At 37.4% G+C, this 576,716-nt stretch overlaps 1 non-coding gene across 1 annotated transcript; it reads left to right on the forward strand.

Moving 5' to 3' along the window:
* Nucleotides 1-197,050: 197,050 nt before the first annotated feature.
* LOC116479790 (small nucleolar RNA SNORA48) lies at nt 197,051-197,180 on the forward strand. Its single transcript, XR_004251096.1, has one exon. It is a non-coding gene; the product is annotated as a small nucleolar RNA SNORA48 (small nucleolar RNA).
* The last annotated feature ends 379,536 nt before the right edge of the window (nt 197,181-576,716 follow it).

Here is a 576,716-nt window from a genome sequence, read left to right on the forward strand (position 1 = left end):
GCCTCTAGTCGAACATTTTTAAACACAAATCCTTATATGTGTATCTTGGGGAACATATTTATAAATTATATATGCATAATCTTTTACTAATGTGTTATATAAATGGCATTAAAAAACTGACATTTTCAAAGGTCAGGATAAAGTGTGTAAACCACATTTTAAAATGTATTATCAGTAGTGATGAATTTATGTTATTTCTTAAAGCATGAAATACATATGGAAAAAGTTTCTTTGTTAACAACTGTGGCTATAAATCCATTGTTTAAAATACTGTTCTTGATAATTTGAATTTTGTTGGCTGACTTCTTGTCAAATTAGATTAGGGTGTCCTTGTCTTTAGTCTCGTATTATTACTGAACAGCTTGTTCTAGGAGTAGCAAAGAGTCAGCTCTGCCATTCTTTTTGTAGTTTGCCTGGGCTTGCATTAGTAGCAATATTCTCAATTTATAATGTACTTGCTAGAATCTTTTAAAACCATTTGTTTATTTTGTAAAGTTACTTTTGGCTAAATCTGGGTAATTTAATTGGTAAATACAATCACTGAGCTTACTTAAACTGCGACATGCTGAAAATTAACAAGTGAATGAAGGGCCTTGTTTCAGAATAGGATCCCTTGTTAGTGGGCCTGATACACATAGCAAGTGACAACACCAATTCAAGTGTATATCAGTAAACCTTCACTTCCTTCTTAGCTGTTTCCATTAAAAGTGAATATAAGTAAAAATTGTAATTATTTTCTATACTTCAATAGGTCATCTTGGCATTGTCTGACATACAACTATCCCACTCCCCTTGGAAGACCAATGATTTAGACCCCATTGCTACCAAGTCCACATCTTTGCATTTGATTCCTCTAACAGCCAACATGTTTCACAAAGAAATAAAATAAGGGAAAATAAAATAAAACAATATCCTCTATTCTAACACTCTCTGTTGCACCCAGCTGAATCATAATATGTTTTATTGGTCATAAAATAGGAATGAATTTTGGATATTCTTTTCAGACCTACAAGTTTGGGAATAAAAATATAAAACATATGTGTTTTTGAGGTCACATAAAAGTTCAGTGTCTTCTCATCCCAAAGATTCTTTTACTGGGAAATTTTGGTAAAGAAAAAGCTTTTTTAAATATATCAAAAAATTTCCTAAATATTTGTAAGCTTTGTTTATTGATTATATAACCTCCAGTCCCAACCCATCTCTATGTTGTTGTATACAACTTCTTGGTTAAAAAAAATAATAAAACAATAAAACAATTATGTGACATAGTTCCTGGTTTTGAGATCTTTGCCATATTCACAGGAAGCTAAGAGGTTTATCAAGTGAAGCAACTGTGGAACAACAAAAGCCAGGATATAGGTAGTGTCTAAAAAGTTTTCCATTCTTTTATTAAAACTGAAAACCAAGCCCTCTTAAATATGACTAGAGAAGGGCTTAGGATGAAAATATTCTCTCAAGAAGCAGCTAGCCTCATCTTAATCAAGGTCTTTCTCTGCTGGGAGTCTCTGCTTACACTTTGGAGTATTGGATTTTGTTATAATATAGACTAGTGTTACCTTAGTGTGACAGCACAGAACATGAGTTCCATGAGGGATCTGAGAAGGAAGAGATGAGCATGGAGCAAAACCAATTAGGAAAGTAGAAGAGCCACGTGAAGCAATGCTGATTTGTGATTCACCCCACTGTCTACAGATTCCTGTCATTCTTGCTTTCCTTGGATGTTTTTCAATGCTGAACAATCTTGTCATTAAATTGTTGATTCTTTAGAATGGGAATTGGCAAATTATGACTCCCGAACCAAATCCAGCCACACCCACTTGTTTACATATTGTCTATGGCCACTTTCCCGCTACAACAGTAGAGGGGAATAGTTGCAACAGAGGCGATGGGGTCCCCAAAACCAAAAACACCTTACTGTTTGGGCTGCTACATATAAAGTTAGCCATCCCTGTTTTAGGTGGTTGTCTATCCCTTCTTTCTGGCTTGAGCAAAAGTTACTTCCTTAGAATATACAGGAAGAGAACTAATACTATGGAGTACCTGTTTGCTAAGTCATTTCACCTAGTCCTACAAGAACCCTATTAAATAAGCATTAAGGCTCTGTTTCATAGATTAAGGTCCTAAAGTTTAGAGAGTTTAAGTAGTTTAGGAGATGGTGTAGGTGATAGGTTTTAGAACTAGGCCTCAAGTGCATGTTTTACTGTATTATGTTATTTGCCATACTATGTGTAGTTCAAGAAGGTAGATTCGTGCCACTCCAAAAGCAAAGATGAAAGTAATTGTGGGATTGTGAGAAGGAAGTCAATCATTTAATGAGTAGTTGGTCACCAGTGTTGGCCCTTGGTATACCACCAAGCTATCTCAGCAAGACTGATTTTGGGCTATGACAGGAAGGTAGCCTTAGGTATTTTTCATTAGCCCATTGATGCTTTCTCTATAGATCCTCTTTCCACTGAGGATGAAGATTCTTATTACTAAGACCAAATTAATTTATAAAGAAGTATCTTTCCACACTATATGAATAAATATTTATTACATAAAAAACCCTTGAGCTTTATTTAAAATCTTGATTTTCCAAAGTACAATTAAAGTAACTTAATTTAAGTAACTTTTTTTTTTTAAATCCACAGATAATATAGGAGCAGCTTGAGCATTGGGAATCTACTGAAACAAATTATATTTGCATTGATTGACTCCAAATGCATATTTCCTTCAGAAACTGGTCTTTGAAAATTTACTGAAAAATATATAGCACTTTAAATGAAGGGAGTTAAAATAAGAGATGAGGATTATGTTTTTACGTGGTGGCTGAACTAAACCCTAATATAGCTAACATATTCACTTTAACTGTCTCTCTGAATGATCTAAATTATCACAGCTAAACAGACATTCAGAGAAATAAATGAATACTTAAGATACTAAAAATCAATGTTGGCCACGTTATGACATATTCATTTTTTACAAGTTGATATGATCAAAATTTGATTTGGAATACATGTCTGTTTATGTGGCTGTCAATAGATTCCCTATCCCTATCATTGTTCTCAGTTGTTTTTATGTCAACTTTCTCTCATTCTATAGTTTTTCCTCCCAAGTAAAAATAAATGTGCAAGTGCTTATTGCCTTCTTCTTGCTTATTCCTGTTCTACTCCCCATGCCTCTTCATATGCAACAAAGTCCCATTCCATTTTACCATTCCTTAGGAAGCTAACTCTGAGGGAAATAGCTACATTAATACATGGGTAGTAGTACATTTGAAAGTCAGGACAAAAGTACAGAATCTAGGAACTAAAAGGAAGTTGCTCAAGGTCACATCCAGTGCCAGAGGTAGACCCTCTAAAGATGGAAGTTCTAAGGATGAAAGATTATTCCCTGTTTAGAATCACCACAGAAAGATGTTTTAAAGATATGTCTTTTCTTTGATGTAGTAGTACCTAAAGGATAAAAAACAGAAACAACGAACAAAACAATAAAAAGCCAACATTCAGGGAACATTTTAATAATTGTGCTCCACCAGCACAGTAAAATTTCCTGTGTCTACTGAAATGGTCATTGTAAGTACATGCTCAATAGGTAATCAGACTGAATAGCAAAATATTTCTGAAATGATGCAAATAAAAACAGCAGAGTTCAAAATAGTGTTGCTGGGGTATAAGAACACTACTAACCTATACTGGCTAATTTAGAGAGAGAGAAAGAAAGAGATAACCAAAGATAGGGAGAGAGAGAGGAGAAAAAGAAGAGAGAGAAAAGAAAAATATTTATTGCCCACTGGGAACAGCACAGACAATAAATATTTTCAATAAAGAGGTTGTAAGTTAACAAATAAATGAGTGTTTTCTACCTTTATGAGGCTTGAGAGGTATACCTAGAGAATTTCTTTATAATATTATCAGCATTTTTTATTTTAATACTAGTTGTGGAAAATCATTCTTATCAGTACTTTCTTTTGGTTCAGGAGAGGGATTGATGGATATATTCTTAATTACTTTAAAAGTGTTAGCTCAGATATAAACATTTTATGTCATATCTTAATAAATTTGGAATTTGAGAAATGGCCTTTGAATCCTTTCAGATTCCGTAATTGCATCTTTCAATGAAAGTCAAATCTCATCTAAGAATAGAAAATATCACAGCTATTTAAAAAGTGAGAAAGTGAAAAACAAATTCCAGAAAATAAGACATTTGCTGCATTGACTTCTAAATGCCCAAAGTTGCTATCAAGCCTGTGTGAAACTACAAAGTTCAAATTTCTGTCTTTGGACTTGACAAAACAAAATACTTTTGTAATTTTATAAGAACTGTGCAAAATGGGATAAAAATAAGTGGAGAGAATTGAAAATAAAAATACTTACAAGAGGAATAGAATGGTTTAGGGGTATTTTTACCACCGTTTGAATACAAATTATAGTTTCTCTTCTACAAATTCATCTGGGTTAATACTAATATTGGTTATTAGAATAAACTATAAAGATAATGATTTTTAAAGGGTTTCATTGTATTAATGCTTCTTTTTGCATGTAGTTGTGTTACCAAAATACCAGGGGTTCATTCTAGGTCCTGCTGCTCACCACGTAAAAAGCCAATTACTGAGACAACAAGTATTGTCAGGGAAGGCTTTAATCAGCTTCTGCAGCCGAGGAGATGGGACTGAGGGTTATTTTGCAGGTAGATTCGTCCTGGTATGATTTGCCTTTGGTGGAAGTGGGAGACTAGAGAGAGAAATATTGTTTCAGAAGAAAACTATAGTATTAGATTAACCTTTGATTCCTGGATGGCCACGAAATCACCTATAGCATGGAGCTGCCCAGGACTCCCCTCCTCAGCATGAAGCAGCCAGAAAGATGGATGACCAGATTCCCCACGATTGAGGAATTGTTAAACAGAAAGGCAGAAGTGAAACTGAGCCAATAGCCCCATAGATAGGTTTTTATAATGTATAAACATAGAAATTGATCCTTCTGTGCCCATAATCCCAGGTACTCTGGAGTCTGAGGCACAAGAATCACTTGAACCCAGGAGGTGGGCAGTTGCAGTGAGCCAAGGTTGTGCCACTGCACTTCAGCCTGGGTGACAGAGTGAGACCCTGTCTCTAAATAAATAAATAAATGAGAAATTGATATTTCTGGTCTTAAGGCTTGAAACCTAATTTGTTTTATCTGAGTTCTTTCCTCAGGAAAGGACCCCAAGTTTCAAAGAACTGAAATTCACCAGATCACCACATCCAGAATGTGAGATACCAGCCCCCTCATTCATCATGATTGCTTCCTTGCCCCTCCCTAGTTTGTTTTCTTATACATTGTTACATTTCTTCCCTGCTATATAAACCCCTAGGTTTGGTTGGTCAGGGAGCTGGATTTCAGACTGAGCTCCCATCTCCTCAGCTGCAGCATCCAAGTAAAGCCTTCTTCCTTGGCAATACCTGTCGTCTCAGTGACTGGCTTTCTGTGTGGCAAGCAGCAGGACCTAGATGGAACTCCTGGCATTTCAGTAATAGTTGTGCAGAAGGATTTTTATTAATCATATTTATAGTGCCTGTGAATATCAAATAATTTTAGACATTTTTAAGCAGTTAAGGAAAGAATGTGAGGGTGGCAGATACCTTCGAAGACTTGTCTGGTTACCTTGATCTCACCTTCAGGAAGGTCGTCAATGACCTAGACCTTAGAGAAGACTCTCACACACTTCCTTCTAAGGTCTTCCGTTGCACTGATTTATGTATAAGTGTATGTATGTCTGGTGGACATAAGTTTGTCTAGTGGACTATTAGAACTTGGGGTAGTGAGAGAACAGAGTCAATTTTAGGTTGGGATCACATATAATTTTGGGATAGTGGAAGGCTTGAGGGAAGGATAAAATGGAGTTGTCTAAACTTTTTGCTGATTCTGAGACAATAAACTTTTTTAACTTCTCATATTGTTTCTTTCCTTTCTTAGCATTTATATTAGTCAAGGTTTTCCAGAGAAACAGAAACAATAGGATATATATATATATCTATCCGATAGATATATATCTGATAGATATATATATCCTGTATATATATATGTCCAACATATATATCCTATGTATATATCCTATATATATATCCTGTGTGTGTGTATATGTGTGTGTGTGTGTATATATATATATATGTATATGTGTGTGTGTATATATATGTATACATATATATATATATATATACAGAAAGAGATTTACTATGGGGCATTTCTCACAGTATTATGGAGGTAGAGAAATTGCATAATCTGCCGTGTGCAAGCTGTAGACCCAGGAAAGGGTGGTATTAATTCCAGTCTGAGTCTGAAGGTGTGAAAACCAGGAGCATCAACAGAGTAGGTCGCAGTCAAAGGTCTATTGCTAAGTAAACACTCCACAGGTAAGCCATATTGTATACTATGATTACATTTATTTCTGGTACAACTTTTATTTCCCATTGATTTAGTAATTGTCTCTTATTTCTAATTGTTTACTTTCCCTTATACCTCTTGCCCAATGACTTCCAAGCTCCCTGTTATAACTATAAATCATCTCATTCAAACTAATGAACAGAGTTGTATTTTATTATTGCATTTTTCTTAGACACATCAATTTTGGAACCCTCTGTCCTCCTGCTCATATCAGATGTGTTGCTCGCTAGGTCAGCTACTAAACCGCCATCCTGGGATATTTCCCCATCACCTTAGATTGTCTAGTTGCCTGTTTCTTTTTCTATATCCTGTTTTCTTGATCTCACATATTCCTTTTACTTGGTTTACTCTTTAGGTTTACAGCTGGATACAGAACAATCTAATCAGCCAAAAAAAAATTGATTCAAATTTGGACATGTTTAAAATGTTTCATAATAATACAAATTGTGTGTGTCAAGTTAATTGCAACAATTAAAATCAGTTTTTAAGATGATTACTACACCCACCGTGCTTTAATTTGGTTAAAGTGAGGGACCCACACACCACAGATTCTTGTTTCTTATGCTTGATTGTGGGTTCTAAGTTAATGGCAGAAATTTTCTTTTCTATTTTATATCTTTATTTTGTGGTTAAACTTGTAATGTTCCTTATCCTTTGTCAGGGATATTAGCTACAACCACACATGCAATACTGAGGTTACCAGAGTTCTTATCCATGTCTCTTAATTCCTCTGTAGAAATATAAAAATAAACCTACCATAGACAAACAGCCCAAGATTCTTGATAGTTACATAATTTTTGTATTTTGTATATTTATATATTTTTTATTACGTATATTTATATGTTTTATATATTTGTTTTCTTCATATCTTCAAGTAGCTGCCAAATGCTGGCTCTTGTTTCTTTATAACATCTAAAGAGAGCTACTCCTAGTATGTGGATGAGTACATTCAGAGATGGAAACATGGTCACACATTTCTGGAAATAGCTTGATTCACATTCAGATAAAGGAGTAAATGTACTAAATCGATGGCAATTATTGACTAATTTTCATTCTCTTCAAATAGAGTCCCTTAGTCCCTTAGCTCAGGTAGAAGACCAGAAGAACTGATCAAACCTCAGTAATTTATTTAATCATTCTTTGGGTCATCTCTTGTTATTTGGTTGTGTTTTCCCAGACATTCAGTAAATATAAATGAATAAGCAGTTACTTGACTGAATGGGACTCATCTTAAACACACTTTCAACCACTACTCTTATTTTCAGGACATCGTTATTCCACTTTCGGAGGTAGCTACTGACGTCAATTCTTAATCATTAAAGGCTTAATCCACACACATCCTTTCGGAAAAATCAGTGTTTTTGTGTATCTCTTACTTGCACAAAATGATACACAGAATAGCACTTTCTTATTTCATACCTACTAGAATGGAAACTATGGAGACAGGGATTTTGTTTTGCATACTAATGTATATTAAGTGCTTTGAACAGTGTCCAATACAAAGTAGGCTCCAATGAATGAATAGATAAATGAATATGGTATCTTATTTAACCCTGATAGTAGCTTTTTTGTAATGCTATTAAAAAGGTATTTTTGTTTTTTGTTTGTTTGAGACAGGGTCTCACTCCGTTGCCCAGGCTGGAATGCAGTGGCATGATCTCAGCTCACTGCAGCCTTGACCTAATGGGCTCAAGTGATCCTCTGATATCAGCCTTCTGAGTAGCTAGGACCACAGACATGTGCCACCACACCTAGCTAATTTTTGTATATTTGTAGAGACAGGGTTTTACCATGTTGCCCAGGCTGGTCTGGAACTCCTGGGCTCAAGCAATCCACCCACCTCAGCCTCCCAAAGGTAAACAGACAATCCTCAGCTGGGATTACAGGTGTGGACCACTATGCCAGCCATCAAAAAGTTTAAGTAGTTTGTTCTTGTTCTCATATGTACTAGTAACAATTAGCAGGTGGGATTAAAACTTAGATCTACATGATTCCAAGTTTATACTTTTAAAAATATTAAATTGGACTTAATTGAAAGTTTTTTTTCTGTTTAGAATAGTTCCTTTCACATGGTAATCACAAAACCTGGTAAAATGTTGAATGTGAGCAAAACAAAAATAAACAAAAGAAGGATTCCTTATGTAAGTTTAAGACCCTTTTATTCATTAGTTTTAATCTGGATTCCATCTTTTACCCTGTCTTGGCATACAGATTAATTCTTATTTTTTTTTAATTTTTGCTTAACACAATCTACTCCATTGTCTTCTTGTGAGACCTAGGAGAGTTGCCAAAGGGTGTGGTTATCAGTGGTTAGATTTTTAGAAATCACTCATGCTGTTTACTTCAGCTTTCATTGTAATTAAACAATGATCTGCTTTATACATTATCACTTGCCAAGCACTAGATAAAGTATTATATCTACATCTAATAAAATACAGAAGTAAAAAAAAAACCTATCAATTAATTTCAGAAATGCCTGGCACAGCTTGTTTTATCATCTCAATGTAGCATGAATAAGCTCAAAGGTACATGTAACTCATTCTTTCTGGTATTTAATGTGTTAAGCAGATCCTGTTACCTATTCCCCTAAAATAAATCATAATTAAAAATCCATTCTGCTGGGCTTGGTGGCTCACGCCTGTAATCTCAACACTCAGGAAGGCCAGTGTGGGAGGAACACTTACGGACAGCAGTTAAAAAACCCATTCCTGGTTTAGTTAAGTGTTTTGTTTTTTTTTTAATTGAACACAGAGTTACATTTATGATGGAATTGCAGTGGTATCCTATAAAGAGCAATGGACTTGGCAAAGCTGATCTATATCTGAGTCACAGCTTGACCAATTCAGTGACTGTGAAACCTTTAGAAAGTCATGCCATTTCTGAGCTACAATTGGTTCATATGTAAAATGTGGATCAAAATTTATGCATTAATTACCTGGGAGCTATTGTGAGCATTAGATGAGAGAATGTATATGAAACAACTTACGTTTGTAAAACATAAGACAAATGTCTTTTATTAGTAATAGTATTATAACTAGCATTTATATTCATGGCAACTTTCTTGGTGATCTATTCCTAAGCCTTATAAATGGTATTGTTTCACACTTTCACTATAACCAACATTAACCAATTCCCCTTTCCTTTCTCATTTTTTATTTCCTACCTCCTTCTAAAAAGAGATATGAGGCATGTTGCCCTAAAACAGGCACATTATGATTAATAAAACATAAATGAAAGGAAGCTTGAATAGTGAAAAGTGAATACTTACTAAATACTAAGAATTAAGATGGGTAGCACTATGAATAAGACCGTAGAACATCAAGTTCTACAATCCAAAGTTTGGTAATGGTAACGGCCTGACATCAAGTAAATTTGAGTAAGAGATACAGACGTGGACAAAACACACATATTCTTATAAAATGCAATAAATAATTTTAAGGAGAAAAGCTGGATTCTATTATATTATTTTATAAATATTATAAAAGAAGAACTAGATTCTATAAAACAGAAAAACTTTTTTTTTTTTGAGATGGTGTTTTGTTCTTGTCACTCAGGTTGGAGTACAATGGCATGATCTTGGCTCACTGCAACCTCCACCTCCCAGGTTCAAGTAATTCTCCTGCCTCAGCCTCCCGAGTAGCTGGGATTATAGGTGCCTGCCACCACACCCAGCTAATTTTTATATTTTTAGTAGAGACTGGGTTTCACCATGTTGGCCGGGCTAATCTCGAACTCTTGACTTCAGGTGATCCACCCGCCTCGGCCTTCCAAAATGCTGGGATGACAGGCGTGAGCCACCACACCTGGCCAAAACTCTATTTTAATTTGTGAAGGGGGTCAGGAACATGTTGCTCTCTGAGTAAATGTTTGGGTGTATTTTAAACATTTATAATTTTCTAAAAGTGGATCATCAGGACTTTCATTCATTAGTCCACTCATTCATTCAACTAATTAATATTTGAGTCTTTATGGATATAGAAAGAAAAATAATAATAGTTAACTTTTATCAAGCACTTATGTATGATGCTAGAATATTCCTATGTATCAATCATGCATTGTGGTAAACACTTTAATTCTATAAACTTCTTTCATCCTTGTAATTTCTCTATGGGTAGGAAATATTAGCATACCTAATTTACAGAAGATGAAACTAAGGAAAAATAAAGTAAGTGACTAGCCTAACTTAGGTCAGTGGCTTGTAAGTGGCAATGAAAGGATTTGACTCCATACTTAAATTTCTATTTGAGAATGATCACTCTAGCAGCATAAGGAATAGACTGGAAGAGGTGGAGGTTATCAGTTAAAAGGAGGCTATAGAGATACTTGAATTGCAAAGTCATAGGGACCTAAGATAAGACTCTGGAAAGTAGAAGAAGGTATGGATTAAAAACTGCTTTAGATCAAAGATAAAGGATCTGGAGAACCACTTGTGTGTGTGTTTTGCATGAGAATGCTGTAGTTTAGATTGCTTTTCCAGATTTCTGGCCAGATAGGCTGAATATATAATGATGCCATTCACATCACGGAAATCTAGGACTAGGATAGATCTTAGAGAAAACATGATGTATGTAATGATTCAAATCGGGACATGAAGAGTTTGAGGTTTCTGTAAAATGGCAGATATTCTGTAGGCAGATTAATATGTGGGTGTGGAGTTTAGGAGCAAGTTCTGGGCTGGAAGTCTGGACTTCTTACTTAAAGCCAAGTGAATGGGTAAAGAAAAGGTATATAGTAATAGTAATAAGTAAAGAGAGCTACACAGGTTAATTTAGCTAAGATCAGAAACTGAACATTGAATCTGACAATATGGAGGCATCTTTCACTTACTCATTCAACTAATATTTAATGAGAGGGTATTATCAAGCACTATGCAGGAAACTAGGAATACAATTTTAGCAGAATAGATATTGCCTCTGTCTTCATGATGCTTGATCTAATGGTGAGTATTCATCAAGTAATCATTCAAGTAACCACTCCAAGTTTGGAGATATCAGCCTGAATAGTGGGAACTGCAGAAGAGAAGTCCCCAGTGAAAGGCATCTTTGAAGAGCCACATAAAATCAGCTTCCATATGGGCGTGTTCAGAGAGTGCAAATCAATGTAAGATGCTTCAGGTTCAGTTATGACATTTATTGTCCTTTGGTCTCTTTTTTCCTAGTAATACCTTCCTTCTCCTATTCTTTTGGAAACCCAGGTGCAAAGTAGGGAGGAAGAAGGCCTGAAACAGGCCCTAGGCAGGGGAAAGAGCAATTAATTCTAAAATCAAATTTGAAGTTTTGATCAGTATCTTGAAACAGGGCGTTCCAATTATTGAATGGAGACTGAGGTTGAGACTTAAACTAAAAGCATGACTACCTATTATTTAACAGTAAGCAGAAAAGCTGAGGAATTGGGCAAGGACTTGCTTACAGGGCAAAGGAAAATGACTCTGAATGAATTTTTAAATTATCCATGGGAGAAAAAAAATGTTATCTTTGCTGTTATGTCAGGAGCCATGCACTAGGGAGGGCTGCAGCAGATTGAAGAGCTGATGAAAAGTGAGGGGTTCCTTTTCCAAAATATACATAAAAATAGGGAAAGTATGGAATGAGAGAGAGGTAGACTATGGAGAGTTTTGTTTGTTGTTTGTTTTTTTTTGTTTTTTTTGTTTTTTTTTTAAGGCAAAGTCTCACTCTGTCACCCAGGCTGGAATACAATGGTGCAACCACGGCTTACTGCAGCCTTGACCGCTGGGGTTCAAGCAATTCTCCCACCTCAGCCTTCTGAGTAGCTGGGACTACAGGCACATGCCACCATGCCTGGCTTATTTATTTTTTTTTTTGTAGAGATGGTGTATTATTTCATTCTCACGCTACTATAAAGAACTGCCCAAGACTGAGCAATTTATAAAAGAAAAAGGTTTAATTTACTCAGAGTTCCACATGGCTGGGGAGGCCTCAGAAAACTTATAATCATGGCAGAAGGGGAAGCAGACACATCCTTCTTCACATGGCAGCAGGAGAGAGAAGCATGAGAACCGAGCGATGGGGTAAGCCGCTTATAAAACCATCACATCTTGTGAGAGCTAACTCACTATCACAAGAACAGGATGGGGAAAACCACCTTCATGATTCAATTACCACCCACCAGGTCCCTCCCAAGATATGTGGGGGTTATGGGAACTATAATTCAAGATGAGATTTGGGTGAGGACACAGCCCCACCATATCAGACACGGTCTCACTATATTACCAGGTCTTGTGTCAAACTCCCGGGCTCAAGCAATTCTCCTGCCTTAGCCTCCCAAAGTGCTGGAATACAGGCATGAGCCACAGCACCTGATCATTTTTTTTTTTAACATTGAAAACATCTGAGCACTTTTGTATGCTAAGAGCAAATAATAGAGAAATGCTGATTTTACAAAACAGAGAGTGAATGATTCTTGTATGCATATTTATTCTTGAGTTATTTTAAGAATTTGTGCTTAAACAAATATTTTTAGGTCATGAATATTAGCAGCATAACCAAGAAATTATGTGGTTTCTTTACCTTCAAAATTATCTTTCTTTTCAGAATGTTCAAGTTTATTCTCTGTCATTTGCAAGTCAAATAATTCGTTTTTCCAGGTAAAATTATTCTATTTTAATTGCAGGAACTTCATCTATAACTTAGGTCTTACATGGGATCTTGAAGCATTTAATAAATGTGTAAGCTCCATGACAAACTTTGTTTTATTCCCTTTTACTATATAAATTATATTCTCTACAGCATTCCCAGTGGCTGGAGCCAGGAGCTGATGAATAGTATATGCTAAAATATATTGGGGGAATGAAAAATAGTAGCTGAAACTTCAGATATTGGGTGAATAATAGCTAACTGAAAGGTTGTATATAGAAAACAGTTAATACCAGGTAACAGTCTGTTTGAGCCAGTCAGTTTTTTTTTTTTAAATTTTATTATTATTATACTTTAAGTTTTAGGGTACATGTGCACAACGTGCAGGTTTGTTAACATATGTCAGTTTTCAAAGTCAGAGATTAAGAAGCCTGAAAGAGAATTTGATCTTCAAATGAACATTACTTATATATTTATTCAATAAACTTTAATGTGAAGATTTACTTAATTTTATTAAAAAAGAGACTGATGAATGGGTTCATTTGTATTTTGCCTTTACAAAAAAAAAAAAAAAAAACCTCTGTAAAATAGTTAAGACAGACAAGGAAATAAAGAAGAGGACAAATGTGTCTAAGTTACTGACATTAAGCCAATGTGGGAACAACAATAAAATCCAAGATTTGAGATAGAAAGATATTATGTAATATAAGTTTCTGGAGTCACTAAATTCCTTCATATGCTTTTAAAGAGAAGGCTATCTGTGTTCCAAAAGTACTGTCTCACAGTTTAGCCTGAGCACTACTCCCTTAAATACAGGAAATGATTTGAACTCAGTCATTGCAGACCTTTGCTTATTCATTCAGCCATACCACTGTTTTTTTTTAATGTATGCAATTAAAAAAAATAAGTATTATCATGAATTATGTGGATATAGAATTCTGACACTGGAAATTATGGGTTGAATTCAGCAAAGAGATCATGATTACACCTTTTTTTATTGTAGATTTTTCCTCTGTACTTTTATCACGTGAATGGCACCCCTATTTATTGTTAAGTATTTTCAAAATGTAACCACTGGTTTTAACTACAATTATTATTATATTTATAGAAAACTGGCAAAGCAGATATACTTTGTTATTCACAAAGTTACAGGTTCTCTATAAATAAAAGAAGGTGATAATTATCATACGAAAACTTAAATTTTGCATACGAATTAAAAGAGCACAAGAGTGACACTTATTTCTTAAGATTTAAGATGTGAAAAGTAGCTGTTTAGGATTTTCAGCTTCCATATTAAATAAGCCTTTCAATCAGGTTATCCTAGTGCTTCCTGTATACTAAACAATGATTAAACAAGAATAGGAAAGGTAAGTCACACATTCCCATTTGGGAGATGCTATTGTTAAATTATTTTCAGTAGTATTACTTACTTCCTTGAGTGAGGTTTTAAGCAGTGATCTATCCTAAAGATAGTATTTCTGAGGAAGAGATGCACTTTTTCCTTTCAGTCATTTTATTATTTTTTAAGGTACACCATTCATAGTCTGGATTAGTAAAACAACTTCCTGTATATACTAAAGCTAATTTGAGGAATATCTCAGGGTTTGCAGATTATTTAAACTCACACGTGCTTTTGCTGACAGTTTCAGTATTCCTCCTTTTCATGTGTCTCCTCACATTTCTCATTTGTTTCATTGTTATATGTATTAGAAACAAAATCCCCTAATTGTTAACTCATAGCAGAAACTCTCAAAAACTCTCAACCCTTCCCATACTTCCTATGTACTCACCATTCCAGTATACCTAATTTTTGTGCACGCCAATGGAGTCCTGCTTTGGAGAGTTGGGCTGTGGCTAGAGGTGGGAACATGAGAGAGCTGGAAGTGCTTGGAAGTTCATGGTTCTGGAGTGCCTGTCAGCCAATATCAGAGGGGAATTGGAGGATAACTACTTCAGCGTCCTCACTTGTTGGGTGGATAACGCCACATGGTCTCTCAGAGTTCTGCAGAATAGACCTCAGTTGCCCATAGTAATAATCAGCTATAAAATGCACCTTTCATTGTCTTTTTCCCCACTTTGTCTCCGTTTCTCACTCTCCTAATAATGCTCTTAAAATCATCCTCTAAATAAACTTACACTGCAATTCTTGTTCCTGGGGCTGCTTTGAAGGGACCCAAACTAAGACATAAGTATTCACAATTAGGACTTACATGTTAATGTAAGGTAAACACTATTCAAATTGATTGAAAAGATTAATAATGATAATTTAAAAATAGTGCCATTTTATTGAATGCTTGTTATGTAATTATGTGCCAATAACCAGTCTAAATGGTTTTTTACATATTACGTAATTCTCCCAGTATCTCTATGAGGTTGTATTATATTCCCATTTTATAAACGAAGAAACTAAGGCTTAAAGATAGTAAGTCATTTTACTGAGGCTCCATAGCTAGTAAGGATTAGAGCCAGGATTTGAAACCCAGGCTCTTGTCACTCAGCAGAAAGTCCCCACAAATTGCAAATTCTTTGAACAAATTAGGTCCCCTCAGGGAATACGAATTTATGTGTGTGTGTGTGTGTGTGTGTGTACATATATTTCAGGATGTATTTGTTTATATTTATCCTACAATTCTTGTAAGGGATGGTGCATTCCATCCCTGATACTACACTTTACCTAAAGTATTCACAACCCACAGACCAGGAGATTCCCTCAAATGCCTGTACCACAAGGGCCCTGGGTTTCAAGAACAAGACTGGGCAGCCATTTGTGTAGTCACTGACCTAGCTGCAGGAGTTTTTTTTTTTTTTTCATACCTCAGTGGCACCTGGAATGCCAGCCAGACAGAACCATTCACTCCCCTGGAAAGAGGGCTGAAGTCAGGGAGCCAAGTAGTCTAGCTCAGTGGAACCCACCCCCATGAGCCCTGCAAGCCAAGTTGCATTGGCTTGAAATTCTCGCAGCCAGAACAGCAGTCTGAAGTCAACTTGGGACACTGAAGCTTGGTGAGGGGAGAGGCGTCCACCATTACTGAGGCTTGAGTAGGCAGTTTTCCCCTCACAGTGTAAACAAAGCCGTCTGGAAGTTTAAACTAGGCAGAGCCTACCACAGCTCGACAAAGCCGCTGTAGCCAGACTGCCTCTCTAGATTCCTCCTCTCTGGGCAGGGCATCTCTGAAAGAAAGGCAGCAGCCCCAGTCATGGACTTATAGATAAAACTCCCATCTCCTTGGAACAGAGAACCTGGGGGAAGGGGCGGCTGTGGGCACAGCTTCAACAGACTTAAAGGTTCCTGCCTGCAGGCTCTGAAGAGAGCAGCAAATCTCCCAGTACAGTACTTGAGCTCTGCTAAGGGATAGACTGCATCCTCAAGTGGGTCCCTGATTCCCATGTCTCCTGACTGGGAGACACCTCTCAGCAGGGGTCAAGAGACACCTCATACAGGAGAGCTCTGGCTGACATCTGGCCGTTGCCCCTCTGGGACAAAGCTTCCAGAGGAAGGAATAGGTAACAATCTTTGCTGTTCTGCAGCCTCCACTGGTGATACCCAGGCAAACAAGTTCTGGAGTGTACCTCCAGCAAACTCCAGCAGACCTACAGCAGAGGAGCCTGACTGTTAGAAGGAAAACTAACAAACAGAAAGGAATAGCAATAACATCAACAAAAAGCACGTCCACACAAAAACCCCATCTGAAGGTCATCAATATCAAAGACCAAAGGTGGATAAATCCACGAAGATAAGCAAAATCCAGTGCAAAAAGGCTGAAAATTCCAAAAGCCAGAATGCCTCTTCTCCTCCAAAGGATTGCAACTTGCCAGAAAGGGAACAAAACTGGAGGGAGAATGAGTTTGACTAATTGACAGAAGTAGTCTTCAGAAAGTGAGTAATAACAAACTCCTAGCTAAAGGAACATGTTATAACTCAATGCAAGGAAGCTAAAAACCTTGAAAAAAAGTTAAGAGGAATTGCTAACTAGAATAACCAATTTAGAGAAGAACATAAATGACCTGATGGAGCTGAAAAACACAGCACAAGAACTTCTTGAAGCAAACGCAAGTATCAATAGCCAAAACGATCAAGCAGAAGAAAGGATATCAGAGACTGAAGATCAACTTAATGAAATAAAGTGTGAAGACAAGATTAGAGAAAAAAGAATGAAAAGAAATGAACAAAGCCTCCAAGAAATATAGGACTATGTGAAAAGACCAAACCTACATTTGATTGGTGTACCTGAAAGTGACAGGGAGAATGGAACCAAGTTGGAAAACACTCTTCAGGATATTATACAGGAGAACTTCCCCAACCTAGTAAGACAGGCCAACATTCAAGTTCAGGAAATAGACAGAACATCAGAAAGATACTCCTCGAGAAGAGCTACCCCAAGATACATCATTGTCAGATTCATCAAGGTTGAAATGAAAGAAAAAAATGTTAAGAGCAGCCAGAGAGAAAGGTCGGGTTACACAAAAAATGAAGCCCCTCAGACTAACAGCGGATTTCCCTGCAGAAACTCTACAAGCCAGAAGAGAGTGGGGGCCAATATTCAACAATCTTAAAGAAAAGAATTTTCAACCCAGAATTTCATATCCAGCCAAAATAAGCCTTATAAGTGAAAGAGAAATAAAATCCTTCACAGACAAGCAAATGCTGAGCGATTTTATCATCACCAGGCCTGCCTTATAAGAGCTCCTGAAGGAAGCACTAAATATGGAAAGGAAAAACTGGTACCAGCCACTGAAAAAACATAACAAATTATAAGACCATAGACACTATGAAGAAACTGAATCAACTAACAGGCAAAATAAGCAGCTAGCATCATAATGACAGGATAAAATTCATATATCACAATATTAACCTTAAATGTAAATGAGATAAATGCCCCAATTAAAAGACACACACTGGCAAATTGGATAAAGAGTCAAGACCCATTAGGGTGCTGTATTGAGGAGACACATCTCATGTGCAAAGACACACATAGGCTCAAAATAAAGGGATGGAGGAAGATTTACCAAGCAAATGGGAAGCAAAAAAAGCAGGGGTTGCAAACCTAGTCTCTGATAAAACAGACTTTAAACCAATAAAGATCAAAAAAACAAAGAAGGGCATTACATAATGGTAAAGATTTCAATGCAACAAGAAGAGCTAACTATCCTAAATGTATATGCACCCAATACAGGAGCACCCAGATTCATAAAGCAAGTTCTTAGAGACTGACAAAGAGACAGACTCCCACAAAATAATAGTGGGAGACTTTAACACCCACTGTCAATATTAGACAGATCAATGAGACAGAAAATTAAGAAGGATATTCAAGACTTGAACTCAGCTCTGGACCAAGCAGACCTAATAGACATCTACAGAACTCTCCACCCCAATCAACAGAGTATACATTCTCAGCATCACATCGCACTTATTCTAAAATTGACCACATAATTGAATGTAAAACACTCCTCAGCAAATGCAAAAGAACGGAAATCATAACAGTCTCTCAGACCACAGTGCAATCAAATTAGAACTCAGGATTAAGAAACTCACTTAAAACCACACAACTACATGGAAACTAAACAACCTGCTCCTAAATGACTACTGGGTAAATAACGAAATTAAGGCAGAAATAAATAAGTTCTTTGAAACCAATGAAAACAAAGACACAATGTACCAGAATGTCTGGGACATGGTTAAGCAGTGTTCAGAGGGAAATTTACAGCACTAAATGCCCGAAGGAGAAAGTGGGAAAGATCTAAAAATGACATTCTAACATCACAACTAAAAGAACTAGAGAAGCAAGAGCAAACAAATTCAAAAGCTAGCAGAAGACAAGAAATAACTAAAATCAGAGCAGAACTGAAGGAGATAGAGACATAAAAAAGCCTCCAAAAAAACCAATGAATCCAGGAGCTGGTTTTTTGAAAAAATTAACAAAATAGATGGACCGCTAGCCAGACTAATAAAGAAGAAAACAGAGAAGAATCAAATAGACACAATAAAAAAATGAGAAAGGGGTTATCAGCACTGATCCCACAGAAATACAAACTACCATCAGACAATACTATAAACACCTCTATGCAAATAAACAAAAAATCTAGAAGAAATCTATAAATTTCTAGACACATACACCCTCCCGAGACTAAACTAGGAAGAAGTTGAATCCCTGAATAGATCAATAACAAGTTCTGAAATTGAGGTGGTAATTAATAGCCTATCAACTAAAAAAAGTCCAGGACCAGACTGATTCACAGTGGAATTCTACCAGAGTTACAAAGAGGAGCTGGAGCCATATCTTCTGAAACTATTCAAAATGATAGAAAAAGAAAAAGAGGGACTCCTCCCTAACTCATTTTAGGAGGCCAGCATCACCCTGATACCAAAACCTGGCAGAGAAACAACAAAAAAAAACCAAAGCTTCAGGTCAATATCCCTGATGAGCATCAATTGGGAAATCCTCAATAAAATACTGGCAAACCAAATCCACCAGCACATCAAAAAGCTTGTCCGCCATGATCAAGACGGCTTCATCCCTAAGAGGCAAGGCTGGTTCAAATGACGCAATCAATAAATGTATTCCATCACATAAACAGAACCAATGACAAAAAACACATGATTATTTCAATAGATGCAGAAAAGGCCTTCAATAAAATTCAACACCTGTTCATGCCAAAAACTCTCAATAAACTAGGTATTGATGGAACATATCTCAAAACAATAATAGTTATTTATGGCAAACCCACAGCCAATATCATAATGGGCAAAAGCCGGAAGCATTCCCTTTGAAAACCAGCACTAGACAGGGATGCCCTCTCTTACCACTCCTATTCAACATAGTATTGGAAGTTCTAGCCAGGGCAATAAGGCAAGACAAAGAAATAAAGGGTATTCAGATAGGAAGAGAGGAAGTCAAATTGTCTTGGTTTGCAGATGACATGATTGTATATTTAGAAAACCCCATCATCTCAGCCCCAAATCTCCTTAAGCTGATAAACAACTTCAGCAAGTCTCAGGATACAAAATCAATGTGCGAAAATCACAAGCATTCCTATACAGCAATAATAGACAAACAGAGAGCCAAATCATGAGTGAACTCCCATTCACCATTGCTACAAAAGGGAATTAAATACCTAGGAATACAACTTACAAGGGATGTGAAGGACTTCTTCAAGGAGAACTACAAACCACTGCTCAAGAAATAAGAGAGGACAAAAACAAATGGAAAAACATTTTATGCTCATGGATAGGAAGAATCAGTGTCTTGAAAACGGCCGTACTGCCCAAAGTAATTTATAGATTCAATGCTATCCCCATCAAGCTACTGTTGACTTTCTTCACAGAATTAGAAAAAAAAAAAACTACTTTAAATTTGATATGGAACCAAAAAAGAGCCCATATAGACAAGACAATTCTAAGCAAAAAGAACAAAGCTGGAGGCATCGCACTACCTGACATCAAACTATACTACAAGGCTACAGTAACCAAAATAGCATGGTACTGCTACCAAAACAGATATATAGACCAATGGTACAGAACAGAGGGCTCAGAAATAATGCCACACATCTACAACCATCTGATCTTTGACAAACCTGACAAAAACAAGCAATGGGGAAAGGATTTTCTATTTAATTAATGGTGTTGGGAAAACTTGCTAGCCATATGCAGAAAACTGAAACTGGACCCCTTCCTTACACTTTATACAAAAATTAACTCAAGATGGATTAAAGACTTAAACGTAACACCTAAAATCATAAAAACCCAAGAAGAAAACCTAGGCAGTACCATTCAGGACATAGGCATGGACAAAGACTTCATGACTAAAACAGCAAAAGCAATGGCAACAAAAGCCAAAATCGACAAATGGGATCTAATTAAACTAAAGAGCTTCTGCACAGCTAAAGAACCTATCATCAGCATGAACAAGCAACCTACAGAATGGGAGAAAATTTTTCCAATCTATCCATCTGACAAAGAGCTAATATTCAGAATCTACAAGGAACTTAAAAAATTGACAAGAAAAAGACAACCCCATCAAAAAGTGGGTGAAGGATATGAACAGACACTTTTCAAAAGAAGACATTTATGTGGCCAACAAACATATGAAAAAAAAGCTCATTATCACTGGTCGTTAGAGAAATGCAAATGAAAACCACAATGAGATACCATCTCATGCCAGTTAGAATGGCAATCATTAAAAAGTCAGGAAGCAACAGATGCTGGAGAGGATATGGGGAAATAGGAATGCTTTTACACTGTTGGTGGGAGTGTAAATTAGTTCAACCATTGTGGAAGACAGAATGGCAATTCCTCAAGGATCTAGAACCAGGAATACCATTTGACCCAGCAATTCCATTACTGGGTATATACCCAAAGGATTATAAGTTAGTCTACTATAAAGACACATGCACACGTATGTTTATTGTAGCACTATTCACAATAGCAAAGACTTGGAACCAACCCACATGCCCATCGGTGATAGACTGGATAAAGAAAATGTGGCACATATCCACCATGGAATACTATGCAGCCATAGAAAAGGATGAGTTCATGTCCTTTGCAGGGACATGGATGAAGCTGGAAACCATCATTCTCAGCAAACTAATACAGGAACAGAAAACCAAACACCGCATGTTCTCACTCATAAGTGGGAGTTGAACAATGAGAACCCATGGACACAGGGAGGGGAACATCATTCACCAGGGCCTGTCGGGTGCTGGGGGGCTAGGGGAGGGATAGCATTAGGAGAAATACCTAATGTAAATGACGAGTTGATGGGTGCAGCAAACCACCATGGCACGTGTATATCTATGTAACAAACCTGCACGTTCTGCACATGTATCCCAGAACTTAAAGTATAATAATAAAAAAACAGTGCAAATTATTTAGTGCGGTGAAAATTAAAGAGGCTGTTTTCTTAGGAAATAACATAGATTAAAAATACAAATCTATTTAATAATTTAGATAAGTTAATGAAAGTTAAGTTCACAGGTTATGGAGGGAAGCTTTGTATAGTAGCAGGAAAATTTTTAACCTTGTAAATGTACAACATAGTTAGCAGCCATCTTTCACAAAACAACTTCATACTACTGGAAGAGAAAGAATATTGTAATAGAACTTCGTTTGGGTATTATAATTATTTCATATTTATGTAATTTTTAATGAAAGTGAATCAATAAGTGATTAATAAAAGTAAACCCTGACTATCAGTTTTTAAAAGGTGACACAAATTTAGTCAATTATGAGTTTTATGAAAAGTAACTTGGATATTTATACAATAAAATAAAATATTGATCACCAACAGGAAGATTTTATTGAATTTGTATGTACACAGCAAAGTTAGTGAAACTTCTCTGGCAAATTTTATCAGAACATTACATGAACTAAGGCCAAAAAAATATTCAGCATGGTTTATCCAATTTTCCTGATATAATAAATTAAATCTCAAATCTACATCTGGTGATATGTTTTTCAGAGACTATCTTTAACTATAATTTTATATTTCCTAAAAAAGGTGTTTGAAGAAGCCAAAATTCAGTTGGTCTATTTCCTAGCATTCTTACTAGTGCATAAATTTTTGATTATTTGTGAAGTGAATTCAGAACAGACAAGCCACAGGGACTCAGATGAAGTCTCTGAATGCATTCGTGAGACTCAGTTCTTACGGAGTGCCTAAACAATTCATTGAAGTTAAGTTCTCACCAAGAAGAAAGATAACTATCCATGGAACGATACAAGAAATAACACATTATCACAATTCCTTCCTTAGATCAAAATTCCTTGAAGGCAGGCATCATATCTTACTCTTCTTATGTAACCATCTCCACAATATTTAACACAGCACTGATTGTATTAGGTGCTCAATGAATACTCATTGAATGACTGATCAGAAACAATATTTTACTTAATAGATTTGGAAGTTACTCTTAAATTTATTTTACACCTGGTCATTTACTCTTTGCTCTTCCATTATTGATATTAATGTGATACTAGCCATTTTTACTGTTTTAAGCTACTGCCTACCCCTGTCTTTTTACCGTTTCAGTCCCTTTAAGTCATTTTAAGTGATAACGAGAATAGATATTTTCATGTGTCAGAATTTTAAAAGTTTTGTAAATAACACCATACCTTTTGGAATTGTGGGATTGTGGCTTTGGGGATCTCTAAAATCAGCTCAGGGAAAGATATTTGATGGAACTTTTTAAGCTACATATTTTTTCTCTAATTGCAACATTCCATAGACTCTAGTAGGTTTCAGTAAATCTTCACCTTCAGCAGCATAACAGACATTAGCAGGAGAGATGGGAGGAGCAGGTCACCAATGTTACCTTTACCTTCAATTTGGCCTAGGAACACTCACATTTTTCTGTAATTATCTAATTCTTATGACATAAAGTATCATTTCTTGAGCAGTGCTAGGGTTTCAGGTAGGGTGGTGCTTTCTTTAACATCTTAGCACCAAAGGATTTGTTTTTATTTTTCCCTATAACCAGTGCAATTAGATTAGACAAGTACCTATCTATGTAAACCCTATATGTCAAGTTTAGGGTGAATTTGACGGCCAATTATTTTAAGATAATAGAAAATGCAGGTGATTACTATGTGTTCAATATAATAAATAAGAAAATTCAGGATGATAGAGTCCAGAAATGGTGCCTGGTTTAACAGAGGAGGTAACAAATAATATCAACCAAAGCAGGTTTGAAAATCTTTGCCAATCCCTATTGGCATCCCTTCAAAAAGCTTATTTATTTCCTACAACACTAATTTTAACCACCAAAGCTTGAATACCTGATATCTAACTAAGTGCTTAACCTATAAATTAGGTAGTAATTTTATTTAGACTGTGTAAGGAAAACATTAACAGCATTCAGTACTGTATTATATGGCCCTCCCATTTGGACTTCAAGCCTCAACACCTCTTTTCCTTCTCTTCTAGCACTTGCAGTCCGTACCAAATCAGGACATTTATAAAATAGTTTTGCAGTGAATGCACTTTCTTTTGTAACAGATAGAAATTAGTTTGCCTCCTTTTGGTCTGGCATCGTAGTTCTGCAGAGCTGATTTGAGTTACTTTTCTTAACTGAGTTCAAAAAAACAAAGAGAAAGACAAGAAGATTGTATAAAGTCCACTAGCAATGATGACAACGGCCTGGATGTGAAAGTAGTAGACTGATATCCAGCTTTTTAATAAAACTAGTGGTTGAATTGCTCTGGAAGGACAAAGTCTTGCTTGAAGCCATCTGTTTATAAAGACCTTTTCCTTGCTTTTTAGCCTGTCAGGTTCACTGAGGCCAGCCAGGGTTCAGGAGGCAGGGAAAGCCCATTTATAATGCTCAGGCAATCTCTGGTCACAGGTGAAAAATCAGGCGAAAGACAGAAAACATGTAAAAAGTGCTCAATCAAATTATTTTAAAGTATTTTTTCATTCATTCATTAATTTTCATGGAAAAGTTAAAAAAAAATAAAAAGAAACTGCATTTAGGCTTATACAGGATCCAAGTTCTTAGTGTTCCTTAAAATAGAAATGCTTCTCATATTACAAATCATTTGATCCATGGAAATAAAGGTAGCTACTCATTTATTTCAGTTCCTGCCTCTTCCCAACTTGGTTTAGAAGAAGAAACTACCTTTGCCCTCTTTGAACTAAAGTAAGACAGCACGACTCTGACATGGGATAACTTCTCCAAAAGGACTGATTAAATCTCTCTTTCTTCTCAAGATGAAAAAGATCTTTAAAAAACAAACTGAGGTTTTATATCTGCAGGTATTACATTCTCCCTTTGCATTTTCTTTAGTTCAATGTAGCATTTATGTGGTTTATTGCAACATCTTTCATGTAGCAGATCTAAAAACCCCTTTGTGAAGTTGAAGATAATGGCTTAGTGTGCTATAGGTTTTAAAAGATCCTGTTTTTTAAGCCAGCAAGCAGCCCTTTGCAGAGAGAAGCTGCCATGCCAATGTGAAAAGTTTCTTTTTCTGGCTGTGATTGAATTCTCCATTCATTTCAGGAATTGCTTTCTACAAATACATTGTTTAATGGCCATTTTTTCCTCTCTGTCTAGGCCTAAAGCAGAAGTTCTCAAATTTAGGGGTAAATAAGAATCACCTGGAGTATTTACTAAACTATTTATTCCTGGGTCCCTCAGCTAATACACTGACCCAGTATCCTGGGAAGTGGGGCCCAGGAACCTACTTTTTTTATTTATTTTTTATTTTTTTTGTGTGAAACAGTCTCACTCTTGTCGCCCAGGCTGGAGTGCAGTGGTGCGATCTCCGCTCACTGCAACCTCCACCTCCCAGGTTCAAGCAATTATCCTTCCTCAGCCTCCTGAATAGCTGGGATTACAGGCACCTGTCACCATGCCCGGCTAATTTTTGTACTTTTAGTAGAGACAGGGTTTTCCCATGTTGACCAGGCTAGTCTTGAACTCCTAACCTCAGGTGACCCACCTGCCTTGGCCTCCCAAAGTGCTGGGATTAGAGGCGTGAGCCACCAGGCCCGGCCCAGGGACTCACTTTTTAAGTGAGCACTCAGTTGAGTTTGATGCAGGGGGGTCATTTAGAGAAACATTGGCCAAAATTAATTCTAGAAAAACGTGAACATGGAAGTATTAAGCAGTTTTCTTTGTAAGATATTTTCTGACTATTGAAATCTCTTTTACTCCAAATAGTCATAAATAAAGCAGTAAATTATTTTTTAAAGGAAAAAAAAAGACTTAAGAGAATGTGCCATTAATTGGCTTGCAAATGAGTATTATGAAGATTATGCACAAACATGAAATGAAAAAGCAAATTAATTTACTTGTTGATTACAAGGCACTACAGAGACTTCATGAAACCTAATTATATGTCACGAAATTCAATTCTTGCAAAGAGTCTTGGTAAAGATAAACCTACAGATTATAGTGTAGATTAATAAGATTCTTTTGTGTGTTCCAACTTGTTGGCTGTCAAGTCAGCATTATACTACATGCAGCGATGGCAAAATGCCTACCATTCTATTATAAATGTTGGCATGCTCTCCACTCAGAAACCTAACACAGACCTACATCCTTCCCTACTTGAGTTCAGTTCATGGCCTGTTGAAGGGAAAAATGATAGTAGGCCCTTGCTGGCAACACCTGGAGACCAGGCATACCTGGAGACCCTTCAGTGAAACTCAGGAATGGAGAAGAGAATAGAAAACATGTGAAGTATTCTGGTGAACCGCACAGTGATGCTGCTCAAACCTGATTGGCCAGCTGCTGGTAATGTTGCCAGCTATGAAGAATTGGCAGGCTATCTACAACACCTTGAGAAATGACAAAGTATACCTGTTGTAGTTCCACGTTACACAAACAGACCCCTAAAGAAGTTAATTTGGATATACACATGCTTGCTTAGCTGGTTTTAGTGTCGAAGTCTTCAGAAGTTTTCAACTCTGTGAAATCTAATATTGCTAAGGAAAATGAACTATCTTTGAGTCAATCAATTATAACAGTAGTGAAGAAATTAGAGGAAGTATAGTGAGGTAAATAAGAAAACAGGCTCTGCATTTAGAATGCCTAAATTAATAGACTACCTCCACCAGTTTCTACCTGTGAGCCACTGAGCATATTAAAGCAATATTCTGTGTTTCAACTTCCTTATGTATAAAATGGAGAGAGGAGATATCATACTTATGGTATGAAGTATCATAAAATTCTTAAGAGGATCAAATTAGTTAACATGTATAAAGCACTTATCATAGTGCCTGGCACAGAATAGGTGGCTCAATAAATGTGAGCTTTTAAAAAAATTGTTGTTGTTGCTGTTGCTATTGTTAGGGGAAATAGGTGGAAAATGTATCAGAGTTCATGTCCTTTGTAGGGACATGGATGAAACTGGAAATCATCATTCTCAGTAAATTATCACAAGGACAAAAAACCAAACACTGCATGTTCTCACTCATAGGTGGGAATTGAACAATGAGAACACATGGACACAGGAAGGGGAACATCACACTCCGGGGACTGTTGTGGGGTGGGGGGAAGGGGGAGGGACATGCTAAATGACGAGTTAATGGGTGCAGCACACCAACATGGCACATGGATACATATGTAACGAACCTGCACATTGTGCACATGTACCCTAAAACTTAAAGTATAATAATAATAAAATAAAATAAAACCAAAAAAAAGAAAAAAAAGGAAAAAAAAAGAAAATGTTTTAAACCAACTATATTGAGGTATGCTTTGCATATAACAAAATGTACAAGTTTTAAGTGTATAATTCATTGATGAATGTATACAGCTATATAACCAGTATTCCAATCAATACATAATTTCCACCAGGCATGGCTTATGCCTGTAATCGTAGCGGTTTGGGAGGCAAAGATGAGGATTGTGTCAGGCCAGGAGTTCAGGACCAGCCTGGGCAACATAGTGAGACCTTGTCTCTAAAAAAAAAAAAAAAAAAAAAATTAGCCAGGCAAGGTAAGTCACACAATGTAGGAGTTCTAGCTACTCAGGAGGCTGAGGCAGGAGGATTGCTTGAGCCCAGGAGTTTAAGGCTGCAGTAAGCTACGATTGTGCTGCTGCACTACAGCCTGGGTGAGAGAAGAGGGCAAGACCTTATCTCTAAAGTAAGATTATATATATATATTTATATATATATCTTATATATATATATTCCATTATCCCAGAACATCCCCTAATATGCTTTGCAATTTTTCACACACCCCACCCACACCCAAGGAAACAGTCTGATTTCTAAAACCATAGCTTTACTTTTGACTATTTTAGAACCTTATATAAATGGAATGATATAGGATGCACTCTTTTGTGTCTGGCTTTTTTTAGTCACCATGATAATTTTGAAATTCATCTTCAATAGTGAGGTAAATAAGAAAACAGCCTCTGCATTTAGAGTGCCTAAATTAATAGAGTAGCTCTGTTGGCAGTGGGAGTGGGGCATTGCTGTAAAGATATTGTGTAAATCATAGTTCCTTTGTAACAGAATATTGCTAAATATTCTATTTTTTAAATATACAACAGTTTGTCCAATAACGTGCTGATGAACATGGAGGTTGTTTTATACAGAATATTCAGGTTTTTGTTACTATGAATAAAACTGCTGAAACACTCTTGTATATCTCTTTTTGTGAATATATGTTTTCATTTATTTGGTATAAATGCCTAGAAAAGGAATTGCTGGGATATAGGTTATATGTATGTTTAAGTTTATAAGAAACGGCAAAGTATTTTCCAAAGTAGCCCCATTTTACACTCCCACCAGTAATGTATGAGAGACCTTTAATCCAGATCTTCAATAATTGGTGTTGTTATTTTAATTTTAGTCTCGTAATAGTACAATGTGATATCTAATATGGTTTTAATTTATATTTTCCTAAAAACTAATAATGTTGAGTACCTTGTTATGTATATTTTAGAAACTCCTATATTTTATTTTTTAGATTTCTCTACAAATCTCTTGCACATTTTTTATTGGCTTGTACTTTAATTACAGAGTTGGATGGGTTATTTATGTACTCTGAATATATAAAGTGAATTATTAACATAGCCTCTTTATTGTCTCAGTGATGTCTCCTTAGAGTTTAATTTTGATAGAATATAATTTATATCTATATATATATGTTTGTTTTACAGTTACAGCTTTTTATGTCCTAGGAAATTTTACCTATTGCAACATTGTAAAAATATTCTCCTCTATTTCTTATAGAAACTTTCCCCTTTGGCGCTGTTCATGATAGAGTTCTCATGAGATCTGGTTGTTTAAAAGTGTGTAGTACCCCCCCGACCCCCCTTGCTCTGGCCATGTAAGATGTGCATGCTTCTCTTTTGCCTTTTGCCATAATTGAAAGTTTCTTGAGGCCTCCCCAGAAGCCATCATGCTTACTGTACAACCTGCAGAACCATGAGCCAATTAAACCTCTTTTCTTTATAAATTACCTAGTCTCAAGTACTTCTTTATAGCAGTACGAGAACTGACTAATACAGAAAATTGGTACTGGGAGTGGGGCATTGCTGTAAAGATACCTGAAAATGTGGAAGCTATTTGGAACTGGGTAATGGTCAGAGGTTGGAAGTGTGGAGGGCTCAGAAGAAGATAGGAAGATAAGGAAAAGTTTGGAACTTCCTAGTGATTTCGTTGAATGGTTGTGACCAAAGTGCAGATGGTGATATGGACAGTAAAGTCTAGACTGAGGAGGTCTCAGGTGGAAATGAGGAACTTATTGGGAACTGAATCAAATGTCACTGTTGTTATGCTTTAGCAAGAACTTGGAGGCATTGTGCTCCTGCCCTAGGGATCTGTGAAACTTTGAACTTGTGAGTGATGATTTAGGGCTTCTTTTTTCTTTCTTTCTTTCTTTCTTTTCTTTTTTTTTTTTTTTTTTTCTTCAAGACAGTCTTACTCTGTTGCCCAGGCTGGAGTGCAGTGGCATGATCTCAACTCACTACAACCTCTGCCTCCCAGGTTCAAGTGATTCTCGTGCTTCAGCCACCTGAATAGCTGGGATTACAGGTGTGCACTACCAATGCCCAGCTAATTTTTTAAAAAGATTTTAATAGAGATGGGGTTTTGCCATGTTGGACAGGCTGGTCTGATTTAGGATTTCTGGCAGAAGAAACTTCTAAGCAGCAAAGCATTCAAGGTGTGGCCTTGATGCTTCTAACATGCCTATATGCATGAGCAAATAAAGGATGTAGGACTGGAACTTATATTTAAAAAGGGAGCAGAGCATAGAAATTTGAAGAATTAGCAGCCTAGCCACGTGGTAGAAAAGGAAAGCCTATTTTTAGGGGAGGAATTTGAAAAGGCTGCAGAAATATGCATAGCTGAAAGGAAGGCAAATGCTGATAGCCAAGACAATAGGGAAAATACCTTGAAGGCATTTCAGAGACCTTCATGGCAGCCTCTCCCATCAGAGGCCTGGTGGCCTAGGAGAGAAGAGTGGTTTCATGGGCCAGCCCCAGGGCCTTGCCACACTGCACAGCCTAAGGAAACTGGTCCCCGCATCCAGCTTCAGCCATGGCTCAAAGAGGCCCAGGTACAGCTTGGGCCACTGCCCCAGAGGGTGCAAGCTGTAAGCCTTGGCTAAGCATGCAGGTGTGCAGAGTGCAAGACTTGAGGTTTGGGAGCTTCTGCCTATATTTCAGAGAATGTATGGAAAAGCCTGGATGTCCAGACCGAAGCCTGATACAGGGGTGGAGCCTTCACAGAGAACCTCTATTAGAGCAGTGTGGAGGGAAAATGTGGGATTGGGGAGCTCCACACGCAGAGTACCTACTGGGGCACTGCCTAGTGGAGCTGTGAGAAGACAGCCACTGTCCTCCAGACCCCAGAATGATAGATCCACTGGCAGCTTGCACCCTGTGCCTGGAAAAGCTGCAGGCACTCAACGCCAGCACTTGAGAGTAGCCTCAGGGTCTGAGCCCTGCAGAGCCATAAGGGCAGAACTGCCCAAGGCCTTGGGAGCCCACTTGTTACATCAGTGTGCCCTGCCTGTAGAACATGCAGTTGAAAGAGATTATTTTGGAGCTTTAGGGTTTAACGACTGCCCTACTGGATTTCAGACTTGCATGGGGCCTATAGGCCCTTTCTTTTGGCTGATTTATCCCTTTTGCAACAGGAATATTTACCCAATGCTTATATCTCCATTGTATCTTGAAAGTAAGTAACTTGTTTTTGATTTTACAGGCTCATAGACAGAAGGGACTAGCTTTGTTTCAGATGAGACTTTGGACTGTGGACTTTTGAGTTAATTCTGGAATGAGTTAAAATTTTGAGGGACTGTTGGGAAGACATTGTATTTTGCAATGTGAGAGGGACATGAGATTAGGGAGGGGCCAAGAGCAGAATAATATGGTTTGGATATGTGTCCCCACCCAAATCTCATGTTAAATTGTAATAACCAATGTTGGAGGTGAGGCCTGGTGGGGGGGTGATAGGATCATGGGGGCAGATTTTCCCCTTTGGTGCTGTTCTTGTGGGATAGTTCTCATGAGATCTGGTTGTTTAAAAGTTTGTAGCACTCCTCCCTTCTTCCTGCTCTGGCAATGTAAGCTGTCCCTGCCTCCCCTTCACCTTCCACCATGATTGAAAGTTTCCTGAGACCTCCCCAGAAGCTGTCATCCTTTCTGTACAGCCTGCATAACCAAACCATGAGCCAATTAAAACTCTTTTCTTTATACCAGTCTCAGATATTTCTTCATAACAGCATGAGAACTGACTAATGCAATGTTACATCTTGAATTAATTTTTAGCTGTAGTAGAAATTGAGTTTTGTTTTATTTTTGTATGTACAGTCAGTTTCCCCAACATAATTTGCTGAAAAAATTATTCTGCTTTTGATTACATTGCTACTTTATAGGAAAGATCAGTTGACCATGTAGGTGTGTGTCTATTTTTAAACTTGCTATTCCTCTATTTACCTACTTTTCTCTTTGCTACCACATTCTCTTGACAAATGTAGCTTTATATTATGCATTGAAAAGAGGGAGCAGTTGTTTTGGCTATTCTATCAATTATTTTGAAGGGGCGGGTTAAAAATCTCCACCTACGATTGTGGAGTTTCCTGTTTCTCCCATTAGTTCTGTTCATTTTGCCTCATATATTTTTAAGCTCTGTAATTAGATGAGTACACATTTAGAATTATGTCTTTCTGACTAGCCAATTATTTTGTCATTACAAAATAACCTTCTATCTCTGATAATGCTTGTTGTATTGAAACATTCTAGTTGTATTAAATTTTTCAGTCTTAGTGATTGGATGATGTGTTTATATTTTTATCCTTTTATATCTGACTTGTTTCTGTCTTTATATTTAAAGTATATCTTTTTCAAATAGCATCTGATTGAGCTTAAGTTTTTTTTTTTGTTTTTTTTTTTTTGAGACAGAGTCTTGCTCTGTTGCCCAGGCTGGAGTGCAGTGGCACAATCTCGGCTCACTGCAACCTCCGCCTCCCAGGTTCAAGTGATTCTTGTGCCTCAGCCTCCCAAATAGCTGGGACTACAGACATTCACCACCACACCTGGCTCATTTTTTGTATTTTTAGTAAAGACAGGCTTTCACCATGTTGGCCAGGCTGGTCTCAAATTCCTGGCCTCATGTGATCTGCTTGCCTCAGCCTCCTAAAGTGTGAGGATTACAGGTGTGAGCCATCATGCCCAGCCAAGCTTAGGATTTTTAAATAGTTTGACAATCACTCAGCTACCTTCAAGGATTTTATTCTAGCTCTTCTGATAGGTTTTTTTTTTTTTTTTTTGCTATACCTATTGATATCATTTTTAGTGGTTGCTGTAGAGATTATGATATATGTATTTAACTTATCAAAGTCTATTTGAATTAACATTACACCACCACATATAAGAACCTCACAGCAATATAATTCCGATTATTTTTCTGCTGTCCTTTTTAATGATGTCATATGTTTATTTCTACATATGTTATAAACCCCATAATACATTGATGTTAAATTTTTCTTTAAATAATTAACTGACTTTCAAATATTTCTTAAAAGGATAAAACAATGTTTTATATTTACCCACATATTTACTATTTCATTTGCTCTTCATGGAATGGTGCACTTCAGGTGTGCTCTGACCTTTTAAAGACATATAGAAGTATACATAGAAATAATGTTCTGAATAATAAAATGCTATGCAGTTCCCCAGAGGTAAAGCCTCAAACAAAGACTCCAGCTCAAGCAATTTGTTAGGGAAGTGTTTTTAGGAGAAGGGAAATGATTGAAGCAGGACAGGGTGGGGTGGGGAGAAGCTAAATGAGACTCTGGTTTGAGCTGGAGACTAATTTGCAGTCTGATCTCGTGGGGAACATCTGCAGCACAAATTTTATCACATAGTTCTATATTGAGCAGGGTGCTTATCTTTTGTACATTGCATAGGTCAATCATTGGTTAAAGACAACTCCCCTGCCCCTGGAACAGAGGTGTGCATAGCCTCCTGGGCTAAGTGGTTCCTGTTAGCTGAAGGCTATTCTCTAGTGAAAGGTAGATGTGGTTTGTTATCAGTCAGGATCTGACTGGGGCACCAAGACATGCACTATAGGGCTATCCTTTAGGTGTATTACGTACCTTAAAATTCACTCACTGTTTATTGATGTGTCCCCAGTAGGTAGAATATATAGGTTCAGAAATAAAGGGGTGAAAATAGGACCGTCCCCCTTTTATCCTCTCTCCCAGTGAACTACGTGGGGAAGTTGTGTTTCCTGTCCCCAGAAGTTTAGGCTCTGTGTGTCTTGACATCTTGATTAGGAGTGGGAGTGAGGTGCTTCCACCAAGGGATAAAATAAAAGTCTGTATAAATTCAAAGCCACACCTGCCATCTGGTCACTTTGTGTTCCTTGTTCCTGTAAAAGAGCAGGCACAGAAAGGACACAAACTGGCAGGTGAAATTGATCCTTATCTTCCTGAGGTAGCATGACTGCTGCTGTGCATGGAGGCTGGGTAGAATGAGCCTAATTCAAAGGTGATCCAATGGGGCATTTTTTGATGCCTTTATGCACTGTTTTAGTTCCATAAGGGCACGTAAAGCAATCATGGTTTGATAAGACCATGATAGCCAGAAGTTCAGCCCCCTCAGGGATGAGGATATGGGTCACCTCACTAAGCAAACCATTAGAAAATAGAATTGCTATCTTAGGGTGATGGAAAGATAAAAAATGAGTATTAATTATGTCGTTAAATCAACTGCAGTCATGGAGACACTATTAATCCCAACAATATTCCCCTTATAGGTTTTGCCAAGATTTGCAATCATGTTCCCCTGGAGATGTGTAATTAGTTGGAGTGAATTTAATGTGAAAAACAGGTGAATTTGAGTGGCGAAAGGAGTGGATCATAACAGTCTCTAGGGTGACTCAGGGAGTCACCCTTTCAGACTACTTTACCTGGCTGGTGCTTGCATCCCCCAGCTGATATGTTTGGCTGCCTCTCTTTTCCAAAGAATTGCCCTAGTTTGGTGGGTTGCTGGGAGTTGACTCAGAAAGTAGCCTCCACTGGCCCATAGACAATAACTGACTTAAATAGGATTCAAAAATCTGATACTTTTGTTTCAAGAGGAAACAACACTGCAGTGAAATTTATGTTTTAGCTCCCTTTTTCTTTCTGCTCCCTGAATCAGACTAAGACTAGAATTTATAATAACTGAGCCTATATCCACGCATATGAATTCCTACCTCAGGTTCTGCTTCTAGGAAACCTCAGGTAAGACAGGGTGAAAATCAGCTTCTGTGCTCCACTTATCTCTTTGAGTTTTTGCTTTTGCTTCATTTTCGGCCTCTAGAGATTCTTTAATTTCTCGCCAGCTGACAAAATATGTTTTGAAAGATTTAAAAATATTTTATTCAGCAGAAGGGTTAGTTTGGGTATCTATTATAGTTCTATAGTTTCCCTGTGGAAAATGGGTCACTTTATCTCTGCTGCTGTTTTATCCAGATCATTTTCTCAGTTATAATCTTTATCAAGCACTTACAATATACCAGGCACTTACTATATATGTTGCTTTACAGATAAAGACAATAGGACATAGAGAGTTTAAACAACTAGCCCTGGGTCATGTAGCTAGTAAGTGGTCAAGCTAGTAAGTGGTTAAACCAGGATTCCACTTAGCAGTGGGGCTTCCAGATTCATGAAACTCTACTGCCTCTAAGTAGGAGATTCCTAGCTAAATTCTTCCATGATTGTTTTACATGGCAGTTTTGTGACTATAAAAGGGTTTAGAAAGTGGTTTCCTGTCACCCAACACATGTTTTATAACATGCAGGTCTACACTGAGTTGTATATAGAGGGAGACAGTTCTGTGAACTATCTGGATTTTTTGCTATCCAAATTGTGCCTAACCCAAGGGTTTTCTGCAGCTACTGTGTGGCAATAAATTATACTTTTAGCAGTTTAGATCTGCAATAGGAGGAAATACTGCATCAGGACAATAATACCACCAAAACAATAATAACTGAAGAAAAAGATTTGTGTTATTTTTTGTACCATTTTGTATTATATTATGAATAAGTTTTTCTTGAAAAACTACTATCTGCCAGGAATTTTCAAATATTATCTGTAAAATGTATTACAACTTTTTAAGAAAACATTTTTCAGGCATTGAATAAGTATTTGTTAAATGAATGATGAATAAAATGTAAAATCACATTTTATTAGACAATGGGCAAAAAATAAATACATAAATAAAAACAAAGAGTTTAAGGAAAGTCAGAGCTGCACAAATACATTAGAGAAAGTTCCTCTTATAAGAAAGAAAGAGACCCAAGTATTATAGAATTCAGTAATGGAGAAGAGACTGTCTTCTCCTCATTGTGTATTCTTGACACTCTTGTCAAAAATCAGATGACCATACATGCATAGTTTACTTAATAGAACAGAGAGCTCAGAAATGAACTATGCATGTACAGTCATCTGATTTTATCTGTTGGTTTTTATGCCAGTACCACACTGTTTTTATTACTATAGCTTTGTAATGTAATTTGAAATCAGGAACTATGATGCCTTTGGCTTTGTTATTGCTAAAAATTATTTTGGCTATTCATATCTTTTGTGGTTTCATATAAATTTTAGGATTGTTTTCTATTTCTGAAAAAAAATCAGTTGAGATTTTTATAGAGATTGCATCAAATCTATGTATCACTTTGTGTAGTATATACATTTTAACAATATTAATTCTTTTCATCCATAAACATGGTATGTATTTCCATTTGTTTGTGTTTGCTTTAATTTTTTTCATCATTGTTTTATACTTTTCAATGCACAAATTTTTTATCTCCTTGTTTAAGTTTGTTGCTAGGTATTTTATTATTTTTCATGCTAGTGTAAATGAAAGTGTTTTCTTATTTTCCGTTTTGGAAAACTCAGCATATAGAAATATAACTGATTTTTGTACATTGATTTTTTGTCTTGCAACTTTGCCAGATTTATTAGTTCTAATACTATTAATGAAATCTTCAGGATTTTCTTGATATAAGATTATATTAACTGCAAACAGAGATATTTTTACTTCTTCCTTTCCAATTTGGATGCCTTTTATTTCTTCTTATTGCCTAGTTGGTCTGGCCAGAACTTCCAGTATTATACTGAATAGAAATAGTGAGAGTGGGCATTCTCACCTTGTTCCAGATCTTTACAGAAAAGCTCTCAGTTTTTACTATTAAGTATGATGTTGGCTGTAAGCTTTTTATACATGGTCTTTATTGTTTGAGGTAAGTTCCTTCTATACTCAATTTATTGAGATAAATGGTGTTGGAAAAGAGTAAAATTAGACCCTTATCTCACATCATACACAAAAATCAACTCAAAATGGATTGAAGACCTAAAGATTCGACTTGAAACTGTAAAAATCCTAGAAGAAAACATAGAGAAAAAGTTTCTGGATATTGACCTTGGCAATTATTTTTTGGTTATAATACCAAAAGCACAGACAAGAAAAGCCAAAATAAACAATTTAGATTGCATCAAACTAAAAACCTTCTGCACAGCAAAGGAAACAATCAATAAAATAAAAAGGCAACCTTTGGAATAAGAGAAAATATTTGTAAACCATGTATCTGATAAAGGGCAAATATCCAATTTATTAAGGGACCCTTACAACTCAATAGCAGTAATACAAACAAACCAATTTAATAATTGGAGAATGAACTGAATAGACCTTTCCCTAAAGAAGATATACAAATAGCCAACAGATTTAGAAAAGAAAATGTTCAACATCATTAATCACCAGGGGAATGCAAATAAAACCCCAGTGTGACATAACCTCACACTTTTTAAGATGAATTTTATTTAAAAAAACAAAGAAAACATATTTTAGGAGAGTGAAACAAAAAATAACAAAGCCAACAAGGCTGTGGAGAAAAGGGAACTCTAGTACACTGATGGTGAGAATGTAAATTGGTACAGCTAGTATAGAAAACAGCATGGAAGTCTTGAAAAACTAAAAATAGTACTGCCATATAATCTAGCAATTCAATTTCTGGGTATATATCCAAAAGAATCTAGAAAAAGTCAGAATTTCAAGGTGAAATCTGCAATCTCATGTTCATTGCTGCATTATTGATAATAGCCAAGACATGGAAGCAACCTAAATGTTCATTCACACATGAATGGACGAAGGAAATGTGGTATAGTAATACAATGTAATTATTGTCTAGCCTTAAAAAGAAAGGAAATTCTGGTATATGCTACACCATGGAAGAATCTTGAAGACATTAAGTAAAATACATTAGACAGGAAAACAAATACTACATTATATTAACTACATGATATTACTTATATGATAAATTTAAACTAGTCAAGCTTACAGAAGCAGAGGGTAGAATGGTGGTTTGCAGAGGTTGCAGAGAGGGAAACAGAGAGGTATTACTCAAAAGTATATAGTTTTAGTTATACAAGATAAATAAGTCAGAGATCTGCTGTACAGCATGGTGTCTATAGTTAATAATTCTGTATTGTATACTTCAAAATTTGCTAAGGATGTACATCTTATGTTAAAAGTTCTTATCACAAATGACAACAATAATAAATAACAAAGAAGGAGGAGACTTTTGGAGATAATGGATAGATTTATGGTATACATTGTGATAATTTCACGGAGGTGTACTATCTCTGAACTCATCAGATTGTATACATTAAATGTGTACAAGCTTCATGGTTTAAAAATTAAATTAAAAAAGAATGTTGAGTATGAAAAAGAAAAAGAATTCAGTAATGGGGAAACAGATTTCTGCAAAGTAACATAGTATAATCAGACTTTTATTCTCAACATTCTCTTGAAACTGTTCCTTTGAAGGTTTTTAGTGGGGCCTATGTTACATTATTTAATATTCCACGTTAAGGCCTCATATTAGTCAGTATTATTTCACACAATTGATGATTCCCTCTTTTTGGAAATGCTTTTTCTACTTGGTCTCTAGGACACTGCTCTCTTGGTTTATTTCCCACCACCCTGGTCATTCCTCCACAGTTTCCTTTGCTGGGTCTTTCTCAACTTCCCACCTATATACGTTGAAGTTCCCAGTGCTCAGCCTTGCCTCCATTCTCTTCTCCTCTTCACTCATTTGATTAGCAATCTCATTCCAGCCCACATACATATGCCCAGCCTGGCTCCGCACTTGCAGTTAAGACTCATGTAATCAACTACCTACTTAATGTTTCCTCTGGGGTCTCATTGCTACACTTCAGCTCAAGTCTAGGATATTACAATAGCTTTCTACTTCTACTCTTGTGTCTATTCCCACATGGCAGCAGAGTGACCATTTAAAATACAAATCAGATCATGTCTCTACTCTGCTCAAAACCGTCCAATTGCTTTACTTATTACTCAGAATAAAAAAGAGAAACCCTTCCCATAGCCATTAAGGCTCTGTGTAATTTGGGTGTTACTCCATCCTATGTCCCCACCTCTTTGATCTTAATTCTTTTTTCACCTGGCTTGCTTTTCTTCAACCATGCTAGCCTTATTGCTGATCTTGGAATATGCTAAACACACTCTTTCCTCAAAGTCTTTGTTCCTTCTGCTCTCTTTGCTGCAACAATCTCCCATTATATATCCATTGACTGCCTGCTGCCTTCCTCTAAGCCTTTGTTGGCATCTGTATAAAATAGCATGGCCTCCCTATCCCTCTCTGTCTCCCTACCGTGTTTTATTTTTCTTCTAAGCTTTCCATACCACATATGTGGGTCCTTGTTTATTGTCTCTTCCCACTTTCACTCCCTTTGAAAAATGAGCTTTATGAGATCAATGACCTTGTCTTTTTCATTGATGTATCTTCATTGCCTTGACATGGTAGATGCTTAATAAATATGTATTGAGTCAATAAACACATGAAAGCATTTTCATTTTTACAAAATAACATATTACTAAGATAACATGTTACTTTACAAAGAGCTTTCATGTAAACTATGTCTAAAAAGCTGCTCAAAATCTATGAACATCTCTTTTATTTTTCCAATTGACTCTGGAAGGTCTGCATTCCTAAGATGCAAAGAGATGAGGAGGCTCCTTCTCTTCTCTCCCTTAGTACCCAGAAGAAGGAGAGAATGAGTGGGAATCACAATATTTTCTTCTGCCCTGCCTGAGGACAATATAAGTTTTTTATGGTACATAACTATTGGGCATTCAGGGGAGGCCCTTTGAATGGGTAAGGTGTCTTTTAGGACAAAGCTTAGACAAGGCTGCTTTTGCATTTGCTCTGCCTTTTCCATGGCTGAAGTCTGTCCCTCAGTCTATAACCCAGTGACCTCTTGTTTTTCAATCCATTAAATAGAGCCAGTAATACCGTTCCTATATTATGATGGTGCTGGGAGGCTTGAGCAATTAGTAAAGGCTTATGAAAAACTCTGACATTCTCAAATGAAAGGCACAAAAGGACCACAGAGTGTTATTATATGTTTCACAATTGGAAAACCTAACATTAAAGTAATGGCATTTTAAACTATTATAAGATCAAAAGCTTTTATACAAAAATACCATTTTATACTCTTTTGCTTTATTTTGTTGTTGTTTGATACAGAAACTGAAATGGGGATGATGCCCGTTTCTAGAAGTGATTCTCCAAATCAATTTAACAGTCACAAATGAATGTTATATGAACACATGCACACAGAAATTATTGTTCATTTAACCACCTTGACCATGAGGACAACAGCAGGGCATCAAGAAGAAACAGCATGTAGCAGGAAGGCCACCCGAACAAGAGCAAGGAGACCAAGGTCATTTGTCTGGGTTCTCAGACAAATGTGATATTAAGTAACTCATTTAACAAATGTTTATAATATGCCTATGCAGGTATAGGGATTACTTCTCCTGTTGGAGAGATTGATGGCAGTGGAAAAGCTTGAAGCAGTGGAGAAACATGAGGCCTGGCTTTCCTGGATTCTGACAATGTCACTAAAGGGACTCTTACCCCTCCTCAGTAACTTCCACTTCCTGTATGTTTTCTGGGAAGGACCCACAAAAACCTGGGGATCTTGATGACCTTGGAGGTTAACTGCACCATAAGCTGAATTACTTCTGGCTCTGGGATGCAGACAGAACTGTTGCCTACACTGGGAGGAAATGAGAAGCCAAATAGCTCCTTTGCACCTCATCAAAGAGTTAATAATTCTCAATACTTTCATAAGCAGCCATCAAATAGAAAATGTTCTGCTTCCTGACACTTTCAGGACAGTGCTCTAATCTGGTAAAGAGTGATGATAAAGATATTATGACTGCTTAAACTGTACAAGTGCTATGGGGACATAATTCATAAGCAGACAAAGAACAACCTAGTTAAGGAGATCCAGTTACCTAAGAGAGGAAGAGCAAGTGGCTCTCACTCTGATTGAATTAAATGGAGGAGTCAGAAGTCATTTTGACAAATTGGTAGTTACCATCAGATCACCTACCAAAAATACATTTCCAGAAACATTTAAGTGGAGAATCAGTGAAGAGAATCTAGTTTCTTTTCTGAAGATCAAGTGGTGGAAAATTTAACAAAACAGAGCAAAAATACAACGTGTTTAATATTGCTAAACAAAAGATGAGTCATAGGGTACATATTCTAACAACATGCAGAAATAATAAGAGTTCCGTGGGAAGAAAAATGAAGAAACAGAGTGGTAATAACTTAAGTAATTCAAGAATAATTAGCTGGGCTGAAAATTGACTTGAGTCTGCCAACTGGAAAACTCTACTGAGTTGCAGGAGGAATTAATTTTCAAAGCCATACACCGAGGCCTATCTTGATGACTTTTCAGAATTTCAAGAATAAAAAGGAAATCTTAGGCCAGGCGTGGTGGCTCACACCTATAATCCCAGCAATTTGGGAGGCTGAGGCAGGTGGCTCACTTGAGGTCAGGAGTTCAAGAACAGCCTGGTCAACACAGTGAAACCCTGTCTCTACTAAAAATACAAAAATTAGCCAGGTGTGTTGGTGCATGCTTGTAATCCCAGCTACTTGGGAGGCTGAGACATGAGAATTGCTTGAACCCAGGAGGCAAAGGTTGCAGTGAGCCCAGATTGCACCACTGCACTCCAGCCTGGGCAACAGAGCAAGACTCTGTCAAAAAATTAAAAAGGAAGGAAAGAACGAAGAAAGAAAGAAAGGAAGGAAGGGAGGAATGGAGGAAGGGAGGAAGGGAAGGAAGGAAGGAAAGAAGGAAGGAAGGAAGGAAGGAAGGAAGGAAGGAAGGAAGGAAGGAAGGAAGAAGGAAGGAAGGAAGGAAGGAAGGAAGGAAGGAAGGAAGGAAGGAAAGAAGGAAGGAAGGAAGGAAGTCTTACAGGTTTTCAGGGAATAGCTAACATAGAAAGGAAATAGCCCTATCCCAGTGTTAAAAATGTCATTTACAACATTGGCTGCCAGAAAACAGAGGGATTACTTTAATAGTTGATTAAGAGAAAAAGACTACAGTCCAAGAATAATATACCCAGCCAAGATACTGTTAATCTAACTGGATGAAGGAAAGAAAAGACATCTTCAAAAAGTCAAGGGTTCAGAGTATATGACTCTATATTTTGTCTGGAAAATATCCTCAAATCTGTGTTCTAACTAAATGAAAAATCAAACAAGAGCTCAAGATCTCAAAATGGGACAGAATAAAAAGTGATAGTAAACTGAAGACAAATTGAAGGTGATGCTGTGACTATACATTTTAAGTATTAACTTTGAAATAGATGATAGATGCCTTCTGCAATAGAAATATCCAACAGTTGCCTAAAACTATTTGTGTTTGTGTGTGTAGAAGAGGGAGGGAAGGAGGGAGGGAGAGAGAAAAACAGAGAAACAGAGAGAGAGAGAGAGATTGATTTAAATACTGCTAAGAATTTTACTCATTTCACTCACAATCAGCAGACACCCCAGAATGAATGTGAAATGGAAGACATGATTATTCTTTTTTCCATCAGTGACATCTTCTACATGCCTCTAACAGTGTATCTCACCATGTTGAATGATTCTAGTGTTTAAAGACATAGTCATAGTCTTTAGACTATGTCTAAAAGACATAGTCACTGAATAGAGACATTTCAGTCAATTACAGACCACATATACTATGGTGGTCCCATAAGATGATAATGAAGCTAGAAATTCCTATAGCCTAGTATGTATTATACTGTACTTTTTATTGTTATTTTAAAGTTTACTCCATCCACTTATTTTTTTTTAAGTTTACCCTACAACAGCCACAGGTGGATCCTTGAGAAAGCATCCTAGAAGACATTATCACAGATGACAGCTTCATACATGTTATTGCCTCTGAAGGACTTCAGAGGCAAGATGTAAAGGCAGAAGGCAGTGGTATTGGTGATCCTAACTCTGTGTAGGCCTAGCCTAGTGTGTGTGTTTGTGTCTTAGCTTTAACTAAAATATTTTAAAAGTAAGAACAAACTTGAAAATAGAAAAATGCATATAGAATAAGGATATAAGGAAAGAAAATACTTTTGTACAGGTGTAAATTGTGTTTGCGTTTTAAATTAACTGTTATTATAAAAGAGTCTAAAAGCTAAAAAGAATTAAAAACTTTATAAAGTAAAAAATTACAGTAAGCCAAGGATAATTTGTTATTGAGAAAAACATTACTTTATAAATGTAGTATAGACTAAGTGTACAGTGTTTATAAAGTCTACAGTCATATATGATGTCCTAGTTCTTGATATTTACTCACCAATCACTCACTGACTCACCCACAGCAACTTTCAGTCCTGCAAGTTTCAGTTATGGTAATTACCCTATTCACATGTACCTTATTATTTTTACGTTGTATTTTTACCAAACTTTGTCTATGTTTAGATATGTTTAGATACACAAATATTCACTCTTGTATTACAATGGCCTACAGTATTCAATACAGTAACCTGTTATACAGGTTTCTAGCCTAAGAGCAATAAGCTACAATGTATAGTCTAGATATATAGCAGGCTTTACCTTATGGGTTTGTGTAAGTACACTCTATGATATCCACATAACAACAAAACTGCCTAATGACATATTTTTCAGATCTTGCCCCATTGTTAAGTGATGCATGACTGTACGTTTATTTGAACATTATGGCTTGATAAAGTCTTCATCTTGTGGTCAAGAATGATTAATGGTAACTTTGCCTATGTGCAATATTATGACTTAAAAATCTAAACTAAATAAACTGCACCTCTACTGTTGCATTTGCCCATTCTTACACTACTATGAAGAAATACCCAAGACTGGATAATTTATAAAGAAAAGAGATTTAATTGACTCACAGTTCTGCATGGCTTGTAAGGCCTCAGGAAACTTACAATAATGGCAAAAGTCACGTTTTCATAGGGCAGTAGAGGAGAGAATGAGTGCCCAGAGAAGTGGGAAGCCCTTTATAAAACCATCAGATCTCATGAGAACTAACTCATTATCATGAGAACAGGATGGGGGAAACCACCCCCATGTTTTAATTATCTCCATCTGGTCTCTCCCATGACATGGGGATTATGGGAACTACAATTCAAGAGAGATTTGGGTGGGGACACAGCCAAACCATATCATTCTACCCCTGGATCCTCCCAAATCTCATGTCCTCACATTTCAAAACACAATCATGCCCTTCCAACAGTATCTCAAAGTCTTAACTCATTCCAATATTAACTCAAAATTCCAAGTACAAAGCCTCAATTGAGACATAGAAAGTCTCTTCTTCCTATGAGCCTATAAAATCAAAAGAAAGTTAGTTACTTCCTAGATACAACTGAGGTACAGGCACTGGGTAAACACACCCTTTCCAAATAGAGAAACTGGCCAAAACAAAGGGGCTACAGGCCCTGTGCAAGTCCAAAATCCAAAAGGGCAGTCACTAAACCTTAAAGTTTCCAAATGATCTCACATCGAGGGCATGCTGATGTAAGGGGTGGGCTCCCATGGCCTTGAGCAGCTTCTTTCATGGCTGGTATTGAGTGTATGTGGCTTTTCCATGAGCACAGGGAAAGCTGTCCATGGATCTACCATTATAGGGGCTGGAGGACAGTGGCCCTCTTCTCACAGCTCCACTAGGCAGTGCCTGAGTTGGGGACTCTGTGTGGGGGCTCCAACCCCACATTTCCCTTCCACACAGCTCTAGCAGATGTTTGCCATGAGGTCTCATCCCCTGCAGCAAACTTCTGCCTGGACGTCCATGCATTTCCATACATCCTCAGAAATCTAGGTGGAGGTAAAACACCAAAAGCAATGGCAACAAAGGCCAAAATTGACAAATGGGATCTAATTAAACTAAAGAGCTTCTGCACAGCAAAAGAAATTACCATCAGAGTGAACAGGCAACCTACAGAATGGGAGAAAATTTTTGCAACCTACTCATCTGACAAAGAGCTAATATCCAGAATCTACAATGAACTCAAACAAATTTACGAGAAAAAGACAAACAACCCCATCAAAAAGTGGGCGAAGGACATGAACAGACACTTCTCAAAAGAAGACATTTATGCAGCCAAAAAACACATGAAAAAATGCTCATCATCACTAGCCATCAGAGAAATGCAAATCAAAACCACAGTGAGATACCATCTCACACCAGTTAGAATGGCCATCATTAAAAAGTCAGGAAACAACAGGTGCTGGAGAGGATGTGGAGAAATAGGAACACTTTTACACTGTTGGTGGGACTGTAAACTAGTTCAACCATTGTGGAAGTCAGTGTGGCAATTCCTCAGGGATCTAGAACTAGAAATACCATTTGACCCAGCCATCCCATTACTGGGTATATACCCAAAGGACTATAAATCATGCTGCTGCAAAAACACGTGCACACATATGTTTATTGTGGCACTATTCACAATAGCAAAGACTTGGAACCAACCCAAATGTCTAACAATGATAGACTGGATTAAGAAAATGTGGCACATATACACCATGGAATACTATGCAGCCATAAAAAATGGTGAGTTCATGTCCTTTGTAGGGACATGGATGAAACTGGAAACCATCATTCTCAGTAAACTATCACAAGGACAAAAAAACCAAACACTGCATGTTCTCACTCATAGGTGGGAATTGAACAATAAGAACACATGGACACAGGAAGGGGAACATCACACTCCGGGGACTGTTGTGGGGTGGGGGGAGGGGGGAGGGACAGCATTAGGAGATATACCTAATGCTAAATGACGAGTTAATGGGTGCAGGACACCAACATGGCACATGGATACATATGTAACAAACCTGCACATTGTGCACGTGTACCCTAAAACTTAAAGTATAATAATAATAAAAAAAAAGAAATCTAGGTGGATGTTCTCAAACCTCAATTCTCAACTTCTGCACACTGCAGGCTCAACACCATGTGGAAGTCATCAAGGCTTGGGGCATGTATTCTCTGAAGCAATAGCCGGAACTATACATTGGCCTTTTTTAGACATGGCTGGAGTGACTAGGATGCAGGGCACCAAGTCCCAAGGTTGCATACAGCAGGGGTCCCTGGACCAGGACCAGGAAACCATTTTTTTCTCCTAGGCCTCTGGGCCTATGATGGAAGGGGCTGCCTTGAAGTTCTCTAACATGCCCTAGAGACATTTTCCTTGTTGTCTTGGTGATTAACATTCAGCTCCTCTTTACTTATGCAAATTTCTGAATCAGGCTTGAATTTCTCCCCAGAAAATGGAGTTTTCTTTTCTATTGCATGGCCAGGCTGTAGATTTTCTAAACTTTTATGCTCTGCTTCCTCCTGAATGCTTTGTTGCTTAGAAATTTCTTCTGCAAGAAACTAAATTATCTCTCTCAAGTTCAAAGTTCCACACATCCCTAAGGCAGGGGCAAAATGCCACCAGTATTTTTGCATGGCAAGAGTGACCTTTTCCCCAATTCTCAACAAGCTCCTCATCTCCATCTGAGACTATCTCAGCCTGGGTTTCACTGTCCATGTCACTATCAGCATTTTTGTAAAAGCCATTCAACAAGTCACCAGGAAGTTCCAAACTTTCCCACATTTTCCTGTCTTCTTCTGAGCCCTCCAAACTGTTCCAACCTCTGCCTGTCACCCAGTTCCAAAGTCAATTTCACATTTTTGGGTATCTTTGTAGCAGGACCCCACTCTCTGTGGTACCAATTTACTGTATTAGTCCTTTCTCATTCTATTATGAAGAAATATCTGAGACTGAGTATTTTATAAAGGAAAGAAGTTTAATTGACTCACAGTTCTGCATGACTGGGGAGGCCTCAGGGAACTTAAAATCATGGCGGAAGGTACCTCTTCACAGGGCTGCAGTGGAGAGATTGAGTGCCCAGCAAAGGGGGAAGCCCCTTATAAAACCATTAGAACTTGTGAGAACTAACTCACTATCATGAGAACAGGATGATGGAAACAGCCCCCATGATTCAATTATCTCCACCTGATCGATCCCATGACAAATGGGAATTATGGGAACTGCAATTCAAGATGAGATTTGGGTGGGGACACAGCCAAACCATGTCAACTATAGTTTGGCAAAACCAAGAGTTTAAGTATAAAAGCATTTTAGAGAACTTGTACTTGGCTATGAAGTAGTGCAGTAAAAAAATTCTAAAGATTTCATCTTGATGTGTTGGAATGGAATGGAGGAAAGGAAATACAACAAAAGATTTGAAGATATTAGGAGAGCTGTAAGAGAATATTTCTTGCAATTCTGCAGCAATAAATTTGAAATTCAAAAGGACTCATGTGAGTTTCTAGCTAAAAGGAACTGGGTGATTTTCTAGGAAAATATCCAAACTAACTTAAGTAAAAATAGAAAGCCATAGCAGACAGTAATTATATTTGGAATATATCTGGAAGATAACTAATACCATAAAAATGCAACTGTTTAAAAAATAGATAATTACACTGTTATTCAAACCATTTTTAATGTTAGGGAAAAGAAAAATTTCTAGTTAAGTTTATGAGGCTGGTATTTGCTTCACAAGATAGTATAATACCACAAAAACCATATGTATTTAAAAATATAAATATAAAAATTCTAAATAATTATTAACCAATAGAATTTAACAGTCTATCAAAGATGAATACTTTATGATCCAAGTTGGATTTATTTAACAAATGAGAAGACAGCTCAATATCAAGAAACCTATTAAGGCAATTAATTATATTAACAAACTAAATAGAAAATAATTTATTACATCATTGCATGCTTAAAACACATATGCTAATTTGAGATATCATTTCTAATTTTTAAAAATCAATTATATGGTAATGCAAACAATCTAGTGAAATATAATATTTACTCAAAGCCAATAAAACACATCACACCAAATAAAATTCTATTAACACTTCCATTAAGATGAATTATCTCTCTCTTTCCGTCTTCTTCCTAGGTATGTGTTCATTGTTGCAAAACAATGACAAAAAAACATGTAGAAATATGAAATGCAGGCCAGGCATGGTGGCTCACGCCTGTAATCCCAGCACTTTGGGAGGCCAAGGCAGGAAGATTGCCTGAGGTCAGGAGTTCGAGACCAGCCTGGCTAACATGGTGAAACCCTGTCTCTACTAAAAATACAAAAATTAACTGGGTGTGGTGGTGGGTACCTGTAATCCCAGCTACTTCAGACGCTGAGGCAGAAGAATTGCTGGAACCTGGGAGGCAGAGGTTGCAGTGAGCCGAGATCGCACCACTGCACTCCAGCCTGGGTGACAGAGCAAGACTTCAACTCCAAAAAAAAAAAAAAAAAATATATATATATATATATATATATACACACATACATAGTGCAAAAGAAAAAGGAATAACCAAAATCCCCAAATCCCATTAATCATCCTCATCAATATTTGATGAATATAGTTCTAGACATATCTTTATTCATATCTAGATGACAAAAGATAGATTACATGGTTAAAAAATAAAATTATACTATAATGAGAGTATAAACAAAAATATTATGATCAGTTTCCTTGAATTTAACAGAAGAAATTGAAATGGAAGCAAACTGAATGAATTGTTAAAATTCAGATAAATATTTCATTCTAATAAATATTAATTTCTCTCAAAATTTGCTGGTTAAGGGAAAACTATATAAAATGCACTTAGAGATGATATCTCCTTATTTAAACTCTAAGATGCAACTACTGTTACAGCTATAATTCACTGATTTTTCCTGTTAAGAAAACAAGAAAATTACCTGCTTCCCTTCTCCTGTCCACCAATTGTTGAAGTATTATTTTATTAACTCTACATTGTTAAAGTTTATAACATTTGAATTCTGCCTGAAACCGTAATTATTATGTTGAGTTCTACAGCACAATAGATTCAGTGTTCTACATTAGTTCTGTGACTGTGACTTCTCCCCTGAGGACATTATTTGGAGCCATCCATCAGTTGGCTGGTTTTCATTACCAGCAATTTTACAAGAAGGGCTTATGAGTGCTGTGCTCTCTCTGGATGTTACACACTTTGCTGGGCATAAAATTGTTGCATCACTTACTTTCCTTCAGCACTTTATAGGCAGCTTTTCACTGTCTTCAGACATGGAGTGTTACTATAGGAAAGTCTGAAGGCGATCTGAATATTTGTGATTTTTGTTTTATGTATTCACTTGACTAAGCTAAGAGATGTCTAGATTGGAGTTAAAACCATTTCTGGATGTGCCCATGAGGGTGTTTTCAGAAAAGATTAGCATTTGAATTAGTAGACTTATTAAATAATATTTGTCTTACTAGTGTGGATAGGCACCATCCAATTTGTTGAGGGTCTGAATAGAACAAAAAGGCAGAGAAAGGGTGAATTACCTCTTTCTCTCCCTGAGCTGGGATATCTATCTACTCATGCATCTGGACATCAGAGCTCCTGGTTCTCAAGCCTTCAGACTCCGGGATTTACACCAGAATTCTGCACCTGCCTTCCTTGTTTTTTGAAATCGGACTGAATTACACCACCAGCTTTCCTCGTTCTTGGTTCTCTAGCTTTCAGAAAGCAGATGGTAGGACTTTGATTTCCTGACTCCATAATCACAAGTCAATTCCCATAATCATCTCTCTCTCTCTCTCTCTCTATATATATATATATATATATGCACCCAGCCTGCATTTTATATTTCTTAATTTCTTAATTTTTTGTCATTTTTTTAACAATGATAATATACCTAGGAATATATATATATATATATATATATATATTTTTTTTTTTTCTATTGGTTGTTTCTCTGGAAAACCCTAATGCGGAATTTCTCATTGTACATTATCTTTCCCTCTTTGTAGGGTTATCTTTTTCTCTTTTATCATTACATTTAGTAATTGTACTAAGATGTGTCTTTTTTGTTCATATTTATTTATGTCAATATTTCCTGGGTTTAGAAGCATGTTTTGTTTATTAAATACCTTTTTCTTCTAAGTGTTAAATAATTTTGTACTCTATAAATTCTGTTCTTTTATAGAAATGTCAATTATATATTTTTTCATCAATCCTATTATCTTTTTAATAAACCAATATTTTATATATTTATTTTGTTTCATGTTGGTGATTACTTTTCACCTACCCATAATGTCTCTTCCTCTCATTTTAGTCATGTTTATTCTCTTTTTTATTTGAGTCTACTGTAAATTTTATCCTTGTAACATTTTGAATTTCTTATAAATTTCTCTCCTCATTTCCAGGTTGCTTTTCACTTCCTTCTACCTAATAACTTTTTTTTTTTTTTTTTACACGGAGTCTCGCTCTGTTGCCCAGGCTGGAGTGCAGTGGCGCAATCTCGGCTCACTGCAAGCTCCGCCTCCTGGGTTCACGCCATTCTGCTGCCTCAGCCTCTCCGAGTAGCTGGGACTACAGGCGCCCGCCACCACGCCCGGCTCATTTTTTGTATTTTTAGTGGAGACAGGGTTTCACCATGGTCTCGATCTCCTGACCTCGTGATCCGCCTGCCTTGGCCTCCCAAAGTGCTGGGATTACAGGCGTGAGCCACCACGCCTGGCCAATAACAACTTTTTAAAAATATTTGTATCCTTTTTCTTAAATAATTTTCAAGACATAACATGTTATTTGGGATTTCTTTGAACCTAGCTGAAGTATTAACTTTTGTGAGGGAATGCATGGGAGGAGCATGCATAGAATATATAGCGTAGCTGGGCACAATGGCTCATGCCTGTAATGCAGCACTTTGGGAGGCCAAGGTGGGAGGTCGCTTGAACCTAGGAGTTTGAGTCCAGCCTGGGCAACATAGTGATTCCTCATTTTTACAAAAAAATAAACAAAATTAGCTGGGCATGGTGGCTTGGGCATGGTGGCTTAGCCCTGTAGTCTCAGCTACTTGAAAGGCTGAGGTGGGCATATCCCTTGAACCCAAGAGGAAGAGGTTGCAGTGAGCTGAAATCATGTCACTGCACTCCAGCCTAGGCAACAAAGTGAGACCTTGTGTCAATAAATAAATAAGTGTATATATATATGTATATATAATATACATGAATCACAATCAATATAATATACATGAATCAATACATATATATGTATATATATATACATATACATGTACATATACATATATATAATATTCCACAATGTGTATATGTGTGTGTGTGTATATATATATATAATTATTAAATTGTTTTGTTTTCAATTCAGAGGGGTACGTGTGCATGTTTGTTACATAGGTATATTGTGTACTGGTGAGGATTGGGCTTCTAGTGTACCCATTATCCAAATAATAAACATTGTCCCTGATGGTTTTTTTCAACACTCACTCCCTTCCTACCCACCGCTGTTCTTGGAGTCCCCAGGATCTATTTCCATCTTTATGTCCATGTGTATCCATTATTTAGCTCTCACTTATAAGTGAGAATATTTGGTATTTGGCTTTCCATTTCTGAGTTAGATGACTTAGGATAATGGCCTTCAGCTTTGCCCATGTTGCTGCAAAGGACATGATTTTATCTTTTTATGGCTTTATAGTATTTCATGATGTGTATATACCACATTTTTTTAAATCCAGTAAACAGTTGATGGACACTTAACTTTGTTCCATGGCTTTGCTGTTGTGAACAGTGCTACAGTGAACATACAAGTGAAGGTGTCTTTTTTTTTGTAATGTTTTCTTTTCCTTTGGGTGGATACCCAAGAGTGGGATTGCAGGGTCAAATAGTGTTTCTATTTTTAGTTATTTGAGAAATCCCCATACTGTTTTCCATAGAAGTTGAACTAATTTACATTCCCATTAACAATGTATAAGAATTTTCTTTTCTCTGCATCCATGTCAATATCTGATATTTTTTATTTTTAATGATAGCCGTTGTGATTCATGTAAGATGATATTTTAGGGTGGTTTTAATTTGCATCTCTCTGAGGATTCGTGATGTTCAAAATTTTTTCATGTTTGTTGGACACTTGTGTTTCATCTTTTAAAATATCTGTTCATGTCTTTTGCCCACTTTTAAATGAAGTGTTTGTTTTTTTCTTGTTGAGTTGTTTGAGTTTCTTGCAGCTTCTGGATATTAGTCCTTTGTATAAGGCATAATTTGCAAATATTTTCTCCAATTCTGTATGTTATCTGTTTCTCTGTTGATTACTTCTTTTGCTGGCCATAAGCTTTTTAGTTTAATTAATTAAGTCTCATTTGTGTATTTTTGTTTTTGTTGCATTTGCTTTGGGGTCTTCCTCATACATTCTTTGCCAAGGCCCATTGGTAAGAAGAATTTTTCCTAGGTTTTCTTCTAGGATTTTTACAGTTTTAGATCTTATGTGTAAGGCTTTACTCCAGGCCAGGCACAGTGGCTCATGCCTGTAACCCCAGCACTTTGGGAGGCTGAGGTGGGCAAGTTACTTGAGGTCAGGAGTTTAAGACCAACTGGCCAACATGGTGAAATGCTATTTTAGTACACCAAAAATACAAAAATTCGCCAGGCATGGTGATGGACACCTGTAATCCCAGCTACTCAGGAGGCTGAGGCAGGAGAATTACTTGAATCCAGGAGGCAGTGTTTATGGTAACCAGAGATCATGCCACTTCACTCTAGCCTGGGTGACAGAATAAGACTCTGTCTAAACAATAATAATAATAACAATAAAAAGACTTTAATTCACCTCGAGTTAATTTTTGTATATGGTAAGAGATAGGGGTCCAATTTCATTCTTCTGCATATGGCTAGCCAATATTCATGACACTATTTATTGAATGGGGTATTGTTTCCCCATTGTTTGGATCCAGTTCGGTAAAAAATGACACTGGTAATTTGATAAGAATTGCATTAAAGCTGTAGATTGCTCTGTGCCGTATGGTCATTTTATTGACATTGATTCTTCCAATTCATAAGCATGAAATTTGAAATGTTTTTCCATTTGTTTGTGTTATCTACAATTTCTTTTTATTTATTTACTAAAAATTTTTTTTCTACTAAGCCATTTTATATAATACAATTTCTTTCAGCAATGTTTTAAAGATCTCCTTGTAGAGATCTTTCACCTCCTTGATTAAATATATTCCTAGGTATTTCAATTTTCTGTGGTTATTGTAAATGGGATTGAGTTCTTGATTTGGTTCTCAGCTTGAACATTATTGGTGTATAGAAATGCTACTGATTTTTGTACATTGATTTTGTATCTTGAAACTTTTCTGAGGTAACTTATCAAGTCTAGGAGTCTTTTGGAGGAGACTTTAGGATATTCTTGGTGTATAATCATGTAATCAGTAGACATAGATGATTTGACTTCCTCTTTTCTGATTTAGATGCATTTTATTTCTTTCTTTCGTCTGAATTTTCTGGCTAGAACTTCCGGTACTATGTTGAATAGGAGTAGTGAGAGTGGACATCTTTGTCTTATTACAGTTTGTATAGGGAATGTTTTCAACTTTTCCCCATTAAGTATAATGCTGGCTGTGGGTTTGTTATAGATGGCTCTTATTTTTGTGAGGTGTGTTACTTTAATGCCTAATTTGTTGAGGTTTGTTGAGAGATTTTATTATAAAGGAATGTTCGCTTTTATTGAATGCTTTTTCTGCATCTATTGAGATGATCATGTTTTTGTTTTTAGTTCTGTTTATGTGATGTATATCACATTTATTGTTTTGTGGATGCTGAACTATCCTTGCATCCCTGGAATATAATCCACTTGATGATGATAAATTAAGTTTTTGATGTGTTATTTGATTTGGTTTGCTAATATTTTCTAGAGGGATTTTACATCTATGTTCAATCGAACCATTAACCTGTAGTTTTCTTTTTGCAGATGTCCTTGCCTGATTTTGGTATCAGGGAGATACTGGTTTCACAGAATGAGTTAGGTAAGAATGCCTCTTCCTCATTTTTTTGGGGGGGGGGTGGGGGGAATAGTTTCTACAAGATTGGCACCAGCTTTTCTTTGTACATTTGGTAAAATTTGGCTGTAAATCTATCTGGTCCTGGGCTTTGTCATTGTTGTTGGAAGGTTTGTTATTGCTGACTCAATACCATTACTCATTATTGCTCCATTCAGGATTTCTGTTTTTTTCTGATTCAATCTTGGGAGGTTGTATGTTTCCAAGAATTTATCCATTTCCCCTAGGTTTTATAGTTTGTGCACATGTAGGTGTTCATAGTGGCCTCTTATGACCTTTTACATTTCTGTGGTATTAGTTGTAATGCCACCCTTATCATTTCTGATTGTACTTATTTGAATCTTTTCTTTTTTCCTTGGTGATAATCTAACTAGCAGTATGTCGATTTTGTTTCTCCTTTCAAAGAACCAACTTTTTGTTTCATTCATCCTTTGTATCTTTATTCTTCATTTCAATATTATTTATTTCTGCTCTGATTGTTGTTATATCTTTTCTTCTGCTAGCTTTGGGTTTGGTTTGTTCCTTGAGGTGTGACATTCGGTTGTTGACTTGAGATCTGCCTTTTTTATGTAGGCATTTAATGTTATAAACTTTTCTTTCAGCACTACTTTTGCTGTATTCCAGAGTTTGGGGTATGTTGTATGTGTATTTTCATATGTTTTGGATTTTTTTTTCTGCGTTAGTATCATAGTTTACCCAAAGTCATTCAGGAACAAGTTGTTTAGTTTCTATGTACTTGTGTAGTTTGGAGAGCTTGGTATTGATTTCTAAGTTTTATTCCAGTGTGGTCCAAGAAGACACTTCATATGATTTTGATTTTTTTCACATTTGTTGAAATCTGCTTTATGGACAAGCATATGTTTGATTTTGGAGAATGCTCCATGCACAGATGAGAAGAATGTGTATTCTGTGGTTGTTGGATAGAATGTTCTGTAAATGTCTGTTAGGTTTATTTGATTTATAGTCCATTTTAAGTAGAAATTCTTTGTTGATTTTCTGCATTGATGACCTGTCTAGTGTTGTCAATAGGGTGTTGAATTCTTCCACTATTGTTTTATTGCTATTGATATGTTTCCTTAGGTCTAGTAGTTTTTGTTTTATGAATCCCTATGCTCCAAAGTTGGGTGCACATATATTTAAGATAGTTCAATCTTTTTCTATCGAATCCTTTATCACTGTATAATTCCCTTCCTTGTCTTTCTCTAGAGTGTTTGTTTAAAATCTGTTTAAATCTGATAAAATGATGGGTACTCATGCTTGCTTTCGTTTTCCATTAGTGTCATATATTTTTTTCCACCTCTTTGAGTCTGCAGCTGTCTTTAGCCATTAGATGGGTCCCTTGTATGCAGCAGGTAATTGAGTCTTGTTTTTAAATCCAATTTGTCTGTCTGTATCTTTTAAGTGGAGCATTAGGCTATTTACATTCAATATTAATATTGATATGTGAGGTTTTGTTTTGATCATAATTTTGTTCCCTAGTTGCCTTGAGGTTTCAGTTATGTAATTGCTTTATAGGATCTGTGACTTTTGTACTTATACGTCCTTTTTTGAAAGTGAGTATTGTCCTTTTCTTTCCATGTTTAGAACTCCTTTATGCATTTCTTGTAGAACCAGTCTAGTGGTGGCAAATTCCATTAGTGTTTGTTTGTCTGGGAAATACTTTATTTCTCCTTTGTTTATTAAGTTTAGTTTGGGAGAATATAGAATTCTTGGCTCGCAATTTTTTCTTTATGTAACCTAAAAATAGACCTTCAATATCCTCTGGCTTGTAGAGTTTCTGCTGCGAAGTCCATTGTTAGTCTGATAAAATATCCTTTAAAAGTGATTAAACACTTCTCTCTTGCTGCTCTTAGGACTTTTTCTTTCATGTTGACTTTGCATAGTCCGATGACTATATGCCTTGATGAGATTCTTCTTGCAATATATCTTACAAGGATTTCCTGAGCTTCTTATATCTGGATGCCTAGATCCTCCCACAACCAAGGAAGTTTTCCTGAATTATTTCCCAAATATATTTTCCATACTTTTAACTTTTTCTTCTTTTCCCTGTGAAATACGTATAACTTGCAGATTTTGAAATTTCACATAATCCCATGGTTCTCAAAGGCTTTGTTTATTTTATAAAATTCTTTTCCCTTTATTTTGTCTGACTGGGTTAATTTGAAAGACCTGTATTCCAGCTCTGAAATTTCATCTTCCACTTGGTGTAGCCTATTGTTAAAGCTTTCAACTGTATTTTTAATTCTTTGAATGAATATTTTATTTTCAGAAGTTCATGTTTTATTCTAAATGATATCTATCTCTTTTTTAATATCCTGAATTATTTTTCGGATTTCTTTGTGTTGGTTTTTAGCTTTCTCCTGGGTCTCATTGAGCTTCTTTAAAAATCAGTATTGTGAATTCTTTATCTGGCATTTCAAATATTTCATTTCTGTTAGGATCTGTTGCTAGAGAGTTAGTGTGATCCTTTGTGTGTGTTGTAACACTGTTTTTTAATATATATATGTATATATATTTCAGAGTTGTTTCTCTAGCTCCTTCTCATCTGAACAAACTATTTCTCCTTCTTATTTTTTGAATTTGCTTTCATTTGGACAGAACTTTTCTTCTTTGAGGAGGTGTCTATATATATGTTGTGTAGGGTCATTTGGTTTATTTGGTTTTGTTTTTTTGTGCTTTCAGTAGCAAATACTGTGTATAAGTTACTTGGTTATAGACAGCCTTTGTATGCTGGCTTTCCCAAATCCTGGTCATAGTAGTGATGTATTGGGCATTTGAACAAGTTCACTGCCTCCTGTGAGGCTGTGGCGATGGAGATGTCAGGAAGCTTATCTCGTTTCCTGGTGCTATGCACTTGTGTTAGATATTTCCTATTGGGTTGTGCCAGTTAACCTCCAGACCAGTAAGTGGCACTTATGGGTAAGAGCTGGCTGTGGACAATGCAGATGTGCATACACTTAATCCTTGTTTGCTGGAAGAAGCTCTCTGTTCCCTCAGACAATGTGCTGATCTGTGGAATGCACAGTGATATGAGGTTCCTGCTCAGCCCAAGTGGGTGGACCCAAATGGGTGGGGCTAGACTAGACAGGCCCACCTACAAGTCCCCCAGTGGTAGGCATAAGCACCAACTCTGACGGGCTTCTAGTGAGTGGTTGCTATGCACTCACAGGTGTTCCTAGGTATGAGGTTGGAAAACTGTTGCCCTACATTCTCTGAATGGAAACCAGAGGCAGCCTAAACTACTAATCTAGAAGAGTGGGTCCTCCAAATGCCTGGAGATTTGTCTGGGCATCAAGCAGAGAGAGTGGCACTGTGCCAGAATCTCTGCACCTGAAGGGAGAGGTGACTCAGGCTCCGGATCCAGGCAAGAGGGTGTACCCAATGCCTGGAAATATGCCCTAACAAGGAGTAGAGAAACCAATGTTGCAACAAGGTCTTTGCAGGGGACAGGAGGGGTGGCATAAGCTCCTAATCTGAGGGAACAGGTATGCCTCAAGCCAGGTGATATGCCTGGGGAAGGAGCACAGAAACAGCTGCCATGATAAAGTCTTTGCAGCTAAAGCTGCAAAGCTTTAGGGAGGAGCAGCTAAAGCTTAATCTGTGGGAGCAGGCGTGCCAAAGCCTGGAGTTATGTCCAGGTGTGGAGTGGAGGGACTGCCACTTCACCAAATTATTTGTGTGGGTAGGGGATTCTATAATATACTTTCTGTATCTTCCTTTTACTTAGTTCCTGTTCTCTTTGTCAAGCACTATCTGCCTAAATGTGGTTTTACTGGGTTCCTTTCTTACTACTACTCATGCTTGAATGAGGCCAGTTACTTGGTGAATATTTATTTGTGGAAGGGGAGGGGAGTGTGCACACATAATGTGAAGCTTCAATTTTGTTTGCTTATTCTAAACAAATATTTTCACAAAATTATCTGTTTTGTCTGCTCTGGGATGTCATTTCCATTAGTTATTTTTTTCTTTTTTTAGTTTTAGTTTGGTGAGTCTTACAGCAAAGGCCTTCACATCATAGTCTTTATGGTTTCCCATCAAATGATAACTCCTTTGCTTCCTCTGTTTTATTCTGCCACTCATACACAGACTTCTTGTCAAAAACTAAGTTGAAGACAATGAAAATGACATGTGTCCATTGGAAAAGGATCTAAATAAACATTTCTCCAAAGAGAATATACAAATGACCAACAAGCTAATGAAAAGATGTTTTCACATCATTAATCATTAGAGAAACATATCAATACCACAATGGGATAACATTTTATACCAGCTAGGATGTAAAACAAATGTAAACTGGTGTTGCCACTTTGGAAAGCTGTTTATCAGTTCTTCAAGATGTTTAACATAAAGTTGCCAAATGATCTACTCCTAAGTATATGCCTAAGAGAAATGAAGCCATGTGTCCACACAAAACCTTGTACATGAATGTTCATAGAGGCGTTATTCATACAGAATTATTCAGTTTTGAGAAAAAGTGGAAATAATCTAAATATTTATTGGCTAATGGACAAATAAATATGCTATATTCATGTGGAATATTATTTGATGATAAAAGAATGAAATATGGATATATGCTACAACCTGAATGAATCTTGAAAATAATATGCTATGTGAAAGCAGCTAGTCTTGAAAGACTACATATTGTATTATTGTATGATAATATTTATATGAAATGTCCAGAATAGGCAAAACTACAGAAAGTAGTTTAGTAGTTGCCTAGGGCTGGGAGGAGGGAGAGGTTGGGCGTGGACATTTTTGTGTGTGGATATTGAAAGTTTTCTAAAATTAGACTGTGGTGAGACTGTGGTGATAATTGTACAACTCTGCGAATTTACTAAAAACTGTTGAATTATATACTTTAAATGGGTGAATTGTATGGCATGTGAATTATCTCTCTGTCTTTATATCTTTATTAATCTGTTTTTTAAAAAGACTGAAGACTCTTGAGTCAGAATCCCCAGCTTCAAATCCTAGCATCTCCACTCATGTCCATGTGACCATGGGCAAGCTCCTCCACACCTTCAAGCATCTGCATGATGTGGGTGAGGATAGAGCCAACTTCAAAGTTGGGTTGCAAGAACAAATTAGTTTGAGCTTAGAACATTATCTGGTATGCTGGTATGCGATTTCTGGAAATACCCAGGAAGTGTCAGTTATTTTATGAGCGTATTGAGTACAGTTTAAAAATCTCAATGACCACATTTTTCATTTCTAGAAGTTCTATTTTTTATTTTCCAAATCAGCTTGTTATTCATATTGCCTTTCTTACATTTTAATGTCTTATTTAAAATGTTTTCAAATTTATTTTTAAAATGTTTCAATTTTTATTTTTTTTAGAGGTAGGGTCTTGCTCTGTCACCAAGGCTGGTGTGGAGTTCCACGATCATGGCTCACTGGAGCCTCCACCTCCTGTTCAAGCAATCTTCCTGCCTTAGTCTCTGGAGTAGCTATGCGTGTATATCACCATACCTTGCTCAGTTTTTGTTTTCTGTTTTTTATTTTTTATTTATTCTTTTTTTTTTTTTTGAAATAGGGTCTCAGTCTGGTCCCCAGGCTGGAGTCCAGTGGTGCAATCATGGCTTACTGCAAACTCCACCTTCCAGGTTCAAAAATCCTCCTACCTCAGCTTTCTCAGTAGCTGGGACTACGGGCACACACCACCATGTCTAGCTAATTTTTTTGTGGTAACGGGGTTTTGCCATGTTGCCCAGGCTGGTCTGAAACTTCTGGGCTCAAGCAATCCACTCACCTTGGCCTCTATTTTTTTAAAGTTTTTGTAGAGATGTGGTCTCCCTGTGTTGCCCAGGCTGTTCTCAAACTCCCGGGCTCAAGCAATCCTACTGCCAAGGGCTTCCCAAAGTGCTGGAATTATAGGTATGAGCCACTACACCCAGCTTAATTCCTTCCTTTATATCTTTAATATTTTAAAAATTCTTATTTAATAGTTTATCAAAGGCTTTGTCTAACTAAGTGTAACTACTTTGTCTAATTAAATAAGTGTAAATATCTGACACAAAGGAAGTATTCAGTAAATATTTGTTGAATTTATGAATGACTGCCTAGTAGATAATACTGCTTTCCTCAGTTTTCCACCATGTTTCTTTAAAGAAATTATTCATTTACTCTTCGCTTAGGTTTTTTCATCTGTAACACAGAAACAATAATATCTACTTCTTCAATTTGTAGTGGGGTCTAAATGAAATCATGTCTAGTTTAGTGCTTGACAGTAATACATGCTTAACTATATTAGTTCCCTTTCCTTCCAGCCTAATAATCATCTTTCTATGTGTGTTATTAGGGACCTAAATTCTACTCCCTTAGGAGTTGCTAAGTGCTCAGTTTTCTGCTATTTCTATTTGGGCTTTGCTGCCCTCTCTGCAAATCCTTATAGAGTCAGTTTCTCACTCTTACTCTTCTCTCATTGTTGGACTCTTGGAGGGTCCCATATAGTCTTATGTTGTCCTATATACTTTATCTTTAATTATTTTGTTGCTCTTTCTGCTCTGGCTCTTCAGCTACTGAATTAATTTCTACTTTCAGAATGATAATAAATGCAAACATACCTTAATATCTACTTTACAGAGTAGAAACTCAATACGAAACAACTGAATGTTAAATAGGTCTTAAATTCTGCAGCCATCCCTGATTCTGCTGCCTGTCACTCAGTTTCCTTTGGTGCTCCACTCATTGCCCTGCTGAGGGAGTGAACAGTAGCATGCTGTACTCTAGAGGATCTTCTATTGATTCTCTTTCTAATCCTAAATGGCCAGACTTGAGGCTTTTTTCTTCTGCATCTTTTGAATTAAAAAGAGTCTGAGTTCCTAGCAAAGAGGTATCAGTGCTACTCATTGGAAGGAAAAATCCAAACAACCAAAAATCTCAAATTATATGTTTGGTACTTTTCAGTTCTTGCCTATAATTTGGATTAAAAGTAATCAGCTACTCTTGGATACAGGGATCTATAAAATGCTTCAATCTTGTATTGCCCATTCCCTTTGGTGATGAAAATGCTATATATGGTGCTTAACAGATGCTACATCATTATATGAACTGCTTTCTTACTAAAACATAAGATGAAATTTAGCTTAAGTTTTGAGTACTATCCAAACAAGCATATTACTAGAAGGATACTATGAGAACACTGTTTTATCAATGAGTACTATTTGTAGCTTTGATACTGTAGGCTTCAGGGCTAATAATAGGTGGTTTCTTTATTGTTAAAAAATGTTTGAAGCAAAGAACAGGGAGAAAATAGGAAAAGTTTTTCTGCAACATTCCAGGGTGCCCCTGGAATAAGCTTGCAGAGATTACTGTCTCTATGAGAAAGAAATCCTCACTTGTTCACCAAAATTCAGGAGATTTAGAAATAGGGTGTAATCCAGACAAACTCTGACATGAACACATTACATAAGGTGTTACAATGGGTAATTGAATGTATAAGTATGTGGAGGTGCAGGAAATTAAGAAACTAGAAACTTAAGTCTTAAGTTTCTTAGACTATCTAAAGTGAACAATTTTATATATGAAAATAGACAATGGGACTATATTTTTCAAGGTAAAAGTGTAGTGTGAACTCTGAAGATATCTAGTACTATTGTTATGAAAGTGTAATTTGACCATTGCTTCTACAAGCAATCAAAAATACTTTCTAAAATTTCGAGTCATTTGATAACCATAAATCCTTAAAATCCTTATGGGGTAGGGCCTATGTAGAGATACTGTTTCACCTTGTTCAGATGTCCTCCTTAAAGATAGTGCTTTTGTGCATAATGAGCATACTTTGGCCTTAAGTCTTGCAGCTAATATTGCTCTTCAAATGATTAGGACTCTCTGAGAAGTGTCATAGTCCCCTAGAAATGTACTGTTTAGTTTTTCTCAGGGCTGTTATAAAAATTACTAGGAATGCATAAACTGGAATTAAGGAACAATGTTTCTTGCCAGTTAAATGAACAGAACTAATGTGTATATGTTCAGTCATGTTTGCTGTACTAAGGACAGCTTGAGACAATTTAATTGAATTGTTTAAATAACACTATTTGAGTCCCAAGTCTTTTTGACTTTATTATAAAATCAATATTATGCAATTAACATTTGTTCACAGTATATTTTTTTCTTTAAAATAATGAAAAAGTGACAGGATCACTCTTATATAATGAGGGTGTGAACAAGTCGTTAAGAAATCACTTAACATCTCACGGGCAGATGCAATATAAATCAAAGCCATTCCTGTTTTATTTGTTTTTCTTGAATTTTTCTTCCACTTCTGCTATCACAGTGAGAAAATTTAGTAATACTAATCTAGTTGAGATCACTATCTTTTTAATGCTCTATTAAGAAAAATATTTGAGTCAAGATCTTGAATGAACACTTTGCTTTATAACAAGAGAACAGTGGTTGTGTAACCAAACATTTACATCTTAAATCCATAACCCCATCTTGCAGATAGACAGTACCAGCAAAACCAACTCTAGAGACTCCTTCCCTGCCTAGACATACTCTGCTTCCCTGACTCCACCATTTCTTTAATTTCACCAGACCCTGCCATCCAGAATCCACGTTTTCACTATCATCACGCCCTCATATCTTTTCTGCTCTCCTTCTACACTTAATTCTATGATCCATCATTATAATCGCTTCCTTCTGCATCCTCAAGTCTTTTGAGACTGTCTTCCTGAATCAGGATCACCTTGAAAAAGACCAACTGCTGTTCAAACTTTTGGTATACCCTATGTCTGCACCCTCACTGCAGAGCTTGACTGAAGAAAAGCATACAATCAGTCCCACCTTCTTACTCAAATGCATGACCATGAATCTGGGTCTGAACCTATGCCTACATACTTTGCCTTTTCTCCTCTTACCATGGATAAACAATTCCTTCTAAGAGATAAGGCCACCTCTAACTAGTGCATCAGGCCCTCTGCCTTGTCACCAAAGAACTCCTATCAACTTGATCATTCATGTTATCATACAAATGAATAACAGTTTCTCTATCTTAAAAAATATCCCCCAAGCTCTTCTCATTCCTGTCAAGGTCAGTTTCCTTTTCTCTGTAGCAAAACTCCTCCAATGAATTATCTATATTCTCTCTCTTCAATTGCTTTATTCTCATTCTCTTTGAACTCTTTCCAATTAGGCATCTAACTCCATAACTCCGCGAAAACTGCTTTGGCTAAAGATACCAAGGACATGTATGTTTCTAAATTCAGTGATAAATTCTCAGCCTTCATCTTACCTGAGTACTCCATTGCATTTGACAGAGTGGATTCCTACCTCCTGCTCAAAACACCTTTCTTTAATTAGCTTCCAGGATAATATAGGCCTCTGGTTTTTCAAACCAGTCTTTTTCTTGTTCGTTCCAATTCCTTAACTTTAAATGTTTGAATGCATCAGGGCTCAGTCTTGAAGAATTTTTTTCTTTTTTTTTTTTTTGAGACGGAGTCTCGCTCTTTCACCCAGGCTGGAGTGCAGTGGCGCCATCTCGGCTCATTGCAAGCTCCGCCTCCCGGGTTCATGCCATTCTCCTGCCTCAGCCTCCTGAGTAGCTGGGACTACAGGCGCCCGCCACTACGCCTGGCTAAATTTTTATATTTTTTTTAGTAGAGACAGGGTTTCACTGTGTTAGCCAGGATGGTCTGGATCTCCCGACCTCGTGATCCGCCCGCCTCAGCCTCCCAAACTGAGAAAAAAATTTTGTAGCCAGATTTCTATGGTGATTTTCCTTAAACATCACATGATTTTTAAAACCATCTGTAACACTGATGTCTCCCAACTTTACATCTTCTTGAACTCTGCCCCCATCCCTTATCCCAGCTTCCCACTCGATATAGGCACTTAATACCTAGTAGATACCTCAAAATCACCATGTCCAAAGCTGAGCTATTGACCTCTCCCCTAAACTGTGTTCTTCTAGCAGTTTTCCCCAATTTAGTAAATGGTAGCTTCATTATTCCAATTGTTCACACCCACAACTTTTGTCACAATATAATTTTTAAAAAACAAAGGATTATGACTCTTACACAAATGTAAAGTGAGCATGTGTCAAAAATGTGTTAGTTCGCATGTAGGGGAGCCAGCAGAGTGGAAAAGTTGATTTAAAAAAGTCAAAGGACTCAAAAGAGGTAAAGCCGATTCAAAGGAGAAACAGACCTTATGGAGTCATCGAGGAACGCAAGCAAAGTAAGTTTGCTAAGTTAGAGAACAAAGGGGTTGATGAACTTCAGGAAAATAACACTGTTGAGATTATCTTTTCTACTGGATGAAAAATATTTTCATCTCTACTGGGCAAAAGTTTCCAAGTGAACATACAGCTCCACATAAAACTTCACAGTAGTTTATGAGCACACATAACATGTTTCCACCTCACAGTTTTCATACTTGTTCCCCCTGCCGGAAATCTTCTCCCAGATACTCTCCTGGCTCACTGCCTACCTCCAGCAGCTCTTGCTCCAATACCACTTTCTGAGTGAGGCCTTCCGTGACCACCCTACTAAAAATCCAATCCATTCTCAGAATAGTTCTCTCTGAACACTCACTTGACCTCTTTTCTGCTTTGTCCATAGTGAGAGGTGACAGCGTGCTGGCAGTCCTCACAGCCCTCTCTTGCTCCCGGCACCTCCTCTGCCTGGGCTCCCACTTTGGCAGCACTTGAGAAGCCCTTCAGCCCACCACTGCACTGTGGGAGCCCCTTTCTGCGCTGGCCAAGGCGGGAGCCGTCTCCCTTGGCTTGCGGGGAGGTGTGGAGGGAGAGGCGCCAGCGGGAACCGGGGCTGCGCACGGCGCTTGCGGGCCAGCCGGAGTTCTGGGTGGGCGTCAGCTTGGCGGGACCCGCACTCCGAGCAGCCGGCCGGCCCTGCCGGCCCTGGGCAATGAGGGGCTTAGCACCCAGGTCAACAGCTGTGGAGGGTGTACTGGGTCCCCCAGCAGTGCCGACCCACCGGCACTGCGCTCGATTTTTTCACCGGACCTTAGCTGCCTTCCCGCGGGGCAGGGCTCGGGACCTGCAGCCCGCCATGCCTGAGCCTCCCACCCCCTCCATGGGCTCCTGTGCGGCCGGAGCCTCCCCGACGAGCGCCGCCCCCTGCTCCACAGCGCCCAGTCCCATCAACCACCCAAGGGCTGAGGAGTGCGAGCACACGGCGCGGGACTGGCAGGCAGCTCCACCTGCAGCCCTGGTGCGGGATCCACTGGGTGAAGCCAGCTGGGCTCCTGAGTCTGGTGGAGATGTGGAGAGCCTTTATGTCTAGCTCAGGGATTGTGAACACACCAATCAGCACCCTGTGTCTAGCTCAAGGTTTGTGGATGCACCAATCGACACCCTGTGTCTGGCTGCTCTGGTGGGGCCTTGGAGAACCTCTGTGTGGATACTCTCTACCTAACTGATCTGACGGGGACATGGAGGACTTTTATGTCTAGCTCAGGGATGGTAAACGCACCAATCAGCGCCCTGTCAAAACAGACCACTGGGCTCTACCAATCAGCAGGACGTGAGTGGGGCCAGAAAAGAGAATAAAAGCAGGCTGCCCTAGCAGCAGTGGCAACCTGCTCGGGTCCCCTTCCACACTGTGGAAGCTTTGTTCTTTCGCTCTTTGCAATAAATCTTGCTACTGCTCACTCTTTGGGTCCAAGCTGCTTTTATGAGCCGTAACACTCACCGGGAAGGTCTGCAGCTTCACTCCTGAAGCCAGCAAGACCACGAGCCCACCGGGAGGAACGAACAACTCCAGATGTGCTGCCTTAAGAGCTATAACACTCACCGCGAAGGTCTGCAGCTTCACTCCTGAGCCAGCGAGACCACAAACCCACCAGAAGGAAGAAACTCCCAACACATCTGAACGTCAGAAGGAACGAACAACTCCGGACGCGCCACCTTAAGGGCTGTAACACTCACCGCGAGGGCCCGCGGCTTCATTCTTGAAGTAAGTGAGACCAAGAACCCACTAATTCCGCACACAATAGCACTTACTACCCTCTGACACATATATTAATTATCAAGCACAAGTGTTTTTGTCTATCTTGTTCACCAATGTTTCCCCAAAGATAACACTACCTGGCACATGAAAGTCATTCTAATATTTTTGAATAAATGAGTGGGTGAAGTATTAATTTCTTATCTATTCCTGTTATAATTTATTTTCTTCCTAGGTGGTTCATGTTAACTTTAAAATGAAGCCATTGGTTATTACTGATTTGTATCCTAAGATTGTTTCTAATTAAATCAAATTAAAACCAATTATCATCTACATCCAAGGCACTGGCTTGGCCCTAGGGAGGACACAAGGAACATCAGACACAAGGGTTTGCAATGTAGTTAGGGATATAACTACATTACATCTATATATATCTATATAAGATGATAGAAGACTAGCAGATAAAAAGTTAGATGCTAACAAATGATTTAAGTATCATTTCAAACCAAAAGTTTGATGAACTATCACGAGACAAAAATACTTCATGATCAAAGTAACTTGCTTTCTGAGTCTCACACTTAGATATTATAGAATCAAAAGTTTGCAGATGGTAATATATTTTTCAAAATAGAAGAAAGAAATGTATTTAAATATATAATAAATATACAATATATAAATAAAAATATATAAAGTAATGATGAAACTTACAAGAGGTCACTAAATGACATGCTTTTGTAAAAAGCAACTGAGAAACTCATTGTGAGATGCAAATGTTAAGAGAGAAATATTATGTTCCTAGCTCCTGAGCATTTATGTGATGTAATTGGGAAGACCTATTTGGGAGCAGGGTACTGGCCATTTTGTTCACAATATTTTCTTCAATGCTCTTACGTTTCTCCTGTTTAGGATTTGTATGTGTGCTGAATTCCTTGTTCCGCTCATTGTTTTTTGTCCTTTTTTTCCCCATTCTCCCTCCTCCCCTATACACACACAGACACACACACACACACACACACGCGTATACACTTCTTCTGATTGTGTTTAATGGAGTGATCCAGTCCTTCTGTAGTTCTGACCATAGAACTAGCGGCTCATTCACTAAATAGGTGAGCTGTGATTCAAACAAGCCTTCTTTCAGTGATTTGCCGTTTTTGGTTTTCCAATCTTGTCACAAAAAAATATTTAAAATATATCTGCCTTGCCCCTCTCACCATAATCTAAGCACCTCAAAATTCTACCTAGATAAGTTGGATATCCCAATATAACCAGTACTCGCTCTGAAAGGAATGTGCTTTGCTTAAGGAAAATGTTTATACTTCATTCCCTGGCTTCTTCCAAAAAAGGTTTTAAGCTACTTAGGTAAATGGAGAACAATGAAAGCAGCTTTATCAGTACAGAGTGTTTAATTTCTTTTGAAAGTAACAGTGCTAACCTTTCTGCAGTGTATTAGTTGATACTACAGAGAAAATGCCATTTGTGCTGAGAAGCTGCCAAATATAGCCAAAGTCAAAAGATAAATATAATGTACTTATTAAGGCTGTGTTCTCCTCCCATTTTGAAGTTTTTTTTTTTCTGCCCTTAGGGCAGGCACCAAGCTGTCTCTGTATGATGCAGTACTAACTTTATCAGTCATGTTAAATATGTAGAAAATAATGAATCCTTAGGTTATCTGTGGCAGCCAGAAGACATGTTCCCTGTCAAAACTGATTATAAGCAACAGTTAAAGACAAAATTTCTTTTTGAATAACCAAATCTTTAAAATTTTTGTTTTACAATAGACATTCTTGTTCTTTAAATATAGTTAACAAATTACTGATTTTAAAAAATAATCTGAAAATCTCCCCAATCTGTAGCAAAATTTTAATTTAAGTATTAGATATTCAGTTTTCCCAACCTTTTTTCATTATTTCTATGTTACAGTACTTTCCTTTATAAATGTAGGTCAAATGAAAATCACGTTTCCTTTGCTTTCTCTAAAGTCATTCTTAATTTCTTTTCCTTTTTGTCTGAGCTATTTCTGCTTCCCTTGATGCTTAATGTTCCAAAGTAGTTGAGGAATGTCAAAATATATTGCCCTAGATATGTACATTGCTAACTATTATTGTGCTCTGTCATCAAAGTTCTTTTAATTCTAGGAAGAAATGATATAAATCTTCAGAATAATTTATTGATATTAGCTTCAAATATACTCCACATGTTAATAACAATAATCAATTTATTTTGTTATGTATTTTATTTTTCTCAAAAGTATAAATTTTTGTTTTGGAGAAGTTATTCCTTTACATGTGTAATGAAGATCTGGAACCTTCTTTGTAATACTGCTTTCTAGGGTCATAGTCACAGGTTTCCTTGTAACCTATGCCATTAATAATAAGTATTATTAGCACCAAAAATTATTAATAATAATAACCACAACAAACTATTATTTACTATGTGCTGATTGCTGCTACATCTTTTATGTGCATTATCTCATTTAATTGTTTGGAGATACTAACATTAAATTCTTAATAGATGAGAAATATGAAGCTTGGGAGATTATTAAACTTGCTCTAGGTAACAATGAAAGTAGGTGGCACTACCAATAAAAGTGGAGGAATAGGGATATAAACACAAGTCTATCACACAACATTTCTTGGGCAAAGAACTGTGTTGGATGATGTCATTTAATTCTTTTACAAATCTTAGGAGATAAGTATAACTTTATACCAATTTTGTACATGAAGAAACAATGACAGTTAAGTATATTTGCTCACCAATGTAGTTTGGATATTTGTCCCCTCAAAATCTCGTGTTGAAATGTATTCCCAGTGTTGGAGGTGGAACCTAGTGAGAGGTATTTGAGTCACGGGGGCAGATCTCTCATGACTGGCTGATGCCACTCCCATGGTAAGGAGTGAGTTCTCACTCTGTTAGTTCATAGGAAATCTGGTTGTTAAAAAGAGCCTGGCACTACCTCCTCTCCCTCTTGCTCCCTATCTTGTCATGTGACACAGACTCCCCTTCCCCTTCTGCCATAAAGGAAGCAGCCTGAAGCCCTCACCAGAAGCAGATGTTAGTTCATGGTTCTTGTACAGCCCACAGAACTGTGAGCCAAATAAGCCTCTTTTCTTCATAATTATCCAGACTCAGGTATTCCTTTACAGCAATGCAAAATGGACTAACACACTCCCAATTACATACCCATCAAGTAACTCACTCTGTATTTATTGAATGACTCAGTGAACAAAATACTTTTTGAATGGCTATTATGTCATTGAAAATGGTACTAGATTCTGAGTTTATAAAGATAACACATATATATTCACTGTCCTGTAGGGATTTACTGCCTAAAGAGAAACAAACCATTTCAGTACGGTGCTTAATAGAGGAGATATCCACAGTGGCCTATGAGAAGCCACTGGAGAGGAGTATCCTAATTCAGATAGGGCAGGAGATGGCTTGGAGAAAGAATGGTTTCTGAGAAGAAATGCTGCTTGAACTGCAACTTGAAGGATAAATAAGAATTAGCTAGATGCAGGGAGGGAAGAAAGAAAGGATAGTCTAGAAAGAGGGACCAAAAAGCATGTGCAAAATCTGGAGATGAAAGCTTGACAATGTCTAGGAGTCACCAGAGTAGCCAGCAGAATAATGAGGAGATAGTAGGGAGAGGTGAAGCAGAAGGAATAAGAAGGCATGAGGCCATGGATCTCCTAGGATGCATCTTAAGTTGTTTTGGCTTTTTTATTCTGAAGGCAATAGGAAGCTATAAAAGGATCCTTAAAACAAAAGATCAGAAAAATTGGTAAATATGAAGATCAAATTGGAGGTGGAAGGCAGGAAGAGGAATAACTTATAAATCCATTGTGGTAAATATCACAACATAATGTCAAACTAAATCATTGACTGCCAGAATAAAAGACATTTGCCAGAACCAAAGATATGAAGGTGGTAGAACTGACAATATTTGGTAAATGATAAGCTGAAGGGGCTGAGGGTGAAAGAGGACTTTAGGATGACTTTTAAGTTTCTGGAACCTTTTTATGGTTTCTTGACTTTGTGTAAAGTGCATGTTTATGTGATATAACTAAATCAGCTACATACACTGCCTACTAGCCTATGTGTCATGAAAATTTGAAGTGAATAGATTAACTGTGCAGTTATTATTATCTGAATTGTATTTACTATGGAAGTAGAGTGGCTGAGATGCCAAATAAATTGTTCTAATACCTGAACTAAGTGAATTAGCCAAGGGATGATTCCTTAATTCTTCTCACTAAAATTTTTATTTTAAAAAATTGCAAACTCCTGAATATCTTTTGTACATCTTTCACTACCAAAACTTCTCTTTACTTCAGTGACCCAGCATCATAATCTTATACTGTGAAGGTTGAAAGAAGATTTTTTTAAAGTAAGTTTATCAAAAGAATTTTTAGAAACTGCCAATTTAGTTGATGCGTTCTTTTTTTCCTTCTTCAATCTTCTGTTTCAAAGTTATGAGATGATGGTCACATAATCTGGGATTAAAAATATAAGTCTGTCTTTCTAAATTGTGGATTTGTTTGCAGGATGCAGGATACAGACTTGGAATCTCTTGGGATTTCTCTATTCTATCCTAAACACTAAGGGGCTGTTGAGGACTCATTCTTGATCTAAGAATTCTCTGGGGGTCCTAGGGTTATCCTAGCTCCATCTCAGGCATCATGATTTGTTCTAGGCTACTGTTGAAGCCAGGAGCTGTTCAGAGGGTTAGAGAGAGAAAATTTCAACATGCAGGTATTAGTGTTCAATGCACTGGGTTTCTGAAAATTACTCATTAGCCCCTTCTGAAAGTCAAAAGCTAGCAAAACTGCAGAGGACAGAGATGTCCTGCTCTTCATGTGGAACTCAGGAGGATATAGGGGTGTTCATTTGGCCTATCTTGCCACCTATTCTACTCAACTGTCGCAGTTCTAGTTTAGAACAACTGGTTCTTTAGTTGTTCATCCCAACTTTAGTTGTTCATCTCAAAGTAAAGCTGCAACAGTTGAGTAGAATAGGTGGCAGGCCAAATGAAAAAGAGGACTGAAAACTGACACTCAAGTCTCCTTATCTATGTGACAAAGAAGAAAGCCAATGAGTGGTGCAAGAAAAGAACTTAAAGATGAGAGCTAGCATAGCTGCTGGAGGTCCCAGAGGTCCAGGGCTTCTGTATCAGGGGATGAGCAGAAGGTGGCTAAATCTGGGGGCAATGATAATGGTCATTTCCTGCCTTGCCTGAGCCAATGGAAGAGTGGAGTATCCTAAGGCATGTACACTAGCAAAGAAGCAGTCATGAACCAGGTCCCCCTCTGCCTACACCCAGAGTCTGTGTAAGCCCCTCACCCTCACCCCAGAACCCCCAGAGCTTCATCACCGTAAAGAGAAGAGATAGAAAAAGAAAAGAGGGAAAAGTCCTGAGAGAAATTCTGAAGTGATTGAGTAGTTTCCCCGAAGAAATCCAGTTTAAACCAGAAGTAACTAAATTGTCTTGACTTAAAAGAATTCAGTTTTGCACTATCAAATAGAATTGAGGCTTGAGAGCTAAGTGTGGTTATAGAATACAAATGAGGGTGAACTCTTAGTGGGGTGGTAACTGCAGAATTACTGTCAGGATATGAGTGCTGGCTAAAAGTCGATGATTCAGGGCTCATGAATAGTGCAAAGTAGCAGAAAGAGTATCAACTTTAAAACAGACAGATGTGAATCTTCCACTAGATCACCTTGGGTAAATTATTTTGTTTCACTGAGCTTTTGTATCCCCCCCACCATAACATGGGCTTAAAAAAAAACGTATTTTTATAGAAATATATGCTTTGTCAAACCAGAGAGAATCAGACTTGCTGTACAGTAAGAAACAGTAGAACACCATTGGCCTGTGTCATAGCTCTGCCCCACGCTTAGCAGGTAACTTTGTCTCCTGTTTCTAATATTTTGAGATGAATTAAGTAAAATGAAAATTATTTCCTAAAAGTGTGAGAAAAATAATGAGTATTAGTACTGGCTCTAAAGTTTTTCTTGTGGATACATATTTTTCAGGTTTTTTCCCTATATAAATGATCTATGTGGGCTTTATACTTCTTATTAGCCAATTTTAATATTTTATATATTTTCAGAAGACAATCTATTTTGTGGAAATTTAAAAATTATTTGTAAGCATGTACGTATTATGTACATATTCCCTTAAATGTTTTAAATTTCCTTTTCTGCTGTTTGCCTAGTTCCTTTTAAATTTTTCTTTCTTCATTAGACTTCAGAGACTGTGATGTCACTGCTTTTCTTTGAAAAAAAAAAAAAAAACACTGCATGTGTATTTTTAAATTTCCCTTTGTTTCCGCTTTTTAATTTTTGCTCTTTATGGTACTTACTCCCTTCTGCTTTCCTTGGGTCTTTTTTTTTTCTTTTAAAATTCTTGAATTCTATATTATTTCTACTTATTTTATCTATTTTAAAATAATAATACTTAAGAATATCAATTACTTATAAATACTACTTATTTACTCTATTAAAGTATTAAAAGCATGAAATGATCTATAACTACATTTTATTGTACTTCTTAGATTTAAGATGTGGCATTCATTTTTGTTAATTTCTAAATAGTTTATTATTGACCAAATATTTAAGTTTTTAAATCTCTAAACAATTTACTTTTCAAAATATTCTAGTTAGACTTACCTAAAGTTTCTACTTTATAAAATATATAACATTTTGCCACCGTATATTTGATCAGTTTTTAATTGTTCCATTGACACTTGAGATGCAATTGTATTTTTGTGGCTAAAACAGCATCGTTTTTAAAATTATAACTTACTAATTCTGTTTTGTTGATAATAATAGAGGTTTTCTCTATGTTTTCATTTATGTATTTTATTTGATTTTTATGGGCTGATAATGGATTGTTAAAATATTACTATTGTCTGCATATATATTTCTCTTTTTTATTTTTAGAAGTGGATTTTTAAATATATTTTGATGCTATATTATTTACCTATAAGAGTGGATCTATTATGTTTTCAGTTTAGATGTTGCTTTTTAACAATTTTTAACATGCTTGACTTTGGTTAACATTAATATTGTTGTTTCTATTTTATTTGGAGACTGTAATTATTTACTGCTATAATTCTTGAATATTTATGATCATCTTTTCAAATCATACTGAGTGTTTTTCCTTTAATGAGTTTTCTCCAAGCATAATCTAACTCATTATTCATTAAAGAACAAAAATGCTACCATGAATGCAAGCTTATTAAATGTTTCCCCTGCTTTTCACATGCTGTGTTATTAAACATGCCATATCTGAATACATCTAAACCATCCCAATTTCAGCACTTTTCAACTGTTTTCTTGTCAACAGCCTGCTTCTTAATTTTGATTTATTATAAGATTGATATTGGGGAGAATAGTTAAATTAAAAGCATTTACTAACAGAAGGCCTTTGGTTCTTTGACAATTTTCTTCTTGGCCTTGAAGTAAAATAGCCTTAATGACAAGAATTCTTACTGTTTTCTTTTCATCCATGTATGAAAAATGATCATTCCGGAAGCTAAAAAACACTTAGTCCTTCGAAATAAAAAGAAGTAAGCACCCATGAAAGAAGCGAGATGCCCTAGAAAAACAGGAGGATTAGAATGGGAGTGAACTGCTTTTTATTTCTCATCTGCTTTCAGATGTGTGGATCACCCCTTGAGGTCTGCATAAAATAAAGCAAGTGGATGAGGGCAGAGGTTCATTCTTGGTTAGAAAACCTTTATTATACTTGTCAGCAAGAGCTGCAACCAGGCTCACCATTGAGAAAGACGTTTTCTTATACTTATTCCCAGATCGTGATTATCCAAATAGATATCTTCTTTTCAAATTTGAGATCAGAATAATGTAATTTTTGAGTTCCAAATCAGTAACTTTGTCTTTCTGTATTTCCCTTTCCCACCCAAATTGGAAGAAAAATTATATAGATCTCCCTTAACCAATTTATTTATGGAAGGTGTTCACTGTACACACTACATGCTTTGGTTTAATTCTTAATGGGTTTCATATTTACTGTAGCTTCACTCTCAGGTAAGCTAGAGGTTAAAGTTTTCTAACATAAAGATGAAAAAGCATTGACTCATTCTAATATGTGATGTCTTTTTAACTTATAGATCTTTACTTTTGACCCTTAGTGACTCTCTTGTCAGAACAGTCCTACCTCATCCAGGAGACAACTAATGAGTGATCATTTTCCTAAGTGGCCACACAGGGAACAATTTTATTAGTAAATATCCACATTTTAAAAATATGGTTAGTTTTACTTATATTCATTACATTCTAACTACTTAAAAAACATCCTTTTAGATCCTTGTCCTAAGTTTTATTTTTTGCCTTCTGCTTTTTTAGGGGAATACATTTTCTTATATTTAATTTCAGTAGCTTCTAATTACCTACAGTTGGTCATTTCTCAGGGCTCTTTCAGAGCTGAACAATGGGTAAAGGAAAACATTCCTATCATTAGTGAAGCCCTATGTATACACAGGGGTCACAAAATGATAGAGTGAGCTTCAAAGAGTAGACATAGGTCACACATATAATGAGATGGTGGCAAGAAAACAGTTAACGACAACAACAACAACATTACATTGAAAATCTAAAACATACAGCTAAAAACATTTCAAAGATCTGGAGAATATACCAGTTCAGAGAAAACACTCCTGATACAGACATATTGCGCTTGTTACAGAAGTGATAAAAGAGCTTATGTAGCTATATTTCGGGTTTGTTGGCTATGAATATCCACTTATCTCAGATTGCATAGTTACTAGAAATGTGGTGTTAATTAGGCCAAGATCACAGGTTTAATTCCTATGTGAGTTGGTTATTCAGTGTGATTGGTTGGATCAGGCATAGCAGTAGGAATCTTTCCAAAGGCATGGCTTCCAGTACCATGTCTGTATTTATTAGGCAAGTGACTCTGGAGAAATCTGTTAAATTCTCTGAGCTTCAGTTTCATCATCTATAACATAAAGGTCATAGTCTCTTGCCTTTCTGTCTCAAAGGATTGTGAAGGAACAGGGAGATGTTATTGTTGAATGATCTCTTAAAACCTAGAAAGTATGATCCAAATGTAAATTATAATTACTACAATTCCAGTCATACATTGTAATGTCTATTATCCTGCAAATCATGCCTCTCATTTGCAAGGATGACCAACCATCTCAGTTAACCCTAAGTAGTGAGAATCCTGTGTTCCTGGGAAATGCCTAAGTTCTGGCCAAACTGGGACTGTTGATCACCTATAATGAGTAGGAGACAAGAGTTCACAGCATACCTAATTCTCAGCTCGGTGGTGGTTTCCCTCCTGAATGCATATTCAATAATAAGTCTACCATAACTTTTAGAACATTACAGTGCAACAGCACTTTGTGAGACATTGAATGTATAACAGTAAACAAAACAAATTGGGTTTCTTCCTCAGAGAAAAGTCATTCTATTCTAGCAGAGAGACATCAACAAATAAGAATATAATGGCATGTTGGAACTAAGGTATCCAAGATAAAAAAACAAAAAGAGCAGATTTCTTTGAGAGAGAATAGAGGGGGAGAACATCTTTATGGAATAAAAGGATATGATATAAATTAAAACTGAGGCCTAAAGGATTTTAAAAAGCCAACTGAAGGACACTGCAATGTATGCATGTGGTGGTGGCAGAGTGAACTCATGGAGGAGGGAAGGGTAGAACATATATATGCTAGATTATCTTTTTCAGTTTTGCATTCTTGGCATAGTACAATACCTGTCATAAAGTAGGTAGGTGTCCAAGGACAAATTGAATGAATGAATAAATGAATGTGCCCAAGAGTACACTCTCAATACATGGTAATTAACTCTAGAGTTTCAGTACCTCTCACCCTTTTATGGGAGAGATTATCTGGGACAAAGTGGTCTTCCTGCCAATCATTATGTCACACTGAGAGAATGTCTTTTGCCTCTAGTATCCTTTAACACTGTGTGATCCAGGGATTGGGGCACACTACCCAGTGCCATCTCTGTTGGCTGTCTATGTATGCCATGAAGGCCTGTGCCTGATGTCTCATAGGCTACTAAAATTAGAAACCTTAGGGGAATTTGGCTGCCTTTTAATTGTATTTATTTTAAAGAATTAACAGATTTTGTAGACATATACTTGGAAGTGCTATAAATGATGTTATTCTCTGGTTTCTCTACCACCCCCCACCCCCATTTATCTCTACACTAAAACCTTTAGCTTTTCTGCCTACAAGTTTGGTTTCTGGTCTATCATGAAGCATTTTGCTTTTGTAATTAAAGAAAAAGTTGTTACTAAATGTTTCTATCTGCCTTGAAGTCTTTCTGTTTATCACACCATGTTCAATTACTCCATGTACTTCATTGCCAGGTTCATTTCTATTCTTCCATGAAGCAGAACAGGAGCTCTTTAAGTGTTTGTCATTGCTTTCTGCCTTGAGTTTTCTAAATGTTCTTTTTGTTTCTTTCTTTTGGTAATAACTACTATTTAAAAACCTCATTAAATATGGTTACTTATGCACATGGCTATGCTAGTATTTGTTTTTTCTTTTCCTTTTTTTTTTTTTTTTTTTTTTGAGACGGAGTCTCGCTCTGTCACCCAGGCTGGAGTGCAGTGGCACGATCGAGGCTCACTGTAAGTTCTGCCTCCCGGGTTCACGCCATTCTCCTGCCTCGCCTCCCGAGCAGCTGGGACTACAGGTGCCTGCCACCACGCCTGGCTAATTTTTTTTCTTTTTTTTTTTTTTTTGTATTTTTTAGTAGAGACAGGGTTTCACCGTGTTAGCCAGGATGATCTCAATCTCCTGACCTCGTGATCTGCCCGCCTCAGCCTCCCAAAGTGCTGGGATTACAGACGTGAGCCACCGCGCCCTGCCCCTTGTTTTTTCTTTAAATTAAGGCTCCTTCTCTCCCTCTTCTCTCTCATTCTTAGCTATGCCATGCATGTGGTGGTACTAAATAAATAAATATTTATTCAACGAAAAAAATGCTTTTAGGTGATACAAACAAACATGGAAACATTTTGAGAATAATTGGAAGCAGAGAATTGAAGTTTGGGGGAAAAAGAGGGGGAGCTCTAACTGGGTAAAAAGTGTAAGTGGACGTTTTTGCAGTGTGACATCTAGCAAGATAAAGATAATTAATTAGGCAAAGGACACTGTGGCCATGGATAAACCAGCACTCTCACTTATCAAAGAAGGGTGCAACGGGTCTTGTATAAGAGGAATTGTCATCAGGTCAAATTGTTCCAGTATGTTCTGGGGTGTTCCTGTTTGAAGTCATCAGTCTTGGAGATAAAACTGGCAAATCCTACATTTAAAGAAAAAGGTAGGGTTATTGCAAGCTATGTTGTATTTCTCTTGAGGCTGCCTCCCCAAATGGACTAGCATCTGAAGAAGCTCAATTATTCTGTGCACAGTGGTAATCCCTTATTCTTGGAGGATAGTTGCCAAGACCCCCAGTGAATGCCTGAAACCGTGGATGGTATCAAACTCTGTATACAGATTTTTCCTACTGATAAATACCCATGAGAAAGTTTGGTGTATAAATTAAGCACAGTAAGATATTAACAACAATAACTAATAACAAAATAGAACAAACATATAAATATGCTGTACTTAAAGTTATGTGAATGGGGTCTCTCTTTCTCTCCCTCTCTGTGTCTCTCTCTCTCTCTCAAAATATGGTACTGTACTAACCTATTTTCTGACTGCAGTTGACCACAGGTAACTGAAATCTTGGAAGGTGAAACCACAAATAAGGGCAACTACTGTATTCAAGTGCCACCAGTAGTAATCAGAAGGGTGGAATTAACAAAATCACAGGCTTTAAAATCATGATGTCAGCATATCGGTTAGTTTATCTAATTCGATTGTTCATCTAATCATATCAATTACCATAATCCAATCAGATGACTGTATCTAATAGACTGGGAGATCCTATTTTAGTTTTGCATTTATGGATTGGATGAAATGATGGAGTAAATCTTTGTTTGGATTACTAAACTGACAGGTGACTAGGACAGCCACTTTGCTGACAGGTAAATAGGACAGCCACTTTGAGAGCTACAGCATGACTTACACCCTCTCTTCAGGCCCCAGATCTCTCTGTTATCATAGGATGAGCACTTTTCACTGTATTGAAGTCTAATGGAGGAATTTTCCTTTCTACAATATATACTTTTCTAATGTTTGATTTTTAAAATAATACATATGCATTCCATTTTTTGTACATTTCTGGAAATAATCATATTTTACATGTTTTAAATGTTAGAGTAAATATTGAGCAATTAATGTGCATGTGTCATTTTAAGAAGAAAAAATTGAATTTTTTTTTTTTTTTTTTTTTTTGAGACAGAGTCTCACTCTGTCAGCCAGGCTGGAGTGCAGTGGCGCGCTATCTCGGCTCACTGCAAGCTCTACCCACCGGGTTCACCCCATTCTCCTGCCTCAGCCTCCCGAGTAGCTGGGACTACAGGCACCCGCCACCACGCCCGGCTAATTTTTAAAATATTTTTAGTACAGACGGGGTTTCACCGTGTTAGCCAGGAGATACCAGTCGATCTGCTGATCTCGTCATCTGCCCACCTCGGCCTCCAAAAGTGCTGGGATTACAGGCGTGAGCCACTGCACCCGGCAAAAATAGAAAATGTTTTAAAGAAAGGAGCTCATTATTGGAAAGTAATTATTTAGAAAAACCTAGATTCTCAATTTTTTAAATAATCTATTAATCCTTCCTCCTTTTGTAGACACCACATTTAGAAAAAGCCTGGACACTACCAGATAATAAAGTGTTTTTTCATTTTTTAATTAATTTTACATATATGAATCAGAAATTCTGGTAAGCATGAAATATCTACAGTTACCATTAAATTGTCACAATCCCTGCCAATTGCAAGAAACAGTCTTATTTATAACACACATTATTTGTCAATAAGTGTTCGTTAAATCAAATGTCAGGATAGAAAAATAATAAGATTGCTAAAAATGTGTTGATAGAAACAGTGTTAGTGTAATTTCTCTTAAAGAACCATTCTATCCAAGCAGCTATTTTAATTTAAACAGTACTCTTATTTTAATTTTATTTCAGAGTCCACAGCAACCAGTTGTATTTTTCTATTAACTAAAGACACGATGTGTATCCCACTTATTTTTTCATACTTAGCTATATAGTGCTTTGTAAATAATTCATGCTTCTTTATGAATGTATGTATGGTTGATTCATTTGTTTGTCTACGTATTTTATTCATCCAAAAATCCTTCAGTGGTGGGCATGGCATTAGCACAGAAGGGTCAGTAGAATAAGACTCAGCATAACCTATAGGAAAATAAGACACAGACTTGTCCTAGAGGGATTCAAAGTTTAGTAGGGATCATGGTCCCTGAAATACAGTAGATCACGGTCTCACACCGTCATCCAGGCAGGAATGCAGTGGCAATCTCCACCACCCAGCCTCAAGCGATCCTCCCACCTCAGCCTCCTAAGTGGCAGGGACTACAGGCGTGTACCACGATGGCCAGCTGATTTTTGTATTTTTTATAGAGATGAGGTTTCGCCATACTGCCCAGGTTGGTCTTGAATTTCTGGGCTCAAGAGATCCTCCCACCTCAGCCTCCCAATGTGTTGGGATTACAGGCACGAACCACCGTGCTCTGCCAAGCATTGCAGATATTAACTTGCATAAGGCTAACAACTTTAATATGATAAACTTTTATTTATTTGCTTTTCCTTCTCAAGACTTGTTCCCGTAGCTTTTCCTTCTCAAGACTTGTTCCCGTAAGTAGTTAAGATAAAAATGAGATTAAACAGAAACATTAAGTATCCTCTACTTGGACCTATCACAGAGTGCTCATTTATTTAAAAAGATAGTTAGATTCTGGTAAATATTAAACATATTAGCCTAATCAGCTACCTCTTACTCTAGTAAATAATTAACACTTCTCTTCACGCTTACAGAAGGAAATGCCATAGCTCCTTTTGCTTGTAGAAAATCAATCTTCTGTTGAGGAAGTGCCTTTTTAAAGTAAAACACTGCTTGTATTTTAGTGGAGTAGGGGCATCTTAAAGGAAACCTATTGTAGATTGGTTAAGGACTTGTGCTTTTCAGTCAAGACTTAATAACTATGTATGTAGGCCCAAAGAACAAACTGAGGGCACAAAAGGGATACCGAGTTCCCAGACTCTTAAAGCCATTTAGGATATCAAGTTCTGAGAACAAATGTAATTTCAGGTCATGGTTAAAAACCCAAGAGTGGCATTCTTTCATTTAGCACTTCCCTTACCTGTTTTAACTCCTCAACTTTGTGAACTTCCTTCATTTATTGGCTCTTTTATCCCAGCCTAAACTGTTGTGTTCAGGGGTATATGTATATATGTATGTGTGTATACATATATAAACACATAAATAATTATATATTTAAATATATTAAAATTTTAAATGACTTCTGGTCTCTTTCTGTAACCAGATCTCTCTAATTTTCCTCCAGAATACCTGATCTAGACTTGGAAATTAATTAATCACAGATAAAATAATTTGTGCAAGGCATAATGCTTAGAGTACAACATGGATTCTTCTCACATAACCATCACAACTACTCTGTGTGGGTTGAGACAGTATATTCTCATTTACAGATGAAAAAATGGACTAGCCCAAGGTTTTAGAGGAAATCTATGATAGTGCTGATGATCTGAAATCTATTGCCATTTCTCACTTTAGCTGACAGTAGTTGAAAGACAAACCTTTGCTTTATAAAATGTATTCAACCTGAGAAAACCGATTGCAAAAAAAGTAAAAAATAAAAATGGAAATAAATTTAAAGTGTGTCTAATTATTGGCACTTTGGTACTGTTTCTTTATATATCAAGATACTACATGCTACCCCTTCTGGCTAGAATGCTCTTCACTCCCAATACTTTACCAGGCTAAATTTCTTACTAATTTTTCACGTCTCAACTCAGGATTGCTTCCCTGAAGAAGACATGTGTGGCAGCCAAACTGGGTCAATTTCTTCCCTAACACCCTGCACATAGCTGTTTCTTAAGTACTTTTAACTGAGGAAGAATTGGATATTGATTTCTTGTACGGTCAGCTCCTAACATAGACCTGTCATAGAATAAATATTTGTTGAATGAATGCATGATTGAGTTCCCTACATATCAAGTTGTTTTGAAATAGATTAGAATTATATGTCAGGTATGCAAAGTGTTGCAGCAACAGATGAAGGAGCGAGAACATAATAGACAGCAAAAAGGACAGAGCTGATGCATGAGGCAAAATAGTTTGAAGAGATCAAATATGTTCATAGAAAAAAAAGCGTATATTTAGAAAGCAAAAAAAGTCCAAGAAAGACAATTGAACATGTAATTGCTGACAGTATGCAGAGTAAAATGGAGATGAAGATGAAGTTAAACTGAAGATATTTCCTGGAGAAAGTTCTGAATCCCTAAATTCCCCCTTCTTATACAACCAGGTGTTTTGGAACGAACGTTGATTGTAGAGTTAAATTGTGTTCTTAACCCGTTCTGCAGCCAGAAGCAGATGGGATATTGTATCTTTTTTAGTAGTATGGAAATGACCATAAATATGCTAAACATTAGTTCACCAACTGCTTATTTTTTTACTTCATTAGAGAAGAAAATTACCCCATTTATAGAATGTTTCATTTCCTTTTCCACAGAGCTGATCACTAAAGTGTAGGTCTTACTGATACGGCGATTATTTCGGAACAATAAAAAGAAAGCTACATAGCACATTATCTAAATTATTGACTTCTTACAAAATCAAGGTAGAGGTCAGAAGTAGGATGGAATCTTTTCCAGCTGTTTAGGAAGACATATTATTAAGGTTTTTATACAATGATATTATGAGAAGACGTTAGGCCATAAAAAGTGACCTGGGCTTGATCTTCCTTATCTTCTCTATCTTGGACTCTATCATGAGGACACTGAACAAAGTGATCTTGAAGGTCACCCTCACTTGTAAAATCTATGCACTATCCTGCTTTTTGATATATCGTCCCCCAATTACTTGTCCTTTAGTTATTTTGTTGATCATCAATGATCAACATCTATGATGGCCTAACACTCTCTAATCATTTAATTTGAATTCTTGCTAACAGTTCCTGGGTGGAAATGGTTAAAAGAATAGGCTTTGGAAAGGTTGAATAGTACATTCACTGGAATTTGCCAGTTTACCAGCTTTGTGAACTCAGTTAAGTTTCTCAACTTTTACTAGCCCAGATTTCCTCATTTGTACGTTGGGGTTAATGACAGAACCATGCTCACAGGGTTGTGGTAAGTATTAAATGAGCTAATGCATGTAAAGTAGTATACATTTATTGACTAATAATAAGTATTATTTTTGTTAGTTTTGTGGGAAAATATGTTCAGAGTTTCAGATATTTGGATTTTTGTGTGTGAATTTCATTTATTTACATGTTCTTTCCTATTATCCCTGAATAAAACAAGAGGTTATTTAAAAAATAAAATTTGGTGGGTTGATGATTATAAGAAACACACAGGCAGTCTAAATGCTTTATAAAACCTACAGTGTTTTTCTTTATGCCAAGACCTCAATTAACTTCAGCTGAATACCTGTGAAGTATAAGTCTGTACTAATTATGGATAAAACAATTGGGTAGGACACAAATGTGTCGTTGAATAAATCATGTTTTCTTCCAGTTGATTCAAATCCCTGGCAGCACATAGCCATAATAACAGGCAGGCATGTTGTTACATTGCTTGTAAGGTGATTCCAAGATCTCAGCCATCTGCTTTGAATGGCAAACTGTAGACACTCTCATAAATTAATGTGTGAACTTTGTTGCTTGGCTAAATTATGTTTATCCTGAACTGTATCTGTAGCTTCTTTGTGCCTTGCAATTATTTTTTTCTGTGGAGATGGTTTGTATTAGTGATGTAATGCTGCAAAAGAAATTCTTCTAGGAGCAAATTATTTGTTGTTTTGGTAAAGGCAGTCTATGATCCTGAGACAATTTCATAGACAACATGAGTTTTATGAATTATTTTATTCACAGTTATGATTTCCTAAATAAGGTATAAAATATGAAATCCTGTACAAAGTAGAAAGCCAAAGTCACTTGTTCTCTATTTAGTATTAATCTGAGTTTGTTAAGGATTGGAATTAATATTATGAAAATTCTTTCTATTTACTGGGTACTATATATATGTTATTTATTATTTACAACTACAACCTTGGCCAGTTAAGTTGCTTACATTTTGAATTTATCGATGTTTATACTGACACTCAAAGAAATTAGGATAACCTATCCAAGATCACACAAGTACATAAGCAAGCATGCATCTGAACCCAGGTTAATTTTATTCCAGAATATGTGTTTCCAATACACTACAATGGCATGTTGTGGTATATTGGTGTTTCCATTATACCACAATGGCAAGTATTATGCACTCATGGAGGTCTATCATGGTCCCTGAAATCCAGACTTCCTGTAAGTGTAAATTTTACAGTATGTAAATTATGCATTTACATCCTCTAAAATGCATATGTAAAATACAATAAAATATATATAAAAAATGCATGTGTATTAAATAATTGTAATATAGGGTTAAACACATAAAATAATCCTACAATAAATTTTCAAAGAAAGAATGTAAGGAAAATCTGTGAAAAGAGATGTTTGATTCAAAAGTAGATAGCAGATTCAAAGCGGATCAAATGATGCTGATTAAGTGAAGAGACTTCTTACTCATTCATTGGATAACTGTCATTCCTTCATTTTCATCCTTACTCTATGACAATAATTGAGCTGGGTGCCAGGGGTACCAAAGTAATCAAAGGCTAGAATAGTGCTCATACTGTAATTTCTTAGGATCTTATTGTGGAGATATATTAATAAATAAAATTATGAAATTACATATACTTACTATGATCTGTGTTTTAATGGAAAAATATGAGGGACTATGAAAATTATAAAATGGAGATGTGGACACATATTTGCTACAAGAGAACCAATTCGAAATCATTATCAAAACACAAAAGAGTTTTACCTATTATGTACATTTGAATATTCAAGTTTGTAATGAGGATGTAATAATGATATGGATAAACTCATATAATTGAACTGTTTTTTAATTGTTATAGTTAAATACAAATATTTTCTAAATTTCATTTGTGATTTATTAGAATGTTGAGATTATAGATTTTTTCTTTTTTGTTTTCTATTTTTAAAATATATGTGTAGTTACATGATATTTTTTAAGTAGATGTAAAATGATCTCACATATTAATACATTTCCTAAGAATTCTGACCGAATCTTGGGAAACACTGTGGGGTGGATGTGTGGGTATATTGGGGGGGTGTAATTAATTTTTTTCCTTCTTGTTTTGGGCTAAATGAACTTTGTACTCCTGATATGCCTGATCTTCAGTTTTGAAGGTGAGGAGCTACAGCTGCAACTTAGCTGCAATGATCTCCTTTCATGGTTTCTGGCTCATAAACTTGATTAAAAGGAAAATTGAAAACATATCCAACCTTGAATTAACACCTACAAGATTAGGGCAAGGCCATGGAACTCAAACTTTCAAGGCACTAGCTCATTTCTGCTTTTGCTAAGTAATCAGAGTACAAAATAGAAATGAAAACTATTTCATTGATCATTTATTTACAATCCTATCAACCCAGATTCAGATGCATTTTTGTGTGACGAGACATTTTCAGTGATATATCTTAAATTATATATGAACATATATATATATATATATACACACACATATGACTGCATGTATGTGTATATATATATTTTAAAAATCTTTTTTCTGGAATGACATAAATCTTAAAATATATTTTATTTCCTTATTAGAAAAGCAATACTGTAACATGTTTACTATAGGAATTTTTTAATGCTATACATAAAAAGGAGACACTAATAACCATCTATAATACCAAGGCATGAAGATAAACCATGTTTCTGTTTTTGTGCATGTCCTTCCAGTATTTATCCTACATATAAATATATATTCTACTATATATATATATATACACACACAATAAATATATATACATGTATTTATTTTATAAGGTAATATTTTATGATCTTATTTTCCTACTTACAATAAAATTTTTCAGTATCTTTTAATGGCTATTTAACATCCTGCCATATCAGCATCCTATATTGATCAATTAATCCCTTAGGGTTAGACATCCAATTATTTCCACTTTTTTGTTGTTACATACAATGCCATGATAAACATCCTTAAAGTCCCAACTTGAAGATGGAGTTTTGATTTAGCTGCATAAATAAGTTACACAACTACATGGGCTAGAAAAAATAATCCCCAAGTCTAATTCCCTTCCCTCTTTCCACGTATGCACCCAAACCATCTTCAAACTGGCTTCTAGGGTAGCTTAAAAAATAAGCTGAATTACTTTAAATAATGTGCATGACAATGGGACCTGAGATGAAAATTATATAACTACTGACTATATAATTTTGATTCTTTTTTTCATATTGTTACCAGGTGTAACTTAAGTTAAAAAAATACAAATACATTAAAGCCCATTTGCTCTTGAACATTCCATGACTACCTTAAAGTTATTACTACTGTATACACTAGATATACTCTATACATTAGAAGATTGCAAAATGAAGACAGAACGTAAGTGATAGAGCCTTTTAGAATGTTACTATTACCGGGGTAATGATAAAGGCTTTATGAATGCTAGCTTCCTCTCTCCTCCAGCAAGTTTGCATTCTCTACTGTCTGTATCAGATTTCGTTGGCCAGCATTACTGACTGAAAAATGATAGAATTATTTTTCTTTCATTGTTATATTTTATGACTGTAAATATAAATCTATTGTAAATTGCCCAACTAAAAAACATTGAAGAAGAAAAACAAAGTAAGCTTTTTTATGTGTGTGTGACATTAAAGCACTGAAAGTCGATTAGCAGACTCTGCCTCACTTTGTTTACTCATCCCTCATGGGGTTAATATATAGGGCCAGTGCTAATGAGTTAGTTATAGGGCCAAATAATGATAGCCTGCGGCAAGAGAAACAGGAGTTGACGTCCTGACATTTATTTTCAAAATAGCTGAACATTTTCCAGGCACATTTTGTCGGTTCTACTGACAAAAGTTCTTCTGTTAGCCATCTAGACTAAAATTCTTCTCGACATGACATAATTGAGGATCCACCTTAAAACTTTGAAAAATAAAGATCTTTTCAAATTCAGATTGACTTTCTGACTCTCTCTGTTTTTACTTTGTGAAGACACTGAGCTTGAAATGAATGTAGTTCTTTTTGTGAATATGAAAAAGTTGAAGAGCAAAGATCCTTTAGCAACTGCTATTGAATAGATTGATAGTTTAAAATTTGAAATAAAAGTGACTACATAAATTGATTGTAGTTGTTCATGTCTTACAATTTTAATATTTAATATTTTGTACTGATTAACAGCTGACAGAGAGGGTTATTTAAAAAACAAGGGGTCCCAGGTTTTAAGCCTAAGCAACTGACCTTTTAGCTTAGCAAAGCTGTTAAGCATTTTAGATAGTGAACTAAAATAAAGGTTTTTCTGGAAGGGATAGCTTGGGGTGTACATGGGGACATCATAACAGAAGGGTCCAATAAAGTGTGCCACAGACGATCAAGGGCCTGCACACTAGGCTGAGAGCCAAAGAAAGTCAATGAAGAAATTGGCATTAAGGAAGTCACATGAGGCTGGGCATGGTAGCTCACACCTATAGTCCCAGCACTTTGGGAGGCCAAGGTGGGAAGATCGCTTGAGCCCAGGAGTTTCAGACTAGCTTGGGCAACGTGGCGAGACCCCATCTCCACAAAAAATACAAAAATTAGCTGGATGCGGTAGTGCATGCCTGTAGTTCCAGCTTCTTGGGAGGCTGAGTGGGGAGGATCCTTTGAGCCCAGGAGGTCGAGGCTGCCCTGTACTCCAGCCTGGGTGACAGATTAAGACCCTGTCTCAAAAAAAAAAAAAAAAAAGAAAGAAAAGAAAAGAAAAAAAGAAAGAAAGAAAATTGCATGGTCAAATTTTGAAGAGGGTGGTGGACTGAGGTGATAAAACCTAGAAAGAGAGATAAACTAAAACGCAATTGGAGCATTCTAGGTGAAAAAATAATCAAGGGTCTTATCATAGTTTCAAAAAGAAATAGACAGAATTGAGGGCTATGTAGTTAAATTCTTTTTTAAAAATGGAAAAGAGTTGGAATTTGGAGGCTCTTAAGTTAAAATGGACATCTGACCCAAATAATTGGGTTGCATTGTGTAGAATCAGACCCAATCTACACTGACATTTTGTTTTTAATCATATGACAAACTCTCTGTTTTTATATACCTTTATTCTCTAAATTGACCCATAACCTTTACATTTTTGAAACTTAGAACAGAATTTGGATGATGTATTGTAATCCATCAACTTGGGACGAGATGGAGAAATTATATGTGTATTCTAATGTTTTCCTCACATACTATTTGACCATTTGCTTTCAATATAACTTTAGCATATTTACTTTATATGATTTAGTGAGCCATATGTCTTCACCAGAAGAAAACTAAAACAAAATTAAAATTAAAAATATAATGTACTGACATCCAATTTCATCTTTTTCTGAATTGATTATAGTGATTTATTATCCTAGTATATTTGACACTGAAAGATATCTATAGCCACCTTTAAATTTTTGTGACCCTCTGAATTACTTTCAAAGCGAAGTCTTTTCCTAAGAAAGACCAGATGTGGATCTAGATCTAAATCTAGGTATGTCTTTGAAGAGTTCTCTCTTTGGGCCTCTCCTTCCTAATATCTAGCTCAGAGTAATGTCTCTGGGAAAGAATCAAGCTTGACAATTTCCATGGTGACATCATTCCTTCTCTAAAACCCTTTATGAAAAAAAGTGTCCTTGAAGCCAACTCCATGGTAAGCTTGGAAAAAAACAGAGGCTGAACTGCTTAAATAATGAAGCAAGGTCATCCTCTGTTTCCTTAGAAAATGTTTTTATTACTCTGAAAGGAACTTTGGAATTAAATCAAAAAATGAATTGCAGCCCCTCCCAGCTTAGAAGTTGTATTTAGATTATTAAAAAGACTTAGCCAGTGTTAGTGAAATTAAAATGGGGAATATGCAGTGCCAGTTCAATATAAAATCTATATAAGTTGCCATAAGTAAATCATATATTAATACTTATTCACGTATCTTGTAAGATTTATTTATATTACATATATTATTAGAATGGCGACATTAGAAAGTGATCTAGCCTCAATAGTTGTGGAAGAATCAAATGCAGATTTTAGTTTGAAATGATTTAATCATGTGTGCATTCTCAACGTTTTGTTTTCCATATTCCCTCCTAATATTGTCAAAATGTGTTTGAAAAGTACATCATAAAATACAAAATAGTCACAGTAATACTATCAATTTAACTTTTCATTTCTAATTGTACTGTTTGACATGTCATTATAGTTAATTTTTGTCAGACAAATGCACAGATAATAAAATGAACGCACTATTTTATGTTGCTTGTTAATACAAAAAAGTGAATTCATTGGAAAATATTCCAGATAATCAGAAACTAAAATATTGGGGGGAAAAAATCCAGCTACTTGTAGAATTGTATATTTTCTCTCTCACTTGTTATTTTTCCCTTTTGTTTTCAAATAATTGTTGTCTTCTCAATGAATCTCGTATTTTACTCCTGCTTTGAAAATTAGCTTTAGGCACATTCCAAAATAATTCTGCACTTAGATAATCATTAACAAATGTTACCTGAGCCTGACCTTTCTGGTCAGACAGCCAGCAAGAGATAATTTTTTTTTTTTTTTTTTTTTTTTTTTGAGACACAGTCTTGCTCTGTCACCCAGGCTGAGTGCAGTGGCGCTATCTCGGCTCACTGCAAGCTCTGCCTCCCAGTTTCATGCCATTCTCCTGCCTCAGCCTCCCTAGCAGCTGGGACTACAGGTGCCCTCCACCACACCCAGTTAATTTTTTTTTTTGTATTTTTAGTAGAGATAAATGTTTTATGAGACTTCATCTTTTAAAGAGACTACATCCACCGTCAGGCACCTATACCCCTGGAACCTTTCTTTTTGTGTAAACCTGTGTCTGTCTTTGCATTTCAAAATGAAATGATTTATGTTGATTTAAAGATTTTCTAAATGTTGGTACAACTGTAGGTTTGATATAGTGAGTCTCTTGCCTACCACATATCCCCTAACCCTAAATCTAAAACGTGGATTTGAAATGTTTCCCAACACAGCATGTAGGTGGAAAAAGACATGTCCTAGGAATTAGTCTTATTCACACAAATTCCCTGGCCTTGTTTTGTGAACCTCAATTATGCCAGAACTGGTCTCTTCCACTAAATTGAGCTCCTAGAGCACACAGGTCATGTCTTTTTTATTTCTTCAGAGTGTGTCTGCTTTGCACAAATTAGGTGCTCAACACAACTTGGCTCTGACTGTCACTGCTGGTGAGTTTCCTCTTGGCCTTGGTTATTTGTTAGACGATTGCATGGTTGTCTAACTGATTTCCTGGTTTCTAGGCTTTTTCTTTTCCAATGTAACTCACATAGCACTACTAAATTGGATGACTGCATTAATTATGTTATTGGGCTGCTCAGCAGCCCCCCCATTCTTGTTGGAATTTCACCTGATTTTTCACATTTCTTCCTAGACTTCATGTATTGTTTAAAATTTTTACTATGAATATGTAGTTTTACTTAGATATAATTAAGAAAAAAGCTGTTTTTATTCCGAAAAGATATTCACATATTCAAAGGAACAAACACCTACTCTAATAAAATAATTCTGAATATAACAGCATCTTTGGTTTCAAAAGGAACGTCATCAGTCTCTGCACTTGAATCTGCTGCTGTAAATGACCAAATATCAGTCATTGTGGGGAGAAGGAGATACCTTCACAGATACACATAAATATATACACATAAAACTAATAGATGGATTAGTAGAAATGCACCTATATATCCATAACTAGACATGGTCTAAGCGATGTGTACCCCCATGCTGACAGTAGTTGTGTTTGTACAACAGTATAATTTAGTGTATTTGCATTTGTGTAGTTTTCTGAAGTGAGTTCATAGCATTCATTAGAGCAGACAACCAAGCAGTGAAAGAGGTGAGAGGCTGGAGAGGCACTTGTCAAACTTAGAGGGCAGAGTGCACATACTCAACAATTATATGCAGCACAGAGGCAGTTGATTAGACTTAAACAACATTAGTAATATTAATAAGAATAATAGATAGCACTCATTGCATTGTCACTTCCTGACACTGAGGCAAGAGCTTTACATATACATTATATTTTCTGATCTTTCTAATTATCCTATAAGGCAATATTTTAAGCCCATTTTACAAGTGAGGAAAGTAAAGCTTTGAGAGATTAATCTATTTGCCCATTGAAAGCTATTAATTGGTTGATTTAAAATTCAAACCCTGATTTACCTGAAACCAAAGCTCATGTTCTTAACTACTACATTTGATCAGGTCCCAGTGGTAAAGTGGAAATTGTAGCTTAGGCTATATTTTAGAATTAGAAGGATTCATTAGCTAATTGAATAGTTTTGTTTACTTATGTGTTATACAATAATTATAAACACATGTTCACTCACCTAAAGGTTTATGTTCTTACGATATGGCAGCAGTATGAGATATGGCAGCAGTATGAGAGAGAGAATTTGTTTTCCATTTGGATTTAGAAGGGTGAATTTGAAATTCTTGGTCTTTATAATTTTTTATTATCTTGAATCACTTAAAGATACTCTTAAGAATGGTCTTTCAGCCGGGCGCGGTGGCTCACGCTTGTAATCCCAGCACTTTGGGAGGCCGAGGTGGGCGCATCACGAGGTCAGGAGATGGAGACCACAGTGAAACCCCGTCTCTACTAAAAATACAAAAAATTAGCCAGGCGTGGTGGTGGGCGCCTGTAGTCCCAGCTACTCGGAGAGGCTGAGGCAGGAGAATGGCGTGAACCTGGGAGGCGGAGCTTGCAGTGAGCCGAGACTGCGCCACTGCACTCCAGCCTGGGCGACAGAGCATGACTCCGTCTCAAAAAAAAAAGAATGGTCTTTCATGTGATTTATCTTAAAACCTTATTGGCACATCTGCTTACCTTGAGTCTTAAATGTGCATATTTCTGTGAAGTCCTCAGATATGAGAGACACACCCTTCTCCAGTAACTTTATGGGTTCTGCGGAAAATGATAACATAAACATTGAGTTTAAACATTTACTCTTTCCAATACTTGGAGAATAAAGTGTTCCTATCTTATTGAAAATATTTCAGATGTCACAGGTTTTCTTTCCCTTATCAGATTAGAGAAATCAGATCATATCTCAAATATTATTTATTACTTGTACCAACGTTTAGAAAACCTTTAAATGTGAAAGGAACACAGCTAGAGGCTTCCCAAGCTCATCAGGCTGTTTCAAGCCTTCTACAGCATTTCATACTCTGTCTCCTCTGAATGGAACACCTCTTCTCTTTCACAGTCTTACTCTTCCCTTTAAGGGATTCCTTTTCTCAAGAAATCCTACCTTGACGATGAACTCCTAAAGATACGTCAGCTTATTTGTTCTTCTTTATGTTTCTGGTGCCTTACACAGTGCCTGGCACAAGTAGATTGCAAGTAAGTGTTGATTAAATTTTTAACTGAAAACAGTGTAATTGTCCAAGGCACTATATGAGTTCAGAATCCCAAATTCCTCAATATTTCCTAGCATATGAAACAACATAAGACTAAAATCCAGCAAAGGTAGGAGTTTTTGAGTCAAATAGATGAATGTGTATTCTTTACTACCTATATAATTTGAGGCAAGTCATTTAAACCATCTTTCTGAATCTACAAACTGGAGTTATTTAAAGCTGTGTAATAGGATTGATGAAAGGGAGTAAAAGAAAGCATGTAAAGTATTTAACACAGAGCTTGGGACATTCTAGGTATTTAATAAAATGCTGTGTTGTGCTGTTGCTGTTATTGTTGTTGTCATTTCTATAAGATCGTTCTTATCATTATGCTCATCAGTATCTTCATTATCAAACCTTCTCACCATCAGCAATCAGGAAACCCATTGTAGAAGGACCAGAAATGGAAAATGTTAAAGAATGGAGTCTGCCATTCCCTCTGCATGGGGATTTAAGACACATGGAGAGATGCTAAATGGAAGGCAGAAAGAAATTGAGAAGTAGAGAGGAGGTATGCCTTGGTGACTGAGAACAATTAATAAGAGCAGGAGGTTGGAAAATGAAAGGCACAGTGTAAAATCAGTTAATTGTCTCTTGATGAGAGTGACTTTTACCTGGAAGCAACTAATGAATGTAAGATACAGTCAGAAAGATAAGATTGGAGTAAGACCTCAGAAGGTCTTGTACAGCAGGTTAAAATAATTAGAATCCATAGACATGATGAACAATCATTTAGACAAATGATTTTATTAGTTTTCTATTTCTGCACAGTAACAGAAATAATTTAGTAGCTTAAAACAATACCCATTTATTATCTCACAGCTTTGTAAGACAGAATTCAGCACAGGGTGACTGGATTCTCTGCTCAGGTTCATACAAGGAAGAAGTCAAAGTCAGCTTGACCTTTATCTGTCAGTTGAGTTGGGCTCTTGTCTGGAGGCTTGGAAGAAGAATCTGCTTCCAAGTTCATTTAGGATGTTGGCTGACTTCAATTTCTTGCAGCTGTAGGACTAAGGTCTTGTTTCCTTCCTGGCTGTCATCTGGGGTTTACCTTCTGCTCCTGGAAGCCACCCCTATTCCCTCTCTTATAGCTCCCTCCAACTTCCAGGGCAGCAGCAGAGCAATGAGTCCTTCTTGTGCTTCCCATTTTTTGATTTCCTATTCTACCACCATCCTGAGAAAACTCTGTGCTTTAAAGGGTTCATGTAATTAGATTATTTCGCTTAGATAATCTTTCCTAATTTCATCTCCCAAATCCCTTTTGCCATGTAAGGTAACATAATCACAGGAGTAACAATAGGACACTAAGGACATGGAAGTCATCTGGAATTCTGCTTACCAGCCATACGCAGTGGCTCACACCTGTCATCCCAGTACTTTGGAAGGCCAAGGTGGGAAGATCACTTGAGCCCAGGAGTTTAAGACTAGCCTGGACAACATAGAAAGAACTGGTCTCTACAGAATTTTTTTTAAAAAAATTAGCTGGGCATGGTGGCACACACCTGGCATCCCAGATACTTAGGGGGCTGAGGTGGGAGGATTGATTGAGCCCAAGAGTTAGAGGCTACAGTGAGCTGTAATCATGCCACTGCAGTGCAGCCTGAGTGATAGAGCAAGATCTTGCCTCTAGAATACATAAATAAGTAAGTAAATAAATAAATAAATAAAAAGTCTTATGCTTAGCTTACCACAATGATCCTTGCAATGATGTACAGGATTGTAAAAGAAAGTTCTTAAATGCTTGAGGACCACTCAGGAGCTATTCTGGCAATTTGAGCTGAGGTGTTAAAAAGTTCTAGTTAGCTAGTAATCACAGCTTGCTATGCACTATACCTCGTTTATGATTTTAACTCATAAAATCTTCACAATGGCCTTATGACATAGGTGCTATTATTTTTCTTATTTAACAGTTGAAGAAATTGAAGCTTAATGAGGTTAGGAAATGTGCTCAACTTCATACAACTTGTATTTTGTAGATATGGGGTTTAGACCCAGAAAGACTGACTCCAGAGCCCAGGCTCTCAACCATCATACCAACTGACCTCCTTTTGTTGAAGTCTGAGGACCATATGGCAAGCATGATGACAATATGATTGGCACCTTGGTTCTGTTTGAATCATCCTCGTATTACAAATCTCCACTCTGATTTACTTTGTGTATTATTAAACACACACCATATATTGTTTTTTGCTGGATTTTTTTTTGGATGAAATATAACTCATTCAATTTTCACAGCACTAGAATTTTCCCAATATTAGAAATAAGAAAACAGAGTTCAGTTACATATCTTGTATCTTGTTTCAGGTCTCAGAGCTATGGGGGAGAAGATGTAGACTTTGACGTCGAGTTTGCCTAACTTTAAAGGCTTTTTATTACACTATGATTAACCTCAGGACATCAGGCACAGCATGTTCAAAGCTCTGAGAAACAGAAATATGTACTAGCTATAAGCATAGAAGCTGATACCACGTTAATACTACCTGTATTTGAAGTCCAGTTCTTCTTATTCGTCTGTTCTTACTTGGCCTCAGTTTCCTAATTTTTAACAGAAGGATATGACCTGTTTTATGGTGACTCCGTGAAAATTAATGGGTCATTACAGGTAACACTCTCAGAACAGTACCTGGTATATAGTAAATACTAAAAAATTGTGAAATATTGGAAAAGTCTGGGAGAAATGCATGGTATAGACAACTATGAATTAGTTGTACCTGTTCTTTGTGTTATTTGCATGATTTAAAGTTGGTAGTACCAGGGAATAGGGATGGTTAAATGATATAGCATAACAATGTTTCTCAGCGGGGCTATCTAATTATGCTAGTGGTGAAGAGAAACTTAATTGTGAGTTGAATTTTGAAAACCTGGAGGGCATATAAAAGTAGCAGAAGGTAAGGGGAAAGCACTGTATGTAGGTCACTTGTGAAAAGGATCATAGAAGGCAGTTTACACTCAAGACAAATGAAGTAGACTTTTTTGTTTGGAATGGGGAAGATAGTGAATAGTGTATCATAATTCTTGTCAGATTGTAAAGGCTGAAGCAATGAATACATTGAAGCAACTTATATCTTTGTATGCATTTGTTCATCTATCCAATTATTTATTCATTTGATAAACACTCCTAGAGCTCCAAAGTACAAGATGCTATTAAAAACACCAAAGTTAATTACACATCTCACCTTTAAAGGACCGATAAGCTAACAGAGGAAACAAAAATGACAATACTTATAACTGAAAGTGGAAAATTGCCAGAGTCATAAGTGAGGCATGGATAAAGTGCTAATGCTGTTCACAGGACAAAAAGATTCCTTCAAGCACAGAGAAATTGGGAAAAGTTTGTGGGGATGATGGTAAATATCAAGGAGGGAATTGATGAAGAGATGTTTGAAATAGGAATTGAAAGGTGCCACGGGGTTTTGCCTTGGCCCACCAATGTGTGAACAAACATGGACTTTTATTAGGGAAATAACAGTGACAATAGAGGTTAAAACGCACATAGGAGAGACATTTGGGGAAAGAATTGATAGAAGTTAACAACTACATGCATTTTTGGCATAAAGAGGAAAGAGAAGGAAAAATTAACTTGAGTTTTGGCTTCAATGACTAGGGAGTTGGTAAGATTAGCAGAAACACTGAATACAGGAGTACATTGGTAGGGAAAGAAATGGATTGTTGTTTTGCACAAACTCTATTTTGCTTACCGGGTAGCTAAATTTGTCTAGAATGTAAGATAGCCTGGTTGAATTGGTTTTGCTGGCAGAACGTGTAGCTACTGCCTGATGCGTGAGGAGAGGAGTCACCTGACCTCTAGATTGGCTCTAGACCAGTGGTTTTCATCTGCGTTCTGTAAGCTCTTCGGTTATGTAGCAGTGCCTCAGAGGTATGATGGCCATGCAGTTAATGAAGGTGAAAGGGGAAACTATTTATAATTACGCCAGAACAACTGGTGTAAACCGGGACTACCCTGAAGCAACAGGGCTCCAGGTTTATACTCTCTTCAGAGGCCATAGGAGGAGGATGGGGATAATGACACAGAGGCAGATATTCCTGCAAGGATTCAAATCCTCTGCCTCAACCAGAGCAGCTCTTCTTTCATGTTTTCTATGGATGTTGGTTCTGCAAAAAAATGTAATTTGAAAAATGGTTTAGATTACCATAAGAAATGTTGAAAACCATTGGCCTAGGCAATAGTTTAAGGTTCACAAATAAAAAGGTGGAAATGGAGGATGTGTGTTTTTCTGGAGGAAAAAAAAAAAAAGGACTGCTTTTTTTTGTCCTCTTCTAGCTCACAAGGAGTGTTAAAATATTGTGGTAGCACATGTCCTTTTTAAGTCACGACTATATTTTTAAACAAACCATTTATTGGTGATGCAACTGTAAAAGGTATCTAAAATTATCATGTCTATATTTGATGCATAAAATTGCATGTAATAAACAAATGAATAGATTCTTCCAGACTGTTTAAAATTCACTTGTGAGTTGTGACTTTGTAAGCCAGGTTTCATCCTGGATCACATTTTTTTATGTAACGCTGTGAAAATGAACAATTTTAACAATAGCAGCAAATGTGGTGTTATAATCAGTTGCTGAAGAGCATAAGGTTTCCTTTTATAGTTCACTAGTGTTGAAAGGGAAAAAAAAGTGTCCATGTAACATGTGAATGCCAATACAAAGACCTTGAAAAATCCATAATATATAAGAACTAAAAATTCCATAAAAATAAGCAATATTTTTGCTCTAGATAAAAAATTATGCTCTATATAATTATTAAATTCTGATTTTAAAAATTTAATTCCCAGACTTTGTTTTTCCTATATTCAATTTCATTGAAAATCTGAACTTCACACTGGAAAAAAATGATATTTTCACTTGGGTCATTTTTTAAAGTTTTTAAATTAATTATATTTGATTGGTGGCATGACAGATGAAGTGCTACAAATAATTTTATTAACTACTTTGGAGTTTTAAGTTGTAATTTTGTGTTTATGTTTAAAGAAAGTCAATTTAAAATTATGAGAATAATATTGGATATACTTCTCCTCTTCCTATTTTATCTTTTTCTTCTTTGAACATTTACTAAGTTTGGTATATATTTCTTTCTCAAGTCTCTCTTTGGTTTTCAAGTTAGGCAAAAAGATACGTACCATTCTCTCAAATTGAGAGGCTATTTGTAACAGGAATTCATTTCTAGATCCATTTGGTGAAGAGTCTTTTTCTCACAACTCGAATCCATGAGTCGATAATCTCTCAGAAGTATCGGCAGTCACAATGTTATATTTATTTGTTTATAAGACACTACCTAGAGGTTTTAGAGTTAAGACACAGCCCCTGCCCCTAGGATGCACATAATTCTATGGGAAGACAGAGTAGTTGAGAAATAAACAGGCAATTGCATATGATGGTAAGAGTCATGATAGGTGTAGGCACAAGGTCCCACAGAACAATAAACAGGGATCTCGTAACTTAGTATTAGGAAATAAAGGAAGACTGGGAAGGGAATGTCTGAGCTGAGTCCTGAAAAAGTGAAATTTCTACATAAAAATCTATATAAATAGGGATTCAATCATTTTAGCAAGTTCAGTCTCATGTTCATTCATTCTCACATCATTGGAAAGGTGGAAGTGGAGAACAGACATTTTTGAGAAAAAAAAAAGTTCTCCTTAAGCAGCTGTCTCCATGCTGGAATCTGCCATATTGAGATAGCTACATTCTGATAGGAAGTAAAAGGAAGGGTAAGGAAAATATTTTAATGGGTCACACTTCAAGGGACATGAGATTGAGTAAAATACTCAAGCAGGGTCATGACTTTAAAAGAAGTCAGAGGTCAGGCTGGGTGTAGTGGCTCATACCTATAATCCCAGCACTTTAGAAGGTTGAGTTGGGAAGACGACTTGAGCCCAGGAGCTGGAGACCAGCCTGGGCAACATAGTGAGACCTCATCTCTACAAAAAATAAACAAAATTAGCTAGGCATGTGCTTGTGGTTCCAGCTACTCAGGAGGCTGAAGTGGGAAGATTGAACCTGAGAGGTCAAGGCTACGGTGAGCCAAAATCATGCCACTGTACTCCAGCCTGGGCAAGCAAGACCGTGTATTTTTTTTCTAGAAATCTTGTTTTAAATAAAAGGCAGAAAGACCTGTTAACATTTCACTGCTTTTGTTTGGCTCTGATCAAATCCTTGAGGCCATAATTACAAAAACTGGCTGCCTGCAATGAAAAGGGAAGAAATATAGAAGCAGAACATGTACAATTTAACCTTCCAGTAAATTATTCTGCCTTTAAGAGCATGGTCCATGGGAAGGATAAACCGAAGGAGGTCAGTCCCAGTTAACAAAGTTGGGAAAGTGCCATGGTGCCCTGGGCACTTGTGGTCATCTGCACAATTCATGATATCATCTTGCAGCCTTTAGCAAGCCTGGTGTAGGTCACCAATACTTGACCTGCTGCTTCTTGAAAATGGTCTGCCTTTGGGGTTTTATACTTTAGGTACTTGAAATCCCCAATGTCTTTGTCTCTTTTAAATTGGCAGACTTTTTGTTTACCACTTTGGAATTATGTTCAAAGTTAGTCCATGTGTTCTCCAGGTGCCCTATATTTCAAAAACAGAGCTGGATTCTCCACATACCCATGGGTCAGAAGTGTATACTTCGATTCCTTACTGCCAAGGACACCTGACTTTTTTCACCAGAATTGTTGTCATTATTGACTCTCTTTATTATTAATAGAATTTTCCACTCTATAGCAATTAAGGTTTTAAGGCTTTTTCACTCTATTATCACATCTGATCCTCGTGAGAACCCTGAAAACTAGGACAAATGTTATTATCTATGCCCCCTATAACTATTGTCTTGATCACAGCCCTTAAAAGCAGTAGACTCACTGAAGACTTGTTGATAGAAATTTAGGTTGTTAAAAGCATATTTCAGATAACTAGAATAAATTGTGCCCAAAGCATTTATGTCTTATTTTAGCTGAGGACAAACTATTGCACAGTATCTGAGGCATTCACATATTAATCTATTCAGAACATTACAGAAATTGCCACAAGGTTTCTGAAGGACGTTAGTTATACACTTTACCCTGAATCAGATTACATGCCTTTGACGCCAGTTAAAATCTTCATAGGCGCAGTTGTCCTCCATGTAACAAAAGGATCACTATGAACTTTTTTCTTGTTTCTTTTCTTTCCTACCCTCCCTATTTCCCATCCCTCCTCCCTCTCTCCCTTCTTTCTTCCTTTCATCTCTCATTCATTCATTTGTTCATTATTATGCTTTATTCTTTCCTTCCTTCTTTCTCTTTCTTCCTTCTTACCCTTTCCCCTCAAGCATGTATGAAAAACATCATTTTCTACTTCCAAAGGTCTAAAAAAACTAAGCAATAATAATCTCTAGAGAACTCATTTGCATTAATTTACTCAATTAAAAAGAACAAAACCTATAGTTATACGCTTAGGACTTACTAGGGTTAAAGAATTTTAATTTATTGTTCGCCTATTATGTGTCAGACATTGTGCTGAATTTTTTCAAATATTTTATTATTTAAACCTCACAATCACCCTTTGAAATAGATATTACTGTACTCAATGAAACTAAATATATGTACTAATATCATATAACTGAAAATTAACAGAACCAGAATTAAAAATTGGTTCTTGAGGGACTCCAAAGTCAATACCTTATCATTCCAGAAGTATGTATTGAAAATGGTTAAATTTGAATTTGGAGCAGAATGATAGAACACAGAACGTTAGAATAGGAAATGACTTTAGAGGTCTCCTTGAATGTAAAATACTGCACCTCTAAAATTCTCTGCCAAATTATTCCCAACTTTCTACTAAAACAGGTCTGGTGAGGTGATGGATTATTTTCTTTCAGAGTTCTTCCTTGTTTTGAGCCAAATTATGTCTCTCTTTTTTCTCTGTCCCATCCTTTGACGCTGGTTTTCTGCTGTGTGTAGAGTGATCATATGTCCTAGTTTTCCTGAGACAGTCTTTGTTTATATAAGCTTGTTGTCCCTACAACAAGTTAATACTGTCCCCCTCTAACTCTCAGCAATGCCCTATTTTAGATGACAAATTATATGTCCACCCACCTATGAGGACACATAGATTTAACAGTTTTCCAACTATTTGAGGAAAGTCATCATGTCTCTCATCTCCTCTGCAGGCTAAGTATTCCTGGTTGATGTTTGCCACAACTTACAAGTTTTCCCTCAGACCCCTGACTATGTTGACCATAGTTGCCTGGACATTTCTAATTCAGATCTGTTTAACTTAGGCTTCATGGACCCTCGGGGAGACCATGCAGAGAGTTTGAAATATTATGCGAAATGCTGCATGTAAGAGTGTCATTTTTGTTTCCTGGGGCTGCTATAACAAATTACCACACTATGTAGATTAAAAACCACACAAATTTATTCTTTCACAGGGCTGGAGGCCAGGAGTCTGAAATCAAGGTGCTGGCAGGGTTGATTCCTTCTGGAAGCTTTAAAGGAGAATCAAATCCATGCCTCTCTTGTCGCTTCTGGTGGCTTTCAGCAATCCTTCGTGTTTCTTGGCTTGTGGCAGCACACTTTCAATCTCTGCCTCCATCTTTTCATGACGCTCTTCTCTGTGTCTCTATGCCTTCTCCTTTGCTGTCTCTTTTGTGGATACTTGTTATTGGATTTACGGCCCAACTCAAATCCTGGATAACCTCATCTCAATATCCTTAAGTTAATTATATCTGCAAAGATTTTATTTCCAAACAAAGTTATATTCACAGGTACTGGAAGTTAGAACTTGGATATCTGTTTTGTGGGGGACATCATTCAACTCAATACAACATACATGTATTGTCCTGAAAAGTGGCCCATAGGTTTTCTCATACCATAGGCAAAAGTTTAGTAATAATAACTAATCCAGATTGTCACTATCGTGAATACAATCTTCTAGGAATCCTTAAGAATAGTTTCTACTGAAGTTACATTGCTTGGCACATGGTAGACAATAAATATTTCTTTCATAAGTGATCGAATTGAATGGTTTGATCATTTTAGAAGGCAATCACTTCTTCCTAAAAATTTCTTATGGCAGACAATGGTTACGTTATACTTATTTTTGAAGGGTGAATACTAATGATAATTCAAATTGAGTTGATTTATGATTATAGCTACTTGGAGTCACCCACAGTTCAGGTAGTCAGCATAATAGGAGAATCCTCTTGGAAATGAAACTTCTTACTTCCTTTCTCTTATGTGGTTCAGGTGGAAATTGATGAGGATTACGTTTCTATTCACAAAACACATCAGGTCTGTTGAAAATGACAGATTTCTGTGAGAACGAGGCATATATCTCTTATCTCTCTCTCTCTCTTTTTTTTTTTTTTTTTTTGCACCAGTCCCTGGTGCCTCTAAGTTTAGACCAGGGATGCTTTACCCTGCATTATTCTTTTTTCTTCCTATGAGAAAAGCAACTTAGTGCAGCTTTCTCTACTTTATGGCAAAAACCTAACTGAGTAAGGCATCACCCCTTTTGAGGGAGTTTTGGTAAAGTCATTCAATTGACAGTTACACCCCAATTAACTCTATGCCACATGAGACATCTTCTTTTACATTAGATGTCCAATCGTGTGCTTCCAATATTCAAGATTCTTCTCTTACAATGGGACTGAATAGGGGCCTGATTTTAGCAATTTAATTCTATTGTTTTTCTCTTCTCACATTTAATAATTTATGCCTTCAGGAAAACCAGATTCTAGAAAATAATTTCAGGTTTTTACCCCACAGGGGAAAATCAAGAAAGGTAGAAATGAGAAGATATCGGCTATTATAATCTCAGTTATAATAGAGGGATTCTTGCTGATTTCCTAGTAATATGTAAATAGAACTTCTTGGGTTTTTTTCCTCATATCACCCTTTTTATTTTCTGCATAACACTCCTTGAAGTCATCTATTCTTTTTAATTATTCACTTGGATAATATCTCTCACCCTCCACCAGTACATGAGCTCAGGCAAAAAGGAATCCTGTCTGTCTTGGTCATCCCCAGTGCCCTGAGCATAGTAGAACTTCAACGGAAATTTGGTAATAATGGAACATAAGGATCAATGCTTCACTGATTCATGGACTCCAAAAACAGCCATCAAGGAAAAAGCCGCATATAATTATTTAGTAAAGTTCAAACAGATCCATAGGAGACCCAGCAGGTGGGGAAGGGGAAGGGATTCCACTTGCCGACCCATCCAAGGTTGTTAAGGAGCCTCTTCCTGTCCCATAGGCCTTCAGGAGAGGAGGACTTCCAGAGATGGGCCAGTTTTTAGCCTGAGGCCAAAGCATCCTTTGACCACCAAGGTGAGCTTTCTAATGGAGATAACACAGCATTTGGAGAACAAACTCATCTTACTTGATAACTAAAAATAAGTCATTATCACACAAAAAAAAGAGAAATGCTACAAAGTTGGGAAGGGAGTTCTTGGTCTTGATTCTGACACTGCTACAAATATATCTTAATTAACAGCTTTCCTTATAGTGTTCTTCCAGGTATTTGGCAGAAAGGGGTCATGCCAATACCAAGCCAGGCTTCCCACACAACTTCGGGAGATTTACAGTACTCCCTGATAGAAGAAACCTATGAGTTTGGCTCCTTCTCCAATAGCACACTTCTTTGTTTGTTTGTTTATATGTTTGCTGTTTACCTACTATGCACCCAGTAGCATGCTAAGCACTGGGGCCTGCAACAAGGGATTGGGGCCACAGACTGTTCTCCCAGACCTCAGAGTCTAACAAGGATACTCTACGATTAAGCAAGTAATTTAAACAGAGGATGATGAGAGCAGGGATGGAAGATACAACAAGTGGGATGGAAGACAAAGTAAGAGGTGCCAACCTAGCCTGGGTGCCCAGGGAGGGCCTAGGAAGGCCTTAACTGAAAGGGGCCAAGGAGCTGGTCAGGCAGAGAGAAGAGTGTTCCAGGTAGAGGGAAGGGCCCAGTGAAGGTCAGAAGGTGAGATCTGGGGCCAGCTGGAAACACAAAGGTCCCTTGTGGATGGACCACTGTATTATTCTGTTCTCACACTGCTAAAAGAAATACCCAAGACTGGGTCATGTCTAAAGGGAAGAGGTTTAATTGATCCACAGTTCCACATCCCTGGGGAGGCCTCAGGAAACTTACAATCACAGTAGAAGGGGTAGCAGACACCTTCACAAGGCAGCAAGAGAGAGTGTGAACAAGAACCAGCAAGCGCCACACTTTAAAACCACCAGCTGTCATGATACCTCACTCACCATCATGAGAACAGCATGGGGAAAACTGTCCGCATGATCCAATCACCTCCCATCTGGTCTCTTCCTTGACACATAGGGATTATGGGGATTATAATTCAAGATGAGATTTGGGTGGGGACACAGAGCCAAACCATATCATTGCACCCCTGGCCCCTTCCAATCTCACATCCTCACATTTCAAAACAGAATCATGCCTTTCCAATAGTCCCCCAAAGTCTTAACTCATTCCAGCATTAACCCAGAAGTCCACAGTCCAAAGTCTCATCTGAGACAAGGCAAGTCCCTTCTGCCTATGAGCAGTTAAAATAAAAAACAAGTTAATTACTTCCAAGATACAATAGGGATACAGGCTTTGGATAATTACACCCATTCCAAATGGGAGAAATTAGCCAGAAAAAAAGGGGGCTATAGGCCCCATGCAAGTTGAATTCCAGCAGAGCAGACATTAAATCCTAAAGCATCCAGGGCATGCTGATGCAAGGGGTGGGCTCCCACAGCCTTGGGCAGCTGCTTTCCTGGCTGGGGTTAAGTGTCTGAGGTCTTTCTATGTGCATGGTGCAAGCTATCGGTAGATACCATTCTGGGGGCTGGAGATTGGTGGCCCTCTTCCACTAGGCAGTACTCCACTGGGGACTCTGTGTGGGGGGTTCCCACCTCACATTTCCCCTTTGCACTTTTCTAGCAAAGACTCTCTATGAGGGCTTTGGCCCTGCAGCAAACTTCTGCCTGGAAATCCAGGCATTTTCATACATCCTCTGAAATCTAGGTGGAGGTTCCCAAACCTCAGTTCTTGATTTTGTGTGCACCCACAGGCCCAACACCATGTGGAAGCCACCAACGCTTGGGGCTTGCACCCTCTGAAGCAACAATCAAGCTGTACCTTGGCCCCTTTTAGCCATGGCTAGAGCTAGAGTAGCTGGGACACAAGGCATCAAGTCCTGAGGCTGCATAGAGCAGGGGGACCCTGGGCCTGGCCCACAAAAGCATTTTTCCTACTTAGGCCTCTGGGCCTATAATGAGAGCAGCTGCCACCAAGATCGCTGACATTCCCTGGAGATATTTTCCCCATCGGTTTGGCGAGTAACATTTGACTCCTCATTACTTATGCAAATTTCTGCAGCAGGCTTGAATTTCTCCCCAGAAAATGTTTTGGTTTTTTTTTTTTTTTTCATCTCTATCACATCGTTAGGCTGCACATTTTCCAAACTTTTAGGCTCTTCTTCCCTTTTAAATGAATGTGTTCTAATTTCAGATAATCTCTCTCAAGTTCAAAGTTCCACAGATCTCTAGGGCAGACACAAAATGCTGCCAGTCTCTTTGCTAAAGCATAGCAAGAGTGACCTTTACTCTAGTTCCCAAGAAGTTCCTCATCTCCATCTGAGACCATCTTAGCCCGGACATCATTGTCCACATCATCATCAGCATTTTGGTCAAAACCATTCAACAAGTCTCTAGGAAGTTCCAAACATTTCCACATCTTCCTGTCTTCTTCTGAGCCCCCACAAACTGTTCCAACTTCTGCCTATTACCAAGTTCCAAAGTCACTTCCACATTTTCGGGCATCTTTATAGCAGTGCCCCACTCCCAGCACGAATTTACTGTATTAGTCCGTTCTCACACTGCTATACAGAAATACGTGAGAGTGGGTAATTTATAAAGGAAAGACATTTAAGTGGCTCACAGCTCCACATGGCTGGGGAGGTCTCAGGAAACTTACAATCATGGCAGAAGGGAAAGCAGGCACCTTCTTCACAAGGCAGCAGAAGAGTGTATGAGTGAGAACAGGGAAGTGCCACACTTAAAAACCATCAGCTCTTGTGATAACTCACTCACTATCATGAGAATAGCACGGGGGAGACTACCCCCATGATCCAGTCACCTCCCCTGACCCATCTCTCCCTTGCCACATGGAGATGATGGGGATTACAATTCAAGATGAGATTTGGGTGGAGATACAGAGCCAAACCATATCAACCACGGGGTGTGGGGAAAAAAATGGTGTAAGGGGAGAGAGGTCAGTGGGACCCAGATTATAAAGGGCCATGTAAATCATATGCTACACATTTGGGGAGATGCAGGAAGTAAAAGCAGTAGCAGATCTGTGCTTTACAAAAATTATTCTGGCTGCTGCTGTATAAAGTGAGATCAATGTGCTGGGGGAAAGACGAGAAGCACAGAGACTAGTTAAGAGACAAGTTGTATTTCTTTTTTTTTTTTTTTTTTGGAGACGGAGTCTCGCTCTGTCGCCCAGGCTGGAGTGCAGTGGCGCAATCTCGGCTCACTGCAAGCTCCGCCTCCCGGGTTCACGCCATTCTCCTGCCTCAGCCTCTCCGAGTAGCTGGGACAAGTTGTATTTCTGATGGAGGAAAGGCACCACTGAGGAGGAAGGCAGAGGCTTTATTGAACAGGATTTATCTCCTCACACCTCAGAAGCAAGATTTAGGTAAAGCTATGCCCAAACAGCAGGCACTGGCCACATGGCAAAAGTATTCTTTCATCTTGGTAGGCAATGTTGACTGAGGATGAGAACCAAGTTCCAGCCCTATATGACCTTGGTGTGTGCCCAGGGGCACTGCTCTACACACCTCTGAGCTTTAGCTTCTCCTTCTACTCTGGATGAATCACATCCTTCAAGCTGTGCAGCTAGGCAAGGGCATAAGGGAAAAGACCAAGATTGCTGTAAAATATTGATGCCTTTACAGATAAAAGGTGGCAACAACACTTAATAGGATGACTGGCAAGCATGGAGAGACAATTTTGCTCTGCATTTGCTTCAGCTTTTTATTTCCTTTGTCTTGGCTTCAGAGGCCTTTGCTTTCTGCCTTATGAAGCTCCCTTTAAAGCTGGACACAAGAAACATTTTAACAAGAAACAGATGGTGGCCAGGCCAGAAAACCTGATTTACCACAGTAAAGTCATGATCCCCCTCTCACCTTCTGGAAGCTTCTTTTGTTTAGGGTCATCACTCTAATCTAAGTGGATGAAAATGATCATCAGCTGGTTCCTAAGTGTGAGCTCTGGTGGCTTTGATCACTCCAAGAGCCACTAGGATTGAAGACCAGCTGCAGGAAGAAGTTCCAGATGCAATCACTGCTCTGTGAAAGGCTAGGATCCAGCTCCGGGTCTACACTTCTGAGACACCATTTATCACCTCAGAAGCTGCAGTTTCAGAAGTTAAGATTGGTCCTCCACAGGAAAACATTAAATGTCATTTTCTAGGGAAAGCTGGAGAAATTTCTGGAGTTGATCCAATATTTTCAGTCTGTCCTGTGTTGCTGCTCAACTCCACGCTAGAAGATGATGATGGTCAAACTAAGTACAGGTTTTCATGTAGGCAGAGCAGAAAGAACAGGATTATAGAAAGTGACAGTTGTGAAATGGGGAAGCTAGGGACCTAAAATGCTCTCCACAAGTGTGCCCAAGCCCAGCCCAGCTAGTTATTCTTATTTTTATTTTTTTTTTTTTGCACTGAGCACTCCATGTGATTAGGAACTGTGTCTTACTTATTCAGCTTCATCAGTACCTAACAGCTGCATTTCATTGGGAGAATGGAAAAATGTGAAAGCCTATCGGCTGAGGTGCAAGAGATGCCCCTTCTTGTCTCAATGGAACTCCCAAATAAGATGGATGTAAAATTCCGTAATGTTTATATCTTTCTGCCAAGGTACCAGTTGTTTGTTTAGATATATGGCTACAATTCAACAATCTGAATTCCATTTAGTCCAAGTATCCGACAGATGAAATAAATATTGTTGTGGACTTGAATGCCAGGGAGAATAGTAGAGTTTTGAGGACTAAACTCTGACCTTTTTTCCTCTCTTGCTCAAATTCCCATCTAAGGGGCCTGGGGAGTCATGCCCTACAAACCATAAAATCTCATCAGATAGGTTTTATGTAACCCTATATAATGTGGTTTACATTCCAAGCTGATTCTGGCATAACATCACATGAGAAGAAGAAGGAAATCAAAATATTTTACCCCAACATATTCTGCTTTGCCATATTTTGAAATGGCCCTGAAAAGCCATCTTTTGTAGAGGAAAACTTGCATCTGTAAAGACTCTCTATTAACATAACTAAATCTTTCCCCTTCCAGGTCCTCCCAATCCTGAAGAGATTAACTGAGAATCTAGCATGTTTTAAAGGTCTGAATAGGAAATATTTGCCATCTATTGTCTCTAAAAGTGTCCACCTATGAGACTTCATCTACATAATAAGAACCTTGGTCTCCATAACCCCTATCATAACCCAGACATTCCTTTCTACCAATTCCAGGTTTTTAGAGAATAACTTGACTCTTTTGACCAATTGCCAATCAGAAAATCTTTCAATCCACCATGACCTGTAAGTCCCACCCCACCTACACTAACCCCCTCCCCACTCCCACTTAAAGTTGTCCCCTTTTTCTGGACTGAACCAACATATACCTCACATATATTGATTGATGTCTAATATCTTTCTAAAACATAAAATCAAGCTATAATCCAACAGCCTTGGGCACATATTCTCAGGACCTCTTGAGACTATGCCTCGGACTGTGGTCACTCACATTTGACTACAGATAAACCTTTTTAAATATTTCATAGTTTGACTCTTTTCATCAACATTTTTCAAAGCCTTTCCTGAGCTCATTTTCAAGTAAGGGGATTGTTTCCTCAAGGGTTATTCCTCTAAGTGGAATGTTTCTGTTCAAATACAGTTTTTCCCCTTAGGTTGACCCAACGAGTTAAAGGGAACTCACATTGCCATTTTATGATTTCCCACCCCTGCCAATATTTAGTGTCCCTCTGACATTAGCACAATCCTAGATATGACTATTTTTTTCTCATTCTGTTCTCTGAAATTAGAGTGTTAAATATAAGTGAGTTGTTATAAAAGTTTCTCCAAATTTAAAAAGGCTTTTTTATGGTCTGCAGAGTTCCTGAATCTCCATTCTTAGGCTTTTTAAGTCACTTATCAAGAAATTGACATTCTGAAATTGTCTTATTTGTTCTTTGTAAGACTCATGTTAAGCCCCAGTTTGACAGGGCTTACCAGTGGGAAATAAAAACAAAATTCTAAGCTTCCCAACTGACTGAACGGATACCCTCTTGGCCAAGAGAACACCAGAGAAATCTTGGAAGCTGATTTCAGGGCTGGGAGGGGCTGGGAGATCAGATAAGCTTCATTATATCCCCTCCCTTACTAATGGTCCTTAGGTTTTTTTCCCCTAAGCTCTAAAAAGAAGCCAGCCTCTTCAAGTAAGCTTACCTTCCCAGGCACAGAACAAAGACAAGATGAGATTAATCTTCCTTCACCCCTTCTCCAAGATGTGTGCTTCCTCTACTCTCTTTCTCTTCATATATTCACCTTATTCTATATAAAATGTAGATTTACTGGGCACTAGCCAAAGTCTCAGTGCTACCTTTTCTTTTTTAAGGAAAGTGTATGAATATGAAACCTCCTGAAAACGTCTTTGGAAAAAACAGCCACAGATGCATCTGAGGCTTGCATTTTTCCCAGGTGTGCTCTCACGCTGACTCAAGAAACCTCAATGATTAGAGTGATTATGCCTCAATCACTCATTTTGGTTGTTTCCAGGATGCTAAAAAATAACAGTCCTAACTATTTTAGCAAGTTGATATGGAAAATGACAGTGAAAAGAGCTGTTTGACAGTCTAATAAAATTTAAATATTTCTAATCTTCTCAGCACTTCTCAGAAACCTAGATATCATAGATTTCTGCAGTGATTTGTGAAATTGGCTGTTGGGAAATAAGGATTGTCAACTCAGGGAAAGAATTACCTACTGAATGTGTTTGTTGAGGGAGGGTGTAGAAACAGGATTTTTAATAAGTATCTGGGAGGGACTTTTTTCTCCCAGCTCTGTAGATCTGTGAAAATAGCCCAAAACCTTATCCCTCCAAGAATGGGACACAAAAGCACCAGATAAAGAGCTTTCCATCAGAAAAGCTCAAAGCCTGTGATTTGAACATTCATCTCTACAGTCTTTGTTCTTTCAATTTTTTTCTTCCCTAAAAATAATTAAAAGCAATAACATTTCACTGAATATATTCACAGATATTAAAGAAAATAATTTAGTAAATATTTAAATGTAATTCATTCTATAGGTGCATACTATTCTATAGAGTATATAGTAGATGCCATAATATTTTCAACCATCCTTGAATTAGCGAAAATTCATGGGTTTTTCTATTGCAAACAAAAGTCCTTCAATATCTGTATATGTGTTCTTACATACTAGCTCTTTTGGGTGATTTTTTGAACTACTTGTAAGCTTATTTTAAATTGTATTAGTTATTGCATGGATATTTCCATAAAAATTGTACCAACTCCTATCCTTTTTTTTTATTTTTTATTTTTTATTTTTTTTTGAGACGGAGTGTGGCCCAGGCTGGAGTGCAGTGGCGCAATCTCGGCTCACTGCAAACTCCGCCTTCCAGGTTCATGCCATTCTCCTGCCTCAGCCTCCCGAGTAGCTGGGACTACAGGTGCACGCCACTACGCCCGGCTAATTTTTTGTATTTTTAGTAGAGACAGGGTTTCACTGTGTTAGCCAGGATGGTCTTGATCTCCTGACCTCGTGATCCACCCGCCTCAGCCTCCCAAAGTGCTGGGATTACAGGCGTGAGCCACCACGCCCTGTCCCAACTCCTATCTTTTACAACGTGGCCACATAAGTTAACAATTCTGACCTAATATCAACTATATCGTTTAAGAGACACGGAGGATAGATCCAAAATAACATTTCTCTCATATTAGAGTTTCTGAAGGAGAGAATAGAGAAAATATAGAATAAATAACAAAACATACAATAAACATATCCTTGTGATTCCAAAGGGAAAAAGAGATTGCTTAAAAGTAAGGAGAACTACCCCACATCTGACTTCTTGGCTGTGATGTAGGTTGCTAGAAAACAAAGTCTCCAAGGTGCTAAAGAAAAACTATTTAGGTCTTAGAGTTCTATGCTCAGCCAAACTATCATTCCAATGTAAGAACAAAAGAGAATTTCTCTTGCTCATATTTCTGTGGGTGGGTCAGTGCCTGCCCTACTACCATTGTGAGGTGGAAAACAGAAAAGACCTAACAATAAGTTCAGACGTGAGTGTTCTCTGTTCCCCTTTTACCTGTCACACCCCAATAAGTAGATGATTATACTTGAAGAAGAAGAATGAGGGAAAAGCATTCCCCTAGGCATTAATACTGGATGGCCTTCTAAAGGGAAAGGTAACTTAGTAGAGGGATGGCAAGGTAGGAAGCTGAGGCTATATTTTAATATGTATATGTATGTGTATCCCAGAGACTGTCTCCCCTCAGGCATGTAGGAAATAGGGTGTAGGCTTTCACCTTCTCATGAGATATATTTCATATGCTGTAACAGTTACTTATTGTTGTGTAACAAAATTACCCCCAAAACCTAGTGCTTAAAACAATAAACTTTTACTATCTCACAGTTTCTGTGGATCATAAATTTGGGTGTGGCTTTGCTGAGTGCTCTACCTTAACACCCCTCATAGGGATGTAATCAAGGTGTCAGCAAGAGCTGTGGGCTTACCAGAAGACTCAGCTAGGTGAGGATGTGCTTCCCAACTCCCTCACATGTTTGTTGGCAGAATTTAGTTTTTCACAGGCTACTGACCAGAGGCCTTCCTCAGTTCATTGCCACGTGGCCTCTCCATAAGGAAGCTCAGCACTTGACAAATGACTTCCATCAGATTGGGCAAGTGAGAGAGCAACAAAGGACAGAACTTAGTTTTTAAATAATCAAATTCTGAGAATATTCCATGCCATATTCTCACTAGAAACAAGTTTCTAGGTCTAGCCCACACTCAAGGAGAGGAGATTACACAAATGTGAGAATACTGGAGGCAGATGTCAATCACTGGCAGCCATCTTACAGTCTGCCTACCACACTTGCTATTGTAAGCTTCTACCCCTAGGGAAATGTAAGCATACAGAGAAAATAAGAAGAATCTGAGGAGTTCAACAGAAGAGAAAGCCAACAAACCAAAGAGCTTATATCACAAGAAAAGCAATAGATCAGAGAGAATGAGGATGTAAAATAAGCTTAGTATCTTTAAACCACTAAGAGCAGACATTGGTAAATATGAAGCAGAAAACAAACATTTATAAAAATGACCAATTGGTTTTGAAAAATGTGAGAGTTGAAAGAATCCCATATGTGGGATTTATATCAAAATGGATACAGCTCAAAATGAATGTATAGGTTTAAAGAATTGATGGGCCTAACTATCCAAATGGCATTATGGAATGACAGAAATGGAAAATATAAAAGAAGACTTGAGAGATTAAGAAAGTATTCATACTTGAATAATAGGAATCACAGAAGGAAAAATGTATAAATAGAAGGGAATAAGTATTTGAAGAAACAATGAGTAAGAATTTCCCTGAATTGTTTCTAAAAATGTAACTCAGATGTTTCCTCAGTCCTCCTAGTGAGTCCATAAAACATTTAGAACTCTGTAATGAACTGAAACTAACTAAAGAGAATTTTGTTCTTAGTAACAAATGCTGGATAACATTATGATAATTGCCAGTAGAATACAAGAGAATATATAACTTTAAGATTAGCATAAGAAGAGTTAATCTACCCAATGGAAGGCAGACAAGGAGAAAAGGATTGAAAATAGAAAACACAAAATAAGATAGAATGTTGTCATGGTTATCTGTTGCTGAGTAGCAAACTACCCCCAAAACTTAGTGATTTAAAACAACCATTTATTATCTCACAGTTTTGTGGGTCAGAGATTTGGGCAGGACCCCCCTGGATGATGCCTTTATTCAACATAGTATTAAGTGGGGTCACTACCTGGTATTTAATAGTAGAAAGGTTGGTCTGCATCACACAGGACAGCTTCACTCATATGCCTGGTGCCTTGGCAGAGATGGCTACAAGATTAGACCCAACTGGGGTTGTCAACTGGAATGCCTACCTGTGGCCTCTCCAGCACTGCCATTTCAGGGTAGGTAAACTTCTTACATACATGGTATTTCAGGACTCCCAGAGAGGACAATCTAAGGCAGTAGAAAATGCCAGTTTCTTAAGGCCTGGGTTCTGAAACAAGCACAGTGTCAATTCTGCCATATTCTATTAGCCAAATCTCTCACAGAGCCCACCCAGAACTGAGGTAAGGAACTTGCATCTACCTCTTCGTGGGAGGAGTGTCCATGAATTTGTGGTCACTTTTGATCCGCCACACATGAGTTAAGACACACAATATTGATTAAGGAAGACAGAAGGTCTGTATTACAAAAACTTCCACAGTGTATGTTTCAATAGTACATATATGTCCAAGGCCACATATTGGACACACTAGGGTGGAAGCCTATAAATATGAAAGAAAAATATTGAGGTTAGAGGACACATAAGAAAATAATATAAAGCTAGAGGGACTTGTATATAATAGTTATAATGTATGCTGTGGATTTCAGAGCGTTCATGTGGAGGGAAATAAAAAATAAGAAAAAAAAAGCATGGCAATTCCTTTCTTAAATTAGTTAGAGGACTATATCTTTGGACTGTGTGACTCTAGCACTCATTAATTTAATGCATTTAAAATTATGTTCTTTTATAAATTTATTTATATACTTAAATTTGTTGTTACGAGATTTTTCCTTGGTATCTTTGAAGATAACGTGATCTCTCTTATCATATTCATTTTTCCTTTTGAAAATTTGAGTTATTTAGAAGACAGAGGAAGTGAGGGGGATGTATATGTGCATGAATGTGTGTATAGTGTGTGTGAGAGCTGGGGCAGTATTTATTATTTCTTCCTCCTTAATTGTAGACTTGGCATAAAAATCTGCCACGGCTTCTTCAGGGTGAGGCTGTACCAGCTGACAAGAAAATCCTCCTATTTCTAATTTGATTTTCACATAATGTTTTGGCATTTGGCTACTAAATTCCTCTTCTCACTTCCCTAGCTCCAAAGAAGTAACTCTGGTATTTCAAAAATAAATTTTAAGGCTCTAAATGTTAAATGTGAACAAGTTTATCAAACAAGAAACATTAATTTCTATTGTTTGGATGTTGTTCATATCTAAGAAAAAAATCATAACACTATAGACCATCTTTAAGTATTCTAAATTTAAAAATGAACAACACAGTAAGTGAGTATCTGAATAGAATTTGTTCATCAATAATTTATCAGTTATTTCCGGCTCAGTCCCGTAAGAACGTGAAAATAAGAGAAATGAGATTGCTCAGAGTCAAGCAGTTAGAAACACATCAGGGGAATATGAAAAGACACTGCAAAGAAGAAAAAATGACTTATACATCTGCAAAATTTGACAATTATTAGACTAAAGACGTTAACATAGTAAAAAGACATGTCAGCTGGGAGTTGGTCAGGTGCAAAAGCATAGAAAAATGAGACTCTCAAAGGCACACATTAGCACATAATGAGAGAGAAACACCAAAAAATAATGATGAATAGGATGTATTTAACACATGTATACTTGACTACTAAAATCTATGACATACAGTTTAAAAATCTTAATCATGGCTGGGTGCGGTGGCTCATGCCTGTAATCCCAGCACTTTGGGAGGCAGGTGGGTGCATCACAAGGTCAAGAGATGGAGACCATCATGGCCAACATGGTGAAACGTCGTCTCCACTAACAATACAAATATTAGCTGGACGTGGTGGCGCATGACTGTAGTCCCAGCTACTTGGGAGGCTGAGGCAGGAGAATCGCTTGAACCCAGGAGGTGGAGGTTGCAGTGAGCCGAGATCGCGCCATTGCACTCCAGCCTGGCAACAGAGTGAGACTCCGTCTCAAAAAAATAAAAAAATAAAATGAAATAAAAGTCTTAATTATGTTTTAAGACAAAAATCATGAAATGATTCGTGTTTAGAGTTAGGAAGAACTTCAAGGGCACCTCGTCTACCTTCTCCTTCATACATCATAATAATTTCTTTCCAGAAGTATCCAAACTATTTTTGAGCACCTTCAATTTTTGCCTCATAAGTTAACCATTCCCCTCGGGACCCAAAGTACCAATGTGCCATTGATTCTGTTAGTTACTTCTGACCCACTGTAAAAGTAGCACACACAAAACCAACATTTATTTACTAATTAGATGAATTATTTTCTAAAATAAATGGGAAAATGGTTCATGTAAATACATATTGAAGATGGGGATTATTCACAGACACTAATCTAGAATTCTGGATTTGGATGGCACCTCAGGGAGAATGGATGCATTCTCTACCACTGGGTCTAGATTCTTTAGGACTTCTTTCCCTGGGCTAATAGTGGTGGCAGTTACTTCAGACTGAGTATAGGAAGGCACTGGTGTTGATGAAAAGTGAAGGATTTATCACATCATAAAAGGTTACATCAGCCTACTTATCATTTGTTTGCCATTACCTTTGTGAGAAACATGTTGCTACTTGTTTTTCATAACCGTGTCATCCAGTTTCTATAATGTGCCTTGGAGATATCTCAATTTAACAATTAGACAGCCTTGGAGATGTCGAGGAACTTGTCCATATTTATCATATGGAGCTTGAATTTGAACACAGTTCTACTGTTTCCAAACGTCAGGGAACGCATTGGTTCCCATGTCAACATTCTCTTACCCAGGCTCCTATCACCAATGCTTGCCTCTCCCCTTATTCTCCACCTGCATGCCTTTCCTGCCTCCACAGTCTCCTGCCTCTTTTCTTCTTATAAGGTCTATTACAATTCATGTTAGTTTTTTAAAGTCATGCATTCATTGTATATCCACTGTAAGAAAAAAAATTAGTAAATACAGAAAAACAAAAAAGTGCCCAATAAAGTAAAAACGAAGAGAAATGCTTGAATCATAATTCTACTACCCAGAAATAGCTATTATTGGCATTTGTAATATTGATACAACATTGAGTTGCTCCTGTTTTGCTGAACATATAAGTAAGTGATATTATATTATAAAACTGCTTTATATCTTTTCATTTCTGTAAGCAGGCATCTTCATTATTATGCATATCTGGATTTTTAAAAGCTGTTACATTAATTGACTTTTATATCAAGTGCCCCTTAATTTACTACTTTTAAAAATTATTCGTTTCTGAGTATAGAATATTTACTCATTATAAAAAATAATTATAATAAATAAAACATATCACAAGGAAAGTCTTGCTTACAATTTGGTGAATATAAAGCTAATTCTTTATTCACTTCTTTCAAGTGAAAGAGAAACCACAGCTTGGTGATAACTATACAAAGATATGAGGCAGAGGGATATAAAAAAAACTTGGAGAATATGCCAGTATCCAGAATTCATTTAATTTTTATTCCAGCACAAAAAACAGAAGACTGGGAATTTTTGTTGGAGGGTAATGAGGAAGTGAAAATTCTGCTTTATTATAGATCTTATGATTGCATTGATAGAATTGATCATTTTTTTACCACTGATCTACCAAAAATGATGGGACAGTTCTTAAAACAACTTAGCATGCCTTTAACTTATCTTCATATCCTCTTTATGTAGTAGATTTGGGAATAAATAAATAACAGTAGTAATTAATATTAATATGTAGCCATTTTCTTTCTTAAAAAATAAAATAATGAACACAAATATCATACAGTAAAAAAGATCTGACTTCCAAGAATGAAAATTTAAAAAAAGAGAGAAACACAAATACACATTCAAACACAGGGAAGAGTAAGCAACATGAGAATAATGCTTCAAAATATTCCTTCCCTAAGAAACACACATTCTCCAGAGAGAAGAAAAACAGTTCAAATGAGAAATATTTTAAATCAAGCCATGCAAGAAGTCAGTGTTCTGATATTGAACAAGTCTACACAGGACCCAGACTGAACTGGTTGACTTAGGCAGTCCTTTATTATCTTTAAATAAGATTTTAAAAAATGAAAAATCCCTAAATGAATGTTTTATTGCACCTCTTATTAAATGCAAAGCAATCTTTTCAGAGCTTTGAGTTTAACATAATCAAATAAGTTATTAATGTTTTGTTTCATGTTTGATGAAACCAAAATAGTACAACATCAACATCAATGAGAGCATTCTGCTTAGCAGAGAAGTTCAGCATATTTATTTGCTATGTATCAAGCTGTTTATCCATAACAAACATTTATCTGCTTATTTAGCTCATTAAGAGAAATATAATTTGATTTTTATCCTGCATACATTAAGATTGTTTCTCCCACTTATTTCAGATGATGAAAGATGTCTACTGGCTGGCTGAACAAGATGAATCTTCCATATTTATGCTTTATAGTTACAGTTTTATGATTAGAGAAAGAAAAAGAAACACAAATATACCCAAAACACTAGATCTTGCAGAACTCAAAGGGGAAACAGCAGAACTCTTCAAAGCCAGGAACAGAAAAATTTTAGAACAAAATGCTAAAATAAATTGTAAGGAATTTAAAAAGTATAGTAAATATTTACAAATTATTCATAAAATAGTGCTTTTTTGCTGGTAAGGAGAGAAAATTACATTTAGCAGTTTTTTATTCCTCCTCTCTCTGATCTACATGACTACACATACCAAAGATACCCGCAGCTTGCAAAATACCTTTTATGAATAGTTCTGCTTAAAATATTACTTCAAGTTGTACAAAATACAATTTTAAATTTGGAATACACAGTATTCTATGGAACAATGCTGTCATTAAATACTCTGAGAAAAAAAGGATTGCATGGTCAATTTTTCAGAAAATGCTACAAATATTTTACTCTTGGAGATTTACAACTGGATTTTTCTTATTAAGATTTCAATAAATCTGGCAGCAAAGATTCCCATAAATCTGGCAGTAAAGACTTTGTATAGCCTAATATTTTTCAAATTTATTTAAACCGGAAGCCCTTTTTAAATTTAACATCTTGTGGAACAACTGTTTAAGGAAAAAATAGTATATTTGAGAAGATGCTACTGTAGATCCATAATATTTACATTGGTTACAACTCTAGACTTTTGAGAATTCCCAAATTTATAAAACCCAGAAATTAAACTAAGAAACAGATGTTTGGAGATTAGCTAGGCTAGCTAAGTTACTTGCTTTATCCAAACCAACATCACAACCCATAAGATTCATTCGTGCTGGATGCCCTCATTGTAATATTTTTATTTCTACAGATGTTTATGTCTCAGAACAATCTTTGTTCTCATTATAATTGACTATTATTGATTTTTTATGGTCACTGATGAGTAGTTGAAACACAAATGATAAATCTATGATGGTTAAAAAATTCAAGATATAGTATAGTGTCTAAATAGCTATATGACCTAGTTATTTAAGGTCTCCGTGCCTCAGTTTCCACATCTACAATTTGGGATAATGGTAGCTCCTACCTTGTAGAGTTTTTATGATATTTAAATGGATGGATGCTTGTTAAGTTCTTGGAACAGTCCCTGTCATATAGTAAGCGCTAGTTAAGTATTGCTAAATTAAATATACAATGTTTTCTCCATCGGTCTTATACCATAACACAGGTGTCATAGATTTGGATTTCATTAACTGTGAATAGCTGTCTTCTCTCCCCATGTGCTGTATGAAGACAGAGAGGAAGAGAAAGAATACTTATCCTGCCTACTATAGCAAACACATCAATTGCTCCACATCCACAAATTTGAGAGTTTTTTATTTTTGACATTCGTTAAATTTAGTTTGTTTGTTTAAATGAAGGTTATCTTAGGACCACATACATCAGAAAGTAAAGTTGGAATTCCTAGGTGCCATTTAGATGACTGGAATCAGAATCAGAACCTATGAGGGTGTTATTCAGAAATGTCTGCTTCTTCCAGCCTGTTCAGGTTCAGTCCATCAGTTTTCCCAAGTAACACAAATCTGAAAACAAGTGGCTTAACTAAGGAACCTTTCCCTCCAGTCATGAGAAGTCTCAGATGGATGGCGTAGGGCTGGCAGGCAGAGCTACTCCATGTTATCTCAGGGCTGCAGGCTCCTTGCGTCTTTCTGCTCAGCCCTTCTGAGAGTGTGCTTGTTGCTATATGGTCACAGGGCATTGTTCTTCCTCTGGGCATCGCGTTTATATCACAGGCAGGAAGAACAGAAGGCCAAAGTGCAAAGGGCAAAAGGTTCAGTCCAGGTGAGCCTCCTCCTTTTTTAAGGAGTTTGTCAGGAAGCCTCACTATACCACTACCAATTATAATTCATTAACCAAGCCTGGGGCACATTGCCACTGTTTACCCTTATCTGTAAGGAAAGACAGGAAATGCCATCTTGTAGCTGGGCACATTTTTATGTCCAACAAAACTGGAATAGGTTCTTTGGCATACTCTATATTTCAGATTTTAAGAAACTTTGCTTGCTCAAGCCTCCACTCCTTTATCTGTACAGTTCACTTGGACAAGACTGCCTTTTCCCGCTTAACTATTTCACATGCTTCTATTCCTTCCACATTCAGTACAAGTTATTTACTCTTCTGAGAAGTATTCCTATCTGACCCTGGGCAGACTCAATCCCCTTCCCTTATTTCATATTTGTATTACTCTATTATAGCATTATCATATGTATAACTCAGTAGACAGATCACTTTGAAGGCCAAGATAGATGATTTATGTCTAGAGGCCAACTATAGCAGAGGACTCAGTCATTGCTTAATAAATGTTTATGGAATGAATGAATGAACAAATGAATATGTAAAAATTAGAATGAACAACTAAGCATATAAATGAAAAGCAGAATCATTAATCTTTTGGATAATCTTTTGGATAAAATAGTTATCCAAAAGATAACTATTAGACTCTGCTATTCATTTCTAATCATCGTTCAGAGAAATATCTGCCATAGATTTGGGAAACTATTGTATTATGAAATTAAACGAAAGTAAGGCAGAAGATAGTACAGAAAATACTTGGTATACAAAAGTTTGTGAGCTCCTCTGATTGAGGACCCATATTTATTATTTCTGTTGCTTTACCCATGAAAGGCTTGGTTCAAAGCAGCTTTTTAATAAATACTGAATGAATATTGTATTAAAAAGAAAAGAGAGAATATGAAAGAATTAGCAGGCTGTCTTTATCTGGTGAAATTCCAAGCAGTATACTATTAATGTCATGGCTGTGAGTAAATAATTTTAGGGTACAATAGATAAGTAATTAACAGTAGTAATAATTATTGCTCAGAATGATGCTATGTAGGAAGCTGGTGTTTTTAACTTCTTTTAAGATATGTGGGGTATCTGCAATGATCATTGATGCTTAAGCTTTGCATTTTTATAGCCATACATATAATGTATGACTGTACAATTTTAAGAAATAATTTTATAATTACATACTATTAGGATCTAATTATGAAAACAAATGCCTTCACTCAGGAGTATATTTTGTGAGAAATTTTTTCCATCAATCAAAAAGAAGAGGTATTCCACTGACTTTGTGTATAATTAAGATATTTAGATATTTATTTTTTAAATATAATTAAATTGGTGATATTAATTTGCTTTGTTAAATCTGGTTTGGGGCAGGAGAATGCTGGGACACTGTCTCCTTGTAAGACAATTGCTGGCCTTATGTGCAGGGAGGTTACGTTCTCTTTAAACACATCTAGGCCCCAGACCTGGGGACTGCAGCTCCTAGAGTGCCTAGTCCACTGCTAAAACCAGGAAGAAGGAGTATAGATAGAGGAAAAAAGCTTACTTTATTTTTCTCCTGTTCAGAGGTTAATAGGGAAAAGAAAATGGAAGTCAGAAGAAAATCAAGGGTTCCTTTCTTTCTTGAATAGAAATCAAAGAAAAAGGCAGGTCCTAGAAGTTGAGGGAAACAGCAAGGTGGTGTGCCTTTCCCTGTAACCTACGTAGGTATACTGGAACAGAGCCAGCTTGTGATGGCCTCACAGTGACATGGGATGGTGGCCCACACTTTCCTGAGGTTTAAAACTTCTGACCCACCATGTATGACCATATATCACAAGTTCCATGGATCACAGACACTGAATCAAGGACCAAGGTGACCAGGCAAGAAAGATTGAGGGTAAACAGCCAGGCCAGTGAACCAAATAGAGAGCCCAGAAGATTCAATTTCCAGCGTTGGCCGTGTGTGTTCACAGGGCCAAGAGGACCACAGAAGGGGACAAAGGAAGAGACAGAGAATATCACAGCCAAGGACTGCTATTTTATACCACCTATAAACCCCTCACCTCCCATCTCTTCTTTTAAGAGGACACTAGCTAATGAAGTATATCAGGTAACCAGTCAAGAGACAGAACACTCATTCAGTGCACTGTTTACATTTTTGAACCATATTAAGTATACCAGTTTGAATCCTTAATCTCCCTCCCTGAATTAATCAACAAGAGGGCTTCAGGAAGAATATTATTCATGGCCTCTGAAGATGTATATTGTAGTGGGAATTACATTTGCATTACATTTGAATTAAATTCACCATCCCCTCCACCCTAAACATGCAGGTTTACATAAGGCATTACATTCAAGCTTAAAGATAGAAACATATAAAAGCACAGGGAACAACACCAGATTTACATTTTACCAGGAATAATCCTGGTCAGGAAATTTTTGTATATGAATCTATTATGCATAAGAAAGCAAACTCTCTGGCCATCTGAGAATGATTCTGCTGAATTGGGTAAAGACTTTGAAGACTCAGAACAGTAATATCTCACATCTTGGAATGTATTTGTTTCACTTAGTAAGGAAAGAATACCATTACTTCAGGTTTTATAGGGTAGATACTTGTGAAATGAAAATAGATACTTAATTTTTTTTTGTCTTCTTTTGCTTTTTAGAAGTGGTCAAGGGCAAATTAAGCAGGAGTGGAATAAGAAGAGATTTTGCACCTGTGATCCCAGTTACTGGGTAGGCTGAGGTGGGAAGATTGATTGAGTTCGGGAGGTGGAGGTCGAAGTGAACTGAAATTACCCCACTGCACTTCAGCCTGGGCAACAGAGCCACACCCTGTCTCAAAAAAAAAAAAAAAAAAAAAATAAGAGATTTTGATGGGAAAGACACATCTCTCATCATATATTCAAAAACACGCTTATGTGAATGACATATGACACCCCTATTCTGTATCCTCAAGGAATTAACAATCTAGTTTAAAGAGAAATTGTTTAAGAAAACAAACCTGAAATCACGGTAGCAAAAGAAAACAGGAACTCAAAAACGTAGTGGTTTGTCAAGGATTCAGTGTAAGATTATTAAGAAGTTCAAAGAAGAGTTCAGTACCAGGGAAGGCTCTAAAGATTATATAGTAACTTGATTAGGAAAAAAAATAAGAGGGAATGATGTAGATGTGGATAATCCGTACTTGCAAAAGCAAAAATAAATAAATAAAAAGGAAGGAAGGAAGGAAGATTATTTATGGAAAATCCTGAAAATCCAGTGCTGTAGTTGGAAACAGTAGAAAATATCAACAGGTAGGTAGGTGTAGATCAAGCTGGTCCTAAAGAGCCAGAAAGAAAAGTTTATTTATTTATTTATTTATTTATTTATTTATTTATGTATTTTATTTTATTTTTATTTATTTTATTTTATTTTTTTTTTTACTTTTTTTGAGACAGAGTCTCATTCTGTTTCCCAGGCTGGAGTGCAGTAGTGCAATCCTGGCTCACCACAGCTTTGCCCTCCCAGGCTCAAGCAATCCTCCCGCCTCAGCCTCTCAAGTAGCTGGGACTACGAGCATGCACCACCATACCTGGCTAATTAAAAAAAACATTTTTGTAGAGACAAGATCTGACTATATTGCCCAGGCTAGTCTCAAACTTTTGGGCTCAAGCAGTCCCCCAACCTTGGCCTCCAAACTTGCTGGGATTACGGGTGTGAGCCACTGCGCCCCACTGAAAATTTCATTCTTTTGGGGAGAAATATTGAAGACTCATTGTAGGTTCTTGAACAAGAGAGTAACACTCAAAATAGAGTTTTACGTGCATTTGCCTGTGTCAGGATGGAATGAAGGGAGAGGGGCAGGTGACTAGCAAGAAAGTACAGATGGTGCAGTTGAACTCAGTGTGGGGATTGATACAGAAGCGATGAGAGAAAAAGGAGAAAAATTAAGATAATTAAAATAAGGAATTGACAGAACACAATGACAGAAAAATTGAATAGTGTAACTGTTAGCCCTGTTTCCCTAGGATCATCCAATTTATATCTGTTGTCCCAGAAGAATTATTGATAACACTCCTTTCACTTGGATGATAAATTATTTAGTCATCTTATATGTATTGGAGAATAGTTTCAGCTAAGGCAGCTGTGATAATGGAACTGCCTTGAAGTGCCTCCAACAAATATAGGGAAGACAGGCATTCAGAATGAAGTAGAATTTCATTGTAGACCTGATTAGAGGGAAGAGTAGCAGAGTTTCAGTGTAAGTGCCCAACAGACAGTTGAGATAAAAGACAAACAGATGCACATTCCAGAAACTTTGATTCTGCAGTCATCTGCATCTTCTGTAAAAGCCAGTTTGTACCAAGCTCTGCATTTTGATTCTGAATATGAGGCAATGAATCAAACAAGGGCATAGATGACATCCAGCACACTCTACCAAAGTCAATATACCATCAGAGACCCAGAGAGGAAGTGGAAGACTACCATTCCGGGGAAATTTTCAATAAAGGTCTGACTGAAGAAGTCCGAAGCTTTCTTCAGCCTAACATTCCAGCCCATTTTCCACTATTCTCCCTCATAAATGTTTGACTATATCCAGATTAATATAGTCACTGCCTGGTATTAATGGTGGACTCCCCCTCCTCCTTGCCCTCGAGTCTTACTGTAACCTCCCTCCACGTCTCCCTCTCCCCTTCTGAAAACCTATCCCTTGCTTCTCCCTCTGCCCATTTCCTCCTGCTACTTTAATGCCACTTAATTTCTCATTTCCCCATGAAGCCTTCTTGACCACACCAACACACATGCACTCTGTAGCCCATGACCTCATAGCATTTAATGTCTTTACTACTAATTAGATTTTAATTTAATCATACATTTGCAGCATGACATCCATTTTCTGTGGTTTTATATGTTCTATAACTCCTTATTCAACCGCTCGATTATTTAACTGTTAATGCACATATCTAATCTCCTCAAGGTTATATGCCCTTTGAAGGGGGTCTGCTATTATTCTCTGTATCATGTAACTCTTAACTTGGTGCTAGTCCTTATGTCCCAAAAACAAAACAAAATATTTTAATGCTTTTTATGTTGATGAGTGAATTCAAATCCTGTTACTAATGCATTTTCAGAATATTACTTTAACGTTTACTATGAACTATGTCAATTGTATCCTTTTTCATACTAATAAGAATCACAACAATATCAGGAAGTTCTGGTGTTTGGAGACATTTGATACAACATATAAATTCCTTCACTTGTTTGGAAGACTTTTTTTAACTGGAAATATAATATTAGTACTTTTTTTTATATTAAACATCATACTTGCTTAATCTGCTCTTTAATGTCATATAACACAGTGTAATGAAGTAAACAGAAAATATTCAGTTTCTAAACTTAGAGCTTATATTTCATCAAATTAACAAGGATGCCAATGGATTCACATACCCAAGGTGACAACAGCCTTGAGTCAGGGTGTTATTTCCTCCCCTATTCTTTGTGAACGTATTGATGGTGCTTATCACTTAATCAACAGACAAATGCAAGATCTTTTGTCTGTCTCCCAAGTCTACTGCTGCTACAAGTGAAGTTACCACTAGCAGCCTCGTAAGTTGTTACACAGAATGGCACCTCTCTGTGCCATTTTTCACACAGGAAGTGTGAAAAAGGATTGCTACCAGCTTTAAAAAGAAATTCTGCTTTAAGGTGAACGTTTATAATGAATGGAATGGCAGGATTTGGACCACAATATGTCTGACACGTGTGATTTAGAAATTTATTACAAAGGATTCCATTGAATTTTCAAAGGGGCTTCTCGAATTCTGAATGTAGGTGTTTCTTGCATCATCTGTTTAACCTAAGCTTCAGAATATAGATGGTCGTGGGAGTGAGCCAGTGTAGATAAATCAAGAAATTAAACTTCATAAGCTTCATCAACAGCAGCTTCCATAGGAAAAGGTGTAATTTACTGAACATCCATCCATCTTTACCTCCAGAAACATGAGTAATGTCCTTGTGTTTTTAATTTGCACTTAGTCTATATGTTAAAAAGCTTTTGTAAGTAGCTAGAAATTAAATGAGCAGACATGTATGCTTTAAATTCAAATAGTGGCATGGGAAAATATTTTTACTATAATAAATGCATCTCTGATGTCTGCAGGGGAAATTGAATAGTATTTTATTGACTCAGATCAAACAATCCCTAATTACCACCCAGAGGCACAAAGTAAAATTCCAGCAAGTAGAGGCAGCACTAGGTTGCATCACACTGTCAGGCACTATTCTGGTATATGCCCAGGCATTTCCTTGAGGAGTTAACACAAGTTTTACCAGAAAGTCCATCCCACCAAGGCATTGTATGGCAAGGTCTCAGTTGCCTTTCTCTGCCCTCTCTGAGTTTGTTTTTTCTTACAGTTGAGGTCTTCAATCAATCTCAAACAACTGGAAAACAGAAAATGAAAACAGGCAGTTCTGGTTAATTGAAAGGCATAGATTTGTTTTCTTTCCAACTTTTTATGAAATATTTGTAAAATCTGTCAATCCATTATCTACATTCATAATTACAATATTATGAATATAAATGAATCTTTTTAGCATGATTCTTATGTTCTGAACATATAATCTGTCAAAGTGACCTCATTCCCTGGTAGATAAACTATACAAGTCTTACTCCAAAACAGATGGGGCTTCCTTCAGGATCTCACTCTAGCCTACATTTCCTGTGACTCCTCACCACAGACACTAAGCTCTAGCCTTATAAATTATTTTCATTTGCTGGGTATTTTGTGTCTTTCTCATCCCTGTAGCTTTTCCCATAGAGTCAGAGTGGTTTTTCAGGCTACAAATTTCATGGTTCCACTTCTCTCTCTTTTTCAATCCTTCAATGTCTTCATTGAGGTTGACTACAAAGTCTCCCCTGAACTGGCCCCACTTGTCTTTCTAGTGCCAGTTTAAGTAACTTCCATCCCCATTGTTTATGTCCAAGCCAAGATCATCTTTATACGCAGCAGATTACAGCTCAGAGCCATTAGCCATGACATGGCCTTTGCCTCTTTATGTTCTTCCCTCTCAATATGCCACCTAAGGTATTAACTCTCCTACTATCCTCCAGGAAGTATCCCTGCTTACCTCTTTTCTCCACCCCCAAGTCAAATCTCCTTACCAAACATTTCATTGCACTTTTCAAAGACAACTTACCTGTAGTTCACCCTTCAAATAAAATGAATAAAAGGTGCACAAGAACAGAGACTTTTTCTTTGCTCACTCTTGTACTCCTGTACCTACCTAACATATGGCCTAGCCCATAGTAGCTTTTTAATGGGGATTTGATTGTTGATCTCTATTATAATTTCTGTTGTCTAGAACACCCTGGTGAAAAGCTATTCATTTTTCAAGACACGACTCAAATGTTACCTCCTTAGAGAAATTACACTGGGTATCTCCCTTAGGTTTTCAGACTTCTTTTCTCCCAGAAGCACATTACACAGATCATCATGGGCTATGATGGGCTTCTCATTCAGCATGGAGGTTCTTTATGTTCATGTCTGTCTCCTTCAGCATGGCTATCTTTGAGGACCAGGACTGTGATTCATTCATTTTACATCACCAAAACCTAGCATGGCAGATATATATAGTGGGCATTCAAAACCCATTTTAATTAATTAATATGTTCTTGAGTTTCCCAATCATCACATTAACATTTATTTGTTTTTGAATAAATGCAGTGGAAGAAGTGGAGCAACACAAGAATAATGTGTGCCCTGGATTTAGCTGAAGCTTTGTCATTAAGTGGCCAAAGAAAAAATGGGTAGACTCTCTGATATTTAGTTTCTTTATTTATAAAACAAGGAAGAGGTCAGTGATGATTTCTGAAATTTCTTCTTGGTACTTAAGAATTGTAATTAAAATAGTAAATGTAAAAAGTGTAAGATATAGGACTAATTCAAAATATGTAGTGAACTTAAGCTTTCACAAATAAATTTCTAATAGTACTTAGTTTAATTTTAAAATGCTCTTTCTCCTAAAGGAAAATTTGGAAATATATTAATTAATTGGAATTTGGGGATTCACTGAACAAAAAATGTCAGGTAGCGAAACTCCCTCTATTCAGTACAATTAGTTTACACTGAAATACTGGACTAACCCCTGGATTAAAAAAAAATAATAAGGACTCCTGGTTTATAGTTTGGCATGTAAAAAGCTTAGAAGTTTCCACTCCATCTTAACAACAAATAAGAGGCTGAAAAGAACTGAAAAATCAATATCCTTTCTTAGATTCGTAGAGAAGTAAGGTCACAGGTCAAACTGCTGCCCCAACAAATACAGAGAATCACAACTTACCTGAGCAGAAACAAATGAAGAAAACCTAAATTATAATTGATGAATTGCCAGAAGTTCCATGTGGATGGGTCTGAGAGCTAAAGTCTTCTGGGGGACTCAGTCTTAGGAAAGACCTCATGCTTTTATGGGTTTTACTTCCTGGATGTTTATCAAGTTCTTGCAGTGATTACAGGAGAAAAATTCCTTTGTGCTTCTGACAGAGGAAAGGGAAGGAACTTTTTTGAAATACACAAGTGCATTCTGTTCTTAATAAGTTCTGCCCTCAGGAGAAACCATTTAACTAGTTGCTGAAAATTAAAATTGCTAGAGTTTTATCAGAAACCAACTGACCTGGGGGAAGAGGTGTCCAAACCCTATCTGGTCTTCCATGTGGAAGAAGGAAAACACTCAACTTCAGCTCACTCTAGTTATCTTATCCCATCTAAGTTGAGGGGATGTGACTGAGAAGCATGTGTGAAGTTCACAGCCCAGAGACACAGGCTTACTAAAAGACTGAGACCTATTCATAAGATTATAAAACACTTCTTTTCCCCCACACCTTACCACCACATTAATAAAGGCCTATTTATAGCAGTTTCTTTTACTCAAGGCATCATGTTCAGCTATCAAGAAAAAATTACAAGGCATACTAAAAGGCAAAAAACACGGTTTGCAGAGACAGGCTAAGAATCAAAACCAGACTTAAGATATGGCAGGAATGTTGCAATTATCAGACTGAGAATTTAAAACCACTTTCATTAATATGTTAAGGGCTACAGTGAATGAAGTAGACAGCATGCAAGAATAGATGGGCAATATAAGCAGAGAAATGGGGATTTTCTAAGAAAGAACCCCCAAAATGCTAGAGATCAAAAAACAAAAACAACAACAGAAATGAAGAATTCCTTCAATGGCTTTAGTAGACTGGACAAAGCTGAGGAAAGAGTCTCTGAGCTTGAGAATATGTCAACAGACATCTAACCGAAAAGCAAAGAGAACAAATACTGGAAAAGAAAAAAAGGATGTAATATCCGAACTGTAGAACAATTCCCAAAGTATAAATACACATAATGGGGATATCAGGAGGAAAATAAAGAGAAAGAAAAACAGAGGAAATATTTGAAACAATAAAGATTGAGGATTTCCCACAAATTAATGTCTGACACTAAACAACAAATCCAGGAAGTACAGAGAACACTGAGCAGGATGAATGTGAAAAAATCTCTATACCTAGACATATCATCTTCAAACTACAGAAAATCAAAGATAAAATTTTGAAAGAAGTCAGGGGGTTGGGAAAGGGTAGAACAACAACAAACAAGAGAAGGCAGAGGTGGAAAAAACTCACCTTACCTATAGAGGAGAAAAATAAGAATCTCATTTGCATCTGACTTCTCCTTAGAAACAAGTAAAGCAGGCCAAGTGCGGTGGCTCACATCTGTAATCCCAGCACTTTGGGAGGCTGAGGTGGGTAGATCACCTGATATCAGGAGTCCAAGACTAGCCTAGCCAACATGGCAAAAACCCATCTCTGCTAAAAAATATAAAAAAAAATTAGTTGGGCATGGTTGTGTGCACCTGCAATCCCAGCTACTCAGGAGGCTGAGACAGGAGAATCATTTGAACCCAGGAGATGGAGGTTGCAATGAGCTGAGATCGCACCATTGCACTCCAGCTTGGGTGACAAGAGCCAAACTCTGTCTCAAAAAATAAGCAAACAAACAAAAGAAACAAGGAAAGCAAGAAGAGGGAACAGTGAAATACTTAAAGTGTTGAGAGATAAAAACCCCACCAACCTATAATCCTATACCCTATAAAAGTGTCATCTAAAAATGAGCGGGAAATGAAGACTTCCTCAGGCAAAAAAAATTGGAATTTGTTGAGCCTTGCAAGAAATGTTTTAAAAAGCTCTTCAGCAAGAAGAAAAGTGATACAGGTCACAAACTTGCATCTACCTAAAGAAGAACATTGGAGAAGGAATAAGTGAAGGTAAAATAAAAAAAAAACTCTTATTTTTCTCATACCTTATTGATCTAACAGATAGCAGTTTGTTAAAAATAACAATAGCATAATTGTATTCAATTATATGTATGTATGTGTCTCTGTGTGTATGTTGCACACACATATATAAGGATATATGTATGAAATATATATAAAGTATATATATATATATATACACACACACTTACATATGCTTATATGTAAGTGAAATAAGTGGCAGCAATGATACAAGAGACAGGAGGGAGAGCTTAGAACTATTTTGTCATTATAAGGTATTTGTACTACCTGTGAAGTGGTATAGCATTATTTGAAAGTGCACTTGGAGTAGTGGTAAAGGTATATCATAAATTCTGAGATGACCACTAAAAATGTTGTGTTTTTTAAAATGGTATAAGTGATATGTTAAGAAAGGAGAGAAAATAAAATTACATCAAATGCTCAGTTAAAACCACAAAAGGCAAAAATAAGTGGAGGATAAAAACAGAATCAAATAACAAGCATAGAAAATAAAAAACAGTAACAAATGTGGTAGATTCTAATAAAACTGTATCAGTAATCACTTTGAATATTAATAGTCTAAATGCACCAATTAAAAGACAAAGATTGTCATAGTGGATAAAAAATTAAGACCCAACTATATGTTGTCTACAAGAAACCTACTTTAATATAAAGAGATATGGATTAAAAGTAAATGGATGAAGAAAATTATACCATTCTAACACTAACCAAATGAAAGTGGAAAATTGATATATTAATTTCAGGCAGAGCAGGCTTCAGAACAACGGACATTATCAGGGATAAAGAAGTGCATTACATGGGTAAGCACAGGCACAGAGTTAAAAAATTATCAGAAAGGCATTACATAATGACAGAAGGATTAATTCTTCAAGAAGACATAATTCTTAATTTGAATGTAACTAATAATAGAGAATCAAAACATATAAGGCAAAAACTGATATAACTGCAATCAGAAATAGATGAATATACTATTATAGTTGAAGACTTCAATGCCCTCTGTCAGAAATGAACAGATTCATCAGGCAGAAAATAAATAAAGACATAATTGAACTCCATAACACCACCAATCAATTGGACATAATGGACATCAATAGACTACTTTATGCAACATCAACAGAATACACAGTCTTCTCCAGCTCACATGGAACACTCAACAAGACAGACCATGTTCTTGATAATAAAATACACCTTGATAAATGTCTAAAAACACAAGACATACAATGTCTGCTGTCAGCCAACAATGGAGTTAAACTAGAGAGGAATAATAGAAAGGTAGATAGCTGGAAAATACCAAACTATGTGGAGATTAAACAATATACTTCTAAATAACTCATGGGTCCAAGAAAAAAAAACTCATGAGAAATTAAACTAAGTGAAACTTAAAACATAGCTTATTAAAACTTGTAGAATACAGCAAATGCAGTGATTAGAGGGAATTTTATAGCACTAAGTGTATATAATAGAAAAAAAGAAATGTATAAAATCAATTACAGATCAACCAGTTTACAACACTGGAAAAGAAAAAGCAAATAAAATACACAGTAAGTAGAAAAAAAGAAATAAAAACTAGGACACAAATCAATGAAACTGAAAACAAAAAATCAATAGAGAAAATTAATGAAATCAAAAGCTGGTTTTTTGAAAAGTTCAATAAAATTCATAAGCTTCTGTACAGGATAAGTGGAAAAAAAGCATAAGAGAGAGAACACAAATTACTCATATCAGAAGGGAAAGAAGAGAAATTACTACAGCTCTCATGGATGTTAAAATGATAACAAAGGAATACTATGGGCTGGGCTTGATGGCTTACGCCTGCAATCCCAGGCCTTTGGGAGGTCAAGGCAGGAGAATAAATTAAGGCCAGGATTTGAGACTAACCTAGGCAAAATAGAGAGAACTTATCTCTACAAAAATAATTTAACAAAATATCTGGGTATGGTGGTGCACACTTGAAAGTCCTAGCTACTCAGGTGGCTGACGTGGGAAGATTCCTTGAGCCCAAGAGTTTGAGTTTGCAATGAGATACAATCATGCCACAGCACTTCAGCCTGAGCAACAGAGCAAGACACTCTCTCTTTAGAAAGTTTTAAAAAAATTAAAAAGAAATACTACAAACAATTCTAGTCTCACGTACTAGCCTAGGTGAAATGAACCCATCCCCTGAAAGACACAATCTGCCAAAACTCACACAAGAAAAAACAGATCATCTGAATAGCCTTATATTTATTTTAAAAATTCAATCAATAGTCAATAACATTCCAAAACAGAAAGGATCAGGTGCAGATAGGTTCACTATGAATTTGACCAAACACTTAAGAAAGAAATCATACTAATTATCTGCAACTTTTTTAGATGATAGAAAAAGAATGAATACTTTCTAATTCATTCTATGAGGCCCAGTATTATCCTCATACCAAAACCAGAAAAAGGCATTACAAGAAAAGAAAACTAGAAATCACTATCTCTAATTAACATAGACATAAAAATTCTCCTTTCACTACTACTTTTCAATATTTTACTGGAAGTGCTAGCTAATGCAACAAGGAAAGAAAAGAAAGTGTATACAGATTGGAAAGGAATAAACAAAACTGTCTTTGTTTGCAACTGTCATGATCATCTGTATTAGTCTGTTCTCACACTGCTATGAAGACATACCTGAGACTTGGTAATTTATGAAGAAAAGAGGTTTAATTGACCCACAGTTCCATAGGCTGTACAGGTAACATTGCTGGGGAGCCTCAGGAAACTTACAATTATGGTAGAAGATGAAGGGGAAGCAAGCCCATCTTTCAATGATGGAGAAGGAGAGAAAGAGAGTGTAAGAAGTGACACACACTTTTGAACAACCAGACATCATGAGAACTCATTCATGAGACAGGACTAGGGAGATGGTGCTAAAGCATTCAAAACTACTCCCATGATCCAATCACCTCCCACCAGGTTGCTCCCCTGACACTGGGGATTACAATTCAACATGGCCCTCCCAAATCTCATGTACTTTTTCTATTTTAAAACCAATCGTGACTTTCCAATAGTCCCATGAAATCTTAACTCATTCCAGCATTAACCCAAATGTCCAAGCCCAAAGTCCCAACTGAGACAAGGCAAGTCATTTCTTCCTATAGGCCTGTAAGATCAAAAACAAGTTAGTAACTTCCAAGATACAATGGGGTTACAGGCATTGGGTAAATGCTACCATTCCAAAATGGAGAAATTGGCCAAACGAAAGGGACTACAGGCTGCATGAAAGTCCAAAACCCAGCAGAAAAGTCATTAAATCTTAAAGCTCTGAAATAATCTCCTTTGATTCCATGTCTCACAACCAAGTCATGTTAGTAGCTGCTTTCACAGGCTGGTGTTGACTGACAGTGGCTTTTCCAGGTGCATGGTGCAAGCTGTCAGTGGATCTACCATTCTGGAGGCTGGACGATGATGGCCCTCTACTCACAGCTCCACTAGGCAGTGTTGCAGTGGGGACCCTGTGTGGGGGCTCCAACGCCACACTTCTCCTCCACACTGCTCTAGTAGAGGGTCTCCATGAGGACTGTGCCTCTGCAGCAGACTTCTGCCTGAACATCCTGGCATTTCCATATATCCTCTGAAATCTAGGCGGAGGTTCCCGAAGCTTAACTCTTGTCTTCTGCACACCTGCAAGCCTAACACCATGTGGCAGCTGCCAAGGCTTTAGGCTTGCAACCTCTGAAGCAGTGGCCTAATCTGTACCTTGGCCCCTTTTAGCCATAGCTGGAGCTAGAGGAGCTGGGATGCAGGGTGCCATGCCTCAAGGCCTCACAGAGCAGTGCGGACCCACAAAACCATTTTTCCCTCCTAGGCCTCTGGGCCTGTGATGGGAGGGACTGCTGTGAATGAATCTGAAATGCCCTGGAGACATTTTCTCCATTATCTTGGCAATTAACATTCAGCTCTTCTTTACTTATGCAAATTTCTGCAGACTTCAATTTCTCCCTAGAAAATGGGTTTTTTCTTTTCTACTGCATGGTCAGGTTGCAAATTTTTTAAATTTTTATGCTCTCTTTCCCTTTAAAATATGTTTCAGTTTCAGATTATTTCTTTCTTTATGTAAATGAGCATAGGCTTTTAGAAGCAGTAGGTCCTATCTTGAACACTGTTCCTTAGAAATTTATTCTGCCAGATTCTGTAAACCATCTCTCTCAAGTTAAAAGTTCCACAGATCTCTAGAGCAGAGGCAAAATGCTTCCAGTCTCTTTCTTAAAGCATAGCAAGAGTGACTTTTACTCCAGTTCCCAACAAGTTTCTCATCTCCATCTGAGACCATCTCAGCCTGAACTTCATTGTCCATATCACTATCAGCATTTTGGTCACAACCATCCAACAAGTCTCTAGGAAGTTCCAAACCTTCCCACATCTTTCTTTCTTCTTCTGAGCCCTCCAAACTGTTCCAAACTCTGCCCATTACCCAGTTCCAAAGTTGCATCCACATTTTCATGTATCTTTATAGGAATACCTCATTCTCACACCAATTTTCTGTATTAGTTTGTTCTCACACTGCTATAAAGACATACTTGATACTGGGTAATTCATGAAGAGGTTTAATTGACTCACAGTTCAACAGGCTGTACAGGTAGCATAGTTAGGGAGGCATCAGGAAACTTACATCATGGCAGAAGGCACTGGGGAAGCAAGCCAATCTTACCATTCTTGAGCAGGAGAGAGCAAGAGGGACAAGGGAAGTGCTACACACTTCTAAACAACCGGATCTAGTGAGAATTCTGTCATGAGACAGCACTAGGGGGATGGTGCTAAAGCATTAGAAACCACCCCCATTGATACAGTTTGGCTATGCCCCACCCAAATCTCATCTTGAATTGTAATTCCCATAATCCCTATGTGTGGTGGGAGGTACCCAGTGGGAGGTAATTGAATGATGGGAGCAGTTTCCCCCATGCTATTCTCATGATAGTAAATTGTCACAAGATCTGATGGTTTTATAAGGAGCTTCACCCTTTGCTCATTTCTTATTTTTCTCCTTCCTGCTGCTTTGTGAAGAAGGACATGTTTTATTTCCCTTCCTCCATTTCCTGAGGCCTCCCAGCCCTGCAGAACTGTGGATCAATTAAACCTCTTTCCCTTATAAATTACCCAGTCTCCAATATTTCTTCATAGCAGAGTGAGAAGGAACTAATACAGGAAATTGGTAGTGCAGAGAGTGGGATGCTGCTGTAAAGATACCCAAAAATGTGTGAGCAATTTTGGAACTGGGTAACAGGCAGAGGTTGGAAGAGTTTGGAGGGCTCAGAAGAAGACAGAAGAATGTGGGAAAGTTTGCAACCTCCTAGAGACTTGTTGAATGGCTTTGACCAAAATGCTAATAGTGATATGGACAATGAAGTCCAGGCTGAGGTAGTCTCAGATGGAGATGAGAAACTTATTAGCAACTGGAGTAAAGGTTACTCTTGGTATGTTTTAGCAAAGAGACTGGTATCTTTACCCCCTGCCCTAGAGATCTGTGGAAATCTGAACTTGAAAGAGATGGTTTATGGTATCTGGCAGAAAAAATTTCTAAGTGGCAAAACATTCAAGAGGAAGCAGAGCATAAAGGCTTGCAAAAATTGCAGACTGACGATGCGATAGAAAAGAAAAACCTGTTTTATGTGGAAAAATTGAAGTTGGCTGCAGAAATTGGCGTAAGTAACAAGGAGCCAAATGTTAATCACCAAGACAATGGAGAAAATGTCTCCAGTTATGTCAGAGACCTTCATGGCACCCTCTCCCATCATAGGCCCAGAGGCCTAGGCGGGAAAAAACTCACCCTGGAGCCAGTAATAACTTCCCAGCATGTGAGTGACCCATCTTAAAAGCAGATCCTGCACACCTCAATTTAGTTGGCATTGCGTAGGGTAGGACCCAGCCCAAATTGCAGATTCATGAGAGAAATAAATGACTTTTACTGATTTAAGTCACTAAATTTTGGTATGAAGCAAGAGATAACTGGAACATGTTTAAATCAAGCAATATATATAATGTACTTAATACAGTATGTGATATAAACTTTCTTACCTTAAGGTGGCTATTATATTAGGAATATTATAAAGTAGAGGTTAAGATCACAGATGTGAAAGTCAGACTGCTTGAGTTTGAATCCTATATCTGCTACTTTTTTAGTTATGTAACATAAAGCAAGTTACTTAACCTCTCTATAATTCAGTTTCTCATTTTAAATGGAGATAATAATTGTATCCACTTCATAGGGTTGTGGTCAGAGTTAAATGAGTTACAGTTCCCCAAATGGGCCATAATCTTCATCATAACCAAGCCTTTGTAGTAGATGTTCTTGCACCTCACCACTCCTTCATTTAGGTCTCAGGTTAGCTAGTCCATTCTCTAAGAAACTTTTGATCTCTCAAGTTCAGATGTGTCTTTTCTTTTCTTTTCTTTTCTTTTCTTTTTTTCTTTCCTTTCTTTTCCTTTCCTTTTTCCTTCCTCCCTTCTTTTCTCCTTCCTTCATTCCTTCTTTTTTCTTTCTTTCTTTCTTTCTTTTCTTTCTTTCTTTCCTTTCTTTCTTTCTTTCTTTCCTTCCTTCTTTCCTTCCTTCCTTCCTTCTTCTTTTTGTGCATGCATGTACACATACACTTTCTTGGAAAGGACTTAAAGCAATGTTACTTATGACTCAACATCATACCAAGATTCTGAGAAACTGCCCTTTCACGTTTAACATTCACATTTGAAGACTAAGTGAATCTTTGAGGACTAGTCTGGCAGACAATTAGAAAGGGCTGCCTGGGTGCAGTGGCTCATGTCTATAATCCCAGCACTTTGGGAGGCCTAGACAAGAGGGTCACTTGAGCCCAGAAGTTCAAGACCAGCCTGGGCAGCACAACAACATCTCTACAAAAAATAAAACACACTAGCTGGGCATGGTGGTGCATACCTGTGGTCCCAGCTACTTGGGAGGCTGAGGCAGGAGGATCACTTAAGACCAGAAATTTGAGGCTACTGTGAGCTATGATCGTGCCACTGCACTCCAGCCTAGACATCAGAGTGAGACCTTGTCTCAAACAAACAAACAAAAACACAGAAAGGGCAAATTCTTTGCTGTCTTCAATGTCACCTCTCCTCTCTGGTAACCAAAACTCTGCTACCAGCCTAAACTTGTTTCCCAGACTCTTTTTTCTCAAGATGGATTAACTCCTGAGGGCTTTGCAAATTCTTCATGGAAACAGATTTCGGAGAATACATCCCAGCACTTCACTGAAAATGACAAACCTGGTCTAGATCTCAATAGATGCATCCTAGATTAAAGCTGGGATGGCCATTGTATGAATATAAGAAAAAAAAATCTTCCCTACATATTCTGTGGACTCTGTGTGTGTGTTTCTTTTGAGGTTGGGATGCTTTTTAATCTCTTACATTGTAATAATATCTATCCCTGCTTTTGAGCCAAGTTAAATGCAGCCTCATGTGCTAAAGGCATATAAGTCTGTGGCAAAAAAAAAAAAAAAAAGAAGACATGAAAAGAGAAGTTGGAGCTGAAGCTCACAAAGACATTGGGAAGAGGGAATGTACTGCCCAGAATGGTTCCAATAAAAGTCAGGAAATGATCCTCAAGTCAACAAAAGTTTAGAGTTACTGACGCTTGTAAGACTTTAATATTTAATATAACCCCTCCAGTTTGATCAAAAGTATCTTACATTTTCTGGCATTTGAGTGAAAATAATTCCTGGCTTCATTACATTTTAAAAATTCAGCTAAAAGTCATAAAATGAAGTAGCACAAAATTTGTAACGTAAATATTAAACAGCAGTACAGTATTCGACACAATCCACTTTCATTCTCACCGTCATCCATGGCCATGAGTCTCTTCATTTTCATTCATTTATTTATTCACTATATGTTTATTGAGGAGTCACCTTGCACAAGTCAAAAGAAAAATCACAGTTGACTCGTAAGGGAAAAAGAACTGAAATACAGTGAAGGGAAACAGTAGATGAATATACAAGACATATTAGAGGAAAAATGTTAATACTGTTGACTTAGTGAACACTTTTTATGTTCCAGGCACTATTCTAAACACTTTATTAACTATTTTGATCCTTACAGAACACCTATGAGATGGACACTCTTATTGCCTCCATTATACAGGTGAGGAAATTAAGATGAAGTCACGTTATATACTCAAATTTTTAAAATAATTTTTCTGTTATGTGCTTTGGATGGTAGTCAGGTAATTGTCTTGCTCCAGGAATATTTTTCCAGGGGAGGGGGCCTATAAGGAGCATATTGGCAATATTGGATCCGAGCAGAGGTGAGCAACCTTTTTTGTGTGGAAAACCAGATAGTAAATATTTCAGTTTTGAGGGCTGAGTGATCTCTGTTGTTTAGCTTTGCCATTGTAGTGCAAAAGTAGCTGTAGGCAATATGTAAACAAATGAGTGTGGGTGTGCTCTAAAAATATTGCACTTATAGTCATTGAAATTTAAATGTGTTTTAATTTTTACATATCACAAAATATTCTTCTTTTGATTTTATTTCAACTTCTACTACAGGTAAACGATTTTTAGTTCACAGGTCATACAGGCAGAGAGTTGGATTTGTCTCATGGACTGTAGCTTGCTGGCCTCTGGCTTAGAAAATACAGAATATGAGTCCCATTAAAGGATGAATGGGAGTTTTCCAGGCAGACAGAGGCATTCCAAATGAAGAAAATAGCAGCTGGCAAAGACATAAGTAGGTGAACAGGCCTGACTGTTTTGAAGAACTATAAATGGCATCATTGTCACTAAGTGTTGGAGTGGGTGAAAGACACAGAGAAGGGAATGGAAGAATCTCTTGAGGGAATTTGACCTTTACTGTGTAGGCAATGGGAAACCATTGTGGATTTTGTGACATAATGAGGTTTGCATTTTGGAAAGTCTCTCTGGAAGCAAAGTGAAAAACTGATGCTAGTAGTCCAAGGCAGAAGAAAAAGAAAACATTTAAACAATTTTGGTAGTACAGCAAAAGACCATATAGATGCAAGCTGCTTATCTCTCAGTTCCTTGGAATTTTCTGTTTTCTTCACACATACCATGTCCTTTCCTGACTCAGAACCATTGTATATGATATTCTTCCTTCCTGGAATTTTTTTTTCTTCTCTTATATCACTTAACTCCTTTTCATCCTTTAGGTTTCAGTTTTAATGTCACTTCTCCAGGAAAGCTTTCATAGACCCCACTCAGATCAGGATTCACAGCCTTTTGAGACACAAAAATGGACTTGTACTTCTCTTTAGCTACAATCACATAACATTTGCTCAGGATCTGTCTCCTGTGCTAGACTGTAAGTCACCTGTCCGCCACTATATCCAGGGTCTTCCACAGTGCCTACTTCAGAGTAGATGCTCAATTAATATTTGCAGTGACATGGGATTGAAAGAAAGGATACTTACCAAGCAGCATTGAGTTGAATTTTGTGATTTAATGGTTGAATGAGGAATAAAATAGGGCTAAGGATAATTCCTAGATTTGGGTGACAAAATAGTTGGTAGCACACACAGAGAGAATATAGGATGGAAGTTAAATATGAGGCACTTATGGAAACGTTGATTTTGAATTGCCTCTGGGACATCTGAGGAGACATGTCAGGAAATGTTTTGTCTCCTCCTCACTGGACTAGGATGATCATTTTCTATTTGATCCTGATTAAAACCTGATTCATCATAATTCAGTCCTAATATCAGACTTAGAAATGCATTATCTTCATAATTTAATTTAAAATATTCATTTTAAAATAGAATTTATTATTAGTAAACTCACATTGAAACCATCAGTTACCAGATGGAAGCTTTGGATTGCAAGTAGATTCTTGTCTATCAGCTAGCGATTAGACATTGTGAAAGGCATATTATTAAACCATGACATGTCAAAGATTTGCTGTTTTAAAAGCAATATTGTCAGGCTGCAAAATTTACAAAATTATCAAATAAGTCATTACTCAAACAAATAGTCTTTTTTTTTTTTTTTTTTCTGAGACAGAGTCTCGCTCTGTTACCCAGACTGGAGTGCAATGGCGCAATCTCAGATCACTTCAACCTCCCCCTCCCAGGTTCAAGCAATTCTCATTCCTCAGCCTCCCAAGTAGCTAGGACTGCAGGCACATGCCACCAAGCCCAGCTAATGTTGTTTGTATTTTTAAAAGAGACAGGATTTCACCATGTTGGCCAGACTGGTCTTGAACTCCTGGCCTCATGTGATTCGCCTGCTCAGCCTCCCAAAGTGCTGGGATTACAGGTGTGAGCCACCACACTTGGCTTTAATATTCAATTATTTCTTATTGATTACAACTTTGTTTGAAGGTGACAAGAGGTACAATGTTGCAACCAACAGTAAAGAATGTACCGTATTCAGTTTCTCAGAATTTTCACTAAAGTTTCTAGGGATGACTAGTTCTTAAAAATATTCCCAAATGTCTCTGTATCTCTTTCTTTCCCTTTCTTTCTGTTTTTCTGTGGGGAGATGGATTGTCTAGAGAGCCTGCTTTTTTGTATTAAATGATGGGTAGAATTTTAAAACTCCCTTGGGAGTAGATTCTTTGTGCCATCTATGTGAAAAGACTTTCTTGCTCTGTTCACAAAATCCCCAATTAAAAGTTGAATCAATAGTTGATAATATTCCAAAATAGAAAGGATCAGGTGCAGATGGGTTCACCTTGAATTTGACCAAACATTTAAGAAAGAAATTGTACTAATTTTCAGCAATGATTTTTAGAAGATAGAAAAAGATTGAGTACTTTCTAACTCATTCTATGAAGCCCAGCATTATTCTCATACCAAAACCAGACAAAGATAGTACAAGAAAAGAAAACTAGAATCGATATCTCTAATTAACATAGACATAAAAATTCTCAACAAAATAGCAAATTGAGTCCAGCAATGTAAAAAACAATTGATATGCCACTACCAAGTTGACTTACCACAGGTATGTAAGCTGGTTCAACTTCAGAAAATCAATCAATATAATTGATTCACATTAACAAGCTAAAGAAGAAAAATCACGTGATTATATCAATAAAGGCAAAGAAAGCATTTGACAAAACTCAACACTCATTCATGTTAATAACTTTCAGTAAATTTTCAACAACCCATGCCCTGTTGATTCTGGTTCCTGTTCCAAACTCCTCCCATCTAATATATGCTAAGATTTAGAGTTCCCTTCCAAAACTGTCACTTCCATTATGTTATCCCCCTGCTCCAAAAATTGGTAAAAAGATACTTCAAAAGTCACATTTTCTCAACCTGGACGCCAAGCCCCCTTCAGTTATTTTTCTTTCACTGTTTTGCCTTGTTTCTTATGATTCTCCAACATGAATCTTCCCTGATCAGACTGGTGATCTCATCTGACTCCAACTTTCACCGTTCTCTTTCCTGTCTTTGCTTGTTCTTCCCCTCTGTTTGGAATTCTCTTTTTGGCTAATTTAAAGCTCATCTTCTCTAAAGGCCAATTTAATTTTTATCCATTCTTTGATGCCTTCATAGACAGATTAAATATACACTGCTCTCCCTTCTCTGAGTTGACCTAACTCATATGGAGTCCTGTTCCTATAATAATAATGCTTTTCCTGGTTGGGGAAGTTTGACTCAGTCTCCCACGTCATTTCATTTTATCCATTCAACGACTCTTCCAATGTAGTAATATATTCTTTATAATACTAAGATTATGAAACTTGGAAATTTAATTTTAATTTCACCAAAGAATCAAAATTGGCAAGTAGTAGTTCCAGGTCTGATTCTATGAAGCCCACAGTCTGCTATGCAGTAATGGAAGAAAGTTTCTTAATTTAGGCTTATGAGAGGTGAGAGTCTCACAAGAGATTTTTTCTTTTTTTCAGAGAGTCAATTTAATGTGACGGGCTCTGGGCTCAGAAGCCCAGCATTTGGATTGCTCTTTCTTAGGGGAGTGACCATGGGGAAGTCATGGAGCTTTCTTTGATCCTTGTCTACTCACTTGAAAAATAAAAACTCAGATTGTGTCAAGCAAAAGGGAAAGTTGAATATATGATAACATTTTGACAATTGGGAAGCAGTAGACATTATACAAGTATTGCAGTTGTTATTTAAAGAGGTATTGAGTAGAATTTCAATGCAAATAAAAAGTTTAAAACTCCTACATAAAATAAAGCTGAAGACCATAAGAAATTGTCTGCAGGAGGACTCACCAAAGAAAGTAATTTAGGTATTTACTGAGGTTTAGCAATGTGAAGAGTGATAAGCTGGATTGAATGAATGATTAAAAAAGTAAATATTCATGGTCCATGCCCTTAAGAAAATTTCTTCCCTAAGGCAAATACTGTGTGTATATATATACATGCATATTTGCAATATACATAATTAAAATGTTGTGTATTATATGTACATATAATTTGCTTAATTCTCTATGTTTGACAGTTTTCAACTTTTGCTCTCCTAGAACTTGGTAGAGAATTGATTGTATTTTAACGTATCTCCTTATATATGTGTCTTCCTCTATTCATCATTGTAGTCCTAGCATCTAACATAGAACCGTGCATATCAGTAATTAATTTATGTGGAAAGAAGGGAGAGAGGGAGGGATGAAGGGAAGGAGGACATAAAGAAGGGAGGGAAGGAGGAGCAGCAGGAGGAAAAAAGAATCCAATTGGCTGTGTGAATCCTTGAATTATCCTTGGAAAATATTCTCAACTTGGGACAATTTTCAAATTCTAGAGCCACAGTGATTATCTGTCTACAGATCTTACTCTTCCTTTCCACGTAGCTATTATTCCCTTATCATCTTTTTTCTCATGGCTTTTCTTCTAGTTCCTTTATTCATTCAGCCCATATCCTTGCTGATGCATCATCTAAAATGACCACAATTTTTGTTTTTATTTTTATTTATTTATTTTTTTGAGACAAGGTCTTGCTCTGTCACCCAGACTGGAGTGCAATGGCACAGTCATGGCTCACTGCAGCCTCCACCTCCTGGGCTCAATCGATCCTCCTGCCTTAGCCTCCAGAGTAGCTGGGACTACAGGCATGTGCCACCACAGCCAGCTAATTTTTCTAGGTATTGTAGACATGAGCTCTCAGTATGTTGCCCTGGCTGGTCTAGAACTCCTGTGCTCAAGCAATCCTCCCACCTCAGCCTCCCAAACTGCTGGGATTACAAGTAGTAATCATGGTGAGCCACTGTGCCTGGCTTAAGATTTCTATTTGATCAAAAGTCAAATAGCAATGTATTGAACAAATAAATCATAGACACTATGGGAACACCACACTAGCAAGTAAAATTTCAAGATATGCTTCCCTGACTGAAGACTTTCAATAAGGCTTGTCAGACAACCCCTAAACATGTGGTCTAGTAAAAAAAGCTGAGCTGTGGAATCAAAGAGTCTCAGTTTAGAAAAGCCCTCTCTTACTTTCTAGGTCTGTGGCTTTAGATATGTCATCCAGTGTCCATGAGTCTCAGTGTCTCATTATAAAGTGCTGGTAATATTTCCTAACAATAAGAGATTTTGGAGAGTAGGAATGGTGCACATCAAACATTTAGCATAATACCTGGCTCTTGGGAGGAAATAAAAATATATGTAAAATACAAGACTTTTGGTCAAATGAATATTACAAATATTACAGGTAATAATTGCCTAGTAATTTAGAAGAAAGACATACAATTAGCTACTGCCAGTGCCTGAGAATATGCTAAGAACAGTAAATATTAACCAACTGCTTGAACACTAGCGATTGAATGTATTCCCAAAACATATGAAATAAGTAATTGCTCTGACTTAATAATGATATTTCTATTGGTCAGATTTTCACATCTGATTCATCCTGCTGGTTGGGGGAGTGTATTAGTCCATTCTCACGCTGCTAATAACGACATACCCAAGAGTGGGTAATTTATAAAGGAAAGAGGTTTAACTGACTCACAGTTCAGCATGGCTGGGGAGGCCTCAGGAAACTTACAATCATGGGGGAAGAAAAAGCAAACATGTCCTTCTACACATGGTGGCAGGAAGGAGAAATACTGGGCAAAGGAGGAAAGTCCCCTATAAAACCATCAAATCTTATGAGAGCTCACTTACTATCACAAGAACAGCATGAGGGTAACCTCCTGCATGATTAAATTACCTCCCACCAGGTCCCTCCCACGACATGTGGGGATTCTGGGAACTACAATTCAACATGAGATTTGGGTGGGGACACAGCCAAAGCATATCAGGGAGTGACATAAAACATGGCCAACCATGCTATTAAACAAACAAACAAAAAAACTAGTCTGAAGATCTTAGAAAAATGCTACAAACAGTTAAACCTAGTGAATAATAGCAACAGCAAGTTCTTGAGAAATTCTCTTTTTATGTAGAATAAATTGGGCTATTGTAAAATAGCATGAGTTCTATGATGGTTCAACCTTATAAGGCTTGAATGAAACCAAAAGGAAAGCAAGTACATGCATACTGGAAAGGGACATATGGATGAGGTATTAAGGCAGCACTGCTCAACCTGTCCTCAAATGAATTCCACTTAACATCGAAGGGCTAATAGTAGCCTTTCTCTTAGAAAATGCCCTGCAGCTCCCCAGAGAGAAAAACCCATATTTTCTATTTGCATGTGTAGTGTGTATATTTATTTTACTACTGACTTCCTGAACACAATCTGAAAGATAGTGATTCTGAACTCATAATGAATTCTAGAATTTATCTTTTATTCATAAAATTACTATCATGAAAACACTTTAAGGAAATCCTAAAGTACATTCGTTTATCACTCAGACAATGAGTTTATCTACCTTCTCAAATCTTGAAACTCTTATTTATCTTTTATGGCACTCATAAAGCCTGATGTTGTCCCTGTGTGAAAGTGTGCCTGTGCATGATTGTTTGCCTAGCATCTCTTCCACTTTTGCATGTTGGTTTTCTCTTAGCTCACTGGCTGTGATCATTATAATTTTCCCCTATTACATCACAAGCTATAGGACAGCTGAGCTTAAAATCCTGTCTTTAACTGGAAGCCTAAACCTTTCGGCACTCTTTTTGCTACTCTGAACAGGGCTGAATTACAGAAATGGAATAAAACTGATTTTATTGCATTTCTTGACTGCACTTGTCAGTTAAGTGCAGAACCCTCCAAATCCAACCATAAGATGTGAATGAGCTGAGCATCCAAGCATATTTGTAAGAATCAGGTCTTAGGCCACCCGAAAGTATCTGATATCTCTCTTCAGTGAGTTTGCATAATTTCTTACAAACAGAACTACTTCTAAGCCCTTTCTACTCTACAATGAGCTCACATCAGCACAGACATTCCTCACTCAATGCCAGGCCTTTTCAGAGACTAAAGGTTGAGAATACTTACCTTGTTCATAGGACTGATGGCATCAAATGTTATTCTAAGATTGATTTGTATTTATGTAAGCTCTGGTGTTAAAATTTAAATATTTAAACCAATCCAAATGGAATTTTTTTCCCTCAGGGCTACAATGCTTATGACCTGTAATGCCACATTGAGACATAAAGAATCTATAGTTACACTATAAGCCTGGAATGTGTGCTTGATAATGTTGTTTTTCTAGGAGTCTCAAAGGTTTAGCTAAGCTGTGTCAATTGGTTTGTAATTTCTGCCTCCCTGCTCTTCCTTCCCTTTCTAACTTTCTCATCTCAAATGACACTTGCATTGGTTAATAATCAGGAATGTTTGCTTTATAAAATGGCTTCCGGTTTTTCAGTTTTTCTAACAAATACTTTATTGTGTGTAGTGCTATTCCAATATATCTTTTAAGGTTTATGGGGAAAAGAAAGGCTATATAGGAACTAAGAATTTTAGGAAGAGTGGCAAAAATGAAAGAAAGAAAAGAAAAAAGAAACATGAGAATCATCTACTTCAGCCACTTGCCTCGAAGTTTTGTCAGAGGCCTTGACAACCACACCAGAAGTAAAGCAGTGGCCTATTGTCACTGTCAATGGTCCATGTGTCTGCCCTCTGTTGATGGCCAAGTCATGCGGAGAAAGGCAGATGACTTGTCCCAGTTCTATTACCACCTGAGAAGGTTGGCACTGTGAGATAGACTTTTGGGTGCCAGGGCTATAACATGAAGGAGAAAATCAAAGGAAACATTAAATTTGAAAGCTAAAAGCTTAAACATGAGTGTGATTTTATGCCTTGGAACTAGAATAAAGCAAACAAATTAATAATAAAAACAGTGACCCTTTTAACAATAATAGTAATAATGACAATAATGACACTGAGTAAAACTGGCAAGCTTACTCTTTGCTAGTCACTGAGCTAAGTGCTTTACACATATTATGTCTTCTCTTTTAATCCTCACATCACCCTTATGAGATATTATTTCCATTTTGCAGATAAAGAAGCTGAAGGATTGCACAGCTGACTAATAGTAGTAATAGTAGTCACAGTGACAACAATGATAACAATAAAAACATTGTTTTAAAGATTTTACATGTTACCTAATTTAATCCTAAATAACAAGCCAATTATATAGGTTATAGAATTAGAAACTACACACAAGAAAACTGAGGCATACAGAGGTTAAATTAATTTTCCAAGGTTACTAAGCAAATACATGATAGTGCTGGAATTCGGACTCAGGCATTTTGGCCTCAGGGTCAAGGTTACTAAGGATTATGGTCAAAGATAAAGTATAAGGTCACCAAGGTCACCAAGCATTATGGATCAAGGTCACCAAGCATCATGCTCTACCATCTCCCCAGAAGCAAAGTATAAATAAATGTAGATGTTGTACGTCAAAACACAACTCACAGCAGTTTCTTATTTACTCTATTTCAGTGATGGAACTCAGTTGGTGTTAGGCCAAATGTGAAAGTATACTTCTGGTTGCTTAAGCTCTTCAAGTATGCCATATATGGATCAGCTAAAGAGACCAGCGTGGCCGGGAGCGGTAGCTCACGCCTGTAATCCCAGCACTTTGGGAGGCCGAGGCGGGTGGATCGAGACCATCCTGGCTAATACGGTGAAATCCCGTCTCTACTAAAAATACAAAAAATTAGGCTGGCATGGTAGCGGGCGCCAGTAGTCCCAGCTGCTCTGGAGGCTGAGACAGGAGAATGGCGTGAACCCGGGAGGCAGAGCTTGCAGTGAGCCGAGATGGCGACACGGCACTCCAGCCTGGGCAATAGAGCGAGACTCCGTCTCAAAAAAAAAAAAAAAAAAAGAGACCAGCTTATCCTGATTTTTTCAGGGCTTTCCCAGTTTTAGCACTGACTACCACATCCCAGGAAACCTTTCAGTTCTGGATAAACTGAGAAAGTTGGTAATGGAAGCATGGAATATGAATATTGCTTAATTGGTAACCCTAGTCCCACCCCAATATTATTTCCAGTTGTACATTACCAAGAAGAGAATTGAGTCATTTATTGTAGGAAGACCAGCAAATATACCCTATCCTAAGCCTCCTGTTTTGGCACTTAGCAACTTTGTAACTCAATTCCTCCAACTTTCATGCCTAGGAAAGACTCAATGAAACTGGATTGGGATTAAAGATTTCATTGCTGCTAAGAAAGAAATACACTTACATGTACCATTCAGTTCTTCCTGATGTTTTTCCCTCTCTACCATACTCCACCAAAGCCAGCCCCCAACTCATCTGGGCAGACAGGCCAGATCCTAAAGGCTGTGACCTTCACTAAGATTACAGGCTAAGAGTCAACAGGGTTTTCTGCCAAGGGACCTCTTATCTCTGGAAAACCATCAGAGAACAGCATCCCCAATTAAGTTTTTTGTGTTACATGGGCACTTACAAAAATACTTATTTCCAGTCTTCGAAAAAGCCGGTCTTGCCAGCAAATGTTGGAAAACACAAACATTTAGTAGCACACCTGCATCTGGTAAATTTTGACAGAAAACAGAATAAATATATTTAGCAATATCAGTGACCATTCTTAGTAAATAAAGCCCTGCTATCTTGAAAAAGAAAACTGAAACAATTTTAAAGCACTGCATGAAAATCCATATTATGTTAAAAGCAAATCTGACCTGCTCAATAGAGTCACACATTCTCACACAGCATTTTTCAAGTGCCAATTATATGCTAGACACTAGTAGCTTGGAAGGGTATAATTCAGTAAGACAAAATATAAAATAAATAATATTAAAAGGACTCTGTTCGAAGTGTCATAAAACAGATTACCTCTGACATGGAAGTTTGGAGTAGGAAATGAGTGTGCTAAGCAGACTAGGAAGAGAAGAGCCTTCCAAGCCAACAAATGTTATGTGCAAAGGAACAGAGCTTAGATGGGCTTGATGTTCTGGAGGAATCTCAGATCATTTTCTGTAGCTGGGATATAGCATGAGAGAGAGGGGCTGTAGGTAATACTAGAAAAACAAGTAGCTTTTAAAATTACTTTTGATAGCAGGTTTTCATATTTGTGTCAAGGATACAGTGGACATACAGTAATAATTTTATTAATGATGATGCTAATTAGTAACATTTATTGAGCACTAACTATTTTCTAGGTACTGTGCTACAAGCTTTACTTGGATTTTCTCTGGTTAGAATAATTAACCTAGTACCATGAAAAATATGTTTTCTAAAACAAAAATAAAAATATTATTGAGAAGAGTGGCAATATTTATATTCTTGCAAATCTCTCTAATACCTGCCTTAAATATAGCTGGCTCTAATGTCTATGTCTGCCTTAAAAATGTGATGTTTTGCTTGAAGTTTATCTATTTGTCAGGTAGCAGGCTATATGCTGGACGGCAGAAATATGATGATGAAGAAACAGATATGATCCCTCTGTTCATGGGGCCTGCAGTCTACTGAAAGATGCAGTCCATCAACCACAATTGTACCAATAACTTCTTAACTGTTACTGCAATAACAGCTAGAAAGGAAAAGTGGAGAGTGCAGTGAGAATGTCTGACCAAGGGGAAATGATCTAGGATGAGGAATCTGGAACTGGGTGATTTGCAGATATAAACACAAAACAAACTTCAGAAAAATGGAAAAACATATCTTCATATTTTAATTTAAAATATTAATTATAAAATAAAATTTATTATTAGTAAACTCACATTGAAACCATCAGCTACTAGATGGAAGCTTTGGATTTCAACTAGATTCCTGTCTATCAGCCAGCAATTAGACATTGTGAAAGGCATATTCTTAAACCATGACATACCAAAGATTTGCAGTTTTAAAAGCAATACGGTCAGGCTGCAAAATTCACAAAATTATTTAGTTTTGTATTACCTCCTTTATATGTCCCCAAAAAGCAAGATTTGGAAATTTTTCCATTTTAGTTTTTGCAGTCACAGGAGAAAATTTTTTAAATTTCACACATTTTTAGCTTCTTAAATTTATATTAGATTTTTTCAAGTGGACTAAAGTTTATTAGCATATTCTCTTTCAGGGATCAAATGTTCTTTTTTCTAAGTAGCAACAGTGACAATAAAAGGAGTATGCTGAGATTTTGGAAATGTCAACACTCTTTCTGGATTTTGAATCAGGAGCCAGAGATAAATGAGCAACTCTATAATGTTAGACTGGCAAGCACAATGCAAACTGGGGGGTTAAAATGTGCCTCTGTTGCTTCCACTCTCAAATCCAGGCCTAGAAGCCTATAGACTTTCAGAGCTTAACTATAGCCCTACTGACCACACAGGAATCCCCAGCCTGCCTCTGTAGGGCAAGGAGCAGAACAGAATGAGGGAGGCCTAGGGAGAGGAAGATCTTGAGAAGCCAGATGGGGTCTGGGCCTTTCAAGCAAGGTCTGGGGCCCTTTTTTTACTCTCACCAGTGGGTATGGTTTCTTCTCCTCCTCTTCTTCCTCCTCCTGTAGGAAGAGGCTAGTGGACAAAGAGAGAAAGGACTGAGGGAAGAACTTAGGAAAAGGAAAAAAAATTTGCTTTCTACGAATAAGATGAAACTTAATATCGGGGTCTAGGAATAAATCGGAATAGCTTATCTTTGTTACTTTCTCTGCGGCTAACAATTTAGAAGCAGAAGAATACAAAGGAAGCTCTCCAAAGAACTGAACTTTCTGAAACACAGTTTCCTTATCTACACAATTGGGGTGGAGGGTGGTTAAAGTAATATTAGCTCAAAACCAAGCAAATCAATTGAGAGAATACATGCGTACCCACTATTCAAACAAATCATTACTTAAATAAATATTCAACTTTTTTTTTTTTGAGACAGAGTCTTGCTCTGTCACCCAGGCTGGAGTGCAATGGTGCAATCTCGGATCACTGCAACCTCACCCTCGCAGGTTCAAGTAATTCTCATGCCTCAGCCTCCCGAGTAGCTAGGACTACAGGCACATGCCACTACACCCAGCTAATGTTTTCTGTATTTTTAGTACAGACAGGGTTTCGCTATGTTGGTCAGGCTGGTCTCGAACTCCTGGCCTCAGGTGATCCGCCTGCCTCAGCCTCCCAAAGCGCTGGGATAACAGGTGTGAGCCACCACACCTGGCCTTAATATTCAATTATTTCTTATTGATTACAACTTTGTTTGAAGGTGGCAAGAGGTACAATGTTGCCACCAACAGTAAAGAATGCACCATATTCAGTTTCTCAGAATTTTCACTAAAGTTTCTAGGGATGAGTAGTTCTTAAAAATATCCCCAAATATCTCTGTATCTCTTTCTTTCCCTTTCTTTCTGTTTTTCTGTGGGGAGATGGATTGTCTAGAGAGCCTGCTTTTTTGTATTAAATGATGGGTAGAATTTTAAAACTCCTTTGGGAATAGATTCTTTGTGCCATCTATGTGAAAAGAGTTTTTGCTCTGTTCACAAAATCCCCAAAGAAAACCTGATTCATCATAATTCAGCCCTAACATCAGATTTAGAAATGCATGAAGTAATCTATGTACTTGCAATTTAGGACTTAATAAATTACTAATAGAACTCTGAATTGAGGGCTTTTTACAATCCAACTAATTTGTTACACTCTAGATATCACTACAAGGATTGCATATATTTTATACAGTAAACTCAACTCCAGTTTGAGATTCTTGGTTAATTATTTTAATAAGTGCCATGGTTTCCACACACACACAGAGATAAAATAAGCTGCTCATCATTATTTTAGACTTACCTTTTTGTGGTTTTAAAAAATATGTGGTTTTCTTTAAAATAACAACCATATGACTTTAATGCACTACCAGTTTATTGCAACTTTTTCACAATTTCCTTAGTGTATTTTAATTGAATCTAAGACACCCTGCCACACCGCCTATTTTTCCTCTCTTATTTATTTTTCTCCTCATTTTTCTGAATCTTAGACTGTACATTTTCCTCAAACACATTTTGGCAAGAGTGTGTTAAATATTTTAAATAATAGAAAAAAATAGTGAGCCTATGAAGAGATCAAAAGTCAATGTATGTCTAGGATAAAGTTGGGATGAGTTTTCCCCAGTTTGCCTCAAATACATACTCTCTTTTGATTTTTATTTCCATAGAAATCAATGAGTCTATTTATAAATGTCCATATAGTGAGTCCATCCTCAAGAAGAAAAAATGCTCATTTTTTCAAATTTTTTTTTTTTGACACAGCATCTCACTTTGTCACCCAGGCTGGAATGCAATGGTGCAGTATTGGCTCAATGCAGCCTCAACATCCCAGATTTAAGCTATCCTCCTGCCTCAGCCCCTCAAGTAGCTGGAACTACAGGCATGCACCACCATGCCCAGCTAATTTTTGTATATTTAGTAGAGACAGGGTTTTGAACTCACGAGCTCAAGCAATCTGCTCTCCTTGGCCTCCCAAGGTGCTAGGATTACAAGTATGAGTCATGGTACCTGGCTGGCTCATTTTTCAGTTTTAATTATTGATCTTAGAGCCCATTTCATGATTGATTCACCTGCTGTATATCTGCATAGATTAAGTAGAATTTTTGCCAGCAAAATATTTGTTTACTGGTTTACTGTGTAAAACAGAGGTTTGATATAGTCTAAAGCTGTGTTGGTTGGGGAATTCTGCTTTTGTGTCTACTCAGAAAATCTTTCTATCTCAATTACCAATATAACTGAATTTCAGCATGTATAGCCCCAATTAGTGCATTCAATATGGTCATACTGCTTTGTTCCGTTCCTTCCTTCCAATCCCCTTCCATCTCCATATCAGAGAGAGGCAGATATTTCCAGATTCTTGTTGTGTATCACAGCTGTGTTTAAATGCCCCAACAAATAACTAGCTTGGATATTTTGGCTCCACAGTTTTTCTTTTGCTATCATTGTTATGCTCCTAACACAATTTGGGCAATGGCTCTGCCAAATTCCTTGTGGGGGTGGAGGGGACGGCCTCTTTGTTTGTTTTAATTAATGGATTAAAAAACCTCTTAGTAATATTAAGTCTAACTCTCAAACATGTTTGTGAAAAGATTGTTTATAGATGTTAAAGGTTCTAGTATACTGAAGTCATCTAGCAAATATTACAACAGAGCAGCATGGTATGCTTATGTAATTTAAATTCAATTATACATATGTAGGAGACAGAGAGAAAGAGACATCATTTGATTTTGTCCTCTGTCCTCGGGATGAATTTATGGCTATGAGTGAACATGAAATGAAAAACATGAATCTGTTGTTTCCCAAGTTATCTAAGTTCTGCCTAAGTGAGAGTATCTTGCTATAGTGAGTGTGATCTTCATTTATAAATATGCAGTACATATTTTTTTATAGCATGGTCCTTAAGTGCCTTCCATGCAAGCCAGCTATCACCTGGTGCTTAATGAAAGAAACAGAGTTCTATTCTAAGGCTGGAGGAACAATTGTATTGAACTTGTTGAAAGCCAGTACCATACTGTATTTGAAGGTCATTTTCGAGGGCATTATTTTTTCTATTTTAATTAAACTTAATTTTGTTTGTAAATACAGTGTTGCATTCTGTCTCCCAGGCTGGACTGCAGTTGGCACTATCATGGCTCACTGCAGACTGGACCTCCTGGGCTCAAGCAATCCTCCTGCCTCGGGCTCCTGAGTAGCTGGGACTAGAAGTGCACTACCACACCGAGATGAGATCTTGCTTTGTTGCCCAGGCTGGTCTCAAATTTCTGACCTCAAGTGATTCTCCTACCTCAGCTTCCCAAAATGCTAGGATCACACCAAACTCAATCCTTTATTTTTATTTTAAGCACTGAGATTAAAGTTTATTCCATGTGAGATGCTACTACACTGTAAATCCATCAATTAGCAGTCTAAATCATAATTTATCTTAGTATAATCTATAGTTTTGTGATGTAGATTAGAAAAAAAATTACTGTGTGAATGGGGAAAAAAAGTGCAAAAAAGTCCAGGACCAGACAGATTCTCAGCCGAATTCTACCAGAGGTACAAAGAGGAGATGGTACCATTCCTTGTGAAATTATTCCAAACAATAGAAAAAGAGGGAATCCTCCCTAACTCATATTATGAGGCCAGCATCATCCTGATATCAAAACATGGCAGAAACACAACAAAAAAAGATAATTTCAGGCCAATATCCTTGATGAATATTGATGAAAAAATCCTCAATAAAATACCAGCAAACCAAATCCAGCAGCACATCAAAAATTTATCCACCATGATCAAGTCGGCTTCATCCCTGGGATGCAAGGCTGGTTCAACATATGCAAATCAATAAATGTAATCCATCACATAAACAGAACCAATGACAAAAAACACATGATTATCTCAATAGATGCAGAAAAGGCCTTTGATAAAATTCAACACCCCTTCATGCTAAAAACCCTCAATAAACTAGGAATTGATGGAATGTATCTCAAAATAATGAGTTATTTATGACAAACCCACAGCCAATATCATAGTGAATTGGCAAAAACTGGAAGCATTCCCTTTGAAAACTGGCACAAGACAAGGATGCCCTCTCTCACCACTCGTATTCAACATAGTATTAGAAGTTCTGGCTAGGTCAAGAGAAAGAAATAAAGGGCATTCAAATAGGAAGAGAGGAAGTCAAATTGTCTCTGTTTGCAGATGACATGATTGTATATTTAGAAAACCACATCGTCTCAGCCCAAAATCTCTTTAAGCTGATAAGCAACTTCAGTAAAGTCTTAGGATACAAAATCAACATGCAAAAATCACAAGCATTCCTATACAACAAAAATAGACAAACAGAGAGCCAAATCATGAGCAAACTCCCATTCACAATTGCTACGGAGAGAATAAAATACCTAGGAATACAACTTAAAAGGGATGTGAAGGACCTCTTCAAGGAGAACCACAAATCACTGCTCAAGGAAATCAGAGCCGACACAAATAAATGGAAAAACATTCCATGCTCATGGAGAGGAAGAATTAATATCTTGAAAATGGCCATACTGCCCAAAGTAATTTATAGTTTCACTGCTATCCCCATCAAGCTACCATTGACTTTCTTCACAGAACTAGAAAAAAACTACTTTAAATTTCATATGGAACCAAAAAAGAGCCCACATAGCCAAGACAATCCTAAGCAAAAAGAACAAAGCTGGAGACATCACGCTACCTGACTTCAAACTATACTACAAGGCTACAGTAACCAAAACAGCATGGTACTGCTACCAAAACAAATATATAGACCAATGGAACAGAACAGAGGCCTCAGAAATAACACCACACATCTACAACCATCTGATCTTTCATAAACCTGACAAAAACAAGAAATGGGGAAATGATTCCCTATTTAATAAATGGTGCTGGGAAAACTGGCTAGCAATATGCAGAAAACTGAAACTGGACCCCTTCCTTACACTTTATACAAAAATTAATTCCAGATGAATTAAAGACTTAAATGTTAGACCTAAAACCATAAAAACCCTAGAAGAAAACCTAGGCAATACCATTCAGGACATAAGCATGGGCAAAGACTTCATGACTAAAACATCAAAAGCAATGGCAACAAAAGCCAAAATTGACAAATGGGATCTAATTAACTAAAGAGTTTCTGCACAGCAAAGGAAACTATCAGCAGAGTGAACAGGCAACCTACAGAATGGGAGAAAATTTTTGCATCTGACAAAGGGCTAAAACCCAGAATCTACAAAGAACTTAAACAAATTTACAAGAAAAAAATCAAACAACACCATCAAAAAGTTGGCAAGGATATGAACAGACACTTCTCAAAAGAAGACATTTATGCAGCCAACAAACAGAAAAAAAGCTCATCATCACTGGTCACTAGGGAAATGCAAATGAGATACCATCATCAAAACCACAATGAGATATCATCTCACACCAGTTAGAATGGTGATCATTAAAACGTCAGGAAACAACAGATGCTGGAGAGGATGTGGAGAAATAGGAACAGTTTTACATTGTTGATGGGAGTGTAAATTAGTTCAACCATTGTGGAAGACAGTGTTGTGATTCCTCAAGGATTTAGAACCAGAAATACCATTTGACCCAGCAATCCCATTACTGAGTACATACCCAAAGGATTATAAATCATTCCACTATAAAGACACATGCACACGTATGTTTATTACAGCACTGTTCACAATAGCAAAGACTTGGAACCAACCTAAATGCCTATCAATGATAGACTGGATAAAGAAAATGTCACATATACACCATGGAATACTGTGGAGCCATAAAAAGGCTGAGTTCATTTCTTTTGCAGGGTCATGGATGAAGTTGGAAACCATCATTCTCAGCCAACTAACACAAGAACAGGAAACCAAACTCTGCATGTTCTCACTCATAAGTGGGAGGTGAACAATGAGGACACATGGACACAGGGAGGGGAACATCACACAGTGGGGCCTGTCAAGGGTGGATGGTTTGGGGAGGGATAGCATTAGGATAAATACCTAATGTAGATGATGGGTTGATGGGTGCAGCCAACCACCATGGCACATATATACCTATGTAACAAAGCTGTATGTTCTGCACATGTATTCCAGAACCTAAAGTATAATACAAATAAAAATAAAAACAATTAATGTGATAACTGTTTTAGTCTTGACTGCATCTTTTGTTGTTGTTATTGTGAGGAATAATGAGAGTTGGTCTTATCTGCTTCACAGTTAGACACCAGGCTTGCATTGCAAGAGTGCAGAGGCAGTGCTCAGAGGGACAGAAGGAGGTCCAGCCACCACTTATTCATCAGCTGCAACTGTGGATCTAACCAGCATCCTGGTACTCATTCTTCTTCACAGTCAAAAGAGTTGTCTATACCCTCAGCCTCCACCACTTCATCAATGTTTCATTTGTAGCATTCCATTATGTCTTCTGACCCACCACAGTCCTGAGACTTCTTTGCCAAGGTCACAGATCATCATTTTGTTGCTAAAGTAAGAGAATATTTTACATTCTTTCCCCAGTTAACCTAGCACTATCATTAGCTATAATAAATATTTCCTTTTTCTTGAATATACTCTCCTGATTGTTTTTAATCGTCATAATTTCCTATTACCTTCTTGGCCGTTTTTCTTAGTTTTTTGACTCTCATCTTATACGTGTATAGGTTACGTGTCCGCAAGGGACATTTTCATACCTTCAATCTCACCACAGAGGTTGGACTAGAAATCCTCATGTGACCCAAACCTGGTCGATTAAACTATTCCAGGATTTATGTAGGTAGCAGCCATCAATGAAGAATTATGTCTTTTCTGCTAGCAGTGAGAAGAATGTTAGCACAGTACTGCTGGGGTTCAGAAAAATGAGACCACCTCAGTGAAAAGTAGACAAAGACTCAGTCCTGATGAATTCACTAAGTCCCTGAATCCAGGTGGGTCTGAAGCCTGAAGTACACGTCAGCATTTTTTCATAACATGAACCAGTACATTTTCTTGATTGTTTGAGGGAGGTTTTATCTCATTTGCAAATGAAAGAGTCTTTGATGATAGAATACTTTCCTCCCACCTACCCAGCCATCCCCACAAATATGCTTATATACGTATCTCCACACCTCTCACCCTTTGGGGTTTTATTTCATTTGCAAATGAAAGAGTCTTTGATGATGGAATACTTCCCTCCCACCTACTCACCCATTCCCACATATGTGCTTACATACGTATCTCCACACCACTCACCCTTTGTTTGGACTGCAGTCTCCATAGAAATAATTTTCTCTTAGAGATCTTAGTCTGGATGTCCACTGGCACCACACATTCAACATGTGCACTTCTATACACCCAATTTCCCAACTGAAAACTTGAGCATGATCTTTGACTCTCTCCTCTCCTTAGCCCACCCTCATATCCACATCAATCATCCAATCCTATTAATCTACTCCTAAATTCTTCCTCGTGCCAACTAATTGTCTTCATTCTCACTGCCCGATAGATGGTACACCACTATTTCTTGGCTGGATTACTTTCACAGTGTAACTGCCTTCAGGCTATCCTTTGTGATAGAACCATAGTGATTTGTCCAAAGTACAAATCTCACTATCGCATTCTGTTTAAGACTTTATATGCCTCCCCTTTGTCCACAGAGAACCATGAACCCAAATTCTTTAATGTGGCTCATAGGTTGTTTTTTTTTTTTTTTTTTTTTTTATCATCTGTTGTCTCCTCACCTCTCCAACCTCAAATTCTGTTATTGCCTCCACCTACACAATCAGTTTACACACATCATGCTACTTTTAATCCCCGAAATGGGCCATGCTTTCTCTGTCCTCGGGGACTGTCTATGCTATTTCCTCTGCTTTAGAATACCCTTCTCCACTTCTACACCTGGTGGGATTCTACACACCCACAGGAAAATTTCTTCTCCCTGAGTTTTCACTCTTATAGGACAACTTCCATGACTGAATGGAATGTCTTTTCTGTGTGTCTTTAGCTCCTGAACCACATTTACACATTGCTATTTTAATTGCCTGTTTATGTTATCATTGATTTCTCTCACCTACTCTGAATGCAAACCACTTTAGAACAAGGATCTCAGTGCCTACAATGGTGCTGCTTCAAAACTACTTGTGTAAATGAGTAAATGAACAGTGATTGAATTATCAGTTATGCCATAAAATTGTCATAGATTGAGTTTTCTGTTTACGTAATTATATAAGCCTCTCTCTGATATTCTAAGCAGCTCAGACAGGAACAAAAGTAAAAGAAAAAAATTAATAGAGTGTTTTGGTAGAGGAATTTTAGCTCTTTCTTGAAACTTTTTCACTTTCCCAAGCTCATTTGATTGATGTTACGTGTAAAATTAGGGAAAGGTTTATATCAAGAAAAATGAGGGCATGCCTTTAACTTCCCAAATCTATTTTATTATTAAAACACAGACCTTTTGACCCCCGTTTACATATTCATTTTTAAGCTTAAAATAATAAAATTACACAAGAGCTAGGTTGATAATTCATGAAGAAAATTGTGCTGCTCTATGATAACTGACTAGGTGCTTTACACAAAATATCACAGTGGAGAAGCTGACCTGATAAGCCCTAATGTGAGAAGAAAAGGAAATACAGCAAGAGAAGAAATAAAGGACACTCTGGAAAGAACCCAGGTTTCACAGTAAAATAAGACAATCTCCTTGCTTTTCCTGATCTCTCCTCACCCCACCACCAACATACATAGCCTGTTCTTAATATATTATTGCTTGGTTACCAAGTATGGTTTCAGTAATTGGGTCTCTTGGCAAAATAAAGCATCAAACATAAGGAACAGAAAATGTAGCCACAAATTAGCAAATTGCTAAAGCCTATCTTCTGTGAATCTGCTTTTCCTCCCTGCCAATCTATTTTTCATAAGAAAGTCAAAGGAATATTTTAAGAATTCAAAACTGATCAGATTGTACTTCAAACCTTTTAACATCTTCCCATTGCCTTTGGGATAAGGCCCTAAATCCGCAATATGCCTATTAGTCCTACACAACCCACATTCTGCTGGCTGCTCTGTGTCGATCAAATGTCCCTTCCCTGGTCTCTCTCCATATTCTGGCCAATATGGAAGAATTTCACTTTTTTGAAGGCACCACGCTCTTTCCTGGCTCAAACCTTTTGTACATGCTGTTATTTCTACCTAAAACAGTTTGACACCAACCTCCCTATTTGCTTAATTAAATCTTATCTACCCATTATACCTCAGCTCATCTCACTTTCTCAAAGTCTCTTCTAAGCTATCAGAGTGGCTTACGTCACTTTCACCTTGGCTACTCCCTTCCAATGACTTTGACCCTTTTGGGGCATGCTTATCACTCTCAACAATTCCCTTATTAGATTATAAACTCCATGAAGACAAAGATTGTGTCTGGTCATTTTCATTGCAGCTCTGGCTAGCACAGTGCCTTGCAACTACTGGTGGTTAATAGATGTTTGTTGAATCAATAAGGGCATCATCAGGAGGAAGGGAATTAGACATGTATATAGTTCACATATTAGCTGAGCCTGCTGAGCCTCAGTAATGTTTTGTCATCAATTGCTTTGGCAGTAACCAAGCCAAATTTCCTAAACTGTGTTCCAATACATCTTGTCTCATGGCTCACTAAAAATGTTATTTAAATTTTACATATACATATAAATGTCTTTTAACAGCTTTTATTCTATGTTACTAAATATTCTTTAGCTACCAAAATGCATGCACTGACAACTTTAAGACCATGTAAAATCAGTAGTCCTGGATGCTAAAAACCTTTTACAATTGTGCCCCATAGCCCATCTCAGAGGTATGCCAGTCCTCTTCCATTTTATTGGCACATTTTAAGCACAATTTAAAATCATCCTGTATATTTCTGCTCCATCATTCTGTGCAATAGCTCTAGTTTCTGATAGCATATAGCCTCAAACAAAGGTATCAAAGCTCACTTGAAAACCAGCCTTACTAGAGAAGTTTAGAAAAAAAGTCTTGTCTCGCCAGGCACGGTGGCTCATGCCTGTAATTCCAGCAGTTTGAGAGGCCGAGGCGGGAGAATCACCTGAGATCAGGAGTTCGAGACCAGCCTGGCCAACATGGTGAAACCCCGTCTCTACTAAAAATACAAAAAAAGTAGCCAGGTGTGTTGGCAGGTGCCTGTAATCCCAGCTACTCAGGAGGCTGAGGCAGGAGAATCGCTGGAACCCGGGAGGAGAAGGTTACAGTGAGCCGAGATCGTGCCACTGCATTCCAGCCTGGATGACAGAGCAAGGCTCTGTTGCAAAAAAAAAAAAAAAAAAAAAAAAACAGGAAGAAAGAAAAGTCTTGTCTCTGCAGATGTGTCAAAGTAGTAACTTTAATCAATTACCTCATGCCTGCTACCTACACTCTTCCCTTCCAGGAAGGAGTCCAGTTTCTTAAGAATTTGCAAATCTGGTTGGGTTAATCCCCAATTTCCAGCCTGGTCCTTTTACTTTTAATTTTTAAAAAATACTTACATAATTTTAAAGAGTAAAATAAGGCTTATATAGAAAATTTGGTTTATCTGTTCTTTCTAATACCTACCTCTTTATTTTTCCCAGGATATTTTTGTTCAAATTTATCTTCCAACTACTCTTTTAGATTTTTTTTATTTATGGTTCTTTATTTTTTAATTTCCAAGTGCTAGCTTTTGTCGTATGAATCTTCCTTATTGCTTCTCATTTTTATGTAATATAATTTCTTTTGTTTCTCTTCAATTACATGTTTCACAAAAAGTTTTCTTCTGTTCCTTTCATTATCTTTGTTTAAATTTCATACTGTTTTAATTTTTTTATTTTTGTCTTTTTCATTGTTTGTTTATTTGTTTTGAAGTGGAGTCTCGCTCTGTCACCCAGGCTGGAGTGCAGTGGCGTGATCTCTGCTCACTGCAACCTCCATCTCCTGGGTTCAAGCGAGTCTCCTACCTCAGCCTCCCAAAGTGCTGGGATTACAGGCGTAAGCCACAACTCCCGGCCCCATACTGTTTATTTTTATCTTTACTTTGCTAGAGAGTTTCCTCTGATGTTTGGTGATCATTGGCTGTCCATTCATCTTTAAGAATGGCTGAAAAGCTGACTGGGAGTTTAGTGTCTAAAGGCAGACTAGTTCACTCTGGACTTCACCATAGTGTGATCTGGATGGGCTGTTTCTTTGAAGAATCAATAAAAGACTGTTGATATCTGCAGATTCCTCTTCATATGCTGACCAGTTATTCAGGGAGGAGTCATACAATGACTTGCCTGGAGGGACTAAGAGATTGACTATTAGCTAATCATTCATAACTAAATAAGTCAAAGAATCCCACTGTTTATATTAGAGTTTTACTATATTTGCCTATATCTATTGTGATACCTTTGTCTTCATCTTTATATGATGCCACTAATTTTTGACCTTTATAGAAAATAAATTAATCCTCTGCTGGAGTATAGGCAGTAATTTCCTTAGTGTGAGGACTGTAGGAGTGAATCTAGGGTTTGAGCTGCTATTTATATGGGTTCTTAAACAATCTTCCTCTTTTCAGATCCACTTGTATCCTACTCCACTTCAGTGTAACTGTTATTTCCAGTTCCTGAGCTTTGCTGGTCTTCCTTATCATGACTAGCTTGCTTCAGAGGTTCCCACTGGCTAAATTTCAGCTTTCTCTGGTCTGTTACATCTGTCATCTCTTGTCCATTTCACTTCAGCTTGTAAAATTATCACCTTTTTCCTGTGTACATTGTCATTGTTGGCTTGTGGCATTTTTGAGATCCTTTTATGGCCACTTTAGTATGGTTTTAGAGAAAATACAGGAGTTTGTGGTCAATCTAGCATATTAATCAGAACTTGATATCTTGATTCTTTACAGGAGAGTTCCTTAGACTCATACCAATATATTTACTTAATTCTGGTTAAACCAGTTCCACTTTAAATATTGTGATTCCAAAAAGTCAACCAAGGACAATCTCATAGTTGTTTTTAATATTTTCCTCTAAGCAATAATATTTGCAGCACCACCATAGCTTGTCCAGGCTAGAATATGCTTTCCAACATCAGACTAAAATACTCAGACACTAAACACACTTCTAAATAATCCATGGGTCAAAAAGGCAGTCTCAAGGGGAATTTTCTAAAAATCCATTGAACTGAATGAAAATCGAAGTAAAGCATATTCTACTTTGTGGGATGGTGTTAAAATAATGCTGGGAGGAAAATTTATAGCACTGGAGTCTCACATTGGAAAAGAAGAAAAGTTTTGAATTAACAATACGCCCCCACCTCAGGAAACTAAAAAAAGAAGAGCTACATAATCCAAATCAAGCAGATGAAAGAGCATAATAAATATAACAGTAGAAAGCAACAAAATTAAAAGCATAAATGATAGAAAAAAATCATTGAAACAAATAGCTGTTTCATTGAAAAGATTAATAAAATTGTCAAAACTCTACCAAGACTGGAAAAAAAAAAAAGAGGGACACAAATTACCAATTTCAGGAATAAAACAGGGGTTATTATTACAGACCCTGATGACATCAAAAAAAATAAAGAAATTCTACAAATAGTTCTACCCATATATATTTGAGTACATACGTTCCTCTAAATGCACAGATTACTACAATTTACCAATATGAATTACACTATTTAAATATCTGTAAAGAAATTGTATTTGTGATTTTAAAATGCGCCAAAAAGAAATCTCTAGGCTCAGGAGGTTTCACTAGAGAATTTTACCAAACATTTAAAGACCTAACACCAACAGAATACCTTCCAAAAAAATAGAGTAAGAGAAAATACTGATAATTATTTTATAAAGCCAGTATTACTCTGACAGCAAATCCAAGGATAACACAACAACAAAAAAGAACAAAAACTAGAGATCAATATTCCTCATGATACAGATTTTTTTAAATCCCCAAAATGAAATATTAGTTTAGGAAATTAGCAAACCAAATCCAACAGTGTATATAAAAATTATACACCATGACTAATAGAATTTATTTTAAGCAACAAGGCTACTTCAACATCCAAAATTAAGTTATTGTAATCCACTATATAAACAAACTAAGGAAAAAACTCACGTGACCATATCAATTGATGCAGAAAAAAATGCTTGAAAATATTCAACACTCATTCATAGTAAAAACTCTTACAAAACTAGAAATAGTATATTAGTTTGCTAGAGCTGCCATAACAAATACCACAGTGAGTGGCTTAAACAACTAAAATGTATTGTCTTCACATTTCTGGAAACTAAAATTCTAAGATCAAGGTATTAGCAGGGTTGGTTCCTTTGGAGGGCTGTAATGAAGAATCTGTCTCTCACCTAACTTCTGGTGGTTTGCTGGCAATTTTTGCTATTCATTGGCATATAGAAGCATGTCCCTGATCTCTGCCTTCATCTTCACTCAGTGTTCTCCATGTGTGTCTTTCTCCAAATTTCCCCTTCTTATAAGAACACTAATCATATTGGATTAAGGGCCTACATTGCATTAGGGGCCTGGTCCAGTATGACCCCTAGTCCAGTATGACCTCATCCTATTTTAGCTAATTCAATCTATAATGCTCTATTTTCAAATAAGATAACATTCTGAGATACTGGGAGTTAGGAGTATATAAATTTTTTGAGAACACAATTCAACCTATAACAGAAGGAAACTTTTTCAACTTGTGAAGATACATCTACAAAACCTACAGCTGTCATCATACTTAATCATTGAAAGACTGAATACTTTCTCTGTGAGTGAAAACAAGGCAAGAATGTTTGTTCTTACAACTACTATTCAATATAGTACTATAAATTCTATTCAATATTAAAAATCAATAAAAGGAGATAGTAGGCATGCAAATTGTCCCTATTTATAGATGACATGATCATCTACATTAAAAAAAACCTCCTAGTTCAGCAAGGTCAGAGGATGCAAGATCAATATACAACAAAACTCAATTGTATTACTGTATATAAGAAATGAACATGTTGAAACTGAAATTAAAAATATAATACTATGGAAAGTTGCTCAGAAAATGAAATAGGTGCAAATCTAAGATAACATATATAGGACTTGTACACTGGGGAAAAACACAAAATGTTTATGATAGAAATAAAGAATATTTAAATAAGTGGAGAGATATACCATGTTCATGAATTGTGAGACTTAATATAATGAAGATGTCAATCATCCCCAATTATAACTTGTTTCATTTATAACATGCTCATTACTCATATACAGTAATACATTTGATTTATGTTGTGTAATAATCTTGCATCCTGTGACCTTGCTGAACTCACTAATTAACTTTTGGAGTTTCCTTTTTTTATGTAGATGATCATGTCACTATAAATAGGGACAGACTAGTATTAGAGATAGTTGAAAATTATAATTTAATGCAATTTCTATCAAAATTCCAGCAAGATTTCTTAATATACATGAACAAGATTTTTCTAAAATTAATATGAAAAGAGAAAGGAAGTAGAATAGCTACATCAGTTTTGTAATTTGAAATGAGAGAATTCACTTTCTCCAATTTTAAGATCAATTGTACTGCTGCAATAATCAAATCTGTGTGGATATAATGTGTACTGAAAGACGGTTAGAAACATAGATCATTGGAACAGGTCAGTGCACTCAGCAATATCCCATATAGCCAAAAGATTTTTGACTAAGGTACAAAAACAATATAATGGAGAAAGGATAGACTTTTCAACAAATGGTGCAGGAGCAATTGAATATCCATGGCAAAACTTAACCTAAATCTAAACCTCACATCTTACACAAAAATTAAATCAAAGTAGATCATAGATTTAAACGTATAATGTAAAACTTTAAAATGTTTTTTAAAAGAGAACGTAGGGGAAAATCTTTAGGACCTAGACTTGGTAAAGAGTTCTTAGATACCAAAAGCATGATACATTAAAAAAAGATAAATTGAACTTCATCAAAAATTTAAAACTTCTATTCTATGAAAGACCATGTGAAAACAGTGAGAATAACCACCTGCAGAGTGGGAGAAAACAATTGCAAACCACGTATCTTACAAAAGACTCAAATTTACAATGTATTAAAAAACTCTAAAAGCTTGAAAATAAAAAACACAAACAGTCCAATTAGAAACTGGACATGAAAAAACATCTTACCAAAAAGCATATACAGGTGTCAAATAAGCACAGAAAAATGTTCAACATCAATAGCCATCATAGAAATGCAAATTAAGAACACGAGCACCCTTACACACCTACCAATGCAGCTAAAATTAAAACTTGTAACAATACCAAATGCTGGTGAGGATACAGACAGATTGAATCTATCATATATTGCTGACTGTAATACAAATTGTATAGTCACTCTGAAAATTACTTTGGCAGTTCCTATTATTAATAATATATTAATTTATTGTTATTAAATAATTAATATTATTAATATTTTTAAATTAAACATACAAATAATGTGCCCTAGTGATTACATTGTTGAGCTTTTTAGCCCATTGAAAAGGAAACTTATGTTGATAGCTACCTTATTTGTAATAGCAAAAACTGAAAAAACAAAAATGTCCCCAAATTGGCAAACAGATAGACAAACTATGGTACATCCATACCATGGGTTACTACTCAGCAATCAGAAAGAACACATTCTTGAATACACAACAAATTGTGTTACTGAAACACTAGGGGTTTAGTTTAGGTTCTGCTGCTTAGCACGTAGAAAGCCAGTCACTGAGACAATTATTGCCAAGGCAGAAGGCTTTAATCAGGTGCTGCAGCTAAGGAGACAGATCAATCTCAAATCCATCTCCCTGACCAACTAAAATTAGGGGTTTGTATAGCCGGGAATAAATATAACTATGTGTGAGAAAACAGGAACTTGGGAGGGATAAGGAAGCAATCATGATGAATGAGGTGCCTAGGGTCTTATTGTCTGGATGTGATGTTCTGGTGAGTTTCAGTTCTTTGATACATTTTGAGAGGCCTGGGAGTCCTGTCCTGAAGAAAGAACTCAGAAAAGACAAATATATGTTTTACGCTTTAAGACCAGAAGGTTCAGTTTCTATATTTACCCAAAAAGACCTGTCTATGGGACTATTGGGTTGACTTTCATTTGAATGAGTTTCAAGGGCATTATGTTGAGTGATAAAAGACAGTCTCAAAAAGTCACATACTGTATGATTCCACATATATAACACTCAAAATTATGTAACTATAAAGATTAAATTAGTGGTGTTCAAGGATTTGAAATTGTGGTAAGGAAGATGATGAGTAGGAGTATACAGGGATAAAATAGTACTGTACTTTTATTTGCAGTGGTAGCTAAAGAAATCCAACATGCAATTAAAACAAACAGACTGAAGACAGACATAAAACTCTATACATATATTGTACTAATGTCAATCTCCTGCTTTTAATATTTTACTTTATTTATATAAGATGTTTATATAAGATGTAACCATTGTGAAAACCTGGGTGAAGGGTACATGGGTCCTCCCCATACTAGCTTTATAATTTCCTATGAATCTATCATTATTTCAAAATAAAATGTTAAAAAAATATATGATAGCTGAGGAGGGGGTATGTGAGGATATGGATGAAATAAGACTGATCTTGGGCTGGGTGTGGTAGCTCACACCTGTAATCTCAGCACTTAGGGAGGCTGAAGGGGGAGGATTGTTTGAGCCCAGGAGTTTGAGACCAGTCTAGACAACATAGCAAGACCCTATCTCTCAATAATAATAATAATAATAATAATAATAATTTAAAAGACTGCTTTCAAGTTAATTATTATTAATGCAGAGAGATAGATACAAGGTGGTTCATTATATATTATTCTGTCTGTTTTGTGTATATTTAGAATTCTTCAAACTAAAATGTTAAAAAACAAAATTTTTTTTAAAGCAGGAACTATTTCTTATTTATTTGTGTGGCCCTAAGAAACTAGAATAAAGTCTTCATATGGTAGGCCCTTAAAAGTATTTGTTGAATAATATCAGCCTTTTCAGTCTGATTTTCTTCTTTAAAAAGAAAAAGAATTTTTTTTTATCACCCAGGGTCATTGTAAGAGTTAAAAATCAATATGTATTAGTATCACACACACACACACACACACACACACAATAAACAAGATACCAGTGAGTTGTGAGACAACTTCTAATGACCTAAACTACATGTATTTAGGATGTGCAAGAGAGGACAGAAAAAAATGTTTTTAAAAATAATGACCTAGGTTTTTGAAATTTAAAGGAAACTATAAACTGATACTTCAAAGAGGCTCAACAAGCTAAAGCACAAGAAATATAAAGAAGACCAGAACAAAGTTCATAACAGTCATATATCTCAAAGCCAGTGATAAAAATAAAATATTAAAAGCAGCCAGAAAAAAATGACATTACCTACAAAGAATAAAAATAAGATTGTCACAAATATTGTCAAAATAAGTATTGTTGGAAATAATGCAAACAAGAGGATAGTGGAGCAATATTTTTAAAGTACTAAAAGGAAAAAAACCACAAATTTGTCCACCTAGAATTCATATGTATTGAAAATATCTTTTAAAAATGAAGATGACATACAAAATCTAAAATAGATTTATCACCAAAGACCCACACTACCAGAAATGTTAATGGAATGCCTGTAGACAGAAGAAAAATGATATGAGTTGGAAAAACTGATGTACACAAAGGAATAAAGAGCACCAGAAGTGGTAGTTATACAAGTCAACATATTGTTTTCATACTATTTAAAGTCTTTAAAAGATAATTGACTGACTTATTAAACAAATTAAAATCAATGAATCATGGAGTTGATAATGTGTGTATTATCAGATACATGTGTATAATTGCCATATTGGATACTAAAGCAAGACCTAGTCATATGCTGTCAACAAGAGACCTGCTTTAAATATAAAGACACAGATAAATTAAACATGAAAGAATTGGAAAAAAATCATGTCATGAAACTCTAATCAAATCTATGCTGGAGTAGCTGTATTAATATGAAGGCAAATATTTCAGGACAAAGAATATTACCAAGATAAAAGAAGGACACATTACAATTATAATTAGAAGGATTCATCAAGGGAACATGTCCATCCCAAAAGTATATACAGCTAATAATATAGTTGAAAAGTACTTGAAGCAAAACTGATCGATCAAAGGATAAATGGAAAAATTTATCATTAGAGTTGGAGATTTCAACATTGCTCTCTTAGCAACTGTTGGAAAGAGGAAACAGAAAATCAGTATGTACATTAAAAACCTGAACCGCACAATCAAACCAAACTGACCTAATTGAGATTTATAGAACACACCACCCAATGACAACAGCCTACATTATTTTTTTCAAGTAGACATGTAACCTTCACCAAGATAGTCCATATTATGGGCTATGACTTAAGACTAAATATATTTAACAGTATTAAAATAATAAAAACTTCAATTGCTACTAAAAATTAATAACTGGAAGTATAAAAAATATCCCTAATATTTGGAAAGCTAACACACATAAGAGAAATTGGAGCACACAAAATTAAATTATAGTAAATATACAACATATCACAATTTGTGGGAAGTTACAAAAGGGCAGCTTATAAGAAAATCAATGGCCTTGAAGCTTATATTTTTTTTAAAAAAGAAAAAAGTTGAAAATTAATTAATTAAATTTTCACTTTTAAAAACTAGGTCAAATTTTTTTAAAAAGAGCAATTGAAATCCAACATATTCAGAAGGAAAGAAATGATAGAGATAAGAGCAGAAAAACACTGATTTAAAAAAACTTTATAAATTTAAAATTAAAAAAAGAAAAACGAAACAAAAAACTACAGAGAAAATTAATAGAACTGAAAGGTAATTTTCAGAACAGATCTATAAGTGGGTCAACAGTAGGCTGATAAGAAAAAAGAGAGAAAACATGAACTACCATGATTAGAAATGATTATACATCCTAAAGATATTTAAAAGATAATAAGTGAATGCTTTGAACTTTATGATGACATATATGATAACTCAGGGCAAATTCCTGAAAGACATAGCTATCAGAGTTCACCCAAAAAGAAACATATCAACTGAATAGACCAATGCCTTTTTTTTTTTTTTTTTTTTTTTGAGATGGAATTGCCCAGACTGGAGTGCAGGAGTGCAGTGGCTCCATTTTGGCTCACTGCAACCTCTGCCTCCCGGGTTCAAGTGATTCTCCTGTCTCAGCCTCCCCAGCAGCTGGGACTACAGGCATACACCACTACACCTGGCTAATGTTTGTATTTTTAGTAGAGCCAGGGTTTCACCATGTTGGCCAGGCTGGTCTCAAGCTCCTGACCTCAGGTGATCTGCCCGCATCAGCCTCCCAAAATGCTGGGATTACAGGCATGAACCATTGTGCCCAGCCTAGATCTATAACTTAAAGTTTAGCAATATTACATAATCTAGTAATATATTAAAGGGAAAATATACATAACCAAGTGTTGTTTACCCAAGCAATACAATGTTTTTCAACACTGGAAAACTAGTTAATGTAATTCACTTATTAATCATACGTACAGAGGCAGAAAAAGCATTTGACAAAAATTCAATATTAACTCATAATTTTAAAAAACTCTTGCTGAAGAAAGAGTAGATCAGAAATTATTCCACATGACAAAGGGCTTTTCGAGAAACCTACAATTAGCATCATACTTAATGTGGAAACACAGCATATTTTCCCCTAGATTAGTAAAGATAGTAAATATGCCCCCTTTTCTCCACTTCCTTCCTACATTGCACTGAAAGACCTACCCAGGGTAATAAGAAAAACAAAATGCATACAAATTGTAATGGTGGGATAAAGTCTTTATTTGCTGAAGATGTGTTTGATTATGTAAAATATCCTAAGGATTCTATAAAAAGGCAAAAAATTTTAAGTAAATTAACAATTGACTTTGTAGATTCAAAATCAATATTCAAAATCAATTGTTTTTCTATCTATTAGCAGGGCATAACTGAAAATGATGCTTAGAAAACAATACGGCTTAAAATAGCATAAAAATACTAAATACTTAGGGACATGTATAACAAAATATATTCAAATTCTATACATTAAAAGCTAGAAAACATGTCTGACATTAGTTTAAAAGGAGCAAAATAACTGAGAAATACTATGTTTTTTAGAAGGTTTAGTATAGTTAATATTCTAATTTTTTTCCAAAATTATCTATAGAATCAATGCTATTTCAATTTTAAAAATCTATCAGAATTCTTTTTGCAGAATTTTACAAGGTTATTCTGAAATTTATATGAAAATCCTAAGAACTTACAATAGCTTAAATGATTCTGGAAAATAATACAATTGGAAGACTTGTATGACTTAATTCCAAGGTTACTATAAAACTTTAGTAATTAAAACAGCATGATACTGGCATTAGGATCAATATGTAAATCAATGAAATAGAAGAGAAATCAAAACTCTCAACAATGGAGCCTGAGTAATTTAATGGTCAAAGGACATCTTCTTTCAACAAATAGTGCTGAAACAATTGAATATTTCTATGCAAATAAGAAAAAAACCTTGACCCTTATCTCATATCAGATACACAAATAACTCAGGATGATTTTAGGCCTAAATGTACCAATTAAACCTAAGGATTCTAGAAGAAAACAAGGACAAAATCTTTGTGACCTTAGGTTATGCAAAAAATTTTTAGATGTGCTACAAAATATATAAATCATGGAAGAAAAAATGTTAAATCGGACTTTATTAAAATTACAACTTTCACTTTTTCAAAAAACAATGTTAAAGAAAATGGAAAGGTAAGCCAAAGGCTAGTAGAAAGTATATGCAAAACATATGCCTGGAAAACATTTGTATCTAGATAATAAATAACTATCACAACTCAACACCTAAAAGACAAAAGTATGAAAAAAATACATAAATATTTTAACAGACATTTCTCAGACAAAGGCATATGAAGGCAAATAAGCACCAAACAAAATAGTTCAATATCAATAGTCTAAAATTAAAAAGAGTAACAATACCAGATGTTGTTAAGGATATGGAACAATTGGAATACCCATACATTGGTGATGGGAATGCAAAATGGCACAGTCACTTTGGAATACAGTAATCCCATTTTTTATATATTTACCTGAGAGAAATGACAGCATAAGTTTTCACAAATATTTATATTCATATTATCTGAAAATTGGAAACATTTCAAATGCCCAAAAACTAGTGAATGGATAAGCAAATTGTGATACAGCCATACTTTGGAATAACTACTCAGTAACAAATAGAAGCACTCTACTGATGTATGCAATAGTATTGATGGAACTCAGAAGCATTATACTTGATGAAAGAAGCCAGATGTAAATACTGCATAATGTATGTTTCCATTTATTTGAAATTCAAAAAAAACCCCCATGACTACAGATATATATATGATATATATAAAAATATCTATCATATACATGATCTATATATGTTTTCCAGGCATATGTTTTGCATATACTTTCTACTAGCCTTTGGCTTACCTTTCCATTTATATATATATATCTGATATATATATATATATATATACATACATAAAATTTGCAGCATCCAGAGGCTGGAGATTAGGAGATGGGACAAATTGCAAAGGGGCACGAGGAAACCTTTTCAAGTGATGGAAACTTTCTATACCATGATGGTCCTGGTGTTACATGACTGTATACAGTTTCAAAATTCATCAAATTGTACACTAAATATAGATTAATTGCATTACATTTAAATTATACTTCAATTACCTACACATACTCAACATATTTATATTTACACTTCTTGGTAGCAGTGCATAGGATGGATGGGATTGGAATAAAGACTAATGGCAGAGAAGTCACTTAGGTCATTGCAGAAGTCAAGGTATTCTGGTAATCCTGAAATAAAGCAGTTGTAGAGAGAATGGGAGTAAAGAATATGAATCTGATGTTAGAGATGTTTCATAATTTAAACCATTCCACAGAATTTGCCAGCCCCTTCTCTCTCTCTTTTCTCTTTCTCATGTTAATAAGAAATCCCTCAGCTCGGTCTCAGACCTTTGATCACATATCGTGGTGGTATTCATAAGGAATGGACAAGAAGGAAAGAGTTTGGATATCTATGAGCCTAACATAGCCATTTTCAGTTGGAAGTAGTGAAGGAATGAAGGTTGGGCAAAATCACCCGTAAGTTTTTCTCATTTTATGGTTACTTGATTAATTCCCTGCATCAGGGAATTCTGGCACAGATTATGTGGAAAGAGGTTGGTTTGAAAACATCCATATGTGGTTTTGATTCGACCTCACTTCCCTGACAACCTCAACTTCTGTCTTCAAAACTCGAGTTGAGAACCATTGGTATAAAATCCTGATAAGATACTCCCAGGTGAAATAGTAAGCTCAGATTTTAGATTGGTAAGTTTTTAGAGGTTACAAAGAATTCCAGTTGGCATGTCTGCCAGGAAATAAAAATAAAGATACAGAGCTCAGGAAATTGGTTAGGGCTGATGATGTTAAAATGGAAGTCTTCGATGTGCAGACAATATTTTAAGTCACAGAAGTTGAAGAGATCATCAAGGAGATTATCAAGAATAGAGATAAGGATTGAATGCAGTAAATTATCTGCAATCAAAGGGCAAGAGAGGGGTTAGCAAAGGAAACAAGTAGTAGTGATAAGAGAAGTAGGGGAGAGCCAGAACAGTGTGATAACATACTTAATCAAAGACGGGAGCCAAAGTGTAAGCCAAAGAGGATTAAATTCACATGTACTTGATTTACCAAAAAACGATTCCTCTACCAACATCTCTTCTATATTAATGATGAAGGTGAAATCTTTTGGGGTTTTTATTAAAGGACCACATACATTATTTGATGAGTTCAATGTGTAATAAAGAAGAATAATTATGATATTTAAAAGGGAGATTTAAACTAAGGTATTTATGGACTCAGTTTCATGTCTGTAATTTATTTCCCAAAACATTATTGATCACTGTGCTTTCAAATAGAGAAAGAAAAAATGCTGTCAATTACATTTTCAGATATCTCAACTTGAACTTCATTTTAATTGTAAAATGTTGTTGTGTCATTTGTAAACTAGTTTCAAAAAACATTGACTTTGACATAATTATATAATGACTTCTATCAGTCGCCTCTTTTACAATTGTTCAATATCAAACAACGTACTGTAACAATCAGTAGCCTATGCATCTAAGATGCTTTATTCTTTTTTTTTCTTTTCCTTTTTTGTTTTCAAGAGAGATAGGGTCTCACTCTGTTGACCAGGCTGGCCTCCAACTCCTGGCCTCAAGTGATCCTCCCACCTCTTCCTCCTGAGTTGCAGGGATCACATGCATGACTCTGTGTTGATATTTTCAGGTCATACTATCAAAAGTAAATAATCTCCAGGAAAAACTGTAATTGTGCATATGTACATGGAGGCCAAATGGTTTCCATTGTAACCCTTAGTCAAAAGAACCAACCTGCATGATCTACATAGCAACATTGAAAGCATTAAAAATTCAGTTCTGTCCAAGAAAAGTTTATTTAACATCTAAATGATGCCAGGCACTGTTCTCGCCTTAAACAGAAAAAGAAGGAATGAATAAAAGACACAGTCTCTTTCATCAAGCAGCTCACAAAGTAGTGAGTAAAGCAAATAAATCACCAACTTCATAATTTGAAAGCTATTTCTATGTTTTTTTATACTTATTTAGTATTGCAAATTTCAAACAAAACATTTTTAAGTGTCTTGGTACAGCTGATTTAAGATGGCAAGCAAAAAGTAAAATTAAAATGCATTTAAAAAATTAACAAGTATAAAATATAGATAATGAAATTTTCAAATTTTTTCAAATTGGTAACATTTATTTACTTGTTTTGAGGCATAGTTTCTTTCTGTCACCCAGGTGGGAGTGCAGTGGTGCCATCTTGGCTCACTGCAACCTCTCTGCCTCCTTGACTCAAGTGATCGTCCCACCTCAGCCTCCCCAGTAGCTGGGACTATAGGCTCATGCCACCATGCTTAGCTAAATTTTAAATATTTTTTGTAGAGACAAGTTCTCACTATATTGCACAGGCTGATTTCAAACTCCCAGGCTCAAGTGATCCCCCTCCTTGGCCTGCAAAAGTGCTGGGATTACAGGTGTGAGCCACCACACCTTGCTAAATTGGTAACATATTTCTGAACTTATTAAAGCTTAAGGAAAAGAGGAAGTCAAATTGTCCCTGTTTGCAGATGACATGATTGTATATTTAGAAGACCACATTGTCTCAGCCCCAGATCTCTTTAAGCTGATAATCAACTTCAGCAAAGTCTCAGGATACAAAATCAATGTGCAAAAATCACAAACATTCTTATACACCAATAACAGACAAACAGAGAGCCAAATCATGAGTGAACTCCCAGTCACACTTGCTTCAAAGAGAATAAAATACCTAGGAATCCAACTTACAAGGGATGTGAAGGACCTCTTCAATGGGAACTACAAACCAGTGCTCAACGAAATAAAAGAGGACACAAACAAATGGAAGAACATTCCGTGCTCATGGATAGGAAGAATCAATATCATGAAAATGGCCATACTGCCCAAGGTAATTTATAGATTCAATGCCATCCCCAGCAAGCTACCAGTGACTTTCTCCACAGAATTGGAAAAAATGACTTTAAAGTTCATATGGAACCAAAAAAGCTCCCATTGCCAAGACCATCCTAAGCCAAAAGAACAAAGCTGGAAGCATCACGCTACTTGACTTCAAACTATGCTACAAGGCTAGAGTAACCAAAACAGCATGGTACTGGTACCAAAACAGAGATATAGACCACTGGAACAGAGCAGAGCCCTCAGGAATAACACCACACATCTACAACCATCTGATCTTTGAAAAACCTGACAAAAACAAGAAATGGGGAAAGGATTCCCTATTTAATAAATGGTGCTGGAAAAACTGGCTAGCCATATGTAGAAAGCTGAAACTTGATCTCTTCCTTATACAAAAATTAATTCAAGATGGAATAAAGACTTAAATGTTAGACCCAGAACCATAAAAACCCTAGAAGAAAACCTAGCCAATACCATTCAGGCCATAGGCATGGGCAAGGACTTCATGAATAAAACACCAAAAGCAATGGCAACGAATGCCAAAATAGACAAATGAGATCTAATTAAACTAAAAAGCTTCTGCACAACAAAATAGACTACCATCAGAGTGTACAGGCAACCTACAGAATGGGAGAAAAGTTTTGCAATGTAACCGTCTGACAAAGGGCTATTGTCTAGAATCTGCAAAGAACTTGAACAAATTTAGAAGAAAAAATCAAACAACCCCATCAAAAAGTGGGCAAAGGATATGAACAGATACTTCTCAAAAGAAGACATTTATGCAACCAACAGATGCGTGAAAAAATGCTCATCATCACTGGCCATCAAAGAAATGCAAATCAAAACCACAATGAGATACCATCTCACACCAGTTAGAATGGTGATCATTAAAAAGTCAGGAAACAACAGGTGCTGGAGAGGATGTGGAGAAATAGGAACACTTTTACACTGTTGGTGGGACTGTAAACTAGTTCAACCACTGTGGAAGTCAGAGTGGCGATTCCTCAGGGATCTAGAACTAGAAATACCAGTTGACCCAGCAATCCCATTACTGGGTATATGCCCAAAGGATTATAAATCATGCTGCTATAAAGACACATGCACACGTATGTTTATTGCGGCACTATTCACAGTAGCAAAGACTTGGAACCAACCCAAGTGTCCAACAACGATAGACTGGATTAAGAAAATGTGGCACATATACAGCATGGAATACTATGCAGCCATAAAAAAGGATGAATTTATGTCCTTTGTAGGGACATGGATGAAGCTAGAAACCATCATTCTGAGCAAACTATTGCAAGGACAAAAAACCAAACACTGCATATTCTCTCTCATAGGTGGGAATGGAACAATGAGAACACTTGGCCAAAGGATGGGGAACATCACACACCAGAGCTTATTGTGGGGTGGGGACAGGGGAGGGATAGCATTAGGAGATATACCTAATGTAAATGACGAGTTCATGGGTGCAGCACACCAACATGGCACATGGATACAGATGTAACAAACCTGAATGCTGTGCACATGTACCCTAGAACTTAAAGTATAATAAAAAATAAATAAAATAAATAAAGCTTAAAAGTGTACTCATTCTTTTGGAACAGCCAGTGTACCTTGGAATATTTTTCCACACCATTTTTGTATCAGTCTAAGTTATGCTGCAGTACTAAAATATTAGTGTCATGACACAACAAAAGTTTATTTCCTGCTCATACAAGTGCAACATGGGTCACCAGAGGCTCAGCTGATTATAGTTGCTCAGGGTCCCAAGCTAATGGAAACTCCTTCTTGATACATGTCCCTACAGTTGACCAAACAGTGACAAATAGGAGTGTAGTAAATTAAACACTAAGTTATAAAGCATTTACAGTTCACATTTCAATGCCCGAATCAGTCACATGCCCATCCCTGTCAAAGGAAATGAGGAATGCGATTGTGCCATATTCCTGGAAAATCGGAATATATGTGAATAGCCCTAACAGCTTCCAAACAACTCATTTTCTCTTCTTCAAAAATAGCCCTCTTGCATGTGTTATATCTCCTAAGTTATCTTCTCTGAAATTCCTTACATATACATATATGTTTTTTTTTATATTTGGTGATTTTTCTCTAACCTATTCTCCATATTTCTGACTTTTTCTGTTGCACTTATTCCATTTTTTTGGTTGTTTCTAGAATGTTTTTCGTCATAATGATATTTTTGTTTCCCTTTAATTTCTTGAGTTTTACAAGAATTATTTTCATTCTTTTACATGGTCTCATGATCACTTTTTTGTACACTTATATGACTCTTGAATTTTTTTCATTTCTTTCTTTTAAGATAAAAACTGTTCTTTACAATTCAGTACTATAAAACTGTATGATTTAACTATTCTTGTGTTATCCAGCTGCCTTTTGCTCATGTTCCTTCCCTCTATTCTTGCTTGCTTTCCGTCTGTTTTTTTCTCTATTTCTTTTCACACATAGGTCCCATGATAGTATCTTTCTGACTATTACTGAACTTTGAATGGTGGTGGGACTTTGTGTTGAAAAGTTTGGGGATTTATTTCAAACACTACTCTCATCAAGTAAGTTATTTCCTTCACCCTAGGAGCAAATGTTCTCTTAGATTGTTAAGTGTAGCAACCTGGATCTAATAGTCTTTTAAAACTTCTTCAATCCTCATTCCCACTGGGCTATGTCCTTTGGCAGAGAAGCTTCATCATGGACAATAGACGTGGCATGTGCACCACCATGGTTTTTCCTTTCAGTGCTCCCTGTTTTATGATTCTGGGGCGTCACAATTGGTCTAACGGGGCATTTTAATTTAAAAAATGTTGTTTATGTCCTTTGGAATATAATTTGGGGGGACTTATTTCTGCATGTTCTTTTTTTCAGTCTAGGCGTGTTTTGTAACATGAGGTCAGGAATTATAGCAATGTCTTGGTATTAGTGAAGATTTTTTTAATTTGTCATTATTTATTATTTTAATGGGTTTTGAGGTAGGAGGGTGGAGTAAAATTGCCTATTACCCACTGCCTTAATTACACATTTTCATGTGTGTGTGTGTCTGTATGTTTATATATCTTCTTCACAGGACAATGACCTATTGAAGGCAGAACTATTACTTATCTTTTTCTCTCCAGCACTGAACATAGTGGGTGCTCAATAAATATTTTTAAATCAAAATGAATTTAATTTCTATATATTTTATTGTCTATATCACCACTACTAGAAAGCCACGTCCATCCATTTTGTGTTGTTTTTGGAAGAGAATCATCATTTCTTGTTGCTGAAAGCCAATAGATTTATGTTGCAACTCAATTTCTAGTGCTCATAAAAACTTTATTTCACTTCTACTAGGTAACTGAAAAACAGAAGCATTCCAAGAGTTATTATCAACCACAATATTAAATGAAAGCCTATCACTTCAAGTCAATAACTATAGGAATTCAATTTGCTATGTATACTTATACCTATACCTATATCAGCACTTCTCATGGTGATTATACAAGTGGTACAGACACACTGATGGCCAAGCATGGAAGAAGTTGGAAAGTTTCTTTCCTCTGATATATTAGAGTTCTCCAGAGAAGTACAACCAATATCATGGTTCTGCTATAAGAGAGAGAGAGAGAGAGAGAGAAACAGAAACACGAGAGAGAGAGAAACAGAAACACGAGAGAGAGAGAAACAGAAACACGAGAGAGAGGTGGAGGTGGGCAACAACTTCAAAGTATGCAAGGCCCACTGGAGGCTGGAGACCCAGGGAAGTAGTGTTGTTACAGTCTCAAGTCTGAAGATAATCTAGAGGTGGAGCTTCCTCCTCCTTGGGTGACTCTAGTCTTTTCTCTTTGGCCTTCAACTGATTATATGAGGATTCTCTTATTATGGAGGGTAATCTTCTTTTCTCAAAGTTTAACTGTTTAAGTGTTAATCACATCTAAGAAATACCTTCACCACAACAACTAGGCTGGTGTTTAACCAAAAACTGAGTACCACAGGCTAACCGAGTCAACACAGAAAATTAGGCACCACATCTGGCATGCTTAGGAGAATTACGGATTAGCATCAATAGACCTGGCTTGAAATTCAAGTGCTGATGTGTCACATCAAGTAAACAAGAGGATTCTGTGCAATTTTATGCTATATAAAGTGTCCCCCGGAGAGAAATGCAGAGGCCAAAGTCTCAAGTGGTAGTCTTTGTTGTGGTATCCAGATTTATTCTGCTTAATAAATATGTTATTGTAAAAAAAATTCTTGATAGCTTAAGACATCCAGAAAGTAGCACATTTATGGAAAATGGCAACATCATTTTTGGAGCTGAGCCCACCTTTATCATCTTAACTCCCTCACTTTAAATGATGGATAATTTAGCACTTATTCTTGTGTGTGCTTTGGTTAAATATTGAGATTTACAATGTTTCATAATCAGCCTGCAAAATGAGTCTCAATTTCACATAAGCTGAATGAAGACTAAAAATCAAGAAACAAATATTAGGATTATCTTTCCATTACACTCCCTTTGAAAAATGACACTTTGCTGCCATATGAAGGGTTCTCTAAGCTTTAATACTGAACAGAGATTTAAAAGGATTAACATCAACCACCTTCCAGTAAACACACAAAATGCATTTCAACATCTAGTATTTCATCTTTATTTGAGTACTTTCAAATTGTAATGCTCTAGTCATGTAGAAAGACTGGCTGGCTTTGTCTATTACCGTTCCTACTAAGTTATTCACAGTTCCGCAGTGAACTTTTTTCAGCAAGTTTTTCAGGTCTTTTGTTTCAGCTGCTGGTTTTTGTCTTGCTTACATTAGTCAGATTTATGGTGCTGTATGCAGGGGTTCCCACCATGCATGTCATTATTACTAATGTGTCTCCCTTTAGCAAACCATGTTTATAACTTAGCCAATTAGTTGCTTTGCCCAACTCTTTGAATTCCTAGGACTTACACTTCACTGAAATAGCACTTCTTATTGCCAAGGCACTTTGTAAAACACTTGACTCTATTTTCATGTATACCTATTTTTAGAGCCCACAGTGGAATTGAACAGACCTGTTTCTTGATTGTTTATTTTGCCCAGACATTTATTTGGAAGATGTTCATTCTTTTTGGGCTTCCACAGATGCCCCATTTGTTCATTCAACATCTTCTAGTGCACCAAATATGGACATGACCAGCTTGCTCACAGATGAAATAAAAGTTAACACTTTATTACCATGAAAATAGTTGCAATGTTGGTCCTGTTAATACATAAACTTTTGCTTTTAGTTTCCTCCAACTATGTGGAATACTATCTTTGCCCTTCAATGACAAAGTGTTTCTAATAGTAACTTTCAAATGAGTGCTCATGACTCACTTTTGCACAGGCAAAAATGAAATGATTTTATTATCTTTAAAATAAATGATGATTGATGATAATGATGATGCCATAACCCAGTTTCTTTAGGATGTCACAGATATAGTAAGATTTGAGGGATGCTGAAAACCTGCTTGCTTCAACATGTCTCCCCATTAACCTGGTCAGTGCCTCATATATCATCTTGGGTTATTTGACATGTAAAAAAATATATTCAGAAACTAGAACGGGTTAATATTCTCATCCCTCAATGTATTATGTCACAAGTTCATGAAGAATTCTATGATGTCTTCAGACAAAGTATAACTGCTTAGAACTTTTTGAGTTACCTACATCTACTATTTTATGGAACTCACTACAAAATTCAAGTTTTTAATTTATTTTTATTATGTCTATCTTACTCAATTTGACTGTAAAGTCCTTGAGGGTAAGGTAGATGGCTGAAGTTTTCTTTAATATGCTCCACAATAAATAGTAAAGTATTGTGCATATTGTGGTTGCTCAAAAACCTGTTGAATAACTGGAAAAAGACATATTAATGGTGATTAGTTTATTGGTTTAGCTAGGGAATAGAGATATAGGTATAGAGATAAACATAGTACGATGGTAAAAAAAAAAAATCTAGGTTGCTGTTATGAATGTTAGTCTCCAGGCAAAGTGATAAAAATAATTGATTGAAGTAGAACTTCCTGGATGGCAGAGTAAAGACCTTGCTAACTCTTCTCCATTAAAAACAAAGAAAATGTTATCGAAATTATCAAAATTAACCATTTCAGAACTCTAGAAATTAACCAAAGGCATACAACAAAGTAGAAAATGCTTAGCAAAACGATTAGATTTTTATAACAAAAATAGAGTCTGTGGCATTTTATTTTGGGGATACTTCCATCCCAAACCCAGGTCCATGGCATGGTAGCTCTCCTAACCATCAGCCTTGCACCCACTGGATGGAGCTGATCCATTTTGGAGCTCTGCAAATGATACCATTCCCCAGAATGTTATCTGTATTTGACAATACTTAGAGTTTTCTGGAAAAGTCTCATTTCCAGGGCATTGTTGCTATTTAGCCTGACTTGGGGGTCAGCTCAACAGAAAAGCCTCATTTTCAGGTCATTGTCAAAAACAAGTACAATTATCTGCAATAATTAATACTACAACTGCTACAGGCCGGGCGCGGTGGCTCACGCTTGTAATCCCAGCACTTTGGGAGGCCGAGGCGGGCGGATCACGAGGTCAGGAGATCGAGACCACGGTGAAACCCCGTCTCTACTAAAAATACAAAAAATTAGCAGGGCGTGGTGGCGGGCGCCTGTAGTCCCAGCTACTCGGAGAGGCTGAGGCAGGAGAATGGCGTGAACCTGGGAGGTGGAGCTTGCAGTGAGCCGAGATCGCGCCACTGCACTCCAGCCTGGGTGACAGAGCGAGACTCCGTCTCAAAAAAAAAAAAAAAAAAAAAATACTACAACTGCTTAAGGTTGCAGTATCAGTTGGTCAAGAATTTGCAAGGAAGATCTAAGCAATGACACAGCCCTAAAGCCTCAATCCATTATTAGAGATCTAGAAGTCCTAGTACTTGTATGCCTGTGCACGTGCTCAGGAAAGACTGAATGGAGCACTAGTTATTTGTTCATATCAGGTGGCTTTGGTGAACTCTGCAAGCAGGAAGTGAAAGCTAATGCAGATATGTAAACTGATTAAACTTTGAAGGTGTGCCCCCATGTACGCATATCCCTTAGAACAGTGTGGAAGATTTAGTGGCTCAAGGAAATATTTTGCCCAATCACTGACTGATCACTAGGCTATGCTGACCTGGAGTGAATTCAATATATACAGATTTTAAAATACAAGCAATGAAGTAAATAAATTGATAGAAAAATAAGTAAAAAGCAAAGATTTCATTGGCTACACACTGTAGGGAATATATACCCTACAGCATTAGTCTTGGAAAGTCAATAAATAAACAAACAACAGCAGCAAAGGCAACAACAACAAAACAGTACTAACAAAAGGGGGTCTGATTCCAGAATTGCTACAATATACAGACAATTTCCATTATACAGAGATTTCATACTTTTGAATTTCCCTACTTGCTAAAATCTATTTGTAACTCCAGAATCAATACTTGGAGTACTTTCACAGTTGTTCACATGAGTGTAAATGTACAGAGTGATGAAAGGTTGAGTACCCAATGTGCAAGTTCTTAGCTGAGATCAAAGATGACATTCTCTGCATTCTTATTTTACCTCTCATATAAAGATGGCCACAGGATTAAGACAGTAGTAGGGCAGCCTCAGGCAAGTCACTTAACAAGTGTGAACCTTGCTCCTTGTTTTCTCTTTTGCAAATTGTTTTTAAAAAGTCTACCAGGATAAATTGTTTTCAGTTGTCAAATTTCTAATCTATGTGGTATACATAAAATTCTAATCTATGTGGTATATATAATGTGTGCATGTGTGTAAGCACAAACACACACACATATATGTGTGTATATATGTGTGTGTATATACATATATATATACACACATATACATATATCCCACAGGAGCTATATATGTATTATTGCCCATGTGGGATATATGTATATGTGTATGTGTGTATATATATATACACATACACATATATATATACACATATATATACATATACATATATATGCACATATATACACATATATACATATACATATATATGCACATATATACACACATATATACATATACATATATATGCACATATATACACACATATATACATATATACACACACATATACATATGTCTCACATAGGCAATTATATATATATATACACACACACACATATATACATATATATATACACACACACACACATACACACATATACATATATCCCACAGGAGCAATAATACAATATTCCCTAATTCAGCATGATAATGATAAATTATGATAAATAATAAAGGGAGTTCTTCAATGTAAAAGAAAAGAACATTAATGAGCAATAAGAAATTATCTAAAGGTACAAAATTCACTAGTAATAGTAAGCACACAAAAAAAACACAAGACATTATAACACTGTAACTACTGTTTGTAAACTACTCTTATCTTAAGTAGAAAGACCAAACAATAAACCAATCTAAAATATAACTACAACTTTTCAAGATACAGACAGTGTGGTAAGACATTAAGAAAACACAAAAAGTTAAAAAGTGAGGAGACAAAGTTAAAAGGTGGCGTTTTTCTTTGTTTTCTTTTTGCTTCTTTTTTAGTTTGTTTGCTGATGCAATCAGTATTAAGTTGTCATCAGTTTAAAATAATGGATTATAAGATAGTATTTGCAAGCTTCATGGTAAACGAAGGTAATCAGTATTTGCAAGCTTTATGGTAACCTGAGGTAACCATGGTAATCTAAAAACATACCATAGATACACACACACACAAAAAGCAAGAAATTAAATCATGCTACCAGAGAAAATCACCTTCACTAAAAGGAATACAAGAAGGAAAAAAAAAAAAACAAGTGAGGACCACAAAACAGCCAGCAAACAAATAACAAAATGGCAAGAATAAGTCCTTATTTATCAATAATAACATTGCATGTTAATGGACTAAACACTTCAATAAACGACATAGCATGGCTAAATGAATTTAACAACATCAACAAAATAAACAAGACCCAATGAATTTTTACCTATAAGGAACACACTACCTATAAAGATACATATAGACTGAAAATAAAGGGATGGCATAAAAAGAGAGCAGTGGAACAGAACAGAGAACCCAGAAACAAATTTCTATATCTACGCTGAGCTCATTTTCAACAAAGGCACCAAGAACATACATTGGGGAAAAGGCGGTCTCTTCAAGAAATGGGGCGGGGAAAACTAGATATCCATACGCAGAAGAACGAAGCTAGACCCCCATCTCTTGCCATATACAAAAATCAAATCAAAATGCATTAAACACTTAAATGTAGGACCTCAAACAATGAAGCTACTAGAAGAAAACATTGGAGAAGCCATCCAGGATATTGTTCTAAACAACAATTTTATGAAGTAATACCCCACAAGCGTAGGCAACCAAAGCAAAAATGGACAGGTATAGCTCCGCCCAAGAGGGTAGGGCTCCTGCCTGCTCCATAGAGCAGTAGGCCTGGGTCTGCAGCCATGGCTCGGGCAGCTGCAGTGTACCTGGGGAGCTCCCGCCCCAACTCAAAAGGGGCGGGACTCTCATGGGCCCCATGGAGTGTGCAGCAGTAGCGGAGCTTCCCTGCTGCAGCTGGTGCGATGGCAGCAGCCACTACCATCAGTACCACGTGACCAATTCTGACAATGATATAAGCAAAAGTGATGTGCGTAATTTATGGACCAAACATATAACAGCCAATTTGAGATCCTCCTCAACTCTCCCTTTTTGTTCCCAACAAACATTTTAGATGCTGGCTGCTCTTTCATACTGTGTCCTGAGTGCCTACAAAGGCAAATAAGGGCACCCACAAAGGAAAGTAGGTGATAGAAATGGTAAGATCAGTCATTTTTCATAAAATGAGTTATATTGGGTTTACATAAATTATCTAGATTTGGAAATAACTGAATCTGATTATTTGATTAGCTTCTCAAATAAATGAGCTATATATATCATCATTTCAAGGGTATATTTACTTATTTTGGCACACACTGATAAAAATATTTCTTAAGAATCATACTCAAGCTAACAATATAGGATGAAATAAAAGTGATACATGTAAAGCTGGTTTGTTACTCAAACACTAAGGTTGTAACATGTATTCTTCACTTAGTTTCAGCTTTATAAGAACTGGATCTCTGCTGGAACTACTTTCTGGAAATGGCCTGGTTGCTGGTTTTGACCATTATAAAGGTATCTTCTGTTCGCGCAAGCTTTGGATTAGAGCAAATCTAAATAAACACTTTATATCTAAGCAATATAAGCTGAGGTGGATATAACTAAGAGTAAATTAAACTAATTTGGAGGACTGTTCCCTACGTGTATATTTAATGTGTAAATTCATTTCTTATTTCTACTTTTCTTCATATTAAGTTGGTTAATTTTTAAAAAATATAAAAACTGGCAGAGACTATTTTATTTTGGTTCCCTTGGTCAGAACCCATTGCAACTAGAAATAAATGAAAAATAGAAGGAAAATTTATGTTGTCCTCAATGAAGGAGGAAATAACTACACACTAAAATGTACAAAGTGCTCCGGCCAACTACATTAAAATTGGCCCAAACTGAACAAAACTTAGAGCTGGCATATAATTTTTCAGGATTTGAGAAGAGAGCTAATCTTTCTAAAAGTGTTAGTCCTATTCAAATACCTTGAATGAAATGGTGAGATTTTGAGGTGTGGCTAAAGCATAGCAGAAATAAGGAGCATCATCACATAAATTCAGCTGGACACAGCACAATAGCGATGAATGCAGAGACCGTAGAGTGGAAAAAGAAACTATATTTGCTTCCAATTTTCATTTTCTATGAATTATAACCCTAGATAAGAGAAACTTCTTGAGGAAATGTGGGACATATTATGGAAGTAGGGCAATAATTGCTATGTCTTTGCATCAAAATCCTGTGGCATAAGGGCTTTGTTTTATGCTATCTGAAGCCCTTAAACATCAAAAACTTTAAAAATATAGTTAAGGAAAAAATTAATTATCAAGGTAAAGGAAACTAAATGTTTGACAAGATGGTTTCAAACCAATAAATCAGAAACAAAATCGTTAACTACTCCAGCTTACTCCCCCTATACCACCCACCTAATTTTTTTTTAAGGTTTCATTTAAAAATGAGTAATAGGCTGTGGGTGATGGCTCACACCTGTAATGCCAGCACTTTGGGAGCCCAAGCCAGGAGAATCACTTGAGCCCAGGAGTTGTAGACCAGCCTGGGCAACATGATAAAACCCCCTCTCTATGAAAAAATAAAAATATTTAGCTGAGCGTAGTGATGCACACCTGTAGTCCCAACTATCGAGGAGGCTGAGGTGGGAGGCTTGCTTGAGCCTGGAAGGTTGAGGCTGCAGAGAGTCACGATGGTGCCACTGCACAGCCTGGATGACAAAGCAAGACCTTGTCTCAAAAAAAAAATAAAAAGTAATAATTCAAAACAAAGCACAGAACCTAAGCATAAATACTGAAAATCAATACAGAAAGTGTATCTAAGCTAAAAGCAAATAAAAGATCTACATCATATGAGGACGTATTTAAAGAAAAGAGGCATATAATTAAAATACTTTGTTCTCATAATTTCAAATACATTAAATAAAGTGGCATATCAATGTGAATAAAAAAGAACCTCAAATAATAGGAAAATGTAATGAGACAATAAGAATATTTGAAAAGGAAATTTATGAATCATGACAAAGAAATTGAAAAGAAAAATAAATCAAAGCCCCTTTACACTACAGAGGATGTAAATAAAGAAAACACTAGTAACTAGAAAATATAATCAAGCGTAGGTTGATAGATTGGAGTAAAACACATATATACATGCACACACACACACGTGGCCCACTTTTGTTAGATTTATTTTAGATACCTTTTTGTTTTAGATATTATAAATTGTTTATTTTTTAAAAAATGGTTATAGTTTTTACTAGAATATTGAAATGTAATTGGCTTATTTTTAAATCATCTTTATTGAAATGTAGTTTACATATGAGAAAATACTCCTATTTTAAGTGTTAAGCTCTGTAAGTTTTGACAAATACACAGACAGAAGTTAATCATCCTACCAGCTCCTGGTAACCCCTGATCTTCTTTCTTCATTTTAAATACAATTGATCTTTTCTACCGTTTCATGTAAAAGGAGTTGAATCTGTAGACCAATTGGAAAAGAATTGACACCTTAACATTAAATCTTCCAAATCACAAAAATGGCATATCTCTCAGTTTATTTAGCTTCTTAAATTTCTTTCAGCAATATTTTATAATTTTTAATGTGCAGGATTTGCACATCTTTTACTAAATATATTGTGAACTATAAATCACAATATATCACACTAAATATATCACACTTTTGATGCTATATAATTAATATAAATCAAATTTAAACATCGAATTGTTTATTACCAGTATAGAGAAATGCAATGAATTTTATATTTTAACCATATATCCTATGATTTGCTAAATTCACCTAATGCTTCTTCCTCCAGAACTCTCCACACAGGTGCATAAGACTGCTTGATATTGTCCCACATGTCCCACAAAGCTCTGTCCATTAGTTTTCAGTCTTTTTTTTCTTTCTATGCTTCAATTTGGATTCATTCTATTGTTATGTCTGCACAGTGTAATTTGTTCTTTATCCCATCCTGTGAATTTTTTATTTCATTTACCCTGTCTTTCATCTTTAGACATTTCATTTGGCTCTTTTCTGTACTTTTCATTTCTCTCCTCATTATTTCCTGGTTTCTTTTTAAATCCCTGAGTATATTTATTATAGCTTTTTAAGCTTCCTTGTCTGCTAGTCTACCCTCTCTCACATTTCTTGATCTGTTTCTATCAACTGAGGCCTCTTCTGGCTGTTACATAATGTTCTGCTTTGCACATGTAGTAATTTTTTATTGTGTGCTAGACACTATGAGGTTACACTGAGGTTACATACATCTTCTGCAATTTGATATCTTGCTTCAGAGAATGTTGTGCTTTATTCTAGTAGGCAGCTAACTTACTTGAAGATTAGTTTGATCCATTTAATTCCTGTTTTAAGCACTTTTATGGCATGTCTAGAGTTGTCTTCATTCCAAGCATACCTTGGTCTCTTCACCCAGATATGACCTTTCCGGGTTTTCTACTGAATGCTTCATTGATGACTGAAGAATCTTTACACTGGTTAGTCGGAGCTCAAATGTTTCCCTACCTTGTGAAAGATCTGAGAGTTGTTCATCTTACAGTTCTTTGCCTGGCTTCATTGAGTTTTACTCTATGCATGTACAACCTTGTACTCAGCAACTACTCAAGAGGTCTCAATGGCAATTTGTTTGTTTTTGGGTTTTTTTTGGCGGGGGGAGACCGAGTCTCCCTCTGTCGCCCAGGCTGGAGTGCAGTGGCGCAATCTCAGCTCACTGCAAGCTCCGCCTCCCAGGTTCACGCCATTCTCTTGCCTCAGCCTCCCGGGCAGCTGGGACTACAGGCGCCCGCCACCACGCCCAGCTAATTTTTTTGTATTTTTAGTAGAGACAGGGTTTCACCGCATTAGCCAGGATGGTCTCAATCTCCTGACCTTGTGATCCACCCGCCTCGGCCTCCCAAAGTGCTGGGATTACAGGCGTGAGCCGCCGCGCCCGGCCGGCAATTTCTTAATAGCTTCTCCTTGTACAAAATATTGCCTCACAGTTTCCAGCTATCTCAGCTTTCTCTGACAATTTTTTTAGCCTTAACATATTGACTATAAGTTTGTCTGTTTCCATTGTACGTACTCTTTTTAACAACATCTTAATATTTCTTAACATGAATGTTCCATTATTTATTTAGTTTATTTACCAAAGATGGACTTTTAGGTACTGTGGCAAATACTATGCATTGACTTACTTCAGTCCATTTCAGGTAACTTAGAACATGCTTACTAAATGACAGAGGCTGAAAAGTTATAGACTACTTTTCTCAGACTTCTCTACAGTTCCGGTTCCAAACAGGCTTAGCTTTCGATGAGCAGATATAATCATATATTGGGCATGCAATCTGGTACTTCTGCTGTTCTGCTAATGAGCTTGGTTGCAGCAGTATTTGTCTCTTATGAAACAGAAATTACTGAGGGTGATACCTTGCTCCAGAATACCTCTCATTTCATGCCTAGCTTCAGAGTAGTCTCATTTCTACAGACTCGGCATAAAGGTTGTTTCTAAAGCCCTTCCAATGAGGTAGCTAATTTCCTGAACTAAATTCTTTTCCGCTTAAACTAGCTAAGAGTAGTTTCTGTCATCTATAATTAAACACAGTGCAAAGGAGTTTTGAAACAGAAATTGAGAGCTGCATGCAACAGAAGCCATATATTTTGCATTTGCTTAGCAATCAAGTGGAAAATGAAGAGGACTCACATGTTGCATTCTGAAACAATGATGAATTTTGTTATTTGATGATAAAAAATTAATACAGTTATTCCCTGTGGTGCCCTGGATGAAAGAGTAAGTGTCAACAGTGACCACCGTAGCATTAGAGGAAATAATAGAGACAATACGTAAGATTGAGGTGTGTTGATTGCCTTTTTCACTTTTAAACAAAATTCTACAATAATGTTCATGTAGACAGTCTAACACCAGCCAGTGAGAAGCTCTCTGCCTAGTTCTACACTCTAGGTTGACTGAGATTACAGTAGTATGATTCCTTGAAGAGTTGAGAATGCCAGTTGTTTTAACCCTAACACTGAAGCAGTTATTAGTAAGACTGTAAATCAGTCATTACAGCAAGAGATAGCAGTAACAGAAGCCGTAGCAGGAACCCAAAAGCTTACCATCAGAGAGGACTTTATCATCGCTAAGTCCCCAGTGACACCTCATGATTCTCATTTTCCTCTTTTCCAAATGAGAGTTTTTATTCTGTTTATCCTGTTCCAGCTGCACCATGATAGGTTGGATATGTTTGGGGGCGGATTGTTTGCTTTTAATTTTAGCAACTGCCAGACCACAGGACTACACATAATCTAGAGACACTGCAATGATCTGTATGTGGGACTTTGGAACTGTCTATTTTGCAAAAGGCATGACTGGGTTCTGTGTGTCAGAAGAAGGGTATGGCAGAATACTGGGGTAGGCAAATGGCTAGATTGTGGGAGGGACTAAGAGTTGTCCCACAAAATCAGTTTTTTCCCACTTGCTCAGAAATAAACCTTCAAATGTTATTTGGGCACAGGGTCTCCAAGAATAACAACTAAATTCTATAATTTTCTTTGAATCTAGGTGTGGCCTTGTGTCTGTGGGTAAGTGTTGACCAACGGAATGTAAGTAAAGTGAAGAACAATCAAATAAATGTTCTTAAAGGGGGAGGGCTTCTTTTCCCTTGTCTGCTAACTCAAATATGGATCAGCTGACTGAAGCTGGAGCAGTTGCACTGGACCGCTTACTGAGGGTAGCAGAGCAAAAAGAAAGACAGATCTCTGAGAATCATGGGGTTTTCACACCAGGAACCTACATGAAGGAGAAATAAACTTCTATCATGTTTATAAGCCACTGTTATTTTGGGTTTTTCTGTCAATTATAGTTGAAACTACCCCTATCTTTATAGAGTTATTTTACAGAATTTCAAATATTACCCAAACAATGCTTCAACAAAAAATGATATCTTTAAAGAAATGTATTTGTGTACATGTTATAAGCATTATTTTTTGGATAGATTCCTAGGAGTGAAAGTCTTGAGTAAACGATGTGTTATTTTTATTTTGAAAGATACTTTCTACTTGCCTTGTAAAAATGCTTTATCAAGTTTCACAAAAAGAGTATAAGAGGAATTGTTTTCCTGTATCCTCTATACAGATTTTTACTGATTTTTAAATTTATTCTATTTGAATAGATAATCTTATGTACATATCTCTATTATGAGTAAGCCTGGGAATCCTTTTTCACACATCTGTTTTGGCCAACTGTTTTCTTCTGTCTTTCGACAAACTTTTTATAAATTGTTTAGTTTTTCTGGCTGATATGTTTACATATTCTGGATATTAATTATTTTTAGTTGTATGTTTGGCAAGTTTTTTTTCCAGACTGCTGGTTATTGTGTAACTTACTTATGATGGCTTTAATTAAAGAAGTATTTATATTTCAGTATAAGTGCCAACATCTTCCTTTCTGGCTTCTGGATTTTGCTTCTTAGCTAGAAACCTCTAGAGGTTATAACATTATTTTTCTATATTTCTTCTAACGTACTCTTTCAATTAAAAATTATTTCACTTTTTAATGCATCTGGAATATATTTATGCAAGATAGGAATTAGAGGTCTAATATTTAATTCTTTTAAATGAATAACCAATTTTCCCAGTGCCATTTGTTTAATAATACTTCTACATTTCACTGATTTGAAATGCAAGTTTAATTATAGTCAAATTCTTGAATAGGCAAAGATGTGTTTCTTCGTTTCTGTGTTTTATTAATCATCTGTTTCTAGCCAATGCCATCTTTTGTGAACTCCTACAATTTTGTAACACATTTAGATATCTAGACAGCAAATCTTCTTTTCCAAAAGCATTTGGATATTCTCATTCATATATGCTTCCAAATGAACTTTGAAACAAATTTTTATCTACCCAGCTGAAGGAAGATTTTTAAAATATTGTAGCCATTCCATAACTTTTAGAAGTCAATAAGTGCTTTTAAAAATGTAGATGTTAACTATGATGTTAATATTTGAATAAAAATATAGCTAGCCAATTGGAAAGTATTTTAGAATAAAGACGTTATATAAATGCATATATTGTTGATATATTTATACAAATGAAATGCCTATATCACCTACAGGTTATCAATTTTTGAAAATAATTCCTCAAAATTTTTTAGTTTATTATTCCAAAGAAAAGCAAATCATCTTTCCACCACAACTTAGCTGGATCCATATTTAGAAAAGAATTAACACAACCTCAATTCTCTTTTCTGTTATTTTCTCTTTTTTTGAGACAAGGTCTCTTGCTCTGTTGCCCAGGCTGGAGTGCAATGGTGCAATCATAGCTCACTACAGCCTCAGCCTTCTGGGCTCAAGTGATGCTCCTACCTGAGTCTTTTGAGTAGCTGGAACTACAGGTGTGTGACAACACACCTGGCTAATTTTTTCAATTGTTTGTAGAGATGGGTGTCTCATTATGTTGCCCAGGCTGGTCTCAAACTCCTGGCTTCAAGTGATCCTCCCTCCTCAGCATGCCAAAGTGCTGAGATTATAGGCATGAGCCACTGTGCCTGGCTCCCAATTCTCTTTTCTGTATGTCCAGATGTTTTAGTGTATATTGACTGAGATTAGCAAATATCAATGTTCTCAGTTTCCTTTAGACTGATGAGAAACTGGCAGAAACTGAAATTTCTAGGGTTTTTTTCTGATTTTTTTTCAGTGAATATATTGGTATTGTAAAACAATAAGCTACTGGTACTGTAATCTAATAGTCATTATGTGGACAGAAAGCCTGTGACCTTAAATTCATGTTGTACTAATAAGAGAGGTGTGTAGAACTGTTAGTAAAATTTGTGAGAAATGCAGACTCTGATTATTGTTTGGCTACCATTGCTTTTTTTATAGCTACATGACATCACTGTTTAGCCAGCTCCCATTTCATAGGTTCTGTCTTTCACATTACTTGGCTTTTATTTCCTCAAAGTTGAGCTACTAAGGCGCAGGATAGTTGAAATCAGAAATATATCTAAACTTTGCCACATGCTAGAGGAGAAAAAAATTCACCTCTTATGACATTGAAGACTGAAAAGTTGAGCACAGACCAGAAATTAAACTTAATTCTTCCCTCTGGGTGATTCTTCCTTGGGTTTTTTGGTGTGGTCTCCGGCTCGCAGATCTTAGTTAGAAAGAAATCAATGCAACCATAACAACATTCCTATGGGATTAGACCTCATTTAATCCAAAACAGTTCTAAGAGTTCAATGTTATTGTTACTCTTATTTTATAGATAAGAAGATAAAGCACAGAGAGATTGAGTAATTTGACCAACATCACACAGTGAGCAGATGGAAAGGAGGAATAGACAGCGTGACATAAAGATGGGAAGGGAAAGGAAGACACAGTGTGCCTCGGGTTCTGCACTCTTAACCACCACTTTTGTACTGCTTCCCGAAGGGACCGGGGAAAGAGACTTTTGAAGAGTATTTCACATGGACATAGAACTGCACATCAGGCTGTATTTCTGTTTTTCTCTCTCTCTCTCTTTTTTTTTTTTTTTTTTGAAATGGAATCTCACTCTGTCGCCCAGTCTGGAGTGCAATAGTGTGACCTCGGCACACTGCAACCTCTACCTCCCAGGTTCAAGTGATTCTCCTGCCTCAGCCTCCTGAAGAGCGGGGGATTACAGGCACCCACCACCACACCCAGCTAATTATTTTTTGTATTTTTTAGTAGAGATGGGATTTCACCAGGTTGGCCAGGCTGGTCTCAAACTCCTGACCTCAGGTAATCCAACCGCCTCGGCCTCCCAGAGTGCTGAGATTACAGGCGTGAGCCACTGCGCCTGGCCCCAAGCTGTATTTCTTTTTAAGAAGATGACCATCTCACTGACTCCATCCAGTAAGGGTACTGTAGGAACTAACTATAATATTTCAGAAGTGACTGTTGTAAAGCATATACTTGTGAAAATTATAATATCTTATAAATCTTAAAATTGTATGATGTAAGTATTTATACTAAGCCTTCTTCCTGGAAGTCTACATTTTGAAAGAGCATTTACTCTTCATTTGCCTTTGGGTTTGTCAGTGAGTGCTAATCTGAACCCATAAAGTTTGTCCAGTGGAAACAAATACAACTGCTTCCTCTTTTGCCAATGAATCTGTGACTTGATATACATACAGCTTTAGGCCACGCCTAAAAAGCAGCAGTAGCAGATTATTTCAAAAAGATGCAGACAGGTTTATATGGGTACATAGGATATCCATATAGTTTCAATCACTTTACTTTTAAGGCCTAAAATTTTAATATGATTTTATAAAAAACTATTATACAGAAATTCTTGCCAATAGATCCAACAAAAAGACTTGAGCAGTGAGTCCAGCTAAGTGACCGCTTTACTTCACTTTACTTAATTAGAAAACATGCAGACAGTTGGTTTGGGGTAAAGAGTAGTTTTCAGTTAAAAAAAAAAAAAAAACTCATTAGTATGCTCATCTCATGTAAATCCTCTAGAGACCAGATTGAGAACATGGTTTCTCTTATCAGGATCATGATATCCTTTTCCTAAACGAAGCATTTGTACCACAGTGAAAATTCCCCACTTTCCCTTACATGCCTATGGGAAGGAACTTCTAAATAATGCATTTGTTTTGGCTCAAAGACGAAATTGTGGGTAATCTGAATCTCTCATTAGTTTCACAGTTCTCTGTGGATTAGCTCTGTTTCCTCAGCAAATTTTCCTTTATCACAATGGAAATTTGGGCAAAAATGTGTTTATATTTTCCACCACTAAAATAATGTTATCTGAAGGGCCCACTCTGTGGTAATCAGGGTACTTCACTTGTATTTTAGCACTAAGAGTTTAGGCCAGAACATGAATCGGGCTATAATATTTGGGCTGTTTCAGAGCTCATTCTAGGGCAGTCTGTTCAAATCAAGACCACACTATGATTGGATCTTTTACAAAGTTCATAAAAAGCTATCTTGGGGCAATATTTTAGTGTGGTTAAATACCAGCAACCATCTTCCTTACCCCAGCTAGTGATCTCCAAGGAGCTATGTGATCCATTTTTGTGGTCCAGTAGCAAAAACCACCACTGACAGAAATATTTCGTAGTTTGCATGTACATGAGTTATGCCCTCTCTTCTCTCTTTCTCAAATGATTTTTCCTTTTTTTTTCCCTGGTCTTTTACTTCACTCTATTTCTTTATGCCAGAATCAACATCCAACATTCTTTTAATATTTAAGTGTTCAATAATAGATCCCTGAAAGGAAATAACATTCAATATGTTATTAAAACCCTTTTTAAATTCTGATGATCCACCATTAATTCAATATTCTATGTGCCAGGCTGTGAGCAAAAGTTTTTTTTTTTTTAAGTGCCTTAAAAAGAAAGTAAATGACATAGTAGGGATACCAGAGAAAAAGAAAAGTTAAAGAATATTTTAAACATTATATGCAAATGTGGAATTTTAGAGAAATCTAGAATTTATAGGAATGAAAAGAGCAAAAACAACTATTATTGTTTGAGCCCAAGAGGCAGAGGTTGCAGTAAGCTGAGATTACACCACTCCAAGCCAACCTGGGCAGCAGAGCGAGACCCTGTATCAACCAAACAAACAAAACAAAACTAAACAATGGCAACAACAGTAACAACAAAACCCCCAAAGCAATTATTAAATACCTTCTATGTGCCAGGTACAAAATTATATATTACTTAAAAACATGTATATGAGAAGAAGCTCATGTATCTTAAATAAAACAAATTTCAATAATGAAAACTCATTTATAAACATAAGCTAATTAAAGAACTACTAACTTTATGGTACTTCATTAGTGATAATGAAATACCACTTCCAGTATTAGTAAAGCCTCTCCTGTCACCATAATAAAGATGTCATGGAATGTAACACTTCCGATTAAATGTTAAGCCTATCGTTCCTTGTGAACACCTGAGTGAGGCAATTGATGATCACAGTGTCTATGCCAAGGTATTTAGAGTAAATTACAGATATATTAGACCACTCTGGGTTTTTCTTGCCACTTCATTGGTCACTGTTTCTTCATTAACTTTGTTGGTAGGTCTGGAGTCAACTGTAGATGTTGAGCTGCCTAGGGCTGAAGCCTAACACCCTCTTTTCTCTTGAAATGACCTTATACAACACTCATATGCTCATGAGCCTCAAAATGTCTATCTCCAGCCATTACTTCTCCCCTAAGCCCCCTGAGTCTCATATTTAACCACCTGGTTGACATCGCCACCTGGATAAATAATTAGCCGCTCCCAACTTCTCACAGGTGACACTAATTTCTTGATTCCCATACCCACGGGAAAAAAAAAAAAAACCATTCCATTCTGAGTCTTCTTTGTCTCAATAAATGGTACCACTTTTTATCTAGTTTCCCAACCCCAAAACTGGAGTGAGCCTTGGCTCTTTCCTTCCTCTTATCCCTCGCATCTCATACAGGAATTCTAGACTATTTTACCTCCCAAACACCTATCATGGTCCCAGTCCAAAGCAGCGTCATTTCTTTCATGGATTACTGGAACAGCTTCCAAGTTGTTTTCCCTGCTTCCTGCATCCCAACTATCTATTATTCACATAGCAGCCAGCGGTCTTTGTAAAATTCGAATCAAATCATAGTATTTCCTTGCTGAGAGCCTGTTAATGGCTTCTCATTGCATGTATATGAAAATTCAAATGCTTCCTATGTCTTCCACCACCTGGATGCCTACTTCTCCATCCTCTTTGTGTACTACCTACTCCTCCATTCCCCCATTTGCTCGTTACACTTCAACTTCTCCAGCCTCCTTTCTGTCCTTTGAATAGCCAGGTCCTTTACCAATTCATGAAGCTGGTACTTGCGGTTACCACTGTGTGGTGAGTTCTTCACACAGCTCCCCATGTGGCAGATGCCTACTCACCCTTAGGTTACATCTCAAATACTCTGAAAGACTTTCCATGAAAATGAAGCTCAGTTTACCTTTCTCGACCCCTCTTTGCTCACTCCCATCACATCAGTCTATTGATTTCCTCCCCAGAATCTGTAATTCTTGTAATAACACTCCCCAGAATCTGTAATTCTTTCTCCAGTCACTCATTTCCATGTATTTTGTTGTCTCCCCAAGAGAATGCAAGAGGAAGGACCTCACCTGCCCTGTCATGACAACATTCCCAGTGGCAAACTTGATGCCTGATGCATGTATGTAGATGCTCAGAAAGTCTTTGCTAGATAAATAAATAAAACAGAGGAATTATGGAAAGTAAGAAGTGAATAATCAGAAATAATAGATTGTTCCAAGGCAAGGGGGCTTTAGAGACTGTTTGATCAAACCCACTTACCTTCCCAAGAAGACAAACCAGAGAGGCTGTTTTCTAAAGCTGAGAGAGTGAGTGGCTGGAATGGGTTTCTGACATTGAATGCAGTGCTTTCCACTAAGTAGGTGGATCAAAAACTTGGTCCTTGGTCAGCTTTTCACTGGATTGTGCTGAAATGAAGAAAATAAGAGTGATATTACATGCAGTTATATACCTCTAACTATCCTTTTTCAGAAAGAACAAGGTTAGCTCATGTCCTTCTTCCCCTTTTGTGTTTAATATCTTTTCTTTATAAAACAATACTGACAGCAGATAACATTTTTTTAAAAAATTATCTTTTGACAAAGTAAAAACTTTGAGATCTCTCTTGAGTTCTTTTGTTCTGTGTTTTTGATTATTTTGTTTTGTTTTTCATTTTAAAGAGGCTGAATTTTAAAATTCTGATAACAAAGTATCTCTGAACGAATAAAGTTATTATAAGTGATTTATCTTACAGATCCCACCTCACTCCCTTCCAATCCTATTCCACTTAGATAAGCAGTAAGAGCAGCTTGTTTTATCCTTCAATATCTTCCTCATTCTTCTATAAATGTGCTCATGCACACACACGCACACACACAGAGTTTTGACTTCGATGGAATGCAAAAGGATCGTGTCATACACATTACCCTACAATTTGTTTTTACTTTTACCTGATAAAGTAGGTAATATGCATTGTAGGTTACATGCATTGTAACTCTAGAACAATGCATATAGTTGTAACTTTCTTTTAATTTTACATAATATGGCATAGTATGAATATACCGAAATATATTCAACCATTTCCCTGCTGATAAATGCTCTCAATTTTCCAGGTTTTTTAAATCCACTACAAACAATGCTCTCATGACATCTCTATATTTATGTCTATAGATTAAAAAGGTCAAAATCTCTCTTTCATCTTTTTCTACATTTACATCTTTTCTTCGATATTAGGGTTTCTACCTCTTTAGGATACATTTTCAATAGTAGAATTGCTAGATTGGGGGAAATCTATATATTTTTAAAATTTTAGTATATACTGATAGTATTTAACCAGCATGGCCTGTCATTGTTCTGTATTCCAAAACATAGTTTTTGTTTTTTGAAACATCCTGCTATAGTAGTTTTGGCCTTGTCTGTCGAAGCATTTTAATCACCTCTGGAACACAACTACTAAGTATGCTAGCTGTCTCTCATTCTGCTATTTGCCACTCTGGAGACAGTTTAGTAGTCTCAAAATCCAAGAGACAAATGTATTTTCATATGAAATGAAAATTTGTATACAAGAAAATGCCCTCACTTTCTGCTCCTTATCTGGCTTCTACTACAGCATTTCCAACCACTTGTTCTACACCGTACCCATATGACTGATAGCTTTCTTTGTCTCAAGTCCACAAGGATATTCTTATACACTAGGACCAAGAATTCTGGTGATATTTAACAGGGTATGTCCCCATTCTTTCTCTGTAAAGAAGTTAAATATTTTATGTTATTTTTTTCTTTTAAAAAGTTAATATAGTGTCTGATCATTAGTTACAATGTTCTTCTTTTAGGTATTTCCCTGAAGATAAAGCAGAAACTTTCATTTTTTGGAAAATCCTATCTGCATTGGCCACCTCTTCCCATCTGACTACTCTGCTATCCAGGGTGTCAGAGTGTTCCATAACATCTTAATAAGCTCATTCTCTTGACCATCACTGTAATCACCCATGATTAAGTTCTTACTCTATAGAGAAATCCACCAAACAGTTGATGACCATTCTCTAAAAATGCAATTGACTCCAAATCTGGAGTGTAGTTCTTTAATGATGGTATATGTTGCAAAAGTATGCAAAATGGTGAAATCACCTGAAATAAAGTAGCTGTGAATTGCTATACCAATTTTACATTATGATTTTGCTTATTAAAAATAGATATAAAACCAGCCAAAGTCCTCACCTGCCAGATTAGTGTCAAGTCCAGTATCTTCACTCTCCATGGTCCAAGGACCATGGAGGTTGGTAAGTCTGACCTCCATATTCTAGGAAGAGAAAATTGGTACTGCCTTTGGTTCTCACTGCTTTATGATCTCAGAGGAAGTGCTGATGTCCAGTGGATCTGGAGCCCTTCACAGCAGCATAGATTTTTCTCCCAAGCCAACCTTAGCATAGGGCCCTTAATGGCCCTTCAGGTTGGAGCTTTTAACTGATAACTTTTTCAGGCCAATCCTTTAAAACGCCAGCTAGCCAGAGAGTGTCAGGATTAATCCAGGTGCCCATTTACAAACTGAAATCATTGTGCCCTTTCCTGCACAAAGGTGTCTGTCTATCCTGGAAACGTAAAGGAGTCATCACACACTTTTTTTTGGAACACTGCTATAGGGTTACCTGGGATACCATATTGCAATACCAACCTACCTAAGATTGCAATTCTGATTGCCCCAGGGAGCCGTATAATTTCTTATGCCCTACGCATGTGCAGGCATGCACACACATACAAATCAAAGGTAGAAACAGCCACAAAAGGAATGATTTAAGGTAGCCTACTCTGCTAAAGACAGCAAGGTAACTTTCTGGTTATAGAAAGGAAAAAGAAAAAAAATCCAATTTAAATCTCCAGTGAAGTACTTTGCGACATAACAAATAAGTTAAAAAATAAATATGCTCTCTAAAATATTCAAAATGTGTGAAGTCTAATCAAAACTCTGCTCTTGTGCTTTAGTACAGACTTCAGAAGAGAGTCAATGGTGTTTGTTTTCTTATAAATGAATTTGAAGTTTATTTGATTCTCTAAGTTAAATAACTTCCATAGCAAAGGAAGGTTTAAAATGTCTGTTCACTTATTTACTGTAGATAGTTAAGTGGTTTGCATCATAAATGCTAATTCAGGAAAAGTAGTCACTTATAGAGTACAATCTTAGGTTACATAAACAATCTGTGCTGCAATTGGTATTGGATGAATTAAGATATGAGTCTACTGGCAATATTTTGCATAAACAATGCATGTCAGGCAAAGAATCAACAAGCTGTACCATTAATCTGCTGCCCCAAATTCCTTAGTTGAAAATGTTCTTCAAATTATTTTTTGTGTGTGCTAAATGTTTTGCTAACATAGAAATATTTCTTCTTTACTTTACACAGAAAGTCCATGATTTTATCTAAAAACAAACAAACAAACAAAACTGTGCTTCGCATTGTCAAATGAAGAAATTATACGTTTTACAGTTTGAATTAGTCTGCATAATGATAAAAAATACATTTACATGCCTACATGATGTCTTAGAAATTAAAGTTAATATATTAGTTAGGATATCTGTTTTTCTAAAAAAATGACAAAAATCCTGTCTCTGACCTGGTTAAAGTGGCATCTGGTTGGTGGCACTTATCTCAAATCACACAGACATAAGGCAACCTCTTGTCTATCCCAGCTTGGCTTTTTTTTTTTTTTTTCTTTTTTGACAGGGTCTCACTGTGTCACCCAGGCTACAATGCGTTAGTATGATCATCATAACTCACTGCAGCCCTCAAACTCCCAGGTGCAAGCCATCCTCCCACCTCAACCTCCCAAGTAGCTGGGACTACAGGTATGTGCTACCATGCCCGGCTAACTATTTTGTGCTTTTTGTAGAGACAAGGTTCTCCCTATGTTTCACAGGCTAGTCTTGAACTCCTTGGCTCAAGCGATTCTCCCATCAGCCTCCCAAAGTGCTGGATTATAAGCATGAGCCAATGCACCAGGCCCCAGCTTAGCTTTTATCTGTTCCCATGCCAGGTTCATCCCTTGGACACATGGAAAAAATGACAAAAATCCAAAAACTACATATTTCACTGATTTCGCAGATGGTTAGCTATTGGATAGCACAGATTTTCTTTTCATACAAGACTGAGTGCTAAGTGGTTGGTAGGACTTAACATGAAAAAGGAGTTCATCTTTCTATTCACATACTCTTAAAATATGTTTTCAAAAATTCCACAAAATCCTAGTTTCTGATGAGTAGAAGACAAATCCTACTAGGGAATAGAATAGAGTGAATGTCCTTTTATAAATAAAGAGCCAAAGACCACAGGCTGTTTTAAAAACCAGCACTACAAGAAATTTTAATGCTAACATTAAACTAAGAAGCTAATATGAAACATTTGAAAATATATACAGAAAAAAGGGGAAATGGTTACAGATTAAATAGCAGTGCTCAAATACGAAATAGCATGTTGAGCATGAGTAAAATAGCAAATTAAAGCTGGAATAATAAGTAGATTTAACTCTTTTCTCCCCCTATGAAGCAAGTCAATAGTGATTGTGACTTCTTATGTGCAATTTGGAGGAAGAAAGGCAGTATTCTGCTTTTGGGTTGCGGCCATTGCATTCAAGGAAGCAAGCAGTCACCATGTACTTTCAAAGGCGGAGAGTTATGAATGTCTATGGGAGTCCTAAACTGGTCCTCTACTGGAAGCAACAGACTCCTCCACAATCATTCCTGACTGACAGATTTTGTTACCATACCTCAGAAAGGGTCATGGTGATGTTTTGATCTCTTTTAATTAGGTTTAAAGCATCACTAAAAATAGCACATTTCAAACCAAAAGGGTGAGTCTTCTTATTCTTAAATTGACAAATTACCAGAGTTCTTTCAGGAATTCTACATACTGACTTAGATGGCTTATAAGTAACTCAATCTCAAATATTCCAGTGCTAAGCATATTTGCTCTTTCCTATTCTACTCCTCCTGCCAATCCCACACAAGGTAAGAGAGCTATGAATTGAGCATTTACTAAGTGCCAGACGTGTTGCTAAGTTGTTCACATGTAATATCACTTTATTATTCTCACAACTATATGTGATGAGGACTGTTAGTATCTTAAATTCACAGACACGGAAAAACAAGGTTTAAGATGGTAATAGCATGCCTGGAATTACACTGTGGAGCAGATGTTTCCCATCTCAATTACATCATCATTACCCAATCAGTTGAACAAGCCAGAAACCTAGTTGTGTCTCTTTCTCCCTCACCTCTAGCCTTGAATCAGTCATTAAGCCTTGCCAAACTTTCCAATATTTCTGGACTCCATGATTTTCTTTTCATTCACTGTCACTGCCAAGCTCAAGTTTTACCACTTTTGTCCTAAGGAGAACAATAATCTCCTATTTGATTTCCCTATTTCTTGTCTCCCAGACTCTAATCCTTGAACCACCCTATTTCCTTCTTTCTTTCCTTTTTTCTTTTCTTCTTTTCCTGCTTCTGTGAAGCCTTCCTGAATATTCGGCCTTATAATTCCATCCCAAGTTTAATTAGTTGCTCATTTCTATACCAATAGAATCTAGATGTTTTATTATTATAAAACTCATGCCACTGAAGCACAGATATCTGAGTGTTTCTACTACCAGACTGTTGCTCCTATGACCGGACTGTTAATGTCTTATAGACAAGACCCCATCTCCTTGACAACTTCATTCACTGGTTCATTGATTCACTCAACATTTATTAATCACTCACCTTATACCAGGAAATTAATTATTTTTAATAATGATAATGATGATGATGATAATAGCTATGTTCTTGATAACATACTCAACAATCCTATGAGGGGGGTATTGTTATCTTTATTTATCTTGAGGGAACTGAAGATAGGCAAAAATACCACTGTGAAGACACATATCTTGGTTATATGTCTGGAACACTGTAAGAGCTCAGTAAATGTTAGATGAATTTAGTTAAAGTTAAAATTAGAGTGGAAAAGCCCTTAAAAGAATGTGTCTTTTCCAAGAGGCTAAGAAAGGTAGAAGAAATATAGCGGCGATTGAAAAACCAGGACTTAAAATGTCAGGCACCTGTAAGATATGCGGTTCTTGCTCGGTCAATGGTGAGCTACATGACCTGAAATAAATTGCTTACTTCTGTAAACCACAATTTAAAGTATGTAAAATAGATATTATGAGTACTAACTTCAAAGGGCTGCTATATAAATTAAATGTGTAAATACGTGTAAAATGCTTACTTAGCCATCTGCTACAAAAAAAGCCCACAATAAACATCAACTATTATCATAATGACTGCACAATAACATAATATGATAGGGGCCAATAAGCTAGTCAGTGTAAAACTATTAATTTTCTAAGTTAGAATTTTCAACAACATTATGTATTTTTATCCAGTATATTTGTTTTTGTTATTATTGCTGTTATTGTTATATTTGTGGGGAGCAGTATGAAGTACAGCATGAGAGTGGCCACTAAACACATACAGGAGTGCCAACTGATGAATTCCTGTAGGTTTCATTACAATGGTATTTGAAACTACAAAATGTGGATCTGAAGGAAAAATATCTACTAATTCCTACCATCAAATATTATCGTTTGCATGAAATAGGCCTATTTTAAATGTTTTATATTTTAATCCTTCTTTCATAGAATTGCTTTATCAGGAAGACTAAATAAAAATGGAAGTAATTACTGAGTTATGAAACTAGGTTAAATGTCATAGAAAACATTATTTACACCCCAAGTTAACCATCCCTATTGTGGTTGAAATAAAGAACAGAAATGTTTAAAAATAATCCTAGGGACTATCCTCTCAAGGGAGGGATAAGAATTTCAAGCATCTCTGAATATGAAGGAATTTTGGGGACGAAGAGAAGACTTTTAGCTAAAGGATCAATTAACCAGAACATACGCAAATTGGTCTGAGGAGCCTATCTGCCTTCCATGTGGTTCCTATTGTGAGGTTAGAAACAAAATGGTAGGGGGGTGGGCATGTGGCCCTTCCCCCTTTCTTCCCATCAGGTATATTCAACTCCTCACTAGTGGCGGCCAGTTTCTCAATGAGTAAATAAGGCCTGCTTCTTGACACACATTCCACAGGCAAGCCAGATTTTAGGAAGAGATAAAATATGCCAAAAAAAAAAAAAAAAATCACAGAAGACCAAGAAGCCACAAGAGGGTCAGGATTGTGGCGAGTGTTAGTGGGAACTTTGCCGAAAATTCAGTGCAAGCTTACTCAATCTTCTCTTTCAGTAAACATCCTTAGGATGGAAGTATTAGATGGTGGACCTCTCCAATAATTCCCAGACAAATATATTGAGCCATTTGTGGTTTATAGTCTAGGGATTTATTTTGCTGTATCATCTGTGTATATTTTTAATGTTGTATTTCTTTTGGTTAATCTTCCTTCCTCCTGAGAAACAAAAGGTTCTGCAATAACAAACACTGTCTGTGGTAAGTCCCGAAAACTCCAGTGCAACAGATTGCAAAGCCTGCTGTCCATTTTAAATAGGCTTGCATTGTTTCTCTTTTAAGCTGGTCGTTTTCATGTCTCCAACTCTATCTTACATATGTGTCATTTTTCTCTGGTCACCAATCACCAATTGCTCCTTGGAAAATATGCTTCACTATGCACAGCAAATGTTTTCTCCAAACAAAATTCACAACCCTCACTGACTTGTACAACTTTATTGACATCCCAGTAATTTTAAAACTGAGGGTTTTTTTGTCACTGCTTTCCTTATGTCCAAGTCTCTAAAAAAATCTTCTAAATATATTTTTAATTATGAAGTATTTTGAACTCAAAGAAAGCTGTAGAGAAAAACATAACTATTTGAATACCGTATAACATCTTGGATATACTAGTCAGACTTTATTAGAGGTACTTTTTACTTAGTAGAAATTCACTTATGAGAATGCAGAATGCAAGAAATTAATTAATTGATTTCCAGACTCACTAAAAAATCTAGATGCTCTTAAAGACAGTTCCACAGTACCTACAGGTGCAAGGCAAATTGTATAGTACAGTGACTGACTCTGAGAAGCACTAGGGAGTATACAGGACTCTGGCTATAGTGGCTTTTGTCCCAGTTTGCTTAGAGCCTGATCTGACATATGCCTGTTGTTCTGGCATAATTATCAACACTACACCTATCATTTTCAATGTACCCTAATTTTGATGATAAATCATGTGGTTATCCTAAATGAAAAACTAGAGGGCACATGTTCTACTGAAAGAAAAAATAAAGCTTTACTTGGTTCTTGCCCATCATTGTTACATAGGAATGAAGACCTGTGCTTTTTCAAAAGAAGCCAGATCTAGATTTTAGGTAGAATCCTCCAGTATTTAGTTTAGCTAAGATGCCTTATTTTTCTTTGTGGTTACTCTGTAAGTCAAAACTTATTTGAATGACAGATTTCCCTATGCATCACCAATGGTTTAAAACTTCTTTTGGTCTAGAACTTCTACATTTTGGGGGCTTCTGTACCACTATTTTCTTTTCCATGTCGTCAGTTGGAGTGCCTGGCTCCACTTAGGATATTCATGTGTACATTGGAGTTCAGGCTAAATAGGCACTGTTTGAATGCTACTAAAGGAGGCACCCATCATCAGTTAGGAAAACTGGAAACAGAGTGGGTGATAAACTCAGGCTTAATTAACGGATTTGCTCACATCTGTATTTAAACCATTTTCCATTTTCAAAAATAACATTCACTGAGCAACTGCTATGTGCCAGGCACTAATCCACGTATTTAATCTACGTTATCATAATATTACTCATCACAACAATGAAATGGCATTGATATCACGATTCCAGTTTTAAATGAAATTAAATGGAGGCTCAGAAAATCTATGTGATTAGACCAAGATCATATGGCTAATAAGTGATTGAACAGCCAGGATTAACACCTAAGTCTTTCTGGCTCCAAATCCTGTGCTCTCTCCACTGTACTCATATTCTTTGCTAGGCAAAAATTGACAACTTCAGCATTTAGCTTTTTCTCTTATGCAAATATGTTTGCTCTAAATTGTAGAGTCTCTATTGATGAAAATCTCTATTGGAGAAGCTAATAAATTTAAGGAATAAAACAACCAATAAGTGGTGACAAATGAATATGGATGTCTATTTAGCAATGTCAAGGTAGATTGACAGTTCTAGAAAACACAGCCTTATCACTAAAAATAACAAATTGTTGTCTGCACAGTAGAATAACTATGTGATATTGGTAATTGTCTTTGGCCAGGTGCTTTACAAGCAGAGTATGAAATAGGGATTCTTATACAAGTATTTTCTGAGGAACAATCTTTTGAGGAGTTGCTCTTATGGGAAACCTATAAGGTTTGAAAACAGCAAGATAAGGTAGGGGAATAGCTAGGCAAAAATGAGCTTTTAGAAGTCTAGTCTCCTGATCTTGTATGGACTTCTTGAGCTAGATTGTGTCACAGAGGCTGCCCTGCCTAGAGGCAAGAGGGCTAATATGGTTTGGCTCTGTGTCCCCACCCAAATCTCACCTTGAATTGTAATCCCCATAATTCCTACCTGTGAAGGGTGGGACCAGGTAAAGGTAATTGGACCATGTGGGCAGTTTCCTCATGCTGTTCTCATGATAATGAGTGAGTTCTCATGAGATCTGATGGTTTTATAAGCACCTGGCATTTCCCCTGCTTGCACTCACTTCGTTCTGCCACCCTGTGAAGAAGGTGTTGTTTCTCCTTCACCTTCCACCATGATTGCAAGTTTCTTGAGGCCTCCCCAGCCATGCAGAACTATAAGTCAACTAAACCTCTTTCCTTTATAAATCACCCAGTCTCCGGTATTTCTTCATAGCAGTGTGAGAACGAACTAACATAAGGGCTAAGCTATCACACCTCTGTATCATGAATCTGAGGCTACCTGCCTCCTGTGCATCTCCTGAAAACCAAGGCGTAAAACCATGGTGGTCCTCCAGAGGATACAGGTGTGTGCCTTTAGCAGCCAATACCTATACAACCAGGTAAATGGAAACTGGAAGGGGGTGGACATAAGTGGAGAAGGGAGTATCTACTGACAGCGTCTGCTACAGCTATAATATGGTAGGGATTTGAATACATTGCTGTCTCTTTATAATATTTTCAATTCATGGTATTTTAAATTAAAGAGACTATTGTTTCCTTTGCAAGGTTGTATTTTCTTCTTGAATAAGTGGTTTTCAAAGTTTGCTAAATTCTTATGATCTTTTGTTGTCTCCAGTGGCCAAATCTTCCCCTCCCTCCATCCATTTTAGCCCCAGGGGAATATATAACAGCTAATCAATGTGCAAAATAAATTATCAGACTCTGATTCCTTTCTTTTAAATACATTTATTATCACATATTACAGTACAACAAAATAACTTAGCCCGTCCCTTGGAGATTGTAATATTTGGCTATGTCATGTTACACAAGTGAAAAAAATTACTGTGAAGTATAGAGAAAGTTATTCCTCATTTCCCTTAAGAAGATATCCTTACAGGAGGAAAAGCTTTTTTAAAATAATACCATAGAAATCTTTATGTGCATATTGTTTCAGTGACAAATATTATATTAATAGTAATAGTTACAGGACCTTTAATGAGTATTTTGTTATATGAGCCTAAATAACCTGATGTGTGTGTGTGTGTGTGTGTGTGTATACAACAGAATAAATATTCTATTTTTTTTGAAGACTAATGATAATGATAATATATAGAGGGCCTAGTACAATCTGTACCATGAAGTAAGAATTTCATAGTTTGTAACAATTATTTAACCCTAATTATAAGTTTATCAATGACTTCTAGACTTTGTGTTATTATAACTATTATCACTTGTGTTGACAACGTCGGTAGACCCTCCAAGGGTAAAGAATGTATCTTGTTTGACCTTGTATCCCCTGTAACAAGTATGGCTTTTAAAACATTGTAAGTACTAAATAAATATTTTTGAATGTATGTTGATAAATAATTGGTATATAAAATATTATTGGGCTAAAAATATACCAACTAGGAGAATTATTCAGATCACCCTAGGAAATGCTTCTTGTAGAATTCTCTTCCATTCCTGTGTAGCTTTTCAAATCTCTGAATCTAGCTTTTTCTTTTGGCCAGTGTTTTTCAGTTTGTCATATCCCAATTAACTCAGGCTGTATGACCCTATATGTCCTCACACAACTTAGACTGCTGGACCATTTGAAATGGTCCAACACCTGCTCAAATCTAACACCTGTTCATAATATCTCTAGAGATTATGCTACATATATCCTGATTTCCATCCTGTTCAATCTTACTTGGTACTGGTTGAGCCAGCTAATATGTATATTATCTGATCCTCCAAAATTCTTTTCAGTGATGCCCTTTATGGTGATGTCTAAACTTTTCTTCTGGTTTTTGATATGTAATCCTGAAATATCTTTCTCTATCCTTGACTGTGTCTTCTATCTTGTCTTTTCCTAACATTCCTGTATTTGTTACTTGGACTCCTTCACAGGATTCCAGTGGATTCCTTGTTATTGACTCACCATCCTTTATGAAATGTCTCTGTTGAAAATGTGACTTTGTCTTTGGGAATTGTGCAATTGAGTCTTCCTCATAGGAGTGTCCTTCGTATACAAATAGTTTAATTGGAAATCAAACATCAAATTGATGGTGTGGTAAATTGTAGAGGAGGATGGCCACAGCCCTTTTTGCTGTAATTGTGGGCATGCTCTTTAGCAATGTCACTTTGCCACTCTCCCCATCAAGAAGTGAAGTCTAATGGAATCAACCCAAATGCCCATCAGTGATAGACTGGATAAAGAAAATGTGGTACATACACACCATGGAATACTATGCAGCCATAAAAAGGAACAAGATCATGTCCTTTGCAGAGACATGGATGGAGCTGGAAGCCATTATCCTCAGCAATCTGACACAGGAACAGAAAACCAAACACCACATGTTCTCACTTATAAGTGGGAGCTGAACAATGAGAACACATGGACACAGGAAGGGGGACAACACACACTGGGGCCTGTCAGGGGGCAGGAGGAGGGAGAGCATCAGGATAGTTAATTCGTGTGGGGCTTAATACTTAGGTGATTTATGGGTTGATAGGTGCAGCAGGCCACCTGTGCACACATTTATGTAACAAACCTGCACAGCCTGCACACATATCTCAGAACTTAAAATTAAATTAAATTAAAAATAAAAAGAAGTGAAGTCTAACAGTCCTTAACTTTCAGCTGCCCTTTAACTTAATTTGACAGTAAAATGTGGTAGGAATAAGGATAGAAGACTTCTGAGCTTAGGTTCCAGGAGACTTTATAACTGCTGTTCTCACCCTTTTGGAACTGTGCTGAAACTGCCACGTGAGGAGGCCTAATCTAGCCCCTGGAGGATGAGAGGCCTCATGGAGCAAAAAGCACCCTCTCCACTAAGGCCCAAAGATGAACCAGCTGACAGTCAACACCAACAGTCAGAAACATGAGTAAGGCCATCTTGTACCATCTAGTCCCAACTGAGTGACTAGATGACTGCAGTTGCATAAATAACTCTAAAAACAGTAGAACTGCCTAACTGAATTCAGCTCATACTGCTAACCAACAGAATCATGACAAAATAAATAAATCCAGTAAATTTGGGAATGGTTGGTTATATATCAATAGATAACCAAAACAATAAATAATCGATAATACACATGGTTATCCAAAGAGAGACAACTATTTTTTTTTTGCTTTAATAAAATCTAGAAATGTGTTATTTCTTTTAACCTATGTTGCTATTTAATTGCTGTGTATAATCCATACCTAACATTTGTGGAATGTTTTAAAGTTCACAATGTACTTTAATATCTATTCCTTTGATTCTGACATCTACTCTGTAGGAAGGAAGCAGAGCAGGTATTATAATCATTCTCATTACCTAGATGAGGAAATTGAACTCAGGGTAGCATGAAACTACACAAAGGCATGTGGCTGCAGAGATCAAGGCCAGGATCATGACCCAATGCTCTTTGTTCTGTGATGTCTCACAGCCCCCTCTGCCTGGATACAAGAATCTCGTACCTAATATTGGCAAAATTGGATTAAATCTAGGTTTGCCTTTACCAAAATCCTTGATTCTGAATTTTTTAAAAACCCAGTCTCTAACATTACTAATGTTCGCTTTTCACCATTACTTTTTAAAAAAATTCCATACTCACATGCATTTTAAGTAAAATTTAGCTTTGAAGTTTCTGATTCATTTTCAATTAAAAGATTTTTAGCAATATTTCTTTGATGTTCAGTAATGACTTTGAACCCTTTTATAAGCCATTTGCACCTTTTATCTTTGAATCATCCAGTCACATCTCTCCAAGGGAACTCAAAATGATGTTTCATACTTTTTATATTTGGTTCAAAATGCAATGTATTTTTAACCTGAGTATGTTGTTGCTTCTTTCACTGAAGGAATTGCTTTACTGTATCTTTTACAAACTGGTTTTCCCCCAAAAGAGGAAGTTTACTTCATTTGAATTTTATTGCTACCTGAGGTTACTATAGTCAAAATGACCTTTGGGGGCTTATTTTAGATTCTAATAAAGTGGTAATTTATAAACTGTGAGAGCACATCATTATAAACACCAATTTTGAGAAATATACATCAAGGACAAAATCATCAGTAAAGGTCCTTGGGCCAACAAAGCAATTTTTTTTAAATCATATTACTTTTTTACTTTAATAAATTATATTTAACTCAATATATCCAAAATATTATTTCAATAAGCAATCAATATAAAACTTATTGATGAAATATTTGCATTTTTATATTATCTTTTAAATCTGATGTGTGTTCTATGCTTACAACATATCTTGATTCAGATGCTAAATCTTCCTCAGAAATAATCTGTATTTAGATTTACAGTAGAAAAGTAGATTAACAAAGCCAAATTGCTCCAGATGTACTTAAAATTTTTCAATAACTAAGTAAAATATCAGTATGTAAATTGATAATAATTAAAATAAAATTTGAGTCAATTTTTTAGTTACTTTAGTCACATTTCAAGTTCTTAATAGCCACAGGTGGCCAGTATCTGCCTTATTGCACCTTAGAGACATCAGTTACCATCTTGAAAATCAGGTTTACTGACTGGATCGTATTACTTTTTAAAAAAGCATTATCATAGCTTAATTTTTTAGTGATCCATGTTTAGTATTCCATTAAAATGGAAGGTACTGTTTCTTTTATTTATCCAGAATTAGAAAGCACAAGTAACATTGCTTTAATATCTATTTTGTGCCTAGAATGATTCTTGTTACGTTTTCTGTTTAATCCTTATGACAACTCACTAAATATGTATGTGTTATCCCCAAGTTTGTAAACAAGGAAATTTACACTTAGCAATGCCGATGACTGAACCCACACTCTATCAGATATCCTATGTTTGGTATTAAAATAGCTTATATGAACTTATGAAATCAGTGAATCTCTAGCTCTTATTTTCCTTATATGTAAGATAACATAACAAGTTATGCATACTGCACAGATTTATGTGAAAAAAATTCTAACCTATAATATGATATCCACACTGCTGTCATTATTAGATTTTTCTAAAGAATCCATTAGTCAAAATTATGCTTAATGTGTTTTGGAATAAAACTCTGCTTCCAGGTAGGTGTATAAAACACACGGGAAATGACAAAATTAATACCTATTAGTGAGGCACACAATGAAATCTCATGTTGGAGAACCAAGGGAAATGGCTTAGATTTCCTCAGGGCAACCTGTCCCTGCAACCCCCACTCCATATTGAGAAAGAATGTCACAACCACACAGAGTAATTGATTCCTGTGCTGAGAAGTCTTGCCCTAATTTCTATTAGGAAGTGAGGAGTCAATTAAATAGTTTGAATGAGCTTCATTTATTGAGATATACAACATGAAAAGAAATCCTACCTTCCATTTAAAATATTCTAAGATGTTGATTAGAATTGGTAGATAATAATAGTTATTAATAATAATTGTCAGTTCTCTTGTGCATCATTAGAAAAAAAACTTTATGAAACAGGTATTATATGTCTATATTTCTATTTTCCAGTTGTGGAAATTGAAGCAAAAAGACACTGAGTCTTGTGGTCACACAGATAATAAGTAAGAGTCAACCCTAAACAATCTGATATTACAAGCCTCATTCCAAACTTCTCTGCAATTTGTAAACCCAAGGCCCTTGTGAGGACATATATGTTGTTATATGTAAAAGATCCTGCAAATCATAATGTATAATACCAATGAAAGCTATCATTTTACCTAAAAAGTGTGAAAGTCAATAAAGGGTTTTAAAGATATGGACACAAATTTGCAAACTCTAAGCTACTTGCCCATTGAACCGAAAAGAGGGAGGAGGAGGAGGAGGAGGAAGAGGCTGAGTTTTATTCACCTCTTGTGTCCAAGAAAGGGCTGGTATTGATTGAGTGGTGAAGGAAAACCTATCCAAGAAAGTTACATTTAAGCAGACACTTAACCACATGAAGAAGTCAGTTGTATGAAGGATGGAAGAATTATGGACAGGAAATTGCAAGAGATTCAGAGGGAACAATCTTGGCCTGCTTGAGGAACCACAAGTAGATTACTCAAAAATAGAAATGGAGAAAGTGATACGACATGAAGTCAGAAAGGTAAGCAGGGACACATTGTGCAGGGTCTTGAAGACATGGAGATAGTGTTTGGATGTGTGTCTGCACTCAAATCCTATATTGAAATGTTATCCCCATTGATGGAGGTGGGACCTGGTGGAAGGTGATTGGCTTGTGGGGCTGGATTTCTTATGAGTAGTTTTGCACCATCCCCCTTGATACTGTCTTCACAATAGTGAGTGAATTCTAATGAGATCTGGTCATTTACAAGTGTGTAGCATCTTCTCCCTCTCAATCTTGCTCCTGGTTTCACCATGTGATGTGCCTGCTTTCTTTGTGCCTTCTGCCATGGTTGGAAGTTTCCTGAGTCCTCTCCAGAAGCAGATACTGCTATGCTTTCCATACAGCCTGCAGAACCGTGAGCCAATTAAACCTCTTTTTAAAATAAATTACCTAGTCTCAGGTATTTATTTATAGCAATGCAAGAACAACCTAACACACACGGTAAGTAGTTTGAGTTTTACCTTATGTGCAATGGAAAGCTGTTGGAAGACTTTGAGCATGAGAGTGACAGATATAACTTATAAATTTAAAAGATAACTCTGGATGCCATATGGAAAATAGATGGTCAGTGGGCAAGAATGGAAGCAAGAAGGCCAGGTAGAAGGTATTGCTGTATTAAAAAATGAACAAAATGGTTATTTGGATTGAGGTGGAAATAAGTGGTCACATTTAGGTAGAGTCAATGGAACTTGATTATGGATTGAATTGGGGAGTGAGACACCTCAAGAAACCAATTGTGACTCCTAAAATTCGGGCTTCAGCAAATGGTTGGAAGTTGCTGCCATTTAGTGTGATGGGAAAGATTTGAGGAAAAGCAAGTTTGGGGTCACAAGAATTCAGCTTGAACTTGGTAAGTTAGAGATGATTATAAAACATTCAAGAAAACATGTTGTCAAATAGTCAATCAGATACACAACTCTTGAGTTTGGGAGAATAATCAGAGACGGAGATGTAATTTGGTTGGCTGGCATTATGCAGATGGTTTTTAATGCCATGGGCCTGAGTGAATTCTTCTAAGGAAGGACTGTAGTTACAGAAGGGGTGAAGGCCAGAAACTGAGAACCAAGGAATTTTAACATTTATCAGTTGGAAAAGGAGGAATTAGCCAGAGAATTTGAGAAGTATCAAACTACTGAGGTAGAAGGAAACCCAGGCAAGACTAAAAGACAATCAGTAATAATTCAGAGATAATTCATGAAAAGTACTGAATACAATTTCAAGAGAATGCCAAGAAAATGTCAGTTCATCAGTCTTAAAGGTCAATATTATGATAGAACCAATGCTGAATTTTTAATGATTCTGCCAGATTGAGACAGTATGTTCCTAATTAGTATTATTCTATTCCAAAAGCCTAGAAGAAAGCCTGAAATTCTGAAAAGAACTGGTAGAGAGAAAGAAGGAAAAATATGAAGGGAGAGGTCAGATGGTGGTCCTTTGAAGACCTTGCCTGAAGTATTTCCCTTGTCAGGGACACTAATTTTCAAAAGGAAATTGAAGCAAGGAAAAAGGTCACGTAGGTTCGTTTCCTTGCAGTTGCATATTGAAAGCCCCCCATGCCACTACCAGTAGCTTCTTCTTGCCACTTCCCAGGTTATTCATCTCCATTCTGGCTCTAGTTCCAAACCAAAATGGGAAGCAGAAGCTCTACACAGTAATTTAGGTCATAATCTAACTGCCTAAGTTAGTTGAACTTTGAAAATATATAATTAGCCCACAAGGTTCAATTTACTCCGTTACTCAAATGACTGATCCCCTTTGAGGGTTTCTGTATTGTGTAACTACTACCTATGAAAGAACAGACGTGTGTGGAGCCTTGAAGGAGTGCTTCAGAACATCAAAGTTCCAGGTGGATTGCTTCAGAAAATCACTGGTGAAATACAATTGTGTAGCACTTAGCAATTCTCTTGAAAGGTGAAGAGAATTACACTATGAACTCTGATAAGAATAATTAAGAAGACTTTAGATTGAGCTAGACAATGAAAGACATGCTTTGCAGTTGATTAGAGGTTAGTTCAATTTCAAGCTCCATAACTTATTGGTAGTTTGACTTAGGCAAATTGCATGGCATTTGTAAACCTCAGTTTCCTTTTCTATAATGGGCTTTATGATAACACTTACCTAAAAGATTGGTGTAAGAACTAGATGACTCTGTGTGTGTGTGTGTGTGTGTGTGTGTGTACAGAAAGAGAAAGAAGGTACTGACAGTATCATGATCTATCCTACGTGCTAAGCGCAGAAAGTACCTTATGCAAAAGTACCATAAGGCATTAGGAGCTTTCACTATGCAACTGTAAGGAAAAGCACCACAGAAAGTACTGTGCCTGGCATATAGGATAGGTCATAATATGATATAAATAAGTGATAACCATTTTCCCATAGGAGGTAGGTAGCATTAACAGGGCTCATCACAAAGAGCGCAATGTGGCCTTAGCATAGTGGGTTTTCTGCCCCTCAGCCTCTTCCAGGTATTCTTCTTTGACTCTCTCTAGGACCAGATCTAAGCAGGAAGGGCTGGAAATCTATGTTATTTTCCCAACTTCCTTAAACACCTTTGCTCCCTTGTCTGTCCTGCTCTGCTTAGCTGTTTTGTTCTTGCCCTATCCAAAATCATTTTTCAAGTCTTTCTACTTCTTACTGCCTGCTACTCAACCTGCTCCAGTCAATTCAGCTCCTTCATCACACCCCACATCTCTCTGCTCAGTCCTGCTCAATACTTTTATTTACATTGCCCAACAGCTACCTCACTGCCGAAGCTTTCTCTCCTCCCCTTTGTACAGCCAATTATTATTCATCTTAAAAAAACGAGTTTAACTAAATGCAATGTGGTGCCCTGAATTGGATCCTGGAGCAGGAAAAAAGGACATTGATGGGAAAACTGGAGAACTCGCAATAAAGTAATATACCAACATTAGTTTTAATTCTGGCAAATGTACCATGGTAATGTAAGAAGTTAACATTGGGAGAAAACTAGGTGAGAGGTATACTGGAACACTAAGAATTATCTTTGCAGTTTTTCTGTAAAATTAAAGTTATTCCTAAATAGAAAGGTTATTTAAAAAATGTACACCACGGCCGGGCGCAGTGGCTCAGGCCTGTAATCCCAGCACTTTGGGAGGCCAAGGCGGGTGGATCACCTGAAGTTGGGAGTTCAAGACCAGCCTGACCAACATGGAGAAACCCCATCTCTACTAAAAATACAAAATTACTCCGGTGTGATGGCACACACCCGTACTTGGGAGGCTGAGGCAGGAGAATCCCTTGAACCCGGGAGGCAGAGGTTGTGGTGAGCTGAGATCAGGCCATTGCACTCCAGCCTGGGCAACAAGAGTGAAACTCTATTTCAAAAAAAAAAAAGACACCCTATCCTTTCTTGAAGACTTCCTTGTCTATAACAACCCTCTTTTCCCCGACTCCTTTCCTTGCATACATTGCTTAACTACCTTGTGCTTTAGTTTCTTCATCTGTAACACAGAAACGGGCATAAGCCATAATTTAAAAAGGGTCCAGGCAGAGTTACAGGTTGGTGCAAATGTAATTGTGGTTTAAGACCGTGAATTTTAAATCATTATAACTAGGCTCAAATTCATCTTTGGTAGTCAAAATAGAAACCATTGCAAGCAACACATTTTTGCCAACGAGAAATAAGTTTGTTTATTCCTGTAGCATAAAAAGCCATGCATCAGGATTCGATGAACTCTTGGAAAGCATTTTCTGCATCCTGCTGTTTGTGGAAGTGTTTTCCCTGCAAAAAGCTATGGAGATGCTTGAAGAAGTAGTAGTTGGTTGGCAACAGGTCAGGTAAATGTGGTGGATGTAGCAAAATTTTGTAGCTCAATTTGTTTAACTTTTGAAACATTGGTTGTGCAACATGTGGTCTTTGACTTGGAGAAGAAATGGACCCTTTCTGTTAACCAATGCCGACTGCAGGGCATTGCCGTTTTCGGTGCATCTCATCAATTTGCTGAGCATACTTCTCAGATGTAATGGTTTTGCCGGTATTCAGAAAGCCGTAGTGGATCAGACCAGCAGCAGACCACCAACAGTGACCATGACCTTTTTTTGGTGCAAGTTTGGCTTTGGGAAGTGCTTTGGAGCTTCCTCTTGGTGCACCCACTGAGATGGTTGTAGCCGGCTGTCATATAAAACCCACTTTCCATTGCACGTCACAACCTGATCAAGAAATGGTTTGTCATTTGTTGCACAGAATAAGAGAAGGCGACACTTCAAAAAGACAATTTTTTTATTTTTCACTCAGCTCCTGAGGCACCCAGGAGCTTATTGAGCTTTTTCACCTTTCCAATTTGCTTCAAATGCCAAATGAATGTAGAATGGTCCCCACTGAGTTCTTTGGCAACTTCTGTAGTTGTAAAAAAATCAGCTTCCATGATTGCTCTCATTTGGTCGTTGTCAGCTTCCAGTGGCTGACCACTGTGCTCCTCATCTTCAAGGCTCTTGTCTCCTTTGCAAAACTTCTTGAACCACCAATGCACTGAACACTCATTAGCGGTTCTGGGCCAAATGTGCTGTTGATGTTGCGAGTTGTCTGGCTGCTTTACAGCCCATTTTGAATTTGAAAAAGAAAATCACTCAAATTTGCTTTTAGGTCTAACATCATTTCCTTTCCATAGTCTAAAATAAACATAAAATAAACACCAAGTAGTAAGTCATTAGCAAAAAGAAATAAAGTGAGAAGTGCCCATTAATATAGTAATATGATGTATAACATAACCACATGTAGTTAAGAAGCTATTCCAATATCAAATGGAAAATTCCAACAATGCAAAAATCGCAATTACTTTTGCACTCACCTAATATTATACTGTGTGTGTGTGTGTGTGTGTGTGTGTGTGTTTGTGTTTATGTGGGTAGAGTAACCTAGGGAGCTACTAAATAGCAGAGCTGGAATTTTCACTTAGGCTGTCTACTTTGAGTCTTTCCTCTTAATCATTAATTTATATCACCTGTGGAAACATTATGTAACTTATGTTGTAGGCATTTGTATAGCATGCATGAAAAACAACCATAAGGGCAAACAGCTGGGGTCATCTCTGAGCTATGGTATTACAAGTAATGTTCATTGTTTTATTTTCCTTTTCTTTGTTTTACTAATGTTCTACAACAAACATATTGCTTGTGATGAGGAGCAAATAATTATACACAGCAAACTCATTACAGTAGTTGCCTCTGAAGACAGAGTGACAGAAATGGGACTCGAGGTAAGAGTTGAAGAGGATTCTCATTATTTCTTAAAAATAAAAAGCAAATCTCTTATAATGCCAAACGGTGTTACTTCTAACCTATGGACTGAGGAAAATTTAGGGGACATAAGTAAAAAACAGGATTTTGGGTGTCATCCATTTGTATTATTAAATTTTTAAAGAAATAAAGTAAAAATAATCTAAGTGCTAACTATAACACAGTAAATGATTTTAGTACTGGTTTGGAAACATCACATTATTTAAAAAATGTATTATCTCAGTGCCTGTGTGTTGCTGATAGGCTTCACAAACATTTTTTCTGCTTAATGGGTAATTTGGCTATGCCAAAATTTGCTTCTTCTACACATGTTCTAGCTATGAGAGGGTAGCTTTCTGTGTGAGAATATGTATCAGGTTTCCCAACTGCTAAAGGATATAGTGCGTAATAAAAAGGCAACGTGAAATAACTGTATTACAATATCTCTTTAGGAGTAAAATCTTAAATTTGCCCAAAACAGTTCAAAAACTTTATGTAAGAAAGTCTATGTATGAAAGTCACCTAGATACTCTGTGATCTACTCCAGAATTAAACCTGCCCTTATACTGACTCCAAGAGAAGTGTCTATAGTCACTTGCCCTTTAGAATGAAGTAATTGGTTGTATCGAGGGATGTTATAAGAAGCAACTCAGCACTTCCGGTATTGTAAGGATATTTTTGAGGGTGTTTATTGTTATAATCCATATGCAGACCTAGAGGAGAAGTTCTACTCTGACCTTTTCGCCAGAATATTTCTTGAACAACAGTTTTATTTTTCACCTTATGAACACTGTGAATTCTGTACTTGGTTGTGCATTCTTTTCTTGTCTGGCTGTTAAAAAAATTTTAGGGTCAAATGTATGGACTGAAAAAGAATTGGAAGAATATCTGCATGACATTAACACTGGCAAAAATGTCTTAACCAGGACACAAAAAGCACTAGACTTCAAAGAAAAGATTGATAAATTGGACCTCATTAAAATTAAACTTTCTGTTATCAGAAAATATTATTATGATAATGGAAAGACAAGCCATAATCGGAAGAAGATGTTTCTAAGATATACATCTAACAAGCAACCCAAGTTAAACTGAACAAAAGACTCAAAAAAAATTCACAAAAGAAAATATCAAAATGGCCACTGAACATGTGAAGGCATACTCATCATTAGTTATCAGAGAAATGTGAATTAAAAGCACAATAAGATACCACAACCCGCCCATGAAAATGGCTGACATTAAGATTGGAAACACAAAGTCATGATGAAGATATGAGCAATGGGAACTCTTTTATATTGCTGATCGAAGTATAAATCCGTGTAACAACTTCTGAAAATCACTTGGCAGGACCTACTAATCTAAAATATTATGCAATAATTCCACTCCTGGGAATATACCCAACAAAAACAAGTGGTTTTATTCACATGTACATGTACAAAAATATTCATAATACCTTTTTTTGTAATAGGCCAAAACTTGAAACTACCAAATGTTCAACAGTAGTAGAATGTATAAATTAATTGTCATGTGTTCATATAACAAATTTCTAAACAAAAGTGAGAGAAAAATGAATCTCACAGACATTCTGTTGAGCAAAAGCAATCAGATGCAAACTGTATAATGCCATTTATATGAAGTTCAAAAATAAGCAAAACTAACGTGATAAAAGTCAGAATAGTGGTTACCTTTAGAGGAAGAATAAAGATGACATCAGGCTGATGAGAATGCTCTGTAATTTGATCAGGATGGTTATACACACATTTATGTGAGAAAAGTCATTGATCTGTACATTTAAGATTTGTGCACTTACGTAAGCTATGCTGCTTTATATTTTTAAAAAAGAAATAATATATGGCTTTTCTCTTGGGGCATTTATATGGCTACATGACATGTGTTTGGTATAACGACCTAACATTCTAGCTCCATTCGGCCTTATTTTCCTTCTGATCTTCTCTCTTACTTATTTTTAATCATTTCATCTTGCTATTATTTGCATAATAGCATCTTCCTGAGCCATCTCAAGTCCTAGTTAGAACAGTTTATAAATAACTACAAAAATATCTGAATAAAACTTCAGGTGTTTATAAATTGGACATCAGAAGACTTTTAATCACGAGACTCAGATTTTCTTTTTCATTCTGACTACACTTACTAAGAGTACAATTTATGGAGAAATTACTTAAGATAATATCTACTTGACATGATTGTTAAAGGAATTGAAACAGCATAGCTAAAAGTATTTTTCAAATTGGGGAGTGATGTAAAAATTATATTTAAAAACATCTAATATTAATCTAGGAACACAATCTCTAATTAAACAATAAAACTTTAAAAAAGTATATTTTTCAGAGGAAAAAAAACTGGTTCAAGCCTATAATTTGTCTTTCCTAAGATTACTTGTAACTGTTTTAAAACATACTTGGTATCCATGTTCAAATTCTGTCCAGGTGAACACCAACATGAGTTTATATGTTTGAGAAATGTCTGGTACACCCAGGATCAACTTATGTGAAGCTATCAAAGGAGAGGATCTATATGCCTATCAAAAATTATCCCAGTCATGCATAAATAAATTTATTGAGACATAAATCTATGATATACTAAGAATCAAGTTAAGTTTGTAAATTAAGTTCAGTAAAATAAAATTTATGTTAGCCACTGTTTAGATTGGAAAATTAAAGAGAGAGTAACCACTTGAGCCCAGAGTTTGAGGTTCCAGTGAGCTATAATCATGCCACTGTACTCCAGGCCATGCAACAGAGACTCTGTATCAAACAAAAAAAAGAAAGAGTGAGATAAATGTAAGAGCTGTTTTCATCTCTCCTTGTGCAGATAAGCAGTTTGTGGAGACACAATAGGTGCTATCAGACCTTCCCAAAGGAGTTTCTGAATACAAATGTTCTGACTTTTATGCATAAGGGTATCAGCTATACCAGTGATTCTCTCAAGTTTCTTTCTAATTTAACACATTCCTCAACCCATTCCAAATAGCTTCTGCCCTCGGATATCCCATTGAGATTATTCTCATCAAGACAACCTGAGATTCTCTTGTTGCTAGATCCAACACACATGTTGTAGTTTTAACTCATCTCACCACTGAATATTAGACTCTCTCTTCTTCCCCACCACCCCCCACCCCCACCGAAACAGAGTCTTACTCTGTTGTCCAGGCTGGAGTGCAATAGCACAATCTTGGCCTCCACTTCCTGGGTTCAAGCAGTTCTCCTGCCTCAGCCTCCCAAGTAGCTGGGACCACAGGCACACGCCACCACACCCGGCTAATTTTTTGTATTTTTAGTAGAGATGGAGTGTCATCATGTTGACCAGGCTGGTCTCGAACTCCTGACCTCGTGATCCACCTGCCTTGACCCCAAAAGTGCTGTGATTACAGGCGTGAGCCACAGTGCCTGGCCTACTCTCTCTTCTTAAAAAGCTTTCTTTCCTTCATTTCTGTGACGTCACCCTCTCTTGGTTTTCCTCCTATCTTTAGAAGCTACTTCTTAGTGTCTTTTGTGAACTCTACTTTTGCCCATCCTTTAAAATTTGGTGGTGCTTAGGTTCTCCTCTGTGTCCCCTTCATTCTGTCTCCCTAGGCAACACCATTCAGTCATGTGAATGCAAACACCATACGATAATGACTCTCAAACCTCTGACTTCAGCCATGATCTCACTCCTGAGCTCAAAATTTATGTAACTCTCTACTTGACATCGCCACGTAGGTTTCCTGTAGTGGCTTCAAAATCAGTATTAAGTAGAGTTTATCATCTCTCTTCCTAACCTGTTCCTGCGTTACTGATTTCAGTGAGCACTTTATCACCCATAAAGTTGCTAACATTGAGAATTCTCTGTCAACAATTTCTTTCACGCAACAAGTCCTGTCAAATTTATTTGTTAACTAGCTCTGCAATCCACTCATTCCATCTTACTTCTTTCAGCTGCATAATGCTTGTCTACAATCAATTCTACTCAAAACAGCAAAACCTGATTATTATTCCTTGCTTAATATCCTTTATCACTGCTAAAGACTTACATTCCATAATTACCATTAACGACTGCCATCATGGTTCTTGAAGAGTTATTTTTCAGAAAACTTTTTCTTATCAGTATAACAATTTTTATAACACATTAAATAAATACACTATAAACAGTAATATTTAGACATTAAAGTTTCAGGCAAAGACTTGACAGAGAAAGAAAAAGTTGATGTGAAAGCAGTATTTGAATGACATCTTATCACTTATCACTTATAGAAATTTGTTTTCATTGTTCAATTTTTTCTTAAGTAAAAATTGTTTGTGTACATTGATTTGAGGTGGAACACATAATAACATTTTTCATTAGAAATAATGGAAGTTTTTGGCTGGGCACGGTGGTTCACACCTGTAATCCCAGCATTTTGGGAGGCCGAGGTGGGCGGATCACCTGAGGTCAGGAGTTCAAGACCAGACTGACCAACATGGAGAAACCCCGTTTCTACTAAAAATACAACATTAGCCGGGCGTGGTGGTGTGTGCCTGTAATCCCAGCCACTCAGGAGGCTGAGGCAGGAGAATTGCTTGAACCCAGGAGGCAGAGGTTGTGGTGAGCTGAGACGCTGAGATCATGCCATTGCACTCCAGCCTGGGCAACAAGAGCAAAACTCCATCTCAAAAAAAAAAAAAAAGAAAGAAATAATGGAAGTTTTTTTCACTTAGCAGCAGGATTTATAAGAACAAATGAAAGTCATTAAGTGAGAGTAAATTGTATTCTCATTGCTTTCAGGATAAATTCTAAGCTTCTTAACATCACTTGAAAGATACACAACCTGACCTCTGCTTCATCTGACACCAATCTCCATTTCACTTTTTACCTTCCAGTCATATGGAGCTACAGAAATCTTGCACCAACTCAGGAGCCATGTTTCTTAAAAGCACGGGGATTGGCAGAACTAAGGCTGGCATGATCGAGTTCTCAGATAGAGGGTTCAGGGAAAACATTAAATATATATGAAATGTGTATACCACTGCAAAGAGGTATTTTAGAAAGCATCTACTTCCAGAATAAACTGGGTCAACAAGTGACTATTCTTCTGAATCCTCTTCTTGAACTCTTCCTGAAAAATTATGGTGGTATTATGAGCTAGCAAGGCAGAACATTTTAAATATTTTGTTATACCAACGACTTTCACTTAAAGTTTACACATCAGCCCTTATTGGTTTTAAATTGAAGTGGATTACTCATAAATGTTGATTTTATATATCTGTGTCATTCACCCTGTATTTTGCTGATTAAAAAACTCTTCTTAACCTCAATTTTTTTTTAATTTTAACAATATTAGCCTTAACGTATTTGAATGGGTGAAGTAGCTAAAACCTTTCTCAAAGGATCCTCTTAACTGAAATGTTAGTCAGCTGGGCTGTAATGAGAACATCTCTCTGGCTGCTTTGCAAAACATGGATGCTAGCATACAAAAGTGGAAACAGACTACTGTGGAAGCTATTAGAATACTCCAAGCGAGAGATGGCAGTAGCTTGCCAGGGATGGTGGCAAGGAGATGGAGTGAAATAGAATACAAAGATTTTAGAATAAGCAACAAAAACGGGGAAGACTAGAAAAGGAAAGGTCAGGGGTGAGGGAGGTAAGGAATCAAAAGATCTGTCTTGGACATACAAATTTTACTTGCCTACTAAACATGCAAGTGGAGATTTTTAAGCAGTCAACTGAAAATTCAGAGCAGAAGATGTAAATTTGGAAGTCATTTCTACATAGCCACGAAACTAGATCCCAAGGGAAAGAGTGCTGACAGCCCAAAATGATTTCATATTCAAACCATCAAAGGAATTACAATGAATAGAAATGGACTCAATGGTGTATCAAATATCAAAAGAAGATAGCATAAAACAGGACTCTATTCCAGACTTCCTCCTCTCCAATTTACTCATGAAGGATTTGCATACCACTTCAAGTCTTTTTTGGAATGAAATGGGCATTAAATAAATAACAAATAATTTGTTACAGCATGTGTGCCTTCTTCCCATGTCAAACAGGAAGTTAAACATTCTTCTCTCCACTGATCACATAATATCAGTGTGGCTTTCTGGAAGTGCCCTTAAATAGCATGTTAACCTCAACTTATTACCCAGCTCAAGACCACTTCACCAAAATCAAAAGTGTTTGGCGTGTTTATGACATGCAGAGGGATAATTATAAATAAATCCATTTCACAAAAAAAGCCCATTTAGTTTTAGTTCAGTATATTGTGCAGTTAACCCAAGTTTTAGAACTACAGAAATGTTGTTCTCCTCAAAACAAAATATTCTAGAAGAACTATCTTAAAAGCAGTTAAATAGAAGACGCTAACTCCTGCCTTTACATCCTCTTTGGCTGCACATCTCTTGATACTCTGGGGACAAAGCTCTTAGTCGGCATTTGCAACACAATCTCTTGGGAATTTTATTTTTAAAATATTCACACCCAAGCCTCACTCTTGGAGATTCAAATTTGGTAGGTATGTGAAAAAGAGTATTCTGAAGAAATTGTTCATGTAATTTTGCTGCTGATTCCTGGTTAGGAATTTCTGCTCGATGGTAAGGATCTCTGAGGTTTCAAGGGAGTGAGCATTTGAGATCCAGAAAGGATTTGGGGAAGCTTCTTTGCCTTGCTTGCCCCACTTGATTGCCTGCAATTCACCTGTGAACGTCACCGTTTAATTTGAATATAACTCAAGCAAGGTTCTTCAATTTTTATAACAAAATAGATAAATTTGTCAAATATATGTCTAGCATTTTATCTAAAGCAGATGGATCTCCTCTAGCTCACAATAAGAATAACTATATTTTAGGCAAATATGATGACCGTCATATTAATTGCTCTCTCAATTTGTTCAAAATCTACATTAGTCAACAAATACAAAACAGGGACTGTACTGCATATGCGATATTCTCACCAATCAATCTAAATTTCTCTTCCTGAATTATCAGAAAGTCAAATTTATAGACTGTTTCACCTTTGATTACTTTTACTTCCTACAGAATGCCTTCAGACAATGTAAATTTTAAACACTAAGCCCTCAAGTTTTATGAAGGTTTATAAAAGAAATAGCTTCAGCTATTAAAATCTATTGAGGATACTAGCTACATGATGAGTTTCACCTCAGAGTGAAAATCCAGGGAAAATTTAGCTAATATAAATTGATATGCCTCATTCCATTTATAAAGAGAATTATCACTACCAAGAACTACTGCAGTAAATTTTATGTGCCACTGTAGTAACCATCCCTAATCAAAGCTTTCTGGTTCAAGCATCTTTCAAAGATTTTTTAATCTTTGTTTTAATGATGCCACGGTGCCTATGGCTTTCATTATAAGTTACTTCAAATTCTTTTTGGAAAGTGGATTGATTATTAATAATAAAATCTATCCTGGATTCACTCTCTCATAAAATCAATATTTATTTATTTTTAGTTATTGAGAGAACACCTCCAACAAGTGTAGTGTGAAGGTATTCTAAGTTAAATAATCCAAAAACCTTCTGCTTTAAAACAACAACAACAACAAAAACTTAGTAAAGCATATCCTGCCATGACAACAGTTTCTTTCAGGAAGTTTACATCGCGCTCAAGGATTACGACTGCTCCTTTAGCATCTGGAATAGAACTTTGTGAGCTCCTCTTCCTCTTTTCTACATCACCATTACTGATATTTAAGCACTTCCTATGTGCCAGGGACTGTACCAGGAGCTTTGCCTGCAAGCTTATCTAATCCTCACAACAAAGTTGAACCTCGTCCTAATAATGTACCTATTTTAGATGAGGAATCTGAAACATAAAAAAAGATTAAATATCTTGCCCTCAATACATGGTTTTAAACAAGTGCATAAATTTGTGCAGCTAGATATACAATTATTAGACTTAGCCCTGGCTGAGACTAAGAGAAACAATGTGTGGAAATTCTTCTTCTCCAGATTCAGGGATAAAGTCTCCTCTGCTGCTCTCAGGAACTTGGGCTTTCCTGATCTTACTGGAAATCAGAAAAATGGCTTTGCTTTTGCCCTTTTGCAGTAGGCAAACAATTGAACCTAACACATTATATGGTTATCTTTCTTTAATCTGAGCTTTGACTTTTCTATTTACCTGTGTTACTTATGTTTAAAAATCTAAATAAAGGCTTAGACAGTGGTAGATCGATCCACTGACCAAAGGATCAGGTAGATATAGTTGACTGTCCCAAGGCCCTTAGGTTCCAAGTGGCAAGGGATCATGGGGAGCATTCACTCAGCTGACAAACTGACCACGCAATGTCCCCAAAATGGGTCTGTCACAGCACTTTTTTCTGTTACCGCATATGGAGACGGAGCCATTGTCTAGTTACCACGAGGCGTATTTTTTACTATAGCCTTAAGGATGATATGTGATAGAGCATTTGACTCGTATTTTTGACTATAGTGTTCAAGATTAATTAATAAAACAGTTTATTGATCCAATATGTTTTATATGGAATTTACCAGCTTGGAAATCAGGAAACCTGGTATATAATCCCGGTACTTATTCTAGTGATGTCTGACTCCAGATAAGTCATTTAAGTGCTCTGAGCCCCAGCTTCTTAACTGTGCATGAGAGATTGTTTTAAGGTCTCTCCCAGCTCTGAAAATCAATGAAGTTACCAATCCCTATGATTTACTGTATCAAGCTACTCTTCACTGAGCTAAACTTTTACTTCATGTAATCTCCTCTAATCTGGTAATTCAAAGTCAACAGGCAAAAGTAAGAAAGTGTTTTTTACAGCACGAGGATAAATTTAAGCATGATGTATTCTCACATGCTTCATCCAGTCATTCAAGAGAGTTTTCTCTCATTGTTACTCATTTCCCTAATTGACTAAATTTGACACATGGAGCATCTGATACACGGAGATGAGGTCAAAATAATCATTGATGAATTTCCTTTAAAAAATGTAAAAGTTGCTTCCTATTGTATGAGGAATTCCTATTCCTGAATGAGGTCATTTTAAGTTACCAGATTCTAACACACCGCATTTATTTATCTAAGATTTGTAATTATAGACTGCTCTCTAAACCTATAAATATTTAACATAATATTTCCTTACAGATGTTTTAGAAAAACAAATCTTTCCTTTCTCTAATTCCTCAATTCAGTGAATCAGCTCTGGGATGAGAAATTTCATCAGCACTTGCTTCCAAGATCAGGGAAATCTTTGTTCTTAAAAAAGAAAAAAAATTCTGAACCTCAATTTACAATGTTTATTACTTTCCCTTTCTCACCAAAAGTAATTTCTACTATTACTCATATTTTTTATTTATCATATTATTATCCTATTTATCGTATTATTTATCATATTATTATCCTTTATTTTAATTCATTTTACACACAACCATGCTTATTCTAAGTTTTATGTTAACTTTTCTAGAGACATCCTGCCTGCAGTTTTTTCCTTATTCCAAAAATGGCAATAAGCCAAGCCCCACTTTCTTCTAACTTAATTTTTCCAGACATCTTAATGGCTATGTCAATTTCCTGTCATTGTTCTCCTATAGGATTTCCTTAGTCCCCTCCTGATGCCTTTGGCGGGTACACATTTATACTGAAATTGACAAAGGTAGGGAAAAGTCATCAACGCTGTTCAGAGCAGAAGAGACTTATTCATTATGACGTAACTAAGTTGAAAAGCACAGCTAATGGACTATTTTGGTAGCATGACTTGAGATGCAGAAGCCTTTCAGTCCCTGGAAACAGTTGCCTCTAAATGGCACTCCCAAGGTTAGGAAGGAAACATGACATCACTGAGGAGCAGCTGCCTCTGAGGTAGTGAAAAGGAGCTTCAAGAAGCTCCTGTGATTAAAGGTACATTAATCATGACCATCCAGTTGGCTAAAAGATAAGAAAAATACAAGGATTTAAGGGCAAATTTAGAAAACTCCAAGAAAAAAAGAGTTTGAGTTTTGTTTTCATATTCAGTGAGCTCTTAACCTTGAAAGAATGTTTCTTAATAAGCGTTATTATTTTTTCATTCTGTAAAGAAAATAAGTAATACCATTTTCTTCTCACCTGTGAGTTCAAGAGCAGTCCAGTTTCTCCCTACAGAGTCCAGTGTGAAAATGTAGACACTTATTTCACATTTATCTGTGTGGATTAGGACAGAAAAGAGGAGATATTGAACATGAACATTTTGAACCACAATATTTTTAAAAAGCATATCATTATTAAAGAACCTCCACATAGGATTTAAGGAATCCAAAGAACCCAGTGTTGAAACATGCTTGGAAACTATTACTTTTCCTAATTGTTAAGAGCTTTATTCAATGCTAAAGCAAAGTTTTGCTATCAGTCCCATTGCTTATAACAATCTAGCTCTTTATTTTTATTTAGAAGCTACACTGAGCTGCAATATGTTGTCAAATTAATGAATATTATCAACAGTAATAATATATATGCTAAATATTAATATATGTGTTTATGAATATAGTTAACTTTAGACTCGTTTAAGATTGCATCTCTTGAGTGGAGTATCTTAGTTTCCTATTGCTCTGTTCCAAACTAACACAAACTTAGTAGCTGAAAACAACACAAGTTTATTCTCTTACATCCCAGAGATAAGAAGTCTAGAATCCAAGTATCAGCAGGGCTACATTCCTTCTGGAGACTTCAGGGGAGAAGTTATTTTCTTGCCATCTTCAATCTCTAAAGGCTGTCTTCATTTCTTGGCCTGACCCTTTGAGTCTGTCCTTACATATCTTGCCACCTTCTTTGATCTCCTACCCCTCTGTTATGAAGTTTGTAAGTATATCAGACCCACTGAGATTATTCAGGACAGTCTCTCAATCTCAGAATCTTCAATTTAATCCATCTTCAAAGTCCCTTTTGTCATATAAGGTAAGATTTATAAGTATAGGGAATTAGACTGTGAACATCTTTGGAGGACCATTTTCAGCCTAGCACAATATACTTTACAATACTCAACAATATACTTTACAAATCTCAGTCTTAGTGGAAGATGACAGTCAAAAGTCAATTAAAAGATATTTATAAGAAGTCAAACAAAGGTTCTACATGGTAACAACATTCTAAAAGTGGAAATACTGGGAATTAATTACATTTGTGACAGAAAAACATTGCAGCAGTAAAACGTTGAGTCCATCAACTTAAGAAGGATAAAATGGCAAAGGAATGTTGAATATAATTAATCTGATCTGGGATTAAATTGGAAATTATGGAACTTGCAATTGCAAACTTTGAGTTAATAACCATAGATTTTTGTTTGTTAAAGTTTTAAAGAAAAAATGTCCATCAACAGATCAACGAATGAACAAATTATGATATATCTATACAATAGAATATTATTCAGCCATAAAAAGGAATGAAATACAAGCTAAAATACAAATAAACCTTGAAAATATTATGCTAAGTCAAAGATGCCAGACACAAAAGCTCGAATTCCGTATGATTTCTTTTATATGAAATATCCAGAATAGGAAAATTCACAGAGACAAAAAACATATTAGTGGTTGCCAGAGGATTGACAGAATGGAGAGTATGGAGGAATTACTTACCCTTTTCTCATTTAGAAAAAAGTGCAGCAGCAATTGCTGCTGGCAAAATACTCTTGGGGCAAACAGGAAAAGGGTAATGGATACAGAAATGATTTTAAAAGTTTTGAAACTAGAGCAATGTTATAGTTATACAACATTGTGAATGCACTAAATGATACTAAATTGTACCCTTTAAGATGTTTAACTGTATGTTATATGAAGTCCATCTCAATAAAAAAAAATTCTAAAGAAATCTCAACATGACAATGTTCTTAACAGTACTGTGTATATAATCAGTTCAATAGTAGGTTCTAGAAAGATCAAGAGAATTATAGAAATTAATCTCAAGAAGTGGTTTTTGAGATTAAAACCCTGGATTAGGTAATGAGTGACCTCTGTTCTAATTTCAACTACAACAAATTAGCCATGTGACTCTAAGAAAAATCACATTTCTGGACCCATTTACCCATACATAAAATAAATTGAATAAATCAGATAATTTCTAACATTAAAATTCAAAATTCTATTATTATTTTTCACCTTCTGTTCACACTCAGCTAGTTTCTTCGGAATACAAAAAAATAAGAAATTTTCTGTCTCTGAAATTTACATTTCAGTATAAAAACCAAATATGTTGTTTTCTATTTATTTGAGTATATAATTTATGACCAAATTTGTTTATGACCACTAGTAAATGGAGAGACAGACAGACACACACAGACCCACACATACACACACACACAGACAGAGAGAGAGAAAGAGGGGAAGTACGTATACCTACCAAAGGTTATATCTAGATGGTGAGATTATAACTTTTTTGTTGCTATCTTTACCTTCTAATTGTTTTTTAAAAGAACATGTATTATTTGTATTGCAGAAAAAAATAAAAATCCTGCTAAATTTGTCTCCATATTTCAATATTCAAGTATGTCTAAACCTGTAGTTATTAGGAATTCACAATAATCTGAATGCACACTAATATTTTCAGGAACAAAATAAATAATTTAACTTAAAGAAATAGTTCAATGAAAGCAAAAGTTTGTATACATGAAGACATTCATTGCAGCATTATATTTATAGCATTTCCACATTGAAAATTACCTCAGGATCTCAAAAGAAAGGAGTGGTTTAATACAAAATCTAATACCTTTAAAGATTATGAAGTTTTAAACATTGAAGAAGTAGTTTGTTTATTCCTATTATTCAGCTTTCCTCATTCCCTCAAGTCCCTTTGCTCTGTCCCAACCCTTGGTATATTAGATTGGCATGAAAGGGGGCATCCTACTCTCTGTTGTCTACAAAGGGGGAAACATATTAAGCACAATGTTCTAACCATGCCTATGCCACGTGATTCAGAACGCCATGTGATTCAGAACTCCATGTCTACTTCTGCCCTGCTACATGAGATCAAATACAACCTTCGCTAGAAAACAGAATGCCATTAGTGTTCAAAAACATTTTGAACATTTTTACTTGAATCAAGGGACCACTGACAAGATAAAGTTTTAGAGCTGCATCGACCCATTCACCCTACTTGATAGATAAGGATAAGAAATATAGAAAGGAAAAAAAATCACTTTGCCTAAGGTTGCTCATTTTGTGTGAAAACTGGGGACTTAGTCTAGCTCTAGACCCAGGCCACAACTCTTTTTACCATACCGCCAGAACTTAGTCTTTACCAGATGGCATAAAAGTCAAAACAAAACAAAGCAGAGCAATCACTTGAAAAAAGATCAATTCCACCAGTTGCATGGTTTCAGTAACTGTTAAGAATGTTGTTGTTATGTTTGTTAAATGGCCAAATATGGTTCAGCATGAAGACACGATTAAGTTTAAGAATTGGGAAATAAAACAAGCTTCTTGATTAATTTCGAAGTTTTCTGCTATAATCATTCTAAATTTTCAGAGATGCGAGTTATTGCATTCTAAACTCTATTAAGATGTGTGCCAATTCAACTTCCATGTGCTTCAATGGTGTGTGACCATCACTGCTTGATATTTATATATATGGGATTGCCCTGTCCTTTCTTCATCAGTCTACAGAAAGTTCCTTCAAAAAATAACCTCAAGCTCATCTTCTGAGTCAGTGGTCATCCTTAAAACAGAATATCCAGGGATTTCATATTCCTTGGCCATTCTCTGGGGCCATTATATTCATAAGTAGGTCATCAAGAGCAAACAGGTGGTTAGGAAACATTAGAGTGAGCATAAGAGCAGGCAATTAGCAGGGGAGACAACTATCCCCTAAATCAAAATGTTTGGCTATTAAAGAATTTGCTGGTGTGTCTTTAACTTTATAGGCACGTACTTGAATGTACGTACAGAATCTGACCAAAGGAAGGGTCTCTGGGCATATCAAAGGAAAGGTCTCTGGGCATATCTATAGTAGCAATGACACTGATTCTCTGTACATGTGTTTCCACGTGCCCAGTTGGCAAATTGAAGCCAAATTTTCATAATTATTTTGTTCAAAGCCAAAATCGGATTCTGCCAATAAATACATTTAGCAAATATATACTTGGCCTCATATTGGTGCTTTTAGGGAATATTCCCTTGTTTGACCACAGATTCTTGGCTCAAAAAAAATTTTATGTGTGCTGTTATTGAAAATTCACTGTAATCCATTGCTTTCCTAAAAATTCATGACCCTGTTACACAAAACAGCTCATTGAAATTAAACCAGTTTCACTAAAGAATCTATGCTCTCTCGTTTTTATTAATATCTACTCAAACATGTATCATTTCCTGCTTTTTCTTATGCAGTTGCCCTGCTTCAGACATCTTGAAGTGTTGGTCAACTGTTTTCTGAAAAACAACAATCATTAGAGTTTGATTATTTCATAAGTGATGAGGAAAACCTAGTTTCTCCATAAATTATTTGAACCTAAAGTAGTTCCAAATGATATAACTAAAATTCTAGAGTTCTGGCCAATGTCTTCCCAATTCTATGAAAAGGAATTGGGGAGGCGAGGGACATATGTATATTTAATCCAGTTTTGCAACACTCCACATCAATTCCCAGTTCAGCAAAATGTTCAGCATTCTTGACTCTATTAAAATTCTTGCAGTTAACTTCCATATGCCTCAATGGGGTGTGACCATCACTGTTTGACATTTATTGGGTTGGAATGCTTAGGTATAAAGATTCAGTATTATTTGTATTGCCAAACCTGAAATTATTTTAAAAATAAGGCATAATTATAATTTCTTTATAATCTATAGGGTGTTAGGAAGTTATTCAAATTTGACTCCTTGTTTTGCTGACGTATAAGCACAGATTCACAATTTTCCAAGGATACCACATAAAACTAATAACGCATTCAGCCATCCAGCCATTGCTCAATACAAATTAAGCATTTACAACAAATGAGGAACCGTGCTAGGCTTTTAAAATACCACGGTGAATGAGACATAGTCTCTGCCTTCATTGAGATCAGAAGGAAGGTTGCCAGTAAACTGACACATCCCATACAGTAGGACAAGCTATTATGATATGATAGAGAAGTGTTATGTACATAGAAATTACTATGAACTAAGGTCATATACAGAAGGGAACCTAACTCTGTCCTAGCCAATCCAGAAAGGATTCCTGTGGGAAATGACATGTAAACTGGAACTTTAGTAGGACAAGCTATTATGATATGATAGAGAAGTGTTATGTACATAGAAATTACTATGAACCAAGGTCATGTATAGAAGGGTACCTAACTCTGTCCTAGCCAATCCAGAATGGATTCCTGTGGGAAATGACATGTAAGCTGGAACTTTAGGATGTGTAGGAATTACAAGGAACAAGGGTCTCTGTGGGTGTGTGCATGAATGTGTAAGTGTATGTGTAGAAGGAAGTTTTCCCAAAACGGAAAATAATTCGGTATGTTGAAGGATAAACCGGCTTGTGGTAGTGTGTATGTGATAGGATGAAGGTTAGAAATTGAAAGCCTGAACCAGGATTGAGTAATAAAGTTCTTTCTGTTCTATGCCAAGAAATTGGAACGTTATTATGGGGGCAATAGGAAAATGAAAGTTTTTGTTTGTTTTGAGATGGAGTTTCCCTCTTGTTGCCCAGGTTGGAATGGAATGGCACTATCTCGGCTCACTGGCCTCCTAGGTTCAAGTGATTCTCCGGCCTCAGCCTCCAAGAAGCTGGGATTACAGGCACGCACCACCATGCCCAGCTAATTTTGTATTTTTAGTAGAGACAGGATTTCGCCATGTTGGCCAGGCTGTTCTCGAACTCTTGACCTCAGGTGATCCACTCGCCTCTGCCTCCCAAAGTGCTGGGATTACAGGCATGAGCCACGGTGCCCAGCCGGAAAGTGAAAGCTTTTAAGCCCTCGAAGGATGGAGGCTGGTGAGGGACGTGAACACCTCTCTCAAGGATGAGTTACAGAAAGATGATTCTCCAGCTACAGAGAGGAGGCTGGATCAAAGGGAGACATGAGATATGCCACAAAGCTGACAAGTACTAAGTGCCACTAAAGATTAGCTCTCAGATTGCTTCTGGGTGTCCCAAAACATGTCCCTGGTGTGTCACACCTGGGAAGCAAGAATATTTTCAGGCAATGTACAACTCCAAGGAGCGCCATTGCCTTTCTACCCCTGATAGGGTCACTGTATCATAGAAGCAAGGTATGGCTACCAGTGCAAAGAGGCTTAAGGTGTCTGACAAGTTCACAGCCTGAAATCATTTCTCTTTTTTTCAGGGGCATCTAAAAAACTGATCACTAGTTAGTTTATCTTTTTGGAACGAAGGTATCTTGGCTTTATATAACAAGGCTAGTGAGAGGCACAAATAAGTTTATCTATTTAAACACAACTATGTAAGAAACATAAAGGGTGATACATAATACAAGGAAACATCTGTAGGGGGCAGGCTTTATGGAAATTAGGTTGTTAATATTAAAAAACATTTTTATACATAGTCCAGTTCAGAAAAAAATAAAACGACTAGACCTAAATACTTTTTTTGGTAAAATAAAAATATTCTCATTGAATTTCATCAGAAAGATATATTCTTACAAATGCATTATATCATTAGTGCTCCAAAAATATCCTTTTCAGGTAGGGATTATTATTATTTCCACATTTCATATGGTGAAACTGAGTTTTAATAAGCTGAAATGGGCTGTCCGAAATGTCTCATGTTAATACAATTAACAACAAAGATGGCCTAGAGTTAGATCATTCCATTCACCACAACTAACTGCTTACTCTGTGCCAAACACTGTAAAAGGCACTGAAGACGCAAGATACGTAAGATGTGGACCATTGCCCTTATTTGTTTTGGATTTCCTCCCATGTTTGCAGGATTTTCTCTTTGCTTTGCTCAAGCTGAGAAGGGCAGTTCTAAACCCTGGAACATCACAAAGGACCACTACATTGCCACGTAGATAGGTGGTTCTGATTGTTTCACTCTTCACTTGACTGTATGAATCCCCAACATGCTATGGGACTTGGGATGGGGCTTGACTCACTCACGTGTTAATCCCCTCCAATCCACAGCTTCTGGAAAAAAAAAATTATAAAGTCGATTTCTGGAGATTTTTATTACACTGTCTGAACTGTGATGTTTTGTATGAGGTAAAAGGTGGCAATTAAAATTTGTTAGGTACATCTTAGGTTGCTTGTCACTGATCTAGACTCTATACTCTGAAAACACAATGTAAACCTTATTATTTATCTTACAGTCTACTCTCCAAAAACAAAATGAAAACATTCCCAGTCAGGGTTACTTTCAATGTGCACTGATTCACATGCAAATTGGACATATGATCATGGGAATGGTTTTATATATCCCTGAAGTAAAAAGCATATTATGGTGCCACCACTGTTCCTAGAAAAGACAGTCATGTGGTGATAAAAAAAAAGAGTCTTTTTAAAAGTCACTCATACAAATTAAAAGCGATGAGATACAGGTATCAATTTTAAAGAAGGTTAATTTTTAGGCAAAGTGGGTTAAAAAAAGACATATCAATCAAAGATTGCCAAGGTTTATCACCAGCCACAACATGAAATTGATTTTATAAAAATTAACCCACTCAGCAACAATTTAAATAGCATTTTGGATTCAGTGACTTGTCACAGTATATGTCAGTAGCTTTTTTCCTGAGAATCTGGTATAATAGGATAACAAAATAAAAATTCAATTTTCATCTAATGATCACTTAGGCTTCAGAGTGTGGGAAATAAGTACTAAAAAAAAGTCTCTGGGGTTTAAAGCGTAGACTGTCTTAGGCTATGAAGTACTAAAGTTAGCAAACCACATTTTCACATCTTCCTTTGTAGTGAGAACCAGAAATGACACCAAATCCATTCTGTGATAATAATATCTTTCAGCTTTTCCATTATTCCCTAAAGATCCAAATATCTGTCATTCTCATGCTGCTAGAATCTCTTCACCAAAGTAAAATTGAGAAAAGTATCTGTGTCCCAGTTTCCACTTTACAGTATTGCACCTGCCAATCAGACTCACCCATTACCACAAGTAAGTCATTAGAGGTTTGCAAAATGCATTGAGTCCTTCAGATAAGAACTAGTAAAAAATGTATGTAAAATTTCAACACACGAGGATTTTGAGTGTTCAGATCCTAAATCTCTTATGAATTACGTGGAAGGGCATGCAACCTACACAATGCTAGTCACAATGAATCAAAGTAGCAGTGTTTGCTGGTGGAATTGTCTTCATCCTCAGACCTGGCATTTGCTTTCATGCAAAATCTACTAGGTTATTTTAATACAGATGTCGACATCTTAATAATTACCATAAATTCCAGGTTTTATTACAGCTTATATAAGTAATGATGGAAAATGCTTAAATTGTTAGTTTGGTTACACGTCTAAAAAGTAATATGCTAAACCCAAACCCTCCTCATAATTAAGGAATCAAGTAAAGCAAAAGGAAGATATGTATCACATTACTCTAAATTTTTCATATTTTACAGTTATAGTTACTTTTATGCAAGACAGACTATATGGGAAGTCACTCCGGGAGAAATTCAGGACTGAAACTGATCAGATTTGTTAATGTGTATGCTACCCCCAAAATTGGAAAAGAAATGATATTCAGAAGTTTTATATATTTACTAAATTTAGTAAAGCTAAAGCTTGAAGGAACTTTTTATTATACCTTGGGAAATTGGGATAGGATGGAAATAAGAAAAAAAATTGATATCCACAAATTAGTTGGAGAGATTTGAAAAAAGAATATACTAAATTTTTTAATTCTACAAAAATGGAAAATAAAATGCTCAGCAGGTAAGCCTTTGCCATTGCAATGTGTCATAGACTGGTTTAGATTTAAATGTAAAAGATTATTTTAAGTAAGGAGTAAAACTCAAAATATGAAGAACTAGATAGAGATTTCGAGGTGAGTATACTAGTAGCAGTGGAGGTGGCCCACAGGGGAAGAATGGGAGCATTAAATAAGTAAGGAAACTGAAGTCAATAAGTAGAGTTAAGACAAGGTGTTAAAATACTGAGAACAAGTTAAGGAATGAATAATCATTTGTTCAATAATTGTTACGTGCCAGGTGCTTAAAGACATTCTCTTGTTTAAGAAAATATATATACTAAACTCTGCTTGCAAGCCTGAAGGTGTTTCAAAATGTAGGTTTTATTTCGTTTTGTATTTCTGGAGACAGAGTCTCTCTCTGTCGCCCAGGCTGGAGTGCAATGGCGCAATCTCAGCTCACCGCAACCTCCGCCTCCTGAGTTCAAGGAATTCTCCTGCCTCAGCCTCCTGAGCAGCTAGGATTATAGGCGCCTGCCACTACACCCAGCTAATTTTTGTATTTTTAGTAGAGACGGGGGTTTCACCATATTAACCAGGCTCGTCTCAAACTCTTGACCTCAGGTGATCCACCCACCTCAGCCTCCCAGAGTGCTAGGATTACAGGCATGAGCCACTATGCCTGGCCCAAAATGTAGGTTTCATTATTCAAGTATGATGAGGCCAACAGATTGGGAGAGGATTACCACTGAAAAGACAGTTTGTTACAGTTCCCAAGAGGAGGGGACATACCACACCATATCTGGGGGCCATATGAGGAAGCATCAGGATCAGTCAGGAGGCAAAGGGAGTGGAAAGAAAACGTGACCAAGAGGCTTTATTATGGTTCCATGGGCAGAAATGGGCAGAGCAGGGTAAGCTAGCTTAGGATTGGTTAGTTTGAGTAATTGTATTGGGTTCTGGGGTATAAAGACTATCTCTAGCTGTCTAGTACTTGGTAACAGGGTGATTAGAGTAGGAAAATAGTGGCTTAGTGTAAAATCCTGAAAAAGGAAGAGTTTGGGATATGGGCTCTTGCTTAGTTAGTTTTCCTATCTAAGAGGTGTCTTGGATAAACGTTTGCTGTCTCTAGGAATTAGCTAGCCCCAGGAAGGACAGTCCCTCTAGAATCAGCAAGGTCCAGATGTGAAAATATCCCACCAAAACCAACTAGAAACCCAGAAAAATATGTAAAATAATTTGCTTTAAGCATCAGACAACAGGCATTACAGGACTATGGTCGCTGAGAAAAGCAAAGCAAAAAAGTTGAATCCTATGATCACACTAACTTACTGCTTAGGGGCCATTTCTAGTCCACAGGGGAGAGAGAAAAACAGAAAGAGACCCTGGCCTTCTTACTAAGTGAGCAGGCATATATCAGAATTTGGGAGACCATATCAGCTAGAATTTGTGGAGCAGAATACCAGAGTAAAGGTAGTTAAAGGGAGTGGGAGAGGGAGAGTGGTCGGTCAAGACATTCAGAGGACTCTTATAAAATCTTCAGCTGATGTGTGCATGCGTGGAGTGAAATTCCATGTCTAGGGGCCAGGGGTGTGGTAGGAAACACCAGAAAACACTTGGCTTGACAGTTTCTGGACTTTACTCAGGACTTGAAGGCATTTGCATACACACCTGCAGAAGTAGAATCATCTCATAATACACAAGCCACAGGCTAGAAACCTCAGAAGGGACCAGCCTTAGAAATAAGGCTAAGTTGGTCTGAGACTAAACACTATGCTTTGTCCTTAATGCCAAGGCTCAAAAGGAGCAAACTGATCTAAATAACCCTATGCTAGAATAAATTCCAACATGAATTAAGAGAATACGACAAAATCTAACACTTTACAATGTAAAATTCACGATGTCTGGCAACTACTCAAAAATTACCTGGCATACAAAGAGGCGGAAAAATAGTATTCATAACCAGTAAAAAGGAAATCAGTCAAAAGAAACATTACCATAATAATAGCAACGATACAATTAGCAGACAAGGCAATTCAAACAGTCACTTAAAAAATTTTTGATATTTGTATATATTTAGGGGGTATATGTAAAATTGTGTTACATAAATAGAATGTGTAATGATCAAGTCAGGGTATTTAAGATATCCTTCACGTGAGTATTTATCACTTCTATGTGTTGGGAACATTTTAAGTCCTCTCTTCTACCTATTTTTAAACTACAATACATTGTTGTTAACTACAGTCACCCTACTCTTCTATCAATGACTAGAAATGATTCCTTCTGTCTAACTATATATTTGTATCCATTAACCAATTTCTGTATCCCCTCTAGCACCCATATACCCTTTCCAGCCTCTGGTATCCTTCATTCCACCCTCTACCTCTATGCAATCACCTCTTTGGCTCCCAGCTAAGAGTGAGAACATGCTATATTTGTCTTTCTATGCCTGGCTTATTTCACTTAACATAATGACCCCCAGTTCCATCCATGCTGCTGCAAATAATGATATTTCATTATTTTTATGGCCCAATAGTATTTCATTGTGTATATATACTACATTCTCTTCATCCATTTATCCATTCATAGACACTTAGGTTGATTCCATATCTTTCCTGTTTTAAGTAATGCAGAAATAAACATGGAAGCACAAGTATCCTTTTGATATATTAATTTATTTTCCTTTGCATAAATACTCAGTAGTGGGATTACTGGGTTGTATGGTAGTTATATTTTTAGATCGTTGAGAAATCTCCATACTGTTTTCCACAGTGGCTTTACTAACTTACATTTCCATGAACAGTGCATAAGAGTTCCCTTTGTCCACATCCTTGCCAACACCTGCTGTTTTTGTGTTTTTAAAAATAGCCTTTCTGGGATAAGATGATATCTCATTGTGGCTTTGGTCTGTATTTCTCAGAGCATTAGCGATGTTGAGCATTTTTTCATATACCTGTTGGCCATTTGTAAGTCTTCTTTTGAGAAATATGTATTTATATCCTTAGTCCATTTTTAATGGGATTATTTTTTGTTTCTGTTTGTTTGTTTTTTACTACTGAGTTGAGTTCCTCGTATACTCTGGATATTAGTGTACTGTCAGATGAATAATTGTAAATATTTTCTCCTATTCAAGATGTTGTCTCTTCGCTCTGTCAAATGTTTGTTTTGCTATGCAGAAGATTTTAGTTTAATATCGTTCCATTTTTCTGCTTTTATTTTTGTTCCCTGTGCTTTTGAAATCTTAGCCATAAAATCTTTGCCTAAACCAATGCCTTGAAGAGTCTTCCTTCAATTTTACTCAAGTTGTTTTACAGTTTTAGGCCATACATTTAAGTCTTTATTCCATTTTGAGTTGATTTTTGTATATATTGAGAGATGGGGGTCCAGTTTCTTTCTTCTACATATGGTTATACAGTTTTCCCAGCACCATTTACTGATGATGCTGTTTTTTCTCTAATGTATGTACTTGATGGCTTTGTCAAAGATTAGTTGGCTGTAAAGAAGTGGATTTATTTCTTTGCTCTGTATTCTGTTCCATTGGTCTAGTATCTGTTTTTATATCAGTACCATGCTGTTTTGGTTCCTATAGCTTTGTGATATATTTTGAAGCCAGGTAGAGTGATTCCTCCAGCTATGTTCTCTTTTCTCAGATTGTTTTGGCTATTCTGTCTCTTTTGTGGTTCTATAAAAATTACAGGGTTTTTTTTCTATTTCTGTGAAAAATAAAATTGATATTTTAAAATTGATAGGGATTGCATTGAATCTGTAAGTTGCTTTGGACAGTATTTTCATTATAACCATATTAATTTTTCCAAACCATGAGCATGGAAAGCCTTTCCATTTCTTTGTGTCCTCTTCAATGTCTTTCATCAGTGCTTTGCAGTTTTTCTTGTGGAAATCTCTCACCTCCTTGGCTAAATTTATTCTTATTAATTTTAGTTTACTTTTATAGCTATTGTAAATGTGATTGTTTTCTTGGTTCCACTTTTGGCTATTTCATTATTGATGTATAGAAATGCTACTGATTTTGGTATATTGATTTCTTAGCCTGTAACCTTACTGAATTTATTTAATAATTTTAAGAGTTTTTAAGTGGAGTCTTTTAAGTTTTATAAATATAAGATAACATCATCTGCAAAGAGGGACAAGTTGACTTCCTTCTTTCTAATTTGTCTTTTTAATAATTTGTCTTTTCTTTCTTTCTCTTGCCTGATTCCTCTGGCTAGGAGGTCCAGCACTATGTTGAATAGAAATAGTAAAAGTGGGTATCCTTGTTACAGTGCTTAGAGAAAAGGCTTTCAGCTTTTCCCTATTCAGTATAATGTTAACTGTGGGTTTGTTATATATGGCCTTCATTATTTTTGAGATATGTTCCTTCTATGCCTAATTTGTTGAGAGTTTTTATCATGAAGGGATATTAATTTTATCAAATGTTTCTTTTGTATCTGTTGAGATAATAATATGGTTTTTAATCATTCATTCTATGGATGTGATGTGTATTTATTGATTTGTGTGCATTGAACAATCCTTGCATTCCTAGTATGAAACCCACTTGACCATGGTGTACTTTCTTTTCTATATGCTCTGGAATTGATTTGCTAATATTCTGTTGAGGACTTTAGCATCTATGTTCTTTAGGGGTGTTGGCCTGAGGTTTTCTTTTTTTTGTTGTGTATTTGTCTCGTTTTGTTATCAGGGTGATGTTTGCTTCATAGAATGAGTTAAGGAGAATTCTTTTCTCTTCAATTTTTTGGAATAATTTTAGAAGGATTGGTGTTAGTTCTTTTTTATATATGTGGCAGAATTTGGCAATCTACCAAATCTATCTAGTATTGGGCTTCTCTTTTGAAGACACTTTTTATTACTGATTTACTCTCATTATTGGCCTGGTCAGGTTTTCTGTGTCTTCCTGATTCAATTTTGATACGATATATGCTTCCAGGAAATTATCCATTTCCTCTAGGCTTTCCAGTTTGTTAGTATATAGTTGTTCATAATAGTCTCTGATGATCATTTGTATTTTTGTATATCAGCTGTAATGTCTCTTTTTTATGTTTGACTTTGATTATTTGGGTCTTTTATTGATTAACTGAGCTAGCAGTTTGTCAATTTTGTCTATTTTTTCAGAGAAATAATTTTGTTTCATTGATTCTTTGTAATTTTTTTAGTCTCTGTTTTATTTAATTCTGCTCTCATCTTTATTACTTATTTCTTTCTGCTAATTTTAGGTTTGCATTGTTCTTGCTTTTCTAGTCCCTTGAGATGTATCATTAGATTGTTAATTTGAAATCTTTCTACCTTTTTGATGTAGGCATTTAATGCTATAAACGTCCCTCTTAGCACTGTTTTTGCTCTATCCCACAGGTTAAGGTAAGTTGTGCTTCCATTTTCATTTGTTTCATGAACTTTTTTATTTCCATCTTAATTACTTCATTGACCTAAAGGTCGTTCACTAGTATGACATTTAATGTCCCTATATTTGTATATTTTCCAAAATTCCTTTTGATAGCGATTTCTAGTTTATTTTATTGTGTTCTGAGAAGATAATTGACATGATTTTGTGATTTTTTTATTATTATACTTTAAAGTTCTAGGGTACAGGTTTGTTACATATGTACACATGTGCCATGTTGATGTGCTGCATCCATTAACTTGTCATTTACATTAGGTATATCTCCTGATACTTTCCCTATCCCCTTCCCCTACCCCACAACAGGCCCTGGTGTGTGATTTTTTTTTTTAATTTGTTGAGACTTGTTTTGTGTCCTAACATATAGGCAATCTGGAGAACATTCCACTTGCTGATAAGAAAAATGTATACTCTGCAGTTATTTAATAAAATATTCTGTAGATGTCTGTTAGGTCCATCTGGGATAAAGATCAGTTTGAATCCAGTATTTCTTTGTGCTTATTTTCTGTCTAGATATTCTGCCTAATGCTGAGAGTGGGGTGTTGAAGTCTCCCAATATTGTAGTATTGAAGTCTATTTCTCTCTTTAGAACAACTAATATTTGTTTTATGAATTTTGCTGCTTCCATGCTGGGTGCATATATATTTAGAAATTTTTATCTTCTTACTGGCTGATCACTTACCATTATGTAGTGACCTTCTTTGTCTCTTTTTAAATTGGTGTTTTTGACTTTAAAGTCTGTTTTATGTGATATAAGTATAGCTACTCCTGCTTGCTTTTGGTTTCTGTTTGCATGAAATATATTTTTCTGTTTCTTTATTTTCAGTCAATATGTGTCTTTACAGGTAAAATGCATTTATTGTAGGTAGCATATAGTTGGATCATTTTTAAAAATCCATTCAGCTAGTCTATCTTTTAAGTGGAGAATTGGTTTACATTCCAAGTTACTTTTCATATGTGAGGTTTTGTTTCTGTCATTTTGTTGATTGTTTTCTGATTGTTTGGTGTATTCTTTGTTTATCTTTTTTCTGTCTCTCTCTTAATGTTTGTCATTGTAGGTTGATGTATAGAATGTATTGGTAACATTCTAGTTTTTTGTCTTCCTCTTTTACATGTTTGCTTAGCCAGTAAGTTTTATACTTTCATGTGTTTTCACATTGGTAATTGTCGTTCTTTTGATTCCAGATTTAGGGATCACTTGAGCATGCCTTGTAGGGCTGGTCTAGTGGTGATGAATATTCTCAGCTTTGTTTGTCTGAGGAAGACTATTTCTCTTTCATTGATAAAGGATAAATGAAGATAGATCATGCTGAATATTGTTTCTTCATTGGCAATATTCTTTTCTTTCAGCACTTGAATATATCATCCCATTCTCTCCTAGCTTATAAGATTTCTATGGAGAAATCTACTATTAGTCTGATGGGGATTCCTTTATAGGTCACTAGATGGTTTTCTCTTGCTGTTTTTAGATTTCTCTGTTTGTCTTTGAATTTAGACAGTGTGACTAGAAAGTGCCATGGGAAAAGGCATTTTTATATTGTATTTGTTTGGGGATATTTGGATGTCTAAATCTCTTGCTAAAATTAAGAGGTTTTCACCTATTAGTAGGTTTCCTAACCCGTTTGTTCTCTCTTAATCTTCCAGGATACCAATAACTCAAATATTTGGTCACTTTAGGGTGTCCCATATGTTATGGAGGCTTTGATTATTCTTTTCTCTTTATTTTTGTCTGACAGGGTTATTTCAGAAGAAATGTCTTCAATTTTTTGTGTTCTTTTTTCTACCTGATCTAGCCTATTACTGAAACTTCTGAATGTATTTTGTGTTTCATTCAAAGAATTTTTCAGTTCTAGAATTTCTGGTTTTTTTTTTAATAATATCTATTTCTTTGATAAAGCTCTCATTTATATGCTAAATTGTTTTTCCAATTTCTTTGTATTGTTTTTTAGGACTCTTTTCTCACTCAGCTTCTTTTTTCTTTTTTTTCTTTTTTTGAGACAGAGTCTCACTCTGTCACCCAGGCTGGAGTGCAGTGGCGCGATCTCGGCTCACTGCAAGCTCCGCCTCCCAGGTTCATGCCATTCTCCTGCCTCAGCCTCCCAAGTAGCTGGGACTATAGGTGCCCGCCACCATGCCCAGCTAATTTTTTTTTTTTTGTATTTTTAGTAGAGATGGGATTTCACTGCATTAGCCAGGATGGTCTCGATTTCCTGACCTCATGATCTGCTCACCTCGGGCAATTCCCTGGACCCTGGACTGTATGCCTGGCCTCAGGAAGCAAAGCCAGGCCAAGCAGGCTTGTCCTCAGCCTCCCTAATGTTGTGTGCATGCACCATAGATGGTAGGTAGGGGTAGGGCAATCCCCAGCCCCCCAGCAGAATGCCCAAGTGAAGGATGGTAGCTGCCATACTACAGCTCTGCCACTTTAGAAGGCTGGGCTGCCTTCAGTGGCAGCAGGCTCAGTTGACTGGTGAAGAACATACATGTGTCTCAGACTTTAGCCCCAGCAGAACTTAACTCCATAGTGGCTGTGGCCCACACCTCACTCATGCCTCAGCCCTGATCATGTTAGCTGATGCCTCACTTGTGCCTCAGCCCTGGATGCAACAGCCTATGTCTCACTTGCTCCTCAGCCTGGTGGCAGCATCCTGTGCATCACTTGTGCCTCCATCTTAACATTGTTCGGCCTCAGGAGAATGCGCAATTTGGAATAGAAACTACCCAAAATGAAGTACAGAGGAACAAAAGGTAAAATCTAATTTCCAGAACTTTGGTGTAATATAAAGCAGTATAACATATAGGTGTATTTGGAGTTCCAGAAAGAAAGAACGGGAGTGAACTGAAAAGTAATTTTTTAAAGAGGTAAAGGCCAAAAAATGCCCAAATATGATGAAAATTATCTCAACAATGTCAACAAAACCCAAAAAGAATAAATATTTTAAAATAATGGCAAGGCACATCAGTAGGATATTTTTGAAAATGAGTAATAAAAGAAAAAGTTTTAAAACAGCTGGTGGTGGAGGAGGAAAGAAACAAAATTATACACAAAGCATTAAGAATTAAATCAGGAATCTCACAAGAACTTATGCAAGGTAGAAAGTGGTGACAGCCTAGAATACCTTATCCCCCTCCCAAAAAAAAACTTTCAAAAATGTAATCAAAATAAACACAGTACTATAAGAAGTGTTAAGGAAAAAAATGTAATCAAAATAAACACAGTACTATAAGAAGTGTTAAAGGAAATTTCTTAAACAGAAAAAAAGATACCCAATAGAAATTTGGATATACACAAAAATAAAAACACAAAAGGTAAGTACATGAGAAACAAAAATGCTATCTGACAAATAATCCTAATTGAGATGTTAGAACACTCCACCCAACAATTGCAATAGTAAATACATTGTTTTTAAGTGCACATGAAGCATTCACCAAAATAGACATATTCAAGACTAAAAATTAATCCTCAATATATTTAAGAAGATTAAAATCACTCAAAGTATATTCTATGACATAATGATATAACACTAGGGGTCAATAGCAGAAAGATCTTTTAAAAATGCTTAAATATATGGATATTAAAGAAGATACTTCTTGACAACCCTTGGGTCAAATAAACAGAAGTGAAGTTAGAAAATATTTGAACTGAATGAAAATGAAAACAAACACATTAAATGCTCTGTGGTGCAAAAAAAAAGCAGAACTTAGTTTAGAATTTATAGCATTACAGTTTATATGTAGAAAAAAATCAAATAATTTCAACTTTTACGCTAAAAAACTGGAATAAAAAGAACAAGTTAAACCTAAACAAAATGCAAGGAAAGAAATAGTAAAGATAAAAGTGGAACTCAATGAAATATAAAATCAACATTAATAGAAAAAAGACAATGAAACCTAAACCTGGTTTACTGACAAATTCAATAAAATTGGTAAGTTCTAGATGCAATAATCGAGAAGAAAAAGAAAAACTGATGGAATACCAATATCAAAAATGAAAGCAAGGACATCACTAAATCCTACCAATATTAAAATGGTAATAAAGAGATATCATGAACAACTTTATACTAACGTATTTTGCATCTTAAAAAGAAACATAAAAATTTCTTGAAAGATATAAACCATCTGAGCTTACTCCAGAATAAAATAGATAACCTGAAGAATTTTATAAATATTAAAGAAAATAAGGCAACAAACATAGGAGTGCTCGTCGAGCCAAGATGGCCGAATAGGAACAGCTCCGGTCTCCAGCTCCCAGCCCCAGCGACACAGAAGACTGGTGATTTCTGCATTTCTGCTTGAGGTACCACTTTCATCTCACTAGGGAGTGCCAAACAGTGGGTGCAGGACAGTCGGTGAAGCGCACTGTGCGCGAGCCGAAGCAGGGCGAGGCACTGCCTCACTCGGGAAGCGCAAGGGGTCAGGGAGTTCCCTTTCCTAGTCAAAGAAAGGGGTAACAGACGGCACCTGGAAAATCGGGTCAGTCCCACCCTCATACTGCGCTTTCCCAATGGGCCTGGAAAATGGCACACTAGGAGATTGTATCCCGCAGCTGGCTCGGAGGGTCCTATGCCCACGGAGTCTCGCTGATTGCTAGCACAGCAGTCTGAGATCAAGCTGCAAGGCGGCAGCGAGGCTGGGGGAGGGGCGCCCGCCATTACCCAGGCTTGCTTAGGTAAACAAAGCAGCCAGGAAGCTCGAACTGGGTGGAGCCCACCACAGCTCAAGGAGGCCTGTCTGCCTCTGTAGGCTCCACCTCTGGGGGCAGGGCACAGACAAACAAAAAGTCAGCAGGAATCTCCAGAGACTTAAACGTCCCTGTCTGACTGACAGCTTTGAAGAGAGTAGTGGTTCTCCCAGCACGCAGCTGGAGATCTGAGAACGGACAGACTGCCTCCTAAAGTGGGTCCCTCGCCCCTGAGCAGCCTAACTGGGAGGCACCCCCCCAGAAGGGAAAGACTGACACCTCACTGGGCCAGGTACTCCTCTGAGACAAAACTTCCAGAGGAACTATCAGACAGCTGAATTGGTGGTCTCACGAAAATCCGCTGTTCTGCAGCCACCGCTGCTGACACCCAGCCAAACAGGGTCTGGAGTGGACCTCTAGTAAACTCCAACAGACCTGCAGCTGAGGGTCCTGTCTGGTAGAAGGAAAACTAACAAACAGAAAGGACATCCACACCAAAAACCCATCTGTACATCACCATCATCAAAGCCCAAAAGTAGATAAAACCGCAAAGATGGGGAAAAAACAGAGCAGAAAAACTGGAAACTCTAAAAAGCAGAGCACCTCTCCTCCTCCAAAGGAACGCAGTTCCTCACCAGCAATGGAACAAAGCTGGATGGAGGATGACTTTGACGAGTTGAGAGAAGAAGGCTTCAGACGATCAAACTACTCTGAGCTACGAGAGGAAATTCAAAACAATAGCAAAGAAGTTAAAAACTTTGAAAAAAAATTAGAAGGATGGATAACTAGAATAACCAATGGAGAGAAGGGCTTAAAGGAGCTGATGGAGCTGAAAGCCAAGTTTCGAGAACTACGCGAAGATTGCAGAAGCCTCAGTAGCAGATGCGATCAACTGGAAGAAAGGGTATCACTGATGGAAGATGAAATGAATGAAATGAAGAGAGAAGGGAAGTTTAGAGAAAAAAGAATAAAAAGAAATGAACAAAGCCTCCAAGAAATTTGGGACTACGTGAAACGACCAAACCTACGTCTGATTGGTATACCTGAAAATGACGGGGAGAATGGAACCAAGTTGGAAGACACTCTGCAAGATATTATCCAGGAGAACTTCCCCAATCTAGCAAGGCAGGCCAACATTCAGATTCAGGAAATACAGAGAACGCCACAAAGATACTCCTCAAGAAGAGCAACTCCAAGACACATAATTGTCAGATTCACCAAAGTTGAAATGAAGGAAAAAATGTTAAGGGCAGCCAGAGAGAAAGGTCGGGTTACCCACAAAGGGAAGCCCATCAGACTAACAGCTGATCTATCAGCAGAAACTCTACAAGCCAGAAGAGAGTGGGGGCCGATATTCAACATTCTTAAAGAAAAGAATTTTCAACCCAGAATTTCCTATCCAGCCAAACTAAGCTTCATAAGTGAAGGAGAAATAAAATACTTTACAGACAAGCAAACGCTGAGTGATTTTGTCACCACCAGGCCTGCCCTAAAAGAGCTCCTGAAGGAAGCACTAAACATGGAAAGGAACAACCGGTTCCAGCCACTGCAAAAACATGCCAAATTGTAAAGACCATCGAGGCTAGGAAGAAACTATAGCAACTAACGAGCAAAATAACCAACTAACATCATAATGACAGGATCAGATTCACACATAACAATATTAACGTTAAATGTAAATGGGCTAAATGCTCCAATTAAAAGACACAGACTGGCAAACTGGATAAGGAGTCAGGACCCATCAGTGTGCTGTATTCAGGAAACCCATCTCACGTGCAGAGACACACATAGACTCAAAATAAAGGGATGGAGGAAGATCTATCAAGCAAATGGAAAACAAAAAAAGGCAGGGGTTGCAATCCTAGTCTCTGATAAAATAGACTTTAAACCAACAAAGATCATAAGAGACAAAGAAGGCCATTACATAATGGTAAAGGGATCAATTCAACAAGAAGAGCTAAATATCCTAAATATATATGCACCCAACACAGGAGCACCCAGATTCATAAAGCAAGTCCTGAGTGACCTACAAAGGGACTTAAACTCCCACACAATAATAATGGGAGATTTTAACACCCCACTGTCAGCATTAGACAGATCAACGAGACAGAAAGTTAACAAGGATATCCAGGAATTGAACTCAGCTCTGCACCAAGCAGACCTAATAGACATCTACAGAACTCTCCACCCCAAGTCAACAGAATATACATTTTTTTCAGCACCACACCACACCTATTCCAAAATTGACCACAGAGTTGGAAGTAAAGCTCTCCTCAGCAAATGTAAAAGAACAGAAATTATAACAAACTGTCTCTCAGACCACAGTGCAATCAAACTAGAACTCAGGATTAAGAAACTCACTCAAAACCGCTCAACTACATGGAAACTGAACAACCTGCTCCTGAATGACTATTGGGTACATAATGAAATGAAGGCAGAAATAAAGATGTTCTTTGAAACCAACGAGAACAAAGACACAACCTACCAGAATCTCTGGGACACATTCAAAGCAGTGTGTAGAGGGAAATTTATAGCACTAAATGCCCACAAGAGAAAGCAGGAAAGATCCAAAATTGACACCCTAACATCACAATTAAAAGAACTAGAAAAGCAAGAGCAAACACATTCAAAAGCTAGCAGAAGGCTAGAAATAACTAAAATCAGAGCAGAACTGAAGGAAATAGAGACACAAAAAACCCTTCAAAAAATTAATGAATCCAGGAGCTGGTTTTTTGAGAAGATCAACAAAATTGATAGACCACTAGCAAGACTAATAAAGAAGAAAAGAGAGAAGAATCAAATAGATGCAATAAAAAATGAAAAAGGGGATATCACCACCGATCCCACAGAAATACAATCTACCATCAGAGAATACTACAAACACCTCTATGCAAATAAACTAGAAAATCTAGAAGAAATGGATAAATTCCTCGACAAATACACCTTCCCAAGACTAAATCAGGAAGAAGTCGAATCTCTGAATAGACCAATAACAGGTTCTGAAATTGTGGCAATAATCAATAGCTTACCAACCAAAAAGAGTCCAGGACCTGATGGATTCACAGCTGAATTCTACCAGAGGTACAAGGAGGAACTGGTACCATTCCTTCTGAAAGTATTCCAATCAATAGAAAAAGAGGGAATCCTCCCTAACACATTTTATGAAGCCAGCATCATCCTGATACCAAAACCTGGCAGAGACATAACCAAAAAAGAGAATTTCAGACCAATATCTTTGATGAACATTGATGCAAAAATCCTCAATAAAATACTGGCAAACCGAATCCAGCAGCACATCAAAAAGCTTATACACCATGATCAAGTGGGCTTCATCCCTGGGATGCAAGGCTGGTTCAACATACGCAAATCAATAAATGTAATCCAGCATATAAACAGAACCAAAGACAAAAACCACATGATTATCTCAATAGATGCAGAAAAGGCCTTTGACAAAATTCAACATCTCTTCATGCTAAAAACTCTCAATAAATTAGGTATTGATGGGACGTATCTGAAAATAATAAGAGCTATCTATGACAAACCCACAGCCAATATCATACTGAATGGGCAAAAACTGGAAGCATTCCCTCTGAAAACTGGCACAAGACAGGGATGCCCTCTCTCACCGCTCCTATTCAACATAGTGCTGGAAGTTCTGGCCAGAGCAATCAGGCAGGAGAAGGAAATAAAGGGTATTCAATTAGGAAAAGAGGAAGTCAAACTGTCCCTGTTTGCAGATGACATGATTGTGTATCTAGAAAATCCCATTGTCTCAGCCCAAAATCTCCTTAAGCTGATTAGCAACTTCAGCAAAGTCTCAGGATACAAAATCAATGTACAAAAACCACAAGCATTCTTGTACACCAATCACAGACAAACAGAGAGCCAAATCATGAGTGAACTCCCATTCACAATTGCTTCAAAGAGAATAAAATACCTAGGAATCCAACTTACAAGGGATGTGAAGGACCTCTTCAAGGAGAACTACAAACCACTGCTCAATGAAATCAAAGAGGATACAAACAAATGGAAGAACATTCCATGCTCATGGGTTGGAAGAATCAATATCGTGAAAATGGCCGTACTGCCCAAGGTAATTTATAGATTCAATGCCATCCCCATCAAGCTACCAATGACTTTCTTCACAGAATTGGAAAAAACTACTTTAAAGTTCATACGGAACCAAAAAAGAGCCCGCATTGCCAAGTCAATCCTAAGCCAAAAGAACAAAGCTGGAGGCATCACGCTACCTGACTTCAAACTATACTACAAGGCTACAGTAACCAAAACAGCATGGTACTGGTACCACAACAGAGATATAGATCAATGGAACAGAACAGAGCCCTCAGAAATTATGCCGCATATCTACAACTATTTGATCTTAGACAAACCTGACAAAAACAAGAAATGGGGAAAGGATTCCCTATTTAATAAATGGTGCTGGGAAAACTGGCTAGCCATATGTAGAAAGCTGAAACTGGATCCCTTCCTTACACCTTATACAAAAATTAATTCAAGATGGATTAAAGACTTAAATGTTAGACCTAAAACCATTAAAATCCTACAAGAAAACCTAGGCAATACTATTCAGGCCATAGGCGTGGGCAAGGACTTCATGTCTAAAACACCAAAAGCAATGGCAACAAAAGCCAAAATCGACAAATGGGATCTCATTAAACTAAAGAGCTTCTGCACAGCAAAAGAAACTATCATCAGAGTGAACAGGCAACCTACAGAATGGGAGAAAATTTTTGCAACCTACTCATCTGACAAAGGGCTAATATCCAGAATCTACAATGAACTCAAACAAATTTACAAGAAAAAAACAAACAACCCCATCAAAAAGTGGGCAAAGGACATGAACAGACACTTCTCAAAAGAAGACATTTATGCAGCCAGAAAACACATGAAGAAATGCTCATCATCACTGGCCATCAGAGAAATGCAAATCAAAACCACAGTGAGATACCATCTCACACCAGTTAGAATGGCCATCATTAAAAAATCAGGAAACAACAGGTGCTGGAGAGGATGTGGAGAAATAGGAACACTTTTACACTGTTGGTGGGACTGTAAACTAGTTCAACCATTGTGGAAGTCAGTGTGGCGATTCCTCAGGGATCTAGAACTAGAAATACCATTTGACCCAGCCATCCCATTACTGGGTATATACCCAAAGGACTATAAATCATGCTGCTATAAAGACACATGCACACGTATGTTTATTGCGGCACTATTCACAATAGCAAAGACTTGGAACCAACCCAAATGTCCAACAACAATAGACTGGATTAAGAAAATGTGGCACATATACACCATGGAATACTATGCAGCCATAAAAAATGATGAGTTCGTGTCCTTTGTAGGGACATGGATGAAACTGGAAAACATCATTCTCAGTAAACTATCGCAAGGACAAAAAACCAAACACCGCATGTTCTCACTCATAGGTGGGAATTGAACAATGAGAACTCATGGACACAGGAAGGGGAACATCACATTCCGGGTACTGTTGTGGGGTGGTTGGTGGGGGGGGACGGGGACAGCATTAGGAGATATACCTAATGCTAAATGACGAGCTAATGGGTGCAGGAAATCAACATGGCACATGGATACATATGTAACAAACCTGCACATTGTGCACATGTACCCTAAAACCTAAAGTATAATTAAAAAAAAAAAAAAAAAGAAAAAGAAAATAATTCACGTTACTAAACTTTTCAACAAAAAACTTCACACTCAGGTGGTTTTACTGGTGAATTCTACAAATATTCAAGGATGGAAAAAAGGTCAATACTACACAAACTCTTACAGAGAATAGAAGAGACTACTTCTCAATTCACTTTATGAGGCCAGCATTATCCTGACACCAAAACCAGGCAAAGATATCACAAAGAACACTACACTAATATCCTTCATGAAAAAAAAATTCTTAAAAACTTTTAGCAAATCAAATTTAGCCTTAAATAAAAAGAGCAAAGCAAGCTGGGTACAAGCCTGTTGTCCCAGCTACTTGGAAGGCTGAGGCCAGAGGATCACTTGCATCTGGGATTTTCAGGCTGTTGAACGCCATCATCATGCCTGTAAATAGCCACTGCACTCCAGTCTAGGCAACCTAGAGAGACCTCATTTCTAAAAAATAAAAACAAAAGAACAATATGTGATCAAGTGGTATTGGTCATAAGAATGATAATTTGGTTTAATATTTTAAAAATCAATCAATAAAATTAACCATATTAGTAGGCTAAAAATAAAAAGCTATATGACAATGTTTATAAATACAGAAATAGAATTTGATAACATGCAACATCCAATCATAATAAAAATGCTCAAAAAACTAGAATGGAAGAAAACTTTTTCAACCTGATAGAAGAAATTTTCAAAAATAACCCTATAACTAACATCATACCAAATGATGAAAAACTGAATGCTTTCCCCTTACTATTGGAAACAGAAAAGGATAGCTGTTCTGTCCCCTGCTGTTCAACATTGTACTGGAAGTCCCAGCCAGTGTAATGAGGCAATTAAAAATGAAAGGAATGCTGATTGAAAAAGGGGGGAATGAAACTGACTTTATTCACAGATGCCAGGATCTTGTATGTAGAAAATAGTAGGAATCTACCAGAAAGCAACTAGAACTAATAAGTGAGTTCAGCAGGGTTACATAATACAAAATCATTATAAATCACAATTATATTTCTAGTTATTTCCAATGAAAAATTAGAAATTTTAAGTGACAAAAATTCTACTTATGTGCAAGACATGTACATTAAAAACTATAAAACTGCACCCCAAAAATGAAAGGATACCTAAATAAATGGAGTGCCAAAACGTGTTCAAAGATCAAAAGTTGCAGTAATTTAGGATGTCAATTCTCTTCCATTGATCTATACAATCAATGTAATTTTAATCAAAGTCCAAGCTTTAAAAAAATTTAACAAGTTAATGCTAAAAGTTATGTGGAAATGCAGAAGACTTAAACAGCTGAAATCAACTGGGAAAAGCACAAAATGTCAAGACTTAATACCATTTGATTTCAAGGTTTACTTGTTACTACAGTAATAAGACAATGTAATATTGACAAAAGAAGAGATACAGATTAAGGAAACAGAAGATACAGTCCAGAAATATCACACATGTGGAATCAATTGATTTTTGACATATCTGCTGAGGTAATTCACTAAAGGAAATAATAGGTTTTCTTTTAACAAATGGTATTGGAACATTTTGAAATCCAAACGCAAAAAGAAATTAGCTTCAAATATTACCTCGCACTATTTATAAAGCAATAATTCAAAATGGAGCATAAGACCTAAATGTAAGAACAAAGACTATAAAACTGCTACTAGCATATATAAGAAAAACTCTTTGTGACCTTTGGTTAGGCAAAGATTTCTTAGGTAAGATACGAAAAGCCCAAACCATAAAAGTTGATAAATTTTCCCAAATTAAATATTTTCTCTTCAATGGATATCATTTTAAAAAATGAAAAGATAAGTGAAGATTGGGAGAAAACATTTGCCAAATATAGCTGATAAAAGATTTTCATCCAGAATTTATAAATAAATCTTATAAACCAATAACAAAAAGACAAAAAATCCTATTTTAAAAAATAGGCAAAAACTATTTTACAGTAACAAAGACATGGAATTAACCTAAATGCCCATTAATGGTAGAATGGATAAAGAAAATATGGTACATATATGTCATGAAATACTATGCAGCCATAAAAAGAACAGAATCATGTTCTTTGCAACAACATAGATGGAGGTGGAGGCCATTATCCCAAGCAAATTCATGCAGGAATGGAAAGCCAAATACCACATACTCTCACTTATAAATGGGAGCTAAACAATAAAAACACATAAATATGAGGGGGGCAACAACAGACACTGGGGCCTACTTGAGGGTGAAGGGTGGAAGGAAAGAGAGGATCAGAAAAAAAATACCTATCAGGTACTATGCTTATTACCATTGTGAAGAAATTATCTGTATGCCAAACCCCTCATGATAGACAGTTTACCTATATAACAAACCTGCACATGTACCACTGAACCTAAAAGTGTTTTTTTATTCTTAAAAATTAAAAAATTATAAAAATAAATAAGATTTTAAAAATAAAAAAAATTTTAAACAGGTAAAATATTTGAACGTTCATGTCACCAAGGAAATATATAAATGGCACATAAGCATGTGAGACATGTTCCAAATCACTAATCATTATGCAAATGTAAAGTAAAACCACAATAAGAGCGGTACAAACTCATGGGATAAGATAATTTAAAAAAAAAATGTTGATGCCAAGTATTGGGGAAGAGAGACAACTCTTGTGTATTTCTGTATGGAATGCAAATGATACAGCCACTTATCCAGCAATCTTGATCCATATGATCCAGCAATCTTGCTTCTAGGTACTTATCCATGAGAAGTGAAAATATGTTCACAAGAAAACTTGCATGCAAATCTTCACAACAACTTGATTCATATTATCCCAAAACTTGAAACAACACAAATGTCCATAAACTGTTAAATGGATAAGCAAATTGTGCTACAGCCATACAATATACTACTACTCAGCCACAAAAAGCAATAAATTACAGATATATGCAACAAAATAGATGAATTTCAGAAATATTATGCTAAATGAAAGAAGCTGAACACAAAAGACTATTGTGTCATACCGTGTGATTCCATCTGTATAAAATTTTTGAAAAGGCAAAACTATAGTGACAGAAAACAGATTAATCATGGCAGGAACTGTTGTAGAGGCAAAGGGTTGGATGGAGTAGGCAGGAAGGAGACCAGCTTCAGAGTTGATGAGAATGCTCTGTATTTTTATTGGACTAGTGATTACATAGGTGGATATATTTGTCAAAATTTTTCAAATTATACACTTAAATTCTTGACTTTTATTCTATGTAGATTATACTTCAGCAAAGCTGACTTTTTTGTTGCTTGTTTTGAGACAATGTCTTTCTCTGTACCCTAGGCTGGAGTGCAGTAGTGTGATCGCTGCTCACTGCAGCTTCTGCCTCCCAGGCTCAAGTGAGTGATTCTCCCATCTCAGCCTCCTGAGTAGCTGGGAGGGACTACAGGTGCATACCACCATGCTCGCTAGTTGTTACATCTTTTTTTTTTTGTAGAGACAAGGTCTCACACTACATTACCAGGTTGGTCTTGAACTCCTGGGCTCAAGTGATCTTCCCACCTCAGCCTCCCAAACTGCTGGAATTACAGGCATGAACCACTGTGCCAGGCAATAAAGCTAATTTTAAGAATAAATGTGCTGCCTAAAATATCCCTGAGATTGTCTGAAATTGTTTCATATGAAATGTAAGGCTGAAGATATTTAGAACAATGTGAAGAAGCCTCTAAAAAAATTGCAGAAATCGTAAAGAGAAGACCATAAAAATGTGAGACGAAGGAAATCACACAGAACTGAAAAGTTACAAATGGGAAACAAATAAGTGGAGACTTTCGACAAACTCTTTAGAATGTAGGTCAACTTCAAATAATGAGGAAGGGAGTCAAATAATGAGGAAGGGAGAGCAAAACTAAATGATAGAAACAGGGATAACCAGGAAAAGAGAGAGTGAATGTGAGCAACCCACATTGTCACCAGACGACAGGTTTGTAAAGCTGGTTCTTAATTACGTATAGATCCCAGAGGTAGGGTACAGATTCCTCCATGTAGACAGTTCTTGTGCTTTCCTGAAACAACAGAACAAGCTTCAGAGGGCTCCTTCTTTACCAGCTAGCAGCAGAAGAGGGGCAAATCAACAATGCCTAATTGTTTTACAGTTGATTGGGGTTTTGTGAGTGTTTCAGCATTAAAGGCAAGAAACAGTCACTAAAAAGGAAACTTCAAATTCTACCTGCCGATGAGGAAAGGAATGCTTTATTGAAAAGATGTTCAAAAATAGAAATGAGCAATTTCAAAATCAGATATGCTAAAGGAAAGAGTAAAAAGGAAGGAAACATGGAAGGGTTTAGAGAGGAAAATTGGAAAAAAATATCTTGGAAAGCATTTTCAAAGGAAGTCTATATTTCCAAAATAAAAATAATTGGTCTTGAGGATGAGCTCATTAAAATAAGATCCTTAACTAGTTTCTGAAAATAGAAACCTCAAGACAAAGCAGAGACATCATGAGGCATGTCTTACCTACTAGGCAGATGGTGAAAGGTAACAGGAACTCTCAGAGCAGAGGTGAGAGACAGGCAAGATAGGGGTTGGAGGTGGCCAGCACTGCAGGGATGGAAGAGGGAGGCAGGCAGGAAAAACAACATACAGTTTCCTAAAGACCACAGTAAAAGACTTTTGGAACTAATTGTCACAAATACGAGGGGGCCAGGTGAGGTGAGAGAGGGGTTAGAAGACAGCCAGACAGCTATAGTTATGAAGCAATAGTCTGGAAGTTCACATTCTTTCCTATGTCACCTGAACGTCTTACGATCTGCTCCACCCAATGTCCACACTCTCACATCTTGCCAATTTCTTCCCCCACCCTGTGCATTCTTTGTTCAGTGACACCAAAACTCACGCATGTTTGTCCCATTGTACTTGCTATTTTGCCCTTTGCCGTGAATATTCAAGGCATTTCCCTCTCAATTGTCACCTTTTTGGAAAAATTTCCCAGATGTTGTCTCATTACTCCAAACAAGTAATTCTCATTACTCCAGACAAGTATTTTGAGTTGCTATAGCTCTTCCAGTAAATATCATAAAATAATAAGCAATGCTGCCTCTATTGAGCATTTATAATGTTCTGAAACTGTAGTTGGTGCTTTACTCATGTTGTTCCTAATCTTCATTAAAATACAAGATGGGTGCAATGGTCTTCATTTCACAGATAAGCCATCTGGGGCACAGGGAGTTTTGTAGATTGACTGAGGTAACACACCTAGTAACTGTTGAGAACTGAGCCCCGATCTCTCCAGCTCTAGAGAGCACTTTCTTTTCCATTTTACTGGACTATTTTTCTCACCTTTGTGTTAGACTTAAACATTGTAATTATTGTTTTGCACATCTATATCTTTTACTAGATGGTGATCTCTTTCAAGTTGAGACATGATAATTCATCTATATCTTTCCAATGCCAAATATACTGCATACTCCGTGTTTAGTAAATGTTTCATAATACATGAATGAAGAATGAATGAATAATAAATAAATAACTGAGAAGTCTCCATAGTGAGCATGAAAACAAAGCAGTGGATGTCAGTTATATAATTAAGATATGTAATCGTAGCAAACTCTCAAAATCTAATTCAGTGTTTAACTCATTTTAAAAACAGATTTAAAAATAAAACTCACAAATGTGTAATATGTATAAAAATTCAAGACAATGTAAACCACTTTCATATAAACATTTGCTGCCAGTCTGACTTGTTTAAACTCAGACCTCAACAGAAAATGTCTCCTGCCACATCTGTGCCTACGTCTGAACTTCACTGTAATGCGTCCTTGTTTTTGAAGATGATTCCTTTGCATATTTCTACTCCTATGAAACCCCCAATTGTTTACATAGCTATAAATGACAGTGACAGTGAAGTGGACGACTGGAGCAATTAATCAGAAATTTAAGGAAATATAGTGACATGTTTTATGCAAGAAGATAAATGTAATTCTTTACTTATTGTGAATGAGGACTAAGCTTTTTTTTTTTTTTTCAAATGAGCAGCAAACAGTAGCATATGGTAAGCTGTATTTTTGTTTGCAATATTCATCTCTTTCTCTGTTAGATCAAATATATCAGCCCAACGCTGTCTTCCATGTAGTTTTCATATATTTCTCTGCCTTTTTGACTTTGAGCTTGGCCATGAGACTTTCCTTGTCAATAGCCTGTGAGAAGACATGCTGTTCACCACAACTGACCATAAGTTTTGGAGACATCTTGTGATTCTATCAGTTCTGTTGCTCTTCCCTCCTTACTATGAAAATGGCATGTTCCACAAAGGGGCTGAAACAAGAAGACATGCGGTGCGGAGCGCAGCAGAGCCAAACAAATCACGGCAGCTGCAGCCAACCCATAAATCCTGACATATCACTTGTCCAAAAAAAATCAAAGTTTGTTTTTGTGAACCACTGAGATTTGGGGGCTATTTGTCACTGCAGCAAAGGTAACTAATAGATAGGAATTTACTGAAAATAAAAGAGCAGTATTACGTTGCTTCCAAAAGTGGGAAAACTAGCCTACTCCCCAATGTTATATGAAATTTTACTCTTGGGTCCCAAACGAGCACTCCCTGTACCCAGAGTTCCAAAGAAATTACTTCAGTTCGTCTCTCTATCAGGACTTTATGTCACTTCAAGGAGACACTGGCTTTAGTTCCTCCCTTGTTCTCGAATGACAGTGTTCAAAAATCAAAACCAAAACAAACAAACAAAAACCTCCGCCTTTTACCACTTGCCGAAAAATACCAGTGCGTATGAATTTATGCAAGTAGAAACCAGAAGTGGTCACCAGGCCGCTAGTCTTGCAAACTGACACATTCTGAAACTCATCCAAATACAAGCTAGGGCACCCTGTTCTGTCCTCTTTTTATAGATAAGGAAACTGAATCCCCAAGTGATTACCGTGGTAAGTTTCCAAGGCCACTGCTGTGAGATAAACTGTGTTCCTTCAAATTCATGTGTTGAAACCCTATCCCCAGTGTGTAAGAATATGACTATTTGAAGATCGTGCCTTTAAAAAGGTGACTTCATGAAAATGAGACAGTTAAGGTGAGCCCTAATTCAATCTAACAGTTGTCTTTATAAGAAGAAGAAATTTGAACACACAGTGAGAAACCAGAGAAAGACCATGGGAGGACACAGCAAGAAGGTGGCCATCCCCAAGCAAAGGAGAGAGACCTCCAAAGCAACCAAACCTGCTGACACTTTGATCTTGAACTTCTAGCCTCCAGAACTGTGAGAAAATACATTTTGCTGTTTATGTCACTCGATGTATAGTATTTTGTTATGGTAGCCTTAGCAAACTAATACAGTCAATAAATTTTTAAGTAGACAAATTTTAAATTTAATCTACAAAACACCAAAGCTTCATTATCTCCACAAACAGTAATTGCCTGCCTCTTCTTTACTAATATTGGCTTATTACTTGTGTTTATTTATGTAGAGGTAGGAGCCTACTGATAATAATAGCTAAAGCAGCATTTATGGAGCATTTGCTATGTGTTACAGTGTGAAGAGTTTTGCATGCAAACAGGCTGGATCAGACTATGAGAAGTGGGTAAGCTGCTAAGAAAAGGAAGTCAACTGCCTTTCCAAGTCCTACTCACAATTCCAGACTCAGTTCTACTTCCATTCAGAAAAATTCACTGACCCTATCAGGGATACTCCACCTAAGATTTCCTACGGAGTCCCGTGTTTCTTCCTATGATGATTCTTATTGAATTTTTTAATTGCTTATACCTGTTTCCATACTGGACACTTATTTTTTAGGTATCAAAAACTGTGTTTTCACTTCTTCATTCTCACCACCTTGCAGAGTACCTGGTACTTTATAAGCATTAAATATTTTTTGTTGTTATTCTTGAATCGTTTCATTGTAGCTCTTTGTTACCATTTGTTACTAAAGAAAACTGGCAATAAAAGATGGTTTCACTGACTTGAAATTATTTTTTTAATTAAACGCATCCTCCTAGAATAAGTAAAATCTTCCTCTTTTATTCAAAGGAGTGGGGCCCATTTCAATGAGTGCCAAATACTTTTGAGCAATATTGAGGAAATATTTTGCAGAACTACAAAATCTTATGAGTCAGACGGAGAAAAGTAATCTTATTTTCATCATATTTTTGCCATATGCAGAGACTTTTGTTATAACACTTCTTTAACTTTCATTTAAAAATCTATCATCACCACTCTCAGTTAGGAAGCAAGGAGTGGTAATGATAGAATTTTAATTTTTTTCATGAGCTAACATAGCTTAATACATAGATAATCATGCTTGGATAAATACTTGATGAATGAATGATTGAAGATAAATATCAAATATTTCCTTGCATCTATTTTGGTACCATAATCCTCTCCAGTGATCTCTCTGTTTCTTTACTTTTCTTCACAAAATATCTTCTTAAGTAAGTTGCCACTTTCACTGTCTCCACTCAACCACTGCCAATTTGTTTTTTCCCCACCCCAGGTAGACTTCCAGTCTCACCCCTGCGCTGATATCTCTCCCATGAGGTCATCAGTGACTCCATGTTGTCAAATCCGAGAAACATTTTTCTGCCCTCATCTCTCTTAACTTTCCAATGGCTTTTGACACAATTAACTACTCCACCTTTCTTGAAATATCTTTTATCATAGTCATATCTCTTCTGGTTGCCAGTAATAGGAACATGACTCAAACCAACTTATGTAAACACAAAAGGAATTTATTGGCTCTTTTATCCAGGAAGTTCAAGGAACGGTGCTAGTTTAAGGCATCATTGGCTCTAGAGGTTCAAACAAATATTATCAGAAACCTATTTATTTTTCTCTACCTCTCAGCTTACATTTCTGCTGTTATCTCGGTTTTTAGGCAGGTAAACCTCACGTGGTAACAAAGATGGCTATTGACAGTTCTAGACTTTTATCAGTCATCCTTCTCTTTCCTGATCTTAGTAAACTCAAACACACACACACACACACGCACACACACACCCCCCACATGCCTCTTTCCTGTGAGTATCAGTGGAAGTAGTGAGAAGGCTTTAATTGAGCAAGTCTCATACCATGCCCAATTGAGAGCAGAGACTTGGGGAGGGTCCTGTGTGTTGGGAGAGAATCAGCTCCACTTAAACTATATGGATTAAGATTTAAGAAAATACATTCATCTTACACAAGAAGAAAACACACATACATACTATAGCTTCTGTAACACTCCTCCTTTTGTCCTTGTCTGCTCTTTCTCAGCCTCCTTTGCTGTCTTCAGCTCTAAGTGTTGGAGTAACTGAGCTTTGTGCTGGGTCATCTTTTGTTTTCTGCTCACTCTCTCTTCCTCACTGTTGTCTAAAATGCTTCTAAATCCACAGTTTACATCTACTTATGAAGCTGCTGACTTCCCATGTTTATGGCTACAGAAGCAACTTCCCCCCCGAGTGCCTTCTAACTGCTTATTTGAAATAAGCAGTCAGATTTCCACATGAATATCTATATGCATTTCAAATTTATAATAGTGTTCTTGTTTTCCCCCCAAACTTATTATTTTCCTGAGTCTTTAATATCTCATTAAATGGTGTCAGCATTCATCAGTTGCTTAATCCAAAAATGCAGACAACAACCTTGTATTCTATTTTTCTCTCAATTCCCATATCTAATTCACCAGCAAATTACATGATTTATGATACCAAAATATATCTCAAATCCATCTTTTCATCCATTCACCAACACTGCCATCACCCTATCTAAGCCACCCTAGTTTCTCACTCAGACAACAGCAATAGCCTATTAAATTAAATTGCCTTCTTGCTTTTACTCTTCTCCTTCACTATTCCAGTTTTGTATTGAGCAATTGAAGTGATCTTTCTGACATCTCTTACTACATCTTTTTAAAGTTTTCTTCACTATATTATAGCCATGCTGGTCTCTTTTCTGTTTCCCCAATAGGCCAAGCCATTTGTTTTCTCAAAATCTTTGCATTTGCTCTTTTCCGCAGCCAAGAATGCTCTTCTCCCAGTCTCTGTACTTTTCAGTTCTTAGCTTAAATAGTCTGTCTTTAGAAGGGCCTTTACCACATGTCTTGGTCATCTTGGACTGCCATAACAAAATACCATAAACTAGATGGCTTATCAACAACAGGAATTTATTTCTCACAGTTGTAGGGGCGGGAAAGTTTAATACCAAGATGCTGCCAGATTTGGTGTCTGCTCTGGTAAGTACCCACTTCTTGATTCACAGACAGCAGTCTTCTCGCTGTGTCTGCACATGGAAGAAAGATTGAAGGAGCTCTCTGAAGTCTCTTTTATGAGGGCACTAATCCTATTTATGAAGGCTCTGCCCTTATGACCAAATCACCTCACTAAGGCCTCACCTCCAAATACCATCACATTGGGGATTGGGTTTCAGCATATTAATTTGAGGGGCACATAAACATTCAGTCTACAGGACCACCCTATGTAAGTTTATTTTCTCCTTAACTTTCCTAATTCATCACCCACTGGAAAGAATGCAAGCTCCCTGAGCATAGAGACTTTTAACTGTTTTGTGCATCACTAAATTGTCAAAACCTACAACAGTGCTTAGGCATTAAAAATCTATTTGAATGAGTGAAGATCCCCGTTTATTCTCTTCATGGCATTTGTTACATTTTGTCAGCTCCTTTCTTATTTGTTTACTCATCCAGTGTTTATCATTTTTACTAAAATGCAATCCCTAAGAAGGCATGGAAATCTCACTCTATCTTCTAGGCTTGATTCAGTGCCTTGTACTTAGTGGACACTTAATACAATCTTGAATGAATAATTGAATCAATACTTATTAGTGACTGCTCCCTGAACTTAAGCAGAGATCATTCCTAAAACTGTTTTCTTCATGACTCTCTCACTTCAAAAGAAGAAATCAAATCATACCATGCATGGGATGCCTATATCTTGGTCAACATTTGCCAATTTGAAATAATTAATAAAATTGTTAATCATCATGACTAAATTTGAATATGGCTAGATGCAAATTCTGTAAAAGAGTATACAAAGGCCTTTACAACCACAGTCCTGCCTTCTTAGTCTCTAGACTATAGACACCCTCCTTCAGTATTCAACATCTTTTTTTGTATTTTGTTCCCCTTCATATAGTGTCATTTCCTTCATTTCTCTATCTAGATAATTTCTATTTACCTTATGCATAAATGCTCATTCTACAGAAGCTTTCGCCAAATTTTTGCTCTTCTCTCTTCTTTGTTTTCACAACCTTTTACATATTTTTATAACATTTATTACATTGTATTTATATATACATACGTATATGCAAGTGTGTGTGTGTGTGTGTGTGTGAATTTCTTATCTTTTAACTTATGTATCTTTCTCCCTTCTTAGACTCTGAGATTCTCAAATTCTGGCCTTTGACTTACTCATTTTTTTTTTTTACTTCATGTAATTACTGTGTAATTATATGTGGCATATAGTTGGTCCCAGCAAATGTAGTTGAATATGGAATTAATGTTGCTGTCAAATTTTATGCAAGATGAATCAGTGATATTTCTTGTAGTAAAATTTGTTGTTGGAGAGGCAAAAATACCATCAACTTATATTTTTCATTTCTATTTTTCTCAAACACTTCTGCATAACATTATTATATATCTCATGACATATATAATAATAAATTATCCCCACATCAGACTAAAGCAAAGTCAGGTTAAATTATCAGTCTACGGTCAACAACTAATAACTGGCATTAAAGATAAAAAACTTGGGTCTCCTAACTCCTAGCCATATAATCTTCCAACTGTACCAGGTATTTGTTTTCAACTTGGATTCATGACAGAATCATCAACACTTACACTGATATTATAGTAATTCTAAAGAAGAAACCAGTTACCAAACAGGAAAAATAATGTTCAAGTTCAATAATAATCAAAGAAAAAGTTCATATAGTTTTTGCTTACAATAGCATTAAAATTGTACTGCTGTGAAGAAAGTGTGATAGAATAAGTATTCTCTTTTTTTATTCATGCGAAAAAGAATTGATTGAAAATATCCTTTGGAAAGTAATTTGGCTGTATTTATGAAGAAATATAAACCATTTAATACCTCATAAGCTCTTTTCTTGGAATACATTTCGTGGCAATAATATGAGAACTAACTTTATGTACAATAATATTTATAATAAATAATAAATAATACAGCATTGTTCAAAATAATGTTAAAAATTTTAAAAACGAAATTTCCAACAATGTGGCATAATTAAGTGATTTGAAATATGAGTAACAACATATAAAAAATTAATTTTGGTAAGAAGGAAATACTTATGTTATTTTTAATGAGCTATAAAGTAATATGTTTCAATAATCTCATACTTTATAAAATATTCATAGAATGAATCAAAAATATATAAAAATGTCAATGGCATTTTTCTTTTGTGGGTAGAATAGAGAATTTTTTATTTATGCAGTAGAGAAAATTAAGTAAAAATTATACTATTTAATCTTTTTCAATACAAAACAAGCTATAAAACACCACAGCAGCATAGGTTCCAACAGAAGCTTTAAAGATTAAAGAAATAATAAATTTCCTTTTGTCTAAGAAATTTGATTGCTCATTGACACTGTGGTCGTTTCCATGGGAAAAAGACGAGTTAAATTATGAAGCTAGGAGGGAAAGTCAGGGATATTACTGGGACACAGAGGCCTGAAGGCCATGGAAAAACAGATAAAGATTTCTAAGCTGTAGTGTAAAGCAAGCAATCATCTCCCCAATGACCTTAGATGACATTCAGAACAAAATTTTCCAACCAAGTTATTAACATATACTATTCTTTGCCTCTTTTCTTACACATTACACCTTCTCCTATCTTTACTGGTGTTCATATTAAACTATCTAAATTTTCTACATAGTTCATTTTTGTAATTTCCCTGTACCCCAAATGACTGGTGCTTATCACATAGTAAACTCTTGATAGTTTATTGAATTGAGTTTACCTAATTCAATTCAATTATTAGGTAAATTTGATTCAATGCTTGTCTAGTAGTTATCTATGACTTCAGTAAGGTTTCAGAGGAGGAGATGAAGAAAGTAGATTTTTAGGAAGGCAGATATGGTGATGTTGCATAACATAATTCAAGTTCAGAAAAGCTGGATTTAAGTCATGGCTGTAGTCACTTAGGTATGAAGGGCAGCATGGACACTGACCAGTCAAAAGTGGGGCTCTCTGAGGGCTGAAGCATGAGTTCTGGGGGGCAGCGGTCTGCAGGAGGGCCAAATATAACCCCTTAAGCTGCTGGATCATGTGAGGTTTTTGCGGAGGTCTCAGGAGAAACAACAGGGTAGTGGGTACTTAAGGGCTCAGGGCAGGGGCTGATGAAGGTGCTTGAACATTTCAAAGTCAGTGCAGCCGTATGAATGTATACCATCTGATATCTGCAATGAACAGAAAGAATGGTTGTAAAGAGCACTTGAAGAAAATGAACTAGGAGAAGGTAGCAATGGGTAAGAGAATGATAATGTAAAAAACAAAAGTATTAAAGAAGCTTCTTGCATGTGTTGGAGCAAATATTGTTCCTCTTAACAAGAAGATAAAAAGAGCCAGTTTTGATGGTTAAAAAAAAATACGAATGGTTTCAGATAAGCTTAAGTTTGAGATGATAGTAGGATATCTAAGTGGAACTAGTTAAAGGAAAATTGGAGATATATTACTTAAGGGAGGGACTAGTCGACATACTAAATAGAGAGAAACTTCCAGCCAAAAGTGGTAAGCCATAGAGAGAAATCCACTAAATCTGAAAAAAAAAGAAGAGAAGAGATCTTCATAGAAAGTGTCACAGAATGCTTGAATGAGGACCATTGGATGAGTTGTATTCTTTCTGTTTTTCTGAAGTTTCCATATTTTCTACAAATGAATGATAGTTATGACCGAAATTATAGTTTCCACTCTATCAGTCCTTCCATATATGGGGAAAATATTTACTTTTGAAATTTGATTTTATTTTTAGTAAATAAATTATCTAGAGCAGTATGCCTCAAAGTGTAAGCTAAACCACAGGGCTAGCTAATTAAAATTATTTTGTTGTTTCAGTCTTTATGAATTAGGATCTCAGTGGTCACTGCCCAGGAATCTGCATTCTCTACAACCTTGCTAGGGGATTCATATGCACGCTGGTTTGTGAACCAACGACCCAGAGCACAGCAGCAGGGCCCTAAGAACATGTCCTTATCTCTTTTTGCATTGATACTAATCAGTGTGCATTGCTTTCATCTGCAGCTTAGGGCGTTTCTCTGCTTCACTGAGCACAGAGCTTTCCTGAGCTCCCAAATTCTTTGAAATATTTCTACTGCAGTCTTGCTTGAAAGAGATTACTCAGTAAACCATTTTGGTTAATGTGTTCCAGGTGGACTTAGATAAATCAACGGGACCATTAAAATCTTTCACCTTCTTTAAGGATGGAGTTTTGAGTTTTCTTCTTGGCATCATTTTTTCTTAAGCCTTCACTTGGTACAAACTGACGTCTTTATTTTTTTATTTTCTCTATCAATAATGGTCATAGGAGGTGCAAAAGCAAGCCTAGTGTACAGAACCATGTATCATTGCAAACAGTAAGATGACCTTGCCGTAGGATGATGTCTGCCTGCTTTTGAAGAAAAAATGAACAATCAGTGTTCAATGACTTTATAGACACACATGTGTGTCATTGCACATAGCCTTTGTTTCCACGGGAGCAAAATTAACAAGACAGGAACTTTTTTTAAGAGTTATGGTAGATCATTAAAAAGTATGTAACTCCTGCTTGGAAAAAAAGATTCAAATTCAGATTTTTTAAGCAGGTCATTAAAATGTGTAAAATCATCCTCACTGAGAGAAGAAGGCTTTAGGGACATGGTTATCACACTGATTTTTTTAAACTAGGTTTCCCTTTTTTCTCCACTCAAGTGGAGATATTCTTTTGAAGATTAAAACACTTTTTTGAAATAGTATAGTTTAAAACTAAAGGGCAATATTAAAATCACATATCAAGCTATGCTAACAAATAATGTGAACGGTTATTTTCTCACATCGATGCCCTCTAGCAAGATCAGAGACAAGGTTATATATTTCCAAATGAAACCAGTTAGCTTCAGTATCCAGCAGTGTGGTACTAATGAGGCTGAGGTCAGGGTTCAGTTCCAAAACAAGTTGGTTAGTGTGATAAGAGCGATGTGGCCTCACCAACCTGGCTGTGCAAAGCATGAGTCACCTGGGAATTTCCACTTTGTTTTGTTTTTTTTATTTTTTGTTTGTATTCTGAATTTTGGGGCCTTAGTCCAGACATACCAAATCAAAATTTCTGAGAGTGAGGGAAGAAAACTATACTTTTAAGGAAATCCCCGGGGAATTCTCATGCCAGTCAGGATTTTGGAATCAATAATCTCAGAACCAACCCAAGCAAGAGGCAACACAGCATGACTGCTTGCTGGCCTTTACAATTCAAAACTGCAAATTCTGAAACTGCATCAATTGAGAACTCTCAAATTCTCCAGGGAGTTTGTCCTTTGCCCCCATGGATTCGGTTCCTTTGCAGAGGTCATGAATTCAGGAAGATCTTAAGCTTTAATGATAAGGCTTTCTTAAATATAGCCCTTCTACACGCCTCCTTTCATGAGCACTTCACCGAGATTTTAAATGCTGACAGAACTCTCCTTTCCCCACAAACACAGACACATAGGAGAAACCCTAGCTTGACCTTGGAAATGAACATCGATTGCAAATTCAAGCTTCTGAAATATTTTACTCTGAGTGTAGAGATCATTCCCTCTGAACATATCCAGATACGATTCTGGAGGATGAGAGAGAAAGAGTATCCTCTCTGGAGAACTCAGATGGTTTTTTATGGCTAGATTATTTCAAAATACAAAAATCCAATCTCTAGTCAAGGCCAGAAGAAATCAGGATGGTCCTGAGGTCAATCATGTGAGGCCAAATTGAATGATAAATCTACGTCTCTGTTAAGGATTAGAGTTAGAATAGAGGGGAAGGGCTCTTACGAATAGAGGGGAAGTGTCTACAGGATACGAAAACAGCAAGTGGGCAAAATGAAAAACTGGTCAATGGAGTAGAAAACAAAATACCAGCAAATGACATGAATTTTTTATAGTCTAGCTGTGCAGGCATAGAACATATACAATCTGTATGTATTTGCTATATTTTCGAGTCAAATAGATAAAAGAAAATAGTTCTCAGAGTTATACACAAATGCACTGAAATGGAAAAACCCAACTTATCTTAAAAAGCACAAAATAATATTTCTTTCAGTTCTAAGGCAACGTTTTTAAATTTGGGTTTACAAAAGCTCAAATTTGGAAGTTTTAAAAGTTTTTTCCCCACCTTTGAAGTTTGACATTAATCTCCTTTCTGTCACCAGCAGAACCTTCAGACTCAACCCAATTTCCTCAGCAAACGCTTTATTAAATGCAAATATCACATCCATTTCCATTGTCATCTAGCGTGCTAAGCCCAAAGCCAATGAGGTCTGCCTTTGCAAATTTTGACAACAGTAATTGACATTTATCCACCATCCCATCTGCTACATTTTGGATTTAAAAAAAAAAAAAAAAGACTTTCTTTCAATATGCTCAGAAGACAGAACGGGCCTGGGAGAAAAAGCTAACACAAATATATCACACATTTTGAAAGTTGCCAGGTAGCTTTGCTTCTCGTGGGTCAATACTTTAAAAACAACACCCTTCTCTAGAGAATCTTAACATTAAAGGAGTTCCCACTCTGTTATTAGAGCAAGATAATAGTATAAAACAGTCTCTTTCTTGAATTTAGTAGGGTGCTTGACCTGTCAGGCTGCAAAGAGAGAAGCTTAGTTACTGCCGTTTTGTGATGGTCAGCCAAATCGTTTTACAAAGAAGAGGAAACTGTGGGTAGATGAAAGTTTTGCCTATAAAGTAGGTATTGCTACAGTGCATTGTGGTTATATTAAGTATGCCCAAAGGATAAGGAATTCAGGTGTGAAGTTGTGTGGCAGAAGTTGAAAATTAATTAAGCTCTGTGTTTGGGGTTTTTTTCCTTTAGTGTGCCGTAGTAACATGCCCTTGGCTCCAGGGAACTTTATGACTAAGTTGGAACAAAGCACTCATGCCTCATGTTAAATGTAGCAGAGGAGAGATCATTAAATGTTTCTTGGCAATTAATTACCTGGGATATTCCTCTTTTTTCACAGCTTTGCTTTCAGGTATATGAGAGAGTTGAAAACGATTAATTGCACCTAATTTGTTGCTGTAGTTTTATCACATGCCTAAGCATTGTGATAATGCCTGTAACCCGTGTGAAGAATTTGTAAGGGGCTTCATTTGTGACACCCCCAGAGGAAGGATTTTTTTTTATGTTTGTGCAATAATCATACCTTACCTTTGATCCCCTTTCTAATATGAAGAAAATTATGAAAACCTGCCAAATATGTACTAGATCCAGAACATCTTGGAAAGAAAATCCTTCCTACTTCTCCAGCAGTCTTTCCTTAATTAGATGTACCCATTTCCCTAACTCCTACCCATCTATTGGTCCAGAACCTGAAAGAAATTTCTTCCCAGCTAGAAGCTAAAAGACAGATAGAGGGTAATCATTCCTTTGCATCTAGCCGATTTCAGTGTATTCTGCTGGTCACTATGTTATTTTCAATCACCTGAGATCTGATTACTTCTCCCCATCTTGCTAGCTTCCTGTTTTCTAGAACTCTAGTTTGATCACTAAATCTAAGCATTTTTACTTCCTGGCTTGAAGATACTCTTCTTGTTTTCACGTGCTCTCTATTTTTTTCCATAGCACTTAGCACTAAAATCACATTATTTACTTGTTTAGTGTCAATTATTTTTTGCCTGTTTTCTCTCACTAGAGACTCCACAAGAGAAGGAAGGGAATTTGTCAGTCTTATTGACTGTTAACTCTCCAACATCTATTTCTGGGTCTACCACTGAGTATTTATGTGCTCAGTTGGAAAGGGGTGGATGAATGAATGGATAGATGGATAGATGAGAACCTGACATCTTCTAGGCGCTATTCTGGATTTGTCCATTTGCCTCCACTGGAGTTCATATCAACTCCAGTACAGTATTTCTTATGTAACCCAAAATACATGACATATTTTAGGCACTTGCCAAAGGCTTTCAGTACATAGTGGAGGCAAAAAGAAGTTAAAAGAATTTAGAATCTGCTAAGAAAGCTCAAGGTGAATGTAACATGAGAGTAAAGTCTGAGTGGTATTTAATCAGATGGGTGATTGTCAATGAACTGTTGACAACAGATAAGCAGGATTGAGGATCATCAATTTTGGGAGAGCTGTTCCTGGTGACATTGCCCAAGAGACAATGGGTATAATGGATAGAAAATGAGAATCATTGTTTTCCAGATCAAACAGAATCGATATCTTCCACTCAGCCATACATCCAAATGCATGAATGAAGGACAAAGCATAAATAAGAGCAAAGTAGCAACAGTAAGTACTTTAAGCCAAAGCTTTAACTGGATATAAGCAAATATAGAGAGATGACAAACGGGCCTTGCAGATAGAATAAGATTTCACTTACTCTTCATAAGAAAATTTTCAAGGAGATAATGTTCAAATTTATAGGAAACTAAAGTTCTGACAGGCTTACTAACGTACTCCAGGTCACACAAGGATAAATGTGTGATCATACCCCAATACATGCTACTTTTACTCTCCCAGGAAGAGTAAATGGTGTCGTTTCCCCTTCAGTTCTTGTTGGTTCATAGAAAAAGCCTCAAGACCACTGTTGAATCGCACTCTGACTATGGCAGGATCCGCTGGAATGGGAGGAGGGCAGGGTGTGTCTGCTAGGAGTTGGCAACAAGGAGTGGCAGTACCCACTCCATTTACCATCTCTGAACATGTTTTCTCATTAAAAGAGCTCCCAGACAATGTTTCTAAGGGGTTTGGGAATTTGGGGACAAAAGAAGCTATATGAAGAATTACTAAAAAGTTTAGTATAGATAGTAAATCTGATGAGGTATTTCTATCTAAATAGACAAGTTTACGTTTTATGAGACTTTATAGGGAAACTCTGTGTGGGAAATAAAATGAAGTATTTTGCCAGATTTTCTTAATCTTTGTTAATTGTAAAGGAGAATGTACTCAGAACAAGTAGGAAAGCGCAAATCTCTTTAAATCGTTTAAATAATCTCCTCCACCTTCTTCACCATTCTCAAATAAAATGGTGCATTTGATTCCATATCTTTCTCTATATTCTTCTATGTGTTCTGTGTTCCCTATGGAATCCATTATGTTCTATGTTCCATATGGAATCCAGCTCCGTATGAAATCAAATGCATACATATATATGTATATATACACATTTGTTTTCTAATTACGTGATTATATTTATCTACCTATCTGTCATTTGCCTATCTTCCTCAGCATCTTGTATTTCTCACATAACATTATATAACATCCAACGGTATAAATATATCATAATTTATTCTACCATTTCTCTAACAATGGGACATTCAAGTTGTTTCCAGTGCTTTGCCACTTCATATAGAGCTGTAACAAACATACTTTTATACATGTGGCATAGCTTTATGCACCAGGGCATTCATTTTTATAGGCTAGATTATCAGAAGTGGAACTGCTGTGTCAAAATTGTGTTTATTTTTACTTTAATGCACATTACCATATTACTCTCTAAAAGGGTGTAGCAATTTATGTTCCCATCAGCAATATATGAAAATGATGTTGCAACAGCACTTAAATGTTACAATTTTTTGTTTAACTTTTGCAATTTAAAGAGCTAAAAGTGATATCTGATTGTTGTTTTACTTTGCCTTTTCCTGACTATGAATATAATTGAGCAGCTTTTTATGTTTTTCGATCAGTTGGGTTTCTTCCATGAATTGATGATTGCCAGTGTTTTTAATATATATGTATACATTTTTTGATAAATCATTTTTTATCAGTTTGTAGGTGCTCTTTATATATTCAAGAAGAGTAATTCTTTATGTCATGTGCACTGTGAAAACATTTCCCAGTGAATCATTTGATTCTTTACTTTGTTTAAAATATCTTTTGCCATAAAATTATATTTTACTTTTATGCAGTTAAATATGTCTCTTTTTTTGGCTCTGGGCTTCAAGTCTGGAGCAGTAAGATCCCTTCTTCCCTAAAACTATTCTTCCACAAATGTTTTCCTAAAATTTCTATTAGTGTATACAACGTTTTATTTCTTACATGTAAATTCCAATTCAGCGCTAAATTTTTTTAGCTTGCTTTCCTTTTAGATGGGGTAACCAAAAAATCACTATTGATTAAGCAATCTAAAAGGAGAATAAACATATTCGCATCATTAGAAAACAATGCAGAAGGAGGTGGAGGGCAAAGGGGTACTTACATGAGGAAGATATATTGAACTCAACCAGCTTATGCAAGTGTGCCCTAGGTGAGCCTTAAAAGACATTGCAGGCATATGCAAAAACTTGTCTATTTAGACATATGCAAATCATATCAATGTTGTCTGTCTCTCTCTTTTTCTTGGCTCAATCCATAACTGATATTTCTGATGCTACTCTCTTGCTCACTCCTTACTGCCAATAGTCCTACATCTAGTGGAGTAATCTGTTTCAATGCTTAAGGTGTGGCATTGGTCACACCTTATGGGCAGGTCAGACACATAAGTGAATTCGGCTAGCAAGAGCATGTTCTGTCTAAATTAGTCAACTTCCCATCAGCTCCTGTTGATAATTACCACACAGTAATGCATGTTCTGTATTGCCAGATTATTTATCTATTTATTTACGTATTTACTTTTACTGTCTCCCACGTTTCAGAAAAGATATTTTAAAGATAACTTTTAAATATTGATTTTTATGAAAATGTCTAAGTTTTAAACATTAACAATTTTAGTTAAACACACACACACACACACACACACACACACACACTCAGCATATTAGCCAAACAAAAAACATCTCTGGACTTTAATTCTTTTCATGAGCTGTCGCTTTGCAACTCAGGGCTACTCCAAGCCCTGCTGGCTTTACTATGATCGACACATTCTGCCAGATTTAACATCTCTTCCTCGAAAGCTATTGTCCACTCTAATGAATTAAATCTCAAAGTCCTAGCCTCACTTTTAGTATTGTCACTGCTTTAGCCTTTAATCTACCTTTCCAGCCTTATCTCCCACATGGCCACACCACAGAGCCTGTAAAATTTAGTGCCTTTAGGTATCTAACAGAATTTCTTACACATGACATGCCCAACAAACATTTGTACAATGACCAGATGAATGGTTTTTAAATAACATGTTGGCTGGTTTGAGTATGGAAGTCAGAGAGAAGACTGGCTTGACAGATGGACTTTAAATTGGGCAGAGCCTGCAATAAAGATGAAAGAGTTTGAACATTATTCTACAGGCAGGATGTGTAGTAAAACACACGTCAGACTAAAAATTAGGAAGCCTGGATAAGAATGATACAATGGACTTTGGGGATTCGGGGAAAAGGCTGGGAGGGGGTGAGAGATAAAAGACTATACTTTGGGTACAGTGTATACTGCTTGGGTGATGGGTGCACCTGAATCTCAGAAATCACCACTAAAGAACTTATTTGTGTAACCAAATACCACCTGTTCCCCAAAAATCAATTGAAATGAAAATTTCTTTTAGGAAGACTGGGTTTGATTCTAGTGCTCTCATTTTAAAATTGTGTGATCTGGATGAGGGACTTAATCAATTTAGATTACTTCATTTATAAAATGAGGGAGTTGAAGGTTTTTCGTTTTTGTTGTAATTAGGTAAAGAGAAATTTCAGGGACAGAAGTCCTTCCAAAGTAGTATCTTAGAAAGATAAAACTGAGGCAAAAGGGGATGAGAAGCAAAAAGAATCTTAAGATAGCAAAATCATTTGTGAGATTATTGCCCTGGTAAAACTATGAAGTGATGGAGCTGGAAACAACAGAGGCAACATTAAGAATAAAAAGAAAGTGGATGTAAGCAGCTCTATGGATAAAGAATTTACAGAATTTGGTATCTAACTTTAGAAAGAAGGAAAGGAAGGACTCAGGGAGCACTATGGTTTTGAGATTAAGACATAGAATATATCTTGAAGACAAAGACTAGTAGTAGATATTTTAAAAATATCATGTTGGGATATTTGTTAGTAATCATGCACAGTTAAATAGCAGAAACACTAAATAAAAAGTGAGCAGAAAATGTTTCTTCCATCTCTGTAATCCATCTCTGAAGAGCATCTTCAAACAAAATGACTTTGAATAGTAAAATGTTTCATCCTGGCTTCCATTTCTGCCTGAATTAGAAGACTTGTATTCAATAAATAGTCTCCAGATCTTGGACTGAGTCACAGCACCCTTGTAAATACATCACACCTGTAAACATGTCACCTGTGTAACCATGTTCATCAAATACATTTTGGGTTTTTTCAGATAAGAAACGCATCAAGACAACAGGCTATAAATGCAGCATTGATCATTTTCCTTATAAGCTTTTATCTTTACCATTGCTACCTACCTCCAACTGGTTTCCAATCAGTTGGATTTGGGTAGCAAAAATATTGGATTGAAACAGGAAAGCAAATAATAAGAGAAGACTGGTAATTTAATGTTATTTTATGGCCTACGAAATTTTTGCAAAAGACTCTCTAGAACTACGTTATTCAATAAAATAGTCACTAGCCATGTAACTATTGAGCAGTTGAAATGTGGCTAATCCGAATTGAGTTGTGCTATGAAATGTAAAATGCACAGAGTTTCAAAGTCTCAGTATGGAGAAAAAAAGAATGTAAAATATGTCTTGAATGAGCATGTTTTGTCTATTTCATGTCAGAATAATAATATTTTAGATGTATTGGGTTCAATAAAATGTGTTATTAAAGTTAATTTTACCAGTTTGCTTTCCTATATTTTATCTTGTTACTTTTCTTAATATGGTTCTGAGAAAATGTAAAATCAAATATGTAGCTTATGTCTCTGGCTCATATTTTATGTCTGTTGGATGGTGCTACTCTATAAGTTTTATTCAGAGTTGAGGGCTAATTATCATAGCACTGGAGATGCCATTTGCCAAATTTTTTAAAATTCTGCCAGCCAAATGATCCCTGCCTTCTACATTCTTATTTAATTAACTCCCACATCCTAGTGTCTGAGACCACAAGGGGAAATTAGCTACTGATATCATGCAGAAAGAAAGAATCACCTCCATTCAGGGGAAAGATGAGTATCTCTGTTTTGATCACGTGGTGGGTGGTAGCACATTCAGGAAGAATGTCTAAAAGGGAATTAGCAATATGAGACCGAAGCTCAGGAGTGAAGGTAGGACCTGAGATGCCCAACTAGGTAAACTGAGGCCAACAGACAAAGGACTCATCTAGGCCAATGTTTGAATGTCTGCATCTCCCAATACTAGCTCTATGGTCATAAATAAATGTGTCTTCCATTGCTGAGACTCATTCTCATGGTGATAAAGTAGGAATAATCATTTCTCTCCCTCAGTAAATATGACTGAGCCCCTATCAAGTGCCAGACACAGCTTAGGGGCTAGAAACGCAATGATGAACAATGATGCCTTCCAGAAGCTTTGATCTAGGGAGGAAGGCCGTAGGGAGATGTGCAGTCATAAACTAGTATCAAAGTTGCCATGGTCTGTGAATACTGAAGAGCGGCAAATCCAGTCTTGAGAGTCAAACCTATCCCTCTACATCCTGATAAGTTATTCAGATTTCTATATTCAGCACAGCTATCCCTCTTCGGGAGAGCCTTCATGCCATTGCTCCACACCCAAGGCTCTGAGAGGTGTTCACCTTTTGCCCCCGGGCCCTGTGCACACACCTCTACTAGCATCTATGAGCTGTAGAGTCAGCATCCTCTCTCTCTCTCTCTCTCTCTGTCTCTCTCAAGTAGTTCCCTTAACATTGTGAATCCTTAAAGGAAGGAGCTGTGTTTTCTATCTCTAGATTCTCAATACGTTTTAAGTACGAAATAAACGTTATCTCTCTCCTCTTTTCCTCCATCTTCAATTAGCAAAGGTAAGAGTTAAAGCCCTGAGAGTAGATAAGGGCTGAAAGATGATAAAGAACTCAGAATAGAGAGGGCTCAGGGATGTTCTTTGGGAAATGTCTTCATTTCAGGAGAAGAGAATTCTGTGTCATGGAACGTAAGAGAATTTCCCAAAAAGACATTTTGGTATTCCAAGGCAGGCAGACCACTTGAGGTTAAGAGTTTGAGACAAGCCTGGGCAACATGGCAAAACTCCATCTCTACAAAAAATACAAAAATTAGCCAGATGTGGTGGTGTGCACCTATAGTCTCATCTACTCAGGAGGCCTAGGTGAGAGGATCGATTGAACCTGGGAGTTGGAGGCTGCAGTCAGCTGTGGTTGTACCACTACACTCCAGCCTGGGTGACAGAGTGAGACACTGTTTCAAAAAAAAAATCCCCCCAAAATAGAGTGGCAAACAACCCTATTACATGCCACAGAGAGAGCAATAAGAAGGAGATTGCAAAAAGACCTTGGATATGGCAGTTACATTACCTTATTTGAATTCAAATCAAAATACCATAGAATAATGTTCCCAATTATTTCTTCAGCCTTAGCAATGGTCTTTGTTTTCCTATCTGTGAGTATTATGAAGATCTGAGGAAATAATGAAATTCTTTTGCCAAATGACAGCAAAATTCATTTGAAGGCTGATAGATGGCTATATACAAGTAAATATACAATGAACTGTAAACTCGAGGCAACAAGGGAAGTTGGAATGAGTCACAGCATGACTGAGCATTGTTAGGAAAACAGCTCCCACCTCTTTGTTTAAGTTATTTCTAGCAGGTGGCTGAAGCACAGATTCAAGGGTGTGAGAACCTGGAATAATCATACATCTTCTCTTCTTCATAAGCTCTGTTCTGACCCAAGAATCTTCACTCATGAAACAAAGTGCTGAGGTAGAAGAAAGAGGCCTGAACTCACAGAGGTATGATATTGAGTTCTGGTCTGGCTAATATCTAACAAAGAGCAAGTCACTTCTGAGGGCCTGTATCTCCTTATGTATAAAACATATGCTTTTCTAAGAGATTGTAAGGTCCTTAGACCAACCACCAAGTTTCATTTCTTTTCATCGCCATTCTCTACCATAGTAGTTTTATGTAAAGTGGAAACTGAATAAGAAGAATTTGAAAATCACTTTAGAATCTTGGTTTTAATATTTAATATTTGAAGTTCTGACATTTACTTTGAAATGCTTTTTGATCTCAGATAATAGCCACATATATTTATTGAATGCTATAGCGTCAGCAAACTATGGCCCAGAAACCAAATCCAGCACTTTTTCTGTTTTTATAAAGTTTTACCAGAACAAAGTCATGCACATTCATTTACATATTGAGAGCTAGCTGCTTTCAAATGACAACAGCAGTGTTGAGTACTTGCAACAGAGTCATTCCAGCCTGCAAAATCTACTTACTATCTGGTTCTTTACAGAGGAAGTTTGCCAACTCCTGATACAGGCTACTGAAGTCTGAATGCCAAGAAAGCGTGTGGGATAAGGTCCAGGTCGGACCTCAAAGATAGTGCTAAACCATGGGCACTCTTCCACTGGGATAATACAAAATCTGCCTTGCAACAGAATGAGTCTAGTGGTCGGTAAGCAAACTTCTCTTTAATGTCCTCCTTTATCTCTTGGATCTGCATGCTCAAGAAAGCTGCCAGAATGGAACACTGAAAAGTAAAAATCAACCTTCACTCTTAAGCACTGGTGACTCAATATTGTACAAAAGTAGGCCAAACCACACACATGGCCAAAGCTGTTTTTGCCTGGCTAATTTTTCTTCATGCTCAAGGTCAAGCTATGGCCTCAGCAACTCTAGGAAGCACTTCTAGAAACACACCTGGTATATTTTAATGCCTGACTCATCTTAAGACTATGGAATCCTCAATGGATCATCTTTATACTACTGGCACATCTTTCTACTTCTACATGATACCACAGTGTTTATCATGGCATTTGATAGATGCTCAATACCTTTTAAACCAAATTGAACTAACAGGTGGTGTTCTTTCTTGACAAAGACATCTACCTTGGTCTGAGTTGTTGAAATGATACCAAATGAATTGAAGTCTTTCTGTCCAAAAACAGGAAATAAATACTAACTTCCCCAGGTTTTTTTTTTTTTCACACTAGTCCTCACCATTTTCCAATTTGATAATAAAATGAGAGCAATATCATACAAATGTTAAATATTTGTTGAGCACCTACTCTGAACAAAGCAAATAGAAGTAGACATAATTCCCTTTTAGTCTCACGATACAATTATTTTTCCTCAAATATTCCCTAGAGGTCAATTACCATCTTTTATGCTGAGAGGATAGAAGCCTACCATTATGAATGACCTGGCCTGACAAATGCATAGGCTAAATAGTAGTAAGAGGAAGAAGACTGTCAGGGTTCACACCATGCAGTCTTCATCCAAGGAATCAGGATAAAACAGCAGTTGCCTTAATTTGGCTGGGCAAAGTATATACCAATTAATGATGAGATAACTGGTTCAGATAAAAGCTTGTAATTAATGAATCATTAAGGCACACACTTTAGGAACATAGAAGAATCAGGAGCCACACATCTTGCCCAGAAGCAATCTTCCAGTTATGTGGCTGTGCTTAAATGCATTGCTAATTTCTGAGAGCCTGCCATTTGTAATAGCACTGAAATGAATCACAATGAATTTATGAATGTGAATCTGCATTGTTCATTACACAAGCTCTCTCCTGGGGAATGGAACCATCCTGAGAGCAACTTCTAATAAGCAGAAATTAAATGTTACTGTCCCTTGCCACTAGGAGGAAAAAAATATGTGTATGTGTGTCAGGGGAGGGGCAGGGTGGTGGATAATTTGGTTATACATAAGTAGTGTGAAGGGAGAGAGATGGGCATCTATTTTAAGCCTTTGTGGCTTGAAAAACCACATGCCCTGTGCTCAAAGCCAGGAGCCCTCTTACACAATAAATAATTCAGAAACCCCACAAGTGCCTGACTGGGAAGCCTGCTTCCTGAAAGCTGCCTCCTTGGCTAATCTTGGAAAAAGCCATGGATCAGCCGGCAGCTCAGACAAAATTCCTACTTTCCACCTAATGATTATGCCCAAGGCCCTCAGCCAGGATACTTCAGGAGGAAATCAACACAATCCTGTCATTGTTTGTGTTATTTATAGCTTGTTGTTTAAAACAAATGGAAATGACTGGACTCCTTGTGGCTAAATTAAGATCTTGTGCATGAACTCAGCAGGCGCTTTTACTGGGGCAGATTTAAAAAACAAATTCAAAATACTGTACACTATTCAAGGGAAATATGGCAAGCCAGAAACCTCTCCTTTTGTTATTTTTCCCCTTGTCTCTCCAGTGTCTTCTTTGACATTCACCTGGAGGAATTTTGAAGGAAAGGTCAATCAGCTTTATTTTTTCAACTAGCCCCCAATATTTCTGTGCAAAATCGAAGGAAGCAAAAAGCCCAAATGTCCCCTATTTGATTAATCTCTGATTTTAGCCTGATTTATGTGATGGTAAGAGATTTGTGCAAAATACTATTGAGACATAGCCAATACATAATGTACAAACTACAACAATATGTAAATTATAACGTCATCAAAAACTACTTTGTGACTCCAGAGGAAGGCACCCATGCCCCAAATTGATCAAAGCTATATTTTTGATTTGGTGGAGTGTTTTGTGTTTGTTTATCAGACTTCAGCCCATTGCACCTCAAAAGCCTTATCTTTTAGGATGTCTTTAGTCAATAAAAAGCAAGAACCTGAAGTCAGTACCAACAAATGCATTTTAGTGTGAAGGGTGATTTCTGCAGACTTCTAAAACTATTCAAGATTATTGACACACACAGATGAATACCAATGTGCTATTACATTATTTGCTGTACAATATAAATAAGATCAAGTTTCCCTGGGCCTTGAAAATGCGTGTCCGACCTGAAATGGCTCAATAAATCTGCCAAATAAATAGCAGGTGTTCCTATCCCTTTCCCTGACTCCTCCACATATCACCTTAAAAAGAACATGCAGGAAATGTCCCTTTATACTGATATTTACTGATTCTGCCCAATGCTTATTTGCCTCTAGGGGGCATTTCTAAAGACTGCAAGGAAAAGTATTTCAGCTATTACGACTGTCAAATCAGACGGCTCAGAAATAGGTATTAGATCTATTGGTAAAACAGGAAAAAGAAAAAAATCATTTTGGGCAAGTCAGCTTTTCTTACCACAAGAAGAAAACTAGTCAAAGTGGCTTTTAAATTAAATTGAATTGTGAGATAGGGGAAAAGTATCTTTTAAAATTATTTCTTTAAAGATTTTTATATAGTTAACTCTCCTGGATAGATATTGTCTGACTTTTGACCTAGAACAAATGCCATAAAAATAAAATAAGTATCATTAGAATGATGCTCAACATCAAAGGTTACAATCACAACGGTCACATTAAGTCATCGAATAGTGTGGAAGATTCAACTTTGATTGATATAAGCATCTTCCATTTTTTAAGGTTAGCATGTATTTGGAAAAGAAGGAAGGTGTTGCAACACTCAGAAATTAACTATTGTGTGTCAAAAGAGATACTCTTTTGAATGGATTCTTCAAAAGCCTCAAATCAGTATTATAATTTAGTGTTACACCACCTTTATTTTCTTCCAGGTTCTGTTTCTCAATCTATTGGTTCTATTGCATCCTTCATCACTTTTAATATCTCACTTTGTTCTTCTTTAATATTCTTTATATTTTCATAAAGGCTTTTATCTCCCAGCATATTGCAAACATCAATTAACTAAGCTACTCAACATCCCTGTGTGTGTAGAAGCATTCTGTTATTCTTGTTTTAAAGCTGGGAAAAGGAGGTTCAGTGAGGTGAGGTGACTTGCCTAACCAGCTAGTAGGAGAAGCTAGTCTCTCAGTTTATGACACTTAATTATTTGCATTAACAGGACTTGATAATCTCCAACCTCTAATCTTTTCATGGCTGTACATTTTGTGGAGTAAAGACATCAATACTGATGTCAATTTGAGAAACCAGCCACAATTTTACAATACAAACCCATTTCTGCTTTCAAAACAAAAAACCAAATTTTCATTGAAAAATTCCAGTAGCCCCTTCCAAGTATTAGGTTGGTGCAAAAGTAATTGCAGTTTTTGCCATTAAAGTAGGACCAAAACAGCAATTACATTTGCCCAACCTAATACATCGATCATAATTCTTATTTTTCAGTGGGCAACTTAGCACCTAAAAGTGGCTTAGTCATCTGATCTTTGACAAACCTGACAAAAACAAGCAATGGGGAAAGGATTCCCTATTTAATACATGGTGCTGGGAAAACTGACTAGCCATATGTAGAAAGCTGAAACTGGATCCCTTCCTTACACCTTATACAAATATTAATTCAAGATGGATTAAAGACTTTAAAATAATACCTAAAACCGTAAAAACCCCAGAAGAAAACCTAGGTAATACCATTCAGGACATAGGCATGGGCAAGGACTTCATGACTAAAACACCAAAAGCAATGGAAACAAAAGCCAAAATCGACAAATGGGATCTAATGAAACTAAAGAGCTTCTGCACAGCAAAAGAAACTATCAGCAGAGTGAACAGGCAGCCTATGGGAGAAAATTTTTGCAATCTGACAAAAGGCTAATATCCAGAATCTACAAAGAACTTAAATTTACAAGAAGAAAACAAAAAACCCCATCAAAAAGTGGGCAAAGGATATGAACAGACACTTCTCAAAAGAAGACATTTATGCAGCCAACAGACATATGAAAAATGCTCATCACTGGTCATTAGAGAAATGCAAATCAAATCAAAACCACAATGAGATACCATCTCATGCCAGTTAGAATGGTGATCATTAAAAAGTCAGGAAACAATAGATGCTGGAGAGGATGTGGAGAAATAGGAATGCTTTTACACTGTTGGTGGGAGTGTAAATTAGCTCAACCATTGTGGAAGACAGTGTGACAATTCCTCAAGGATCTAGAACTAGAAATACCATTTGCCCCAGCGATCCCATTACTGGGTATGTACCCAAAGGATTATAAATCATGCTACTATAAAGACACATGCACACATATGTTTATTGTGGCACTATTCACAATAACAGACTTGGAACCAACCCAAATGTCCACCAATAATACACTAGCTAAAGAAAATGTAGCACATATATACCATGGAATACTATGCAGCCATAAAAAAGGATAAGTTCATGTCCTTTGCAGGGACATGGAGGAAGCTGGAAACCATCATTCTCAGAAAACTCTCACAAGGACAGAAAACCAAACACTGCATGTTCTCACTCATAAGTGGACACAGGGAGGGGAACATCACACACCGGGGCCTGTTGGGTGGTGGGGGGCTGGGGGAGGGATAGCATTAGAAGAAATACCTAATGTAAATGATGAGTTGATGGGTGCAGCAAACTAACATGGCACATGTATACCTATGTAACAAACCTGAACGTTTTGTACATGTACCCCAGAACTTAAAGTATAATAAAAATAAATAAATAAATAAATAAATAAATAAATAAATGTTGTTTAGTGAGGACAAAGCTGATTTACTAAAACCTGATAAAATGTCAAAAAGTGATGAATTTTACAAAGAAAGATAGGATAAAATTAAAATTATCCTTTGCTAATAATAAAAAAACCTACCATACCATTAATTGAACTCTTGAGCTCGTACTATGAATCAATGCCTACGTGCATTTTCTCACTTAATGCTGACAATCCTGTGAGGGGAAGACTATTCTTGTTCACACTTGAGAGAGGAGAAAATAAAGCACATAAAGGGCAAAGTGGATTGCCCAAGGTCGCATAGCTAGTAAGGGAGTTCAAGCTCAAATTCAGATATTCTGTCTCCTGAGTCTGTGTTCTTAATTGTTTCACAGTAATTATCCCATTTTCTGGATGAGATGTCACTTGCCTTTTCCTTCATATTAGAAACTTTACATTTGCTCTGAAATCAATACAGTGAATATTGTCTCTGCATTGTATATTGTATCAGGAGCGCTACGGAACATATAAGAGTAAGATGCATCTTTCTCTTCAATGACTAAATGTCTTTTGCCAAATCACAGATTATTTTTAAAATTATTACTCCCGTATTTGAATTTTGAGGGTAGTGACTAGGTCACCTTTCCCCCACCCAAATCTCCCAAGAAAGCCCCACACAGTACTAGACACATAGTAGGCACTTTTTTCAATTTGATTGGATTTTATGTTTTCTTTTTTATTTGCTCCTATTGCCCTTCTTAGATGATCTTGAAATTCTGAGTGTCTTTTTTTTTTTTACAACTCTTTATTGTAGTAACATTGGCAAATAAGATGACTCCATGCATAAGTTAGAATTTCTATGCTTCCCCGAACCATTCTCGCATCTTCCTGAACAGCTCCTGTGAGGACAGAGGCCAGTAACACAGTCGAGGATATTAAACTGGAACAACATGGCTGAGACCAGTAGGATTCCCTTATCCCTCCTCTTTCCTTTTTACTCCTCTATTCAGATGGCCAAAATAATTGTCACCTTTATTTAAGTGTTTAAATTGAGTTTGGCACTGTACTTAGAGCTTTATGTCCATTATCTCATTTACTCAAACCCTATAACATGAGACTTTTATTATCATTCAAGCATGAGAAAACTGAGCCAAAGAGGCATTAAACAACTTTCCAAAGATGGCTCAGTGTTGGTGCAGGCATTTGGTTCAGGCAATATGACTCCAGAGCCCAAGGGTATAATTTGTACATGATTGCCTCTTCACCTTTGAATTTCTGGAAAATATACTATTGATTAAGACATTTATATAGCAAGATTATTTTTTACAATATCTTAGAATAATTAAAGGTATTATATGCATTTTATAGCTAAAGTCTAAAGCAAACACTAAAAAATAGCTTCTGAAACAGCACCAGATTTTCTCTTTTGTAACAAAAGGTCATTGAGCTGAGTTGTGTTTGAAGCTGTACAACGAAGGTGGCTACACAGAAAGCCTCATAATGCCTGGGAAGAAGGGGAGGGAATAAGGTCACCTTGGCTGGCATCTCAAAAACAGTCACAGGCAGGAGGAAACTGATCTTGTATTTTCAAAGTTGATTCTAAACTCTTTATAGGTGGCTCCTACTCCCTGAAAGAAAAATGAAAAAAAAAGATGGAAGGAAAGCTGATTTAATCTATTTATCCAAGATTTGTGGGTTCAGCATATTTGCTACTAAAGAGATGGGCTTTAAGACCCCAGGGGAGGTTTGAGCTCAGCTTTGGTTATCTTTTCCTTCTGAATAGCTGTGTAAACTCCTGGGGAGCAGATGAAAGCTGCCTTACAAGACAAAGGCACAGGAGTTTCTTCTTTTCTCTATCAGCTGGAAGAAAAGGAACTCTAGGAATCCTTTATAGTTAACTATTAAAATTGGTCATTCCTTTTTGCTTTTTTATAAGTTCTTTTTTAACCTCAATCTCTAAGAGCTATCAAGCAATAAAACTTCTCCCAGGGTGAGCAGGAAACACCAAGGTGGCTCACCTTATTCTCTCATCTTTAAAGCCAGCATCCAAAACAACAGCTTAAAAGGAAACCAGCTTGCATTCTTTTGCCAACAAAGATCTCAGGACTGGGTTATGTTTTCAGCTTTGGCGTCTGACCCCAAAATATAAGGAATTCTTTGGGGTCTGTGGAAGAAGGTAGGGATTAAAGAGGGCTAAGAGGTGTCTAATGTGCTTCATCTTCTATCCTAAGACTATTATCTATTGATAGAACCCTGCAGCTCAGGATGGAATTACCTGGGGCAACAAAAGAGATCAAGGGATAAAGATAAATAAAAGTGAGGAAAGGTAGAACCAAATGAAAACAGAAATGTGGAGAGGGGACTAGAGAGAAAAAAGAAAAATATGGAACTCATTTCAGAAGAGTTACAAGTATGGAGAAGGCACAAGGAAGAGAAAAGAGAAATATCTGTGATAACAGTTCACTGTGTCAATGATTCATGCTGGCAACTGGCCAAAATCAACCACTGTCCAGGGATATATACTAAACACTGAGGATTCAAAGATGAGTGGAGAATAACCCTAACCCTAAAAAGTTCACAGTTTAGGTAGAGAAATAAGCCTGTAAAAAAATAATGGCTATACGTATTTTGATGTTATTCATAGTTGCACTCTGTTTCATTTTGTCCCTCCAAAGCAGCAACTTTGATTCCAGCAATGGGCCTTTGCACTTGCTGGTGCTTCTGCTTGGAATGCTCTATCTTTGCAGGGCTGGCTATGTTACTAGCAGCAAATCCATACGAGTCTGCAGCAACCTCATTTCATGCCTCCTCAGAAGAAAGAATTCTTCCAAGGGTTGTAAGGCAGAAGAAGAGACTGAGGCAAGTTTTAGAGCAGGAGTGAAAGTTTATTAAAAAGCTTTAGAATGGGAATGAAAGGAAGTAAAGTACACTTGGAAGAGGTCCACATGGGAGACGAGAGATCAAGTGCACAGTTTGACCTCTGGACTTGGGGTTTTATATATTGGCATGCTCTGGGGTCTTTATTACTTCTTCCCTGATTCTTCCCTTGGGGCGGGCTGTCTGCATGTGCAGTGGCCTACTAGTGGTTGGGAGGGGAGTGTGCACAGTGTGTTTACTGGAGTTACACGCATGCTCACTTGAGGTGTTCTTCTCTTACCTTACCTGTCAAATGTCCCTAGGAGCTGTCCCTGGAAGTGGTATATCACTGGAGATGTCATATACCAGTTAAATTCTGCCATTGTGCCTGCTAATGTGCATGCTTCAGCTCTCTTGCTCAACACCTAAGATCCTTATTGGGAAGCTGCTGATCACCAGTTTCAGGTGTTCCTGTTTATCGGGGAGTGCCTTTCTATGGTGCTGGCTGCGACCAATTAATACTTTAGAATGACAGTTAACAATGGTGTGATCATCATCTGCTGGTCGCCTGACATTTCTGGTGTGTGCATGTGGCAGGGAGAGCCCTCTCTTGCCCTGCTCATGTCTGACTAGCCACCTACTGTAACAGCTACTTTCCATTATTCAAGTCTCATCTCCAATCATCTCTCCAATCTAGGAATTCTTTATAATTAACTACTAAAATTGGTCATCCCTTTTGGCTTTTTTATAAGTTATTTTTAAACCTCAATCTCTAAGAGCTATCAAGCAACAAAACTTCTCCCAGAGTGAGCAGGAAACACCAGGGTGCTCACCTTATTCATTCCTTTTCTAAAGCCAGCACCCAAAACAACAGCTTAATATCACTCCAATCATCTCTCTCCCCAATAATGGGACTACTTCCCATTATTCAAGTCTTATCTCCAGTCAATCTAGTTGAAGCAGCACACTCAATCCCTTTCTACATTAACCCATTGCATCCTCTCCAAAAGTCGTTTTGCACATCTGAGAGTATCTTAATTTTTTTATTTCTCCCCCATGTTTAAAGGCATCTTCCTCCATTGGGATGCAAGCCCCTTGAAAAAAGGGACTCAATAAAAAGTCATTGATGAACTAGTCAATATTTATTGATTATTTGACTAACATATTGACTTTAAAATGTTATGAAAGAGATTAGCATAAGATTATTATGAAAGATTATGAAAATATTAAGGAAGCCTTTTCAGCAGAGGTGATTTTGTTGCTGTTGTTGACTATTTAAGGCTGAATAGGTATTCAACACATGGGCAAAAGAAGCAGAGCATTCCAGGTGAAGAGTGCATGTAATGACAGGGTCACAAAAGAACACTGCTCCTTCCTGGAATCCCACTCCATTCAGTGTGTCTGATATACAGGCAATGCTGAAAGAGGAGCAGCCACATAGAGTAGTAAAAAACATGGGTTTTGAAGCTGAGAGTAAATCTTGGTTCTTACGCTAGTAAAGAAGATAACTTTAGGCAAGCTATCAGTCTTCTCTGAGCCTCAACTCCCTCACCTGTAAAAGGAGGATTCGTTCCACTCACATCACATCTACCTCATGGGATTCTTGGGAATATTAAGTCAGTTAAAACGCATAAAATGGTTAGAATCATGTAAGTGCTCACAAATGAAACCTATTATCATTATGGGCAGGTGGTGGTGCAGAAAAACAATAACACTGTCACAGCCCTATTTTGATTCTAAACTCACACATGTGCAGCAGATTAACCAATGTAATCCATACAGATTTATGAGGAAGGTACTATTATCATCATTATCTTACAGGTAAGGAAACTCAGAAATAGGTTAAATAATTTACCCAAAGTCACACAGCACTTACTAGCAGAGCTGGAATCTAAATCTAGAAAGTCGGGCATTTGAATCTTGGCTTTCACCATTATGTTACGCCACCTCTTTGAAAACCTAATTTATAGGCATCTTGTGAGGAAAAATGAAATAAAGTACATAAGTGGTTTACCATATTTACATAGTTTAGTATGTATTAAACACTCAGTAATTGTATTTATTTTTTTAAAAAATGTCTGCGGAACAATAGAGCTATAATTAGGATAGGTCAATTTTAGAAAACACAATTTCTGTGAATTTTCTGGAAGACTCAAAAGAACCCAAAGAAGACAATTAGGGAGCATATCAGAAGTAACTGGCTGGTTGAATTACTGCTGAACAAGCAGTAGAAAGGTGGAATAGCCATAATCACTTGCTTGACCTTGATTTCTGGTGGGAGCACCAAAGGCCTCCTGTGCATCAATCTTTGCCCAGCTGTATTTCCTAACTAATTAATTTTAGAAAGATCTAACTCAATTAATTATAAAGTAATGGTTGTCACTTCCAGCTGCCAATTTATCTATATTACAAACCGTAGCTAATTAGTTAGTGTATTATATCTCTTTCTTGGAAACACACTATTTGCCTAGCTACATTAAATTATGTACTTAAACCCTGCGTGTAAGTTATACATTATTCTGCAATAAATGGTGAAACTAATTCTTTTGTAACTACGCACCACAAAAACACCAGAATGACAGAGAATGCACCTTTAACATGCCTAATCAAGTTAATAAATAATCAGGCAAGCAAACTTGACAAGAATTCCATAACGGAACATGATAAAGACCTCTAAAATGCTGCAGACAGCCAGCCAAAATCCTGGTGATTTGGTACTCTCAAGAGACTCGTGACCTTGAGGAAAATGGAATCAAAGCAGAATTAAAGGTGCAACTCTATTTATTCCATGTAAACAGTTAGGCAGCCTCAACACAAACGTGAAGACCTGTATTTTCTTTTACGAAGGAGTGTAGAGGCAGAAAGATGTGATACCTTTCTTCACCCATCATAAGGGTCACGGTTGACATTCCTAAAATGAAAGACTGGTTAAAAGAAAAGTGTAACAAGCTTATTTAATCAAAGTTTTACATGACACAGGCACCTTCAGAAATGAAAACCCAAAGACCCGGGGAAAACTATTTTTATGCTTAGGTTCCATAAAGTGGTATAGAAATGTGATGGGACAAAAGGGTGTAATTTGATTGTAATTGACTGAGGAAGGAAACGCAGCAAGGTCTGTCCATTCAGACTCTTCTTGGACTGTCAGTGTAGCATTCCATCCTCCTGAGTATGGGGCAGGATGCCTCTGGAATGAAGGTCTTCAAAGAAGAAGAAGGCAGAAGATAGAGAATGACTTTTATAGGTTTTATGGCTTGCTTTGGAGAAGAAGAGTTCTATTTCTATGACCCTCCTTGGGAAACAGGAATTCTAATTTCTATGAATCCCTTCGGGGAAGAAACAGGGGTGTGAAACAGAAGCGCAGAAGAAGGTCAGAGAGAACTCGCTTCTGAGGCCCTTCCAATCTTCAGTTCAAAGTACTCAGCATGCCAAGATACCCTACTTTGGGGTATCATATTAAGAATCCCAACAGAAGCAATTATATTTCTTTGTCCCAGCCTTCCTTTCTTCCCTTCTATCTTAAAAGAAAAGGTGTTTCTCTTATCCAAGGCTAAAACCTTCATCAAAGCTCTTAATCTCATTCCCTCCCACCTCCCCTGAGACTTCACTACATAAACATCTCTGTTTTCTTTTGTGTTATCAATTTCTGCTTCTCTTGACCCTTTCTCAACCTATAAACATCTTGTATCCTCCTGCTTCTGAAAACAGCTTTCCTAAAGCCTGGCACAGCCACCACCGGCACCACTGCAAACTACTGCCCTATCCCTGCTGCTTTCCTCATGCCAAGGAGAGTCTCAAGTCTTGTATCCAATTCTTTCTTTATATAAAAACTTTTTTTTGGAAGAGAAATTGCTATGCTCTGCCTGGACTTAGCACTTTATTCATAATCCACACAAAACCCCTTGCACAGTAAGTACCCAACCAGTATTAGCTGTTGTGTTGATTGTCACTGTCGTTTTGAGTGGTAGGATATTATACAGTATTTCAGAGTGTAGCCTCCAAAATCAGACACTATAGCCCAAATCCTGGCTCCACCTCCTTCTACCTGTGTGACATTAGGCAGGCTATGTAATTTTTGAAACTTTGAATTATTAAATATAAACTGCAACTCCTCATAAAGTTGATGAGAGAAATAAACCAAAAGAGGTGACACATATATGTGCTCACTACTTTGTCCACAACATAGTAAGTACTCAAATACGCTTTTTAAGTATGTAGTATAACTCTGCAGGTGTACAATTTTTATTCTTTCCTCTCCCTTTTGATAAGTATAATAACTTTCCTTTGGGAAATGACTTTCTCCACTGCTTATTCCAGGAGGTTGGGCCCTATCCCTGACTGAAGAGTTGAAACATATGACTCAAGTCTGGTCATGCAAAGCACAGAGTCGCTTTTCTAGGCATGTGACTCAGACATGGCCAATCAGATCACTGAATCTTTCTTCTGGGCATGTGACCTGGGCTGACCAGTCAGAGCACTGAATCCCCTTCTGAGGCCATGCGACCTAGCTTCACCAATCAACAGAATTCCATTGTTTTGGTCTTCTTGTTCAGTTCACCAAGGGGACTTTCCAGTGTTTTCATCAGAAGGAATTCCAGAATTTTTGTAAGAATTATCGGTAAGATATATTGTCTTCTTCCTACCTAAATGGGCGTGATGGAGCCATCTTGCCGTCATGTCAATGTGGAGAAGTCCACCCACAGAGTGGTGCAGAGCTAATCCAATAGACCTGACATTGCTTGAGGCCCTAAATCCAGCCATAACTGAGGCCTGCCCTGCTCTTACTTCTCATTCATTTGTCAGTAAGTGAATTTCTGGATTAAGCTTGTTTGCGTTTTTTCTCACTTACAACTGAAAACTGGCGTAAATGCTTATCATGGTTTAGCATAGTAACTGTTCGAAGGTAACTGTTCTGGGGATGGTCAAAAAATAGGTATTGTACAGAGGAGAAAATATTCTGTTTATGGTGAGGTGGGGTACATTCTACACCCATGCCTCATTATCTTGCTCACCGTTTAGGCACAGATTGATTCCAGAGGCTGGCCCAAAATGGTGATGGCCACAAAAAGCTGCAGAAAAGAAAAAAAAAAATGTCCCTTCACAAGTCCATACCTTCCCAGGGACCAAGAAAACTGTTTGCATTTGAAATGTCATCTCTTCCAGCTGTTACAAAAGAAAACAAATAGCTTATTTAACAAAGTACTTAATTGAGCAGACTAGATCACTATGTCAATAAGCATTTTCAAACGAGATCATTCCTCCCCTCACAATGGAGAATTGCATGCTTCTGACGTTAAAATTACTTCCCTTGTGACATTATCTTTCAGGACTGATTATTTTCTCCAGAAGCAACCATTTCTCAAGTTTAAATGAAAGCCAGTGGCATGAAAAGAACAATGAAACAAATTCACTTTTAACAAACTTTTCAAATTTCATAGGTTTTCTGGAAATTGAGAGACACCTGTAAGATGATCCAATCCAGCTAAACTGCTTATAAATAATTTAATGATCTTATAATCGGAAAAAAAAGAAAAAATGAATTTCTGTTTCCTCTGCTGGACATAAGGATGAAGCAGGAGAGACGCAGGGCATGCATGAGTGAAAAGAACAAAGGATTCAAGGAAAATAAGTATTTAGTGGGGAAACTTGGGGGCAGCCCAGGGAGCTGAGAAATGAGAGACGTTAAGCAATGTATGTGAATTGCTTATGTGAATTGAGGGCATTCAAACTGAATGTTTTAAAAAAATGTTATTTTGATGCAGATGGCAACAGAAATAAATTCTGGGAAAAAAACTGTGCACTCCATCAAAAGCCCTGCAGGCATATTCCTATTCCTTCTGTTGCTTTGCAGCATAGGAACACAACAAAGAAGCACCAAAGCCAGTTAGAAAATTATGGCAACCAGTGTAACTGCCATGGAAAGGCCCTTCCCACATTTGGCACATTTTCCAGGTCTAAGAGGGTTTTCATCAGTGAAAGGGCTGTTGCTGAACAATGAACCTGCTCCTTAAGAGTGAGAAAGGTTGTTGACTCTTCAAATTGGCAACTGCAGCTGCTGGTCCTTAGAGTCTTACTAGTCAGGGCCCCTCCTTTTTCTTGTAAAAGCTTGGCACCATTTTAATTATTTTGTAAAATTTGCCCTCCATCAGCTCTACCATTCTGGGATATAAAGGGAAGTAAAAACCCCTCTAATTTGAGGATTCACTAAGCAGCTGTTGTTACTTAGTTGATGTAGTAGATGCCTGAAATTTGCTGGTTTGCTGAATTAGTATAAGCAACTATAATATTCTAGCCAGACTGGTTTTCGTTTGTTTCGTTCTGAGGTCAAGCTACTAGAAAATATAGATATCCAGCTAAAGAATACACCAATATTTTTTTGTCTCCTTAGAAGAGCATTTATTCTCTCAAAGATTATTGAGCTTCTACTCTTTGAAAGAGCTCTTAAGATACTGCACAGTTGCCATTTGATGGAGTAAACTTTGTCATGAGAAACTCTATTTTCTCCAGGATAAGTGAAAAAGGTGAGAAACTGGCCCTTTTTCAAATATTATTTTTGATTTATAATCCACATACATACATTCCCTCTCTCTACTTATTACTTCCCAGATTTTAGCAAGAAGAGAAGAGAAAGCAAATCATTCTTCCAAACTGCATAGCCAGACAGTATTATCTCTACTCGGCATGCTGGGCGGAAAATCAAACGTGATCAAAGAGGATAACTTGTGAGAAGTGTGAAATCGGACAGTATTCCTCCACTACTACTGCAGAGTTTGTTGGAGATGAGTACCCACAATTCCATCATAACCAACCTTCTCCCTTCCTCTTGTTGATGGGCAGAATTATTTGGCCAAAAATTCCATCAAAAAATTATTACCCTTCCTCTTATTCAGTCTCTCCAAGTGATGAAAAAGTTGAAGAACCTAGTCTCTCTGGTCAGTTTTTAATAGAGAAATCTAAGACTTTGTTTTAAAGGTATACATTCCCTTTCTGATTTTTAAATAGGTGAAAACAACATGTTCGTATTGTATCTTGAGCCCTAAACGCTAGCTTTCTATAAATAAAGGAATCAGATTCATTTGTGAAGAAAAAATTGGCATCGGGGGCAGCCCAGGTAAGGCTGAACACCACACAGAGCAAAACATTTTCTCTAGACTTCAAATGTTCATCTCTACAAAAGATGCTGAAATGAGGACTCAACGAGGGACCTGTAATTCTCTCCATTGGTGAGAAATTGGCACCAACTACAAACTGAAAAAAAAGAATTATTCTATAGTTCCTGTCCCCAAAGGTCACTCGGCCACATTCTGTCTCTGAAGACAGAGAATTGAAATATTATTTGTTCTTGTGAATTATTTTTTGTTCCTTTATTGAAATTCAATAGAGTAAAAATAACCGCTGCCTATTATCCCTTGCCTGTCAGCTCTACCTGGGCTGAGGTGGTGGGAAAGGACAGGAAGAGCTGCTACAGATGTTTAATAGAAGAAAGCCCTTTTTGGAATGTGTTTGCATGACTCATAAAGAACAGTTATTCTTAGCTTTCCCGTCACAAGAGATAAAGCTCTTTGTCCTATAATACAGGCGTCTACTTAAAAGGAAAACCCAAGGTTCATTCAAAGCTAGAGTCCAATAATAAGCTCTCATTATAGTACTTGCCCCAAACCCCTGGAGTTACATTGTATCACTCTTTGCAAACCTGGAATGCAATGTAAAATTTTATTCTGTTTGGCTTTTTGATTTGCCAGGTTTGCCACCTGGAAGAAACAATAGGCACCGCTTAATGTGCTAGTAATGACTTTAATTCAGTTACAGCAATCATTCATTTAGCAGTACAATAAATACAATACACAATATAGAAAATTCATCATCTTTTTGAATCACCTTTGCAGAATCAGATCTTATAATCAAACCTCAATCTGATATTGATTATGTTTTGGATAAGCCTGTCTTGATTCCCAGAACCAAACAGCCAATAACATACTGAATCAATTTACTAAAGGATAGCACCACTCTTTGATGGATTAAATAGCAAGAGGTCAATGGAGACTAAACGGGCTTCATTGAAATTAAAATTTATCTTCTCTTCAGGTTGCTTCTGAACCAATTTCTTGCACATTCTTAGATTTCTCTTCTTTTGGATCTTTTCAGCTCACCAATGTACCTTTTCCCTTTGATCACTTATTCACTCAGATTTTTATTCTTTCAACATTTATTAAATGTTATTGAACACTTTCTTTGTGCCAAGCTCTATACTTGGGAAAATGATAGAAATTCTCAAAGATAGAAATTCCCTAGAAGGGAAGACAAATAAGAAAAATGTTCTTAATACATGGTAATAAGGGCTATAAGGATGGGAAGTTTCAAGGGCTCTGTGAACCTAGAGAATAGGTGCCCAGATCTCTCTTGAGCCAGAATGTGACTTTAGTAAAGGATTACCACTCTATCTCATAGAAAAGTAGGGCATATATATGTATATAGATATAGATATAGATATAGATATAGATATAGATATAGATATAGATATAGATGTAGATATATAGAAAGTTTTCCCCCTGGGTCAGTGGAAAGCAAGAAGAGAATAATCCTTATATGTGCTCTTTCTTCTATTTGAAAAACTCCCCAAGCTAAATCCTCCTGGTCTCTTAGGTCTCAGGAAGCCTTCTGTGACTACCTCTTCACAATCCAATCCTCAAGTCTGGATTGGGGCAAGCTTCCTAATGTGCCACAAAAGCACCCTGAATTTACTCCTGTAGTACTTCAAGTGAGATTAAAACTGAATGCACCCAATGACTTAGATGTCCCTAAAATGCTGTTTTATTTTATACTGCCTACCTCTGGAGTCTCTATTTTCACTGATAATGGTGAGAGGGGAGGATACTTGTCAATTAAAGATAATTCAGCCTCTTTCAGTTTAAAACAGTTTTCTTTAAGAAATTCTTCCAGCAGTTTAATGCTCAAAATATTTCTCATTCTTCATTAGGGCTGTCTGTGCTTTCTTAGAAGGAAGGGGCTTTGCTTACTCCCTCTTCCCTGAGATGGCATCTTGAAGAAGGGGAATCTCATTACGCGTATAGTGCTAGGAAGGTGCTCTTGTCCACATTTTGCCCTCTGTTCCTTCATTGGCCTGAAAGAGATGTCTATCATCTCATTATGTCACAAAGTGTCATATATTGGTAACCCCTGAGGTGTGGCTAATTCCTCTGCGTCTTGCATTCTTCATTGTTTTTTTGTAATCAAATATTGAATAGATACGGATGAATATTTATATATATACATGCACACACATAAGTATTAAAAATTATACAATGCCCATTTACCCATTGCCCAGTTTAATAGAAAGAATGTTACCTTTGACATTGCTGTCTTTCATATGCCTTTCATTTTACCCAGTTCTCTCTCTGTTCAGGGGAGCATAATCCTGAATTTTGTTTTTATCACTTCTTTGCTTTTCTTTATAGTTTTAACATATATGTTGGCATCATTAAACTTACTTTTTTTTTCTTTTTTCTTTCTTTCTTTTTTTTTTTTTTGAGACGGAGTCTCGCTGTGTCACCCAGGCTGGAGTGCAGGGGCGCGATCTCCCCTCACTGCAAGCTCCACCTCCCGGGTTCACGCCATTCTCCTGCCTCAGCCTCCCGAGTAGCTGGGATCACAGGCGCCCGCCACCACGCCCGGCTAATTTTTTTGTATCTTTTTAGTAGAGACGGGGTTTCGCCCTGTTAGCCAGGATGTTCTCGATCTCCTGACCTCGTGATCTGCCCTCCTTGGCCTCCCAAAGTGCTGAGATTACAGGAGTGAGCCACCGTGCCCAGCCTAAACTTATTTTTTTTTCACTAAACATGTTCCTGAATTCATCCATATTGTTGTGTGTAACTGTAATTTGTTATTTTTTCTCAAATACATAGTATTTTGTTAGATAAAAATGTCAGAATTTGTTTATTGCTTTTATAATAATGGGCATATGGTTAGATTCTAGGTTTTCTGTTTTTGTTTTTGTGTTCTTAAACAGTATCTTCTGGTGAACATGTAAAATAATGTTTCTAGAATATATACCAAAGAGTGAAAGTGCTATATTGTAAGGTATGCATATTTTCATCCTTCTAGAAAATGCTAATTTTTTCACAATGTTTTTATACTGATCAATACTCCCATTATCATTACATAAGTGTTCTAGTATCTCCACAGCCTTATCAATACTTGAGATAGTTTAACTTTTTTCCTAGTTAATACACATAAAATTATATCTCATTATGGTTTTAATTTCATTTCCCTGGTTGTTAACGAGCATGAACATTATTTCCTAAGTTAGTAGCATTCATGTAAAGTCTGTTAGTAGCAATCTGTAAAGTCAAATCTCTTCAAGTCTTTTGCCAATTTTTCTTTTATTTTGAATTTTTTGGGGGCAGTGGGGTATAGGCAGATGTTCTTTACACTTTTGTTATACAGCCATTTTGCATTATATGTTTTGCAAATACATTTTCAAATCTGTGCCTTTTCATTCTCTTATGGTATGTTTTAATTTCTCCTTTTAGTGTAGTTAACTTTGACTATCCTCTAATTTAGGGGGGGACTTTTAATGTCTTATTTAATATATATTTCTTAAGACATACAATACCTTATATTGTCTGCTCAATGTTTTATTTATTGTTTTGACTTGCACATTTAAATCCTTGTATTCACCTAGAATAAGCTGAAATTTTGTAAGCTGTAGAATAAGAAATTCAATTTTTTTCATATAAAAACTCAATTGCCCCAGCTCTACTTAATGAAAATTATATTCTTTCCAGGGGTCTGCAGTGCTGGTCCTGTTATACACCAATTTTTCATCCTGTCAGGGCTATGTTTCTGCACACCTTTTTCTGTTTCAATGTTTCATTTGTCTATCTCTGTACCAATATCACACCATCTTAAATATTAAAGTTTTGTTAGTCTAGATATATGATAAAGGATGTTCAGTCACTAATCTTTTACTTCTGGAGAGGTCTGGCTATTCTCTGGCTTTTCTTTAAATACAAAATTTAAAATTAATTTTCTAATTTTCACAAAAATACCTGTTGAGATTTTTAATTTTATATATTTATAATATTAAAGTTTTGAATTCACTAAGACAATGTATCTCTCCATGCAAGTCTCCTTAATGTCTTTCTGTACAAATTTATTTTTTCTATTATGGTGTGATACATCTTATATGACACTTATTTCTAGGTATTTAATATTTCTTGGGGATATTATAACTGGCATATTATTATTATTCCCTGTTGCCTCTGCTTAGAAAAGTAATTGATTTTTATATTTGATTTTGTATTCAGCAACATTGCTAAACTTTATGTTGCTAATAATTTTTTTTTTTCTTTGCAGCTGTTATGTCTTTTGCCTCATTTGCTTGCCTTATTGCCCCTGGACACAGAGTTAAATAGAAGTGGTGATAGAAGATAGTCTTATTTATAATCTTAAGGGAAATTTTTATTACATATTACTATTAAAATGTTTTCTGAGTATTTTGTCTAGATCCTGTTTATCAGTTAAAAGTAATTTTTAATATCTAACTTACTAGATATTTTATCATTAACCAATGTTAAATTTTATCAAAATTTGTTTGTGTCTTCATTGAGATAATAATCTAATTCTTTTCATTTAAAGTTTTTATATTAAAAAATACTATGACTGAGTTTCTAATGTTAAACAAGGCTCACATTGCTGAAATAAACCCAAATTGTTCAAGATACATTAACCTTTTAATACATTCCTGGTATTTTTTTGCTAATATTATGTTTAATATTTTTGGATTAATGTTCATAAGTAAGATATTTTTATAAATTTGTCTTTCTCTTCCTGTTCTTGTCAGGTTAAACTCCCCAAAGTTAACTTAGCTCATTGAATTAGTAAGGGCGGGGGGGGTTCTCTTTTCTATTTTGTATTTCACACATATTTTGTGTAAGATCAAAGGATTTGTTCCTTTAATGTCTGATATAACTTGCCTATAAGAGTGTCTGGAACTCTTGTTTTAACTTCCTAGATCTGATATTTTTCATTACTGATTCAATTTCTTTATGGTACTATTTAGGTATTCACTTTTTTTTTACAAAAAGTTGTGAATAGCCACATATTTCTACAAATTTTTCCATGTTTTCTAAATTTTCCAGTCAAATTGGTCATCTGATTTTCTTATTTCTTTGTAATCTTGGCCACATCTTTGGTCATAGCCCCTTTTTCACTCTTAACTTTGTTTATTTTGCCTTCTCTCATTTTACCTGGCCAACGTTGCCAGAGGTCTCTCACTTTTACTAGCTCTCTTTAAAAAGATTGCATCTGGTTAATTTTTGATATGTTTGTTTTCAATTAAATTTATTTCTGTTGTTTGTTAATGACTCTTTTCATTTGTAAGGGGTGGTTTATTCTGTTATTCTCTTTCAAATCATATAAAATGGGAGCATGTATAATCAATTTTATCCTTTTTTATAAAGATAAGATTATCTCATCCTTCTTTATAGAAAGGACTCCACTTCTCTGTCCACTAATTTTGGTCTGACCTCTGGAACTTGTTTGGGATAATGGAATGTAAGCAGAAGGAACAAGATGTCAGTTCTTTAACTGCCAATTCTGAGCACAACTCTTAGGAGATATTGTGAATTGCTAGCACAAAAGCTGGACTTTCAGCTTGGATCATGGACTGGGAAGACATAAGAGCAAAACCCACCCTACTTAAACATCTAGCAGAACTATAGCTGAGCCAAGATTCAGTGTAACATGAACAAGAAATTATTTTTTGTTGGTATAAGTGCTAAGCTTTTGAGCCTATTTCTTACTATAGCAAAGTTGATTAAAACAAATCTTAGTATCTCAAAGATAGGTACTCCTACAACAGTTGAAAATCTGTGTCTTGACTTTGAGGCCAAGAGACAAGTTGTAAAGATACTATTTTCAGAGGCTGGAATGATGATGACCCATCATATGCAATGGCAAAATATTTAGCAAACTGTCACCTTTAATAACTTGGAAAACAGATAATAGATCTACCTACTAAAGAGGGGCTTTGGAAGGAGTTTCACAACAGAATATTACTAATGTTACCTTTTCCTCTGAATTGCCATAAGAGCTCAGAGAAGAATGGGTTGCTTTGCAAGCAGGGAAGAAACAGAAATTAGAGTAACCAGATTCTAGGGACTGATGGATAGGAAAATATAATTTTTTTTAATTAGTAGAAAATAAATGCTTTGAGCAACAAAATCTCAGATTAAGACACATGTCCAAATAAAGGACATTGCCATTCATATCCTTTGTTAAAACTATGAATGGTTTAAGATGATTCCTAGAAAACTATGCCAGTTGGGCAAAATGACTTAGAAGAAAGAGATGCCAACAGTTTCCTTGAAGCTGGGTAGCTCACATTATTTATAAGTAAGTCTGGAAAGAACGGCACATTTCCAAATAACAGAGGTGTAGCTATTTGCATATGTAGCTGATTAAAATCAATTCGTTGAAAAAACAATCATGTTTTTCAGAGAGTTATAATGCCAAAAGTTCCAATAGCCTGGGTTAAAACCGATTGTAACTGTTAAAATATAAAACAACTTTTGGGCTTCCAGCTTTCTAGAAGAAAGCTGCTCAGCCCCCAAAGATGCATATTATTCAATACCCTTCTGAGATGTGGCCAAGGAGGAAAATAGAAAATAACTCTTCTGGAGAGAAGTGCTTGGCACCATGGAATACCATAGACTGGGCAAAATAAAGGCCTAATCACATAACATTTCTTATCCTCTTTCCAATGGGAGTAGTTTTTGTAGTAATTGTTCACTGTCCCAGGATTCTGTATTTGAAGGCAGTGCCTTTTTATGTGTTAGATCTCTAGATCTTCACTCAATGGAGACACTATCATGAGACCCTAGGTATTGACCTTGAATCTGATGTTAGGATTTCTTCATTAGGGGAGGGAGTGAATACATTTTGATTGTAGAAACAAAGAAACTTATTTTTTTATTAAGATAGCAGACAGTAGTATATTTCCTTGGAACACACCTCAATCCATTGACCTTGAGATTGGGCATAGACTGGACAATGTTCCAGTTCTGGGGAGAAGCTTTAAGGTACAAATGAGTTTCCAACACCTATCTTGTTCTTCACCCTACCCTTAGGAACAAGAATAGATTGGTCCCCACAGTAGTTCCTTCAACCTGGGTCTTGGAATGATAAAACACATGAAGCAAGCTGCAGGGCAGAACAACACTGGGGCAGAGCAGTATGCGATTCACATCTACATGTAATGTGAAAAGGAAATACATTTCTGTCAGTGTGAGACACTGAGATTCATAGTGGTATGTTACTGTAGCAAAACTGACTGAAAGAGATGCTTAGTTCATCAATTTTCACATCTTTTTTCCTAATAAAAGAAATTAGAGTTACAACAGGACTACAAATTAGTCCATTTTCACACTGCTATAAGGAACTGCTTGAGACTGGGTGAATTATAAAGAAAAGAGATTTAATTGGCTCGCAGTTCAGCATGGCTGGGAGGCCTCATGGAATTTACAATCATGGCAGAAGATGAAGGGGAGGCAAGGCATGTCTCACATGGCAGCAGGAGAGACAGAAAGCAAAGGGAAAAGTACCACTTTTAAACAGTTAGATCTCGTGAGAACTCACTCACTATCACAAGAACAACATGAGGGAGACCACCCCCATGATCCAGTCACCTCCCACCAGGTCTCTCCCTTCACATGTGGGGCTTACAATTCGACATGAGATTTAGGGGGTGGACACAGAGCCAAACCATATCATAACATTTTATCTGAGTACTGCATTAATTGTATTCCACAAGGCTAATAGATAATATGTTCATAACCACTCAGTTCTAAATATTTACTAATTTCCATTTTCACTTTTTGTCCCATGTCCAATTTAAAGTGAGTTTCCTAATATTCAAATATTTGACACAGTTCTATATGTATTCTCTTACTTTTGAATTTGATTGCAGTTTACTAAGAAAGTTGGCCCATGTAGACTAATCCTTTGAAATTTATTTAAGCTTTTATCAGGACCCAATAGGCATCAATTTCAATAAACGTCCCAAGTGCAGTAGAAAGAACTTTCAGTTTTCAGTTTTTACATGTAGTATTGAATGTATTTCTATTAGATCAAATGCAGTAATTGTGATGTTCATATGTAGCCTTACTTTTGTATTTCCCTCAATCAATCATTACTGAACTTTATCATTTACTCTATAGTGAGTAATTTATCTATTTCACATTGTAGTGGTACAATATCTTAAATTTGTTTTGAGACTCTGTTATTTATAACACATCAGCTTTGAATGTTAACATCTCCCTGGAAAATTGAAATCTTTTTCAATTTATAGTGATATTCTTTTTTTCTAGTAATGTTTGTGCCTTAAAATATATTTTTCTGATATAAAAAAGCTACATAACTTTCTTCTATTCTTATTTATTTTTAATTATTTTGATTCCAACTTTCATTCTGTTAATCTCAAATTTTCTAGATCCTTTTGTTTGAGAGCTCTCACCTTTATAGTATATACTGGAAATTTTTTAATGCAGATTAACCATCTTTGTATTTAGCTTGAGCATTTTAAAAATAGCTAATATATTTTAATGATTTCTACCATCAATTTTATACTGTGTATTTGTCCTGCATTTGCTATGTTTGCATTTTCATCTCTTTTCTTTTAGATAAACTGAGTACTCATGTGACATTTAATTTTTTTCTTTGTGTTACTTTGGAAGTCATGCATTCTATTTATATTCTAGAAACTTTAAAATACTTCACTTATCAAAGTCTAAAGGCAATCAGTATTTTTATTGCCTATCTGAATAAAACAAGGACCTTAGAACACCTAAATTACTTTCTCCCAATTTCAATTTTGGTATTATAATTCTATTTTGGTCTTTGTTTGTTAGTATTGGTTGCCTGGATATGTTAATGGCCACAAAGAGAATTGCCAAAGTTTTGGGGGTGTTAATAAAACAAAAATTAATTTTGTATTCGTGTCACAATCTGATGCAGGTTAGGTGGCTCTGTTTGGTAATTTTCTCCTCCTGGTATTTTAGGGATCTGGGCAACTCCCATTTCTGAACTGTTTCTGAATTTATTTTCAACCACATAGAAAAGAGAGAGAAAATGTGGAAAACTCCTATTCTCCCTTCAGCAACCTTGGACTGGAAAAGAAACGTCACTTCTCTCCACATTTCCATTGGTAAGAACTCAGTCACGTGCTCCCAATGGACTTACTAGCTCTATCTCAGGTTACAGTAAGAGTCCACTGGGACTTACTAGCGCTCTCTGTGTAGTCTGTCTGTGTGCCAGAAAGAAGATATGTAGCACTGTTTGGTTCAAAGACCTGTAATTCCAGCTACTTGAGAGGCTGCGGCAGGAGAATCGCTTAAACCCAGGAGGCAGATGTTGCAGTGAGTCAAGATCACACCTTGAACTCCAGCCTGGGCGACAGAGTGAGAGTCTGTCTCAAAAAAAAGTGTTTTATTCCTAAAAACTATTGACAGAATAGTCATTAAATTATTTGATTGTTAACTCTGTACTCCAGACATGACATATCATTGGTAATGATCTGTATTGTTCATGAAATTTTTTCTAATGGAAATATAATGTGAGCCACATATTTAACTTAAAATATTCAAGTAGCAATATTTTTGAAAGAAAAAGAAACCACTGAAATTAACTTAATGTTTTATTTAATTTGATGTATTTCAAACGTCATTGAAACATGTAATCAATATAAAAATATTAATGACATTTTTATAACCTTTTGTTGTACTGAGTCTGAAATTCAGTGTGTGTGATGGTTAATATTGAATGTCAACTTGAATGGATTGAAGAAAGCAAAGTGTTGATCCTGGGTGTGTCTATGAGGGTGTTGCCAAAGGAGATTAACATTTGAGTCAGTGGACTGATAGGCAGACTCACCCTCAATCTGGCTGGGCACCACCTAATCAGCTGCCAGCGTGGCTAAAATAAAGCAGGCAGGAGAAGGTGGAAGAGCAGACTTGCTGAGTCTTCCCGGCCTTCATCTTTCTCCTGTGCTAGATGCTTCTTGCTCTCAAACATCTGACTCCAAATTCTTCAGCTTTTTGACTCTTGGACTTACACCAGTGGTTTGCCACAGACTAAAGGCTGCACTGTTGGCTTCCTTATTTTTGAAGTTTTGGGACTTGGACTGAGATACTACTGGCTTCCTTGCTCCTCAGCTTGCTGACAGCCTATCGTGGAACTTCACCTTGTGATCAAGTGAGTCAATTCTCCTTAATAAACGCCCTTTGATATGTACATCTATCCTATTAGTTCTGCCCCTCTAGAGGCCCCTGACTAATACAGTGTGTATTTTACACTTAGAGCACATCACAATTCATGCTAGCCTCATTTTGAGTATTCAGTAGCCAGATGTAGCTAGTGGCTAGCATATTAGACAGCTCAGGTTTAAAACATGGATGAGTTGGTAAAATTTATATTGTTTATAACACAGGTAGGAAGGAAGAAAACATGGTGTTCAGAACAACAGTTTATGAGAGTCAGGAAGGTTTATGCATTAACTGAAGAAACCTGAAAACAACAACAACAAAAAAGTAAAGGCTCTGTATAAATATCAAGTTCAGCTTCACAAATAAACATAGATCCCTTTAAGGCACTGTCTGAAACATTTATACAGGATTACTTTTGTTTATAATTTGCGTCAATATATTTTAGATTGCCTTGTTTACAGGGTGGAGAGTTCTTAATATAATAAGCCATCACAATAGCAAATGCAGTGACTTTTTGGCCTTGCAGAGAGGAAATCCTATACTGTAAGGGGCTGCAGGACCTCAGGGTGTGGCCCTGTTATTCTGCAGAACATGCCAGTTAAAGTAGTCAAGGCTTAATTCAGAGCCAAAATAAAAACAGTGACTGCCTGGGTTGAACTTTGTGTGTTTAGAGGAGGAAGTCTGAGAATAGAGAATATATTTCATCATATCACAAACTACATTTTTAAAATTTTTATTGTATTTAAGATTCAGGGGGTATATATGAATGTTTGTTACATGGTATTGCATACTGGTAGGGATTAGACTTCTAGTGTACCCATTACCCAAATATTGAACATGGTGACCAATAGGTAATTTTGCAATCCTCACCCCCTTCCCACTGACCCCCTTTTGGAGTCCTCAGTCCATTATTTCCATCTTTATGTCCGGATGTTCCCATTGACAAACTACGTCTATTAAGCACCTAACATATTCAGCTCACTTTTTTTTCCCTCTAGGATTTAGTTTCATAAACAAGTTACACAAACCAGCATCTAATCCACAACTAATCAAAATATTTCAGAATGCCGTTCATCATTCTTTTTTTCCTCAGGGAGAGTTCAAGGCTCAGAATAAATCAAGTCCCTTTGTGTTAAGAAGCACATCAGCCTTTAACGAATGCAGAATTACTGGGAAAGGAGTAGTATACAGAGGTGAGAGAAATGTAACCCTCTGATCTCTGTGCTATGAATTTTTAAGCAAAGTCAGATAAATAGCTAAAGATACTAGAAAGTACTAGAATGTAAGACAGAGTAGTAGGACCCAGGGACATTGATTTATGTGAACCTGTGACAAGGAGGATTTAAATTAAAATTGTTTGAGTCTTGAATCAATCATCCCAGCCTACTCTTGGGCATTCTTATTCATACCTTACAGTCTACCTGAGATGGTACTTTTCATGCTCAAAATACTTTCATCATTAGCTTATTATTATTATGTATTTAATACATTAAATATAATATTTAATATTTAATTTTATTAAAAGAAAAATAAAAATCATGCCCAAAGTACATTTTGGTATTTTGAAACACAACCTAAGAATCTATTTTCCAGTCATCTTCCTGGAGCTAGCTGGATCATAGATTCAAGAATGGCTCTTGGAGGTCAAAGGTTTCAAACCATTCTCGTTTTGTGAGAATAGTAAGTCACATTCCATGATAGGATCTTGATACAACATTGCTAAATTCTACTGCATCCTGAATAGAGTGTGAGATAATTGCCAGTATCATCCATATGCTTCCAAGTGAATCTTAACTGAATGCCAAAACCCAGAAGTTGTATGCTGAGCAGGTGTAAGATAAATGTCATTACCTCATCTATGCAGTAGCCTCCCAGGCTTCTATGAGACATTAGTAGTGTTTAACTTGTTGTCATTAAAGACAAAAAAAAGAAAACTTTATACAGTATGTAGTGGTTTTCCAGGTTCCACGCAGCATGCAGGTTGCAAAGTGAGCCCAGCCTTACACCTACCCCATTGCCCTCTCACTAATTATTCATCAAGCTTATTTCCCAATCTGACTCCTCATTTCCATAACCTATTTTCCTCTTCACCTTTCTACCTCTCTGCTCTAGTTTTTAATTTTTTTCCTTTCTTATTCTCTAATGCAAAAGTACATTTTGTCCCTAGATAGCACATTTTATATATTCAGGTTAATATTATTAGACTAAAACATTCCTCTTTACTATCATTGATCCCTAAAGCAATCCTGAAATGGCAACCCATTTAAAGCAGAACTCCAGTCCAGATGCAAAGGCAAGAATACCCCAGCTACAAAAGGGGTACACTTTTCATTGTATTTTCAATTCATGTTATTCATCTTAGAAGCTATAGAGCCTCTTAAGAGCCTTTAACTGTATTTATAGTGTCAGAGAACATTTAACCAAAAAGGCAATCTCTTCCTTTAGATTTATGTCAGATTAAGTAGTTGGTGAAAGTAACAGCCCTGGACAGGGAATCATGTTCTCAGGTGCACGTTTCTAGCTTGATATTGGCTGTATGCTCACAAGCAATTTACTAAATTTTTAAAGCTTGATTCCCTCATCTGTAAGATGGGAATCCTAAAGTGCCTACATTAGTAACACTGGGCTAGTAAATGACACAATACACAGTTCCTTGCACATAAGGAAGACTCAAGAAATTAGTCACATTATTATTAGCATTATTATTATCATTAATAATACATTAGCATTTACATAATGAAAGATTCACCAGCTAAAAAATAAATCTCCATGCGGTTGGTTCAGTGTCCAAAATACAGGCTGGAAAAGAGAATGAGAAGGCAGGTACTGGTTTGTGAAACTACAAATCCCAGAGAATAACAAAGTGTGATGAATAAGTTACGTGGTTAATAAACGTAGTTTGTGATTTGATTAAATACATGCCCCATTCTCAGGGACTCGGAGAAGAAATTCTATTTTGATTATCCCAGTTTGAATAGGAAACACAAGGTAAATGCTTGATTCTTTCCCTTTATTTACCAGTTTAGCACATCAAAGAGTGATTGATAAGTTCCATAAATCTATCTTAATTTATAGGCGTCTTCATTTTATTCTCTTGATACCTATTTGTCAGAAAGACTGAATCATTAGATCTTTTGAGATCTTTAAATGTTCCCTCAGTCGGGATTTTTCTAATTGCATCCCTGTGGTGTCATTTGGAGGTTCCCATGTTCTCTATTTTTTCTCTCAACTGTTAAATCTTAGCCATAATCCGATTCAGATTTGGTATTTTTTTGCAAGACTACCTTAGAGATGATGCACTGTTCCATCAGAAGGCACGTTGTCTCTCTTTTATTTTCTAAGTTGCAATTGATGCCATGGTCTTGACCCCTAATGGGGATCATTGGGGCTGGGGAAGAATGAGAAAAATATTGCAATTCTATCATTTCTTCACTTATTTCTTAGAACATTTCTATAATGAGAAACTTTCCCTTGCTTTCCGTTTGGTTACTTAATGGTACAATGTAGGAAACATAGGGTAAATGCTTAATCCTTCTCCGAACTTTTAAATTTTAAAAAGAATAAATTGGTTCTCCAGCATTCTGAAGCTAGTACATTTTGTTGATGGTAAGCTTTTTTTTTTTTTTTTTTGGATAAGTATTATTATGAACCCATTGATTTAAATGTATTTAGTATTAAAGTCATTGCAGCTTACATCTTTATTGATAATCAGATTGCTTCATCTTTTTATAAAGTTGCATTTATTGTAATATGTGGATACAGGTCCAGTTACTGAAATAATAATCAGACAAAAATCAGTAGGTAAAAAGAAATTGTAAAAATGATGACTAAGAGTTTACATAGTCTTATATATAAAACACTGCCCAAACAACTCTAGAATATATGGTTTTTCTTGTATAATTGGAATTGTTTTCTCTTTTGCCAGTGGATCTTCTTTAGATTGATTCCTGAATCTTCTTAACACTACCTTAATAGTGTTTAATAGCCTCCTTGGTAAAATATTTCAAACTCATCTTGTACATTTCCTGTCCCAGGAATTGTGGTTTGCTTTAGTGGGAAATAGTATTTCAGAATAAAAATCTGAGTGTTAGAGGGCTTATTACTCTTTGGTTAACCATGGTCTCTAGGCCTTTTCATTAGACTAAGCTAGGAATTATTTTTAAGATAAATCACAGCAAAATCCCTACTATATCTTCCAATTTAAATTCAAGACTACAGGTTTTTTACTTAACCTCTTCTATCTTATTTCTGTGTCTCCTTTCTCCTATTAAGAGGATGACAATCCTGGCTCTCAAGGACACAGGGATAACTGAATTAAGCCATCACATAGCTACTCATTTGTCTGTTTCCAGATTATCACACAATAGGGTTAGAATAAAACACCTACACTGTGACCTACAGTATTACTACAGTCACGTTACTGGATTTTAAAACCATTTAGAATACTTCTTCACCATGTGGCTATACCACAAACTGAACATACATTTGTGGTTTTTTTTTAATTGATAGAGGTTTTTCAATTGAATTGAGTTTTTAATTTTGTGAAATATTTATGTGGTTTTAAAATCAAATTTCTCAATCTAGCGTATTTAAGGAAATCTAGCTTGCATCCCTATTCCCTCTACCCTATTCCTTCCACTTTCTAGAAGTAACCATTTTTCTAATGTTATGGGTGTTTTTCTTTATTGTTTTATTTTGCATAGCATACTAAGATAAATGTAGCGCATTTTCCTCACCTTGCTTTTCTCACTTCACAATATATCCTGGACATAAATTTATAGTAGTATAGGGAGATTTTCCTCATTTTTTATAGCTGCATAAAACCCCCACTAGATGGCTGTGACATGGTCTACTCAACCAGTTCCCTATTGACTTACACTTACAGCAGTTCCAGTCTTTTGCTAGAATAAAACTTCCTTCAATAAAGATCTTGGGCAAATGACTTTTTCAATTTATGCTAGTGTAACTTTGGAATTGATTCCTGGAAGTGAAATTGCCAGATCAAAGGGCAAAATGCATATGTAATTTGTTAGATACAGTCATGCATCACGATGACAGGGATATGTTCTAAGAAATGTGCCATTAGGTGATTTTGTCATTGTGTGAATGTCAGAGTGCACATATACAAACCTAGATGGTATAGCCTACTACCTATATAGGCTATATAGTATAGCCTTTTCATCCTGGCCTTATAACTGTACATCATATTACTATACTAAATACTGTGGGCAATTGTAACACAATGGTAAGCATTTGTGTATCTAAACGTATGTAAACATAGGACAGGTACAGTAAAAATACAGTATAAAAGATTGAAAAATGGTACACTTGTATAGAGCACTTACCAAGAATGGAGCCTGCAGGACTGAAAGTTGCTCTGACTGAGTCACTAAGTGAGTGGTGAGTGAATGCAAAGGCCTAAGACATTACTGTATACACTACTGTAGACTAAAGACATCGTACACTTAGGGTACACAAAATTTATTTTTAAATATTAAGTAATCGAGCTACAATGTTACGACAGCTATGATGTCACCAGGCAATAGGAATTTTTCAGTTCCATTGTAATCTTATGGGACCACTGTTATATAGGCAGTTTGTTGTTGATCAAAATGTCATTATGGGGTACATTACTGTATCTCCAAACTTTCTGCCATAGGCGTTGTACCATTTTGCATTCACATTTGCAGTGTATGACAGTACCTATTTTCCCACAGCCATGCTAATAGGGCCTATTGGCAAACTTTTGGATTTTTGCCCATTAAATAGGTGAGAAATTGTATCTTGGTTAGTTTTTATTTGCGTTTCTCTTACTATGAGCCAGTTTTATCTTTATTCCATAGGTTTAAATGCAATATACATTGCATATTTTTGAAGTTTCCATTTATCTAGCTCATTTTTATTGATCTTTTCTTTCTCTAGTTATTTAAATACCAGAAATGTTTGCGAGATTAACTGCAAATGTTTCCTTCAGTTGTCATGTGTCTTGATTTGCAAAAAATTTATCTATGTGTTTATGTGTGTGTATATGTATATATATGTGTGTGTATATGTGTGTATATATTTATATACACACAGAGACACATACATAGGCATATATATGCACATATATACACACACATATATATACATGCACATATATACACATATATAATTTACCTTTATTGCTTTTGGATTTAGAGTCTTAGTTACAAAAGTCTTACCCACTTCTATTTATAGAGAAATTCACCCATATTTCCTCTTATTTTTGTATAGCTTTATATTTTTACATTTAAATCTCTTATACTTGTACAAGTTATCTTTGTATATGGTTTGAGGAATTAATCCAATTTTATCTTTTTCTATAAACTAACTAGTTATTTGGACATCACTTATCTTACAAGTTCACCTTTCTTTTATCATTTGAGATGTCATCTGTGGTATACAAAATAATGGCCTTCCAAAGATGTTTATGCCCTAATTTACGGAACCTATGAGTATGTTTACATGGCAAGGGGAAATTAAAGGTGCAAATGGAATAAAATTTGTTAATCAGCTGACATTAAGGATTATCCAGGTGGGCTCAATGTAATCATAGGTGCCTTTGAAATTAAAGAGGGAGGCAGAGGAGGAGGCCGGGTTCAAGGAAGAGTTGCAGATGCTGCTGTCTTTGAAGCACCTTTGAAGGAAGGGACCATGAGCCATAAGATGCAGGAGGCCTATAGAGACTATGAAAAGCAAGAAAATGGATTCTCCCTTAGAACTTCTAGAAAAAACGTAGCCCTCCAGACACCTTGATTTTAATCCACTGAAGACTGTTGCAGAGTTCTGACCTGCAACACTGTAAGACTGGTAAATCTGTGCTGCTTTGAGTCACTACATTTGTGGTAATTTGTTATGGCAGCAATAGGAAACTAACATATCATCTTTATTATAAACTACATTTAGGAATTAATTTGGATTTACTTCTGATTTTCTATCCTATCCCATCAGTCAGTCTGCTTTTCCACATGCTGTTTAAGACACTTTTAATTATAGAAATTTTATTATAGATTTTAACATCTGCTGGGGATGCCACCCTCCCCCTTTCCTCTCTGGAGTTTTCCTGGCTATTCTCACTTGCATATTATTCCAAATGAAGTTTACAATCCATTTGTCTGACTCCAGGAAAAAAAAAAAAAAAAAAAAGAACTTGATGGAATTCTTAGAAACCAATAATATTTTTGGGAAAAGTTCATGCTTGCTTTAGGCTAGAGGCTCAGTGACCCTAAAAGTGATTCACATAAGGAGACAAGAGTACCTAGTATAATATGCCATAGCCGTAGAAATGAGGAAACAATTACTTGACAGTCATATGCAAACAAATAACTTTTTTATTATCAAGACTTTTTAAATGTTAAGTGAACCAATCACGCTTAAGAAAAAAAATAATTGGACCACACAATTAAAATTTCCAAATGAGCCGGACATGGTGGCTCAAACCTGTAATCTCAGCACTTTGGGAGGCCGAGGCGGGCAGATCACCTGAGGTCGGGAGTTCAAGACCAGCCTGACCAACATGGAGAAACCCCATTTCTACTAAAAATACAGAATTAGCCAGGTGTGGTGGTGCATGCCTGTAATCCCAGCTACTCAGGAGGCTGAGGCAGGAGAATTGCTTGAACCCAGGAGGCAGAGGTTGCAGTGAGCCGAGATTGTGCCATTGCACTCCAGCCTGAGCAACGAGTGAAACTCTGTCTCAAAAAGAAAAAAAAAAAAAAAAGTTCCAAATGAAGTTGGGTGAAGATATTCAAATGGCATCAGAAACAGATCTCCATCTCTAGTCCCTTTGGTCCACACTGTTGTCTTCCTACTCAAATGCGCTCTCCATGAACTGGGGCCCTGTAACTACAGACATGCGCTTGACCAACTTAGCAACTCCTGAGGAAAAAGATCCTCTTCCCCAATAGTTCTTGTAAAAGTTAAAAAATTAAATCTCATTAGTATAACTTTCTTCACATACTAATCCCTCAGCCAATCACTATGGCCAAAAGAATAAAATAATCTGATTGAATAGTTCTGGGTCATGAACCCAATCTTGAAGGTGTGGATGGAGTCAACACTTCCTAACTCCAGAGGTGAGTGTTAGGGAAAGGGATTCCCCAGAAGGAAAAGCCAGAACACTGTGATCAGAAAAAGGGTGAATGGATATAGGACAGGCACAAAGCACAATTATGATCACTTTTAATTGTCACTGGGTGATGTGGGGGTAGGGGAAAGGAGTAATTAAACTTGCTTAGGAGCTGATTAACTGACAAAATGTAAAGGACACACAAAAGTCCCTGTTCTTAATTTAGATAGAGATGTAACCAGTCTTAGCAAACACAGGCTGCAGAGTATCTGGCTTCTACAGGTCCACAGCTGATGCCTTCCCAGCTGTGCGTCCTAAGCCAGCTTGGATAGTCTACTAGATTGATTGGAAAGTTTCAACCTAATAAAGTTAAAATGGAAAGTAGGGTTGGAAGATTAGAATATGAAGTGTACTCGGGAGAAAAATCTGGCAAGGAAGTACAGAAAGATTTCAGATAGTTATATTTAAGAAGAATCCTAAAGGTTAATAATCTTATTTCCAAGTAAAGAAAAAAGAGAGTTTTTCAGGCGAAAAAAAAAAGCCATGGGAAAAATGAAAGGACTTGGTATGTTTAGGGAGCACTGGAAATTCCATGCTGCTGCTGCAGAGCTTTTACATGAAGATGTCAGGACCTAGGGCTAAAAAGCAGAAGGAGGGTCTTTCGTGCCAAGCAAATGAGTTTGCACCTGATTCTGGAGCATCATAAGTTGGTTTTGAAAAGACAGATTTATAATTAGATTTTGTTCAAGAAGGACAGCCATTTTGAACACATAAAACTGGGTTGGGCAGGAGGAATAAAAGCAGAAGACCCATGAAGAGTCTATTATGGTGGTTCTCAGCAACAGAATGAGAACTTTAAAGAGAGCAACAAGAGTTGTGGAAGAGAAGAGGAGAAAGATTAGGACATCTTTATTTTCCAAAGAGTTTTCTAAGGAGCACTAGTTTAGTTGGATGTTAGGGTGTTATGTTCAAAAAAAAAAGATTCTGTAGCCAAATAAATTGCAGACACTTAGTTTACTGCATGACTTTTCAGAACATATAATAAACTAACGTGTAGATGTAGATTTCCTGAAATAGTAACTTTGCTGATTTCTTTCATTGTGGATATTATGTTAAACAGGTGGCTTTTTTTTACCACTCTTGGATTAGAGTAAAAACAAAAGGTGATAAGATATAAAATATATGATAAATAATATAAGAAATAATATTAAAATAGATAAGACAAATAGCATATATAATTTATATGCTATTTATATATAATGTATATATATAAATTTATATATGCTATTTATACATATATAATATTTTATATAAATATTTTATATATTTTTATATAAATATATATTTATATAAAATATTTTTATATATTTATATATAATATATAGTTATATATAATATTTTATATATTTTATATATTTTTTACATATTTTTTAATGTTTTATATTTTTATATATTGTATGTATATTTTATATATTTATATATAAATTTATATATGCTATTTATATATATAATTTATATATAAGACAAATAGCATATATAATTTTTATATGCTATTTATTAAATATAAATTAAGATTAGATTTGTTAAATATACTATTATTTATTCAATATCAGTAAGATACTTAAGTGTGACCCTTTCCAGTAAGATGTTTGATGGGACAACCTGTAGCAGGTGTGTAAAGGGAGCCTAACAGCCAGATTGCAATAACTTGAAGTTAAGAGCAGTGGAAGTCTGGAGTAGCTATTACTAATGCTCACCAGTGTCTGGTTCTCTTCTTCCTGGCCACATGGAAGACTTACACTCTCCAGAACCCTTGTAGTTGGGGGGAGGAGTGTTGAGTTCTGGCCAGCAGATTGTAAGTAGCAATATGAACTGTGGTAAATAATGGTCTTTCCCTTAAGTAAAAAAAAAAAAAGAAAAAAATAGGATCTGGCTCACTAGGTCTTGCAGAATCTTGCCCACCCCATCCACCCCACTCTATCCGATCTAAACTACTCACATTTCCTCAAATACACCGCCTGTTCACTATCATCCCAAGGTGTTCACACATGCTACTCTCTTCCACCCCGCCTCGAGAACTTTTTTTCTCTCATCTAATTGTTATTTTTCATTCAAGTTTCTGATATAAAATTTTACGTATTATTATAAGCACTCATTTCACTAAATTGTTTTTGTTTGTTTAAATAAAGATTTCTCAGTTATTTAAAAGATAAAAATTTATTCTGATTGTAATAACAGCAACATTTTCATTATTATAACGGATATGTCATAATGGAAAAATACTTCTGAAGCAACATGACCCCAGTATCCCAAGATTAGTTGTTTCACTAATGCCAACTTTAGTTCCTTCATCAATAATAACTTTAATTATTCCATGTTAGAACAGAATGCCAGGCAAACTAGAGAGATCTCCTTCCCCTCAAGCGATTAAATAGAGGCTAGATCTCTCATTTCTATTAGTCTAATTCAGTCCTTCTATCAAACTTCTAGCCACTGAGATTCAAAATATTGGTTAAGTATTCCCACTCCTCTATGCCCATGCCAATAATGAGGTAAAGGTTTTTGCCATCTCTTCCTTTGTAAACTGGGGGCCTGTGCTCTAGCTGAGGTCCTATTACCTATTAATTCACTCCCCAACTCCCCTCCCTGCATCTCATGACCCTTCACTATTCTTTCCCCAATCTCCTTTGCATACAGATCTTTTATTAGCTATATTATCTTTATGCAGGTCCACATTTGAGACCATGCATGCACTTCTTTAGCTGAATTCTCCAGATTTGGCAATGACAAGATCTAGCTAGCTTTGCACGTTTTCCTACACGTTATTCATTGGCCCTTGCCTGCCCCTACCACCGCTACAAATCCACCTCAAATGTAATACACTAAGTATAAACAGAGTGTTTATTTTGTAAATGAAGCATCAAGTTAACAACCTTTAGCAAACTCTTGCAACCCTTCACCAGATTTCTTCCCTAGACACTTCTTTATATTGAAATTTTGTATGTATCTGTCCCTTCTTTCCATTACTTTCTTCTTATATATTAGGTTCTAACTAATCTGGACTATTCATGGTGCAGTGAATTGGACTCCTTTTTCTCATGCCTATAGTTATTTTCTCACATTGATTCCACAGGTAGCCATGTGGTTAAGAGCGTAGGTGTGCTATCCACACTGCCTAGCATCAAAGGCCTGCTCTGCCATTTACTTGGGTTGTGGTCTTGGGCAAAGTTAATTAACATCTTTGTACTTCCGTTTCCTTATTTGTAAAAGGGGGATAATAATAAACCTAATTTGTAGAGCTTTGTGAGGATTAGATGAGAGAAATTTATGTGAAACATTACCACATTTGTTGTCACCAAGAAATGCCTAATTTCGTTGGTGATTATTATAAGATACTTTTTTCTTGATTTTCTGTTCTCAAACTCCATCTTTTTAAAATCCTTTGTAACTTCTAACATTCAGTTCATATACCTACCATCTTGATGGAAATACACTCTTCAACAAGATACTTTCTTCTACACATGCATGCACACATATACACACACTATTGTCAATGTCATCCAAATAAATATGGCAGCCAAGTAGAGTCTAGGGATAAGTAAGGCAGCCACAGTCTCTAGAATCAGGTGATGTCAAAGGTGCAAGGAACTGTCAAGATTTCTGATTGACTTCAATTGATCCAATGGGAAAGCAGGATAGCTACAGCAATAAGGAGACATACCCCAGGATGCCTGAGAAAGAAGTCATAAGAAGGGTGGTGCTTTGCAAGTATTAATGGGCATATGAATCATGCCAGAGGTCTTGTTCAGAGGCAGATTCTGATTCGATGGCTCTGAGAAGAGATCTAAAATGCTTCATTTCTAACAAGTTCCCAAATGATGCCATGCTTGCAGTCCTCCAATCCTGCTTCAGTAGCAGGGCTCTAAAGAGAGTGAGGTTGCAATCCAGAAAACTCAGGAAAATCACCACCAAAACTTGTGGATCAGCAAGACAAAGAGTGAGCGAACTGAGCAATAACAGCATAACAGCAGCGAGAAAGGAACATGAACCAAGAGACCACAGTCAAAATCAAGGTTAGACATATTAAGGAAATTACATGGTTATTATGCCAGTGGCACAGGGCATCTAGAACTGTGTCTGGAGTCCCAGTCAAGGACAGAAAAGCAGATTCCAGAGAACTGAGTAGACATACACATTGACCGTGGCAAATTTCTCATACCAGTTATGCACAAATCCTACCTCCTTATGGCGAAGCAGTGGAGTATGGTGGAAATAACTCTGTACTTGAAAACAAATACAAGTCAGATAGAGCCTAGGCCCTGACGCTAGCTGTGTGAATTCTTTGAGGACCCATTTTCTCATCCCCAAAGATGAGAAAATGGGAGGGGGAGAATAATGCCTTCTTCAAAAGACTGCTGCAAAGGGCCAGGCATGATGGCTCTCACCTGCAATCCAAGAACTTTGGGAGACTGAAGTGAGCCGATTGCTTGAGCTCAGGAGTTCGAGACCAGCCTGGGCAACATGGCAAAGCTTTGTCCCTTGAATAAATACAAAAATTAGCCAGGCGTGGTGAAGGGTGCCTGTAGTCCCAGGTATCCAGGAGGCTGAGGTGGGAGGACCACTGAAGCACAGGAGGTCGAGGCTACAGTGAGCCATAACTGCATCACTGCACTCTAACCTTGGCAACAGAGAGAAAAAGATCTGTCAAAAAAAAAAAGAGATTTCTGAAAGATTAGGTAAGACAATTCTTTCACTGAGTGGGAGGTTACTTAGATAATCTCTAAATTCCTAAGAATCAAATTACATATCTATGATTACCATGAAGATTCCCATAGCCTCACTTTAAAAAAATCACCATTATCTCCTACTATAACAAAACTCAGAAGTCTTGCCTAAGTTTCTGCTGGGGAAAAAATAAAAAAACTGTTTTAGCTAATTCATTGTTAGGTAGGAGATAACAGTATCCTAAAATGAGAGGTTGCAAAGTCCAGCCAGGTAACTTCAAGTGTCCAGCATTAGGCAGGAACTGGAGATCCCTAAAGGATGCCTGTCCTTTCACAAGATTGTCACCAAGAAAGAAAGGGGATGTGGTTTCAACACAAAAAAGAGAAATTTACTGGAAAACCTCTTAGTTGTTAAATGTTGGCAAATAACAGAAATACTAAAACACTTGTTTGGGCCGCACAAAACCTTATCTGCCCTGGGCCAACAATTTTTTCCCCTTCCATCTTTGCCTTAATCCTTCGAGGAATTCATGCATTTTAAAAGAGGACAAAGATATCCTTAAAAAGCCTCTGAATAGTAGATTTTCAAGCAATTCTAAAGTAAAGAATATGAGACTTTTAGAGCACAGCACATTTTCAGCACCCTTAAATCGGGTCATGTAGACATATTTTTAAACTCTGCCGATTTGTATTTTATGCCTAGCTAGATAACGTGGCTCTGCATTGTTAGGCACTCTTGGCTAAGGGTTAGGGAGACCTCAGATGACCTGATTTTATAAAAACACCCCAGATTCTCCCAGATCCTATTTTTTTCTTTTTTTTTTTTTACTTAAGGGAAAGACCATTTTCAAGCTTTGTTCAGTATTCATTATTCACAACTCTTTTGCATGGTTTATTCCATATAATTAATTGATCCGCTTGTTTGTTTGTTTTGAGTGTTTACTGAATACTAAGCACTGTTTTAGGTGCTGAAGATAGAGCAGAAAGTACCATACGCAAGAGTGGAGTAGGGACATTAATAAAGAAGTAAGTAAATCAGTAAAACAATTTCAGAAAGTTATAAGTCCTGTGAATAAAATAAAATAGAGTGGTGTGGGGAAAATTACATGTTTTGAAGGGTGGACAATCTATTTTAAACTGTGCTCACAAAGGCCTCTCGGAGGAAATGACATTTAATCTGAGACTGAAGGATATGGAAAAACTAGCAAGGGACGACCTGCAAGAAGGCCATTCCAGGAAGCAGAACCCTAAGGTGGAAGAAGTATGAATTCTTCTGGGAAAAGGAGAAAGCAGGTGAGGATAGAATATGGTGAATGAAGAGACAGCAGGTGCAACTGAGCTGAAGAGAGAGGGGTGGACAGCAGGCATTTTATGTGGGCCCCACAGGGAAGGGGCTTGGATTTAGTTAGAGTGCAGTTCAAAGCCACTGGAAAGCTACAAAGGGAGAAACTTGGTATAATTTGCATTTCTGGGTGATCACTTAGGCCACTGTGTGAAGAATGGATTGGAGAGCAGCAGGACAGAGGTAAGGGACCCATGTTTCAGACTATTGCTAAGTGTAGACGAGAGGCAGCAGATCATAATGGCTCAAACTAGGGTTGTATCAGCAGAGCTGTTGCTATGTTCAAGTTCCTTAAGAAACGCAGTGTTAAATTAAAGTAAATGTACGTGTGTGTGTGTGTGTGTGTGTGTGTGTGTGTGTGTGTGTGTGTGTGTGTGTGAGAGAGAGAGAGAGAAATATCTACCAAGACCAGTGGTAAGGGGAGTGGTTATTTTGGTGAAAAATAAAAATAAAAAAGGTCACATTTTTCCAAACTTACTTGAACATGAACATGAAATCGTTTTCTCCATAAAACATCTCTTGGGACTTCTATACTCCAAAATACACTTTGCAAAAACATTTGTCAAAGTGCAATTTTCAAAAAGTTAAAAGCATAGTGTTCATGCATTCAACTCATTAATTTGGGAACCAGCAGATGGTAAAACTGGTTCAAAGAGCATTTGAAGAACTGGGTATCTACATGTATTTGAACACATTTACTAGTAGACACAAAACTGATTAATATCTTCCAGTGCAATAATCTTTGTGATATTTTTCTATTCTGTGGCTGAGAAATCATTTGTGTCTACACTGACACTATTATCCAAGTATAATGTTTAATAGTATCTTGGTTTAGAAGACAAATTGTATGTTTTGTTCTAATTTATTAAGTGAACATGTAAGTTAACAAAATTTAGACCTATAATCAAGAGTAAAAACCAAATCCAACAAAGCTACATTCCCTTGGCTATGCCTATTAACCAGTGTGTTTCCACACAACACAAAACATTGAAAACACGTGCTGGCCTCCCAAGTTTGCAGTAATGTTTTCTTAATAGACACGCTTATGATCATAAATAATCTCCAAAGATTTTTTTTTATTCCTCATGAATCAAAATGATTATGTATTGTTTTCTGGTCCTTTCATTTACATATATACAACACCAAGTGTTCACTTTCTTGAATGCATAGAGCCAAACAGTGTTAAAAACTACTAATGCCAGATAATTATCTTTCATGTGAAAATTTGTATAAGGAATCTAGGGCCCCACTTTCAAAAACCTCTATGTTTTTGCTCTTTCATCCTGAGCCTACAAAACCAACCCCAAAAAAATTACCTCCATGAGTTTCACCTGCAGTACCTATCACTGTGGTCAAATTTCTTTCTTTTCAATATCCCCATAATCTGTTGACATTCCTGAACTGCCAGAAAGTGACCTAGGGAAGGCAGAGCTTCTCTTATGTTTTGATTATTTTTTCCCTGTAGGACAATTATGGTAATCATCCCAGTAAGACAGCTTTTACTGTGATGTTGAGCTACCTAAGAAATATCAAACATATTAAACATACCTAATCATTTCTAGTATCTATAATAAATTTTGTGATTCCTCTCGGATTCTTCGGGAAATCTCTACAATCATTTTAAGTATAAGAGATACATTGCTTTTTCTTTCTGCTGAGTTTAGAGTTTGATCTTGGAAGCCAAAAACAAAAAAGTTCTCAAAATAGATGTGGTCATTTTATTAAAATAAGATCATGGATACCTAAAGAGAATAAATCATGGAAATTTGGCTATTTATTAATCAGAAAAACAATATATTTTGTTAAATATACAATTGTAAGTAAGGAGCTTTTTTGTTTTATTTAAATAATAGTTTTACATAGGAAATCTGTTCTCTGAGTGGAATGGACAAAAGATAAAGGATAAACTTATGTTTGTAAAGAGCAGAATATGACAAGACACACTCATCATTTTGAAAAAGAGAAAACCAAATCTAGTGTTACTCAAATATAATACTTAGCAGTAAAGGATCCTTAAGTGTCTTCTTTTTCAATTATCTTTTTAGTAAGTCCCTGAAAACTAAATAAATTTGACATATTTTGTGACTTCTCTTTCAGATTCATTATTTTCAGATACAATAACAAGCCTTCTACAACATCCTATATCCATACAAATTTTGTCTCTTGCTGTTCTCTTTCATATTTCAAACAACCTGACACTTTTCCTTTGGTCAAAACTGCACTCTTTTACCCTTGATAAACAAAAGCACATCCATCACCATGGTATTCAGTCAAACTTCTTTGTCACTATTTTTCCTAACATAATCTCAATTGCCCACATTAATTATACTTTCTAACTGGATTGACAGACTACTTTTTCACACAGGGAACTAGAAGACAGGAAAGAATTGATAACTGTGTGTCATACACAAGCATGTTAGTATACTAACAGAGCTCATGAATAGAGTAAGAATCTCTGTTGAGATAGTATAGTACCACTCCGAACAGTGACCATTCCTTTCACACTCTCTTAAAGTGGCAAAAATGAATATATTTGTTAATATTATTCAAAAATACAGCAACTCTATAAAATATATAGATAAGGGGCAAAATTTTATATGTATGTGTATATATATATATATATATGTATAACACATGTAAACAATGTTTGGTGACCAACGTTTTAGTATTCTATAAGTTTTTCAAGATTAATTAATTCGATCTAATTTCAGTTTAATAATTTAAAATTAATTATACATTTTGGAAATTATGTTTAAGCTGATGCACTGCAGAACCCAATTATTATTTGTGTAAAAACATTTGTCAAAATATAATTCAATGTTTTAGTTGAACACATAATTTTACATTTTACTTAATTTTAAACATTGTGTAGAAGTAATGTTGGCTTATCTGATTGGTAAAATAGTTTAAGAATATTAAAGAGTTCAGATTAACTAAATTTTTAAAACCCCAATGTTAGACACAGGGAAGGAAATAATACACACTGGGTCCTGTTGGGGGAGGTGTGGGGGGAGCGAGAGCATCAGGAAAAATAGCTAATGCATGCTGGGCTTAATGCCTAGGTGATGGTTTGATAGGTGCAGCAAATCACCATGGCACATGTTTACCTATGTAACAAACCTGCAAATGTACCCCAGAACTTAAAAAAAAACCCTCAAAAGCCATACATAAAATCATTGATAAGGTTCACTCAAACAAACAAAAAATCCCCAAATGTTATATAGAATACAATGTAGGTATTATGCTCTGTGTTAATAAAGTCAGGAAAAAGACACATAGCTATTTTTTTTAATTATTAAAGCAGCTTCGGTCCAAATACCCACTTTAATTATTTGAACTTAGACTATTAATTAAAATGTAAAATATAAGTATATAAAACATGGAGACTTCAGTTATGTCATATATATATATATATAAAACTATATATATATGTATTCGTGAATATCAACCAATCAGAACAGAATTCCTATATTGAGAAACTCTATGGCTTAATGTATTACTATCATCTAGCAATAAAAAATATTTCACATTCACATGATGAAATTGGTTCGAGTCTTAGTAGCTAGAGACATCAACTATCATTTATTTGTATTACAAATCTATGGTTTGGGCAGAATTTGGCAGGGAAGGCTCCATGCATTGTCATTTGGGGTGGCTTAACTAGAATATGGAGGATCCACTTCTAAGAGACCTCAGTCACATGGCTGAGAAGTCGGTGTTGGTTGCTGGCTGTTGGCTGTGACCTCAATGAAGGCTGAGAGCTGGGGCCTTGGTTCTTCTCCATGTGGGTCTGTCTATATGAGTGGCTTGGGCTTCCCCACAGCATAGTGGTGGTTCCAAGCATAAGAACAACTGTATTGTCTTTTATGACCTACCTTCAGAAATTCCACAGTGCCACTTATACCTGAGTGCAAAAACTGCTCCAATTTAAGAGTATAGAACATAGATCTTTCCTCTTAATGTGAAGAGTGTCAAAGTCATGCTGTAATAACATGTTGGATGGAAGATATGGTGGTAGTCATTTTTTTGAAAAATAGAATCTGTCAAAAGAGGTAAAGACTTTTCTCAAATACAGTCACATAGACACACAGATAGCTTACAGCTTTCATTATACAACCTCAGCCATGGATCAAAAGAAAAAAACAGAACACAGAAAAACACTTGTCCAGGTATCGTAAGTTCTTCTCCTTCCCAGAGGAACTAAAACATTTTCTCATATAATTGGAGTTCACAAATAGATAATCAACCAAACAGAAAAGGCTAACAAACAAGATTCTCTGTCCTCTCCTTCCACCACCCAACCGAGATCTCTAAAAGATTAGACCATAAAACCAGATTTCTCATCATTCCTGACACCAGTGCTTCTGAACTACTAAGAGTAATTGTTAGCTTGCATGTGTAAAAGTTGCCTTAAGTGCATTCTCCGAAAAATAGTGTATTTGAATTTCACAATTTAGCCCAATTTTCACAAATGATATTTTCTAACAAGAATCCAATCTCAGCAAATATGATTTTTAAACTAAAATCGGTAGTCAATACAAGACAAATATCTAGTTAATGAAAAGCTAACAATAAATAATATCAATTCATTTAAAATTTGTCTTCCATCTTTAGAGTCATTGATAAGCCTTTAGCAGTGGAGTGCAATGGTTGGAGTTTGGGTATGAATTCAAATACTAGCTCTACTCCATAGCAGTTATGTGTTTTGGGGCTCCTCTCTCATCCCTGGGTTCATGATGGGCAAAATGGAAATAATAATTATACCTTATAGACTCACATGAGTATTAAATAGATCAACTTAGTAAAACACTAATCATGGTGCCCAGTGCAAAGTAAACCCAATAAATGCCTGACACTATTGTTACTATAACTATTACAATATTATAGTAATATAATGTGTAATATATAATGACATATATGTATTATATAATATACACTAACAAATGTATATATACTAGCAATATTTATATTATATAGATAAATGTTATAGATTAATGTTATAGAGATATATAGTACTATGTATTAATAGTTATGTGTATAATACATACTATTAATATAACAAATATAGTATATTATATACTATATATTATAGTATATTATTATACATACTATATATTATAGTATTTATAGAATTACATATAGTATAAATGTAGTTTTATATACTATATACATAACTAACACCATATATGTACTATATATAAAAATATATATTGGCCAGGCATGGTGGCTCACGCCTGTAATCCCAGCACTTTGGGAGGCCAAGGTGGGTGGATCACAAGGTCAGGAGTTTGAGACCAGCCTGACCAATATGGTGAAACCCCGTCTACTAAAAATACAAAAATTAGCCGGACATGGTGGTGCACGCCTGTAGTCCCAGCTACTGGGGAGGCTGAGACAGAAGAATCACTTGAACCCAGGAGACAGAGGTTGCAGCGAGCTGAGATCACACCACTGCACTCCAGCCTGGGTGACAGAGTGAGACTCCATCTATCTATCTATCTATTTATCTATCTATCTATCTATCTATCTATCTATCTATCTATCTATCATCTATCTAATACTATATATACTACACATATTACTGTAACTACAGTAATGTAACCATTACTATAAGCTAATGTGACATAAAAAAGGCTACCTGCCAATTTGACTCTATTATAACTTGGATGGTCCAAGAATTAAAGCGATAATAATGAATCTCCACATACTTTTAATGTTTCAACTATAAATTTTAGAGAACACACATTCCCATCCAATGACATTATTTTAACCCAAGCATACATGTGGTATATTTAAGTTGTGCTTTTATGTGAATTTGAATTGCTTTTGATTTCAAACTGCTTCGGAAAAACACAAGTCATTTTTGCTGCTAGGAGTTGAGGAATCCTTTGTATCAGAAAATACACATTGGGATAAAGCCCCTTATTTAATGTGTCTGGCATTCATTTGTTCCAGAAGTCAATTTAGGGTGTTAACATTTGCAACGCCATAAATGCAAGAGTGAGCCCTTACCCCTATAGGCAGCTAAACATACAAGTAGATGCCTAGCCCTTTCTTTTTGTAGTTTCCTCCTGCCCTTATGCCCAGAAGGGTGGACACTTGCATCCTCAAGTAAATGCAGCATTTTTCAAACTCTTCTCTTTGAAAACTATAGACTCCCACATGTCAACTGCCTACCTAGGATCCATACCCATTCAGGTGGATCCAAATGAAAGCTCCCTCCTCTGAGGAAAATAGTTAATGGCTTCATATATTACAACTCCGTCAATAGCTTATCCAAAAATATCACCTTTATAATACAGACCTCTGGCTCTCTATACAAAGAACGCCCAGAATAAATATGATGATAACAGGAAAACAAAGACCAAGCATTTTGAAGGCATAATGTCTTCTATTTTTCACATATGACCAACTAAACTAACAGCACCTCAAACATCCTCATTTTCTGCTTAAGAAGAATAGCAAGAAGTACCCTCATTTTCTACACAAGAAGGACGACTAGTGGTCAAAAGATGTACTTGTCTCTTGATTTTCATGCCTTGAATCCATAGAATCATATTTTTGCAATTAAAATTGTAGATAACTTACTTTACGTTTGTTACTGAGGAGAACAAGGCCATGAAAAGAAGTAAATTAATTACTCAAGTTTCCCTGTTTAGTGGTAGATGTAAGTCTCTTTCTAACATATAGCCCCTCTTAGGTCTAATTGTCTTTGGTTGTGAATATGCAGTGGGAAATAATTAGCTCAGATTCCTTTGGTGTTGTCCGGAAGAATTTGGCTCTTTGTGCAAACACAAACTGCAACCACTATGCTCGAAAACTGGGAATCTTATGATTCAGTCTTCATAAAGAATTTTAGTAGGGGTTTGTCTTAGTTTCTGACTGTTTTGGTTTTTTGGGGTTTTTGTTTTTGTTTTTTTGTTTTTGTTTTTTGAGATGAAGTTTTGCTTTTTTGCCCAGGCTGGAGTGCAGTGGTGCAATCTCGGCTCACTGCAACCTCTGCCTCCCAGGTTCAAGGGATTCTCCTGCCTCGGCTTCAGCCTCCCGCGTAGCTGGGATTACAGGCATCCGCCACCACGCCTGGCTAATTGTTTGTATTTTAGTAGAGACAGGGTTTTACCATGTTGGTCAGGCTGGTCTCAAACTCCTGACCTCAGATGATCTGCCCACCTCGGCCTCCCAAAATTCTGGGATTACAGGTGTGAGCCACCACGCCTGGCCAGTTTCTGACTGGTTTTGAAGCCACCTGAAAAGAAGTAGGTGTTACAAATTTATTTTGGTTGATAAGTGTGCATTGAAACTTCTCCTACTGAGTTATTGTTGAGCAAGTAGATGGAAACTTGGAATGCTGTACCAAGAGTAAGCTTACCATCCTTCTATCCACATACCTAAACATCTCAAAAACCCAGTTGCCAAAGCCCTGCATTCCTTAGACCATGACTAAATGTTAACACTCTTGCCTGATTATGTGTCTAGAAATAAATATGTACCAACAAGTGCACAATTTTAACTAAATTTAATTGTGCTTTAGACTTGAAATAGCTAGTAGATAATGAGTGTGTCTGGAAGTGATTGTTTTAAATTCAGCGCTTAAGCAAAGATCTCTGAGAATCATCTAAGCATTTGCTTTTCATCACTCCATCAGTGTTTCTTAATTTTAACACAAAATGGGCCTGTGGGCAGAAGACTCCTACACAAGAGGGAAAAAAAACTCTTCCCAAACATGGCTAGTATAACAAAAACACCAGGACATTAAAGGAAGGAGAACTAAGAAATATTCTCTTGAAAGTGAACTGACTGAGCTGAATTTGTAGCCAAGCAACGTGCAGGAATGAAGTAATTCTGGTATTTCTGACCTCCTACTCAAAGATGTTCCAAATTTCACATTTTCTGGTGTACACAATGTCTCAATACTGCTCACAATAACCATATCTTCTGATAAGACCAATACATGAAGAAGTTTTGGGGGATGAATTATTTATGATGAACTTCGAAGATCGCAGAATTTCACAAGTTTTAAGCAGACAAGAGGCAAAGAACCCCCTCAGGAAAAACAATCATATGTGAGTAAAAGTTAATGGTTCAGACTACCTCTTCTATGAAAGTATTTTCTTGTACTCTCAATGGAAAGTGGTCTTTTTCTTATTTGAATAATCAGTCTCAATCTCTACAAATTATCTCGAGTACATAAAGGGTGAATTCTGTGTCCCACATGAAGTTGTACAGGTGGTAAGTGGTAGTAGTATGTACTTACTGTCTTATTCAACACTGGTGAAGCACTTATGGTGAGCCATGAGCCATGCTTGGTGCTGAAGTCACTAAGAAAGTAAAAGTCTAATAACAGAGCCAGATTTCTTAAATTCCAATACAATGGTGTATGTACGTCGATAATATATTATCCAAACATTTATTGATAAGAAAATAATATGTCCCAGTTTGCCCATCTTACACCTGTTGTGCCAACAGAATGATTAATAACATCCTGGTTTAGATGGAAAATTGTATACTTACCCTATTTATTAAACAACTCATGCATGTCAAGCACCAGAAATAAAAGAAAATTTCTGCATTTGAGGAGTTAAATATCTAGTAGAGGAAATAGACAAATAAACAATTTTAATGCATGTGATAAATGTTATATATTACAGATATATGTAGAAGGCCTTCAAAGTTTATTTGTAGCATATCTGTTTCAGACCAGGCATCAGAAATACTTTTCGGTGTCCAAATGGCATATGGCAGGTAGTCTTAAATGAAAAAAAGGAGTTAGTTAAGTGAAGAAAGAACGTTCCAAACAGAAGGAGATGTAGTTGCCAAAGCAAAGGAACAAGAGAGATTGTAGCAATTTTCAAGAACTGAAAGCATTTGATCTGTCTGGAGCATTGCCTGCAAGCAGGGAGGTATAGAAGATGGAGCTGGAGGGATAATAGCTGCATCATGAAGGACTTCATTTGCCAGTTTAAGGTCTGAACTGAATTCTGAAGCTTGAGGAGTTATTGATGCATAAAACATTGGGTCGCTTTAACTATAACATGGAGCATAAAATAGAGAGGGCATGACTACAGGGAAATGTAAGCAGATGTTTTTGGGTGGGATTTACATAAAATCTCCTTAAGTGACCTTAATTTGGCATGAGTTTTTTTTTTTTTTTTTTCTCTCCTCCATTTTATTGCTTTCTCCTTGGAATATGAATGTGATGGCTGGATTCCAGCAAACATCTTGTGACCTTGAGGAAGGAAGTGACACGGAGTGAGTGAGCAAGGAAAAAAGAATGAGTCTGGATTTTTATGGCTTTGTGCATTCATCTTACCTGTTAGAGATCACCTACCTTTGCACTACCCCATGCCTTTTACTCTCTCCTTCCACAGAGTGAACCATGATCCTCTAACTGGTGTGCATCATCCCATAAATATTTATTTTATTGCGTATCAATCTAAAATAAATTTATCATTTTGTGTTATATTAATTAGGATGCATATTAAGCTTCTATAACAAAGAAATTCCAAAATATAATGGTTCAAAAATTCCATGGCTCATGGAGTCCAGTGATAGTTAGCAATTCAGGGCAGATGTCTTTACCCACAAGATTAGCCAAGATCTAAGTTCCCTCTCTTGTTGCTGCATCATGACCTCGGGTGTCTTCATCGTTGAAGCTGGCAATCTTGCATTCTAGCCATTGGAAAGGGAAAAGAGAGGGAGGGTGGATGTGCGGTCCCCTTTCACATTTATGGATATAACATTGAAGTTGTACACATAATTCTATTCACATCATATGGGGCAGAATTTGACTCATGGCTGTACCTAGCTTCAAGGAAGGCTGGATAATATCTGCCAGTATGACCATATACACTGCTGAATCTTGGGCAATGGGCTCTTCTCTCACTGGAAGACAGAAGGGTAGACTGGATTCTAAGCCACAATTAGTAACTCGTAGGTTTTTAACATTTATATAAATTGACTGCATTGTGTGTATCTTTCAGTAATTAATTTTTTTACATTTGATATTGCATTTTTTACATTTGTTCCTGTTACATTAAATAAATTTTAGTCGTTTTAATAATTGTATTGCACTCATTCTAGGGATAAATCATACTTTATCTGTTCATCTACTGGTGGATTAGATATAAAATTCTAGTAAACCCATCTTCTCTGGTAGTGTTGAACCAATACAAAATCAGTCTAAGCATGTGGGAAATTACACTTAAAAATTATGGCTTCCAAGTACACCACGAGGCAAGCTATTCCAGAGGTCATAGAATAGAGAGGTTTACTGGTCAAGTTAAGATGCTCAAATCACATGGCTTACTAAATCAATATAAAACATAGTAAGAAGAAAGGGAAAGATATGACATAAGTTAATACAGTTAGGATAGGATGCAAGCAAGATAAAGGGACCATGCTAGCTGAATCCTGTGTCTCTGTGGCACCAGTCTTCCCTCCTCATGATGGGGTTGTGAGGACCAGAGTTGAATTTTGAGGCAAGGGGGTCTCCAGATAAAAGGTGGCTGAGCCAACATATATTCTTGCTCTATTGAAGAGACCCAGGGGCAATTAACCTGAAAAGCAACTATAAATTTTTAATTGCTTTTCCTGGGCAGAGAACTTGTAGGGCCAGAATGGATGGCCTATTTAAGACCTCATGACTACTTACTGCTGCTTCATGCATGTCATCAATATTAGGTGCTTCAGTGCCTCATATCTATTTAATGAATTATAAATATTTAGATCCTCTTCATTCTTCTTTCCTTTTTATCTGTGTTTAGCATTCATATGCTCTAATTACATTATCCATGTCTGTCATCTTACAGGTTACTAACTTATATATAATTAAACATATTAAATGAGTTTCATAAATCCCATTTGTATTTCCTATTTTCTACAACAGAACTGAATATTCTAAAATAATATAAAAATACATAGTGTAAGTTGGGGCAGACCTTTCCTATAAGAGGGGAAAGCCTTTACTACTAACTTCATGATATGGTCAAGAGTAATTGTCAGACCTCTTCCAAAGTAGAAGAAGAGATGAAGACGTGCCTGGTTTCTTTTTTCAAAATCACCCATATGGTAAATCACTTCACCTCTCCAAGTGCTAAGTGAGGGGATATAGAGAGGTCAGGAAGGTTATACAAATGCAGATAGTTCCACTTAAAAGACAACATCAGCAGTATGGAATATTTCCCTCTCAAATGAAACTAGAATTCACAGATGAAGAACGAAAACATTACCGTTATAACCTACAAAGCTGATATCAGGGAATGTAGCTTACATCTGGCAGAGAAGTGGGTTTCATAATGTTGAACTCCGGAATCAGGCTGACTTACTCACAGTCAGTACTGGACTGATACAAGCTTCACTCATGGGGAAAAGATTTTCATGACTAAGATTAATACAGCCCATAATCTTGAGAGCAATTGGGAGCAGTGCCAGTTCCCAGATTTGCTCGCCCAGTTCCAGACCCCAAATCAATAGGCAGGTTATTCTCTCTTTATAGGGAGGAGCGAGTGAGGGTGGATGGAAATGAAGCATCTGGAGCAGAAAAAAAAAAAAATGTCCTTCCTGACAATTTCCAGTTTTTATCTTAATCTACTGGGTTTAACCATTAAATGTATAATCAGACAAGGAGAAGATCATTGTATTAGGGTAGCCCCGTTCCTACGTTTACAAGGCCTCCTTCCTAACACCAACCGTTACTCCTTTGGGTTCTTCTTGGAACCACTGCTAATGTAGAGAGCACCCTCCAAAGTCAAGTGTGGAGTAAACTCTTAAAGAACACGTCTGAACATGTCAGAGCGGTGAATTAGTTATGTTAGCTCCAAGCCCACTCCATATCAATGCTGAAATTCACTATCTATTTCCCATTTAAAATTTTGTCTAGCATCATTGTCCAATATGGCTCATGAGAAATTAATATTCAAAGATTAAAAATATAACTGTCAAAAATCTAATTATTTTGCCATTGTGAGTTGAAGTTGAAATAAATGAGAAAGGAGAGTTTAAAGGGCAGCCTCTCGAATTTCTTATTCTACTCAGTCTACCAGCTAAAGTGGTTCTTAGCGGCACAGAAGAATTTAGTCTTTCACAAGTTACATCTTGGGCTGCACCCTTAGAACTAATTTAGTGCTTTCAAGGTCTCAAAATACGTATAATTTCAATAACATGTCTCACTTATTAAATGGCCTACAAGATTAATAAGACATGTAATATTATCCCAGCACCTATTTCACACCTAAAAGATATAAGAAAAAATAATATCTAGTAAATCATTTACCTCAGGCAAAATTATGTTCCTCAAACTGACTATTTTTAGTATCCCATATCATAGCAAACCCCAGTGATACCTGAGTTAAAAAAAAAATAGAGAGAAAAACTTGGTTTCAACTTCATCAGAATGCTAATAAATCTATGCCAGATGTTTAGTTCCTACAAACTGTGAATTTAAAATCAAGTGGGAAAGATGTCCTAGCAAATGGTTAATGTAGGTCTATGCATTTGCCATTTTTGAGTATCTAGGGGTGGGAGGCTTGGTCGGGAAAATTCATTTATGCTTATTGTTGTCACTCAGACTGTGGTATTTAAGATATTGCATCCTTCTTGCAATGTTTGGAAATTTTAATGGTGGCAGCCTATGAATCCAATTTGAGATGCCTTCTTTCCTGCCCAGAATATCCAACTGCTCACTCTTGTGAGCAGACACATCCATCCCAGTGCCTTCATAGGTTTTCTAATGTTGCTTGCTGTAGAATTGTGTAAGCCTGTAATATTGGCCTCCTAGGGAGGATTTTCCCCAACTCTTTAAATTCACTCATCCAGAGAATTTGCCCTCAGCAGATTCCTGAAATGAAGCTATAGTTGTTTTCTGAAGTTGTGCCCCTAGGGCCATAATAAAGTCCAATAACTCAAATGCTCCTCAGGGGACTGTGTGTGTGTGTGTGTGTGTGTGCGCGCGCCTGCGTGTGTGCACTGCACAAGTGAATTAATCGTTTAATGTTTGATTTCATTCTATTATTCTTGTATGTCTTTTAGGAAGGTTCTAACCATCTCTCCTGCTTAATTTTCTCCCTTTCCTTCTCTACCTCATGAAGTACTGTGATTTTGCTCGCCATGTCTTTTTGAGAATTAAGAACAAACTGGTTTCATATCTCTTATTTTTAAAGAAATGCAAAACAAAGCCTGGAGGAATATGTTTGAAAACAGAATGTCTGGGCCAGAAATCAAACTTTGAGTTTAAGTACCAATTACTCAAACAAACCTTCCTCATCTTCACCTTCCTTGGTTGATGAATGTGACCTCTTTTAGCTAAACTTTAACCTTTAACCAAGGCTGGCCTCAACTCACTGCACTGCCTATTAAACCTTTAACATTTCCTCTTTGTTCTGCCTTTAGCATTTTAGATCCCTGATTTTTCTCAAGAATGTTTACTCTCAGAATAAGCAATTCGTATATTCTCCACCTGTAGAATATGGTACCTTCAGACTCTCCTAGTCATTCTTTTAGTATGATGCTGATCTTTATTTGCTCATTTGAAATTTGTCCAGATTTTCCTGCCACCACTCTAGATGGAGAGCTGTTACAATCTTTAAGGGGATCCAATTTTTAAACTACCCAGGGCAATATCTCAGTTGCCTCAGTATAATAGACAAGACCGTAGCCTGTTGCTTTTCCTATATAATATTAAAAAGCTGCGTCTCAACAGTATCCCAAACCTGACCTTCCCTGAGGCAATCATTCCAGTTTGCTTTCTAAAATTTTGCCTTCCTTTTTTGGGCCCCAATCAAAGCTTCTGACAAGGCAGTGCCGTCCTTTTCTTCTAATGCCTTCCATGAGCACTTGATTTGGAATTCATCTCCATTTTCCTTAATATTTTTATATGCCTTATCCTTAAAATTTTCATTGTCCATTTTATAAAAGCAAGACTATTTCCTAGGGTCTCCACTGTTTTCCTAAAGGAATTTCTCCTCTTCTAGCTAAGTTAGCCTATCTTTCAGTTTATGTGTGTGTGTGTGTGTGTCTGTGTGTGTGTGTTTGTGTGTATGTTTTACTATGCCATGTGTCTCAAGCCTCTCCAATTTACCCTTGAATTCCTAATCAAACCAAACTAATAATCTACTCTCAGCACGAAATTCTGCAGTTGTCTTCCTATTTAGTCAGCAATAATTTCCTTGAGTTCTTTACTTAGATTCCCTCAAAATGGCCTCTCTTTCTTGGTGCCTGATCCTTCTTTTGTTTAAAAGTAATTACATCTACCACAGATTGGGTTTCAATTCTGGTCTGAACTTATGTTATTTTCAAGCCCAAAGCCAATATGAAAACATGATGAAAAATGTTTAACAACTGTCTGGCAGGGAGAAGAACCTTGATTTGTAGGGTTTACTGATTTCAGTCGTGTAAAAATTCTCTGTGTTGCCAATTTCAGGCTACCAATATGTCATCAATCACCTCACAACATTGCTGAGGATTTAACAATCTGCTTGCATGAGCTGATGCAAGCTGGCCTTAGCACACAACTGGGTGGCCCTTTCACCCGTGACAAGCCATATAGCCAAGATACCCAAGATAAGTTTCCCTCAAGTTCTCTATATTGTATTCATTTTGCTTGAAAGCAAAATGGAATTTGAGACAGCAATATAGAGCTACATATGTAGGCCTACTTCTAAAAGTTTAAAACTAGAACCTCTGCTAGTGTTCAATAATTTATGTGGAACTCGGCAATGCCTTACAGCTTAAAATCAACCAGTGATGTTCTATCAATAATGGCTTAAAGGTTTAATCCTGCCTCAGCCTGACCTCCAATACTTGGTCCAGATGTAGGATGAGGTCAAGATGCAGCAATGTGCATTTTCAAGGCCCCATGATTTGATTAAGATGTCACCTTGGCCAATGCCTTTGCTGAAACCTGCTGAGCAGTTGCTTTTGCTAAAAGAAGGGAGGGAAGGACCAGATGATGTATGTTTAAGACGTTCTGTGCAGTCCTGCCTTTTTAAAATCAGTCACACTCATGAGGCAAAGCTACATTAAGAAACCCACTAAGGTAAAAATCCACCCCTACCCGGCCACAGCCTAGCATAGTATCATCAAAGCATAGACCTACCCACCCTGCCCACACTGAAAGCCTCTTTATTCTATATTTTCTTTACTTTCACAAATTATATTTCTTATTTCTCAATCTTGGGATTCAAGAGGCCCAATAAATAGCATACATCTATACGAACCCATTTAAGAAATGAGGCAAAGAAGGATGGCAGACAGACATCAAAATATCATCATTTTACTGGTGAAACTGAATTGAAAAATATAACTTACATGTGTGGGCAAATGGGCTTCCTAATTCTGAACCCTAGAACCTAAGACATAGGCTGAGGTCACCTAGGGCAGTCCTCCCCACACCAACAGGGCAGGACTAGCCCGTATAATCCTTCTGGAAAGAAGCAGAGCATTGCATGCACTTCAGGCATGGAGGCACTCTCCTAAGAAAAAGTGAGAAAGAAGCCAAGCCATGCAGGTTCCTTTCCTTATGTCAAACTCACAAATAATTTACTCTTCCTCCTCTGGAGAAGAAAACATGAGAAGCTGCACGAGTCAATGTCCTTCTAATGGAGCAAAACATCATCAAAAGGGTTTTAACTTAACCATAAACAAGATATTGCTTCCCAATTTTTCCACTATTAAAAACAATGTTGCAATACAAATCCTTATACCTATCTCCTTATGCAATATGCAAGAGTATCCTTGGAAATATACCTAGAAGAGGATTTGCTGGGTCATAGTATATCATATGGTAAATACTGTTAAATTGCTCTCCACAGTGGTTGAACGAACCAATACTTCCACCATTAGAATATAAGTTTCCATTGATCTCTATCCTTGCCAACACTTGATGTTGTATGAATTAAAAAAAAAAAAGTCTCCTGGGGATGAAATGGTAACTCAATATAAAAATGGCTTTAATCTGTATTTCCATTTTCCAGGTAAAGTTGAATTTATTCTGTGTTTACTTATCAATATTTCTTATCATATGATTTCCCCTTTCATTTTTTTTGTTTGTATTTGCATCATTTTGTTTGACTTCTTACCAATTTATAGTGGGCCTTTTTCTTTTTTTTAAATTCTGAATGCAAATCTAATATCAATAATATGTGTTGCAAATCTCTCTCTTTTTTGTATTTTCTGTTTTTTTCCCTATACTCTATTTTAGAATTTGGCAGAGGAGGGTGGTAAGGTGGAGCTGAGATTTATTTTCCTGTTGACTCATTCATTCTTTTCCTGTATCTAAACATCTGTTTAATCCATCAATTTTTAAATATCAGCCAGAAGATATTATGGAAAGAAGAAAAAGAAACTTCAAGGCCAGGCATGGCAGCTCACGCCTGTAATGCCAGCAGTTTGGGAGGCTGAGATGAGCAGATTACTTGAGATCAGGAGTTTGAAACCAGCCTGACCAAGATGGTGAAACCCCATCCCTATTAAAAATACAAAAATTAGCCGGGTGTGGTGGTGCATGCCTGTAATCCCAGCTACTCAGGAGGCTGAGGCAGGAGAATCACTTGATCTGAGGAGGCAGAGGTTGCAGTGAGCAGAGATTATGCCACTGCACTCCAGCCTGGGCGACAGAGTGACTCCATCTAAAAGAAAGAAAAGAAAGAAAGAAAGAGAGAGAGAGAGAGAGAAACAGAGAGAGAGAGAAAGAAATAGAGAGAAAGAAAGAAGAAGAAAGAAAGAGAAAGAAAGAAAGAAAGAAAGAAAGAAAGAAAGAAAGAAAGAAAAGAAAGAAAGAGAAAGAAAGAAAAGAAAAGAAAAGCAAGGAGAGGAGAGGAGAGGAGAGAGGGAAGGAAAGTAGGAAGGAAGGAAGGAAGGAAGGAAGGAAGGAAGGAAGGAAGGAAGGAAAGAAGGAAGCAAGGAAGGAAGGGAAAGAAAGAAAGAAAGAGAGAGAGAAAGAAAGAGAAAGAAAGAAAGAAAGAAAGAAAGAAAGAAAGAGAAAGAAAAAGAAGAAAGAAAGAAAGAAAGAGAAAGAAAGAAAGAGAAAGAAAGAAAGAAGGAAAGAGAAAGAAACTTCATATCAATCAAGTTTCTTCCTTGGCCATAACCCATAACCTCTGGATCTACTTCTTTCTTTAAATTCTTCCCTCATTTAGCCTCCCCTAACTGCTAATTCCCCAAAGAATTTGTCTCTGTCCCTAACTTATATTATCTATTCTGAAAAGCAAAGTCTTGAAGTTACCTAAACCCTTAGAAGGCGATTTGAGGACTATTTTCACGTTTCCAAGCAGCATCTCAAAATATTCACTCATCAAAAGGGAGGATTTTGCTGTATGGTCAACAGCACATTGGTCTGGACTTGCCCAGCACTGCAGGAATTACAGTGCTCAAAGGAGAAAGTCCACAGTAGTCAGGACGAGTTGATTACCCTATTCTTTTACCACTAATATATGTATTTCACCAAAATTACTCTACCTGTTTTTTTTAGGATAAATTTTTAGATATGGAATGACTAGATCAAAGTGAATTTATTGTTTAAGGATTTTAGCAGGTATTGAAAAAAGCAGCTTTCTAATATAACTGAATCTATTTTTAATCCCATAGGCATTGACGATAGTTTCCAGACATTTTAAATGAGCCAGAATAGAACTGTCAGCAACATCAGAGAGCCAGAGTATACTGGAGACTTTACATTAACAGATGAGGACACTGAGGACTGTCTTCCATATTTGTAGGACGTTTAGCATCTCTGGCCCATAGGCAGAACCCTCTCCCTTCACCCCCTACTCACACGTGCCTCTCACTTTGACCATCTCACAAACATTTCTAGGGGTTAAAAACAATACCTTTCCATAAAAAGCACAATGTATATAGCACCGCCTCCAACAATGTAAATACATTTACTTACCAGTTTTTCTGTACCAAACACAGTATTAGACACTGCAGATCTGAAATAAATTTTAAAAAATTACTGCCTTTAAAATTTACTTATTTGGAGGAGACAAACATATAAACAATACTTAAAATATCTATAGCCTTAACTTTAACCTTTCCAAAACCATTATATAGTCTTAGTACACTGGAGAAAAAAAGAATAATAGATATTTTTTCCTCAATAGTAAAATAGAGTATTAGGGTATTTCTCTTCCAATTCCAACTCTCAAATTTGTTAATTTCCTAGAAGATGTGGTTTTTGCACTACTGGCAATTATATCCATTATGAATCCATTTTACAATGAACTTAAATTTTAAAAAGAAATGATTCAAAACTTCAACATCTATTGTTTCAAAAATCATCTCTATGGTGTTGCTGATAATGTTTCTAATAGTGGGTCATGGGCTTTTTATCAAGTAAGTGGCTTTTATAGTTACGAAGGCTTAAAGGCTTGTTATAAACCAGAGGAAGCGGGTCAGAGTTCAATCCACTTTTGAAACTGGCCAGAAAACAGGCTTTGTGATGAGCATCTCTATAGGTCTAACATATTCATACAGAAGTTGCCAACACAGATTGGAAAAAAAAGATACCCCACAAGAACCAGTGGAGTGGTTAAATCAGAAAAAATAAAATCAGCACGTGGGAGGAATGCACAACTTCACACTATTTGAACTTCACACTATTTGAGCGTCACACTATTTGAGTTTTAGACATATTCATCACTGCTTGTTTTTTCTTTTTCCTAAAAGTGGAAACTCCTGGAAAGCAAGGTTTCCTCAACTCCCTAGAGCATTTAGCTGTGAAATTCATGACCACTAGAGGGTTAAGAGTCAATTGAATATTCTAACTAGGAGTTGCTAATAGTTCCATTTCAACCCCTGTAGTCGGTAATAATTCTAAAACATACTGCTCCCTTCCTGTGAGGAAAAGCCACCTTTCTGTAAACAATTGAATCCTTCTTTAATGATTCTGAAGTTTGGTGCCTCAGGGACACCCTCAGAAACAAGTTTTCTTTGCCCCAAACCGTAACTGTGGGAAGTGTGGGAGGTTGGCCTTCTTAAACTTAATCCTTTAGTAATAGGTTTTTCTTAAATTTGCCATTTCTTCCAAAAGAGGAGTATAAAAAAACAAACGGTCTAGGGGCAGTAAGCCATAAACAATCCTAACTAAACATTTCATAGGACCCCAAATTGTAAATGTTTATAATATACTCATTCTTGGCTCCTATTTTTAGACCCTATTCAGACCCTATTTAGATCCTATATTTAGACCCTATTCAGAAATTAGAGTCACAGACGTTAGGCATAAAGGATGAGGCTGTCTGTTCTCAGCCACCAACTTATCTCCTAATATGGCCAGTTGCTTTGCAAAAGCAAGAGTAGACTCAGCTATGGATGGATTCATACACATCCATCTTTACTGAAAAAACTAACAGCTCAATGAGCACATACTTCTTGTGCTCTTTTAACATATGAAAGATTCTATTAAATATTTTGCCATCTACCTGGCATGAAGCCATTAGGTAAACAACTCAAATCAACCAACATTTATCAAAAACTAACCTGCCACAGCAAATATCTACCATTGATTCTCAGTGAATTTGAGAGAATTGACAAGTAATATCACAAACAGCTCTACGGCCCAACCAGCTCTACATGCTGGGCGGGATTAAGGAAATGGGGCTAGCCAGTGCCATTGTTTGAGATCCAAAACAACTTCATGGAGTATTTTGAGGAATGCTCCAAGGTCCCACCAGAGCCATCTTCTCACTTACCCGGTGTGAAAGTCCCACCAATAAAGTTGACTCTCCTGAGACCGTCAATAAAGATGTATTTGTTGAATTTGTTTGCTTTTCTGTATTTCCCTAAGTAGATTAGAAGCTTCTTGATAGCTGCATGAAAGGTATTCATGAGTGTTTGCCTAATTAATTAATAGAATGTATTTGTATCCGATTATTTCTAGAAGACCTTGTTAAAGTGTTATCTGCGGAGCGAGAGACTCCTGAAGGCTCACAGTTTTTCTTTCTCCCACTGCAGCTTTTGAGCTCTTGACTCCTCAGAGCCTGAGTGTCTCGTGGCAGCTGTTGTTTGAATTCATTTCTTCTCTGAGTCCCCAGAACTGACAGATCAACTATTTCCAAAGGCAGGGAGGAGGGACAGCCATTGGTGGTCAGTTTGACAGACGTAACGTGTGTCTAGAGCTACAGTTTGCTTCTCTTCCTCTTCACCTTCTAGTCTCTCATAAAGGTTTCCAGAATTCTTTAAAATAATGGACAGAGAACCAATCTGCATGAGCAAGTCATTGGATAAGCACCAAGGCTCATTGTCATAATTCTCTTCATTTTGTCACAAACCCTAACAACAACTCAGGAAGGAAGACATTATCTCACTCTACACTGGAGAAGCATAAAGGCTCAAAGAGAGGTTGACTCGCTTACCTAAGGCCACCCAGCAGGCAAGTGACGGAGCCAGGCTTTGAATTCAAGACTGTCTGACTCCAAAGTCTTCTCCACTTTTCGTCATTTGGGGCCAATGCCTTGCCTAAGTCTCAGTTTCATCTGTATCTTGAGGATTTCATATTACATAACTTTGAGTGTTCTTCCCAGTGAACCCTTCAAAATTTATGTTTCATTACCTCATTTTCCAGCACTTGAACATCCACTTGACCCCTGACAAAATTGAGACCCAGAGAAGTGAATTGACTTGCCTAAATTCAGTGAGCACCTCACTCATTGTAGCCCCTGGCCCAGAGCCTATGTTCTAACATCCATCCCCAGTCTCTTTAACATCTGACATCCTTAACCTGGCCTATCAGGCCCTAATCTTTCTGGCTTTTCTGAATGCCATTTTCCCCTTTATTTTTTACAGTCTGACCATAATGATTGCCTGGTCTACCTATCCATACCCTCTGTTTCCACCCCCAAACCTTTGAATTGGGATAACACCAACTTATTCTTTAGGTCTCATTTCAGATATCGCTTCCTAGGAGTAAGTTTTTTAGCTACCCTCTCCTCTACCCCACACATAGCGTTGCCAGATAAGATATAGGAGCCCAGTTGAATTTGAATTTTGGATAAACAATGAATAAACTTTTTTATGTGTGTCCCAAATACTGCATGAAGCATAATTACACTAAATGGTTCATCGTTTATCTGAGATTCTAATAAATTGGTGTCCTGTGTTTTTATTTGCTAAGTCTGGCAACTCTAAAACACTTTCAAATGAGATCTTTTCTTCTTGTTATACACTCTTAAGAGTACCATGGGCTCCTCTTTCATATCTGTTAATAAAATTATAAGTAATAATTTTTATGATGCTTTGCTTACAGATGGCCTCTGTGCCACTCTAGACTTGCTCCAAGACTGTGTCTATTTTGTTAACCATCTGATGAAGAAAGAAGAAAGAAAGGAAGAAAGAGAGAAAGAAAAAGAAGAAAAGAAAGAAGAGAAAGAAAGAAGGAAAGAAAGAAAGAAAGACAAAAGAAAGAAGGAACAAAGAGAAAAGGGAGGGAGAGAGGGGAGGGGAGTGGAGGGGAGAGAGGAGAATAAGAGTTATCTCAGTTTTCTCTTTGGTTAGTGAGAGTTCACATTAACATGTGTGTAACTTATCATGATAGCAACAGGCATTTTAGGCTCATTGAACTAGAACCCAGGCACTGCTCTTATGTGCAATAGCTTCATTCCTTTTTCATTCTTTTTCTCTCCTTCCTTTACTTACCCCAGCATCTATTGATGTTCTGGAAAATACCTTTATTTTTAAGAGAGAAAAGATGAGTTTTGGTGTTGGGAGACAGTGCTCCACAAATATTTTCATGTTTCCTCATGGTCAGAGCTTTATGAACAAACAACACTGAACAAAGAACATTTGACTGAATATCAAATGCGTTAGTCCATTTGGGCTGCTATAAGAAAGTACCATAGACTGCGTAGCTTATAAACAATAGAAATTTATTTCTCACAGTTCTATGGGCTGAGAAGTCCAAGATCAAGGTGCCAGCATATTCAGTGTCTGGTTAGGGCATCTGCTTTCTGGTTCATAGATGGTGCCTTCTCCCTGTGTCCTCACATGGTGGCAGGGTAAAAAAGCTCCTTCGGGTCCTTTTATAAAGACTCTAATCCCACTCACGAGGCCTCCACCTTCATCCTCTAATCACCTCCCAAAGGCCCCACTTTCTAATACTGTCACTTTAGGATTAGGATTTCAGCACATGAATTTTGAGGTTACACACATATTTGGACCATAGTATGAAACCTAAAGATAGAGACCTCAGGATTTTTCTGTCCCTGAAACCATTTGTTTACAGTCTAGGGTGGTAAAATAAAAACCCTCCCATCTTCTCCACAAAAATAATTTTTTTTCCATTCGAGAGTAAAGTATTTCTTTCTTCCTCTTTCCAGAAGAAAACATGGATGGATGTCCCATAAACTTCCAAACTTTATAACTTCAGGGTTCCTCTTCTCCTGTGGAGCCAATGCCACTGCACATGCAGTGACATCAAGCCCTCATTGTGTTGCTTTGTGAGAACGTGGCATGCAAAACCTGGTCAGATATAAAGTTATATATATATTACACACCTCACACATGTGTGCATGCACACACACACATAAATAAATATATATATATATATATATACACAAACATATATACATATTGTGGCAGACTAACTTTTTAGCTTGCAAATAGGGTAATATCTCAGATCTTTCTCAGTTTGGACTTAGCATTTTCAGTGTACTTGCTTGGAGGAAAGAGGAATAGGTAGCATGAACTAGTGTGGTTATGATTTCTATTCAGATACTTTGAGGTCAGAGGTCACACACCAAACTAAACTGCCCAAAGGAAGCATTGTGAGACATTGGGCACATGTAGGGCAGTGTCTTCCAGGCTCAGGTTCAGGCAATACATTTATCATTGAGCAGCAAAGGATGATATTCTCCTTATTTCTGTACAAAAGCCAGACCATTCTGGTTTCTCAAAACAGAACAATTATGGCACATTTGAATATAGCATGTTTGAAAAAGCTGTTTTTTTCCAGCCTTTTACAGAAAGACAAGGGTTGTATAAAGACTAGGGGTCTTGCCTGCTGCTTGCAAATTTCTGGCAGCCCTGACTTCCCTGGCTTCTGACCTGCCACTTGTCCATGAATTCTCTCTCACTCCTGAGTCCCTCTCGGTGATTACTGCCTTTGGATTTTGGTTCCCTTTGACTTTACTTCTCCTGGGGCTATGGATTCTTGAGTGTTCTCTCCTTGGCTTTAAGTACTGCATTCTACCACTACCTCCATTCCAATGCTACACCCTACTTCCACCCCATACAGAGTGCAGTGCCCTGGGCCTTGGCCTGTCTAGTAGGAGGCACTAGACAGAAATTACTAAGTGAGATTGTTTGTCTGGCTAGCAGTGCCTTGCTAGGTGACTAAGGCCAAGTCACTTAACTATCTGAGGTTCAATTGTCTCATTTATTTAATCCAGCCTCAGGAACTGGATTAAACAATCAATAAAGAGGCCACTGTTATGCCTCAGACAAATGATGATGAGTTTGCCAAAACAAATGCACCTACTGTTACTGCAATACACAACAAACCAAGCTGCAGCATGAGCTATTAGACTCTCACTTACACTGGGAAAGAGGGAGATTCCAGGAGAGTGAAGAAGAAAAATAACAGCAGAGAGAGGAGTTAAGTGCACCAAAAAAGAACATCAATGTTTCAAACCACATCTTGAGCTGTCCATTTTTTCTCAATAGTTTCCCTTAGGCCAATCACCAACTTGCCTTGGGAAGTGAATTGGCTCCATGGCAACAAGAAAAATGATACCCGAGGAAAATTTTGCAAAGCTAAACCCAAGAGAAACAGTACCAAGCAAACACTAAATAGTTTCAAAAGCATTTTATTCTGCCCATGGTAATTTCCTGAGTATATATTGCAAGATCAACGCCCTCTATATCTCCTCTGAATACCCTCCTCACTGTGTTCCATTGTAGAAGGATCTTAAGTCATATAGACCCCAAAACTCTGTTCTACAGAACATCAACATCTACAAAAATAGGTTAGTATATAATTCCATGGGTGGGGAAAGGATGCTGTGATAATAGATGCTGAAAAACACTAAAGTTTTTGGGATTCACGATGCACCTTAGCCCACTAAAGAATCTGAAAAGACTTTCAGGGAAAAACTTGTACAACTTATCTGGGTTCCTTATATGCTATTAGATCCCTAGAACTCTTCCATTTCACAGGAACATATATTTTGAGAAATTTTATTGTGGATGCTATATTAATTTTCTAGGGTTGCTTTAACAAATTAGCAACAATTGGGTGGCTCAAAACAACAGATATTTATTCTGTCACAGTTCCGGAGGCCAAAAGTCTCAAACTAAGGTGTTGGCAAGTGCACACTCCTTCCAAACACTAGGAAGGAATCCATTCCTTGTTTCTTCCAGCTTCTGATGGCCCCAGGGGCTCCTTGGCTTGTGGCTCCACCATTCAAACTTCTGCCTACATGGTCACATTGCATCCTCCTCTTCTGTTTCTCTCCACTTATCAGAATACATGCAATTGCATCTAGGGCCCTCTCAGACAATCCAGGATAAGCTCCTTGTCTCCATATCCATTTAAGGTCATATTTCTTCTTAACACATAAGGTTATATTCACAGGTTCCAGGACTTAGGGTGCAGACATATGTTTTTAGTGACCACCATTTAACACATTACACATGTTAATGGATAAACATCAAAATGATAACTTCAACTTGATTCAATTTAATTCTACTCAGCCATCATCTGATGAGCCTATAGTATGTGCCAAGCACTGTCTTAGGCCAGATCATAAAATGATTCAAAGCCTAATTATTACCTGTAAGCAATTTACATCCCAGTGGAGGAAATGGACATGACAGTGGACTAATACCATGCAGAGTGATAGGTGCTCATAAAGTTATAATCAAAGCAGAACTGAGGAAGGGATTACTTCTTCCTAGGGAAGTAGGGAGAGCTTTCCAGAGGAGGAGATCATTCCGTTGAGATTTGAAGAATGAGTAACAGTTCCCCAGGCAGAGCACCAAGGGAATTTCAGGTGGAGGAAACACCATGATCAAACATACAGATCATGGTGATAGAAGAAACTTGTGAAGATAAAATGAAAAAATGCATGCAGAGCTACTAGCACAATACTTGGTACTCAGTAACGTTACCTGTTTTTCCTAAACTAAAGAGGGTAGAAGCAGGAGATGAGGCCGAAGTCTTAGGCAGGCACCAGACTGCTCTGAACTTAGTCTGGTGTATTTGTGTCTTTGTGTGTATCCATATGAACATGGAACAGGGCCATAGAGAGGAACTTAGAGAAGGTTCCATAAGAATGGGGTTTAGAAAATTACGTATGCAAATAGAAATAAAAACCAGTAAACTTCAGCCAATAGACAGTTATTTTGGAAGAAAAACAATGGATTTAGTCAATAGCTAGATGGTTGGTTGACAGAATTTATTCATTAAAGCAAACAAACACACACGCACAATAGTTAGTCTGCAGATACTTCCACAGTAATTGGGGAGCAGTTGCATCACTTACATGGAACTTAATTTTTTTGGTCATGCCTCAGTATATGCTCTCAAAAGCCTCATGGAGCAGTGTTATGCCCAGTGTTGAGAGCCTGGCACTCAAATGGCACTTTAGAATGCTTGTTTCTAGTAATAGTCTCCACCTTGATGAATGACCTTATTTTAATGACATTGGTATGTTGGCTGGGATGGAACTGGAGCTGGGTCTGCCAACCTCTGTTGCCAGTGAGACATTTCTCACCTGGTAACCATCATTTGCAAGGGCCTCGAGTTCATGAAGCTAAATTTTGATAGAAACAACCGAGTTTTCCCATGAGTCCTTGGGTGACCTTTTAGGTCTCAGCTCAAATTTCATTTCCTCAGAGATCTCCATTACATCTAAAATAGCCCCACTCTGAGTCCAGTTTATCTTTACTACTGCACTCTGTGCTTTACCCAAACTACACCTATCACAGTCTATAATATCCGGTTCATTCATGTTTCCATGTGTTTATTTTTACTTTCTCATCTTCTACTAGAATGTAAATTCTAAGGCCAGTACCTCCTCTGTCTTGTTCAACTTTATAGTCCCTACACGTGGAATAGGACCTGGCATAGTTGTTGGTCAAAAAATATTTCTCAAATAAATAAGTGAATGAAGACTGGAATCAGGGAATAATTAAACCGATAAAGGGGTCAGAATGGATGCTATAGGAAATAAAAGGTAATGAAATATTCCCTTTTAGGAATTGGATCAACCACTTCAGAATAAGTAACATAGCACAGAAAAAAATTAGGTGTAAATGGTCACTCATGGAATGAGCTCTCACTTGAACTTTTTGAAGGAGTTCCCACAATAACTTTACATTTGACATTTAGCAATTGTCCATATTCTGTTTGTGAGGAACGTTTTGTACAGGGAAGAGCCAGATTGGATCTCTCAAGACCTGATCTTCATGATGCAAACAAACTTCTAGGGGCATTTTTCTAAAAAATAAAAGAGTTCATCTTACTTGCAAAAAAATGATAGAGATTAAACAGTATTGCTTGACTCCCATAAATAAATGCAAATCATACTTACTGAAACTGAAAAAGAGTAAGTTCTAAATTGATTATTTAACTAAGATAATAGGAAGCAGTGAGTATTTCAAAACATATCCCAAGTTTCTGACATAGAGGAATTAGCCTCTAGGAGCCTGACATTTTATGAGTGACTGCATTAACCTAAGTGACAATTGAAGATCATGGAGCTGCACAGAGGGTAATGGCACAACTTGCGCTAAGGAAACTAATTTATTCCAAGAACAATTCTAGAAGATTATACTTAAAATATGCTGTGGCTATCCCAAACATGAGATGGTAGATAATTACAGGCAGTAAAGATTAACCAAAAATAAAGTCATACAAGATGGACTTCATTTCTACTTTTATGACAGTTGCTTGTATCTCTCCTGATATTGTGCCTTTAAGCCTCTGAACTTGACCCTGTCTTCTGGGATTATGCCTAATGATTGGGTCCTTAGCCAAGCAAGGCAGGCTTGAGACAATTACACCAGGAGGTCAAGCTTCTTTCATAGGAATTTAGCAAGGCTTTTAACCACTTCTCATGAATAGTTTTAGGCAAAATTAAGGCATGTAGGCTGTTGGATTAATTTCTTTGAATAAATCCACTCAGCAAAATATTAAGTAATACATTAGGTGTCAAAACGTTGGAGAGATCTGTACTACAGAACCTCAGCTTTCTGAATTTGACCCCCTTCTATCCAGTAGGTTTAATGAACATATAAATGAAGACACAGACAGCATGTGTACCAATCTTGCAGACACCAGAAAACTAGAGTACCTTCTCAGGTATTAATCAGCATTCAGAAAACTGGCAGAAGGCTCAAAACTGAACAATTCAATGCTTCAGTTTAAAGGAAACGTTTAACTGCGGGTTAAATAGAACAGATCTGACTAAGCAACAGTTCTTGGGGAAAAAAGACAAAGAGTTTTAGTTACCTGCAAATTCCACATGAACTAGAAGCAACAGGGTTTGTAGAATAAAGTATGCATTCACAACCATCTAGCACTGTAATTTCAAAGCTAAATAAGACCAAGCCTGGCTTAATATTTTTGAGTGAACGAACAAAGGAACAATTTAATAAATGAGATAACTAAAAAGTAATTTTAAGGTTTTACTAGGCAAAACTGGTCATTCAAAGAGTTGTATCAAGTATTTCTTCACAATTGTAGCTGTAAATATTCGATAGGTTGCTTTATAAAGTAGTAAATTCCGCAAAGTTGGCTTTATAAAAGTAAATGGTGCCCTACCTTACAAAGAAGATTTGAATTGCACAAGGGAATTGGGCCGGATGACTTCCAATGCTCTCTCCATCTTAGGATTCTCTTGAAATATTTTTCACCGAGAGATGGTAGAGATGACATCCACAAAAGAAGGGATTTCTTTTTCCAGACCAGAAGGGAATCTGGTGAGCACTCTTCTTCACCCTAGGACAAAAAGAGAGGGAGAGAGAGAAAAAAAAAAAAAAAACATAGGGGTTAAGTTACAATGACCTAGATAAAATCGTAGCTCTTCCACCATAGAATTGTAAACTTTGAACATGTTAGTTATCTCTCTTAAGTCCCAGTCTTCTTGTCCATAAATTGGGAATAATATTATTCACTAGACAAGATGGTGTCCTGGCAGAAGAAGATAAAGAATATAGCATCTAGCATTAACTAAATGTGCAACAGCTAGTGTTCAAGGTGAAATCTATGTGTTCAAGCATAGGTCATGGCTGAGTGAGTCCCTGGGGGCAGTTACTTGTCTCTTGTCCTGCCCTTCTGGAAAAAAATGCATCAAATTGCATTTATTTTGTATGTTGTACATCCTATTATAGATATTTCTTTCTTTCTAAGATTGGCTTAGGTTTTCTCATTTGCCTCCTATAAAGGCCTTGATCTTTAAAACATAAACACACACAAAGAGACAGAGAGAAAGAGACAGGTAGAGAGAGAGAGAGAGAGATTTTTTGAAACCCTGAAGTTAATTTTATTTTGGAAATAAATGTGTTCACCAAGTCAAGCCAGTCACAGATAAGCATTTCCCTCGATCATTTATAATTAAAATTGCCTCAAAACTAAGATTCAGACTATATTTGCAAGGTTATAAAGATACGGTTTCTCTTGGGCACACAGATTTTGCAACTCAGCAAGCTTCAGAGGAATACCTGAAAGTTAATCACACCTTGGACATACTTTTGCATTTCCTTTGTATGAGCATTACATTTTGAAAAACAAGAATCAGCATGTTTGCTAGGTAAAATACAAAATGTTTTTAAAATATAGTTTCTGTTAAACATCTCACAAGTCCTTCTGAGATCATTTTCAGAGTGATGAACTCCTCTTAAGACAGAAATATAGTAAGTTATCTCTAGAAGAGAATAACTAAGTTTCATGTACATTGACACAGACAGCCACAGAGGGGAAGATAAATAATATCGCTATCATGCTAAGCAACTGAGTGGATCAACACTCCCTTCAACTCTCCTCTCATTACTGAGAGACTGTTTTTGCTGTGAAAGTGCACACCATTCTGAAATTCCAGGTAAATGGAATCAGCTGTCATGGCAGAAACAAAGGACAACGAAATTGACATTTGTTGGCACTGTGCAAAGCACTGTGTTTTCTAATTTAATCCTCAGGACAAATCTATGAGGTAAGTTGCACTGGCCTCATTGTAAAGATAAGTTATTTGAGGGCTGCTGAGGATAAGTGACTTTTTCAAACCAGGCTGACTTTTCAATATTTCTTACTCACTGTGGTGGATAAGCATAAGAAAATGTTCGTCCTTAGATTCATTACTGATTTTTTTTCCTGCTGTTGAAATAATTATTTTACTTTGCATCAAACATCTTTGAGTCTATTGTCAGGTATTTCTCATCCACATTTTTATTTTAAAATCAGGACTAATGCAATTCCATTCCTAGATATTTACTCGAAGAATTGAAAACAGATACTCAAATAAGTACATGTAACTCATGCTCACAGCAGCACAATTCACAATTGCCAAAAGGCAGAAACAGCCTTAATGTTCATCAACAGATGAATTGATAAACCGACTGTGGGACATATATATAATCTATTGTGTATATATCTATAAAACAGAATAATATTCAGCCATAAGAAGAAATGAAGTACTGATAACATGCTATGATATGGCTGTATCTACAAAACATGTTGAATGAAAGAAGCGAAACACAAAACATCACGTATTGTATGATTCCATGTATGTGAAATGCTGTATCCAGAATTGATAAATCTATAGAAACAGAATGCAGATTGACAGTGGTCAGGGCTGTGGAGGAGGGGGTAACAAGAAAAAATGCTTGATGGGTAATGGACTTTACTTTGGGGTGATGGAAATGTTTTGGAACTAGATAGAAGTAGGTGATGGTTACACTGAGTTGTCCACCTTAAAATGATTGATTTTATGTTTTATAAATTTCATTTCAATGAAATTTAAATCAATTATAAATTGATCTTTTAAAGTCAGGACTAATGACCTTTCATCCAAGATTGCTGCTGAGGGCTCTTCTGTTTTTTCTTTTCGAGATGGAGTCTTGCTCTGTCGCCCACGCTGGAGTGCGGGAGCGATCTCGGCTCACTGCAACCTCCGCCTCCGGGGTTCAGGCGATTCTCCTGCCTCAGGCTCCCTAGCAGCTGGGATTCCAGGTGTGCAGCACAGTGCCCGGCTAATTTTTGTATTTTTAGTAGAGATGGAATTTCGCCATGTTGGCCAGCCTGGTATTGAACTCCTGACCACAAGTGATCCATCCGCTCAGCCTCCCAAGGCGCTGAGATTACAGGAGTGAACCACCACGCCCAGCAGCTGAGGGCATTTTCTTTGTTGAGGAAAGTAATAGTGATGATCAGATTTGTAATTTTCTTGTATTAAATGCCTAGAACTCTACAGTCAACAGATGGCGCTCTAGTTCCAATTGTTACAGAAGTTCTCTGCCCATCCAAAAGCAAAGAGTTGTTTTCATCAATGAAAAGAGAATAAACACTGTGCTTTAACTTTTTTACGTAGATAGAAAAAATAAATAATGCGTCTTAATTCCTTTCAGAAATTACTTTCAACTCAATTATGAAGTTAATATTAGACAGCGACTTTTAGAACAGAAGTCACACTTGAAAATATTATGCAGATCAAAACAGCAGATAGAGTTTTAAAAAGCAACAGTTTTACAAGCAGATAGACCTGGATTCTAATTTAAACCCTACCATTTGCTCACTGTGCGTCCTTGAGTAATTTGCTGAATCTCTTTGAATCTCAGTTTCCTCTTCTGCAAAATTTTGACAATAATACCTACTTCTGAAGTTAGTTTTGACAATTAGAAATAATGTCACATGCTTTGCAAAACATTTAGTATGTAGTAACTACTCAGAAAGATATAGTTATTCTAATTAGTGACAGAGAACATACAAACATACAGGTAGGATTACTCTGCCTTAGATCATCTGTGTTTGAATGAGTTTGAAGCATCAGAGTTCTAGTTGTAAATTCTGAGTAAGCTGAAAGTGTTATATGGTTATGCTTCCTCTAAACCAATCATTGAAGTGATGCCATATTAATATGGCAGAAAGCTTGTAATATATTTTTAGGTAGAGAGAAAAAAACAGATTGTAAAATGGTAATACAGTGTCATCCCAATTTTGTTTAAAAACAGTATACATCTGGTAGGATATAAACCAAAATGTTAAGGTTAGTTATCACTGGTTTATGAGACTATAGTTTATTTCTATATTTTTAATACTTTTCTGCATTTTTAATGTTTTCTACAATAAATAAGTATTCATTTTTCATGACAAAAAGAAATGTCATGTAATAATATGAAGTCAAACATATATCAAATATTGATACTGCAAAAGTTTTCTTTTGTGAACCAGTTGAATCCATAGAAGGACCGCTCTCAGAGCTCAAACACAGTGCTCCAGGGCGCTACCTGCTGCTTAGAATTCTCCATAGGAGAAAAGAGAAAAAGAAAAACCAAGCCCAGTTATGCTTCTCTGTGCCAGTTTTTCAAGCCAGCATATATAGAAGTATCTAGAAGATATACAAATGATTAGGAAGCAGGAAGTTCAGTCAGCCACATTATTTAGGATCATGTCAAACACATCCCTAAAAATTAAAAAGTAATACTGATTTCAGTATTTCTTATTAATCCTAATTCATGAGACAAGGCCTTTGTATCAATTCATAATAAATTTAGGAGTATTCGTGAAAAATTTTAAACACAATATATATTTTGACCAACAACCCCACTTCCTGGACACTGACCTATAGAAAGACACATTTGTGTACCAAGTTTCATGGCCAAGAATTGTACAGGAAAACATTGTAAGCACAAAGATTTCCACTAAAGGGGAAATGATTTTAACATTATGAGACATTTATACTATGTAATGCTATGCGTCTGCTAAACAGAATGCTATAGACTTCTACATATGGACATGGAATGATCTCCTACACATATTAACTGTAAGAAAAATAAGCAAATTCCAGAACTATTTCCCAAAGAAACCCCTTTTATGTTTTAATAAATCTATATGTGTGTATATATTTGTATATTTATATATGTAAATACATAGAAATATTGAAAAGATCCAGAAAGATAAATACCCAATTATTAACAATGATTATGACTAGGAAAGGTAGTTTTTAAAACTATGTTTTCTGAATTGTTTTAATTCCTTCATACACACACATTTCCATTTATAAACTTGAATTCAGTTGAACTCTTGGCAGAGATGGAAGACATGGTGTCCATCTAGCCACAGAGACATAACTGATAGCTCAGACTGGTAGGAGAATCAATTAACTCACTCATTCAACAAACATTTATTAAAAATTTACAAGATCCCAAGCCTATGCTAGAAACTGTAGGTGCAAAAATGAAAATAGTAAAACACTGTCTCTGTCTTCAAATTTTCCAAGAAGGTATACATACCTCATTTAAAAAATCTGGATTTTCACTTGTTCTTTATCTTATATGTTTTTTATAAACTTAGTAGAAACAATGGTTTCTTAGTGTTGCAGAAAACGCAGTAATGAATCATTAACAATGAATCAACAGTGGCTCGAGGAAACATCTTTATGACTTACATCATTAAGATTTGAAGAATTGATTCCGCTTCCACCTCCTAACATATACCCTTCTTCTACCCCTAAGCTCACAGTTGATGCCAAAATCTCTTCATTGTGAGTTACACAGAGACAGGAGCAGTGACGCAAGCTACGTGAAGTCTACTAAATCCACTATTGCCCTCTCGGTAAACCAGTATGAATGCAGCAACAGGAAGGACCACAAGATGGCAGACTGGAGACGAGTCACGGAGCCTACAGCAGGCGATGAGGTGCTACAGCCAATGGAACCCCGTAGCCCTGGCATCTGAAGAGAGACTGGGAAGGGCTTTATAGTTCTGTTAAATGGAGGGATCAGAGCGAAGAACAATTTTAGCACCACTCTAGTGCTTGCTCACATCTCTTAGTGTTCTATTTAGTTGTTTTTACCATCTAAAAAAAAACCATGTTCATCTCTTCTTCCCACCCCAGATAGACGGTCATACTCATCAAAATCAATCATACTTTCTATTTTAGTATGATTGAGTAGTAGAATTTTTAAATTGGACAAGATCTCCCCAAATTTGAGGATGCGGTGCTTCATGCATAGGGAGAAGGCAGAAAGATAGATAGGGACCTGGTGGGACAAAGAAGCCCAAGTCCACATTGCCATAAGGAAAGGCCCTTTTCATGGTGTATGGGGACTAGGGTTGAGAAATTATTTTCAGGAGGTTGTGTGAGGCCAAAACTGTAATTTTCCAGACTTTATACCTGTGCATGCAGAGAAACATAGGTAAAGATGTTGAGTAATGTGAAAGTGTACATTGGTGCTGCTGTTCTTATTTAAGCAGATAAAGTATCTACATAACCTATGACCCAGCCATTTCATTCCCAGGCATATATCTCAAATAAATCCTCACACAGGTTTGTAAGCATATATGCACAAAGATGACAGTGTGGTTTGTAGTGTCCAGCAACTGGAGGTAACCTGGGTGCTCATAATTGGGAGAGTAGATAAGTAAGTGGTGGCCTACAGATATTTACAGGATCATGCATAAAAGGGCAAATGGCCAAGCACCACATATCTTGACCTGCCAACACGGTGTTAACCAGGATGCCTCTTGGAGACAGAAGGAGCAGACATCTGGGACCTCCAATATTGTCCTATCATACTCTGAGACAGTGCACAGCAATCTGGCAGGGCCAACTGTTTGACTCTAGGAAAAGGACATTGAACCTTGAGCTAGGAGGTTTGAAAGCTATGACTGAGGCGGCATTGGCCTCTTTTGAAAAGCAAAATCCCAACAGCGTATTTTGAGAAAATTGATAATTTGTTGTCAAGATAACTTGCATAAAAAGTCAGCCAGGCACGGTGGCTCATGCCTGTAATCCTAGCACTTTGGGAGGCTGAGTGGGTGGATTGCCTGAGCTCAGGAGTTCAAGACCAGTGTAGACAACATGGTGTAACCCTGTCTCTACTAAAATGCAAAAAAATTAGCCTGGCATGGTGGTGCGGGCCTGTAGTCCCAGCTACTTGGGAGGCTGAGGCATGAGAATCACTTGAATCCAGGAGGCAGAGGTTGCAGTGAGCCGAGATTACACCACTGCACTCTAGCCTGGGCCACAGAGCAAGACTCTGTCAAAAAAAAAAAAAGTCAAAAGTAGAATAATTAATACTGTGTGGTATAGACATAGAGTCAAATTTATTGACCAGAACCGAATAGACATCAGGAAGAGAGTACACCTGTGAAAGACTAAATGTACAAAAATACAGAAGTCTGACATTGCCAGACATTGGTAAAGATTTGAATCAGTGGATATTCATATACTTCTGATGGGGGAACACAAATCAATTTAATCACTTTGGAAAACAGTTCGACACCTTCATATCAAGTTAAATAGTTTACATGCAAAGACCAAGCAATTCCACTCTTAGGTACCCTAGAAACTAGAAGAATTGTTGGGCATGTATACCAAGAGAAAGGAATAAAACATGTATCACAGTATCCTTCGTATCAGTAAAAATTGAAAAGAAAAAAAGAAAAAACCTTCCAATTTCCAACAACAGGAGAGTGACTAAATGAATTATATTGCAGAATAATTATACAGTGGAATATTACACAGCCTAAAAATGAATGAACTAAAGCTACTCACAAGCATAGAAAGACACCTCAGAAACATAATGTGAAATGAAATAAGTCACAGAAGATGACATAATAGCATGATACAAATAGAATGTTCAAAATCAAGCAAAAGTATACAATGTTATTGTTGGGGAAACATTAACTAAAAAGAACTAAACTACTTCTAAAAATGTAAGAGAATGACAAGCATAAAATTTAGGAGAGGAGTTAGTTACCTCTTAAAACGGAGGCACAAGCTGGGCTTGGGGACAATCACATTCCTACAAGGGCTGACTGAGTTAAGATCAGTGATGAAGTCACAGATATGCCTTATATAACTTATATAAATGTTATTGTGATTTTTATACATTAGTTATTACATTAAAAATGTTAATATATGTATTAAAAGTAAAAAATAAAATCCAGACATTAATGACAGGATGTATTCAGGCATGTTTAGCAGTTCACTTTTCTCCTGTATTTATTTCCTTTAATACTTCCTTAAATGTACAAGGGTTAAACATCATGCTCTTCAGATTCTTTCTCACAGGTATTCTGTCAAAGAAGAACAGGGGTAGATTCGGAGAAAAAAAAAGGAAAATCAAAGAACACTTCCAGGTACAATAGGGCCCTGAAGAAACAAGATTTAATCTGTCACTATGGTAAAGGTGAACTTCAGATAGTAAAGGGAACTTCATTTTCTTTTTACATAACTTTGATTGAAAAATTACACATACATATGTTTTAGTCATTCAAACTAGCCCACCAATTTAAGGGTAGGTTATGAGATCCTGCTATTTGTAAAATTTTAACTTGCAACAGGATATCTCTGCTAGCCTACAGAGTAGAGCGTGGGTGGATTTGTGCATTATTGGTTTGTGTCTGCTGCCCATAATTTAACAAAACTTACCCAAAATTCTGAAGGACTACTGAACAAAATGTGCTTGTCTTTGGATAACATAAAATTTAAATTCTCATTTTAAGTACTTAGCCTATTGTTCTTTAATGTTTGACACCTTAGACCCTTGTAATTTTGCAAAGACCCGCATACATTTGGATCAAAAGCAATTCAGCTAACTTTGTTTTTTGTATAATATCATTCTCAGCCATATTTATTTCTTAAGTCACGTTTTTCCTGAATACCAGACTTCTTTAGTAGACGCTGAGGACTGAAAGCATGATATAAAGAACACAGGATTTAGAGTGTTAGGACATGAGTTTAAGTCTGACTTACTAAATGGTTCAAGTTTCTTGGCCTTTCTGGGCTTCAATTTACTCATCTGGAAAATGAAAAAAATGATTGCATTAGTCAAGATTTTTTGTGTGTGTAATTCAATTCAATTTGTTTGTCAATTCAATTCAAGATCACTTAAAAAAACAAATTCAGGAACTTCACATTGCTGGAAGTTCAGTAGTCAATGCAATTAGATCTAGAACGTCATAAGTCTCTTTCCCCATCTCTATTTTCTGCCTCTCTCCAAATACTTACATTTTTATTCAAACAAACTCTCATCATTTGGTGGGAAAAAACTACTTCTAATTGACCTAGAGTCACGTTCTTCCAGCTCAGCCAATTCAGGAAGATTTTTTTAAAAAAAGGATAATTCTCTCATCCAACATCAGATTGATCTTTTTAATGCTCATTTCTCAGCCAATTACTGCTCCAAGAACGATAGGCTGTTATAATTGGTCCACCTGGGCTCACATGCTCACCCCTGAGAACAAAGCAGTAGATACACTAATTGACAGACTCACCAGGGCCACTTGTTTTGGACAAGAACAGATCCCCACAGCAGGCAGAAGTGGTGCAGAGCTGAAACTCAATTTTCCACTTCACTAGTAATTTCTCTAGCTAGAGTGTTACAATGACTGAAAATCTGGGACACAGCACTTTGTATATTGTAGAATACATTACATCTTTGGTTAAGGTGATTTTTTAATTTAAAAAAAGTATGAAAATATTCAAAGAGAGAACATAAGATCCTATTAAAGTGAGGCATCTGTTCAAAACAAGTCATTTATTGTGTAAAATTAGACAAAAGGTTATATATTTACAAAGCAAATTATACAAAAATGAAGGAAATAAATATTAGTTTTATGTTTAATATAGATTTTTTTGAGAAATGAAAGTTATCATAAAATCTCCAGTGACTTTAAGTTCCCACAATAAACTAAATGTCTCATTTTCTATCGAGAACTAAATGTGCTCAGGGGTGTGAACATGTCATGATTGCTTAGCTTAATGGGTGGGAAGCAAATGCACTCTTAACTAGAGGGAAAATTTTTTCTAAAGATCATTGCAACATTTATAGAACTATGCACAATTTTATAAAATTGAATGGTTGGAAGTAACCTGCAAAGTTCATCAAGCTTTGCTATGGCTTTAGAATGACAATCAAGGAAATATTAATAACCATCTTGAAATAGATTTTTTTAAATGTCTTCCAGGGAGACCCTCTCTGGGGAACCTATGTTTCATACAATAAATCAAGCTCCATCTTCACCTCTTCCCTTCCAGTTGCCAGGAAATAATTGGATTACACTACAGCTCCCAGGGCAGTGGTTCTCAAACTGGATTTTTCATCAGAATCACTTGGGAAACTTCATAAAATATAGACTTCCAGTCCTACTCTAGACATACTGAACCAGGGTCCAGAAATCGGTCCTTTTTAAAAGCCTCCCTAAAGTGTCAGTCTAGAGCTACTTTGATCTATGCACTGGCTTTGGGTAATCACAGAGTTTAGGACTCTAAATAATAATTTTATATATATATATATGTATTCCTTGAATAATATGTGTGTGTATATATATTCATATATATAATATTCATATATATATACACACACACATATTATTCAAGGAATACATATGCAGCTTTGTTACATGGGTATACTGCATGATGCTGAGGTTTGCAACATGAATTGTCCCATCATCTTGGTAATGAGCATAGTACCCAATAAGTAGTTTTTCAGTCCATGCCCTGCTCTACCCCTCCCCCTTCTAGTAGTCCCTAGTGTGTATTTTTCTTATCTTTATATCTACGTGTATTCAGTGTTTAGCTTCACTTATCAACGAGAACATGTGGTATTTGGTTTTCTGTTCCTGCATTAGTTCGCTTAGGATAATGGCCTCCAGCTGCATCCGGGTTGCTGCCAATGACCTGACTTCATTCTTTTTTATGGCCGCATAGTATTCTATGGTGTACACATCCACATTTTCTTTATCCAGTCCACCTTTGATAGGCACGTATGCGGATTCCATGTCTTTGCTATTGTGAATAGCACTGTGATCAACATACAAATGCAGGTGTCTTTTTGATAGAATTATTTTCCTTTGGATTTATTCCCAGTAATTGCTTTGAGCACTATGGCCATTTTGAGGATATTGATTCTTCCAGTTCATGAGCATGGAATATTTTCCATTTCTTTGTGTTGTAGGACTAAGGAGGTATTTGATCATGACTCTAAGATGTCATTGTCAAGAGAAATGTATCTCCTATTTTATCAGGTACTGGGAGAGAAACATGCAAGCTGTTTTTACTTTTCTTATTTTTTCTTCTGAGACAGGATCTCACTGTGTCATCCAGATTGGAGTGCAGTGGTGTGATCACAGCTCACTGCGGCCTCGATCTCCCAAGCTCATGTGATCCTCCCACCTCAGCCTCATAAGTAGCTGGGACTAAAGTCATGTGCCACCACACCCAGCTATTTTTTTTTTAATTTCTTCAGAAAAACGAAGTCTCACTATATTGCCTAGGCTGGTCTCAAACTCCTGACTTCAAGAAATCCTCCTGCCTCAGGCTCCCAAAGTGCTAGGATTACAGGCATGAACCACCACTCCTAGCTATGTTTTAATTTTTGAAGTTCTAACTATATGAAGGAAGTCTGTGACTCTCTCCATTTTCTAATTTTACCTTCAGAATATTGATGTTAATATTATGAATATTGACTTAAAATATTGATATTGGTATCCAATTCTAAAACCTCTACAGGCAATAAATTTTCTATTACATGCTCTGGATGTTTGAAAGTGCTACAAAAAGAGATGGAATTATCAAGAGGAGGAGAAACAATGAGTAGACAAGTTCCCCCCATTTCATAATAGTTTCCTGAATTTATTAAGAGTGGTTCCATCCTTTCCGAAAAGGTTATCAGTTCACATCCAAATGGGAAACTATCATGAAGTTATTAAGCACATGATGCTGAAGAATTTTACAGAGATCAAGCCATGTAAAAAGTTTTTTATCCTGCTTTTTTTCCATTTGCATTACATTATAAACATTTTCCATGCAGTTATAATTCTTCATGTGTATGTTGGAATGTACATGGCATACACGCATATGCATATACATAATCTATATATAAATGCATCAAAATACTAGCATGTTAGCAATAGTGGGATTAACAATAATGTTAACTTTATTCATTTTTGTGTTTTTCAACCTTTCTACAAAAATATATTAAAGAATTAAAGAAAAATACATGCTTTATAGCTTTTTAAAATAAAGAATAACAGATTTTGCATTTTTTTCTCAAGGCTGGTAAAACAAAGCATAAAGTACCTTATACATAGAAAAATAATATGAATCTTTACCTAATAGGGAAAGTTTCCAGGAGAAATTAGGAAGGACCACTTACTATCTGTTTCTAATTAGAATTTATGTCCAGAATCAGCCCCTTCATTAAGGGAGAGAAATAAGCAAGCTATTTTCACTTTTATATCCAGAATCCATTTATATCCAGAAGCAGCCCCTACATTAATTCTCTTTTAGTAACTTTCTAATATTTCTAATAGGATGTATTACTTTATAAACAAGAAAAACACGATTTTTAAAAACTTGAAATCACAACTTTTGCATTAAAAGGAACGGTTTCACACTGGATTATTCTGTTACTGGAGATGCAACACCGTTACCTCTTGCTCTTACTCTGTTATTGTATCTCTTGGTATGGTTCTTATATTTTGCTTTTTCTTTATTATGGAGTTCCTCTTTTTAGAATTTTGGCACAGTTTTACTGTGGTCTGCTCCAGAATACAAATCTGTGCCCTACATTCAATAGTACCCATTCTCAGCAAAAGCCTAACCAGACAATCTCATAAGAGGAGGAGATTAAGAGATAGCACTTACTTCTTTTTCTTTTTCTTTCTTTCTTTCTTTTTTTGGGGGGGGTTGGGGGTGGGGGGACGGAGTCTCGAGTCTTGCTCTGTCGCCCAGGCTGGAGTGCAGTAGCCCGATCTCCGCTCACTGCAACCTCCGTCTCCCGGGTTCAAGCGATTTTCCTGCCTCAGCCTCTCGAGTAGCTGGGATTATAGGCACGTGCCACCATGCCCAGCTAATTTTTGTATTTTTAGTAGAGACAGGGTTTCACTATTTTGGCCAGGCTGGCCTTGAACTCCTGACTTCAGGTGATCTGTCCGCCTCAGCCTCCCAAAGTGCTGGGATTACAGGCGTAAGCCACCATGCCCGGCCCTAGAGATAGCACTTATTTCTGATAGCCAAGCAACAGCCTTAATATATCTAATCATAGTGCTCAATGAGCTAATTGCTTTGAATTCTACTACTGGAAACACTTCAATATGCGGAGATTCACTAAGTACCTCAGGTAAGACATGGCTGATGAGAAGTACTTATTACCACATCCAAATGGACGAGATATGGTTTCGTCATCATCATCACCACCACCACCACCACCATCTGTTTTGCACATTGCTAAATCTCAAGTGCAAAGAAGAGACACTCAATGATTTCCTGCAAAGACTCACCTGGCAAGTAATATACATTAATATGAACCATCTCCCACCCATCTTCATGAAAGCAATTGATATAATGTTTGACTAACGCTCTTTCTCATATAATTCATGTACTTGTTCTAACACTTTTAAAGCATCTACTCTGGCACTTATCAGCTAACCGGGGAGGGAAAGGGAGAACAAGAAAAAGATAACCATGATAGGCAGACTGGGATGCAAGAATAGACCAGGTAGTACATAGTTCAGCTGTTTAGCAAAGGAATTAACTGACCCAAGTATTAGCAAAGGAATTGATTGGCCCAAGTAAGACTCACCATTGTTGACCCCTTGAGCAGCTGGGACCATTCACTCCTCTGTTCCTCAGCTCAGCCTCCCGTGCCATGGCAGGGGAGAAGCCCTTCAAGCAGCTTCATAACAAAGAGTCAGTGTTTGGTTTATCTGAGGGCAACATCCTACCACAATTCCCATAATAATAGACTGCACAAGAGTGAGAAGCAGCTTCCTGTGCTAGATAAAACCAAGTTCTTGATACCCGATCACATCTGCATGAGTAAATTGACAAAGGTTCTTTGCTTGACCAAACTTTAATCAGAACTTTGAACCTTCTCCTAGGCCCATCTGTGCACTTCCTTGTAAAATACAGTGTTAGCAAAGAGCCCTCTTAAGTCAGCTTAGCAAGACTCTCCCCACCCTCAGTATCTGATCACCTTTGATAGCTGATCAGGTTCCCCATCCTCCACCATCCCTCAGGTGATGTTTGATCACCCTGGCCTGTCTTCAGGAAGAATCCTGTTAGGTCGGTTTAGTCAGAATTCCCCTCACCCTGATGTTTCCCCTAGTAACTGTCCATCCATTACCCCATACCCTGCTCTATGGCTGTAAGTTCCCACTTGCCCATGCTGTGTTCAGAATAGAACCCAATCTTTCTCTTCGTGTGAAAGACATCTTTGCAGTGGTCCCTGTACCTATTTCAATGGTCCTGATAGAGGTTTCCTTCCCATACTTTAACAAGTATCATTGATTTTTTCTGTAACATAACTCATTAAGACAATTAGAAGGCAATTACAACTCAATGCTAATCCAATCTTCTTCCGGTTGGTAAACAGAGAAAGTATGGTGGGCATTTTCTCACTGATTTTTGAAGCATATGAATCTAAGAAGGATGGAGATAGATTCCTGTATGTGATGTATGCCTCTCAGGAGACCTTTGGAATAAAATAGTCTGTGTAACATTAGAAAAATGCATCTATTCTAGAATTTCTGAAACTCTTACTAAGGAAAAAAGGAATGTTATCAACAGTTCATCTAATGACAGATCATCCAAACAGAGGTATTCTCACCTGGGAGTTTTAGGAAGTTGTTTTTGTATTTTCAAACAGAGAAAAAGCTCTAAATGAGCACATTCAGCTTTGGATACTATATTATTTAACCTAGGCAATCTTGTTTTCAAATTTTATAAGCTTAAAAATAAAATACTTGGCATTCTAAGTCACAAAAAAATATAAAAAAGGAGAATAGAAAGTGATTAATGAGGATTAAGGACATCTGGCATGGTTTTCTGTTGGAGCTGAAATTTAAATTAAGTCTCACAAAAAGGGTGAGACTCAGACAAGCAGAAAAAAAGAAAGATAAAATTCCATGCCAGGGAATGCAATAAGTAAAACTTTGATATCATAAATTTGCACACTCTATTCAAGAAACTATAAGAGAAGTATAAGGAGATAAGTTTGGATTCATAGATAGTACTTTGGGAGAATTTTGCTTTAATTTTTATTTTATTCATGTTTTATGAATATGAAATATTTTAAGCTTATAAAGAAATCCAGAAAGTATAGTATTGATAATATAACAGGATGACTATAGCCAATAATAACTTAATAGTACATTTTAAGTTACAAGAGTATAATTGGATTGTTTGTAACTCAGAGGATAAATGCTTGAGCGGATGAACACCCCGTTTTCATGATGCGATTGTTACGCATTGCATGCCTGTATCAAAACATCTCATGTACCCCATAAATACATACACCTACTATGTACCCATAATTTTTTTTATTATTTAGAATAAAGTTACACAACAGAAAGCTATGTGTCTATCACAGACTTTAAGTAGATGTTAAAATTTGTCATCTGTGCCCGGGCTGCACATTTTAGGCTGGAGGCAGGCAGTAGTTTGAAGGGATAACACAACACCACGGAGCCAGCATGAAGTGTTTTCTTAGACTCTGAACTACACTCAGAGATTGGGAGGGAGGGAAGAGAAATGTATAATAATTTCCCCAGTTAATCGTTTTTAACATTGTATCATTCTTAAATACTGATACATAATGGAGATAAGTAAAAGACTGATACAAACTTTTAAGTTAAAATATAAACTATCAAAGAAAACTTTTACATGCTGCATCTACACAAGGACTACATTCCCAGAACCCACACTAGACCCTCTCCATAGGAATACACCTATTTCTCTCTTTTGCTGTTAGACAGACTTCTGTGAAGAAAATATGAGATGTTCTCTTTTGGGTCATAAGGACTCACTGAAGTAGTACCTGTTATATGGAGCTTGGCATTCTAAATACTAAAATTATACTGTTTGCAACTTAAATTGAGTGTTATCCCATTAGTCCATTAAATAAGAATGGGCAGAAACCATGCAACATTCTGGAGTCTTTCTCTGGAGGCAAGCCCCCACTGAGTAATATATAAAAGAATGGCAGAAGATAAAAATGTTGCATTTTGATTTTGTCATGACTCATATGTGTTCAATTTAGCAGTTACTTACATGAAGTTTCAAGTGAGCAGTGCTAACCCTAACCTTTGTTCTTCTCCCTCCCGGAGGAGGGCTCAAGTCTCCAGGATGACATGAAGGGCAAGGAGGGAAATCCAGGCAGTGGGCTGCTCAGATTGCTCCATTCCTGGGCTGGCTTACGCATGGCACCAGGCAATCAAGCCTGAGTCTCTGTCTGCTCTTCTACAGTGTCCTCCAGGCCCTGCTGTTAACCATGCAAAGCAGATAATACCACGAGAAAACACAGTCACTGTTATGGACGGAGTGTTTGTGTCTCCACCTCCTCTTCCCTAGTTCATATGTTGAAGTCCTCACCTCCAGTGCGACGGTAGCAAAAAATGGGATCTTTGGGAGGTAATTAGGTTTAGTTGAGGTCATAAGGAATTAATGCCCCATAGGAAGAAGAGACATCAGAGCTTCCTCTCTCACCATGTGAGGACACATCAGGAGGACAGCTGTCTGTAAGCCAGGAAGAGGCTTCCTCAGAAATTGAATCAGCCAGTATCTTGATTTGGGCCTTCCAGCCTCCGGACTGTGAGAAATCAATGTCTGTTGTTTAAGCCATCCAGTCTAGGGTATTTTGTTATAGCAGCTCAAGCTAAGACAGTCACATCATTTATTAATGATGAAAGAACCCCAGAAGTTATCCAACTCTCAGTCTTTGATTTACGGGGATTGTAGTGTAACGATTAAGATTATGAGATCTAGTTCAAAGATCCAGTTCTGCTACTTACTCTGTGCCTCAATATCTCCTTTGTAAAATGGATATACTTTGTCACTTAGAGAACTGCTGTGAGAATTGGATAATACATAGAGTATATTCAGAAGAGTGCTTGACATTATGTGCTCAGTGCTGGTTTTGTTATATATTTGTATAAAACCCAAGAACCATTCTAGTCTGCATTTCTTGTTTTGTATCCTCGTAAATTCCTACCCAGTCTCATCCCCTTGGCAAGCTTATCAATTTACCTACATTCCTGCCCAAATTAGGCATATACCTCCACCTCCCCACATTTCCAAGACCTTGTCATTTGTTGCTGGGGTGGTCTGATGGTCTAAACTACCTTATTTGGTGCCCTTGCTGTCCTTCCCTGGTGATAACTCTAATAGTAATTGATTTTCTACCAAGCATGCGTAAAACATATCTAAAAGGTTTACAGCTAAAAATATTAACCTTGTTCTGTGTATTTTCTCATGCACCAATACCCCCTAGCCAACACTGAAACTGCCAAAAGTTTATTAATGTGAACTGCCAACCTCAGTGCCAGCTGCAGTTTCTCTTCTAAGAGGCATTTTTCCAGGGCTTTAACCTCTAGGATGATCCAAGAGAGAGAAGAGAGAGAAAGTGGAGGAGCAATTTTAAAAGAACTATACAGAGAGGAGGGCTCTTTGTATAATACAGCAAGAACCTGCTGCTGTATTATACAAAGAATGAAGAGAATGACTGTCTTGGAGCAGGGCTCACACTCATTTCTTGTGGACCTCCTGCCACATAACAATCCTGGATATGTAGAAGGGCCCTCACCCCTTAATAGACAAGATCAAAGCAGGGGAAGCCTAATGGGAAAATCTTGCATCCTGATAAAGGTGATACTAAACTGAACTTGGGAACTTCCTTGTGTGAAGGAGATACATATTCAGTTTCTGTGGTCAAATTTATTGAAAAATGAAAAAAAAAAAAAACCATCCACTCTACCTTAAAGAAACCCATTTGTGTTGAATTAATTTCTTTGTAAATTTCACTGTTTTTGTCTATTTGGGGGTATAGCAGCACAGCTTCTCTCAGATATTGGATCTTCTTAATTTAAATTCAAACATACTAATTTCATTATATATTGTATATATCATTATTTTGCTCCCAAACAAAGTTCCTACCTGGGACTGAAAAGAACAGAGAAAAGTCAAGCCTGATGGTACACACTTTGCAATCATCCATGCAGAATAAATAATTGAAGCCATGATAATAACGGAAATCTTGGAAAAGAGAGTAAAAGCGGAGAAGAGCAAGTCTTCAAGGGCAAAGTCGTAAGAACCCCCAAATGTTCTTGCAGGAGAAGGAGAAAGAGGTGCTCTCCTAGATGAGAGAGTAATTAACCAAAGATGTAGAGAACAAGAAAGAATTGGAGCTGGGCACAGTGGCTCACGCCTGTAATTCCATCCCTTTGGGAGGCTGAGGTGAGTGGATCACTTGAACTCAGGGGTTCAAGGCTAGTCTGGGCAACAGGGTGAAACCTCATCTCTGCCAGAAATACAAAAAAAAAAAAAATTAGCTGGGCATGGTAGCATGCATCTGTGATCCCAGCTACTTAGGAGGCAGAGGAGGGAGGATAGCTTGAGCTTGGGGGGATGGGGTTGCAGTGAGCCAAGATTGTGCCACTGCACTCCAGCCTGGGCAACAGAGTGAGACCTCATCTCAAAGAAAAAAAAAAGAATTGGAAGAAAAATGTCAAGTAATGAAGGCTTGGCCAATCAAGTTGATTGAGGCAAAAAGAAAACGGGAGTTGAGAAAAATCTTCTGGATTTACCTATTGGGAAGCTCTTGTGATCCTCAAAGAAGCAATTTCAGTGAAGTGCTGGAAGGAGATACTCCCTTACAAGAAGCTGAAGAGGGTGAGACTATTCTGGTTCCATGGAATAAAAAGACAGCTGTGGACATAGATCTATGGGCTCTGCTCATAGATCCTGCCTTCCTCATTCATGGGGCTGCAAGTACTGTGGTCCTTCACCCAGACTCATTCAGTCCAGCTCCTCTGGTGAGCCATCTCACCCAGGAAACAAGCACATTGAGACTTTCTGGAAAGGATTTTGGCATTGGTTGTGGGATTCATCCAAGTATCCAGTATTCCAGCAGCACGTTTGCACTGAGTTGTGGCCTTCTCTCCAACTCCCATCCTTTTGGCTCCCACACTGTTACTAGGGTTCAGCTTTGACTTTTGGATTGGCATTGATATTTACTCACGGGTAGAAGAACATGCCCTGAATCCTATAACCTCCTGTCTTGGAAACTGGCTCGCTGACTAGCCTTTGCATAACCCTCTCCAAGGGTCTGAATTCTGTTTATAAGCCCTAGCAGGGAGTCATGGTCCTAAAGGACTAACTGCACAGAAGGAAGATACTGTGACCCACATGACTTCAGCTTTTATCACCATTTCCTAGAATTTTTTGCCACCTGCCCAAACCACAGGATTGGTCTTAAATGGAGATTAGCTATCATTTCTGTTGCATACAGTGTGTTAATGTAAAAGAATCCTCTGCCTTCTCCTGACTATCATGATCTATCACCTGTAGCTATACCACTGTGGATGGCCTTCAGTTCCTTGGCTTGTGTTCTAGCTTATGAAATGTCCCTCCCAAGCTTTTCCCTTTATGGAGATAGTTTGAACACTACTCTCTGGCCTTAAACCCCATCCTACTTCCAAAACACATAAAAACATGCACGCTCAAAGGTAAAGACATGTACACACACATACAACCTTTGATTTTAGATGATTCTTTCATTCCTATGGGTCCCTTAGCTTGGTAGAGTCATGGATCCCCTAAAACTCCACCATCTAGGTGAAACCCCAACTATAGTCTCCCTAATCCCCCAGGCTGAGTAGACAGAATCAGATATAGCATTAGTTTATATCAACAGGAACCTACTGTCTAGATAAAGGGAAGCAAGAATCTTACTGTAATTGGTACTGGGAAAAGACACAACCAAGCACTGAATTAAATTTGGATAAGTTCATTTTAACTTTGGTGTCAATTCTTACAAAGTTCTAGCAATGACAAATAAGAAGTCTGACAAACCTAATGTCTTAATTAGAAATAAAGCCAACAAACATAAGAGAAAAGCTCAGTATCACTGATCATTAGAGAAATGCAAATCAAAACCACAGTGAGATAACATCACATGCCAGTCAGAATGGCAATTGTTAAAAAGTCAAGAAACAACAGATGCTGGCGAGGCTGTGAAGAAAAAGGAATGCTTTTACATTGTTGGTAGGAAAATAAATTAGTTCAACCATTGTGGGAGACAGTGTAGTGATTCCTCAAAGATCTAGAAAAAGAAATACCATTTGACCCAGCAATCCCATTACATATATCCCATTATATATATTATTATATACATATAAATAATTCTATTATAAAGATACATGCATGTATATGTTCATTGCAGCACTATTCACAGTAGCAAAGACATGGAATCAACCAAAAGGCCCATCAACGGTAGACTGAATAAAGAAAATGTGGTACATATACACTATAGACTACGATGAAGCCATAAAAAAGAACTAGATCATGTCCTTTTCAGGAACATGGATGGAGCTGGAAGCCATTATCCTCCGCAAACTAACACAGGAACAGAAAACTAAACACTGCATGTTCTCACCTGTAAGTGTGATCTGAACAATGAGAACACATGGACACAAGGAGGGGAACAACATACACAGGGACCTGTAGTGGGGTGGGAGGAGAGAGAGCATTAGGATAAATCGCTAACGCATGTGGGGCTTAATACCTAGGTGATGGGTTGATAGGTGCAGCAAACCACCATGGCACACGTTTACCCATGTAACAAACCTGCATGTCCTCCAGATGTATCCCAGAACTTAAAATAAAATAGAAAGTTTAAAAAAATAAATAAATACGATGTACATCTATTTTTAAACTAGACTTTTTTTTTTTTAACTGTGGAGTCTGGTTGACAAGGAGTGTGGCAAATATACTTCAAAAGCAATCAGAAATACAGTTTCTTAGGATCTGCTGATCTCTAACATTCCTTTCAGGTCTTATAGCCCGAGACCCTGAAAAAGTAAGATTATTCTAATATTATTCAGAAGTTTCCAGTTCAAATTTTCGTGTATTGTTTCCTCTTTCCAATAGTTGATGCCTCTGGCAGCACTTCCGAGAATCTCTTTCCTGCATCAGAGAATATCTTTTGAAAGACAGTAAATTAGTGAGATGATGGGTTAATAAGCTAATAGTCTCATACAATTTCTGTGGCAGGTTAAATGTGATGAGGGCTCAATGTTGGATCAAATTTCAATCAGGAACCAAATGAGGGGTAATTTAACATAAAAGAAAAAAATCACCCTTTTTAGTAACTCTGTAACTAGCACTTTCATTATGTTACACATTGTGGTAGGCACAATAATGATCCCACCCACCCCAAATGTCCACATCTAATTCCCAGAAGTTGTGAATATGCTATCTCAGATGGCAAAGGGGACTTGCATATGTGATTAAGTTTATAGACCTTGATATGGGGAAAGTACCCCAGATTATGCACACAGGCACAATCTAATCATAAAAATCATTTAAGTTGAAGAGTCTTTCCCAGCTGTGTTCAGACAGAGATTGAATAACTGAAGAAAGGTCAGAGAGATGCAACAGTGCTAGCTTTGAAGATGAAGGAAAGGGACATGAGTCAAGAAATATGGGTGTTTTCTAGAAGTTGGAAAAGACAAAGAAGCAGCTTTCCCACTAGACATCATTGAGCAACACGGTCCCACTGATGCTCACTGCTGCCTTGATTTTAGCCCAGTGAGACCTGTGTTGGACTCCTGACCTACTGACACTGTAAGATGATAAATTTATATTGCTTAATCACTAATTTGTGGTAATGAGTTGTATACACAATAGAAAACTAACACATATATTGAATATATATATATTTTTACTTATGGTCTGCTCTCCAATACAAATTCTGCCCAGAGGACTAATACCTTGCAAACTCTGTGTATAAATACCTTTTAAAATTTTACTAACAATTACATGTTTCATTTACATAGTGTTTATCATGTAAGATAGGCAGGGTATTGGTGAATATTCCCATTTAATAGATGAGGAAACTGAGCTTTAGACTGTAAAGTGTCTTGCTCAAAGTTGCAGAATTGATAAGAGAGTGGTTGGGATAGAATGTCGATTCTTGTCTTTTGACTCTTTCAATCTTTTTTCCATAGCACCAACTCTGTCTCTAGCATTATTTCATGTGATCCTCATACCAACAGTTTAGGCAGAAGAAACAGATACAGATGCCATTGTTTTTATTTTATGGATGCAAAATTGTAGAGGAATTAAGTGATCAGTACTGAAACCAGGACAAGAATTCCTTACATTTAACTTGTAATCTAGGGCTCTTTCTGATCTGCACAGCCACCTATAAAATATGGTGTGTATGCCTAGATTTAACACATGCAGAATATTTAAAGGAAAGAACATATTGTTTAAATAAAAACACACTTGACTTCGTAGTGACTTATAACAAGTTAGTTAATGTCCTTGAATCTTAGTTTTCTCGTTTGTAAAATACAAATAGTATACCAGCTTGACATAATTGTTGAAAGAATTTGTTCAGTTTTCAACAATAATGAGAAAGTTGCATTTAAACACAGCTCCTGGCATATATGAATATGTAAGCACATTGTATCAGGGCATCATGTCAATTTCATGACAGCTTTATGTTCCTCCTCATAGACAAACAGAATCCACATTTTCAATCTGTCAAAAGTCACTACATACTGGCTCCAATCAAGCTAATAAATCCAACCAAAGAAAGAGATACGGGGAAAACAAGATGTTCCCTTCATTATCATGGATGAATCTGTAGTGGTCCCTTTGCCTTCTTGAGTCCAAAAGGAAAACTTACATGAATGTGAAGGATTTAGTCTTCTGGGCTTCTGATAATTAGAGACACAAGAAAAAGTGAGTTTTAACTTCAGTGAACCTTTCCAAGAGAAGTTGCAATCATGTTCAAGTCTGTTCCATTTGTATGGTCTCTATCAATTCAAAGTTAACAGGAACAGAGAGCCCCCAACTTGAACGGGGAGCTCCTGAAATGCTAGGAAAATACATTTTCCACAATCATTTAAAAATACAGTACTACTTGACATAACTCTAGAAGGAACTTCTGTGGCTCAGCACAAACCTACTCTCTTGAGATAAATACAACATTCTATAAGTAAAAGCCTCTTTTTAAAAAAGAAAATGACTAATTAGCAATGGGACTGTAGACTGTGTTTTACTATGATGTAAGTTCTGATTATTTGGGGTATTTTTGTATTCTCATAATGAAGACTGCTAATACTATCTTATCAAAAGCAATTTTGAAGAAATACATATTTCTTTGCCCAAAATAATTATTCATAGACACTGTCATTTTGGATAATAAAAAGCAGATAAAACATTTTACAAAGAACTAAACATTATTTATTACTCTATGATTTTCCTTTGTGATATAAATTACAGGGAGATTAGGAATATATGGAATATTTTAGTTCTTTGAGTATATAGATCATGAAATCCAGCTAATGCTTTTTCTTCCCATTAAACATTGAAAATAGGTTATTAAAATAGACACACTGATGATGTCTACCAACCACTTCTAAAGTCCTTCTATCCTCATGATATATATTAAATATGTATTCTTATATACTATTGAGTAACCAGAAAATGTCATAAGTAAACCTGCATAACTGAAATGCACTCAACATAAAATCAAGGACTCTCAGAATTAGATAGAAGTGTCAGCTCTCACGGGCTTCTTCACTTGGGCATCCTAAAAGCGATCTTAATTCAACATTCCCCAAACTGAACTCAACATCCCCTTCTACCCTTCTCCAACCTACTCTTCCTCTAGGTTTTCCATTCTGAATGGCAGCAGCCCTGCCTCCCACCTCTTCACCCTGGTTGTGAGCCTGGTTACTTTTCCCCCTCCCTCCTCAAAATCAGCAAATTTCTACATCTTGACAGTCACTCCTTAAATATCCCTTGACTTCAGTCAGAATACCACCACCTAAGTCTATACAGGCAACCTCTGTCACGTGGATACCGGAAATGATTTCTTAGCTAATCTCCTGCTCTGCTCTCATTTCTCTCCTCCCCGTTGACACCTAGTTTCTTAAATATCACTTATGAGACTCCTGTGCTCGAAATTGTTCTTTTGCATCTCACTCCCTATAGGACGAAGACCATACACCTTAGCATGGAGTAAAATATTAGGTTGCTGTAAAAGTAATTGCAGTTTTTGCCATTACTTTCAATAAAACTTTCATTGCTTAGATCCTCAAAAAAAAAAAAAAAAAAAAACTTCTATTTTGCTGGTTGTGCATAAGTACCCTGAACTTGGCCATTCTGAACTCTTGGAAGTTTGCTTCAAATATGACATGCCCCTTCACAGCTCTGCACCTGCTCATCTACTATCCTTACCAACTAAATTAGCTCCCCGCAACTTATCTGCCAATAAACTCCTGCTTGTTCTTTAAAAGGCTCTCTTCAGCTGCCCTTTCCTAATAACCCTGCTTTGCTCCAAGAGGCACTCCTTTCTCTTCCTGTACAGCATCCATTATGCTGACTTTACTTGTTTGTCTCCCTCGTTAAATGATAAGCTCTTTACGGGCTTCTTGTTCATAACTGCTTTCTGACAAATGAATGGTTCTAGGCTAACATTTTCCCTTGTCAAAGGAGGTAATTTAGCTCCAGAGAGGTTGAGCAACTTGCCCAAGGCCACATAACTGAATAACAGACAAGCTTTCCAGGCAGACACCACAGGCCTCCAGATGCCAGCCTAGTAATTACTGTCTGCATCCAGATGCTTTCATATTTAGCACAATCATGTCTTACAGCAACATCTTTCCCTGAGTTTTCTATGTTTATTAGTGAACTATCACTGTTGAATCAACTTTTTTTTTTTTCACCAATGCCTCGATTTTCTCTTGGGAAACTACCTCTTACATATTCTCAGTGCTGTAATTAAAACAGGGCCAGCTCCATACCCTGACTTCAGAAAAAGGTAAGTGACACAGGGCTGCCCAATGGGAGTGCTATGTCCCCTGAGTGAATCAGAGACAATGAGCGTCAGCCCAGGACTGGAGAAAGAAAAGCTCTGTTTCCACTGGGCTATGAAGTTGAACCGAGAGAAGAGACTCAGAAAGAAGTCAAAAGAGAGAAACACAGAGTTGAGAGATTTCTGAGGAAATCTGAGGTTTGAACACCTCCAGCCAGTCATTTCATATGCCAGTATGGGGAAGCTTTGTCATGTGTTGACTTGGCTAAGCTACACTCTATCACTCAGAATCCCCTTTGCTGTAAGTGTCTGATTAGAGTGGAACACAAAAGACATTTTGCATGGGATTCAGAAGGTGGAGGTGAAGGCAACCACATTGTTTTTATGTCTGAAAGGGCTGGGCAGGGGAACCAGCTTCTGCTGCAGTGCATGTGCTTTGTCAGTTATCTACTCACTTTCTTTTGTTGTTGTGAGGCAACAGCCAGATTTACATCTACTCCACCCTCCCTCAGATTCTCTTACACTTTCACCGGTTCCTGGGCCAAGTGCATGTTTAGCTTCATGACAAAGGGTGCCATCTTTCCTTCTGCAGGAAGGAGTTGACGTGGTCTGCAGATGGTAAGAGACAGAACAGGTTCCAGTCCATCCTCAGAGGTTATATATATATATATCCCACTTTCCTACTAGACAGCTAGCTCTGAAGTCTTCATGCTCCAGCATCAGAAATGAAGACAACAGCTATATGAAAACTCATTAACTAACCAGCTTTCAAAATTGCATAGATCTAATTCTTGTAATAAATCTCTTAGTGTGTGTGTGTGTGTGTGTGTGTGTGTGTGTGATTGCATAGATCTAATTCTTGTAATAAATCTCTTTGTGTGTGTGTGTGTGTGTGTGTGTGTGCGCGCGCGCGCATGCACACAGACACCTTTGATGGATTGAGCCTTTCTCTGATTGGACCCCAGCTGATGCACAATATTATCAAGGGTCTTTTTCATTACATAGTTAATGTTTAAGTCAGTATGGTTTAAGTTTAAATTTAAGCCAGATGGAATTTGGTTTCTGTCACTTGCCACTAAAGAATGATTAATATGCAGGATTATCCTATCTTGACTAAGCAACTTGATATCCTGAGGACAAGATCTGTACTTCACTTCTCCTTAAATCCCCAACATGCAGCAAAATGTCAGATACATAGTAGGTACTCGACAGACACATGTTGAATGAACTAACAAAAGCCCACAGAATAAAAATGTTCTCTAAGGGACCCAGAGTTGAAGCCTCGCACAATGTGAATCATGTGGAAGATGAAAAGCGAGATGAGAGGAACCCCATGCCTCTGCAGAAAGCCACGAAGATCCTGGGTCTGAGGAGCAGCTGGGCCTCCCACCTGGCCGCCTGGAGGAAGGGGCAGCACAGGCCTGACATCTCATATTCACCACGAGCACAACAGGTGTCCCGGGGCCAGCCAGCCCTCGCACGGAAGCGAACTTCCTGTCACTGCCGACAGGGATTCACTAGATGTACATAACAGAAGTGGCGCAGGAAGGCATTTTTTCAACAGAAAATTTGAAAGCATATCAGGTTCCCAGAAAAGGAAGCTTCTGAGAAGGTGATTTCACAGTAAGAAACCCCATGAATCATTAAAAGGATTTATATCTGAGATAAAACATAAATGTGAATCATTCTTTGTGCTTGTCTAGAACATTTTAAGAGAGGCTAAGGAAGTAAGTGGTTCATAGGAACCACAAAGACAAAAATTTCTCAACAGAAACCTTTCAAATGGTTTGACTGATATTCAGCATAAGTGAATCAGGCAATGAGCCAATTTATTTCCAAGAAGAAGCCTTCGCAGAGAAAAAGATGTGACAAACACCTTGAATATTGAATCAAAATGGCAGAGGGCAGGCTAATCACGACCCCCAAAGATATCCAAGATCTAAACCTGGCACTTGTGAATATTACCTTATATAGAGAAAGCACATTTGAAGATGTGATTAAATTAAAGCTGTTGAGATGGGAAGAGTGTCCTGGATCATCCAAGTGGACCCTAAATGCAACCACAAGTGTACTTGTAAGAAGGAAAAAGAGGTAGATTTGACCATGGAGGAGATGGTGATGTGAAGAAGAAGTCAAGAGAGATTTGAAGATTCTGGCCTTGACAATGAAGTAAGGGGCCATGAGCCAAGAAATGCTATTCTAGAAGGTAGAAAAAATGTAAGAAAAGGGATTCTTCCTAGAGCCTCTGCTGGTGATGGGGTGGATGGGGGTGCATGGTCCTGCCAACGCCTTTGTTTTACCCTCTTAAAACCTATGTTGTATTTATACCCCCCCACCCCCAAGAACTGTAAGAGAACAAAATGTGATGTTTTAAGTCATCATGTTTGTGATGATTGGCTACAGCAACCATAGGAACCTCATATTAGGGACCAGGCCCCGGAGCCACAGCTTGCTGGATGTAGAAAAGAGGAAACAGTGCTGAACATGGGCCTACTGGTAAGCAGGATGCTGCAAAGATCAAAGACTTACAGAGAAGAGTCCAAACTGGCTCCCCACCCCAAAGGGTACTCTTCTGAGATACAGAATAATCTGCAGCACCCTATCACTGCCCCAAAAGAAACCTCTCTTCTCTACATCAAGCATAAGAAAAATGCTTGATGGATTTCCTGGATCCACAACCATCTACTCTCCTAAATTTTTTTCTGGTGACCTTGGTATCTGTCCCATTGACTCGCCCCTTCCTTTCATCTCTATGCTTGGCTCCTTCTAATTGACAATTCACTTAGTTTGAAGATTTCCTTCCCTGGCTTTACTTTGGCATATTGTCTTTAGGGTTCTACTGGTTCCATGTCTCATATCCCATTGGCCTGAGCAGCTCTTTTTCCATATTCAACTATGGTTCATGGAAACCCATCTGGAATTATCAGCCCAGCTCACCTTAGTTTTCTGTGAAGAAGGTGTAGTGGAACAGAAAAAAGCACTGGCTCTGGAGCCAGAGAGAAACAAGATTTTGGAACCTGGCTCCACCTCTTGCTGATATGGATCCTTAGCTTCTTCAAAGGTTATTTTTCTAACCTGTAAACTGGAGATAATACTTTCTTCATTGGGTTGCTGTGAAGATTAGAGATAATGTATAGAAACTAAGTATCCTTCTCAACACAAATTAAATGCTCAATAAAAACCTGTTATTATAATCATAAATCAAGTGAATGGTTACTATTATACTTTCAGTTGAGAGTGTCTTTGCTGTGACTGTGGTCTCTGCAACACAGCCCCTCCCCTGAATCTACCTCCCCTAAGTGGTAGTCTCCTCTTAGGCAACTTGAGTACAACTCTTTTTTTTTTTTTTCCGCCTGCTAGGAGAAGCCCAAGCTCTGTATCAGTGAATCATAATAGAAGTAAAAATCCAATTTGGGTTTCTTGTCTGACCATCTGGGTTTCTAAGAGAACAGAATGTGAAGTCAGACATTCTGGATTCAAATCCTAGTTCTATTTCTACTTTCTAGTTATGGCACCTTGGACACATTATTTATCTTCTCTGTGCTTCAGATATCCCATTGCAAAATGGAGATAAAATAGTGACCAGCAACATAATTGAAAATTGTGGGAAGCAGTTGAATAGACACTTCAAAAGAGAATATATTCAAATGGCACAAAAAGTAAAGAAAAATACTCACATAATCGATCATCAGTTCAAAACACAATGAAATGCCACTACATACTCAGCAGAATAGCTAAATGAATATGACTAAGTCTTGGTGGAAAAGGGGAACAATTGAGATTCCTCTACACTGCAAATGAGTACAATACCATCCTGAGACCTGAGAAGAGGGTTCATTCTAGACCTGGTCCTACCTCACCTCATAAAGTAAGGAGCCCATGGAGCCAAACGAACATGGCAACTAAGAACCCATGCTCCTCCTTCCCTGGGCTATAGTCTAAAACCAGGACTCCAGAATGTCCTGTCTAATTGGGCCTCTTCCCTAGGCCTATTCTTTAAAGGCAGACCACATTGCTGGAATGTGTAAATCTTAGTCCATGGGGTGGCCAAAGAAGGGTGGCATGGACAGAGCTTTCATATGCATATTAGGCTGGTTGCAATGTAAGACATAAAAAAGAGTGGAAAAGAAGAAAAGCAAGCCTTGCACTGGGGTAGAAGGGATGGCTGTCCCCATGCTATGCTGCCACTGAGGATAACTAGCACAATCACCATGAACAATGGTTTGATAGGATCTACTAAAGCTGAACATAAATATACCACATAACCCAGCAATCTCACTAGATACATAACCAATAAAAGTAAATATCGCACTTTGGGAAGCCAAGGCAGGCAGATCACTTGCGGTCAGGAGTTCAAGACCAGCCTGGCCAACATGATAAAACTTTGTCTCTACTAAAAATACAAAAATTAGCTGGGCATGGTGGCGGGTGCCTGTAATCCCAGCTACTCGGGAGGCTGAGGCAGGAGAAACTGGAATCTGGAAGGCAGAAGTTGCAGTGAGCCAAGATCATGCCAAGATCTGGGCAACAGAGCAAGACTCCATCTCAAAAAACTAACTAACTAAATAAATAAATAAATACATTTGTTTTATTCATGTGTAATACACACACACATATATTGTTAAAGAGAGTAGTACCACAATTTATTATAGCCCAAAACTAGAAACAACCCAAATTTTCTTCAACATTGAAGTGCACAAATAAATTGCAGTATAATTATACAATGGAATACTAACAGCAATGAAAATGACTGAACTGCTACACACAACAATGTAGATAAGGCTCACAAATAGAATATTGAGCCTAAGAAGTCAGATATAAATGAAAACATCCCATGTGATTACATTTATATAAAGTTTAAAAACAGGCAAAACTCATCTATGTTAACAGGAGTTAGAATAATGATTAACTTTAGGGTGGTAGGGGGTGCCTCTAGGGTGCTGACAGTGCTCTATTTCTTGATGTGGGGTACAGTTACACAAGCATATTCAATTCATAAAAACTCACTGAAATGTACATTTATAATTTATGCTTGGTGTCATGAGACAGAGTAATCATATATTCTAGGAAGAATATATTCAATGGGAAGGGAGCTCAGGGACTCCCACTTCAACTCAGCATGTGAACCAATTGCCCTTGGATGTCCACCCAGAATCTACAGAAGAAGGATTTGCACCCTTTCTATGTGCTTCTGTTGTTACATACATTCTTTCATAGTGATTGTCAGCTTCCATAGGTGTCTCCCTCAATGCACCATAGGCCACTTGAGGGCAGAGACTGCTTCTTTTATTTCTAACTTCCCCATGATTAGCATTGTATATGACAAGTGAATGGCTTTCAATAACTCTGAATCAAAGAATAAATCCCTGACCTGTTAGAAGCATGTAATACATGCTAATCCCCTCCCTACCCATCTCTCTCTCTCCTCATATTTTTTTTCTTTGTCTCTTCCTCCAGTTTTTCCTTCCAGCCGGGGGAACCTCTATTAGACAGCAGGTTTCGAGTCTCTTTTGATAAGAACCATTATTAACAGTCTAAACTGAAACAGTGACCAAGTCCACTTCAAAGTGTACCCAAAGTACATATCATGATTTACTCTCTAATTAGACAAAAGTTTCCATTGAAGAAATTCACTGATTTGTTGCTTAAGCAGCAAGCACCTGCAGTTAATGGGGTCTTTCAGGACGGTGGGTATAGCTTCTAGAGAATCATCCATGTTATATGAAGTGGAAGATCAACAAATCCAACAGCTGATAACAACACAATGCACGTCACCTGAGGACAAACAAATACAACTAAGGCAGTTTACAGGCTGTCATGAATGATCTGCAAAATGCCCCCAACAGGGGAAGGAGGGTCCTGAAAGAGCTCAGTATCGGATGAGCACTTGCTTATGGTGCACAAGTACTAGTCCACAATTCTTTGCACATGGCATATTAAACATTAAGGTATAATTGGCTGAAAATGGCATTAAGCTGTAGAATTTTTTTCTATAGAAATACCCATATGTGCAAAATGATATATGAAAAAAAGTTCATAGAATCATTATTTGGGATAGGGAAAATTAGAATCAATTGCAATGCTTATTGTTAATAGAATGTTCAAATTATGGTACTGCCATTTTATAAAGTAATATGTAGCTGTTAAAAGAGCATAGGATGCCTCTATATGTATTGGCATGGAATTATATGAAATATCCAAAGAGAAAATACTGCAGAACTATATGTAATTTCCAATTATATGAAATTTTTAAATACAGAAATATGTTTATAAAATGCATAGAAAAACATCTGGAAAGATTTATACCAAAAAGTTGATGGCGGTTACATCAGAGATGAAGAGTTAGAGAAATGAGAAAGACAGCCAGGAACGGAAGGAATGACATTTTGCTTTTTCTTGTTTATATTTCTGATTTGTTTAAATCTTTTATAATGAGCTTATACTGTATGATAATGCTTAAAATCTTTAAGGTATTAGATTACTTTAGAAATGTGTTTGAAATAATCTCCATTGCTTACCTTGGATATTTATTCCATCTTCCTATGTATCAACCATTTGTCTAACTGTAAAATAGTGATAATAATTACTACTTCATGGTGTGGTAGCAGGAAATGATCTATGTAAAGCTTTCAGCCCAATTCCTGCTACTAATAAAATTTATTTGTACAAGTTGATTATTGCTGTTTGTAATAAAGCATGCCAAAAATTAGTAGTTTAAAACAATGACCATTTATTATTGCTCATGTAACTATAACTTTGCTGGAGGTTGGCTGGTATAAACTGGGTTTATCTGGGCTGCTGTCTTGAGTTTGGCTGTGCTCTACACACCCACATCCTCCTTGGATCAACGTGATAATCAGAGCATGTCCTTATCGTGACAGCAGAAGCACAGATAGGGCAAACATGCAAAGTCCATTAAGGAATAGGTTTAGAACTGACACACTGTAATTTCTACCTCATACTATTGGCCAAATATATCACAAGACCTATCTCACAGCAAAGGGATATAGAAATACACTTTACTAAGAGTGACCAACCATCTCAGGTTGCCTGGGACTTGGGGGGCTTCCAGAATGCAGAAATTTCCATAGTAAAACCAGGAAAGTCCTTGGGTAAATCTGGACTGGTTGGCCACTCAACATCTCTCTCTATTTAGTGAGATGAATTTCAAAGTTACCCAGCAACAAGTATGGAAAGGGATGGGATCAAGACTCAAGGCCAACGATGCAATCCACCACACCTTTAATACTGTCATAATCTCGGCAACTAGAAAAACAGGCAAATAGTAGGTGGTCCAAATTAATTTTGGTAGATTGATTTTAAGTTGGCTGAACAATATCAGATCCCCCTAAACTCTCCATCGATAGAATATTTCCCAGAATAGACTCCTCAAATAAAAGGGTATTAAAGATGTTTCTGCAGTAATGGGGTGTAGCATTAGACAGGTGATTAGGATAGATTATTAAAGAAGCTTAAGATTCTTTCAAAGTAATTCTAACTTCATTTGACAGACAATAAGATCAGTCTCTCCAAGACCAATGAAAATTGCTAATATCAATCTCCTTTCCTTCTAGGGAGAACATTTTGCTTATAACAGACTCTTACCAGGGGCAGGTTGTCTGACTTCTAATCCTTTGCTTGTATGTGTTCATGAATATTTATTTAGCCCCCTCAGCTTTACTAATCCTTTTCAAATGCAGGGACCCGTTGTGGGTGTTTGTTCCCAGAGGTTAAATCCACAGAGCCAGGGGGAGCTCCACTCTGCCTATTGTTTCCCTATACCCACCACTTTCCTCTTCCTGTCTAGACTATACATTTTCTCCTCTGAAGACAGATCCTTATGGATAAGATCAATGCATAGGCACGAATCACAAAGATTTCTCTCAATTTACAACCATTTTCTTTATCTGAAATGCATCAAAAAAGAAAGCCTATTAAAGCCTGCAAGTGTTAGGGTTTTTAAATTTTAAAAAAAATAATAATAAGGAAAAGCAGGACTCTAGACATCCCATAATGGGAATGGGCAGCTAAAATATAATACTTTGGGTTCATTTTCATATGAACTTGGATAATAAAACAAAGAAATATTAACATGCAATGAAAACACGCTCAAATGAGAGAGCCAACTGGGAGATGACTGTCAAAGTTTGAGGGTCAAAATGGCAGATAGTTTCAAAACTTTCAGGAAAATCAATTAGAGCCTAAGTGACCTCTGGGATAAGTATCTGGACACTAATCACTTTACGAATTCCAATCTAGGTGCGAGTAACAAGTGAATTAAACTGCTTAGAGTTCTATCAATAATCAGGAATGTATAGTTTAGATAGATTACCTTAAATTTTAATCAATAATTTTAAAGGGACCCAGTAATCAGCTTCATTACACTCTACCCAGATGAAGTAAGTGGGGTCAACTAAAATATGAAGGATTTTTCAGCTGCCCACCTCTCCTCACAAATGGGTACTCTCCCGACTGACTCTGTGACATTTATACAGCCTGTAATTCTGAACACATCACCTGCTTTAGGAGACCTAGCAGCAACTCCATATGGAGACTTAAGATCTTGTTAATCACTTGGGCCTGATAGAAACTGACAAAGTCGGCCGGGCGCGGTGGCTCACGCTTGTAATCCCAGCACTTTGGGAGGCCGAGGCGGGCGGATCACGAGGTCAGGAGATCGAGACCACGGTGAAAACTTGTCTCTACTAAAAATACAAAAAATTAGCCGAGCGTGGTGGCAGGCGCCTGTAGTCCCAGCTACTTGGAGAGGCTGAGGCAGGAGAATGGCGTGAACCCGGGAGGCGGAGCTTGCAGTGAGCCGAGATTGCGCCACTGCACTCCAGCCTGGGCGACAGAGCAAGACTCCATCTCAAAAAAAAAAAAAAAAGAAAAAGAAACTGACAAAGTCTTTGCCTTGCCTGAGAGTCCAGCTCCGCTAAGCACCCAGGAGATTCCCAGTTGACAAATAGTGAGGGCAAAGAGCAAGCCAGGCCCCAAGCTGAGCTTCCCCTGGGTCCTTCTTTTGATCCACTGGCTTCCCAGCCCATCTGTTTTCATTCTTAGTTTAATTTGATGAGGCAAGTGGTCAAGAAGCACATCATTGCAGATGTCAAACGCATAAGGTAAATAAGAATCCGCAGTGTTGCTACCCTCAGCCTTTCTCTAAGTGATCTCAGAGGGCATTATGATTATAACGTTAAACCAGGATACCAAGTTTGGGGGCAGCTTATCAGTTAACCATGACATTCCATGAAAAGGGTGGACCGACCAATATTTTATTAGAACAGGCTGACTAATAAACAGGGAAGAGATAAGACAAAGTGACACTGTTCCCCTGGGTTTTCAAATTATCCAGGGAATAAAAGAAATTTCAGGGCAAATATCCATCCTGAATTAAAAGCTACTCAGGGGATGAGAAACAAACGAAAATCTATTATGCCATAGAAAGGGTCTCCAGAGGCCTAGAGCAATTTTTTAAAATATGAGCCACTGACTAATGACTTGGGCTACAAGGGAATGCCTAGGGAATTAGAGACTTGTAATTTAATTTCCTTCTGGGAGTAGCAAGTCTAGAAGGAGAGGAAGCCACCTTGCTAATTGGTATTAGAAGATTGGGGTTAAAGGAAAAAAGAGGAAATAAAGTTGAGTTTAGGAATCTTACGGAGATGATGGCGTGTCAAATACAGTCTTCATAGAGATGAGAGCGATAACTAACAGTTACTGAGTGCTTACTATATGCCAAGAACTTCCAAGTGAATTCTGTTCTGTAGTGCTGGTACTACCACGTATTTTATCAATTCTGAAACAAAAACACACATACACACAGATCTTAGACATACATATCATTTTCTATACATCATGTCTTTATCTATATATATTTTTATATAAGATTGATGTCACCTTACAATCACTATGGGCCAAAGGACAGACATGATGTAATTCTGTCATTGTCTATGAATGCGCAAACCCATATTCCTGTCACTTCAGTTGACTTATGCACATCATTGGCACTGTATATGCCAAGTTTAATTGCTGCTGTTTAAAAATATTTCACACTATCCTCACACTAAACTAAAGTTTTTTTGACAAGCATAAGAACTGAGCAAAGATGTGACTTTAAATTTGGTATTAGTAAAGCAAATACTCATTATAAGAAAAAAATTTCATCTTTTTTTCCAAAGCAACAGCCAAATGCTTTATGGGGCACTAAGAAATGAAAGCATCAATAAATAAATGAAGTTGTGTTTCATTTTGTTCCTTAGACACATGTAAAATAATTGTCTGTTACATGACAAGCAATTCAAGCAAAGGCAGGGATATATGCAAGATAATTGTCTATTTCATGCCAAACAATGCAAGTGAAGGCAGGGAAAATTGCCAAGTCCCCAGGAATAGATTAGTGACATTTCCAAACTCACAGAGACTGATTTGACTAACTTGTACATGAGCCTGATTTGACTGATTTGTACATTATTGGCAGTGTTATGTTTTGTTTTCTTATTGATACGTAAAATAATGGTGCATCTCCTGTCTGATGGCACTTAGATTCAATAAACTAAGGTACTGCCACATCTTTTTCTTTTCAGATGAGAAAATCAAGGCAAAGGTAAGTTACTTGTCCCAAAACCCACGGAAAGTGAACTTTTTAGAGATATTTAAAATTAGTTCAGTCTGATTGCAGAACTTATTATTTTAATCAGTATGAAAAACTACTCTCCAAACATGGAAAGAATGTTGGCATAATCTTTTAAAAAATTAAGTCAGAGCATGGCATTTCTCTTTCCAATACATTTTCATCTCATGCTGAGTAAAAGTTGAAGTTCTTACGAGGGCTTACCGGGCCTTGCAAGATCTGCAGTTCCCTTCCTGCTGTTTGCCACTACCTCTCAACCTCATCTACTTCTATTCCCCTTCACTCACTCTACTCCAGTCCTATTGACTACTTGCCTTCCCCAGGCCATGCTAGCAAATTTGCTCCTACTTCAAATATACTCCTACCTCAGGGCCTTTGCATTTGTTATTCTCACTACTAGGAATACTTCCCCATCACATCTTCACTTGGTCACTTTCTCATTCCTTCATTGTCTGTTCAAATGTCAGAGAGGCCCTCCCTGACCTATATAAAAATAGCAGAACTCTGTTCCATCTCATGCCCTGTCTATTCCCTTTAACATGTTTTATTTTCTCCATAGCACATTACTATATGAAATATTATATATATGACTTTGTTCATTTTCTTGTTGATTGCAACAATTTAAGTAAGCTTCAGAAGACAGGACCTTTGTTTTATACATTTCTGTATCTGTATAGACAGTAGGCACTCGATAAGTAAATGAAGAAAATGAATGGCTCTTCCTCTGACAAGGTCATTCCACTGTCTTTCCCTTCTGTTTTATTGTCAGTCCAGAAAATTATGCAAATTGGAATCTGTGAATTATTATTGCTTGTAAATCAGTAATGCTCTTTTTCATCCCATTTGAGAGATTTAAAAGGGTTGACACTCTTATGATAGAGTGTTTCGAAATGCAGATTCCAGAGCTAGACTACCTGGATTTTAATGCTGGCTCTACCATTTGCCTATGCAATGTCACAAAAGTTACTCAATTCCTCTGAGTCCTCATTTCCTCATCTGTAAGACTGGGATAATAACAGTGTAGGACTTACATCTGAGGATTCTTATAAGGATTAAATTAAATAATACAGGGATTATTAGCAAGTGCTAAGTATTAATATACATATATATATATATATATATATATTTTTTTTTTTTTTGAGACAGAGTCTCACATTGTCGCTCAGGCTGGAGTGCAGTGGCACGATCTTGGCTCACTGCAACCTCTGCCTCTCAGGTTCAAGTGATTCTCCTGCCTCAACCTCCTGAGTAGCTGGGATTATAGGTGCATGCCACAACGCCCTGCTAATTTTTTTTTGTATTTCTAGTAGAGACAGGGTTTCACCGTGTTAGCCCCAGGATGGTCTCGAGTTCCTGACCTCGTGATCTGCCTGCCTTGGCCTCCCAAAGTGCTGGGATTACAGGCGTGAGCCACAGTGCCCTCCAATAAAACAATTATTTTTATTAGGTAGATTTTTTATTGGCAAATTATTTCCAACCTACCTAATAGGAACCATTAAGAGCAAGATGGTTCGCAATGGGGGCAATTCTTCCTCCAAAGAAGATATTTTCAATGCTAGAGACATTTTGATTATCACAGTTAGGGATGGGGTGCAGGATGTTCCTGTTATCTAGTGGGTAAGAAGACAGGGATGCTGCTAAATATTCTATAATGCACAAGGGGGTCCTCCACAGCAAAGCATTATCAAGCCCAATGTCAATAATGTCATTGATGAGAAATCCAGGTAGAGATTATTTGTTTCAACATACTTCACCCTTCAGTATTCCAGAACAAGTAAGACACGTAAAGGGGAAACATTTTTGTAAACCACCTCCACTCCATCTGTCATGTTTTGAAATCAGCTTAAAGATGAAAATCCATGCTCATATTACCCTTCTCCAGAGGCCTGGCCTTAAATCTCTCCATACTATTTTCTTTTATGATTCAACCCAAAAGAGATTCAGATTCAGGTGTTGCTGTCCAGACCTCAGGATTCCCAGGCAATTGTCCTTGAAGATTCTCGTGTTGGCCTTTTCAGTTCTGCATCAGTCCACTAGAGGGTAGAGAAACACTATCGATCATTCAGCATTTGGGTACCTGACAGTTTTCAGTAATACAAATCTTAATAAAATGCTAAATTATTTCTGTCTTATGAAATAAAAACTGCCCAGAACAGCTTTATCAAACACCTCTATATGTACATAGTTTTAGAGGCTGATTCAAGTATTTTACTCTGTCATCACCCTCAAAATCTAAAGTATAGTAGTAATTTAAGTCAATATTATATGTTAAATGGAGGCCTAATAAATGGCCATTGATGATCTTATGACTATTATGATGTTGTTATGATAATATCATGATAATATATTCTGACTATATTGGTAAAGCTCTTTTTTGATGAAGATTTAATCATGCTGTGATTGATTTAAATGATTCTCCCCACCAGGAGTTAAGCAAAAATTGAGAGTGAATTGAAATCTAAAAATGAACTCCAATATGGAATAAATAGCATTATTTTGTTGAACCCTAAACCAAACGCAGCACAAAGTATAAATGCTTATTGTCTTGTCAATACTGCACTAGGATGAACCGGAATGACTAAACAAATTACAGCATCATCACCAACTATCTAGATATATCTCAATCCCACACACTCAGGTTTGAAATAGAGGCACTGTATTAGTCTGTTTTCATGCTGCTGATAAAAACATACCTGAGACTGGGCAATTTACAAAAGAAAGAGGTTTAATTGACTTACAGTTCCACAGGGCTAGGGAGGCCTCACAATCATGGCAGAAGGCAAAGAGGAGTAAGTCATGTCTTACATGAATGGCAGGAGGCAAAGAGCGAGAGAGAGCTTGTGCAGGGAAACTTCCATTTTTAAAACCATCAGATCTCGCAAAGCATGTGAAAGACCTGCTTTTCTCATGATAGTGATGATTCAGTGATTCAATTACCTCCCACCAGGTCCCTCCCACAACAGGTGGGAATTTGAGATGAGATTTGGGTGTGGACATAGCCAAACCATATCATTCTGCCCCTGGACCCTCCAAAATCTCATGTCCTCACATTTCTAAACTAATCATGTCTTCCCAACAGTCTCCGTAAGTCTTAATTCATTTCAGCATTAACTAAAAAGTCCACAGTCCAGAGTCTCATCCAAGTCAAGGCAAGTTCCTTCTGCCTATGAGCTTGTAAAATCAAAAGCAAGTTAGTTACTTCTTAGATACAATGGGAGTACAGGCATTGGGTAAATACAGTCATTCCAAATGGGAAAAATTGGGCAAAACAAAGGGGCTACAGGCCCCACACAAGTCTGAAATCCAACAGGGCAGTCAAATCTTCTCCAAAATGATCTCCTTTGACTCCATGTCTCACATCCAAGTCATGCTGATGCAAGAGGTGGGTTCCCATGGTCTTGGGCAGCTCTGCACCTATGGCTTTAAAGGGTAAAGCCTCCCTTCTGGCTGCTTTCATGGGCTGACATTGAGTGTCTACAGCTTTTCCAGGCACATGATGCAAACTATCAGCAGATCTACCATTCTGGGGTCTGGAGGAAAGCGGCCCTCTTCTCACAGCTCCACTAGGTGGTATCCCAGTGGGGACTCTGTGTGGGGGTGCCCATCCCACATTTCCCTTCTGCATTGTGGTAGCAGAGGTTCTCCATGAGTGCCCTGCCCCTGCAGCAAACTTCTGCCTGGACATCCAGGTGTTTCTGTACATCCTCTGAAACCTAGGCGGAGGTTTCCAAACCTCAATATTTGACTTCTGTGCACTCGCAGGCTCAACACCACATGGAAGCTGCCAAGACTTGGGGCTTGCACCCTCTGAAGCCACAGCCTGAGCTGTATCTTGACCCTATTTAGTCACAGCTGGAGTGGCTGGGACACAGGGCGCGGAGTCCCTAGGCTGCACACAGCACAGAAACCCTGGGCCTAGCCCACAAAACTACTTTTTCTTCCTACACCATTGGGCCTGTGATGGAAGGGGCTGCCATGAAGACATCTGACATGCCTGGAGACATTTTCCTCATTGTTTTGGGGATTCACATTCAGCTCCTTGTTACTTACACAAATTTCTGAAGCTGGCTTGAATTTCTCCTTAGAAAATAGGATTTTCTTTTCTGTCACATTGTCAGGTTGCAAATTTTCCAAGCTTTCATGCTCTGTTTACCTTTTAAAACTGAATGCCTTGAGCAGCACCCAAGTCACCTCTTGAATGCTTTGCTGCTTAGAAATTTCTTCCATCAAATACCCTAAATCATCTTTCAAGTTCAAAGTTCCAAAATCTCTAGGGCAGGGGCAAAATACCACCAGTCTCTTTGCTAAAACATAACAAGAGTCACCTTTGCTCCAGTTCCCAATGGGTTCATCTCCTCCTGAGACCACCTCAGCCTGTATTTCTTTGCCCATATCATTTTTCTTTGTCCATATCAAAATGCTGATAATGATCAGCATTTTGGCCAAAGCCACTCAACAAGTCTCTAGGGAGTTCCAAACTTTTCCACATTTTCCTATCTACTTCTGAGCCCTCCAAACTATTCCAACCTCTGCATGTTACCCAGTTTCAAAGTCACTTCCACATTTTGGGGTATCTTTTCATCAATGTCCCACTCTACTGAATTAGTCTGCACTCACACTGCTAATAAAAACATACCTGAGACTGGGCAATTTACAAAAGAAAGAGGTTTAATTGACTTACAGTTCCACATGGCTGGGGAGGCCTCACAATCATGGTGACAGGCAAGGAGGTGCAAATCATGTGTTACATGGATGGCAGCAGGCAAAGAGACAGAGAGAGCTTGAGCAGGAAAACTCTCATTTTTAAAACTATCAGATCTCATGAACTTATTCACTATCACAAGAACGGCATGGGAAAGACTCGCCCCCATGATTCAATTACCTCCCACCAGGTCCCTCCTACGACTCATGGGAATTTGAGATGGGATTTGAGTGGGGACACAGCCAAACCATATCAGGCATTAATAAAAACTTAAAGGAAACTTTGGAGGAAGAAGAGTAAGGAATTGAAGAACAAAGTGGCCAGCTGTTTTCACTTTCAACTAAAAGTTAAAAAAAAGTGCAGATACAAATACTACAGAAGTGATTCCTAAACTTATTCTTGACGTATTCCAAGTTATCCATAATTATCTCTAAAGATATTGCAAAATTATGTTCAAAAATTATTTTAATTTTCTTTGACTTACACACACATGCACACATAACCACAAATAAACAAAAAGGCTGTGTGAATATTTTGACACAGAGCTGTCAAACTGAATGATGCTGTCAATTAGTAAATGAGAGTAGGAATCAATGACTAAGAAATGTTTAAGCATCACACCAGAAAACATCAGATTTTAGGAGACTGCAAAGAATCATGGTTAACTGTTAAAGTCTGGTATTAAACTATCTGTGTTTGAAAATTGCCTCTACACTAGAAATAACATTTGACCCAGCCATCCCATTACTTTGTATATACCCAAAGGACTATAAATCATGCTGCTATGAAGACACATGCACACGTATGTTTATTGCGGCACTATTCACAATAGCAAAGACTTGGAACCAACCCAAATGTCCAACAACGATAGACTGGATTAAGAAAATGTGGCACATATACACCATGGAATACTATGCAGCCATAAAAAAGGATGAGTTCATGTCCTTTGTAGGGACATGGACGAAACTGGAAAACATCATTCTCAGTAGACTATCGCAAGGACAAAAAACCAAACACCGCATGTTCTCACTCATAGGTGGGAATTGAACAATGAGAACTCATGGACACAGGAAGGGGAACATCACACTCCGGGGACTGTTGTGGGGTTGGGGGAGGGGGGAGGGACAGCATTAGGAGATATACCTAATGCTAAATGACGAGTTAATGGGTGCAGCACACCAACATGGCACATGGATACATATGTAACAAACCTGCACATTGTGCACATGTACCCTAAAACCTAAAGTATAATAAAAAAAAATAATAAAATAAAATAAAAAAATAAAAATTAAAATTAAAAAAAAAGAAAATTGCCTCTACAAGTTAATAATTTTGAAGCTCTGGGAAAATAATTTTATGACTCTTTGTTGTAACTTAAAATACCATAAATGTCTTAGTATACATGAGTGCATATAGGTATAGCACTTAGCACAGTGCTTGGCACATGTTAACTCTCTAAGTGTTTTCTATGAGAATTATAATTTCCTTTAATAGATAAACCAAGAGATAATATATGAATCTTGTCTCTTTTATTGGGCATGCCCTTTCTTTCTAAAGTGTCATTAAATCATTTTATTTTTCAAGAAAAGCAACAGACTGAACATGTTGGACTTCATCGAACTTGAGAAATATGAAAAACTTGGCTCAGTTTCTGAGCCATCCCATCACAGTGATCACAATAGAGGCAGTTCTCATGCTTTTCTTTTCCTTTTCTTTCCATTCTCCCATATGCCCACTCCACATTTCTCTAAATGTAAGCAACAGGTGCAACGCGGGAGGGAGTAGAAGTAATCATTCTTTATTATTTTTCCATTTAACCACCAACACTCAGGCCAGGCATGAGGATAATCATAATGTACAACAGGATAAAAAAAGCCTCTTAAAACCATTCTGAGGCACTCTTTGGAAAGGTCAAGTGAATTAATGGAACAAAATTTTTTCCATTTGTCAGGTTCTCGAAAGTTTCACCAGATGATTATGTTTTTGATTTTCTTCTTGTAATGACTGGTTATCATTAACTTGTGATGAGACCAGATGCAAGAGGAAGTGGGGAATCCAAAGACAGAAATAATGAGGGCAAATTCAGAATCAAAATCTTGTCATCATATCAGCCCCGAAACAGTTAATGCCTTGATCTGCTATCATGGAAACAGACCTTTATGTCAGGGTGACATGGGTTCCAGGGGCGTACAGCACACCTCACTTTGTGCTTCATTCAACTTCAGTCGATTGCATTTTATTCAGAAAAAAATCCCTATTTTGACAAGTCAGTCTCAAATCCTAAAAGGTCCAAAATGTCACATGCTCAATGTATTAAGGCAAAATCCTATTTGGGAAAATCACTAACCCATGTCACAATCAGCATTATGTCACATCAGTGCATTATTTCATGAAAACAGGACTGCGTTGCTCAGAAATGAAAAATTAAAATATGCAAGAAACTAAAACTAGGCACTACAAAGTTTGTATTAATATCATTCTCTTTTACCTCCTTGTCTTAAAATCCAGCACGACAGGGTATCACTAGTTTAAAAATGCCTGTAAATGTTTCTTTACTTCACAGAGCATAATTGTGAAATGAACCCTTGCTTTGCCACTTGTTGTGTAACTTTAGCCTAAATCTCAAATTCGTTATTCCTCTGTTTTCTCATTTATAAAGTAAGGACAATAATAGTTCCCACCTCATAGGATACTTATGTTCCTACCTCATAGGATCCTCGTAGAATTAAATGAAATAATATACACAAAACTCTTAGTGCCTGGCACATTGCAAGCACTATCTATAAAGATGTTTGCTATAATAAAACCAATTATTTCATTATAATTATTTGATGACAGGAAGTTTGATCTTGCCTTAAGATGCTTAGTTTTCATTTTAATTAATTTGAAAACACCTGCTGGTAGTGTTCTAAGCACTAAAAATATGACACTTATTATATGTAGGGGCTAAACAAGGGAACAGAATGCCAAAAGAAGGGAAAAGTTAACTCAAGAGAATTTTCTATTTTCCATCATTTTTGTCTCTTAGGCTGTGTGCAAAACCTTTTGCTACATTCATTCACAGTTCATGACAAGCCCTAATGAATGGATGAATTAATGAATGATGAACAGAACAGTTTTCTGACCAACCAGCAGCCAGAGCCATTCATTCTAGTTGTGGGACTGGATTGGAAATTACTTAGCAACCAGTTGAGTAAATGATGGAGAAGACTCTACACAGCAGTTTTATGATCATAATCAAGCAAGCGTCATGACAGCCCTTCTCCTGACCATATTTCCTGAGCTCTGCTTATCTGCAAGTCATCAGAATAAATAGGTCCAATTAAGGAAAACAGTGGCACATATTCCCTAGATCGTGGATGCCCAGAAATGTGTGGCCTCAAAGCCCTTGAGAAAATGTCCGACAGAGTCTCTGGCTCATATGAAAACAAATACATCATTACATAATGAAATAAATATCAGATTATAAATCTTCACCAGGACATAGAGTTGGTGTCTTGGGCAAGCATATCTAATTTCTGGGTAGGAATGCCAATTGAATAATATTTATTCTTTATGCCACCCTGTTGTTGTTCTGGGTTGGTTCTAACATCTCTATATAATCTTCTAAAAGCTTATAGTCAGAAGGATCTGAAAAGCTGAGTTCAGTCTCCCAGCAGTTTTCCTTATATGTGGTTACAGGCTACAGCATAAACATTTCCAGTGGTAAATTTCAACTTCACAAGAGGCAGTTTATTTACTCCATATACATTTATTAAGCACCTACTAAGTAATATATATTGGGTTTTGTGTTAGGAATACCAAATTAAATAAAATTAAGTCCTTTCAAGGGCATATTATCTACTGGAAGAGAAAAATGTGCATAAAAACAGAATCACGTGAGATATTTCTATAGGAGTAAGCGCAGAGCGCTATATCAGTATATAATAATAGAATTGTTCACATTTCTTTCATGTCAGGTACTGTTCTAAAATTCCACACGTATTGACTCTTTCAACCTCATGGCACTCTTGAAAGTAAATTGAGGTGCTGAGAGGTTAAATTATTTAGAGTCACACAGTAAGTGTTACAGCCAGTTTAAGAGAAACATAAAACCCATCCTGGGACAATTAAGAAGACTTCCTGGAGGAAGGAAGTAGAATATGAGATGCCATTTGACAGATGAATATGAGTCAACTAGATCATATTGGAGGAAGGACATCTTGGGCAGAGGGAAAAATGTGTGTCAGTATCACCCTTAGACCCAGAAGGAGGTCTTCTGCTCTAGGGCTCCTTCAGCCATGGTCTTTCTCATGGTCTATAGGGCCAAGAGGTTATGCCCACACAGTGCCCCAACCCGTTTCATTCTAGATTTTGCTGTGAAAATCAGGACCCCAGAAGTACCCACCGCCCCCCCCCTCCCGCCACCCAACGACTGCACTGGCCCCAGGAGCCCTTGCAGGATCTTTGAGGGCTTCTTCTCCACATTCATCCTCCAAACGGTGGGCCCAGATGTTGTGTGCTTGCTGCTAGGGAATGGCTGTTTTTATGGGGTGTGGATGGCACCCGGATGTGCAAGCTGGGATGTCTACACACCTATGTGCAAAGCCTTTTGTGGTGCAGGATAGAACAAGAGGTAGGAAGGTAGGAAGGCAAAGCTGTGGGCTGGGTGCTAGGAGCATGCCCTTGTGCTGTCACATTCTGAGGTCAAATTCTGAAAAGTCTGAGAATTCAAAAACTAAACCTGGCTTTCCAGGTGGTTAATAAAGATATTTTAGTCAAAGGTGGAGGACACAACATGTTTTATATAACAATGTATCACCTTAATATATACATTTTAAGAATTTAGAAATATGGCCTGTGGCCTTCATTTATACTCAAGCCTTTGGCCCTTCAAATGTTAGAGGTGGACCTGCTGTGTGTGAGACATGAAGATCAAAAGCACACCTTGTTTGGAAAACTAAAAGTAGATCAGCAAAGCTTTGGCCTAGAATGTTAAGCAAAGGAAAGACAGGCAGGGTTCAGAGAAGTGCTTGCCTACCTAGTGGTTTGAACTTACCTCTGAAGGCAGAATTAAGCATCATTAAGGATTTTTTAGCTGAAAAGTAAGCCAGCATTGGGTTTAGTGCACTCACATTCCATGTATCAATCTGCTCTGTTCCCAGAAGAAACACCTGATATTTTTATTCTCTCTTATTCCCTTTGGCTCTATCTAGATGCAGAAAAAAAGAAAGAATGGTGATATCTGTTATGGCTGTAGGAGTCCAAAGAACAAAGCATGGTACAGTTAGAAAAGCAAACATCTGGGAGGAAAAAAAAAAAAAAGAAAAGCAATTCTGGTGTTCTTATCTGGCCTCCTCAGGTGGAAAGAGCCTGAAATCACAGACAGGGAGAAGTCGGGTAGCCAATCTGGAGCCCAAGGGCCCACAGACATCAAGGACAGAACAAGGGAATGGATCAGAGCCAGATAAGTCATCAAAGGGCTAATAAGGTAGACTTCATGCACAAGAGGTAGGGAGTTTTTGGAACGAGGCTTGCTTTGCATCCAAGCCTTGTGACCCTCTCAGGTGCAGCAGAAAACTCTGTTATTGGTTGACTTCCTAGATCAAGGCCAGTCATGCTGGGCATTCAGGTCTGCAAGATAGGTCTCTCATAGAATAGGCCATGCAAGGCTGCATCTGACTATAATTGATAAACACTGGATAAACAGAATCCTCCTTCAGTAGGTCTCTGTAGTAGATGGTTATCAAATTTTCTTGCCAAAAATAACCTGACTTCTTCATGGGGAATTATCCTTTCACTACTGTATGTCATTTTGGGAAAAACAACATGAGCAAACTCCAACCTCACATCCCACCAACAGGGCAGATCTTTGGATTACTGTTTCCATCCCACCTGCAGCCAGTGGGTAGTGATGTGACCTAATCCCAACCTATCAAACACCTACACTAAAACTTTAAACTGTGAGTTGATGAGGCAAGAATATGAGAACAGTCGGGGTGCAGATTACTTCAGCAGCAGACTCTGGTGTGTCAAGGAACACTGCTGTGTTGGTGGCAGAAATGCTGGGGTAGATCTTGACCAGACTGCCCCAGGAGCAGAACTTGGAGGCAGGAGATGCTGCCCACTCTTTTCCCAAGCACAGACCTCCAGCCTCCTGTGAGTGCCCTTCATTCTGTCAAGGAATCCCCAAGTGCTCCCATAGAATCAGCCACCTTTCCTTCCATGTCATAAGCAGTTCGTGCTTCCATGCCAGCAAGTTAGTTTGAAACCCTGGAGATGACTACTCATAATTACTTATGAAAACACAGATTTTCACATAATCACAGTTTAAACTTGAAAAACAGTGGCTTCTTCATTTTTAGCTAAGTGCATTTAACATAATGCTATATTATGCTTCTACGCCCTCTTCTCACATTCCAGGTTGTGCTCCATGTTACAGACCCAGATTGGCTATTAGCTTACCCTGGGACAAGGGTCCCCACAAGAAGGGGAGTTATATTTTTTACTTCCCTGGAGCCCTGTGATTCCTGATACTATGCTGAAGAGCTAGGAGACGCTGACAAGGAAGTCAGATCGCTGAGGCAGAGAGGGAATGCCCTGCCAGCCCTTCTTTCTGTACACGGAAATACTGATCAGCTTGGGCAGGAAGTACCAATGAAGACTGAGAAGTCAATGTACAGGGAGCCTGGTTCTCCCTACTAGCTACTGATCACATTTGGGCAGATAGATTTTTTTTAATTTAAAATATCATTTTGAAAATTAGAAAAGCATACACACACATATGCAACTAAACAGATGTTCATATTCCTCCTCCTCTTCCTTCTACGGTACTCACAGGAAACACATGTCTGTGTTGTCCTAAGTCCAGTTACTAATTAGCACGTTTCAGTAGCACATTTTACCGAGGATAGAGAGGATTTCAAAGGGATTCCTTCCTTTTAAGTTGAGACAGCTGGCGCTAATTACCAAGCAGGAAAAGAATGTGCAAACAGATCATTGAAAAGCCAGCAGTGAAGCAGAAAGCTGAAGGGGTCTTTCGGTCCTATTGTAGAAACCCCTGCCAGTGGTTGGAAGGGATTCCATATTATCTACATCTTCACCTTACCCCCAGGAAGCAGCTGTCCAGTTTCATCACCCTGCAAGTAGGTGGGAAACACAGTTCAAAAACAAGAACTCAAAGGTCGTTTCACAGCATGTGTGTAAATTTCACATACATATGATCAGAGCTCTTGTAGTAAACTATTTCATTCTCAGTCAAAGATGTACAGCAAATAGAAGGTGAGAATGATCTTCTCCTTTTTAAACCAACCCAGGGTATTATAGATTCAAAGTTTATCTTTGTAATTAAGTGTTGCCATGAAATTAGGGCAATCTAGATACCCTATATGATGCCTACTAAGGAAAAAAAAAAATCTCGACTCTCATTCAGTGACAATGCTAATGGAAAGAACACTAGATCAGAAATGAAGAGATTCCTGATACATAATAATTATGATACTTTCTGGAAAAAATTAATGAGTTTTTCTGAGCCTGAGATTTTCAACTACAAAATTGGAATAATGGGGCCTACCACATAGAACTGTAGGTGAAAGTTTTAGATTATTATGGAAGTACAATATATATTTAGTTTAAATATCCAGGTAAAGGTAAAATTTGTGGCATTTTGGAATGTGATTTCCAGCAAAAGCCAACCAAAATAATTCCAGCCCAGTGGAAGTATGTGAACACCCTATAGAAGGAGTTGATTGTCCTGGGCTCTAAGGCTACCTAGGGAAGATAGAAAGCTTGCAAGATGACTAACTGGATTTTAGGAACTGGCTCCACAATTAAGAAAAGTTATGCCAAAGATGCAGTAGAGTGACTAAAGGTAAAGGTTCCGAAATCACACTGCAGAGTTTCAAATTCTGCTCTACCACTGCCCATATTTTTGTGACCCTAGGCAAGGCACTTGACCCCAACTGTAAAATAAGTCTAACAATAATGATACCAACTCATGGATGGCTTCATTGTGAGGATAAAATAAGATGTAATACATGCACAATGCTTGGCAAATTATAACTTTCATCTCAAGAAGTATCAGCATTATTGTTACAAAGCCAATGTTGGTATTATAATTACAGAGCTGAGTAACGAGTTCTTTTACTTCATTATTTTTATTTTAATAATTACTATTAGCTAACATGTATATAGTGCTTACATTGTGCAGCTTTTGCGCATATTGATTCAATTAATTCTCATAAAAATTCTATGGGGTATGCTAGTGAATGGCAGAAATCTTACTCTTAATAACTATACAAATTAATGTGGGCCGGTGATTGAGGTTTTGGGAAAGTTTAAAAGTGAACCGTTATACTTGCTACATTGGTAGTTTGTGTAGCTGGATTTGAACAGGAAAATATAATGCATGCTTGCTGAGCTGAATGTTCCCCCTACACACCACGAGGACAAATATATTTAGCTGCCTTGGCATTATGAAGTAGTCATGCCTTGACTTATCCAAAGCACTGTCATTTGTTCTTTTTTCTCCTTCATTATTTCTATCTTCAGGAAACTGAAAAAAAAAATCTGAAAAATAAAAGAAGTGCTCCCTCATTCCAAATATTCTACTTTTAAAGACAAAAATAATAACTCAGAATAATGGCAAGATAAATTTGATGAATCAAATACCAATTGAAAACCCACTTAACACCCACATTCAGTGTCTGTGTGAAACGTTCCAAGTTCTATCATTTTTAACAAAGCCCAAAGATTTTTCACTCAGCTCTTTTTATATCAAAGAAAAAGAAATTTCTGAATCACTGTGAGTGCTTTTTATAAAACACCTAATTTTTAGGAACAGTGCCTAGACCCATGCACACATCAAGGAACTCAATAAAGGCTTGTTGATTGCTTAAGTACTGATGAACAGTGTCTGGTTGATATCAGATACCTCCATAAATGGGAGATGTAGCAGTTTTTATGAGTAGGCTCTTTTGAACCGGGGAAGGCATACAGAGAAGATAATTTGTTAGTGGCTGACGATGATGGCTGCAGATTAAATATAAGCCAGTTGCATGAGATCTGTGAAGAAAACAACTTCATGTTTTAGAAGAGATATAGAAAGCCTCAGGAGTGCCACAAAGAGAAATTGTGACAAACAAGATTATCTAAACAATGTCCTGGGTCATTTAAAGAAGAGAAACCCTTTGCACACTGTAAGGTCTTGTCCCAAAACCTGCTCTTTTCCCCTCGCTGACTCTTTGTCACAGATTCCAGTTCTAGTCATGCCCAACACTTGCGAACCAAGTTACTACATCCTGCATCTGTGCTCCTATTTATGTTTGGCTTCCTCTCCAACTTTTCTTCCATCTCTAATAATTTGTGTGTGATAATTTTCAGACACCTGAGCAAAAATCATGTGCCAGCTCTTGGCATATAGTTCTTCTGCACTCAATAGACCCTTACACACTGAAATACTATATTCCTTTGAAATTAAAATCTTGCAATCTAATTATTCACCGGGTCTCCCACACTTAGAATTTTTTTCTCATGAAACTGCTTGAGAATAGGATCTATGATTCCCGCATCTTTTCTGTTTCCCAGTGAGCTGCTCTCTGTGCAATATATCACACTTAGTAGTTACTCTAATACTGTGGTTAATTGTCTATAACCCTGCCTTCAGCTTGCCCATGCCATTAAGGTAGCCCTGTGAAAGAGGTGTAATTAGTTTTTGGTATCCCTACAAGAAGTTGCAGAATCATTAGTATTGACTCCATCAAAATCTACAGATAACATCTGTTCATATTCTACAGGCAGGTAGAAAGCTGCATGATCATGGTTAATGCATGAAAGGCCAGTTAACACAGTGGTTACAAGCATGCTTTGAAAGATCCAACAGCCCATCCTCTGCTACTTTATAATTGCTGAGCTATTAACCTCGATGAGCATGCTTTTAAAGGTCCAACAGCCCATCCTCTGCCACTCTATGGTTGGTGAGCTATTAACCTTGTTAACCTGTTTTCTCTTCTAAAGATGAAAATCATAATTGTATCCATCTCACAGAGTTTTTATGTAGATAAAAAGACAATATAAGTAGTGCAGCACCTGGGACAGGGAAAGCCCTCAATAAATACATACTATTAATATCATGATTAAAATAATTAACCAATAACTCAAACACATTTTGAAGATGCAACGGACTAGCTAATGATATACAAGTTATCCAGACTTGACGTTTTGCTTTTACAGATGCATACATTTATTGAGTATTTAAATTACTTATAATTTATGGTCCTTTATCTTGAAAGCAGTCTGGCATCCAGGTATCACGATAGCTTTATAGTGATTCAGACATTAATTAGAATTGTAGCTTTCCATTTACTAGTTAAATGGCACTGGACAATTTGGCTAATTTCTGGAAGCTTCAATGTCCTTATTCGACACAAGAAAAGAAGGTAATTCCTACTTTGCAAAATGGTGATAATTACATGTATATTCCCTAGCAGTCAATGAATGACAGCTGTCATGATTTTTAGTCCTCTAATCTTCCTAATTATTCCAAGGGACAGACAGATGTATCTTTCAGATGTAACTGAAAGATAAATCTGTAGCAGAAAGCTACACATAGGACACTACATAGAACTCTGCCTCTTCACCTCCCTAGTGGCATTCCTTCAGAATTAAGAAAGGAGTGTATCTTTGGGGACAGACTCACGTGGGAGAATTTGAAGTAGGCAATTTGTGGACTCATTTTCTATAGAGTTGGCAGAATGTGGGTTATCATCACAGGGTGGGTATTGTTGTGCTTCCTGCAATCTTAGAATTGCCACACTGTGGCATGGTATTATTATCCTCTCTATGATGGGCTGATTACGAGGTAAAGCTGCATTGGCTGACCACTCTATCAGGTGTCTGCTCTAATAACTCCAAGCATGATTACTTTTTTAAAAAACAAATAGAGACGTGGAGGAAAAACAAGGAACCACCAACCAGTAAGCACTTCAAACCACACCACAAAAGACCAGATGTTGCTAGACTGTGTTTTATTTGGACAAGTTCTAATTAATCTTCCCTGAGATCAAGTGAAGGATTTAACCAATACTTAGTCACCCAGGGTAATAAAGTTGATGATTATTTAGCAACATGTGGAACTACGGAGAGTTCTTTTTCATTTCTCGAGGGAAGAAGGAGTGAGAAGGCAGAAAGAAGGAATATCAAGCTATACAAAGACGAAACTAAAAATTTAAGTAGTTCAATTTTCTTTTCTCCCTATATAACACAGAGAATTGGAGCCATCCCAGTTCCAATAGTACAAATTGTGTCAAGAACCATGAAAATTTCAGTAGCTATAATTATAACCAGGAAAAACATATAAACATATTTTGAATAGGAGGCTCATATTCTGGTGGTTTAATGAGCAAAAGGCAAACAATAATAATAACAATAACATATTACAGATTGAAATAAGGGCTTTGAGATTTTTTAAACAAGAGAGAAAATCACAAAGGAAATGTACCAATTGCAGAAAGAGATACCAAGAAGAGCTGCCATTTAGACTGAGATATAAAGGCTGGAGAGAAGATAGATGTTTCAGGCTGAGGGAAGAGGGTATGCATGGACCTGAGGGGGCTTAGTGTAAGAAAGGGCCTAAGGGAAGAAATCAATAAAGAAGAATGAGTAATAAGGAAAGTGGCAAGAGGGGTGGAAAAACAGTCAAGGCCAACTCATGCAGTGCCTTTGGGTCATGACTCATACTGTTAGTAGAATAAGGAGCCATTGACCAGCTTTTAGAAGGAGAGAGGCAAGATGTGATTTAGACAATCTTGCATATCAATCAGAAGACAGCTTCTTGAGACAGATTCCTGAGGCTCACGTCTTCGCTTAACAGCTACATATTAGCTGGGTGACTTTTTGTTTCCTCATCTGCAAAGAATATTTTGCATGATTTTATTTATGTAAAATATCCAGAAAAAGTAAATCCATAGAGAAAGAAAATATACTGATGGTTGCTGGGGTCTGGAAGGAGGGAAGGATGAGAACTAACTGCTTAATAAGTATAGAGTTTCCTTTTGGGGTTAGGAAAATGTTTTGGAACTAGATAGAGGAACAATACTGTGATTAGATTAATGCTATTGGATTGTTCACTTTTAAATGATTAATTTTGGGCTGGATGCAGGGGCTCATGCATATAATTCCAATGCTATGGGAGGTCAAGGTTGACAAATCACTTGAGGCCGGGAGTTCAAGACCAGCCTGGGCAACATAGTGAAATTTTGTCTCTACTAAAATATTGAAAAATTAGCTGGGCATGGTGGCACATGGTTGTAGTCCTAGCTACTTGGGAGGCTGAGTCAAGAGGATTCTTTGAACTGAGGAGTTGGAGGTTACAATAAACTATGATCAAGCCACTGCATTCCAACCTGGGAGAAGAGATAAAGAAATACATACAAAATAAAATGGTCAATTTTATGTAATGTGAATTTCATCTCAATAAAATTCCATAAAAAAGAATGGATCTTAGGTTTTGTCTTGATCAACTGGATGAAAAGTTTCTCAAGTCAGATGAAGATAGAGAGTTCAGTGTTCTGTTTTGAGCATTTAAGTATATGATGTTTACAATTTTTACAAGATACAAGAAATAAGTTACATATACAAGTTTGGAGCTCAGAGGAGGTATCAGAACTCGAAGCGTAAATTTTAAAACTGTAAAAGTGGCTGATATAAGTATCTAAAGGAGATATGTCTAAAGGAGAAAATGTAGGCAAAAGATTTTATTACTATTATTATACTTTAAGTTCTGGGGTACATGCGAAGAACGTGCAGGTTTGTTACATAGGTATACATGTGCCATGGTGGTTTGCTGCACCCATCAATCCATCATCTACATTGGATATTTCTCCTAATGCTATCCCTCCCCTAGCCCCCACCCCCTAATTTTAAAAAGACCTAAGACAAGCTCTGAGAAATGGCAGCATTTAAGACATTGCACCACAAAGACATTGATAAGTAGAAGGAAATTAAGAAAATAACCCTGGAAGCCAAGAGGTAAGCATGTTTGAAGCAGGTAGGGTCCCAACTTTGACAAATATTGCTGAGAAGTCAGATAAGATGAGCAGGGAAGAAGTCCATTGGGTTTGGCAACCTGAAGGTTATTGTAGATTTTAACAAAGAGAATTCCAGTTAGTGAAGATGCAGGAGCACATTGGACTGGGTTGAAAAGTGGAAAGAGGATGAGGAGTAGAGGCAGTTTGTTTGAAGAGCCAGGAATTTGGTGATAAAGGAAAACAAAAAAATATGGCAGGAAACTGTGTATAGTTAGTTAAAGAAAAGTCTTAAAAGATGGGAAACACTAGAGCATGATTGTACAATAACAGTGAGATGTTACCCCTAAGGGAAAGCAGAAATAATTTTAGGAGCAAAGCCTTTGATAAGCTAAGCAGTAATGGGACCCAGAGCAGAAGTGAAGAAGAAACATCCTTTCTGAGAGGAGGAGGAACACTTCCCACATTGTGAAAGAAGGAGAGTTTGGATGCAGATATACTAAACTGGCAGGTTTTGTGGTGGGAAGATGAGTGAGTTCATTTCCAATGACTTCTATTTTCTCAATGAAGTATGAGTCTGGGTCATCTGTAGGAGGAGGATGTGTGGGAAATCTGAGGAAAAAGGAGTTGATATGGTACAGTCATCTCATAGAAATGAAGAAATTTTATAGGATTCCTGAGCAGTGCTGAGTGCCCGCTTGATGTTTCTGAATTCTGAATCAGTCATCTTGGCTTTGTAACTTTCCTCAACAAAGTTTCTGTTTGGGTTTGAGCAAAAAATAGGGAAGAGTTGAGCAACTTAGAATAGCCTTTATGATTCACCCCAGACCTATCATATTCCTCCTCCTGCTCACTGGCTACTGGGCATTGAATAAAGTTTAATGGGCCCGTCTGTTAAATATAGAAGGAGAGAAACATCAAGATATTTTATGCCTGGATAGCTGTCAGTGGCAACAAAGTCATACAAAAATCCTTGGGCCTCAGCTCACTCAATGCATCCAGTAGGAAGCACCGTCTTGTAGTCACACTTGCACTGATGATTGGTTGCCATGGAAATTTCCATGTTAAAAAGGCCAAAGTCGTTTCAGGAATGGAAGTGCAGCCTCACTAATTTAGTGTGATCTATATCCACATTAAAGGATAAACAATAGAATCAGTGAAAAGAAATGCAGTTGTGTTCCTTTCCAAGTATACTTGATCTAACCATATGAGCCTAAATTGTGTCAAAATAAGTTCTAAATAAGAGGGATTGAAATTAATTACCTGGTAAAGAAAACAGAGAAAAGACAAATAAAGAGCTTCATAGAGCCTACTGAAATAACAAAAGGAAAATTAGGATAAGAAGAAAGGATGGATTTTCATGGTGCCAGAAAAAGCTTTCATATGGATTAAGGAGGAAATTGTAGCAACCAACACTCTGGTTATGGGACTCGATGAATCCTCTGTGTTGTCCTCTGAAAGTCCTCCTGTCTTTGTCTTTCCTCACATCATTTAGCCACATGTCCTCCTCTGCTCCTTGCCATCTGGAAACCACTCTGTCTTCTCATCGTGCTTCAGGTGTCAGTTTAAAAAATTCTCCAGGAACATCTTCCCTTATCTCACTCAGTTTTCTTTATGCCCTGCCTTTTATGGAGAGTAATTTCTGAAGACCATTTATTACTATTACCATTAGGTTTTGAGAGGTTATTATCTAATATCTGCCTTTCTGCTCAACACCATATTCCCAGTTCTTGGTTTATACCTTGCACTCAGAGACCAGTATATAACCATGGAAGGAAAAGAAGGGAGGGAAGAAGGGAGACAGAATATAAAAAAGGGAGGAAGAACAACATGAAGGAAGGAAGGAAGGAAGGAAGGAAGGAAGGAAGGAAGGAAGGAAGGAAGGAAGGAAGGAAGGAAGGTTTCTTAATCTATAAAAGTTTTCTCTTTTCTTTGAATTCACAGAATATTATTTCTGTACCCTGCATGTAATACTTAAATACTGCTCTGATATCTCTCTTGGATTGTGTAATGTGCAAATATTATACACATAGTGGCTATTGAGTAATTTGTTAAATGAAAAAGACTCATACCCTCACAAGTAAGAACCTAAGAAGTCCCATATGCTAGAGTGGCATCAAATATCCCCCTCAGATATGATAATAATTTCTCATCAATTTTCAGAGTTTTATCTGAAATAGTCTTGAATGTGTGCCTTTCCATAGAATAATGTCATCCTTAAATGTCCTCACTGGATGTAAAGGTACCAAGAGATTCCTATTTACTTCTTTATCCTTGTTATTCATCACTTATTGATCATTTTTAAAATTTTTTTTATTTCAATCGTTTTGGGGCTATGGGTGGTTTTTGGTTACATAGATTAGTTTTTAAGTGGTGGTTTCTGAGATTTTAGTGTGCCCAGCCAAGCAGTGTACACTGTACCCAACATGTAGACTTTTACCCCTCACTCCCCTCCCAACCTTCTCCTCAAGTTCCCAAAGTCCATTCATCATCCTTACATTGCATCGTATTTAAACTCTATCGATTTTGAACAACTCATGGTTTTTCAAAGGGCTTTCCTGTCTTTTAACTGCAAGATTTTCTTCTCAGGTCAAAATTCTACTCATTACATTCTTCACATTATCCAGGAAGGCTTCTGGTATTTCCACCACTAGCTCTGTTCTGCACAATTTATGGTATGAGTCCCCAGCTCACTGCAGAACTATGTCTCTTTCATCTTTGTATTTTCAAGGCTTAGTCCATACGTTGAAATCTAGTAGCTACCCCATGAGTGTCTGAAACTCACCTCCTGTTTATTATGAAGCTATAACCATTATGGTTTCATAGACTTCACTCGGTCTTACCAAATATTCTCTCCAATAATTCTCCTGGAGACAATTGTTGTAATTTATAAGATGGCCACATTGTGAGAGGCATAGTACCTACCAGAAATAGACTTTTACATTAAACCATCCTTTCTTTTTGAACTTAGCTTGGTTAAACAAGCCTGTATCAGGTATTTTACAAAATTATTCATTCCTGTAATAATGATATTCAAGCATATCATACCAATTTCATCCACAAAAAGGGTTATCAGCTTCTGTCATATAATTAAAAATAGTATTAGGTGAACATTTTATAGATAAGAATGCATGCTTTTGGTACAAAGCAAGGTTGACATATTTTATTTCTCATCATTCTTCTCTTTCTTCCTCACCCGTTCCTCTCACCCTACCATTTTTCTTTCCCTTATTCTTCTCCATTTCTCCTGCATTTCCAACTGCCAGTAACATATAAATCCACTTAAAGCAATCATGGGTATTAGTTTTGCTGACACCTTTTCTAACATGCGGATTTAGGCAGCAGAAAGTATAGATATCAAATGTGGGCTTGTGTTCCCTGGTTCTAAATTACACCAAATCAGAAAAGAATTGCATGTATAAAACTGAGGGGAAACTTTATTGTTTTTTTAACTGGCAAATTAAAATTGTGTATATTTATGGCATACAACGTCATGTTTTGATATATTGTATACACTGTGGAATGGCTAAATCAAGCAAACTTTAGGTTTTAATAACCCCTGTGTCATCTTTAGTGCCAAATGCAAAAGAAAGAGTCATGAAAAGGAGAAGGGAAAAGATAACACCAAGAGGATTTTCTGCTGGGACATTAAAAGTAGCATGAAGAAAGAGTAAATTACATTTCACTTGACAGTGACAAACCCACTAAGAAGATGAGGTAAAGGCAAGAATGAGCCATGGCAATGCCGAATGAAGATCTAGTAAAAGGGCAGGGTGCCCTTCATCTTTTTGGATGGTGCAGTCTGAGCCATTCCTGCAGAGAGCCATCCTCAAGAAAGCTGTCTGTGACTCAGTGACCCAGCCAGCAATGATGTGTGGGCAAAGCAAACAATTACAGTAAAGAAAATGACTACCCAGAATGTGGTAGTGACAGCAGCACTTACTGGCACCTGTAGTCAGAAAAACTCATTCATTCACCTTTTCAAGTGTTGTTTATGAGGCACCTACTCTACACAAATCATAGGCCCTAAATAGCCATTCTCTTCCAGATTCTCATAACCTCATATTTTGAGTGCTCCTAAATGGTCTCCTTGTCTCCAGGCTTGCTCTCTGTTCTAGTCTGTCCTGCACACAAGGGCCAGGAAATTCTCCCTCCTACACAAGAGTGGTTATAAGCACAGACTCTGGAATTAGACTTCCTGGATTCAAATCCTGGCTCCACAGTATATTAGCCCTATGATCTTAGGCAAGTTACCTAAGCTACCCAAGTTAACAAGTTACCATCTGAGCCCCAGTGTATCAGTCAGCTCAGTTTATGTGGCAGAAACAAAAGTCCCCCACATCTTCAAAGTTTAAAAATAAAGCTTTGTTTCTGGCTCATGTTTATGTCCTTCATGGGTCTGAGCCAATGCTTTGCAACCTCCTCATTTTACAACCAAAGTTAAAGTTGCAGCCCTTCTCTGGATCATGCAGGGCAGTAGCAGAGGGAAACAGTGCAGCTCCATTAAAGCTTTTGCTTGGAAATGTCACATCACACTTTCATTCACATTTCATTTGTGAAAACAAAGAGGCAGGACTGGGAGGGAGGGGCAGAAAGAATGTTGACAATATAATCAACTGCATCCAGATTCCTCATCTGGAAAATAACTTCCTTACACTTTCCTCCTCGATGCCATACAAACTCCCCTATCAAATACAAGTGTTCAGTCCAACAAACCAAAATATAATTTGCCTTATTCTGCTCAATAACTAAGTTAAACATTTCATATATAAATTGGCTCAATGAATATAGAGTTATAGACCTATGAAGGCAAAACAGAGCTTTCTACAAAAAAGTTCTACTTGTAAAACTGAACTAAGACATCCAGCCCTCATTGTTACACTGACATAAACAAGTTACCTACAACACAGGAATGATGTGGAGAAAACATGACTTAAGAGCATTCATATTCTCAATGGATATATCCACACATCTTCACAAATCCTCACATTTCCAAATACCTTTATAGCCTATTATCTATTCCATAAAATACAGCAAAGTAGGATGTGATCAAAGCAACTCCATTTGTAAAGATGATGAATAAAAAAGAGCAGTGCCACATAGAAGAGTGACAGTCAGCCAGGACATGAATCTGGCTAGACTAACTATTATAACACACAACCCTAAATCTCAGTGATTTAATGCAATAAATTTTTATTTATTGATCTCATCCTAATTCAGTGTGCGTTAGTAGTGGCAGGAGGGTGGGGCTAGAAGTTCTGCTCCACATACTCATTCAGGAGCTCAGCCTTCTTCTATCTTGCCATCCCACCCTCCTCTATGTTCTTGGAGTCCTCTCCTTACAGGTGTGAGATAGGGAAAGAAAGTAGAGGACAGCATTTAGGAGAGTTTTATCACCTAAGCCTGGAAAAGCTATATATCACTTTCATCATATTTATTGACCACAACTCAGATACAAGCCTGTAACTGACTACAAAGAAGGCTGGGAAATATAGTCTAGTTATGTGTCAAAAGGAAAGCAGTTTGGGAAACAACTAGTCAATCTGTACCACAGTGACATAGTCTCACTTTCTAGCTAGGTGACTTGATCCACTACACAGCCTTAAGGCCAGGGATTCAAATATGTGAATTTACAAAATCACAAATTACAACATATTCTGTACATTTGGCCTTATGTGCCGTGTACCTTTGGGAATGACAAATATCTGTTTGTTTGTTTTGCTATTATAAAGTATTGGTTCTGATACGAATTGCTAAATCATTCTGTGAAAACGGGAGTCTGATCTCTGGAATGTGCTACTTAGGCTGATCACTGAATTAAGCTAATAGGTAAAAGAGAATAGCCATTCAAATGCTAAACACACATGGCATAACACACAGACACAAAGCGCCATTATTCTGTGTTTTGTGCAAACACACAAACTCCTCCCACCAAGGCTGACATAATGAAGAAGAAAAGAAGAGAAAGGATATGCACACAAGGAATTGAACCAAATCAAATGCTTTTGGATATGCTTGACTACCTGCCTTGATAAGGAATAAAATGAATTCACAAGATTTGCCTGCCCTCATAGTCAATAATTGTTAGAAAATTGCCAGGCCCAAGATGGATGACATCATGCAGGGCAAATGAAGATCATTTCTTTCTACATTGATTGGTGCTTGGGTTTTGTTTATACCTCAGCTGCCTGGGCCTTGTTGTAAGTAACCAGATATTGTAGGTTTAAAACAAGCTTTCCATTTGCATCACTGGGCAATGAGTGCAGCCAACAGGAAGCCCAGTGATTCAGATAACTAGTTTTAATTGAAATCAATACCAATGCAAGCAAAGCTGACTGGAATGGGAGCACTATGCTCTGATGGAATCATTTCATGGTCTCTGCCAATGACAACCATTATCAGGAATGAACTGTAACTTCTATAGTGACTCATAACACTTTCCAGGAGGAAAAATAAAAGAGTCTCTGGACTAGTAAAAGTTTTCAATTAGGAAAAAAAAAAGTTACCTCTTTAGGTCTCTGTTACATTTCAGTTATAGACTCCTGTTCAATTCCAGTTTGAGATTCCATTAAATGAAAAATGGCAATTAGCTATGCTACTTCCTCTTCTGCCAACCCTTCTCCAACCTTTCCCTTCCACTCTAATCACAGATTAGGTCTGGTGAAGAAAGAGAATAATTTTTATAATTAACATGTATCAGGCATGTTCTAGGTGTAGAATTATGTTCTAGTCCAGCAGTCAGCAAAATCAGCAAACTCTGTCTACAAAAGCGCCAAATAGTAAATATTTTAGGCTTTGTGGGCCATACAGTCTTGACTGTGACTACTCATTTCAGCTGATGTAACCAAATGCAGACATAGACAATACGTTATGAATGGGCGTCTCTGTGTCCTAAAAAAACTTTATTTACAAAACAAACAGCAGGCAGGATTTGGCTTGTAAAACCCTGTTCTTGGCTTTACAGGTGTTATCATTTAATCTTCACTGAGGAGGGTATTGTTATTCTGATTTTTCATATGAGGCAAATTGATAACCCCAAGACTTCTCTTCTGGTAATGAGTGAAGCCATGTCTACCATCAAAGACATGTCTCACACCAAAGCAGACTATAGTTTACCCATTTTGCCACTCTACTGCCTGGCTGAAGAAGGAGCAAGGAAGCCTGGGAAACAGCAAAAGCTTCAGTGCTGAGCCTGATTATTTACAAATACAACTACTAGTTTAAAGAGTGTCTAACTCTTCCCTCTTGGTGATCCAGTGTTGACTTGACCAAATTTTTCATGATGCAAAGTATGTACAGAGTCAGCTGCCACCTAAAAAAGCATTGGGAGCGTGTAAACTCCTAAAATAAGTTTGCTTTCCATGACCCCTGGAGCTTCTAATCCACATAAGAGGTCAAAAATTGTGCCACGTTTGAAGAGTGCTTAAGAATTAATTTAGTGGCCGGGCGCGGTGGCTCACGCTTGTAATCCCAGCACTTTGGGAGGCCGAGGCGGGCGGATCACGAGGTCAGGAGATCGAGACCAAGGTGAAACCCCGTCTCTACTGAAAAAGACAAAAAATTAGCCGGGCGTGGTGGCGGGCACCTGTAGTCCCAGCTACTCAGAGAGGCTGAGGCAGGAGAATGGCGTGAACCCGGGAGGCGGAGCTTGCAGCGAGCCGAGATTGCGCCACTGCACTCCAGCCTGGGCGACAGAGCAAGACTCCGTCTCAAAAAAAGAAAAAAAAAAAAAAAGAATTAATTTAGTATTTCACAAAGACCATGCATATAATATCCCTGTGTTTAATGCCCACCACAAGGACAGGAAATGAATGTGTCTATATTCCTGAAGAGCCTTGCACTGCACCTAACACATAAGAAATTCTCCAAAAATATTTGTGCCACGCCTTCATGGAATATCAGTGTAACCAAAGTGAGATACTATCTCTGTTCTTCACGAGCTGACACTCTACCAGAAAAGAAAATGTATATATACAAATATTGTAGTCTGCCCTTCATTATTGCTTATAATCATCAAAAGAGAACTAAAAGTGCTATAGTTGTTCAGATGATAAAAGAGAGTTTAATTACAGTCACATCTTCATAGAAGATGCAGCATCAAAACTGGCTCTTAGAACATGAGTAGGATTAGGCAGATGGAGATGTTGGAGGAAGGGCATCTCAGGCAAAGGAGACATGATAAGCAAATACAGGGATATGGGAAAAGATGGGGCATCTTCATAGAATAGACACTGCTTGGTTTGACTGAGCATTGGGCAAGAGAGTAGGGGTAATGAAAGGCAACGCTAGAAAAGGAGTTTGGAGAAAGCACGTCTTAAATTATCGTAGAAAGATTGTGAGATAAAAACTAATGAAAGAAAATGTATTTTCAAACAAAATATTTCAAAGTTTTCCATTTTCTCCAGAACACAGAATTATTTTCTTAATATATAAGAAAGTTGACAGGAAAAAAAGATCCTGAATTGTAATACAGCAGAAAAATTATAGTCACAAGGTGGAGGAGATTATATCATACACAATCATCTATAAAGTTATTAAATTTGTTATTTTTTAGTTGTGTGGATTTATATCTATTCTAACTTCACATCATGTCTCAGGAAGTATCATCACCTCATGAGGTAAAAACCAAACCTAATTTTTCTCACCATTGTATTCCTAGAGCCTAGCAAAGTGTCTGATATATGGAAGATACTCAATAAATGTATAAAGAAGAAATGAGTGAAGTAGTACTGTTCTTCATGTTCATTAACATGACCATCTTATCTGCTTATTTCTTGGTTTGGGTAAGTATATGTCAGCTATTTGAAATCCAACTAGGAAAATGACAAGTAAATTTTTAGTAGAAGACACAATGATATAATAAACATTAGTTAGCTTAAGATTCTTACCCTGATTTTCGAGTTCATTCATAAAAGAATCAAATAAACCTGGGTTTTTATTTTAAAATCAGAACCATTAGAATTTAGCCATATTTGAGAGGTCCATATAGTTATTTCTGATGGTTACAAATAACTTAATACCGAAGGAATCATATACTTAAATCAAAATAATAATGATCGGCCTCCTAATTATTCCTCCCCTTCACCACCATCCCCTATTCCTGTCTGACCTACTCTGCTCCAGGGTTATCTCTCTGAAGTTCTAGTATGATCACGTTTTAGCATTTTGAAAGCCCAGATTAACGGTTCATTTAAAATTTAAATATTTGCAAAACCTTACTAGTAATATCCTAGTAAGCATCATACAGCAATATATAAGGTAAATTTTGGCCTGCAGTTGGGAGGTTTTCATGAGAATTCCTATGTTTGTCTGGATTAGTCTTTGGGGTCTGGCTAGAGGGAAAGCATTCCCTGCATTTCCTAATCGCTGAAGCTAAAGCAGGATTTCCTTGCCAAGTAGGCAAAGTACAATCTTTAGAGACACCCTTGCCTCAGAGCAAGATGATGAAACCCCCAGATGGTGGTTTGCTATTTTCATATGGCATAGAAAAGTGTACAGTGTTAATAGATACTGAAATTGAAGCATGAGAATGGTCCAGAGTGGTGCAACTTCTGCGATAAATGCAGTGTTTCCATTTTTTTTTCTTTTTTCTTTTTGTCATTAGCTACTACTGTTTACTTAAGAAAACATTTATGGTTGACAGTGATTATGGTGGTGATGGAATTCATCCCATTGCAATGCAAACATTCAGCTAGTTCCTGAGGTTATTATAGTGGTTCTGTTTGAGCAGCATGGCTTCCAAAGTGGAGGTGGAAATTAAATGGCATTTACACAGCAGAGCTGTACGGATAATTAGTAATTCGACACACAGCCATTCAGGACAAGGCCAACATGAGGAGTCATATAAGCATCATATGATAACCATTTAATGGGCTGTGTGAAATGAGTGGGTGGTCTAGGCTCAGCCCCGACCAGGTACTGGTTCCCACACTTCCAGACTCAGGAAAAGGTCTAAAGTTCAAATGCATGCAAAGAGTCATGCATACAACTCTTGCTGGGTAGAGTTAGCTATGAAAGCTCCCATTAGGCCTGAGGCCAGAGCTCCTTCTGGATAAATAAAGTCATTCAATGAAGCTGCAAATGTGTGACATTTTAAGTGCACTGACCTAACTAAATTATACCAGTTAGTAAAAATTTTCAACTTGAATAGATTTTCCATTCCTTTGCCATAATATTGTGAAAGGGACTGGGCAGAGTCATGCTAATCCTGGGGAAAATTAGGTGTTTGGATACAGGAAGAGTAGAAAGGCCTCATGTTGAAGCCTTAATAACAGGAAAAATAAAAAGTGGCCTTCCATTCATGAGAAATGCTTCAAGTGGCCTCACACCAGGGGAATGCGCCAGTCTACTGGGTGGAGCTCAGACATCTCTAGTTATGAAATTTTCATCCCTCCCTTATCCCCACTGGATTTGTGAGAGTGTCCATCTTCAGTAGTAGCAACCCTTTCTGTGACTACAGATCACTCTTCCATGTTCAGGGCAAACAAGCAGAGAAGAGCAAAAAAATATGTCATATTATGCTAAGATTTGCTAATAGCATATTTTAACACTGATGAATTGTAGATGTTCAATTCAACAGACAGTTGTCACAGGCATGTTGTGTACTGCTCTGAAGACCACTAACCTTACATCCCAGGCCCCATCTAAAGAGAGTACAAGCATAGGTCAACAGGTAGATATACTTTAAAATCTTTAGGGCAGGGGTCAGCAAAGTTTTCTTATAAAAGGCCAAATAGTAAAAACTGCTGCCTTCGTGGGTCATGTTAGTGTCTACTCACAATTACTCAATTCTGACACTGTCATGCAAAAACAGCCATGGATAATTCATCAATGAAGGAGTGTGGCTATCTTCCCAGCAAACTTTATTTTAAAAGCAGGCAGCAGGCCTACAGGCTGTAATTTGCTGACCTATAAAGTCACCTTAAATGCAAAGTGAGAGAAAACAGAAGGAAAAGCCAGGGTTTACTGACTATCTTCTTCAAACTATGATCTGATTTCTCTCAGTCATGGCTATGGTGACATGAATTAATCCCCCTAGACAGATGCAGAAGTAACTTCACTGTCAAAGTATTTTATTAATTCATGATTTATGCTTCATCTACTTTCAGCGAAGTAGCTGTCACTGAGAATACACTTGTAAAGTCTTGCCTACTTGCTGTGATGGAAGAGACTTCCCCAACCAAGGCAATTCTAAATAGAATTATATGTTACCAATTATAAATTATTTGAAAAGACAAGTTGTCTTTCTCTACTCTTAGTTAAGATGGGCTATACCAAGTTTGAACAAACAAAACTAGCAAGGAAAGAGGGCTCCTTACAAAACGTCCAAAGCAGATCACAGACCAGTAGAAAAGAACTTTTGGGGGACAGAGTATGAGCTAAATTTGGAGTTGGTGTCAAATCATAGCACTATTGATCATTAAAGGAGAGAGAATGGAAGAAAAAAACATTGACATTTTCTGAGCAATTACTGTTGCCAAGCATGGTATTAAATACTTTAAAATGAGTTATCATGGCTGGGTGCCATGGCTCACATCTATAATCCCAGCACTTTGGGAGGCCGAAGTGGGCGGATTGCTTGAGCTCTAGAGTTCACAACCATCTTGGGCAACATGACAAAACCCTGTCTCTACAAAAAATACAAAAATTAGCCAGGCATGGTGGTGCACGCCTGTAGTCACAGCTACTGGGGAGGTTGAGGTGGGAGGATCACTTGAGCCCAGGAGGTGGAGGTTGCAGTGAGCCAAGCCAAGATCTTGCCACTGCATTCCAGCCTAGGCAACAGAGAGAGACCCTGTCTCAAAACAAAACAAAACAAAGCAAAACAAAACAACAAAAATATATATACACATATATATAATAAGTTATCAATTTAATCTTTCCCTTTTTATTTCCTGTAGATATTTATTCTTTTTTAAATATATTTTTTGCATATATTTGAAGTTTACAACATAATATTATGAGATACATATAGATAATAAAATGGTTACTATAGTGAAACTGATTAACATAGCTATCATTGCACATAGTTACTTTATTTTTGGTAGCAAGAGGAGCTAAAATCCCCTTAAAACCCCCAGTACAATACAATTCTATTAACTACAGTCATCATGTTGTACATTAGATCTCTAGACTTGTTCATCCCACATATCTGCTACTTTCTATCTTTTGACCTGCATCTCCTCATTACCTCTCTCCCCTTCTGGTTCTTAGTATCTGCTGTATTGTTTTTTATCTCACTACTCAGTACATCTGACTATTTTTTTAATATTCCATACAAATATTGCATATTTTTTGTATATGCATAAATATTGCATGTTGCATAAGTAAGCTCATGCAATATTTTTTCTTTCCGTGTCTTGCTTCTTTCACTTAACATAATATTGTCCATGTTCATCCATGTTGTGGAAAATGGCAGGCTCTCCTTTTATAAGGCTGAATAACATTCCATTGTATTTATACATTACCATATTTTCTTAATCCATTTGTCTCTCAAGAGACATATAGGTTGTTTCTATATTTTGGCTATTATGAATAACACTGCAAAAAACATAAGAGTACAGATGTCTTTACAAGGTGGTGATTTTATATCCTTTGGGTAAACGCCCAGAAGATGGATTGCTGGGTCTTATGGTGGTTCAGGATTTCCTTTTCTCCACACCCTCACCAACATTTGTTATTTCTTGTCTTTTTGATAATAGCTATCCTAATGGTTGTCAGGTGATATTTCATGGTGCTATTCATGTGCATTTCCTTGATGATTGGCGATGCTTAACACATTTTCATACATCTGTTGGCCGTTTTTATGTATTCTTAGAAAAAATGTCTGTTCAGGTATTTGTCCATTTTCAAACCTGGTTATTTGTTTTTCTGCTATTGACTTGTAAGAGTTCCTTATAAATTTTGGATATTAACCCCTTACCAGATATGTGGTTTGCAAATATTTTTTCTCGGTCCATAGGTTGCCTTTTCATTTTGTTGATTGTTTCCTTTACTGTACAGAAGCTTTTCAGTTTTATGTACTCCTAATTATTTATTCTTGCCTTTGTAGCCTGAGGTTTTGGTATTATGTCCCAAAAATCATTGCCAAGGTTAATATCAAGGAGCTTTTCCCCTATGTTCTATTCTAGGAGTTGTATTACTTCAGGTCTTATGCCATTTAGTATTTTCAATCTTCTGGGAGGTATATTTAGCCATATATTACAGAAAAGAAAATGAAAACATCCTTAATTTGCACAACTAGTAACTCCAGGAATTGGGATTTGAACCCAGCTATATCTATTTCCGAAGTGTGTGGCTTTCTGGTAACACTCTTAAGCACAAAACATCAAGATTTTGCCCACCTCAAGTCAATAATTCTTACTTCATCTTAATTCCGTTTACCTATGTGACATGCTTTCATTCTCTGCTTATTGTTAAATCAAATTATTATTAATACATTCTTTAAAAAAATGCCTAATTCTATTATTGGTATATAGTTATTTATGTTTGAGATTACTGGGCCAGCAGAAATCGAATAATAGGCCACATGTCAAAAACTATATCCCCTCTTCCTTCTCATTTAGTTCACTGGAGCTGGCTTCCTAATATTCCATAACTTTTATGCATTTAGCTACAAATCAGGCTTGATAGTGTACATATAAGAAGAGCTAACATTTATTGGGTACCAAATATGTCACAGTCACATCATTTCATACCCTTTTGATCATCCTATGAGGTGGGTACTATCATATCTCCATTTTACGAAAAATGTCTCTTATTAAGAGAATAATTTGCTCTGGGTCACTCAACTAGTAAGTAGCTGAACTGGGATTCAAACTCAGATCTTTTCTTAAATTATTTATAAATTCAGGCCTTACAGAAAAATCACAGGGATACCTTTTCTGCTTATCCATGTATGATAAGACCCTGAAGAAGATAAGCACCTTCTTTCCTATAGCCAGCTAAACATACCTTTGAGCCCCAGAAAAGGAGTCTAAGAAGAATAAGCAGTTCTCTCACTCCAGCCTACTCACTCTTCCTCTTATCTCAATAGTCCCTACAGAAATTGGGAGTCAAAAGTAGAGGGAAAAAAAAAAGGTGAGGAGGCAGAGGACAGACATTTTTCAAGGAGAAACAGGAACGGCTTAATAAAGTCCATTCAAAAATTATCTTTGGAAAATATATATTTATATATATGCCTTGGTCCAAGAGCAATTACAACTAAAATTCAAATACTGTCCTTGCCAGAATCTTTTACTGATGTAAGGGTAGAATTTGTGCCAAATATGAAAGAAAGTCAACAAGTTCTTTCCTTCTTTTTTATTTCCCAGCAGCCAGCTACTTACAGCACCCCCTGATGAGTTTTTCAATCGCAAACTTTGGAATCCATGACTTTTTACTGAATTTCAGAAAGCCCCACATGCTATGTGCATTCTCCTAAGGCTATAAGTCAAAAAACAAGCTATGCATTTTATTTCCAAGTAGGAACAATCTAGTTTCTCTGACAGTGTCACACATACATTGTTCTTTTAAATCTCTTTGCCTATATGAAATCAAGATATGATTCTTAAACAACAAAGACTGTAATTGTATTAGCAACACAATGAGTCACCCTATCACTTAGACCCTGAATAAATGTGAGGAGCATCTGTTGAAATGGAATCCGTGGGCTCCCTTTAATGGGCCAAATGTCTCCAAGGACAGAATAGTGAGAGGAAGCAATCCAGCTGCTCAGACTGCGAATCTTTGGTCCTTGAAAGAAAAATCAGGAAAGCATCATGAAAAAAGTAAATGTGCACGCTTTACCTTAGGAAAAGATTAACAAAGCTTAGTTAGAACACTGATCATTTGACTGCCTGCATTTCTATTTATTTCTCACAGGAGGTCTGGCAACAGTGAATTTTTCTCCCTGGTGTGCTCTTCAAATTATGATTTTCAAATTTTTTCAAGGCCACTTTAAGGAGGCAAAAGATCATCCACCTGCCCTACCTACTTCCATTGCTACTGCAAAAAAGAAAACAAACAAAAATAGCAACAACAAAAGACACAACCTCATGAAATGAATGGAAAGAAGGGTGTTGTTGCTAATAAGGCACCAATGAAAGAGGTGAGCAAAATGGTTCTTTAGTGTCAAGAACAAAAATATAGCATGAAAATTATTGTATGAAGTAGGAGGTGGGGGCATCTCAGCAATCTAAAACTACTCAAAGCATATCTGAATGGCCTTGGGTGACTTGCAAATGCCCTTGGACCAGGGCAAGGCTATTTTGTAAGAGGAAATAAAACTTTTCTCATGAGAGAACATTGCCCTTGTGGTTGGGGGAAAGGGTGCTGTGGAAAGGGAAAAAGTTCAAGTTCTAGAGTTGAAAGGGAGTTTATACAGTAGTTGTTCCAAGTCCCACAGGGTTGGTCGCTCCTTGTTGTCATTCTCACTGCTCCCCAGACTCACTGATGTAGGGCAAGAGGAGCACAACGTAGAATTTTGAAAAGACTCTGACATTGCTCGCTTCAGCTCTCTCACATTCGTCTTGGGGAGAAGGGAACCTCAAAGCTCAAATGACACATCAGAAAAGCTGTGCCTCATCTTCTTTCTCTAAGAGGATTTGGGTTTAGTTTCTTTGTCCATTCTGCCAAAGGCAGTAAAGAAAAGAAAGATCTCAACCTTGCTGAGGGAAGGAAATGGCAGGGCTGGCACTGAGGATGGCAGAATAGCTCTGGCCAAGGTCATGGCAATTGATGAACATGCCCAGAGGTGCATACTTTGGGGCTGGCAACAGAAAAAAAATGCCAGGCAAGCTGAGCAGCATGGAGCAGTGACAGACAACAAGAGGAAGCAAGGGAGTAAGGCCAACTCTGAGGAGTGTATGCAGCAGATGAAATCTGAGGCACCTCACTGCCTTTGCTGTGAGTAAAGATAGAATGAAAAAGTATGTAATGGATTCCTTAGGTATTGTGCTGTTAAAATTAGTCACTGACAGACTAAGAAGTTCTGGGAAGTTTTGTGAACAGGAGGAAGGTCATTATCATCAGCATCATAATATACATTCACTGGGCATTTCCTATGGCCCAGGAATTGTGCTAGCCCTTTGCATGCATTATCTCTTTCGTCCCCACAACACTTCTATACGGTAGATATTGTACTTCCCTACATTGGTATGGCTTTTTTTTTTTTACAAAAGATGAGGAAAGGGAACTCCTTGGAAGGTTGAGAATCTTGCCCAAAATTACACAGCTGACACTTGGCAGAGTGAGCACTGTTTCTCAGGTCTGTCTCACTCCAAAGGTGGACTCTTTATTTTTTATTTTTATTTTATTTATTTATTTATTTATTTATTTATTTTGAAACGGAGTCTTGCTCTGTGACCAGGCTCGAGTGCAGTGGCACGATCTCAGCTCACTGCAACCTCCACCTCCAGGGTTCAAGCAATTCCCCTGCTTCAGCCTCCTGAGTAGCTGGGACTACAGGTGCGTGCCACCATGCCCGGCTAATTTTTTGTATTTTAGTAGAGATGGGGTTTCACCATGTTGGCCAGGATGGTACCGATCCCCTGACCTCATGATCCGCCTGCCTCAGCCTCCCAAAGCGCTGGGATTACAGGCATGAGTGAACGCACCTGGCCAGCTGGACTCTTTAAACAATGCTAAAGCACTCTCAGCAGTCCTGCCTTGGTTTTCTGCTTAAGATTTGCATTTATAATAGTCATATTCACTTATCAACTCATTAATGCAGTGAAGACTTATAAGGAACTACTATGTGCCAGTCCCAATGCTCAGCAATGGGGAAACATTTACAGACAAAAATTAGCAGGATCCCAGCCCTTTTAGAGCTTTCAGCATAGTGAAGGTAATAGGTATAACCAAATGATTGTACAAATAAATGTGAAATGAAAAATCTGACAAATACTATGCAGGATTTGAAAGCAGATAACAGTGGGAGCCATTTGCTAAGTCTGAAGGTTCCCTACAAAAGAGACCAGTGAGTTGACAATAGAGAATGAGTAGAAAATAACTAGGGAAAGGGTGGTGTTGAGAGCCATATTTCATCGTGTAGTAAAGCCCTGTGGTGGGGAAGAGGGAACAGGACATATTGGAGGAAATAATTAAAAGATTAAGGGTTTTTACTGAGGCTACAGAGAGAAAAAGATAAAAGGTCTCTGGAGGATTTAAAAAAATAGTAAAGTCCTAAAAAAGAAAAAAAGCAGAGTCTCACATATGTTTAAATGTTGAGAGGAAGGACTCAGTAATAATAAGAGCCAACATATATGTTGTTGGTCATACATTCTTTATACAAATATATGTATATGTTTTACATATATTTATTCATTTAATCTTCCTTATAAACCTTTGAAAAATGGGTATTCTTACTATCCTCATTTTATAGATAAGGAAATAGAAGCACAGAGTTTAAGTAACTTGCCCAGCTAGTAAGTGTCAGAGCTCCAGGATCATTTATCTTAACCAATATGGAAGGGGATAAATATATTAGAGAAAGTATAATCGATAGGTGGAGGTAGTAGTGATTCAGTCTCAGACTACATTAGAATCAGCAAGTGTGCTCGTGAACATTCAGATTCCCATACACTACCTACCTTCCGGGTTTCTGAATTAATAGATCTAGCTTTTTTCAACACCAAGTCCAGGTGATTCTGATGCAGGTGCTCCAGGGGCAAAGCATGAGTGCAGATGTAGAGAGATTGCTATTTTTCCTAGAGGAGGTTGGGAGATTTCCTTCTAATGGCTTCTATTTGTTCTCAGAAATATAATATAGCAAACATGAATACTACAAGACAAACTTGAGTGTCATTTCAAAGACTCTCACCAACTACAAAAGGATTGAGAACAACCCGTCCCTGACCTTGAGAATTACAGTCCTGGTGGACTGCTGCATTTCATGCCTACTCTTGCACCAAGAGGAGCTAAAGAAGGCTTTATGTCTGTTCCTCCAAAATTTGCAGGAAGGAGTATATATCCTACAAGAGTGACAGGAAGGCCAGGTGATTGAGGAAAGACTAGATAAAGTATAGAGATAAACTAAGTCAGCCAAGGGCACAGTAGGCTAGAAGCCCTATAAGAAGAACCCAGTAAGATCCAGAAGAGGAAAAGATATATTTATGGCTGAAAGGGAAGTACATGGGAGACTTGGTTTATTTACAGTGTCCTTGTGTTTGCAATGGGCATTGTTTAAAACTTCTTTTATCCCAGAATTATTTCCCAGAACTTCCTACCAGGTCTCCCAGAACACCGAGATTTACATCTGAAAAGCCAGTGCACAACGGGGAACATCTGTGGTCTTCAACTTACACAGCTAATGGCCTTTCCCCGACTCTTACATCACCAGGGACCACAAGCCAACACATGCTGTAAGGATGTAACCAGCTGTAGGGAAAACATTCATTATCAGAGAGAATTGCCCAACTCCTAAATACTTGGCTATGCAGGAAAAATAAAATTCTACTTAATGCAACTATCAAAAGTTGACTTTTTGAAAGGCTTTCATGGGTCATTCTCATTGCCTATTTCAGTCACCCTTAAGTTGCAAATCTACAACTGGAGTCTGTGATGTTCAGGCAACTCTCAACTATCTGTACATCCAGCAATTTATAATCCACATATAACCCAAATGCTGCATTCAGCTAGTAATCTCCACTGCCTCCTCCTCATCATCTGTAAATAACTTCCCTGGCACCTTTTACTAGAGGAAGATGCTTTTCTTGAGCTTAACTTTGTCTCCCTTCAGCCTTCTGCTGTGAACTGAAACAGTCAATGTTCAAGTATAAAGTAGTACCCCACGAAAGTGAACTAGGTACAAAATGTGGCATCCCTACCCCCACCTCCTCCTGAGTTTGTGGGAAGAGGGTGTAGTACACTTACTAGGTTGAACTATAAGCAGAACTTCCCTAGGTAGCCAGAGGAAAATGTCCATGAACTCAAGCCAAGCCAAAGCTGCCATTCCCAGCCTTGTGGGCAGCCAGCCCACCCTTTCGGAAGTGCCTCAGACAGTGCTTTGTTATGTTTCTCCAGTGAGGAAGCTTCCTGTAGGTCACGGTGTCTCCTGCCTTGCAACCATGAGAATAGCTGGAGCTCAGTCATCTGTCCCCCTCATCCTGTCAGAAGGAAGGGTCAGAGAATTCCCATTTAAACAACCTTAGCAGAGTTGATGGAAAAAACATGAGAAGAAGGAAAACTACTAAGAGTCCAAATGGTTGTGGAAAATTATTTATACACACACACACATACACACACACACATACATGCATCACAGTCTATATGTGTATACACACCTATAATGTATATATATATTTATAATACAGATAAATAATAATATGCCTAATAGATTATAAGTATATATATATAAACATACACATATATGTATATATATACATGTAGATATGTGTACATATGTATGTATTTCATATATATTTATTGTGTATTTATAAATATATAAAATATTGCCCTATCTTCCTCTCCACACATATGGGCTCGGATTTCACAGTGCTTCCAAGCATAACCAAAAGACTCAAAAGAATGAAAATTAAAAACACAATGCCAGTTTCCAGCAGGATGGGTGGTAGTTGTCAAAACTTGATGTTCAAAGCCAGGATTAAAGGCTGATCTAGCCCACGGTAGACAGGTGCCTGAGGAAAAGAAGGATTTGGCAACTGCTTCCAATATCCTTCCGTCTCCAAACATACAAGTTCAACAACCCACATTGTTCCCTTATTCTTTGTCCAAATGAGAAGAAATGCTTCTGCGAAGACATTTGTTTTAGCTTCCAAATGGTCTTGGAACACCCTGAACATCCTAGAATCTGCCTGCTGGGTGGAAGCAGGGTGGGAAAAGACATGTTGAGGACCACTTGGGTGGCAGGCTGTTCCTTCCACGCCCAAGCCATCCGTACTTTGAAGTTTGGAAAACTTCCTGCATGGCACACTGATTTCCATACACTCTGATTCTTCAAGACTTTAAGTGATATAAGATAAACTTCCCCCGAAGGAACAAGGACAGCTGAGGAAGAAGTTATAAATGTTCCCAAAAAATCCCCTAATAATCAGAGCAGTCCATAGCAAAGTACTGTAGGCCTGTTGTTGAAAAGAGAAAACTCTGCCTTCTTTACAATAATCACTTTACTAATGGAAGTGTGTTTGTGAAGTGCAAATCTCCTTAGATGACTGAAAAGTTTTTTTCTAAACTGCAGAATGAGATTGCCTGTCCCAAAGCAAACATGACAGGTACATGTGATCTTTCTTCCAGCTGTTTTGGTTATTTTCTTTTAACATTTTTTTGAGACAGAGTTCACTCTTGTCACCCAGGCTGGAGTGCAATGGCGCGATCTTGGCTCACTGCAACCCCACCTCCGGGGTTCAAGCAATTCTCCTGCCTCAGCCTCCTGAGTAGCTGGGATTACAGGCGCCCACCACCACACCTGGCTAATTTTTTTGTATTTTTAGTAGAGAAGGGGTTTCGCCATGTTGGCCAGGCTGGTCTCAAACTCCTGACTTCAGGTGATCCACTCACCTTGGCCTCCCAAAGTGCTGGGGTTACAGGTGTGAGCCACTATGCCCTGCCTGTTTTCATTATTTCTTAACTCAGAGAAGGCCAGCCTGGCTTCATCCTTACTGGCTGGATTATTGTCTGACTGTTAGCACACACATTTAACTAAGGATAAAAAGTCTCCAGTGCAAATCACTGATATTTAAACAGTTCTAAATCAACAGGTTCTCCCGTGGCATTGTGTGTGAGCTTCTCAATATGAAAAAAACAGAAGCCAGCTCTGAAACTAAAGGACATAAAGGTCCTTTGCTACTGGGATGCTCATAAATGCCTCTGACAAGCATTTGAGACTCTCTGCAATCTACTTCCACCTGCCTTTCCAGGCATCACACCCCTGTCTTCAAATCAGGTCCTTGTCTCAAGCCCCGTCAAGCTGCTTCGTGCCTTCATTTTCAGCATAAATTATCACCCCACTAGCTTTTCTTGTCCTCTCTCCTTGCCCTTACCCTTGGGATTCTAACCAGCCTGAGGAATTCAGCTCCTTGTGTACTTTAGAATTCAGACCACTGCATTCTCTTTCCTCCAAATTTCGTTGTACTTTTATAATTATCCCTTCAAACTCTTCTTTTCTCCAGTTATCAGTACTAAACAAGTAATTGTTTCCCTAACTATATATAAACAAATTTTAAAATGCTATCTGTGGTATGAAAAATACCAAAACATGTTAATGGATAGAGGAAGACGAGGGTGGGGGTAAAATTTTAGATAAGAGATAAGAAAAGATATTGTTGAAGAGGATACCTTTGAAATGAACAAAGGAAGCCTGCCATCAAATGGCTGAGAGGAGAATGTGAAGAATTTGAGACACTTGGCTTGAAAGGACCCCAACTGGTGTTTCAGAAACAAAAAGGAAGCCGGCTCAGGATGAGGAAAGTGATAATGATACATTCAGAAAGGAGGGCAGTGGGAGATTATGTGGGTCCTTGTTGGCTGGACGAGAAGTTGGGTTTTCCTCTAGTGCAATGGAAAACCTTTGGAGGACTTTAATTGAGGAAGTGATATAAGCCAGTTTATGTTTTCAAAAGAGCTCTCTATTTGCAACGTGAAGAAAAGACAGTAAAAAGGTAGGACCAAAGGCCTGGAGCTGATCTGCTGGGATTCCAGGTGAAAGGTAAGAGAGGCTTCCCTAGGGTGGTAGTGGTGAGGTGAGAGAAAGTGGGGGGACTGGGGACATATTCTGAAGATACAGTCAACAATTTTTGATGATGAATTGAATACAGTTTATAAGGGAAAGAAAATAATCCAGAATAACTGCTAGATTTTTGACCTAAGCAACCAATGTGACTCGGCCAATGTTATATTATATCCAGTCAATAAACACTATGATTATCTTCCAATTACTGAATATTTATTATGTGTTTTGTTTAGCCATTGTTTATAATCATTAGATAAGCCTGTGAGTAGGTATGGTGACCAGCATTAAACTGATGAGGAAAATGGGGCTCAAGAAGTGAATTTGCCCAAAATCACACAGCTAAGCCAGGTTTCAAATCATGGCCAGTGGGACTCCAAAATGTGTACTCTCTCCATTCAGTTACTACTCCCTTAGCTTGTCCTCTGATTGCTAGATGTACATTACCACTGAAGTTTGTCCTTCAATTGTGTAGGCATAGAAGAGATTGGACAGCAGGAAACCATAAGTGAACTCCACCCCTCTCCGGATGGTCGATTATATAGATTTTTTTTCTTTACACATTTTTGGTTCTTTTAGGTTACTGGGGTTCTTTGTTTTGTTTTCTATAAGGAAAACTGGGGAATCAAAGCCAACTCTGGAGACAAACTGTATTCCAATTCCAGCCCTACACATAATATTTGTATATGCTTCAGCAAGTTTCTTAGCTGTGAAGAGTGTTAATTTCCTTGTCTATAAAGTGTATGTAATAATATTTACCTGGGCAGGTGGTATGAAGATTAAATGAGAAATGTAGGAAGCATTTAATGCAATGCCAGGCAAAATTGACAAGTAGAAAACTCTTAAATAAGTGGTACCTATTTTAGTGGGAGCTCCCACGAGTAGACATCAGGACACAAACAATTATTCAAGTCAGTATTTTATTTTCTGTAATTTATTTCTGTCTTACTAGGTGAGGCAACTGAGACAAATGAGAAAGTGACTTGCCTAATAGTCAAGATAAATTAGAGTCAGGACAAGAATTCCCATTTCCTAATTCCCTGAACACATCCACTAAATCACCCAGTCTCTTGGGTATTGTGTGTTTTTTAAACTGCTACCCAAATGATTGCTCCTGGATTCTGTAGGCACCCAAATCACAGCTGCTACAGACTAGCCATTCGAATAAATAAACTAGAAAGTCATGCAATCAGGCTCAGAAGACTCCTAAATCAAATTTCTGCTAAGGATACACACTGCTGAAAAATCTATTGCTCGTAGGAAAATTGTCAGTATGGCTTTAAGAGTTATTTTCATTTGGGATATATACAATCCTTAATCTGTGTGTCTTAAAAGAAATACATTTTCTACTCTACCCTATCAAGTCACAGGACATAAGGAATTCTAATCTTCAACACAGAGATCCCTTGTCCTTAGGCTAAAACAATTCCCTTGAGGTTATTGTTAGAATGAGAAGCTGTTCTGATGCCTCCTTGATGATCAAAATTACCTGAAGAATTTAGTAAAAATGATTTCTCCATCTCCAAACTCTCAGAGATTCTGATCCAGTAGGTCTGTGGTGGGGTCTGGGAATAAATATTTGTTAAAATCTGTTTATTAGCCACCAACAAGGCAAATCAAAGTCACATTGTGATATATCACACCCATTGAAATAGCTCTGATCAAACAGACAAGTTTTGATGAAAAGATGTGATGAAATTTGAATTCTCATACACTGCTAATGGGAATGTAAAGTGGTATGGCAGCTTTGGAAAACAGTTGGGCAGTTGGGCAGTTAAACATAGAGTTCCCACTTGTCCCAGTAATTCCTCTCTTAGGTATTGATATGGTTTGGTGTCCCTACCCAAATGTCGTCTTGGATTGTAGTTCCCATAATCCCCATGTGTCGTGGGAGGTACCTGGTGGGAGGTAATTGAATTATAGGGGCGTTGCCCCCATGCTACTGGTCTTATGATAGTGAATTCTCGTGAGATCAGATGGTTTTAAAGGAGCTATTTCTCCTTTGTTTGGCAGTTCTCTTCCTGCTGCCATGTGAAGAAGGATATGTTTGCTTCCCTTTCTGCCATGATTGCAAGTTTCCCAAGTCCTCCCCAGCTGTGCTGAACTATGATTCAATTAAACCTCTTTCCATTATAAATTACCCAGTCTTGGGTATGTCTTTATTAGCAATGTGAGAACTGACTAATACTGTAAATTGGTACCAGAGAATGGGGTGTTGCTGTAAAGATACCCAAAAATGTGGAAGCAACTTTGGAACTGGGTAATAGGCAGAGGTTGAAACATTTTTGGAGGGCTCAGAAGAAGACAAGAAGATGTGGGAAAGTTTGGAACTTCCTAGAGACTTGTTGAATGGCTTCGACCAAAATGCTGATAGTGATACGGACAATGAAGTCCAGGCTGAGGTGGTCTCAGATGGAGATGAGGAACTTGTCAGAAACTGGAGTAAAGGCCACTCTTGCCATGCAAAGAGACTGGCAGAATTTTGCTCCTGCCCTAGAGATCTGTGGAACTTTGAACTTTATAGAGATGATTTAGGGTATCTGGCAGAAGAAATTTCTAAAGGGCAAAGCGTCCAAGAAGAAGCAGAAGCCAGGTGTAGTGGCTCATGCCTGTAATCCCAGCACTTTGGCAGGTCAAGGAAGGCGGATCACCTGAGGTCAGGAGTTTGAGACCAGCCTGGCCAACATGGTGAAACCCCTTCTCTACTAAAAATAGAAAAATTAGTCAGGCATGGTGGCATGCACATGTAACCCTAGCTACTAGGGAAGCTGAGGCAGAATTGCTTGAACCTGGAAAGCAGATGTTGCAGTGAGCTAAGATCGCACCACTGCATTCCAGCCTGGGTGACAGAGTGAGACTCTATCTGGAAACAAAAAAAGAAGCAGAGCATAAGAGTTTGGAAACTTTGCAGCCTGAGGGTACAACAAAAAAGAAAATCCCATCTTCTGGGGAGAAATTCAAGCCAACTGCAGAAATTTACAGAAGTAACTAAGTTACAAGGAGCCAAATGTTAATCAACAAGAGAATAGGGAAAATGTTCCCAGGGCATGTCAGAGACCTTCACGGTAGCCCCTCCCATCATAGGCCTGGAGGCCTAGGAGGGAAAAATGGTTTTATGGGGTGGGCCCAGGGTCCCTCTGCTCTATATAGCCTCAGGACATGGTCCCTGCATTCCAGCTGCTTCAGCTCCAGTTATGGGTAAAAGGGGCTAATGTACAGCTCAGCCTTGGGCCTATGGGTGCACAGAAGTCAAGAATTGAGGTTTGGGAGCCTCTGCCTAGATTTTAGAGGATGTATGAAAACTCCTGGATGTCCAAGCAGAAGTTTGCTACAGGGGCAGAGCCCTCATGGAGAATCTCTGCTATGGCAATGCAGAAGGGAAATGTGGAGTCAGAGCCCCCACACGGCATCCCCAATGGGGCACTGCCTAGTGGAACTCTGAGAAGAGGGCCACTGTCCTCCAGACCCAAAATGGCAGATCCACCAACAGCTTGCACTGTGTGCCTGGAAAGACAGCAGGCGCTCAATGCTAGCCCCTGAAAGCCACCAGGAATGGGGGCTGTACCCTCCAAAGCCACAGGAGTGGAGCTGCCCCAGACCATGGAAGCCCACCTTTCACATCACCATGCCTTGCATGTGAGACATGGAGTCAAAGGATATCATTTTGTAACTTTAAGGTTGAATGACTGCCCTATTGGATTTCAGACTTGCATGGGGCCTGTAGCTCCTTTGTTTTGGCCAATTTCTCCCATTTGCAAGAGGCATGTCTACTCAATGCCTGTACCCCCATTGTATCTAGGAAGTAACTAACTTGCTTTTGATTTTACAGGCTCATAGGCGGAAGGGACTTGCCTCGTCTCAGATCAGACTTTGGACTTGGACTTTTGAGTTAATGCTGAAATGAATTAAGATTTTGGGGGACTGTTGGAAGGGCATGTTTGTGTTTTGAATTGTGAGGACATGAGATTTGGGAGGGTCCAGAGGTGGAATAATATGATTTGGTTGTGTCCCCGCCCAAATCTCATTTTGAATTGTAGTTCTCATAATCCTCATGTGTCATGGGAGGGATTCAGTGGGAGGTAATTGAATCACGGAGACAGTTACCCCTATGCTGCTGTTATGATAGCGAGTTCTCATAGTAGTGAGTTCTTATGAAATGTGATGGTTTTTAAGGGGCTTTCCCCCCTTTTCTTGACATCTCTTCTTGCTGCTGCCATGTGAAGAAGGTACTTTAAAAAAATTTTTATTCTTCATCACTGAGATGTGATATTGGTCCCTAGGGGCTATGTTTTCAAGTAGATAGGTATAATTCATTCACTTGGCATTCGCACTAACAATACAGGGTCAGCTTACCTCAAATGCAAGCCATTGCACAGCCACATGAAATTTTTAAAACCACAAAACATGGCAATAAGGGACCATTTTTACACTGTTACTTCTATGTACAGTGGCTGTGTTGTACAGAGGTTATTTAGACAAACTTGCTTCCCCTTCTGCCATGATTGCAAGTTTTTTGAGATTTCCCCAGCCATGCTGAACTGTAAGTCAATTAAACCTCTTTCCTTTATAAATTACCCAGTCTCAGATATGTCTTTATTAGCAGCCTGAGAATGAACTAATGCAGGTACATACACAAGAAAATTGAAAACATATATCCAGGATAAAGCTGGTATACAAATATACATAGTGGCATTATTAATAATAGCCAAAAAGTGGAAATAGCCCAAGAGTCCATCAACCAATGAATGGATAAATAAAATATGGTCTGTACATACAATGAAATAGTATTTACCTATGAAGGGTAACAAAGTACTGATACATGTTTCTAATATCTATAAACCCTGAAAACACTGTGCTAAGTGAAAAAAACGAGTCATAACACATATTTTATGATTTCATTTACATGAAATGGCCAGACTAGGCAAATCTGAAAGACAGAAAGTAGACTAGTGGTTGCCTAAGCCTGGCGGGTGTTAGCGGGTGGGAAAGGTCAGAAAGAAGGAGAAAGTGTACTTCTAATGAGTAAAAGGTTTTGGGGGAAGGGTGATTAAAATATTCTAAAATGCATCTTGGTGATGGTTGCACAACTCAATAAATGTACTAAAGCCATTGGTTGAATTGTACAATATAAATGAGTGAATTGTATGGCATATGAATTATATCACATTAATCTACTCAGGTGATTGTGATGTGTATCAATTTAAAAACCACTGTTTTAAATTTTTTCTACTCAAAATGTAGCCCATGCACCAGTAATAGTAGCATAATTTGGGATCTTGTTAGGAATGCAGAATCTCAGTGTTGGGATGGAAAAAGTTCTGCATTTTAATAAGAACCCTGGGTGATCAGTGTGCACATTAAAATTTGGAAACCAATGCTCTGAGATATTATTTAGAACTTTCTCAGTATATATCAGCCCAATCCCAAATAACCACACCAAAGACTTTGAACTCCTTAATTCCTATAAGCATGCCAACTAGCATCAACAGTTCATCCAACGGTAGGAAAATACACCAAAACAATCTTGGAGAAAGCTTCAAAGAGAAGACTTTCATAAATAAATCTCTTTAGTGTGTCATAGGAGTTTTAAGTAGTGTTGCTAGAATCTCACTGGAGAACATAAAAGTGTTCCTGATTTTAGTGAAGGGGAGAAGAGGATCGTGTTAACCCCATAGTCAATCAGCAGAGACAGAGAGGTATACGTAGTTAGAATTGAGAGGAAGGTGGATGTTTGTGTAATCTGACATATAAGTTAAGTCTCTCATTTTTCACTTGCCTTTAGTTGTCTTAATGGACAATGTGTGGTTTTTTTTTACAGTGTCACAAAAAAACTGTGATTTTTCTTTCACAATCGCTGTCATTAATTTCTCATGTTTTATCATCCCATTTAAAGTACAGTTAGGGTACTTTAAAAAAAAATTTATTCTTCATCACTGAGATGTGATATTGGTCCCTAGGGGCTATGTTTTCAAGTAGATAGGTATAATTCATTCACTTGGCATTCCCACTAACAATACAGGGTCAGCTTACCTCAAATGCAAGCCATTGCACAGCCACATGAAATTTTTAAAACCACAAAACATGGCAATAAGGGACCATTTTTACACTGTTACTTCTATGTACAGTGGCTGTGTTGTACAGAGGTTATTTAGACAAACAGTTGATCTCAGAAATGCCATTTATTTGTTGTATGAGTTTCTGCAAGCTATTTATGCAGTTTACCCCCCAGTGTACTCATCTCTAAATTGATATAATAGTTTCATAAATTTGTGGTCAGGAAGAAATGGCATAATGCACATAAAGTACTTAATACGCTTCTTAAGCACTCAATAATGTTAGCTATTATTATCACTGTCATCAAGATCCTAACACTGGGATATCAGCAATGTTTGGCAGCATATTTGCTTTTAAATTATTTTATAATCTGACTACAATTTAGTTTGGACAAGGGTAACATACTTACAGTAAAAATTAACAATCTATAAGGCTGAATGGATTCGGTTATAATGAGATAGGGCATCAGGTGAGATGTCTGAAAGCCTGAGTTAAAAACCTTTACCAGGAAAGAGAATAGCTGGTCATGTCAGACAAGATATTTATCAATACAAGTGGTTGCTGTGGGTTTAATTCAGTGCCTTCAAAATTCATATGGTGAAGTCCTAACCTCATTCCAGTACCCCAGTGACCTTGTTTGAAAATAGAATTTTTGCAGATTTAATTAGTCAGATTAAGATGAGGTCATACTGAAGTCAGGTGGGTCCCTAATCTAATATGTGCTTAGGGGAAATTGGGATACAGACCCACACACAAAGAGAATACCAAGTGAAGATGAAGGTAGAAATGTGGGTGATGCTTCTACAAGCTAAGGAATGCCAAAGATTGCTAGCAAACCTGCAGAAGCTGGGTGAGATGCATAGAACGGATTCCGTCTCACAGCCCTCAGAGGGTACCAACCCTGCTAACACCTTGATCTTGGAGTTTGAGCTTCAAGAACTGTGAGACAGTTAAGACTCTGTTTTTTATGCCACCCAATTGATAGTATTATGGCAATGCTAGTAAATGAATATGGTGCTATATGTGTGGCTTGGTAGTACATAATGCAAGTCAATGGTTCTACATCTGTAGCATGGTTTCAAATCACCTGGAGGGTTTTTTTAAAAACATAGGTAGCTGGTCCCCATCCCAGAGTTCTAATTCAGTACATCTGGGGTAGGGTTGGAGAATTTGTGTTTCTCATTAAGTTCCTAGGTGGTGATGCTCAGGTCGCTATTCTGATGACATTTTCAAAACCTCTGGTAAACGTTTTTCAGAGAAAGGAGAGACATCTGGGGGGTTGACGAGTGGGGATTAAGAAACTGTCAGCAGCAGGAAAACACATGTCCAAAATCCTACCCTCTCAGAAAATCTCCAAGTCTCCCCATATGAACTTCCTCTCCCCATGCCAACCCTATAACAAATTGAAAAAATTCGTTTATTTTTAATCAATGAGCAATATTGTTTTCAATCATATTAAGGAATCCAGCCATATCAAATCAATTAGGATTGGGAACTGCTACTCCAGGTCCCTGAAAAAGAATTTCCTAACAAACTCTTAGGAACTGAAGTTTAAGACTTCAGGGTACATTAGAATTACCTAGGAGACCTAGGACTCACTCTAGACATATTAAAGCAGAATTTATAAGGGTGAAGTTAAGGCAACTAAATTTTAAACTGGCTCTTCAGGTAATTTTGATGAACTTCAAAGCTTGAAAAGTATGTGTTTGCCTTAGACCTTCCTAAAATCCACCCAATTTTTTTTCTCATATGTGTACAATAATCTCATCTTTGTACTGAGGTAGAGTTCTGAGGCAGTAAGGTATAATGATATGGATACAAGCTTTGGACTTAGTGTGACATGGTTTCATGTCCTCCTCTGCCTATAAATAGCTGAATGGTTTTGGATAAGTTATGTAGGCTCTCTGAGTCTCAGTTTACTCACCTATCAAATGGGGAGAGCCATACTGTCTCTGAAACAAGTTGAAAGTTAGCACTAACATTCACACATGCTTTTCACAAAACAATAGATATTTATTAGAAATAAATGATATTGGCCAGGCACAGCGGCTCACGCCTGTAATCCCAGCACTTTGGGAGGTCGAGGCGGGCGGATCATGAGGTCAGGAGATCGAGACCATCCTGGCTAACACGGTGAAAACCCGTCTCTACTAAAAATACAAAAAATTAGCCGAGAGAGGTGGTGGGCGCCTGTAGTCCCAGCTAGGTGGGAGGCTGAGGCAGGAGAACGGCGTGAACCCTGGGGGGCGGGGCCTGCAGTGAGCCGAGATCGCGCCACTGCACTCCAGCCTGGGTGAAAGAGCGAGACTCCTTCTCAACAAAAAAAAAAAAAAAGAAAAGAAAAAAAGAAATAAATGATATTATCTGCAATGCTACTGGGAACTGTATCTATGATCATTACCTCTTAACATAGTATCAGTCAATAAGTAACAATGGAATCCCTTATTATATTTACCAAGTTTTACATACACAGCATATAGTAGACACTTAATACATATTTACTTAGATGAAATAATACCTTATAGCATAGGTATCAAGAATTCAGAATTTGGAGCCAGGTTCTCTGGGTTCAAATTATGGCTTTGCTATTTAATCTTTCTATGACTCGGTTTCCTCATTTATGGCATAATAATAACAAACACTACAATCACAGAGATGCTGTGTGTATTCAATGAATTAGCATGTGTAATGTAATTAAAATGGTACTTGGTATTACATAAGGACTTGCTTTATCAATATTAATATTAAAATAGTAAGCATGTACGTGTTAAAGGTATGCCAATAAGAGACTGGCAGTGAGAAACAGGAAAAGCTTTTTAGGGAAGATTGAGTTTTGAGCTGTTCTCATAAAGAGAAGTAAAATTCAACTATGTATTATCACATTCTGAAAATGTTCAAGGTCGTTACAGTAACTACCCAGGGAAAGTGAGTAGGAAATTAAGCCCTCTAAAGAGTCTGATTACATACATAAACAATCACCACAACTTGTACCCCACACCTGCATTTTATAATAAATTAAAATAATGAGGATCAACGGGCAAGAGAGGTGGAGACAAGGTTGCATTTTTTAGGCAGATAACCACCATGTTTTTACTATTCATTTGGGTATGAGCTGGGTCTAGGTGATACATGAATATTCCCAAATTTCCTTAATATCCAGATTTCTCCAACCACAGTAGAGTTGTGTTTAAGACTATATCCATCACACCATGGTTTGGGGAGTATTACAAGCTCCCCCAAATATTGGGGCCTATCTGGAATCTCTTGAATTAAAAAAGAAAATGTATGGGAAACACATACCCGGCACAAGAAGAATATTCAATGGAAGTTAACAGACTCTGAAGAAAACCATACAACATACAACATGTAAAACTTGTATATTAAGAATCAAGCAATATAACATAAATAAAAGGAATGCAGGATGTTAAAGAAAGGAGTAGGGAAGGCAGTAGAAAGGTGGTTCTTGGCCTATGTCATAGATTTTCCAGCTTTGCTTAAAGCGCCCTCTGCAGGGAACATAGGTTTTTGGTGGAATCCCAGATTTTGTTCAATTAGTGCCTTTTATCCAGGAGTTCCATGGTTCTGGTAGAGACCGCACAGAAATCATGGAAGACATGAATTATGAACCTCAGCTGAGTAAATGAACAATTTCATGGAAGAGATGTGTGGCCTTCACTTTTCTACCCAGCTGCAAACGGGAGTTCTATTGAACCCAACTTACAAGATGTGTAAAAAAAACTGTAGCCCAACTAACCTAGGTTTGGTTTCAGATTGTTATTTACTATATGTGATCTCATGCAACTTAACCTCTCAAAATCTCCATCTCCCTGTCACTTAAATGGGAATAATAATATTAGCTACCTCAAAGGGTGTTCATTCATTCAACAAATACTTTTCTGAGTGTTCACTTTGTGCAGGGTAATATTCAAGATCCTAGGACTACAATTCTACACAAAATAGACAAAATCTCTGCCCTTGTGGAATTTATATTCCAGTTTCACACATGTGGCCGAGGCAGAGCAGCTTGCAAGGTGGCCTGGACCTGTTGCAGTACCTTCTTTTGTTCTGGACATCACTCAAAACTAGCCACTTTTTGGGTCGCCCTGATGGCATAGCACCATCAAATGAGGTATATGCTGTCTCCAAAATCCAAAGTGTTTAATATCTTTTTAGGATGTGGGAGTGACCAGATGCAACAACTTATCCTTTACCTTAGAAGAGATATCTTGGCATGTCTCACACAATCAGAAGCACAGAAATTTCAATTCAATGGAAGACCCCCGGAATTTTGTGGGATTTATTTTCCACTTTCTGGCAGGCAAATGTCTTACCAATATGGCTAGAGTAATTGTTACTTCATGCTCACCAGGTCGAATCAGCATAATAGTGACATCCCATGGAAGGGATTTAGATTGCATTTTTGGGTTAGGGTGGGTATTTAATGTTAGGTGTGCTTAATACAGTTCTACGTCAGAGGTGATCCTCAACAAATGTTACTTGTTCTGCTCAGAATCCCTCCTGTACATCAGGATCTGACCCAAGCCCAGCAGAGGTGGAGGAATGCTACATATGGAATCCTTTCTATACAAATTGCTCTGGGTTTTCCTTTCCCTATTTACCATCAGAATGTTGATCACAAAGATGTGAATGAACATTTAACGCTGGACCCCAATAAATATTTCTCAAATTAAAGCACCATTTAATTGCATCTCAGCAATGCTCCCTTGTGAGCACCCATTAGGCATAATGAATAATTCATAGACTTCCTAGGGTGCATTCTGCTTGTCTGAAGTACAAGAAGAAATAATGAAATAATGAGGCGATTGCTTTTCAGCGCCCTCCAACTCCACTCCACCCCTGCCACTTCGCAATGTGTGGGACGTACCTGCCTGGCTGGGCAAGAAAGGCTGCAGGACAAGCAGGTTGGGGAAAGTGCATGTCATCCTGACTAGGTTAACCTTGAGCCTGGACCCACCCCCCAACCCCCACCTTTTCCTAGCATAGGAAGACTATCTGGAGGCCTCTGCCCTCCCCTGACACTTGGCAGCCACTGCTTCCTGGGTTTCGCAGTGCAGCTGGCTCTCCAGGCACTGGGTAAAACAGAAGTCAGGCTGGGGGTGGCAGGGACTTTCCTAAAGGAATCGCGTGCAAAGGGCTGACAGCATGGCATCCACAGGCTGCAGCAAGTGCCCAAACCCAGAAGTCAGACAGCCACAGTGGCAGCCAGAAGGCTCTTTTCTCACAGTGGAACTGCAGGGGGTGGGGGAAGGGAAATGATAAAAGAATTTTCTTTTTCAATTTTTGCAATTTTTTCATCCATCTCAATGCATCAGCTGTTTGGCAGCAGCACAAGTCACAGACATATGTCCATCGGATTTATTCCTTTTTCACTGCTTCCATTGAAGGCCAAAAAATTCTTCCACTGTGACTTCCTCCCCCATTCCAGAAAGGAAGTCCTTAGAACTTTTGCCTATAGGATCCCAAATGTCACAAGCCCTTAGAACAGTGGTCCCCAACCTTTTTAGCACCAGGGACAGGTTTCGTGGAAGACAATTTTTCCACTACAGTGGGGAGGGGGGTATGCTCTACCTCAGATCATCAGGCATTAGTGAGACTCTCATAAGGAGGACGACCTAGATCCCTCACATGCACAGTTCACAATAGGGTTCGGGCTCCTATGAGAATCTAATGCCACTACTGATCTGACAGGAGGCGGAGCTCAGGGGAGCAGCCCGGGAGTTGCGGACTCCTGCCTTAGAACTTGCCTATAGGACCCCAGATGGAAAATAGGCCATGGATTGTGCCTCTTCACCCCAGACCCTTCCTGCCCCTTCATATTTAATTCATTATAATAGCTATCATTTATACAAGGGCAACTATATATGTCTGCAAGAATGATTTCACCTAATACCCATGAGATCCATACTGTTATTATGGCCATTTTACAGATCAGAATGCTGAAGCTTATGTAGGTGAGCTTGTCTTAGGCCACATAGCTAGAAAGCAATGAGGCTGGGATCAGAAACCAGGAAATCTGAATCCAGAACCAGAACTCTCAAATTCCCATGTTCTCCCCACCTCACCCCTGTTTTGACTGATATCATCTCTTTTCAATTTGTTTCTTTTTAAATTTCAACCCCAGTTTGTGATTTGACCTAGGTGAATGACAAGCTCTGTATCTTTGTTTGCTATTTAGTAATAAGAATAAAGAATGCATGGGAATCTGTAAGCTTAGTTCTTTTACCCTTTTAAGTTTTCTTTGTCTTTTGAAATTTTTCTTGGAGCTGTATGAAATACGATAGCACAAAAAACAGTTATGGTCTAGATTGTCAAGAAACTCAGCAATATCATATGCAAAAACCAGTGCATCCAGATTCTAGACTGGAAGCCTCTGGACTTGAAGTCAGAGTGCCTGGATTTTAGTAAGTACTGCCTCTGCTCCCTGCTGTGTGGACAACCCCAGGTAAATCGTTTACCTCTCTGAGCTTAGTTTCCTTATCAATAAAGTGAAGAAAGATGTAATATCTACCTAGCCAGCATCATTGTGAAGAATAAATAGAGTAAGGTGTGTGAGATGCTGTTTGCTATTTAGCCTTCTCTTCTGCCACCTTTAGTCAGTGCTATGTAACCAAGGGAAGGCAAGGCAGTGGGCGAAGAGAACAAGAAAGATAAAGTTGCTGCTAAGAAAAGAAGCATAATAGCTCTCGGGAGAACCTACTATTTCTCCCTTCCTCTGGGAATCTCCTGGGAAGCCCCCACTATTCCTAGGACCAGCACCAGCCACTCCCAGCTGGCCCTTCCCCATTCTCAGCTCTCCAGAAGGGCCCTGCTCCAGGAGAAGGTCACATTCCAGTTACCCCCATTTCAAAAGTCAGCTCTAAATCATAAACTATCTTCCTCATTTCCTTGACACAGGCAGCCCACCAACTGAGCAACAGAAAATGCCCACCATCAGTTCATTGGTGACATAAAAAGAGTAAAAATATGTGCTGCCTGATTGGGCAGAAAAAGCTAGATTGTGGGGTTCTCATGTGTTCCCCTTTTCACCCTAAAACATAATCAGAAATGGAGGCAAACAATGAAATTAAACCTTCATGGGTTGGTCTGTTGCAGGTAGGTTGAACAAAGAAAAGAAAAAAACAAAAGACACTTAAAACTTCTGGAAATGATTATAGCCAAAGAGGATAGATGGCTTTCTCTCAGTTTGTCTCTGGGTAACATCTTTGATATTTGTTTCTTCATTGCCCTCCTTATTCCCTGCAGAAGAGTCATTACGTTGTCCTGAAAATCAATACTGGTTAGGCAGCAGTCTTCACTCTTCCATCCCACGGCATTCACAACTTGCGTGGCAACCCCTCAGATGCATGTCTCCCCTCTCCCCGCCTCCACTGCTCTTATCCTTCTCTCTCTATTTCCTTTCTCTTGCTATTGCTAATCTCTCCCATGTTATGATTACACTGTTTCTGGCTTGTCTCAAATAAGAAGACATTTCAAGACTTTGTCACATCCTCCACGCCTACATAGGGCTTTCCCAGGTCCTTTTTTGTTGTTGGATATGGATGTCTTTTTAAATGGAGGAAGGAAGGAAAAGAAGAAGACAGGCAAATTTGTGGCATTAAATACAAACTGAAGCAGGACAGGGCAGGGCAGGCATGTGGGAGAAAAAGCCTAAGGCCACCTGTTTGGAATAGATTAGTGAGGTTTAAACAAAAACATCCCCAAGCCTCCACTCAACCTCCAGGAAAATGGTACATTTTCCGATTGCTTACTCCCACGCTTCATTCTGTGAAGGGGAAATAAAGAGAGAATGACTTGAGAGCAGATGGGGGCAAGGCTATCTCAGAGGAAGATCGGGGCTCACGGGGTGGTCCACAGTTTTTTACACAGTTGGAGAGTAGGACAGGAAGCAGCAGCTGCAGCAGCCTGCCTCCGCTGAAAAACTGCCTGATGACCCAGAACTAAAGATTTCATTTTATGGGGCGGTGCCCAACCTTCCTGAGACAGGACATTCATCCACTTTTTCAGGATAGTAGCCATGCCATACTGATGGTGCTCCTGAGCCGAAAAGGCAACATAAAGAAGCTGACCAAAAACGATTGTAAATTGGCAAATGCAGTTGTATAAAACACATCTTATATAAATACATTTACATGAAAAATAAATCACTTTATTACAAAATAATACAATTAAGGATGTCTTAGAAAAATCTGGAACATTTATATGTTGTATCCATACCTGTAATCACTTCTGCTCCCTTCAGGCATGTGCCTGTGTGTGCGCACGCGTGCGCACACACACACACACACACATACACAAGCACACACTTACACTGTCTGGCTATGTGGTTTTCTTAAAACTGCTTATCCTGATAATTGATGTATTCCAATCATGTCCTCCTGGAGAAAACTATAATCCCTAAGAAGGTCCTTATTAATGAACTTGTAATGCCTGGCTGATGGGGAAGATGGCCACAGTAGGATACGGTTATGCTGACATTTAGACAGATTGGCTTGGCCTTCAAATCTCATGGTATTGGAACAGATTGTGGGCTGAAGTCTGAATTGATACAAACTACAGTTTTCTGGAGAAGTTTGGTGATATTAAATATCCATTCCCTTTGACCCGATGTTCCAATTTTAGAATGTTTGAGGGTTTTTGTAACAGTAGTGTTTTCAGAATGAATGAAAACTGAAAACAACCTAAATGTCCATCAATAAGAGATTGGTTAAGTAATTATATAAAACATGAGATAGATCCACACACATTAACATGGAAAGATGTTCCCAATATATAGCTTAAAGGGAAATGGAGATTACAGATAATATGTACAATATGACTGAAATATATATTATATATGTTATATATGTATCATATATATCTTCACATCCTGCTTAGGCATAGGAAAAAGTCTACAACAAAATATTAACAGAGTTATTTCTGGATGGTGTGATTATACCTAATACTCTTCTTTTTTTTTTTTTTTGAGATGGGATCTTGCTCTGTTGCCCAGGCTAGAATGCAGTGATACAATCATAGCTCACTCTAACCTTGAACTCCTAGGCTCCAGGGATCCTCCTGCATCAGCCTTCTGAGTACCTAGGACTACAAATGCATACCTCCACACCTGGCCATTTCTTTTTGTACAGATGGGGGTCTCCCTATGTTACTCAAGCTGGTCTTGAACTTCTGACCTCAAGCTATCTTCCTACCATGGCCCCCCAGAGTGCTGATATTATAGGTGTGAGCCATTAGGCCTACCCCTACCAGTACCTTTTTCCTTTTTTTTTTTTTTTTTTTTTTTTTTTTTTGCGATGGAGTTTCCCTCTTGTTTCCCAAGGTATAGTGCAATGGCACGATCTCGGCTCACTGCAACCTCCGCCTCCCAGGTTCAAGTGATTCTCCTGCCTCAGCCTGCTGAGTAGCTGGGATTACAGGCATGCACCATCACGCTCGGCTAATTTTTGCATTTTTAGTAGAGATGGGGATTCACCGTGTTAGCCAGGATGGTCTGGATCTCCTGACCTCATGATCCGCCCGCCTCCGCCTCCCAAAGTGCTGGGATTAGAGGCATGAGCCACCATGCCCGGCCTCCAGTACTCTTTTTTAATCCAGACATTTATCTGTATTTTCCAATTATTTTTGCATTAAGAAAGTATTACTCTATATTCAGAAAACATAATAAAGCCATTCTAAACAAATTACACTAGGATGGGCTTCCTTATCTACCCTGTGCATTGCTAGTCTCACTTCTAAGTACACGAGATCAGTTCATCAAAGGCAGTCAGTCCTTCTGAGGCCAACTGAGAATGATGTGGAGGGGTTGTTATTCTCCATAATGTGGATCTGCTATCAAGCAGATCATGCCAGATCTGCAGTCAAAGAGACCTCTAAGATCTGTTTTAAATTCTGACTCTTTGGCATTTGGGCAGTACTGTATACTAAGCAGCAAGATGAGGACCAATTAATTCCACAAATTCAACTATGACCAATTTTTAATCAATGAATTGGCTCTTTAACTTGGGCTTTTGGGAAACACAGAGGGAGCAATTTATCGAGAGTTGCCCTGAGATCATTTACCGAGATTTTAAGTGTGTGTGTGTCCTCACACATGCACACACATACACACACACACATATCTCTGTACTAAGGTGACATTTAGTATATTCCTGGATGTGTTGTTCTTTTCCTGCAATTTCTGTTACTGCATATCAGGCAGCAATTGAGGCATTCTGAGCTTTTGCCTAGATAATGACTCAACAGAATAAAGCAGCCAATTCTTGACTTTTGAATTTTGAAAATTTTTTTTTACACTCACAGCAGACACAATAGCATAAGAGGAAAAAAAATCAACAAAAGAAAAATAGAACTGAAGAAAAACTAAGAAGTTCTTGGTCTCGTCAGTATTTCTGAGAAAACCTGATGTATCTGGCCCTTTCCCCCAGTCTAGGTCAGGACACTGAGAGGACGAAATAAAACCCAAAGGTCAGTTTGGGAGTCGGAGAACAAAAATAGCACATGCCTTGTTTCCCAGGTGAAGTTTGGGGTATGGGAGGGTCTACCCCAGCATAGGAAGACAACAGTGGAGTGTCATGGCTGTAATATATGTATAAGCAGATGGGCCTTTGGTAGGTTCACAGAGGCACACCCTAGCATCACCCCAGCAACATGGGGTGCAACATGATGCGTACATCCCAGCAACATGGCAAGCAGCCAAGAGCAGCACACATGTGACATTGTGTTGCAATGAGCTCCAAGAAACCTTGCCATTGGAATAAGGGGGTATCTGAGTCCATTTGCACTGCTATAACAAAATATCACAAAATGGGTAATTTGTAAACAATAGGAATTTATTTCTCATGGTACTGGAGGCTGAGGAGTCCAAGATCAAGGTGCCAGCTGGTTTGGTATCTGGTGAGGGTTGCTCTCTGCTTCCAAGATGATGCCTTGCTGCTGCATCCCCCAGAGGGACAAACACAAACACTGCTTTCTCATGTGGTAGAAGGGACAGAAAGGCAAAAAGGGGCTGAGCTCACTCCTCAATCTGTTTTACCTAAGGACACTAATCCCATCCTTGAGGGCAGAGCCCTCATAACCTAATCACATCCCAAAGGCCCCACCTCTTAATACTGTTGCAATGGGGATTAAGTTTCAATGTAAATTTTGGAGGGGACATGAATATTCAAACCATAGGACAGGGCATAGTAACCTCTCCCTGATGCTCTGATATTATTTTTGGCCCCCAAATGTAAATGCAAAATCAAGAAGAAAACAGGAAGAATAAAATAACATATTTACTGAAATTACCTTGAATTTGCTAAGCTTAGGTTGCCACCACTTGCTAAATGAAAAATTTTGTTAGAAATAAATTCAACTGTATTTAATTAGTTTTGAATGGCAAAAACCACAATTTCTTTTGCACCAATCTAATAGAAAATTAGAAAAATCAGTATAAAACTTGTGTTTTTCCTGAGTATTGTATGTGATTTAAATAAGCTAAAGATGCCAACTGAGGGATTCTTCGCCACCTAAGGACTTCTTGGCCGTAGCCTGGGCTATATCATTGGCATAACTCTTTCTAATCTTAATGACCACCCCCCACTATATTTGTATAGAGTCCTTGGCTAGGTACATACTTATCAGCCTAGCTTCACAGTCAAAATAAGCCTCACACAGACCACTATATCTTTCTGGGCCCTCCCTAAGAACAAGTGTCCTTGGATAGGCCCCTTTATCATAATTGCAAGGGCCTGTACATCTGCCCATTATTTGGTATGAAAAAAATGATTTTGGAGTAAAATGCCACTATTCTGAAGGATTTTTTCTGTTTTCTTTTTTAAAAAACCCTTGGCTCTACCCAACATGCACACAACACACACATACACATACACACTCACACACATTTCTCTCAACGTATGTGTTCCCCCAACAAACAGACACAAACATCTTGACCTTTGCATCCAAATGTGGCCCCCAGAAAACCAAAAGAAGTAAACACAAAGCAGTTATCTCTGCATCATAACAAAAATTTTGCAATATCATTAACACCTTCTAATCCTATCTTCATCACCACGTGCATACTATATACAAGAAAAAAAAGTATTCTCTAGCTCATTCCTGAGGAATATGAAAAACAAGATTGGTAAAGGCTGTGTTAGTGCTTAAGTTAAAAGAAAATGTATAGGGATGACCAGTGATTCTTTCATAAACCTTGAAGTATGTTTGGCTCAAAGAGATAAGCTCCAAACAACTCAGTGCATGGAGGGGGAAAGCATGAAACAGGGAGCAGAAAGGAATACTGCATTTAGTCAAAACTTCAGAAGAAATCATTGAAAACAGCCATAATAAAATTTAGACAGAAGTAGATTTAACTTGAACACTGTTGGGAATTGCAGTTCCCCTGATTGCCCAGAGGCTTTGTATATCTTTTATATTTTACTAGCAATTTCACCCTGAAAAAGGAAGCAGACACATAGTATTCACTTTATATTAACAATGCATCATTTTTATCCTCTTGCTTACTCTGGGTCATTTCTTTATAGTTTGCAGAAGATGTATACAAACTCCCCACTGACCTCCAGTCTAACAATAGAGTTCTAGTCATTCTAGAATAGATGTAAAACTTTGACATCCATTCTATAAGAAATTTCCAAGCAACATGGGATTCTGGGAATGTACATCTCATTAACAGAACACTAGTGTTGTATTAATTTGGCAATTATGTGCCAGATGAAGTTGAGCCAGGGCGGATGGCTTAGGACAGTGCTACACTGATTGCTATGCAGCAGAATTGCTTGTTTACTTGGCTGCATGCACAAATAAAATGCAATTTCCATGAAGCCGAGAACTATACTGTTTTTATATCTTCAGCCCCAATTGTCATTAAATATTTGAATAATAAGTGAATGGAGTTTCTTAAAGTTTTTAAGATCCAGAGTAAGGAGAAGCTGAACTCACTGGGTAGCAGTGGCAAAATACAAATATTTCCCATGAGGTTTCCTCTATAAGGATCAGAATAGGATCATACACACGCAAGACAATCTTCTAACAGGTCTCTGGGTCCAGTGCAACTGGCATGGATAAGGATCAGGATCTACTAACTTTTTAGCCAACAGGTATTGGAATAAAGCAACATGATTTTTCAAAGGAAACAAGATGGAAAAGATAAAGAGAAGAGGCAAAACATACGAAGGAAGAAGAGAAAACATGGGAGGCCACACACAAATCAGCGGTCTGTCATTCTGCCTCAGCAGCCCTCAGATCACAGGCTGGTGCATCTGACCCACGTGATTCATGGACTTCACAGTGTGTGTACAGGCCAATGCATTTACAATAGTATAACTGCTCATAGATCAAGAGTTTCTGGGCACTGATGCACATTTTCTTATGCATGGAGATGAGGCCATTTGGAAAAATCTAGCCAATTTAGTTTTTTGTTTTTTGGTTTGTTTTTTTGAGACAGGGCCTTGCTTTGTCACACAGGCTGGAGTGCAGTGGCGCGATCTCAGCTCACTGTAACCTCTGCCGCTTGGATTCAAGCGATTCTCCTGCCTCAGCCTCCCAAGTAGCTGGGATTACAGGCGCATGCCACCACACCTGGCTAATTTTTGTGTTTTTAGTAGAGACAGGGTTTCAGCATCTTGACCAGGCTGGTCTTGAACTCCTAACCTCGTAATCCACCCATCTCGGCCTTCCAAAGTGCTGGGATTACAGGCATGAGCCACCATGCCCGGCCTACCAATTTAGTTCTTACCAATGCCTATTATGATAAGATTTTCTGACCCCAAACTCAGGATACGTTGTCGGATCAATATCTTGATGGGGGGGACATTGAATTCCAGGACTGTTCCAGAAGATTTAAAATACATGTTTTAAAATCCCTTTTATTGAAATTCTAGACCATGAAAAAAAACCACAAAAGGTACTCTAAAATTGATCCTAAGCCCAGCTCCCCAGTTCAAAACTCAAGATGCTTTATAGAACTTATAACCAACTCTGTTGAAAACATTGATTCTCTACATACACAGCACTCCTTACACTAGACGTGCAAGGACTTTTCCAAAACTATTCAGTTCTCTAGGGAACACCTACTGGTTGTCCTACAATTTAATTCAACTTTAACATTATCTACCTGTAGTTAGTGTCAGATCCCACAAGTTCATGGGCTCAGTTCCACAAGATTTCCCCCACTTCAGATGCCAATCACAAGTCTGGGCCTCCCATGCTTCTGACTCACCATCTATATTGGGGAATCCCATGACCACTCCCCTTCAGGTTTAATAATTTGCAAGAATAGCTATTAGAACTCAGGGAAATATTTTACTTTTGTTTGCCAGGTTATTATAAAGGATATTATAAAAGATAGAGATGGATAGCCAGACGAAGAGGTACACAGGAAGTAGTCCAGTAGGGTTCCAAGCATGGCAGCCTCTGTCCCTGTGCAGTTAGGGTATGCCACCCTGTAGGATTGTGGATGCATTCACCAACCCAGAAACTCATCAAATTTCATCGCTCAAGAGTTTTTGTAGAACTTAATCTCCAGCCCTCCCCCTTCCTGGAGGTGAGGGGAGAGGGCTGAAAATTCCAGACCTCTGATTGCTTGGTCTTTCTCGTGACCAGCCTATCTTGAGGCTATCTAGGGACTCCACTGTAAGTCCTATCATTAGCATAAATGCAAATGTGTGCAAAAGGGTCTCATTATGAAAAACAAAAGACTCTGTTGTCATTCAGGAAATTTCAAGGGTTTTAGGAGCTCAGTGCCAGGAACTAGAAACAAAGACCACTTTTTTTATTATACCTCACCAACCCTCCATATAAACCATAATTAAATTTCCTAAATGCAAAAACTGTAAATATATATTCTATTATTTTTATGTCCTGTGATAGTTAATTTTATGTGTCATTATGGTCAGGCTAAAGGATGCCCAGATAGCTGGTAAAACATTATTTCTTAGTATTTCTGGATGTACCTCTAAAAATGTTTCTGGAAGGTATTAGCATTTGCATCTGTAGACTGATACAGTAGTTCGCCCTCATCAATGTGGCTAAGCTACCCTAATCTGTTAAGGGCCCAAATCGAACAAAAAAATAGAGAAATGGTGAATTCATTCTCCATTTGAGGTGGGATGTCCATTTTCTCCTGCCCTTAGACATTGGAGCTCTTTGTGGCCCTTCAGACTTGAACTAAACTAACACCACTAGTTCTCCTCGTTCTTCAGCTTGCAGACAGCAGATCGTGGAACTTCTCGGCCTCCATAATTGCATGAGACAATTCTCATAATAAATTGACCGATTGATCGACTGATGATAGATAGATAGATAGATAGATAGATAGATAGATAGATAGATAGATAGATAGATAGATCCTATTAGTTCTGCTTCAAAACCTGGACCAATACAGTCCACTTGGTATTTCAGTTACTTTAATAAGAAGTAGGCTTTCATGAAATTTACTATGCTGGTTTAATTTCTTTAAAATAATTTTCCTTGAATTTTAACTTTTAGAAAAAAAAAATGAGAGATGTTTTCATTCCATCAGTTCTTTCATGCTGAAAAACTATTGTATAAATGGAAGGATGAGAATGGTTTTTCCCCTACCTATCTCCAAGGCTGAATGAGAGCTGCTTATGACAAATTATGGGGTGGGCTTTAATGCAGATGTGTCTGAATCTCGGAAACTATGTCTGTATGAAGACCCAGACAAAGGTATCATGCTGAGTAGAGTTAGGAGAAAATACCTAGGAAATATGTAACTCTGAGGAGTTAATGTGTTTACAATTACAAAATCTTGTGTCAGTGGTTGTTGGTAAGGTGACTAGCATCTAATAGTAGAAAGGACCCAGAAATCCTCAGTGCCTGTATGCAGTTCAGAAGCTGCCTGTTTGACGTATGTTACACAGTATTCTTTCCTTTGGATTAAAAAAAAAAACCCAAAAGAGGAACGTAAGGTCCCCTCTAACCACTAAGCTCTATTCCCTTATCCCTCTCTCTCTCTATCCCCTCCATAGGTAACTGTTAAGAGTTGATATTTAGTACTCCAGGTCTTTATAATTTTTATTACTTGTATTATCTCATGACTATATATACTTTTATTATCACTTTTGGGGTTGGGGGTTTTGTTTTACAATTGAAGTATATTTTACAAATAATAAAGTATACAAACTCTTGAGAATTCAGCTCGGTGTATTTTTACCTATATGTTTCCACTGGACAATCAATAGTTTGAAACTTTCTAAACTCAGAAGGCTTCCTCAGGTCCTTTTCAAGTGAACATCCCCTGACCCCAAAGGTAACCACTATTCTCACCCTTTTACCACAGATTAATTTTGCCTAAGGTCAGATGCAAATTTTGGGACTAAGAATTCCCTTATCACTGCTGTTTGTGATTATGGATTATTTAAAAATTAGAATACGAACAATAAAATAGACTAGTTGTAAAATGGCATAGACATTTTTAGATGGTTCAAAAATCCTTTCACTAACTTCCTTTGCTTCACGGTCAAAGTGGTGAGGAGCAGGGCATGTGTGCAGACAACAAAGATTTCCTGAATTGATGCCTTCATTCTCTGGCCCACGGAAGGGAGGCCAGGTTGTCTTAATCCAAAATTCAGAGGAAAGGCCTCTGTAGGTTTCCGGAAGGTTAGGAGACTAGGCCTCATAAGAAGTCTGTTTGAGGTTGTGGGGAGGGGGCCTTGCCTAGGAGCCCTCCATCACTTGTGTATCCTACAAAATTTAAAAGTGGCAGCCTCGGCTGGGCGCGGTGGCTCACACGTGTAATTCCAGCACTTTAGGAGGCTGAGGCAGATGGATCGCTTGGCTCAGGAGTTCAAAACCAGCCTGGGCAACATGGTGAAACTCCATCTCTACCGAAAATACAGAAAATTAGCCAGGCGTAATGGCATGCGCCTGGGGGTCTGAGGTAGGAGGATTGCTTGAGCCCAGAAAGTCGAGGCTGCAGTGAGCCAAGATCGCACCACTGCACTCCAGCCTGGGTGACAAAATGAGACCCTGTCTCAAAAAAAAAAAAAAAAAAAAAAAAGCCTTTAGTTACTTGGGTTGCACTATTCGATGTGTCACATCAAAGCCCAGAGTAGATCAGAACAACAGAAGAGACATATATCAAATGACCCACCATGCTATGACTCTAGCCCAGACATTTGGGGATGTTGAAGCTGTGTCCACTTGGGACAGTGCCATTACAACAACAACTAGCATTTACTGAGCATCTACTCTGGGTCAGGCATAGGGAGCTACAGTCATGGACTTTTTAACAATGATTGCATCAATGATGGACAGCATATACAACAGTGGTCCCCTAAGACTATAATACTGTATTTTTACTGTACTTTTTTTTATGTTTAGATATGTTTAGTTACACAAATACTCACCATTGTGTTACAATTGCCTCAGTATTCAGTGCAGTAGCATGCCATGCAGGTTTGTAGCCTAGGAGCAATAGGCTATACCATGTAGTCTAGGTGTGTAGTAGGCTCTACCATTTAGGTTTTTTGAAGTACACTCTATAATTCCAAAATGTATATAAAATGCAGTCATGCATTGCTGAACAATGGGGATACATTTGGCTATTGGTCACATTCAGTCTTCTGTTACCTGGGCTGCACTATTATGTGTGTTACATCAGAGCCTCAATTTCTTTTTCTTTTTTTGAGACAGAGTCTCACTGGGTCGCCCAGGCTGGAGTGCAGTGGCGTGATCTCAGCTCACTGCAATCTCTACCTCCCAGGTTCAAGCGATTCTCCTGCCTCAGCCTCCCATGTAGCTAGGATTACAGGCATCCACCACTATGCCTGGCTAATTTTTGTATTTTTAGTAGAGACAGGGTTTTGCCATGTTGGCCAGGCTGGTCTCGAACTCCTGACCTCAGGTGATCCTCCCACCTCAGCCTCCCAAAGTGCCATTTCCTTGCAACAAAACAGCCAAATGTATCTCCATTATTAAGCAATGCATGACTATATTTTATATACATTATCCCAACCTGTCTTCAACAATTATCTCATGTTTTCGGTATTATTATTGTTACAACCCTCATTTCACAGATAAATCACAAATCAAAAAGTTAAGTGATTTTCACAAAGATCACAGGTTGTAAGTGTTAGCTGACACTGGACCCAGGTCTGCCAAGTTCCTAGCCTGGGATTTATTTTTGCCTGTGGTAAATTATTGTAGTAATAGCCCCCAATTCTTTTTTTTTTTTTTTTTTTTGAGACGAAGTCTTGCTCTGTCACCCAGGCTGGAGTGCAGTGGCGCAATATCTGCTCACTGCAAGCTCCGCCTCCTGGGTTCACGCCATTCTCCTGCCTCAGCCTCCTGAGTAGCTGGGACTACAGGCACCCGCCACTACACCCAGCTAATTTTTTTTGTATTTTTAGTAGAGACGGGGTTTCACCGCGTTAGCCAGGATGGTCTCGACCTCCTGACCTTGTGATCCGCCTGCCTCGGCCCCCCAAAGTGCTGGGATTACAGGCGTGAGCCACCGCACCCGGCCTAGCCCCCAATTTTTACTCCTTCCTAGGTCTGTGACCTTGCCATGTAACTCTACAGTTCCTACCTATTTTGACTGCACTCAGCCATGTGACTTGCATTGGCCAATGATATGACACATATTGACTTGCAAAGCACTTTCACAATTGAGCTTACCTGCTCTTACTCCTCTATCATGGCCTGATACCATGTGTGGGCTAAATAGAAATAGTACCAAGTCACCCCGGTAGTCCCACCGAGGCTGTCAGAAATCAGCCAACAGCCAAACAACTCCCAAACATGTTAGTGAGCCCACCCAGATCATCTGAGTCCTGTCAAATTTTGAGCTAACCAAATGCTTCTTGTTGTAAGCCACTGAGGTTGTGTGGTTGTTGATGCAGAATTGTTGTGGCAGTAGATGACTAATATGCTACACTGCTTCTGCAGTTAGACTGCCTGGGTTTGAATCCCAGCTCCAATACTAGCTGAGTGACCTTGGGAAGTTACTCAACACCTCTGCGCTTCAGTTTCCTCATCTGGAAATGAGGAATGTAGATGTATAATGTGGATTATAGTAGTATCCACTTCATAGGGTATTCCTAAAAATGTAAAAGCTTTTTTATGACTTATGAATTATATAAAATACACTGTACAAACCTTTAGTGTACATATTGATGGATTTTTACATACACTTATACACATGTATATATGCTATACAATCACTAACAAGATCAAAATATTTCCGGATCTTCAAAATGTCCCATTGTCCCTGCCTGATCAGTAACTCCTCAAAAGTAAGCACTATTCTGACTTCCATCATCATGTATTAGTTTGGCCTGTTTTTGAAATTCATACAAACAGAATACAATATGTACTCTGTTGGGCTTACCGTATTTCACTTGTGTGACTATGTGTGAGACCATCTATACACTTCAGTGTAGCAGTGGTTTGTTCCTTTTCATTACTATGTAATATTTCATGGCATGAATACACCATAATTATTATCTATTCTGTTCACGTTGATGGACATTTGAGTTTATTCCACTTTGGAGTTTTTATAAATAAAACATTACAAACATTCTTGTACATGTCTTTTAGTGGATATAAGATCTCATTTATATTTTACTCATATACCCAGGAGCAGAACTGTTAGATCATAGGTTATACATATGTTTAGCTTTATGAATGCTGCCAAAACAGTTTTCTAAAATGTTGTGCCAATTTACAATCCACTAGCAATGTATGAGTGTTACGATTAATTCATATTCTTGCCAGCATTAAGAGATAAAAAGTCAAGTCATAGACTGAGAGATTTTATAACAATATATAACTGACAAAGAACTTGCTGAAGAAAGAACTACAAATCAACTGACCAATCAAAAACTTCTACAAAAGCAATATAGACAATCCAATTAAAAATGGGCAAATGACCTGATCAGCGCTTCAAAAAAGATGTTCAAATGGCATATAACATAGGTTCATCAACATTAGTTATCAGAGAGATGCAAATTAAACCATAATGAGACAACATTACTATCAAGAATGCTAAAATTAAAACTATTGACAAGGCCAGGTGTTTTCTTTTGTTTTTAATAGATGGCATCCAACACTACACATCATTCAGCAACCTGTTGTTCAGTTAACAAACGGGCTTAGAGAGCTGAACATGTTGCTACAAATATAACTAACTCATTCCTTTTAAGTTCTCTTTAGAATTCCATAGTATAAAAATACCACAGTTCATTTCAACATTTCCATTCCAATGGAAATTTAGGTTGTTTCCAATTTTTTCACTGTTACAAACAATGAACAGTAATGAACAATCATATATGTCTCCTTGTGCACATGTGCAAATGTTTCTCCAGAGTAGACAACAGGGGATAAAGTTTGTGTGTCACAGAAAATGTGCATTTTTAGTTTTAATCATTACTAGAAAGTCACCTTTTTTATCAGCTGTATTAACTGGCTGTCTAGCCAATAATGTATGAGACATCTAATTTTAAAAATTAGATGTCATCCAATTTTTAATTAATTTTTTTAAAATTGATGTTTTTTTTAACAATATGCTTTATTTAACCCAGCATATCCAAAATATTATCACTTCATCATGTAGGCAATATAAAAATTACTAATGAGCTATTTTACGTTCTCTTCTCTGGTACCAAGTCTTTTTTTAAAGACTTGGTACCAAAATTGATGTTTAAAATGGAATATTATCTTAGTTTTGCTTTCCGTGCTTACTAGTGAGGTTAAACATCTTTTCATGACTTTATTGGCCATTTGTATATCCACTTCTATGAATCGTCTTTTCATAACTTCGTTCTTTGTTAATTATTTATTTTTCTTACTAGCATCTATTTCTAATGCAAATCTTCAATATTTGGTGTGTTTTGTGAATATTTTCTTTCAATCTGCTAAGTGTTTTCTAACTTTTATACCGAACTTTATTGTGACAAGGGTTTATAATTGTGATTCAACAAAACTTAGTATTTTCCCTTACGGCTTTTGCGTTTATTTCCCATTTGTGAAGGCCTTTCCTATACTAAAGAATGCATATATTTTTATAATATAGTTTTAGTATTTATCTTTTTAATACACTTAGAGTTTCTAGTATAAGATATGTCTGACTTTTTCTCCAAGTAGAGAGCCAATTTATTGAATAATTAATCCTTTCTCCTCATCTGAACAACGGAGTCATAATATACCAAACTTTATGTAAGAGAATATATATTTCTAACCTCTGTTCTGCTTCATTGACTCACTTATATATACCTGCACCAACAGATTTTTTAATTAATATAACTTTATTTTATTTTCTAGCAAGTGCTATTAAAAAGCCCCTGCTTTTTTATTCCTTTCCAAAATTGCCTTGCTCTTCTAGCACATTTACTTTCATAAAATTTTTAGAATTATTCTGTTAAATTTGGCTTAAAAATCATACTTATATTTTGATTACAATTGGGATTGCACTGAATTTGTAGATTATTTGCAGTAAAACTGACATTTTAAAATATTGAGTATTTCTATCCATGAACATGGTTAATCTTCCTATTTACTTCTGTCTTTTATATCCTTCAGTAAAGTTTTATAGTTTTCTCCACAAAAGTCTTATGAAACCTCCTTACATTATTTAAATTTTTGAGTGGGATCTTTTTCTCCTATTAAATTCTTTTCCTTTTTTTTTTTTTTTTATTTTTAGAGATGAAGGTCTCACTTCATCACCCAGGCTGGAGTACAGGCATGATTATAGCTCACTGCAGCCTCAAACTCCTGGGCTGGAGAGATCTTCACACCTCAGCCTCCCAGCTAGCTAGGACTACAGGCATACACCACCATACCTGGCTAATTTCTGTTCTATTTTCTAATGGGATATTACTGGTGTATAGGTAAGGAATTTTTGTTTATTTGTTTTTACATAGTTTTTTTTTCTTTTTTGTACTTCGTATATGAAGGTTCAACACATAGTATTTTCTAAAAAATATCTTAATGTGCTTTTGGTATTTTCCTGATATTACCCATACTGGTGGAAAAGATTGAAGATAATATGCCAGCTACCAGTATCCCACAAGATTACCTGTGAAGAATTCATGAAAATATACTAAAATAAGTTTTCATGACAATTTAGTATGGAATGAGTCTCTATTAAACCTGTTCAGGGAATATGTTTCCAAAAATATCTCATTACAGTATAGGTATTATCATCCATAAAATGATCTGATACCACATTCCACCCACCACACCAGCCCAGTCCCTCTAAGCTTCTAAAACAAGTCCTCGCTATCACTGCTTCCCTACTCTTCTCCTCAGCAGATGTCCCCCAGCATCTGATCTTGCTGCCTATCCCTTATATTCATCAGTTCTTCTCTTCTTCTCTCATACAGCAGTGGTCCCATTAACATGGTGAGAAACTGTTCATTTGCTTAAACAGGCAAAACAGGAGTGGAAGGCTGCACTGCCCTTTCCCTTCCTAACAATGTCTAAATACTGGCTGCACTTAGTACAATTCTAAAATGGGGAGGGGGAAACAACCAGAGATATAGGTAAATTTAAAGATCCTTTCCCCTTGACTTCCTCTGATTTCATCTTCAGAGTAATAAAACCAACCATAAAAACTAGTATTTATAAGGCCAGGTGCAGTGGCTCACACCTGTAATCCCAGCACTTTGAGAGGCCGAGGCGGGCGAATCACAAGGTCAGGACTTCAAGACCAGCTTGGCCAACATGATAAAACCATGTCTCTACTAAAAATATAGAAAATTAGCTGGACATATGGCAGGCGCCTGTAATCCCAGCTACTCGGGAGGCTGAGGCAGGAGAATCACTTGAACCCGGGAGGCAGAGGTTGCAGTGAGCCAAGATTGCACTACTGCACTCCAGCCCCTGTGACAGAGTGAAACTCCATCTCAAAACAAAACAAAACAAAAACTAGTATTTATTGAGCACTTACTAAGTGTCAGGCTCTGTGTGAGGTACTTTGTATTTATCATATTTAAGAACCTCAACAACCTTGTAAAATAGAGAGTATTATTATCTTCACTGGGTAGAAAGGATACAGAAGTCCCTAGAAGAAAAATAACTTTTCAAGTTGCATAGCCAGTAAGTTTGGCTAAGTTAGCCACATCTGAACCAGCCCCTGTTCCTAAACTCTTCTCTAACTCAATAATGTTGTAGGAAGAAAATATGGAGCAAAATAAACACTCTTTTATCTGACACTTATATATTTGTGTTTATGACATTAAAACCTAAAAGATTTTACACATTTCACTGCTCAACACAGTAATCACTGTTTTAGCCATGAAGTACACCCATATTTTGAACCCACTGCAGGACAGAAAATATCATCTCTTAGTGACACGGGAGCACATATCTGGAGTTGTGCCAAAATACTACTGGTTCCCAAAATGCTCTTGGCCACATAAATGCAGAGAAAGAAAAGCATAGATGGGACTATGATATTTTACCTCACCCACCTTTTGTGGGATTCTGTGAACTTCAGGCTGTGTGATCTTGAGCATGTCACTTCATTTCTCTCCGTATATCTCAGCTGCCTCAGTGGTTAAACAGTGGTAATAATAGCACTTACCTAGTATGTTTCTGAAACTATTAAATAAGTACCTATATAGTGATCAGAAGAGCGACTGGCCATTTCAAGTGTCATATGAGAATTCCCACCATCCTTAGATCCTTCATCATTCCGGGTGACAAAGTTCAAATCTACTTTTATTCCAACATCTCAAACTGGATTCCAGTTTGGGGAGTGGTTTCGAGATCAAATTTTGGGGGGTCTTCAAAAACTTTTAGAAGCTTTATTTTCAGACCTCCTCGCTTTTCAAAGCCAGTGGGATGTATGTTTCTGATCCACTGAAAAGAGTATTTGTTTGGCTTAATTTCTCTCTCCTCCTGCTAAAAGCTACCCACTACTCAAGGTCTACTATGAATCTTTTAGGAAAATAAATACTTCTTAAAGGCTTTTCCTTTGAAATAGACCATGGTGTTTTGACCAGGTACAAATCTTCATCAGTATATCCATGTTTCTGAGGCTGGCCTCCTGTGGCTAAAGGCGCTTTGCTCCCACATCTTAAGTTTCTCTACAATTGACTCACTAGAAGCTGGGCTAACCTGTCCTAGTCTCCCTCACTTCAGCCAAATAAACACCTTCCTGCTTCTCACCTGTGCAGTCTAGACCAGCCCTGCTGCCCTGCTGCCCTGCTGTAGTGGACTCCTGCCAAACTTTTGCTGAAGAAAACCTCAGAAACAGGAACAGGAAGCCTATTCAGGGATCAAGTTTCCTTGATATAGATCTGTCCTCTGCACTGCCTGCCTGATCCCTCATCGACCTTTTATTCTCCCACTCCTTGTGGCCTTATCTTGACTCTAACTCATTGACTTTGGGTGTCCTTGAACCAACTTTCTCTAATGGCAGTAGATTTCTTGTCTTCCAGGGCTCAGCCAGCTTTGTGACTAACCCCAGCCTGCCCCAACTGCCTGCTACCTTAGCTTGCTTTTGGCTTTGCAGTTTTCCTTGGCTACAAGCCCAAAGTAGTGACGTCATTCACCTGCACCCCAGGGCTAACATATCCCAACCTTTTCCCTTTATGTCCCTGTGAAATGCCCTGGCATCCTAGTTGAAGGAATCTCACTAAATAAAAAGGGTCAGAAAGAATTTTTTTACACTACCAGGATGTGAACGATATGATATGGCATTGCAAAGCCAGAGAAAACACATTCAGAGGGTCCTGTTTATTCTTCATAGGGGTAATCTTGCTGTATTGGAGTTTCTAAAACCAAAGCATGCAGTTTTCAGATATTATTTTGAAGAAAATAACTCAGATAATCTGTGTCCATTAGTAGATCTTTTCATCTAGTTATAGGACCTCTATATATAAGATGAAAGAACAACAAACCACTTGTAATCCAGAGATTTGCATTCATATCATTTTTATACTACTGGCTATGTGACCTTCGGCAAGTCCTCTAATTCTTCCAAACCTCAATTTTTCACATATATAACATTGGGTCCAAAAACACCACTAAATTATAGTTTTTTGAGATTATAGGATGTATCTTATTTTTATGAGACTCTTCCCCAAAATGTTGCCTAGAGAAAATGCTCCAAATTATTGATTTCATCAGACTGACAAAAGAATCAAATAAGTTGAAGTATGCATAATCACTTTGAAATTATAAAGCACCATATAAATATTTTTATTATTATGAATGCATTGTGTGCCAAAACATTTTATAGAATTCAGAACATATTTCCCCAAAAACCCATGGTGCAATTCCCTATCCTTCAGATCACAAATTAGATGTTACCTGAAACATTTGTTTCCCCTCCTGTGTGCCTTCATCAGGCTTGTCCTGTCCCGCTTCTTGTATCTTTTTGTCTGAGCTCCCCACGAGATTGTAAAATCCTTGAGAACAGAGCCTATGTCTGGGCCGTTGTACATATTAATACTATATATAGTATTAATATTAATACTATATATAGCAGTTAGTATATGCCAGTCTTCATCTTAAGTGCTTTAACTACAAATATTAACTCATGTAATCCTCACAAAATTCTATAACATGGAAATTACTCTTACACCCATTTTACAAATGTGGAAATGGAGGCATGCAGAAGTTAAGTGACCTTCTCAAGCACACATAGCCAGTGAGTGACAAAGCCGGGATTTGGACCCAGATAGACTAATTCCAGGGTCCATGCTGTTAACTACCATATTAGAGTGCCTTGGTTGGATGGGTAGGTGGGTGAGGAAGCTATTCCATGTACCATTTGTCCTTTGTTATCTCTACTTCCAGACAAGACAATAATGTGAAAAAGCAAAGCTGAGGTTTTATACCCCACCATAAATAAGCTACCCAAAGGGTTCTGGTGAGCTTGGAAACTACAGCTTTTAAGCCAAAATGACTCCTATCAACAAAGACACATTCACTTCTCCAGCCTGCCCACTTACACAATTTCCACTTTCTTCCTTCTCCCTCCTTCCCCTGTCCCCCAACAAACATATTGACTATGTGCTGGATACACTGTCAGTCTGGTCAATTAGTTCTGCTAGGTACTTCTCCCCCTACATATCTCACTCCATCCTATTATTTCAAAGGTCCTCCAAAAAAATTATCTTTCATACTTTCGTCCAATTTAAATCTCTATACTGAACTGCACACTAGACATTTTTACTTGGATATTTTACAGGATAGGCCTCATAGTCAATGGATATTCAGTTCAACATATCCAAGTCAGGACAAATGAGCTTCCCCTTCAAATGTGTTTTTTCTAAGGGTAAATAGCAGCAAGCACCATTACTAGGTACTCTAAACAAAAACCTGGAAATCAAGTTGATCATCCCATCTTTGCATCTTATACCTACTCAGTAATTCACGAAACCCAATAATTCTCTTAACAGTATCTTAACTCCACTCCTACTCCCTCTCAGCATCGTAAACCAAGGCATCAAATCTCTCCTCTGGACAATTCTAAGAGCTTCCTAACAAAAATCTCATTTTCATTCTTGCATTTCTCTAATCTACTCTAACACAGCAGACTCAAAAGAAAATCATCCCCCAGCTTAAGTCCATTCAAAACCTTCCAGATGCTTTGCGGAGAAAAACAAAATCTTTACTGTGGCTTGCAAGACACTGGGTGGTTCTGATCCCACCAACTTCTGCAACTTTATCTCATGTCTTTCATTCCCTGGCTTACTAACCTTCAGAACTTAGGGATCTTCCATGAATTCCTTGAATCTGCCAAGTTCTTTCCTGTTTCTTCTCGGCTTTTGCACATGCTGTTCCTTCTGTTTGGAACTCTCTCTTCCTTATTTACTATTTAGTCAATCCCACATTTATCTTTTAAGCCTCAGCTAAATGTCACTCCAATGAAGAAGTTACACATGTTCACCTACACATGCAGACTACATTAGGTTCCCACATTATACATTTTCATGGCATAATCAACTTTTCCTTTACTACACTTTGTTGCATGATGTATTTCCCTTTGATGGCCTCGTCAAAGTTTATTATATGTATGATTATTTATTTTAGTCGATCTTTTCTGATAAACTATAAGTTCCATGATGTCAAAGACCAGTCTTGTTCACTGTTCTGTTTACAGTGCCTAGCACACATCCCTAAGTGAATGAACGAATGAATGAACCAATGTTATCCTGGTAGTTTGGAGTGAAATAATAACAATAGACATTCGAGGTACACTTTTTTATTTTATCCTCATAACAACTATGTGAGATGGTATTATCACCCTTTGACAGGTGAGGAAGCCAGTATTCATAGAAATCAGGTTACTTGCCCAGATTGCATGAGACACGGCTGGTATACAATCCAAATCTGTGTGTTCAATAGCTCAGTTCCACTGAGCAATGAGCTACTTCCCAAGTTATTGTAAAATTTATTCTTCCAGGAACAGGGATAATTGTGATCACTTCACTTTTTAAAGAATAAGTTTTGCCTATGAAAAAAATGTCTCCAGATGCTTTGTCTTTTATAAATGCTAGATAATATTAGTATCTCTTTGGCATTTACAGGGAATTCTTCGGGATAAGCAAAACCAGTGTACCACCACTTTCCATTTAAAGTAAAGCCCACTAAAATCATTAGGTAAAGTCCTGATAAATTAAGAAGTATTTCACATTCATTGAAATGAAAACACGTAGAGAAAGAAACTGAGTGTATCAAAGCAAATTACACAGAAAAAGGAAGTTGGTGAGATAAAGGCATGAACTAAGAAAATGGAAGAGATACTGGAAGAAAGAGAAGACAGGTAAGTACAAGGACACATGGAAACAAAGAAAGAAAAACAGACTACTCAAGTCCCTGGGAGAGTCCAGAGGAGCACATAGCAAGAATGATGCTGCTTCTGCTTCAAAGCAAAATAGTAGTGTTTCTCACTATCTAAGAGTTTAGTAGCTAACAGCCAGAGCACCTGATGACTAGAAGGTTTGCTCATACCAAGGTTTTAGAATTGATTGGTCAGTCAAAATTTAAATATAACATTTCCTATTTGTGTCTAATGTCTTTGTTTGCAATATGGGTGAAAGTGAGAGGAAATTTGAGGATAGGAGTTTCTCCTCTGCTAGGCCAAAGTGTGTGTGTCCCCATCTCCAGTGCCCTATTCCCCACTTCTGAAACCAGACTGGGATTTGTCCTGATCCCCTAACTGAATTCTTCCACAGACCAGCTATGGTCAGTCCATTTTTTTTTAACTCTGAATGTTTTCTTATCCATAGAATGGAGATAGACATTCTGGGCTGGTCTTTCTCAGTGCTATTTGGCTCATAGAATCTGAGAAGTGGGAAGGAGTTGAAAGAAAAATGTTTAGTGTAACCTCAAACTGGACATGTGACTCTCCACTGCATTATCCCACCCAGCCACCGCCCCTAATTAGTTCTTTCACCCCTCCCTCAATTCCAACACTTTATTAAATGTTAGTTTTTTATAATTACTTACACTGTAAAATAGTTTTTCTAGGAGTATGTTATATTCACATAAATGGAAAGATTTTGAGGTCTTTAAAAATTATGGTGATACAGTTCCTACTTTATGCATTATGCACAAGAAAATATAAAAAAGGATAAGTTAAAATAACAGCATGAGGTTTGCAAAATATTTTTTAAGAAAATCTAAATTTCCACTTTTTGATGGGGTTGTTTTTTTCTTGTAAATTTGTTTGAGTTCATTGTAGATTCTGGATATTAGCCCTTTGTCAGATGAGTAGGTTGCAAAAATTTTCTCCCATTCTGTAGGTTGCCTGTTCACTCTGATGGTAGTTTCTTTTGCTGTGCAGAAGCTCTTTAGTTTAATTAGATCCCATTTGTCAATTTTGGCTTTTGTTGCCATTGCTTTCGGTGTTTTAGACATGAAGTCCTTGCCCATGCCTATGTCCTGAATGGTATTGCCTAGGTTTTCTTCTAGGGTTTTTATGGTTTTAGGTGTAACATGTAAGTCTTTAATCCACCTTGAATTAATTTTTGTATAAGGTGTAAGGAAGGGATCCAGTTTCAGCTTTCTACATATGGCTAGCCAGTTTTCCCAGCACCATTGATTAAATAGGGAATCCTTTCCCCATTTCTTGTTTTTGTCAGGTTTGTCAAAGATCAGATAGTTGTAGATATGCGGCATTATTTCTGAGGGCTCTGTTCCGTTCCATTGATCTATGTTTCTGTTGTGGTACCAGTACCATGCTGTTTTGGTTACTGTGGCCTTGTAGTATAGTTTGAAGTCAGGTAGCATGATGCCTCCAGCTTTGTTCTTTTGGCTTAGGATTGACTTGGCGATGCGGGCTCTTTTTTGGTTCCATATGAACTTTAAAGTAGTTTTTTCCAATTCTGTGAAGAAAGTCATTGAATCTATAAATTACCTTGGGCAGTATGGCCATTTTCACGATATTGATTCTTCCAACCCATGAGCATGGAATGTTCTTCCATTTGTTTGTATCCTCTTTTATTTCATTGAGCAGTGGTTTGTAGTTCTCCTTGAAGAGGTCCTTCACATCCCTTGTAAGTTGGACAGACACTTCTCAAAAGAAGACATTTATGCAGCCAAAAAACACATGAAAAAATGCTCATCATCACTGGCCATCAGAGAAATGCAAATCAAAACCACAATGAGATACCATCTCACACCAGTTAGAATGGCCATCATTAAAAAGTCAGGAAACAACAGGTGCTGGAGAGGATGTCGAGAAATAGGAACACTTTTACACTGTTGGTGGGACTGTAAACCAGTTCAACCATTGTGGAAGTCAGTGTGGCGATTCCTCAGGGATTTAGAACTAGAAATATCATTTGACCCAGCCATCCCATTACTGGGTATATACCCAAAGGACTATAAATCATGCTGCTATAAAGACACATGCACACGTACGTTTATTGCGGCACTATTCACAATAGCAAAGACTTGGAACCAACCCAAATGTCCAACAACGATAGACTGGATTAAGAAAATGTGGCACGTATACACCATGGAATACTATGCAGCCATAAAAAATGATGAGTTCATGTCCTTTGTAGGGACATGGATGAAACTGGAAAACATCATTCTCAGTAAACTATCGCAAGGACAAAAAACCAAACACCGCATGTTCTCACTCATAGGTGGGAATTGAACAATGAGATCTCACGGACACAGGAAGGGGAACATCACACTCCGGGGACTGTTGTGGGGTGGGGGGACGGGGGAGGGACAGCATTAGGAGATACACCTAATGCTAAATGATGAGTTAATGGGTGCAGCAAACCAACATGGCACATGGATACATATGTAACAAACCTGCACATTGTGCACATGTACCCTAAAACCTAAATATAATAATAATAATAAAAAAAGAAAATCTAAATTTCCAATGTTGGTTTGGTATTCAGAGGAAAAATTAAAAAGTAAGTTCTAAAGGTGCATCCTTGGAGACATCATCCCTATATAGCAGTGGTTTCCAAGGTGTGGTCACTGGTTTAGCTGCAGTAGCAGCATCACCTGGATATGTATTAGAAATTCAAAATCTCTCCAGGCTCCAGGGAACTGAGAGGGAAAAAAAAGAAATTCAAAATATCTGTCCCACTCCAGATGTACTGAATCAGAAACTCTGAGGTTGAAGGCCAGCAATCTGCTTTGTTATAAGCCCTGCCCCTTGAAGTTTGAGAACCACTGCTTTATGCTATGAAGTAGAAGGCTTGGATGTAGATGTGTTGAGGGAAGTAATAGGAATACAGCGAGTGTGTTGTGTGTTTTCATTATTAAAAATGAGAATAATATTAGATTGAACTATATGATATTGCCAATAGTCAACCATTTCTGCCCTACATAAAATATAATATAGAATTCAACATAAAAATGTATATTTTAGGTTGATAATCAGTGTGATAAAAACTCATGAACTTATGAAATTTCCATAAATGATCCCTAGTGGTCTAAAACCAACCTGATCATGGCTTCTAATCTCAGAAATGACCTCTAAAGTAATTACAGTTATGCCTTCTAGTACCCAATAGAGATCATTAGCAGGCAGCCTCCAGCATACATTTCTTATAAGAAAGTAAGTACTATAGTTGTCTTTCTCCAATAATTAAGACAATCAAGGAAATACAATACCTACATGTTTGCCTACACATATCTCTGGGCCAAAATAGCAACTGACTGTATTCCCATCCCCTTTTTCTTTCAGGCATATGCCTCCCTCTTCCAAAATGTTCTTCCTTCCCAGCTATTTTTATAAGCAATTACATACTTATAAAATAACTGACTTCTAGGATGAGATGGAAATTAGCAGAGGGCTCACCAATAATTCTGAAGCAAGGCATGAAAACTGAAGCTCTTAGCTGGAGTCAATGCAAACGAAGAGTGAGTCCCATGTTTCTCTTGTCATCCTGGGTTTATCAGTTAATATGATGCAGTAGACTCTGTTACTGGATATGGCCTAGAAAGAAAAACAACACACCGTCTGTTCAATCTATGTTAACTAGATGAGTAATACTGAACCAGATGAATATGTTAAATGCACCTTACAATATTTGAGATCTTCAAAAGAAAAAGATGGAGCTCACGTTGGAGGGGAAGAAGGAAGAAAGAGGAGGAATGGAAAAGGGAGTAGAATTCTTTTCTTGGGTGTACATGCCTTCTTCTCAAATTATAGTGACAGTGTTTGAAAGATCAGAATTCTGTCATATATACCTTTAAACAACAATGTCACTCACCAGTATATATATGAGTAATATATATATATACTGGTACATGATGGTATACCGTCATGGTAAAGGGAATCAATAAGTAGTCAATACTCATAAATGAAAGCAGAGACAGAAAAAGTAAGGGATCTACAAATTTCCATTAAACAATTGTTTGACACCATATTAGAGATTGGTTAGTGAACACTCTTAAGCCATTCAATTTTAAAATAATAATGCCCATTCTTACCATCTGTTCCCTACCCCAAATTGATGATATTATGATCAAAGTGCCTGCCCAGTTTGGAAATAATCCACATACTCAAGAGATCACGTGTGTGTGTGTGTGTGTGTGTGTGTGTGTGTGTGTGTGTGTGTAAAATTAGTGCTCTGACTTTTGGTTGGCTCTCACTGACTTGTTTGGAGAAATGGATTCATGCTTCTCAGTTCATTTCCAGAGCAACAGACAGATGGATAGTAACCTGCCAGATCAAATTCAAGATTACAGTATACTTGAAGAGTTTGTGGTTATGTATTTTCTTCTTAATGACAATCTCAATCTTACCTCCTTATCCATACCATGTGACCTCAATCAGCCACCTGAGAGTTGAGGGCATTGCCACTTTGCAACCAAACTAAGGTGTGATATGAGTTCTACAACTTATCAAGAGCCCGGAGATCTTGAGATAATTAGAACTAGGTAAAGGCAATAGATTATGTATACTGTTCTTTCTTAATTATTCTCGCATACCCTCAATAGAAAGGTGACAATTTTGTTCTGAATGCATATGTGTATTTGATCATAAGAGTGGGGAAAAAGCTAGCTGTTAGTCACTGTGAACCAAAGATACTTCCATCTGGTCAGTTTTGTCTGTCATCCAAATGTTAAAATTATATTCTACTCTAAATAAGACAGAAATACTTCTTTCTATTAATTATAAAAGCCTCACCATATTTAAAACTTTTCAGCTTGGCCTTTCTGATCTAGTCAAATAAAATATTGGATTAAAAGGTGCTTAACTTAAAGTAACATAAGGTCAGCATAATTCTTCACACAGAGATACACACACACACACACACACACACACACACACACACAGTGTTCTTATTTCCCCCAGGAGGACCCAATGGCTCTTTTCCTTCATTTTACCTCGCTCTTCATTCCCACTTATAGGCCCCGGCATAGTTGCTAGCCCAATCCACAGCCTAAGGGGATCTTGTCAGCACATTCAAGACAGCACATCCTCTGCCAGCTCTCACCGATAACACACTTCATTCTCCCTGCTTGTGCCAAAATAATTAATAAGTGCTTTTTAGCTTTTTCTCTAGTGCTCTCTGATTTTCCTTGGCTAAGGGTTTCTTAACAGAATACCAGAGATCAGATGGCTTAAACAACAGAAATTAATTGCTTCATATTTCTGGAGGCTGGGAGTCCATGATCAAGGTGTCACCAGAGTTTCTTCTGAGGTCTCTCACCTTGGCTTGTAGATGACCATCTTCTCTTTCTTTCTTCACATGGTCTTTCTCTGTGTCTATGTCCAAATTTTTTCTTATAAGGACACCAGTCATATGGAATGCGAGCCCACCCTAATGACTTCATTTTACCTTAATTATCTCTTCAAAGAAGCTATCTCCAAATACAGTCACATTTTGAGGTATTGGAGGTTAGGACTTCAACTTCTAAATTTTGAGGGGACACTATTTAGCCCATAACACCCGTTTAAGAAAATGAAAAGGGAAAGTGGGAGTATGGAAAACACATGACTGATTACCTTCAGTACATCAGAGTCAGGAAAAAAAGAACTCTTGTCCCCAAGTAAAAGTGATGTTCTGGGACTGCAAACAGCGTGAAAGGAAAAGCAATGGCGTGCAGGGCCATCTACTCACTGAACACTAGAAGCACTGTGCCTTGGCCCTGTGAACTTTTCCAAGGCCTACGAAAATGCCTGAGAGCTGAAATTTAATCATTTCCAAATACAAAAAGAAAATTATTACAATAATAATAACTAAAAATAACTTCATGTCCAATGAAGTGGACATTTGGCCTCTCCTCTCACCATTTCATCTTTTACACCGTCAATTATTATCTTTCTAAAACATGGATCTAATATGTACAATGTCTTATGTAAAATGCTCCAGTGGTTCCTCATTACTTACAGGATGAGGATTCCAGTTTTCAGGAGGGCATAAAAGGTCAGGTTTTATTTTTTAACCACATCACACCCAGCACTCTAATTACTCCACCTTCTCACCCTTTTCCAAAAACACTATATTCCATTCTCTCCTGCATCTGTGCCTTTGAACACAGTGCTTATTCCAGGATAGCCCTTGACCTCTTGGTTCCACCAGTGAAAATCCTTTATCTTTCAAATCCCAGCTTCAGTGTTACTTCTGTTGTAAAATCTTTACTCTGAGGCCATGTTAATTACTTTTCTGTGTTCCATAGCATTGTGTACTCACTCCTAAAAGTAATTCTTAAATATGAATTCTTATATGTGAATGAAACTTCATAATGATGAAATACTATTTCATAACTAGCAATTTCCATACCACTACCCCATGAAACCTATGAGTTCCTTTAGTGTACAAACCATTACTTTGTCCATTTCTTTTCCTTTTTCCTTTTCATCTCTTCATCCTTTTCTACTTCCTTTCTCTTTCCTCTTTTTAAAAAATCTTTACCAGCCATTTTCCTTTACTCCTATGTTAACTTCTGCCTTTGGAAAGGCACTCCTATCTGCATGCAAAGTCACAGATTCATAAAATTATAAATGTGCCAAATAACGAAAGAAAAAAATGGATAAGTCCTAGTTCCACAAATGGCAAGAAGTGACTTTTTTTCTCTGGAATAAAGGCACTCAAATCTTCCACAAATTACCACCACCTGTGACAACCTTCAATCAACGAAAACAATATCTTGTTACAATGGTAGTTAGCTTCTCAAATAATTTCCAAGTGCATTATGAGGAGATATATTGGGTTAAGATTTTTCCTCTCAAAATAATGAGTAATTAGCAATTATTGTTTTCCATTAATTATTGGAGTAGAAATTTACATGCCTGAAGATGTTCAATCAAAAAAGTACAACCACGAATGAAAGATGTGTTAAAGGGGATATCATTGTTGAAATTGCAATGAAGTACCACTTAGGGGCCTTCCAAGTATGAGAATGTATCACTACATGAAATAAACTACACAATAATGAAAGTAGGGAAGACAACGCAAATCCTGCATAAAATGAAACATAAAGTACATATTAGTCCATTGACACATGGAGCTACATTCCAGATCTCCAGATGTCCTGTTATAGTCTCTTTCTATTGCACCAAAATACCTTCATGCAATATTTTCCAATTACTTGAGAAAAAAGTGAAAGACTGAAAGCAAAGAAAATGTGAACCAGAAGTGCGAACAGAAATCAAAGCTTTCTGGTTCAGTAGACCTAAAGAATTTGACTGCAGGACAGTGATCATTTACCCCAGTCAGGAGGAAAACTGTTGGGCTGAAACAAATGAAAGAGATTGTGAAATCCTCTGATGATATTGATGACATTTCACCCTATCCAAAGATTAACTCAGTGAATGGCGTAACTAAAAGAATGTGACTTAAAGATGTGCCTTACAAATACTGAAACTCCATGTTTTTCAAAGAGATTAATCATAACAGCATGAGGATAAGGCATGATTCTGACTAACAGAAAGAAGCTAATCTGGGAGATCCTCTTGAGTAGATTAGCCATTCCATGCAAAACGTCACAGTGGCAATCAGAAAAGGCATCTCTGAAATGTACAATGAAGAAGGATGTTAAAAGAAAATTTGTTTACCCAGAGTCAGTGCATAATACAGCTTAGTCTTTACGTAAAAGGCTCAGTCACAGCAAATGATGGGGTGTCTTTGAGGGGTTCCAGAAATTTGAACCAAGGATGAGAATCTGAGAATATGTTGTGCTTCATTCAATTTCTGTCACCTCAATGGCTACTCATCCTCTTTTCTACCCTCTACAGTCATGAACAATCTGGATTTCATGTCACAAGAGGAAACAGAGTCATCACTTCAAGGACTGCGCCCATCAAGTCTGTTCTGGTAATAATGTGAGGTAAATGAGACATGTAATGGGAGGAAGTGAATAGATTCCCATGACACATAAAAATTAGTAGGCATCACTTAAATAGAATTTATTCTATCAGCAAAGTTAGATGGTTTTTAATGTATGTCAATAGAGGTGGGTGTGAGGGCAGACAAAGGCCAAGGAAGAGGAAGATTACAACATGAAAAAGAAAAATGCCTAATAATAATGAAAATATTAATAGCATATTAAAATTCAAAGGAACAAATATTTTAGTTGTATTATCTATGTAAAGAATATGAAGGATATTTGAGCAAACAGAAAGCTATGAAGGATGTTAAAAATGTATATTTTTCTGCATTGGACTACAAGCAGTTTCCAAATTGAAACTGGATAATGTTCCCAAAGTAATTTGAAAGACACTTATTTGGAATTCAGAATATATGTTCCCATAGAAACACTGTTGAAAATGTCAACTAGGTTCCTAGATTACCTGCGAATTCTATTTAAACCACATATGTAGCTAAATACTATTAATTTGTATTTCGAATCAGTAGAAAATAAAACTATTGCATTGGAAGAAGAATAGCTATTGGAAGATGAGATAATTGAAGAAATAATTGTATGGAATGCCTGATAAAGGACATCTTGGAAATATCAAGAGGGTTAGATGTGGATGGTACAGATCTTTAGGTGCATTTGCACTTCTTTCTTCTCTAGCTGTGTGCTCTCCCTTAGTGATTCAATTCAGTGCATAGCTTTAAATATCACCAGTTTGCTGAAATTTCCCAAATTTATAACTCCAGCTCAGACTTCTTTACTGAACGCCAGTGGAGCATACCCACTGCCTTCTTGCCTGATGGATATCTCAAACTGAACATGTCCCAAACTGAATTTCTGCTCTTCCTACCCCAACCCACCCACCCAAGCTGGTCTTCCCACATTTTTCCCCACCTCAGTTAATGGCAACAGTCTCCTTCCATTTCTGACTCCTCTTTCCTCCCACACTGTAAATCCAATTCATCAGCATATCCTGTCAGCTCTACCTTTAACATACATCCAGAATCCCACTAACATTTGTCATTTTGTCTCCTCCTTCCACCCTGGTCCAAGGCACTCTCATCTCTTGGCTGTACTATTGCAACTTTCTTCTAACTGTTCTCCCTGTACTATTGTACCTTTCTTCTAACTATTCTCCCTGCCTTACTCTTGCCCTCAAAAATCAATTCTTAATATAGCAGCCACAGAGATCCTCTTGAATCACAAATTAGGTCATTTCTAACCTTCGCTCAAAATGCTACGATAGGTTCACCTCACTAAGAATCAAGCCAAAATGCTTACACTGCCCTGCAAGGCCCTAACGCTCTGCGTCCACCCAAACCCCTCTGATCTCACCTCCTACTACTTTACCCCTGGCTCATGCACCAGCCCAACTGGCCTCTTCCCTCTTCCTTGAGTGTTCCAGTCATGATGCTTTCTCCAAGTCTTTGGTTCTGCTGTTCCCATTGCCTACAATGCTTGTCTCTGTGTCCCCACACAGTAAACTTCACTGGGTTCATTGGAGTCTCACGCCATTGGTTCTTTACTGAAATGTCCCCTCCCTAGGCCTTCAATGGCCATCATACTTTTCTTAAGAATCCCAACTTCCACTGCAACCCTTTGCATGCCCCATCTCTCCTTTATTTTTCTTCTATCATTATCACCATCTAACAGACTAAACATTACTTATTTGTTTTCTGTGTGTCTTCCCCATTCTAGAATGTGAGCTCCCTGAGGGCAGTGGCATTTGTCCCCAGCACCTAGAACAAGGCCAGGCATATAGTAGGCACTCAAATATTTGTTAAATAAATTGAATGAATAAATGAATTGAATACCTGAATGAGTAAATAGATGACCTTCTTTTCTAATTTCATGAGTGTTCTGTTGGCATGGCTTTTACTTACCCTTATCATCTATCACAGAGATATGTTTTTTCAGATGGCAAATAGAAAATAAAAGGGCAGTAACATCATATATCAACTCTCTATCTCCAGTCTTGCCACTCTCCAATTAATTTTCCACCCAACAATCACAATAATTTCTAAAACTCAGACCTGCTGAAACCGTATCTATGAAATTTCATGGCTTTGAAGACAAAGTTTATCCTTTTTAACCTGGCTTTCAAAACCACCCATGGTCTACCTCCTTCATATCTTTCGAGCTCCATTGTGAGTTAATTCTGTCTCTAATAGGGTAGAAAATGAGGCAATAAAGACGTTTAGAATCAAAGATGACTCCTATAGTGTCAACGGCAGTGGATGCTGGATCAGGGTAGTTTCGTGGCTCTTGTGAATATTTAGTGAGTTGGCCACCTGCCATTCATACATAGAAGGCAATCCCTAAATCCTTGTTCATTACTCAGAGTCCCTATACTTTTTAAGCTTAAAGTCAGTGAGTTAATCTATTCTTTCTTTTCTTGAATTAAATGTTATACAAAATCCTAGTATTAAAAAATATATTTTACGTGAAGCTATTCTATTTAAGGTAATAGAGGTTAGGAAGGGTAGGAATCGAGACCTGATCATTCATTTTCCATATGCTCTAGCCTGGTCCCTGAGGCCCCTTTGAGTGACCCCTGCTAGTGAGGCTCCAAGCCCTAAGAATATCAAGCAGAATATCAAGCATGCACTGAAACATAAGAAGAAATCCTTTCAAAACAACCACATCTACTGGTTATTTATAAAAATTGCCCAGGTAACTGAAGTGCATTTGCTTTTCTCTTCCCTGCTGTTTAGTGTGTAACAAATAGCAACATCTTTAAATGGCAGGAAACAACAAGACAAGAAATATGTCAGCATCTGTATTGCGCAGGAGATGGAACATTATGCAGGTTTGTGCAGAATGATTGGCTCTCAAGGGAGTAATTAGTATTTGGTGCACTTCTTACTGGTGCTACCTCAGCTTCCCTGCCAGAGGATTCTGAGAAAAGGTTTGTTGTTTCAGTTTCAAAATTGCATTTTAGATTGACTCTTTGAATAGAGTGCATGTAGGGACAAATGGCACGAATGTTTAGCAAGCGGTGTTTGTATTCACATTCTGTCTCTGAGCCTCAGGTCCATGACAAGCTTATTTTTTAGAAGTCTAATAAAAAATTGATATTAAGAAATTTAAAGAAGAGTTTTCAGCAGCCAGAAAACATAGTTTTTATTTTCAGATATGAAGATGACAGAGCTTCAAAGGAGGTTGTGGGGGGGTGGGGTTTCTTTGTCAAGCCATTTGTGGATGGGCAAGTTTATGTTTAAATTGAGAAACAAAACCCTATCCAATTTTGAAGACCAAATTTGTGCCAAACAAAATCAACCTGAAGTATTGGTCCACTTTGAAGAAGAGCTATGGCCAATGCAAACGTAATGATGTCCCTGATTTGCAATGAAGTGCATATACAAATTGATGAATTTCTCTCTCTCTCTCTCTCTCTCTCTCTCTCTCTCTATATATATATATATATATATATACACACGCATATATATATACATACAGTTTTTGTTTTTGAGATGGAATCTCGCTCTGTCACCCAGGTTGGAGTGTAGTGGCGCGATCTCGGCTCACTGCAAGCCCCGCCTCCCGGGTTCACGCCATTCTCCTGCCTCAGCCTCCCGAGTAACTGGGACTATAGGCGCCCGCCACCACGCCCGGCTAATTTTTTGTATTTTTAGTGGAGACAGGGTTTCATCTTGTTAGCCAGGATGGTCTCGATCTCTTGACGTGATCCGCCTCCCTCGGCCTCCCAAAGCGCTGGGATTAGAGGCGTGAGCCACCACGCCCGGACTAGTCTATTTTTTAACACTCTCACAGTGCCCTCGAGGCCTTTCCTTCACTTCCTTGCAACATCAGCCAGCTCCCCAGAGGACATAGGGAGCCAAGGAAGCCTATTAGAACCAACTGGTTAGGCATTCCTGTCCACAGCCTATCATGACTTTGGAAGAGCCAAGAGAAAGAAGCAGAATTATTTTGGGGATACTACTGTGTTTAGCTTATTTCAAGACTGAACTAATTGCAATAATAGCTTTGAATAGCCTTTCAATAAATCTGAAACTACTAATGGATAAATGACTATTTGTAACTATACCACATACACCCTTTCTCTCCCTCCACCCCACACATATATGTACACAGCTACAATGTGTACATGCCAGCACACACACACACGTCATATGCATGACATATGCACACCAAATACAAACATATCACACATATTCACACTAACACACCAATAAAAGACCCCCAAACACACACATGCTTTATGAAAACACACATACACATACACAAAACACACAATACATAGGCCACACACATGCACATTCCACAGGCATACACACACTACTACATACCAATACATACACTGCATGCCATACAAATATATACATATACACATCATGCACACAACATATACACCACACACGTGCATATACAACATAAACACATAATGCAAACACATACCACAGACTATACACGCCACATAAATTTATCACAAACTCATATACGCATCATCCCAAATGCAAATATACACACATATATCACAAATACACAGACATATGCATATGCAACACATATAGACATATCCCCACACTACATACAAATTCACCACATGCACACATGTACACATAACACATACAAATTCACTACATACACATATGAACCACATACAAACACACCCCCATGCACACATGCACAACACAGAGCACACAAACTCCAAATCCAAATACATATACATACATATCACAAACATGCACACACTGTGTGCAAATACACACCACACATACACAGCCACCATATATCTATATGTCCCCTATACAAATACACAAATGCCACACACATATACACACACTCCAAAACACACATATGCACAAACACAATACACATATACACACCTCCAAACCACTTACAAATACATACACATGTCACGTCACACATAACACACATATACACATCACAAGCAAATTCATCGTCATTTTCTAACAGAAATTCTGAAAGAACCTAGGAGAGAAAACCTACTGAAGAGAATTGAGACTTTGGGATAGAGTGTGTAAGCTGGATTCGGCTTGAATTTCAGCAATCCAAGTTCAGGAACCATGTTAATCGAGTGCCTACAGATCATCTCTGGTTTTTTTACCCATGTATGTTGTGGTTCAGAAATTGGATTTTCGGCATTTCTGGACTCACACTTTTTGCTCCATCAGTTCATATGTTGACATAATGCACCAGAAGAGAAAGGGGTTTACTCTTTGGAAGACATTTTTATTTTTTCTATAAAACTATTTTTTTCTATAAAAACTAGACCTTAAATTTTTTTAAATACTCTTAACCTCCAAAACATTGTTCAATTTTCAATAAATTAATTCATTCTTAAGAAATCCATATTATTCCTCTAACTTTCACAGACATGCCTCAAGACCTCAATACATGAAAGTAATTACTGCAGGTGCCTGGCTGTTGGCACTGTTCAGCTTTAATGTAGCAGTAGGGAAAATTATGCCTTCCACCTGTGATAACTGATCCTAGAACCTGCAGACGATGAGTCCAAGCTGAATACAAAAAATAATGCTCCAAGTAAAGAGCCCTTGTTCAATTCAATGGCGGTTCAATTCAACAGCGGCTCTTAATGAAACACTAATCTCTTCCCATTGATCACAGAAGAGCTATTTTAATTTCTGTATCTTTGACATTCTGCTTTTGGGTGCAGGAAAATCCTTGCCCAAAATATATGCTATAGGGAGGTACTGTGGAGTGGGGTTCAGGGAGAGGGTTCTGGAGTCAGCTTGCCAGGGAGAAGCCAAGTCCAACTCTCGCGTTGAGTTGCTTACTAGCTGGATATCCTCAAGCAAGTCACTTAAACCCACAACAGCCACTGTTGTTCACTAGTCAGCTGAAAGTATAGCTAGCACCTAGCTCATAGGATTGTAGTGAGAATTAAGTTAGACAAAATGCTCAGAATAGTGGCTGGCAAAAAGTAAGCCCTCAATAAGTTGTAGGTGCAATTAATAGGAAAGAAGATTATAAGAAGATTTGGTGCTTTTCTTGTTAGCATGAAAATTGAGGTGTTCACATTTATTAGGCATCTTCTCAAGGCTAGGCTTTAGCCTTCAACAATCCTGTGATATTAGATATGATTACCTCTATTTTTCAAATAATGAAATGGGCGATTAAAGAAGTTACAGTAACTTTCCCAATATCACACAGTGAGTGGCAAACTTGAAATTTGAAACAAAGGTGGAGTAATCCCAAAGCCTTCTTTTTTTCTACCCCACAACTTCATTATGCATGTTTCAAAGACCTTTCCTAGCTACCCTGTAAAACTGTAATCCTACCTCCTAAAGGTCAAGCTAATAATATCAGTCCATTTCTAGCCGAATGGACTCAGTCTAGTGTGGAAACATGCTATATCAGAATATGGGAAAGGGATCCAAAACCATCTTGATTATGGAATGTAAGGTTCACTATGGAGGAGGGAGGACCTTACAGATAGTTTAGGTTTTATAGTTACCACATAAAAATACATCTTCCCAAGATTATTCTGAAATGTGGAAGCAACTTAACAAAAAATGAAGACGTTTTTCTGGTGGCATGTACAGGGAGAAAGACAAAGAAAAGTGCACACTAAGAGAGAAACGAAAGAAGAAAGAGCAGAGAGAGAGAAAGAGAGAGAGAAAGAATTCATTTCATCCCAAAAGAATTGCAGAGGAATCACAAGACCCTATACATCAATATGGTGTATCCAAGGACGTTGAGAAGGAAAGTGATGGGTTCAGGACGCCAGGGTGTGGAAAAGGCCAGCTAGCCTGATAGCACAGTACCAAAAGTCCCTTCTTCATCCTTTATTCTTTATCCAGCCCCCCGTTTAAAAGCCTCAAAAAATCAGGCCTCTTGGAAGAAAAACTGAGAAGCCACTCTAGATGTCCTAGAAGAAAGATAAATAAAAGTGCTGTCAGACGTCATGATGGGACCTCATCTCCTTCTCCTCTGTCTAGTATAAAGGGTCCCACTTCTTCCATGGCTGCAGAATTGCAAGTCTGGTAAAAGCCTCTGGGATGGAGTGAAAGGAAAGGTGAGAAGAAGACAGTTAGAAAGTCCAGAAGGTGAGCTGGGATAACTGGGCCATATTTCCCAGGATTCACTACCTTAATCAGTGAAATTCTGGGATTAGAGTGCCCTCCCTTGCTCTGCAGATTATCTGAACTTCAATGTTTTCAGATCTTAGAAGATGACTTGGTTTCCGTTACAAAGCATCCAGTGTTTTTTATATATCCATCTCCCACATTCTCAAGTACATAAGGTGAGATTGTGGTGATAGTTCCATGTTTATGCTTTGGAAGAGAACCACAGCTTTTTCAGGAGCCAAGAAATAATACCATAGAAAAAGCGCTATTTATAAATAATTAAAATGCACACATGCATGTGCACACACACACACACACACAGAACAGATGCAGAGAACGGACTCAGCCCTCTTAGAAGCATGTCAATGGAGGCATGTCAACACCCAATGAACAGGACTGCCAAAAGCCAGGAAGGTGAACTCACCTTTGGAACTGATAAGAGTCATTGTTTAGCTTTCCATTGTTCTTTGTTTTGATCTAAGGCTGCCTCTCCTATCACTTTCCCCTTGTCACAGTCTCTCATTTTCAGCACTGAGACTGAAGAAAATTGTTCATTCCATGTAAGAGCAATACACTCCCCTCCTTTTGTCTTCTTCAGGAAATTAGTAGCTCATGTTCCACTAACGGGAGTGTTTTGCCTTATCTCATTCCTATAAGTGAAGTGGGAATTTCAATGCCGTAACTTAGAATTATTCTGTCCAATTCACCCTAAATGGATCCTGTTCTCATTGCAACATTTATCTCTAGGCCTCACTAAAGATAATATTCAGGCTTACGTACAGGCACACAATTGTCCTCTCTTCGGCAATGAGGTCTTTAGAAATGTAATGAAATGTGACAGGCTTTTGAATTAGGCTCTAGAAACTGTTTCTTTTATGACCAAATGGATTTCTTGCCATCTTAGAAGCCAGTCTCTACACTGTTTTAAATTTTACTTTAAAGAAGGACCTGGGAAACTCTGGGGTTTCTAAATAGACAATACTTGCTCATTGTTCCAGAACCATCTTACAGGCATTCGTTACTTTTTCTGATATTTATTTGAAACTTGAGACTTAAAAATAATGTCTAGTGTCAGATGGAAGCTTCAATGTGCTCTTTCATTATGTAAGTACTAAGAATGATACAAAACAAAAATGCAGGCTAAGGTCATGGCTTTTTACAGTGTACAATTGAGGTTCAAGAGAAAATTTATAGCACTAAAAACTGGGTGACATTCTTCCATGATGCACTAGTCCACCCAGTTGAATTTTTCATGACTGGCATCCATTTTGATTGGTTGGAATATGTGCTATGTTAATGGTTAAGTATTTTACCATCTAGCTCAATTCCTTATTTCAAAAACAGGTCAAGCCTCAAAGAAGTTCAATGATTTTTGCCAGAGTCATATAGATATTAGATAGCCAAGACTAGGTCTGGTCATTTGAATTCTACTTCAATATCCTTTTCACTAACATATAATCATCCAATATGTGCAACCATGACCTATGTTCTATTAAGACCCCACTGTTATGATAACAAAAGAAGGGCCTTACAAATCAGTATCATAGCTCAATTATTCTACAGCATTTAACATACCCTAAAAACACATAGACTGTTACAGCTTATAATAAACACAAATATCTTTTCTCTGACCATAGCATAATAGAAACTAAGCTCAGAAGGATTTATCTAGGAACAAAAGAAGGAAAATGAAATGTAATAGGTTCTCTGGATTTAGTCCTGATTGTCACTGATAATTCTGTGACTTTGTGCATGTCCTTAGTTTTAACATACAAAACTGGGCAAGTCTAAAAGATAGGTGCTTCAGTGAGATTCTCAGGTGAGTGGTTGAATTAGGTGACAAGATCCATTTCAACACTGAGATTATATCACTCCCTGATCTGTATACCAGGAAATTAATTTAAAAGACCCTCCTCACTGACCCTATCAAGGAGCCCTACTTCCAGCACAGATGATCACAGTGAATTCCACCCACAAAGCAGCTCTGATACGGAGAAAACCAACTCACAATTTCTAACAAACCATTGTAGCAAAGAATGCTTGCCTTCCACCAATATTTATGTGCTCCTTCTTTTTACTATTAATAATAGAATTCCCCACCCAAATTTTCACTAGGTTCAAAGCCTTCCAACTTTAGATGTCAATTCCTAGCCTCTCTTGCAACTAGGTGTGGTTTTGTGACTAAGTTCTGACTAACAACCTGTGAGCCAGAAATGATGTGTTAAGGGTTCTTGCAGATTTTGCCCTTAACTAGAAGAGATGTGCCCTTCACTTCCTCTTTTCTCCTTCTCACCAGCTAGAGAAGAGTTGCTATAGCCAATTTGGACACAGAGATGGACGCCGTGTGTTAAATATAACAGAGTTAATATACCAGCCCTGCATTGCCTATTTTGGACAGGCACATGAGAGAGAAATAAACTTATTTTGTTTAAGCCACTGCATCGTGAGTCTCTATTTTAACAGCTTAGATGTTTTGCCCAATGGCACAGTTATAGTGAATTCTGCCATGGAATACAAATGAGGACTCCAAGCAGAATGCATCAGTCTTAGATTCTACTCAGTATTACCTGCCTACAGCATTCCAGTTCCATTTACACAGAAATACTTTTAATCATAAACTAAGACATCTCAAGCTTCAGAATTTATAGGAAGATTTGCTGGTTCCTAGGGCCAATGACACTTTTAACCCAATATATGCTTTAAAATAATTAATGGTAGAATGAGTCTTTACAGTTAACATACTGTAGTTAAATATTACTTTTCAAAAATTCCAATGTCAATAAATAGTCCTTCACTACAGAAACACAGTGCTTTAAATAAAAACAGTAGGGTCACCAGAAACAGTTATCAGTGTTGGGTTGCGATACCTACCAGGTTATCTTTATAAAAGTGTATCTTCAAATGGAAGAGATTTGTGAATCCTGAAATCCCAGGAATGCAAGGATCAGAATCTGCTTAGTTTTCTGCCAGCATACTACCAAAATTATCCACAAAAGTTTCACTTACTGGTCAGTTCACTGCCACATCTCTCCTTCAATTCTGGGCCAATTTAGAAATCATTATGTCAATATTGTTAAATCAAGTTTTGTCTAAATCTGCTTCCTTATGCATTTTAAGTTTGCCCTAAAGTTTTTTCTGTATATCATAAACTATAACCTAAATCGAGTTCTATACAGATTGTAGTATACTCTTGTACCAATAACCGAGTTTTGGCCAATCAGAAGTGGTCAGCTGTCCAAACTGTGTTCAAACAAGACAAACATCGAGCTGTAACCAATCTGGATGTTTCTGTGTCTCACTTCCATTTTCTGTATGTCACTTTCCTTTTTCTGTCCATAAATCTTCTTCCACCACGTGGCTGCACCGGAGTCTCTGAGCCCACTCTGGCTCAGGAGGCTGCCTGATTTGAAAATCATTCTTTGCCCAATTAAACTTTTAAATTTAATTTGGCTAAAGTTTTTTTTAACAGTATGTAAGCCAAGACCTGATATTCTAAAACACCTAGCTTAACAATAAACAACAAGCCGAATTTGTGTGGTATATTTCTATACCTTGGAACACTACTCAACAATAAAAAGGAATGAAATAATGGCATCTACAGCAACCTGGTTGGAATTGGAGAGTATTATTCTAAGTGAAGTAACTCAGAAATGGAAAACCAAACATCAGATGTTCTCACTCGTAAGTGGGAGCTAAGCTACCAGGATGCAAAGGCATAAGAATGATACAACGGACTTTAGGGACTGGGAAGAAAGGGTGGGAGGGGGGTGAGGGATAAAAGGCTACAAATTGAGTACAGTGTATACTGCTCAGGCGATGGGTGCACCAAAATCTCAGAAATCACCACTAAAGAACTCATTTGTAAGTAACCAAACACCACTTCTTCCCCAAAAACCTACTGAAATTTTTTTAAAGTTTTTTTAAAAAGAATGAGCCACAATTTGGTAATGATAATTGTGGCAGATGCTGAAGACTGGTTCATTTAACAACCATTTCAATCTCCTAGTGTGCCCTCCTGCTATGAGATACAGGCTGGAAAGCTAAATCTCACATTCTCCAGAAGTTTCTGCAGGAAACCTAGGTTCTTCTAAGCCCACTCACATTCTGCAAGCTACCTGATACCTTATAATTCAATCTCTTTCTGTTTACATTGACTGACCTAGATTCTATCCCTGCAACTAAGAATCCTGACTGACAGAGTCATATTTTAATTCTCTGCTTCTTTAAGGATTGAAGACATGGGGAGGCTCATAAAACATATTTTTATGGCTATCATTGGCACTTTTAACATTATTTTGTTTAGAGAAAGAGAAGGAAGCACCACACAGAAGGCTAGGTCTTGGGAGCTGTGAGTGCTAATCAGAAGTGCTAAATAGCTACCTTCTTATTCCAGACTGACTCACTAGCCATCTGCGCAGACACAGTCATTTTTACACTGGTCTCCATGTGGCAGCCAATACTGGGTGACTACACAGGGCAATGGAGTTCTTGGATGGGGATACATTTGATAATTTACTATACTTTTTTAGAAGGTAAAGGAGTCAGCAATAGGAGATGCAGCCATTAGAAACCCTGTCAATAGACATATTGTTAGGCCTGCTTCATGTAGGTTTTTCATTCTCAAAGTGTTATCCCCAACCAGAAGCATCAGCATCACCAAGAAATTTCTTAGAAAGACATTGTCACAGACTTACACACTCCCCAGGCTTACTGAATCTGAAACTCTGAGGGTTCAGCCAAAGAATCTGTGTTTTAGCAAAGCATCCAGGTAACTCTGACGCAGGCTCAAGTGTGAAGACCACTGGTGTATGTCATCCAGCCCTATTTGAGGTTAAATGAAATTTAAGAGGCCAGGCGCGGTGGCTCACGCTTGTAATCCTAGCACTTTGGGAAGCCGAGGCGGGCGGATCACGAGGTCAGGAGATGGAGACCATGGTGAAACCCCATCTCTACTAAAAAATACAAAATTTAGCCAGGCGTGGTGGCAGGCGCCTGTAGTCCCAGCTACTCGGAGAGGCTGAGGCAGGAGAATGGTGTGAACCCGGGAGGCTGGAGTGCAGTGGCGCAATCTCGGCTCACGACAAGCACAGCCTCCGGTCCAAAGCTAGACTCCGTCTCAAAAAAAAAAAAAAAAAGAAATTTAAGAAAGGTAGTAGCAGGGCAGCAAAGTGAAAAGGCAGTTGAATAAACAAGACTTTGATTTAAAAGGAAGCCCACTTTAGAAACAGACTATAATTTAATCCTTTTCACATATAAAATGGAAAACGCTTTAGTAGAAAGTGCATTGTGCTGGGAATCTAAATGATTGGATTTAAATTTTGGAATTGTACTAATAAGCAACTTTGAATGAATCACTTAAATTTTCCAGTCTTCTGTTTTCTCCTTTGTAAAATAAAGAAGGAGATGAAATGTTCTCCAACACTCACAAATGCTGTTTTCTATAATTGCTTCCTAGGTACCATGCCCTTTCTGGTAAAAATCTGATGATAGAATTTTTCCAGCATTCTATTTCTCTACTTAGGAGCCATTCCTGAAGGAAAATTACTAAAAGATATTATAGTTCTTCATCCCAAGTTAGTAGTCCAGTGGAATATTCCAGTTTAATTCAGATCTGGATATCTGAGAGGTCCAACATAACATTTAAAACACAATGGGGATTACCAATATCCTGGAAATACATCCAAATTACATATGAGTCCCTTGTGTTATTGATTATTTTGATTGCACATGAGACTTGAATATTAAGGACTAAATTTGAACACATCAGGATTCCGTGTGTGTGTGTGTGTGTGTGTGTGTATTAAACACTTTAATCTCCTTCCAATATTTAAGAATTGAGATTCACTGGCATTTAGCCAAGACTGAGGCAGGTAGTCATTATCCTTGGGAAAGCCATAAATTACGCTCCTAAACAATGTGGAAACATTCTAACACTGACAGGAGGTTGTGTCCCTTCCGTGAGTTTGGGAATTTTAGAGGAAAAGAAAAAAGAAAAAAAAATTCATCATTTGTATAATTGGAGTTTGTGAAAAATGGAGGAGAGAAGAGCTTGGCCTACCCAGATAGCAGCGGAGGCCAAAAGCAAATCAGTTAAATAGTTTGCTGAAGATGGAATTCACAATTTGCAATTAAACACATTGCAAAGCTCTATAATAATAAATTAATAATATAGCTAAGGAAAGGTACAGCAAAAATAAGTGTCCCTTAAGGCTAAGACCATATCTTTCTTCCCATTCATTTTTTGGCAGATAGTAACTACTTAGTAAATATCTGGGAATAAAGGTTTAACATGAGAATATTTTAACTCTTTGAATATAATCACAAAGAAATACAATATTTTAGCTGTGTGTTTCAAGCAGGTGTCAGTTGCTTTACTTTTAATGAGCCTAAAATATAGCATTTCTTTCAAATGTTTGTAATGCCAGTGGAGTGGGCATGAAAATTTCATGCAAGTTTTATTATGTTGAACCTTATAAAATTATAAATGTTCACTGCTTTGAGTCTATAAAAATGGCAAATTCAAATGGTTCAATCAGATATCTTCTTTGGTCTAGGAGACATCATCTACATTTAAGAACTGATCAGCACTCTCTGTAAACAGTGAGTCACAAAAAGATAATCCTGGTACTAAAAGGGATGGAACCACTAGCTGCTATCGAGACCCTTTCTAAAACATGTTTTAAGCCAGTTTTCTACAGAGGTCATTTCAGGGCATAAAAAATAAATAAATGAAACATAGCACTGTTATGGAGCTATTAGAAGCAACAATTAGCCAAGAGTTTTACAAGTAGGTTTTAAAATTAAATAGTGCTTATAGTTGCACAATTCTATGTATGTACTAAAAACCACTAATTATACACTTCAAAAAGTGAATTTTATAATATATCTATTATATCTCCATAAAGATTAAAAAATAGAAGGGGCTAGAGGTACAGAAAATGGAAACACAAACGCACTCTCTGGACCATTCTGCAGCTCCAAGGAGGAGGAAGAGCACATTACTGCCAAACCCCAGACATCTGCCTGGTTGCCAGCCAACCTTCACAGCATCATCTCTGCAAAGATTGCATGTCACAGCTCACACCCTTGCCAAGTCATAAGCGTAAAAATACATGCAGTATTAATAGCCTCTGGTATTTCCAGCACGATGCTTGAATTCTGGAAAGGGATCCCCTGAACATTCCTAAATTGAACCATGGTGAGAACTGTCATCTTGCAAAATGCCATTTGAGTCTTTGCGGGATCTTTTCTCAAATCTCACTTGTCCAGTCAAGCTCATATGGCTGGTTCTAGGACAGAATAGATGTGACTATAAGCAGTACACTTAACTGGGGCTGTGGGAGAGGGAAGTTATGAATTTCAGATGAAGGCCAGAAAGCTCAGCAAAATGTGCATATGCACAGACCCAGTGTTATATACAACATCAAGAGCCTAAAGGCCTTTGAATCCCTTCCAAGGACACCATATTAGAATCCTTGATCTGTATTCTACACATGTCCCCATTGCACTCTATTAGAGTATTTTAGTGAAAGTTAACATTGAAAACTAGATACTAGGATTTTAGAGAAGCCCTAAAAGAGGCATCTTTTTCCTTTACTTTCACAAATAGTAGCCTTTACTGTCTTGATTAGAACCTACAGCTTCTAATGGAATGCAAATGGCACTGGGCAATGGGGGGAAGAATCCAGTAGACTGAAACTATACTTACTTTGCTTTCATTGCCATGGGCTCTCTGTCTTTCTTTAAACTTTTCTGCTTGTCATTATGTATAATATTATTCTATTCCCAGCATTTCTTTGCCATTGCATTTTAAAATTGCATAGAAGCCCTATTTTTAATACTAGCCATTTCCATCAGTTATCAGTAGGAATTACAATCTGTTGCAAAAAAGAGTTCCGAAGAAACCAAAAATTCAGTCATTTCCCACAATTTATATAACTTGATGCTGACAATACTGAGGAGTCTCAAGACATGGTTTTGAGTGTATTTCAGAAGTGCCTCTTTGGCCAGGCATGGTGGCTCATGCCTGTAATCCCAGCGCTTTGGGAGGCCAAGATGGGAGGATCGCTTGAGGCCAAGAGTTCAAGACCAGCCTGGTCTACATAATGAGACCCCATCTCTTTAAAAAAATTTTTTAATGAAAAAAAAAAGTGCTTCTTTTTTTTCCCAAAGGGATGGAATCAAAGGTGGCAAGAATTTATTAAGCACCCGTGGTATCCTCAGGATTGTGTTTAAATGCCATGGAGAACACAAGGGAAAAATAGCTTCTTCCTTTAGAGAACTCCACTACCAATTAAGAAAGTAAGACTGATTAATATAAGACAATGAGAGAATAGAACAATTCACTAAGTACTTACATTCATGGACCACAAATTGAAAAAAGTGCTCCAGATAAAGAAAGAAATATTCTGGGTTCTACCATCTGACTTGTCTATACTAAAAACAGGACTTTCTGAATGCTGCACTGAAATAGCATAATTAGGGAGGGAAAAAAGACATGTCAATAATCACCAATAAGCTTTTATTTTCTGGCATTCTGCACAGCTTCATGCTATACAATAGGCACCTAAAAACATTAACAAATCATAGCCCCTGTACATAAGTTGCTTACAACTCAAGTTTATAGTTCCCAAATGATAAGAAAGAAAAGGTTGCTTTCTTTTTTTCCTACTTAAAGAGGAAGTGTCAAAGGAGAAATCTGTTCTGGCAAGATTCTCAACCAGAAACAGACATATTTCCATTAGAAATATAGCAAATAGGACTGTTCTCCTGAGATTTCTAACCTAATTAGTCAGATGAAAACATTTTTCAGATATTCCTCTGCTCATGTGTTTAGAGATGATAAAAAATCATTGAACATATTTTCTCCTCTACTATCTCTGGAACACAGGCTGTATCATTTGAGGTAAAAGGAGACTGACAAAACAAATTTGAAGGTCATTTAGAAAGAGGGCAGGCCTGGAATGAAAATAAAGAGCCCTGAACAATTCTCAGAGAGCCCCAACCAATTCTCATTTAAGATATTAATGCTTAATGGTTTTTAATCCCTAAACCAAGTTGCAGTAAGACTAAGTGGGTAGTGATGAGAATGAATGAAGTTAGTTGAATCAAACAGGATTTTATTAGAGGGACCTTTGCTGTGGTTACAATCCAATCCAGGATCACAGTTAAGCAATGAAGTTACATGAAGCAAAGACATGTTGAATCCAGTGAACATTTTTTTTATAGTTGCCAGCACTGAACTGCCTTTCAAACTGCCAGGCACACCTTACCACATTAAGCACTTTATAGTCACATGCCATGAACAGTTGTCTTGGAGAGAGAGAGAGAGAGAGAGAGTTATTCCTTTCTGCACCATATAACATGCACACAGAAAATTACATAAAATATACATGAACTTTTTGGCAATTATTCAAATAGTCCAATCCAGTCAAGAAATAGAATATTGTCAGTACTCCATAAGCACGCTCTGTGTTCCCCTCTCCTAGAGATAACCACTATCTTTACTTGTGTTCATCATTTTCTTGCTTTTCTTTGCAGTGCTACTACTTATGTATGCATTCCTAAACAATAGAGTCTGGTTTCACCTGTTTTTGAATTTCATAGGAACAGAATCATAATGTAGGCATTCTTTTGTGGCACAATTCTTTTGGTTAACTTTACATTTGTGACAGTTTCCAATGATGTTGCCTATAAGTGATTGTTCATTTATATTACTGTTTAGTATTTCAATTTATTTATTTGTTATACATATATCCAGGGCCCATATATGACAGTTCTCTAGGATATATTGCTGGAATTGCTGGGTCATATGGTATGTATATCTTCAGCTTTCTTCAATAATGCTGAGCTTCCTTTCAATTTCACATCCTAACTTTAGCCAATTTGGTCAGTGTGTCATTGTCATTACCACTTAATTTTTCTAATTGCTAATAAGATTGAGCACGTTTTCCTATGCGTACTGGCCTCTCCCACTTCTTAATTTAACAATCAACATCACCCTAACTCGGCTTCGTTGTATAGCACACGCATATGCAGCAAGTAGCCTGACCATTTTCCAGTTGATTTGGAATGATTTCACCGTTGTGATTATAAAACTCTTGTATCAACTGTGCTTCAATTCATACCAGTCATTGAAACAGTCTGCAAACGATGGAATGCTTTTTTGTTAAATCTACCGTTTGATGTTATAAACATGTTTAAATCCCAGCCTATACCTAGTCCTTAAGCTAATCATGGTGAAGTTGTACCAGGATAAAAGATGAAACATGAACTCTTTCCAGCACAAAAAGAAGTCTGTTTAGTACAGAAATTGAGGACCTAAGATCCATCAATGCAGGGCATTATGATAGTAGCTTATTGAATTGGTTTCTATTTTCTGAGTGGAATTACAGACTTTGAAATTTAGGATAACACTAGGATTCTCTCTTCTTCTGACTGAAAGAGCCCTAGAATTTCAGAGTAAGAAAGATGTAATATGTTATTATGTTTCTTATAGAGGCATTCATTAACTATTTACCTCACGTGCCCCAAATGGTCAAGGGCAAGCTACACTCTCACTGATAAAAAACATTTTCTGAAAGAGCCTCTATTTTGCAGAAATGTGTCCTGCTCTGCACATCCTTGGGGTTACAGAGCAGAGAGCCTCCCTATGTTTGGCATTAATCTTTTAATCTTCTCAGATCATTTGGTTTATTGTCCCAATCTACCTGTTTTCATTGTTTTTCTGTTACAAATCAAAAAGAAAATCTTCTCAGCAATGCTCAGAAGTATTTTTATAAAACACAAAACACTAATTTTGATTGGCATAAACTAAAGTAAAACTTTGTCTTTATTTCTCAAATTCAATGAATATATATCCACCTTCCAGTTTTTTTATCTTTTATAAGGAAAAAAAATTCCAACATCTATCGACAAATAAGTATACCTCTTTAAGTGCATAACTACAGAAGATACAGAGGACAAGAAACTTCAAAATGCATAATTGCGCAAACAGCCAAGAAACTATTCAAAGGCCTACATCTTCCTGGGCTTTTTGTTTATTTTGCTTTTTGTTATTGTTGTTCTTTTCAGAGTGAAGGCCAAATTTACAGAGCACTAAATTCAGAATATGAAGGAAAAATAACTTACATGAAATATGATATAAAAATAGCCAACCAACTGCCACTCAAAGGATAATAAAACCAATTATTTAGCTAAATTGAATATTTGGTCAGAACAGTTGTTTATCTGGATGTTGCCTTAATCTCTTCAAGAAGGATATTAGGAAGGTACAATTGTCTCAATTGTTAACACATTTGCATTTTATCAGAGGTATCTGCATGGGGAAATTTTCCAAAATGGGTAACTACTTCTAGATTTCTGGCACACATTTTTGACAAGGAAAATGTTGTTCAACTTTATATCATGATATATTACAATAGTCTCTTTCTATTGAAATCCACTTCACATTTATATGAGATGTTACATTCAATATAATAACCGTAGCGCACAGCAGTGTTAAGTCCTTGGTAAACACTCAAATTCTTCTTGAATGAATAAATGAAACATTTTTGTGGCCTACAATTGACTTCATTTTAAAGGTTTAATTCATATAAGTAGGGTGTACCCATAGTTTTTAAATAAAGGCACATAAAATCTCCAGTTTAGTCAGTTTAAAGTTTTAAGCCAAAATTAGTCTAAAAGTAGAGTAAGAGAACTCCTGTCTCTCTAATAACCAGCATTAACTTCAACAATCCAATCAATAAATTATAAATTATCAAAATAAAATCGAAGCCTGTCTTTCTCGTTTGTTTGAGGGCAGAAAGAAAGAAAAAGACAAATGGAAAGAAGGAAGGAAGGAAGGAAGGAAGGAAGGAAGGAAGGAAGGAAGGAAGGAAGGAAGGAAGGAAGGGAGGGAGGGAGGGAGAGAGGGAAGGAGGGAGGAAGGAAGGAAGAAAGGAAGGAAAGGCATTTTTATAATAACATTAAGGGAAAGACAAGTTTAGCACCCCTTCTCCAAATACAGCATAGTATACCAGAAAAAATCATAGATGTTAGCTCCACTCATATTCAGGCAACAAATACTATTGAGAACCTATGTCAGGTACTGTCTCGAAAATAAACAAAAAAAATGTTTAATGAATAAAACACAGCCCTTATCAGATAATCTTACTGTTGCTTGGTGGTGCCCTATTCAACCCTGTATTCAAATCTCATTTTTACCATTTATATGACTTTGTACAAATTACTTAATATCCCAAAGCCTTGATTCTCTCACCTGTAAAAATTAGGAAAGTTTTAATTTATTTCTCAGTAGGTTGCTAGAAAGATGAAATGTGGCAGTGTACTCTGTGTACACGTATATGGTGTATCAATAGCAGGCCCTAACATAGATGAAGTCCTCTCATCTGCTGCTCTTTCACCTGCAAACAACCAGTTATCCCCAGTAAGACATGAAAACGGAAAAGATATTTACATATTTATGATATAATTTATTATGTCGAGATCCTTTTAAATCGAAGAGCAAGTATCATAATCCACATTTTTTGGATAGTGGAATTTGTAATACCAACTATATTACCTATATGTTCATGTTTTTCTTTCTATTTTTCATTTACTAAACTACCCATAATGACTTCTCTATCATTAAATGTGACCATGGGAGTGAAACAAACATGTCCACAGAGTCCTCTGGGTATAAAAGACAAAGGTTAACAGAAAGAGGATTGAGAACTGAAATAAAAATGAAAGGGAGAGACCAAAAACAAACAAACAAAAATACCTATTAATACCTCATATCAACCTTGTATTACATATTTAAATAACAGTACAAAATAATTTAGTTAACCTAAAAAACAGTGGAATCAATATGAAAGTCAATTTTTTTTTTTTTTTTTGCAATGGAGTCTTGCTCTGTCACCCAGGCTGGAGTACACTGGCATGATCTTGGCTCACTGCAACCTCTGCCTCCTGGGTTCAAGTGATTCTCCTGCCTCAGCCTCCCAAGTAGCTGGAATTACAGGTGCCCACCACCATGCCTAGCTAATTTTTGTATTTTTTAGTAGAGACAGGGTTTCACTGTGTTGGCCAGGCTGGTCTCGAACTCCTGACCTCAAGTGATCTGCCCATCTCGGCCTCCCAAACTGTTGGGATTACAGGCATGAGCCACCATGCCCGGCGGAAAGTCAATATTTTCTAATCTATTTCTTGTTTTAGTTCGCCTGACTCATTTGATACTACTTTTATTGTTCTTACTCTTCATTTGATGCAAAGGTTTGAGAAAACAAGTTCATCTCTTCAGCTTGATATGGTCAAAGGAAAAAATCCAGAAGAGGAGGGAATGGCAAAGTGTATTGACAAGTGACACAATAACAAATTGGAGAACATATTTGCCAAATGTAGAAAATATTAAGATTAACATTCAAAATATATAAAGAATTAAAGAAGTAAAAGGAAAACAACCCAAAGAAAACAAAAAAGACAGAAGACTTAGGCAATTCACAGCAGAACTCTATATGATCAAAATATTAAAATGTCTCACTAATAATTAAAGAAATAAAATTCAAAACATTAAGAGAAATTTATTTCTATCAGATTAATTATACTCACTTTTGCTAAGGATGTTCGTAAATAGAAATTTTCTTACAATGTATTTGGAAATGTAAATTCATGTAAAAGGTATGGAGGCCAAGTTGACAATGCCTATAAATAATTAAAATGTATATGCTCTTTGTCCAAGAAATTCCACTTCTGGGAATTTATCCTATGGTTATAAATATGAAAATCTATGAACAACAGTTTCTTATATCATTTTTATATTAGTAAAAGTTGGAAACAGTCTAAATGTCCTTAGGGAAATAGTTGAAAAAATTGCAATTAAGCTATCAAATGGAATATACTGTGATACGGCTTGGCTCTGTGTCCCCACCCAAATCTCGTCTTGTAGCTCCTATAATTCCCAGGTGTTCTGGGAGGGACCCACTGTGAGATGATTGAATCATGGGGGCGAGTCTTTCCCGTGCTGTTCTTATGATAGTGAATGGTTCTCGTGAGATCCGATTCTCTTAAAAACAAGAGTTTCTCTGCACAAGCTCTATCTTTGCCTGCTGCCATCCACATAAGATGTGACTTGTTCCTCCTTGCCCTCCGCCACGATTGTGAGACCTCCCCAGTCATGTGGAACTGTAAGTCCAATTAAACCTCTTTCTTTTGTAAATTGTCCAGTCTTGGGTATCTCTTTATCAGCAGCATGATGGATGAACTAATACACACTGTGACAAGACTATTTCTCAAAATTATATGCATAAATGTGTAGGACATGAAAACATGTCCCAAAATATATTGTGAACAAAAATTAAACTGTAGAACAAAATGTACGATTTATTCTAATTAGTGCAAAAACATTAGTTATATACGTGTGTTTATGTCTTTGTCATGTATCTAGAAAGAAGGCCTAGAAGATATCAACCAATCTACTAATAACGATCTATTAAAAGGAGAAATTAATTAAAAGCATTGAGGGAGAGGAGGGTATATTCTAGGTAACATTGCTTGAGAAGACAGAATTATCTTGAGACACCTGTTTGCAGATGACATGATTGCATATTTAGAACACCCCATCATCTCAGCCCAAAATCTCCTTAAGCTGATAAGCAATTTCAGCAAAGTTTCAGTATAAAAAAATAAATGTGCAAAAATCACAAGCATTCTTATACACCAATAACAGACAAACAGAGAGCCAAATCATGAGTGAACTCCCATTCACAATTGCTACAAAGAGAATAAAATACCTGGGAATACAACTTACAAGGGATGTGAAGGACCTCTTCAAGGAGAACTACAAACCACTGCTCAATGAAATAAAAGAGAACACAAACAAATGGAAGAACATTCCATGCTCATGGATAGGAAGAATCAATAACATGAAAACGGCCTTACTGCCCAAGGTAATTTATAGATTCAATGCCAACGCCATCAAGCTACCAATGACTTTCTTCACAGAATTGGAAAAAACCACTTAAAAGTTCATATGGAACCAAAAAAGAGCCTGCATTGCCAAGACAATCCTAAGCAAAAAGAAAAAAGCTGGAGGCATCACGCTACCTGACTTCAAACTATACTACAAGGCTACAGTAACCAAAACAGCATGGTACTGGTACCAAAACAGAGATGTAGACCAACGGAACAGAACAGAGCCCTCAGAAATAACACCACACATCTACAACCATCTGATCTTTGACAAACCTGACAAAAACAAGAAGTGAGGAAAGGATTCCCTATTTAATAAATGGCACTGGGAAAACTGGCTAGCCATATGTAGAAAGCTGAAACTGGATCCCTTCCTTACACCTTATACAAAAATTAATTCAAGATGGGTTAAAGACTTAAATGTTAGACCTAAAACCATCAAAACCCTAGAAGAAAACCTAGGCAATACCATCCAGGACATAGGTATGGGCAAGGACTTCATGTCTAAAACACCAAAAGCAATGGCAACAAAAGCCAAAATACACAAATGGGATCTAATTAAACTAAAGAGCTTCTGCACAGCAAAAGAAACTACCATCAGAGTGAATAGGCAACCCACAGAATAGGAGAAAATTTTTGCAACCTACTCATCTGACAAAGGGCTAATATCCAGAATCTACAAATAAACAAATTTACAAGAAAAAAATGAACAACCCCATCAAAAAGTGGGCAAAGGATATGAAGAGACACTTTTCAAAATAAGACATTTATGCAGCCAAAAGACACATGAAAAAATGCTCATCATCACTGCTCATCAGAAAAATGCAAATCAAAACTACAGTGACATACCATCTCACACCCATCAGAATGGCGATCATTAAAAAGTCAGGAAACAACAGATGCTGGAGAGGATGTGGAGAAATAGGAACACTTTTACACTGTTGGTGGGACTGTAAACTAGTTTAACCATTGCGGAAGACAGTGTGGTGATTCCTCAAGGATCTAGAACTAGAAATACCATTTGACCTAGCCATCCCATTACTGGGTATATATATAGTTATAGTTCCAAAGGACTATAAGTCATGCTACTATAAAGACATGCACACGTATGTTTACTGTGGCACTATTCACAATAGCAAAAACTTGGAACCAACCCAAACATCCATCAATGATAGACTGGATTAAGAAAATGTGGCACATATACACCATGGAATATTATGTAGCCATAAAAAGGATGAGTTCATGTCCTTTGCAGGGACATAGATGAATCTGGAAACCATCATTCTGAGCAAACTATCACAAGGACAGAAAACCAAACACCACATATTCTCACTCATAGGTGGGAACTGAACAATGAGAACACTTGGACACAGGGCAGGGAACATCACACATGGGGGCCTGTCGTTGGGTGGGGGGCAGGGGTAGGGGTAGCATTAGGAGAAATATCTAATGTAAATGATGAGTTAATAGGTGCAGCCAACCAACACGGCACATGTATACCTATGTAACAAACCTGCACGTTGTGCACATGTACCCTAGAACTTAAAAGTATAATTTTTAAAAAAAAAGAAGGAAGAAAAAGATACAGGTTTTTATAATGTTGCACTTTTACCCTAACTTTACCATAAGAAACAAGAGTTCAACCTTGATCATAGATGGCAACTCACTCCCCATGTCAAAGAGAAATTAGAGAACTGTGTGAAAGAGTATATAGGTGTTTTATCACACTTAGCAGATAATGTGTTTTTTACAAATTGGAAGTTTGTGGCAAGCAAGTCTATTGGTGCCATTTCTCCAACAGAGTGTGCTTACTTTGTGTCTCTGTGTCACATTTTGATAATTCTTGCAATATTTCAAACTTTTTCATTACTACTACATCTTCTGTTGTCATCTGTAATCACCGATCTTTGATGTTACTATAGTAATTGTTTTGGGTACCATAAACCATGCCCATGTAAGATGGCAAACTTATCCAATAAATTTTGTGTGACATCACTAATCATCAGGGAAATGCAAATTAAAACCACAATAAGATTCCACCTTACTCCCGCAAGAATGGCCATTATTCAAAAGTCAAAAAACAATAGATGTTGGCATGGGTGTGGTAAAAAGGGAGTGCTTATATACTGCTAGTGGGAATGTAAATTAGTAAAAACTTTATGGAAAACAGTATGGAGATTTCTTAAACAACTAAAAGTAGATCTACCAATTGATCCAGCAATCCCCCTACTGGATATCTACCCAAAGGAAAATAACTCATTGTATCAAAAAGACATCTGCATGCATATGTTTATTGCAGCAGGATATGGTTTGGCTCTGTGTCCCCACCCAAATCTCATCTTGCAGCTCCCATAATTCCCACGTGTTGTGGGAGGGACCTGGTGGAAGATGATTGAATTGTGGGGGCAGGTCTTTCCTGTGCTATTCCTGTGATGGTGAATGGGTCTCAAGAGATCTGACAATTGTAAAAAACAGGAGTTGTCCTGCACAACCTCTCTCTTTGCCTGCTGCCATCCATGTAAAACATGACTTGCTCCTCTTTGCCTTGCTTGTGAGGCCTCCCAGCCATGTGGAACTATAAGTCCAATTAAACCTCTTTCTTTTGTAAATTGCCCCGTCTCGGGTATGTCTTTATCAGCAGCATAAAAACAGACTAATACATAGCACAATTAACAATTGCAAAGATATGAAGTCAACCTAAGTGCCCATTAACCAATAAGTGGATAAAGAAAATGTGGTATATATACACCATGGAATACTACTCAGCCATAAAAAATAATGAAATAATGTCTTTTGCAAGAACTTGTATGGATGGAGCTGGAGGCCATTATTCTAAGTGAAGTAACTCAGGAATGGAAAACCAAATACCATATACTCTCAAGTGGGAGCTAAGCTACACGTATACAAAGGCATACAAAGTGACATAATGGACTATGAAGACTCAGAATGTGGAGGGTGGAAGGCCAGTGAGGGATAAAAAACTACATATTGAATACAACATCCACTACCCACGTGATGGTGCACTAAAATCTCAGACTTCACCACTATACAATTCATCCATGTAACCAAAAACCACTTACACTCCAAAAGCTATTGAAATAAAAGAAAGAAAAAATATATAAATAAAAATAAAACAAAATAAAATAAATGTTTTGTGCGTTCTGACTGCTCCACTAACTGGCTATTCCCACATCACTGGCCCTCTTCTCAGGCCTCCCTATGTCCTGACAAACAGCAACATGGAAATTAGGCCAATTAGCAACTCAACAATAGCTTCTAAGAGTTCAAGTGAAACAAAAATTTGCACATCTCCACTTTAGATCAAAAGCTAAAGATAAATAAGCTTAGTTAGGAAGGCATGTCAAAAGCTGACATAGGCCCAAAGCTAGGCCTCTTACACAAACAGTTAGCCAAGCTATGAAAGTAAAGAAAAAGTTTTTGAAGAAAATTAAAAGTGCTACTCCAGTGAATAGCCATAGATTTAAAAAAAAAAAAAAAAAAAAAAAAAAAACAGAAAACCAGCCTTATTGCTGATATGGAGAAAGTTTTAGTGTCCTGGATAGATCAAACCAGCTACAACATTCCCTTAAGCTAAATCTAATCCAGAGCAAAGCTCTAACACTCTTCAGGTTCTATGAAGGCTAAGAGAGGTTAGAAAGCTGCAGAAGAAAAGTTTGAAGCTAGCAGACATTGGTTCATAAGGTTTAAGGAGAAAAAGCCATGTCCATACTATAAAAGTGCAAGGTGAAGTGGCAAGCACTGATGTAGATGCTGCAGCAAGTTATCCAGAACTAGCTAAGATAATTGATGAAGGTAGCAACACTAAATAATAGATTTTTAATGTAGATAAAAAAATCTTCTACTGAAAGAAGATGCCATCTATGACTTTCATAGCTAGAGAGAAGTTGATGCCTGGCTGCAAAGCTTTAACGGTCAGGCTGACTCTCTGGTTAGGGGATAAAGCAGCTGGTGACTTCAAGTTGAAGCCAATCCTCATTACCATTCTGAAAATCCTGGGGCCCTTCAGAATTATGCTAAATCAACTCTGCCTGTGCTCTGTAAATGGAACAACAAATCCTGAATGAAAATACATCTGTTTACGGCATGGTTTACTGAATATTTTAAGCCCACTGTTGACACCTACTGCTCAGAATAAAATGATTTCTTTAAAAATATTATTGCTCATTGACAATGCACCTGGTCACCCAAGAGCTCTGATGGAGACATATAAGAAGATTAACGTTGTTTTCATGCCTGCTAACACAACATCCATTTTGTAGCTCAGGGGTCAAGGAGTAGTTTCAACTTTCAAGTCTTATTATTTAAGAAATACATTTCATAAGGCTATAGCTGTCATAGATAGTGATACCTCAGGGGTTGTATTAGTCCATTCTTACACTACTAATGATGCAGGATTTTTCTTCCTGGTCACTTTGCAAGCCGGGGACTTCTGGCCAGCAATGCCCTGCCTGGGCCCCACTCGGCCACGAGGGCATGCTCCAGCTCGCCTGTGTTATAGCTTGGACCCACGATCAGTGGTTTCCAAGCTCATATACCACACCCAAGAAGAATGAGGATGCTTGTAATTGAAGGGTGAGGAGGATGGAGAATAATTTTACTGAGCGATGAAACAACTCTGAGCAGAGAGGGAAGGTGGGGGTGGTCCTCCTCCCCAAAAGCAGGGAAGTCCCCCATGTGTCTGGGTCTGGTGCCTTTTATGGACTCAGAATAGTGAGTGCATGCTGATTGGTTTGTGAATATGCAAAAAAAAAAAAAAAAGGAAGGTTAAAGCAAAGACACCACTCAAAGTTGGGCATGACAGTGTAGAAAACCAATTAGGAAAGGGTAGGTGCATTTAAAATAGGTGAAAGGTGGGGATCAGTCAGATGAAACAGTGCCAAACGGGAAGACAAGTTCTCAATGCCGGTCCAAGGATTTAACTTGTAGCTTGGCTCTCAGGCTTTAAACTGTCTTTGGGTTAGAGGAAGTAACTGTAGATGTAGTGGAATAGCAAGAGAGCTAGAATTAGAAGTGGAGCTTGAAGATGTGAGTGAACTGTTGCAATCTCATGATAAAACTTGAAAGGATGACAAGTTGCTTACAATGGATGAGCAAAGACAGTGGTGTCTTGAGATGGAATCTACTCCTGGTCAAGAAGTGGTGGACGTTGTTGAAAATGACAACAAAGAATTTAGAATATTCCATAAATGTAGTTGACAAACAGCAGCAGAGTTTGAGAGGATTGACTCCAATTTTAAAACAAGTTCCATTGTGGGTAAAATGCTATCAAACATCAGAGCATTCTACAGAGAAATTTTTCATGAAAGGAAGAGTCAATCCATGTGACAAACTTTACTGTCTTAAGAAATTGCTACAGCCGCCCCAATCGTCAGCAACCACCATCCTTATCAGCCAGCAGCTATCAACACTGAGGCAATACACTCCACCAGCAAAAAGATTATGATGAGCTGAAGGCTGGGATGATTATGAGCACTTTTAGCAATAAAATGTTTTAAATTGAGGTATATACATTTTTTTAGATATAATGCTATTGCACACTTAACAGACTATAGTGTAAACACAACTTTCACGTGCACTTCAACTTCAATGTGAAGCCAATGCCCACTACCATTCTGAAAATCCTACAGCCCTTAAGAATGATGCTAAATCTACTCTGTATGTGCTTTATAAATAAAAAAACAAAGCCTGATGACAGCACATCTGCTAACTGCATGGTTTACTGAATATTTTACTCCCACTGTTGACAACAAAAAATTCATGTGACTCAATTTATTATGGTGGTCTGGAACAGAACCTGCGGTAATTCCTAAGTATGCCTGTTGTTCATGGCTATTGGAAATGGGATGTGAGTGCCACTGCTCAGCTCCAGCCTCTTGAGGCCACACAAACTGCAAGCCCAGTTACACAAAATCTCTTCATTTTTCAAGGGAAGCCAGAAATTTAGATTTTTGGCTTTGGTGTTGGGGATAAATTTAAAAATTTCTAAACACTCTGTAGAGGCAGACAAAACATATCCAATAGTCAGACAGAACCTGTGTACTCTGGCTTGGACCTCCCCTCAACATTTACCCTAAGATAATTTTGTGTGTGTTTATGTTGGAGGGGGAGTGAACAAATCAATCACATAATGTTATATAGAAAGAAGAAGAAATAGAAAGGAGAAGAATGTCAGCATTAGTTCTACTAAAATTTGAGTTCCCATGGTTGCTTCTTTCATCCTCTAATTATAAATCAGTTGCAATCATTTAAAATACTTATAGTAACTTTACCTCATTATGAAATATATCATGGTGAATTTTATAAATGTATTACGTGATATCTAAGATAATTTTGGTGGGCTCAAACTTCTCAAAACCACCAGAAGAACATTTTTAAGAAATCACTTCCATATATTCAAATTCTGGTGTCAAGCTTACTTGCTTACTTGGTAGAAGGGATCCTTTTATGAACTCAAGTAAAATGCCCATCAGACTGACTGTGTTTAACCTAGGGAATTTGCTTATTTCCTGTCTCCCAGCCTGCACTGTATTGTGTACGAGTTATCAAAATCTCACCTTTGCCAAGGTTTCACTCCCAGCACTCTTTAAAAAGAAAATCCTTAATTAATTTCTGATTGAAAAGGGGCATGTTTACAATTCTTCTTTAAATAAGCTTCTTATATATTTAAATAAAACCTGGTACTCAATTTATCCTTTCTAAATTTCAGTTGGTCCAACTGACCCAAACTTGACAACAGAAGGAACAACTCTAAAAAGGATAGCTATACTTCATCACTGGCCAACTGTTTAAATACATGCAAAGTATCTTGGATCAGTCACCTATAATGGTGTTTAATAACTAGATTTTCTGACAGCCCACAAAGAATACAAAGTTTTATTTTCTTAATAATGATACCATGTCTGTACAATGGTGAAATAGGAAAGGTTTCAATGACTCAGTTTTGTAAAACACAGGAAAACAAAAGACCAGTGGGCACCAGGAAACTAAGTAAGACCTATAAACTTCCCCATTTCAAAGAAGCAGAAACACTAAGAAATGGAAGCTAAGGCTCATATCCTTCACGGAGGACTTCAACTCTCTGATCTTTCAAGTCAATGTTAGTTTTTTGATATTGATGAAATAAATGATCAAGTTCCAATATAGCAAAGTCTTAGTTATATGCCCTGATGGAGAGATCAAGCTGACAATGACAAACCAAATGGGAAGGAATCAACAGAATATTTTAAAAGAATGTGTTTGGCTCTGGCAGGAATTTCATGCTTTCATGTAGTAGCTTCATAACTCCTTTCCTAATCAGGTTTGGATTGATTTAAATAAAAATTAGTTTCTGTTTCCTGAGCCACCGAAAGCAGAGAGATGACTTAGAACATTCTTCTGGCCAAAATTATTGCAGCTTAACCAAGGGCAAGCAGTAAGATAGCATCCCACGCTCAGATGATCTGGATCTCAATTTAACACACATTCTGCTTCAGAGAAATCCAACATTCATGACTAAGAGAACTTAACCCAAAAGCAGTAGCATCACCTTCCTTTACTCCCACTGAGTGAAAATAAACTGGAGGATGGCTAAGCCCCAAAACAGTGAGTTGCTAATCATCATAGTTATCATACTTCTTTTGGAGGAAATGAGATTTAATCTAATGCCTGCATGTGCCTTTTCAGGAAATTGCTCATCTGTCTAATTAAGCTCTTCTTTCTTCACAAGCCTGTGAGTACATTCAGACATACGGCTTCCAGAAAACCTTTTTGCCCTTTTTCTGTTGGTCATTGGAAATTTCTAATTGGTAATTGGAAATCTCCACTTTGAGGAGATTCCATCACTTTGTATTAATCACTTGTTAAACTTCATTGACACTGTTTAGAAAGTGCCATTTCCTATTGGGAAGCAGCTTTGAATGAGCACAAATTAAAAAACCCTCAGAGACTATACAGGTGGGTTTATGACCTTGTCACTAGCATAAAGCATCTAACTGCTCAGAGACTCCAAGTATACATGTGCTCAGGCAAGCATATTTCAGCTTGTTTATTTGTTTTCCAGTGAAATAGCCATTGTACTTCGCCCTCTGCCCTTTTCATATGAAACCACAGGGAACCTGCCTTGTGTCCTGGCTTCCACCAATTAACCTTGCTTTATTTCCTGTCCTTGCAAAGTTAGTACAACCCACTTCACTTCCACCATAATCATTTTCCATTTCCTTCCTTCTAAGCCAGGTTCTTCATTTCTACCTCAATTAAAGAGAAATGTAACATTTATGAAGTCCTATGTCAGATCATGGGGAGATGAAACAAAATAAGACAAGGGTTTTGCCCTAAAGGAGCTCGTGATGCAGTGGGAAGTAAAATACAGACTCAACCCAAAACCCCACATTCAACTGTGATGGGAGCAAGGAAAAAAAAAAAGTCCTGTTTAACATGTTTAACAGTGTGTGAAGGAAGCAATCAAGAAGAAGCAAGTGTCATTCTTCTCTCTGTCTGTGAAAAAAATTTATTATTACTTTAAAATGCTTTTCTGCTTTGCAAATAATGCTATTCACACATGTGGCCATACATATGTCAAGAGGGAAGAGAAGGAATTTACCAAGCATGTTTGTCCTTTTCCACTGACCTGTTGTATCTAAAATACTTATAGAAAGGAAAAGTTGTTCTTATTAAGTTATATTCACATAGAATATAATTATAAATGACATTAAAAGAAACAAAAATGACAATATTGAAGTCAACTGAAGCTAAGGCTCATAAAGCATAATATACCTCTCAAAAAGCGTAATATACCAATAACAGAACAGGCCTGAAACCCAAGTTTCATTCAGATTTACCATCCCTTTAGCCCACTTTGAATCAAAACTACACAACCTCTTAGATCTGTTGAAAGGCATCACAATATAGATAACTATAAGCCTTCAAGCAGATCTCTGGATTCAAGATTTAACATTCCAGCAGTACTGGAATGCTTTCAGCTCTATTCATGCACACCAAAATGGCTGGAAGAGGATTTAGTTGATCTATGTGCATGCAGCCAGGAGCCTGTGGGCTCCTCACATCTGCTACATTTATAGGTTGAGAACAGATCCAGGCAAGGTCAGTTCCATGCAATTCAAACATTTGAGTTCAGGAAGTCATTATTTGAACATGCATTATGACCATCCAACAATTACATGGTGGCCTGGGGAAGCCAAAGTGACTGTATTACAAAAATATTCACAAAGGGCTGACTGATCTGTTATAATACTAGTCACCACTTACCCCCCTCCACTGAACACTGGCTTGTATCTCCACCCATCACAACACTAGCAATTCTAACCAATGGTGTGAATGTCATACACACTAGATCAAACAATTCAAAGGCAAACCAAAAGATTGCCAAGCAAAATGGCAAACATCGCGAAACTTGTAGGATTTCATAAGGCTAACAGTAATGTTAAAAAATGTGTTGGATCACACACACACACACACACACACACACACACACACACACACATAGGCCAAATGAGCTAACAGAGGTAGACCTACTGAAAAATTAATAAATAGGAAATCAGCAAGGATTCTGATGTGATAGGCATGGCAAAAATTATATATCTATATATGAATAAAAAAGGATTTTAAAAGGCCTTTAAGGGCCAGTCACAGTGGCTCATGCATGTAATTCCAGCACTTTGGGAGGTCAAGACGGGCAAATCACTTGAGGTCAGGAGTTCAAGACCAGCCCGGCCCACATAGTGCAACCCAGTCTCTACTAAAAATACAAAAATTAGCTAGGCATGGTGGTGCATACCTGTAGTCCCGGCTACTGGGGAGGCTGAAATGGGAGTATTGCTTGAGCCCAGGAGGTTGCAATGAGCTGTGATGCCGCCATGCACTCCAGCCTGGGTGACAGAGTAAGACCCTGTCTCAGAAGAAAAAAACAAAAATAGAATGCAATTCAAGAAATCAAAAAAGTCATTGAGAAAATTAACAGAAAAAAAAAAGTCTCTTAAGAAAACTAACAAAGTCCTTACTTTACTTACTTCAAAAAACACCCTCATTGTGGCCGCATTGCCAAAGTCATACATATATTAAATGAGGATTTCCATATTGCTATCATATGTTTTTATTCAACAATTAAGCCAAAAATGAATGCTCAGCATTTGATTCATCTGTGTTTGTTTCCTTAAAGTGCTAAGTATAATTTAACTTAATTTAAATATAATAATAAATTATGAGATTTAGTTTCCCTTTGAAGATACAGGCCCAATCCCCGTTATTTTCATTATTCTTAAAATATTGTAAGTGGATTCATTTTCAGGAACTTTATCTATGTATATAAGTATTTTATGTACATAAAATTTATGTATGTGTGTGCGCACACACACACACACACATAAATTTTTCTTGGATAACGAGGAACAATTCACTGCTCCAGCCATTGTCCTTGCCCCAGCGAAGCATCTAAAAACCTGCAGGCCTGCATCATCAAGCAAGTCATAGTTGAGCTCTATGACATCAACAAGTGCAGAGGGATTCTTCTGAACCCTATGCACACATAACCATGGTTAATTAACTTAGTGCTGATGGGAGAGTTTGCCCCTTGCTTTAAATGAGGCTTTTCCTTTGATTAAAATGAAGGGCTTAGCCCACTAAATTTATTTTCCCAGGAGTAATGAAAGAACATCTGTCAAAGAAAAAAAAAAGTCTCTAAGTGATTAATGCTAAGTAATGCACCTCAGGTAGCTAAAGATGCTTAGTTGAAGAGATCAACTGCAATGCTATGAGACACATATTAGCATGAGAGGATCCTGCCTGAAATTAGTCTTATACACAGATAAAATACAGCCTCCACCGCCCTAAATGTTCCAGTCCTCTCACCATAGCAAATTTGCTGAAGCTCTATTGGAAAAGAACGGCTCCTTCTACCATAAGCTACAAAGCTCTCCATGGGAAATAATTTTATCTCATCCCTTTCCTCTGAGGAGTTGACCTTGTACAGTATCAGGAGCCCAGATGTTTTGGAGTCAGACAGGCAGAGCTTAAATCCCACCTTTGTATTTATAAGCTATGTGATTTGGACATGTTTCCTACCCTTTCAAAGCCTCAGTTTCAATCTCTGTGATACCCAAATAATAAAAAGCTGTCCCATGGAGGCAAAGGGACTAAAAACTTAAGCAATGACTCAAGAATGCCCGATAATGTGCTTCATAGTGGACACTTAACAAAAAAAATGTTAGTTCCCATCACTTCCCCAATGCCAAGAAAGACTATGGGGAAGCATAACCCCTCTGGCACCTGGTGGGAAAGGAGGAACTGAAAGGGGATAAAGGGAGTGTAAGAGGAAATGGAGAGGGTGACACACAGACTAACTTCACCAGCACCACCCCCATTCTCTCATTTCACCCGGGGCCAGTCTTAATCTCACATGGAAATGAGGGATAAGATATCTGTGTGTCAGACAGAAAGTACAAATTCGGTGCATCTGACTCAGAAACTTGGCAAAGATGCCGAGAGCAGATAATAAATATAATCATCCTGATTTAATTCAGATGGAGACCTCAGGGTTCGATCACTTCCAGCTGAGAGGTTCTCCTGTCATTGGAGGGAAGCCTGCTCTGACCTACATGTGACAGTTGCTAATGGTTTTCTAAATTAGTGTCAAATATGATCTTATGAAGGAGTCATTTTTCCTTTAAGATGGTTTATGAAAGGAGTTTTCTGCCAGCACTTTGAAAAACAGAGAAATTCAACCAAAATCTGGTCAATGTTCATGTTGTTCTTCATTTTCAAGGCCTGAGCACTTTCAACTATAATCAGTCAACAAATATTTATTAAGTCTGAAAATATGTGCTGTGTCAGGCACTGTGGGTGATGGAGAAGAGGTGGAGTGCATGGATTCCACTCTCAGTGAATTTGCAACCAGCCTACCTCTACAAAGTGATTGACCAATGAGACAAAACCAAAAAATCTATGCTCAAGTGATAGTATACAAGAATGACCCCTGCCTCAGAGAATTGTGATGAGCCTCAAATATAACAATAGCGCAAACAGACATACGGACATGTGTGTTTCACAAATTAGTTATCCTACCCACTAGGAAAAAAACAGAAATGTGAAAGCCAAGACAGCAGGGAGTCACAAAGATCAGGCTATCAACTATAGATACTATAGAGATTTTGACAAAAAGAATGCCACTATTGACCTTTTAGAGAACTGCTTCTGGAGGGTGATGAAGATCAAAGCCAGTTCATTGCAAAGAGTTAGGAAAGAGAAGCACAATTTCGCAAGTATAGCCAATTGGCCTAAATGACACATTTGAGAGGCTTGGGAAGGAGGATGAAGGGAAACTGTAGCGTTTGGTGAAAGTTATTCTGCTTATTTTTTAAGAAATGGAACTCTGTTTAAATAGCAGGTTTCTCTAGTAAGAGGGTAAAAATTAAAATGTTCTAGAACCTATCATAACTCTAACCTGATGCCAACAGGACAAGTACATGGTCTTGTGTCTCCAAGGAACTCAAAGATAGGTGGAGAAATTCTTTTACCTTTTAATCAAACAGTTCTAAAATAAAAATAAAAACTTGCTTCCCTGGGATTTTTTTAAAAATAGTTTATTTCATCAGCATTCTATAAAACAAAATACAGACTGATCTGTTCTATCTGCAAAAAACACAGTTAAGGTACTTTGGCTAGGAACCTATTAATCCTTATTATATTTATTAAGAGTTTATACTTTAAGTCAATAATGACTTGTTACATTGGCTTATTACAGCCCTCTTATCACCAAGTAAATGGTATAGGAAACATAAAAATGTTAATGATAAGGCCTTTGCTCTCAGGAGGTTTTTTAACTCAATAGAGAAGACAAAAAATGTATAAATAACTTGCTGATAAAGGCCACTGTGACCAATTTAATAAAAGACTAAAGATATTCATTAAGAAAAGAAAAGAGAAAGAGGCTAATTCTGAACTAGAAGAGCTTAGACAGTTTCTTGGAGGAAAATGGACTTCAGTTGGACTTTGAAGAAAGCACAAGCACTTCCAAAGCGATTCTGGTGGGGTTACACAGGAGTTGAGGGAGGTACAGTTCCTTTTGATTCCAGGTGGGAGGAGCTAATAAGCAAGGTGAAGAGTAAAAAGGATGATCATAAACAAAACATCACAACAGTCTTGAAAGATGGTCCAAATACCCACTGTACCAAAACGGACTTCAAAACTCGAGCCCTCTAGATGGAAGATCTGTGCCTCCAGGCCTGTCTAATTCATTTCTGTGTTATTACTCATGCCACTGTTTCCTAACTTCAATATTTCAGCTCTAGGGCCTATTTTTTTTCCCATTGTACTCATACTGCAGAAAGAGGAAATAACTCATCCAGTGGTGGGGATTTCTTAGCAGGGTTTTGAAGAGGGTTGCAGGGGGTGGCTGACTCTGCCAAAATGTTTCCTTTTTCTCTTGCTGTTTGTCAGATATTGCTGTTGAGCAACCATAGGGAGTGTCATCAACATGCAATCTCATCTGATTTATCTTCCCTTACTCACTCAGACTCAGCCCTTTGCCTCTTTTTTTTTTTCCTGGCTTATTTAGAGTTTCACAACCTCTTACCTTTAACTGCTGAATAAGTGTAAAACATGTGTGTATCTGGCATCAGATATTATAATCTCCAAGAAAAAAATATTCACAGTCAGAGATGGCTGTGGCTGCCTAGTATACATCAATATTTTGCTTTGCTGTTATTTCATTTAGAAATTACATTTCCATTTTCCTCACAGATTCACATTCGAAACAATAAATTTTCATAGTTGTATTTTCCTCCAAGTCTCTCCCTTTTGAAAGGTGGATGGCTGAAATAAACAGCTCAGAGTGTCAGTCTTTCCCAGAGAGCTATTAAAAAATTCCACACCAATAAACCATTGATGTAAATACAGGCGATGGAATATTTGGGTCTAACAGGATCCTAAAACGGACTTTCAATCACATACACAGAGAAAATTAACTTCATTGACACATCAAAAGCTTTTGCAAGGTCCTGGAGGCAGGGCCACCATGATTATTCTTCAACCCAACTAGCACAGACACAGGATCTTATCGCCAAATCAGCCTGACTTCTTCGGGATCGATCAACAAAACTCACCCTCCTCCCCCAGTCTCTCTTCTCTGCACCCATCTTAATATGAAGAAAAATGGTTTGGGTTTTGAGTTGAGGATTCTAGAGCAGAATTTTAGATCTGATTGTTAAATAAATAGTTTGAGCCTAGTGAAAGATATGACTGTGCTAAAAATGGCTAAATAAAGCAGGTAAGAAAACCAAGGCAGCGTATTGATCCTTTCAACAATGTATAGCTTTTATAGACCCTGCTATTCCATGCCAGTGTCTGGACTCACAAACTTTGGGGCAGCAAGCATTTTTAAAGCATTCACTTGAACTAAGAAGGACTGTATATGCATTAAAAAGTTTCTAGGACCTGTCTCCATTTCCCTGGATATACTTAACTCTACCTATTACCTTTTTATGTAAGTATCTTCTGCACACAAATACTGAAAAGGGTCAAATTCTGGGAAGTCACCTGTTGGCTCTGTCAACACACAAAGGAAGCACCTGCTGTAAGATATTTCCTGCCTGAGGCCCTCTTTGCTTCCAAGTTTGTTGCTAAATCCCCAAAGCCTTCAATAGCACCTAGGGCCTAGCAGGAGATCAGTAAATATTTGTTGAATACTGAATGAATTCACAAATAAAAAGTGCTCATTGTTATTGATGTGCTCTCTTAATTGCCTACCTTGCCACAAACTAGACTTGCCTTAACCACTGGTCTCTATTCTTTCTGAATCCTTACCATATGTAAGGATTTGCCCGTATGGGTTCCCAAGTACTGTATCTCTAACCTTTGGAGTCTTAGTGTGAATTCGGCCCACAGGCACCAACAAGACTTGCTATCTCAGAGTTGGACTGTTCATTACAATGACTTCAACTCTTCACTATCTGGCTTACCTTGGTTATCATAGTCCTAAATTCCAGAGCTACAGTGACACAAGTCCATATAGAGCATGAGAATATAAAAGGTTAAAATTTAGTGGGGCAGGAGTGGGTGGTGGTAAGTTACTAATTGTGATAGTCTGATAGTCAGAATTCAAGATAGCTCAGGCCGGGCGCGGTGGCTCACGCTTGTAATCCCAGCACTTTGGGAGGCCGAGGCGGGCGGATCACGAGGTCAGGAGATCGAGACCACGGTGAAACCCCGTCTCTATTAAAAATACAAAAAATTAGCCGGGCGTGGTGGCGGGCGCCTGTAGTCCCAGCTACTCGGAGAGGCTGAGGCAGGAGAATGGCGTGAACCCGGGAGGCGGAGCTTGCAGTGAGCCGAGATTGCGCCACTGCACTCCAGCCTGGGTGACGAGCCAGACTCTGTCTCAGAAAAAAAAAAAATTCAAGATAGCTCCCAATAACCTCTGCCTCCTGATGTCCATTCCTTTATATAATCCTCCTTGAATGTAGGTTGTACTTAGTGGTCACTTCTAACAAACTGAATATGGTAAAAGTAATGGTATGTAACTTCTAAATTCGGGTATAGGAGACTATTGCTTCCATCTCTCTCTCTCTCTCTCTCTCTCTCTCTCTCTCCAACCCAACAACCAGTGAGGAACTGAGGTCTGCCAGCAACCACCTGTGTGAACTTGGAAGTGGACTCCTTAGCCTCAGTCAAACCTTGAAACGACTGAAAACCTGGTCAACAGCTTGTCTAAAAAACCTTATGAGAGACCCTAAGCCAGACTCGCTTAGATACAGAAGACTTTATCTGTATCTCTGACTCACAGAAATTGTGAGACAATAAATGTTTGTTATTTTAAGCTACTAGATTTTGGGGTTGCTACATAGCAATAGACAACTAATATGCTAAATTAGGGATTGGCAAACACCCTCAAAGGACCAGATAGTAAATATTTTGGGATTTGCAGGCCACGCAATGTCTGCTGAATGCAGATGCATGGAGGTCTAGGCCCAAAGTCTTTTTGTGCATTAAGGGAAATTCATCTCCATCTTTTTCTAAAGCATTCATTTTATTTTCTACCCATTCCACAGAGACTACCCATTCTACAGAAATTTCCTCAATGGAGAAAAAGGACTAAAATGTTATACTTTTTAATTATTACCCTTATTTCTGCAGATGTTTATCTTCCACTCAGTCCAGTCACTTGAAGACATATAGAGAACAACGCAATCAGGTCACTCAATAAAAACTACCTACGTACAATGAATGAAGTGTCAACATATGAACATTTATTGTGTGTAAGATGCCCTCAAGTCGCTAAACGATGGATGGTAAAACAGGAATTTTATCAAGGAACATAAGAAATGTAAAACAGAATGTCATGGAAAGGTCAAGGAAGGAGAGATGGTTCAACTGAGCAGACAGAGAAAAAGCTCAGTGCAAGAATGTGGCATTTGAACTGAGCTATGAAGAGTTAGGAGGTTGTAATGACTTGGGGGAAGGGCTTTCCAAAGTCACCAGGACCAACAATAAGAATTCTTGATTTTGCAGAGAATCATAAACAGCACACAGATGTCCCTAGCCTTAGCAAACTGTAGCAGATTCAGATCTTACACCACATGGAGTGATGGAAAGAACATAAGCTTTGAATATAAAAAGACATGGAAACTGAGGGATGAGGTCCAGTCACAATGTGGTCACTTACTGATTTTACCTTAGAGAAATTACTTATCCTCTAGAAGCCTGAATTTAATCTTCTGTAAACATCAAGAGTGATAAAAACAAATTGTCAGAGTTGTTTGTATTTGTTAGCAAAAAGCATAGCTCCTGGTACACATTATGTTTAAAATAAATGCTAATTATTTTATTCATATAAAGTCTCTCCATAGCAAAGATACCAAGACCTAAGTACTTCCTTATATGTAGATAAATTTCCACTTTAAGATTACTCCGCATCTAACTCCTAAATTCTCTTTCTAAAATTAACTCTGGGATTTGGAGACTAGAATAATAAAAACCTCACATGACATTTTTCCAGGAGCAAGCTACTGAAAAACTGCTAAATATAGAATATGCAAAGAAGCGGGAAATGGAAAATTATGGACATATAGGAAAATTATGGTTATAAGATTTCAAAGAAGTCACTGCAAAACTGCAAGTGCTGGAATTTCCTATAAATCTGAATTGTATTTATTTTAAGAAAAATATTTTGGAATTTGGGGTTTGAGAAACTCCTCACATTTTGGCCTACTACTTCCAATTACACTGGAACTTCACTATCAGTCCTCACACTACAGATGTGTCATTATCTAAACAATCATTTTCATTTCACAGAAATCCCAGGACTGTTTCTCTAACAATTGAGCCATAACAGTGCTGTTCCCATGGTTACCAAAAGTTCTAATTTCAGTTCCTCAATATGCATTTTATCATGTAAGATTATACAATGCTTCAGAATAGGCCACTCTTCGTTCCACATGTTCTTCTTTCTATTATTTTTCTCTAAGTTTCTCACACCCAATCTCCATTGAAACTTCCTGTTTTGCTCATTTTTTGACTAAAGTTTGTGTGCCTAACCTCTGTAGTGATCACGTTTCTATATAATAAATTTGGGGCAAAGAGGCAAAGCTAAGTAGAAGGAATTAAGCAAAGATTAGAAGAATCAGCCTCTTGTCAGTCTCCATGGCCCTACATTTAGCCCCATAATCATGGTGGCAAGGGAAAAACAATGTGAATCCCAGGATATGGAGTTCTTAGAGACTGAGTGATTCCATTTTATCTGTTTGAATTTCTCAACAATACAGGAATTGCAAAGTTCACAGCTCTAGAAGTTGCTTTCTCTAGAGATTGGGGTCTTACACCAGATTCCATAGAATGGGCTTCAGAGGAGCTCATCAAGTGCCTGAAAGTATGTGTAGAGGTGTGTGTGTGTGTTCGTGTGTCACTCCATGTAGCTAAGGACATTCACTTTAATAGCCTTAATCAGATTCTCAGAGACATCTAAACACCAAAGATGGTTTAGAAAAACACTTCTCTTAAACAAGATCTGTGTTTTGTGACAGGGCCCTGAAAAGCCAAGTTGTTAATAAAAATCATTTTTGTAAAATTACTATTATATCCTCATTCATCGAAGGGGCATTAAAATGTGGCATAAAATTTTTGGAAAATTAGTACAGAAATGTGTAACAGGACCCATAATGATGTCCTTCCTCTTGGATCCAGTGATTGCATGTCAAGGAATGTATTTTTAAGAAATAAGTTAAGAAAGGTAAAAGAGTAAAGAAGTGTTCATTTTGATATTAATAACCAGGGAAAATTAGAACGCAATATTAGAGACTAATTGAGCAAACAGTGTGACATCAACACAATACAACATTATAAGGCCACAACTGCAAATATTCTCTAGGAAAGTAGACAATATTTATGATGAAATATCAAATCGAAAAGTAAATATGATTATGTGTAATATGAGTAAAACTGGGACAAAATATGCCAATACTTGAAAAATAATTTGCAAAATAGTTGTACTAAAGCAAAGACATTTTATGTGACTTTTTCATTTTAAAATTCTCCCAGACTTTAATATCCTATTAAATAAATGTTGAATTAGAAATAAAAGAGTGACTTCTGTTAAATGTGGCAATTTGAGCATGTGTTTTGATTTTCATTTCCTTCCCACACTCCACTAAAATGACACGAGAGATATGGAAAAAAGACACAAATGTACAAGGAATATGGGGACAGGGAAGGGAATGCCAGTGTGAAAATTATGGAATCTATGAAGCCAACAAATGGAGATGACTAACTTATTAAAAAGCAGAAAATTTAAACACATCAACAATGGAGTATTATAAGGAATAAAGCTTGTTTACATCAAAGAACCCTGGAAAGTTTCAAAATCAAAGACAACTTTGACCTCTGAAAGAGGAGGTAAAGGTAAACAGACACATTTGAAAGCAACTTCTGGAGCAGAAGCCAAAAGCAGTTATCCTCACCCCTTGTCCAGCTCTGCCTCTCCTAACCTACAAAGTCAGAGAACTTCCCCTTCTCGACCCAACCAAAAACTACTGTGTGGAGAGACTAAAGCAGAGGGATCTCATACTACAAATCGCTGAAGTCAGAGGAATGTAATGAAAATTAAACACTTAAACCACAGTTGACATATTGAATAGTGGGAGCCCCTTTTCTGCACCAGCACACAGGTTAGACTCCTGGGCAGGAAGTCTTAGAAGGACCATTCTATAACAAAATATCTACGGATAGTGATGATAATAGATACTCCAGTGAAACATTTAGTTCAATTGTGCTAGCATAAAGCCCATCAGAGCTCCCAGTCAGTCTTTTAATTCATCAAACTTAAGTCTATGAGTGGACATCAGAGAGCACAGTACATTCAAGAAAAGCCTCTAACACCAGGGAGAGCAACCAACATAAACACACAGTAAAAGTAACTGGGAGAGATGAGACAGGGTAGAAACAGAAAAACTCTTCTCCAAATAAATTAATAACCTCAGAGAGGAAAGAGAAGATATCACAGCTATTGGAACAAAAAGCAAGATACTATTTTTAACAGAACATTAAGAATACAAGAAAGAGCTCTGGAAATTAAATGTATGATATCAGAAATTTAACATGCAATAGAAGGATTGCATAGAAGGGGTGAAGTGGAGACAGTAATCTAGAAAATAAAACAAAAGACAAAGAGTTAGGACACAAGAAAGATAGGCCAGAACGTTCAACATTTAATCAACAGAAATTCCAGATAAATAGAATAGAGAATCACAAAGGGCAAAGTTTTGTCAAAGAAATAATCCAAGAAAGCTGCTAAGAACTGAGCTTGAAAGTACCCACCAGATTCTCAATACAATGAATAATGGAAAATCCACACCACGGCCCAAAATCATGAACTTTCAAAATCAAAATACCAAGAGTGAAAGGTCCAAGATCTTCCAAAATTAGGAAAAAAAAAAAAAGTTCATCTACATAAAGTCAAAAATCAAAATAACATTGTACTTGATTTTTCAATTGCAATCCTGGTGATGGAGTAATGCTTTAAAAATTTTAAGAGAAATGACATTTGATATTGAATTCTATGCCCAAATAAATTATTCCTCAGGAGTGAGAATAGACCAAAAATGTTTTAGACATGAAAGATCTCAAAAAAAAAAAATGCACCTCCCATGCTCCCTTTCTGTGGAATTTGTTGGTAAAGAAAGACACGAAAGAGGAACTAGGAGATGGGAACCAGGAAGCGGGCTCTCCAATACAGGAGAGAGTTGAAGGGAATTTCCATGATGATAATGAAGGGAGACAACTAAAGAAATAACAGCGTAGCCAGACTAGAAAGAACCAAATCCCTCCATCCAGGGGAGATAACTTCAAGGATTTTAAATAAATTTAAGAGATTGTTTGATATATTTGAATGCATTGAGAGAAGATTTAGAATTTTGGCAAATGTTTGGACTTGAATTGTGATAAGTACTCAGACAATTAAACAAAAGAAAAAAAGCTAGACAATGACTCCAAAAAATTAAAATTTTATAGAAAAGAAAACTTAGAGAACATGACATAGTTCATCTGTGAATAAAATCTATGTAGTTACAAAAATATAAGTACTGAATATTGATTTAATTAAAAAGTAACATGGTTACATTTGGAAAATGAGGAAAGAAAAGTGTTTCTAGGGGAAGGTGGAAGAGGCATGTCTTACAAAATAAAATCTTTGCTTTCAGAGTAAGAAATTAATAGATAATACCTAAAACTGAAAAAAAAACCAGTATAAACACATTATTAAGAAATATGCAAACAAATACTAGAAGAAACAAGTGGAAGAATTTAATATAGAAATGGAAATTGAGGATAGAGAGGAGTTGGGAAGGTAACTGCAGTTTTTAAAAGTAAATCTTACTAACTGTTTGCTTTTAAATCTATTTAAATGTATAAATTGTACAGAATGAAGAAAATAAAGTCAAAAGAAGAAAACAACCAATTATAAAATAGAATGAAAAGGTAAATCTAGGCCAGGTGTGGTGGCTCATGCCTGTAATCCCAGCACTTTGGAAGGCCAAGGTGGGTGGATCACTTGAGGTCAGGGGTTCAAGACCAGCCTGGCCAACATGGTGAAACCCCATCTCTACTAAAAATACAAAAATTAGCTAAGTGTGGTGTCAGGTGTCTGTAATGCCAGCTACTCAGGAGGCTAAGTCAGAAGAATTGCTTGAATCCAGGAGGCAGAGATTGCAGTGAGCCGAGATATCGCCACTGCATTCCAGCCTGGGTGACAGAGTGAGACTATCTCAAAAAAAAAAAAAAAAAAAAAAAGATAAAGGTAAATCTGGGTGCTTTTTAAGGTTAAATATTTAAGAAGGCTAAATGTTGAGTATTTCAGATAACTTTCAAATGGCAACTTCCATTAATGCCATAAAAGAAGAACAGAAAAGAAAAAAAAAGAGAGAGAGAGAGATTGAGGATAAGGCTGGGTGCGGTGGCTCACGCCTGTAATCCCAGCACTTTGGGAGGCTGAGGCAGGCGGATCACAAGGTCAAGAGATCGAGACCATCCTGGCCAACATGGTGAAATCCCATCTCTATTAAAAATACAAAAATTAGCTAGGTGTACTCGTACATGCCTATAGTCCCAGCTACTCAGGAGGCTGAGGCAGGAGAATTGCTTGAACCTAGGAGATGGAGGTTGCAGTGAGCTGAGATCATGCCACTGCACTGCAGCCTGGCAACAGAGCAAGACTCTGTCTTAAAAAAAAAAAAAAAAAAAAGACAAAATTTTTTTTTAAATGAAAAAGGAATTTGCTAGGACTAAAGAACATGAATGTGCTACCAAATTAAGAAAGATTCTACCAAGTGCCTTTGGAAATAAAATGTACTCCAACTTTAAACACATCATTGTGAAATTTTAGAACACAAAAAAATAAAGAAAGAATCCTACAAGTTTCTAGATAGAGAAAAATATAAATGGAACTAAGCATGGTATCAGATTTCACATGAACAATGCCAGCTTTGTTTTCTTCAGTCTGTTCTCCTTAGATTTGTCTATATTTCTCTCCTAATATTGATATAAATAATTATTATAAATAAATCACTATTTTATTTCCTTTTGAATAATGAAAGCATTGCAAAATTATAAAAGTAAACAAATTAAAAAGTGAACAGTTAATAAAACTTACTTAAAAACAGTAGTCACAATGAAAAATATAGCTTTAATGTCAGAAAAAATAATTTTAAACTGATAGCTCTATATCTAGTTAAATTAGCAGTCAAATATAAGGGGACTTTTCAGTTCATGAAAAATTGAATTAAAGGATAAAAAGTAAAAGTATAAACTTTATTTTTCAACTTTATTTTCAAACTTTATTTTCCATGAAGTTCAAGACTCTTTTGCAAGCAATGATACCAGCCATTCAGTTCATCCTTAAAGAACTGCACAACAATTCCTAGTCCAGACAAAAAGAAGAAAAAGAAAAACAAAGAGAGATAACAAGGACTAACAGAAAGGAATTACAATTATATCACCTGGATGCATCATGCTTAAGATTCAACTGAGAGCATGCCAGGGATGCTCTCTAATGTAATCAAGGGAACGTTCAATGAAACGAAGTGATTTATCATCTATAACTTCAAACCTATTTGTGTCTTGACACCAACTCTGTTAACCTTATGTCATCATTTCCTAGAGTCTTTGATATGCAAATAAAATTTTCTTTGTATTAAAAAAAAACCTGAGAGGCCTGGAGATTTAACCATGTCAAGGCAGTCTTTATTGCATTACTAATTGAAGAAAAACAGGTGCATTTTTCACCAATTTTTTGAGACTAGGAAACAAAAAGAAGTCAGAAGGAGCCACATCAGGATTGTAAGGGGGATGCCTAATGAGGTCCCACCAAAACTCTCACAAAATTGCCCTTGTTTGATGAGAAGATTAAGAAAGAGCATTGTCATGGTTTTTCAGGCATTTTTCTGCTAAGCCTTTGGCTAATTTTTCTCAATACACTCTCATAATAAGCAGATGTTATCATTCTTTGGCCTTCCAGAAAGTCAAAAAGCAAAATGCCTTGAGCATCCTAAAAAACTGTTACCATGACCTTTATTCTTGATTGGTCCACTTTTGCTTTGACTGGACCACTTCCACCTCTTGGTAGCCATTGCTTTGATTGTGCTTTGTTTTCCAGTAAAGCCATGTTTCATCTTCTGTTACAAGTCTTTGAAGAAATGCTTCAGGATCTTGATCCCAATTGTTAAAATTTCCATTGAAAACTCTTTTCTTGTCTGCAGGTGATCTGGGTACAACAGCTTTGGCAACCATCAAGTAGAAAGTTTGCTCAAGTTTTTCAGTCAAAATTGTGTAAACTGAACCAATTGAGATGTCTATGTTGTTGGCTATTGTTTCTGCTGTTAGTTGTTGGTCCTCTTCAATTAGGGCACAAACAAGATGAACTTTTTCCTTGAAAACTGATGTGGATGGTTAGCCACTAAAAGATTCATTTTTAACACCATGTCATCCCTTCTTAAAACAAGTCATCCATTTGTAAACTGTTTTTCTTTGGGGACATTGTCTCCACAAACTTTTCATAGAGCATCAATGATTTCACCATTCTTCAATCCAAGCTTCACCATAAATTTGATGTTTGTTCTTGCTTCATTATTAGCAGAATTCATGTTGCTATTATTAGAGAATAGGGGCTTTTTTGACACTGATGTCTTATCCTTCTTAGTGCCTCAAACTAGATCCTGTTCAAACATGTTATAACAAATTAGTATGAGCTCATTTTTGTGCAAAAACTTTTGAAATCCATCCATAGTTTTTCATAATATTCATTTTCCTTGACCTTTTTGAAGACCCCTCCTATAATGTGGAATAAAAGTATTTCAGATAAAGATTCAGAATGTTTACATCTGAATCTCACACATCCTCTCTTGGTAACTTACTTAAGGATGCTTTCCAAAAAAAAAAGAAAGGAGGAAACCAAGAAAGGAGAACTTCAAGCCAAGAGATGAGGGAACCATGCCGGAAAAATAAGAATCATTAGTTGTTAGATGAAAACTGCAAAGAGTTCAAAAGAACAATTAGTCCAGATGGAGCAAAGAGGCACCCGGAAAAAATAAAGACTTATTAAAATTGACACTTTCCTTAGTAACTGAAATAATTTAAGAACTTAATAAAGAGAGACAATGTAAATTGGAGAACAAGAATTAGAAAATCAAAGAAAAGCAGAAAAAATAGCTATTAAAGAATAGAACTTAACACACTATTTGATATGCTATGAACAGTATTTTAATATTATAAAAATGTGAACGGTACTTGTGTATTTACAAATTTTAGACACAGCCTATGCACCTGAAATCACAAATCGGTAGCCAAATGCTAACTCCAACTCACAGAAGTGCTTTATTTGACCTACTCTGTGTTCGTGTGTGTATCTTGATTGAATGAGTTTCCATTACTTTTAAATCTAGAGTTTTCACATAAATGTCTGCATTGGAAGCCTTCTTTGAAAACACTAGGAGATTTTCCATCACTGGAACCAATATTCATGCAGGCAACATTGAGTTTGCACTGGCCAAACCAAAAAGATATGTCAATCCCATTAACTCATGCCTCTCTGGCCTCTGTAGCATTTGAAGTTTCAACACCTCCTACATGCAGAGAATGAAAGGCTTAATTATGGTCACAAAATAACAGAGAAATATTATGAATATTTTTTGATAATATAAACATTGCTTATGATTGAAGCTACGAGTCGAGGGGTGAAGTGAAATGAAGAAAATAATAGAGATGTTAGTATACCTTCATTTTTGAAATTTGAAAATTATGCATTGACAGAATAAGGTATAAATATTTCACACATTATGTGAAGTTATAAAAGTCACAGATAGAGGAATTAAAAATAATAATATAACTATATTAAGACAGGAAAAAGAGAAGTGAGGGATTTTCTAAATCCTTATGGGTCATAGCAGATTGTCCACAGATATCAGAAATTTGTAAACCAAAAACTAATGAGATAAACATTTTAATCACAGTATTAACCCCTAAAAAAGAACCAAAAGTAGAGTAGCTTACAGAATTTGCAATAATTTCTTCTAGGCTTGAGACCATATGTGTATGGTTGGATGTGGCCAGGGAGTGTCACTTTTCATTCAAAGCTATCTTTTCTCACACCAGCCATTTGGAATCTGGAATCTGCCTATGTGGTAGACATAGAATTCATAAGGTTGCCAAAAAGCTACATGTGCAGGAGGGCTTCCCTAAGGAGGGGAGTAGCATGCTCTGTTTGGGGTTTTAGACTGTGGATCAACAGTGAGGGTGTTCAGTGTGCGCTTTTATCCAGACTTAGCAGATGATCACTTAGACAATCAGTCTCCAGTTCAATCCTGGCTTGTAAGAATTTAATTTGTGTTTTAAATATCAACCAGTCTGGTGAGATAGGCCTCAGATGATGCTCTTGGAGGGCTAAGTAAATTGATACACAGAGTCTGTTTAGGAACAATGTGGTGATGTATCAAGAACCACAAACATAATCATAGCCATTGACCTGGAAGTCCCAATTCTGAGAACTTATTCTAAAAAAGAAAATGTAAAGATATTTTATGTATGTTTTAACCACATGCCTATTTAAACTCTCAACTGTACACTGCAATACCTGGGTGACCATGGAAGTATAGTTCATTATCAGACAACATTCTTATTCTCTGTTGGCTGATTATAAACGTTTCCATAGTGAGAGGACAGGACAACTTCGAATGTTAACTTTTAATACCGTGTTATCTTTCAGTAAGCTTCAAATGATTGAGTGCTAGTCTCATTTCCTACAATCTGCCTCCCTCTTTCCTATTTTATCTTTAAGCCACCCTCCAAACCCTCCATATATGTACCGCAGTTTCACCTCCATTCTAGTGGCATTCTAGGTGGTCAAGGCCATGGGGAAAAAAGAAGCTGTATCCTGGAAGAAACGAAATGAAGCTTCAATAGAATAGTTATCCTTAGAAACAGGCTCAGAACCTCAGAATGAAGCATCTGCAGGCAAACCAAAATGACTTCATGTTATTCATTCGAAATAGCATAATAAGGATAATTTATTAAAAGACATTTTTCCCATTGCAGGTAAGAATAAGGAGTGCATATAGTTGAGTATGTTTTCTATAATATTGTTGATATTAAAAATTTATGAGTACCTTAATTCCCTGACTATAGGAGAATCTTAAATAAATTCTAAATACTTTCTCTTCTCTGCCAGGTTTTCACATGGCTGGATGCTTCTCATTATTCTTTAGAAAGGCTTTTAAGGCTGAGTGTGGTGGTCTATGCCTGTAATCCCAGCACTTTGGGAGGCCGAGGCAGGAGAATCACTTGAGGCCAGGAGTTCAAGATCAGCCTAAGCAACATGCTGAGACCTTCCATCTCTACAAGAAACCTTTTAAAATTTAAAAAATTATAATTAAAAAAAGAAAGACCTTTGTAGATCACCACCCACCACCATCCTCCAACATCTTATTTTCCCATCTCTATGTTTTATTTTTATCATAGCTCTAATCACTATTTAAATATGTATTCCTAAAAATTTGTCTCTATCTTTATCATCTCTCTTCTTCCATTAGATTGTAGCCTCCATGAAGTCAAGGACTGCCTATCTCGTTCACTACAGTATCCACTGTATATGGAACTGAACCTGGCACATAATAGGTGCTTGATAAATATTTGCTAACAAATTAATGAATAATTTTCAGATATTGACATTATAAACATAAAAATATATAGCTTGACGGAAAAAATATTGTATGATTGCTTAAACACAACAGCACAGACATAATTTTAAGGATGTTGTTTTGCACATGAAACAAAGAAAAAATTACAAGAGTTTTATTTACCGGCACATAATTATTATGAATAACTTTTTTTTTTTTTGAGACGGAGTCACTCTCTGTCATCCAGGCTGGAGTACAGTGGTGCCATCTCGGCTCACTGCAACCTCCACCTCCTGGGTTCAAGCAATTCTCCTGCCTCAGCCTCCTGAGTAGCTGGGACTACAGGCACACGCCAGCCATGCCTGGCTAATTTTTTGTATTTTAGTAGAGACGGGATTTTACTGTGTTGCCCAGGCTGGTCACGAACTCCTGAGCTCAGGCAATCCGCCCGCCTCGGCCTCCCAAAGTGCTGGTATTACAGGCGTGAGCCACCGTGTCCGGCCCAATAACATTTTTTCTTACATTTTTTATTAGTTACTTTAATGCCCTTAAAATATTACTTATGGGTTTTTAATCATCTACTAGTCTTGTTTGTATGTATTAAATAACATGAAATGCCTTGGCTTTCCTGGTGAAAAAAAAAAGTTTACAGGCTGTAATATAAATTTAAACCCTTGAAATACTCACAGACTAATTTAGATATAAGGCTTAAACTGATGGCTGTAACAAATACATAATAAATCTTGGTGGAAATTAACATGTTTTTGTAAAAGGTGAATTTTAATGTCTAAATTAATCATAGAAGAGTTTTTGAGCTTATAAAAAGAGGAAGTACAAGCCTCATTTTGTTTATATGCCTTGAAGTTTTTCCATAGGAGGTAATGACTATCCACAAAAGATTTGCTTCTGCCGAACTGGCCTCACTGTGCCAATGAGGAGATAATGCAACAGCATCATTCCTTAGAAACTCAAGCTCCGGGCTGCCTGGTATAGATACGTCCATTGTAAGAATTATCTTGTTGCTTTATTATTACTTGTTTACACATGTGTCTTCCCTAGCAGGTTATAAACTCCTTGAGGGCAAGAGAGTAGATCTTCATAAATTTGTTGGATTAAAAGAATTTAGTAATTTGTGCTTGAGATTAAAAGACTTTGGATGCTGAAACTTTGCAGGAAATTTGATTTTCAGACATAAAAAAGGTATCACTTACTTTGTGTGTTTACTCTCAAACATTATCCACAAGAATTTGAGTCAGTTTGTAATAAATAGTGCAAAGGGAAATGGTGGATTACAATACAAAACTTTTTAAGCCAAAGAAAATTTAATTTGAATATATAGTCTAAATGAGAACAATTACAGAGAAAAAAAAGAAAATCTGATCTCTACACACCATAACTGATATTGTTGCTTTAATGGAACCTCGGCTTTCGTGTTGATATTACTAGTAGCCAAAGCATAAAGGAGAGACACAGTCAGTTATAACTCCCTTTTTTTTTTTTTTTTTGTATTTTAAGTTCCATGGTACATGTGCAAGATGTACAGGTTTGTTACATAGGTAAATGTGTGCCATGGTGGTTTGCTGCATAGATTTTCCCATCACCTAGGCATTAAGCCCAGCATGCATTAGCTAATTTCCCTGGTGCTCTCCCCCAACCCTGCCCTCCCTATAACTCTTAGTTTTGATAGTCAAAAAATCAGTTAGGCATTGGAAGAAGCAAATTATTTCCAGATTTTAGCTCTGAATGAAATACTGATTAATCGAGTGAATAATATTCTCAGTGGCATCCCCAGAACAAATGCAATAAATAATTTCATAAGGTTGTTTTTCAACTTCTTCCCCAGTGAAAGCCCAGAACAAAACATCACAGACTAATTCAGCAAAGGCAATTCATAACAATTCATAACACAGCAACATTGTCCAGATATATCATTCTCTATCCTTTAAGCCAGGCAGGGGTGAGCAAAATACAGACCCCAGACCAAATACAACCCATTATCCATTCTCGTAAATAAAGTTTTATTGCAACACAGCCAGATGCATTTATCTACTTCACGTCTATAGCTGCTTTCATGCTACAACAATAGTGTAGAGAGTAATTGTAATGACCATATGGCCCACAAAACCTAAATATTTACTATCTGGCTCTTTACATAAAACTTTTGCTGACCCCTGCTTTAAACTTCCATTACTATCACTTTTCTCCACAGAACTTTTGATAAGAGTTGGATACAAACAATTTGTGGATTTGAGTTAGATTCATACGTTAGAACCACATGAAACTGCCAGTTTTTCTTTTTTTTTTAGAAACAAAAGGCCAACTCTATATTATTCACTCTAATGCATAAGAAAAAATTGAAATCTTCTTACAAAAATTAAAGAGGCAACACATATTTTGATTGGATGGATAATAACACTCACATATAGGAGTGGGACATGAAATATTATTAAGCAAAGCCAGGATATTTCTGAAAAAGAAATTTTAATCTTCCCACAACATGAAATCAGATCTAAATGCTACCATTTGCTATCACTGCAAATGAGAGCAATTGAAAATACCAAATATCCCCATTAAAAGACCAATTTAATGACAAACTTAGCAATGATGACTACCCATTGACATGATGGCTTCTAGTGAATAACTTCTTGTGTTTATAATACGTGAAATAGTTGTGCAAAAGACTCACCGTTGCATCCATAGAATTATCTGTGCACTAGAGACGTAATGGATATTCAATATATATGTCTTTCATTAATTGGGAAAACAAAATTATCTCATGAGATTTTGAACAAAAAGTACAGCTAGATCAGTCTATGCACTGAAAATTGTACAGCTAGAAGCATCAGCAGAATGTCTCACATCAAGTAAATTATTAATAATAGGTGTTTATTTTGGAATAAGTTTGTATATTTCTTAAATGACTAACCAAACTATGTTATTAATTTCCTACTATGTGCACACAGGGCTAGTGGCTACAGAAAAATATATGGCTCAATTCCTTTAGGTAAAGGACATTAAATCTAGCTGGTGAAACACATATTAAAAGAAAGAGCACTAGCCCATAAGACATGTCTTAATAAAGTGACAAAGGAATAAAATTGACAATCAGTGAACCATTACATACTGTGTTGAATTCATTCTCCATGAAAATTCAACATGAAAGAGGCCAAGAAGCCTGGATTCCAGTCTTGCTTGTGACATTTCCTAGCAAGAATGTAAATTATTTTATTTAACAGTGTTCCATTTGTTTATTTTACTGGAGTGTATACGCTTCAGTTCTTGAGAAGCCTGAGATAATTATCACATCACCACTAACAACTAGTAGTGTTCTTTTGAGCCCTAGGTTTCTGTGGAAGAACTTCTGTGGAAAAAGTTCAACAGATGTTGACCTCAATTTGCATGTTAAGTGTTTTGGGGAAAATATTTTAAATATCGTAATACTTAAAACACTCCAAAAAGCTCTATGCCAGATGTTAACACATTGGAAACTATTAATGCATTAACTTGTGTTTCCAGTTTGACTCGCTTTTTATGGGCCTCACATTAAAGGCTTCTTCTGCAAGAGTATCCTGAGATTACATAGTAACCTGTTAAAGACTTCCCATTTGCAACTAGTTTTCTGAGTAAATTAGGATTTTTTTTGATAGGGTGTAATTACAAAAGAAATACTAAACTAAATTAGATGCTAAGGATTATGTGAAATCATAAGTGTCATAGTAAGCTCTCATTCCAAGTTTTTGTATTAATCAAAACAACCTATTAGTTTCATTTATTGACTATATAATGAGGAAATTTATTCAATTTGAACTTATAAAGTTATTTTATGAATAAAATATCTTCTAAAATATCTTCTGTTTCTATGTGGTAAAATTCCATTTAAATTTTTATTTAAGAGGAGTTACTTCTGCTAAAAAAAAAAAAACCACTAGAAATAACTTGAAATGTACATTCCAAAACAAATAGTATAGGATTCTCCACACAAAACCTAGCTTGATAACAAAAGCATAAAACAGTTATCTTGTGTCCTGAGATTTTATAAAATCACACACTATACACACCATATATAAGGCAACTACCAGAATCTGCTTACTAGTTAAAAATACTTGCTCTTCCCACTTGGTTTTGCACAACACCTGCAATTTAATCAGGATGTTTTTGGGTGTGCCTGTACTTCCCTGTCAACATTTCAGTTTTGGGCAAATGCCAACCTGTAAGAGATTTTAATCTGGAGACTGTTTCCCTTCTTGCAACATCAGTTGTACTGTTGCCAAAAACATCACCCTACTAAGGGAACATCCCCTTTTACTCACTCCCATCCATTTCTGGACTCAAATAATAAACACTTAGTCCTGCATCTGAATCAAGCTTTTTTTTTTCTCCTTTTCTTCACCTAAAACAATTCTCACTAACCTCAGGGGGTCAATCTTTTTAAACATGTTCTTAATACCCCAAGTACTAAGCTACTCTGTTTTTTGTTTGTTTTTTGTCTTTTTGCTTTTGTTTTGCTTTTTCTGTCAAAAAGGACTCATAATATTTGGGGCTGCAAACTATTCATCATCCTAAGAGAATTCAGCTCTCTAATTCTGCACAGGAGTAGAACAGGCATTTCTGTTTCTACCCATTGTGGTATTTTAAAATATTAACCTCAAAAGATGCTCCACATCATATGTTATCAAGGAAACGCAAACTGCAACAATGAGATACCACTACACACCTTTTAGAATGAACAAAACCCAGAACTAACAACATCAAACGCTGACTAGGATGTGAAGCACAAGAATGCATTTATTGCTGGTAGGAATGCAAAATAGTACAGCTACTATGGAAGACAATTTGGCAGCTTTTTAAAAACTGAACACTCTTAGCATATGATTCAGCAATCCTGCTCCTTGGTATTTACCAAAGAAATGGAAAACAGGTCCACACAAAAACCTGCACACAGATGTTTATAACAGCCTAATTCATAATTGCTAAAACTTGGAAGCAACTGAGCTGTCCTTCAGCAGACGAATGTGTAAATAAACTGAGGCACATTCAGAAAATGGACTGTTACTCAGTGCTAAAGAGAAATGAGCTATCAAGCCTTGAAAAGACATGGAGAAAGCTTAAATGCTTATATACTAAGTGAAAGAAGCCAAACTGAAAAGGTTACATACTATATGACCCCAACTATAGGATATTCTGCAAAAGGCAAAAATATAGAAACAGTAAGATGATCAATGGTTGCCACGGGTTAGAAGGGAGGGAAGGAGGAATAGCCAGAGCACAGGGAGTTTTCATGACAATGAAAATACTCTGTATGATACTATATGGTGAATTCATGTCATTATACATTTGTCCAGACTCATAGAATATACATCACCATGAGTGAACCCTAATGCAAACTATGGATTTGAGGTGATTATATTGTGTCAGTGTAGGCTTATCAACTATAACAAATGTAACATCCTGATAGGAGATTTTGATAGTGGTAGAGGCTATGCATGTGTAGGGGTGGGGAGTATACAGGAAATCTCTACACCTTCCTCTCAATTTTGCTGTGAATCTAAAACTACTCTAAAAAATAGTCTGTTAAAAAATGCTAATCTCCTCAGTACCTATATACCAACAAAGAGCTTTGTCTTTTTTTACAAGGTAGACACCCTTTGTTAAGCATGATCAAACCTGGGAGCCAATTTCCTAGAAAAATGTAATGGTAGGGGAGACTGTTCTGATTACCAAACAATGACTCAATGTGTTAAAAGGGCAAACCTAAACTGAAACAATCCTGTTGAAGACAGGCATGGTTTCCTGAGAAAGAAGATTATGAACAAGGAAGCTATATTTATCTAGATATGGGTCTGCATTCTGTTAGAAATACTTTTGTTTTTCATCACTATTGCATTTTTAATATTCCAGCAAACTATGATTGCTTAAATTGCTCAAAGATGTTAAATCTACTTTTGTGGAAGTCTTAAGATCAAGAAGAAAATGCACCTAATAGAAACAATCTGCTAGAGTGGTCAATAGGCCTGTTTAGACTACGGCAGATGACATTATTCAAGCTGGCAAGTTATTTAGACTTGGATATTTTAAAGAGTAGAAATACTAAATAGCTAAATTCTATCACACTCAATAATTATTTGCATAATATTGAGGATATGATATTAGAATATTTTCTTTCAAAAAACTATGCTGAGTCTGTTCTGCTATGTGCCAGTTCATTGCATATGTACAGTACAAAATTAGAACTGAGTTTACCTTCAAATACCTAAAAAAAAGTAATAATAAATTAGATAATTCCTAAGACTAAAGAACAAAATGAAAACTTTTATTTTCACTGTGGCCTTCAATATACTTCCCCATACATATAACCTTTTCTTCCTAGCTCATTACACACAAGCCACTCTGAGCTTCTTTCAATTCTTCAACATACCTAATTTCATGCTTGCTTAAAGACTTTCTACCTGCCATTCCTTTTTCCAGAATGTTCTTTCCCAATTCTTCACAAGATTTAACCACAAGAGCAGGGACTTTTAAAAGCAAGGACTTGGGAGTATGAATACCAGGACACTATGAATTAATATATGTAAATGACTGGAATATAATTAAGTGCTCAATAGTTATAGGTCATTATTGTGTTGCTTGTCATCGTTAGCCTTCTGTTCTCAGCTCCGATGTTACCTCCCCATAGAAACAAGCCCCCTCTGAACATTGAAAGTAGAGATTCTCCTGCCATCCTTCCTTCTCCAACCTGGTCACTCTCTGTCACATCACCTTTTCCATTTCCTCCCTGCAAATGAGGATTGCCTAATGAATAGCATTGTATAGAAAGGCTAAGCTCTGGAAACACTCACCATATTTTTAACAGTCAAATTCTTTCTCTAGTTTCTGTAGGTAAGGAATTTGTTAAACTTGTCCCAATGAAAGTGACAAAAAGTCAGCACTTATTTTTAGATAAGTAGAACGACCATCTAAATGGCATTACAGACTGGGCATGGTGGCTCATGTCTGTAATCCCAGCACGTTAAGCGGCCAAGGCGGGCAGATTGCTTGAGCCCAGGAGTTCGAGATCAGCCTGGGCAATATAGTGAAATCCCATTTCTACAAAAAAAAAAAAATACAAAAATTAGCTGGGCATGGTGGTGTGCACCTATAGTCCCACCTACCTTGGTCGTACCACTGCACTCCAGCCTGGGTGACAGAGTGAGACCCTGTCTCAAAAAAAATTAAATTAAATTAAATTATATTACAGCATGATGGTTTGTTGTTTGTGGCAAAAGAAGCCAGAACAAAGAAATCTGTGATTATATATAACATGCTTTCTTTCTTTGGGCAAGTCAGGCAGTAATATCTTTTGGAGACAGTATCTAGGAAGGTAACAGGAAGACTCTTCACATTTTAAAATCTAAGACAACCACACTGAGTTATTTATATTAAATTTGGGTGGGAAGTATGGCAGAGAAGAGAAGAATCTTGGGCATGATTTTCCAGCATCCTCTCAGAGACCCTAATTATTCTCTATCTCTTCTTGAAAATTAAAAATTTTTACTTTATGAAAATCATTACGCAAAAATATGATATTGCCTGAAAACATAAATATATTTCACAAAATGTTACATAAACTCTTGCACACTAGATGTAGTAAATTGTTAAATATAGTGTTTATCCCCTAACTTTTGAAAAAGTTAACTTGGAGACAAATAAAGAAGGCAAATCAGTATCCTTCGGTGCCCATATGAAAAAGTCCTGGGGTAGAATTGATGGTTGACCTGACCACCCTGTTTCCAACATGAACATGCTGATATTCCTATACTTATTCTTCCCATCCCTTTCTCAGGTCATTCTTTCACCCCTCCCCATCTTCAGATGAAAAGAAAAAGAAAGAGAACATTGCCATGGTAAGGTAGATTTAGGTTGGGTCTTCTTCCCACACTTTAGTCTTCTACCTGAGATCATCCTGTTAGAGTTTAGTGGACTTAACAAGTCCAGATTTCTCTGACAGTGATCTTTCCACCAAACACTTTTCTAGTACTTCTCACTGTAACAACTCCACTTATCACAGGCAACCCAACCTTCTTATTTCACAATCGTTTGTTTTACAAACAAGAATCCTAAAGCCAAGAGAGAGTGAACAACTTATCAGGTTTATTCCAAATCAGTAAAGAAGATGATATGGGAACTCATACCCAATAAATTTCTTGACTCATGGATGAAATGGGAGACAAGTTGCTTCATTTCATGTTTTGAAATAACTAAGTATTTATTCTCAAGTTTGTTCTTATAAGGGCCCCTAGGATACACAGCAGCCTGATTCTTGCATAACCACTTGGAGTGGGAGAAAGGGAAAGTCATGTCCTGTGAGGGTGACTGGGAGGCAATGGGGAGGGAGAAGGATGGGTGGAGTGGACAGGAGGCTAGCCACGGAAGGACACTTCATGGTTGTGAAGAAACAGTGGGTCCTAGGGCCAACCGATCTGACTCAGCCCCAGGAATTATTATTATCATCAACTTTGTCTTTGCAAAATAAAGGTTGCCACCGCAAATGAATGTGCAAGCACTTGTTAGATCAGTGGAATAGGTCTTTATATACATATATAAAAACATACACATTTGCATACGATTTATTCAACACTCTCCATGTATAATACCCTATGCTAGGAACTTTGAATGCATTATCTCATTTAATACTTACAACAATTCTGGAATGAAAGCATCACTATCTTCATTTTAGGTCTGATGCAAATAAGGATGGTAGAAATTAAGTAACTTACCCAAGATCTCATAGTTACTACATGGACAAGCCAAGCTACTAACCGAGATCTCCCTGATTGTACAATTTTAAACACAGATAGCTAAACTTCTCACAGGGAAAAAAAAAATCTCTATTTCCATAGAGAAAAATTGTGCCTGTGCACACATCTGATTTTATCACTGCATGCATGCTTCTTCAGAGCATAGATTTTATTTATCTATTTTCACATCTCTATCTCCAAAGCAGCCTACTTCAAATCTAGGCATACATATTCAATAACCCTGTGTTTTATTTCTACATAAATGCTCACATAAAGAGCTAATTGTGATTAATAATAGCAATGAGAGTTGATAGATAGATGGCAGCAATGAGACCTCTACCCTCACCATCACTAAAATGTTTTCAAAGAATCATAGGCAGAAGAAAGTAGGAGGTGCTTCAGCAGCAGTCTGAGATGAAGGCGCAGTTGGAGAAGGATTCCATCAAAGAGCTGCAGAGTCAACACCCGCATCCTTCTTTTCTTATTACCATTAACCATAGGACATGAAAGGTAGTGAGTGTGGGTTGTACTATTACTGACATCATTTTGGAGAGCTTCTTGGGGGCTCTGATGTTACACTTTTCATAAGTGACATAAAACTACATTGTGTGGTCGAGCATGGTGGCTCACACCTATAATCCCAGCACTTTGGGAGGCCATGGTGGGATGATAGCTTGAGCCCAGGAGGTTGAGGCTGCAGTGAGCCATGTCCACGCCAGTGCACTCCAGCCTAGGCAACAGAGCAAGACCCTGTCTCAAAAACAAACAAACAAACAAAAAAACCATATTGCCACATTGTGTATATACTTTTGTCAATCATCATCATTTGCATTATGTTCTTCAAAATGTAACTGGCACATCTAATTCATTAGAGGGACAATTGATTCAGAGACTTAAAAACAAATATATTGAATTCCCTTGATCTGTCTTGATTAAATATCCACCATAAATTATTCTGTGGTTGTTTATAGGCTGTGCTCTCAAGGACAATTCAGAAATTAAATTACAGACATGATCTATTTTATTCTCTGTGAACAGAATATGGAGAAGAAATGACTTCCAATAACATGTCCTTTTAAAACTTTCTATCAAAATGATAATATTTCCAATTATTAAACAGTCAAAAATTAATTGCAGTGTGCTGAACTCTACTAATATTTTCTATCTACCAAAAAACATTCTCTGTGTACCAAACTCTACTAAATGATTTTGAGAATTCAAAGAAATATATATAAAAAAAGGCCTTGCCAGTGCACTTAAAATCTAGGTGGTAGGAGAAGCAGCACCACAGATCAAGATAAGCAGGATAAAAACAGCATGTGTAAACTTCAGATGAGTAATAAGTATTACAGAAGAGGAGAAGAAAGAGTCAACTGACTGCTGCCTCAGGTGGTCAGAGAAGTTTTCATAAGAAGACAAGACACAATCTAGAACTTGAAGGATTGGTTAACAGAAAAAAATATATAATTATGCTGTGTTTCTTGCCTGAGTCTTCATGCTTTTTTCAAATCTCTTTCCCCTCAGCTGCTCTGTGGAAACTGGAAGTCATCTAAGACAACTTCCTCTGCCTCACTTCCCTACATCAATTTGGTCAACACATCCTGATGATTTCCCTCACAAATGTATCTCAAATACAACTGCTTTTCTCCATTTCCACTGCCTACATCCTAGCCTCCTACTTGTTCTCACAAGGGTACTCCTGGCTCTCTACGAACTCTTCTTCTCATAGTAGCCAATGCAATCTTTTGTTAAACACAAATAGAATTATTTCTGGGGTGAGATCATTCAATGACCTCTCATAACCCTTAGAATAACACAGAACACCATTAATATGCTCCCAAAGGCTGTGTGTGTTTCTGGTCATCATTGGCTTCTGCAGCCTCACATTCAGCCATTCTCTTCTAACAAACACCTACCTAAATAGACTTTAGAGCCATCCAACTCCCCACCAAGTGTTCCCTGCCCCTAATGTTCCAGAATGTTATTCCCCTCAATATTCACTTCGAAAAGTTCTATTTAATTATACCTCAGCTTAAAAATCCATTCATAAGAAAAGTTTTCTCATATCCCAATTTAAATTACCAACATGCCCCCACCCCCATTCCTGACAACATATCTCTCTCAAAATGCCCCCTTCTTTCCAATTATATATTTAGAGTTTTACTTAAAGACAATTTCCCCATTAGTCTCTAGGCTTAATTTAGCATAAATCCCAGCACTTTGGGAGGCCAAGGTGAGTAGATCACTTGAGGTCAGGAGTTTGAGACCAGACTGGCCAATATGATGAAACCCCATCTCTACTAAAAAAAAAATACAAAAATTAGCCAAGTGTGGTGGCACATGCCTGTAATCCCAACTTGGAGGTTGACAGGGGAGAGTAGCTTGAACCCAGGAGGCAGAGGTTGCAGTGAGCCAAGATTGCACCACTGCACTCCAGCCTGGGCGACAGAGCAAGAGTCCGTCTCAAAAAAAAAAAAAAAAACTGTTAATTCAGTTAGGCTTAGGGTGCTAATAATACTGTGATTAGAGATAAATACAGAAGTGCTTATTGTTGAAATGATACGATGTCCAAATTTACCTTTAAAATACATCAAAGATAAAAGAGGGAGAGATGGATAAAACAAGCACAGCAAAATGTTGATCATTGTTGAGTTAGGTAATTATTACCTGGGGTTCATGGTGTTAGTCTTTCTACTTTTTTGTATGTTTGAAAATAATCATAGTAAAAGGTTTAAAAAAAAGAAAAAAAAAATAAAGTGCTCAATTCTCCCCCATAAACCTTATGTGGTAGGCATTATTACAGTCACAATTCTGGGGAAACTGGGCCTAAAGAAAAATAACTTGCTTAGCATCACAGATCTATTAAGCAATAGAACAATTTTTTCCATGATAAAATGTTACTTATCCACTCTTGCACCATGTTGCCCTTATAACCTCCCCCAGATAGTTACAAACAAGCCTAACTGGTAACTTTTGCAGATATGTCTTCATCCAACATTACACCAAGCTTTAGAGATTTAAGAATGAGTAAAAATAGAGGAAGATACTCCATGTAAATGGAAACCAAAAGAGAGCAGGAGTAACTATATTTATATCAGGTAAAATAAACTTTAAGTCAAAAACAATAAAATGAGACAAAGAAAGTCCTTATGTGGTCGGGCGCGGTGGCTCACACTTGTAATCCCAGCACTTTGGGAGCCTGAGACGAGTGGATCACGAGGTAAGGAGTTCAAGACCAGCCTGGCCAAGATGATGAAACCCTGTCTCTACTAAAGATACAAAAATCAGCTGGAAGTGGTGGCAGGCACCCGTAATCCCAGCTACTCTGGAGACTGAGGCAGAGAATTGCTTGAACCTGAGAGGTGGAGGTTGTAGTGAGCCGAGATCATGCCACTGCACTCCAGCCTGGGCGACAGAGCAAGATTGTCTCAAAAAAAAAAAAAAAAAAAAATCCTCATGTAATAACAGAGGGATCAATTCTTCAAGAGATAATTGTAAATGCATGTGCATTCCATATCAGAACATCTAAATATATAAAGAAAATATTAATATATCTGAAGGGATAGGGGACTTCAGGGGTAAGGGAAGAACAGTAGGGGACTTCAATACCCCACTTTTAGCAATGAACAGGTTCAATTTTTTTTAATTGACTTAAACACCTTAGCTCAAATGAACCTAATAGACATATAGAGAACATTCTATCCAACAGCAGCAGAATACACATTCTTCTCAAGTCCACATGGATCATTCTCTAGGATAGATCATATGTTAGATCACAAAATAAGTCTTAGCAAACTTAAGAAAACTGAAAGCATATCAAGCTATCTTTTCTGACCACAATGGTATAAAACTAGAAATCAACAGGAGGAACTTCAGAAAATTCACAAATGCATGGCAATTAAATAACATGCTCCCAAATAACCAATAGATCAACAAAGAAATTAAATGGAAAGTTAAAAAATATGTTGAGACAAACAAAAATGGAAGCACAACATTCCAAAATTTATGGGATGTAGTAAAATCACTTCTAAAACACAAGTTTATAGCAATAAACTCCTACATCAAAAAAGAAGAAAAATCTCAAATAAACACCCTAATGTTACACTTCAAGGAACTAGAAAAACAAGAACAAACTAAGCCCAAAGTTAGCAGAAGAAAGAAAATAATGAAGATCAGAGCAGAAATAAATGAAATAGTGACTAGAAAAACAATAGAAAAGGTCAATGAAACTAAGAGTTTGTTTTCTGAAAAGATAAACAAAATCAACAAACTCTTACTAGACTAATTAGGAAAAAAAGAGAGAAGACTCAAATAAGGAAAAATCAGAAACGAAAGAGGAGACATTACAACTGATACCAAAGAAATACAAAGAGTCATAAGAGTCTACCATAAATAATTATATGCCAACAAATTGAATAATCTAGAAACAAATGGATAAGTTCCTAGACACATACAACTTACCAAGGCTGAATCATGAAGAAATAGGGTATCTAATAAAGACTATCAACAAGTAAGAAGATTGAGTCAGCAGTAAAAAGTCTCCCATCAACGAAAAGCCCAGGACCTGATAACTTCACTATTGAATTCTACCAAACATTTAAAGAACTAATACTAATCCTTTTTACACTCTTCCAAAAGATAGAAGAAGAAGAAATACTTCCAAACTCATTTTGTGAGGCACCATTAGCCTGATAGCAAATCCAGACAAGGACAATAGAAAAAAAGAAAATTATGGGACAGTATTCCTGAAAAACATAGGTGCAAAAATCCTTGACCAAATACTAGCAAACCAAATTCAACAGCACCTTAAAAGGATCATTCAGCATGATCAAGTGCAATTTGTCCCAGGAATGCAAAGATGTTTCAACATATGCAAATTTATAAATGTGATACATCATATTAACATAATAAAGGACAAAAAACATATGATCATCTCAATAGATGACAAAAAAGCACTTGGCAAAATTTAACATCATTTCATGAGAAAAAAATCCTCAATACATTATGTATAAAAGAAATGTACCTCAACACAACAAATGAAACAAACAAAACCACAGCTAACAGTATACTCTATGGTGAAAAGCTGAAAGTTTTTATTTTATGATAAGCGACAAGAAAAGAATGCCCACTCTCAGCACTTCTATTCAACACAGTACTGGAAGTTTTAGCCAAAGTACATAGGAAAAGAAAAAAACAAAAGACTCCAAATGGGAAAGAAAAAATGTAAATTTTCCTTGTTTGCAGAAAACATGATTTTGTATGTAGAAACTCTAAAGGCTCTACCAAAAAACTGTTAGAACCAATAAACAAATTCAGTAAAGTTCAGTAAAATTCAGTAAACAAATTTCAGTAAAGGATATAAAATCAACATACAAAATCAGTAGCATTCCTGTACATTAACATCAAACTTTCCAGAAAAAAAGAAATCAAGAAAACAATTCCATTTATGGGAGCTATCAGATAACAATAATAATAAAATGCTTAGAAATAAATTTAACCAAGGAGGTGAAAAGCCTGTACAGAAAACCATAAAACATGGATGAAAGAAATTGAAGAAGATACAAATAGATGGAAAGACATTCTATGCGCATAAATTGTTAAATTTTCATACATCCCAAAGTAATCTAGAAATTCAAAGTAATCCTTATCAAAATTACAATGTCATTTTTCATGAAAATAGAAAAAACAATACTAAATTTTGTATGAACCACAAAAGACCCAAATAGCCAAAGCAATCTTGAGCAAAAAGAACAAACGTGGAGGCATCACATTACCTGATTTCAAAATACATTGTAAAGCTATAGTAATCTAAACAGCATGGTACTGGTATAAAAACAGACACATAAATAAGGAACAAAACAGAGTCCATAGATCTATCCATGTATTTACAGTCAATTGCTTTTTGACAAAGGCACCAAGAACGCACAATGGGGAAAGGACAGTCTCTTCAATAAAAGGTACTGGGAAAACTAGATATTCACATGGAGATGAAAAAAATTAGACCTTTATTTCACACCATGTACAAAAATCAACTTAAAATTGGCTAAAGACTTAAACATAAGACCTGAAACTGTAGAACTACTGGAACAAAAAGTAAGGGGACAGTTCCATGATATTGGTCTGGGTGATGATTTTACATATATACTTAAAAGTAGAGGCAACAAATGCAAAAAAGAGATAAATAGGATCACATCAAATCAAATAGCAAAGGAAATAATCAACAGAGTGAAGAGAAAAACTAAGAAATAGAATATTTACAAACAATTCAAAATATATAAGGAACTCAAACAACTCAATAGTAGAAAACAACCACCTTAAAAATAAGTAAAGGATCTGAATAGACATTTCTCAAAAGAAAACATGCAAATGGCTAAGAGGTACATAAAAAAATTAACATCACTAATCATCAGAGAAATGCAAGTTAAAATCACAATGAGCTACCACCTCACACCTGTTAGAATGGCTATTACCAAAAAGATGAAATATAACGAGGGTTGGAGAGGATGTGGAAAAAAGAGAACCCTTGAACATTGCTGGTGGGAATGTAAATTAGTACAATTATTATGGGAAACAGTGCGGAGTTCCCTCAAAAAAAAAAAAAAAAAAAAAAAATAGGACAGATGCAGTGCCTCATGCCTGTAGTACTGACACTTGGAGAGCCCAGGAGTGGGAGACCAGTCTGGGCAACATAGTAACACCTTGTGTGCCTATGTTCTCTGGTCCTCAGCAGGCTGAGATAGGAGGCTCACTTGAGCCCAGGTGGCCAAGGCTGTAGTGAGTGAATTGAGATCAGGCCACTGCACTCCAGCCTGGGTGACAGAAAGAGATTCCATCTCAAAAAAAAAAAAAAATAGTTAAAAACAAAACTAACTTATGACCCAGCAGTCTCATTATTGGATATACTGTATACCCAAAGGAAAGGAAATCAGCATGTTGAAGAGACACCTGCACTTCCATGTTCATTGTAGCATTACTCACAATAGCTAAGATAGGGGATCAACCTAAATGTCCACCAAGGGATAAATGGATAAAGAAAATGTGGTGAAGATGGCCGAATAGGAACAGCTCCGGTCTACAGCTCCCAGCATGAGCGACACAGAAGACTGGTGATTTCTGCATTTCCGTTTGAGGTACCGGGTTCATCTCACTAGGGAGTGCCAAACAGTGGGTGCAGGACAGTCGGTGCAGCGCACTGTGCGTGAGCCGAAGCAGGGTAAGGCATTGCCTCACTCAGGAAGCGCAAGGGGTCAGGGAGTTCCCTTTCCTAGTCAAAGAAAGGGGTAACAGACGGCACCTGGAAAATCGGGTCAGTCCCACCCTAATACTGTGCTTTTCCAACGGGCTTGGAAAACAGCACACCAGGAGATTGTGTCACACACCTGGCTCAGAGGGTCCTATGCCCACAGAGTCTCACTGATTGCTAGCACAGCAGTCTGAGATCAAACTACAAGGCGGCAGTGAGGCTGGAGGAGGTGCACCCGCCATTGCCCAGGCTTGCTTAGGTAAACAAAGCAGCCAGGAAGCTCAAACTGGGTGGAGCCCACCACAGCTCAAGGAGGCCTGCCTCCTCTGTAGGCTCCACCTCTGGGGGCAAGGCACAGACAAACAAAAATTCAGCAGGAACCTCTGCAGACTTAAATGTCCCTGTCTGACAGCTTTGAAGAGAGTAGTGGTTCTCCCAGCACGCAGCTGGAGATCTGAGAACGGACAGACTGCCTCCTAAAGTGGGTCCCTGACCCCCAAGCAGCCTAACCGGGAGGCAGCCCCCATGTAGGGACAGACTGACACCTGACTCGGCCAGGTACTCCTGTGAGACAAAACTTCCAGAGGAACTATCAGACAGCTGAATTTGTGGTCTCACGAAAATCTGCTGTTCTGCAGCCACCACTGCTGACACCCAGCCAAACAGGGTCTGGAGTGGACCTCTAGCAAACTCCAACAGACCTGCAGCTGAGGGTCCTGTCTGGTAGAAGGAAAACTAACAAACAGAAAGGACATCCACACCAAAAACCCATCTGTACATCACCATCATCAAAGACCAAAAGTAGATAAAACCACAAAGATGGGGAAAAAACACAGCAGAAAAACTGGAAACTCTAAAAAGCAGAGCACCTCTCCTCCTCCAAAGGAACGCAGTTCCTCACCAGCAACAGAACAAAGCTGGACGGAGAATGACTTTGACGAGTTGAGAGAAGAAGGCTTCAGACGATCAAACTACTCCGAGCTACAGGAGGAAATTCAAAACAATAGCAAAGAAGTTAAAAACTTTGAAAAAAAATTAGACAAATGGATAACTAGAATAACCAATGAAAAGAAGGGCTTAAAGGAGCTGATGGAGCTGAAAGCCAAGTTTCGAGAACGACGCGAAGATTGCAGAAGCCTTGGTAGCCGATGCGATCAACTGGAAGAAAGGGTATCAGTGATTGAAGATGAAATGAATGAAATGAAGCGAGAAGGGAAGTTTAGAGAAAAATGAATAAAAAGAAATGAACAAAGCCTCCAAGAAATTTGGGACTATCTAAAAAGACCAAATCTACATCTGATTGGTGTACCTGAAGATGACGGGGAGAATGGAACCAAGTTGGAAAACACTCTGCAAGATATTATCCAGGAGAACTTCCCCAATCTAGCAAAGCAGGCCAACATTCAGATTCAGGAAATACAGAGAATGCCACAAAGATACTCCTCGAGAAGAGCAACTCCAAGACACATAATTGTCAGATTCACCAAAGTTGAAATGAAGGAAAAAATGTTAAGGGCAGCCAGAGAGAAAGGTCGGGTTACCCACAAAGGGAAGCCCATCAGACTAACAGCTGATCTCTCGGCAGAAACTCTACAAGCCAGAAGAGAGTGGGGGCCGATATTCAACATTCTTAAAGAAAAGAATTTTCAACCCACAATTTCATATCCAGCCAAACTGAGCTTCATAAGTGAAGGAGAAATAAAATACTTTACAGACAAGCAAATGCTGAGTGATTTTGTCACCACCAGGCCTGCCCTAAAAGAGCTCCTGAAGGAAGCACTAAACATGGAAAGGAACAACCGGTACCAGCCACTGCAAAAACATGCCAAATTGTAAAGACCATAGAGGCTAGGAAGAAACTGCATCAACTAACGAGCAAAATAACCAACTAACATCATAATGACAGGATCAAATTCACACATAACAATATTAACTTTAAATGTAAATGGGCTAAATGCTCCAATTAAAAGACACAGACTGGCAAATTGGATAAGGAGTCAAGACCCATCAGTGTGCTGTATTCAGGAAACCCATCTCATGTGCAGAGACACACATAGACTCAAAATAAAGGGATGGAGGAAGATCTATCAAGCAAATGGAAAACAAAAAAAGGCAGGGGTTGCAATCCTAGTCTCTGATAAAATAGACTTTAAACCAACAAAGATCAAAAGAGACAAAGAAGGCCATTACGTAATGGTGAAGGGATCAATTCAACAAGAAGAGCTAACTATCCTAAATGTATATGCACCCAACACAGGAGCACCCAGATTCATAAAGCAAGTCCTGAGTGACCTACAAAGGGACTTAAACTCTCACACAATAATAATGGGAGATTTTAACACCCCACTGTCAACATTAGACAGATTAACGAGACAGAAAGTTAACAAGGATATCCAGGAATTGAACTCAGCTCTGCACAAAGTGGACCTAATAGACATCTACAGAACTCTCCACCCAAAATCAACAGAATATACATTTTTTTCAGCACCACACCACACCTATTCCAAAACTGACCACAGAGTTGGAAGTAAAGCTCTCCTCAGCAAATGTAAAAGAATAGAAATTATAACAAACTGTCTCTCAGACCACAGTGCAATCAAACTAGAACTCAGGATTAAGAAACTCACTCAAAACTGCTCAACTACATGGAAACTGAACAACCTGCTCCTGAATGACTACTGGGTACATAATGAAATGAAGGCAGAAATAAAGATGTTCTTTGAAACCAATGAGAACAAAGACACAACATACCACAATCTCTGGGACACATTCAAAGCAGTGTGTAGAGGGAAATTTATAGCACTAAATGCCCACAAGAGAAAGCAGGAAAGATCCAAAATTGACACCCTAACATCACAATTAAAAGAACTAGAAAAGCAAGAGCAAACACATTCAAAAGCTAGCAGAAGGCTAGAAATAACTAAAATCAGAGCAGAACTGAAGGAAATAGAGACACAAAAAACCCTTCAAAAAATTAATGAATCCAGGAGCTGGTTTTTTGAAAAGATCAACAAAATTGATAGACCACTAGCAAGACTAATAAAGAAGAAAAGAGAGAAGAATCAAATAGATGCAATAAAAAATGAAAAAGGGGATATCACCACTGATCCCACAGAAATACAATCTACCATCAGAGAACACTACAAACACCTCTATGCAAATAAACTAGAAAATCTAGAAGAAATGGATAAATTCCTCGACAAATACACCCTCCCAAGACTAAACCAGGAAGAAGTTGAATCTCTGAATAGACCAATAACAGGCTCTGAAATTGTGGCAATAATCAATAGCTTACCAACCAAAAAGAGTCCAGGACCTGATGGATTCACAGCCGAGTTGTACCAGAGGTACAAGGAGGAACTGGTACCATTCCTTCTGAAACTATTCCAATCGATAGAAAAAGAGGGAATCCTCCCTAACACATTTTATGAGGCCAGCATTGTCCTGATACCAAAGCCTGGCAGAGACAGGGATAATGGCACAAGATAAACTAAAACTGGAGAACCCTCAAATTGGCTTATAGAGAAAGAAAATACTTTGAGCACAGTTTATGTGACCAGAAAGGGTAATTTTTTCCTAACTGAGTAATTAGAAACAGGCAGTCCTACCTGTTGGTTTATAATTAGGGAGAAAAAAAAAATCTCCGCTTTTTACACAGCAGTGTTTTAGAAAGTAATCTTATCACTTTAAATCACCACCTCTGAAGATATTTCTTATGCATACCTGGGTTGAATCCAGACCAATTCCAAGACAATAAAGAAAAGAGAAAGGACCTACCTAAGAGCACAGAGGTCTTCATTGCTCCAGACTCCAAGACACAACACAGGGAACAAGAAGTGGCAAGGAGCTGGGGCTTCCTTGAGTGCTTATAAACCTTTGGCCACATTCAGCTGTCTGCAATTACCCTCTGCTGGGGTAGCCCAGGGAAACCCCTTAGCATCTTCTCAAAGCATGGCCCATCAGCTGTTTGCAATTACCTTTGGCCACATTCAGCTGTCTGCAATTACCCTCTGCTGGGGTGGCCCAGGGAAACCCCTTAGCATCTTCTCAAAGCATGGCCCATCAGCTGGCAGTAGGTGCATCACTTCACCTGTGCCATAGGCAACCTGGGAGCTTGTTAGATGCAAAATAACAGGTTTCACTCTAGACTTACAGTATCAATCACAAACTGCATGTCAACAAGATTCCCAGGTAGTTCACATGCATATTAAATTTGAGAGGCATTTTTCTTAGCATAGCTTTAGTCTGGGCCACTTGACTACTGACTTCTTAAAAATTATTTTAAAATTAGAAATCATGATGTAAATAAAGTTACTCAATCTATTATACATCTCTAGGTATATGGATGTGTCTCAGTGAAGTCCTACATACCTACCTATGATACTTATTAATTAAATTATAAGGAACAAGAGCCCTAGGATTTAAAAAGCATCAGGAGACTGATACAGGTGACACATTTGTGATTTCATCTCACCATCATTCTCTCATTGTGGTTCAATTTTAAATTTCCTGAACTACTAATGAGGTTGAGCCCATTCTCAAACATTTACTGACCATTTGGACACCCTCTATTGTGAAATCATTTTCCGAGTTTTCTATTTCGTTGTCTGTATTTTTAAGGTTGATTTGCAAGAGACCTTTATATATTCTGAATATGAATCTTCTGGTTTATGTGTATTGTGAATATCTTCTACCACTCTGTACTGTGATGGTTAATTTTATATGTCAATTTGATTGGGCCACAAGGTGCACAGATCTTTGGTTTATAACGCTATTCTGGGTGTGACTGTGAAGGCGTTTTTCAGTGAGATGAACATTCAAATGGGTAGACTGAGTAAGGCAAACTGCCTTCACCAGTGTGGGTGAGCCTCATTTAATCTGTTGAAGGCCTGAATGGAATAAAAAGATTGAGAGAGGGAGCATTCACTCTCTCTGTCAGACTATCTTCAGCTGGAACAATGGTCTTCTCCTTTTCCTGACTTGAATTTAGACAGAACTTACACCGTCACCTCTGCTGGTTCTTAGGCCTTTGGACTCGCACTGGAACGATACCCTTGGCTCTTCTCAATCTCCAGCTTGCTGACTGCAGATCTTGGGACTTCTGAGACACTGGGAATCACATGAGCCAATTCCTTATTGTATATGTGTGTGTATGTGTGTGTGTGTGTGTGTATATATCTCACATATATATGGTATATTATACAGACACATACATCTCATATTGATTCTATTTGTCTAGAGAACCCAAATAATACAGTAGGTAATCTTGTTAATTTCCTCATGGTGTATTTATTTAATGATAATAAACAGAATTATTAAATATTAAAAAAAGAAAATGTGGTATATATGCACAATGAAATATCATTTAGCCTTAAAAAAGAAGGAAATCCTGTCTTGTGACAACATGGATGAACACGGAGGACATTATATTAAGTGAAATAATCCAAGCACAGAAAAACAAATACTGCATGGTCTAACCTGTATGTGGAATCTAAAAAAGTTGAACTGGTACGAGTAGAGAGTGGAATGGTGGTTACCAGGTGCTGGAGGTGAAGGCAGGGAGTTGGGGAAATGTTGATCAAAGATACAAAATTTCAGTTCAGTAACAGGAGTAAGTTTAAGAGGTCTACTGTACAACATGGTGAGTACAGTTAGTAACAATGTATTCTATTTTTGAATATTGCTGAGAAAGTAGTTTTAATTTTTCTCATCACACACAAAAGAAATAAGTATGTGAAATAATGAAGATATTAATTAGCTGGATTCAGCTGTTCCATGATGGGTACATTCCACAATGTATACATTCCACAGTGTATTCAAAACAACATGTTGTAAGGATAAGTATATATATACTTTTGTCAATTAAAAAATAAAAATAAAATAAAGAATGAGTAAGTAATCGTCCTTGCCCTCCAAGGGCTTAGAGTCCAATAAAGAGACAAAGTAATGGCTAATGTAAGAGACTTATTTACCACATGAGTGGTATCAGAGCTCCAAGGAAGAACAGGCTCTCTCTATCTGGGGATATCTTCTCAGGGAAGGTCACACCTGAACTGGGTAATGGTGAGTAAGTGGCATCACAAGTAAATATTGGAGCATTGACCGTACATATTTACTTCTGAGTCACCCCTTTAAAATTACATAAAGTAAATATTTAAGTCCCATCTTTAAAACCAACAGAACAAAAAGAAAGATGAGGAAGTCATCGATGGAAATATGCCACAAGAGTGGTGAGTGGCTCAGCAGAGGGAGGAAGGCAGAGACCTACAGCTGATGAAGGAGCTGAGAACAGAACTAGTTAAAAACCTACATGGAGCTTTCGATGCCTCCCACTACTTCCCCCAGCTTGTAGCACCAGGAGACTGTCCCTCTTCAACTTTATGCAGAAGACAAGAGGTTTACTCCCAAGAGAAGCTAAATCTTAACCTGAGGCCTTGACTCAAACCCCAAGTACAGCTAAGGGCAGGGCCAAGGTGCTATATTGGAGATGGGAGATTAATGAAAATCTCCCTCTTGGATAGTGAGGCTCCTTGGGCCTCTTTTCCAAGTCTAGAATTGTATCCCTAGGCAGGAAACTGACTGTAAGATTCTCCTCTGAGAGAACAGAATGGTTGATGAGAAGAGATCTACAGAAACTGGCATTTGGAGGTCTCATGAGGAAAGAGCTGAGGTTCAGCCTATTGAAGGGTGGCAGCCAGCCAGTGCTGCCCAGGCACACAAAGCTACGAATGAGCTTTTTAGAGCCTCATTCTTAACTAGGCATGTATACGCATCCATCCTCCAAATATCTGAGGAAGTCTTCTAACACAAAACACAGACTAAAGCAAACAGAACAAAGCAGGAGAGTGAATTGGACTCAGAAGAAATAGAGATCAATGCAGTAAGCAGAAAAAAAGCTTCAGAAAAAAATAAACTTTAATAAATGCCTTTAGGAAGATGGGAAGATACTATGTTTACAAAACAAACCTGGGAGACTAAAGTTTTAAAATGTTGTATTTTAAGCACACGGATTTTGTTGTATTATCCTTTATATTATTTTGTATATCTTAAATATTTAATAATTTGCGTTGGGGGAAGCTAACTAGAACAAAATTGAAAAGCTCTATTACTAGTTTAAAAATATCAATTTTCATATACTTCAAAGGAATCTATGATAAATGAGGAACAAGGACAAACAGAGCTCACGGTTCATATTAAAAATGAACAATTAGAGAATAGATGAGCTCTCAAAATTAAATGATAGCAGGAAAAAAAATCAAAGGAAGGGTTTTAAGACAAAATCAAGGTATCTTCCAGACAACAGAACAAGAACATGAAAAATAGAAAAGAAAGAAAATAAGGCAATCGATTCAGAATATTCAACATCTAAATAATATGAATTCCTAAAATACAGAATAGAGCTCTAGCTACCTCCTATTTGTTTCTCCTGTTTTAGCAAAACTCCTTAAAAGAGTTATCTCTACCCACTATTTCAAATTCCTTCCCTCCCCTCTCTTAACTCATACCAATCTGATTTTCACCCCCACCAGTCCACCAAAATTGTTCTTATCCTGATCACCAATAAAAAGATCATTTCTCAGTCTTCATGTTACCTTGCATCTCAGTAACACTTGACAGAACAGATTATTCCCTCCTCCTTGGAAAACTTTCTTTGCTTGGCTGGTGGAACTCCACATATGCCTGCTTTTCCTCCTACTTTTCTGCCTATTTCCTCTTATCTTTTTTGTTGTTTCTTACACGTCTCCCTGATCTCTAAATGTAGGCAGTCCCTCCAAGCATAGCCCTCAGATCTCTTCTCTCTATAATCTGCACTCCTCCTCCTAAGCTATGTTGTCTAGCCTCATGGTCATATAGACCACCTGTATGTTGTTGGCTTCCACTTTTACAACTCCAGCCTTCATGCCTCCCCTGAACATGCAGACTTAAATGTCAAACTGCCAATTTACATCTCTATTTAGTTGTGTTAAGGGCATCTCATGCTTCCAATGCCAAATTCCAAACTTCTAACTTACCTTCCTCCCTCCTTCCCCTACACTCCACAATCCCCTGCCAAAATAAAAACTTTCTCCTCTGTACTTCTCTCCCTTTTCCAGTTTTTGGCAACTCCTTTTTTTTTAAGGATTGAGTCAAAACTTTCATGTTATCACTTCTTCCTTTTTATCTCACACCCTAGATATGATCTGTTAACAATTCATGACAACTCTATATCTTCAGAACATAAAAAGAGTTTGTATTAGTGCATTTTCACACTGCTGATGAAGACATATCTGAGATGGAGCAATTTACAAATGAAAAAGATTTAATTGGACTTACAGTTTCACGTGGCTGGAGAAGCCTCACAATCATGGTGGATGGCAAGAAGGAGCAAGTCACGTCTTACATGGATGGCAGCAAGCAAAGAGAAAGTGAGAGCCAAGTGAAAGAGGTTTCTCATTATAAATCCACCAGATCTCATGAGACTTATTCACTATCATGAGAACAGTATGGGGGAAATCACTTCCATGATTCAAATATCCCCCACCAGGTCCCTCCCACAACAGTGGGAATTATGGGAGATACAATTCAAGATGTGATTTGGGTGGGGACACAGCCAATCTATATCAGAATTCCACCACATCCCCCAATCCTCACTGCCACTAACCTGACAGAAGTTTCCTGTTACTTCTCTTTTACTTTCTTGCAACAGCTTTTTAAATGGCACCCTTGCTTCTACCTTTGCACTCCTTCAGACTATTTTCAACACACTAGCCACTAAGATATAAGTCAAATCAGGTTACCCCTCTGCTCAAAATTGTCCAATGGTTCTTTTACTTCCCAAGGTTTTAACATGATCTGAGCCCTAGTTGCTTTTAACCTAACCTCATCCCCTCAACTGTCCCATTTGCTTCCTTCACTAGAGTCACACTGGCTTCTTCACTGTTCCTTAAATGCATCTGTAGTTTGAGATGTTTCTTCTGCCTGGAAAGCTTTTCCCCCCAGATATCTAATAGCTAACTCACTTTCTGTAGTCTTTACTCACACCTCACTTTCTCAGTGAAGCCTTTTCTGGCCACCATTTTTTAAATTGCTCTCTCTCTCTCTCTCGCTTTCTCTCTCTCTCTCTCGCTTTCTCTCTCTCTCTCCCTCCCTTCCTCCTCCCCCACAACACACACACACACACACACACACACACAAATACACACATTATAACCTCCTTGTTGCCTTTATTTTTTTCCATAGCACTTATCGTTACCTAACAGACTTTTGTTTCACTTATCTATCTCTACTATCAGAATGTATATGAAATTAGAATGTACATCAGAATGTACATGAGGGCATGATGTTTTTCATCTTTGTGTTAATTGTGTTCACTGCTATATCCCCAGAACATGGAAGAATGCGCAAACATAACCAAGACATTTAGGGGTGAAATAAATAATCAAGAAAATAGATAGCAGAAAATAATTAAAGAGATAATTTTAAATTTTTTCTTAAAACTTATGGACCTGAGTTAAAAATTGGCACCTGATGTTCTGTTGTTAAATAAGACCCACACCAATACACAACATTATGAAATGCAGAATGTTAGAGATTTTTTAAAAGGCACTAAAAATTCCTGTGAGAAAATAACTGGTAATACACAAAGAACTTGGGATTAGGTTGGCATTAAATTTCTCAGTAACAATGCAATATACTGGGGTGAGGCAGGGAAATGCACAGTGCCTTTAAAATTCTGATAAGAATTTACTTTTGATCAAAAAATTCTATATTCAAATAAACTATCACTTAAATATGAAGGTTAAATAAAGAGCTTCTCAGATGTTTAAGGTTTTTAAAAAATTGCCTACCCATGCACCTTTTCTCAGAAAGCTGCTAGAGGATATGCTTTTTCAACATGATGTAGCAAACCAAGAAGAAGGAAGGTAATGGATTTGGGAAATAGATAACACAGAGGAAAGACACAAAAAGAATTTAAAGGATAGTATTGAACATCAGGTCTAAGGAACAACCAGTTAAAATTGGAATGAGAGAACACAAGACTACAGCAGGAATGAATGTCAAAGACTGAAGAAAAACTGTTACATTACCTAACACTTTTGGCCACAATAAGAGTACTTTTGTACTTTGAGAAAATTTCTTTACTGGCATAGGACATAAATGCACAAAAAAAATCCATGCAATCTTAAACTCCAAAAACACCAAAGTTTTAGGAAACAAATTTAAAATCATACTTATTGGTTTTGCTGGGATATGTAGCATATATATCATCATGATCATTTAAGTTCTGATTTTTGAATTAACCAAAAATTGTAATACATATACACACACCCAGGAGGGAAAGTGTCTTAACCTTGAGTACTTTAAAAAAAAATAGGGCCTAATAAAATGATTAAAGTGTGGAGGCTTTATTGGAGAAGTACAAACCCAAGTCAATGAGAGAAAAGAAGAAATGAAGCAAAGCAAAAAGAATGGGAAACAATAAAGGTTGTATGTTACATGCTGTCCTCTCACTGGCCAAAGTTCACCCACAGAGACCTCCCTCTTTTCTAAGGTGGGTCATCTGGCCCCTCCACATCCAGTCGGGATGCTGAATCTCGTGTTCCGAGGATTGGAGCTTCATTTGAGTCTAGATGTGGTAGCATGAGCCAGAAATTTGGGTCATTAAATTAGATGTCTCAGCTGGGCTACTAGCAGCCAAGAAGAAGGGCCCAACATTCCCAGGACAAATGACTGGTTATCTCCTGGGAGGAGCAGCACTATCTGGGAAATGGACAGCACCAGGAGAAACTGAGGAGACACGTAAAACTGGTACCCAATTCAGAGGCTAAACCAACACTGTAGAAAGAGAGGTCAAAGAAGCTAAATTCTAACTTTCCATATTAGTATTTTGATATATGTCTAAGATTTAAAAATAAGAGAAATGATAGATGATAGGTAGGATAGGATGGATGGATAGATAGACAGACAGACAGACAGATAGATAAAGAGAAACACCAGAAATATCTAAGAGGTGAATGAATATAGTTGCCTCTGGAGAATGTCACACTTTGCCATGAGGGCAGAGCAAAGACAGACTTGTAGTATGGTCTGTATAATTAATATATGTTCATGTATTTAAAATGACAATTAAGTTTAAAGTAGAATAGTCGAAAGGCTTAAACTATATGCAAAGAAAAAGATCCATGGTCTGTCAGCAACAATGGCAGCCTCTGGAACAGCTGGGTATGTAGAGTATGAGCGTGTAGATAGGAATGGCTGGAGATATGTCTGGGGAAGTAGATTGACCATGGACTGTAAACCATGCTAAACGCTTTGGACTTGATCCTATAGGACTTGAGGAGTCAGTAAAAAGTTTAAAGCCAGAGAGAGATGTGATCATATTTGTATTTCAGAAAGAGCATTCTGGCTGCGCTGCAGAGAATACATTAAATGGGGAAAGACCTGAAGGCAGGGAGTCCCTTAAGGAAACTGATGGAGTAATTAATTAGACAGAGGGTCTGAACAAAGTTTAGTAGAAAAGAGAGAAGAGGGTGGATCCATCAGGTGTGAAGGACCTGTGGACCAACTGAAATCAATCTCCATTATGAGCCATAAAGGAGAGGTTAAGGATGAGAGGAGCAGAAAGAAGCTGATACAGTTTGGATGCATGTCCCTGCCCAAATTTCATGTTGAATTGTAACCCCCAATGTTGGAGGTGGGGCCTGGTGGGAGGTGATTGGATCATGGGGGAGGATTTCTCATGAATGGTTTAGTACCATCCTCTTGGTGCTGTCTTCTCGATAATGAATGAGTTCTTGTGAGATCCGGTCATTTAAAAGTGTGTGGCACCTCCCCCCAATCTCTTGCTCCTGCTCTGTCCCTGTGACATGCCTGATCCCCCTTCACATTTTGTGCCATAATTTTAAGTTTCCTGAGGCCTCTCCAGAAGCCAAGCAGATGTCATCACGCTTCCTGGACAGCCGGCAGAACCATAAGCCAATTAAGCCTCTTTTCTTTAAAAATTACCTGTTTCTCAGGTATTTCTTTATAGCAATATGACAATGGACTAATAGAGAAGCCAATTGTCTCTCACAGAAATCAAGCATATGGAATCACTCTTGGGAACATCCTGACCTGCCTTTCCGTGTAATCTAGTGTGAAACTCTGTAAAGGAACCTTCTATTCCTGCGACAAGTCTATTATGCAGTCTACCAACTTCAGTCACTGTTATTTCTTGAATAATTTAAGCGAACAGTTATAATGATTGCAATTGTTTCTGTCTAAATTACTAAGTGGGAGTGAGTTTCTGTAAAAAGTGACCTCTTAAAGGAAGAAATATTCTTAAATGCTAACTCCTCCTTAGGTGACATTTCTTCCCAAAAAAAAAAAAAAAAGCCGGCTGGGTGCGGTGGCTCAAGCCTGTAATCCCAGCAGTTTGGAAGGCTGAGGCCGGTGGATTACCTGAGGTCAGGAGTTCGAAACCAGCCTAACAAACATGGTGAAATCCCATCTCTAATAGAAATATAAAATATTAGCCGGGCATGGTGGTGCATGCCTGTAATCCCAGCTACTTGGGAGACCGAGGCAGGAGAATTGCTTGAACCTGGGAGGTTGCAGTGAGCTGAGATCACGCCATTGCACTCCAGAATGGACAACAAGAGTGAAACTCTGTTTCAAAAAAGAAAAAGCCTTGCTCTTACTTATACTGAAAGTGTTGTTTATGGCCCACTCATCTCATGCTGGATGTCCCCATTTCCCCTCTTCTATATTCAGCAGTTACAAAGTGAGGTGCCACACACTTTGAAATGACTGGAATGAAAGTTTCTACTTCCATTCCATCAAGCATGCTGCCAAAAAGTTCCTCTTTCAAAATTCCATTTTAATCATGTTATTCATTAATCAAAAATCTTCAGGATTTTTTTTCTTCCCTGTAAAATAAATATATGCACTCCTCACAGTGCATTTTCTGCACCATTATTACCATTAAAAATAAACCCAAAAATCTAGAGACGAAATGATCATCATTCTCCACAGTCTATACATAAAAACTTTAAGGAGAGGCCGGGCGCGGTGGCTCACGCTTGTAATCCCAGCACTTTGGGAGGCGGAGGCGGGCGGATCACGAGGTCAGGAGATCGAGACCACGGTGAAACCCCGTCTCTACTAAAACTACAAAAAAATTAGCCGGGCGTGTTGGCGGGCGCCTGTAGTCCCAGCTACTCGGAGAGGCTGAGGCAGGAGAATGGCGTGAACCCGGGAGGCGGAGCTTGCAGTGAGTCGAGATTACGCCACTGCACTCCAGCCTGGGTGACAGCGGGACTCCGTCTCAAAAAAAAAAAAAAAAAAAAATTTAAGGAGAAACAGCAATTTCTGCACGAAAATGGAATATTTTTCTACTTCTTCCCCTTACTTCTATTTTGTCTCTTTTCTAAGACTTTTCAAAATCTGTAACTCTTCTTGTTTATCTCTGTTGAAATGTTGTTTTTAAGAGAAGAGATTTATGAACCCCACTGAGATTCCTTCTGATACACATGGGTAAACTGCATATACATAAATGCCTACACATGTATATAAAAGTTTGCATTTGGTTTTTGTTTGTTTGTTGTTTGAGACGGAGTCTCGCTCTCTCGCCAGGCTGTAGTGCAGTGGCGCAATCTCAACTCACTGCAACCTCAGCCTCCCAGGTTCAAGTAATTCTCCTGCCTCAGCCTCCCAAATAGCTGGGACTACAGGAGTGCATCACCACGCCTGGCTAATTTTTGTATTTTTAGTAGAGATGGGGTTTCACTATGTTGGCCAGGATGGTCTCGATCTCTTGACATCATGATCCGCCCTCCTTAGCCTCCCAAAGTGCTGGGATTACAGGCGTGGGCCACTGTGCCCAGCCGCATTTGTTTTTATATGGTTTGTTTGGAAAGAGAATTCAAAGTACTTACCACATTCTTAAAGGTACCTATAGCCTTCCAAAAGTGAAGAACACTAGCCTGCAGGAAAACTACTCTGGGAGATGGTACTACTCCCTCTCCCATTCACTTCTATTCTTACCTTTATCCTTGGACTATTTCTCTACTCATAAAAAGCCAACTTTCGGCCGGGCACAGTGGCTCACGCTTGTAATCCCAGCACTTCAGGAGGCCGAGGCGGGCGGATCACGAGGTCAGGAGATGGAGACCACGGTGAAACCCCGTCTCTACTAAAAATACAAAAAATTAGCCAGGCGTGGTGGCGGGCGCCTGTAGTCCCAGCTACTCGTAGAGGCTGAGGCAGGAGAATGGCGGGAACCCAGGAGGCGGAGCTTGCAGTGAGCCGAGATCGCGCTACTGCACTCCAGCCTGGGTGAGAGCGCGAGACTTCGTCTCAAAAAAAAAAAAAAAAAAAAGAAAAGCCAACTTTCTCTTAAACACAAGGTCACATCTCCATGTAGTATTTGCATGCCACAGTGGCTAATTTCTCCTTCTAGCACTCATGTCCTATATGGCAAATCTAGAAATTAATGTTAGACCTCCTTGCAGCATTGATTCTGTGTTCATATACCTGGTTACTAGGTAATTCTATATGTGTGTTACTTAGTTCCTCATTTAGATTTTTAAGAATCTAGCATCAAAGACTTCCTCATACCCTTCATAGCATCTTGCCCAGAGCTCTGCACAGCATGTATGTTTAATAAATATTTACTGATTTGTTTGGGGACTAGCATCTTACCTTTCATAAAAGTCCAAGCATCATTCAGGTGTTTATTAAATACCCAGGATGTGTCAGGACCTGCCATAGAGATGGACAGATGGGTGTTCTCCCCATGCAGGAAGGTGAAAGAACCATTTAGCCAGGGTCCTGTGTGCACAATAAGTCTCACAATGAAAGATAGAGGGCACGAGAGGCCATACCCCAGGAGATGTTTAAGATGCGCAAAGATAGAACTTAGAGACTCACTGGGTAAGGACGGTGAGGGACAGGAGTTGAGGAGGTCAGGAATAGACAGGAGTGATTGCCCCACAAAAGAACCAATCACCTGGGGAGGTGATACAAATCAGCCTTCAATTTATGACATAGAGACAGATTTCAAAATCTGCATACTGCATTGGCTTATGATCACACAACAAATATCTATATGACATTTATCGTGGGACATAGAGACACATTTAGAGGACTGAAAATTTAAAATATATCACAACTTTAACATACTGGTGAAGTAAAAAATAATGGACTTCTGAGAGTGTCATTTCAATTTCTGTGAGGGTCACATCAAGTTGCTGGGTACATCCCATGCCAGTAGCTGTGATGAAGAATACTGCACACTCTTTTACGTCAAGATCCTTTAAATCTAGTTGGTGAAACAAAATTAGATACAGAAACATGGACCAACAAGATAACAGATACTAGTAGACTAGACAAAAAATATACAAAGATACTAATTATCTGAGTGCATTTGTTATTGCTTGATTATTAACATTTTTAATGACATCATGAAAATTGTATTGCAAAACCAAACTCCAAAATATTTATTTGGTAATGCTATATATGTTCTTTTCTAGATTTTATCTGAGGAGAAATTAATCAGAAGTACTGACTAGTGATTAGAATGCTCCTGAATTATAATGCCCCTAGGATGAAAAGCAATGTTAAATCAGTAGAAAATACATTAGTTCTGGCCAATACATAACATGAGTTATTAGTACTGAAGTTCACAGAGAATTATGATATACAATGAGCTCATTCAAATTGTATTTCAGGGTACGGACATTTTTAAAAATTCCCTAAAGCAATGTTTTCATTGTCTTAGAACCAGGAACAGATAATTAGATAGACTAATTTCATTGGAAATGAGCATTTCAGATGAACTTATATGAATAGGGTTTTAATTTATTACTCTTTATCAAAGCTAGTTTTTCAGAAAAAGTTTCAATGTTCCAAGTAGATTGTCATCAATAGCTTTTCTTTGGATAAAAACTTCTTTTTATTCTTCTTTTTAAAAATGTTATTTTAAACAGTAATATATGTTTGCTATAAAAACTTTAAATATGACCCAAAGGTACAGAGTGTAAAGTAAAACATTTCCTTTCCTCTTCAGCCCCACCCCACAATTGCAGCCCAAACACAGCTCCCTAGAATAGGGGTGTCCACTCTTTTGGCTTTCTTGGGCCACACTGGAAGAGGGAGAATTGTCTTGGGCCACACGTAAAATACACTAACACTAACAATCGCTGATAATCTGAAAAAAAAATCTCAGAAAAAAAATCTTATAATGTTTTAAGAAACTTTACAAACTTGTGCTGGGCCGCATTCAAAGACATTCTGGGCCACATGTGGCCCCTGGGCCATGGGTTGGACAAGCTTGCCCTAGAATTAATCAAGGTATTGTCTATTATTAAATTTAGTATTCATGCAAATACAAACACAGATATACACATTTTTTTCATTCATGAGTGGATTAATGTTTTGCATATACTTTTATAATTTTATTTTTCTAGTTAACAATATGTCCTGGTCATCTTTCCATATCAGTAGGTTGAGAGCTCTCTCACTTCTTTTAATGGCTACATAGTAGTCTATTGTTTGAAGTACCATGATTATTTAACTAGTCTCCTATTAGTGGACATTTAATTTCTTTCTAATTGTCTCTATTACAAATGACAAAACAATGACAATCCTCATACAAATATCTGTGCATTTTTACATAAACATTTTAATGTAAAATTCTAGAAGTGAATGTACTATAAAATGCCTATATATACATTTTAAAATCTGATAGATTACTGCAGAATTATCTATTTGGATAAATTACTCCAAAATTATTGTGCCAACTTACAGTCCCACCTATAATATACAGGAAGCCCTTAATAATACCTTTATTAAACACAAGTATTATAGCATAGCCCAGAAATCTTCAAAGGTCACCCAGTCCCTAGAGAACAGAGTTCAAAATCTTTAGCATAAGGTTCATGGCTTTCCAGTTTCACCTCAACCTAGGTTATTTTGAGGCAGGGTCTCACTTGTCCTGGCTGGAGTGCAGTGGTGCAATCAGGGCAGCCTCGATCTCCTCAGGCACAGGTGATCTTCCCATCTCAGCCTCCCCATTAGCTGGGACTACAGGCACGCACCACCACATGGCATGATTTTTTGTATTCTTTGTAAAGACAGCATTTTGCCATAGAGCCCAGGCTGGTCTCAAACTCTTGGGCTCAAGCGAACAGCCACATTGGCCTCCCAATCAGCCTAGTTTTAAAAAATATTATTGCCTCCCACTTGGTTAAGGTGAAATTGAGGAGAGCCATGAACTTTATGCTAAAGATTTTGAACTCTATTTCCTAGGATAAATTGTGCTTTTTCCTATAGCCATACCATTTCCAGAAAGTGTCATACTTTCTTGCCTTCACTTTCCAGTAGTTCATTCATTCATGGCTACAAAACTCTATGTGACCTGGTGTCTTGCTACCCCTCCAACTTCATTGTTCTTCCTTTCTGTTCTACAACACATCAAACACAACTGCTGTCTCACAGGCTTTGAACTTGCCATGGCCTGTGTGTAGAACTTTCTTCCCTAGGTAGCCACACACCTCACTCTTTCACTTCATTCACAGCTCTGTTCACATGCTCCCTCTCCAGACCTTCCCTGACAAATTCATCCAAGGTAGCACTCCCAGGCCCTTTCTAACCTTTTACTGATTTATTTTTCTGCATGATTTGTCATTGCCTGAAATTTTACTTGTCTTCTGACTTGTTACAGCTCATACTTTTTCAATGTTATAATCATTTTATTATGAAAACAAATCCAAGGAAATATAGGCATCATGAGGACAGAGATTTTGGGGGTTGGTTCATTGCTATTTCCCAGTGCCTAGAGTAGGATCTGACACATAGCAAATGCTCAATAAATGTTGAATAACTAGTTCAACAAATATACTGAGCTTCATATTGCCCCAAGCATTGTCCTAGGATAGGTATAAAAGATAAGGCTGATCGTGGTTAAGGTAAATTAGGGGGCACTATTAGAGGACAGAGGAAGATGAGTAACCTCTGAAGCTAGGTGAGAAATCAGGGATTGCTTCAAAGAGAAAGGGATGACTTCTTACCCCTTTTCTATGCTGACTCAAATGTTAACCCTTCCGTGAAACCTCTTCTATCTGATTTTCCAAGTATGTCAGCCCACTGCCAGTCCCCCTGTCAATATTACTTCCTATATCCCAGTCAGGCAGGAATTATTACTTCTCTATATTCTTATAGTTTTTTTTGTTCATAGAACTGGTGGAGCAATTCACACATACAGGGATCACTTGCTATCTGGATTCTCACAACGTGTATATTTCCTAAATAAATTGCAAACATTTTTTACACAAAATTCACTATCTAAATTAAAAATCAACTTTATTAAATATACATGGCACATTAGTGAAAATGTTCAAACTGTGCAAGATTACAGGCAAGAGGACACATCTCAACAGTTTCCCCATGCTCTTTTTGCATAAATCTGTTATTATCATCTTCCTCGCATTATAAGAAAAAAAAAGTTTCCTAAAAAGTGAGAAAGGCTGTGAAGAAAGAAGTTGAACCTGAGAGATCTAGAATAGCCATACATTTCTACATCTGAAAGAACATAGAAATGTAAACATATACATCAAATCAGAAGCTTGGCCATGCATGTGTTACCTTTACCACATAATGATTTTTCTAAATATTGTGCATTTTACAAAGTTTAATCATGTTACACTATTTTTTGGAAAGCAGATAAATATCTTTGTGTATTGGCTTAATAGTCACCAAAGACGGTAAGGAAGGAGGGAATCCATTCAGGAAAGGAATGAAATTTAGAAGTATGTTCACAGGCCAGATGCGATGGCTCCCACCTGTAACCCCAATACTTTGGGAGGCTGAGGCAGGAGGACTACTTGAGCCCAGGAGTTCAAGACCAGCCTAGGCAACATAGCCCAACCCTACAAAAAAATTAAAAGTTAGCCAGACATGGTGGCACATGTCTGTGATCCTAGCTCCTCAGCAGGCTTGAGGTGGGAGAATCACTTGAGCCCAGGAAGTTGAGGCTCCAGTGAGCCATGACCATGCCACTGCACTCCAGCCTGGGTGACAGAGAAAAACCCCGGCTCAATCAATCAATAAATAAAACGTAGGTCTGCAAAAATATAAAATTTGATATCACCTACACACCTAAATATCAAAGATTTCTAAGGCTGCAAAGTATTATGGAAAGAGGCTCTAGATCCAGGCATAGATGAGTTAAAATCTTATCTCTACCCCTTACTGTTCACATGACTTTTTATATATAAAGTAGGAGGATATTATCTACTTCATGGACTTTTAGTAAAAATCAAGTTAGACAAAGCAAACATGCCTTGCAGAGAACATGGGAGACAGGATGCATTCAACAAGTTTTGTTTCTTTGTCCTCTAGACTCCATGCAATGATCACTAACTACATTTACCCAAAACATGAAAAAAATAAAACAAGTCCACAATAGGTAAAAAGATTTAAGAGTATACAACACTGCATAATTTAAAGCTCACAGCTGAAACAGCTTCCATTAATAGTGAGGTTGCAATCAAACAATTCATACCACAGGCAAGTTTTTAATAGTGATAAACCTGGAATATTTAGGAAATAAGTGCTGCATTTATCTCAAAAGAAGAGGTAAAAAAAAGTGCAGACATTATATATCCAAAGACAGAATTTTAGATAGATATCATGAAAGCAATGTTAAGTTAATACCTTTGAAAACCCAAGCCCTTTGGAGAAATGTTGAAAATGAATTATTTTGGCGTACCCAAATCATAAAGTAAGGATAATAAAGGAAATAGTTAATGATTACATGAGGAGTGAGTTGTCACTGTTGATCAAAGTACATACAAAGAAGGAAAATCTTGCAAACAAAACTATTTTATAATAGTGCCCTCAGACAATTTTTATACTGCTGATTTAGTGATAATATCTTCAGGATGTTCTTTTTGCCTTCCAAAACCATGTCACTTTTGTAACCTGTGGATCAATATGCCATCTCAACATGTAATATCTCGTGCAGAGGGCTGACATAGAAAACACTACTTTGATGGAAAATTTATGAAAGAGCTTCGACATCTGCTTTACCCTCGATTACCTAGAAAACAAAGCCTGAAGCACAGATTAAGTATAATACTTTTTAATGGATGCACAATACCAGGGCAGCATAAGTGAAGGACAAGGGAAGTGAGACAGTGAAGGATTAGGAGCAAGACAATATGTGATATGTTACCATGCTGGCCAGTGTAAAATGTGCTGCAAGAAGACACATGCAGTTGTTAGGCAGTTAAATTCTTTAGGCTGTGGGCAGGTCATGCAGATAAACTATGCTTTGGAGTAGTCAATTGGAAAGAAAACAGGAGCTAAAACTTATTTTCCAGTTCTTTCCTATCTCCTGTCTCCCAGTGGACTTCTGGGTTTCCTCAGCTGTCCACATCGCATGGGAAGTCAGGTCTCTGCAACATTGTGTTTATCAAGTCTTGATGTTTTAATCAAGACATGTGGCTGGTTGGCTTGAAGCAGAATGATGTAGCCCATGAGAGGGACAGAGGACCAAAAGAGTCTGAGGAGGTACATGAGATGTGTCCCATGCCATATCCAAAAAGCTCTCAGGTTCATCAGTCAGGCTTGGAAAAGAAAATCACAGTAAGGAGTGAAGTCCACAAGAAACTGGCTTGGCTATTTGTTGTTGACTTGTGAGGTTTGGGGGAAGTGGTGCAAAGCAAAAATATTAGCTCTTGCTAAGGAAGTTGGATTTAGTGGGCAGTGAAAATATTGAAAAACTGTTAGCATAACATGTACAGTACTTATACTTGAGGAATCCATTCCAGTCAGTGTTCATCACTGGTTATTGACTTGGGAAAGAGGAGGCATGAATGTGTAATATCGAAACTTTAAAAGAAATTTTAGGACATGCAAACAAAATAATTTCCACTGCAAGTGAATGTGGCCATGGCATGCGTAAAGCGTCACATTCAAAACCACAGACCTAAGCGCAGTTGTAGAGTATCTATCAGTAGCTGTCCATCCCAATAGATGCCCATTTTGAGCTTGTTGGTTTGCCCCATTGCTTCATCTAAGACTTCAGACTGTGGTTCATAGTCATACACAGTCTTGAGTGTCAATCATACACAGTCTTGAGTGTCAAGAAGGGAAGACTGTCCACCAATTCCCTGAACCTGAAGAAAAATAAACTTCAGGCATTTTCTGTTCTGCTCACTCTCCACCAGCACATTCTTCCACCACCAAATAGAACTACTGACCACGAGCTCCATTTTTCTTCTCTCCTCTCCTCTCCCTGCCAACCCCACGTAAGAAACTCTTCAATTAATAAGTAACTATTTTTAAACTGATTCATATATTTTACTTTGTTAAGTGTCATTTGAATTCATTGTGTAGCTTTAATATAATATTATTTCATTGTTCCTTTAAATTACAGTGCATATCCATTGCAGATGGAAATTACAATTCAAGTCTACACATCATTATTTCATTCTGCACTCAAACACCCACTAGTGGTGTATTAATTATTAAATAATTAAATTCTTGGTTTTATAAATGCTTTTTATCATGCAAAGTATCCCTGAGATTATTCTATAAGTATTTTAAACTGTTACAGCATTAGTTGGAGAAGTGGGATTTACTAGTAGTCCATTATTTTTCCTATTTAAAACAATAGAATATAGGCTCTATTTACCAAAAATTTATGTAACACATCAAACACACATTTGATCTGGATAACAAAGAATGCCCATGTATGTATATACAAAACTCACATATGTATTTGTTTATATATATATGTGTGTGTGTGTTTATATGTGTGTATATGCATATATATGTACACTTATGTATGTGTGTATATGTGCATACACATGAATATAATGTATATAAGATGTGTGTATCTGTCTCATTTTCAGCAACTTGGAATGGAAAGAATCAGAGGTTTGGAAGCAATAGACTTAGCACTGATTTCCAGTTCCCCACTCACTGGCTGACCCTCAAGTTCTTAAGTGATAAATGGCTATTTAATATAATATCTACCTCATAATTTTCCCATACAGATTAACAGTAATAAAGCGTGTAAATCCCCTAGCAGATAGTTCAGTAGTCAACAGATTTAGCTTTTTCCTTGTTTATACTTATTACTGTCTCCAACTAAACTGTGAATTCCTGAATCCAGAATCGGAACATATTCATCTTTGTGTTGTCAGCACCTACCACATACTAAGCACTTAGTAAATGTTTGTTGAATACACTGGAATTACGATGAAGGCTATTAAAAACTTAAGTACTTGTCACCAAAGGATTTTTAAGAGTTTTCTTATTTTCTTCCCATTTCATCTAAAGTCAGTAGAAGAACCTTATTTTAAGATTGTCTAGGATCTTTCCAAGACATATCACAGACTCAAGTTTTCTTTTCTTGGACTTTTTAAATTTATTTTTAATCCGACAATCTACTAAGTAGAAGGTATTGCACTCTGTGGCAGTATTATTTTGGAGTGGCAATTTCTATAATATCCTTGAGAGAGAATTATCTGTGTTGTGTTTGTATAAGAATAGTATAAAATAAAATTTAAATAAGACTAGATCTTGGTACGAAATAATTTTTTTTGATTCAATCTTTTATCTAACTGCTTTACTTACAGGAAAAATTTGTTTTAGTTATATATCGCTCAAAATTTTGTATTCTCAATTTCCATCATCGTAATTTCTTTTTAACAAATTAGTCCTTTAATTCCTTTCCTATTCACTAGTCTTTGATGCCTCTAGCTTCCCGTCTTAATGCAGTACTTGCTAAGAAAAGGCAGAAGATCCCGTTGAACACTATGTTTCACAAACTTAGGCCTTAGTTTCAATTATGCCCCTGCAAGGACAAAATATAACCCTGGCAAATGTGAAACATCTGATCATTATAGCTTTGAGACTGGCCAGATCACAATCAACTGGAACTTCCTCTTGCCTAATTTTAATTCCATTTGAGAATTGCCCATGATAATTTGACCCAGATCTCTTCACAACGTAACATTATCTTAGAGTTTACAATTTCGTTAACCTCTTGTGATTAGAAAAGGGAGTATTTCAAGCCTTCCACTTGATTACTCTGAGCTATGAAGGTTTCCTTTGCATGGGATAAGCTTGTCTTACTTTCATTTAACATGGCAAATTCAGTGTGACCAGTGCAATCTGATGCAATACCTTCACAGAAAAAAACACCGTGAAAGAGTCTTGTTTAAATCATACTCTGCAGCAGACTGGCAGAATACTGATTTTTTTACATCAAAACTACAAAGTAAATGAGAGATTATTTTGAACAAATTCAAATAAAAAGATGAATTAATTAACAATCATTTTAAAACTTCTATGATACTGACTTATCTGATTGAATAAACCTCAATAGCTTAGTCTCTTATAATCAGAGAAGAAAAAGTATTAAATTAAATCTGGTAATAACTCTTAAAATCTGAGCTAGAGCTCAGAGTAATGAGATGGGAAGTTTTAAATAATCCCTTTTTCAATCACAAGAGGTTAACAAAATTGCAAACTCTGAGATAATGTTGTTTTGTCAAGAGTCCTAGGTCAAATTATCACAAGATTAAATATGGAATTGAAATTAGATAGAAGCCGAAGTCACATTTTGGTAAATGATTATAGATTGCAGTATATATAAAAGTTATCATATGTGATTTTAAATGTGATGTTGTTTTGATCGCTAGGGTGAGAAGAAATATTTAACACATGGAATCCAATCACTGGGGAAATGTTTAGAACTCTTTTTTTCAAAGGTTTAAAAAAAGTTAAAACAAAATGTTCTAATTCTCCTTTAAATACTTTTTGAAAATAACAACAATAAATAAAATCATTTTTCAAAGTTTTAGAATATAATGTTTAAAGGTTATGAAAACTCCAAATAAAGTTCACACTTAAGTATTATGAAAAAAAAACTTTCACATTTTAACAATTAGGTTTATCTACTCTGCAATTCTTATAATGTTAGGAACATCAGCTCCCAAGAGTGCAGGGCTGTGTCTGCCTGGTTTCTGGCTCTATCTCCAGCAACTAGGAGTGTAGGGTAGTGCTAGCTCATATTATGCGTTTAAGTATTTGTTGAATGGATCAATAATCACATACATGTACTAATATAAGAGACCTCATGAATTCAGTAATTAATGGCTCCCAGTTGCTCGGAAAAGATAACTATAGGAGAGGATGGGTATGTTAATTTTCCTGTGGTAGTCATTTCACTATCTATATGTAAATTAAGATAAGTATATATCAAAACATCATGTACTCCTTAAATACACAATGCAAAGAAACCTAATTGAACAAATATTTGCTGGGGGCCTCTGCATGCCAGGCTCAGTTTTAGGCACTAGGGATACCGTAAACAAAACAGAAAAAAAGAAATTATTTATCCCATTGGAGCTTGCTTTCTAGTTGGGTGAGACAAGCAATGAACACTCTAAGCAAGTAAAATATATAAGGGCTAGCTGGGGATAAGTGGTTAGTAGAAAATTAAACAGATAAGGCAGATACAGCGTGTCAGGTATGGAGGAGAACAGCCTGGAATGTTTAAGGTCCAGTGAGGGGAAGGCCAGTGTGACTGCAGCAAATCGAGTCAAAAGGAGAAGAGGAGACAGGCTTGTAAACACAAGGGCCATTATGAGGCTTTCGCCCTGAGTCAAATGGAGAGCCATTGGAGGTTTCTGAGCAAACATCCAACTTATAGCAGAATCATTCTGGCTGCTGTGTTGAAAATAAAATGAGGCAGAGCTGGAGCCAAAGCAGGAAAATCTGGGAGGAGGCTAGTTATTTTAATCATCCACGCGAGAGATGATGCTGGTATTTATTGTACACCATGTGTCAGGCAGTGTGAGAACTGCTTTATATATTTGATATTTACATGCTCTGTTATCTAATCCTCACAGCCCTTGAGTTAAATCTCATTGTTGCCATATTATAGATCAGGAGACTAAGGCTATCAGTGATAAGTTAACTTGCCTAAATGTACCAGGCTTGTAGGTGGCAGATGTAGGCTCAAATATAAATCTGTCTGTTACCTTACCCACCGCAGTGCCACTCTACATTTTCATACTCATTTTGCAAATATTTTGTAATCATTTGTATCAATATATATCCAGAGAATTGTGATAGCACCCACTTTAGGGGTGATACGGCATTAATAATGAGACACCAATTCATCATTCCAGCTCTGTTCTCTGCTTCTCTATGTCGTAAACCTTCTGCACCATCCAAAACAACTAGCTCATTATTTCCTAAACATTATTGAGCATTCCTGACTATTATAATTATAGGCTTTTAGAATTTAAAAAAAAAAAAGCTTAGCCAACCTGACACTCAAAACAGGAGCCCTATCTATAGCTAGCTTGATAATAGGTCATTGGTCTCTGAATATTATCAAGTAACAGACAAGATGTTTGTTGTTGGCTGTACCCGTTCACATACTGACATGAGACACTTCCTAGAGAATCCCAGAGATTCTTGCAAAAGATTTTTCAAGGAGTTGGCCACATTAAAAGTTTGGATACAAGGCAATAACATTTACATTAGAAAAGATACCCCATCAGCCAGGCATGTAGTAGTAATGAAAGCTGGGACTAAGAGTAAAAAAAAAAAGCAAAATTCTGCTATCACCTCAATTCTGCTTCTGTTGTCATTAGAATGCTAAGATTTCTTGGCTTGAGTATCAAATTTAATATTTTTTAGATGGCAGTTCATTTTTACATTCCTCTATAACTCATGAAGAAAATAACTGTTGAAGGGACAGAAAAAAAATGGAACCATGAGTTTTAAGATTGGAATCTCAGTCCTGTATTTACTACCACCTACACATGGGTTTCAGGAAGTGTCTGCCAACCAGATCCTATTACTGCTTTACACAATCCGCCTATTCTATGGCATGACACTAAATTAAATTTTGGAGACTGTACTAGGATGGAGAGGAAAAGAGCAAATAGCAATAGATTGGACACCTTGGAAATTCCAACTACTGGCCTGGCCTCGTGGACCCTGCTGGGTTCCCTGAATGGAGACTATTATTCCAGAGATTGGTAAAAACACAATACAAAAGGCTAGAGGCAGGAGATAGGAGGTTGCTATTGGTTCTTCCATTTTTCACAGTGCATCAGATAGTGACAACAGGATTATAATTACAAAAGCTCCCTCACTTCTTTAAAGTCCCATCTTGCTCTACTCCCTGGCTCAGTGCCTGGGTGCCAAAAGCTCAGGAAGAACAAGATCAAGGCATAATTAACAGGTGATGTTTAACACGAAAACTTGGAACAATTATCTCCATTGAAGCCACATCAAGTGACTTTAGGAAAGCGAATCAACTACACATTGTCTTAGCACCTTTGCACAGAAGATTAAAATTAGGAGCATATCTGCTTATACCTGATGATCTTTAAATATCATTTTTATGCTTTCCCTGTGTATTAGCATGAAAAGTTTAAGCACACTGACTTCAAAACCACTGAACAGAGATAAGAGTCCTGACTAGAAGTCCAGGTTACTAAAATAAAGAGCTTTGTATGGTGGTTTCTCACATTGGTATTACACAATATCATGTAACAATTCTCTCCTTAAAATTTCATCCCAGGCTACTGCCTGAGATACAAGTGAAACACCAGGGTGGACCTGGGGCCGGCTCTGAGGCAACTTCTTTAGAACAGGATGTCCTCCTTCCTTTAGGTGACAGGTTACATACTGAGAGTTTTTTCATCCCTATTGAAAACATCTCATTTGCTGCCAAACTATATGTAAGGGAAAGAAGCAAGGTCTGCCCTCAAAGGCTCCTTGGAGACTGAAACCAGAGAATAGCCGGACATACACGCAGTATGAAAAGTCTAAATTAAACAATGGCTTTACAAGAGCACCTTCCCATGTGACTTTGAATCAGAGTAAAGGGAAGTTCACAAAAATCAAAGCAGTAAAAGGAATCTTTATTTGGAAAGTACTCATTAACCGGGCAAAGCCAACCTTTAGGAATTAGATCTGTGAGGAAAATCCTCCTGGCAATGAAATCAGGACTTTGAATTCTACTGGCTCATAAAATAAATAATAATATCCACTTACAGTTCTATATTACCTTTCAGTTTACAAAGTGGTTTCCCATAGATTATTTTATTTTATCTTCCCAACACTCGTCTTACATAATGATGCCTGATTATTCCCTTTCATGGGTTAGGAAATTGAGGCTGGAGAAGCAGACCGGATTTCCTCAAGGTCACATAGTTATTAAGAAGCAAAGCCCAAATTGACATTTTGGTCTCCAGACCCCCATTTAGGAGCTTTTTCGTTGTTGCATCTCTAAAGTTGGTAAGCCATAATTTTATATTATCATATCTAGGTATATGTTCATTTGTAAAAGCCCCTGGTTACTTAAGAGCTTGAAAAAGAGTTAGGCTAGGCTTAGAATAAGGCAGACTTTCAAGCTGTTTTATATGTTCCCTGTGACAATGGCAAGAATCCAAGGTACATTTTGAAGACAAACAAAATGAACAGTATTTTTTTTTTTTTTTTTGAGACAGAGTCTTGCTCTGTCACCCATGCTGGAGTGCAGTGGTACAATCTCAGTTCACTGCAACCTCTGCCTCCCAGGTTCAAGCAATTCTCATGCCTCAGCCAACCAAGTAGCTGGGACTACAAGCACATGCCACCACACCCAGCTAATTTTTGTATTTTTAGTAGAGACAGGGTTTCACCATGTTGGCCAGCCTGGTCTCGAACTCCTGACCTCAGGTGATCTGCCCACCTCGCCCCACCAAAGTGCTGGGATTACAGGTGTGACCAACAATGCCCAGTCCAAAATGAAGAGTATTTTTGAATTTCATAATAGTAATATCAAAGGCAAAAACTACTGCACATATTAGAAGCTCTGTCAGTGGAAAAAAAATTAAATTTCCCTGATCAACTTATAAACTTGAAACAAGTTTTTTCTGGGGCTCTCTCTTCACTGAATTAAATACTATGATTTTGAATGTTGAAAATACTTGAATCTTGCTTTTAGTACATAGAGTTGTAGAGTTGTGCTTTCCCTTTTTTTTTAATTGTTTATTTTTTAACTAATGGGAGCTATCTTAAAACAGAGAGCTATGGTGAAAGGGCAATGGTTAAGCAACCAGAGAGATCAGGCCTTGAACCCAGGCTCTACCTGGGTGATCTGAGTAGTTGAATTACTGAGACTGTTATCTACTTAAAGGAAGCAAAACTATCATTGCTTGTTTCCCACCAGAGTATGGAGGCAAGCCTGGAAAATAAGACATTTAGGAAGGAAGAAACAGTATTCTTAATTAAGGAGGGGTGCAAAATAGTGAAGACCACTGGAATCCAGCAGTCCTAATTTACTAAAGTCATTTCAATCTTTCAGGTAGCCCTTTGAAATAATCAAAATGCTATGGAAGAATGTTGTACTTTAAATACAATGAAAGATGCTATGTTCCATAACATTTAAAGTACAACATAATGTTGTACTTTAATGCCAGTCATTGCCTATGGCCCACAACTCATTTTCAGAAAGTCCATCCTGCTTGTACCAAGTGACACTTAGCACCCAATCTGATGGAAAAACACCCACCCAATGGAGAATCCATCCATAATTCAGCAAATCAGATTATCTGACCTGGGTATATAGAATTTAGCATTAGCAACTGAGACAGTGAGATGAGAGTTGCTTGGGGGGTGGCAGGGACACATTGACAGGTGCAGAACCAAAGTCAGTGCTGGACCCATTCAAGCAAAAGCTATGTCTAAGCAGAAGTTAAATGGAGTGGAGCAACCGTGAGGAAGGTGGTAAATATGAAAAACACAATTAAGCACATAAGAGGAGAAAAGTAGAGTCAAGAGGCTCAACAAGAGAAGAGAGTGGATTCAGGTACTGATTTTGCAGTCCCAGGGCCTTTCATGTCCTGGTTGTACTTTCTTCCCTGCCCCCAAAGTTTTCAGAGATGCTCTACTATCCTTTCAGCAAATTTTACTAAAACGTCTGAATGGCTTCCTGTCTGTTAGAAACAAAAGGCCATAAGCATATGCTTTTTTTAATAAAGAGCCAGGACATTGATTAAATTAATAAAAATACATGCCAAAAAGTCAAAGAATGAATTAAAAGCCACATGGGTGAGAGCTGGCAGAAGCAGAGAGTTGCCATGCAATCAGAGATGGGTGAGGTTCACCAGAGAGCTCTCCCAAAAGAAATGAACTGAAGCAAACTTGGAAAGAAAGAAGAAGGTGATGCGTGCAGTGAGAAACGTATTTGGGGAAATATCTGCAAAAGATAATAAAGATCAAACCACTGAAAGTGAGTTCAAAACCTGGCTGGTAAAATTGACTAATCTTTCAAAGAAATAAAAAATTTTAAACTAATTTTATTTCTAATGTAATATCTTCTAACCTAATGAAGATTTTTTTAAATATTAAATTACATTGAAACTCATTTTCTCCAATTGAATGAAAGTAGTTTGTTTTTACTAATTTTGATGTTTTTAAGTCCAAAATCAAGTGTGTCATTAGTGTTTACTCAGCTGCTATCAACTTTCAGTGTGTCAAGGCTTTACATACTCAAGTTCTGCTTATGAAATTGACATAGGTTTCCTAGTCCATAGCTCAATTAGCAAAAAGAAGAACTGTTCTTATGATAAACATTCAACCAGTTTTAATGTTATGACTTAACAATTCAATTTGCTAATAGTTATAAAGTCTAACATTTATAACTGTTAAAACACCTTGACATAAAAAGATATATATTATTTGTTTTAAATTCCAGTGTTGACTTTGCCTCAAAAAAAAAGTATATACATTTCATATTAGGAGGATGCAACAGATTATCAAAAAAACCATATGAGAGTCTTAGAGCCATGACCATGTTTGACGTAAGTGTTATATATCACCAGCATGAACAGAGAGTTGATGGATCAATCAATAATTACTAGCAAAGTAAGAACAAGTGATTCTAATGTGAAGGAAAGAAAATGGATGAGAACAGCTGTTGGGCGGCAGTCTTCCCTTTGGAGTTACCAGAAAAAATCATAAAAGCCATAGTAAAGCCCAACTACAGCTACCAATATCTTGCTATCATTTGCAAGGGTAGAGTTTGAACTTATTAAGTTACGACTTCAGGCCATTCATTTGTTCCACAAATATTTAAGGAGTTCCTATCATGTGCCAAGCTCTGAGTGCACACTGATGAATAAGAGGCCCTCTTCGTGGAGATTATGATCCAGGGAGGTATGGGACCTCCTACATAAAATTACTTCAATGTGACATTCTCCAATCATGCCTCTGTGCCTTCTAATATACTGTCATTTCTCCACTGAGGACTGTCTTCCACACATAAACCACATTCACAATGTGCAAGGGCACGCGCAGAAGCATGCCTTCTTTGTTTAACTATTTCTAATTCCTCGGTCTTCTGTACAAATATTACTTACACTAGGAAGTTAATTCCTAATTCCCTTGCTTCTGATTTAAATGTTCCATCCTCTGTGCTCCTATATATCCTGTTAATGCCTCTATCAAAGCATGTATTGTAACGAATAATTTGTTGCTATTGCTACTTGTTGTGGGCCTGCCCTATAAAGGCAGAGACCTGGATCTAGCACAATACTTGACACACAATAGGTGTCCCATAAATCTTCCCTAGATGGAAGAGCAAATGACCTATTGAGAAGCAGTGGTGGCTGATAAGCCAAAAAAGGAAACAATCTTTGACATTGAAAATATTGGTTTTAGTTTTAAAAGATATTTATTTATGAACAAGAAGAAAAGACTATTCATTTCACATTGTCTTAGAAGCTTGGAAACAAATTATATTTAATACCTGAGACTCTTCAGAATGTTATAGCCTGTCCTTCACCAACTCAGCACACTGATTTAACAGTCCAGGAGTACAGTTAGTATTCCTTGTACTGATCTAACACATGGCAAGCGTGTGCGCACACACACAAACACATGCTTATAGAGTATAAATCTTGTCCTTAGGTGAATTCACTGGATGTATCAATGCACACAAGGTATCACACAACAGATGTTCTACTGAGGAACTAAAAATACATAAATAAATCTTTTCATTTCAGAGGGAAAAAATCTATTTTAATGGTTTCCCAAGTATGAAATTTTAGCAGATGGTGCTAAATAACTTATCACATCTCTGGGACCTGGCTTATGCCACATCATGTTGGGCCACAGCTGAACAGCCTGGCCTCCTGATTTAAACGCAACCCAATGATATATTTGGCATTTCTATGACATTGAGTGAGAGGATTTAATTCATGCCCAAGTTGCTATTACATAACCTGAACCACAAATGAGCTGAAGAAGTTATGTAGCATTCTGTCACTGTCATTAGAAAAAGTATTAGGCCCAGCGCAGCAGCTCACACTTATAATCCCAACACTTTGGGAGGCCAAGGCAAGAGGATCACTTGAGCCCAGAAGTTTAAAGCTGCACTTAGGCGTGATCTTGTGACTGCACTCCAGCCTGGATGACAGAGCAAGACCCAACTGAAAAAGAAAAGAAGAAAAAGAGAAAAGAAAAAGAAGGAAAGCAGGAAGGGAGGAAAGCAAGAAGGCAGGGAGGCAGGAAGGCAGGCAGGCAGGGGGGCAGGCAGGCAGGCAAAGTCCTAGTGTAGCAACTGCGAGAAGTAAGTTCTGCTTCTCCATCTTCATGGACCCTTTGCAGACTTCAAGTAATTTGGATTTGAATCATGAGTCATTAATGTGAAAGGTGCAGAGGAGACTGGGAATGTTTCTCTGTACAGTTGAAAACTTGTAGGGGAGAGTTCAAAGCTTACAAAGCCTCCAGCAAAACTTGAACAATGAGAAAAGGTGATGAGCTCTCTAATCCTGGGCTTCTCAGTCTATGTTCCAAAGGATCCGAATAGGACTAAGGCACAGCTTATGTCACACCCCAGAGTCTGACAACACCCAGACAAACTGATCTATACTTGTTCAATGGACAAACCCACTAATCATGCACTTGCAAGTCAGGGCAATGTCAAATTGCTGTAAAAATTCTACACACTTACTATTTCTGTACTTTTTTTATTGCAGACAGATAACAAATAGTCCAATACTAGTCTGCAGGCCACATTATGAGTGGCACTGGTCTGAAACTTTTGGGGTTTTTCTCCCTAATTTTAGATTTACTACAAGGATCAAGCAAAGAAGTTGAAGTTAATTGGTGATGATTTCTTCATAGTTTGTAGGCAATAGTCAGCTTATTGTACTTAGTCTAATGAATATTGAGAGCAAAAGATAGTTAACAAGGCACTAGCTTGAAAAATAGACTGCTTAGAACCCCTGAATGGGCAGTAAAGCAGACCTGCCTGTTTGCAGCAGCAGTGGCCATTTTAAGGGTATTTATCCAGGAAATTATTAAGGAGGAGAAAACAAAAACATGCAGATCCAGTTGAGAAACCATCCTTACCAAGACGTGTGAAAGCTACGAAGATTACATCAGAAGTAAGAGGACATTTATCCTGTCTGCTATCCGTCCCCTCTCTCTCTTTTCCTATGCCTTTGGTTTTCTAAATAAGAGGCCATAAAGAATAATTATTTCATGTGGTTTGCTCTGTGTCCCCTACCCAAATCTCACCTTGAATTGTAATAATCCCCACATGTGGGGGGGGACCAGGTGGAGATAATTGAATCATGCGGGCACTTTTCCCCATGCTGTTCTCATGATAGTGAGTGAGTTCTCATTTGATCTTATGGTTTTATAAGAGGCTTCCTGCTTCGATCAGCACTCATTCTGTCTCCTACCACCCTGTGAAGAGGTGCCTTCCACCAGGATTGTAAGTTTCCTGAGGCCTCCCCAGCCATGCAGAACTGTGAGTCAATTAAACCTCTTTTCTTTATAAATTACCCAGTCTTGGGTATTTCTTCTTAGCAGCATGAGACCAGACTAATACATTATTAATTCATAGGACTTAAAGGAATATTTATGAAGATAATAGATTTAAAGTGTTTTTTCCAGGCTACGCTAACTCTCCCCTAAAATACCTGGGATGACATAAAAAATGACAAAAGACAAAATTTATTATATCTCTATGAACTAAAACTGGCAGCCTGCCACAAGAATCTATTGGGGATTTCTATTCAGTCCAACAATGGAGCTGGATTTTTAAAATTCAGAGCCTACCCATGCTTCATCTGTTCAAACATAATATCTTAGCCACTTAAGAATCTGAAGAAATAACAAGCAGGAGTTCCCAGCTGATCCTCTTTGTTCTTCTCCCGGTCTCTTGTCTCCGACTTCTAGACACACAGACTTGTGTGTCCTGCTACTATTTGGGATTTTGAGGCAGCTAAAATCCATCGGCTCTTCTCTCTGCATTATCATTCAACTATTTGGAGACCAGTTAGAAGAGAAAAATAGGTGAACGTTCTAGAAATGATGTACAGAAAGCATTCCAGCCATTTGTTTTTGGAATTGTAGATTTCCAAGTACTCTGATCTGTAACAGAGGAGTTCCCAAAATAAAGTTCACAGAAGAAAGGATCTTTCAAAAGATTTTGCCAATAAAGAATTTGGGGAAGAGATGCATTGCCTATCCCTGGGTGTTCAAAATTCAGGGAGTAATTTTGATATTCTGCAGGAAGCAATCATGTTTAAATTTTTCCCCAAGTAAAGTTCATAGAAGAAAGGATGTTTTAGAAGATTTTGTGAACAAAGAATTTAGGGAAGAGATGCATAGCCTCTCCCTGGATGTTCAAAGTGCCTATAACAATTTTGTGATATTCTGCAGAAAGTAATCATGTTTAAATTTTTATCCATCATTGCCTAAGTCCTTTTGCCTGGAAAATAAGTTTCTCACATAACAACTCTTAATACTTTATATAACAAGCATTTTTCAGAAAACACATCAAGGAAAGCTTGTTGAAAGAATCAGAAAGTAAGGATAAGTCCTGGTCCCCTTTCTGTGCACAAAGCTGCCCTAGATGAATGTCTGGCTGATCCTGAGAGGTGGGCAAGGAGAACTGTCCATCAAGCACTAATATAATCAAATTATCCTACAGTTTGAATCTGAGGAGAGAATTTGTCAAGTACCAGAAGTGTCCATGAGGAAAGCCTAAGTCAATCCACACACCCTGCCTGATCACAAACACTGATTTAAAAAAGAGACTTTTCTCTGTTCTAGTATTAATAAAGAGAAAACAATTTAAAGTCTATAAATTAATGTCTAAATAGAGGAAAGAAACATCATCTAGAGTACTCCATAGGAGATCATTTTCTAGAAATAATTCTGAGAGCCAATGTTTTATTTTATTTTATACTTTAAGTTCATACATATGCAGCACATGCAGGTTTGTTACATAGGTATATGTGTGCAATGGTGGTTTGCTGCACCCATCAACCTATCATCTAGGTTTTAAGCCCCATATGCATTAGGTATTTGTCCTAATGCCCTCCGTCTTCTTGCCTCCTCACCCCCCAACAGGCCCTAGTGTGTAATGTTCCCCTCCCTGTGTCCATGTGTTCTCATTATTCAACTCCCACTTATGAGTGAGAACATGCAGTGTTTGGTTTTCTGTTCCTGTGTTAGTATGCTGAGAATGATGGTTTCCAGCTTCATCCATATTCCTGCAAAGGACATAAACTCATTCTTTTTTATGACTGCATAATATTCCATGGTGTATATGTGCCACATTTTCTTTATCCAGTCTATCATTGATGGGCATTGACTGGGTTGGTTCCAAGTCTTTGCTATTGTGAATAGCACTGTAATAAACATACATGTGCATGTGTCTTTATAGCAGAATGATTTGTAATCCTTTGGGTATATACCCAGTAGTGGGATTGCTGGGTCAAATAGTATTTCTGATTCTAGATCCTTGAGGAATCGCCACACTGTCTTCCACAATGGTTGAACTAATTTACACTCCTACCAACAGTTTGAAAGCATTCCTATTTCTCCACACCCTCTCCAGCATCTATTGTTTCCTGACTTTTTAATGATCATCATTCTAACCGACATGAGATGGTATCTCATTGTGGTTTTGATTTGCATTTCTCTAACGACCGGTGGTGATGAGCTTTTCTTCATATGTTTGTTGGCTGCATAAATGTCTTCTTTTGAGAAGTGTCTGTTCATATCCTTCACCCACTTTTTGATGTTTTTTTTTTTTTGTAAATTTGTTTAAGTTCCTTGTAGATTCTGGATATTAGCCCTTTATCAGATGGATAGATTGCAAAAATTTTCTCCCATTCTCTAGGTTGCCTGTTCACTCTGACGATAGTTTCTTTTGCTGTGCAGAAGCTCTTTAGTTTAATTAGATTCCATTTGTCAATTTTGGCTTTTGTTACAATTGCTTTTGACATTTTAGTCATGAAGTCTTTGCCCATGCCTATGTCCTGAATGGTATTGCCTAGGTTTTCTTCTAGGGTTTTTATGGTTTTAGGTTTTAGGTTTAAGTCTTTAATCTATTTTGAGTTAATTTTTATATAAGGTGCAAGGAAGGGGTCCAGTTTCAGTTTTCCAGTGTAGTGTTATTTCTGAGGCCTCTGTTCTGTTCCATTTGTCTATATATCTGTTTTGGCACCAGTACCATTCTGTTTGGGTTACTGTAGCCTTGTAGTATAGTTTGAAGTTAGGTAGCATGACGCCTCTAGCTTTGTTCTTTTTGCTTAGGATTGTCTTGGCTATAAGGGCTCTTTTTCAGTTCCATATGAAATTTAAAGTAGTTTTTCTAGTTCTGTGAAGAAAGTCATTCATAGCTTGATGGGAATAACATTGAATCTATACATTACTTGGGGCAGTATGGTCATTTTCATGATATTGATTCTTCCTATCCATGAGCATGGAATATTTTTCCATTGGTTTGTGACCTCTCTTATTTCCTTCAGCAGTGGTTTGTAGTTCTCCTTGAAGAAGTCCTTCATGTCCCTTGTAAGTTGTATTCCTAGGTATTTTATTTTCTTTGTAACAATTGTGAATGGGAATTCACTCATGATTTGACTATTATTGGTGTATAGGAATGCTTATGATTTTTGCACATTTATTTTGTATCCTTAGACTTTGCTGAAGTTGCTTATCAGCTTAAGGAGTTTTGGGGCTGAGATGATGGGGTTTTCTAAATATACAATCATATCATCTGCAAACAGAGACAATTTGACTTCCTATCTGAATACCCTTTATTTCTTTCCCTTGCCTGATTCCCCTGGCCAGAACTTCCAATACTATGTTGAATAGGAGTGGTGAGAGAGGGCATCCTTGTCTTGTGCTGGTTTTCAAAGGGAATGCTTCCAGCTTTTGCTCATCCAGTATGATACTGGTATGGGTTTGTCATAAATAGCTCTTATTATTTTGAGATATGTTCCATCAATGGCTAGTTTATTCAGAGTTTTTAGTTTTGGCCTTTGGATGGGGTTTTTGTGTGGGCATCCTTTTTGTTGATGTTGATGTTGATGTTATTGCTTTCTGTTTGTTAGTTTTCCTTCTAATAATCAGGCCCCTCTTGTGTAGGTCTGCTTGAGTTTCCTGGAGGTCCACTCCAGACCCTATTTGCCTGGATATCACCAGCGGAGGCTGCAGAACAGCAAAGATTGCTGCCTGCTCCTTCCTGTGGAAGTTTCATCCCAGGGGGCACCCGCCTAATGCCAGCTGGAGCTCTCCTGTATGAGGTGTCTGTCAACCCCTGCTGGGAGGTATCTTCCAGTCAGGAGGTATGGGGGTCAGGGACCCACTTGAGGAGGCAGTATGTCCCTTAGCAGAGCTTGAGTGCTGTGCTGAGAGATACTCTCCTCTCCTTGGAGCCAGTAGGCAGGAACGTTTAAGTCTGCTGAAGCTGCACGCACAGCCGCCCCTTACCCAGGTGCTCTGTCTCAGGGAGATGGGAGTTTTCTCTATAAGCCTCTGATTGGGACTGCAGCCTTTCTTTCAGAGATGCCCTGCTCAGTGAGGAGGAATCTAGAGAAGCAGTCTGACAACAGCTGGTTTGCCGTGCTGCGGTGAGTTACAACCAGTCCGAACTTTCCAGCAGCTTCCTTAACATTGTGAGGGGAAAACCACCTACTCAAGCCTCAGTAATGGTGGATGCCCCTCCCCCAACCAAGCTCGATTGTCCCAGGTCAACTTCAGACTGCTGTGCTGGCAGTGAGAATTTCAAGCCAGTGGTTCTTAGCTTGCTGGGCTCCATGGGAGTGAGACCTGCTGAGCAAAACCGCTTGGCTCCCTGGCTTCAGCCCTCTTTCCAGCGGAGTGAACAGTTCTGTCTTGCTGGGGTTCCAGGTGCCACTGAAGTACGAAAAAAAGACTCCTGCAGCTAGCTCAGTGTCTGCCCAAACAGCTGCCTAGCTTTGTGCTTGAAACCCAGGGCTCTGGTCATGTAGGCACACAAAATAATCTCCTGGTCTGCGGGTTGCCAAAACCGTGGGAAGAGCGTAGTATCTGGGCTGGATAGCACAGTCCCTCATGGCTTCCCTTGGCTAGGGGAGGGAGTTCCCCAGCACCTTGCACTTCCCAGGTGAGATGACACCCCACCCTGCTTCTGCTCGCCCCTCATGGGCTGCACCCACTGTCTAACCAGTCCCGGTGAGATGAACCAGGTACCTCAGTTGGAAATGCAGAAATCACCCGCCTTCTGCATTGGTCTCTCTGGGAGCTGCAGACTGAAGCTGTTCCTATTCAGCAATCTTGGCTGTGTCTCAAGCCAATGTCTTAAATTGTAAAATTTCAGTGAAATACACAATTTCCATCAAATGATAATATAAAACTTACAGTCTAAATATATTTAATAGACCTAAAATAAATTGAATATCTATCAAAAATAAAACACTCCAGTGTTAACCAAACGTACCATTACATTCTTTTTTGTCTTTGGTTTTTGATGTTGTTGTTGTTGTTGTTTGCACAACACAGTCTTGCTCAGTCACTTAGGCTGGAGTGCAGTAGCACCTTAATAGCTCACTGCTGCCTCAAATTCCTGGGCTCGGTCAATCCTTTTCCACCTTTTCATCCAAGCTCAGAAATCTTTCTCAAATGCCCTTAAGATCACACTCACTCCCCAACCTGGAAAATAACCAATTTAATGCTTCAAATAATCTTTCTCTGTCTTTTGACTAGGACTTCGACTTCAACTTAAAAACCTGAACTTGACACCTTTTTGCTTTCTTTAGTGGAGTTAATTAGGGAATAATTTTAGGCAAAACAAATTCATTAACACATACAGTGATTATATAGATAGCAAATAGTAAACATTTGCAGAAGACAATGAAAGGAAATGTTATACTGCCCATTTCTAGGCATAGTTTTAAGCATCTTACAGACAAATGAAATTTGTTGAATTTTTACAAAAGTCTCATGTGATTAACACCTTCAAGAGTAGAGCCATCTTCAGAGAACCCAGAGTCACGAAGCTCAGAGATTCTCCCCGGGCATTAGGAAGATATCTTTAAATTTAACCCAAAGCTTTCAGGGAGTCATCAGAGATCTGCACTTTCTTTCAAAAGAAATCAGCCAAATTATTTTTCTTTCATTTTTTATCTCATCATGAAATGAACATTCAATGCTATATATTCCCTCGCACTAATAAGGCTAAAAGTTTAACCAGAAAGATCTAATCATACTTTTAATTTAATAATGTGCTTTATGGATATTGCAGACCCAACTTCAACTAAAATTTCTTCTTTTGTATCTTTGTGATGGTTAATTTTATGTGTCAGCTTAACAAGGCTAAAGGATACCCAGATAGCAGGTAAAACATTATTTGAGGGTGTGTCTGGGAAAGTGTTTCCAGAAGAGATGAGCATTTGAATCAGTAGGCTGAGAAAGGATGCCTTCACCAATGCAGATGAGCACCAACTAGTCCTTTGAGGGCCCTTTGAAGAAGAAAAAAGGCTGAGGAAGGATGAATTCATCTCTCGGCTTAAGCTGGGACTTCCAACTTCTCCTGCCCTCAGACACCAGTACTTCAGGTTCTCAGGCCTTCAGACTTGGACAGAGACTTACACTATTGCCCTCCCTGCCCCCACCACATTCTCAGGCCTTTGGAATCAGTCTGAGACTTACACATTTGGCTCTCCTGGTTCTCAGGCCTTTGGAGTTGGACTAAATTACACCGCTAGCTTTCCTGGTTCTCCACCTGGCAGATGGCATATCATGGAACTTCTAGGCCTCCATAATCACATAAGCCACACTCTATCGAAAATTCTTTTGTTCTGTTTCTCCAGAGAACTGTGATTAATACAATCATATAGTCCTTTTTCTGTGTAGTAATAGGTATGTATTCTTTCATCTTCCCAGCACCCTCCCTTTCTGGCACAGCCCCACCCATTCCTATTTCCATCTTCCCTCACACCACTACATGGTTCCCATGAGAACTGCCAGTCACAAGAGCCCATCCACTGGGCAGAGAGGCTGCATGTGACCTGAGCTGGACCTTCCTGAGCATCTGCAAATTGGGACTTACAAAAAAGGGACAATCCTTCTCTGGTATCAAGGCTTAGGATCTGAGTCTGAGAAGGAGATAAACTTGTGGAGGAGGTCTGTAGGAAAATATGTTGAAAAGAAGTGAAAGTTACAAGAGACAGAGACTTGAAGGCATCTAAGTCTCTGTTTCCAGTGATCCTGGAGACCCAGTTCTATCCTTTGCTCTTCCCTTTTGCCTGCACTAAAAGGAGGCATTTGAGGTTGCATTTCTGTTACTTGTGTGAAAAGGGTCCTATTTAATATAGATTCTCTCATTATTCCTTTTATTAAGGTTAGACTACGAAGAGGAAATCCCAGCCCAATTCACTTGATTTCATTTGATTACCAAATCTGGACCAAAAAAAAAGTTTACTTCTAAGAAAATCTGAACCATTGGCCAATTGGTAGTAAGAGCTTCCATCACATCAGAGCTTCCATCCAGGCAGATCTTCACATGCAAAAGCTTTCCTTTGCTCTTCTGGCTCCTGAATACAGATGAGCTCACCAACCTGACCTCACTTCAGAGAGCATTCAGATGAAAGGAAGTGTGATGTCGGTGAGTCAAGGGCAGAGGCGAGACACCCGCCTCTCAAGTCAAGTTTCCAGGCAGAGAAAACCAAAGAGGGGGGCCAGGTGCAGTGGCTCACGCCAGTAATCACAACACTTTGGGAGGCTGAGGTGGGAGGATCACTTGAGCCCAAGTAGTTTGAGACCAGCCTAGGCAACATAGTGAGACCCCATCTCTACCAAAAAAAAAAAATTGGGAAAAGATTCTAAAACCAGCTCACACTTCAGGCTGGTAACCCATGCTTTTGCTCCCTGTGGAAGTTCAGCCTTGAGGCCCTGAAGCTGACTCCACAAACAGCTCAGCTGCTCCCCTACAGTGCTCATTGCTTTATGCTGCAATAACAGCCACTCCTTTCTCTGGTTTGGGTCCAACAAACAATCCTTCCCTTCTCCTCTAATACCAACCTCTCTGTAGTGAGCCCATGTCCTCTCTCTCTCTTCCTCTCCCTCTGACTCATGGTGCTCAAAGCTTTAAAAAATAAAAACCTGTTGGACCAGCCAGACTGGAATCATCAACTTCAAATGGGCCAGCCCTTCCGTGAAAGGGAATCTCACTTTCATTGTTAGCACCAAGGCTCTGAATTACTTAACCTGGTCATGAAAAGCCCCAGACCCGATTCTTTCTTTCACCAGCAAAAACAATAGTTGTTATATGTCTTTAAAAGGAAAAGAAAATACAACTTTAGTAAAACAAAATTACCCTGGTATTTCCACATCTCAAAAGCGACGTCATTCATGTAGTTTTAAAACTGAGGCAATGAGGTGATTCCTTCTTCCCTGTAGTGTCTTTAAACATAGTTTTGTTTTGCTTTTTGGCTTTGGCTATGACACAAAATATTTTAAGGGAGCCAAATTCAGAAATATAAGAGCCATTCAACAGAAGGTATTTAAACACAATCATCTTGAAACGTGAAGCACCAAGCATAAAACCTGTATATTTTAATTTTTCAATAAATATTTACAGAATTTATCATAAAGTGGTTTTCCAGTGGAGAAATAAGAATGAGAAATAAAAATGTGCTACCAAATATTTGGAGTGTAAAGGAGTCACTGTTGTCCAAACTGAAAAACAATTCACTAGATCTCTAATCTCTCAGAATTTTTAAATAAAACCCAGATTTTTAATCACTTTGCTGAAAAATAAAATCTTTATCTGAGGTATCAGGGCAAATAAAAGCATTTTTGGGGGTAGGGGGTCAGGGCTGTCTCTCTCCTCTGTAAGCAGGACCTTTAAAATCGAGTTGATATGTTATTACCTCTCTCTCCCAGACCAAAAATGATTTCATCAAACAATTCTTGACAGACTCAGGTCAAGTTTATTTTGCTTCTGACCCAGTGGTGATGTTCCTGTGAGGTCTTGGTACATATAGTTCTTATGATAAATATCTTTAGATTTGTGCAGGAGAGCAGAGGAAAAGAATTTGTTGAGGAAAAATTCCTGGATTTGAATTTGAACCTGCACTCATCATTAGGCAGTCTATAAAACAAGGTGTAATCAAATAAATTGAGCATAGCAATATTTTTTCAGCATTATTGTCCTAACTGGCCAGCAAGCTTTGTGAATGGTTTTAAGTGGTTTGGCTGGTCTTTTCTGTGGAGTAGTTATCCATGAAGAGATGATTAGCTTTCAATTACATGTAATGAATACTCACTTGGGTTTCTTTGCCCCACCCCCTTTTCTTCCCCCATATTCAACCTCTGGGATAATGAACTCTCTATAAACTATCCCAGTACTCAACTAAAAAAATCATGACAAGGAAATACAATCATATGGCTAACTCTGTTGGTATTTGGTGAGTTCTTGGGAAAATCATTTTCGCTAAATATTATTGAAAATGCCCTGGCATAAAGTTTGTAATTGGATTGTTTGTAACTCAAAGGACAAATGCTTGAAGGGATGGATACCCCATTCCCCATAATGTGATTATTTTACATTGCATGCCTCTATCAAAACATCTTATGTACCCCATAAATATATATACCTACTATGTACCCATAAAATTTTTAAAAATTGAAAAAAAATTAAAGAACAAAAAACATCAGACAAGTTAAAAAGAAAATTTTTTAAAAGAAGAAAAGAAAAGAAAATTCCCTGGCAAATTCCAGCCAAAGAAAGATCTAGAAAAAGTTATGGTTTCCTACATATTTAACCTCCTAAATAAAGATGTAGAAACGTAACCCCAGCCTACTGAGGGTTAGGTCTTCCTGTATTTTGAAATGAGAGAGGCCAGGCATGGTGGCTGTAATCTCAACACTTTGGGAGGCCAAGGCAGGAGGATCTCTTGAGCCCAGGAGTCCGAGACCATCCTGCACAATATGATGAGACCTCATCTCTACAAAAAATACTTTTAAAACTTAGCTGTGCGTGATGGCACATGCCTGTGGTCCCAGACACTCAGAGGCTGAGGTGGGAAAATTGCTTGAGCCCAGGAAGTCAAGGCTGCAGTGAGCAGTGTTCATACCACTGCACTCCAGCCTGGGTGACAGAGCGAGACCTTGTCTCTAAAGACAAATAAATCAATAAAAGAGAGGCAGTGAGTTCTTCAGTCATCTTTACATCTTACTTTAAAATTCACTGGCATGGCCCTTCCTGAGATTGATTCACTTCTGATAATGCTTCTTGTAAAGAAAAGCCAAGTAAAATCAAAATTGAGAATAAGATATGTTAATGAACTGAAGTAAGTTTGCACAGCTAGGCAATGACAGAGAAGGGATTTTTAAACCCAAGTCTTTCTGATCCCAGAACCTACATGTGATTTGCTACTTTGCCTCTTATGAGATAATGTGGATCTGATGCATACACAAGATCTCCAAATGTCTTTTAGCCCCTTTGATTTTTTTTAAGGATAGCGAGCATTTGTATAGGCACTGCTGAGTGTTTTGGTCAAGGACACAGTACAATCCATTAAGAGAATCCAAGCAAATGAATTTCCAATCTGTCTTGGGTCATTCAGTTCTCTATTCTCCCTATCAATCTAAAGCAGCAAAATCTGATCATTCTTTCTATTCGCCTCCGGAATGTGTTTTTTGTATTTTGAAAATGAGTGCTTCTCATGTTCCAGTAATTCACACCAACTCTAATGTTTTAAACGAAGCCAGACTGTGAAGGAATTTGAGAGGAAGTAGAAAACTGCCAATGATTGCTCCCAACTCATCCCTGCTCACTCCATTTCATGCACAGCTGGCCTGAACATAAAGCACCATCCCAAATTTAGTATAAAATTCATTCTAAAGACTCTTTCATGTCATATCATCATCTAGCTGGATAACAATATGGGCTTTTAATTCCCTCTTCTAAAATTTTACACTATCCAAAAATTAAATCAAAATGTTTCTTCAGAATCTCCTGGTCTCTTTTTTAATTTGATGAAGCTAGCAGCTTGTATCCACTTACCAAAGTGACAAAAACAAGATGGAAAATGAATCTAACTGCTATTTATATACAGCATCACAACATGAGCTGTGTTTTCTAAGTCGACTGAAAGGGGTGCAATCTTGTTGAGCACGGCCAGCTGCTTTCAGATTTCTTGATAAAAGTTTTCTTTAGGTGATTATCTGTCTTTTGAAGAGAAGGAGCATACTTCAATGCCAATATAGTGTTAACTTAAAATATTTACATGTAACACTCTAAGAGGTTACAACAGTTAACAAAGGAACACTACACAACAATAAAAAGGAGCTAACTACTGATACACACAATAGCATAGAAGAATCTCACAGACATTAAGTTGAGCGAAGGACATGGACTGGGGCCTGGAAGGGGTGGGACTCGGGGGAGGGCGAGCATCAGAAAGAATAGCTAATGCATGTGAGGCTTAACACCTAAGTGATGGGTTGATCTGTGCAGCCAACCACTATGGCACACATTTACCTGTGTAACAAATCTGCACATCCTGCACATGTACCCCTAAACTTAAAATAAAAATTGAAGATTTAAAAAAAAAGTTGAGTGAAAGAAGCCAGACACCAAAGAATATATACAGCATGATTCCATTTAAATGAGTTCTTTCACAGAACTCAAAACTGGTTAACTGGTTATCATAGTGTGGAGGCTAGGAGGGATATTATCAGGGAAGGGATTGAAGGAAGCTTTGGTGCTGGAAGTGTTCTGTATCTCTATCTGGGTCCTAGGTACATGGAATATATATAACATATGTTATATATAAAATTTATATATACATAAAGTCATTGAGCTATGTACTTTAGATTGGTGCTCTTTAAGGCCTTTACCCAATGTACTTTATATTTATACATGAGTAAAAATATTTTCTAAAAAGTTCAGCCTAGTCATATATCAGAAAAAAAGATGAAATGACTCATGCATTGAACTTTACTGACAACTTTGTTTTTTTGTGTTACAGAAACTTCTTTAAATGATACTTACAGACCTGCAATTCCTTATCTGCAGTTATGAAATCCATAAACAAAAAACTTGAAAATCAAGATTTTTCCAACTGACATGAGGTTATGTAACTTATTCCACATTCTACCTAGTACAAATATTCACATGTCTCACTATGGAAATATTATTAATCTTTAATTCGTGGGTATTGTTCATACCTTCATAGTGGTGCTACATAACATGTAGTACATGCACATTATTATCTTTGTGACATTCAAAAGTGTTCCAAATTTCCAAATTTCCTTATCTTAAGATAAGGATATTGTAAAACTTTATCATTTTAAGGTGCATTTGAAAAGGTCTAACTAGTATACTAACCCTGTGATTTCACAAATATTGCTTAAGATGAGGTTAAATCTATTTAAGTAAACTGTGTGCTGAGTTATCAAAAAAAAATTTTAAGTAAATAATAAGGTAGGTCACAGCCCAAACTGGAAAAGTGGCACAGGAATAACTAAAGTTTAAGAAACATCCTTCTAGCATGTTCAAAAAGATTTCAACATGTCCATACAAAGGGCCCAGTCACCTACATAAGACAGAGGGAGAAGGCAATGACTTCATTGCATTTTTCCCAGCACCAAACATGACCTTGTAGAGGGTATCATTAAACAAAGGCTTGCTGAGTTGAATTGAATCTCCAACATCCTGCATCCTTTGACCTCTGTTACACACCATTCCTGAAAAGGAAAAATGAACTTTAAAAAAAAATAAAGTTTAAGACCTTTGGGAAATAGCCCTTTGGTTTCATTTAGCTGATTGTAAGAAAAAAACAGAATTACATCTTGGTTTTTAGCTTTTAACTTTAGGGTATGTCTCTATTTGATGCTCTCAAAGACTCAGATAAATCGCTAAATCCCTACTGTTCATTCTGTTCATACAAGAACAAAAATCTTATGAACAACCCAAATGAAATTCACCACTGACTCAGGCTTGCTCTGGGAAAAGATTTTCTTTTTTCTTGCTGACTCTACATTGCACCATAACTTTTGAACTACTGCTTTCATGTTTATTCTCTTTATTCCCTTGTGTATTCCCCCAAGGAAAGGAACTCATTGTCTGTATTCTGCCCAAATATATTCTGGAAGCACTTGAAGTGTTTGCCTCATGCCTCTGTATCAGTTTCAGGGTGATCATAAATCAACAGTCTGTGGACCAAGGTGCTCAGACCAAAAACATGCCTTTGAAAAACACATAGCATTGCTTTCCACAAGCAGCTGCAGCCTCTTATTAATGGCTCAGGAGTCTTTCACACCTCCTTTTAAATCCAGTGCATTTGAAGTAATAAAACAGGGAGCCGTTTATAGACAGGAAATATTAAAATATTTAATTGCTTTTTTTTTCTTGGCACAAGACAGAGAGCCTCAAGCTTTCTATAACACACGAATAAGGGACACCTGCCCATGCTTGAATGGACATGAAACAGAGAATTGCTAAATTGGATACATCTGTGACTAAACCGCTGCCTTTAAACCCATATCAAGCCCATTTCTTTTTATTAGTTCTAACCATTTCCCTCCAATTACCTTTCATTTTCTTCTTCCTTCTCCTTGTCCAGGTTACAACAAAACACAAAAGAATAAATTGATATCATGCCCAAGATGATCCCCTAATCTATCCCAAACAGAAATAGCATACAACTTGAACCTTGAATATTATTCCCATTGTCCAGTTTTATAACCTAGACCATTAAACCCTTCTCAGACTCTAAATGTTAAGAATACTAATGGAATCACTAAATTTTTTCACAAGTCTCTGTATATGGCAGAGAAAGGCAGCCTGTTGTCAAGTCTCAGCTCTATCAATTGCTACTTGAATGACTTTAGGCATGTGACTTTGTTTTTCTGAGCTTCAGTTTCTTCCTCTGTAAAATGGAGATAGCCGGGTGTGGCTCTCACATGAGGTGGTTTTGAGCACTAAATGAGATATCAGTTGTTAAGTGTTGGTATGGTATTTGGCACTCTGTGAGGCCTCAGTGTCAGTTGTCCTTTTATTATGATCCAATCCAAAAACAATTGTTCATAAAGCAAAAGGAGATATGACAAGCATCCTTCTATAAACAACTAAAAGTAATACAAGAGTCTCTTGCTAATATTTGTATTGGCTTTTTTATTGCTACATAACACATTTCCACAAACTTATTGTTTAAACAACACCCATTGATTAGCTCACAGTTATGCAGTCAGAAGTCTACCATGGCATGACTGGGTTCTCTTCTCAGGGCATCACCAGCAGAAATCAAAATGTCAACAGGGTTGAGTTATTACCTAAAGACTCTGAGAAGTGACCTGCTTCCATACTCATGTGGTTATTGGCTGAATTCATTTCCTTCTGGTTGTAGTACTGAGGTCCCTGTTTCTTTGCTGGCTGGCCCCAAGGGGGCCTGTCTCAGCTTTTAGAGACAACTCTCAGTCCTTTCCCGTGTGAATTCCTCCACCTTCAAAGTCCACAAAAGAGAATTTCTTTCATATTGAATCCCTCTAATGCTTCAAGTCTCTCCAACTTCTGTGATCATACAGAAGAAAACTCTGCTTTTAAAGAGGTCATGTGCTTAGGTTAGTCCAGCATAGATAATCTCTTCATTTTAAAGCAAATTGATTAATAAACTGAATTTCATCTGCAAAAATCTCTCTTGCCACATAACATAATCTTGGAGTAACACCCAAGAGCATAGATTATGGGGGCTGTCTTATGATTCTAGTGACAATAAAATTTTAATACTGAGGGTCAGGATGAAAAAACATAAATAATATTGTAAGGCAGAGCCAGGAAGAATTGTGGCAACCTCCCAACAACTCTTTCTAGTCTCTATTCTTGCTGCCTTCAAATTCAATCTTCATAGAACTGTCTGTATCAAACATCTAAAGCATATTTTGTAAGCTCCTCATTGCCTACAAGATCAAGTTTAAATATCTTAACCTGACCCACAAACCTTCCATGGTTTGACTGGTCTCTCAAGCCTCTTGCCAATTCCATATTCATGCTTTATACCTCAGAAACACCAAACTGCATATAGTTTCCCTCATTCACCATGATGTTTCTCACCTATGTGCCTTTATTCAAGCTGTGCTCTCCACCGGGGACACCCTCTGTGTTCTCACTACCTCTTTATCCAGGTAACTCCTATTCATTCTTCAATTTTGCTCAAGTGTCACTTCATTTACTCATTCATTTATCCAAAAAAATAACTAACAAACATCCACTCTGTGCCAGGGACTAGGGTGTAGTGATACATACCCCAGTCTCTGCTTTCAGAGAGCATGCACTGTAGTTTGGGGCATAAGTAATTCAACAAATAATCACAGTCCAGTGAAAAGTACAGTGACTAGAGGGGACCTGGAGCACCTACAACAAGGAACTTAGCCAAAGTCAGATATTTTCTGGAACAAGTGACATCTAAGCCAAGACCCAAAGCATGAGTAGGAATGGTCAAGTAAATGGGAGGAGAAGGGAAGGTTCCAGACAAGGGAATAGCATCATAATACATAAAAACATTCTGTATCAGAAAGAACATAGGTTTTTGTTTTTGTTTTTGTTTTGAGACAGAATATCACTCTGTCACCCAGGCTGGAGTGCAGTGGCATGATCTCAGCTCACTGCAACCGCCACCTCCCAGGTTCAAACGATTCTCCTGCCTCAGCCTCCCGAGTAGCTGGGATTACAGGCACCTGCCACCACGTCCAGCTAATTTTTGTATTTTTTAGTAGAGAGGGGGTTTCACCATGTTGGCCAGGCTGGTCTCAAACTCCTGACCTCAAGAGATCTGCCTCGGCCTTCCAAAGTGCTGGGATTACAGGCGTGAGCCACCGCACCTGGCCAGAACATAGTTTTTTGTTTTTGTTTTGTTTTTGTTTTTGTTTGAGACAGAGTCTTGCTCTGTTGTCCAGGCTGGAGTGCAGTGGTGTGATCTTGGCTCACTGCAAGCTCCGCCTCCCGGGTTCATGCCATTCTCCTGCCTCAGCCTCCTGAGTAGCTTGGACTACAGGTGCCCACCACCACGCCCGGCTAATTTTTTGTATGTTTAGTAGAGACGGGGTTTCACCATGTTAGCCAGGATGGTCTTGATCTCCTGAGCTCATGATCCACTTGCCTCGGCCTCCCAAAGTGCTGGGATTACAGGTGTGAGCCACCGCACCCGGCCGAACATAGATTTTTTAAGAGAGTCAAAACAGCTCAAACTGACTGTGGTGTGGAGTGTTCGAGGCAGTACAGGAGCTTTCCCTTGGGCAACATGGAGTCAGTGAAAAGTTTAAGGTTAGATTTCTGTTTTAGAGACAGCTCCCCTAACTGGCCTGCAGATAATAGATTGGAGGAGGGACTGACAAGAAGAGAAGAAAACAACAAAGAGGTCCGGGGCAGTCATCCAAAGCAGAGAGGAGAGTGACTGGTTTTATATAGGGGCAACAGAGATTGAGAGAGATGGACAGATTTGAGAGAAAATACCCCTACAAGAACTTGGTGATGAATCAGATGTTAAGGATGAGGGAGGGTGATGTCCGTGTTTCTAGCTTGGGCAACAGGGTGGATGCCAGTGTCTGTCACTGACAATGAGAACATGGGTGGAGAAGCGGTTTTGTGGGGGAAGATAATTGTTGCCACATGGCTTCTGGGATAGCCAGTAATTTACAGAGACTATTTCAATTCTTTCTAGCCCACCTGTATGATTCAACTACATTAAGCAAGAAAAGAAGCCCATTTGTTGAGTGTAGGAGCAAGAAGGGAGAATTTAGAAATGGCACCAGTCACTTCTTCCCCTAATTATCCACCTCTTGGCCCAAGGTAGAAGATTCTCATCATATGGGACTTCTTACTCAGCCTCAATGAGGACAGTGGAGAATGATGGTGATGACCATTCACATTTGCTCTTTTCTCTGACAACTGAGCTCTTCCCCCAGATATCTGCCTGTCTCCCTCCTTTCTTGGCTTCATTCAGGTCTCTGTTTGAACGTCATCTGATTAAAGGGGACTTATCGACCACCCTTTATAAAGAGAAAAATCTTTCTCCCACATCCCGGCACTCCCTCATTTGCTTTATTTTTCTCATAGCACTTTTCACCACCTCACAGAATATGTGTGTGTGTGTGTGTGTGCGTGTTTCTGCTTTAGAAGAATATAAGTTCCACCAAGGGCAAGGACTTTATTCACTACTGAATCTCCATCTCTAAAACAGTATTTGGCACACAGTGAGCACCAGTAGATATTTATTGAGTGGATGAATGCAGGAATGAAGTCTGATGCTCAGAAGATTGATCTTGGCTGAAGTAAATTATGTAGAAATCATCAGGATAAAAATGGTATTACAATCATAATAGACAAGCTTTCTCAGGAAGAAAACACAGAGTTACAAGAGATCTCTGGGCAATTCCAACATTTACCAATCCTTAAATGATGAGCTTTAAAGAAGAGCCTGCAAAACAATGAGAAGGCAGAGGCAGGGAAGGAGAGGGAGAACCAGAAAAGTAGGGGAGTCAGAGGAACCAAGGAAGGAAGGTGAGCTTACGGAAGGTGTCAACAGTAGTAAATGCAACCAAGAAGACAAATAAGGAAAAGGCTAGAAAGTTTCCGTTGTGGCCGGGCGCGGTGGCTCACGCCTGTAATCCCAGCACTTTGGGAGGCCGAGGCGAGCGGATCACGAGGTCAGGAGATCGAGACCATCCTGGCTAACACAGTGAAACCCCGTCGCTACTAAAAATACAAAAAATTAGCCAGGTGAGGTGGCGGGCGCCTGTAGTCCCAGCTACTCGGGAGGCTGAGGCAGGAGAATGGTGTGAACCCCGGAGGGCGGAGCCTGCAGTGAGCCGAGATCACGCCACTGCACTCCAGCCTGGGCAACAGCAAGACTCTGTCTCAAAAAAAAAAAAAAAAAAAAAAAAGAAAGTTTCCATTGTATTTAACAACCAAGATGCCATTATTGATCTGGGTTGAGAGCAATTTGAGGGAGAGGTCTAGATGAGGGCCAGATTTTAGTGGACTTGGGACTGAAAGGCAAGAGAGAAAGGATAAAAAAAGAAGTAGATGAGGGAGGTAGCTGGAGGGATGCTGGGCTAAGAAGAGTGATTTTTCTCAAGATGGTGGAGACTTGAACAAATTTAAAGGTTGGTGGGAACGACACAGTAAAGAGGAAAAGGTTTAAGATAAGAGAAAGCAAAAAGATAATCAACACCAGGAGATCTCTAAAGTACAGGAAGGGAGGTTTCCTTCTTCAGGAAGCCTCCTCTGACCTCTGCCTACCCCTCCTCCTCTCCTTCCTCCATACTGCAGAGCTTAGGTCTATTACTGTGCTTATCCAGGGGAATTGTAACTCGGCTTATGTCACTGTCATGCCACTAGGTTATGAGCTTAATTAGGGAAGGGATGACTTCATATTCACCTTTTTATCCCTAAGAACTAGCACAAAATCTGGTAAATAAAAAATAATAAATATTTGATGAGTGAATGAATGGATGAATGAAGCAATAGACAAGCAGACACATGGACAGACAGACACAATAAATATATATATAATGCCTACTGTGTGCCCTTGCTCTGGGCTCTGATAATTGACCAGTGCACAAAACAAAACCCATGAACAAGTGAATTGAGGAAAGGACATGAAATCGTGGAAGAAGAAATAAAAACAATCCAGTGAAACATCATGAACCAGCACTTCATAAATTCAAGAATGTTGAGGTTTTAGAAAGGACACCATGCTTCTTCACAGCCAATTTCTTTCACGTGGGAAGAGAGGATTTGCCTACCATTTATAAAGACTCAGTATAGCCTTGTTCCCTCATTTCCTGTTTCTCAGGATACTTGTAATCTATGAATCACTTGCTTGAATTTGCCTTTCTCCATAAGCTCTCAAAGTGGGTTGCACTGGTTTGCCAGCTTTTTACCAAGAGAGACGTAGATCCAAGCTCCCAGGGTACAGTGGAGTTAAAGCCCTGACTGTGGGTTACTCCAGTGTGCCTTCCCACTCAGGATTTCAGTCATCCTTATGTTCTCCTACCAAGAATAAATGGAAAAGATGGGAATACACATATGGACATTCCCCTGCAGTCAAGCAACCACTAAGAGCAGGGTTTTCGGGGATATTGCTCAAACATTTCCAAACACGAATGTCTATGTTTGAGTTATTAGTGCACATCCAGGAAAAACCCAGGCCTCACAGACAGGAGTGATCGAGGCACCAACACACAACAACACTACTGTGATGTGATGTCAAGAAACTATTCTAGGTCACTTATGCAAGTGACAGAAAAGTTACCCAAACAAACATATAAAGAAACATGGCAGTCTCTGTGTAGCATTTAAGAATCCACATTGTAAAGACTCTTGGATATCAGATGCTAATCAAACACTTATTTTTTGTCTTTCCTTACTTCCCTTACTGTGGTCAGATTTTCAAAAATAAGAATTGAATCCTTTCCTGACTCTTCTTACTCTGAAACTCAGTTCCTCATCTTGGTTTGGCCCTTTACTTTTGTCCAGTTACGCTTTTCTCCCAATGATATTATCCAACTGAGCAATCACTTCTACATGGATTGCTCCCAATTCTTTGGCCATGAGCTCAGACCTGTATTGTAATCTTCTAGCCGGATATCTGGATGTTTCCCCAATACCACAAAAAAAAACATGTTCAAAACCAAAGTCATCCTCTTCCTCCACAAAACCAGTTCTTCCACTTGATTTTCCAGCTTCTATTAATGGTGCCACTGTTCTACTGGCCAGAAATCTCAATCATCATTGACTCTTTCCTCTCTTTTATCCTTCCCTCTCATCCATTCTTAAATTCTACAGCAAAGTTCTCTAAGACCCATTTCTAATATATCACTCTCATTTATCCTCCTTAATATTCAACTTTTTCTTTTATTTTCACTACCTCCACTGTAGTTCAAGCTCTTGTATCGTCTCACCTGGACTATTGCAAACACTATTACTGGGAAAATAACATTCCATAATCTGATAGATTTATATTCAAACTCTAGTTCTATTTCTTTCTAGGTGTGTGGTCTTGAGCAATTTTCCCAAACCCTCTAAGCTTCAATTTGCTCCATAAAATGGTGGATCATTTCAGGAGTATATAAGACAATGTAAAGTTAAAAGTATTTAGTATATAATAGTTCAATGGATCAATTACTATTCCCCTAAAAAAAGTGTTCTAATCATGTCCCTTCCATATTCATAAACCTCAAATGACTTCCTTGTTTCTACAAAATAGGACCCAGTTACTTATATGCCTTCTGCAACATCACCCAAGCTATTTTTCTAGCCTTCATCTTCCAAACTGGCCTTTTCAGTCTTCCCCAAACACACCCATGTGTTTACTCTGATAATCTTTCCAACTGATACAACTTTCCCATTAATCTCCACCAGTCGAAATTCTACCATCCTTTTAGAAACAACTCAAATGCTACTCCCTTTGTGAGATCTAATTCTGATAATCAAATACGATTTCTTCTGCTTTTGAATCTCCTTTGCTTTCTTAATATTTTATTATAAAATTTGTCATATTTGTATTCATACTAGTCTCATGTGTGTCTTTGTTTTATTCTAAGTATGGGACTGCGAGCTGTCTAACTTCCTGTCATCTCTAAAGCCTAGTATTTTCACTTATTTAACGCACAGAAAATGAGCTAAATTGATTTTAAGGACATATCCCTGGAAGAATAGCATTTATTTATCTGTTAGAATATTAACTTGACAAGGGCAATCTTTTTTTACTATTTTAATCAATGATACATCCCAAGCACCTAGAACAATGATTAGAATATAGTAAGTGCTCAAAAACTATCTTTTGAATGACTTTATAATCCAATATTATCCTTTAAGCCAAGAAAAAAATCCCATATAATCCAATTCTTTAACGTTATGCCAATTAGCAACACCTAAGCTCTCCAGACTCTTAACATTTTATATTAGGGACATCATATCACTGACAGGAAATGGGCACCAAGTGTCCTCCCAGTGAGAGTACCCAAAGAAAGAGAGCCCTGTCCACTTCTACATGGATTGCAGCCTTCTCTACAGCTGCCTGATCCCTTCCAATTACCCAACATGCATCTTTCTATCTGGCTTAGACACTGGGCCTGCACTTTGGCAGGAGCATAAATTAAAACCCAAGAGAACAATCACAGGAACACTGGCCTCTGAAGTCAAGGCCAGCCAGCAGTATGATGCAGGCACCGAATGTCACCTTCCTTTCCTTCAGTCAGAATCCTAAACCACTTGCCAGCCAAGCCAGAGACAGAAAAACACTGTTAGACTGTTGGCCAAAATCCCCAAGCAGTCCATAGACATGATTTTGCTAACTCTGACACAATTTTAAACTGTGCATATATAGATCTAGCCTGTTCACTCCCTACCATGGTCCCTGGGGGAAAATAACAGGTGAAGAGATGAAAACCTTAAAGTCAAACAGACCTAGCTCTGAATGCTGGCTCCACCACCGACAGGCAATGCAGTTGTGGATATAGTTTCAACCTCCGGGGCTTCAGATTTCTTATCTCTAACATAATACCCACCTTATAGCATTGTTATAAGAATTAGTGCCAATATATGTAAAGCAGCAGGCACCTAGCTATCACTTTTGGTGTTATTACTATTATTAGACTAGAGATCAAAGAGGATAATCACAGGGATTAAGCCAGCTTTCCTAACACAATCCTAAGAATTCATCTTGACCAATTCTCTTGAAATGGCTAATTTTGTCCCATTAAAGAATAATGCTAAGTTTCTAAGAAAAATAATCAAGGAAGGATATTAAGCATCTAAAACCCAACTGATGATAAAAACCTTCAGATGAATTTTCAGAACTTATCTTCCCTATCCCTGGCAGAAAGTTCATGGGCTTGACCTCATTTTCCCTCATCCCCTGAACCTGGAGACTCTAACAGTGCCCTTGAGGTCTCTGCACCTCTATGTCACTGTCATCTACAAGGGTCCACCTCTCCTCAGCAGTTTGCCTTCACTCCTTAACACCCCTTCATCAGCCTTGTCTTTCCTTGGCCCCACCCCCACCCCCATCACACACTCCAGACTCCCTCAGCCACCCTGCCGCCTCCTCCACCCTTACTCACACCCACTCTCACCTTCATTCCTATGACTGCCAGGCCCCAGGGAGAGGAGTGAGGGGTAAAAGAATGAACTTCTTTTGTTTACAGCAGCCACAACCTGCCAAAAAAGCCAGCAGCTCTACACCTGCTCAACTGTCACCCATTGTTTTTACTCTACTGACTG

This window comes from Hylobates moloch, unplaced genomic scaffold (genome assembly GCF_009828535.3).
Source record: "Hylobates moloch isolate HMO894 unplaced genomic scaffold, HMol_V3 SCAFFOLD_12, whole genome shotgun sequence".
Classification (NCBI taxonomy): domain Eukaryota; kingdom Metazoa; phylum Chordata; class Mammalia; order Primates; family Hylobatidae; genus Hylobates; species Hylobates moloch.